Source organism: Nycticebus coucang, chromosome 24 (assembly GCF_027406575.1).
Source record: "Nycticebus coucang isolate mNycCou1 chromosome 24, mNycCou1.pri, whole genome shotgun sequence".
In the NCBI taxonomy this organism is placed as follows: domain Eukaryota; kingdom Metazoa; phylum Chordata; class Mammalia; order Primates; family Lorisidae; genus Nycticebus; species Nycticebus coucang.
The window spans coordinates 1,892,808-2,432,764 of NC_069803.1; the positions used below are offsets into that span (position 1 = coordinate 1,892,808).

Consider the following 539,957-nt stretch of genomic DNA (forward strand, 5'->3'; position numbering starts at 1 on the left):
AAAAGATTCCCTATTTAACAAATGGTGCTGGGTGAACTGGTTGGCAACCTGTAGAAGACTGAAACTGGACAAACACCTTTTACCATTAACTAAGATAGACTCTCACTGGATCAAAGATTTAAACTTAAGACATGAAACCATAAAACAACTAGAGGAAAGAGCAGGGAAAACCCTTGAAGAAATCGGTCTGGGTGAGTATTTTATGAGGAGGACCCCCCCGGGTAATTGAAGCAGCTTCAAAAATTCACTATTGGGACTTGATCAAACTAAAAAGCTTCTGCACAGCCAAGAACACAGTAAGTAAAGCAACCAAACAGCCCTCAGAATGGGAGAAGATATTTGCAGGTTATGTCTCCGACAAAGGTTTAATAACCAGAATCCACAGAGAACTCAAACATATTAGCAAGAATAGAACAAGGGATCCCATCACAGACTGAGCAAGGGATTTAAAGAGAAACTTCTCTGAAGAAGACAGGCGCATGGGCTTCAGACATATGAAAAAATGCTCATCATCTGTAATCATCAGAGAAATGCAAATCAAATCTACATTGAGATACCATCTAACTCCAGTGAAACTAGCCTATATCACAAAATCCCAAGACCAGAGATGTTGGCATGGATATGGAGAAAAGGGAACACTTTTGCACTGCTGGTGGGAATGCAAATTAATACATTCCTTTTGGAAAGAGATATGGAGAACACTTAGAGATCTAAAAATAGATTTGCCATTCAATCCTATAATCCCTCTACTGGGCATATACCCAGATTACCAAAAATCACATCATAACAAAGATATTTGTACCAGAATGTTTCTTGCAGCCCAATTCATAATTGCTAAGTCATGGAAGAAGCCCAAGTGCCCGTTGATCCACGAATGGATTAATAAATTGTGGTATATGTACACCATGGAATATTTTGCAGCCTTAAAGAAAGATGGAGACTTTACCTCTTTCATGTTTACATGGATGGAGCTGGAACATATTCTTCTTGTAAAGGATCTCAAGAATGGACGAAAAAGTACCCAATGTACTCAGCCCTACTATGAAACTAATTTAGGGTTTTCACATGAAAGCTATAACCCAGGTACAACCTAAGAATAGGGGGAAGGGGGAAAGGGAGGGGAGGGAGAGGGGAATTTTGTAGAGGGAAGGGGATTGGTGGTATTACACCAGTGGTGCATCTTATAAGGGTATATCTGAAACTTGGTAAACAGTTTGTGAAGCTAGTGAATGATGCCCCATGATTATATCAATGTACACAGCTATGATTTAATAAAAAATAAATGAATAAATAAACAGATCACTCTCTCAGAGACCTCTGGGATAATTCAAATAAAACCAATACTCATCTTATAGGGATCCCCCAAAACGACAAAGTGGCTTAACAAGGCACAGAGTATTTTCTCCATGAGATTATGAAGGAAAACTTCTCAGACTTGCCAAGAGATTCTGAAATTCAGATAGCAGACAGTTTCATAACTCTGTCACGACTCAACCCAAATAAGACATCACTCAGACACATCATAATCAATTTCACTAAGTTAATATGAAGGAGAAAATTCTGACAGCAGCCAGACGAAAGAAAACCATCACCTACAAGGCCAAGAATATTAGAATAACTGGAAATCTCTTTGCTGAAATGTTTCAAACTAGAAAAGGATGGTCATTGACTTTTAACCTGCTAGAACAAAATAACTTTCAAGCCAGGATCCTGTACCGAGCTAAACTGAGTTTTATTTATGATGGAGAAATTAAATACTTCAATGACATTCGCATGTTGAAGAAATTTGTCATAACTAAACCAGCTCTCCAGGATATTCTCAGACCTATCCTCCATAGAGACCAGCATAATCCTCCACCACAAAAGTAAACCCACCCAGAAAATTTTGATCAAATTCCAACTTCCACAGTCACAAAAGGATTAAAAATGTCCACTGAACTCTCAAAAGGCTTATCAATATTCTCAGTTAATGGGCACAGGTTGGCTGACTGGATACAAAAACTCAATCCAGATATCTGCTGCATACAAGAATTGCGGCTTAGATTAATAGACAAATATAGACTCAAGGTGAAGGGATGGTCATCTATACTCCAGTCAAATGGAAAGCAGAAAAAAGCAGGCATTGCAATCCTATTTGCAGATGCAATAGGCTTTAAACCAACCAAAATAAGGAAGAATAAGGATGGACACTTCATGTTTGTTAAAGTTAATACTCAATATGTTGAGATTTCAATTATTAATATTTATGCATCCAACCAGAATGCACCTCAATTTATAAGAGAAACTTTAAAGGAGGTGAGCAACTTCATTTCCTCCAGTTCCATAGTAGTTGAAGATTTTAACACCCCTTTAGCAGTGCTGGATAGATCCTTGCAAAAGAAGCTAAGCAAATAAATTTTAGACTTAAACTTAACCACTCAACATCTGGACTTAACAGACATCTACAGAACATTTCATCCCAACAAAACTGAATACACATTCTTCTCATCAGCCCACAAAACATACTCCAAAATTGACCACATCCTAGGCCACAAATCTAACCTTAGCAAATTTTTAAAAAATAGAAATTATTCCTTGCATCTTCTCAGACCATCATGAAATAAAAGTTGAACTCAATAACAGGAACCTGCATACCCATACAAAAACATGGAAGCTAAACAACCTTATGCTGAAGGATAGATGGGTTACAGACGAGATTAAGAAGGAAATCACCAAATTTTTGGAACAAAACAACAATCAAGACACGAATTACCAGAACCTCTGGGATACTACAAAGGCAGTCCTAAGAGGGAAATTTGTAGCACTGCAAACCTTCCTGAAGAAAACGGAAAGAGAGGAAGTTAATAACTTAATGAGACATATCAAGCAACTTGAGAAGGAAGAACACTCCAACCCCAAACCCAGCAGAAGAACAGAAATAACCAAAATCAGAGAAGAATTAAATGAAATTGAAAACAAAAGAATTATACAACAGATCGATGAATCCAAAAGTTGTTTTTTTGAAAAGATCAATAAAATAGATAAGCCTTTTGCCAACCTAACCAGGAAAAAAAGAGTGAAATCTCTAATTTCATCAATCAGAAATGGTAACAATGAAATTACAGACCCCTCAGAAATTAAAAAAATTCTTAACAAATACTACAAAAAACTATACTCTCAGAAATATGAAAATCTGAAAGAAATCAACCAATACCTGGAAGTACACCACCTACCAAGACTTAGCCAGAATGAAGTGGAAATGCTGAACAGGTCTATATCAAGTTCTGAAATAGAATCAACTATACAAAATTTCCCTAAAAAGAAAAGCCCAGGACAAGATGGCTTTTATGTCAGAATTCTACAAAACCTTTACAAAAGAACTAGTACCTACATTACTAAACCTCTTCCAAGACATACAAAAAGAAGGAATGTACCCAACACATTCTACGAAGCAAACATTACCTTGATTCCCAAACCAGGGAAAGACCCAACAAGAAAAGAAAATTATAGACCAATATCACTGATGAATATTTGCTAAAATACTCAGTAAGCTCCTAACAAACAGAATCAAACAACACATCAAAAAAATTATACACCACGACCAAGTGGGATTTATCCCAGGGTCTAAAGGCTGGTTAAATATACATAAATCTATAAATGTAATTCAACACATAAACAAAATAAAAAATAAGGACCATGTGATTCTTTCAATTGATGCAGAAAAAGCTTTTGATAATATCCAGCATCCCTTCATGATCAGAACACTTAAGAAAATTGGTATAGAAGGCACATTTTTTAAACTGATAGAGGCCATCTACAGCAAACCCACAGCCAATATCGTAGTGAATGGAGTTAAATTGAAATCATTTCCACTTAGATCAGGAACCAGGCAAGGCTGCCCATTCTCTCCATTGCTCTTTAAAATTGTAATGGAAGTTTTAGCCATTGCAATTAGGGAAGAAAAGGCGATCAAGGGTATCCACATAGGGTCAGAAGAGATCAAACTTTCGCTCTTCACAGATGATATGATTGTATATCTGGAAAACACTAGGGACTCTACTACAAAACTCTTAGAACTGATCAAGGAATACAGCAGCGTCTCAGGTTACAAAATCAACATTCATAAATCGGTAGACTTTATATATGCCAACAATAGTCAAGTTGAAAAAACAGTTAAGGACTCTATCCCATTCACAGTATTGCCAAAGAAGATGAAATACTTGGGAATTTATCTAACAAAGGATGTGAAAGATCTCTATAAAGAGAACTATGAAACTGTAAGAAAAGAGATAGATAAAAATATTAACAAATGGAAAAACATACCATGCTCATGGCTGGAAAGAATCAACATTGTTAAAATGTCCATACTACCCAAAGCAATATATAATTTCAATGCAATCCCTATTAAAGCTCCACTGTCATACTTTAAAGATCTTGAAAAAACAATACTTCGTTTTATATGGAATCAGAAAAAACCTCCAATAGCCAAGACATTACTCAGAAATAAAAACAAAGCAGGAGGAATTATGTTACCAGACCTCAGACTATACTACAAATCGATAGTGATCACAACAGCATGGTATTGGCACAAAAACAGAGAAGTAGATGTCTGGAACAGAATAGAGAACCAAGAGATGAATCCAGCTACTGACCATTATTTAATCTTTGACAAGCCAATTAAAAAAATTCAGTGGGGAAAATATTCCCTATTTAACAAATGGTGCTGGGTGAAATGGCTGGAAACCTGTTGAAGACTGAAACTGGACCCACACCTTTCACCATTAACTAAGATAGACTCTCACTGGCTCAAAGATTTAAACTTAAGACATGAAACTAGAGGAGAGTGCAGGGAAAACCCTTGAAGAAATCGGTCTGGGCAAGTATTTTATGACGAGGACTCCCAGGGCAATTGAAGCAGCTTCAAAAGTACGCTATTGGGATTTGATCAAACTAAAAAGCTTGTGCTCAGCCAAGAACACAGTAAGTAAAGCAACCAAACAGCCCTCAGAATGGGAGAAGATATTTGCAGGTTATGTCTCCGACAAAGGTTTAATAACCAGAATCCACAGAGAACTCAAATGCATTAGCAAGAATAGAACAAGGGATCCCATCGCAGGCTGGGCAAGGCATTTGAAGAGAAACTTCTCTGAAGAAGACAGGTGTGCGGACTTCAGACATATGAAAAAATGCTCATCATCTTTAATCATCAGAGAAATGCAAATCAAAACTACTTTGAGATACCATCTAACTCCAGTGAAACTAGCCTATATCACAAAATTCCAAGACCAGAGATGTTGGCGCAGATGTGGAGAAAAGGGAACACTTTTGCACTGCTGGTGGGAATGCAAATTAATACATTCCTTTTGGAAAGAGATATGGAGAACACTTAGATATCTAAAAATAGATCTCCCATTCAATCCTATAATCCCTCTACTAGGCATATACCCAGATTACCAAAAATCACATCATAACAAAGATATTTGTACCAGAATGTTTCTTGCAGCCCAATTCATAATTGCTAAGTCATGGAAGAAGCCCAAGTGCCCATCGATCCACGAATGGATTAATAAATTGTGGTATATGTACACCATGGAATATTATGCAGCCTTAAAGAAAGATGGAGACTTTACCTCTTTCATGTTTACATGGATGGAGTTGGAACATATTCTTCTTAGTAAAGTATCTCAAGAATGGAAGAAAAAGTACCCAATGTACTCAGCCCTACTATGAAACTAATTTAGGGTTTTCACATGAAAGCTATAACCCAGATACAACCTAAGAATAGGGAGAAAGGGGAAAGGGAGGAGAGGGAAGTGGAGGTGGGTAGAGGGAAGGGGATTGGTGGGATTACACCAACGATGCATCTTACAAGGGTATATGTGAAACTTGGTAAACGGTCTCTGATGCTAGTGAATGATTCCCCATGAATATATCAATGTACACAGCTATGATTTATTAAAAAAGAAAGAAAACCCCAGGGACTCAACTTCAAAATTCTCAGAAGTGATCCAGGAATAGAGCAGCATCTCAGGATACAAAATCAATACTTAAAAACCAGTAGCTTTTATATATGCCAACAATTATCAAGCTGAAAAGCTAGTCATGGACTCTATTCCCTTTACAGTAGTGGCAAAGAAGATGAAATATCTAGGAATTTAGCTAACAAATAATGTGAAAAAACTCTATGAAGAGAATTATGAAATGCTGAGAAAAGAAATAGCTGAAGATATTAACAAATGGAAAAACATATTATGTTCATGACTGGGAAGGAACAACATTGTTAAAATGTCCATATTACCCAAAACAATTAACAGATTTAATGCAATTCCTCATAAATAACCATTATCATACTTTAAAGAGCTTGAAAAAATCGTACTTTGGTTTATATGGAATCAAAAAAAAACCTCGAATAGCCAATACATTACTCAGAAAGAAAAACAAATAAGAAGGTATCACATTACCACACTACAGGCTATACTATAAATCTATAGTGATCAAAACAACATGTTACTGGCACAAAAATAGAGTAGATGTATGGAACAAAGTAGAGAACCAAGAGATGAACCCAGACACTTATTATCATTTGATCTTTGATAAGCCCATCAAAAACATGGGTGGGTAAACTGGCTGCAGTGCATAAATATTCCCTTCTCTCCATGTCCATGCCAACATGTGTAGTTCTGGGATTTTGTGATGGGGGTTACTCTTACTGGAGTTAGATTATATCTCAAAGAGGTTTTGATTTGCATTTTTCTGGTGATTAAAGATGATGAGCATTTTTTTCATGTGTTTTTAGGCCATGTGCCTGTCTTCTTCTAAAAAGGTTCTGTTCCAAGTATCTTGCCCACATAGAAATTGGGGTTTTTGTTCTTATTAATTAGTTTGAGTTCTCTGTGGATTATTGTTAACAGACCTTTTTTGGAAGCATGACCTGTAAAAACACTCTCCTATTCTGAAGGCTGTTTGCTTTATTCACTGTGCTCTTGGATATACAGAAGCTTTTTAGTTTGAGCAGATCCCAGTAATATAATTTTGGTGTTGCTTCAATTACCAGAGGGCTCCTCATAAAACATTCTCTCAGACCAATTTTTTCAAGCATTTTCCCTGCACTCTCTTCTGGTGTTTGTATAGTTTCATGTCTTAAGTGTAAATCTTTTATCCAGTGAGAATCAATTTTTGTTAATGGTGAGAGATGGGGGTCCAGTTTCATTCTTCTACAGATTGCCAGCCAGTTTACCCAGCATCATTTGTTAAATAGGTAATCTTTCCCACAATGAATGTTTTTGATAGGCTTATCAAAATCAAATGATGATAAGTGAGTGTCTAGGTTCATCTCTTGGTTCTCTATTCTGTTCCATACATCTACCTCTCTATTTTTGTGCCAGTAACATGTTGTTTTGATCACTATAGATTTACAGTATAGCCTGATGTGTGGTAATGTGATACCTTCTAATTTGTTTTTATTTCTGAGTAATATATTAGCTATTTGAGTTTTTTTCTGATTCCATATAAAAGGGAGTACTATTATTTATTCCAGATCATAAGTATGACAGTGATGCTAATATGTATTGCATTAAATTTGTTTGTTTGTTTGTTTGTTGGGAATAGAGGATTTATTAACAATGTTTCACAGGTAGAGGATGGTGGATTGTTTTTCTTTCTTTTTTTTTATTAAATCATAACTGTATACATTGATATGATCATGGGGCATCATACACTCACTTCATAAACCATTTGACACATTTTTATCACAGTGGTTAACATAGCCTTTCTGGCGTTATCTCAGTTACTGTGCCAAAACATTTACATTCTACATTTACCAAGTTTCGCAAATACCCCTGTAAGATGCACCACAGGTGTGATCCCACCGATCCCCCTCCCTCTACCCACCCACCCCCTTTCCCACTTCCCCCTATTGTTAAGTTGTAGCTGGGTTATAGCTTTCATGTGAGAGTCCCAAATTAGTTTCATAGTAGGGCTGTGTACATTGGGTACTTTTTCTTCCATTCTTGGGATACTTTACTTGCAGAGAAAAGGGAACACTATGCGGAGAAAAGGGAACACTATGCGGAGAAAAGGGAACACTTCTGCACTGCTGGTGGGAATGCAAATTAATACATTCCTTTTGGAAAGATATATGGAGAACACTCAGAGATCTAAAAATAGATCTACCATTCAATCCTGTAATTCCTCTGCTGGGCATATACCCAGAAGACCAAAAATCACAACATAACAAAGATATTTGTACCAGAATTTTTATTGCAGCCCAATTCATAATAGCTAAGTCATGGAAAAAGCCCATGTGCCCATCGATCCACGAATGGATTAATAAATTGTGGTATATGTATACCATGGAATACTATGCAGCCTTAAAGAAAGATGGAGACTTTACCTCTTTCATGTTTACATGGATGGAGGTGGATTGTTTTTCTCCAGTGATTCTGTGGCTCTCAAGAGTGGAACTCACAGAGGTTGCTCTAACACTTTACTTCACTTTTCTTCTGTGGGAAGATTCAGATCAGTTGCCAGTCAGTGTCCACAGCTTTATAATCAGTGAGTCTGTATACATATCCTGAACAATAAAGTTCTAGGCCATTTGTAGAGACTTCAAATAAATATCTGGAACATAAGGGCATCTACAGCTGCCCTTCCATGGTCATAGCCCTGCCAATAGCATAGTGCGGAAACAGCTGGTAAAACATTCCTGCACGATAGTTTAAGACAATGCCTTCTACATTGTGGTGGTTCCTAATCCCTGAAAATAAAAACTCTGTTCAAAGAAGGGATAATCTTTTATTTGGCCGTCGATATTTCTTTCCCTGTGACAAACCAGTGATAAGATGAATTTTATGAGGTAAGTGATAGGACAATTTCTACCATTCATGTGAGAATCTTCACATAATTGTGGCTCAAACAATGGTGTGCTGAGGCCTGGAATATATTGGTCTGTGAGAGCTATATGGTATCATTTCACATATTTTATGAGCTGGTTGCTAATCATAGCTGTCACAAAAGATTAACATGTAAATGTATAAATAAATTATGTTACAAATAATAATACTCAAATATTCATCCCTAATTAACATTTTACTAACTTTTGCTATTATTGTTAGAACTCTTTTTTATTAAATCGCAATGGTAGTCATTAAAGCATTTATGGGGTACAATGTTCTGATTTTATATACATTGTGGAATTCTTATACAAAACTGGTTAACAGCGTTCACCTCACTTATTTAATCATTGTATTAAGACGTTTATATGCTGCACTTAATAGATTTGACATATACCCTTGTAATATGCACCACAGCTGTGATCCCACCGTTTACCTTCCCTCCCCCTCCTTTTTGCGCCTTCATCCTGAGCTATAGTTGGGTTTTTTCTTTCATATGAAAGTGTGGGTGATTATAAACTGGTTTCATAACAGTACTGAGTACATTGGATACATTTTCTTCCATTCTTGAGATACTTTACTAAGAAGAATATGTTCCAACTCCATCCATGTAAACATAAAAGAGGTAAAGTATCCAGCTTTTAATGGTTGCATAGTAGTCCATGGTATACATATACCACAATTTACTAATCTATTTGTGAGTTGATGGGCACTTGGGCTGCTTCCATGACTTGGCAATTATGAATTGGGCTGCAATAAATATTCTGGTGCAAATATCTTTGTTGTAAAGGGATTTTTGGTCTTCTGGATATATATCTAGTAGAGGAATTTCAGGATCGAACAGCTGGTCTACTTTTAGTTCCCTAAGTGTTCTCCAAAATTCTTTCCAAAAGGAACACATTAGCTTGGATTCCCACCAGCATTACAGAAATGTTTCCTCCTCTCTACATCTGCACCAACATGTATACTTATGGGATTTTGTGATGCAAGCTAATCTTACTGAAGTTAGATGATATCTAAAAGTGATTTTGATTTACATTTCTCTGAAGTTAAAGATGATGAGCATTTTTTCCTGTGTTTGTAGGCAATACATCTGTCTTCTTCAGAGAAGCTTCTGTTCAAGTCTCTTGCCCACATTGAAATGGGATCACTTTTTCTTTTCTTTTTTTTTTTTCTTTTTTGTGGTTTTTGGCCAGGGCTAGGTTTGAACCCACCACCTCTGGCATATGGGACCGGCGCCCTACTCCTTGAGCCACAGGCGCCACCCTACACTTTTTCTTTTCTTATTAATAAGTTTGAGTCCTCTGCGGATTCTGGTTATCAAACCTTTGTCAGAAGCATAACCTGCAAATATCTTCTCCCATACTGAGGGCTGTGTGCTTGCTTTACTTACACTTCCATTGGTTGTGCAGAAGTTTTTAGTTTTACCAGATCCCAGTAATGTATTTTTGGTGTTGCATCAATTGCCTGAGGGGTCCTCCTCATAAAGTATTCTCCCAGGCCAATTTCTTCAAGTGTTTTCCCTGCACTCTCTCTAAGAATCTTTATAGTTTCATGTCTTAAGTTTAAATCTTTTATACAGTGAGATTCAATTTTTGTTAATGGTGAAAAGTGTGGGTCCAGTTTCAGTATTCTACAAGTCACCAGCCAGAGCATCATTTGTTAAATATGGAATCTTTCCCCCAGTGAATGTTTTTGATAGACTTATCAAAGATCAAATGAAGTGAACTGTCTAGGTTCATCTCTTGGTTCTGTATTCTGTTCAATATATCTACCTCTCTAGTTTTGTGCCAGAACCATGCTGTTTTTATCATTATAGATTTATAGTATACTTTGAAGTATAGTAGCGTGATTCCTCCTCATTTGTTTTTTAGTTCTGAGTAATGTATTGGCTATTCGAGGTTTTCTCTGGTTCCATATAAAATGAAGTACTATTCTTTCCAGATCTTAAAAGTATGGCAGTGGTGATTTAATATGAATGGCCTTAATCTTGCTTTGGGAAGTATGGACATTTTAAAAATGTTGATTCTTCCCAGCCATGAGCATGGTATGTTTTTCCATTTGTTAACATCTTCAGCTATTTTTTCTCAAAGTTTCATAGTTCTCTTTATAGAGATATTTTACATCTTTTCTTAGGTAAATTCCCTAATATTTCATCTTTTTTGGCACTACTGTAAAAAGAATAGAGTCCTTAAATGTTTCTTCAGCTTGACTGTTGTTGGAATATTTAATAGCTATAGATTTGTATTGATTTTGTGTCCTGAGATCCTGCTGTATTTCTTGATCACTTCTAAAAGTTTTGTAGTTGTGTCCCTGGGGCGTTTGAGGTATAAATCACATCATTTGTGAAGAGTTAAAGTTTGATCTTCTCTGATCGTATTTGGATACCCTTGATCACCTTCTTTTGCCTGATTGCGATGGCTAAGACTTCCATTACAATGTTAAATACCAAAGGAGACAATGGGCATTCTTACCTGGTTCCTAATCTGAGTGAAAATGTTTTCAAATTTACTCCATTCAACATGATATCGGTGGTGGGTTTGCTGTAGATGGCCTCTATCAGTTAAAAAAATGTCTCTTCGGAGAAGCGGGGGGGAGGGGCAAGATGGCTGACTGGAAACAGCTTCAAAAGAGGCTCCTATCCAAAGGAAAGGTAACATTCAGAAACAGCCCAATTAAGCTGAAGACTGGGAGTGCAGCTGAGAGAGAGAAATAACTACAGGTCACCTCTGCTGAGACAAGCTGCAAGTCCAAGAAACCAACCTTCAGGTACAAAATTCATCTGAAAGGAAAAGTGTCTGTCCCTTCCCCAAAAAAGCTGTGATTTCTCTGTTTTTCTGTCTCCTTTCTTTTTTATCTTCGTTTGCTCCTGTGGTTTTCTACAGACAAGTGGTGAACTGTGGACCTCTAGTCTCACCCTATGGGTGAGTGCTGTGGGAAGTGGGGACTATTTCCTCAGAGGGACCCTGCTGTGACTCTGAGCACTCTCTTGCTAGGCAGAAAAATTGAACTAAAGTCTTCCCTGCCATTCTGAACACCCAATAGACCCTTCCCCCCTTATCTGATGAACAGAAGCCTAATCCCTGTTGAGATTGAGGGAGGAGATCCTTGACCCGTGCCCCCCTTCCTTATCTGGCAGACCAAATACCCCACCCGGCAAGAGAGCTCAGGGGCCACACCAAGCCTCCCACCACCCCCGCCAGGGACTTTGCCAGCAACCATGTGGCCCCACCAGGCCTCCACATGCCACCCTGGCCAGGGACTCTGCCAGTGACCATGTGGCCTCATGCCCATCAGGCCTCCACATGCCTACCCCAGCCAGAGACTCTGCCGACAACCACATGGCCAAGCACCGCATGCCAGGCACAGCCAAGGACTCTGCCGGCCTCATGCTCTGCACCTACAGGGCCTCCCTTCCCCCCCTCCAGGGACTCCAAAGGCAACTGCATGGCCCCACGCTCTGCCCTTGCTGGGCCTCTGCACACCCACCCAAGCCAGGGACTCCACTAACTGCATGGCATTGTGCCCTGTACCCACCGGGCCTCCACCCACCCTAGCCAGGAGCTCTGGGAGCCTCACAACCCGTGTCCAACCTACCGCACCCTCCCTGACTCTGCACCAGCCTGCCTGTCTGGCCAGAGACTCTGGAAGCTGTAATACCCATGCCCTCCCTCCAGAGCCCTCCCTGCCTCTATGCCGGAGCCCTCCTCCTGGCCAGAGACTGCTGGAGCCCTGTGCTCTCTGTGCCAAAGTCACCAGGCAGCAGGTATTACCAGAACCGTGTGCACCATCCCATACCCTTTTGCTGGATCCAGGTGTGCCACACCCCGGAGCTGCTCCCACAGCCAGAACATCATGGCTGGGGCAGTCCCAGAGGAGCTACATAGGGTCATGCCCTACAAAGATCCAGCAACAATAGAGTGATCTCGCTGGGGTCTAAGCATGGAGAGACACCTCTTCAACTCTGAGAATGGCCAGAGGCAATGGTATAAAACAATAATGCGGTGGAATCAACGGAAAAACTCTGGTAATATGAATAATCAGAGTAGATCAACTCCCCCAAGGAACAACAAAGCAGACAGCGCACAAGGTCCCATGCATAAACAAGTGGCTGAGATGTCAGAAATTGAATTCAGAATCTGGATAGCAAATAAGATCGAATTAGAATTTCAAACAGCAATCCAAAAGATATCTCAAGAATTTAACGAATTCAAAGACAAAATGATCAAAGATTTTGACACATTGAGACAAGAAGTTACAGCCCTCAAAGATCTGACAAATAGAGTAGAATCCCTCAGTAACAGAATAAAGCAAGCAGAAGAAAGGATTTCTGACATTGAAGACAAAGATTTTGAACTCTCCCACACTTTCAAAGAGGAAAGGAAATGGAGGGCAAAAATTGATCACTCTCTCAGAGAGCTCTGGGATAATTAAAAAAAACTAATATTTGCCTTATAGGGATCCCCGAAAGTGACAAAGTGGCTTCACAAGACACAGAGTCTCTTCTTCACGAGATGATGAAAGAGAACTTTTCAGAAATGCCAAGAGATTCTGAAATTCAGATAGCAAATAGTTTCAGAACTCCAGCATGACTCAACATGCATAAGATATCCCCCAGACACATCATAATCAATTTTACAAAAGTTAATATGAAGGAGAAAATTCTGAGCAGCCAGATGTAAGAAAATGATAACCTAAAAGAGGAAGAATATTAGAATAACTGCAGATAACTCTGCTGAAACCTTTCAAGCGAGAAGAGGATGGTCATAGACTTTAAATCTCCTAAAACAAAATAACTTTCAACCCAGGATCCTATACCAAGCTAAACTGAGTTTCATTTATGATAGAGAAATTAAATAGTTTAATGACATTTACATGTTGAAGAAATTTGCCATAACTAAACCAGCTCTCCAGGATATTCTCACACCTATCCTCGATAATGACAACTGTAATCCTTCACAACAAAAGTAAACTCACCCTAAAACTTTTGATCAAATTCCAACTTCCACACTCAAAAAAGGATTAAAAATGTCCACTGGACTTTCGAAAGGCTTATCAATATTCTCAATTAACGTGAATGGTTTAAATTGTCCTCTAAAGAGGCATGGATTGGCTAACTGGATACAAAAATTCAGACCAGGGCGGCGCCTGTGGCTCAGTGAGCAGGGCGCCAGCCCCATATACCGAGGGTGGCGGGTTCAAACCCGGCCCCGGCCAAACTGCAACAAAAAAATAGCCGGGCGTTGTGGCGGGTGCCTGTAGTCCCAGCTACTCGGGAGGCTGAGGCAGGAGAATTGCCTAAGCCAGGAGTTGGAGGTTGCTGTGAGCTGTGTGACACCACGGCACTCTACGGAGGGCGATAAAGTGAAACTCTGTCTCTATAAAAAAATATATATATATATTCAGACCAGATATCTGCTGAATACAAAAATCTCATCTTACTTTAAAAGATAAATATAGACTCAAAAGTGAAGGGATGGTCATCTATATTCAAGGCAAATGGAAATCAGAAATCATCAGGTGTTGCAATCCTATTCGCACATACAATAGGCTCTAACCCAACCAGAATAAGGAAGGATAAGGATTGGACACTTCGTATTTGTTAAAGGTAATACTCAATATGATGAGATTTCAAGTATTAATATTTATGCACCCAACCACAATGCACCTCAATTTATAAGAGAAACTCTAACAGACATGAGCAACTTAATCAAGGACTTAATCAAGTCCTCCAGGTCCACAGTAGTCAGAGATTTTAACATACCTTTAGCATTGTTGGATCCATCATCCAAGAAGAAGCTAAGAAAAGAAATTTCAGATTTAAACTTAACCATTCAACATCTGGATTTAACAGACATCTACAGAACATTTCATCCCAACAAAACTGAATACACATACTTCTCATCAGCCCACGGAACATACTCCAAAATCGATCACATCCTAGGTCACAGGTCTAACCTCATCAAATTAAAAAAAATAGAAATAATTCCTTGCATCTTCTCAGACCATCATGGAATAAAACTTGACCTCAATAACAACAGGAACCTGCATACCCATACAAAAACATGGAAGCTAAACAATCTTATGCTGAAGGATAGATGGGTCATAGACAAGATTAAGAAGGAAATCACCACATTTTTGGAACAAAACAACAATCAAGACATGAATTACCAGATACTGCAAAGGCAGTCCTAAGAGGGAAATTTATAACACTGCAAGCCTTCCTCAAGAAAATGGAAAGAGAGGAAGTCAATAACTTAATGGAACATCTCAAGCAACTGGAGAAAGAAGAACACTTCAACCTCAAAAGCAGCAGAAGGAAAGAAAAAAAACAAAATCAGAGCAGAATTAAATGAAATTGAAAACAATAGAACTATACAACAAATCAATAAATCCAAAAACTGGTTTTTTGAAAAGATCAATAAAATAAATAAACTTTTGGCCAACCAAACCAGGAAAAAAAGAGTAAAATCTCTAATTTCATCAATCAGAAATGGTAATGATGAAATAACAACAGACCCCTCAGAAATTCAAAAAATCCTTAATGAATACTACAAGGAACTCTACTCTCACAAATACGAAAATCTGAAAGAAATCGACCAATACCTGGAAGCACACCACCCACCAAGACTTAGCCAGAACAAAGTGGAAATATTGAACAGACCTATATCAAGTTCTGAAATAGCATCAACTATACAAAATCTCCCTAAAAAGAAAAGCCCAGGACCAGATGGCTTTACGTCAGAATTCTACCAAACATTTAAAAAAGAACCAGTACCTATACTACTAAACCTCTTCCAAAATATAGAAAAAGAAGGAATATTACGCAGCACATTCTATGAAGCAAACATCACCTTGATCCCAAAACAGGGAAAGACCCAACGAGAAAAGAAAATTATAGACCAATATCACTAATGAATATTGATGCTAATATACTCAATAAGATCTTAACAAACAGAATCCAACAACACATCAAAAAAATTATACACCATGACCAAGGCGGATTTATCCCAGGGTCTCAAGGCTGGTTCAATATACGTAAATCTATAAATGTAATTCAACACATAAACAAACTTAAAAATAAAGACCATATGATACTTTCAATTGATGCAGAAAAAGCTTCTGATAATATCCAGCATCCCTTCATGATCAGAGCACTTAAGAAAATTGGTACAGAAGGGACATTTCTTAAACTAATAGAGGCCATCTACAGCAAACCCATAGCCAATATCGTATTCAATGGAGTTAAATTGAAATCATTTCCATTTAGATCAGGAACCAGGCAAGGTTGCCCATTGTCTCCATTGCTCTTTAACATTGTAATGGAAGTTTTAGCCATTGCAATTAAGGAAGAAAAGGTGATCCACATAGGGTCAGTAGAGATCAAACTTTCACTCTTCGCAGATTATATGATCGTATATCTGGAAAACACTAGGGATTCTACTACAAAACTTTTAGAAGTGATCAAGGAATATAGCAATGTCTCAGGCTACAAAATCAACACCCATAAATCTGTAGCCTTTATATATACCAACAATAACCAAGCCTAACAAACAGTCAAGGACTCTATTCCTTTCACAGTAGTGCCAAAGAAGATGAAATATTTGGGAGTATACCTAACAAAGGACGTGAAAGATCTCTACAAAGAGAACTATGAAACTCTAAGAAAAGAAATAGCTGAAGATGTTAACAGATGGAAAAACATACCATGCTCATGGCTGGGAAGAATCAACATTGTTAAAATGTCCATACTGCCCAAAGCAATATATAACTTTAATGCAATTCCTATTAAAGCTCCATTGTCATACTTTAAAGATCTTGAAAAAACAATACTTCATTTTATATAGAAGCAGAAAAAACCTCGAATAGCCAAAACATTACTGAGCAATAAAAACAAAGCAGGAGGAATCACGCTACCAGACCTGAGACTGTACTATAAATACATAGTGATCAAAACAGCATGGTAATGGCACAAAAGCGGAGAAGTAGATGTCTGGAACAGAATAGAGAACCAAGAGATGGATCCAGCTACTTACCGTTATTGATCTTTGACAATGCAATTAAAAACATTCAGTGGGGGAAAGATTCCCTATTTAACAAATGGTGCTGGGTGAACTGGCTGGCAACCTGTAGAAGATTGAAACTGGACCCACACCTTTCACCATTAACTAAGATAGACTCTCCCTGGATAAAAGATTTAAACTTAAGACATGAAACTATAAAAATACTTGAAGAAAGTGCAGGGAAAACTCTTGAAGGAATCGGCCTGGGTAAATATTTTATGAGGAGGACTCCCCAGGCAATTGAAGCAGTATCAAAAATACACTACTGGGACCTGATCAAACTAAAAAGCTTCTGCACAGCCAAGAACAAAGTACATAAAGCAAGCAGACAGCCCTCAGAATGGGAGAAAATATTTGCAGGTTATACCTCCGATAAAGGTCTAATAACCAGAATCCACAGAGAACTCAAACGTATTAACAAGAAAAGAGCACATGACCCCATCTCAGGGTGGGCAAGGGACTTGAAGAGAAACTTCTCTAAAGAAGACCAATGCAAGATCTACAAACACATGAAAAAAAGCTCATCATCCTTAATCATCAGAGAAATGCAAATCAAAACTACTCTGAGATATCACCTAACCCCTGTAAGAGTAGCCCACATAACAAAATCCCAAAACCAGAAGTGTTGGCGTGGATGTGGAGGAAAGGGCACACTTCTACACTGCTGGTGGGAATGCCCACTAATATGTTCCTTCTGGAAGGATGTTTGGAGAATACTTAGAGATCTAAAAATCGACCTGCCATTCGATCCTATAATTCCTTTACTAGGTTTATACCCAGAAGACCAAAAGTCACAATATAACAAAGACATCTGTACTAGAATGTTTATTGCAACCCAATTCATAATCGCTAAGTCATGGAAGAAGCCCAAGTGCCCATCAACCCACGAATGGACTAGCAGCAAATTGTGGTACATGTATACCATGGAATATTATGCAGCCTTAAAGAAAGATGGAGACTTTACCTCTTTCATGTTTACATGGATGGAGCTGGAATATATTCTTCTTAGCAAAGTATCTCAGGAATGGAAGAAAAAGTATCCAATGTACTCAGCCCTACTATGAAGCTAAATTATAGCTTTCATATGAAGACTATAACCCAACTATAGCACAAGACTATGGGGAAAGGGCCAAGGAAGGGGAATGGAGGGGGGAGGTTTTTTTGGTTGAGGGAGGGGAATGGGTGGGGCCACATCTATGGTGCATCCTAGACTGGGTACAGGCTATTGTGCTAATGTACACAGCTATGATTTAACAATAAAAATAAATAAATAAAAATAAATAAATAACTCTATGTTATATAAATATTTCCAGATTATGGAAAGAAAGATAAAACCTTCCTATTACTTTTTCAAGGCCAAAAGAAGACTTATACCATAACCTGACAAAAATAACATGCATATACACAAAAAAAAAAACACGCAAAACACAGGCCAAAAAAAAATAACAACAGGAATCTGCATACTCATACAAAAACATAGAAGCTAAATAACATTATGCTGAAGGATAGATGGGTCATAGACAAGATTAAGAAGGAAATCACCACATTTTTGGAAGAAAACAACAATGAAGTCATGAATTATCAGAACTTCTGGGATACTGCAAAGGCATTCCTCACAGGGAAATTTATAGCACTGCAAGCCCTCCTCAAGAAAATGGAAAGAGAGGAAGTTAACAACTTAATGGGACATCTCAAGCAACTGGATTACATTACAACCCTAAACCCAGAAGAAAAGAAATAACCAAAATTAGAGCAGAATTAATGAAATTGAAAAGAAAAGAATTATACAACATATCAATAAATCTAAAACTTGGTTTTTTGAAAAGGTCAATAAAATAGATAAACCTTTGGCTAACTTAACCAGGAAAAAAAGAGTGAAATCTCTAATTTCATCACTCAGAAATGGTAAAGATGAAATAACAACAACCCCCTCAGAAATTCAATGAATCCTTAATGAATATTACAAGAAACTTTACTCTCAGAAATGTGAAAATCTGAAGGAAATTGACCAATACCTGGAAGCATGCCACCAACCAAGACTTAGCCAGAACGAAGTGGAAATTTTGAACAGGCCTGTATCAAGTTCTGAAATAGCATCAGCTATACAAAATCTCCCTAAAAAGAAAAGCACAGGACCACATGGCTTCACGTGAGAATTTTACCAAACATTTAATGAAGAACTAGAGCCTATATTACTAAACCTCTTCCAAAATATAAAAAAAGAAGGAATACTACCCAACACATTCTATGAAGCAAACATCACCTTGATCCCTAAACCAGGGAAACACCCAACAAGAAAAGAAAATGATAGACCAATATCACTAATGAATACTGATGCAAAAATATTCAATATGATCCTAACAAACAGAATCCAACAACACATCAAAAACATTATATACCATGACCAAGTGGCATTTATCCCAGGGTCTCAAGGCTGGTTCAATATATATAAATCTATAAATGTAATTCATCACATAAGCAAACTAAAAAATCAGGACGATATGATTCTCTCAATTGATGCAGAAAAAGCTTTTGGTAATATCCAGCATCCCTTCATGATCACAACACTTAAGAAAACTGGTATAGAAGGGATATTTCTTAAACTGATAGAGGCCATCTACAGCAAACTCACAGACAATATCATATTAAATGATAGTGGAGTTAAATTGAAATCATTCCCACTTAGATCAGGTATTAGTGTACTTCCCCCCCATAACGTTAATTGTCATTAATTGTCCTCATATCAAAATTGAGTACATAGGATTCATGCTTCTCCATTCTTGTGATGCTTTACTAAGAATAATGTCTTCCACTTCCATCCACGTTAAATACGAAGGATGTAAGGTCTCCATTTTTTTTAATGGCTGAATAGTATTCCATGGTATACATATACCACAGCTTGTTAATCCATTCCTGGGTTGGTGGGCGTTTAGGCTGTTTCCACATTTTGGCGATTGTAAATTGAGCTGCAATAAACAGTCTAGTACAAGTGTCCTTATGATAAAAGGATTTTTATTCCTTCTGGGTAGATGCCCACTAATGGGATTGCAGGATCAAATGGGAGGTCTAGCTTGAGTGCTTTGAGATTTCTCCATACTTCCTTCCAGAAAGGTTGTACTAGTTTGCAGTCCCACCAGCAGTGTCAAAGTGTTCCCTTCTCTCCACATCCACGCCAGCATCTGCAGTTTTGAGATTTTGTGATGTGGGCCATTCTCACTGGGGTTAGATGGTATCTCAGGGTGGTTTTGATTTGCATTTCTCTAATACATAGAGATGATGAACATTTTTTCATGTGTTTGTTAGCCATTCGTCTGTCGTCTTTAGAGAAAGTTCTATTCATGTCTCTTGCCCATTGATATATGGGATTGTTGGCTTTTTTCATGTGCATTAATTTGAGTTCTGTATAGATCGTAGTTATCAAGCTTTTGTCTGATTGAAAATATGCAAATATCCTTTGCCATTGTGTAGGTTGTCTCTTTGCTTTGGTTATTGTCTCCTTAGCTGTACAGAAGCTTTTCAGTTTAATGAAGTCCCATTTGTTTATTTTTGTTGTTGTTGCAATTGCCATGGCAGTCTTCTTCATGAAGTCTTTCCCCAGGCCAATATCTTCCAGTGTTTTTCCTATGCTTTCTTTGAGGATTTTTATTGTTTCATGCCTTAAATTTAAGTCTTTTATCCATCTTGAATCAATTTTTGTCAGTGGGGACAAGTGTGGGTTCAGTTTCAGTCTTTTACATGTAGACATCCAGTTCTCCCAACACCATTTATTGAATAGGGAGTCTTTCCCCCAAGGTATGTTCTTGTTTGGTTTATCGAAGATTAGGTGGTTGTAAGATGTTAGTTTCATTTCTTGGTTTTCAATTCAATTCCAAGTGTCTGTGTCTCTGTTTTTGTGCCAGTACCATGCTGTTTTGAGCACTATGGCTTTGTAGTACACACTAAAATCTGGTATGCTGATGCCCCCAGCTTTATTTTTATTACTAAGAAGTGCCTTAGATATATGGGGTTTTTTCCAGTTCCATACAAAACGCAGAATCATTTTTTCCAAATCTTGAAAGTACGATGTTGGTATTTTGATAGGAATGGCATTGAATAGGTAGATTACTTTGGGAAGTACAGATATTTTAACAATGTTGATTCTTCCAAGCCATGAGCATGGTATGTTCTTCCATTTGGTAATATCCTCTGCTATTTCCTTTCTGAGGATTTCATAGTTTTCTTTATGGAGGTCCTTCACCTCCTTCGTTAGGTGTTTTCCTAGGTATTTCATTTTCTTTCAGACTATATTGAAGGGAGTTGTGTCCTTAATTAGCTTCTCATCTTGACTGTTATTGGTGTACACAAAGGCTACTGACTTGTGGACATTGATTTTATATCCTGAAACATTACTGTATTTTTTGATGACTTCTAGGAGTCTTGTGGTTGAGTCTTTGGGGTTCTCTAAGTATAAGATCATGTCGTCAGCAAAGAGGGAGAGTTGGACCTCCTCTGCTCCCATCTGGATTCCCTTTATTTCCTTGTCTTGCCTAATTGTATTGGCTAGAACTTCCAGCACTATGTTGAATAGTAAAGGTGACAGAGGACAACCTTGTCTGGTTCCAGTTCTAAGAGGAAAAGCTTTCAGTTTTACTCCATTCAGTAAAATGTTGGCTGTGGGTTTGTCATAGATAGCTTCAATCAGTTTTAGAAATGTGCCACCTATGCCTATACTCTTCAGTGTTCTAATTAGAAAAGGATGCTGGATTTTATCAAATGCTTTTTCTGCATCTATTGAGAGGATCATGTGATCTTTATTTTTCCCTCTGTTAATATGGTGGATAACGTTTTTGGACTTCCGTATGTTAAACCAGTCTTGCATCCCTGGGATGAAGCCTACTTGATCATGATGAATGACTTTTTTGATGATAAGCTGTAATCTATTCGCTAGGATTTTGTTGAGAATTTTTCGTCTGTATTCATGAATGAGATGAATTGGTCTGAAATTCTCCTTTTTGTTTGGGTCTTTTCCCGGTTTTGGTATCAGGGTGATGTTTGCTTCATAGAATGTGTTGGGGAAGATTCCTTCTTCCTCAATATTTTGGAATAATTTCTGCAGTACAGGAATAAGCTCTTCCTTGAAGGTTTGATAGAATTCTGGAGTGAAGTCATCTGGACCAGGGCATTTTTTGGTTGGAAGATTTTTTATTGTTTCTTTGATCTCAGTGCTTGAAATTGGTCTGTTCAGGAGCTATATTTCTTCCTGGATGAGTCTAGCGAGAGGGTGTGATTGCAAACATTGATCCATTTCCTTCACATTGTCAAATTTCTGGGCATAGAGTTTCTGGTAGTATTCAGAGATGATCTCTTGTATCTCTGTGGGATCAGTTGTTATTTCCCCTTTATCATTTCTGATTGAGGTTACTAGAGATTTTACTTTTCTATTCCTTGTTAGTCTGGCCAATGGTTTATCTATTTTATTTTTTCAAAAAACCAACTCCTTGTTTCATTAATTTTCTGAATGATTCTTTTGTTTTCAATTTCATTGATCTCTGATTTGATTTTGGAGATTTCTTTTCTTCTACTGAGTTTAGGCTTAGATTGTTCTTCTTTTTCCAATTCCATAAGATCTCTTGTGAGATTGTTGATGCGCTCTCTTTCTGTTTTTCGAATGTAGGCATCTAAAGCGATGAATTTTCCTCTCAAAACTGCTTTTGCAGTATCCCACAGGTTTTGGTACCTTGTGTCTTCATTGTTGTTATGCTCAAGGAAGTTAATGATTTCCTGTATTTCTTCCTGCACTCATCTATTATTCAACAGAAGATTGTTTAATTTCCATGCCTTTGGGTGGGGTCGAGCATTTTTGTTAGAGTTGAGTTCCACCTTTAGTGCCTTATGGTCTGAGAAGATACAAGGTAAAATTTCAATTCTTTTGATTCTGTTGATATTTGTTTTGTGTCCCAGGATATGATCAATTTTGGAGAATGTTCCATGCGGTGATGAGAAGAATGTATATTCTTTATATTTGGGATGGAGTGTTCTATATGCGTCTATCAAGCACAGTTGTTCTAGGGTCTCATTTAAATCTCTTATATCTTTGTTTAATTTCTGTTTAGAGGATCTGTCCAGCTCTGTAAGAGGAGTGTTAAAGTTCCCTGTTATGATGGTATTATCAGATATCATAGTGCTCAGACTGAGTAAGGTCTGTTTCAAGAATCTGGGAGCATTTAAATTGAGTGCATAGATATTTAGAATTGAAATGTCTTCTTGTTGTATTTTTCCCTTGACCAATATAAAGTGACCATCTTTGTCTTTTTTGACATTAGTTGGTTAAATCCACATATATCTGAAAATAAGATTGCAACTCCTCTTTTCTTCTGAATGCCATTTGCCTGAAAAATTGTCTTCCAACCCTTGACTCGGAGCTTTAATTTGTCTTTTGAAGCCAGGTGTGTTTCTTGCAGACAGCAAATGGATGGCTTGTGGTTTCTAATCCAGTCAACCAATCTATGGCTCTTCAGTGGGGAATTCAAGCCATTAACATTTATTGAGATAATTGATAAGTGTGGTAGTATTCTATTCGTCTTATTTGGTGAGAGCCCATTGCTTAGTTTTATCTTTTGCATCAGTGTGGAGGTTAGGTTCCGTCCTTTAATTTCTGAGTTCTTCCTTTGGTGCTGATCCATTGTGGTGCTCAGTGTGCAGAACAGGTTGAAGTTTTTCCTGTAGAGCTGGTCTTGTTGTGGCGAATTTCCTCAATGTTTGTATATCCATAAATGATTTCATTTCTCCGTCAATTTTTAAGCTTAGCTTAGAAGGGTACAGAATTCTGGGCTGGAAATTGTTCTGTTTAAGCAGATTAAAGGTACATGACCATTGTCTTCTTGCTTGGAAAGTTTCATTAGAGAAGTCTGCGGTCACTCTGATGGATTTGCCCCTGTAGGTCAACTGGCGCTTACTCCTGGCAGCTTGCAGAATCTTTTCTTTTGTCTTGACTTTGGACAGGTTCATCACAATGTGTCTTGGAGAAGCTCGGTTAGAGTTGAGGCAACCTGGGGTCTGATAGCCCTCTGAAAGCAGTGTGTCAGAATCTTTGGTGATATTTGGGAAATTTTCTTTTATAATATTCTCTAGTATGGCTTCCATTCCTCTGGGGCATTCTTCTTCCCCTTCTGGAATTCCTATAACTCGTATGTTGGAACGCTTCATAAAGTCCCATAATTCTGACAGTGAACGTTCTGCTTTCTCTCTCTTCTTTTCTGCCTCTTTTACTATCTGAGTTATCTCAAGAACTTTGTCTTCTACCTCTGAAATTCTTTCTTCTGCATGGTCTAACCTGTTGCTGATACTTTCCATTGCATCTTTAAGCTCACTAATTGACTGTTTCAATTCCTTCAGCTCTGCTATATCCTTTTTATATTCTTCATATCGTTCATCTCTTATTTGATTCTGTTTTTGTATTTCCTTTTGGTTATTTTCCACTTTATTAGCAGTTTCCTTCATTGTTTCCATCATTTCTTTCATTGTTTTCAACATGTGTATTCTAAATTCCCCTTCTGTCATTCCTAACATTTCTTTATAGGTGGAATCATCTGCAGTAGCTACCTCATTGTCTCTTGGCGGGGTTGTTCTGGACTGGTTCTTCATGTTGCCTGGAGATTTCTGCTGATTCTTCCTCATGAGTGATTTCTTTTATCTGTTTCCTTGCCCTAATTTTCCTTTCACTTCCTCTTGCTCTTTAAGTTCTCGTGCCTGTGGACATTTCCCAGCTCCGGTGATGTCCTGGTGTCCTCCCGACAGACCTCCAGTACCTGTTAAAAAGAGACCTCAAATTAGAACCAATCCAGCTGTATGCTTTATAAGAACTAGACCATTGGGCGGCACCTGTGGCTCAAAGGAGTAGGGCACCAGCCCCATATGAGGAGGTGGTGGGTTCAAACCTGGCCCTGGCCAAAAACTGGGCGTTCCGCCTTCCCCTCGCGCAACAGCGGTCCAGGGGCCACGCGACTGTGATAACAGGAATCGGCCCTAATCCTTTTTTGCCTCTTCCCACCCAATTTGCCGTGCACTCATGCCCCTCCTCCAACCTCCAGAAAACTCACGTTATGGGTTTTTTTAATGTCTGGCTACTTTCAGGATTTTCTCCTTCATTTTAACTTTAGTAAAGTTAATTATGATATGCCTGGGGGATGTCTTATTTGGGTTGAGTCATGCTGCAGTTCTAAAACTATCTGCTATCTGGATTTCAGGATCTTTTGGCATGTCTTTCATCATCTCATGTAGAAGGGCCTCTGTGCCTTATGAAGCTACAGAATCACCTTCAGGAATCCCTATAAGGTGAAGATTGGTTTTCTTCGAGTTATCCCAGAGCTCTCTGAGAGAATGATCTGTTTTTGCTCTCCATTTCTCTTCCTCTTTGAACATTTGGTATCATTCAAAAGCTTTGTCTTCGATGTCAGAAATCTTTTCTTCTGCATGTTCCATTCTGTTATTGAGGGATTCTAATGTATTTCTCATATCATATAAGGCTGCAACTTCTTTTCTCAATGTTTCTAAATCTTTGGTGATTTTGTCTTTGAATTCATTGAATTCTTGAGACATCTTCTGAATTAATCCTACAATTTCTACCTCCATCTTTACTTCCATTCCATTGATCTTGTTTGCAATCCAATTTTTAAATTCGATTTCAGACATCTCAGCTATCTGTTTGTGAATGGGATCCTCTGGTTTGGCTGTTTTGTCATTCCTTGGGGGAGTTGAACTGTTCTGTTTTATCATGTTGCCAGAGTTTTTCCACTGATTCTGCCCCATTATTGTTTTTCATTGTTTAGCTAGATGAGCAGGTAAGTTGAAATTGGACTGGAAACTTCTACGGTTGTGGTTGACCAGCCCTTCACCTAGGAACTGGAACTGTGACTGCAGCTTTTCCTGTACAATTTTGCAAAAGACTGGTACAGTACTACAGTCTGTGACTCTAGAAGCTGCTTGTTGTAGTGGGGGTAAGTGGCTCTGTCTTGTATTTAGCTGATCTCTGTCCAATCCTAGTGAATCAGTAACTCTAGGTTGCAGTCTCAGCTTTGGTGAAATACAAGCAACTAGGACATCCATTCCCCATAGGTAATGTCTGGAAGAGGACAATCAAACCTTCCCACTACAGTAAAACCAGGGTCCCACTTTGGAGGGTCCTTAGGTAATTTGTCCAGTTCAAGAGTTCAAGACCAATTGTCCCAGACAGCCCCCACTCTCTAGCTGGAGAGTTCAAGAGGACTCCAGCAACTATATGTGAGGGGTCTATTGGCAGCTCAAGTGTGATGTGAGTGCCTCTGGTGTTCTGAGGGGTCAGAGAAGCCCATCCAGTATGAGGTTTAGAGCTAGGGGATTGATGCCTCTTACCCCACCTTGGTCGTCCTTCACCACCAGAGTGTGGTCACCCCAGTCTCTAGTATTCCCACCAGCAGTTTCTGTTAACCCAGTCTCTGTGGCCCTGTTCTGTTCAATAAGCAAATGTGCCAGGGCTAGGTGCCTGCCAGAGTGAAAGTGAGGTCATTGCCTCCTCCTCATGGTTACCACAGTCTACCACCATCCAGCAGGGGAAGCTGAGATCTGCCTGCCTCAGGTGCTCAATGGCAGTTAAAGAAAGTTCCACCTGAGCTCAGTCCAAACCTGAGGATATCCAGACAGTAAAATAATTTCTCCCTCAGCCACTGCACTTTTGTTGCCACTATTCTGCAGCTCTGGAATCCCTATAGGGTGAGTTCTGGTTCCCTCTAGCAGGCCACAGAGTTGGGGAGATGACTCTCCAGAGTTAGACCCCAGCAGGATCACTCTATTAATGCTGGAGTTGGGTGGGAGGTGCCTCCTCTTGGGTTCATGCACCTCAGCAGTTTCCGAGCCTCCACCCACAGTGCAGGAACCCAAGCCTCTGTTTACTGCTGAGATACTCTTTTTTTGGGCCAGGCCAGTCACCTTTCCCTCTATGTCTTTCTGTACAGTTACTGGATTCCCAGGTATGGCACAGCTGTACCACCACCATCTGTGCAATGCTCGATCCTAGCCAAGAAGTGCAGACATTCTGGATTCTGGAGGAGTTAGATTTCTAGACTGCCAGGCTGGGGGGGGGGTAGGGAGGTGGGTAGACTGAAGGATCAAGGTTGCAAGGAAAATATTTGTTCAAATTTCTGCCAGACAAGGGAATTCCTAGACTCACAGCAGGGGCTCACTTGAGGAGTTCCAACTCCCAGGAATTCCCTTCAGTGGGGTGAGGAATGAGAGCCTCAGTTTATCGCTCACCAGTAGAGATCACACAATAAGCAAGCAACTCTTTTAGGGGAGGGGACAGCCACACAACCTCTTTGGGATGAGATCTGTACCTGAAAATATTTTCTTTGGAGTCAAAGCTTGCCTCGGCAGGGCATACGAGCAACTATCCACCTCATCTCTTAGCTCAGCTCCCGTCCTTCAGCTTTGTTGGGTTCTTTCTGGCCATATCTCTCCCTCCAGACTGGAGCTTCTTTTGAGAGCTGGCTCCAATCAGCAGTCATCCCCTATTCCCCCTTGTTCTTGTTGAATGTGCAAATTGGAGTTAGGGAAAATAGCCAACCCAAGGATTTAGCAAAACACAAAACACATTGAGACCAAATGAGCAAATAAACAGATAAAAGGGCTACCAGACACACAAGCCCACAGATGCACGAACAATCAGAAACACATAGACATACAGACAAAAAAAAAACCAACTACAATAAAAATAATGATAATCATAAAATAATTGAAAAAAAGGAAAAACAAACAAACAAAAAACCTCTAAAAATCTGATGTAAGCACTCTCAGAAACCATAAGAAGGTAAGAAGAGGAAGAGAGAAGGAAAAAAAAGTGGTGTTCATAAAAAAGTTAAAAAAGAAGAAAGAAAAAAATTTAAATAGAAAAAAATTTAAAAAATTAACAATAGCTCCTCTAAGAAAAGGATGAGAAAAAAAAAAGAGAGCAAAAGGTACCAACCACAAAAATATTATTCTTGTATATATATAGAAATATACATCTATACATATCACATAGGGGTCAACTTTAGTAGGAATATATTTATAATGCAATATACTTTCTGGACACCAGGTGGCACTTTGAGTGGTTCCCAAGCTTATACCTGATTCACAGTTTACATTGTTACCATGGTAACCACCCTACCTGGCCAATCACTATTTTGGGAGTTTCTATAAAAGTTTATTTCCTAACTGTTGTCCAACCTCAGCTGTTCTGTTCCAGACAAAACTCCTATTTCACCTCCCAACTCGGTGCAGGAGTCCATGTTTCACAAATCTTTGCACTCTGCTCCCATGTTCTCCGGCAAACTGGCAACCGCAATCAGCTGTGGGGGAGGGGCTGGCTGCTGCTGGCTCCTGCCATTGTGGTGCCCAGAGAACTTTTCTTCAGTTTCTGTGGCTCAGAGTCTCACTTTTGAGTCCAGCCACCCACAAGTTCGCTGCATAGCCTGAACTGCCAGTCCACACCAATATTCCCCACCAGGAATGGTCCAGTCTATTTAATCACGCCTGTTATTCTGGGAGAAGGTGTCTGCCATTTTGGACAATTCAAAATGTCTGTTTCCCGGGAGGGATCCCTTCCCTTCAGTTTTCCATTGGGCTGCTTAGCCCCTTGTGACTCTGAGAGGCACCACTTTCTGGTCGCCAAACTCCACTTAGGAATAAATTTTCATCAATTGAGTTTCACCAGGAATTGCAAACTGCTGTCCTCCGTTAGGGAGGGGCCCGTTGCCAGCCAGCAGGGCCAGGCAGGGGAAATTTCTACAACAGAGTTTTTGGTTTTAAATTACACCTCATATACAGCAATCCGCCAATTTGCTGCACATATCCAGCTGTCTATCCACACCAATAATCCATATGGGGAAAAGATTCAGAGCCCCCTGCCTCTCACCTGTCCACCATCATCAACTCTCTGTATTCTGAGCTTGACCCACCCAAACAAGAGCTATCTAAATGGTGAGAGAAAGGACAATCCTGCATGGGAAGGTATGCATGCATAACCCCTGAAACAAAAACAGTCACCCTGAAAAGCCCAGGCTGGAACCATGAGGAAGATGAGGATGGCAAACATGGATTTACTAAACCTGCATGCAACTATCCAAGCTCAATGATCATGATGAGGAGAAGAAACATGGCCCACTGGACAAGCTGGTCCTGAGTAAGGGTGGGTAAGGAATTGATGCATGTCAGCACCAAGCAGTCAACCAAAAAATGGTGGCAGCAGTAGGGGAAAAGAACAGGAGAGGGAAGGGCTCAGGGAGTCAAGTGAGCATGGAGATGCCTAAGTTGGATGTTTTTAGTTAAGAACCTCAAAGTGGCAGAACCACAGCCCTAAGGGGTATATTTTGAGTAAAAAGAAAGGAAAGAGAAGAACAGACAGGGAGGCACATAAACTGGTCTTCACTCAGTTTATTGTTTCCTTCAACTGTACCATGGGAGGAAAAGTAGAATTTTCATTTCTCAATGACACCCTGGATAGTGTTCATTGCCTTCTGAAGGACGTACTAGTTACTGTGGAATAAGACAAAAGTACAGATTGTCAAGGTACTGATAGCAATTTATCTTCTATTGCAAAGCATACAAATAGTTGGGGTATTACCAAGTGAAAAGTTCATTAGCAGAAAAAAGAATTCTTAAAAAAATGCTTTCAAATGTTTTTAGGTTGCATGTAAAATTATTCAGCCATAAGTAACAAATTTACTTCATCATTCTCTGTGATTTCTGAAAAAACATAATATTTCATCAGAAGTACTTCCAAATGAGAAAATTTAACATTTATTCACATTTAATAAAATATTTATGAGTATTATGACTAATATTTCTATCTTATTTTTAGAAAATGAAATCCATGTTAATTTTACCTTTTTTTCATACCTTAGAGTGAATTGTTTTTGGATTTTAGGTTGTATATAGTCATTTGGGGGGGCTCTTAAAAACTCATAGCACTGAACCATTGTACCTACAGTGCCTCATGGATAAAATGGGCTGATTATGAATTTGTTTTATACACTAATTTACAGATCTTATATGTTAAGTGCAATTTCTTAATTCCATTCTCTCAATAAGAGTAAGTTCTTAAGAAACTTCAGAGAATATTAACTGAAGAGAAAAAAACAGACTAAGTAATTTAAACAAGGTTAATAAAATTGGAAATATATTCACTGGTGTAGTACTTTACCAATTCATGTACTCAATCAATTAAGTGTGCATTATTAATTTCATTTTAATTCCAAATCTATATTTATTTTAATACACACCTCCTAATGTACTTACCTATTGCTATGTGTTTGGGTGCTTTCCTGTGATTTGGATCTAAATATATAAGAAAATGACTCTTTTTAGGTTGATATTATACAATCCTTCAAAGTTAGATCATATTTATTTTTATAGCAATTTTTGCTTCTTTTCTTTCAAAGCTTTGCTTACGAAACAAGGAAATATTTGCCAAATGCATATTTTTATACTATGTACTAATTACTACAAAAATTCAAAATCAAAATTCTTGGGCCTCTTTTCCATTATTTATATCCACAGATTCCTTTTCCCACAACTAGAAGAATTGGAGAGAAAAGGATAAATTGAAGACAAATTAATCAAAATTAATTCACAGATAATATAGTATCTTTAGTAAGAATAGTGACAGAACTTGATGATAGCAGTGGCATAATTTTCCTCTGCCATTTTATTTTATCTTTTATTTATTTTTTTTTTTAAGACAGAGTCTCACTACATCACCTGGGTATAGTGATGTGACGTCACAGCTCACAGCAACCTCAAACTCTTGCACTCAAGTGATTCTCTTGCCTCAGCCTCCCAAGTAGCTGGGACTACAGGTGCCCACTACAATGCCTGGCTATTTTTGTTGTTGTTGTAGTTGTCATTCTTGTTTGACAGACTCAGGCTGGGTACCAACCCACCAGCTCCAGTGTATGTGGCTGACATCCTAGCCGCTGAGCTACAGGTGCTCAGCCAGCCTCTGCTATTTTATATCTTCAAACTTACAGTTGATTTTTCCTACTGCTCTGACCATGAAACATTCCTGGTTTATTTAACCTAGTTCTCTACTAACCTAATAAAGGGATTGTGTGTATAGACTTGTGAGTCTACTGATATATGCCCACAATATTTATAGCTTTAAGAAATATTCCTTTTGTGTTTACCCAAGGAGTTGGTTCTACCAATATCTTCCACTGGTTTTTCCACAGATAATAATAATAATATAAATTCAAAAAGAAAATAAATACAAGAAAATACAATAAGTGTTACAATAGTAAGGCACATCAAGTATGCCTGCTTAGGCTATTTAAGTGCAATAATAATCAAAGAAAGCTTTTGTGTGGTGTGCCAAACACAAGGCTAGATTGGAAGTTAACATTCCAATTATAATCTTCAAATGCTATATATATTATCCTGTGAATGATTCCCTTGTCTATCCCTCAATCTAGTTGAATGCTAAACCTAGAACAGGATATATATGTGAGTGGCATAGTCTTTGAGGAGAGACAATGTGAGGACACAATAGAAGTAGTTACAATATTAATTAGGGGTGCATATGTGAAGTTCAAGGGTAATCATTCATTCATTAAACAAGTATTTATTGAGCATTTATTCTGCAAGGTGCTAACTACAAATAGATGAGGAAACTAAATATGGATATTACCCTCAAGTGATTTCAGATTATAAAAGGGGGGGTAAAGCTTCTAGGTGAACAAAAGGTTGGGAGAATTTCAGTGTTTGAGCACTCTGTCACAACACATTGGCAATAGTGACAGAGTGGTGGAAATAAAGAAAATCAGCTTTTTTTCTCATACTTAGCTTCTAGAAAGTAACTAATGCCTCTAAAAGAGTGCTTGTGTTAGGAGACATGCATGAAAAACAGGGAAAATAAAGGATACAGAAATATTACAGCTTTCCTAGTGGATGGAGTGGCTTTATGGGGGAAGATAGAAACTATATAATATGATGTAGCCTAGAAACCTTAACTTGCAAGTATAAAGGATATTCTGGAACAGCAGTGAGTTGAATGTAACTAAAAGAGGTCACTTTAAGGAAAATTACTAGGCAATAAAAATAAATGAAAAATTTACAGGGATAAGGAAAGATGAAGTGAATATTTAATAATTTCAAAAGGATCACAAAGCTACAACTGTAAATCATGTGAAACCAAAACATTAAAAATAATTCAGAGAATGCTTGTTGTCACAATTGTGATATTGAGGGCCTATGAGAAATGTAGAAGTTTTGTGTGTTTATTATACTGCTTCTTAAATAAATCCTTCCTGAATATGAACTCATTTGTTCATATTGAGCTTATGGATATAAATGTAATCCAAAAACATAAGTAATACTTCTCTGTGCATCCCAGTATAAAGGATACAAAAAAAAAAATCAGCTCTCAGGTAGTTTCACAAACCAATTTATAAATACCTTGTTTCTTTTTAAATTTTTCTATTGTTTTCCCTCTGTATCATAAGAGTAGGCAATCAAAAGTTAGCCAACTGAAGAAAGATTAACTGAGTTAACTAACACTTGTTCCTAGAATAGAAAATATTAATAATTTGGTTTTGGTGCAGACTTTATCAACTGTGGATACTCAATTAAAATCTAAGTAAACAGCCATGAGTTATCAATTTTTTCATTCTTAATTTTCAACGTATTTGTGTATAGCTAATACTTCAAAAGTTGCTTACCTGCTGGTATTTACTTGGGTACTATATTCTGACTTGAATCTAAAAGAAATAAAAATGTCTTAAAGCTAATATTAAGAAACTCACCTACTTTGAGAAGAAAAGGCAGACAATTTTAAACCAAAACTAACTCTTTAAACAATTAGGGAATGCAAATAAATATCATTCTTGTTTACCGAAACACTAAGAGCAACATATAATACAAATTTTTTCTTTTTTTGAGTCAGAGTCTTACTTTTTTGCCCTCTGTAGATTGCCACATTGTCAAAGCTCACAGAAACCTCAAATTCTTGGGCTCAAGTGATTCTTCTGCTTCAGCCTCCCAAGTAGCCGAGACTACAGGCACCCACCACAATGCCCAGCTATTTTTAGAGACAAGGTCTCACTCTGGCTCACGCTGGTCTTGAACCTATGAGCTCAGGTAATCCACCCACCCTAGAGTTCTAGGATTATAGGCATGAGCCACTGTGCCCAGCCTATAGTACAAAATTTAAATTCTCTGATGGGGAAGAGAATCAAGATAGCAGAAGAGTATTCATTTTAAAGCACAAAATATAAATTTGACTTTTAATTTCTAAATCCGTTCTTCAGTTTCCAAGGTAGCTTTGTACTTATCGATAAGTAAATTACCACATTTTGGAAATTAAAGCTTGTCCTTTCTATTTCACATATGCAAAAATCTGAATAGCAGAAACATAACTGAGATTGACATCCAGAAAAGTCTTTTCTTTCTATCAGCAAAAGAAAATGTAAATTAAAAGCTTAGATGGAAAATAGGAGCTAAGGCTTAATTACCAATACCCTAAAAGATGTGGTTCTTCATAACCCTAACTTGGATGGAAGTGAGGGCATGGATCTCTATGTCCACATATGAAAGTAAGTCTCAATGAAAATCAAGCTGGGGAAAGCAGGAAAAGGGAATGAGTAAATTCATACCTATTGCATATAGTGCACAATATCTGGATCAAAGGCACACTTATAACTTTGACTCAATCTGCACAAAAACTAAGTATGTAAACAAAACATGTGTACCCCTAATACTGTGAAATAAAAATAAATGATTTTTAAATTCCATGCAATATAATAAAACTAGTTAAAATGCTAATCAAAAATGAATTAAGTGTATACAGAAGCCTAAAATGTAATAAAAATAAATAATTCCATGGAAATTTGTTTAAAAGCTATGATCGGTACTGTCTCAGATAGTGGATGGGAAGGACGTTCAGCTGAGCCTTCTGAAAGTAAAAGAGCAGAAGGCTGGATCAGTCCTGGTGTGGAATATTGACGTATAGTGGTGGTTCAGAATGTGCAGCTTGGAGGTGGATGGCTGGATATGGCTGGAGCTGCAGAGATTTGGGCAAGTTTCTGTGAGCCGCCCGGGCCACAGTGGCTGCAGAGGCGGGGAGGTCCCAGAAGAAACCTCTCACATTTTTCAGTTCTTGTGGGAAGCTAGCCGGTGCTGTCCCAAGCAGAATTTGGTAGCCAGATCAGAATGCTGGCTGGAATGACTCTACCACAGATTGGCAACTGCTGAAGCATCCACAGAGGGAAAGTTCTTGGCTTGGGGAAACCAGTGTGGGAAAGGACACCAATATCTTGCATAAGCATCTTGCAGGCTTTTACTGGGAGCCTGAGGGGAGCAGACCTTTACTCGTGTCAGGCTCAGAGAGTCGGAAAGATTGGAGAAGTGGGCACTCCTGAGCAGAATTTGGGAGCCAGTCTGGGATGCTGTCTGGAGCAGTCCTACTTTGGTTTGGTAGCAAGTGAAACATCCATACAAGGAAAGGTCCCAGTCAGGGAAATCCCATTGTGGTGAACAGCACTAGACTTTAGGCCCTCTTGCTGGGTCCTAAAGAGCAGTTATCTTAGTTCCACTTTCAGGGAGTGGAACTTCACTCGGCACTGTCCAGGCACCCCTGCTCTCCACAGAAATAGTTGTAGGGGTAATCTGTGAGACCTGTCTCTGAAGAATTGTTGAGAACTGTAGAATCCCAGATCTGTGGGGGCTAAGTGCTGAGGTGAACAGGCGCCACCAGGAACAAGTAGGCTGGCAAACTGCTGTAAGCCTGGGAACCAGAGAGAGGTTAACAGCTGTGTTATTTGTCCAAATTCACAGGGTCACCTGGTGTCCAGGAAGTATATTGCAGCATAAATATATTCCTACAAAACTCAAATCCCTACATCATATATATGTGTGTACATAATTTTTTTGCTTATTGTTGCTTATATTTTCTCTCTACTTTTTATTTTAGTTTATATTATTATTCTTTTTCTTTCTCTTCTTTTCTTCCTCAATTGGTTGTTGATATTGCTTACATCAGGCTATTTTAATTTTTTTTTTTTTTTTTTGTAGAGACAGAGTCTCACTTTATGGCCCCTGGTAGAGTGCCGTGGCATCACACAGCTCACAGCAACCTCCAGCTCCTGGGCTTAAGCGATTCTCTTGCCTCAGCCTCCTGAGTAGCTGGGACTACAGGTGCCCGCCACAGCACCCAGCTATTTTTTTGTTGCAGTTTGGCCGGGGCTGGGTTTGAACCTGCCACCCTCGGCATATGGGGCCGGCGCCCTACTCACTGAGCCACAGGCACCGCCCTATTTTAATTTTTTTTAATCTTGTTTCAATGTGCTTCGCTTTTTGCTAAGTTGGATCTTCTCCTATCTTCCACTTTTACATTCAACAAGAGCAAGGACTTTGTATTCTTTTTAAATTTTTTTTCCTTATTTTTTTGGTTGCAAAATTTTAGCTCAAATTATTCTCTCACCCTAGTACTCTCCTCTGCATTCTCTCAGTTGATACTCTTCTGTACATCTCATCTCTCCCACATAAAGCACTTCAGTATCAGCTAAGATATTCCTCAACCCTGTTTCTCTTTTTTTCTTTCTCTTTTTCTTGGTTTGTTGCCTTTCTCCTTTCTTTATCACTCTTCCCTCCGTCTCCTTAATTTGATACAATGGTGCATTTAATTTTACTGTATCTATTCATATATATTTTTTTTCTTTTTTTTTTTTCCACCCTTTCTTTGCTGAGGGCCAGTGTGACACAGTGGTGGTCTGGCAGGTAGACCACAGCAGTAGCCTGGCTCAGGGAAGTCAGGAGAACTTTCTACTGTTGGCCCCGGGAAGAAAGTAGTATTAAGATCATGCTGCAGAACTTTTTTTACTTTTTTTTTGTTTTCATTTTGTTTTTCCTTCCTTATTCAATTTTTCCTTGTTGGTTTTTGTGTTTGCTCTTTTTTTTTCTCTCTTCCTATATTTGGCACAAGAAGAGTCTGGCTGTGTACTAACAAGTAAGAACAACCTAATTTTGACTATCCCACCCAGCTCAGCTCCTCACAACCCTTGAGCTATAGGCATGGCGTGATCACCATGCTTAACAATAACATCTCTTCCATTGCTCTCATCCTCCCTTCTTGTCCTCCCTCTTGTCTGTTCTTCAATTTTCTTCTGTTAGTCCACTTCCCCTCCTTTGCCTTTCTTCATCTTCTTTTCCTTTCTTTTGCTCTTCTCCTACTCTTCCCCTCCCATTTTTCTATCTTCTTCTATTTCTCCTTTCCTCTTGCTTCTTTTTGCTTGCTGTAACCCTTCTCTGCTTTCTCACCCCATACCAAGAGGACTCTTTCTCACCTAAACTCTGAGACAAAGTAATTTGAAGAAAAAGAGGAAGTGAGAAGGGGAAAGGTGCAAAAAGGAAATGAACAAGAAGAAAGCACACATGAACAGGAACCAAAAGAAAAATACAGGCACCATGAATAACCAAATTAGAGAAAATTCTCCAAGGAACCACAAGGCAATTTTTAAAGAAGAATCCTCCAATAAAGAACCAATGGATTTGACAGAAAGGGAATTTAAAATATGGATAATTAAAACAATAAAGGGATTGGAAGAGAAAATGGAAAGACAGAACCAAAAGTCAGATGAGAGAGCTGTAGAATATAGAAAAAATATGGCTAAGATTAAAGAAATGAAGAAGACAATTGGGGAATGTAATGAAGTGTCAAAAATAGCAAAAATAGGTCATACCATGGAAAAGAAAGAACATTGGGGTTAAAGGATAAGTCTTTTAGTGAACACAGGTAGTAGCAGAGTAAGTAAGAAAAGAAGAATGAGAAAGCAGAGCAAGCACTTACAGAACTATGAGACACCATGAAGTGTTCAAAAGCACAGATAATAGGAATCCTTGATTGGAAAGAAGACTTCCACAAAGCTATGGAAGCCCTACTGGATACTATCATAAATGAAAACTTCACAAGTTTTACTAAAGATCCTGACACATATTAAGTTCTGAAATAGCATCAACTATACAAAATCTCCCGAAAAAGAAAAGCCCAGGACCAGATGGCTTCACGTCAGAATTCTACCAAATCTTTAAAGAGGAACGAGTACCTATATTACTCAACCTGTTCCAAAATTTAGAAAAACAAGGAAGACTACCCAACACGTTCTATGAAGCAAACATCACCCTGATCCCCAAAGTAGGAAAAGAGACAACAAGAAAATAAAATTATAGACCATATCACTAGTGAATATAGATGCAAAAAATATTCAACAAGATCCTAACAAAGAGAATCCAGCAACACATCAAACAAATTATACATCATGACCAAGTCGGTTTTACCCCAGGGTCTCAAGGCTGGTTCAATATACATAAATCTATAAAGATAATTCAGCACATAAATAAATTAAAAAACAAAGACCATATGATTCTTTCAATTGGTGCAGAGAAAGCTTTTGATAATATCCAGCATCACTTCATGATAAGAAAACTTAATAAAATTGGTACAGAAGGGAAATTTCTTAAACTGATAGAGGCCATCTACAGCAAACCCACAGCCAATATCGTATTGAATGGAGTTTGATTGAAATTATTTCCACTCAGAACAGGAACCAGGGAAGGGTGCCGATTGTCTCCACTGCTTTTTAACATTGTAGTGGAAGTTTTAGCCATCACAATTAAGGAAGAAAAGTCAATTAAGGATATCCATATAGGGTCAGAAGAGATCAAACTTTCACTATTCACAGATGATATGATTGTATACCTGGAAAACACCAGGGATTCTACTACAGAAATCTTAGAAATGATCAAGGAATACAGCAGCGTCTCAGGTTACAAAATCAATATCCATAAATCGGTAGCGGTTATATATACCAACAATAATCAAGCTGAAAAAACAATAAAGGACTCTATTCCATTCACAGTAGTGCCAAAGAAGATGAAATATTTGGGAGTTTATCTAACAAAGGATGTGAAACATCTTTATGAAGAGAACTATGAAACTCTAGGAAAAGAAATAACTGAAAATGTTAACAAATGGAAAAACATACCATGTTCATGGCTGGGAAGAATCAACATTGTTAAAATGTCCATACTACCCAAAGCAATATACAATTTTAGTGCAATCCCCATTAAAGCTCCCCTCTCATACTTTAAATATCCTGAAAAAAATAAAACTTCATTTTACGTGGAATCAGAAAAAACCTTGAACAGCCAAGACTCAGAAATAAAAACAAAGCAGGAGGAATCATGCTACCAGACCTCAGACTATCCTATAAATCGATAGTGATCAAAACACCATGGTACTGGCACAAAAACAGAGAGGTAGATGTATGGAACATAATAGAGAACCAAGAGATGAACCCAACTACTTACCATTATTTGATCTTTGACAAGCCAATTAAAAACATTCATGAGGAAAGATTCCCTATTCAACAAATGGTGTTGGGTGAACTGGCTGGCGACCTGTAGAAGACTGAAACTGGACTCACACCTTTCACTATTAACTATGATAGACTCTCACTGGATAAAAGATTTAAACTTAAGACATGAAACTATAAAAATACTAGAAGAAAGTTCAGGGAAAACTCTTGAAGAAATCGGTCTGGGCAAATATTTTATGAGGAGGATCCCCTGGGCAATTGAAGCAACTTCAAAAATATCTACTGGGACCTGATAAAACTAAAAAGCTTCTGCACAGCCAAGAACACAGTAAGTAAAGCAAGCAGACAGCCCTCAGAATGGGAAAAGATATTTGCAGGTTATGTCTCTGACAAAGGTTTAATAACTAGAATCCACAGAGAACTCAAATGTATTAGCAAGAAAAGAATAAGTGATCCCATCTCAGGCTGGGCAAGGGACTTGAAGAGAAACTTCTCTGAAGATGACAAGTGCACGGCCTACAGACATATGAAAAAATGCTCATCATCCTTAATCATCAGAGAAATGCAAATCAAAACGACTTTGAGATATCATCTAACTCCAGTAAGATTAGCCCATATCACAAAATCCCAAGACTTGCTAGATCTGTGTGCACCGTACTCCTGGAGCTTCTCTAACAGCTACAATTCCCTAGCTTTGGTAGTAGCAGAGGAACTGTGCAGGGTCACTTCCCACAAAGATCCAGCAACAATAGACTGATACTGCTAGAGGAGGCTAATCTTGGAGAGACACTTCTCCAACTCTGTATACTTCCAGAAGAAAAGAGAACTATCCCTATCCTAATAGGGATACCGGTGCTGCAGAGAAGCAGGGGCAAAGGCATGGTGGCTGAGGGAGCAAAGCATTTGCTGTACTGGTACCCCCGGGATTAGACTGAACCCATGTGGAACACTCACCAGGGGCTAATGAACACCTAAGGCACACAGGCCTCAGCCGCCCCAGCTGGCTGGTAGCAGAGGGCAGTGGCTGGGCCCAGGGGCATTGACATTTCTTTGACTCTGACAGGCACTAAGGCCCAGCACTTATGCTTATTGGAGGGACCATGACTGTAGCCCTGTGGGGTCAGAAGTGACTGGGCATGTAAAAAAAAGCAAAGTGGAGAAAGAGACTCAGCCCCTGGTTCAACTGTACTACTGCATGGGCATTTCTGACTCCATAGAGCACCGGAGCGAGCCAAATCTGAGCAGCCAGCAGACCTCTGACATCTAGCTGCTGGAGACCTTTCAAACTGTCCCACTTGAGAGTTCATACTGGGTCAATTGGTTCATAACCCATAACCTGGGACAATGACCCAAGGACTCTCTCAGGTGGTAACCTGATTGTGCAGTAACAGGAAGGATTGATTTTCCCCTTCCAATTCTTGTCCATGGGGGATGGGGTATCTTAATTGCTTGTATTTCTCCACAACAAAGACTTCACCAGAGTCACTGATCCACCAGGATAGGACAAAAACCAGATGAATACAAGACAGACCCACCTAACCCCACCATACCAAGCAAGTTTCCTCAGCCTCAGACTGTAATAATGTACAGGTCCTTCACAAAGCTAAAGGGGAAAAAGCTGCAGTCATCAGCCCCAGATCCTTAACAAAGGACTGGTTAACCCACAACTCCAGGAAACCCCAATTCAATTACCTGACCACCTAGCCTACAGTGAAAAACAATCATGAGGAGAAATCAGTGGGAAAACTCTGGCAACATGAATAATCGGAGTAGAGCAAATCCCCCAAGGAATGATAAAGCAGACACAAAACATGATCCCATTCATAAACAAATGGCTGAGATGTCAGAAATCATTCAGAGTTTGGGTAGCAAATTAGATCAACAGAATGGAGGAAATGATGGAATTAGAATTGAAGCAGAAATTCAAAAAAGTCTCAAGAATTCAACTAATTTAAAGACAAAATGACCAAAGATTCTGACACATTGAAGCAAGATTTTGCAGTCCTCAAAAATCTAAAAAAATACAGTAGAATCCCTCAGTAACAGAATGGAGTAGGCAGAAGAAAGGGTCTCTGACATTGAAGACAAGGCTTTTGAACACTCCCAAACACTCAAAGAGAAAAAAAAACTGGAGAACAAAAACGGATCATTCTCTCGAGAGCTCTGGAATAATTGAAAGAGATCTAATATTCACCTTATAGAAATACCTGAAAGCGATGAGGTTGCTGTGAAGAATACAGATGCCTTGCTTCATGAAATAATTAAAGAGAACTTTCCAGACATACCAAGATATTCTGAAATTCAGATACCAGACAGTTGTAGGACACAGGCACAACTCAACCCAAATAAAAATTCTCATAGACACATTATAATTAACTTCGCTAAAGTTAATATGAAGGAGAAAATTCTTCAAGCTATAAGATGTAAAAAAAACCATTACATACAAGTGGGAGAACATTAGAATGACTAGAGATCTCTCTGCTGAAACCTTTTGAGCCAGAAGAGGGTGGTCATCGACCTTTAATCTCCTTAAACAAAGTAACTTTCAACCCACAATCCTTTACCCAGCTAAACTGAGTTTCATCTATATTGGAGAAATTAAGTACTTCCTTGACATTCACACGTTGAAGAAATTTGCCATAACTAAACCAGTTCTTCAGGATATTCTCAGACCTATCCTCCATAATGAACAACACAATCCTCCACCACCAAAGTAACTCACTCAGAAATGTTTGATCAAATTCCAACTTCCATAGTGGCGAAAGAATTAAAAATGTCCACTGGACTTTCGAAAAATTCGACGCAAAACTCTATCTAGATTATCATTGCTCTCAATTAATGTGAATGGCTTAAATTGCCCTCTAAAGAGACACAGGTTGGCTGACTGGATACAAAACTCAGGAAAGACATCTGCTGCATTCAAGAATCTCACCACACCTCAAAAGATAAACATAGACTCAGGGTGAAGGGATGGTCACCTATAACACAGACAAATGGAAATCACAAAAAAAGCAATGTTGCAATTTTATTCACAGACACAATAGACTTTAAACCAATTAACATAAGAAAGGCTCATAATGATCACTTCTTATTTGTTAAGGGCAACACTCAATATGATGAGATTTCAATTATCAACATTTATCCACCCAACCAGAATGCACCTCAATTTATAAGAGAAACTCTAACTGACATGAGTAACGTGATTTCCCCCAGCACCCTAATTGTTGGAGACTTTAACACTTCCCTGGCAGTGTTGGATAGATCCTCAAAAAGGAAGCTAAGCAAAGAAATTTTAGAACTAAAATTAACCGTTCAGCATTTACATCTAATAGACATCTACAGAACATTTCATCCTAATAAAACTGAATACACATTCTTCTCATCAGCCCATGGATCATCCTCCAAAATTGATCACATCTTATGTCACAAGTCTAACCTCAGCAAATTTAAAAGAGTAGAAATCATTCCTTGTATTTTCTCGGACCATCCTGGAATAAAACTTGAACTCAGTAACAACAGAAATCTCCACATGCATACAAAAACATGGAAATTAAATAACCTCAGGCTGAACAATAGCTGGGTCATAGAGGAGATTAAGAATGAAATTACCAAATTCTTGGAACAAAACAATAATGAAGAAACCAACTTCTATGCCCTATATATATTTCTTCTTTACTAATCATACATAAACTATCTCCTATTAGAATCAGCTATTTTATCCTTTCTTTCCTCAGTAGTAGACTTCAAAAAAACATTTATTAAAGTAATAAAGCTCTAATTAATTAGAAACTAAATTACTATTTATTAGTAATCTGGCTTTCAGTGCATGGCTTTACCAACTCATGCTGTTAAAAAAATTGTAAATGAACTATGAATTATCAATTAATTTTCCACATACATTAGAAACATCTCTAATCCACTTACGTGCTGGCATATGTGTGAGTGCTGCCTCCGGATCTGGATCTAAAAAAAAATGAAAATAATATCCCAAGTAAGTACTAAAGAAGCTTGCCAATTACATAAATAAAAGTTAGACCATGTTATAAGAAGTATAATCTCTTTTATAAGACTAGTTACAAATAAATAAAATAATTTCCAAAAGTCATGGGACAGAGATACATTTATGGAACATTCTCATTTGCCTATATACCTCATCCACACAGAGTCCAATGTTGAAGAATAGGGAATATTTTCAAGCTCATTTTACAAGACCAGAATCACCTTGTTACCAAAGCTAGACAAGAACATTACAAGAAAAGAAAATTAAAGTTCAGTATCTATGATATACAAAAATGCAAAAATCCTCAAAAATGTACTCACAGACCAAATTCAGCAGAACCCTGAAAGGATTGTACATCATGATCAAGAAGGATTTATACCTAGAATGCAAAGATTGCTCAAAAATACACAAATTAATCAATTGATACACCACATTAACAAAATTAAGAACAAAAATCATATAATCATCTCAATAGGATACAAAAAGGCATTTGATAAAATTCAATATCCTTTCAGGATAAAAACTTGTGACAATTAGTCATAGAAAAAATGTACCTCACCATACCAAGCCTATAATATCACAAGCCCATAGCTACATCATACTTAACAGTGAAAAGTTAAAGGCTTTTTTCTGTAAGATCAGAAACAAAATAAAGAATAAATAAAAGTGGACGCTTATACTGTACACAAAAATAAAGTCAAGTAAAGATGTAAACATAAAACCTAAAATCAAAATCCTTGAAGAAAATATTTACAAAAATTTCTTTGATTTTGGTCTTAGCAATAATTTGTTTGGATATGACATCAAAGCATGGCAGCTAAAGCAAAAATAAACAAGTGAAACTATCAATAATCATCATGGAAATGCAAACAATAGAGCATAAGTTATCATCTGATGAGTTACCTTCTCACACCTGTTAGGGTGGCTATTGTCAAAGAGAGAAAGAGAAAGAATGAACTAACGTTGGCAAGAATGTAGAGGAAAAGGAACAGTTTGCATGTTGTTGGTGGGGGCTATAAATTGGTACAGATGCTAGGAAAAACAATATGGAGGTCCCCCAGTAAATTTAAAATAGAGTTATCTAGCAATGACATTTCTGGGTCTATATCCAAAAATACTGATATCAAAGCATAATGAGATACCTGCATTCTGATGTTTATTGAAGCATTTCACTATTCACAATAGCTAAGATATGGAAATAGCATGAATGCACATCAAAAGATTAATGGACACACACAATTTATTCCGTCTTAGAAAAGAAGGAAATCCTGCAAACTGTTATCACATTGATGAACCTAGAGGACATTATACTAAGTGAAATAAGCCAGACACAGAAAGACAAATATGCCATGATATTATTTAGACCAGCAATCTAAAAATCTCAAAACTCCAGAAACAAGAGAACACAAAAGTGGTTAGCATGGTTGGGTATGAGGGAAATTAAAAGATTTTCATCAAAAGGTATAAACATTTAGTTATAAAATGCATAAGTTTTGGAGATCTATATGTAACTTCGTTGACTATAGTTAATAATAATGTATTATATGCTTAATATTTGCTAAAGCAATAAATCTTAAATGTTCTCACCATATACACAAAAAAAGAGGCTACTCTGTGAAGTGATGGACATTAATTATCTTAACTGTGTAATCATGTCACAATGTACACATTAAATGTATATCTTAAATATAAACAGGTTTTACTTGTCAATCATACCTTAATAAAGTTAGGGGAGAAAGATAATTGAACCTAGAAAGAAAAAGTAGGTTTCTAAAAGGAATGGTGATAATTGTGGTGTTGGTAAACAAATCATGAGATAAAATTTTGTAATATTGTATGCATATACAAAGGAATGCATGTAAACATTAATAAATCTGAATCAGATTTCATTATATTTATTAATAATATTGCAAAAAAAAACAATACCTTGACTGTGAAAATTCGCTATGTTAATGTAATATGCTATAACCCAGAAAAGCTAGATAAAGGGTACAAGAGAACTCTGTGCACTTGTGCAATTTTCATCTTTCCTAAATTATTTCAGAACAAAAAGTTAACAAAAAAAGGAATAGTAAACAAGACTCTGGGAAAAATAATGGGAAATCCTAGTATTTGTTCACTAAATATAAAACTGATGATAATAAAGATAACATTGGCTCTTTGAGGGGGTACTGGAAAGCCAAATGCCGAATAGATTGAAGGAGGAAGGTTAGAGTTAGAGGGCTAAGATCCTTCTAGTATTTAGAGGAAGCCTACATGAAATGATTAGATATCATGTAACATTAACTATAATTACTTAAATTTAAAGAAAATCACTACAAAAATAACAGAATACAAAAATGTTCAAGTAGTTGAAGAAAAAGAATTAGGGAACAGTAAAATGTAATCAATAAAACATATTTTATAAGAAGAAAAAACATACCCCAAAAATCATGGTAAATAGGAAAAAATATAAGATGGCAAATTTCAGTCTAAATACAGAGGGTGCCAAAAAATGTACACACATTTTAAGAAAGCAAAAATCTGTATGAAAATTATAATACTCAAGTCACATTTGACTTCTGTAATTATAAAGATACAAGATGGAATACACAAGACAACAAACATTATCAGTATATATTACAATTTTAATGCAGTTTTTCCATTCTTAAAATATACATACATTTTGGACACCCTCTGTATGTTTTATAGCATATTAAACATATAAGCATAACACTCTCCACTACTGCATTCCATATAAAGGCTGTTTATAAGACATCAATGAAAATCAAAGACAAATTGAGAAAAAGGGAATGGAAAGGATATACCACGTGAATGTTGTTAAAGAGGAAATTGGTATAGCAATTTAAAAGTGAAAACTTATATATTTAAGATGCATTAGTAATTAAAAGAAAATACACCAACAAATACAACTAAAAAGAACATTATGTATTTAGTTACTGCCTCAAAATATATAAAGCAAAAACTTCAACAATCAGAGAAATAAATCTACAATGCAAATCTTTAGTTTGTCTCTCACAGAAAATAAATGATCATACAAACAAATGAAAGAGTTAAGTACAAAGATGATTGGAAACAACACAATTAAAACGTTTGTCCTAAAACCATTGGAGTATACATAGCAAGTGTACACTTTTACAAAAATTTATTTCTTTTCTGGTGCTAATATTTAATAGTGTAGGTCACACATACAAGCTTCTCACAATGAGCTAACAAAATCAGAAAATTATTTTTAAAACAATGAAAATAAATCATATAACTAGAAATGAAAGACCACAATATATTCATTATTTAAACAAGAAATCATACTGAAATTTTCTAACTTTTTGGGTGGAGGAGGACTTGCAATGATTTAATAATAATGTTAATAAAACTGGGATACAACAGTGTTACAGAAGAAGAAACAAATGATAGGACAAAGCAGTACAGCAGGAAAAAGGTGAGTCTATTTCTACTAAGAACTCAATCCATAAATGACTACTTTTTCCAAAAGCAATTTATTTTTCCCTTCTATCTCTCTAGCAGATGATTCTGATGTGATAAAATTTGTGGCATGTGGAGACAACATATTCAGCTTAGAAAGAAGAGTATGCAGCCATTATGCACTACTCAAATTAGAGAAGAGGTCTTTCTGGGTTCATAAGGACAGGAGGCTGCAAACATTTTGCAGAATATGTGAGAAAGAAGATCCCTAAAAGGTGAATACCCAAAGTCATCAGTTATGTAGTGACTGTGTTTTTAGTAGTAGTAGTAGTAGTAGTAGTAGTCCATTGAGGGTACAAAGAATTAGGTTACACTGATAGCATTTGTAGGGTAAAGCCCCTCTTATAATTGTGTCCTCCCAAGAGGTGTGCCACACATCATAACTCCCTCCTTCCCTCCCTTCCCCCTCTCCCCATAGCCTCATTCCTTGAATTTATTTCAGTTTCTCTCTTATTAGATCATCTGCTGCCTATATATTAGAATTGACTACATTAGATTCTTGCTTCTCCATTCTTGTGATACTTTCCAACAAGAATGGGTTCCAATTCTATCCAGGTTAATACAAAAGATGTAAAGTCCTCATCTTTTCTAATGGCTGAATAGAATTCCATGGTATACATATATCACAGCTTGTTAATCCATTCCTGGGTTGGTGGGCATTTATGCTGTTTCCACATCTTGGCGATTGTAAATTGAGCTGCAATAAATATTCTAGTGCAAATCTCCTTATGGATTTTTTTTCCTTCTGGGTAGATGCCCAGTAATGGGATCACAGGATGAAATGGGAGGTCTAGCTTGAGTTCTTTGAGGTTTCTCCATACTTCCTTCCAAAAAAGGTGTATTAGTTTGCAGTCCCACCAGCAGTATAAGTGTTCCCTTCTCTCCACATCCCACACCAACATCTGCAGCTTTGAGACTTTGTGACGGGGGATATTCTCACTGAGGTTAGGTGATATCTCAGGGTGGTTTTGATTTGCAATTCTCTGACAATTAGGAATGATGAGCATTTTGTCAAATGTTTGTTAGCCATTCATCTGTCTTTATCAGAGAAGGTTCGGTACATATCTCTTGCCCAGTGGTTGATGGGATTGTATACTCTTTTGTTGATTGAGTTCTCTGTAGATTCTGGTTATCAATATTTTGTCAGATTCATACACTGCAAATATCTTTTCCCATTCTGATGGTTGTCTTTTGATTTACTTGTTGTGTCCTTAACTGTGAAGATTTTCAGCTTAATTTGCTTTACTTGTTATGTCCTTAACTGTGAAGATTTTCAGCTTAATTAAGTCCCATTTGTTAATTTTTGTTGTCTTGTGATGGCTGCTGAAGTCTTTGTCATAAAATATTTCCCCAGTCCAACACCATTGACAGGTTCTCTCAGACTTTCTTCTGAGATTTTTATCATTTGTGTCTTAGATTTAACTCTTTTATCCATCTTGACTCAATTTTGGGAAGTGATGAAATGCATGGGTCCAATTTCTGCTTTTACATTTGGTTATCCAGTTCTCCCAGCACCATTTTTTGAAAACGGTTTGTTTTCCCCCTTGTATGCTTTTGTTTGGTTTATCAAAGATCAGATTGCAAATAGAGTCTAGTTTCATCTCTTAGTTTTCATTCTGTTCTACATGTCTCTATTTTTGTGCCAATAACATACTGTTTTGATTACTGTGGGCTTGTACTATAACCTGACATCTGGTTGGATGATGCCCCCAGCTTTGTTTTTATTACTAAAATTATCCGTGGTTATGCAGGGTGTTTCTGATTCCATACAAAATGAAGCACTATTTTTTCCAGTTCTTCAAAATATGCTGTTGGTATTTTAATGGGGATTGCATTGAATCTGTAGATTAATTTGGGTAGAAAAGACAGTTTGTTAATGTTGATCCATCTCAACCAAGAGCATGGTATGGTCTTCCATTTGTTAATACCTTCTGCTATTTCTTTTATTAGGGTTTTGCAATTTCCCTTGTAAAGATTTTTTCACCTCTTTTGTTAGTATACTTCTCTAAGTATTTCATTCAATTTCAAGCTACTGTAAAGGGAATTCCATCCTTGATTTGCTTCTCAACTTATCTGTTATTGAAATACACAAAGGCTACTGATTTGTGTGCATTGATTTTTATACTCTGAGACATTACTGTATTTTCTTATCACTTCCAAGAGTTTTGTGGTTGAGTCTCTTGGAATTTTATTTAAATTCCAACTCTATTTAAAAAATCAGAAAGTTGAGAAAAATGACACATGCAGTGAAGATTTTAACTTTTAAGTTATATGTTAGAATATAAGAAATATTGAAAATGAAGCATTAGAGTCAAAACAATTAAATTAAAACAAAAGAAAGGCAATAAAGTAGAAAAAAGATCAAAAGAATTCTTTTAAAAAACAAAGAAAAGACTTCTCAACAAACCAAAAATTATATTTTCCAAATAACTAATAGAATAGAAACTTCTGAGAAAACTTCTCATGAAATAAGAATTAAAAGGAAAAAGGATACACACTAGAATCCACATAGATATGTAAAATTGCACATAATACTGGTTTTCTACTGAGGAAATCAATCAGAAAGGAAGGGAAAGAAGGGGAATGGCAAAATCCACTGAAAGACTACAAGGAATACTATTTGGGTGATGGGCATACCTATAGCCAGGACTCAAGCATTACAAAACCAAACCATGTAACCTTAAACTTTTGTATTCTCTTACTATTTTTAAATTTAAAAAATACTAGATATGGTATGCAAAATTTGTAAAATTTTTATTGGATACACCAACTTTCAACATAGACATTCTTTGAAGGGAGGAATGGAGTGTCATGCTAGAAGGAACTGCTGCTGCAAATGCAATGGTTTCTTTCATAAAGCAAACAAGAAAACTATTAACACTGTTCACTTCCAGTTGTGGGCAAGAGGATGTTCATCACCTTGTTCTATTAGTTTCAGATTATTTTCTTTGAAAAAAAAAAAACTGTTGTAAGCTAAATTCTAAATTTGCCTTTTGAAAACTTTACCCAGAGAATATTTTTTAAATTGTTTCTAATATGAGGCATCAATGTGATTTCAAATACTTCATCTGTTGTAGGGCACAGAAATCTGCATTTTTAATAAATACTTCTAGTACTTCTTTTGTTGGTCACAAGGATCACCCTTTGGTAACCTCTAGTGTATTTGAAAGCAATAGATACCTATATTTGATTCCCTCTTCTCCCAATTAGCAGTAAAATGATTTTGAAAGATATTCAAACTATACTCTCAAATATTTGTATCCCAAAAATGGGATATTCACAGGCATCTCACAGAATTAAGTGGATGAAGTACTCACAATACCAGTAAAATGTAAAGTATTATTGCTTCTGCTGATATTGCCTTACATATGAGTAGCTTCAAATGGTATTATAGTGTACTTCAAAACACAGATTCAAATGGTAGGACTACATCTATGAAGCATATTGTAATGGTACAAGTCAAATCTATCAAGTATAGAACATAAATATCCTCGCACAATAGTTAAGTAAATGAGGTGAAAGCTATGTTAATTAGTTTGATGTAAGCATTCCAATTTGTATAAAAAATCAACACATTATACCCCAAAATCTATGTGTAGATGATTTAATAAAAGTAAAAAATACACAAATTCAATTTACTTGCTGCTTAAGGATTCCTCTTCCTTGGTGATCCACTTTTTCCAATGATTCCATGCCAAGGCTACCATGGTTGTTACAAGGAGAATAGGAAGAAAAATGTAGAAACCTAGGAGCCAGTTCTTTTTAGTGTTCCTAGAGGCCTTTTCATTGAATAAACCTAAAAATAATAACACACTTAAAAATCAAAAAATTAAACAGCGTACTTTTACTTTCAAGTTGCAATAAATTAATTAAAATTATCTTATTTTTTATTATTATTCAAATAACATGGAAAAATAATTATGAAATGATAATCCTTGGGAATATCTCTACAACTTTTCCTTTCAAATGCTTGGAAAGCAAGTTCTAGAAAGTTCAAAAGTAGTTTGTATTTTATAGCAAATACAGAAAAATCTCACCATAACACTATAAGTGGGGACAAAAAAGTTCAGTGCTATATAATATGAGATTGTGTAATTGCAAGGTTACTTAAATTGCATTGTTGTTATTTTATCAAAATATTTCACTGTATACGTATAAATTCTATTTTTCCTTAGTAGACTGATGGCTTTTGATATTAGGATTCCATGTTAATTATTCCAATACTGTTTAAAGCACACTGGTATAAAAAATCAAAAGACTTGATTCCTAATTCTAATTCCACCACTTGTTAGCACTGGGAATGTAGACAGAAATGTATACTTTAAACTCCATAAGGAAAACAACTTTTTTTGCTCACTGTTCATCCTAGTAACTAAACAAGCAACTAGCATATATTAAGAGTTCAATAAATATTCGCTAAGTCACTCAATGAATGAATGACAGAAACTAAAGTCATAGTTAACCAACAGAACATTGTGCCAGTATCCCTCTGTCATCACTTAATCATCAATTTATAGAGGATTTTCATTTAACCTCTTAACTCCTTCAGAGTAAAATATTGTCTTCTATTTCATTTCTTCTATACCAGAAACATAGCAACAGTACTAGACACAGAGTAAATCTTGTTTGTTTAGAGATGATATCTAAAAGAAAAAGTTAAAGATAGCATTAAAGATAATTTTTTTAATATTATGTTCCAACAATGACATTTTAATATTATAAAAGAGCATAAAATTAAGAAGTCATATTTTATTTTCATGTTTTGATTACTTTTCATTACAAATACAGTAGAACTTCCATAATTGACTACCTCCCCAAGTTAACCTAATTTTTATAGACAAGACATGCACAACATGTACGCAATAGAAGAATGACCTCTATATATTGACCGCCTCTGTTAGTTGCATGTTGACCATTTGGACTGTGACACTCAATACTAATTTACCTTCTATAACTTGAACAGTTGAGTCCACTCTACAATAAAGAGTAGAAATTATGGGCTTTGTCCTTTACTTGTATTATTTTTTTCTTTAGCTAATTCATTTTTCATGTTATTATTACCACGTATGGATTAGGCCTCACATCCTATCGTTTAGCATGTGTTACAGAAGATTTTTCTCAATGTGAAGGACTGGTCAGACTTGTAAGTACATCTTACAGGTACTGAAAATTTTTATAGTTAATCAAGACATGCTAACCCAAAGGAAAAACTCAAAGAGGTGACACTGAAGGAAAACATTAAGCTTCCACAATTTATATTTCCTGGAAAGCAACAGCCAAAGAAAGATGGCGAGACATTTTGATGTTAGCAAGACCACAGTTAGAAACATCAAAAGACATAAACATGAGTACTTGGAGAGATATGGTAGAAAAAACAAAAACCTATAATGGAAAAGGAGAAAAACTTCCCTCCATGAAGTCAATGAAGTCACATTAAGCTGGTTAACACCTGAATCTCCAGACTAATGATTGCTAAAAAGTTGCTAAAAAATTCACACAGGAACTTGGAGTGTCAAATATCCAAGCATCAAGTGATTGGTTCAAGAAATTAAAATTGTGACACAAAATCTCCCAGAAAGTCTTATGTGGGGAATCCAATGAAGTTCTAGTAAAAGTTGGGAAAGAGTTCACCAAAACGTTCCCAGATACTACCAGAGGCTTCAAAGGTGATGACATTTTTAGTGCTGAGGAGTGCTGCCTCTTTTTCAAGGTAATGCCTGACAGGAGCCTCAGCATGAAGGGTGAAAATGTAAAAGTGGACAATTTTCCAAAGGTTGTTTCACAATTCTTCTTTACCCTAGCTCAACCAGAGAAAAACTGAAGCAGTTGGCAATTAGCAAGTTGGCAAAACCATGTGGACTCAAGAACCCAAAGCCTGAAGACCTCCTGGTCTCTTGGAGATCTAACAAATGTGCATAGTTGAGTGCCCTATTTGAGAAGTGGGTAAGGGGGTATCAACTGACATATTCTACTGATAGTAGACAACTGTCCTGACCATCCACAAATGTCAGACATATGTGACACAAAAATTTCTGCTTATAAACATGATCTTAGAAATCCAACTCTTGAACAAGGAATCATCAAAACATTTCAAATGCACTATCAAGCCCAGCTTCTGCAGTAGATCATTACTAAAACATAAACTTGTGGTCCACTGGTGGGAGGCAACTTCATCCACTGCATCAGTTAACACTCTGGATGCTATCCTCTGGATTAGTTCTACTTGGAATAAAGTTCAATAAGAAATGAAACAGAATTGTTCTCAAGGAAGTTGTATTTGTCAAAATCCAAGAGCATGATATTTTGGACCCATCAGATAGTCTATCTTCCATGACAGAATTTGAAGTAGTAGATTTTAAAGGTTTTGCTGCATTGGATGGTGAGGTGGCAAACTGTAATGATCCTGATGTAGACACAATTTTCCAAGCAATAAGTGAATATTCACCAAAGTACAGACCAGGGTAAAAGTGCATGAAGCAACTGATGATCTGAACAAAGCAAGTGAGGATGACACAGAAGTTGCAGAGACTCCAACAGAAGAGGATATCAGCATCTGATAATGTACTTGACATCATTTGCTGTGGAAAAATCCCTGGGTATGCTGAATGGTTTAGCCAGTGTTGAGAGTGATTTCTCCATTTATATTTGTAATAAGAATAAGAAACTGACCAAAACTGACTGTTTTTTTATAAAAAATGATTAACCCATAAACAAACAGTAAATGAAGTGATTTTGTATGATACTGTATATATGATTTTACGGTTTTGATTATGATTATTTCATATGATATACTCTAATAAAAGTTGGACAACAAAGTAAAGCGCATGTATATATCAGTACAGTAGGCCTACTTCTTTATGTTGACTCTTTCCTATGTTGACCAGTTTGTTACAGTTCCATGGATAGTCAACATAAAGAGGTTCTACTGTATTAGTTTCTTTTTAAGTGGCAAAATCTAACATTTAGTGAAAATAAACAACTTGAGAATTTTATTGAATTGATTTCCAAAGAGACATCTAAAGAAGAAGGATGAATGGCTAACAAACAGATGAGAAAATGCTCAGCATCCCTAATTATTAGAGAAATGTAAATTAAAACCACCCTAAGATATCATCTAACCCCAGTGAGAGTGGCCCACATCACAGTCTCAAAAGTGCAGATGCTGCCATGGATGTGGAGAAAAGGAAACACTTTTACACTACTGGTGGGACTGCAAACTAGTACAGCAATTTTTGGAAGGAAGTATGGAGAATCCTCAAAGAACTCAAGTTTGACCTCCCATTTGATCCTGCAATCCCATTATGAGGCATACCCAGAAGAAAAAAAATCCTTTTACCACAGGGATACTTGCTCTAAACTGTTTATTGCAGCTCAATTTACAATCACCAAAATGTGAAAACAGCCTAAATGCCCACCAACCCAGGAATGGATTAACAAGCTGTGATATATGTATACCACGGAATACTATTCAGCCACTAAAAAGATGGAGACTTTACATCTTTTGTATTAACTGGATGGAAGTGGAACACATTATTCGTAGTAAAGCATCACAAGAATGGAGAAACAAGAATCCTATATACTCAATTCTGATATGAGGACAATTGCGGTCCTAGTACATGAAGGTGGGGTAAGGGATGGGGGGAGCCAAGAAAAGAAAGGAGGGTTCGGGTGGGGGTACAAGGGATGTGGTACACCTTTTGGGGCAGGACACAATTATAAGAGGGTCCTTATCTAACAAAAGCAATCAATGTAACCTGGTTCTGCATACCCTGTAGGAATTCCCAACATAAAAAAAAAAAAAAAAAAAAAAGACAGAGGCAGATACTTGCCTTCTTCCTCTGGAATCTTCCTAGAAGATTCTGCAGCTTCTTCTGCACAATGTGGAGGACTATAGCCTGTTTCACAATGGCATGCCCCATTGGAATTGCACACCTAGGATCATTTTTTAAAAATAAATGAGTATTTTAAATATCTTCTTATAGAAATGAGACCATGCTTTCTTTCTTAATCATATTCTAGGTGTAACTGTGTTTATTTAGAGAGGGAAGTCCACTTATAAAATGCTTGTTTTTTAGACTGAAATGTACCAAAATAATAGCAAAAAGGGAAAAGCGAAGCTCACAACATTTGCATGAAGAAAACTTAACATCTTCAAGTGTTTACCTACACTTTCAAAAACACATAGTTAACTTCTAATAAAAATGTGACCCTTCCATTGGTGTGCTGCAGCCAAGTAGTAACAGCTCCCAGAGCTAATTCTGTGCATCTATTTCCACCTCCACTTTCAGTGACTTCATGTTGGTGGTTTGAAGTATTTGCCCTACTACTGAGGATTTTATCCCCACCCCCAGGCTAGTTGCTGAACATTTTAACCTTAACAGTGCTCTTATGAAGGATGGGTTTCATTTGGTTTGTCTTTGTGAATGGAAAAACCAAACACTAAAATATTTCAAAGATGTTTGCTTGAGCCAATACGGGTGACCCTGACCTGGAAATCACACAAACCAAACGGCTTGAATAAGTGGTCCCAAGGCAGATAGATGGTAACTTTGTTTTATACATTTTTGGAAAACCAAAGTTACAGGCAAAGTCATAAATCAATAGCTGGAGGTTAAACATTGATTTGGCCTATAAAGGTGGGATATCTTAAAGTAGAAATTTATAGGACATGGGTAGATATGGAGATTCTTTAATTTTCAATTGGTTAAATGACTAAGGCTTTGTCTAAAAACTTGGAATTAGCAGAAAGGAATGTTAAGATGAGGAAATCTGGTAATCACCGTGTAAAAGTCACACTATGCCAAATGTCACATTATAGGAGCAATCCACAATAAATTTTACTAAATCCTATTCAGTAAAATTGATGGTCTGCAAACTTAACCCTTACCTTGCATGGTCTTAGGTCTTATTTATTATTTCGTGTCTTATTATTACAAATAGTCTGTTTTGTTGGTCAGTTTTGTCTAAACTGCAAACTGGAGGGATTACAATGAGGCATGTCTGTCTTGTCCTACCATGGCCAAGATCTCAGTTTTTAAGGTTTCTTGGGGCTCCCCTGGGATAAGAGGAGATCTGTTATAACATTTGTGGGGCTTAGAATTTTATTTTTATTACAATTTGACTTTTAAGCAAAAGGTTTTGTATTCCAAGGGCGCATTGGATACTTAGATGGCACAACATTAGGAAATGATGGTATGGTATTTTTTTGGTGTTAAAAGAATTATGTGAAATTATCTTTCAATAGTAAAAAAAAAATAAAGAATTCCTTAGACAAGTAAAAATTTAGAACATTTACCAACCAGTAGACCTGACTTTCAAAGAAATGTTAAAAGAAGACAATGTTTTTAGAGACAATGAAAATTATACAAGTTGGAAAATTATATTTATATGTATAAAGAAAATAAAGACTAAGAGAAAGAATTAAGTTAATCTAAAAACTGGGGTTTTATTCTTAATTGACCTAACATATAATAGTTTCTTCAGATGATGTCAGTATTGAATTTTATCAAACATTTCAGGAACAGAATATACCAATTTTCTACAATTTATTTCAGAACATAGAATAGAGGAATGTTTACTAACTCATTCTATTAATCCAAAATTACTCTAACATCAAAACCAGAGAAAGATAGAAGAAATGGACACTACAGACCATATCTCTCATGAACATAGATGGAAACCCCCTAAAAAATATTAGCAAATTCAAAAGCATGTAAAAGGAAGTATACATCACAAACAAGTGGCATTTATCTCAGGTATGCAGGATTGGTTCAACATTACATAAAATCAGTTGATATAATCAATCACACATCAACAGACATAAAAAGAAAAATCACATTTACCATATCAATAGATAAAGAAAGCATTCAACAAACATAATCCACCATGCTTCAAGTTTCTGGGTTGTTGTTTTTTTCTTTTTTCAGTATCATCAAACTAGAAAGAGAGGAAATTTTTTCAAGTAGGTAGGGAATAGCTAACAAAACGCATGGCTGATATCATACTTTATGAAATTATGGTGGAGGAAGCAAGATGGCTGACTTGGCTGACTAGAAGCAGCCTCTGACAGAAGCTCCTGTCCAGAGGGAAATATAACATCCAGAAACTACCTAATTAAGCTGAAGACTGGGAGCAAGCCAAGAGAGAAGTAAGATAACTGCAGGCCACCTCTGCTGAGGCAGGCTGCGACTCCAAGAAAGCAATCTTCAGGTACAAAACTCATCCAGTAGGGAAAGTGTCTGACCTCTCCCCCAAGAAAACTGTGTGTGTGTTTTCTTTTTCTTTGTTTTCTCTTTGTTTGCTCCTGTAGGTTTTCTACAGACAAGTATTGAACTGAGGACCTCTTGTTTCTCCCCATGGGTGAGAGCTATAGGAAGTGGGGACTACTTCCTCAAGTGGAACCCTGTGGTGACTCTGAACACTCTTTCAGGCAGAAAAATTGAACTAACATTTTCCCTGCCTTTCTGAACTTCCAGTCGACCCATCTCCCCTCACCTGATAAACCAGAACCCTAACCCCTACTGAGACTGAGGAAGGAGGCTCATGAGCAGTGTGTCTTCCCCCCTCCCCCAGTCTGCCGGACCAAGTGCTGCACCCCAAGCCCTGCCCCCAGCACCCTTCCTGCCTCCTAGCTGTGCCAGCCTGCCTCTGTGCCAGGTCCTGGACCAAGTAGTGAGCCATGGGCGAGTGGTGCTCTCCTTGCTGAAATCAACAGGCACCAGACACTGCCAGAGTCACGTGCATTGTCCCCTGCCCTGCTGCTGCATCTGTGTGCACCACACTCCTGGAGCTTCTCTAACAGCCAGAATTCCCTAGCTTTAGCATTGGCTGAGGAGCTGTGCAGGGTCACTTCCCACAAAGATCCAGCAACAATAGAGTGATCCTGCTGGATTCTAATATTGGAGAGGCACATCCCCAACTCTGCTCTGCCAGAGGAAACCAGAGCTCACTCAATATGGATATCGGTGCTGCAGAGTGTCAGGGGAAAGGCACGGTGGCGGAGAGAGAAAAGCATTTGCTGTACTGATAACCCCAGGATTAGACTGAGCCAAACTGGAACACTCACCAGTGGCTATTGAACACCTGAGGCAGGCAGGCCTCAGCTCCCCCAGCTGGCTGGTAGCAGAGGGCAGTGGCCGGGCCACAGGGGCATTGACCTTCCTTTGACTCTGACAGGCTCTAAGCCCTGGCACTTCTGCTTATTGGAGGGAAAAAGACTGCAGCCCTGTGGGGTCACCAGTGACTCGGCATGAAAAAGGAGCAAAGTGGAGAAAGAGACTCAGGCCCCTGGTCCAACTGTGCTACTGGGGCAGGCCTTTCTGACTCCATAGAGCACCAGAGCAAGCCAAATCTGAGCAGCCAGTAGAACTCTGCCATCTAGCTGCTGGAGACCTTTCCAAATCTCCCACTTCAGAGTTCTACTGACTGGGTCAATTGCTTCAGAACCCCTAACCTGGAACAATGACCCAAGGACCCTCTCAGGTGGCACACTGGTTGTATAGTAACAGGAAGGGTGGATTTTCCCCTCCCCGTTGCTGTCTCTGGGGGGTAAGTTATCTTAATTGCTTGTATTTCTCCACAACTAAGACTTCACCAGAGTCACTGATCCACCAGATCAGACAAGAACCAGATGAATACAAAACACAGCCACCTAACCCGACCATACCAAGCAGGTTTCCTCAGCCTCAGACTGTAATACTGTACAGGTCCTTTGCAAAGCTAAAGGGGAACAAGATGCAGTCATCAGCTTAACAAAGGGCTGGTTAACCACAACTCCAGGAAACCCCAATGCAATTTCACCTTACCTGACCACCTAGCCTACAGTGAAAAATAATCATGAGGTGGAATCAGTGGGAAAACTCTGGCAACATGAATAATCAGAGTAGATCAACTCTCCCAAGAAACAATAAAGCAGACACAACACAAGATCCCTTTTATAAACAAATGGCTGAGATGTCAGAAATCGAGTTCAGAGTTTGGAGAGCAAATAAGATCAACAGAATGGAGGAAATGATGGAATTAGAATTCAAAGCAGAAATTCAAAAGATGACTCAAGAATTCAACGAATTTAAACACAAAATGACCAAAGATTTTGATGCATTGAAGCAAGATTTTGCAGTCCTCAAATATCTAAAAAATATAGAAGAATCCCTCAGTAATAGAATGGAGCAGGCAGAAGAAAGGATCTCTGACATTGAAAACAAAGCTTTTAAATGATCCCAAATGCTCAAAGAGGGGAAAAAAGTGGAGAACAAAAACAGATCATTCTCTCAGAGAGCTCTGGGATAATTGAAAGAGATCTAATATTCACCTTATAGGAATACCTGAAAGTGATGAGGTTGCTGTGAAGGATATAGGTGCTTTGCTTCATGAAATTATTAAAGAGAACTTTCCAGACATACCAAGATATTCTGAAATTCAGATAGCAGACAGTTGTAGAACACCGGCACAACTCAACCCAAATAAAAATTCTCATAGACACATTATAATTAACTTCGCTAAAGTTAATATGAAGGAGAAAAGTCTTCAAGCTGTAAGATGTAAGAAAATCATTACATACAAGTGGAAGAACATTAGAATGACTAGAGATTTCTCTGCTGAAACCTTTCAAGCCAGAAGAGGGTGGTCATCGAACTTTAATCTCCTTAAACAAAGTAACTTTCAACCCAGGATCCTGTATCCAGCTAAACTGAGTTTCATCTATATTGGAGAAATTAAATACTTCATTGACATTCACATGTTGAAGAAATTTGCCATAACTAAACCAGTTCTTCAGGATATTCTCAGACCTATCCTCTATAATGAACAACACAATCTTCCACCACCAAAGTAACTCACTCAGAAATGTTTGATCAAATTCCAAATTGCAAGTGTTGCAATTTTATTCACACATACAATAGACTTTAAACCAATTAAAGTAAGAAAAGCTCATAAGGGTCACTTCTTATTTGTTAAGGGCAACGCTCAACATGATGAGATTTCAATTATCAACATTTATCCACCCAACCAGAATGCACCTCAATTTATAAGAGAAACTCTAACTGACATGAGCAACATGATTTCCCCCAGCACCGTAATTGTTGCAGACTTTAACACTCCTCTGGCAGTGTTGGATAGAGCCTCAAAAAAGAAGCTAAGCAAAGAAATTTTAGAACTAAACTTAACCATTCAGCATTTACATCTAATAGACATCTACAGAACATTTCATCCTATAAAACTGAATACACATTCTTCTCATCAGCTCATGGATTATCCTCCAAAATTGATCACATCTTAGGTCACAAGTCTAACCTTAGCAAATTTAAAAGAGTAGAAATCATTCCTTATATTTTCTCAGAGCATCCTGGAAGAAAACTTGAACTCAGTAACAACACGCATACAAAAACATGGAAACTAAATAACCTCATGCTGAACAATAGCTGAGTAGACGAGATTAAGAACAAAATTACCAAATTTTTGGAACAAAACAATAATGAAGAAACCAAATATCAGAACCTCTGGGAAACCTCAAAAGCAGTCCTAAGAAGAAAATTTATAGCGTTGCAAGCCTTCCTCAAGAGAATGGAAAGAGAGGAAGTCAATAACTTAATGGGATATCTCAAGCAACTTGAAAGGCAAGAACTTTCCAACCCTAAACCCAGTGGAAGAAAAGAAATGACTAAAATTAGAGCAGAACTAAATGAAATTGAAATCAAAAGAATCCTATAACAGATCAACCAATCAAAGAGTTGGTCTTTTGAAAAGATCAATAAAATAGGTAAACCTTTGGCTAACCGAACCAGAAGTAGCAGAGTAAAATCCCTAATTTCATCAATCAGAAATGATAAAGGCCAAATAACGACAGACTCCTCAGAAATTCAAAAAGTCCTTAATGAATACCACCTAAAACTCTACTCTCAGAAGTATGAAAATCTGAAGGAAATAGATCAATACTTGAAAACATGCCACCCTCGTAGACTTAGCCAGAAAAAGAAGTGGAAATGTTGAACAAGTCTATAACAAGCTCTGAAATAGTATCAACTATAAGAAATCCCCCAATAAAGAAAAGCCCGGGACCAGATGGCTTCACATCAGAATTCTACCAAACCTTTAAAGGGGAACTAGTACCTATATTACTTAATCTTTTCCAAAACATAGAAAAAGAAAAAATACTTCACAACACATTCTATGAAGTAAATATCACCCTGATACCCAAACCAGGAAAAGACCCAACAAGAAAAGAAAATTATACACCAATATCTCTAATGAATATTGATGCAAAAATATTCAATAAGATCCTAGCAAACAGAATCCAGCAACACACAAACAAATTATACACCACAACCAGGTGGGTTTCATCCCAGAGTCCCAAGGATGGTTCAATATATGTAAATCCATAAATATAATACATCACATAAACAAATTAAAAAACAAAGACCATATGATTCTCTCAATTGATGCAGAAAAAGCTTTTGACAATATCCAGCATCATGTCTTGATCAGAATGCTTAAGAAAATATGTATAGATGGAACATTTCTTAAACTGATAGAGGCCATCTACAGCAAACCCACAGCCAATATCATAGTGAATGGAGTAAAATCGAAATCATTTCCACTCAGATCAGGAACCAGGCAAGGATGCCCACTGTCTCCACTTCTTTTTAACATTGTAATGGAAGTCTTAGCCACTGCAATCAGGCAAAAGACAATTAAGGGGATCCAAATAGGACCAGAGGAGATCAAACTGTCACTCTTCACAGACGATATGATTATATATCTGGAAAATCCCAGGGAATCAACTACAAAACTCCTAGAAGTGATCAAGAAATATAGTAATGTCTCGGGATAGAAAATTAACACTCATAAATCTCTAGCCTTTATATACACTAACAATAGTCAAGGGGAAAAAGCAATCAAGGACTCTATTCCCTTTACAATAGTCCCAAAGAAGATGAACTGTCTGGGAGTGTATCTAATTAAGGATGTGAAAGATCTCTATAAAGAGAACTAAGAAACTCTAAGAAAAAAAATCACTGAAGATGTTGACAAATGGAAAAATATGCCATGCTCATGGCTGGGAAGAAAACCTAATCCCTATCAAAGCACCTCTGTCATATTTTAAAGACCTGGAAAAATTAGTTCTTCATTTTATATGGAATCAGAAAAAACCTCGAATAGCCAAGACATTACTCAGAAATAAAAACAAATTGGGAGGATTCATGCTTGCAGACTTTAGACAATACTATAAATCGATAGTGATGAAAACAGCATGGTACTGGCACAAAAACAAAGAGGTATATGTATGGAACAGAATTGAAGACCAAGAGGTGAACCCAGACACTTATCATCATTTGATTTTTGATAAGCCTGTTAAAGATATAAATTGAGGGAAAGATTCCTTATTCGATAAATGGTGCTTGACAAATTGGCTGGCAACATGTAGAAGATTGAAACTGGACCCACACCTTTCTCCTCTAACAAAAATTGACTCTTAACTGGTTAAAGGACTTAAACTTAAGGCATGAAATTATAAATATTCTTAGAGAGAGTGCAAGAGAAACTCTTGAAAAAATTGGCCCGGGACAATACTTCATGAAGAAGACACCCAGGCAATTGAAGCAACATCAAAAATACATTACTGGGATCTGATCAAATTAAAAAGCTTCTGCACTGCCAAGAACACACTAAGTAAACCAAATAGACCACCCTCAGAATGAGAGAGGACTTTTGCAAGTTATACTTCCAACAAAGGTCTAATAACTAGAATCCACAGAGAACTCAAACTTACTACTAAGCAAAAAACAAGTGATCCCATTTCATTGTGGGCAAGAGACATGAACAGAAGCTTCTCTGAAGAAGACAGGCACAAGGCCTACAGACACATGAAAAAATGCTCATCATCTTTAATCATCAGAGAAATGCAAACCAAAACTACTTTGAGATACCATTTAACTCCAGTAAGAGTAGCCTACATCACAAAATCCCAAAACAACAGATGTTGGCGTGGATGTGGAGAAAAGGGAACACTTCTGCACTGCTGATGGGACTGCAAGCTAGTATGTTCCTTTTGGAAGGAAGTTTGGAGGACACTCAGGGGTCTAAATATAGACTTGCCATTTGATCCTGCAATTCTTCTTCTAGGTGTATATCCAAAGGACCAACAATCATTTGGCAATAAAGATATTTGCACTAGATTGTTTATTGCAGCTCAATTAATAGTAGCCATGTCATGGAAGAAGCCCAAGTGCCCATCGACCCATGAATGGATTAATAAATTGTGGTATGTGTATACCATGGAAAACTATGCAGCAGTTTAAATAAAATGGAGACTTTACCTCTTTTATGTTTACATGGATGGAGCTGGAAGATATTCTTCTCAGTAAAGTATCTCAGGAATGGGGAAAAAAGTAACCAATGTACTCAGTACTACTGTGAAACCAATTTATAATAACTCACACTTGCATATGAAAAATAAGACACAAATTTAGCCTAGGATGAAGGATGGAAGGGGAGGGAGAGGGGAGGTGAAGAGGTGGGAGCAATAGTAGGGAATGGTAGAGGGACCACACCTATGGAGCACATTGCAAGTACAAGTTGGATGTATTATGTGTAAACACAAATGTCCTAATGCTATAATTGGGTAAATCAGGTGAAAGCTATGTTGATTAATATGATGTAAGCACTGCAATTTGTACAAGTAATCAACACATGGAATATGGCTTAAATGTATTTATGATCTATGTACAAAAGACTTAATAAAATAAATAAATAGAAATTAGATAATTTCCTACCAAAGTAAGAAACAAGACAAGGGCAGGTGTTCACTCAAACCACTTTTACCGGAAATTCTAGCTAATGCAATAAGATCAGAAAAGAAAATAAGTGCATGTATTTGGAAGAAAACAATTAAAACTGTCTTTATTTGCATATAGCATAATAATTTGTAGAAATTTCAAAAATGATTGAAGAAAAATGAAATGAACCCCGTAGAACTAACAAGTGATTAAAGCAAAATGTAAGGTCAATGTACAAAAACCCATAATTTTTCTCTTGGAACAGCAACAAATTAAATTTGAAATTAAAACATATTATTTTTATTAGCAGCACCCTAAAGTGAAATTCTTAGCTATAAATATAACAAAGTAAGCATAAAATATAGAAAATACTGAAGATGAACAGATGAGAGGTAACTTTAGCCAGAGGCCGCTGACCATCAGGAGAGATTCTGGAGAGATTTGGCCTCCGAAACTGAAGGAGGGGACTTGAGATAGGAAAGCAGATAGACATGTGCACATCATCTCAGCTTTGGCAACCTGCAACTCCAAGAAAGAGGATCCTAGTGAATAAATTCCAGGTACAAAGCCCAGTGCTATGAGGATGAGAGACCCCTCCAACAAGTGGGAGGATCGCTGCAGGCTCTCTGCGAGCAAGCAGGAGACAAAAGACCACTCATTTTACCCCACAGGTGAGAGCCGCAAAATACTGGGCATCCTCCCCCAGAGAGGTCCCACCTGGAAGCCTAGGGATCATCCTACCCAGCATAAAACTGAACAAATACTCTCCCCACAATACTGAACTTTCAGGACACCCTTTCACCTTTCCTGGAGGTCTGAAGATCTGCACCCTGCAGAGCTCAGAGTGTTTGGACATTCCCTAGGAGGCCTGGGCATTGTAAGGATAGATGTGCAGAAGCAGTGACTCGACTAGCAGCTGGACAGCATGAGAAGAGAGGGACTTTGGGAAAGAGAAACACACTATATTGCCTTGCCACTGATGGCATAGATCCCCTCCTCTGACTTTCAAGGGTAGAACCTCTGACTCCAGGTTAGGGCTGTTGCAGGCAGGTGAGTTGACCCCTGTTCAGACTTTCAGGGGTAGAATCAATGACAATCATTTGGGACTTTAACAGGCGGGGGCTGACCCCAAATCTGACTTCCAAGGGTGGAGCCACTGGCACCCAGATTGAAATTTCAAGGGCAGAGCCAGGGGTGCCTGGCTTGGTCTTTCAAGGGAGGTGCCACTGGTGCCCAGATTGGACTTCTAAGGCACAGCCTCTGGCGCCAGGTTTGGACTTTCAATAGCTGGGCAAGGTGTGGACTTTAAAGGGTAGAGCTGCAGACACAAGTTTGGACTTTCAAGGCTGGGTAAACTGATGACCTGTTTGGACTTATAAGGGTGAAGGTATTAATGCCTTTGACATGAGTGTGGCTAGTGATATTTCCTGAATTGGTGGTCCACCAGAGGGGACAAGACTCCATCCACCTGTGCATGCTGGTTGGAACTGTCTGTGGACTTCCACTATTGGCATATTGGAGACCCTTTTAGCTCCCCCTATTAGCAGTGATTGTACTGTCTGTGTCAATCTGTTTAGAACTCTAGATCTGGGCTGTCCACCGGGGTCCCTCCAAGGTTAAGTGCCAGTTGCTTTAAAGCTGGAAAGGACTGAATTTCCTTTACCAGCTGTTGCTGGTCAGGGGGCAGGACACGATAGATGCTTGTATCTCTCCCCAGTTTAAATTCCAGCCTAATACCTCTACTCCTTAAGATTGAGTAGAGGTGGCTGATTTCAGGTCAGAGTCATCTTGCACTTTCATACTAAGCAGGTCTTCAGAGTCTTAGGCTACATCTCTGTAAGGTGTAGCCTTTGTAAGGATGTAGGTGAAATCCCACAGTCGCAAGCCCCAGCTCATTGGTTTAGGGTAGATTAACTCTACCTCCTGGCACCCCCAGTCCAATCTTACCTTACCACTTTCAATAGCCAAACTGCAGAAAATACTCACAGGGTGGAACCAGATGAAGAATGCTGGCAAAATGAATAATCAGAGTAGATGAACTCCCCCAAGGAATGACAAAGGAGATAAAAATAGAAGATGCCATTCATATACAAATGACTGAAATGTCAGAAATAGAATTCAGAATATGGATGGTAAATAAGAACTATGAAATGGAAGACAAGTTAGAAAGTTGAATTCAAGAGTAGTTCAAAAGTTCTCTCAAGAAATCAATGAATTCAAAGACAAAAATCTCAAAGGATATGGACATAATGAGAAAGGAAATATCAGAGCTGAAGGAAATGAGAAAGTTATTTAAGGAGCTTAGTAATACAGTAGACTCCTTCAGTAACAGAATGGAATAGGCAAAAGAAAGAATCTCTGAAGTTGAAGACAAGTTTTTGAATGTTGCCAATCCCTTCAAAGAGGCAGAGAAGTAGAGAGCAAAAACTGACCATTCCCTGAGACAGTTGTGGGAAACTCCAAAAGAGCAAACATTTGTCTGATAGGAATTTCTGAACAAGAAAAGGATGGAATTCCTAAAGGCACAACTGTCCTATTCAAGATACACTGGAGAATTTCCAAAGCATGGCAAGAGATACAGAAATTCAGATAGTACATAGTTTCAGAACCACAGCAAGACTCAATTCAAATAAAGCATCTCCTAGACCAGGGGTCCTCAAACTTTTTAAACAGGGGACCAGTTCACTATCCTCAGACTGTTGGAGTGCCAGACTATAGTTTAAAAAAAAAAAAAAACTATGAAAAAATTTCTATACACACTGCACATATCCTTATTTTGAAGTAAAAAAAACAGAATGGGAACAAATACAATCATACCGCCTCATGTGGCCCAGTTTGGGCCATAGTTTGAGGAACCCTGTGACCTAGACACATTGTAATTAACTTTGCCAAAGTTAACATGAAGGAGAAAATTCTACAAGCAGCCAGACATAATAAAAGCATTTCCTACAAAGGGAAAGATATTAGAATGGCAGAAGATCTCTCAGCAGAAACCTTTCAAGCCAGAAGAGGATGTACATCAAACTTCAATCTCCTAAAACAAAACAATTTTCAGCCCAGGATTTTGTAGCCACCTAAACTGAGTTTCATTTGTGATGGAGAAATCAAATTCTTCACTGACATACACATGTTGAGGAAATTTGCCATAAGTAAACCAGGTCCCCATTATATTCTCAGAACCATTTTCTATAATGACCAGTACAATCGTCTACCACCAAAGTAAACTCACCCAGAAATTATTGAACAAAACCAAACTCCCACAATAGTGAAAGGATTAAAAATGTCCACTGGACCTTTGAAAAACATGACACCTAAAACATTACCAGGCCTATCAGCCCTCTCAATTAATGTGAATGCTTTAAATTGTCCTCTAAAGAGGCACAGGTTAGCTGACTTGATACATACACATAGATCATATATCTATTGCATACAAGAATCTCATCTTACCTTAAAGGATAAAAATACACTCAGGGTGAAGGAATAGTTATCCATAATACAGGCAAAAGAAAATCAGAGATTACAATTTTATTTGAAGATACAATTGGCTTTAAACCAACAAAGATAAGGATGGTCACTACTTATTTTTCAAGAGAAATGCCCAACATGAAGATATTTCAATGATTAATATTTATGCACCCTTATAAATAATGCTAAATAATATATACTACTTATGCATCCTTATTAGAGAATGTTTCCCAATTTATAAAGCAAACCCTAATGGATATGAACAACTCGATATCTTCTGCACTATAATAGTTGAAGATTTTAACACCCCTTTGACAGTTTTGGACAGATCCTCCAAAAAAAGTAAACAATGAAATATTAGACTTAAACCTGACCCTAGAACAAATGGATTTAAAGTACCGCTGCAGAACATTTCTTCCTAAAAAACTGAATATACATTCTTCTCTTCAGCCCACAGATCATCTTCCAAAATTGATCCTTTCTTAGGAAACAAGTCCAACTTTAGTAAATTTTATTTATTTATTTATTTGCAGTTTTTGACCAGGGCTGGGTTTGAACCCACCACCTCTGGCATATGGGGCTGGAGCCCCACTCTGTTGAGCAACAGATGCCGCCTGCTAACTTTAGTAAATTTTAAAGAATAATAATTATTCCTTGTATATTCTCAGACAACCATGGAATAAAAGTTGAACTCAACAGCAACAGGAATCTTCATACTCAAACAAAGTCATGGAAACTAAATAATCTTAGGCTAAATGATAGCAGATGAAAGAAGAGATTAAGAAGGAAAACACTGCTCTCTCTCCCCTCTCTCTCCTCTCTCTCTCTCTCAGTCTCCGTCTCTCCCCCCCTTCCTCTCTCTCTCTTTTCTCCCCTCCCTCTCTTTCTTTCCTCACTCCTCCTTGGTGTTGTCCTGCAACATCCCCCCTTCACCAATAAAGACCTTTCACACAAGCAAAAAAACAAACAAAAAAAATTGAAGGAAAACACCAAATTTTTTAATAAAATGATAATGAAGACATAAATTACCAAAACCTGTGGGATACTGAACAGGCAGTTGTAAGAGGGAAATTTATAGCATTGAAAGCCTTCATCAAGAAAACAGAAAGAGAGGAAGCCAACAACTTAATGGGTCATCTCAAGAAATGTGTCTATTCTTCCTGGAAAAGGAAGAACATTCCAATCCCAACCCCAGCAGAAAAAAAAGAAATAACCAAAATTAGGGCAGAATTCAATGAAATTGAAAACAACAAAACAATAAGTTGGTTTTTTGAAAAGATTAAAAAAATTTTAAACCTTTGGCCAACCTAACAATACACAAAAAAGTAAAATCTCTAATATAGACTATCAGAAATGATAAAGGAGAAATAAGAATAGACATCTCAAAAATTCAAAAAAAATCCTCAATGATTACTACAAAAAACTCTATTCTGAGCAATATGAAAATGTGAAGGAAATGGACCAATACCTGGAAGCATGCCACTTTCCTAGACTCAACCAGAAAGAATTCGAAATCTTGAATAGACCTATAAAAATCACTGAAATAGCTTCAACCATAGAATTCCCCCTCACAAAAGAAAAGTCTGGGACCATATGGCTTCACATCCAAATTCTATCAAACCTTTAAAGAGGAACTAGTACCTATATTATACAACCTTTTCCAAAGCATAGAAAAAGAAGGAATACTTCCCAGCACATTCTATGAAGTAAATGTCACCCTGTTCCCCAAAACAGGACAGGATCCAAAAAAGAAAGTAAATTATAAACCAATATCATTAATGAATATCAATGCAAAAATATTCAATAAGATCTTAGCAAACATAATTCAACAGCACATCTTTTCATGATCAGAACACTTAAGAAAATAGGAATAGATGGGACATTTCCCAAACTGAGAGAGGCCATCTACAGCAAACTCATGGCCAATATCATATTGAATGGAGTAAAATTGAAAACATTTCCACTCAGATCAGGACATAGGCAAGGATGCCCTCTGTCTCCACTGCCATTCAACATAGTACTTACTGGAAGTCGTAGACATCACAAACAGACAAGAGAAGGTGATAAAGCATATCCAAATAAGAGCAGATCAAACTCTCACTCTTTACAGAAGATATGATCCTATACCTGGAAAATCCCAGGGACTCAACTACAAAACTCTTAGAAGTGACCAATGAATACAGCAGTGTCTCAGCTACAAATCAGTAGCTTTTACATATGCCAACAATAGTCGAGCTGAAAAAATAGTCAAGGACTCTATTCTTTTCACAATACTGCCAAAGAGGATGACATATTTGGGAATTTGCCTAACAAAGAATGTGAAAGGTCTCTATGAAAACAATTATGAAAATCTGAGAAAAGAAATAGCTGAAGATGTTAACAAATGGAAAAACATACCATGATCATGGCTGGGAAGAATCAACATTGTAAAAGCATCCATACTACCTAAAGCAATATACAAATTTAATGCCATCTCTATTAAAGCACCACTGTCATATTTAAAGGTCTGGAAAAAACTGTGCTTCATTTCATATGGAATAAGAAGAAAAGCTGAATAGCCAAAACATTCCTCAGAAATAAAAACAAGTCAGGATGTATCACATTACCAGACATTAGGCTATACTATAAATCTATAGTGATCAAAACAGCATGGTACTGGCACAAAAATAGAAACATAGATTTATGGCAAAGAATAAAGAATTGAGAGATGAACCCAGCTACCTATCATCATTTGATCTTTGATAAGCCTATCAAAAACATACAGTGGGGAAAGATTCGCTATTTAACAAATGGTGCTGGGTGAATTGGCTTGCGACTTGTAGAAGACTGAAACTGGACCCCCGCCTTTCATCCTTATCAAAAATCAATTGTCACTGGATAAAAGATTTAAACTTAAGACATGAAACTATAAAACAGGTAGAGAATAGTGCAGGAAAAACACTTGAAGAAATCAGCATGGGAGAATATTTTATGAGAAGGACCCCCCCCCCAGAAAATGAAGCAACACCAAAAACACATTAGTGGGATCTGATCAAACTAAAAAGATTTTGTACAGCCAAGAGCACAGTAAATAAAGCAGACACACAACCTTCAGAATGGGAGATCTTGCAGGTTATGTTTCCAACAAAGGTCTGATACCTAGAATCCACAGAGAACTCAAACTAATTGATAAGAAAGGAACAAATATCCAGATTTCTATGTGGGCAAGAGACTTAAACTGAAACTTCTCTGAGGAAGACAGGTACATGTCCTAAAAACACATGAAAAAATGCTCATCATCCTTAATCTTCAGAGAAATGCAAATCAAAACCACTTTGAGATATCATCTAACTCCAGAAAGATTAGCCCACATAACAAAATCCCAAACTACAAATGTTGGCATGGATGCAGAGAGAATGGAATCCTTCTAAACTGATGGTGGGAAGGCATGCTAATACGACCTTTCTGGAAAAAAGTTTGGAGAATACTCAAAGAACTAAAAGTAGACCTACTGTTCTATCCTGCAATTCCTCTACAGATGATCAAAAATTATTTTACAATGAAGTCTTTTCCACCAGAATGTTTATTGCAGCCCAATGCATAATTGCCAAGACATGGAAACAGCCCAAGTGCCCATCAACCCATGAATGGATTAACAAATTGTGGTATATGTACACCATGGAATACTATGCAGCCATGAAAAATATGGTGACTTCACATCTTTTGTGTTTACCTCGATGGAGCTGGAACATATTCTTCTTAGCAAAGTACCTCAAGAAAGGGGGAGAAAGGATCCAGTGTACTCAGTACTACTCTGAAATCAATATATAAGCATCCAGACATTCATATGAGTGGTAAAACATAATGATAATCCACAAAGTAGAAGGGAATAGGAGAGGGGACAGGTGGTAGGAGGAAGAGTATTTGTTGGACCTCACCTAATATGCATGATGCAATGTTACACTTCAAAACTATTAAGAAAAGAATATAATTGTGATGGATGTGTTAATCAATTCAAGTATTTCACATTGTATCTCAAATCAATACCCAGAACCCCATAACTGCATCAATATGCACAGTTATGATTTAATAAAAACAAAAAAATAAAAATAATAGGAAAAACTACAAAACATTGATGAAAGAAATTTAAAAAATAACTAAATAAATGAAGAGATATTACATGATTGAATAAGAAGACTTTTGTCAAGATGTCAATTCTTCTTAACTTCTTTAGGACTTCAGGTGATAATTATGTGTCCATGTAGGTTTACTCATTGTAACAAATCCACCATTCTGATAAGGGATGGAGGAAGCTTAAATGCATATCAGTAACTGAAACAAGCTAATCTGAACAGGCTACATACTTTATGATACCTGTAACATGAAATTATAAAAATGGAAAAACCAGGGAGACAGTAAAAACATCAGCAGTTGGTAGAGGTAGAGAAATAGGAAGAAGAAATTGATGGATCACAGAGAATTTTTAGGGTAGTGAATGGTATTATTATGACAGATACATATCATTTTAATTAGTAAGTACCCACAGAATATGTAACACAAGAGCAAACCCTAAGGTAAACTATGAACATTAGCTGATAATGATGCATCTATGTGGGCCATCAATTATAACAAATGCACCAGTCTGGTGTGTAATGTTAATTGAGGAAGGTTCCTTTGTTGTGGGATTAGGAAGTATATGAAAAATCTTAAGGTTTCTGTGACCCTAAGGCTGATCTAAAAAATAAAGTCTCTTTTTTAAAGAAATAGAAAACAATAGTTTCCCATGACTTCACGTATTCACAGACACAGGAGTTGTGGCATAATTATCTTCTCTTTGTGAATGGGTTAAAGTACTTTTGGAAAATTTAACAGATTCAGAAAAGTATCTAACTATAAGAATGAATTTCTTTTAGAAATTTAATTCTACTCAAAGTGTTCTCTAAAACTAATTACAGCTTCTTAATTTAGCAACTTAATTAAGCTCTAAATTGAAAGTAGACACAACAGGGTCTGGCATATAGTAGAAACCCAATAATAGCTGACAAATTAATGAGTGATGCTAAAAAGTGTCCAATACAGAGATAATTCAGGGGAAGATGTGCTTCTTACTCCATGTCCTCGACATTTTCTTGCACAACTGGCTGCACCGTTCACATATGGTTGTTGATCAGTACATATACGTTGTCGTGTACAAACCTAAAGAAAAATACAAACAAAAATATTTCTAAATCAAAGCAGTCCAGCCATCATAACATTAAAATTAGTAATTGTATGACATAAAATCATAACCATTCAAGGCTTTAAATTTCCCTCCAACCACTTCTTTTGCTGCATTTCAAAAATTTGATGTTATATTTTCATCAATTTGTTAAAAATATTTTAAGATTTGTCTGAAATTTTTTTCCACGACTCACATTTTATTTAGAAATTTGTTATTTAATTTACAAGAATTTGGAAGTTTTCTAGACAAGCCTAAAGAAAACTATAAACTTTGGGTAATAAGGATGAAAGCTGATCAACTGTAACAAATGTAGTGTCGGTTTGGAATAGTTGGAGAGATTGCTTTGGGAGGAGGAGTAGGAGATGATGAGCATATGAGAAGTTTATATATTCTTCTGAGTTTTTCTGTGAATCTAAAACCACACTACAATATGAAGTTTAATTTTTAAATAATTTTTTTTAAAATAATTGGGGGCAGGAGGAGCCAACATGGCTGACTGGAGCCAGCTATCAACAAAAGCTCCCATCCAGAAGGAGAAGTAATGGCCAGAACCAACCTAATAAAGCTGAAGGTTGGGAGCTGAGCTGAGAGAGAAGAATGATAAGTTCACGTTATTCCTGCTGAGGCAAACTGGGACACCAAGGAAGCAAATTTCATCTACTCTAACCACACAGTGAAAAATAATCATGGGGTGGAATCAGCAGACAATCTCTGGCAACATGAATAATCAGAGTAGATCAACTACCCCAAGCAATGACAAAGGAGACACAACAGATCCCATTCATAAACAAATGGCTGAGATGTCAGAAATTGAATTCAGAATTTGTATGGCAAATAAGATTAATAGAACAGAAGTAAAGTTGGAATTAGAAATTCAAGAAGTAATTTAAAAGTTGTCTCAAGAATTAAACAAATTCAAACACAAAATCACCAAAGACTTTGACACATTGAGGCAAGAAATTGCAGCCCTCAAACATCTGTGAAATACAGTAGAATCCCTCAGTAACAGAATGGAGCAGGGAGAAGAAAGTATCTCTGACACTGAACACAAAAGTTTTTGAAGGTTCCCAAATGCTCAAATAGGCAGAGAAGTGGAAAGCAAAAATGGATCATTCCCTGAGAGAGTTGTGGGACCACTTCAAAAGAGCAAACATTCGTCTTATAGGAAATCCTGAAGAAGAGGATGTTCCTAAAGTCACAGAAGCTCTACTCCAAGATATAATGGAGGAAAATTTCCCAAGCTTGGCAAGAGATACTGAAAGTCAGATAGCAGACAGTTTCAGAACCCCAGCAAGACTCAATTCAAATAAAGCATCTCCTAGACACATTGTAAATAACTATGCCAAAGTCAACATGAAGGAGAAAATTCTGCAAGCAGCCTGACATAACAAAATCATAATCTACAAGTAGAAGAATATTAGAATGACTGAAGATTTCCCAGCTGAAACTTTTCAAGCCAGAATAGGAAGGTCATTGACCTTCAATATCCTAAAACAAAACAAATTTCAGCCCAGGATCCTGTATCCAGCTAAACTGAGTTTCATTTGTGATAGAAAAATGAAATACTTTAATAACATACACATGTTGGAGAGATTTGCCATAACTAAACCAGCTCTCCAGGATAGTCTCACACCAATTCTCCACAACAACCAGAACAATACCACCAAAGTAAACTCACTCAGAATTTTTCGATCAAAACCCAACTTCCACAGTGGTAAAGGGATTAAAAACATCCACTGGACTTTGGAAAAACTTGACATCTAAAACACGACCAGACTTATCAATACTCTCAATGAATGTGAATGGTTTAAATTGTCCTCGAAAGAGGCACAGGTCAGATGACTGGATACTTGAACTCAGACCATATATCTGCTGAGTACAAGAATCTCATCTTACCTTAAAAGATAAAAATTGACTCAGGGTGAAGGGATGGGCATGCATAATTCATGCAAACAGAAATCAGAAAAAAGCGGGGGGGGGCAGTTTTATTCACAGATACATAGGCTTTAAACCAACAAAGGTAAGGGAAGATAAGGATGACCACTTAATATTTGCCTAGGGAAATAGTCAACATGAAGAGATTTCAATTATTAACATTTATGTGCCCAACCACCAATTTATAAAGGAGACCCTGGCAGACATGAATAATTTGATATCTTCCAGCACTATAATAGTCACAGATTTCAACATGCCTTTGGCAGTGTTGGATAGATCCTCCAAGAATAAATTAAGCAAATAAATATTAGACTTAAACCTGACCCTATAACAAATGGACTTAACAGACATTTACAGAACATTTCATCTCAACAAAACTGAATACACATTCTTCTCATCAGCCCATGGAACATCCTCCAACATTGATCACATCTTAGGTTACAAGTGTAAAGTCAGCAAATTTAACTGAATAGAAATTATGACTTTTATTTTCTTGGACCATCACGGAACACAAGTTAACAACAACAAGAATCTTTATACACACACAAAGATGTGGAAACTAAATAATCTTATGCTGAATGATAGCTGGGTCATAGAGAAGATTAAGAAGAAAATTACCAAATTTTTTGAACAAAATGATAATGAAGCCACAAATTATCAGAATCTATGGGACAATGCAAAGGCAGTCCTATGAGGGAAATCTATAGCATTGCAAGCCTTCCTCAAGAGAATGGAAAGAGGGGTAATCAACAACTTAATGGGCCATCTCAAGCAACTGGAAAAGGAAGAACATTCCAACCCCAAAACCAGCAAAAGAAAAGAAATAACCAAAATTAGAGCGGAATTAAACGAAATTGAAAGCAACAGAATCAATAAGAAGATCAAAGAATCAAAAAGTTGGTTTTTGAAAAGATTAACAAAATTGATAAGCCTTTGGCTAACATAAACAGAAACAGAAAAATAAAATCCTTAATATCATCAATCAGAAATGGCAAAGCCAAATGACGACAGACACCTCAAAAATTCAAAAAGTCCTTAATTAATGCTATAGAAAACTCTATTCTCAGAAATATAAAAATCTTGGGTGGCGCCTGTGGCTCAAGGAGTAGGGCGCCGGTCCCATATGCCAGAGGTGGTGGGTTCAAACCTAGCCCCGGCCAAAAACCAAAAAAAAAAAAAAAAGAAATATAAAAATCTGAAGGAAATAGACCAATACCTGAAAGCACACCACCTTCCTAGACTCAGCCAGAAAAAAACTGGAAATGCTGAAGAGACCAATATCAAGTACTGAAATAGCATCAAATATATGAAATCTCCCAAAAAAGAAAATTTCTGGACCAGATGGCTTCACATCGTAATTCTACCAAACCTTTAAAGAGTACCTATATTACATAACCTTTTCCAAAACACTGAAAAAGAAGAACTATTTACCAACTCATTCTATGAAGCAAATATCACCCTGATCCCCAAAACAGGAAAAGACACAGCAAGGAAAGAAAACTATAGACTGATATCTTTAATGAATATAGATGGAAAAATATTCAATAAGATCCTAGCAAACAGAACACAGGAACACATCAAACAAATTATACACCATGACCAAGTTGGCTTTATCCCAAGGTCTTGAGGTTGGTTCAACATATATAAATCTATAAATATAATACATCACATAAACAAAATAAATAATAAAGACCATATGATTTTCTCAGTTGATGCAGAAAAAGCTTTTAATAATATCCAGCACACTTTCATTATCAGAACACTTTTTAAAATAGGGAGAGAAGGGACATTTCTTAAATGGATAGAGGCCATCTACAGCAAACCCACAGCCAATATCAGATTGAATGGAGTATAATTGAAAACATTTCTACTCAGATCAGGAACCAAGGAAGGGTGAACATTGGCTCCACTGCTATTTAACATTGTAATGGAAGCCTTAGCCATCACAATCAGGCAAGAGAAGGTGATCAAAGGTATCCAAATAAAGAGAACTATGAAACTCTGAGAAAAGAAATAACTGAAGATGTTAACAAATAGGAAAATAAACCATGCTCATGACTGGGAAGAATCAACATTGTAAAAATGCCTATACTACCCAAAGGAATATACAAATTTAATGCAATCCCTATTAAAATAATACTGTCATACTTTAAACATCTGGAAAAATAGTACTTCATTTTATATGGAACCAGAAAAAAAACCTTGAATAGCCAAGACATTACTCAGAAATAAAAGCAAATCAGGAGGAATCAAACTACCAGACTTTAGACTACACTATAAATCTACAGTGATTAAAAATAGCATGGCACTGGCACAAAAATAGAGAGGTAGATACATGGAACAGAACAGAGAACCAGGAGATGAACCCAGCCACTTTTCATCATTTGATCTTTGATAAGCCTATCAAAAACATTCATTGGGGGAAAGATTCCCTATTTAACAAATGGTGCTGGGTGAATAGGCTGGTGACTTGTATAAGATTGAAACTGGACCCACACTGTTCACCATTAACAAAAATTAACTCCCACTGGATAAAAGATTTAAACTTAAGACATGAAACTATAAAGATTCTTGGAGAGAGTGCAGGGGAAACACTGGAAGAAATTGGCCTGGGAGAATACTTTTATAAGGAGGACCTGCCAGGCAATTGAAGGAAAACCAAAAATACATTAGTGGGATCTTATCAAACTAAAAAGCTTCTGCACAGTAAGTAAAGCAAGCAGACAGCCCTCAGAATGGGAGAAGTTATTTTCACATTGTATTTCTGTATCTCAGGTTATAAAATCATGCTCATAAATCAGTATCCTTCTTAGATGTCAACAACAATAAATCTTAGAATCAAACCAAAGACACAATATCCTTCACAGTCACTTCAAAGAAAAAGTAAATACCTTGACATTTACCTAACACAGGATGTGAAAGATCTCTACAGAGAAAACTATAAAACCCTGAGAAAAGTAATAGCAGAAGAGGGCAGCACCTGTGGCTCAAAGGAATAAGGCACTGGCCCCATATGTTGTAGGTGGTGTGTTCAAACCCAGCCCCAGCCAAAAACTACAAAGAAAATAAATAAGTAATAGCAGAAGATGTTAATAAATGGAAGAATATACCATACTCATGGCTGGGAAAAATAAATATTGTTAAAATGTCCACACTATCCAAAGCAACTTACAGATTTAATGCAATCTCCATTAAAACAAGAATGTCCTATCGTGAAGAAATTTTTTTTTCCTGCTTCTAAATATGCCATTTTATTAACAGGTGTATTAATCACAGTGAAAATATGAACGTGCGTGGGAAAGAGAAGTGTACATACACATATAGTATTATGTGTTTTACATAAATACTCTCAACATGGACCCTTATTCTTTTTTTATTATTATTAAATCATAGCTGTGTACATTGATTGATATGATAATGGGGCATCATTCACTAGCTTCACAGACCATTTACCAAGTTTCACATATACCCTTGTAAGATGCATCACTGGTGTAATCCCACCAATCCCCTTCCCTCTACCAACCTCCCCCTCCCTGCCCTCCCTTTCCCCTTTCTCCCTATTCTTAGGTTTTATCTGGGTTATAGCTTTCATGTGAAAACCCTAAATTAGTTTCATAGTAGGGCTGAGTACATTGGGTACTTTTTCTTCCATTCTTGAGATACTTTACTAAGAAGAATATGTTCCACCTCCATCCATGTAAACATGAAAGAGGTAAAGTCTCCATCTTTCTTTAAGGCTGCATAATATTCCATGGTGTACATATACCACAATTTATTAATCCATTCATGGATCAATGGGCACTTGGGCTTCTTCCATGACTTAGCAATTATGAATTGGGCTGCAATAAACATTCTGATACAAATATCTTTGTTATGATGTGATTTTTGGTCTTCTGGGTATATGCCCAGTGAAGAAATTGTAAAAATAGGTCTTCATTTCATATGAAACAAACAAACAAAAAATCCAAATAGTTAATGCAATTCTGCAAAATAAAAACAAATTTGGAGGCATCACATTACCAGACTTCAGGTTATACTATTAGTCTTTAGTGATCAAATTGGCAGTTCCCTACAAAAGAATTATTTTTTCCAAATCTTGGAAGTGTGATGTTGGTATTTTAATGGGGATTGCATTGAATCTGCAGATTGCTTTGGGAAGTATAGACATCTTTATAAAAATATTGATTCTTCACAGCCATGAGCATGATATGTTCTTCCATTTGTTAATATCTTCTGCTATTTCTTTTCTTACAGTTTCATAATTTTCTTTGTAGAGGTCCTTTACCACTTTTGTTAGGTATATTCCTATGTATTTAATTTTCTTTGAAGCTACTTTGAAGGAAATTGTGTCCTTGATTTGCTTCTCAACTTGGGTGTTATTGGCAAATAGAAAAGCTACTGATTTGTGGACATTGATTTTTTTTTAATTTTATTTGTTTTTTATTGTTAGGGATTCATTGAGGGTACAAGATACCAGGTTACACTGATTGCATTTGTTAGGTAAAGTTGTGGACATTGATTTTCAACCCTGAGACATTACTGTATTTCCTTACTTTTCACTTCCAGGATTTTGTGGTTGACTTTCTGGGGTTTTCTATGTATAAGATCATATCATTAGCAGAGAGCAAGAGTTTCACCTCCTCTGCCCCCATTTGGATGCCCTTTAAATCCTTCTCTTGCCTGATTGCATTGGCTAGAACATCCATAATAGTAGCGATAGTGGACATCCTTGTCTGGTTCCAGTCCTAAATGGAAGTTTTCAGTTTTACTCCATTCAGTATGATGTTAGCTGTAGGTTTGTCATAGATGGCTTCAATGAGCTTAAGAAATGTGCCACCTATGCCTATTTCCTTAAGTGTTCTTTTTAGAAAAGGACACTAAATTTTTCCAAATGCCTTTTCTTCATCTATTGAGAGGATCATTTTGTTTTTGTTTCTAAGCTTATTAATCTTATCCTCCAAGCATGTAAGGTTACATAATAATGAAATGAATTAAAATTTGATTTTTCTTCTGAAAATTTGTATATTACCTTTATTTGACAGGATGGCCTGTCATCTGAATTTTGTAAAAAGGACATGAAGAAAAGCGATTCTGTTTCTTCTCTTGTGCAAGCCCAGAACTCCAAAGCACAGGGTTTACACATGCTTATCTGCATATCTTCACTGGCTGATTTGAATGAGAGTAATAAAAGCCCACACCCTCTTCAAAGTGTTTTCTTTATAATAAGTGCTTTGGACTAAAATCTGATATTTAAATGAAAATATTTATTGAAGCAGGGCAGCACCTGTGGCTCAAAGGAGTAGGGCACTGGCCCCATACACCACAGGCGGTGGGTTCAAACCCAGCCCTGACCAAAAACTGCAAAAAAAAAAAGAATAGAAAAGAAAGAAACAAAAAGAAAGTATTTATTGAAGCAATTAATAATACTATTTTTTTATAAAATGGAGTTTAATTTATTTACCCTTCCAAAATCACAATTGGTGCCAGGTAACATAACCATTGGATCATTTCCAGTTTTTCCAAAGTCTATAGTTATACATAAAACATCTCGTACAAAAGCATAAATCACATCACCATCTGGTTGTACGAAAGGAGTTCGATAAGGGTAGGTACATACCAATCTTCCACATAGAATATTCCTACAAACATAATAAAATGATATGATTATTATACGTTAGGCATATATTAGGAATGCTTTGTATTTGTTTTCTTTGATGAGAGAGAAGGAGACAAGAGAGACAGACAGACAGACAGAAAGTGAAAAAGAGGAAGGAAAGAATGAATGAATGAGCACGCAAAGGAACAAAGGAAGAAAAGAAAGAAGAATCTTCATTTTGTCATTTATAGCAATGTACCAAAGGAAAATGTAATGCTTTAACAGTAACATTTAAATCAAAAAGTATAAAAGTGTAAATACATTGATCCAAGCTAATCTTTCAATGGTACTAATGGTCTTTAATCACATTAATGATTACATATTAAAGTCAAATAATCAGTTCACTCCAAAATTTTCTATCCCCTAAAAAGAGGGAAAGATGAAAAAGTTGTGGTATTTTTGTTGATATTGTTTTTTAGAAAGCTAAAATCTATTTATTATTTTCCTCTATTTTTTATTGTTTTAAGTTCATTGAGGATACAAAGAATTAGATTACACTGTTTGCATTTGTTGGGTCCTGCCCCCAAGAGGTATGCCATATGTTATAACACCCCCATCTCTCTCTCTCTCCTCTCCTCTTCCTGCTATTTTGTTTCCCCATACCCTCTTGAATTCAATTTTTCTTTTTTATTTATTTATTTATTTATTAAATCATAGCTGTGTACATTAGTATGATCATGGGAAACCATACACTTGATTCATAGACCGTTTGACACATTTTCATCACACTAGTTAACATAGCTTTCGTGGCATTTTCTTAGTTATTTTGCTATGACCTTTACATTCCACATTTACTAGGATTCACATATACCCTTGTAAGATGCACCACAGGTGTAATCCCATTAATCCCCCTCCCTCCACCTACCTCCCCCCTCCTTCCCTTCCCTTTCCCCCTTCTCCCTATTCTTGGGTTGTAACTGGGTTATAGCTTTCATGTGAAGGTCCTACATTAGTTTCATAATAAGGGTGAGTACATTGGGTACTTTTTCTTCCATTCTTGAGACACTTTACTAAGAAGAATATGTTCCAGCTCCATCCATGTAAACATGAAAGAGGTAAAGTCTCCATCTTTCTTTAAGGCTGCATAATATTCCATGGTGTACATGTACCACAATTTCTTAATCCATTCGTGGATCGATGGGCACTTGGGCTTTTTCCATGACTTAGCAATTATGAATAGGGCAGCAATAAATATTCTGATACAAATATCTTTGTTATGATGTGATTTTGGTCTTCTGGGTATATGCCCAGTAGAGGGATTATAGGATTGAATGGCAGATCTATTTTTAGATCTCTAAGTGTTCTCCATATCTGTTTCCAAAAGGAATGTATTAGTTTGCATTCCCATCAGCAGTGCAAAAGTGTTCCCTTTTCTCCACATCCATGCCAACATCTCTGGTCTTGGGATTTTATGATGTAGGCTAGTCTCACTGGAGATAGATGATATCTCAAAGTAGTTTTGATTTGCATTTCTCTGATGATTAAAGATGATGAGAATTTTTTCATATGTCTGAAGGCCGTGCGCCTGTCTTCTTCAGAGAAGTTTCTCTTCAAGTCCCTTGCCCAGCCTGCGATGGGATCCCTTATTCTTTTCTTGCTAATGCGTTTGAGTTCTCTGTGGATTCTAGTTATTAAACCTTTGTCAGAGACATAACCTGCAAATATCTTTTCCCATTCTGAGGGCTGTTTGCTTGCTTTACTTACTGTGTTCTTGGCTGTGCAGAAGCTTTTTAGTTTGATCAAGTCCCAATAGTGTATTTTTGAAGCAGCTTCAATTGCCTGGGGGGTCCTTCTCATAAAAAACTCGCCCAATCCAATTTCTTCAAGGGTTTTCCCTGCACTCTGTTCTAGTATTTTTATAGTTTCATGTCTTAGTTTTAAATCCTTAATCCATTGAGAGTCTATCTTGGTTAATGGTGAGAGGTGTGGGTCCAGTTTCAGTCTTCTACAGTTTGCCAGCCAGTTCACCCAGCACCGTTTGTTAAATAGGGAATCTTTTCCCCATTGAATGTTTTTAATTGGCTTGTCAAAGATTAAATAATGGTAATTAGTTGGATTCATCTCTTGGTTCTCTATTCTGTTCCAGACATCCACTTCTCTGTTTTTGTGCCAGTACCATGCTGTTTTGATCACTATCGATTTGTAGGTATAGTCTGAGGTCTGGTAGCGTGATTCCTCCTGCTTTGTTTTCATTTTTGAGTAATGTCGTGGCTATTTGAGGTTTTTTCTGATTCCATATAAAACAAAGCATTGTTTTTTCAAGATCTTTAAAGTATGACAGTGGAGCTTTAATGGGGATTGCGTTGAAATTATATATTGCTTTGGGTAGTATGGACATTTTAACAGTGTTGATTCTTCCCAACCATGAGCATGGTATATTTTTCCATTTGTTAACATTCTCAGCTATCTCTTTTCTTAGAGTTTCATAGTTCTCTTTATATAGATCTTTCACATCCTTTGTTAGATAAACTCCCAAGGATTTCATCTTCTTTGGCACTACTGTGAATGGGATACAGTCCTTAATTGTTTTTTCGACTTGACTGTTGTTGGTATATATAAAGGCTACCGATTTATGAGTGTTGATTTTGTAACCTGAGACGCTGCTGTATTCCTTGATCAGTTCTAAGAGTTTTGTAGTAGAGTCCCTAGTGTTTTCCAGATATACAATCATGTCATCTGTGAAGAGCAAAAGTTTGATCTCTTCTGACCCTATGTGGATGCCCTTGATCACCTTTTCTTCCCTAATTGCGGTGGCTAAAACTTCCATACAATGTTAAAAAGTAATGGAGACAATGGGCAGCCTTGTCTGGTTCCTGATCTGAGTGGAAATGATTCCAATTTAACTCCATTCAATATGATATTAGCTGTGGGTTTGCTGTAGTTGGCCTCTATCAGTTTAAGAAATGTCCCTTGTATACCAATTTTCTTAAGTGTTCTGATCATGAAGGGATGTTGGATGTTGTCAAAAGCTTTTGCTGCATCGATTGAGAGAATCATATGGTCTTTGTTTTTTAATTTGTTTATGTGCTGAATTACATTTATATATTTAATTTTTCTCTTATGTGGGTATGTATTAGATCATTTACCAGCTTTGTATTAGAATTGAGTACATTGGATTCTTGCTTCTCCATTCCTAGTAAAGTATCACTTTACTAAATAATGTGTTCTGACTCTATCCATGTTAATACAAAAGATGTAAAGTTAACATCTTTCTAATGGCTGAATATGGATGAAAAAGTTGTAATCTCTACCCTGAGAAATCTTACAATCTCATATTCATTGCTATGGCTTATGATACAAATATGATTAAAATTTCATTAAAAATGATACAAGTAAAATAAACTCTCATAAAAAATTTAAGATGTAGACATATTCTTATTTAACAGTTAAGAAAGACTTCATAGAGAAGATGCCAACTGAGTCAAGGCTCAAAAATAGAAACCATTTAACAGAAAAAGTGGCATATTCCCAAACAAAAGCAACAGCATAATAAAATCAAGGAAGCATAAAACTATGCTTTCACAGCATGAAAACTGTATTTTTAGTCTATATATTTCTTGATTGTATGAGTATGTTTTGCTAACTGATATTTATCTCAGTGTTTGGCACATAATATGTTCCTAATAAATGTTGTTTTAAAATAAATTAATCAAAAACTATTTCTCAGATGTGGTAGAAATTGAACTATATTTCACAATCACTGAGTAGTCTTCATCTTGAAGAAACAGCAAAGTGGATGAATATACTATATTTATAAGGAGAAATGAACAGGTTTGTAGACAAATGGTGCAGTGGTTGTTATAAATTGGATTTAGAAACCTAATAATCCTTGATAACTAAATGTTTAAAAATAAGGTGAAATTTTATCCTGTATCCAAAGAAAGATGTCAGGGCTAGAAATTTTGATTTGAGATCAAAATCCCATCCAGATACATGTAATACTTTAAAGCACTAGAATGAATGACATATACTAAAGAGAGAGAAAAGTAAAATTAATATAGAAAAGTAAAAAAGTATAATTTAAATTTATATAGCATACCTCCATCCACAGAACATATATCTGTCCTCACCAGTAACACCACAGTTCCCAAACCTATCTGTTTGAGTTATTATTTCTTCATAGCAGGAAAACGGAGCACTCCTGGAAGCTGTCAAAGTTAAAAAAGTATTTAGATTAAAATATACATTGGGAGTAAGAAGAGGCAAGATGGCCAAATGAAGCCAGCTTTCACCAGAAGCTCCCATCCAGATGGAGAAATTATGGCCAGAAAATCCCAATGGAGCTGAAGATCAGGAGCTGAGCTGACAGAGATGATTGATGGGTTCACATCACCCCTGCTGAGGCAAGCTGGGACTCCAAGGAAGCAAATTTCAGGTACAAAACCCATCCCAAAGAGGATGAGAATCCTTCCCCTACCCCCCCTTGCTGTGTTATCTCCACAAGTGAGTAGTGAACAGAAGACCTCTTGTTACACTACATGGGAGAGAGCAGCTGAATGCCCAGAACCTTCACCAGAGAGATCCTGCTGCAAGCCCGGGCAGTCTTTTGCCCAGGATAAAAGTTGAACAACTGACTTCCTGAACTCCCCATCTACCCTTCCCACATCTCCTGGTGGTCTGGAGACTACCCCCTGCAGAATCCAGAGTGTCTGGCAGATTTTTGCTAGGGCGGGGAAGTTCATGGGTTACAGGAAAGCTGTGCTGTAAATATAACTCTAGTAGAAGCATTGACTCATGAGGGAAGAGAGACTTGCTCCTCCTGGAAAGTGCATAGCATGGCCCACTGGAAGTCGCCCGCTCCTCAGACCTGCACAGCGGCACCACCCACCGGAACCCACAAGCTCCTGCAAACCTCCTAGGGCAGTGGCAGTGCACTGCCCAAGGGCACCTGCCCACTTCTGCAAACCATAAACAGTGGCAGCACAACCCACCAGCACTGCCCGCTCCTGCAACCTATTCCACCCCAGCACCCCTGACCAACATCACCATCCCCAACAGTAGCAGTGCCACCCATGACTCTGGTGGCAGCTTCACAGACCCTCCTGCTGGGGCCAAATTTGGAAAAGACACCTCCCCAATTCTGTGTTCATATAGAGGGAGCCTGACCTCACCCCACAGTGGTTCCAGGGGTGGTATGGGGCCAAGGCAGAGGTGTGGTCTCTGAGGAAGAGAACCACACTCTGCAACAGTAATCCCTGGCTGGGTACAGACACAGGTGGAACACTCCCCAGTTTCCAATGAATACCAAAGGAAATTAGGCCTGAACTTCTCCTGCCTACAGGTCACATAGTGAGACAAGCAGGTTGTGGATGAATTGACTCCCCTTTGACTCAGGCGTAAATACCTGGTATACTTGAGTATTAGGGAGAGCTGGGCCATAGCCCTGTAGGGTTACCAGTGACTGGGTATGATGGAGGTGCAAGAGGGAGAAGGAGGCAACAGCCCCCCCAGACTAATTATTTTGCTGGGCGGGCCTTTCTGACTCCAGGAAGCACCAGAGGGAGTCAGACTTAAGCTACCAGTGGACCCTTGCTGTCCAGTTGCTGGAGACCTCTTGAACTCTCCCATTTAATCTGTGTTTGTGCTGACTGGGACAATTGGTTTGGAACTCTTTATCTGGGCCGATCACCCAGGGACCCTCCAAGGTTATACCCTAGTTATAGTGTTCTAGTGTTATAGTGAGAGGGTTTGATTCTCCTCTTCCAGTTGTTGCTTGTGAGGGGGGGGAATTCTTACTTGCTCGTATTCCTCCATAGCTGAGATTTCAACCCAAAGTCACTGATTCACTAGGATTGGACATAGTCTAGCTGAATAAAAGACAGACCCACCTAGCCCCATCATACCAAGTGGGCCTCCAGAGTCTCAGGCTGTGGTACTGAATGGAACCTTTGTAAAGGTGTAGGGGAAAGCCACAGTCACCAGTCCCAACACTCTGGGAATGGGCTGGTTAATTACAAATCCAGGAGCCCTCAATTCAATTCCAACTTACCAGCTTCTCTAGCCAATTAGTGAAAAATAACCATGGGGTGGAATCAGGAGAAAAACTCTGGAAACATGAATAATCAGTGTAGATCAACTCCCCCAAGGTATGATAAAGGAGACATAACAGCAGATCCCATTCATAAATAAGTGGCTGAGATGTCAGAAACCAAGTTCAGAACATAGATGGCAAAGAAAATTAATAGAATGGAAGTAAATTTGGAATTAGAAGTTCAAGGACTAATTTATAAGTTGTCCCCAAAATTCAATAAATTCAAAGACAAAATCTCCAATGATTTTGACAAACTGAGGCACGAATTTGCATTCCTCAAAGATCTGACAAATACAGAAGAATCCCTCAGTAATAGAATGGAGCAAGGAGAAGAAAGGATCTCTGACATTGAAGACAAAGCTTTTGAAGGCTCCAAAATGCTCAAAGAAAAAGAGAAGTGGAAAGCAAAAATGGATCATTCCCTGAGAGAGTTGTGGGACCACTCCAAAAGAACAAACATTCCTCTTATAGCAATTCCTGAAGTATAAGAGGAGCTTCCAAAATACACGGATGTCCTACACCAAAAGATAATTGAGGAAAAGTTCCCAAACCTGGCAAGAGATACTGAAATTCAGATAGTAGACAGTTTCAGAACCCCAGCATGACTCAATCCAAATAAAATATCTCCTAGACATATTGTCATTTACTTCACCAAAGTTAATATGAAGGAGAAAATCCTGCAAGCAGCCAGATGCAAGAAAACATAACCTACAAGGGGAAGAACATTAGGACTGCAGATCTCTCTGCTAAAACTTCTCAAGCCAGAAGAGGATCAACCTTCAATCTCCAAAAACAAAAAAACAACTTTTGGCGCAGGATTCTGTATCCAGCTAAACTGAGTTTCATTTATGATGGAGAAGTCAAATACTTTAATGGCATAAACTCATTGAAGAAATTTGCCATAACTAAATCAGCTCTTCAGGATATTCTCAGATCCATCCTCCATAATGACCAGAACAATGCTACCACCAAACTAAACTCTCTCAGAAATTTTTTATTCAAAACCCAAATTCCACAGTGGCAAAAGGATTAAAAACATCCACTTGTCTTTCGAAAAACTTGACACCCAAACTATGACCAGGCTTATCAATACTCTCAATGTGTGTACTTAAATTATCCCCTAAAGAGGCACAGGTTGGCTGACTGGATTCAAAAACTCAGGTCAGATATCTTCTGCATACAAGAATCTCATCTAACCTTAAAGGATAACTATAGATTCAGGGTGAAGGGATGAACATCTATAATCCAGGCAAATGGAAAACAGAAAAAAAGCAGGGGTTGCAATTTTATTTGCAGATACATTAGGCTTTAAGCCAACAAAAGCAAGGAAATACAAGAATGGTCACTTCATGTTTGTTAAGGGAAACACTGAACATGGAAAGATTTCAATTATTAACATTTATGCACCCAACCAGAATGTTCCTCAATTTATAAGGGAGAACCTAACAGACATGAACAATTTGATATCTTCCAGCACCATAAGAGTCAGAGATTTTCACACCTCTTTGGCAGTGTTGGATAAATCCTCCAATAAGAAACTAAATAAAGAAATTTTGCACTTAAACTTCACCATACAACAATTCAATTTAACAGACATCCACAGGACATTTCATCCCAACAAAACTGAATACACATTCTTCCCATCTGCCCCTTAAACATCCTCCAAAATTGATCAGATCTTAAGTCACAAGTCTAACCTCAGCAAATTTAAAAGAGTAGAAATTATTCCTTGTATTTTGTCAGATCATCATGGAATAAAAGTTGAGCTCACCAATAACAGGAATCTGCATATTCATGCAAAGACATGGAAAGTAAATAACTTTATGGTGAATGATAACTGGGTCTTAGATGAGATTAAGAAGGAAATTGCCAAATATTTGGAAAAAAACGATAATGAAGACACAAATTTTCAGAACCCAGAGAAAACTGCAAAGGTAGTTCTAAGAGGAAAATTTATAGCATTGCAAGCCTTCCTCAAGAAAATGCAAAGAGAGGAAGTCAACAACTTAATGGGACATCTAACGCAACTGGAAAAGTAAAAACATTCCAACCCCAAACCCAGCAGAAGAAAAGAAACAACCAAAATTAGAGCAATATTAAATGAAATCAAAAACAAAAGAATTATTCAAAAGATCAATGAATCAAAAAATGGGTTTTATGAAAAGTTTAACAAAATTGAAAAACTTTTGGCTAACCTAACCAGAAATAGAAAATTTAAATCCCTAATATCATCAGTCAGAAATGATAAAAGTGAAATAACAACAGACACCTCAGAAATTCAAAGAATCCTCAATGAATACTACAAAAAACTCTATTCTCAGAAATATGAAAATCTGGAGGAAATTGACAGATACTTAGAAGCACACCACCTTCCTAGACATAGCCAGAAAGAATTGGAAATGTTGAACAGACCTATATCAAGTACTGAAATAGAATCAACTATACAAAATCTCCCCAAAAGAAGTCCAGGACCAGAGGGCTTCACATCAGAATTCTATCAAACCTTTAGAGAAAATAACACCTATATCACGTAAGCTTTTCCAAAATATAGAAAAAGAAGGAATACTTCGCAACACATTCTATGAAGCAAGTATCACCCTGATCCCCAAACCAGGAAAAGACCCAATAAGGAACGAAAATTATAAACCAATACCTTTAATGAATATAGATGAAAAAATATTCAATAAGAACCTAGCAAACAGAATCCAGGAACACATCAAACAAATTATACACCATGACCGAGTTGGTTTTATCCCAGGGTCTCAAGTATGGTTCAATATATGTAAATATATAAATATAATACATCACATAAACAAAATAAAAAACAAACACCATATGTTTCTCTCAATTGACACACAAAAAAAGCTTTTGATATTCACCATCCTTTTATGATCAGAACACATAAGAAAATAGGCATCGAAGGACCAAAAATGTTGCATCTTTGGGCAATTCCTGTAGCTGAGCTGTGTCACACCCAGGGAAAATATAGCACATATGACTCATTGAGACACAAGCAGTGGTAGCAAATATTATGTCAAATATCCCCGAATTCTAGGTAATGAAGCATGGTGTGGGGCATCTTCTTGTGTTTGGAAAAGAAATGGAACGAGTTTAGAAAGCTTTGTTTTGCAACTTGAACACAAACTCAGCCACAGTAAAACAACCAAGCAAAACTCTTAGGCCTCTGTGACTATCATTTCCGGACCCACACTGCCCCAGAAGAGAACATATTGCCCTGAAGGAAGTGATGCAGTCCTGGCAGGATTTACCACCTGATAAATAAAGACCTCTTGGGTCTTGAATAAACATCAAAAACTGAGATTGGTCAGGCTTTAGGTATGATCTGGCACTGGAGGCCATGAGGGAGTGCTCAGATCTCACTTAATCCAACTCCAGTAGCCCAACACAGAAAGGCAAGGGAGAGAAAAACTTTGCCTGCTAAGCCGTGGAATTCTCCCATATCTTAACAAATTCCCCCAAGGTGGTTTCACCAGGAGTCTACAAAAGTCAGAGCATTATTGAGCATGGGAAACCCCCAGTGCTGATAGCTGCAGTGACCAAAGACTTAGATCACAACATTTGATTTATTCTAAATTTCTGAAAATCTTCATGAAAGATATATATAAACAAGCAAAGACTGCAAACACTAAAATAAATACCCAACTCTTCAATGCCCAGACATCAATGAATAGCCATAGCATCACGAACATTGAGGAAAAGGTGTCCTCATCAAACAAACTAAATAAAGTAACAGCAACCAATCCTGGAGTGATGAAGATATGAGACTTTTCAGACAAAGAATTCAAGATAGCTCTCCTGAAGAAGTTCAATAAACTTCAAGACAATAGAGATAAGGAATTCAGAAACCTACAAAAGAAATTTTAAAGAACCTTGAAACAATTTTTCGAACTCAAGCACAAATTCTGGAGCTAAAAAATGCAAGTGAAGTTCAAATGAAAAATGTATCAGCTTCTCTTAACAGAAGAATTGACCAAGTAGAAAAAAGGATTAGTGAACTTGAAGATAGCCTATTTGAAAACATACAGTCAGAAGATAAATTAAAAAAAAAAATGAATTTTAAGAGGTATACCTACAAAATCTAGAAAACAGTCTCAAAAAGGAAAATCTAAGTTATTTGCCTTGAAGAATAAGTAGAGATAGAAATTGGGGTAGAAAGTTTTATTCAAAGAAATAATAGAAAACTCTCAAAACCTAGGCAAAGATAGACAGGCAGTTCCTAAGCTACAAACATCTGACTTACATACAACTCATACTTACAAACAGAGGCTATTACATTAAGTCCCTGAATTAAAAATATCTGACTTACGTATCACTTGTACTTATGAATGGAGACTATAACAGGTAAATGCACCTGTTCCAACTTACACGCAAATTCAACTTGTAATATAAAATCTATCTCATTTGAAATCTAAGGACTACCTATAAATATTCAGGTGCAAGACAGTCATACAACACCAAGAAAATTTCACCCAAACAAGATTACCTCAGAGCATTTAATAATCAAGCTCCCACAGGTCATATATAAAGAAATAGCCCTCAATGAAGCAATAAAATAAAACATGTAAAGGAAGTCCAATACATCTAGCATAAGACATCTCAGTGAAACCCTTATATGCCAGGAGAGAGAGAGTGGCATGACATATTCAAAGGCTGAAGTAAAAAAAATAATTAACACTAGTGTATTATATCCTACAAAAATATCTTTCATAGAAAGAGAAGGAATAAAGACTTGCCCAGACAAACAAAAGATGAGAAAACTCATCAACAACAGACCTGTCCTATAAGAAATGCTAAAAAAAAATAAAAAGTTCCTTAATCTGAAAAAGTATTTTCATTAACAATAAGAAATCACTCAAAGTTACAACACACTGGTTATAGTAATTAAAGTGTATAAACCATTTATATATTGAGTAGGAAAACTAAAATACCTAGAAAGAATAACAAGAACTTTTTGAGAGAGAAATAGTATCAAAAAATATGAATGCCAAAAAGCTGAAATGCAGGAGAAATGGAGTTATAATGTAGAATTTCTATTACATTTCTCTTTGCTTCTTTGTAAGCAAAGCTGTCATATGCTTAAAATAATTGGTTGTATAGTGTTTTTTACAAGTCTCATGGTCACTTCAAATAGAAGAAAAGACAGATACACAAAAAATAAAAAAAACAATAAATTAAAACACAATATCTGAGAAAAATCACCTCCAACATAGGGAAAACATGAAGAAAAGATGAAAAATAGAGGACCACAAAACAATCAGAAAACAAATAGCATGGCAATAGCAAGTCTTACCTATCAATAACATAATGGGTTAAACTTTCTAAAGTTATAGAGTGCCTAAAAAGATAAAGGAACCAGATCCAACCATATGTTGTCTTCAAGAAACACACTTTACCTATAAAGACACAGAATGAAAGGTGTAGAAAAAGATATTCCCACAAATGGAAACCAAAAAAGAGGAGTACATATACTACTATGAGATGAAACCAATATCAAGAAAAAAACTGTAAAAAGCCATTATATAATGCTGAAGAGGTAAGTTAAGTAAGAGGATGTAAAAATTTTTTAACACATATGCACCTAACACTGGAGCACTGCCATACATAAATCAAATATTATCAGAGCTAAAGAACAACATAGAACCCAATATGATAATCATTGCAGACCTCAAATGCTCCACTTTCAGCACTGGACAAATCATCCAGACAGAAAACCAACAAAGAAACATTGTACTTAATCACCACTATGGACTAAATGAACCTAATAGATATTTACAGAATGGTTCATCCAACAGTTACAAAATACACATTCTTTCCTCAGCTTATGGATCATTCTCATGTATAAACCACATGTTAGGTCATAAAACAAGTCTGAAGAAACTCAAACATTTTGAAATCAAGCCAAGCATTTTCTCTGACAACAATGAAATACAGCAAGTCAATAACATAAAGGACATTGGAAAATATACAACCACATAGAAATTAAACAATGTGCTTCTGAATGATAGATGAGCAATGGGTCAATGAAGAAATTAAGCAGAAAATTTTAAAATATCTCAAAACAAATGAAAATGAAAACACAACTTATCAAAACCCATGGTATATATTAAAAGCAGTAGTGAGGAAAGTTCATAGCCATAAGTAGAAAAGCCTCAAATAAATAACCTAACAATGCATCTCAAAGAACTAAAAAAAAAAAAAAAAAATGTAAACCAAACACAAAGTAGAAGAAATTATAGAGATCAGAGCAGAAATAAATGAAATTGAAACCAAAAGAACCCACAAGATCAATGAAATAAAATGTTGATTTTTAAAAAGATAAACAAATTGATACATCTTTAGCTAGACTAAGAAAAAAAGAGTGGAGACACAAATTAATAAAATCAGAGATGAAAAAAGGAGACATTACAATTAACACTGTAAAAATCCAAAGGATCATTAGAGACTAGTATGAGCAAACATATGACAAAAAACTGAAAAACCTAGAAGAAATAGATAAATTAGTAGACACATATAACCTATCTAAAACAAACCAGGAACAATTCCAAAATCTAAGTAAAACAATAACAAGTAATGAGATAGAAGCAGTGATAAAAAGTCACTCACCAAAAATAAGTCCAGGACATGAAGCTTTACTGATAACGTCTACCAAGCATTCAAAGACGACTAATACCAATCCTACTTAAACTATTTCAAAAACTTAAGGAGGATGGAATATCTCCAATCTCATTCAACTAAGCCTATATCACTCTGATACCAAAATCACACACAGACATAACAAAAAAAGAAAATAACAGACCAATGTCTCTGATGAATACATTTGCAAAAAACCTCAACATAATACTAACAAAGCAAAGCCAACAGAACAACAAATAGATAATTCACCACAATTAAATGTGTTTCATTGCAGAGATACAAGGATGGTTTAACATACACAAGCCACTAAATATGATTTAGCATATAAACTATTCTAACAACCTAGTGGTGCTAGAGACCACTCTACTAAGTGAAGTTTTGCAATAATGGAAAAACAAACACCACATGTACTCATTATTAAATTGGAACTAATAAATCAATAGCAAAAAAAAAAAATAGCAGTCAAAATATGTCAGGCTAGACACAGCATAGTTGTGAACCCCAGAAAATTATGGAAAGGTACAAACTGCTACCTCCATTAGAACCACTAAACATAGAAATAGCAGCATAAGAGTGCAGATAGGCAATGTGCGACACTAAGAGCAGAGAGAATAAAAAGAAAGAGGAAACTCCTAGAGCAGACGATAGAGAGACATACTTAACCATACAGCCCAAGAGCATCTTACTTGCTCTACTGTTGCCAAGTGAGGTGAGTTTCTGTGTAACGAGGGCCCATCTGAAATATGTACAGAACTATTACTCTAGTCAGCAAGTATAGCTGGGAACAGAAAAAAGCTAAAGACATTCTGAACTTTTGGGTAAACAATGTCAGCAATGTCAGCTACCAACTACTTGGTAGGGAGGATCTGTACCAACTTGTGGCTTCCATACCTGGCACTGGAAACTAGGTTTTTCCCCCATACAGCATAAGGGGAGCTAAAAACAGGGACAGGACAGAGCACAGCAGGCTCTGAGCTGAAAGGCAGCAGGCTATGGCACCACTATAGGCAGCAGCTGCTAGGAATGTGGCAAGCTCTATGTCCTGGGTCTCTGAACAGACAAAAATGGCATTTAGTATCCCAAAACCTGATTAACATCCAGCAGAACAAGCTGCCTCATTGCTTCATGCAGTCTGGAAATGGGCATGGAGAGCTCTGTGTCCCTAGGGCCTCTAAAACTGACATCAGCCTTCTGTAATTGGCATCCAAGCAGTCCTAAAACCCACTGCATAGGCCAGCAGAAGAACAACATCCCGCCACTTCACTTCAGGAAGACTTAGGGAGGGATGTTGAGAGCTCTATGTACCCAGAGGCCTCTGAAACTGACATCGGCCTGCCAGATTTGGCACCCAATGATCCTAAAGCACACTGAACAGAACATCAAAACACCAAGCTGCTGAATTTCTTCATGGAGGTCCCAGAAGGTGCATGGAGAGCTCCAAATCCGCGGGGACCACAGAAACTATCAGCCTACTTCTTTAGTACCTAAGTCACCCTGAAATCCTATTGAGTGGTACAGCAGAACAGCAAGCTGCCACTTCAGGGCCTCTGAAAACAACATCAGCCTGCTGGATTTAGCAAGCAAGAAGCACTAATACCTGCTGAGTGGGCCAATGAAAGACAAGCTGCCACTTCATTTCAGCAGGTCCTGGAACAGGCTTGGAAAGTTCAGCCCCCGGGCCTTTAAAACTGATATCAAGCCAGCTGAATCTGGTAGCCACGCAGCCCTAAAACCTGCTGAGCTGCTGACAGAACACGGAGCTGCTACTTCAGTTTGTCAAGTCCTACAATAAGGGTAGATAGCTCTGCATCTTGGGAAATCCAAAGGCAACATCAGCTGACCTGACTGGGCTTCCAAGGGCCCTAGAGCAAAGTGAAACCACACTAAGGCCTATATATCACTTAGTATGGCACTTGTTTAGCCCAGACTCTACCTTCCAGACTCTAACTGCCTCCTGTGAGGTAGTTAACCTAGCCAAACCATGGTACCTCTCAACTACAATCCAGGGATGCCCTAAGCTTTAGTTTTGAGAAGAGAGAGAGAACAGGGAGAAATAAACAAAAGGACCTTGGCAACATGAAAAATCAGAGCAGACCAACTCCCCCAAGAAATTATAATGGAGCTACAACAGAAAATTCCATTTATAAGGAAACTGTTAAAATTAGGAAAATGGAAAATTAGAATATAGCTGGCAAATAAGATGAATGGATTGAAGATAAAGTGGAAAAACAGCAAAAACAGTTCAAAACTTGTCTTAAAAACGCAACAAAATTAAAGAACAAGTCACCAAAGATCTGGACATACTAGACAGTATAAAATGGAGCTCAGAGAACTGAAAGAGACATTCAGGGAGTTTCAAAACACAGCAAAAAGTTTCAGCATCAGTTTAAACCATGGAGGAAAAATAATTTGAGAACTCAGAGACGACATTCAAGCTAATTCGATCATTTAAAGATGCAAAAAAAGAAGAGAAAATCACAGAGCAATCACTTACAGAGATATAGGATTCCACAAAGCATACAAATATACAAACCACAGGTATCTCTGAAGGAAAAGAGTGTCACAAAAACAAAAGAAAGTGGGCTCCCACCTTCAATTTTTTCGAACAAAACAACTGTCATCCTAGATTATGTATCCTGAAAAACTATGTCTCATATTCAATAGGAAAATCAAATACTTTACTGACATTGAGATTTGCCACCACAAGACCAGCTCTGCAGGAAGTACTATAAACAGACCAATACAATGGACCACCAGCAAAATTAAGACACACAGAAACTAAAGGACAAAGCTTACCAACCATAATGGCCCAAGTAATAAAACACTCCACATAATAAAACTAATAGAACTCCACCCCACATATCAATTTTCTCAATAATTGGGAACAACTTGATTTCCACAATTAAAGGGCACAGAGAGAATGACTGCATTAAAAGAGTACAACCCAAGTATATGTCATCTTCAGGAAACACATCTAACTCCCAAATAAAAACTCAGGGTAAAGGTTTGGAGAACAATATTTTAAGAAAATGAAAACCAAAAGGAAGTATTAGTCACAATCCTTTCTGTAGATACAATAGACTTTAAAGCAACAAAAGTAAGGAAAAAACAAAGATGGGTACTATATAAAGGTCAAGGTACAATAGAAGAAGAAGACATTTCAACCTTAAATATTTATTCACCCAACATAAACATTCCCAGGTTTATAAAAACAAACCTGACTTGCTTCAAACAACACAATGGCCAACAACAGCATAATAGTAGACTGGACTTCAACACCAAACTGACATAACTAGACAGATCCTCCAAGTAGAAACTAAATAAAGACATGATGGACTTAAACATGACTATAGAACAAATAGGCTTAACAGTTATCTAAGGAATATTCTACCCTAAAACTACTTAATATAGATTCTCATTAGCTCATGGATCATTCTCTAAGATCAATCATATCCTAGGACACAAATCAAATCTCAACAAATTTTAAAAAAATGCAAATATACCCTGTATCTTTAGGGACCACAATGGAATAAAAGCAGAACTGAATGCCAACAGAAACACTCAAACACAAAGTCATGGAAACTAAACAACCTACTGAAGAAGGATAATGGGGTCAAAGAGGAGATAAAGAACAAAATCATTAGATTTCTTAAACAAAATGATAATAAAAGCAAAAACTATCAATATTTGTGGGATACTTCAAAAAGAATCTTGACTGGTAAATTTATCACACTAAATGTTCACATCCAGAAATAAACACACACACAAATCAACAATCTATTGAATCATCTCAGAGAACTGGAAAAGGAAGAGCAATCCAATCCCAAACCTAGCAGAAGAAAAGAAATAACCAATATCAGATCAGAACTAAATGAAATTATTTAGAAGATTAACAACACAAAAAGTTGGTTCTTAGAAAAGATAAATAAAATTGATACACCCTTGGACATATTAACTAGAAACAGAAAAATGGGATCCCTAATAAGCTCAGTCAGAAATGAAAAGGAGGAAATAACAACATATACCACTGAGATTAAAAATATATATCATCACTGGGCAGCACCTGTGACTCAAAGGAGTAGGGCGCTGGCCCCATATGTCAGAGGTGGCGGGGTCAAACCCAGCCCTGGCCAAAACTGAAAAAAAAAAAAAAAATCATCACTCAATGCTGATGATTTTGAAAATTAGAATTTTCAAATTCTATGCCAGAAATTTGAAAACATGGAGGAAATGGACAAACTGCTGGAATTAGACTACCTGCCTAGACACAATCAAAAAGAAATAGAACCCTTGAATGAAAGATATCAAGCACCTAAATCAAAACAACAATAAACAAAAAGGTTTTATTTTTTTTTTGTTTTTTGCTTTTTTGAGACAGAGTCTCACTTTGTCACCCTTGGTAGATGGCTGTGGTGTCACAGCTCACAGAAACCTCAAACTCTTGGTCTGAAATGATTCTCTTGCCTCAGCCTTCCAAGTAGCTGGGACTATAGGTGCCCATCACAATACCTAGCTATTTTTTGTTGCAGTTATTGTTGTTTAGCTGGCCCAGGAGGGGTTTTAACCCACCAGCCTCGGTGCATATGGCCAGCACCATAACCACTGTACTATGAGCACCAAGCCAAAAGAATGTTTCAACAGAAAAAAATTCCAAGCCAGATGATTTCACACCAAATTCTACCAATTGTTCCAAAAAGAACTTATACTGCATAAGATATTCTAAAGTATTTAGAAGGAAGGAATCCTCCCCAACTCCTTCTACAAAACAAATGTCACCCTGATACCAAAACCAGGAAAGGACACAACAAAAAAAGAAAACTTCAGATCTATATCATTAATGAATATTGATGCAAAATACTCAATCAAATATTAGCAAACAGAATTCAGCTACACATCAAAAAAATAGTTCATCATGACCTTTGGGTTTCATCCCACAGAAACAAGGCTGGTTCAACAAACAAAATCTATAAAATGTAATTCACCACATAAACAAAAAGTAAAAACAAAAATCATATGATAGTCTCAATAGATACAGAAAAAGCATTCAACAAAATTCAGCATCATTTTTTAAAAGAACACTTAAGAAAAAAGAAAATGGGCATTGGTGGGATATTCCTTAAAAATGAAAGAAGACATCTACAACAAAACTATGGCCAATATCACATTGAATGAAGAAAAACTGAAAGAATTCCCACTTGGAATTTAGACCTAGACAAAGATTACCACTACTGCCACTACTCTTAAAGATAGTGCTGAAAGTCCTAGCCATGCAATCAGATAAGAGGATTACAAAGGTATCCAGATGTGGATATGGGAGGTCAGCTCTTTGCTGATAATATGATCTTATACTTAAAACACCCCAAGGTCTCAACCACAAGACTCCTGGAAGTGATCCAGAAATATAGTAACATCTCAGGTTATAAAATCAATGTACACTAATCAATAGCCTTCATATACGCCAATAACAGTCAACCTGAAAAGCAAATCAAAAATATAATTGATGCTTCAGAGTAGCATCAATGAAAATGAAATACCTTGGAATATATTCAACAAAGGCTATTAAGGATATCTACAGAAAGAACTGAAAAACACTGGAAAAAGAAATAGCAGAGGGTGTATGTGAAACTTAGTAAATGTAGAACGTAAATGTCTTAACACAATAACTAATAAAATGCCAGGAAAGCTATGTTAACCAGTGTGATGAAATGTGTCACGGTCTATAAAACCAGTGTATGGTGCCCCATGATTGCATTAATGTACACAGCTATGATTTAATAAATAAAAAAAAAGAAATAGCAGAGGATGTTAACAGATAGAGGATCATGTTCATGGCTTAGAAGAATCAACATTGTTGAAATGTCTATACTGCCCAAAAAAATCTGCATATTTAATGCAATCCCCCATTAAAATACTAATATCCTACTATAAAGATAATGAAAAGGTAGTTCTACATTTCATATGGAACCAGAAAAAAACATGAATAGCCAATGAATTTTTATGAAATAAGAACAAACCTGGTAGTATCACATCACCAGACTTTAAGTGATACCACAAGTCTATAGTGATCAAAACAGCATGGTAATAGCATAAAAATAGAGACAGAAATCTATGGAACAGAGCATAGACTCTAAAGATAAAACTAGCCTTATATGGCCATCTGATCTTTGACAAAGAAAACAAAATCATATACTGGATAAAAGATTCCCTATTCAAAAAATGGTGATAGGAGAAAAACTAAAGCTAGATTAATACCTCTCACAACTTAAGAAAATTAATTCATGATGGATAAAATATTTAAATTTAAGATTTGAAACTATAAAACCCCAGAACAAAGTGTAGGAAAAATGCTTCATCTTATTGGCCTAGGAAAAGAATTCATGAAAAAAAAAAAAACCACTTGCAATGACAGCAACAACTAAAATAAATAAATGAGACCTATCAAGATGGAAAATGTCTGCACAGCTGAGGACATAATCAACAAAGCAAAGAGATATCCTTCAGAATGGGAGAAGATAATTGCATGCTACAAACCCAACAAAGGGATAATAAACAGAATCTATAAACAACTGAAGAAAATCAACAAGAAAAGACCAAACAATCCCATTAAAAACTGGGTAAGAGACATGCATAGAAATTTTTCTTCTGAGGACAGACAAATTTCTGACAAACACATGGAAAAATGATTATTGCCCCTAATCATCAGAGAAATCCAAATCAAAACCACTTTGAGATATCACCTAACCCCAGGGAAAATGGCACCCATCTCCGAAAAATAACATGGGTGTAAAGAAGGAAACACACATCCACTGTTGGTAAGACTACAGTGTAGTTCAGCCTTTATGGAAAGAAGAATGGCTAGTCCTCAAACAACTAAAACCAGAACTATCATTTGATCCTACAATCTAACCAAAAGAAACAAAGACATTTTACTATAAGGCCATATGCAGCCAAATATTTAGAGCAGCATAATACCCAATGAGTATATTGCATGGATAGATGGCACATTTACTGGGTGAAGGACAAAACTACAACACAAGATTTTAAACTTACAAAAACAATTTATATAACTTAATCATATGTATCCCCATATTAACCTGAGATTATTTTTAAAGTCAAAAAAAGAGAAAAGAAATCATAATTATACAAAAAAGAAAACAAACAAAAGGTACTCTTTGTCTCAATCTCCTGAACATTGAAAGATGATTTTTCTACCATCTTTATTTCCCTTGTCAACACCTGGTTCATGTATTCACCAAGGATGCAAAGGCACAAAATATTAACTAAAACCTATAATTGAAGACAAACCAAAATCTAAATTTTCCCCTTTAATTATCTGTACATAAATCAAAGAGGAGCTTAGAGAGTCAATTTTATAGTCTGCACAGCATGACCAAAGTCTAACTTAGGGGAGTGTCTTGTTGTCTGCAGTAAAAGTAGATTTATAACTACATTATAGAATTACTTCGGAAATTAAACATTCTAAGATGATGAAAAATTCTAAATATAAAAAAAGACTATACTGTCATCTCCATAGATGCTTAAAAAGCACTTTAGTGCTTAAAATCCAGCATTCATTCACGGTAAGAAAAAAAACTCGAAACATTTTGCAAAGAAAAAGCATAGTTCAAAATAATAAAAGTCATATAAGAAAATCCCACAGCCAACATAACAATGAATGGGGAAGAACTGAAAACATTATCCCTAAAAATTGGAGCAAGACAATGATTTCCAGTGTTACTGCTTCTATTCAACATAGTAATGGAAATACTAGCCAGAACAATCAGGCAAGAGAAAAACAAAATGTGTAAAAGGGGGTCAAAGTGTTGCTTTTGACTGATATTATACCTATAAACTCCTGGAATTAATAAGTAAATATATAAAAGACTCAGGTTATAAAATCAGTGTACACATTTCTGTATACCAATAATAAGTTGAAAGTCAAATCAGTGACTCAATACAATTCATACTTATTACAAAGAAAACAAAAATACTTAGGTATATATATAAATATATATAAAACCAAGGATGTGACAGGTCCCTACACAGAAAATTAAAAAACACTAATAAAAGAAATTGCAGTTGGGGCGAGGGGGCAAGATGGTCGACTGGAAGCAGCCTCCAACAGAAGCTCCTTGTCCAGAGGGAAGGATAATGTCCAGAAAGTACCCAATTAAGCTGAAGACTGGGAGCCAAGCCAAGAGAGAAGTGAGGTAACTGCAGAAAGCAACCCTCAGGTACAAAACCCATCCGAAAGGAAAAGCGTCCGACCCCTTGCCCACGAAAGCGGTATTTTGTTGTTGTTGTTGTTGTTGTTTTTGTTTTCTTTCTTTTTCTTTTCTCTCTTCATTTGCTCCTGTAGGTTTTCTACAGGACAGTAGTGAACTGAGGACCTCTTGTCTCACCCCACGGGTGAGAGCTATGGGAAGTGGAGAATACTTCCTCCAGATGGACCCTGTGGTGACTCTGAACACTCTCTTACCAGGCAGAAAAACTGAACTAACATTTTCCCTGCCATTCTGAACTTCCAGTCCACCCATCCCCCTCACCCTGCTGAGACTGAGGGTGGAGGCTCATGAGCAACACCCCCTACCTCAGTCTGCCTGAACAAGCACCCCACCCCCGCCCAGCCAGAGTCAGCTGGACCCCTGTGCCCCGTGTCCTGCTACCACGCCCTCCCTGTCTCCAAACCGCGCCACTTGTTCCAAACCCTGCATCAGCACCCTTCCTGCTTCCATGCTGCTTCCCCACCAGACCAGAGTCTGCTGGAGCCATGAGCCCCATGCCCTGCCCCCAGCGCCCTTCCCGCCTCTGCACCACGCCCTCCTGGCCAGAGACTGCTGGAGCCCCATGCTGTGCCTGGCCCCAGCCCAGCCAGAATCGCGAGCCAATAGCTGAGTGGTGCTCTCCTTGCTGAAGTCACCAGGTGCCAGACAATGCCACAGTCACGTACAGCGTCCCCCATCCTGCTGCTGGATCTGTGTGCACTTTGCTTCCAGAGTTGCTCTTACAGCCAGAATTCCCTGCCTTTGGCAGTGGCAGAGGAGCTGCACGGGGACACTTCCAACAATGATCCAGCAACAATAGAGTGATCCCGCCAGGGTCTAATCTTCGAGAGACACCTCCACAACTCTGTGCACTGCCAGAGGAAACCAGAACTCACTCTATAGGGATACCAGTGCTGCAGAGTGTCAGGGGCAAAGGCGCAGTGGCTGAGGGAGAAAAGCATTAGCTATCCTGGTACCCCCAGGATTAGACTGAGCCCAAGTGGAACATTTGCCAGGGGCTACTGAACATCCGAGGCAGGCAGGTCTCAGCTCCACCAGCTGGCTGGTAGCAGAGGGCAGTGGCTGGGCCATGGAGGCATTGACCTTACTTTGACTCTGACAGGCACTAAGCCCTGGCACTTCTGCTTATTGGAGGGAAAAAGACTGCAGCCCTGTGGGGTCACCAGTGACTCTGCATGAAAAATGAGCAAAGTGGAGAAAGAGACTCAGCCCCCTGGTCCAACTGTGCTACTGGGCGGGCCTTTCTGACTCCATAGAGCACCAGAGCGAGCCAAATCTGAGCATCCAGAAGACCTTTGCCATCTAGCTGCTAGAGACCTTTCCAACTCTTCCACTTGAGAGTTTGGACTGGGTCAATTGGTTCAGAACCCCTAACCTGGAACAATAACCCAAGGACCCTCTCGGGTGGTACCTTGGTTGTGTAGTAACAAGAAAGGTTGATTTTCCCCTTCCAGTTATTGTCCATGGGGGGTGAGGTGTCTTAATTGCTTGCATTTCTCCACAACTAAGACTTCACCAGAGTCACAGATCCACCAGGATCAGACAAGAACCAGTTGAATACAAGACAGAGCCACCTAACCCCACCACACCAAGAAGGTTTCCTCAGCCTCCGACTGCAATACTGTACAGGTCCTTTGCAAAGCTAAAGGGGGGAAATCTGCAGTCATCAGTCCCACATCCTTAAAAAAGGGCTGGTTAACCACAACTCCAGGAAACCCCAATCCAATTTCACCTTACCTGACCACCTAGCCAACAGTAAAAAACAATCATGAGGTGGAATTAGCAGAAAAACTCTGGCAACATGAATAATCAGAGTAGATCAACTCCCCCAAGAAAAGATAAAGCAGACACAGCACAAGATCCCATTCACAAACAAATGGCTGAGATGTCAGAAATCAAGTTGCTATCAAATCGGATAGCAAATAAGATCAACAGAATGGAGGAAATGATAGAATAAGAATTCAAAGCATAAATTCAAAAGATGTCTCAAGAATTCAATGAATTTAAACACAAAATGACCAAAGATTTGGACACACTGAAGCAAGAATTTGCAGCCCCCAAAGATCTAAAAAATACAGTAGAGGGAAGAGCTGAGCTGTGACCCATGATCAGCACCCTCCCACCAGGACTGGTGATCAGCACTCTCACACCTCCGGAAGAGCTGCGCTGGGACCCGCTATCGGCACGCTCCTGGACCTCTGGAAGAGTTGCACCAGACCCATGATCGGCACCCTCCCACCTCCGGCAGAGCTGTGCAGGGACTTGTGATCGGCACCCTCCTGGACTTCCAGAAGAGTTGCACCACCCGTGATCAACATCCTCCCAGACCCAGGTAAGAGCTGCGCTGGGACCCGGGATCAGCACCCTCCCAGACCTCCATAAGAGCTGCGCCCGCCTGGACCCTGGTAAGAGCTGCGCCAGGACCTGCTACCCCACTTACCAGGCCTCCCCACGCCCTGACCAGAAACTCAGGAGCCACGCAAACCCATGGTCCTCCCTCCATTACCCTCCCTGTCTCCACACTACACGCATCTGCCAGGGACTCTGGTAGCTGCGTGCCCTCCAGAGCTCTCCCTACCTCTGCGCAGAACCCTTCTCCTGGCCAGAGACTGCTGGAGCCTTGGGCCCTCTGTACCAAAGTCACTAAGCACCAGGCACTTCCAGAATTGTGTGCACCACTCCTCCCCTATTGCTGGATCAGGAGTGTCACACTCCAGAGCTGCTCCCACAACCAGAACTCCCTGGGCTGGGGCAGCCCCAGAAGAGCTACACAGGGTCACTCCCTACAAAGATCCAGCAACAAGAGAGTGATCCCCAGGGGTCTAATCCCAGACAGACACCACCCCAACTCTGAGGATGGCCAGAAGCAATGGTGAAAAACATAATGAGACAAAATCAAAGGAAAAACAATGGCAATATGAATAATCAGAGTAGATCAACTCCCCCAAGGAACAAAAGAATCCTACAACAGATCAATCAAACAGTTGGTTTTATGAAAAGGTCAATAAAATAGATAAAACTTTGGCTAACATAACCAGACGTAGAAGAGTAAAATCCCTAATTTCATCATTCAGAAATGATAAAAGCTAAATAACAACAGACTTCTCAGAAATTAAAAAAATCCTTAATGAATACTACATAAAACTCTACTCTCAGAAGTATGAAAATCTGAAGGAAATAGATTAATACTTGGAAACATGCTACTCTCCTAGACTTAGCCAGAAAGAAATGGAAATGTTGAACAAGCCTATAACAAGCTCTGAAATAGCATCAACTATAAGAAATCTCCCCAAAAAGAAAAGCCTGGGACCAAATGGCTTCACATCAGAATTCTACCTAACCTTTAAAGAGGAAATAATACCTATATTACTTAATCTTTTCCAAAACATAGAAAAAGAAGGAATACTTCTCAACACATTCTATGAAGCAAATATTACCCTGATACCTAAACCTGGAAAAGACCCATCAAGAAAAGAAAATTATAGACCAATATCTCTAATGAATTTTGATGCAAAAATATTCAATAAGATCCTAGCAAACAGAATCCAGCAACACAGCAAACAAATTATACACCATGACCATGTGGGTTTCATCACAGAGTCCCAAGGATGATTCAATATACATAAATTCATAAATATAATATATCACATAAACAAATTAAAAAACAAAGACCATATGATTCTCTCAATTGATGCAGAAAAAGCTTTTGACAATATCCAGCAGCCTTTCTTGATCAGAACGCTTAAGAATATAGGTATAGAAGGAACAATTTATTAAACTGATTGAGGCCATCTACAACAAACCCACCGCCAATATCATAGTGAATGGCGTAAAATTTCCACTCAGATCAGGAACCAGGCGAGGATACCCACTGTCTCCACTGCTTTTTAACATTGTAATGGAAGTCCTAGCCACCACAATCAGGCAAGAGAAGACAATCAAGGGGACTATACTATAAATTGATAGTGATCAAAACAGCATGGTACTGGCACAAAAATAGAGAGGTAGATGTATGGAACAGAATTGAAGACCAAGTGATGAACGCAGACACTTATCGTCATTTGATTTTTGATAAGCCTATTAAAAATGTAAATTGGGGGAATGATTCTTTATTCAATAAATGGTGCTGGATGAATTGGCTGGCAACTTGTAGAAGACTGAACCTGGATCCACACCTTTCTCCTCTAACAAAAATTGACTCTTACTGATTAAAGGACTTAAACTTAAGACAAGAAACATAAATATTCTTAGAGAGAGTGCAGAAGAATTGCTTGAAAAATTGCTGGGAGAATACTTCTTGAGGAAGACACCCGGGAAATTGAAGCAACATCAAAAATACATTACTGGGGTCTGATCAAATTAAAAAGCTTCTGCACTGCTAAGAACACACTAGTATATAGCTGGGCATTGTGGCGGGCGCCTGAAGTCCCAGCTACTCTGGAGGCTGAGGCAAGAGAATCACTTCAGCCCAGGAGTTGGAGGTTGCTGTGAACTGTGTGATGCCATGGCACTCTACTGAGGGTGATAAAAAGAGACTCTGTCTCTACAAAAATAAAAAATAAAAAAATAAAATAAAATAAAAAAGAACACACTAGCATATAGAAAGCCCTCATAATGGGAGAGGATTTTTGCGAGTTATACTTTTGACAAAGGTCTAATAACCAGAATCCACAGAGAACTCAAACTTATTACTAATCAAAAAACAAGTGATCCTATTTCAAGAGACATGAGCAGAAGCTTATCTGAAGAAGACAGGTGCATGGCCTACAGACACATGAAAAAATGTTCATCATCTTTAATCATCAGAGAAATGCCACATGAAAAAATGTTCATTGACAAGATGGCGGACTGAAGCCAGCTTTCAACAGAGGCTCCCGTCCAGAAGGAGAGTTAAGGGACAGGAATTTAGTAAGTATCCTGGTGGATTTGAGCCACACCAAGAGAGAAGGTTGAAGAACGCACATCAACACCCCTGAGGCAAGCTGTGATCACAAGGATGCAAACAAAAGCAAAATGTCTCACTTCTGGATATTCTGAAGCCACACTCCCTGTCTCCCTGGGCAACCAGAGGAGGCCACCAGTGAGCAAAGGATTTGCCTGACACTGCTCACTAACCCGGGAAGCTTCCAGGGCAGGGCTGACCCAGAGAGGTAATCGGACACAAACCTCCAGAAGCAAAGACGTTTGAACTCAGAACAGCCCATCTTCTGTAGGCGATTTTAGCAGAAACAGACACAGAACCCCACAAAGTTGTCTGTTCTGTTCTGTTCTGTTCTGTTAGCAACATCAATCAGCGACGGGGCTAAGCCTGAGTGAACACCTCTGTCCCACCACCTGAATCAAACACTCAAAGATGTCAGGCCCCATCTCCTCCTGCTAGATAGCGGCAGACTGCAGGGGCCTGGCAGACTTCCTTGCAATTCAGGCAGGTGCAAACCACTGAAGTATCTGTTCACTACAGGCAACTGGGTTAGCCATCTGCAGAGATACCAGTGGCTGGGTCTGATGGAGGGGCCAAGTGGGGAAGGAGACATCAACCTTCCCAGACTGATCGATTTGCTAGGTGGCTCCTCCTGACTCCACGCAGCACTGGAGTAAGCCATATCAGAGGAGTCACCAGACCCCTGTGATCCAGTTCCCAGAGACCTCTTGAACTCTCCCACCCGAGATAGGTGCCGATTGAGACAATTGATTTGGACCTTTTGAACTGAACTAATAGACTGAGGACTTTTCAGGCAGTGCCCTGGGTATGTGGTTATAGGAAGGTTTGATTTTCCTTTTCCTTTTCAAATAGGTGCCAGAGGTGGGTGGGCAGGGTGACTTAATTGCTGGTTTTTCCACACAGCTGAGACTTCAAGCCAGAGTGAATGTTACAATAGGATCGAACAGAAACCAACTGAAAACAAGACAGAACCACTTCGCCCCACCACACAAGACAGGGCCCCAGTTTCTCAGGCCACAACACTGTACGGGCCCTCGATAAAGCACCAGCAGAAAAATCAAAGGGAGTAAAATAACCATGGGGCGGAATCAGCGGAAAAACTCTGGTAACATGAATAACCAGAATAGATCAACCACCCCCCCAAGAAAAGATACGGCAGATGTGATTGAAGATCCCATTCATAAACAACTGGCTGAGATGTCAGAAATCGAATTCAGAATTTGGATTGCAGACAAGATTAATAAAATGGAATTAGGAATTCGAGGAGAAATTCAAAAGTTGTCTCAAGAATTTAACTAATTAAAAGACAAAACCAACAAAGACTTAGACACACTGAAACAAGAATTTACAGCCCTCAAAGATATGAAAAATACAGTAGAATCCCTCAGCAACAGAATGGAGCAAGGAGAAGAAAGGATTTCTGACATTGAAGATAAAGTCTTCAAACGCTCCCAATCTCTCAAAGAGGAAGAGAAATGGAGAGCAAAAATGGATCATTCACTCAGAGAAATCTGGGATAATTCGAAGAAAAGCAATATACGAATATGGGAATTTTGGAGAATGATGAAGCGGCCTGGAAGGGCACAGAGGCCCTTCTGCATGAAATTATGAAAGAAAAATTACCAGACATGCCTAGAGAATCTGAAATTCAGATAGCAGACACCTTCAGAACCCCAGCACAATTCAACCCCAATAAGTCATCCCCCAGGCATATCATAATTAGCTTCATTAAAGTTAATATGAAAGAGAAGATTCTCAAAGCAGCCCAGAGGAAAAAAACCATTACGTACAAAGGAAAGAATATTAGAATAACTGCAGATCTCTCTGCTGAAACTTTTCAAGCCAGAAGAGGGTGGTCATAGACTTTTAATCTCCTAAAGCAAAATAACTTTCAACCCAGGATCTTGTATCCAGCTAAACTGAGTTTCATTTATGATGGAGAAATTAAATACTTCAATGACATTCATATGTTGAAAACATTTGCCATAAGTAAACCAGCTCTTCAGGATATTCTCAGACCTATCCTCCACAAGGACCAACCCAATCCTATACCACAAAAGTAAACTCACTCAGAAACTTTGGATCAAACTCCAACTTCCACACTGGTGAAAGGATTAAAAAAGTCCACTGGACCTTTGAAAAACTCAATACCCAAAATTCCACCAGACTAATCAACACTCTCCATTAATGTGAATGGCTTCAACTGTCCTCTAAAGAGGCATAGGTTAGCTGACTGGATACAAAAACTCAAGCCAGAAATTTGTTGCATACAAGAGTCACATCTTAACTTAAAAGACAAATACAGACTCAGGGTGAAAGGATGGTCATCCATATTTCAGGCAAATGGTAATCAGAAAAAAGCAGGTGTTGGAATTTTATTTGCAGATACAGTAGGCTTTAAACCATCAAAAGTAAAGAAGGACAAGAATGGTCACTTCATATTTGTTAAGGGTAATACTCAATATGATGAGATCTCAATTATTAATATCTATGCACCCAACCAGAATGCACCTCAATTTATAAGAGAAACTCTAACAGACATGAGTAACTTGATTTCCTCCAGCTCCATAATTGTCACAGATTTCAACACTCCTTTGGCAGTTTTGGATCGATCCTCCAGCAAGAAGCTGAGCAAAGAAATCTTAGATTTAAACCTAACCATCCAATATTTAGATTTAGCAGACATCTACAGAACATTTCATCCCAACAAAACAGAATACACATACTTCTCATCAGCTCATGGAACTTACTACAAAATTAACCACATTTTAGGTCACAAGTCTAACCTCAGTAAATTTAAAGGAATAGAAATTATTCCTTGCATCTTCTCGGACCATCATGGAATAAAACTTGAATTGAGTAACAACAGGAATCTGCATACTCATACAAAAACATGGAAGTTAAATAACCTTATGCTGAATGATAGCTGGGTCAGAGATGAGATTAAGAAAGAAATCACCAATTTTTGGAACAAAATGACAATGACGACACAAACTATCAGAACCTCTCGGACACCGCAAAGGCAGTTCTAAGAGGGAAATTTATAGCACTGCAAGCCCTCCTCAAGAGAACAGAAAGAGAGGAAGTTAACAACTTAATGGGACATCTCAAGCAACTGGAAAAGGAAGAACATTCCAACCCCAAACCCAGTAGAAGAAAAGAAATAACCAAAATTAGAGCAGAATTAAATTAAATTGAAAACCAAAGAATTATACAACAGATCAATAAATCAAAAAGCTGGTTTTTTGAAAAGGTCAAGAAAATAGATAAACCTCTGGCCAACCTAATCAGAAAAAAAGAGTAAAATCTCTAATATCATCAATGAGAAACAGCAAAGACAAAATAACAACAGACTCATCAGAAATCAAAAAAATCCTTAATGAATATTACAAGAAACTTTATTCTCAGAAATATGAAAATATGAAGGAAATTGATCAATACTTGGAAGCACGCCACCTTCCAAAACCTAGCCAGAATCAAGTGGAAATGTTGAACAGACCCATATCAAGTTTAGAAATAGCATCAAATATACAAAACCTCCCTAAAAAAAAAAGCCCGGGACCAGATGGTTTCACGTCAGAATTCTACCAAACCTTTAAAGAGGAATTAGTACCTATATTACTCAACCTGTTCCAAAATATAGAAAAAGAAGGAAGACTACCCAACACGTTCTATGAAGCAAACATCACCCTGATCCCCAAACCAGGAAAAGACCCAACAAGAAAAGAAAATTATAGACCAATATCACTAATGAATATAGATGCAAAAATATTCAACAAGATCCTAACAAACAGAATCCAGCAACACCTCAAACAAATTATACATCATGACCAAGTTGGTTTTCTCCCAGGGTCTCAAGGCTGGTTCAATATACGTAAATCTATAAATGTAATTCAGCACATAAATAAATTAAAAAACAAAGACCATATGATTCTCTCAATTGATGCAGAAAAAGCTTTTGATAATATCCAGCATCCCTTCATGATCAGAACATTCAAGAAAATTGGTCTAGAAGGGACATTTCTTAAACTGATAGAGGCCATCTACAGCAAACCCACAGCCAATATCATATTGAATGGAGTTAAATTAGAATCGTTTCCACTCGGATCAGGCACCAGGCAAAGCTGCCCATTGTCTCCATTGCTTTTCAACATTGTAATGGAAGTTTTAGCCACCGCAATTAGGGAAGAAAAGGCGATCAAGGGTATCCATATAGGGTCAGAATAGATAAAACTTTCACTCCTCGCAGATGACATGATTGTGTATCTGGAAAACACTAGGGACTCCACTACAAAAATCCTAGAAGTGATCAAGGAATACAGCAGTGTCTCAGGTTACAAAATCAACATCCATAAATCGGTAGCCTTTATATACACCAACAACAGTCAAGTTGAAAAAGCACTTAAGGACTCTATCTGATTCACAGTAGTGCCAAAGAAGATGAAATATTTGGGAATTTACCTAACAAAAGATGTGGAAGATCTCTATAAAGAGAACTATGAAACTCTAAGAAAAGAAATAGCTGAAATGGTAACAAATGAAAAAACATACCATGCTCATGGCTGGGAAAAATCAACATTATTAAAATGTCCATACTACCCAAAGCAATACATAATTTAAACGCACTCCCTATTAAAGTTCTGCTGTCATACTTTAAAGATCTTGAAAAAACAATACATCGTTTTATTAGGAATCAGAAAAAATCTTGAATACCCAAGACATTACTCAGAAATAAAAACAAAACAGGAGGAATCACACTACAAGACCTCAGAATTTACTACAAATCGATAGTGATCAAAACAGCATGGTATTGGCACAAAAACAAAGAAGTAAATATCTGGAACAGAATAGAGAACCAAGAGATAAATTCAGCTACTTACCGCTATTTGATCTTTGACAAGCAAATCAAAAACATTCAGTGGGGAAAAGATTCCCTATTTAACAAGTGGTGCTGGGTGAACTGGCTGGCAACCTGCAGAAGACTGAAATTGGACCCACACCTTTCACCATTAACTAAGATAGACTCTCATTGGATTAAAGATTTAAACTTAAGACATGAAAGTATAAAAATACTAGAGGAGAATGCAGGGAAAACCCTTGAAGAAATCGGTCTGGGCGAGTATTTTATGAGGAGGACCCCCGGGCAATTGAAGCAGCTTCAAAAATACACTACTGGGACTTGATCAAACTAAAAAGCTTCTGCACAGCCAAGAACACAGTAAGTAAAGCAAGCAAACAGCCCTCAGAATGGGAGAAGATATTTGCAGGGTATATCTCTGACAAAGGTTTAATAACCAGAATCCACAGAGAACTCAAACGCATCAGCAAAGAAAAACAAGGGATCTCATCGCAGGCTGGGCAAGGGATTTGAAGAGAAACTTCTCTGAAGAAGACAGGCAAGTGGGCCTTCAGACATATAAAAAAATTCTCATCATCTTTAATAATCAGAGAAATGCAAATCAAAACTACTTTGAGATATTATCTAACTCCAGTGAGACTAGCCTATGTCACAAAATCTCAAGACCAGAGATGTTGGCGCAGATGCGGAGAAAAGGGAACACTTCTGCACTGATGGTGGGAATGCAAATTAATACATTCCTTTTGGAAAGATATATGGAGAACACTCAGAGATCTAAAAATAGATCTGCCATTCAATCCTGTAATTCCTCTGCTGGGCATATACCCAGAAGACCAAAAATCACAACATAACAAAGATATTTGTACCAGAATGTTTATTGCAGCCCAATTCATAATTGCTAAGTCATGGAAAAAGCCCAAGTGCCCATCGATCCACGAATGGATTAATAAATTGTGGTATATGTACACCATGGAATATTATACAGCCTTAAAGAAAGATGGAGACTTTACCTCTTTCATGTTTACATGGATGGAGCTGGAACATATTCTCCTTAGTAAAGTATCTCAAGAATGGAAGAGAAAGTACCCAATGTACTCAGCCCTACGATGAAACTAATTTGGGGCTCTCACATGAAAGCTATAACCCTGTTACAACCTAACAATAGGGGGAAATGGGAAAGGGAGGGCAGGGGTGGGTGTAGAGGGAGGGGGCTTGCTGGGATCATACCTGTGGTGCATCTTACAGGGGTATTTGCGAAACTTGGTAAATGTAGAGTGTAAATGTTTTGGCACAGTAACTGAGATAATGCCAGGAAGGCTATGTCAACCATTGTGATGAAAATGTGTCAAATGGTCTATAAAGCGAGTATATGATGCCCCATGATCATATCAATGTATACAGTTATGATTTAATAAAAAAATAAAAATAAATTATTGATAAAGTATGTAAGCATTTTACATTGTATATTGAAGCAGTACCCTGAACCCCATAAAATGCATCAATGTACAAATTTATGATTTAATAAAAAATAATTACAAAAAATTAGAATTTGCTAAAAGTTTCAGAAGGGAAAGTTTTATTAATACATTATTAAAGACTCAGGTTAAGAGTGAACAGAATCCAACGTATAAACTTATTTTTTAAGAGAATTCAATTTTATGAAACACTTAAGTTGATTGTCAATATAGCTCTTCAGAGGGTCAAAAATGGTTTAAATCCAATAGATGATAGTCATCAAAGTGAGAAAGTATGTATTGATATGCTGGGCTAATTCTGGGTATTCAGATTAGCTTCTTGATGAAAATGTAGTAGACTTATATTACTATGTATATATAAAACAATTGTACATTTTAAAAGTACAGTTTCTATTTCAGGACACATTCAACTTCTTTGTGTACACAGGAATTGTGTATGTACCAAAAATAAATCCAAGTACATTTCTTCTAAAAAAAAAAAAAAAAGAAAGAAAAAATGTTCATCATCTTTAATCATCAGAGAAATGCAAACCAAAAGTACTCTGAGATACCATCTAACTGCAGTATGAGTAGCCCACATCACAAAATCCCACAACAGATGTTGGTTTGGAGGTGGAGAAAAGCTAGTACGTTGGTGGGAATGCAAGCTACTACGTTCCTTTTGTTTTTTTTTGTTTTGTTTTGTTTTTTTTCATCCTTACAGTAACTTAATTTTTTTTTTTAATTTTTTTATTAAATCATACTACTACGTTCCTTTTGGAAGGAAGTTTGGGGAACACTCAGGGATTTAAATGTAGACCTGCCATTAGATCCTGCAATTCCTCTTCTAGGTGTATATCCAAAGGACCAAAAATCATTTGGCAATAAAGATATTTCCACCACATTATTCATTGAAACTCAATTCATAATTGCCAAGTCATGGAAGAAGCCCAAGAGCCCAGTGACCCATGAATGGATTAATAAATTGTGGTATATTTATACCATGGAATACTATGTAGCAGTAAACAAAATGGAGACTTTACCTCTTTTATGTTTACATGGATGGAGCTGGAAAATATTTTTCTTAGTAAAGTATCTCAGGAATGGGAAAGAAAGTATCCAATGTACTCAGTACTACTCTGAAACCAATTTATAATCACTCGCAATTGCGTATGAAAAATGAAACACAGAGGTGGAGCAAGATGGCAGCAGAATAACAGCTTCCTTGCATCTGGGCACCGTGAGTCTGGGGAGATAGGACTCCAGGCATCTCTGGCTGGTGGGATCTGCCTATCATCACCCCTGAGAGGATACAGGGAGTCAGCGAGAGACTTCTGGACCCCAAGAGGAGGACTAAAACAGTGGAAAACTGGCAAGTGGTCGCGTGTGTTCAATCCGTCTAAACCGGCCCGCAACTGTAAGTTCAGTAGCAGCGAGACTGCAAACCAGAAAGGCCTTACCTGTGAACTGTTTTAGTGTCTTTGGACTTGGCACTCAGCTGAACTGCCTTGGGGAGAGCCTGAGCGGGAGTGCGGAGAACTTTGGCCTTTGTCTAGGGCCCTAGTCTGAGCCGCTGAGCCAGACGGAGCTAATAGTGTTTGGCTCTGGGTCACAGGCAGACATTCTGAGCGATCTGCCCCAGCAAGCTCCGCCCTCAGGGTTGCAGAGCTGGAATTGGGTGGGAGCTGGTAACCCAGCAACCAAGTAGCCTAAGGGTGGGGTCTGATCCGCCTTGCAGCCCTAACCCTCGGGGGCAGAGGGAGACCAGTTTTGACACATAGGGTAAGTGGATAGCCACTTCAGCAGTGATTCCAGCGACAAGCACTTCCCTGAGAAAGCTTCTGCTCAGTAAGTGAACAAGTTCAAAGTGCCTTTTAAGTGGGCTGAAGAGAGATTTAGGGTGTCTACCTGCTGGGGTTTGAGAAACTAGCAGCCTCCAGTCGTGTCAGAACTGTGATTAACATCTCATACCCCAGAAGACCACGTGTTGCCCAGACAATATTCAATAACATATACATACTGCTTTGTTTTTGGTTGTGTGTTTTTTTGTTTTTTTTTTTTTCGTTTGGTTGGGTTTTTTTGTTTATTATGATGTTGTGGATTGTTGTTTTGTTTTTTAAGTTCAACCTTTTCCATACACATCTTTTTTCTTTCTCAATTTTTCTACTTTAATTATAATTTCCCATTGCTGCCTATTTCAATAATTAGAACTTCATTTTTGTTAGTGTTTCTACCGCTATTATTTGGTTTTTCCAGCCAATTTTATCCCGTAAAGTTTTCTGTTTGCTTGTTTTGGTTTGATTTATACCATTTTTGTCTTTCCTTTCTACTTGGTGGAGGTGGGGTAATGTGTCTGATCAGGTTAGCAAAGAGCTGCTGACCTCAAGGGAACCACTCAACTGGGCACCCCCAGAAGGTGGGGTTTTTTTTTAAGGTTGTATCAAAGTACACTACTGTATACCTATATTGCTCTGTCTCCCTCTTTCTGTGCCCGTCTTCTTTTTGTCAATATTCCTTTTACCCACCCCCTCTCCTTTCTCTATTTTTCTTTTTTTTTTTCATATCACTCGGTCCTCCTTTCTTTCATCCCTTTTCTGCTCTTCAACCTTCTCACCCTTCTGGTCCTGTAACCCTTAGTCCACAGGCACAAGAACTTAAAGAGCAAGAGGAAGTGAAAGGAAAATTAGGACAAGGAAACAGATAAAAGAAATCACCCATGAGGAATAATCAGCAGAAAACTCCAGGCAACATGAAGAACCAGTCCAGAACAACCCCGCCAAGGGACCATGAGGTAGCTACTGCAGAGGATCCACCTAAACAGAAATGTTAGGAATGACAGAAAGGGAATTTAGAATACTCATGTTGAAAACAATGAAAGAAATGATGGAAACAATGAAGGAAACTGCTAATAAAGTGGAAAATAACCAAAAGGAAATCCAAAAACAGAATCAAATAAGAGATGAACAATATGAAGAATATAAAAAGGATATAGCAGAGCTGAAGGAAATGAAACAGTCAATCAGGGAACTTAAAGATGCAATGGAAAGTATCAGTAACAGGTTAGACCATGCAGAAGAAAGAATTTCAGAGGTAGAAGACAAAGTTTTTGAGATAACTCAGATAGTAAAAGAGGCAGAAAAGAAGAGAGAGAAAGCAGAACGTTCACTGTCAGAATTATGGGACTTTATGAAGCGTTACAACATACGAGTTATAGGAATTCCAGAAGGGGAAGAAGAATGCCCCAGAGGAATGGAAGCCATACTAGAGAATATTATAAAAGAAAATTTCCCAAATATCACCAAAGATTCTGACACACTGCTTTCAGAGGGCTATCGATCCCCGGTTTGCCTCAACTCTAACCGAGCTTCTTCAAGACACATTGTGATGAACCTGTCCAAAGTCAAGACAAAAGACAAGTTTCTGCAAGCTGCCAGGAGTAAGCGCCAGTTGACCTACAGGGGCAAATCCATCAGATTGACTTCTCTAATGAAACTTTTCAAGCAAGAAGACAATGGTCATCTACCTTTAATCTACTAAAACAGAACAATTTCCAGCCCAGAATTCTGTAACCTGCTAAGCTAAGCTTCAAAATTGACAGAGAAATCAAATCATTTACGGATATACAAACATTGAGGAAATTCACCACAACAAGACCAGCTCTACAGGAAATACTTCAACCTGTTCTGCACACTGACCACCACAATGGATCAGCAGCAAAGTAAGGACTCAGAAATTAAAGGACAGAACCAAACCTCCACACTGATGCAAAAGATAAAACTAAGCAATTGACTCTCACCAAATAAGACGAATAGAATACTACCACACTTATCAATTATCTCAATAAATGTTAATGGCTTGAATTCCCCACTGCAGAGACATAGATTGGTTGACTGGATTAAAAAACACAAGCCATCCATTTGCTGTCTGCAAGAAACACACCTGGCTTCAAAAGACAAATTAAAGCTCCGAGTCAAGGGTTGGAAGACAATTTTTCAGGCAAATGGAATTCAGAAGAAAAGAGGAGTTGCAATCTTATTTTCTGATACATGTGCATTTAAACCAACTAAAGTAAAAAAAGACAAAGAAGGTCACTTTATATTGGTCAAGGGAAAAATACAAAAGAAGACATTTCAATTCTAAATATCTATGCACCCAATTTAAATGCTCCCAGATTCTTGAAACAGACCTTACTCAGTCTGAGCAATATGATATCTGATAATACCATAATAACAGGGGACCTTAACACTCCTCTTACAGAGCTGGACAGATCCTCTAAACAGAAATTAAAAAAGGATATAAGAGATTTAAATGAGACCCTAGAACAACTGTGCTTGATAGACGCATATAGAACACTCCATCCCAAAGATAAAGAATATACATTCTTCTCATCACCCCATGGAACATTCTCCAAAATGGATCATATCCTGGGACACAAAACAAATATCAACAGAATCAAAAGAATTGAAATTTTACCTTGTATCTTCTCAGACCATAAGGCACTAAAGGTGGAACTCAACTCTAACAAAAATGCTCAACCCCAACCAAAGGCATGGAAACTAAACAATCTTCTGTTGAATAACAGATGGGTGCAGGAAGAAATAAAACAGGAAATCATTAACTTCCTTGAGCATAACAACAATGAAGACACAAGCTACCAAAACCTGTGGGATACTGTAAAAGCAGTTTTGAGAGGAAAATTCATCGCTTTAGATGCCTACATTCGAAAAACAGAAAGAGAGCACATCAACAATCTCACAAGAGATCTTATGGAATTGGAAAAAGAAGAACAATCTAAGCCTAAACTCAGTAGAAGAAAAGAAATATCCAAAATCAAATCAGAGATCAATGAAATTGAAAACAAAAGGATCATTAAGAAAATTAATGAAACAAGGAGTTGGTTTTTTGAAAAAATAAATAAAATAGATAAACCATTGGCCAGACTAACGAGGAATAGAAAAGTAAAATCTCTAGTAACCTCAAGAGAAATGATAAAGGGAAAATAACAACTGATCCCACAGAGATACAAGAGATCATCTCTGAATACTACCAGAAACTCTATGCCCAGAAATTTGACAATGTGAAAGAAATGGATCAATATTTGGAATCACACCCTCTCCCTAGACTCAGCCAGGAAGAAATAGAGCTCCTGAACAGACCAATTTCAAGCACTGAGATGAAAGAAACAATAAAAAATCTTCCAACCAAAAAATGCCCTGGTCCAGATGGCTTCACTCCAGAATTCTATCAAACCTTCAAGGAAGAGCTTATTCCTGTATTGCAGAAATTATTCCAAAAAATCCAGGAAGAAGGAATCTTCCGCAACACATTCTATGAAGCAAACATCACCCTGATACCCAAACCAGGAAAAGACCAAAACAAAAAGGAGAATTTCAGACCAATCTCACTCATGAACATAGACGCAAAAATTCTCAACAAAATCCCAGCCAATACATTACAGCTTATCATCAAAAAAGTCATTCATCATGATCAAGTAGGCTTCATCCCAGGGATGCAAGGCTGGTTTAACATACGCAAGTCTATAAACGTTATCCACCATATTAACAGAGGCAAAAGTAAAGATCACATGATCCTCTCAATAGATGCAGAAAAACCATTTGATAAAATCCAGCATCCTTTTCTAACTAGAACACTGAAGAGTATAGGCATATGTGGCACATTTCTAAAACTGATTGAAGCTATCTATGACAAACCCACAGCCAATATTTTACTGAATGGAGTAAAACTGAAAGCTTTTCCTCTTAGAACTGGAACCAGACAAGGTTGTCCTCTGTCACCTTTACTATTCAACGTAGTGCTGGAAGTTCTAGCCAATACAATTAGGCAAGACAAGGAAATAAAGGGAATCCAGATGGGAGCAGAGGAGGTCAAACTCTCCCTCTTTGCTGATGACATGATCTTATACTTAGAGAACCCCAAAGACTCAACCACAAGACTCCTAGAAGTCATCAAAAAATACAGTAATGTTTCAGGATATAAAATCAATGTCCACAAGTCAGTAGCCTTTGTGTATACCAATAACAGTCAAGATGAGAAGCTAATTAAGGACACAACTCCCTTCACCATAGTCTCAAAAAAATGAAATACCTAGAAATATACCTAACAAAGGAGGTGAAGGACCTCTATAAAGAAAACTATGAAATCCTCAGAAAGGAAATAGCAGAGGATATTAACAAATGGAAGAACATACCATGCTCATGGATTGGAAGAATCAACATTGTTAAAATGTCTATACTTCCCAAAGCAATCTACCTATTCAATGCCATTCCTATCAAAATACCAACATCGTACTTTCAAGATTTAGAAAAAACGATTCTGCGTTTTGTACGGAACCGGAAAAAACCCCCTATAGCTAAGGCAGTTCTCTGTAACAAAAATAAAGCTGGGGGCATCAGTATACCAGATTTCAGTCTGTACTACAAAGCCATAGTGCTCAAGACAGCATGGTACTGGCACAAAAACAGAGACATAGACACTTGGAATCGAATTGAAAACCAAGAAATGAAACTAACACTTTACAACCACCTAATCTTTGATAAACCAAACAAGAACATACCTTGGGGAAAGACTCCCTATTCAATAAATGGTGTTGGGAGAACTGGATGTCTACATGTAAAAGACTGAAACTGGACCCACACCTTTCCCCACTCACAAAAATTGATTCAAGATGGATAAAGGACTTAAACTTAAGGCATGAAACAATAAAAATCCTCAAAGAAAGCATGGGAAAAACACTGGAAGATATTGGCCTGGGGAAAGACTTCATGAAGAAGACTGCCATGGCAATTGCAACAACAACAAAAATAAACAAATGGGACTTCATTAAACTGAAAAGCTTCTGCACAGCTAAGGAGACAATAACCAAAGCAAAGAGACAACCTACACAATGGCAAAGGATATTTGCATATTTTCAATCAGAAAAAAGCTTGATAACTAGGATCTATACAGAACTCAAATTAATCCACATGAAAAAAGCCAACAATCCCTTATGTCAATGGGCAAGAGACATGAATAGAACTTTCTCTAAAGACGACAGACGAATGGCTAACGAACACATGAAAAAATGTTCATCATCTCTATATATTAGAGAAATGCAAATCAAAACCACCCTGAGATATCATCTAACCCCAGTGAGAATGGCCCACATCACAAAATCTCAAAACTGCAGATGCTGGCGTGGATGTGGAGAGAAGGGAACACTTTTACACTGCTGGTGGGACTGCAAACTAGTACAATCTTTCTGGAAGCAAGTATGGAGAAACCTCAAAGCACTCAAGCTAGACCTCCCATGTGATCCTGCAATCCCATTACTGGGCATCTACCCAGAAGGAAAGAAATCCTTTTATCATAAAGACACTTGTACTAGACTGTTTATTGCAGCTCAATTTACAATCGCCAAAATGTGGAAACAGCCTAAATGCCCACCAACCCAGGAATGGATCAACAAGCTGTGGTATATGTATACCATGGAATACTATTCAGCCATTAAAAAAAATGGAGACTTTACATCCTTCGTATTAACCTGGATGGACATGGAAGACATTATTCTTAGTAAAGCATCACAAGAATGGAGAAGCATGAATCCTATGTAGTCAATTTTGATATGAGGACAATTAATAACAATTATGATTATGGGGGGGGAAACAGAAAGAGGGAAGGAGGGAGGTGGGTGGGGCCTTGGTGTGTGTCACACTTTATGGGGGCAAGACATGATTGCAAGAGGGACTTTACCTAACAATTGCAATCAGTGTAACCTGGCTTATTGTACCCTCAATTAATCCCCAACAATAAAAGAAAAAAAAAATGAAACACAACTTTAGCCTAGAATGAAGGATGGAAGGGGAGGGATTGGGGAGGGGAAGTGGTGGGAGGAATAGTAGGGGATAGTAGGGGGACCACACCTATGGAGCACATTGCAAGTACAAGTTGGATCTATCATGTGTAGAGCACAAATATCCTAATGTTATAATTGGGTAAATGAGGTGAAAGCTATATTGATTAGTATGATGTAAACACTCCAATTTGTACAAATAATCAACACACTGAAAATGGCATATTTCACACATCTAGAGAAAATAATTCTATGCTTTATTAGGAAACATAGAAAGCCTAAATAACCAAAGCAATCTTAAGCAAATAGAACAAATCTGGAGGCATCACCAAATGAGACTTCAAATTATATTGCAACACTGCAATAATCAACACAGTACAGTACTGGAATGAAATTAGAGACATGGATGGAATAGAATACAGAATCCAGGCTCGGTGCCTGTAGCTTAGCAGCTAAGGTGTCAGCCACATACACCAGGGCGGACAGGTTCAAACCCGGCCTGGGCCTGCTAAACAATGACAACAACAACAACAACAAAAAATAAAAGCCAGCATTGTGGCGGGTGCCTGTAGTCCTAGCTACTTGGGAAACTAAAGCAAGAGAATCACTTAAACCCAAGAGTTTGAGGTTGCTGTGAGCTGTGACACCACAGCACTCTACCAAGGGCAACATAGTGAGACTGTCTCTCAAAAAAATAAAAAATAAATAAATAAAATAATAGATAATCCAGAAATAAAGCCATATTGCTATGACCAACTGATTTTCAACAAAGCAGATAAAAACATACACTAGAGAAATGATGCCCTATTTCATATAACATGCTGGGAAAATAGGATACCCATATGCAGAATGAAAGAAGAGCTTCATCTCTTGCCCTATACAAAAATTATCTCAAGATGTATTCTAGATTGAAAACACAATAACTAAGAAAATGCCATGAAGGCTATATTAACCAGTTTGATGAAAGTATTTCAAATTGTATATAAAACCAGCACACTGTACCCCATGACTGCATGAATGTACACAGCTATGATTTAATTAAAAAAAAGAAATGTAAGATTTGAAACCATAAATATTATAGAATAAAATGTAGGAAAAGGTATTCTATTCATTGACCAAGGCAAAAAAATTATGGTGAAGACCTCAGAGGCAAATATGCTAAGAACAAAAATTAGTCAATGGAACTTAAATAAATTAATAAGTTTCTGCATAGCAAGTAAAATAATCACCTCAGTAAACAGAAAACCTGTAGAATGACTGGAAATATTCACAAACTATACATCCAACAAAGGTGTAATATCTGGAATCTACAAAAAATTCAAAGCAATCAATAAAACAACAAAAAGAATAACCCCATTCTTAGTAGTCAAAAGACATGAACAGAATATTTTTCAAAAGATAGAAAAATGGTCAATAAACATAAAAATGCTCAACATCACTAATAATCATGGACATAAAATATAAAATAACAAAGATACCACTGTACCTCTATCAGAATGGCTACTACTAAAAAATAAAAAAAAAATAGATATTGATGTAATGAAGTGAAAAAGGAATGCTTATACTATGTACAACTGGTGGAACTTAAACTCGTGCAACCTCTATGGAAAACACTATGGAAATTCCTCACAAAACTAAAAGTAGACTACCATTTAATCAAGCAATACCACTACTTGGTATCTATGCAAAGAAAAATAAACCATAATATCAAAAAGATACTTGCATTTATATGTATATCATAGCACAATTCACAAATGCAAAGGTATGGAATCAATCTAAGTTACTACGAATTAATGAATGGATTAAGAAATTGTGATATACTATGTACTGTGAAGTAGTATTCAACCATAAAAAGAGAGGAAATAATATCTTTCAATGCATCTTAGATGAAACTAGATAACATTATCCTAAATGAAGTATCTCAAGAATGGAAAAACACCACATGCTCTCACTATTAAGTGGAAAATAAATGGTGGGTATACATGATGATACAGTGTTGTCAAAGACATTGGAAACTAAGTGGAAAGGGTGAGAGGGAGTAAAGAATAAAAACTACCTAGTGGGTTAAATATACACTAGTCTATTATAGGCACACTAAATGCCCTGACTTCAACATTACATAATTCGGTCATGTAACAAAAATATTTGTATCCCCTTAGTGTTTTGAAGTAAAAAAAAAATACAATTTTTATTTGTCAATTATTCTTCAATAAAGTTTAAAAAATTAATATTGATATTAAACCAAAAAATAATATCTATAGAAAATATTGACCTTTGTCCTTATAATGTTAATTAAATACTGAGGGACAATTATTTAGATGTAACAAAAAGACATTACCTATTCCAAACATGGCCTGACAACGTGTATCAGGATCAGGACACTGTCCATCAAAACATATAAACCTATTATTTTGGCAACGATTTCCATTTTCTATAGTTACATCAGGAGGACATTGTGCTGTGCTTCCATTACAAATTTCAGGAATGTCACATTCAGGATGCTGGCTGGGCCTACACTGAAAACCTGCAGCTTGAATCTAAAAGAAATTAAAACAAAAAATTACATATAAGATTATATAGTTCATTAATATTTATTTCAAAATCATACTTTTGATCTATTTTTTTCATTAATGTTCATTAGTTCTTTTGTATACATTATTATGCAAATCATATTAAATTATAAATTGAATGTCTTCAGCTAAAATAAGAGATAAGATGTATGTATGAGGAAAAGTATATCAAAACCTCAGGGTGCTGAAAGCCAAGGATTTATTTGTATTTCAATCATAAGGGAAGAAAAAACTTTTAGCTTACAAAAATTATATTCTCTTGAGTAAAAATTGTAATTTATTCAATTCCAAAATAAAATATACTTATTCATAAATATATGTGTATGTACATATGTAGTTTGTAAGTGTGAAATATTTTTATATTCTATGACAAATATGAAACATAAATATCCACAGAGAGATCCAGATGTGTGATTAAAGGGTCTCTGGATAAAAAGGAATTCAGTTGTAATCTTTTTTGCTGAATTATTATGGTTAATTAATGCTTTTGTATATATAATTCTGAATATTTATATTTTAAAAATCTAAAATAGACATCTATGTCATATTTTTAATTGATAACCTAGAGCTGACACTAAAAAGTTTACAGAGGTGAACATGTACCTACATGATAAGATTCTAGGAAATAAAAATGTAAAACTATGTGAGCAGAGAACAGTTAACCATGAACTATACACTGTAGATAGTTCAACAGATGTATTCTCATATGATAAATTTGTTACAAATATATTGAAAGACCTAAAAAGAAAATAGAGAAGTAAATATATTTACCACATTAGTTAAAATTTAATCTTTCACTCAAACTAGTTTCTTTTTCAGAATGAGTCTGAGACTAAGCTAAAAGGCAGTGGCATCATCACAGCTCACTGCAACCTCAAACTCCTGGACTCAGGAGATTCACCTGTCCCAGCCTCCCAAGTAGCAGGTACTACAGGCATGCACCACCACCACACTCAGCTACTTTTTCAATTTTTTATAGAGATGAGGTCTTGCTATGTTGCTCAGACTGGTCTCAAACTCCGGGCCTCAAGCAGTCTTCCCACCTTTGCCTCCCAAAGTGTTAGGATAACAGCATGAGCCACTGGACCTGGTCTATTTTTTATTGCAACCATCTTTGAATAACTTCAGAGTTTAAATTTTGTGCTACATGCACCATTTGGAAAATATTACTTCCAGTGATTTTCATTCCTTAAATAATTATGGAAAACTGCAATATCTTTCAACTACAGACATATAAATACTTAACCAGAATAACATCTTTATTTATAATAATATAAATATTGGATATGATAAATGAATATTCCCTTTCAATGGAGATTTTCTGTATTGATGAATTCTGTAATAGCTCTCAATTAAGGCTTAAAATACAACAGCAAAAATTTAGTGAGAATATTGGCATTAGAAGGCAGCGCCAGTACCCATGAAAAGTTTAGAAAATCGGGAATTTCATTTTGAATTTATTACCTTTTAGTTTATCCGAAAACTGTTATATTTTGACTTACAACTATAGGCCTAAATGTCCTAAAGTACCCTGAATATGATTTGTTATATACTTGGAAGATGTTAATAAACTTAAATCTTACTTGACAGTCCCTGCAACACAATCCTGTATAACACTGTGCTCCATCTTTCAGCGTACAACTTTGAGGATCACAACAGGAAGCTGGCCCACATTCCTATGAATGATAAAATGGACAAGTAAAAATACATTCTTGAGGGGCTTAATTTTGAGATTTGGAAAAGAATATGAATGCTCTGACAATTATAGCTTTTAGAATCCCTTAATATTTAAAATACTAATGAATGTCTTTTACTTTAGGTCATAATAGTTTAGTTTTTCCAACTAAACAACATGGAAAACAGATCAGTTTATTTACTTTTTCCTGAAGTATTATAACAGGAAAAGCAGAATTATGATCCCATACAGGAGAGAAACAATTAGATGAGCCCTAAGTCTCCAGCTTTCTGCCTAGAGGTATGTTCTCAAACAGAGGATGATGGTCTCATTAAAAGACAAAAATGGCAGCTTGAAGTTATGGAATTAGTGGGGCAGATTACTGTTGACAGTGGGACAGTTAAGAGACAGTTATAGAGTTCTGCATAGCATTCATCTTGAGCCTTAGCTATATAGGCATTTAAAAAATGCCTCAAAAAATACTGGCAGGACACTGAAAGCCAAAAATCCCCAGGAGATACTAGGGTTCCAGTCAGCCACATAGAAAATCTTCATTGAACAGCCAGGATATTCAGTAGATACTCAGGAGGGTACTACTTGAATATAGGGTAACATGAACTCTAGAGTGAATGTTATTTTAAGCTATCCTTTAAAAGCTTAAAGATATGCTTCAAAAGGACCAAACTTATTAACAAGCAACTTAAAGGTAAATAATTTTCTTCCTTTTAAAAAGTCCCTTAAAATAACATTGACTGTTTAAGGAAAATATAATAATATATCATGGGATTAATCTATACATAAGAGGAAAATATATGATCACAATAATTTGGGGGGAAGGAAATGGAAGTATACTATTTTGTGCTTCATACTTCATAAGTGAAATTGTGTAGCATAGTATAATGATAGACTAAGTTAAAGATACATATATAAACCCTAGAGAAACAATTATAAAATAAAATAAATAGCTTATTAATAAGCTAAGCAAAGAGGTAAAATAGAATACCAAACTATACTAAGTCAAAAGCAGAAAGTGAGAGGAAAAAAACAGGTAGACAAACACACACAAAAAAAAGAATTAAAATGATAGATATGAAACTAAACATATTAATCGCTATATTAATGAAAATGTACTAAGAACATACGTTAAAAAGCAGAAGTTGGCTTGGTGCCCGTAGCACAGTGGTTACGGTGCCAGCCACATGCACCAAAGTTAGCTGGTTTGAACCCGGCCTGGGCCAGCTAACCAACAATGACAACTGCAACAAAAAATAGCTGGGCGCTATGGTGGGCACCTCTAGTCCCAGCTACTTGAGAGGGCCAGGCAAGAGAATTGCGTGAGCCCAAGAGTTTGAGGCTGCTGCGGGCTGAGACACCATGGCACTCTACGAGGGTGACATAGTAAAATTCTGTCTCAAAAAAAGAAAAGCAGATGTTATCAGTATGAATAAAAAAGCAGGGCCAAACTTTATGCTATCTATAAGAAATCTATATTAACCATAAAGACAGCCACAGGCTAAATACAAAAAAGATTTTAAAAATACAGCACACAAACACGAATCATAAAAAAAGCAGAAATAACCACATCAATGTCAGGCAGGGTAGAATTTGGGTGAATAATACGCTAGGTGAAAAATATTTCTCAATATATTTAAAAGCAGTAAGTCACAGAGAATGTTTTCTAAATACAGCAAAAGCAAATTAATATTAAAAAACAAAAATAGTTGATAAATACTTAAATATTCAGAAATTAATCCACATCTATAAATAGGCACCAAAGAAGAAATGAAAACAAAAGCAAATATCGTAAATTGAATGATAAACCAAAATGCAACAAAATGAGTGATGCAGCTAAAGCAATCATGATGATCACATTAATGTACACAGCTATGATTTAATAAAAAAATTAATTAATTAATTTAAAAAAGAAATTTATTGAGTACAAAACATATATTAGAAAAGGAAGGAAAAAAATCCATGACATAAGCCTATAGATTAAAAAGGTAGAAAGTTGAAAGAGAAAATGAATATCAGAAAATAAAATGTAAAATAAATAACAGAATATCAGTGACACCATGTAATGTCTCTTACAAAACTTAACTACATTAAGTTTAGGCTAGACTTAACAAGAGAAATACTGGGAATTAAAAGCACCAGTACCAAAACTGAAAGGGAAGAATCTCAACACGTCCTGCAGCAAATAAATAGAATATAAGGGAATATTTTAAAAATTATGTCTTCCAAAGAAGACATAAAATAGCTAATAGGTATTTTTAAAAAATCACCAACCATAAGAATAATGCAAATCAAAAGCACAACAGGATATCATCTCACACATGTTAAAATGGTTATTATCAAAAAGACAACAGAAAAGAAGTGCTGATTGGAAGGTAAATTAGTACAGCTGCTGTTTATGGGAATGTAGGTGAGTAGAGCTGCTATAGAAAATAGCATGGAAGTTCCTCAAAAATTAAAAACAGACCCCCCCATCTAATATAACATACATACCATGGGGTATGTATTTAAAGAAAATGACATCAGAATTATCTTCCATTGTGAGACATCTGATGACATCATATCAGAGACATCTGAATTCCCATGCTTATTACAGCACTATTCACAGCAGGCAAAATAGCTAAGTATTCATCAATGGATGAATGGATAAAGCAAATGTAGTATACATACACAGTGGAACACTATTCACCCACAAAAAAATAAAATCCTGTCATATGTGACAAAATGGAGAAACCTGGGGGACGTTATGTTAAGTGAAATAAGCCAAGCAAGTGCTCCATTATCTCACTCATATGTGAAACCTTAAAAAATTATTTCATGGATAGTATAATAATTGTTACCAGAGACTGAGGAAGGAAGAAGGGAAAAGGAGATGGGGAAAAGTTGGTCAATGGGTTAATAAGAGAAATAAGTTCTAGCCTTTTGTTGCACAATAACATGACTATGGTGGTTAAAGGTGTAATGTATACTTGAAAATAGCTAGAAGAGAGGATTATGACTTGATCATTACACAATGTATACATGTATCAAAATATTACCTTGTGCCTCATAAATATGTACAATTATTGTGTGTTAATCAAAAATACAACAAAATTTTACAAGAAAAAAAAAACAAAAAATAGAATTGCCATGTGATCCAGAAATCCCTCTTCTAGGTCTATATCAAAAGAAAATAAAATCAATATCCTAAAGAGATATTAGAATTCTTATAGTCATTGAAATCCCCCCTCCTTTATCTGTGGTTTCATTTTCCACAGCTTCATTACCTGCTGTCAACCAGTCTGAAAACATTAAATAGAAAATTCCAAAAATAAACAATTCATTCTTTTTAAATTGCCTTCCATTCTGAGTAGTGTGATGCAATCTTGCATCACCCTATTTTGTTGTCTCTGAGATGTGAGTCACTCCTTTGTCCAGTGTATTCATGATTTCATTGCTATACACCAATCAGTCACTTCATAGACATTGGGGTAACTATAAGATAAATAAATTAAGGGAAACCTAAATAAGTAGAGGCACTATGTGCGTGGATATGAAAACTCAATATTGATAAGAAAGCAGATGTTACCAAAATTGATATACTGACACAAGATTTCAATCAAAGTTCCTATATACTCTTTTTATAAAAATTCACACAGTTGGAGAAAATCATGATGGTGATCTAGTGGAAGCCCCTGTCCAGCCTCTCCCAACAAAAGTGGGAAGAAACACGTGCAAGCACCACAATTCGGTCTGCTCCACTCAGAGTGCACAGAGCAACTGCATGGGACAGCAGGAGCAGAGAGGAAAAGGAGAAAGGGAATTCAACAGGGAAAAATAAGGAAGGGGAGAAGGAGAGGCACAGAGACAGAGACTCCATGTGGAGATCATACTGGACACAAGTGAGGAGGGGAATGAGCAAAATTGGGACCTCTCACCACAACTATTGGGTGCACCCTGCCACTCTTCTCGGGGCGAGCACTGCAATAGGCTTGTCAAGGGTGGTCTGAGCTATGTCTTCTCCCAGCTAGAGTTAGAGATCTGTTGCCACATGGTTCCACCATAGAGCATGGGCAGATCAAAGCACTGAAATTAGTGAGGAGAGGGGCTCTCTGGGAGACCTTGCACCAGAGAAAAGGCAGCCTATCCTCTCACAGAATGGTAGAGGAAGGGCAGTGAGAATACAGTACCCCTTGCAATTGTTGTCACATGGGTCAGTCCAGTGGAGTGCAGTTTATAAGAGGCCCTAAAGCTCTCTGGTCTGGTCTGCTGTACTGCTGGGATAGGCCTCTGCTTTCCAGGCTTGGGAAGCCACAGCTGAACTGGTCCCTGACTTTTTAGAATGGTTCAGAGTGGCCCTCACACCCCCACAGAAATCTTTTGGGACTCCAGGTTCTATTCAGATCACTGAGCCTCAGTCCTCACTTTAGTGGAGACTCCAGGGTGCCTACCAGAACTGGAGTTCACTGGGCTGTCCCAGAACATCCAGCATCTCCTCTCAGGCATGCACCAACACCCCTTGGAACTTCAGTGCTGTCCCTAGACCAAGGCCTGCCTCAAAGACTTTTAGAGCAAACCAGAAAACTTTTAGAGCAAAAAGATAGCTGCTGTTATTTCTAATCCTAGAGTCCCACCAACTAATCTTTTTTCTCTTTTTTTCTTACTATTTCTTTTTCTTTTTTTTTTGTCATAATAAAATAGATTTATTTATTTTCTTTTTTGTGTGTGTGTGTGTGGTTTTCGGCCAGGGCTGGGCTTGAACCCGCCACCTCTGGCATATGGGACTGGCGCCCTACCCCTACTATTTCTTTTTCAAGGCAACAAAGTAGATTTAATAATTATGTCACTTTTAATTTTTTTCCCTATCTTTGAAGGTAACAAAGAAAATTTTAACAATTTGTCTTTTTTCCCTATCTTTTTCTTCTTACTTTTTTCCCAAGGCAACAAAGAGAACTTTAATAAATATGTTTTCTTCTTTCTTTCCTTTTCTATTCCTCTTCCAAGGAAAAAAAGAGGACTTCATAAAGGAGAGTCAAAGATGTTTTTGTCTTTTTTGTCTTCTTCTTTTTCTCTATTTAACCTTGGGATTGACTCAATGAAATAACATAGAGTTAAGGTAAGAAAAGGTAAAGAAGAGGAAAGGAAAGGGAAAAATATAAATAAAACAAACAGAAAGAAACTATATATGAGGAGGAACCAACCAAAAACTCTAGAAATATTAAAAACCAGAACATATCATCTCCCCCAAGGACTACAATGGAACTACTGCTGAAAATTATAACTATAAATAAATTGTTGACATTACAGGTAAGGATTTCAGAATGTGGATGGTAAGTAAGATGAATAGAATTGAAGAGAAAGTGGAAAACCAGCAAAAAGAAGTCCAAAAATTAGCTGAAGGAATCAATGAAATTAAACACAAAGTCACGAAAGATATATGACTAGAAAGAATATAACAGAGCTCAAAGAATTAAAAGAGGTATTTTGTGAGCTTCAGAACATAGCAGAGAGTTTCAGCAACATATTAAACTATGGCAAAGAATGTCAGAACTCATAGACAAGACTTACAAGCTAGTCTAATCATTTAAAGAGGCCGACATGAATAGAGAAAAATCAGAGAACTCTCTAGGAAAAATATGAGACTATGCAAAGTGTACAAATATACAAATCACAGTATCTCTGAAAGAAAAGAAGAGTGTCACAAAGCATGGAAACTCTATCTGCAGTTGTTGTAGTTAAAAATTTCCTAAGCATTGCCAGAAACCCAAACAGTTACTAGATGACTATCGAACTCCAGGATGACTCAATTCAAATAAAACATCTCCTAGATACATTGTAATTAGCCTGACCAAAGTCAAAACCAAAGAGAACATTCTACAAGTTCAAGCATCCTACCTATAAAAGTAAACCCATCAGGTCCATAACTGATTTCTCAATAGAAACTTTACATGGCAGAAGAGAATAGGCTCCTATCTTCAATCTTCTCAAACAGAATAAATGCTAGCAAAGGATTCTGTATCCTATAAAACGAAGGTTCATAGTCAATGGAGAAATAAAGTATTTTCCACACATGCAAATCTTAAGGAAATTCTTACTACTAGCTCTGCCCTGCAGGAAGTACCCAGACTTGTACAATACACAGACCAACACCATGGACTCCCAACATGGGAGTTTTTACTCCCTAGTAAAACTACCTAGTAACTTAAGGACAAACCCTTGCTACCACAGTGGCCCACATGATAAAACAATGAAACACAGTGGCTTACAATAGCATTATTAGAAATCCACCCTTCTTATCAATTCTCTCAATAAATGTGAAAGGCTAGACTTCCCACTGAAGAGAAATAGTCTTCCTGATTAGATAAAAAAAGAAAAAGAAAAATCAAGCCTATTATCTACTGTGTTTAGGAAATACAGCTAACAACCCAAAGAAAAATTAAGACTCAAGGAGAAGGGTTATAAAACTATTTAATTCTAATGGAAACCAAAATAAACAGGGAGTTGCAACATTTATAGTAGATGCCACACAGTTTGAAGCAACAAAACTAAAGAAAAAGATGGATATTTTATACTGATCAAGGGAACAACACAACAAGAAGACTTATAAATCCTAAATATTTATGCACCCAACTTAGGCACTTCCAGATTTATAAAGTAAATGTTACTTGATTTAAATAATATGATAAAGAAAAATACCTTAACAGTCAGGAACTTTAGCACCCCACTGACAAAACAAGATATTAAATGAATAAACACCTACAGAATATTTTACCCCAATACTACTAAATATACAGTGTCATCAACTCATGGATTGTTTTCCAAGATTAATCACATATTAGGTCACAAATGATCCTCAACAAATTTTTTAAAAATAGAAATTATACAATGTATCTATTTATGCAGAACATAAGAGAATAAAAACAGGAATCAATTCCAAAAGAAACACTCATTCCCTCACAAAGTCAATAAAATTACACAGCTTATTACTGAACAAAAGCAAGGTCAAGGCAGAGATAAAGAAGTAAATCATTACATTCCTTGAACAAAATGACAATGGGGCCACAAACTATCAAAATATGTGGTATACTACAAAGGCAGTACTAAGAGAGAAATTTGTCACATTAAATATCCACATCCAGAAATCGGACAAAGCACCAATCAACAATCTAATGAACCATCTCAAGGAAGTAGAAAGGGAAGACAAATCCAATCCCAAACCCAGGAGAAGAAATGAAATAACCAAAATTACAAAAGAACCATTCCAAAAATTAATGAAACAAAAAGTTGGTTCTTTGAAAAGATAAATAAAATTGATAAATCCTTGGCCAGATTAACCAGAAAGAAGATCTGGTTAATGAACCAAAAAGTAAGATCTCTAATAACCTCAATCAGAACTGAAAAATAGGAAATAACACATTCCACAGAAATATAATATCATTACAGAATGTTATAGAAATCTCTATGCCCCAAAATTTGAAAATGTGGAGGGAATTGACAAACTCCTGATATCACATTCCCTCCTTAGATTTAACCAGAAAGAAACAGGATTTTTGAACAGACCAATATCAAGCATCACAATTGAAATGACAATAAAAAAGCTTCCAACAAAAAAAGTCCTAGACCAGAGAGTTTCACATTAGAATTCTTCAAAGGAGCTTGTATCTACATAATACATTACAGAATCTATTCCAAATCATTGAGAAGAATAGAATCCTCCCCAACTCCTTCAACAAAGTAAATATCATCCTGACACCAAAACCAGGAAAGGATACACAAATAAAACACAGTAACAAAGTAAATATCATCCTGATACCAAAACCAGGAAAGGATACACAAATAAAACACATACCAATATCATTTATGAATATAGATGCAAAAATACTCAACAAAATCTCAGCAAACAGAATTTAGCTACTCAAAAAAATAATAATAATTCATCACAACCAGGTGGGCTTCCTCCCAGGAATGCAAGGATGGTTCACCATATACAAATCTATAAACATAATTCACCACATAAACAGAAGTAGAAGAAAAGACCATATGATCCTCTTAATAGATGCAGAAAAAGTATTTGACAAAATTCAGCGCTTTTTTTTTTTTTTTGTAGAGACAGAGTCTCACTTTACTGCCCTCAGTAGAGTGCCATGACGTCACAAGGCTCACAGCAACCTCCCAGCTTGTGGGCTTATGTGATTCTCTTGTCACAGCCTTCCAAGCAGCTGGGACTACAGGTGCCCACCACAACGCCCGGCTATTTTTTTTTTTTTGGTTGCAGTTTGGCCGTGGTTGGGTTTGAACCCGCTACCCTCGGTATATCAGGCCAGCGCCCTACTCACTGAGCCACAGGCGCCACCCAAAATTCAGCACCTTTTAATGAGAACACTTAAAACAAATGGCATAGATGAAACATTACTTAAAATGATAGAAGTCTTTTTACTACATACCTACAGCTAACATCTTATCTAAAGAAGTAAAATTGAAAAGATTCCTGCTTAGAATTGGAACCAGATAATGGTGGCCACGATGACCACTACTATTAAACATAGTGCTAGCCAACATAATCAGGCAAGAGAACGATGTCAGGGGTATCCAAATGGGCACAGATGAAGTAAAACTATTTTTTATAAAACCCCAAGGATTTAACCACAAGACTCCTGGAAGTAATCAAAAACTACAGCAATGTCTCCAGATATGAAATCAATATACACAAATCAGTAGCCTTAATATAAGACAACAGACAAACTATGAATCAAATCAAAGATATCATACCTGTCATAGTAGCATTAAAGAAAATTAAATACCTTGGAATATATTCAACAAAGGATGTGAAGGATCTCTATAGAGAGAACTGTGAAACACTGGAAAAAGAAGTAGCAGAGGTTGTGATGTTAACAAACAGAAGAACATACCACGTTCATGGTCTGGAAGAATAAACACTGTTAAAAAAGTATATACTACCCCATTAAAATACCAAGATCATACTTTGAAGATCTTTAAAAAAAAAACCTGAATGGCCAACAGAGTTCTACAAAATAAGAACAAATCTTGAGGCATCATTTTTTCAGACTTCAGATTATACTACAAGAGTCCATAGTGATCCAAACAGCATGGTATAGTATAAAAATAGACACGCTGATCTATGGAACAGAACAGAGAGTATAGAGATGAAACCAGCCTCATATTACCATCTGATATCTTTGACAATGGAAACAGAAACATACACTGGGGAAAAGAATCCCCATTCAGTAAATGGTGCTGGGAGAATTGGATAGCCACATGTAAAAACACTGAAATGAGATCTGCACCTCTCATCATTTGGAAAAATTAACTCATGATAGACACAACATCTAAACCTAAGACATGAAAACCTTAGAAGAAAGTGTAGAAAAATCCCTTAATCTTATTAGCCTAAGAAAAGAATTTCTAAAAAAAAAAAAAAGACCCAACTGGAAACTGCAACAACAACTAAAATAAACAAATGGAACCTCATCAAGAGAGAAAACTCCATTAAATTCAAGTCAGGAGGGAGGGAAGAAGTTGTTGGGTAAATTCCTACCCAATGGGTACATTGCATGGGTATATAGCACACTTCCCAGATGAAGCACACAACCACAACTCACACTTTAGCCTTACAAAATCAAATTATGTGACCTAATCATATTTACCCTCTTATTAACCTGAAAGTTAAAAAATTCACAATTATTCTCTAATTTATATTGAAATACAAATGTCCAAGAATAGTAAAACCATAAGGAAAACAGGGACAAAGTTGGATGACTAACACTTTCTGTTTTCAAGATAAATTATTAACATGCATTAAGATGGGGTGAAATTGACATAGTGAGACTTTGGCTCAAAAAAGATGGGGTGAAATTTACAGAAATATATAAATCAACAGAATAGAAAAGAGCCTGGAGATAAACACATATACATGTATATGGTAATTTATTTTTAATAAGGGTGATAAAGTAATATAATAATGAAAAGTCTGAAAATACTACTAGAAAAAATAGGATGTTGATATGAGGGTTAATAAAGCTCTATTCAAATCTATCACCAAACACAAAATAAAATCAAAACACGTCATACAATAGATGTAAAAATTTAAATTGCATAACTTATGATGAAAAACAGTAAAAATACAAACTTAGGTAAGAAAAAATTTCTTAGGACACAAAATATGGAACATGGGAGAGAAAAGATAAATTAAATTTAATTTTTAAAATCCAATTATTCAAGGATGTTAAGAAACTAAAATGGTATTATATAGATTGGAAGCAAATATTTGTGATTCACATGTTTCACAATGAACTGACATCCAGTCCAAAGACAAAACTTTTAAAAAGAATAAAAAGACAACAACCTGATTTTTAAAGCCGGCAAAAGATTTAAACAGATGATTAAAAAAATCTTCAGTTCTAATCATAGCAATTAGAAGTGAAGAACAAGTAAAGGGTATTGAATAAAATTTAGCATTCTTTCCTAATTTGAACACTAAAGAATATAGGCGTAGGTGGCACATTTCTTAAACTGATTGAAGCCATCTGTGACAAACCCACAGCTAATATTATACTGAATGGAGTAAAACTGAAAGCTTTTCCACTTAGAACTGGAACCAGACAAGGTCGTCCACTATTGCCACTACTATTAAACATAATGGTAGAAATTCTTCCCAACACAATCAGGCAAGACAAGGAAAAAAAGGGAATCCAAACGAGCTTGAAAATGTCAAATTTTTGCTCCTTGGCAATGGTATGATCTTATACTTAGAAAACCCCAAAGACTAAACCACAAAACTCCTGGAAGTTATCAAAAAATAAGAGGGCCTTGGGAAGCACCTGTGTCTCAAAGGAGTAGGGCACTGGCCCCATATACCAGAGGTGGCAGGTTCAAACTGAGCCTCAGCCAAAAACTACAAAATAAATAAAATAAAATAAGAGGGCCCTTATCTAACAAATGCAATCAATGTAACCTGGTTCTATGTACCCTCAATGAATCCCCAATAATAAAAAATATATATACTACTGTCTCAGGATATAAAATTAATGTCCACAAATCTGTAGTCTTTGTATATGCCAATAACAGCCAAGTTCAGAAGCTAATCAAGGACACAATTCCCTTCACAAAGATTCAAAGAAATTAAATACCTAACAGAGAAGTTGAAGGACCTCTATAAAGAAAATTATGAAACTCTAAGAAATGAAATAGCAGAAGAAAGATATTAATAAATGGAAGAACATACCATGCTCATGGCTGGGAAGCATAAACATTGTTAAAATGTCTATACTTCCCAAAGCAATCTACAGATTCAATGCATTCCCCATTAAAATATCAAGTCATTCTTTCAATATTTGAAAAAAAAAAACTCTTCATTTTGTATGAAACCATAAAGAAACTCGTATAGCCAAGGCAATTCTTAATAAAAAGCAAGCCATGGGGATCACTTTAACAAACTTTAGTCTATACTACAAGGCCACAGTGATCAAAGCAGCATGGCATTGGCACAAAAATGAAGACATAGACTTTTGGAACAGAATAGAAAACCATGAGATGAAACTAACATCTTACAGCCACCTGACCTCTGATAAATAAAACAAGAACATACAGTGAGGAAAAGAATTCCTATTCAAATGGTGCTAGGAGAACTAGATAACCACATGTAAAAGACTGAAATTGGAACCACATCTTTCACCATTCACAAAAAATTGATTCAAAATGGATAAATGATTTAAATATAAGGGATGAAACCATAAAAGTTCTTGAAGAAAGTGTGGGGAAAACACTTGAAGATATTGGCCTGGATAAAGACTTTATGAAGAATACTCCAGTGGAAATTTCTACAACAAAAATAAACAAATGGTACTTAATTACTGACAGTACTTAATGGTAATTACTGGTGATACTTAATTACAAATGGTACTTAATTAAGTACAGCTAAAGAGAAACAACCAAAGCAAATAGGTAACCTTCATAATGGGAAAAGATAATTGCATTATGAATAGGACAAGGTTAATAAATAGAATCTACAAAGAATTCAAATTAAGCAACAAAATAAGAGCCAACAGTCAAGCTTAAAAAACACTCATGTATTCTATTCCCTTTACAGGGGTGCCAAAGAAAGTGAAATATCTGGGAGTGTACCTAACAAAGGACATGAAAGATCTCTATAAAGAGAACTATGAAACTTTGAGAAAAGAAATATCTGAAGATGTCAACAAAAGGAAAAACATACCGTGCTCATGGCTGGGAAGAATCAACATTGTTAAAATGTCCATACTACCCAAAGCAATCTACAGATTTAATGCAATACCCATTAAAGCACCTCTGTCATACTTTAAAGATCTGGAAAAACTATCACTTCATTTTATATGGAATCAGAAAAAACATTGAATAGCCAAGACATTACGCAGAAATAAAAACAAATCAGGTAGAATAATGCTACCAGATTTTATTTTATTTTTTTTTTTATGGTTTGTGACTTTCTTTTTTTTTTTTCCTTTTTTTTTATTAAATCATAACTGTATACACTGACATGATCATGGGGCATCATACACTCGCTTCATAAACCATTTGACACATTTTTATCACAGTGATTAACATAGCCTTTCTGGCGTTATCTCAGTTATTGTGCCAAAACATTTACATTCTACATTTACCAAGTTTCGCAAATACCCCTGTAAGATGCACCACAGGTGTGATCCCACCGATCCCCCTCCCTCTACCCACCCCCCTCTTCCCACTTCCCCCTATTGTTAAGTTGTAGCTGGGTTATAGCTTTCATGTGAGAGTCCCAAATTTGTTTCATAGTAGGGCTGTGTACATTGGGTACTTTTTCTTCCATTCTTGGGATACTTTACTAAGAAGAATATGTTCCAGCTCCATCCATGTAAACATAAAAGAAGTAAAGTCTCCATCTTTCTTTAAGGCTGCATAGTATTCCATGGTATACATATACCACAATTTATTAATCCATTCGTGGATCGATGGGCACTTGGGCTTTTTCCATGACTTAGCTATTATGAATTGGGCTGCAATAAACATTCTGGTACAAATATCTTTGTTATGTTGTGATTTTTGGTCTTCTGGGTATATGCCCAGCAAAGGAATTACAGGATTGAATGGCAGATCTATTTTTAGATCTCTGAGTGTTCTCCATATATCTTTCCAAAAGGAATGTATTAATTTGCATTCCCACCAGCAGTGCAGAAGTGTTCCCTTTTCTCCGCATCCACGCCAACATCTCTGGTCTTGAGATTTTGTGATATAGGCTAGTCTCATTGGAGTTAGATGATATCTCAAAGTAGTTTTGATTTGCATTTCTCTGATGATTAAAGATGATGAGCATTTTTTCATATGTCTGAAGGCCGTGCGCCTGTCTTCTTCAGAGAATTTTCTCTTCAAATCCCTTGCCCAGCCTGCGATGGGATCCCTTGTTTTTTTCTTGCTGATGCGTTTGAGTTCTCTGTGGATTCTGGTTATTAAACCTTTGTCAGAGATATACCCTGCAAATATCTTCTCCCATTCTGAAGGCTGTGTGCTTGCTCTGCTTACTGTGTTCTTAGCTGTGCAGAAGCTTTTTAGTTTGATCAAGTCCCAGTAGTGTATTTTTGAAGCTGCTTCAATTGCCCGGGGGGTTCTCCTCATGAAAAACTCACCCAGACCAATATCTTCAAGGGTTTTCCCTGCATTCTCCTCTAGTATTTTTAAAGTTTCATGTTTTAAGTTTAAATCTTTAATACAATGAGAGTCTATCTTAGTTAATGGTGAAAGGTGTGGGTCCAATTTCAGTCTTCTGCAGGTTGCCAGCGAGTTCTCCCAGCACCATTTGTTAAATAGGGAATCTTTTCCCCACTGAATGTTTTTAATTGACTTGTCAAAAATCAAATAGCGGTAAGTAGCTGGATTCATCTCTTGGTTCTCTATTCTGTTCCAGATATCTACTTCTCTGTTTTTGTGCCAATACCATGCTGTTTTGATCACTATCGATTTGTAGTAAAGTCTGAGTAGTGTGATTCCTCCTGTTTTGTTTTTATTTCTGAGTAATGTCTTGGCTATTCGAGGTTTTTTCTGATTCCATATAAAGACCAAAAATCACAACATAACAAAGATATTTGTACCAGAATGTTTATTGCAGCCCAATTCGTAATAGCTAAGTCTTGGAAAAAGGCCAAGTGCCCATCAATCCACGAATGGATTAATAAATTGTGGTATATGTATACAATGGAATACTATGCAGCCTTAAAGAAAGATGGAGACTTTACCTCTTTCATGTTTACATGGATGGAGCTGGAACATATTCTTCTTAGTAAAGTATCCCAAGAATGGAAGAAAAAGTACCCAATGTACACAGCCCTACTATGAAACAAATTTGGGACTCTCACATGATAGCTATAACCCAGCTACAACTTAACAATAGGGGGAAGTGGGAAGGGGGGGTGGGTAGAGGGAGGGGGATCGGTGGGATCACACCTGTGGTGCATCTTACAGGGGTTTTTGCAAAACTTGGTAAATGTAGAATGTAAATGTTTTGGCACAGTAACTGAGATAACGCCAGAAAGGCTATGTTAACCACTGTGATAAAAATGTGTCAAATGGTTTATGAAGCGAGTGTATGATGCCCCATGATCATATCAATGTATACAGTTATGATTTAATAAAAAAAATAAATAAAATAAATAAAAAAAATTAAATAAAATAAAACAAAGTAATGTTTTTTCAAGATCTTTAAAATATGACACTGCAGGTTTAATAGGGAGTGTGTTTAAATTATATATTGCTTTGGGTAGTATGGACATTTTGATAATGTTGATTCTTCCCAGCCATGAGCATGGTATATTTTTCCATTTGTTAACATTTTCAGCTATTTCTTTTCTTAGAGTTTCATAGTTCTCTTTATAGAGATCTTTCACGTCTTTTGTTAGGTAAATTCCCAAATATTTCATCTTCTTTGGCACTACTGTGAATGGGATAGAGTCCTTAACTGCTTTCTCAATTTGACTGTTGTTGGTGTATATAAAGGATACCGATTTATGAGTGTTGATTTTGTAACCTGAGACGTTGCTGTATTTCTTGATCACTTCTAGGAGTTTTGTAGTAGAGTCCCTAGTGTTTTCCAGATACACAATCATATCATCTGCGAAGAGCGAGAGTTTGATTTCTTCTGACCCTATATGGATACCCTTGATTGCCTTTTCTTCCCTAATTGCGGTGGCTAAAACTTCCATTACAATGTTGAAAAGCAATGGAGACAATGGGCAGCCTTGTCTGGTTCCTGATCTGAGTGGAAATGATTCCAATTTAACTCCATTCAATATGATATTGGCTGTGGGTTTCCTGTAGATAGCCTCTATCAGTTTAAGAAAAGTCCCTTCTAGACCAATTTTCTTGAGTGTTCTGATCATGAAGGGATGCAGGATATTATCAAAAGCTTTTTCTGCATCAATTGAGAGAATCATATGGTCTTTGTTTTTTAATTTGTTTATGTGCTGAATTACCATTTATAGATTTACGTATATTGAACCAGCCTTGACACCCTGGGATAAAACCAACTTGGTCATGATGTATAATTTGTTTGATGTGTTGCTGAATTCTGTTTGTTAGGATCTTGTTGAATATTTTTGCATCTATATTCATTAGTGATATTGGTCTATAATTTTCTTTTCTTGTTGGGTCTTTTCCTGGTTTGGGGATCAGGGTGATATTTGCTTCATAGAACGTGTTGGGTAGTATTCCTTCTTTTTCTATATTTTGGAACAGGTTGAGTAATATAGGTACTAATTCCTCTTTAAAGGTTTGGTAGAATTCTGACGTGAAACCATCTGGTCCCGGGCTTTTCTTTTTAGGGAGGTTTTGTATAGTTGATGCTATTTCTGAAATTGATATGGGTCTGTTCAACATTTCCACTTGATTCTGGTTAAGTCTTGGAAGGTGGCGTGCTTCCAAGTATTGGTCTATTTCCTTCATATTTTCATATTTCTGAGAATAAAGTTTCTTGTAATATTCATTAAGGATTTTTTGGAATTCTGATGAGTCTGTGGTTATTTTGTCTTTGTTGTTTCTGATTGATGAGATTAGAGATTTTACTCTTTTTTTCCTGATTAGGTTGGCCAGAGGTTTATCTATTTTATTGACCTTTTCAAAAAACCAGCTTTTTGATTTATTGATCTGTTGTATTATTCTTTTGTTTTCAATTTCATTTAATTATGCTCTAATTTTGGTTATTTCTTTTCTTCTACTGGGTTTGGGGTTGGAATGTTCTTCCTTTTCCAGTTCCGTGAGATGTCCCATTAAGTTGTTAACTTCCTCTCTTTCCGTTCTCTTGAGGAAGGCTTGCAGTGCTATAAATTTCCCTCTTAGAACTGCCTTTGCGGTGTCCCAGAGGTTCTGATAGTTTGTGTCTTCATTGTCGTTTTGTTCCAAAAAATTGGTGATTTCTTTCTTAATCTCGTATCTGACCCAGCTATCATTCAGCATAAGGTTATTTAACTTCCATGTTTTTGTACGGGTATGCAGATTCCTGTTGTTACTCAATTCAAGTTTTATTCCATGATGGTCCGAGAAGATGCATGGAATAATTTCTATTCCTTTAAATTTACTGAGGTTAGACTTGTGACCTAAAATGTGGTCAACTTTGGAGTACGTTCCGTGGGCTGATGAGAAGTATGTGTATTCAGTTTTGTTGAGATGAAATGTTCTGTAGATGTCTGCTAAATCTAAATATTGGATGGTTAGGTTTAAATCTAAGATTTCTTTGCTCACCTTCTTTCTGGAGGATCGATTCAACACTGCCAAGGGAGTGTTGAAATTTCTGACGATTATGGAGCTGTAGGAAATCAAGTTACTCATGTCTGTTAGAGTTTCTCTTATAAATTGAGGTGCATTCTGGTTGGGTGCATAGATATTAATAATTGAGATCTCATCATATTGAGTATTACCCTTAACAAATATGAAGTGACCATTCTTGTCCTTCCTTACTTTTGATGGTTTAAAGCCTACTGTATCTGCAAATAAAATTGCAACACCTGCTTTTTTCTGATTACCATTTGCCTGAAATATGGATGACCATCCTTTCACCCTGAGTCTGTATTTGTCTTTTAAGTTGAGATGTGACTCTTGTATGCAACAAATATCTGGCTTGAGTTTTTGTATCCAGTCAGCTAACCTATGTCTCCTTAGAGGACAGTTTAAGCCATTCACATTGATGCAGAGTATTGATAAGTCTGGTGGAATTTTGGGTATCGAGTTTTTCTAAGGTCCAGTGGACATTTTTAATCCTTTCGCCAGTGTGGAAGTTGGAGTTTGATCCGAAGTTTCTGAGTGAGTTTACTCTTGTGGTATAGGATTGGGTTGGTCATTGTGGAGGATAGGTCTGAGAACATCCTGAAGAGCTGGTTGACTTATGGCAAATTTTTTCAACATATGAATGTCATTGAAGTATTTAATTTCTCCATCATAGATGAAACTCAGTTTAGCTGGATACAAGATCCTGGGTTGAAAGTTTTTTTGCTTTAGGAGATTAAAAGTTGATGACCAGTCTCTTCTGGCTTGAAAAGTTTCAGCAGAGAGATCTGCAGTTATTCTAATATCCTTACCTTTGTACGTTATAGTTTTCTTTTGCCGGGCTGCTTTGAGAATCTTCTCTTTCATGTTAACTTTAGTGAAGCTAATTATGATATGTCTGGGGGATGACTTATTGGGGTTGAATCGTGCTGGGGTTCTGAAGCTGTCTGCTATCTGAATTTCAGATTCTCTAGGCATATGTGGAAAATTTTCTTTCATAATTTCATGCAGAAGGGCCTCTGTGCCCTCGGAGGCGACTTCATCGTTCTCAGAAATTCCTATAATCCTTATGTTGCTTTTTTTCAAATTATCTGAGAGTTCTCTGAGTGAGTGATCCGTTTTTGCTCTCCATTTCTCTTCCTCTTTGAGAGATTGGGAGCGTTCGAAGACTTTATCTTCAATGTCAGAAATCCTTTCTTCTGCTTGCTCCATTCTGTTACTGAGGGATTTTACTGTATTTTTCATATCTTTGAGGGCTGTAAGTTCTTGCTTCAGTGTGTCTAAGTTTTTGGTGGTTTTGTCTTTAAATTCGTTAAATTCTTGAGACAATTTTTGAATTTCTCCTCAAATTCCTAATTCCATTTTATTAATCTTGTCTGCAATCCAAATTCTGAATTCGATTTCTGACATCTCAGCCAGTTGTTTATGAATGGGATCTTCAATCACATCTGCCGTATCTTTTCTTGGGGGCTTGATCTATTCTGGTTATTCATGTTACCAGAGTTTTTCCACTGATTCCACCCCATGGTTATTTTACTCCCTTTGGTTTTTCCCCTGGGGTTTTATTGAGGGCCTGTACAGTGTTGTGGCCTGAGAAACTGGGGCCCTGTGTGGTGTGGTGGAGCAAAGTGGTTCTATCTTGCTTTCAGCTGGTTTCTGTTCGATCCTATTGCAACTTCTACTCTGGCTTGAAGTCTCAGCTGTGTGCAAAAATCAGCAATTAAGTCATCCCGCCTGCCCACCTCTGGCCCCAGTTGGAAAAGGAGAATCAAAACCTCCTACAATCGCACACCCAGGGCACCGCCTGAAAAGTCCTCAGTCTATTAGCCCAGTTCAAAAGGTCCAAATCAGCTGTCTCAATCGGCACTTGTTTCGGGTGGGAGAGTTCAAGAGGTCTCTGGGAACTGGATCACAGGGGCCTGGTGACTCCTCTGACACAGTTCACCCCAGTGCAGTGTGGAGTCAGGAGGAGCCACCCAGCAAACAGAGCAGTCTAGGAAGGTTGACGTCTCCTTCCCCACTTTGCCCCTCCGTCAGACCCAGTCACTGGTATCCCTGCAGATGGCTAACCCAGTTGCCTGCAGTGAACAGACACTCCAGGGGTTTACACCTGCCTGAATCACAAGGAAGTCTGCCAGGCCCCCGCAGACTGCCGCTATCTAGCAGGAGGAGATGGGGTCTGACATCTTTGAGTGTTTGATGCAGGTGATGGGAAGGAGGTGTTCACTCAGGCTTAGCCCCATCCCTGATGGATGCTGGTAACAGAACAGAACAGAACAGAATAGAACAGACAACTTTGCGGGGTTCTGTCTCTGTTCCTGTCGAAATCGCCTACAGAAGACGGGCTGTTTTGAGTTCAAACGTCTTTGCTGCTGGAGGAGATTTGCGTTCGAACACCTCTCTGGGTCGGCCCCGCCCTGGAAGCTTCCCGGGTTTGTGAGCCGTGTCAGGAAATCCCCCGCTCACCGGTGGCCTCCTCTGGTTGCCCAGGGAGACAGGGGGTGTGGCCTCAGAATATCCAGAAGTGGGCGTTCTGCCGTTAAAGAAAAAATGGCTGTTGATCTACCTCCAGGGAACTGCTGCTCTGGTGTGGGCACTCAGGCGACCCTTTTCTTCTCTGTCCCACGCCCCAGAGTCAGCACTGAGCGGCTGCAGTTTGTGCTGGGTCCACACCCCTCAAGAGATCCCCCAAGAATCAGAACTCTTGGGGGATGGGCCCCCAGACCCCGATTGGGAGTGGGGGGTTGGAAGCTAGAGTTTCATTCAGTTTTACACAACACTACGGCCCGGGGAGGGCTCCTGCACTGCACCGCATGGAAGTGCCACCAAGGCTTGATTTCCCCTCAGCAGAGTGCCCTCTCTTCGCTCACGTGTCCCAGAGTCAGCGCTGACCTGGCGCAGCTCAGGCACTGTGCACTCCCCTTGAGAAATCACCCAAGGATGCGAACTCCTGGGGGATAGGCCCTCAGACCCCGAGTGAGAGTAGGGGCTCTCAGCTCTCAGCGGGAAGCTAGAGTCTTATTCAGTCTTGTGCCCCGTAATGTTGCCCGGTGAGGGTTGCTGTACTGCACCGCAGGGAAGTGCCACCAAGGCGTGACTCCCCTTCAGTCCGGTGCCCTCTCCTCACTCGCGCACCTCAGAGTCAATGCTGACCAGTCGCAACTCGGGGACTGTCCACTCCCCTTGAGAAATCACCCAAGGATCCGAACTCCTGGGGGATGGGCCCTCAGACCCCGAGTGAGAGTAGGGGCTCTCAGCTCTCAGCGGGGAAGCTAGAGTCTTATTCAGTCTTGTGCCCCGTAATGTTGCCCGGGGAGGGTTGCTGCACTGCACGGCAGGGAAGTGCCGCCGAGGCGTGACTCCCCCTCAGCCCGGTGCCCTCTCCTCACTCGCGCGCCTCAGAGTCAATGCTGACCAGTCGCAACTCGGGGACTGTCCACTCCCCTTGAGAAATCACCCAAGGATCAGAATTCCTGGGGGACAGGCCTCCAGACCTCAGTGGGCGGGAGGGGAGCGCCAGGGATTCAGGGTTGCCGGCAAAGGATTCCCAAAGTTTTATTCAGTTTTATGCCTGGCAGGAGAACACCACGGCACCCCAGTAGGGGAGGTAGGTCCAGTTTTTAGAAGGTCTCTCCCTGGAGTGTAGTGGGAGGGCCTTTAATTTCTGCCCGCTTGTTCAATTGTGGGGCTCTTGAGCCGGTCTCATGGGGGAGGGGGACTCCCGTCCGCTTGGTGGTGGATTTTGTACCTTTTGTTTGCATTCTTGTGATCACAGCTTGCCTCAGCGGTGTTGATGTGCATTCTTCAACCTTCTCTCTTGGTGAGGCTCAAGTCCACCAGGATACTTACTAAATTCCTGTCCCTTAACTCTCCTTCTGGACGGGAGCCTCTGTTGGAAGCTGGCTTCAGTCCGCCATCTTGTCTCCCTCCTCTCCAGATTTTAGATTATACTATAAATCTATAGTGATCAAAACAGCATGGTATTGGCACAAAAATAGAGAGGTAGATGTATGGAATAGAATTAAGAACCAAGAGATGAACCCAGGCACTTAACATCATTTGATCTTTGATAAGCCTATCAAAAACTTAAATTGGGGGAAAGACTCCCTATTTAACAAATGGTGCTGGGAGAATTGGCTGGCAATTTGTAGAAGACTGAAACTGGACTCACACCCTTTACCTCTAACAAAAATTGACTCTCACTGGATAAAAGACTTAAACCTAAGACATGAAACCATAAAGATTCTTGAAGAGCATGCAGGAAAAATACTTGAAGAAATTGGTCTTAGAGAAAACTTAATGAGGAAGACCTCCAGGGCAATTGACGCAAGACCAAAAGTACATTACAGGGATCTGATCAAACTAAAAAGCTTCTGCACTGCCAAGAACATAGTAAGTAAAGCAAGTAGACTGACCTCAGAATAGGAGAGGATATCTGCAGGTCACATTTCCGACAAAGGTTTGATAACCAGAATCCACAGAGAACTCAAACTTATTAATAAGAAAAAAACAAGTGATCCCATTTCACTATGGGCAAGAGACCAGAACAGAAGCTTCTCCAAAGACAGGCGCATGGTATATAGACACATGAAAAAATGCTCATCTTCTTTAATCATCAGAGAAATGCAAATCAAAACCAGTTTGTGATACCATCTGACTGCAGTAAGACTAGCCCACATAACAAAATCCCAAAACTACAGATGTTGGCGTGGATGTGGAGAAAAGGGAACATTTCTGCACTGCTGGTGGGAATACAAGATAATACATCCTCTTTGGAAAGAAGTTTGGAGAACACAGGGAACTAAAAGTAGACCTGCTGTTCGATCCTGCAATTCCTCTACTGGGTATATACCCAGATGACCAAAAATCATTTTACAACAAAGATATTTGCACCATAAAGTTTATTGCATCCCAATTGATAATTGCCAAGTTATGGAAGCAGCCCAAGTACCCAATGACCCATGAAAGGATTAATAAATTGTGGTACTCTATGCATCCATAAAAAAGATGGACACTTTACATCTTTTAGGTTTACCTGGATGGAGCTTGAACATATTCTTAATAAAGTATCTCAAGAATGGAAGAAAAATTATCAATGTACTCAATATTATTATGTACCCAATATGTAAAATCACCTACACTTTCAAATGAATGATAAAACACAACTATAGTCCAGGAAGAAGAGAGAGAAAGGAGATGAGGGGGCCAGAAGGAGGGTGGGTATTTGGTGGGACCTCACCTAATGTGCACAATGCAAGTGTACATGTCAAAACTATTAAGCGTGGTATATAAATGTCTTAACACAACAAAGAAGTGATGTGAGATTGTGTTAATCAATTTGATGCAAGCATTCCAAATTGTGTATAAAATCAGCATATTGTGCCCCATAAACGCATTAATGTACACAGTTATGATTGAATACAAAAGAAAGACAAATAAGGCAGAGCCTCCACCTTGACGGGCATACCAAAGGTTGTTAAACCACCATGTTCTTCTGAAAAATATATTTTGCACTTATGTCTAAATGTTTTTTTCCTTATAAAGTTATTCAAGTACAAAATAAAAGAATTATTAATAATTAATAATTATTAATATTAGTTATTAAAGGTTGTTAAGCCACCTAATTATTAAACGTTGGTAAGCCACAAGAACTTAATCTCATTTAAAATAGCTTCAGAAGAAAAAACTTGCAATAAACCTGTACGCAAACAAGGAGGTAAATACTCTCTACAAGAAAAAAAAACCTTGCAATAAACCTTGTACTTAAACAAGGAGGTTAATACTCTCTGCCAGGAACCATTACAAAACATTCATGAACACAGTCATTGATGACTGAAACAAATTAAAAAAAAAAATTCCATGCTGGGTGGCACCTGTGGCTCAAGGAGTAGGGTGCCCGCCCCATACACCAGGGATGGCAAGTTCAAGCCGGCCCCAGCCAAAACTGCAAAAAAATAAAAATAAAAATAAAATTCCATGGTCATGGATTGGAATAATTATTATTATTAAAATGTCTCTATTGCCCAAAGTTACTCTATGGATTCATTGCAATCTCTTTCCAATTACCATCTTTTTCTGAGTATTATTTTTAAAATCCTAAATTTCATATGTAATCATATAAGCACCTAAATAGCCAAAGCAATTTTAGGCAAAAATAACAAAACTGAAATCCATACATTTACATGACTTCCAATTATACTACAAGGCTATTGTACCCAAAATACGTCATATAAAATTAGACATATCAATGGAACAAAAAGAGAATCCCATAATGAAACTATATGCTTACATCCAACTGACCTGTATTAGTAAAAATACTACATGAAAGCCTAGGAGAAACTATTTTCGACATCAGCTCAGGCAAAGAATTTATATCTAAGACACTAAAAGAAAATATAATAAAAAATAGACAAATGTAGCTTAATTAAACTAAAAAGTTTTTACACAGCCAAAGAAATAAACATAGACTACAGAAAGGGATGAAATATTTACAAACCATATACTTAACAAAACTAGTATCTAGAAGGTACAAGAAACACAAGCACACATACACACCCAGGAAGAAAAACTCAAATGACCCATTATAAATTGGGCAAAAGACTTCAAAAAACATTTTTCAAAAGAAGAGATATAAATTACAAAAAAAAAAAAATGAGAAATATTCAACATCACTCATCATCAGGGAAATGAAAATTCAAAGTACAATGAGACACTGCCTTACCTTTTTCAGAATGTCCATTACAAAACAGCCAAAAAACAATAGAAGTTGGCATGGACGCAGTGAAAAGGGAACACTTACATGCTTTTGGTGGGAATGTAAATTAGCACAAACTATGAAAAATACTATGGAGATTCTTTCAAAAACTAGAAGCACAACTACTATTAGATCCACAATCACAACACTGGGTATGTAAAGGAAAGAAAGTCATGAAAAAGACACCTGCACTTTTATGTTTCCTGCAGCAATACTCACAATTACAAAGATATTACATCAATCTAAGTGACTATATATATATATAATATGTATATGTATGTATATATATATATAATATGTATATGTATGTATATATATAAATATATATATATAAAATATGCAGTAGAAGCTCTATAAATTGACCACTCAAGGGACTCTAACAAACTGGTCAAAACAGGCAGTGGTCAACATAAGGAACTGGCCTATTGTACTTGCACTTTACTTTCTTGTAGAGCTTTCATTAAAATATCAAGTGGAATCATACCTAATTGGCTTGGTGCCTGTAGCTCAACGGCTAGGACACCAGCCACATACACTGAGGCTGGCAGGTTCAAACCTGGCCCAGGTCCGCTAAACAACAATGACAACTACAACAAAAAAATAGCCGGGTGTTGTGGTGGGTGCCTGTAGTCCCAGCTACTCAGGATGCTGAGGCAGGAGAATCACTTAAGTGCAAGTGGTTTGAAGTTGCTGTAATCTGTGATGCCATAGCACTCTACTAAGGGTGACATATTGAGACTCTGTCCAAAAAAATATATATTATACAAAATTAATACATTTACTCCTTTCTCATAGTTTAATCATTCTTTCTGGAAAAAAAGTGTCAGTCATGATCTGTTTTTTATTCTTATTGCAAACGTGGATGGAGAAAGCACTGTCAGTGCTGGCTACACCATTTAGCATACCTGGACATTTTCCAAAGCAAATGATATCAACTGCATTATTAGATGCCTGACATCCTCTTTTTTGGAGTCTGCGATTTCAGTGTCATCCTCACTTGCTTCTTCCACTTCATCAGTACTTCATGCACTTTTACACTGGTCTGTACTTTGGTCAATCCTCACTTGGAAAATTGTTTCTGGGTCAGATTCATTACAGGTTGCCTCCTCATCATGCATTGAAACAAAACCTTCAAAATTTACTCCTTCAAATTCTACCACAGAAGATGATCTGATAGGGCCAAAACATTGTGCTCTGGGATAGTTGCAAATCTAATTTTCTTGAAACACTTCTGTATCATTTCTGGATGAACTTTATTCCAAGAAGAACTGATCTGGAGAACAGCATCCAGAGTTAACTGATGTTGTGGATGAAGCTGCCTCCACAGAAGGACCACAGGTTTGTGTTTTAGTAATGAGTCACTGCAGGATTGGGGCTCAGAAGTGCATTTCAAATGCTATGATGATGCCTTGGATATCTGAGGTCATGTTTCTAGGCAAAAATTTCAGTGTCATGTTTGCGAGATGATTCACTTGTGGGTGACCAGGAAGGTTAGCTACAGTCAGTAGAATAAAGCATTTCTTCATTTCTCATTCATACCTTACCCACTCCCCAAATAGGTCACTAATTATCCATGCACACTTGTTTTATCTCCAAATGATGAAGAGATCTTCAGGTTTCAACTTCTTGTATGCACGTGGCTTTGCTGATTTACCAATCACCAATTTAATCTCTACTGCATGAGATTAAATGAATAAACTACTGCAAAGCAGTGCAAAGCAGAACTGCAAAATGTTCTTTGGAAAGTTTTCTGCTCTTCTATTTTTCATGCTTCATGACAAGACTATTGTCAGAGATCCCCTTGAAAAAAAGGATCCACTCTTCAGCATTAAAAATGTCATCACCTTTGAAGTCTCTGGCAATGTCCAGGAATCTTTTGGAGGAACTCTTCCCCAACTTCTACTGGAACTTCATCAGATTCCCAAAACAAGATGTTTTGGGAGATCTTGTGTTGAAGTTTCTTGAGTCATCCACTTGATCCTTGGAAATCTGCCATCCCAAATTGCTGTGTGAATTTCATTAACTGACTTCATTTGTTTGGATCACCTTAATGTGGCTTCTTTGACTGCATCAAAAGTTTTCCTGTTTCTCTGCTGCTAGTTCTCTGTTTTCCTTGCCATACCTCTCTAAGTGTTCATGTTTACATTTTTGGATATTGCTAACACCAAAATATTCACTATCTTTGGCTGCTGCTTTCCAGAAATTGTAGAAGATCAATTTTTTCCTTCAATGTCAGCTCTTTGAGTTCTTTCCTTTCAGACATCATGTCTTCATTAATTATAAAATTCGTCAGTAATTGTTGACTGTACCTACAATTCAGACCATCCTTCATATTGAAAAAATCTTCCATAACACATGATACACAACAGAATGTTAGGCCCAATCTAACACATGATAATAATAAAACATGGAATGAAACTTATACTAAAGAAAAAATAATACAAATAAGGAGCAAGGCCCACAGCTTTTACCCCTTTGTTGTAGAGAAGACTCAATTGGTCAAGTTATAGATTATAAATTAATATTGAGTGTCACAGTCCAAGTCAGAGATATAATTTATAGAGGTGGTCACTCTTCCACTAAGTACATATGGTCCATGTCCAGTCTGCAATAATTAAGTTAACTTAAGGAGGTGGTCAACTATTGAGGTTCCATTATATGTGTACACATATGTATATATATTTATACACAATTACATCATGAAACACCACCCTGCCATTAGAATAAAAGGTAAAATAAAATATTTTGTAGCAACTTAGATGGAACTAGACCATTATCCTATATGAAATTTCTAAAAATTGAAAATAAATACTGCATGTACCCAAATTTAAGAGAGAGCTAAGCTATGAGTAGGCATGGCCATGTGGAACAGTATAATAAACACTGGAGACTCAGAAGGCAAGGGGGCAGTAAGGTAAGAGATGAAAATTTACCTATTGGATACAGTGTACACTATTTGGCTGATGAGAACATTAAAAGTCCATACTTCAACAGGGTCCAAGACGGCAGACTAGAGACATCTCCTTGTCATCTGGTAATGGTTAAAATTGGGACGGGAAGACTCCACCCACTCTTACTGGATTGTGTAACCCTATGGGAGGGCATAATGAGACAGCCAAGGAAAACCTTCACAGAAAGCAGGGGTCTGGATGTGTGTAGAAGCTAGCCTTTTAGCAAGGGGCTGGAGACAGAGAAGGCACATCCTTCTGGCTTTTGAACTTGGCAGCTTTCTAGAGCAGTATTGGAAACAATGGATTGAGTGAGCAAATCTCAATGGCTCTCAGAGGGCTGATTTAGACTCAGGGGCTGCTTGGCCACTAGCAACAAGGGCACCACCATTATAAGAGGGCCACTGGGGAGGAAGAACCCACAGGATCCCATAATGTGGTCATCTCCAATTCTGCCTGCTAGGCTTGGGCAGAAACCCATGGGGTAAGTTGGACAGATCCCACAACAACACGCAGACCCCTATTTGGCCAAAAGGAACTATTTAGAGTATCAAAGAATATCTCCTATAGAGTCTGGCATAAGCTTCAGGCTCCCAACCCTATGGGACTGAACACTGGCCAAACAACCACGTCCATATCAAAATCACATAAACCAGGAAAACAAGACCAGTCTCTACAGAAACTAGCTAGTAACTTCCTGCCCCCATAATATGCAGCAGAAATAGCATGCATGTTTCCATCTCCTAAACCAAACCCCATCTGATGTCCATGCAATACGTATTTATATATATATATTATATTATACATATATATTAATAATATACATATTATATATTTTCATATGTATATTACTTCTTTCTGTTTTTTTTTCTTTCTTTTTTTCTTTTCCTTTTTTTTGTAGTTTTTGGCCAAGGCTAGGTTTGAACCCACCAGCTCCGGCTTATGGGGCTGGCACTCTACTCCTTTCAACCACAGGTGTTGCCCATCTTCTTTCTTTCTTTTTTTTTTTAAGTCAAATGTACATACATCATGAATACATTTATGCCTATCCTTCATAATGACCAACCCAATCCTCTATCACAAAAGTAAACTCACTCAGAAAATTTTGATCAAACTCCAAATTCCACAGTGGTGAATTAAAAATGTCCACTGGAATTTTGAAAAACTGGATACCCAAAATTTTACCAGACTTATCAATATTCTCCATTAATGTGAATGGCTTAAACTGTCCTCTGAGGAGGCACAGGTTGGCTGACTGGATACAAAAACTCAGGCCAGATATTTGCTGCATACAAGAATCACACCTTACTTTGAAAGAAAATATAGACTCAGGGTGAAAGGATGGTCATCTATATTTCAGACAAATGGTAACCAGAAAAAAGCAGGTGTCGCAATTCTATTTGCAGATACAATAGGCTTTAAACCAACAAAAGTAAAGAAGAATAAGAATGGTCACTTCATATTTGTTAAGGGTACTACTCAATATGATGAGATTTCAATTATTAATATTTATGGCCAACCAGAATGCACCTCAATTTATAAGAGAAACTCTAACAGACATGAGCAACTTCCTCCAACTCCATAATAGTCAAAGATTTTGACATTCCTTTGGCAGTGTTGGATAGATGCTTCCATAAGAAGCTGAGCAAAGAAATTTTAGATTTAAACCTAACTATCCAACATTTGGATTTAGTAGACATCTACAGAACATTTCATCCCGACAAAGCTGAATACACATACTTCTCATCACCCCATGGAACACACTCCAAAATCAATCAAATCTTAGGTCACAAGTCTAACCTCAGTAAATTTAAAGGAATAGAAATTATTCCTTGCATCTTCTCAGACAACCATAGAATAAAAGTTGAACTCAGTAACAACAGGAATCTGCATACTCATATGAAAACACGGAAGTTAAATAACCTTAAGGTGAATGATAGCTGGGTAAGAGATGAGATTAGGAAGGAAATTGTCAAATTTTTGGAACAAAATAACAATGAATACACAAATTATCAGAACCTCTGGGATACCACAAAGGCAGTCCTATAAGGGAAATTTATAGCACTGCAAGCCTTCCTCAAGAGAATGGAAAGAGAGGAAGTAAACAACTTAATGGGACATCTCAAAGAACTGAAAAAGGAAGAACATTCCAACCCCATACCCAGTAGAAGAAAAGAAATAACCAAAATTACAGCAGAATTAAATGCTCTAATTAAATGGAATTGAAAACAAAAGAATTATACAACAGATCAACAAATCAAAAACTTGTTTTTTTTTTTTTTTTTTTTTTTTTTTTAATTTTTTTATTAAATCATAAGTGTATACAATGATATGATTATGGGGCATCATACACTCACTTCATAAACCATTTGACACATTTTTATCCCAGTGGTTAACATAGCCTTTCCGGCGTTATCTCAGTTACTGTGCCAAAACATTTATATTCTACATTTACCAAGTTTCGCAAATACCCCTGTAATACGCACCACAGGTGTGATCCCACCGATTCCCCTCCCTCTACCCACCCCCCCCTTTCCCACTTCCCCCTATTGTTAAGTTGTAGCTGGGTTATAGCTTTCATGTGAGAGTCCCAAATTAGTTTCATAGTAGGGCTGTGTACATTGGATATTTTTTCTTCCATTCTTGGGATACTTTACTAAGAAGAATATGTTCCAGCTCCATCCATGTAAACATGAAAGAGGTAAAGTCTCCATCTTTCTTTAAGGCTGCATAGTATTCCATGGTATACATATACCACAATTTATTAATCCATTCGTGGATCGATGGGCACTTCGGCTTTTTCCATGACTTAGCAATTATGAATTGGGCTGCAATAAACATTCTGGTACAAATATCTTTGTTATGTTGTGATTTTTGGTCTTCTGGGTATATGCCCAGCAGAGGAATTACAGGATTGAATGGCAGATCTATTTTTAGATCTCTGAGTGTTCTCCATATATCCCTCCAAAAGGAATGTATTAATTTGCATTCCCACCAGCAGTGCAGAAGTGTTCCCTTTTCTCCGCATCCACGCCAACATCTCTGGTCTTGAGATTTTGTGATATAGGCTAGTCTCATTGGAGTTAGATGATATCTCAAAGTAGTTTTGATTTGCATTTCTCTGATGATTAAAGATGATGAGCATTTTTTCATATGTCTGAAGGCCGTGCGCCTGTCTTCTTCAGAGAAGTTTCTCTTCAAATCCCTTGCCCAGCCTGCGATGGGATCCCTTGTTTTTTTCGTGCTGATGCGTTTGAGTTCTCTGTGGATTCTGGTTATTAAACCTTTGTCAGAGTTATACCCTGCAAATATCTTCTCCCATTCTGAGGGCTGTCTGCTTGCTCTGCTTACTGTGTTCTTAGCTGTGCAGAAGCTTTTTAGTTTGATCAAGTCCCAGTAGTGTATTTTTGAAGCTGCTTCAATTGCCCGGGGGGTTCTCCTCATGAAATACTCACCCAGACCAATTTCTTCAAGGGTTTTCCCTGCATTCTCCTCTAGTATTTTTATAGTTTCATGTCTTAAGTTTAAATCTTTAATCCAATGAGAGTCTATCTTAGTTAATGGTGAAAGGTGTGGGTCTAATTTCAGTCTTCTGCAGGTTGCCAGCCAGTTCACCCAGCACCATTTGTTAAATAGGGAATCTTTTCCCCACTGAATGTTTTTAATTGGCTTGTCAAAAATCAAATAGCGGTAAGTAGCTGGATTCATCTCTTGGTTCTCTATTCTATTCCAGATATCTACTTCTCTGTTTTTGTGCCAATACCATGCTGTTTTGATCACTATCGATTTGTAGTAAAGTCTGAGGTCTGGTAGTGTGATTCCTCCTGTTTTGTTTTTATTTCTGAGTAATGTCTTGGCTATTCGAGGTTTTTTCTGATTCCATATAAAACGAAGTAATGTTTTTTCAAGATCTTTAAAATATGACAGTGGAGCTTTAATAGGGAGTGCGTTGAAAGTATATATTGCTTTGGGTAGTATGGACATTTTGATAATGTTGATTCTTCCTAGCCATGAGCATGGTATGTTTTTCCATTTGTTAACATTTTCAGCTATTTCTTTTCTTAGAGTTTCATAGTTCTCTTTATAGAGATCTTTCACGTCTTTTGTTAGGTAAATTCCCAAATATTTCATCTTCTTTGGCACTACTGTGAATGGGATAGAGTCCTTAACTGCTTTTTCAATTTGACTGTTGTTGGTGTATATAAAGGCTACCGATTTATGAATGTTGATTTTGTAACCTGAGACGCTGCTGTATTCCTTGATCACTTCTAGGAGTTTTGTAGTAGAGTCCCTAGTGTTTTCCAGATACACAATCATATCATCTGCGAAGAGCGAGAGTTTGATCTCTTCTGACCCTATATGGATACCCTTGATCGCCTTTTCTTCCCTAATTGCGGTGGCTAAAACTTCCATTACAATGTTGAAAAGCAATGGAGACAATGGGCAGCCTTGTCTGGTTCCTGATCTGAGTGGAAATGATTCCAATTTAACTCCATTCAATATGATATTGGCTGTGGGTTTGCTGTAGATAGCCTCTATCAGTTTAAGAAAAGTCCCTTCTAGACCAATTTTCTTGAGTGTTCTGATCATGAAGGGATGCTGGATATTATCAAAAGCTTTTTCTGCATCAATTGAGAGAATCATATGGTCTTTGTTTTTTAATTTGTTTATGTGCTGAATTACATTTATAGATTTACGTATATTGAACCAGCCTTGAGACCCTGGGATAAAACCAACTTGGTCATGATGTATAATTTGTTTGATGTGTTGCTGGATTCTGTTTGTTAGGATCTTGTTGAATATTTTTGCATCTATATTCATTAGTGATATTGGTCTATAATTTTCTTTTCTTGTTGGGTCTTTTCCTGGTTTGGGGATCAGGGTGATATTTGCTTCATAGAACGTGTTGGGTAGTCTTCCTTCTTTTTCTACATTTTGGAACAGGTTGAGTAATATAGGTACTAATTCCTCTTTAAAGGTTTGGTAGAATTCTGACGTGAAACCATCTGGTCCCGGGCTTTTCTTTTTAGGGAGGTTTTGTATAGTTGATGCTATTTCTGAACTTGATATGGGTCTGTTCAACATTTCCACTTGATTCTGGTTAAGTCTTGGAAGGTGGCGTGCTTCCAAGTATCGGTCTATTTCCTTCAGATTTTCATATTTCTGAGAATAAAGTTTCTTGTAATATTCATTAAGGATTTTTTGGATTTCTGATGAGTCTGTGGTTATTTTGTCTTTGTTGTTTCTGATTGATGATATTAGAGATTTTACTCTTTTTTTCCTGATTAGGTTGGCCAGAGGTTTATCTATTTTATTGACCTTTTCAAAAAACCAGCTTTTTGATTTATTGATCTGTTGTATTATTCTTTTGTTTTCAATTTCATTTAATTCTGCTCTAATTTTGGTTATTTCTTTTCTTCTACTGGGTTTGGGGTTGGAATGTTCTTCCTTTTCCAGTTGCGTGAGATGTCCCATTAAGTTGTTAACTTCCTCTCTTTCCGTTGTCTTGAGGAAGGCTTGCAGTGCTATAAATTTCCCTCTTAGAACTGCCTTTGCGGTGTCCCAGAGGTTCTGATAGCTTGTGTCTTCATTGTCATTTTGTTCCAAAAAATTGGTGATTTCTTTCTTAATCTCATCTCTGACCCAGCTATCATTCAGCATAAGGTTATTTAACTTCCATGTTTTTGTATGGGTATGCAGATTCCTGTTGTTACTCAATTCAAGTTTTATTCCATGATGGTCCGAGAAGATGCACGGAATAATTTCTATTCCTTTAAATTTACTGAGGTTAGACTTGTGACCTAAAATGTGATCAATTTTGGAGTAAGTTCCGTGGGCTGATGAGAAGTATGTGTATTCAGTTTTGTTGGGATGAAATGTTCTGTAGATGTCTGCTAAATCTAAATATTGGATGGTTAGGTTTAAATCTAAGATTTCTTTGCTCAGCTTCTTTCTGGAGGATCGATCCAACACTGCCAAGGGAGTGTTGAAATCTCCAACGATTATGGAGCTGGAGGAAATCAAGTTACTCATGTCTGTTAGAGTTTCTCTTATAAATTGAGGTGCATTCTGGTTGGGTGCATAGATATTAATAATTGAGATCTCGTCATATTGAGTATTACCCTTAACAAATATGAAGTGACCATTCTTGTCCTTCCTTACTTTTGATGGTTTAAAGCCTACTGTATCTGCAAATAAAATTGCAACACCTGCTTTTTTCTGATTACCATTTGCCTGAAATATGGATGACCATCCTTTCACCCTGAGTCTGTATTTGTCTTTTAAGTTGAGATGTGACTCTTGTATGCAACAAATATCTGGCTTAAGTTTTTGTATCCAGTCAGCTAACCTATGCCTCTTTAGAGGACAGTTTAAGCCATTCACATTGATGGAGAGTAAGGATAAGTCTGGTGGAATTTTGGGTATCGAGTTTTTCAAAGGTCCAATGGACATTTTTAATCCTTTCGCCAGTGTGGAAGTTGGAGTTTGATCCGAAGTTTCTGAGTGAGTTTACTTTTGTGGTATAGGATTGGGTTGGTCATTGTGGAGGATAGGTCTGAGAACATCCTGAAGAGCTGGTTTACTTATGGCAAATTTTTTCAACATATGAATGTCATTGAAGTATTTAATTTCTCCATCATAGATGAAACTCAGTTTAGCTGGATACAAGATCCTGGGTTGAAAGTTTTTTTGCTTTAGGAGATTAAAAGTTGATGACCAGCCTCTTCTTGCTTGAAAAGTTTCAGCAGAGAGATCTGCAGTTATTCTAATATTCTTACCTTTGTACGTTATAGTTTTCTTTCGCCGGGCTGCTTTGAGAATCTTCTCTTTCATGTTAACTTTAGTGAAGCTAATTATGATATGTCTGGGAGATGGCTTTTTGGGGTTGAATCGTGCTGGGGTTCTGAAGCTGTCTGCTATCTGAATTTCAGATTCTCTAGGCATGTCTGGAAAATTTTCTTTCATAATTTCATGTAGAAGGGCCTCTGTGCCCTTGGCTGCCACGTCATCAGCCTCCGAAATTCCTATAACCCTTATGTTATGTTTTTTCGAATTATCTGAGAGCTCTCTGAGTGAGTGATCCGTTTTTGCTCTCCATTTCTCTTCCTCTTTGAGAGATTGGGAGCGTTCGAAGACTTTATCTTCAATGTCAGAAATCCTTTCTTCTGCTTGCTCCATTCTGTTACTGAGGGATTCTACTGTATTTTTCATATCTTTGAGGGCTGTAAGTTCTTGTTTCAGTGTGTCTAAGTCTTTGGTGGTTTTGTCTTTAAATTCGTTAAATTCTTGAGACAGTTTTTGAATTTCTCCACGAATTCCTAATTCCATTTTATTAATCTTGTCTGCAAACCAAATTCTGAATTCGACTTCTGACATCTCAGCCAGTTGTTTATGAATGGGATCTTCAATCACATCTGCCGTATCTTTTCTTGGGGGGGTTGATCTATTCTGGTTATTCATGTTACCAGAGTTTTTCCGCTGATTCCGCCCCATGGTTTACTCCCTTTGGTTTTTCCCCTGGGGTTTTATCGAGGGCCCGTACAGTGTTGTGGCCTGAGAAACTGGGGCCCTGTCTGGTGTGGTGGAGCAAAGTGGTTCTGTCTTGTTTTCAGCTGGTTTCTGTTCTATCCTATTGCAACTTCTACTCTGGCTTGAAGTCTCAGCTGTGTGGAAAAATCAGCAATTAAGTCACCCCGCCTGCCCACCTCTGGCCCCAGTTGGAAAAGGAGAATCAAACCTTCCTACAATCGCACACCCAGGGCACCACCTGAAAAGTCCTCAGTCTATTAGCCCAGTTCAAAAGGTCCGAATCAACTGTCTCAATCGGCACTTGTCTCAGGTGGAAGGGTTCAAGAGGTCTCTGGGAACTGGATCACAGGGGCCTGGTGACTCCTCTGAGACAGCTCACTCCAGTGCAGCGTGGAGTCAGGAGGAGCCACCCCGCAAACAGAGCAGTCTGGGAAGGTTAACGTCTCCTTCCCCACTTTGCCCCTCCGTCGGACCCAGTCACTGGTATCTCTGCAGATGGCTAACCCAGTTGCCTGCAGTGAACAGACACTCCAGGGGTTTGCACCTGCCTGAATCGTGAGGAAGTCTGCCAGGCCCCCGCAGACTGCCGCTATCTAGCAGGAGGAGATGGGGCCTGACATCTTTGAGTGTTTGATGCAGGTGATGGGAAGGAGGTGTTCACTCAGGCTTAGCCCCGTCCCTGATGGATGCTGCTAACAGAACAGAACAGAACAGACAACTTTGTGAGGTTCTGTCTCTGTTCCTGTCGTCGCCTACAGGAGACGGGCTGTTTTGAGTTCAAACGTCTTTGCTGCTGGAGAATTGCGTCTGAACACCTCTCTGGGTCGGCCCCGCCCTGGAGGCTTCTGGGTTTGTGAGTCGTGACACAGGTGGCCTCCTCTGGTTGCCCAGGGAGACAGGGGGTGTGGCCTCAGAATATCCAGAAGTGAGCGTTCTGCCGTTAAAGAAAAAACGGCTGTTGATCTACCTCCAGGGAACTGCTGCTCTGGTGTGGGCACTCAGGCGACCCTTTTCTCCTCTGTCCCGCGCCCCAGAGTCAGCACTGAGCGGCCGCAGTTTGTGCTGGGTCCACACCCCTTAAGAGATCCCCCAAGAATCAGAACTCTTGGGGGATGGGCGCCCAGACCCGGATTGGGAGTGGGGCGGGGGGACGCTAGAGTTTCATTCAGTTTCACGCAATACTACGGTCCGGGGAGGGCTCCTGCACTGCACCGCAGGGAAGTGCCGCCAAGGCTTGATTTCCCCTCAGCGGAGTGCCCTCTCCTCGCTCACGTATCCCAGAGTCAGCGCTGACCTGACGCAGCTCCGGCACTGTGCACTCCCCTCGAGAAATCACCCAAGGAGCCGAACTCCGGAGGGATAGGCCCTCAGACCCCGAGTGAGAGTAGGGGCTCTCAGCTCTCAGCGGGGAGGCCAGAGTCTTATTCAGTCTTGTGCCCGGGGAGGGCTCCTGCACTGCACTGCAGGGAAGTGCCGCCAAGGCTTGATTTCCCCTCAGCGGAGTGCCCTCTCCTCGCTCACGTATCCCAGAGTCAGCGCTGACCTGACGCAGCTCAGGCACTGTGCACTCCCCTCGAGAAATCACCCAAGGAGCCGAACTCCTGGGGGATAGGCCCTCAGACCCCGAGTGAGAGTAGGGGTTCTCAGCTCTCAGCGGGGAGGCCAGAGTCTGATTCAGTCTTGGGCCCCGTATGCCCGGGGAGGGTTGGTGCACTGCACCGCAGGAAAGTGCCGCGAGGCGTGACTCCCCCTCAGCCCGGTGCCCTCTCCTCACTCGGCGCGCCTCAGAGTCAATGCTGACCAGACGCAACTCGGGGACTGTCCACTCCCCTTGAGAAATCACCCAAGGATCCGAAGTCCTGGGGGACAGGCCTCCAGACCTCAGTGGGCGGGAGGGGAGCGCCGGGGATTCAGGGTTGCCGGCAAAGGATTCCCAAAGTTTTATTCAGCCCTATGTCCGGCAGGAGAACGCCACGGCACCCCAGTAGGGGAGGTAGGTCCAGTTTTTAGAAGGTCTCTCCCGTGGAGTGTAGTGGGAGGGGCTTTAATTTCTGCCCACTTGTTCAATTGTGGGGCTACAGAGCCGGTCTCATGGGGGAGGGGGACTCCCGTCCGCTTGGTGGTGGATTTTGTACCTTTTGTTTGCGTCCTTGTGATCACAACTTGCCTCAGCGGTGTTGATGTGCGTTCTTCAGCCTTCTCTCTTGGTGAGGCTCAAGTCCACCAGGATACTTACTAAATTCCTGTCCCTTAACTCTCCTTCTGGACGGGAGCCTTTGTTGAAAGCTGGCTTCAGTCCGCCATCTTGTCTCTCACCTTGTTTTTTTTTTTTTAAAGGTCAATAAAATAGATAAGCATTTGGCTAACCTAACCAGGAAAAAAAGAGTAAAATCTCTAATTTCATAAATCAGAAATGACAAAGATGAAATAACAACAGATTCCCAAGAAATTCAAAAAATCCTTTATGAATATTACAAGAAACTTTATTCTAAGAAATGTGAAAATCTGAAAAAAATTTATCAATACTTGGAAGCACGTCACCTTCCAAGACTTAGCCAGAATAAAGTGGCTAAGGCCTCTTGAACAGTCCAATATTAAGTTCTGAAATAGCATCAACCATACAAAATCTCCCTAAAAAGAAAAGCCCAGGACCAGATGGCTTCACATCAGAATTCTACCAAGCCTTTAAAGAGGATCTAGTACCTATTTTACTCAACCTGTTCCAAAATATAGAAAAAGAAGGAAGACTACCCAACACGTTCTATGAAGCAAACATCACCCTAATCCCCAAACCAGGAAAAGACCCAACAAGAAAAGAAAATTATGGACCAATATCCCTAATGAACCTAGATGCAAAAATATTCAACAAGATCCTAACAAACAGAATCCAACAACACATCAAACAAATTATACATCATGACCAAGTCAGTTTTATCGCAGGGTCTCAAGGCTGGTTCAACATACGTAAATCTATAAATATAATTCAGCACATAAACAAGTTAAAAAACAATGACCATGTGATTCTCTCAATTAATGCAGAAAAAGCTTTTAATAATATCCAGCATCCCTTCATGATCAGAACACTTAAGAAAATTGGTTTAGAAGGGACATTTCTTAAACTGATTAGAGGCCATCTACAGAAAACCCACAGCCAATATCATATTGAATGTAATTAAATTGAAATCATTTCCACTCAGATCAGGAACCAGACAAGGCTGCCCATTGTCTCCACTGCTCTTTAACATTGCAATGGAAGTTTTAGCCATCTCAATTAGGGAAGAAAAGGCGATGAAGGGTATCCATATAGAGTCAGAAGAGATCAAACTTTCACTCTTCACAGATGATATGACTGTATATCTGGAAAACACCAGGGATTCTACTACAAAACTCTTAGAAGTGATCGAGGAATACAGCAGCGTCTCAGGTTACAAAATCAAAATTCATACATTTGCAGCCTTATATATACCAACAGTGGTCAAGCTGAATAAACAGCTAAGGACTCTATTCCATTCACAGTAGTGCCAAAGAAGATGAAATATTTGGGAGTTTATCTAACAAAGGATGTGAAAGATCTCTATAAAGAGAACTATGAAACTCTAAGACAAGAAATAGCTGAAAATGTTAACAAATGGAAAAACATACCATGCTCATGGCGGGGAAGAATCAACATTGTTAAAATGTCCATATTACCCAGAGCAATACACAATTTTAAAGCAATCCCTATTAAAGCTCCACTGTCATACTTTAAAGATCTTGAAAAAGTAATACTTCATTATATATGGAATCAGAAAAAAAATTCAATAGCCGAGACATTACTCAGATATAAAATCAAAGCAGGAGGAATCATGCTACTGGACCTCACACTATACTATAAATCGATAATGATCAAAACAACATGGTCTGGCCCAAAAACAGAGAGGTAGATGTATGGAACAGAATAGAGAACCAAGAGATAAATCCAGCTACTTACGGTTATTTGATCTTTGACAAGCCAATTAAAAACATTCAGTGGGGGAAAGATTCCCTATTTAACAAACAGTGCTGGGTGAACTGGCTGGCAACCTGTAGAAGACTGAAACTGGACTCACACCTTTCACCAATAACTAAGATAGACTCTCACTGGATTAAAGATTTAAACTTAAGACATGAAACTATAAAAATACTAGAAGAGAGTGCAGGGAAAACTCTTGAAGAAATTGATCTGGGCAAGTATTTTATGAGGAGGACCCCCCCGGGCAATTGAAGCAGCTTCAAAAACACACTACTGGGACCTGATCAAACTAAAAACTTCTGCACAGGCAACAACACAGTAAGTAAAACAAGCAGACAGCCCTCAGAATGGGAGAAGATATTTGCAGGTTATGTCTCCAACAAAGGTTTAATAACCATAATCCACGGAGAACTCAAACCTATCAGCAAGAAAAGAACAAGTGATCACATTGCAGGCTGGGCAAGGGATTTGAAGAGAAAATTCTCTGAAGAACACAGGCTCATGGCCTACAGACATATGAAAAAAATGCTCAGCAGCCTTAATCATCAGAGAAATGCAAATCAAAACTACTTTGAGATACCATCTAACTCCCGTGAGACTAACCTATATCACAAAATCCCAAGACCAGAGATTTTGGTGTGGATATGGAGAAAGGGGAACACTTCTACATTGCTGGTGGGAATGCAAATTAATACATTCCTTTTGGAAAGATGTTTGGAGAACACTTAGAGATCTAAAAATAGATCTGCCATTCAATCCTATATTTCCTCTACTAGGTATATACCCAGAAGACCAAAAATCACATTATAACAAAGATACTGTACCAGAATGTTTATTGCAGCCCAATTCATAATTGGTAAGTCATGGAAAAAGCCCAAGTGCTCATCGATCCACGAATGGATTAATAAATTGTGCTATATGTACACCATGGAATATTATACAGCCTTAAAGAAAGTTGGATACTTTACCTCTTTCATATTGACATGGATGGAGCTGGACCATATTCTTCTTAGTAAAATATCTCAAGAATGGAAGAAAAAGTATCCAATGTACTCAGCCCTACTATGAAAGTAATTTATGGCTTTCATATGAAAGCTGTAACTCAGTTATAATCTAAGAATATGGGGAAGAGGAGGGGAGAGAGGGTGGAGGATGGGCAGAGGGCGAGTGATTGGTGGGATTACACCTGTGGTGCATCTTACAAGGGTACATGTGAAACTTATTAAATGTAGAATATAAATGTCTTTACACAATAACTAAGAAAATGCCAGGAAAGCTATGTTAATCAGTGTGATGAAAATGTGTCAAACGGTCTATAAATCCAGTGTAAGGTGCCCCATGATCACATTAATGTACATAGTTATGATTTAATAATAAAAAATATATAATAAAATAAATAAAAAATAAAAATGAACCCAAGATCAGTAGAAGAAATAAATATCTAAGCAGAAATAAACAAAAACAAGACTAAAAAATAATAAAATGATCAAAGAAATAAAAGCATGTTTTTTTAAAATATAGATAAAATCAACAAAAGTTTAGTTAGACTAAGAAAAATAAGGGAAAACCTAAATAAATAAATCAAAAACAAAAAGACCTCACAACAGATATTATAGAAATACAAAGGATCATTAGACACTACTATGAACACCTAAAAATCCAATATATTTGAAAACCTGGAGGAAATAGATAAATCATATAAACATATCTTTTACGATTGAACCAAAGGAAACAGAAAACCTGAACTTACCAATAGCAAGTAAATAGGTTGAACTAGTAATAAAATGACTTCTAGCAAAGAAAAGGCTAAGACAAGATAATTTACCACTTAATTAGATAAAACTTTTAAGGAAGAATTTATATTAGTTCTTATCAAACTATTGCAAAATAAATGGAGTGCTTCCTATGTAATTTTTTGAGGCCAGCATAACCGTGTTACTAATGAAGGCAAGTCACAACAACAAAACAAAAGAGAATGGCACAGGCCAGCATCTCTGATGCACATGGATGCAAAAATATTCAATAAAGCCTTACAAAACCAAATTTATCAACACACAAAAAAAGATGATATGACATGATCAGTATTTGTACCAGGAATGCAAAAATAGTTCAATATACTCAAATCAATAAATGCCACATATTGCATCAACAAAATGAGAAACAAAAACCATATGATCATCTCAATAAATGCAGGAAAAGGTTTGATAAACTTCAACATCCCTTTATTATAAAAAGTGTTAATTTAATAGGTATAGAAGAAAAGTACTTCAAAATAATGAAGGTCATATGACAAATGCAGAGTTTACATATTCATGAATGGGGAAGGTTGAAAACTTATCCTCTAAGAACTGAAGCAAGACCAGAATTCCCACTCTGACTACACTTACTCAACACAGTACCAGAAGTCCTAGCCAGAGCAGTTAGTCAAGAGAAAGAAATAGGAGCATCCAAACTGGAAAGGATGAAGCCAAATTATCTCTGTATGCAAATAATATGATCTTATAGAGAAAAATCCAAAGATCCTACCAAAAACACTCATAAAACTGGAAAACTAGTTCAAGAAAGTTTTTTTTTATTAAATCACAGCTGTGTACATTATAATATACTTATATCAGTAGCTTTTGTATACATGAATAACAAGCTGAAAAAGAAACCAAAAAGGACATCCTAATTATAGTTAGCTACAAAATTAAAAAAAAAAAAACCTATGAATAAATTTTACCAAGGCGGTGAAAGAGCTCTACAAGAAAAACTTTAAAATACTAATGAAAGAAATTGAAGAGCATGTAAACAAATGGAAAGACGTCTTATATTAATAGAGTGGAAGAATTAATAAGGTTAAAATGGCAAAATTACCCCACATATTCTACAGAGTCAATGCAATCTTTATCAAAATACCAAAATAAATCTTAAAACTTGTATGGAACTACAAAAGATCCTATATAGCCAAAGCAATCCTGATCAAAAAGAATCAACTACAGGTATAAAAATATGAGCCCTCAAAATATTCTTCAAAGTCATAGTAACCAAAACAGCATGGTATTTGCATAAAACCAGATACATACATGACTGAAACAAAATAGAGAACCTAGAAATTAATGCACATATCTTCAGCCAACTGATACTTCACAAAGATGCCAGGAACATTCATTGTGGGAAAGGACAGTCTCTCAGAAAATAGTCCTGGGAAAACTGAATGTTCGTATGCTGCAGCAGTTCATATACAGTCTCCACCTTCACCACATACACAAATCAACTCAAAATAGATCTAAGAATTGAAATGATAAAACTACTAGAAGAAAAAATAAGGAAAACCCTTTAGAACATGGGTCTGGGGGAAAATGTTATGAATAAGACTTCAAAAGCACAGGTAACAAAAACATAAGCAATTGGGATTGTATCAAACTACAAAGCTTCTGCACAGCAAAGGAAACAATCAACAAAGTGAAAAGACAACATGAAGAATGGGAGATAATATTTTCAGACTACTCATCCAGAACTTATATGGAACTGAAACATCTCAACAGCAAAAAAGCAATCTAATTTAAAAATGGGAAATTAGTCTAAACAGATATTTCTCAAAAGAAGACACATAAATGGCCGACTATATGAAAAAATTCTCAAAAACACTAATCATCAAGGAAATGCAAATTAAAACCACAATGAGCTATCGTATCACCCCAGTTAGGATAGCTATTGTCAAAAAGAAAAAAAAAAATGCTGACATGGATGTGGAGAAAATGAAACCCTTATAAACTACTGGTGAGAATGTAAACTAGGACAGTCCCTGTGGAGAATAATATGGAAGTTCCTCGCAAAACTATAAATAGAACTACCATATGACCCCAAAATCCCCCTACTGGGCATTTATCCAAAGAGAAGGAAATCATTACATCACAGTAACATGGATGGACCTGGAGGACATTATGTTAAGTAAGATAAACCAGAGAGACAAAGTTAAGAAGCATATATATGTTCTCCCCTATATAGAGAAGATTTTAAAAAGTTAAAAAGTAGAAGAGAGACTGTTAGAGGATGGAAAGAGTAGGAGGAGGGAAAATCAGGAGAAATTTGTTAAATGATACATAATTACAGTTCTACAGGAGGAAGAAGTACTAGTGTTTATACCGTTGTGGGATAACACCAGATAATAAAAACGTATTTTACATTTTCAAATACCTAGGAGGAGGATATCTAATGTTCCCAATACAAAGAAATGATAATGTTTCAGATGATAGATATGCCTATTATCCTGATATGATCACCATACATTACAGGTATAGAAACATCATGTATTCCATGAATACATAAAAGTATGATTTGACTCTCCTTCTGGACGGGAGCCTTTGTGATAAAAATGTGTCAAATGGTTTATGAAGTGAGTGTATGATGCCCCATAATCATATCATTGTATACAGTTATGATTTAATAAAAAAATTAAAAAAAAAAGTATGATTTGACAACCAAAAAAATTAAAAAATTAAATATTTTTATAAAAGAATAATAGGAAAAGACAGGAAAGCAGACCATTGATTTTTGAGTTCATTTTCTTTTTGTGGAATAAAAATAACATTTTGCATGCTGTGGGCACCTTAACTAGAAAACTGGTAATAATTAACCTAAAAATTATAAATGATAATGCATAAATGTAAAAGCAGTAGTTTGTAGTGATCTCTAGTGCTTTGGTTTCAAAAATATATCACTGTTCCAAACAAGAAAAACACACATTTGAATAAACAAATAACAAAGAGCAACCAAATTCTTATCAGCTGTCATTTTTGATAACTTTATTTTTTTATTAAGTCATATACACTTAGATCATGAATACATTTATGTATATGTGGGGTACAATGTGTTGATTTTTTTATACAATCCAAGGTAGTTAAATCAAACCAATCAACATAGCTTTCACTTCACTTACTTGATTATTGTGTTAAGACATTTATATTCTACACTTGACAGATTTGACTTGTACCTTATGCCATATGGTCCCACCTTTTACCCTCCCTCTAGCAAACCTCTCCCCTCCCTTCCCACTCCATTTTTGATAACTTTAAACCATAATCCTTTAAAAGAAAAACTTAAAATGTGCATTGATATGTAATAGCCAAAGGTATTACATTATAGATATGAATGTATATATACTATTAAATTTGGACAAAAATTGGATGTACAGTGTGTATAGAAATGGACAACAAAGACTCAAAAGGGTAGAGAAGTGGGATGGGTAGAGAATGAGAAGTTACTAATGGGTAAAATGCACATTACTTTGGATAACAGATACACATAAAGCCCTGACTTCGCACTATACAATATATCCATTTAAACAAATAACACTTGTACCTCTTAAATTTATAACACCACTACCAACAAAATTAAATAAATAAAAGGCATTCAGATTGGAAAAGAAAAATAAAAACAGATGTGAACAAAAAAAAATTTTGATGGTTATATGGCTCACATTAACTCCTCCCTAACATGGAAGGGACACTCATTATGTGTTTCGAGAACTTTTGCTAATGGGTCATTTTTGCAATCTTCCCAGGGACAAGTCCAAAAATATAAAGTAGTAAAATAAGTGAAAGAATAATGGAGAAAGGTAGGAATAAAAATACTTAATCTTGGCATCCTTTGTGTTCTCCTTCAACCAACAAATTATAGAGATGTGACTTTAAATTCTCCCTTCCTCAAACTGCTTGGGTTGGAGAGAAGAACTAATAAATAAACCCTGGTATATTCACATGATAGAAAATCATAACAGCAATTTAAATGACTGTCATATATGAGGGAATATTAAATAATATTTTTAAAATATGCTGAGTGAATAAGGCAAGTTGTTCGTATGAGAGAAATTAAAGTTTTAAACATGCAAAGCAATACTCTGTAATATTTATGGACACACACACACCTTTATAGCAAAAGCATTGGAATCTGGGGTTATGATCAGCTGATGGAGTTTTTGACTGGACAAAGGACATAGCTTCTCTGAGTAACTTAGTTCACAGGGAAGAACTTGTCGAGTTGGCGCCTGTAACTCAACTAGGGCGCCAGCCACATACACTGGACCTGGCAGGTTCAAATCCAGCCCAGGCCTGCCAAACAACAATAACAACTAAAACCAAAAAAAAATAGCCGGGCATTGTGGTGGGCACCTGTAGTCTCAGCTATGTGGGAGGCTGAAACAAGAGAATCGCTTAAGCCCAAGAGTTTGAGGTTGCTGTGAGTTATGATGCCATGGCACTCTACCCAGGGTGACAGCTTGAGACTCTATCTCAAAGAAAAAAAAAGAAAGAAAGAAAGAAAGAAAGAAAAAAATATCTTGTCTATTAGTTTGGAATTGTGTTCTTCATAAAGACTGAGGCAAGCAAGTGCCGTGAAATAACATCTTAGTGTCTTGGTTTGTGGTAATTTTTTATATTCTGAGAATAAAACTTCATATGAAAGTTTTTTTAAAGAATGAAAATGAACTCAAGATAGTGTTCATATCCAATGAATAACATATGTGCAGGAAGAAGAAATTTAGATCAAGGAGGAATATATACCAAATTTCAAATGCATTCATTTTAATCATTTAAAATGTGCGTGTGAGCGCGTATAAAGCTAAAATGGCAATGCTTTTTTTATTGTTGGGGATTCACTGAGGGTACACAAAGCCTAGGTTACATTGATTGCATAAGGATTCCCTTATAATCATGCCCGCCCCCTCAAAGGTGTACCACACCCCGTGTTCCCCCATCTCCTCTCTTCTTCCCTTTCTCTGCTCTCCCCATCCTCCACCCCAATCATGTACTAGGACATTAATTGTCCTCATATCAGAATTGAGTACATGTGATGCCTGCTTGTCCATTCTTATGATGCTTTACTAAGAATAATGTGTTCTGATTATGCCATAAATACAGTAATGTACACAGTTGTGATCTAATAAAAAATAATGTGTTCCACATCCATCCAGGTTAATACAAAAGACAAAAGCTCTCCATCTTTTTAGTGGCTGAATAGTATGCCACTTTGCAACAACAGACTTTATAATCAATAAAAAAAGGAAATTATGTCATTTGCAACACCATGAATGAACCCAGATGAAATTAGGCCAAGTGAAATATGCCATGCACAGAAAGACAAATGCAGAATGACCTCAATGATACTTAGGATCTAAAAATGTTAAATTTATAGAAGTGCAAAATGGAATGGTGGTTACCAGTGTCTGGGAGAGGAAGATAGATGGGGAAGGGTGGGTGTTGATTAAAAAGTACCAACTTCCAGGTAGACAGAAGAATAAGCTTTTGTGATCTGTTGCACAGACTGGTGACTGTAATAAAAAATAACTAATCATGTATTTCAAAGTTAGGGAAGAGTAATAAAGAGAAGTTGTGGATTGATGCCCGTAGCACACTGGTTATGGCATTGGCATATACACTGAGGCTGGTGGGTTCTAACCCAGCCAGAGCCAGCTAAACAACGACAACTGCAAAAAAAAAAAAAAAAAAAGCTGGGCATTGGGGTGGGCGCCTGTAGTCCCAGATACTTGGGAGGCTGAGGCAAGAGAATTGCTTAAACCCAAGAGTTTGAGGTTGCTGTGAGCTGTGACACCACAGCACTCTACCAAGGGTGACAAAGTGAGACTCTGTACAAAAATACAGTTAGAAGGGTACAAAAATACAGTTAGAAGGAATAAGTTCTAATTTTCAATAGTGAATGAGCGAAATAATTGATTGTGTATCTTTATCTTTAAATAACTAGAACTATTGTAATATTCCCAACGCAAAGTGTTTGAGATTATGGATATCTCAATTATCTTAATTTGATCAATATAAAATACACACAGGTATTAAAAATAACATGTACCCTCCAAAATATGCACAACTGTTATAATCAATTTTTTAAATGCTTTAAAAGTAGATTTTAAATGTTTTTACCACAAAAAAAGTATGTGAAGTGATGGATTTTTCAGTTAGCTTGATTTAATAATTCCAGGATATAAACATACTATTGAAACCTTTCACTGTATCCCATAAATATATAAAATTGTTATTTTTCTTTCTTTTTTTTTTTTTTGTAGAGACAGAGTCTCACTGTACCGCCCTCGGGTAGAGTGCCGTGGCGTCACACAGCTCACAGCAACCTCTAACTCTTGGGCTTACGCGATTCTCTTGCCTCAGCCTCTTGAGCAGCTGGGACTACAGGCGCCTGCCACAATGCCCGGCTATTTTTCTGTTGCAGTTTGGCAGGGGCTGGGTCCGAACCCGCCACCCTTGGCATATGGGGCCGGCGCCCTATTCACTGAGCCACAGGTGCCACCAAAATTGTTATTTTTCAATTAAAAATTAAACTTTACAAATGGCCAGTGAAAACATGCTCAACATCATTACATTTATTAAGGAAATGCATATTAAAATCACTATAAAACCATTAAAACAACTAAAAGTGATGAGCATATTTTTCATGTGTTTTTTGGCCATACATCTATATTCTTAAGAGAAGGTTCTGTTCGTGTTTCTTGCCCACTAACAGATGGAATTGTTTGTGCTTTTCTTGCTGATTTGTTTGAGTTCTCTGCAGATTCATGTTGTCAGCTGTTAGTCAGGAGGTTGCCTGTTTGCTGTCATTGTTGTGCCTTTAGCTCTGCAGAAGCTTTTTAACTTAATCATGTCCCATGTTTGTTCAATTGCCAATGGGGTCTTCTTCATGAAATCTTTTCCCAGTCCAACAGCATCAAGATATTTTCCCACAATTTCTTCTAGAGCAGTATTTTTCACCTTGTTTACCTCACAGCACACTGAACCTATAGTTAAACATATGTGGCGCACTTAAATTATGTTCATAAAAAAAAAAAGTTTAAAAAAAGAGAATATACTTACAATGTTTCAATTTCTTTTTTTTAGTTTTTTAAGTCTTTTGTACATAGATCATAAATACATTTATGTCATATTCAATGTGTTGATTATTTGCACAAATTGGAGTGCTTACATCATACTAATCAACACAGCTTTCACTGCATTTATCCAATTATAGCATTAGAAAATTTGTGTTCTACACATGATAGATCCAACTTGTACTTGCAATGTGCTCCATAGGTGTGATACCACTACTATCACCTACTATCCCTCCCATCTCATCCCCTCCCTTGCTCCTCCCCTTCCCTCCTTCATCCTAGACTAAAGTTGTGTTTCATTTTTCATGTGCAAGTGTGAGTGATTATAAATTGATTTCACAGTAGTACTAGCTTCCATAGTGGCAAAAGGATTAAAAATGTCCACTGGACTTTCAAAAAATTTGAAACTCAAAACACTATGTGGCTTATCATTATTCTCAATTAATATGAATGGCTTAAATTGCCCTCTAAAGAGACACAGATTGGCTGATTGGATACAAAAACTCAGGAGAGACATCTGCTGCATTCAAGAATCTCACCTTACCTTAAAAGATAAACATAGACTCAGGGTGAAGGGATGGTTATCTATAATTCAGGCAAATGGAAATCACAAAAAAGCAGGTGTTGCAATTTTATTCACAGATACAATAGGCTTTAAACCAATTAAAGTAAGAAAAGATAATGATGGTCACTTCTTATTTGTTAAGGGCAACACTCAACATGATGAGATTTCAATTATCAACATTTATGCACCCAACCAGAATGCACCTCAATTTATAAGAGAAACTCTAACTAATATGAACAACTTGATTTCCCCCAGCACCATAATTTTTGGGGACTTTAACACTCCTCTGGCAATGTTGGATAGATCCTCAAAAAAGAAGCTAAGCAAAGAAATTTTAGAACTAAACTTAACCATTCAGCATTTACATCTAATAGACATCTACAGAACATTTCATCCTAATAAAACTGAATACACATTCTTCTCATCAGCCCATGGATCATCCTCCAAAATTGATCACATCTTAGGTCACAAGTCTAACCTCAGCAAATTTAAAAGAATAGAAATCATTCCTTATATTTTCTCGGACCATCATGGAATAAAACTTGAACTCAGTAACAACAAGAATCTCCACACGCATACAAAAACACGGAAACTAAACAACCTCATGCTGAACAATAGCAGGGTCATAGATGAGATTAAGAAGGTAATTACCAAATTTTTGGAACAAAACAATAATAAAGATACGAAGTATCAGAACCTCTTGGATACCACAAGGGCAGTACTAAGAGGAAAATTTATAGTGTTGCAAGCCTTCCTCAAGAGAATGGAAAGAGAGGAAGTCAATAAATTAATAGGATATCTCAAGCAACTGGAAAGGGAAGAACTTTCCAACCCTAAACCCAGCATAAGAAAACAAATAACTAAAATTAGAGCAGAACTAAATGAAATTGAAAACAAAAGAATCATACAACAGATCAACCAATCAAAGAGTTGGATTTTTGAAAAGGTCAATAAAATAGATAAACCTTCGGCTAACCTAACCAGAAGTAGAAGAGTAAAATCCCTAATTTCATCAATCAGAAATGACGAAGGCCAAATAACAACAGACTCCTCAGAAATTCAAAAAAATCTTTAATGAATATTACATAAAACTCTGCTCTCAGAAGTATGAAAATCTGAAGGAAATAGATCAGTACTTGAAATCATGCCACCCTCCTAGACTTAGCCAGAAAGAAGTTGAATTTCGTTAGAAAAAATTTAATTAATGATCTTCAAAAGTTTTCACAGTACACTCAATATCCTCTCACGGCACACCAGCATGCCACAGCACACCAGTTCTAGAGGTTTTATCACTCTGTATCTTAAATTTAAATCTTTTATCCAGTCTGCATCAATTTCTATAAGTGATAAGAGGTGCAGGTCCATTTTCGGTCTTCTGCATGTGGCTTATCAGTTCTCCAAGCACAATTTATTAAATAGTGGTTCTTTTCCCCAGTATTCCATAGATCTATGTCTCTATTTTTGTGCCCGTGGCATGCTGTTTTGATCACTGTTGACTTGTAGTATAATCTGAACTCCGGTAACGTGATGCCTCCAGAATTGTTCTTATTTCTTAGAACTCTATTGGCTATTCAAGGCCTTTTCTGGTTCCATATGAAATGAAGTACTACTTTTTTTAAATTCTTCAAAGTATGATGTTGGTACTTTGATGTGCATTGCACTACATCTGTAGATTGAGTGGTATGAACATTTTACAATGTTAATTATTTCTAGCCATGAGCATGGATTGTTCTTCCATTTGTTAACACCTTGTGCTCTTTCTCAAGGTTTCATAGTTTTCTCCGTAGAGGTCTTTCACATCCTTTATTAGATATATTCCAAGGTATTTTATTTTCTTTGAAGCTCCTTTGAAGGGTATTGTTACTTTGATTTGATTTTCAGCTTGACTGTTAGAGGTGTATATTGAAGGCTACTGATTTGTGGGCATGGATTTTGTAACCCAAAATGTTACTGTATTCTTGATGACTTCCAGGAACCTTATGGCTGAGTCTCTAGGGTTCTCTAACATAAAATCATATCTTCAGCAAAGAGCAAGAGATTGACTTCCTCTGTCCCTGTTTGAATACCCTTGACATCCTTCTTTTGCCTAATTGTACTGGCTAGAACTTCCAGCACTATGTTGAATAGCAGAGGCCATAATGGACATCTTTGTCTGGTTCTACTTCTAAGTGAAAATGGTTTCAGTTTACACAATTCAATATGATATTGGCTGTGGGTTTGCTGTAGATGGGTTCTTTTCTTAAATTTGTTCATTGTAGATAGCCTATCTTTTTAAATTTTCTTATTAGAAAAGGATGCTAAAGTTTGTCAAATGCTTTTTCTGCATTAATCAAGAGGATCATATGGTCCTTGTTTTTGGTTCTATTTATATGGTGAATTACATTTATGTATATAGGTATGTTAAACCACCGTTGAATCCCTGGTACAAAACACACGTGATGGTAATGTATAATTGTTTTAATGTGTAGCTGTATTCTGTTTGCTAGGATTTTATTGAATTTCTTTTCATCAATATTCATCAATGACATGGTCTATAGTTTTCTTTTTTATTGGATGCTTTCTTTGTGTATCAAGGTGACTTTCCTTTGTAGAAGTAATTGTTGAGGGTTCCTTCCTTCTCTACATTTTAGAATAGGTTCTGAAGGATAAAGTACAAGTTGTTCTTTGAAGGTTTCATAGAGTTCTGTGGTAAAACTGCCCAGTACAGGACTTTTCTTTTGGAAGCTTTTTTATTGTTGCAATTTCACTGTTTAATGTTGGTCTATTTAAGAGTTCCAATTCTTTCTGGTTGAGTTAAGGAGGGATATGATTCCAGGTACGTCCAATTCCTCCACGTTTTCAAATTTCTGAGCATAGTTTTTGTAGTAAACAGAGATGATCTTTTGTATCTTTTTTCTTTTTTTTATTAAATCATAACTGTATACATTGATATGATAATGGGGCATCATACACTTGCTTCATAGACCATTTGACACATTTTCATCACAATGGTTAACATAGCCTTCCTGGCATTATCTCAGTTACTGTGCCAAAACATTTACATTCTACATTTACCAAGTTTCGCAAATACCCCTGTAAGATGCACCACAGGTATGATCCCACGAACCCTCTCCCTCTACTCACCATCCCCCTCCCACCCCTCCCTTTCCCACTTCCCCCTATTGTTAGGTTGTAACTGGGTTATAGCTTTCATGTGAGAGCCCCAAATTAGTTTCATAGTAGAGCTGAGTACATTGGGTACTTTCTCTTCCATTCTTGAGATATTTTACTAAGAACAATATGTTCCAGCTCCATCCATGTAAACATGAAAGAGGTAAAGTCTCCATCTTTCTTTAAGGATGTATAATATTCCATGGTGTACATATACCACAATTTACTAATCCATTCGTGGCTCGATGGGCAATTGGGCTTTTTCCATGACTTAGCAATTATGAATTGGGCTGCAATAAATATTCTCGTACAAATATCTTTGTTATGTTGTGATTTTTGATCTTCTGGGTATATGCCCAGCAGAGGAATTACAGGATTGAATGGCAATCTATTTTTAGATCTCTGAGTGTTCTCCATATATCTTTCCAAAAGGAATGTATTAATTTGCATTCCCACCAGCAGTGCAGAAGTGTTCCCTTTTCTCCACATCCACGCCAACATCTCTGGTCTTCAGATTTTGTGATATACGCTAGTCTCACTGGAGTTAGATGATATCTCAAATTAGTTTTGATTTGCATTTCTCTGATGATTAAAGATGATGAACATTTTATCATATGTCTAAAGGCCAAGAGCCTGTCTTCTTCAGAGAAGTTTCTCTTCAAATCCCTTGCCAAGTCTGCGATGGGATCCCTTGTTTTTTTCTTGCTGATGCGTTTGAGTTCTCTGTGGATTCTGGTTATTAAACCTTTGTCAGAGATATACCCTGCAAATGTCTTCTCCCATTCTGAGGGCTGTTTGCTTACTTTACTTACTGTGTTCTTGGCTGTGCAGAAGCTTTTTAGTTTGATCAAGTCCCAGTAGTGTATTTTTGAAGCTGCTTCTATTGCCCGGGGGGTCCTCCTCATAAAATACTCGCCCAGACCAATTTCTTCAAGGGTTTTCCCTGCACTCTCCTCTAGTATTTTTATACTTTCATGTCTTAAGTTTAAATCTTTAATCCAATGAGAGTCTATCTTAGTTAATGGTGAAAGGTGTGGGTCCAATTTCAGTCTTCTGCAGGTTGCTAGCCAGTTCACCCAGCACCATTTGTTAAATAGGGAATCTTATCCCCACTGAATGTTTTTAATTGGCTTGTCAAAGATCAAATAGTGGTAAGTAGCTGGATTCATCTCTTGTTACTCTATTCAGTTCCAGATATCTACTTCTCTGTTTTTGTGCCAATACCATGCTGTTTTGATCACTATCGATTTGTAGTAAAGTCTGAGGTCTGGTAGTGTGATTCCTCCTGTTTTGTTTTTATTTCTGAGTAATGTCTTGGCTATTCGAGGTTTTTTCTGATTCCACATAAAACGAAGTATTGTTTTTTCAAGATCTTTAAAGTATGACAGTGGAGCTTTAATAGGGAGTGCGTTGAAATTATATATTGCTTTGCATACTATGGACATTTTAATAATGATTCTTCCCAGCCATGAGCATGCTATGTTTTCCCATTTGTTACCATTTTCAGCTATTTCTTTTCTTAGAGTATCATAGTTCTCTTTATAGAGATCTTTCACATCTTTTGTTAGGTAAATTCCCAAATATTTCATCTTCTTTGGCACTACTGTGAATGGGATAGAGTCCTTAACTGCCTTTTCAACTTGACTGTTGTTGGTGTATATAAAGGCTACCAATTTATGGATGTTGATTTTGTAACCTGAGACACTGCTGTATTCCTTGATCACTTCTAGGAGTTTTGTAGTAGAGTCCCTAGTGTTTTCCAGATACACAATCATATCATCTGCGAAGAACGAAAGTTTGATCTTTTCTGACCCTATATAGATATCCTTGATCGACTTTTCTTCCCTAATTGTGGTGGCTAAAACTTCCATTACAATGTTGAAAAGCAATGGAGACAATGGGCAGCCTTGTCTGGCTCCTGATCTGAGTGGAAATGATTCCAATTTAACTCCATTCAATATGACATTGGCTGTGGGTTTGCTATAGATAGCCTCTATCAGTTTAAGAAAAGTCCCTTCTAGACCAATTTTCTTGAGTGTTCTGATGATGAAGGGATGCTGGATATTATCAACAGATTTTTCTGCATCGATTGAGAGAATCATAAGGTCTTTGTTTTTTAATTTGTTTATGTGCTGAATTACATTTATAGATTTACGTATATTGAACCAGCCTTGAGACCCTGAAATAAAACCAACTTGGTTGTGATGTATAAATTGTTTGATGTGTTGCTGGATTCTGTTTCTTAGGATCTTGTTGAATATTTTTGCATCTATATTCATTAGTGATATTGGTCTATAATTTTCTTTTCTTGTTGGGTCTTTTCCTGGTTTGGGGATCAGGGTGATGTTTGCTTCATAGAACATGTTGGGTAGTCTTCATTCTTTTTCTACCTTTTGGAACAGGTTGAGTAATATAGGTACTCATTCCTCTTTAAAGGTTTGGTAGAATTCTGACGTGAAACCATCTGGTCCCGGGCTTTTTTTTTTTTACGGAGGTTTTGTATAGTTGATGCTATTTCCAATCTTGATATGGGGCTGTTCAACATTTCCACTTGATTCTGGCTAAGTCTTGGAAGGTGGCCTGCTTCCAAGTATCAGTCAATTTCCTTCAGATTTTCACATTTCTGAGAATAAAGTTTCTTGTGATATTCATTAAGGATTTTTTGGATTTCTGACAAGTCTGTTGTTATTTCATCTTTGTTGTTTCTGATTGATGATAATAGAGATTTTACTCTTTTTTTCTGATTAGGTTAGCCAGAGGTTTATCTATTTTATTGACCTTTTCAAAAAACCAGCTTTTTGATTTATTGATCTGTTGCATTATTCTTTTGTTTTCAATTTCATTTAATTCTGCTCTAATTTTGGTTATTTCTTTTCTTCTACTGGGTTTGGGGTTGGAATATTCTTCCTTTTCCAGTTGCTTGAGATGTCTCATTAAGTTGTTACCTTTCTCTCTTTCCGTTTTCTTGAGGAAGGCTTGCAGTGCTATAAATTTCCCTCTTAGAACTGCCTTTGTGGTGTCACAGAGATTTTGATAGTTTGTCTTCATTGTCGTTTTGTTCCAAAAAATTGGCAATTTCTTTCTTAATCTCATCTCTGACCCAGCTATCATTCAGGATAAGGTTATTTAACTTTCATGTTTTTGTATAAGTATGCAGATTCCTGTTGTTACTCAATTCAAGTTTTATTCCATGATGGTCTGAGAAGATGCAAGGAATAATTTCTATTCCTTTAAATTTACTGAGGTTAGACTTGTGACCTAAAATGTGGTCAACTTTGAAGTAAGTTCCGTGGGCTGATGAGAAGTATGTGTATTCAGTTTTGTTGAGATGAAATGTTCTGTAGATGTCTGCTAAATCTAAATATTAGATGGTTAGGTTTAAATCTAAGATTTCTTTGCTCAGCTTCTTGCTGGAGGATCGATCCAACACTGCCAAAGGAGTGTTGAAATCTCCCATGATTATGGAGCTGGAGGAAATCAAGTTACTCATGTCTGTTAGAGTTTCTCTTATAAATTGAGGTACATTCTGGTTGGGTGCATAGATATTAATAATTGAGATGTCATCATGTTGAGTATCACTCTTAATAAATATGAAGTGACCATTCTTGTCCTTCCTTACTTTTGATGGTTTAAAGCCTACTGTATCTGCAAATAAAATTGCAACACCTGCTTTTTTCTGATTACCATTTCCCTGAAATATGGATGACCATCCTTTCACCCTGAGTCTGTATTTGTCTTTTAAGTTGTGACTCTGTATGCAATAAATATCTTGAGTTTTTGTATCCAGTCAGCTAACCTATGCCTCTTTAGAGGACAGTTGAAGCCATTCACATTAATGGAGAGTATTGATTAGTCTGGTGGAATTTCGAGTATCAAGTTTTTCAAAGGTCCAGTGGACATTTTTAATCCTTTCACCAGTGTGGAAGTTGGAGTTTGATCCGAAGTTTCTGAGTGAGTTTAATTTTGTGGTATAGGATTGGGTTGGTCCTTGTGGAGGATAGGTCTGAGAATATCCTGAAGAGCTGGTTTACTTATGGCAAATTTTTCAACATATGAATGTCATTGAAGTATTTAATTTCTCCATCATAAATGAAACTCAGTTTAGCTGGACACAAGATCCTGGGTTGAAAGTTATATTGCTTTAGGAGATTAAAAGTGAATGACCACCCTCTTCTGGCTTGAAAAGTTTCAGCAGAGAGATCTGCAGTTATTCTAATATTCTTTCCTTTGTATGTAATGGTTTTCTTTTGCCGGGCTGCCCTGAAAATCTTCTCTTTCTTATTAACTTTAATGAAGCTAATTATGATATGTCTGGGGGATGACTTATTGGGGTTGAATCGTGCTGGGGTTCTGAAGCTGTCTGCTATCTGAATTTCAGATTCTCTAGCCATGTCTGGAAAATTTTCTTTCATAATTTCATGCAGAAGGGCCTCTGTGCCCATCAAGGCCACTTCATCATTCTCAGAAATCCCAATTATTCACATATTGCTTTTCTTCGAATTATCCCAGAGTTCTCTGAGTGAATGATCCGTTTTTGCTCTCCATTTCTCTTCCTCTTTGAGAGATTGGGAGCTTTCTAAGACTTTGTCTTCAGTGTCAGAAATCCTATCTTCTCCTTGCTCCATTCTGTTGCTGAGGGTTTCTATTGTATTTCTCATATCTTTGAGGGCTGTAAATTCTTGCTTCAGTATGTCTAAGTCTTTGGTGGTTTTGTCTTTAAATTCATTAAATTCTTGAATCAACTTTTGAATTTCTAATTCAATTTTATTAATCTTGTCTGCAATCCAAATTCTGAATTCGATTTCTGACATATCAGCCAGTTGTTTATGAATGGGATCTTCAATTACATCTTCTGTATATTTTCTTGGGGCGGTTCATCTATTCTGGTTATTCATGTTAGCAGAGTTTTTCCGCTGATTCCGCCCCATGGTTATTTTACTCCCTTTGATTTTTCCCCTGGTGCTTAATCGAGGCCCGGACAGTGTTGTGGCCTGAGAAACTGGGGCCCTGTCTTGTGTGGTGGGGTGAAGTGGTCCTGTCTTGTTTTCAGTTGGTCTCTGTTTGATCCTATTGTAACATTCACTCTGGCTTGAAGTCTCAGCTGTGTGGAAAAACCAGCAATTAGGAGTGCGTGGAGCAAGATGGCAGCCGAGTAACAGCTTCTTTGCATCTGGACACCATGAGTCTGCAGAGATAGGACTCCAGGCATCTCTGGCTGTTGGGATCTGCCTACCATCACCCCTGCGAGGACACAGTGAGTCAGCAAGAGACTTCTGGACCCCAAGAGGAGGACGAAAACAGTGGAAAACTGGCAAGTGGTCGCGTGTGTTCAATCCGTCTTAACCCGCCCTCAACTGTAAGATCAGTAGCAGTGAGACTGCAAACCAGAAAGGCCTTACCTGTGAACTGTTTTGGTGTCTTTGGGCTTGGCACTCAGTTGAACTGCCTTGGGGAGAGCCTGAGCGGCAGTGTGGAGAACTTTGGCCGTGGTAAAGGGCCCCAGTATGAGCCTCTGAGCCAGACGGAGCTAATAGTGTTTGGCTGTGTGTCACAGGGAGCCATTGTGAGCGATATCCCCCGGCAAGCTCTGCCCTCAGGGTCGCAGAGCTAGAATCGGGAGGGAGATGGTAAAACAGCGACCGAGTAGCCTAAAGATGGGTCTGAGACGCCTTGCAGCCCTAACCATAAGGGGCAGAGTGAGACCGGTTTTGGCACACTGGGTAAGTGGACAGACACTTAAGCAGTGATTCCAGCAACAAGCACTTTCCTGTAAAAACTTCTGCTCAGCAAGTGAACAAGTTCAAAGTGCTTTTTAAATGGGATGAAGAGAGATTTAGGGTGTCTACCTGCTGGGGTTTGAAAACTGTATCAGAACTGTGATTAACATCTCATACCCCAGAAGATCACGTGTTGCCTAGACAATATTCAATAACATATACATACTGCTTTGTTTTTGGTTGTTTTTTGTTTGTTTGTTTTGTTTATTTTGATGTTGTTGATGTTGTTTATTTTTTACGTTCAACCTTTTCTATACAGATCCTTTTTCTTTTTCAATTTTTCTACTTTAATTATAATTTCCCATTGCTGCCTTTTTCAAAAATTAGAACTTCATTTTTGCTAGTGTTTCTACCGCTATTATTTGATTTTCCACCCAATTTTATCTCATAAAGTTTTCTGTTTGCTTGTTTTGCTTTGATTTATAGCATTTTTGTCTTTCCTTTCTACTTGGTGGAGGTGGGGTACTGTGTCTGATCAGGTTAGCAAAGAGCTGTTGACTTCAAGGGAACCACGCAACTGGGCACATCCAGAAGTTGGGGTTTTTTAAAGGTTGTGTCAAAGTACCTTACTGTACACATATATTGCTCTGTCTCCCTCTTTCTGTGCCTCTCTTCTTTTTGTCAATATTCCTTTTACCGACCCGCTCTCCTTTCTCTATTTTTCTTTGTTTTTCTTATCACTTGGTCCTCCTTCCTTTCATCCCTTTTTTGCTCTTCAACCTCCCCGCCCTTCTGGTCCTGTAACCTTTAGTCCACAGGCACGAGAACTTCAAGAGCAAGAGGAAGTGAAAGGAAAATTAGGGCAAGGAAACAGATAAAAGAAATCACTCATGAGGAAGAATCAGCAGAAAACTCCAGGCAACATGAAGAACCAGTCCAGAACAACCCCACCAACGGACCATGAGCTAGCTACTACAGATGACTCCACCTATAAAGAAATGTTAGGAATGACAGAAAGGGAATTTAGAATACACATGTTGAAAACAATGAAAGAAATGATGGAAACAATGAAGGAAACTGCTAATAAAGTGGAAAATAACCAAAAGGAAATCCAAAACCAGAATCAAATAAGAGATGAACAATATGAAGAATATAAAAAGGATATAGCAGAGCTGAAGGAAATGAAACAGTCAATTAGGGAACTTAAAGATGCAATGGAAAGTATCAGCAACAGGTTTGACCATGCAGAAGAAAGAATTTCAGAGGTAGAAGACAAAGTTCTTGAGATAACTCAGATAGTAAAAGAGGCAGAAAAGAAGAGAGAGAAAGCAGAACGTTCACTGTCAGAATTATGGGACTTTATGAAGTGTTCCAACATACGAGTTATAGGAATCCCAGAAGGGGAAGAAGACTGACCCAGAGGAATGGAAGCCATACTAGAGAATACAATAAAAGAAAATTTCCCAAATATCACCAAAGATTCTGACACACTGCTTTCAGAGGGATATCGGACCCCAGGTTGCCTCAACTCTAACCGAGCTTCTCCAAGACACATTGTGATGAACCTGTCCAAAGTCAAGACAAAAGAAGAGATTCTGCAAGCTGCCAGGAGTAAGCACCAGTTGACCTACAGGGACAAATCCATCAGATTGACCGCAGACTTCTCTAATGAAACTTTCCAAGCAAGAACACAATGGTCATCTAACTTTAATCTACTTAAACAGAACAATTTCCAGCCCAGAATTCTGTACCCTGCTAAGTTAAGCTTCAAAATTGACAGAGAAATCAAATCATTTACGGATACACAAACATTGAGGAAATTCACCACAACAAGACCAGCTCTACAGGAAATACTTCAACCTGTTCTACACACTGACCACCACAATGGATCAGCACAAAAGGAAGAACTCAGAAATTAAAGGACAGAACCTAACCTTCACACTGATACAAAAGATAAAACTAAGCAACGGACTCTCACCAAATAAGATGAATAGAATAGTACCACACTTATCAATTATCTCAATAAATGTTAATGGCTTGAATTCCCCACTGAAGACTGGATTAAAAAACACCAGCCATCCATTTGCTGTCTGCAAGAAACACACCTGGCTTCAAAAGACAAATTAAAGCTCTGAGTCAAGGGTTGGAAGACAATTTTTCAGGCAAATGGAATTCAGAAGAAAAGAGGAGTTGCAATCTTATTTTCAGATACATGTGGATTTAAAGCAACTAAAGTCAAAAAAGACAAAGATGGTTACTTCATATTTGTCGAGGGAAAAATACAACAAGAAGACATTTCAATTCTAAATATTTATGCACCCAATTTAAATGCTCCCAGATTCTTGAAACAGACCTTACTCAGTCTGAGCAATATGATATCTGATAATATCATAATAACAGGAGACCTTAACACTCCTCTTACAGACCTGGACAGATCCTCTAAACAGAAACTAAACAAAGATATAAGAAATTTAAATGAGACCCTAGAACAACTGTGCTTGACAGATGCATATAGAACACACCATCCCAAAGATAAAGAATATACATTCTTCTCATCACCCCATGGAACATTCTCCAAAATTGATCATATCCTGGGACACAAAACAAATATCAACAGAATCAAAAGAATTGAAATTTTACCTTGTATCTTCTCAGACCATAAGGCACTAAAGGTGAAACTCAACTCTAACAAAAATGCTCGACCCCTCACAAAGGCATGGAAATTAAACAATCTTCTGTTGAATAACATATGGGTGCAGGAAGAAATAAAACAGGAAATCATTAACTTCTTAGAGCATAACCACAATGAAGACACAAGCTACCAAAACCTGTGGGATACAGCAAAAGCAGTTTTGAGAGGAAAATTCATCGCTTTAGATGCCTATATTCGTAAAACAAAAAGAGAGCGTATCGACAGTCTCACAAGAGATCTTATGGAATTGGAAAAAGAAGAACAATCTAAGACTAAACCCAGTAGAAGAAAAGAAATATCCAAAATCAAATCAGAGATCAATGAAACTGAAAACAAAAGAATCATTCAGAAAATTAATGAAACAAGGAGTTGGTTTTTTGAAAAAATAAATAAAATAGATAAACCATTGGCCAGACTAACGAGAACTAGAAAAGTAAAATCTCTAGTAACCTCAATCAGAAATGATAAAGGGGAAATAACAACTGATCCCACAGAGATACAAGAGATCATCTCTGAATACTACCAGAAACTCTATGCCCAGAAATTTGACAATGTGAAGGAAATGGATTAATATTTGGAATCACACCCTCTCCCTAGACTTAGCCAGGAAGAAATAGAGATCCTGAACAGACCAATTTTAAGCACTGAGATCAAAGAAACAATAAAAAATCTTCCAACCAAGAAATGCCCTGGTCCAGATGGCTTCACAGCAGAATTCTATCAAACCTTCAAGGAGGAGCTAATTCCTGCACTGCAGAAATTATTCCAAAAATTTGAGGAAGAAGGAATTTTCCCCAACACATTCTACAAAGCAAACATCAACCTGATACCAAAACCAGGAAAGACCCAAACAAAAAGCAGAATTTCAGAACAATCTCACTCATGAATATAGATGCAAAAATTCTTAACAAAATCCTAGCCAATAGATTACAGCTTATCATCAAAAAAGTCATTCATCATGATCAAGTAGGCTTCATCCCAGGGATGCAAGGCTGGTTTAACATACGCAAGTCCATAAACGTTATCCACCATATTAACAGAGGCAAAAATAAAGATCACATGATCCTCTCAATAGATGCAGAAAAAGCATTTGATAAAATCCAGCATCCTTTTCTAATTAGAACACTGAAGAGTATAGGCATAGGTAGCAGATTCCTAAAACTGATTGAAGCTATCTATGACAAACCCACAGCCAATATTTTACTGAATGAAGTAAAACTGAAAGCTTTTCCTCTTAGAACTGGAACCAGACAAGGTTGTCCTCTGTCACCTTTACTATTCAACGTAGTGCTGGAAGTTCTAGCCAATACAATTAGGCAAGACAAGGAAATAAAGGGAATCCAGATGGGAGCAGAGGAGGTCAAACTCTCCCTCTTTGCTGACGACATGATCTTATACTTAGAGAACCCCAAAGACTCAACCACAAGACTCCTAGAAGTCATCAAAAAATACAGTAATGTTTCAGAATGTAAAATCAATGTCCACAAGTCAGTAGCCTTTGTGTACACCAATAACAGTCAAGATGAGAAGCTAATTAAGGACACAACTCCCTTCACCATAGTTTCAAAGAAAATGAAATACCTAGGAATATACCTAACGAAGGAGGTGAAGGACCTCTATAAAGAAAACTACTAAATCCTCAGAAAGGAAATAGCAGAGGATATTAACAAATGGAAGAACATACCATGCTCATGGATGGGAAGAATCAACATTGTTAAAATGTCTATACTTCCCAAAGCATTCTACCTATTCAATGCCATTACTATCAAAATACCAACATCGTACTTTTAAGATTTAGAAAAAATGATTCTGCATTTTGTATGGAACCGGAAAAAAACCAGTATAGCTAACGCACTTCTTAGTAACAAAAATAAAGCTGGGGGCATCAGCATACCAGATTTTAGTCTGTACTACAAAGCCATAGTGCTCAAGACAGCATGGTACTGGCACAAAACAGAGACATAGACACTTGGAATCAAATTGAAAACCAAGAAATGAAACTAACATCTTATAACCACCTAATCTTCGATAAACCAAACAAAAACATACCTTGGAGGAAAGACTCCCTATTCAAAAAATGGTGTTGGGAGAACTGGATGTGTACATGTAAAAGACTGAAACTGGACCCACACCTTTCCCCACTCACAAAAATTGATTCAAGATGGATAAAAGACTTAAATTTAAGGCATGAAAACAATAAAAATCCTCAAAGAAAGCATAGTGAAAACACTGGAATATATTGGCCTGGGTAAAGACTTCATGAAGAAGACTGCCATGGCAATTGCAACAACAACAAAAATAAACAAATGGGACTTCATTAAACTGAAAAGCTTCTGTACAGCTAAGGAGACAATAACCAAAGCAAAGAGACAACCTACACAATGGGAAAGGATATTTGCATATTTTCAATCAGACAAAAGCTTGATAACTAGGATCTATAGAAAACTGAAATTAATCCACATGAAAAAAGCCAACAATCCCATATATCAATGGGCAAGAGACATGAATAGAACTTTCTCTTAAGACGACAGACGAATGGCTAAGAAACACATGAAAAAATGTTCATCATCTCTATATATTAGAGAAATGCAAATCAAAACAACCCTGAGATATCATCTAACCCCAGTGAGAATGGCCCACATCACAAAATCTCAAAACTGCAGATGCTGGCGTGGATGTGGAGAGAAGGGAACACTTTTACACTGCTGGTGGGACTGCAAACTAGTACAACCTTTCTGGAAGGAAGTATGGAGAAACCTCAAAGCACTCAAGCTAGACCTCCCATTTGATCCTGCAATCCTATTACTGGGCATCTACCCAGAAGGAAAAAAATCCTTTTATCATAAGGACACTTGTACTAGACTGTTTATTGCAGCTCAATTTACAATCGCCAAAATGTGGAAACAGCCTAAATGCCCACCAACCCAGGAATGGATTAACAAGCTGTGGTATATGTATACCATGGAATACTATTCAGCTATTAAAAAAAATGGAGACTTTACATCCTTCGTATTAACCTGGATGGAAGTGGAAGACATTATTCTTAGTAAAGCATCACAAGAATGGAGAAGCATGAATCCTATGTACTCAATTTTGATATGAGGACAATTAATGACAATTAAGGTTATGGGGGTGTGAAGCAGAAAGATGGACGGAGGGAGGGGGTAGGGCCTTGGTGTGTGTCACACTTTATGGGGGCAAGACATGATTGCAAGAGGGACTTTACCTGACAATTGCAATCAGTGTAACCTGGCTTACTTTGCCCTCAATGAATCCCCAGCAATAAAAAAAAGAAAAAAGAAAAACCAGCAATTAAGTCACCCCGCCCGCCCACCTCTGGCACCAATTTGAAAAGGAAAAGGAAAATCAAACCTTCCTACAACCACATACCCAGGGCACCGCCTGAAAAGTCCTCAGTCTATTAGTTCAGTTCAAAAGGTCCAAATCGATTGTCTCAATTGGCACCTGTCTCAGGTGGGAGAGTTCAAGAGGTCTCTGGGAACTGGATCACAGGAGTCTGGTGACTCCTCTGATGTGGCTTACTCCAGTTCTGCATGGAGTCAGGAGGAGCCACCTAGCAAATAGATCCATCTGGGAAGGTTGATCTCTCCTTCCCCAATTTGCCCCTCCGTTGGACCCAGTCACTGGTATCTCTGCAGATGGCTAACCCATTTGCCTGTAGTGAAAAGATACTCCAGGGGTTTGCACCTGCCTGAATTGCAAGGAAGTCTGCCAGGCCCCTGCAGTCTGCCGCTATCTAGCAGGAGGAGATGGGGCCTGACATCTTTGAGTGCTTGATGCAGGTGGTGGGCGGGAGGTGTTCACTCAGGCTTAGCCCCGTCCCTGATTGATGTTGCTAACAGAACAGAACAGAACAGAACAGACAACTTTGCGGGGTTCTGTCTCTGTTTCTGCTAAAATCGCCTACAGAAGATGGGCTGTTCTGAGTTCAAACGTCTTTGCTGCTGGAGGTTTACCGATTACCTCTCTGAGTCAGCCCTGCCCTGGAAGCTTCCCGGGTTAGTGAGCAGTGTCAGGCAAATCCTTTGCTCACTGGTGGCCTCCTCTGGTTGCCCAGGGAGACAGGGGGTGTGGCTTCAGAATATTCAGAAGTGAGCCATTTTGCTGTTAAAGAAATAACGGCTGTTGATTTGCCTCCAGGAACTGCCGCTCTGGTGTGGGCACCCAGCCAACCCTTTTCTCCTCTGTCTCGCTCCCCAGGGTCAGCACTGAGCAGCCGCAGTTTATGCTCTGTCCACACCCCTTGCGAGATCTCCCAAGAATCCGGACTCCTGGGGGGCAGGCCCCCAGACCCTCGAGTGAGAGTGGTGGGAAGCTAGAGTTTCATTCAGTTTTATGCCTGGCCGAATTGTTGCCCAGGGAGGGTTGCTGCTCCACACCACAGGAAGTGCCACCAAGGCATGACTCCCCCTCAGCTGAGTGCCCTCTCCTCACTCACGTGTCTCAGAGTCAGCGCTGACCAGTCATGGCTCGGGCACTGTGCACTCCCCTCGAGAAATCACCCAAGGATCCAAACTCCTGGGGACAGGCCCCAGACCCCAAGTGAGAGTTGGGAGTAGTGCTGAGAGCTCAGCAGGGAAGCTAGAGTTTCATTCAGTTTTATGCCTGGCCGAATTGATGCACGGGGAGGGCTGCTGCACCGCACCGCAGGGAAGTGCCACTGAGGCGTGACTCCCCCTTATCCAGGTGCCCTCTCCTCACTCGCGTGCCTCAGAGTCATCACTGACCAGTTGCAGCTCGGGGACTGTCCACTCCCCTTGAGAAATCACCCAAGAATCCGAACTCCTGGGGGACAGGCCTCCAGACCTCAGTGAGTGGGAGGGGAGTGTTGGAGGTTCAAGGTTGCCGGCAAAGGATTTTTAAAGTTTTATACAGTTTTATGCCTGGCAAGAGAACGCCATGGCACCCTAGTAGGGGAAGTAGGTCCAGTTTTTAGAAGGTCTCTCCCGTGGAGTGTAGTGGGAGGGTCTTTAATTTCTGCCCGTTTGTTTAATTGTGGGGCTCTTGAGCCGGTCTCATGGGGGAGGGGGACTCCCGTCTGCTTGGTGGTGGATTTTGTACCTTTTGTTTGCGTCCTTGTGATCACAGCTTGCCTCAGCGGTGTTGATGTGCATTCTTCAACCTTCTCTCTTGGTGTGGCTCTAATCCATCAGGATGCTTACTAAATTCCTGTCCCTTAACTCTCCTTCTGGACGGGAGCCTCTGTGGAAAGCTGGCTTCAGTCCGCCATCTTGTCTCTCCCCGATCTTTTTATCTGTAGGGCATCTGCTGTTATTTCTTTTTTTCATTTCTGATTGAGGTTATTAGAGGTCTTACTTTTTCTATTTCTAGTTAATCTGGCCAAGTGTTTATTGATTTTATTAATCTTTTTGAAGAACCAACTTTTTTTCTGCTGATCTTCTGCTGGTTCTTATGTTCTCAATTTCATTTAATTCTGTTCCAATATTGGTTACTTCTTTTCTTCTACTAGGTTTGGGATTGAAGTGCTCTTCCTTTTCCACTTACTTAAAATGTTTCATGAGGTTGTTGATTTGTGCTTTCTCTGGTTTTTTTGACATAAGAGTTTAATGGGATAAATTTGTCTCTTAGGAATGCCTTTGCAGTATCCCACAGGTTTTGATAAGTTGTGACCTCATTGTCATTTTGCTCAAGAAATATATATTTCCTTTTTTATCTCCTGCTTGACCCAGCTGTCATTTAGCATAAGGTTGTTTAGTTTCCATGAATTTATGTGGAGATGAAGATTTTATTTGGATTTCTACTTTATTCCATGATGATCTGAAAAAATATAAGGTATAATTTCTATTCTTGTAAATTTGAATTATGCCCTAAGAATGGTCTATTTTGGAGAATGAGCCACAGGCCGACAAGAAGAACATATACTCAATTTTATTGGAGGTGGCAGATGTTCCATATATGTCTGTTAAACCCATTTGTTCTAAGGTCATGCTTAAGTCCGTTGCTTCTTCATTTCGTTCCTGTTTGGAGGATCTGTCCAGTTCCGTCACAGGGGTGTTTAAGTCTCCACTTACTATGGTGTTGCAGGATATTATATTGTTCAAGTCAGTTAGCATTCATTTTATATATCTGAAAGAATTTCAGCTGTATTAATATTTAAGATTGAAATGTCTTCTTCTTGTATTGTTCCCTTGACCAACATATAGTGTACACCATTATTTTTCTTTACTTTTGTAAGTTTGACTCCCAAGGAATCTGCAAATAAAATGGTGATTCCTGCTTTTTTGTGATTTACATTTACCTAAAATATGGCTTTCCAACCCTTCACCCTGAGTCTTATTTTGTTCTTGGATGTTAGATGTTCTTGGATGTTTCCTGAAGACAGAATATACTTTACTTGTGTCTTTTTATTCAGTCAGACATCTTGTGCCTTTAGAGTGAGGAATTGAAGACATTCACATTTATTGAGAGAATCGATAAGTGTAACAAAGTCCTGTCCATCTTATTTTCTGGAGGTCCGTTGCTTAGATTTATCCCTTGTGAATTATGGAAATTACGCTTTTTTCTTTAGTTTCTGGTATCTTTTCTGTGCTGCTTGTCCACTGTGATGGTCAGGGTATAGAACAGGTCTTAGTATTTCCTGCAGAGCTGGTCTTGTTGTGGCAAATTTCCTCAATGTTTGCATGTCAGTAAAAAATTTAATTTCTTTGTCAAATATGAAACTTAGTTTAGCAAGGTACAAAATCTCAAGCTGCAAGTTATTTTATTTAAGAATGTTAAAGACAGACGACCACTCTCTTCTGACTTGAAAAGTTTTAGCTGAAAAGTCCACTATCATCCTGACATTTTTCCCCTTGTGGGTAAGAAGTTGCTTATGCTTAGCTGCTTATACAAGTTTCTCTTTCATTTTGACCCTGGCCAAGTTAATTACAATGTGTATAGGAGATGCTTTGTTTATATGGAGTTGTCCTGCTGCTCTGCAACTAACTAGTATCTGAATTTCTGGTTCTCTCACAATACTTGGGAAATTCTCCACCATGATATCTTGAAGTAGAGCTTCCATGTTTTTAGGACTCATTTCATTTCTCCTTCAGAGATCCCTATGATTTATATGTTTGTGCAATTTATGTAGTCCCATATCTCCTTAAGAGATTGCTCTGTTTTTGTGATCTTCTTTTCTGCCTCTTTGAATGACTGGGTTAGTTCAAAAGTCTTATCTTCTTAGCTCCAATTTCTGAGATTCTTGCTTCTCCATGTTCTTCTCTGTCGCTGAGATGCTCTTCTGTGTAAAATCTCCTTGAGTGCCTTTTTCCGTTTCTCAATTTTACCATATCTTTTCTAATTATGTCCAGATTCTTGGTAATTTTGTCTTTCATTTCATTGATTTTTTGAGACAGTTTTGGACTTCATTTTGGATTTCTTTTTCCATCTTCTCTTGAATTCCATTCATCTTATTTGCCATCCATATTTTGAATTCTATTTCTGTCATTTCAACAGTTTCTCTATGGATGGCATTTTCAGCTGTATCTCCCTTGTAATCTCTTGGGGGAGTTGATCTGTTCTGATTTTTTATGTTAACAGCATTCTTTCCATGGTTCCTTTCCAAATATACATTCAGTTTATTTAAATATTTAGTATACTTTTTCACCTGGAATGTTAGGTTGTCCCTAAAGTGTTATTGAGAGATATTCTATTTGGGATCCATTTGACAGTTCCTAAGGGGCATTTTTGGCCTGGAGCTCACCAAGTGCAGCACCTATATGCTGGCAATAAGGACATTCAGCTAGCTCTGGGAAATTCTGGACATTGAGTCAGGTAGGCTGATGACAGCACCAGCTGCCCTAAAGTACAGATCTCTTCACTCCTCTTTTAGGAATTTCCAGTTCCAAGCAGTAGCTTCTTGTTCCTCTAGCTGTTCAGCAGGTATTAGGGCCATTTGGATGCCTCTTATGGGACCAACTGGATGTCTAATCTCAGTGGCTGATGTCAAATTCAGAGGCCCCCGATGTAGTGCTCCTGCCCCACCCTTCCAAGACCTGCTAGAACAAAGAAGCTTCTTGTTACATGGATATCCTCTTCATCAGGGATTTGGAGCTGCTTGAATACTAAAACAGGCTGGCTAATACTTGTTTCAAAGGCCCTGAGTCATGGAGTTCACCAGGCTCCTTCTAGGGACTATCCAAGTGATGAGGCAGCTTATTATGCTGATCCACTTAGCTTGATTTTAAAACTGTTTGGAAACTAAAACTCATGGTCTCAAATCAGATCCAGAGTCCTCACAATAGGGAGCTCACCAGTCCCCTTCACCAGTGACTATTTAAAATAGATGCTGCTTATACCTGTGGCTTTTCCTGCATATAGCCAAAGCTCCCTTCAGAGCTGCACCTTGTGATGGTCCCTATGGCCTTGTTTACTCTAAGCTGGATGGGGTGGGTCTCCAGGGCAGAACCTTTAGGTGACACCCCTAGCTGGGGGTGGTTCATGGATGAACTGTTCCAGCCAAAGTGTGAGCCCCAACAGCAACAGATTCAAATAAAGCCATGGCTTTCAACAAAGTGTCAGCCCCACCTGCAACAGATTCAAGCCAGAACTTCTGCCAAAGAGTCAGTTCTGCCCACAACAGACTGAAAAAGCTACAACATTCACCTAAGAATCATCCCTGCCTGGTAGGCTATGGAATTGAAAAGCTTGTAGTTTGGGGAACGGAATCTGCTCTGCAGATTGCCTTATGCTTCCCAGGATTTCTCAGAGCATGGTTACCCAAGGCTAGGTCACCCTCCCTCCAAGCCAGTAGGAGTAGAGCGGGACAGAGCCTCCTGGAAGAGGCTGCAGGGCTTAGATGCCAGACCAAGTTACACCACAGGTTGAGAAAAGATCCCCCCTAGCAGGAGGCAGACCCAGCCTAGATACTACCTTACCAATGTTAGTGTAGTTGAGACAGTTTCCTCTTGTGATGGGGGCTGATCACTACCAATTCAGTGTGCCACACAGTGCAAAGGCCCCTCTTAGTTCTCATCAGATGTGAGCAGACAGGTCCTGTCTCCCTTCCTTGTGGCCAGCTGGCTGTGAACCCCCCATTCCCCCCAGTTTCCAGTGATAGAGTAAGTGGCCTCTGTAACCCTTATTTCCATGGTAGCCATGGGGGCTGGGTCCATGGGGGTAGGATCTAAAGCTCCTTTGCTTCTCTAATGTCTGCAGGTGGGGCAGCCTTCCAGGCTGTCTGAGCCAGGCTAGTGTTTTCTACTCATCCATGCAGAGAGAAGCAGGTCTCAGCAGGGGGCAATCTGTCCAACAACCAAAGAAAAAGATAGGGCGGGCTGTGGCCACAAAGCAACTGGAGCCAAAATTGCTCATTATTCTGTCAGGCAGCAGGAGGACCCAGATGAGGATATGCCTAAATGTAGGAAAGCTGTCTTTGGTACTTCCTGGCTGGTCAGAGATCCTGTGGTTCAATACTCTCAGGGGAAACACAAGGTGTTCACCCCTTACCTTTCTATTCAGCTCTGGTCTCCTCCAAGACTGCTATGCTCTATAACTGTTCTCTGCTCTCTCTTCCTCTTTCTCATCTTCATCCTCACACCTTGTCTCAGTGGGGTTGCTGAATGCCTTAATTGTTTCTCCCTGTGATATACTCCCCAATATCAACTACTCCAAGTTCACTTTGGTCCAAGTTTCCTCCTTCTGTTCAGGATCTTCTGATGAAATCTGCCTATGGTCAGCCATCTTGCCCTCATTTCTCCTCTCTTTTATGATTTAAAAGACACTGGGATTTTGTTCATGTCTTACTGCGCTTCAGGAATGGAAGAGAAATACAAAAAAAGTACAGCTAAAAAAGCTACTTTGTTCCGAGGAAGCTGGAACCAGAAAGGGGCTGGACTGCACACATGGAAAAGCCATTTCTATCTATCTTGTAATCAAGAAAATGTATGAAATCAGCAGTATTGCTACAAATATTAAATTATATAGAAGCTTTATACCCTGAGCCTTATGAATTCATTATATTTTCAGGGCTTCCCTATCAAATGAATTATGAAAATCACCTAGGGTAGACTTCAGTATCAACACAGATTCTCTCACCATACAACTGATCATTGTCAATCAATATCCTAAAGCAGTGGTATCCAACCTTTTTGGCACTAAAAACCAGTTTCATGGCAGACAATGTATTCATGGACCAGTGAGAGGGTTGGGGATAGTGGTTTGGGGATGATTCATGCATATTACTTTTATTGTGTACCTTATTTATATTATTATTACATTATAACATATAATTAAATACAACTCACCATAATGCAGAATCACTGGAAGTCCTGAGCTTGTTTTCCTGCAACTAGCAGTTCACATCCTATATTTGCAGCTACTCCCCAATGCTAGCATCACCACCTCAGATCCACCTTAGATCATCAGGCAGTAGATTCTCAGAAGGAGAGAAATTTAGATCTCTTGCCTGCACAGTTTATGGGAGAGTTCATGTTCCTGTAAGAATATAATGCTGTCCCTGAACTGAAAGAGGGCAGATATAAAGCAGAAGCAGAAACTCTAGAAATGGAGGGTGGCTGTAAATACAGACAAATATTTGCTTGTTAACCTTACTAATTTGGGGACCACAACTATAAAGGACATGTGATTGGTTGCTAACACACTAATCTTCAATAAGACAATTATAAAGATCCAAAAGTTATGCAGAGATTTAGAAAGAACTTATATATTTAGTCCAGAACTCAAAACCTTATTCTGGGCTTCTCTTTATTTCCCACCATCAATAATTATTTTATAGTACATTCTAAAAATGTTCAAAACTCTCCCAATCATAAAACCTAGACAACATTTTCTAATATGTATTTCAACTTGATTTTACCTACTCTCAATATTCTGCATAGTACTCATACATATATGAAATATGTAACATTTATGAAAAAGATGAAGATAAACTAACAAATTTATCAATTTCCTGGTTATCACTTACTTCTGGAGTTCCACAATCACAGCCTTCATTTCCCTCTACTATACGATTGCCACAGACAGCTCCGCCACCAGCCTGCAGTTGTGGCTTATTCTGAAGACATCTGGCACCCACATTCGAAACAAAATGTTTAAAATCATTCAAACTGCAAGTGCTGAAAGTCTTCATGCCACTGGATTGCCTAAAGATGAATTCACAAAATATCATTGGCAGTGTACCTCTGCACATACAATTCTATACCATATAAATTAATTTCAAAATGTTAAGTTTATTATTTTTTGAGACAGAGTCTCACTCCATTGCCCAGGCCGGAATGTGCAGGGTGTGATCATAACTCTCTATAGCCACCAACTCCTGGCCTCAGCAATCCTCCTACCTCAGCCTCTCAAGTAGCAGGCATTATAGGCATGTGCCAGGATGACTGCTAATTTTAATTTTTTTTAATATTTTGTAGAGACAGCACCTCTCTATGTTGACCAGGATGGTCTAGAACTCCAAGCCTCAAGCAATCCTCCTATCCTGGCCTTTCAAACTGCTAGGAATATAAGCATAAACCATAGCACTCAGCCCCAAAATGTTGCATTTAAGAGGCAATAATAAATGTTTTTAATACATGCTTAGAGGTCAAAATCACTATGGAGGACATCATGTGACTTTGTTCACTGGAATACATGTCGTTATGAAAACAAAATTAAGTGCCCCCTCAAAAAAAACCATAAAACCAATTTAAGAATAGGCAAAGTCCTGGTAGCCCACCTCTCCCAAGCCATCAGGTGAGAGGAAAGGTGGTCTGGACCTTCCCCGTGTGTGGATTATTGGTGTGGACGGACAGCTTGAGACACTCAGCGAACTGGCGGATTGCTATATATGAGGGGTAATTTAAAATCACAGACTCTGTTGTAGAGATTCTTCCCTGCTTGGCTGTGCTAACCAGCAGGCCCCTCCCTTACGGAGGACAGCAGCTTGCAAATGCTGACAAAACCCAATTGACGAATATTTATTCCTGAACTGAGGGAGGCATCCGAAAGGAGAGCCACTCAAAACTACAGGGAGCTGGGCAACCTGTTGGACAATTGAAGGGAAGGGATCCCACCCAGGACACAGACATTTTGAACTACCCAAAATGGCAGCCCCTTCCCCCAGACCAGGAGCCAGAGCATTCCTGGGGGAGAATGTTGGAGGGGGTTGGCGGGTCAGGCTGCATGGCGAACAGGCAGGTCCCGATCCAAAAGGGAAATTCTGAACCATAAAACTCAGAATAAGGTCCCAGAGCACTCCAACCATGGGAACCAGCTACAGCTGCTTCAGCTGTGGACCCGCCAGCAACCTAGGATCCCAGCAGCACCCTCCCCCACAGCTGAATGCAGTTGCCAGTTTGCAGGAGAACCTGGGAGCAGAGTGGAAAGATTTAAGAAGCGTGGACTCCTGCACTGAGTGGGAAGGTCAGTCGCGAGTGCTGTCTGGAGTAGAACAGCCGAGGTTACAAAATACTTAGGTGACAAACTTTTACAGAAACTCCAAAATGGCAATCAGGCCATGGAAGGCAGTTACCATGGTAACAGTATAAACTGTGAATCAGGTATGAGCCTGGGAACCACTCACAGCGCCAGCCGGTGTCCAGAAAGTATATTGCACTATGAATATATTCCTATGAAAGTTGATCCTTACATCATACACATAGATGTATATGTGTATATTTCTACATACAAGAATAATATTTTTGTAGTTGGTGCCTTTTTTTCTTTTTTTTTTGTTTTGTTCTGTTTTTTCCTCACCATTTTCTTGGAGGAACTTTTATTAATTTTTTATTATTACTTTTTATATAGATAAATTTTTTATTTTCATTTTTTCTAATTTTAATTTCTCCTTTCTTCTCTTTTAACTTTTCTACGAACACCACATTTTTCTGTTTTTTTTTTATTTTTATCAACTATTTTACGATTATCACTATTTTTATTGCAGTTGTATTTATGTTGCTGTTGTCGTGGGTGTTGTAAGCATGTCTACATGTCTCCGTCTGTTTCTGTATCCATGGGTTCGTGTGTCTGGTAGCCTTTGTATCTCTCTATTTGCTCATTTGCTCTCAATGAGTTCAGTGGTACAACCTGCAACTCTGAGCTCCCAGCACTTCTCTGCACTCTCACTCTGAGGTCTGCAGGCCTACCATCCAGGAGTCCAGATTCTTGGTTGATTTCTTGAGAGGTACAGACAGGACCTGAACTGCAGCTAGACAGTGCTGATTCTGCAGCACAGGAGTGAGGAGACGATGGTCAGCTAAGAGGGAATTATGCCAGAGTGGCAGTGCCCCAGGTGTAGAGCAGCAGCCATCGTTAGCAATAACAAGGCCCACCCCCAGATATCCAGTAGCTACTCCTCCAGTCTCCCTGGGCAACCAGATGAGGCTGAGCATCTTCTCAGACGGCAGCTATCACGGAACAGACCTGGGTCTGAAACACAGGCTCCATGAGTAAAGGGTTTGCCTGAGGTGGTACTGGCCTGGGTAGAACGTGGCGACTAGAAAATGCACCTGCAGAGCTGGGAAACTCCCAGGGTGGGCCTGATTCAGAGGACCACTTTACTGAGCCTAAGACACACGCGGCTCTCAGGGGATCATCAGCCAATAGACAAAGGAGGCCAAGAGGCTACACCTGACAACTAATCGTGCTACAAATACAAACCTGGAGGAGTAAAGACAGGGCCTGAGGCACAGGTTCTGGGAACTCAAATCAGCCTCTCCTCTGCAGAGAAATTTAGCAGGGTCAGAAACAAACTCCCACAGAGTTGTTCCATTCAGCCAGTAACATAAACTAAGGGTGGGGCTGGAACTGAGTGAACACCCCCAGCATCCATCAAGTGCACGAGGTTCACAGGCCTCATACCCCCTGCTGGATAGAGGCAGAAAGCAGTGGCCTGGATGAGCAGATACAGACTTCCCTGTGATTTAGGCAGGTGCAAACCTCTGGAGTATCTGCTCACTGCAGACAAATGACTGGGTCACAGCCCTGTGGGGCTAGCAGCAACTGGGTGTGACTGAGCTGCAAGGTGGGGAAGGAGGCATCAACCTTCCTAGACTGATCTATTTGCTGGGTGGCTCCTCCTGACTCGACGCAGCACTGGAGCAAGCCATATTAGAGTAGTCACCAGACCACTGTGATCCACTTCCCAGAGACCTCTTAAACTCTCCCACCTGAGACAGGTGCTGACTGAAACAATTGATTTAGACCTTTTGAATTGAGCTATTAGCCTGAGTATATTCAGGTAGTGCCCTGGTTGTGTGGTTGTAGGAAGATTTGATTTTCCTTTTCCAATTGTTGCCCAGTGGGCAGGGTGACTTAATTGCTGGTATTTCGCCACAGCTGAGACCTCAACCCAGAGTAACTGTTTCAGTAGGGTTGAAAAGAAACAAGCTGAGAACAGGACCGAACCACATAGCCCCACCACACCAAACAGGTCCCCAGTTTCTCAGGCCATAGCACTGTACAGGTCCTCGACAAACCTCCAGGGGAAAAATCAAAGAGAGTAAAATAATAATGGGGCAGAATCAGTGAAAAAACCCTGATAACATGAATAACCAGATTAGATCAAACCCCACCCCCAAAGGAAAGATATGGCAAATGTAATTGAAAATCCCATTCACAAACAAATGGCTGAGATGCCAGAAACCGAATTCAGAATTTGGATGGCAAACAAGATTAACAAAACGGAATTAGGAATTCGAGGTGAAATTCAGAAGTTGTCTCAAGAATTTAACGAATTTAAAGACAAAACCACCAAGGACTTAGACACACTGACACAAGAATTTGCAGCCCTCAAAGATCTGAAAAATACAGTAGAATCCCTCAGTAACAGAGTGGAGCAAGCAGAAGAAAAGATCTCTGACATTGAAGACAAAGCATTTGAATGCTTCCAAACTCTCAAACAGGAAGAGAAATGGAGAGCAAAAATGTATCATTCTCTCAGAGAGCTCTGGGATAATGCGAAGAAGGTTAATATCCAAATAATTGGAATTCCTGAAAATGATGAGTTTGCCTCACTGGGCACAGAGGCCCTTCTGCATGAAATTATGAAAGAGAATTTTAGATACATGCCTAGAGACTCTGAAATTCAGATAGCAGACAGCTTCAGACCCCAGCATGACTCAACTCCAATAAGACATCCCCCAGGCATATCATAATTAACTTCACTAAAATTAATATGAAGGAAAAGATTCTCAAAGCTGCCACGTGAAAGAAAGCCATTACCTACAAAGGGAAGAATATTAGAATGACTGCAGATCTCTCTGCTGAAAATTTTCAAGCCAGAAGAGGGTGGTCATCAACTTTTAATCTCCAAAAACAAAATAATTTTCAACCCAGGATCTTGTATCCAGCTAAACTGAGTTTCATTTATGATGGAGAAATTAAATACTTTAATGAAACTCATATGTTGAAGAACTTTGCCACAACTAAACCACCTCTTCAGGATATTTTCAGACCTATCCTCCATAACGACCAACCCAATCCTATACCACAAAAGTAAACTCACTAAGAAACTTTGGATCAAACTCCAACTTCCACACTGGAAAAAGGATTAAACATGTCCACTGGACTTTTGAAAAACTCGACACCCAAATTTTCACCAGACTTATCAACATTCTCCATTAATGTGAAGGCTTAAACTGTCCTCTAAAGAGGCATAGGTTAGCTGACTGGATACAAAAACTCAGGCAAGATATTTGCTGCATACAAGAGTCACATCTTAACTTAAAAGACAAATACAGACTCAGGGTGAAAGGATGGTCATCCATATTTCAGGCAAATAGTAATCAGAAAAAAGCAGGTGTCATAATTTCATTTGCAGATACAATAGGCTTTAAACCAACAAAAGGAAGAAAGGACAAGAATCATCACTTCATAATTGTTAAAGGTAATACTAAATATGATGAGATTTCAATTATTAACATCTATAGACCCAACCAGAATACACCTCAATTTATAAGAGAAACTCTAACTGATATGAACAACTTTATTTCCTCCAGCTCCATAATAGTCGGAGATTTCACACTCCTTTGGCAGTGTAGGATCGACCCTACAAGAAGCTGAGCAAAGAAATTTTAGATTTAAACCTAACCATTTGTATCTAGCAGACATCTACAGAAAATTTCATCCGAACAAAACTGAATACACATACTTTTCATCAGACCACGGAATTTACTCCAAAATTGATCACATCATAAGACACAAGTCTAACCTCAGTATATTTAAAAGAATAGAAATTATTCCTTGCATCTTCTTGGACCAGCATGGAATAAAACTTGAGCTGCGTAACAACAGGAATCTGCATACACATACCAAAAAATGGAAGTTAAATAACATTATGCTGAATGATAGTTGGGTCAGAGATGAGATTAAGAAAGAAATTGCCAATTTTTTGGAACACAACAACAATGAAGACACAAACTATCAAAACCTCTGGGACAGTGCAAAGGCAGTTCTAAGAGGGAAATTTATAGAACTGCAAGCCTTCCTCAAGAGAACGGAAAGAGAGGAAGTTAACAACTTACTGGAACATCTCAAGCAACAGGAAAAGGAAGAACATTCCAACCCAAAACCCTGTAGAAGAGAAGAAATAACCAAAATTAGAGCAGAATTAAATGAAATTGAAAACAAAAGAATAATACAACAGATCAATAAATCAAAAAGCTGGTTTTTTGAAAAGGTCAATAAAATAGATAAACTTTTGGCCAATCTATTCAGGAAAAACAGAGTAAACTTTCTAATCTCGTCAATCAGAAACAACAAAGACGAAATAACAACGGACTCCTCGGAAATAAAAAAAAATCCTTAATGAATATTACAAGAAACTTTATTCTCAGAAATATGAAAATCTGAAGGAAATTGACCAATGCTTGGAAGCTTGTCACCTTCCAAGACTTAGCCAGAATCAAGTGGAAATGTTGAACAGGCACATATCCAGTTCGAAAATAGTATCAACCAAACAAAACCTCCCTAAAAAGAAAATCCTGGGACCAGATGGTTTCACATCAGAATTCTACCAAACCTTTAAAGAGGAATTAGTACCTATATTACTCAATCTGTTCCAAAAGGTAGAAAAAGAAGGAAGACTACCCAACACGTTCTATGAAGCAAACATCACCCTGATCCCCAAACCAGGAAAAGACCTAACAAGAAAAGAAAATTATAGACCAATATCACTAATGAATATAGATGCAAAAATATTCAACAAGATCCTAACAAACAGAATCGAGCAACACATCAAACAAAGTATACATCATCACCAAGTCGGTTTTATCCCAGGGTCTCAAGGCTGGTTCAATATACATACATCTATAAATGTAATTCAGGACATAAACAAATTAAAAAACAAAGACCATATGATTCTTTCAAATGATGCAGATAAAGCTTTTGATAATATAACAGCATATGTTCATGATCAGAACACTTAAGAAAATTGGTACAGAAGGGACAATTCTTAAACCGACACAGGCCATCATTTCCTCTTAGATCAGGAACCAGACAAGGCTGCCCATTCTCTCCATTGCTTTTTAACATTGTAATGGAAGTTTTAGCCACCACAATTAGGGAAGAAAAGGTGATTAAGAGTATCCATATAGGGTCAGAAGAGATCAAACTTTCGCTCTTCGCAGATGATATAATTGTATATCTGGAAAACACTAGGGACTCTACTACAAAACTCTTAGAAGTGATCAAGGAATACAGCAGCATCTCAGGTTAAAAAATCAACATTCATAAATCGGTAGCCTTTATATACACCAACAATAGTCAAGTTGAAAAAACAGTTAAGGACTCTATCCCATTTACAGTAGTGCCAAAGAAGATGAAATATTTGGGAATTTATCTAACCAAGGACATGAAAGATCTCTATAAAGAGAACTATGAAACTCTAAGAAAAAAATAGCTGAAAATGTTAACAAATGGAAAAACATAGCATGCTCATGGCTGGGAAGAATCAACGTTGTTAAAATGTCCATACTACTCAAAGCAATATATAATTTCAACACAATCCCTATTAAAGCTCCACTGTCATATTTAAAAGATTTGTAAAAACAATACTTCGTTTTATATGGAATCAGAGAAAACCTCGAATAGCCAAGACAATACAAAGAAATAAAAACAAAGCAGGAGGAATCACGCTGCCAGACCTCAGACTATACAACAAATCAATAGTGATCAAAACAGCATGGTATTGGCACAAAAACAGAAAAGTAGATGTCTGGAACAGACTAGAGAACAAAGAGATGAATCCAGCTACTTACTGTTATTTAATCTTCGACAAGCCAATTAAAAACATTCAGTGGGGAAAAGATTCCCTATTTAACAAATGGTGCTGGGTGAACTGGCTGGCAACCTGTAAAAGCTGAAACTAGACCCACACCTTTCACCATTAACTAAGATAGTCTCTCACTGGATCAAAGATTTAAACTTAAGACATGAACTATAAAAATACTAGAGGAGAGTGCTGGGAAAACCCTTGAAGAAATCAGTCTGGGTGAGTATTTTATGAGGAGGACCCCCAGGGCAATTGAAGCAGCTTCAAAAATATACTACTGGGACTTGATCAAACTAAAAAAGGTTATGTCTCTGACAAAGGTTTAATAACCAGAATCCACAGAGAACTCATTAGCAAGAAAAGAACAAGGGATCCCATCGCAGGCTGGGCAAGGGACTTGAAGAGAAACTTCTCTGAAGAAGACAGGCACATGGCCTTCAGACATATGAAAAAATGCTCATCATCTTTAATCATCAGAGAAATGCAAATCAAAACTACTTTGAGATATCATCTAACTCCAGTGAAACTAGCCTACATCACAAAATCCCAAGACCAGAGATGTTGGTGTGGATGTGGAGAAAAGGGAACACTTTTGCACTGCTGGTGGGAATGCAAATTAATACATTCCTTTTGGAAAGAGATATGGAGAACACTTAGAGATCTAAAAATAGATCTGCCATTCAATCCTATATTCCCTCTATTGGGCATATACCCAGAAGACCAAAAATCACATCATAACAAAGATATTTGTATCAGAATGTTTATTGCAGCCCTATTCTTAATTGCTAAGTCATGGAAAAAGCCCAAGTGCCCATCGAGCCACCAATGGATTAATAAATTGTGGTAGTTGTACACCATGGAATATTATGCAGTCTTAAAAAAAGATGGAGACTACCTCTTTCATGTTTACATGGATGGAGCTGGAACATATTCTTCTTAGTAAAGTGTCTCAAGAATGGAAGAAAAAGTACCCAATGTACTCACCCTTATTATGAAACTAATGTAGGACCTTCACATGAAAGCTATAACCCAGTTACAACCGAAGAATAAGGAGAAGGGGGAAAGGGAGGGGAGGGAGGGGGAGGTTGGTGGAGGGAGGGGGATTAATGGGATTACACCTGTGGTGCATCTTAGAAGGGTATATGTGAATCCTAGTAAATGTGGAATGTAAAGGTCTCAGCAAAATAACCAAGAGAATAATATGAAGGCTATGTTAACCAGTGTGATGAAAATGTGTCAAACAGTCTATGAACCAAGTGTATTGTGCCCTATGATCATACTAATGTACACAGCTATGATTTAATAAATAAATAAATAAATAAATAAGTAAAATAAAAACAGCAAACATAAAAAAAAGGTGGGGGGGAGGCTAGATGGCCAACTGGAGCCAGCTTTCCACAGAGCCTCCCGTCCAGAAGGAGAATTGAAGGACAGATGTTTCGCAAGTAAGCCGATGGTTTGGAGCCGAGCCAAGAAAGAAGGTTGAAGAATACATATCAACCCTGCTGAGGTGCACTTCAACCCCAAGGAAATAAACAATAGGTAAAAAATCCATTGCCACGCAGATGGGATTCCCCTCCTACAAGAGAATGACTCGCAGGATACTCTATACAAACAAGCGAGCAGAGTTAAGATCCCCTTCTATTTTATCCCACAGGAGAGACCCTCTAAAAATCGGAACTTCTTCTCTACAGAGGACTTACCAATGTGCCATGGCACTCTCCCACCAGGCATAAAACTGTATAAAACTGTATATATTCTCTCCCTGCAATTCTGAACTCCCAGCACTCTCCCCCCACTCTCACCCCAAGGTCTGGAAGCTTGTCCCCCATGGAGTCCAGATTCTTGGGCATTTTCTCAAGAGGTATGGACAGGGTGTTGGCAGTTGCTGGTCCGTGCTGATCCTGTGCCATGTTAGTAAGGAGAAGATGGTCAACTGAGAAGGAACCATACAGAAGAAGGAGAGATGGTGCCCCCGAGGCACAGAGCAGCAGTGGCTGGAAGAATAGGGCTCACACCTGATGGAAACACAGGCAGTACCTACCTAGGCCAGGTTGAGGACTAGAGTACACTCAGGCAGACACAGCATACTCCCAGGGCAGGGCTGAACCAGAAGGACTGCTTTAATGAGCCCAAGATGCATCCAGCCCTCAGGGGATCATAGTTGAGACAAAGGCAGGCAGGAAGAGGCAGAAACCGAGGGCTGAGCATGAGCTCTAGCTGCGCCCACCACAACACAGACTGCAGCCAAGGCAGATACTCCAGCTCCACGCAGCAGCACAGACAGGGGCTGAGTTGCAGTTTCTGTGAACTCAAACAGTGTCTGATCCGCAGGGGAATATAGCCAGAACAGAAAAAATCCTGCAAAGTTGTTCTGTTCTGTCACCAACATCAATCAGGGGCAGAGCTGGAACTGAGTGAAACCCCCCCCCCATCTCCATTAAGCAAGCAAGGTTGTCAGGCCTCAGCTCCCCCTTGCCAGATAGTGGCAGAGATCTGTGGCCTGGTAAAACTTTTCACACATGCCAAGAGATTCTGAAATTCAGAGAGCAGACAGTTTCAGAACCCCAGCATGACTCAAGCTGAATAAGACTTCCCCTAGGCACATTATAATTAACTTCACCAAAATTAAAATGAAGGAGAATCCATATAGAAGCACCCATATAGAAGAAAACCACAAGGGTAAGAATATTAGATTGACTGCAGATCTCTCTGCTGAAAACTTTCAAGCTTGAAGAGGATGGTCATCTACTTTTAATCTCCTAAAACAAAATGACTTTCAACCCAGGATCCTGTATCCAGTGAAACTCAGTTTCATCTATGATGGAGAAATTAAATACTTTAATGACATTCACATGTCGAAGAAATTTGCCATAACTAAACCAGGTCTCTTGGATATTCTTAGACCTATCCTACATAATGACCCGTGCAATCCTCCACCACAAAAGTAAACTTACTCAGAAACTTTTGATCAAATTCCAACTTTCACAGTGGTGAAATGATTAAAAATGTCCACTGAAACTTTGAAAAACTCGATACCCAAAATACTACCAGGCTTATCAATATTTACAATTAATATAAATTGCTTAAATGGCCCTCTAAAGATGCAGAGGTTAGCTAACTGGATACAAAAACTCGGGCCAGATATCTGTTCCATACAAGAATCTCATCTCACCTTAAAAAATAAATATAGTCTTAGGGTGAAGGGATGGTCATCTATAACTCAGGCAAATGGAAATCAGAAAAAGGAGGTTGCAATTTTATTGGCAGATGCAATAGGCTTTATACCAACAAAAGTAAAGAAGGATAAGGTAGGACACTTCATATTTGTTAAGGGTTAACACACAACATGATGAGATTTCAATTATTAACATTTATGCACCCAACCAGAATTCACCTCTATTTATAAGAGAGACTCTAAAAGACATGAGCAACTTGATTTCCTCCAGCAACATGATAGTCAAAGATGTTAACACTCCTTTGGCAGTGTTGGATAGATCCTCCAAAAAGAAGGTAAGCAAAGACATTTTAGACTTAAACTTAACCATTGAACAATTGGATTTTATAGACATCTACAGAACAATTCATCCTAACAAAACTGAATACAAATTCTCCTCGTGAGCCCATGGAATATACTCCAAAATTGATCACATCTTACATCACAAGTCTAACCTCAGCAAATTTAAAAGAATAGAAATACTTCCTTGCATCTTCTCAGATCATCATGGGACAAAAGTTGAACTCAATAACAACAAGAATCTTCATAATCATAGAAAAACATGAAAACCAAATAACCTTATGCTGAAGAATAGCTGGGCCATAGACAAGATTAGGAAGGAATTAACCAAAGTTATCCAGAAGACCAAAAATCACATCATAACAAAGATATTTGTACCAGAAAGTTTATTGCAGCCCAAGTCATCATCGCTAAGTCATCAAAAAAGCCCAAGTGCCCATCGACCCATGAATGGATTAATAAATTGTGGTATATGTACACCATGGAATATTATGCAGCCTTAAAGAAAGATGGAGACTTTACTTCTTTCATGTTTACATGGATGGAGAAGGAACATATTCTTCTTAGTAAAGTATCTCAAGAATGGAAGAAAAAGTATCCAATGTACTCATCCCTACTATGAAACTCATTTATGGCTTTCATATGAAAGCTATAACCTAAGAATATGAGGAAGGGGGAGAAGGAGGGTAGGGAGGGGTGATGATGGGCGGAGGGAGAGTGATTGGTGGGATTACACCTATGCATCTTACAAGGGTACATGTGAAACTCAGTAAATGTATAATATAAATATCTTAACACAATAACTAAGAAAATACCAAGAAGGCTATGTTAACCAGTGTGATGAAAATATGTCAAATCGTCTATAAAACCAGTGTATGGTGCCCCATGATTGTATTAATGTACACAGCTATGATTTAATAATAAAATAAAAATAAATAAATGAAATTATAATCTAAAAAAAAAAGAAAAATTCTGCAGTTTGGTCTTGCCAATACTATTTTCCTAGGGCCAGAATTAGAAATATCTTTTAGCCCCTGTGAGCCAGAACACTGCTGTAGCCTACCTGCCAGACCATAGATGTGTCTTGCCAGCTCTCAGCAAAATAAAAAATAAAGAAAGAAAAAATAAATAATAAGAATATAAGAATGAATAAAGGAAATTAAAAATACCATTGTATCTAATAGAGGAGAGAGAAGGAAGTGGATTGTAAAGAAAGAAAGGAGAGAGGCGGAGCAAGATGGCAGCTAAGTAGCAGCTTCCTTGCATCTGGGCAAAGTGAGTCTGGGGAGATAGGACTCCAGGCATCTCTGGATGGTGGTATCTGCCTATCATCACCCCTGTGAGGATACAGGGAGTCAGCGAGAGACTTCTGAACCCCAAGAGGAGGACTAAAACAGTGGATTAACGGCAAGTATCACGTGTGTTCAATCTGTCTAAACCCGCCCGCAATTGTAGTTCAGTAACAGCGAGACTGCAAACCAGAAAGGCCTTACCTGTGAACTGTTTTGGTGTCTTTGGACTTGGCACTCAGTTGAACTGCCTTGGGGAGACCCTGCACGGGAATGCAAAGAACTTTGGCCATTGTCCACGGCCCCAGTCTGAGCCGCTGAGCCAGACGGAGCTAATAGTGTTTGGCTCTGGGTCACAGGCAGCCATTGTGAGTGATCTGCCCCGGCACGCTTCGCCCTCAGGGTCGCAGAGCTAGAATCGGGTGGGAGATGGTAACCCAGCGACCAAGTAGCCTAAAGATGGGTCTGAGCCACCTTGCAGCCCTAACCCTCAGGGGCAGAGTGAGACCGGTTTTGGCACCCTGGGAAAGTGGATAGCCACTTCAGCAGTGATTCCAGTGACAAACACTATCCTGGGAAAGCTTCTGCTCAGCAAGCTTACAAGTTCAAAGTGCCTTTTAAGTGGGCTGAAGAGAGATTTAGGGTGTCTACCTGCTGGGGTTTGAGAAATCAGCAGCCTCCAGTCGTATCAGAACTGTGATTAATATCTCATACACCAGAAGACCACATGTTGCCCAGACAATATTAAATAACATATACATACTGCTTTGTTTTTGGTTGTCTTTTTCTTTTTTTTTTTTTTTTTGGTTTGGTTTTTTTTTGTTTATTTTGATGTTCTTGATGTTGTTTTGTTTTTAAATTACAACCTTTTCCATTCAGATCCTTTTTCTTTCTCAATTTTTCTAGTTTAATTATAATATCCCATTGCTGCCTTTTTCAAAAATTAGAACTTCATTTTTGCTAGTGTTTCTACCGCTACTATTTGGTTTTTCACCCAATTTTATCTCGTAAAGTTTTCTGTTTGCTTGTTTTGGTTTGATTTATAGCATTTTTGTCTTTCCTCTCTACTTCATGGAGGTGGGGTAGTGTGTCTGATCAGGTTAGCAAAGAGCTGCTGACCTCAAGGGAACCACCCAATTGGGCACCCCAGAAGGTGGGGTTTATTTAAGGTTGGGTCAAAGTACCCTACTGTACACCTATATTGCTCTGTCTCCCTCTTTCTGTGCCTCTCTTCTTTTTGTCAATATTCCTTTTAGCCACCCCCTCTCCTTTCTCTATTTTTTTTTTCTTATCACTCGGTCCTCCTTTCTTTCATCCCTTTTTTGCTCTTCAAACTTCTCACCCTTGTGGTCCTGTAACCTTTAGTCCACAGGCACGAGAACTTCAAGAGCAAGAGGAAGTGAAAGGAAAATTAGGGCAAGGAAACATATAAAAGAAATCACTCATGAGGAAGAATCAGCAGAAAACTCCAGGCAACATGAAGAACCAGGCCAGAAAAACCACACCAGGGGACAATGAGCTAGCTACTGCAGATGACTCCACCTATAAAGAAATGTTAGGAATGCCAGAAAGGGAATTTAGAATACACATGTTGAAAACAATGAAAGAAATGATGGAAACAATGAAGGAAACTGCTAATAAAGTGTAAAATAATCAAAAGGAAATCCAAAAACAAAATCAAATAAGAGATGCATGATATGAAGAATATAAAAAGGATACAGCAGAGCTGAAGGAACTGAAACAGTCAATTAGGGAACTTAAAGATGCAATGGAAAGTATCAGCAACAGGTTAGGCCATGCAGAAGAAAGAATTTCAGAGGTAGAAGACAAAGTTCTTGAGATAACTCAGATAGTAAAAGAGGCAGAAAAGGAGAGAAAGCAGAACGCTCACTGTCGGACTTATGAGACTTTATGAAGCATTCCAACATATGAGTTATAGGAATCCGAGAAGGGGAAGAAGAATGCTCCAGAGGAATGGAAGCCATACTAGACAATGTTAAAAAAGAAAATTTCCCAAATATCACCAAAGATTCTGACACACTGCTTTCAGAGGGATATTGGACCCCAGGTCGCCTCAACTCTAACCGAGCTTCTCCAAGACACATTGTGATGAACCTGTCCAAAGTCAAGACAAAACAAGAGATTCTGCAAGCCGCCAGGAGTAAGCGCCAGTTCACCTACAGGGGCAAGTCCATCAGAGTGACCGCAGACTTCTCTAATGAAACTTTCCAAGCAAGAACACCATGGTCATCTACCTTTAATCTACTTAAACAGAACAATTTCCAGCCCAGAATTCTGTACCCTTCTAAGCTAAGCTTAAAAATTGACGGAGAAATTAAACCATTTACAGGTATACAAACACTGAGGAAATTTGCCAAAAGACCAGCTATACAGGAAATACTTCAACCTGTTCTGCACAATGACTACCAAAATGGATCAGCAAAAAAGGAAGAACTCAGAAATTAAAGGACAGAACCTAACCTCCATACTGATGCAAAAATAAAACTAAGAAATGGACTCTCACAAAATAAGATGAATAGAATACTACCACACTTATCAATTATCTCAATAAATGTTAATGGCTTGAATTCCCCACTGAAGAGACATAGATTGGCTGACTGGATTAAAAAACACAAGCCATCCATTTGCTGTCTGCAAGAAACACACCTGGCTTCAAAAGACAAATTAAAGCTCCAAGTCAAGGGTTGGAAGACAATTTTTCAGGCAAATGGAATTCAGAAGAAAAGAGGAGTTGCAATCTTATTTTCTGATACATGTGGATTTAAAGCAATTAAAGTCAAAAAAGACAAAGATGGTCACTTTATATTGGTCAAGGGAAAAATACAACAAGAAGAAATTTCAATTCTAAATATTTATGCACCCAATTCAAATGCTTCCAGATTCTTGAAACAGACCTTACTCTGTCTGAGCAATATGATATCTGATAATACCATAATAAGAGGGGACTTTAACACTCCTCTTACAGAGCTGGACAGATCCTGTAAACAGAAATTAAACAAAGATATAAGAGATTTAAATGAGACCCTAGAACAACTGTGCTTGATAGACGCACATAGAACACTCCACCCCAAAGATAAAGAATATACATTCACTCATCACCCCATGGAACATTCTCCAAAATTGATCATATCCTGGGACACAAAACAAATATCAACAGAATCAAAAGAATTGAAATTTTACCTTGTATCTTCTCAGACCATAAGGCACTAAAGGTGGAACTCAACTCTAACAAAAACGCTCGACCCCACCAAAAGGCATGGAAAGTAAACAATCTTCTGTTGAATAAAAGATGGGTGCAGGAAGAAATAAAACAGGAAATCATTAACTTCCTTGAGCATAACAACAATGAAGACACAAGCTACCAAAACCTGTGGGATACTGCAAAAGCAGAGTTCAGAGGAAAATTCATCGTTTTAGATGCCTACATTCATAAAACAGAAAGAGAGCGCATCAACAATCTCACAAGCAACCTTATGTAATTGGAACAAGAAGAACAATCTAAGCCTCAACTCAGTAGAAGAAAAGAAATATCCAAAATCAAATCAGAGATCAATGAAATTGAAAACAAAAGAATCATTCAGAAAAATAATGAACCAAGGAGTTGGTTTTTTGAAAATGTAAACAAAATAGATAAAACATTGACCAGACTAACGAGGAATAGAAAAGTAAAATCTCTAGTAACCTCAATCAGAAATGATAAAGGGGAAATAACAACTGATCCCACAGAGATACAGGAGATCATCTTTGAATACCACCAGATACTCTATGCCCAGAAATTTGACAATGTGAAGGAAATGGATCAATATTTGGAATCACACCCTCTCCCTACACTTAGCCAGGAAGAAATAGAGATCCTGAACAGACTAATTTCAAGCACTGAGATCAAAGAAACAATAAAAAAGCTTCCAACCAAAAAATGCCCTGGTCCAGATGGCTTCACTCCAGAATTCTATCAAACCTTCAAGGAAGAGCTTATTCCTATACTGAAGAAGTTATTCCAAAAAATTGAGGAAGAAGGAATCTTCCCCAACACATTCTATGATTCAAACATCACCCTGATACAAAAACCAGGAAAAGACCCAAACAAAAAGGAGAATTTCAGAACAATCTCACTCATGAATATAGATGCAAAAATTCTCAACAAAATCCTAGCCAATAGATTACAGCTTATCATCAAAAAAGTCATTCATCATGATCAAGTAGGCTTCATCCCAGGGATGCAAGGCTGGTTCAACATACGTAAGTCCCTAAACGTTATCCACCATATTAACAGAGGCAAAAATAAAGATCACATGATCCTCTCAATAGATGCAGAAAAAACATTTGATAAAATCCAGCATCCTTTTCTAATTAGAACACTGAAGAGTATAGGCATAGGTGGCACATTCCTAAATCTGATTGAAGCTATCTATGATAAACCCACAGCCAATATTTTACTGAATGGAGTAAAACTGAAAGCTTTTCCTCTTAGAACTGGAACCAGACAAGGTTGTCCTCTGTCACCTTTACTATTCAACGTAGTGCTGGAAGTTCTAGCCAATACAATTAGGCAAGACAAGGAAATAAAGGGAATACAAATGGGAGAGAGGAGGTCAAACTCTCCCTCTTTGCTGACGACATGATCTTATACTTAGAGAACACCAAAGACTCAACCACAAGACTCCCAGAAGTCATCAAAAAATACAGTAATGTTTCAGGATATAAAATCAATGTCCACAAGCAGTAGCCTTTGTATACACCATTAACAGTCAAGATGAGAAGCTAATTAAGGACAAAACTCCCTTCACCATAGTTTCAAAGAAAATGAAATACCTAGGAATATACCTAATGAAGGAGGTGAAGGACCTCTATAAAGAAAACTATGAAATCTTCAGAAAGGAAATAGCACAGGATATTAACAAATGGAAGAACATACCATGCTCATGGACGGGAAGAATCAACATTGTTAAAATGTCTATACTTCCCAAAGCAATCTACCTATTCAATGCCATTCCTATCAAAATACCAACATCATATTTTCAAGATTTGGAAAAAATGATTCTGTGTTTTGTGTGGAACCGGAAAAAATCCTGTATAGCTAAGGCAGTTCTTAGTAATAAAATAAAGCTGGGGGCATCAGCATACCAGATTTTAGTCTGTACTACAAAACCATAGTGGTCTAGACAGCATGGTACTGGCACAAAAACAGAGACATAGAAACTTGTAATCGAATTGAAATCCAAGAAATGAAACTAACATCTTACAACCACATAATCTTTGATAAACCAAACAAGAACATACCTTGGGGGAAAGACTCCCTATTCAATAAATGGTGTTGGGAGAACTGGAACTTTCCCCACTCACAAAAATTGATTCAAGATGGATAGAGGACTTAAATTTAAGGCATGAAACAATAAAAATCCTCAAAGAAAGCATAGTGAAAACACTGGAAGATATTGGCCTGGGGAAAGACTTCATGAAGAAGACTGCCATGGCAATTGCAACAACAACAAAAATAAACAAATGGGACTTCATTAAACTGAAAAGCTTCTGTACAGCTAAGGACACAATAACCAAAGCAAAGAGACAGCCTACACAATGGGAAAGGATATTTGCATGTTTTCAATCAGACAAAAGCTTGATAATTAGGATCTATAGAGAACTCAAATTAATCCACATGAAAAAAGCCAACAATCCCATATATCAATGGGCAAGAGACATGAATAGAACTTTCTCTAAAGATGACAGACGAATGGCTAACAAACATGAAAAAATGTTCATCATCTCTATATATTAGAGAAATGCAAATCAAAACAACCCTGAGATATCATCTAACCCCAGAGAGAATGGCCCACATCACAAAATCTCAAAACTGCAGATGCTGGCGTGGATGTGGAGAGAAGGGAACACTTTTACACTGCTGGTGGGACTGCAAACTAGTACAACCTTTCTGGAAGGAAGTATGGAGAAACCTCAAAGCACTCAAGCTAGACCTCCCATTTGATCCTGCAATCTCATTACTGGGCATCTACCCAGAAGAAAAAAAATCCTTTTATCATAAGGACACTTGTACTAGACTGTTTATTGCAGCTCAATTTACAATCGCCAAAACATGGAAACAGCCTAAATGCCCACCAACCCAGAAATGGATTAACAAGCTCTGGTATATGTATACCATGGGATACTATTCAGCCATTAAAAAAAATGGAGACTTCACATCCTTCGTATTAACCTGGATGGAAGTGGAAGACATTAATCTTAGTAAAGCATGGCAAGAATGGAAAAGCATGAAACCTATGTACTCAATTTTGATATGAGGACAATTAATGACAATTAAGGTTATGATGGGGGAAGCAGAAAGAGGGATGGAGGGATGGGGGTGGGGCCTTGGTGTGTGTCACACTTTATGGGGGCAAGACATGTTTGCAAGAGGGACTTTACCTAACAATTGCAATCAGTGTAACCTGGCTTATTGTGCCCTCAATGAATCCCCGACAATAAGAAAAAAAAAAGAATGAAAGGAGAAAGACAAGAAGAGGGGAGGGGTATCTTAAGTGTTGCACAGGTGATTAATGTGGGAGTGATGACAAAGGTAGAAGAGTCTCTGTCCAAAGAGAGAATGTACAGGAGTGTTATAAGGAGAGAGAATAAATGAGTCTAAAATACTGTAAACAAAAAGTATAGGAGCACTTGCTTTTGATGAAAGTAAAAATAGAAGTTAAGATGGGAGGGCATTATGGGGGATCCAACATAATGTGCATAATGCAATAATACATTTCTAAACTACTAGGAATAGAGTATGAATGTTTTTACCACAACAAATAAGCAAGGAGACGGTTATGCTAATCAGTTAGATGTAAGCATTCCACATTGTATATCAAATCAGTACATTTTACTCCACAAATGCATTAATGTACACAGTTATGATTTAACAAAGAATTTTTCTTAAAGAGAAAAGAACCAACCATACAAATAAGTAAGAAATGAAACACATCAATACAAAATAACCAAAAGCGCTAATAACCAAAAATAAGTAACCTCAGAAACAAATAAATGAAGGAACAAAAAAGGAAAAGAAAAAAGAAATTACTAACAACAAAGAAAAAGAAAAAATAATAATAATAAACCTAGTTATATATATCTATATACATATAAGCACTTTTTTTATTATTTTTATTTTTTTTATATATATATGGTGATAGGGTCCAACTTTAGTAGGAATACATTTGTGTTGCAATATATTGTCAGGACATCAGGTGGCTCTGTAGTTTTAGGGGACAGACCACATAGCTGATAACCTCACTGTAGATACCAGGCATAGACCTGACCCCCAACTTAATGTCTATGGTGATCACCTGATTATTTCCTCAGCATTCAGGTTCCACCAATAATAGCTGATCCCTTGCTGCCAGGACCTTCCCAGAATCGCCATCTCTACCACTGCCAAAACTATGGCATATCCGCTCCAAACAGCTCTCAACTCTGGCTGCTACATACTGTTTGGGAGTTCCCCAGTTCTAGGCAAACTACTCGATGCTCTTCTCCCGAAAACAGAAAACTACAACAAGGCTTCCTCATCATCTGGACCTTTGTGGCTCCCGTGGTGACTCTCTGTGGCACCTGCCACCCATGGCTCCTGCCAGCAGCTCAGGCAACACTTGGTTAGTTTGTTGTACCCCTGTCCTGTCACTCGGTTCACACACAGTAACAAGCACCCCCCTGCCTCACAGCATACCCTGAGCCACGGCTCCAGGTAAAATTTTCTCACCAAATGCAGCCTGAATTTCTACCATTTTTCAAGATTTAACTCTTAAAGTGAGTCTTAGAGCGAGTACCTGAGTGGCGACTGGGAATCAATAACTTATTATATTTTAATATATTTCATTACTTGCATAATCAAACAACTTCATGACATAGGTATAATGATCATCATTTTTCTAATAGAAAACTGAGGCTTAGAAACAAACATTGACAAATAGGCGAAACATTCCAAGGCCCCTGACCCCCTCAATGTATTCCATACCTCAAAATGGTCTCCCATATTTTCTGACCAAACTTTCACACTTTCAAACTTTTTGTTAGACTTTATTAAATTTGTCTTACCAAGAAACTTAGAGAAAACAACACCAATAAAATAATTCAGTTTATTAGGGTAAATCATAACTATATTCTCCTTTCAAATATTTTTGCCTTTTCGTAAAAGGAACCAATGAGTTACATGAGCAAACCAGAACCATGAGTTTTCCCTAAGTTCCTACATTTATAGCTCTTGCCATTTTCTGTGCCTCCTTCCTCTTTCCATTTCAGAACTCATTTATGTATGAAGACTTTCCTGAAATTGAGACTATAATACATGAGATGCAAAGGAGAAGGTAAAGCAGGATCACAGAATAGAATACTCCAGTGATCATCCCCTTGCAAGGACATCAAATTGAACAATACCCATGAAAAGAAGCATTCCCAACACCTAAAGAAACCAAGTAAGAGATCACAGTAACTGTTTTTAGCATAAAACAGATAAAGATGCATTGAAGTGGGTAGGAAGAACAACCTCACATTGCCTACACTCTCCCTTTAGCAATCCTATGAAGTGCAAATTATAGCATCTGTTGTCTTAAGGGAGGGAGAAGGGAGTGTGCTGGGAACTGTCTGGGAACCCACCACCAGCCCCTCCCCATCACAGTAAAACACAGCACCAGAGAGAACTCCATAGCCTCTGACTCCAGGACAGTGCCCATGGAGACCCACCTTAGACCAGAAAGGAATCTACCACCTCGATACCTAGAACCAAGTCCTAGCCACCTTCACCACTGGCTGATGAAAGTAGTGCCAGGCCATGCATAAGTATCAGTGGCATTCAGACAATAGTATCTACAAACACTGGGGGATCCAAGTTCTGGGCTGGACTGGGAGGCTGTGTGGTTTTCAGGTGTGAACACGTTGGGTGCCAGGTGCGGTGGTCCTGGGAATGCATGTGTTGCCTCTTCTACAACTCCAGACAATGCAGCATGGAGAGAGAAGTTCTGAAAAGTTCACTGAAGAAGGATGTTGACAAACAAGGCCACACTGTGAAGACTAGAATCAATACATAATTCTTCAATGCCCAGACATCTATGTGCATCCATAAGTATTAAGAACATTCAGAAAAATACAACCTCACCAAGTGGAATAAATAAGGCACAAGTGGCCAAACCTGGAGTAGAAGAGATGGAGATGAATAAACTCTCACACAGATAATTCAAAGTACCTGGTTTGAAAGCACAAATAACAAAGAGAGTCAAATAATAATAATTAAAAAAAAAAACCAGAAATCCTGGTTCTGAAAAATATGATAGATAAATTGAAAAATGTATGTGTATTTGTGGGGTCTGAAATGGAAAAACATACAATGCTTGTGGCTAGGAAGACTCAACATTGTTAAAATGTCCATATTACCCAAAGCAATTTACAAATTTAATGCAATCCCTATCAAAGTACCACTGTCATACTTTAAAGATCTGAAAAAAATAGTACTTCGTTTTTTATGGAGCCAGAAAAAAACCTCAAATAACCAAGACATTACTCAGAAATAAAAACAAATCAGGAGGAATCATGCTACCAGACTTCAAACTATACTATAAATCTATAGTGATCAAAACAGCATGGTACTGGCACAAAAATACAGAGGTAGATGTATGGAACCACGAGATGAACCCAGACACTTATCATCATTTGATCTTTCATAAGCCTATCAAAAATATAATTTGCAGGAAAGATTCCATATTTAACAAATGGTGCTGGGAGAATTGGCTGGTGAATTATAGAAGACTGAAACCAGAATCCACAGAGAACTCAAACTTATTAATAAGAAAAGAACAAGTAATCCTATTTCATTGTGGGCAAGGGACATGAACAAAAGCTACTCTGAAGATGACAGGTGCATGGCCTACAGACACATGAAAAAATGCTCATCATCTTGAATCATCAGAGAAATGCAAATCAAAACCACTTTGAGATATCATCTAACTCCCATAAGAGTGGCCCACATAGCAAAATCCCAAAACTATAGATGTTGGCATGGATGTGGAGAAAAGGGAACACTTCTGCACTGCTGGTGCGAATGCAAGCTAATATGACCCTTTTGGAAAGAAGTATGGACAATACTCAGGGATCTAAACGTATACCTGCCATTTGATCCTGCAATTCGTGTACTAGGTGTATATCCAAAAGACCAAAAGCCACTTTATAACAAAGATATTTGCACCAGATTGTTCATTGCATCTCAATTCATAATAGCCAAGTCATGGAAGAAGCCCAAGGGCTCATTGACCCTTGAATGGATTAATAAATTGTGGTATATGTATACCATAGAATATTATGCAGCCTTAAAAAAAGATGGAGACTTTACCTCTTTCATGTTTACATGGATGGAGCTGGAACATATCCTACTTAGTAAAGTATCTAAAGAATGGAAGAAAAAATATCCAATGCACTCAATTACTATTATGAAACCAATATACAATCACTCACAGTTTTATATGAAGAATATATCACAACTATGGCCCAAGATGAAGGAGGGAGGAGGAGGGATGTGAGGGGAGGGGGGAGGTCAGATCAAGGGAGGGTGAATGGTGGGATCACACCTGTGGTGCATAATGCAAGGGTAAATGTCGGATCTATTAGTATAGAGTATAAATGTCTTAACACAATAATTAAGTAAACAAGATGAGGTATATATTAACCAGTGTGATGTAAGCATTCCTAATTCTATATGAAATCAGCACATTGTATCCCATAAATGCATTAATGATTAATGTATACATGATCTATGTGTTTATGATTTAATTAAAAAATAAAAAATGAGAGAAAAAAATGAAAAGCACAAATGATCAAACAGAAGAAAGAACTGCTATGCTCAAACACTGCATATTTGAAAATAAAATTTAAAAAGAGAAAAGAATATAAAGGAACAAGGAACACCCATAAAATCTATGAGAAAGCACCAAAAAAAAAAAAAAAAGTAAGAGTTGTTAGATGAAACAATAAAAATCCTAGAAGAAAGTGTGGGAAAAATTATTGATGATGTTAGACTTGGGGAAGATTTTTGTGACAAAATCAGTGGCAATTGCAAAAACAACAACAAAAATAAACAAATGGGACTTTAAGCTGAAAAGCTCCTGCACAGGTAAGTTACAACAACTAAAGCAAATAGACAATCTTCACAATGGGAAAAGTTATTTGGAGGGGGAGACAAGATGGCGGACTGAAGCCAGCTTTAAACAAAGGCTCCCGTCCAGAAGGAGAGTTAAGGGACAGGAATTTAGTAAGTATCCTGGTGGACTTGAGCCTCACCAAGAGAGAAGGCTGAAGAACGCACATCAACACCGCTGAGGCAAGTTGTGATCACAAGGACGCAAACAAAAGGTACAAAATCCACCATCAAGCGGACGGGAGTCCCCCTCCCCCATGGGACCGGTTCTAGAGCCCCATAATTGAACAAGCGGGCAGAAATTAAAGGCCCTCCCACTACACTCCACGGGAGAGACCTTCTAAAAACTGGACCTACCTCCCCTACTGGGGTGCCGTGGCGTTCTCCTACCGGACATAGGGCTGAATAAAACTTTGGGAATCCTTTGCCGGCAACCCTGAATCCCCGGCGCTCCCCTCCTGCCCACTGAGGTCTGGAGGCCTGTTTCCCAGGACTTCGGATCCTTGGGTGATTTCTCAAGGGGAGTGGACAGTCCCCGAGTTGCGACTGGTCAGCATTGACTCTGAGGCGCGCCGAGTGAGGAGAGGGCACCGGGCTGAGGGGGAGTCACGCCTCGCGGCACTTCCCTGCGGTGCAGTGCAGCCACCCTCCCCAGGCATACGGGGCCCAAGACTGAATCAGACTCTGGCCTCCCCGCTGAGAGCTGAGAACCCCTACTCTCACTCGGGGTCTGAGGGCCTATCCCCCAGGAGTTCGGCTCCTTGGGTGATTTCTCGAGGGGAGTGCACAGTGCCTGAGCTGCGTCAGGTCAGTGCTGACTCTGGGACACGTGAGCGAGGAGAGGGCACTCTGCTGAGGGGAAATCAAGCCTTGGCGGCACTTCCCTGCCATGCAGTGCAGGAGCCCTCCCCGGACCGTAGTATTGCGTGAAACTGAATGAAACTCTAGCTTCCCCCCGCCCCACTCCCAATCGGGGTCTGGGGGCCCATCCCCCAAGAGTTCTGATTCTTGGGGGATCTCTTAAGGTGTGTGGACCCAGCACAAACTGCGGCCGCTCAGTGCTGACTCTGGGGCGCGGGACAGAGGAGAAAAGGGTCGCCTGAGTGCCCACACCAGAGCAGCAGTTCCCTGGAGGTAGATCAACAGCCGTTTTTTCTTTAACGGCAGAACGCTCACTTCTGGATATTCTGAGGCCACACCCCCTGTCTCCCTGGGCAACCAGAGGAGGCCACCGGTGACACGGCTCACAAACCCGGAAGCCTCCAGGGCGAGGCCGACCCAGAGAGGTGTTCAGACGCAATTCTCCAGCAGCAAAGACGTTTGAACTCAAAACAGCCCGTATCCTGTAGGCGACGACAAGAACAGAGACAGAACCTCACAAAGTTGTCTGTTCTGTTCTGTTCTGTTAGCAGCATGCATCAGGGACGGGGCTAAGCCAGAGTGAACACCTCCTTCCCATCACCTGCATCAAACACTCAAAGATGTCAGGCCCCATCTCCTCCTGCTAGATAGCGGCAGTCTGCGGGGGCCTGGCAGACTTCCTTGCGATTCAGGCAGGTGCAAACCCCTGGAGTGTCTGTTCACTGCAGGCAACTGGGTTAGCCATCTGCAGAGATACCAGTGACTGGGTCCGATGGAGGGGCAAAGTGGGGAAGGAGACGTCAACCTTCCCAGACTGCTCTGTTTGCTGGGTGGCTCCTCCTGACTCCACGCTGCACTGGGGTGAGCCGTGTCAGAGGAGTCACCAGGCCCCTGTGATCCAGTTCCCAGAGACCTCTTGAACCCTTCCACCCGAGACAAGTACCGATTGAGACAGTTGATTCGGACCTTTTGAACTGGGCTAATAGACTGAGGACTCTTCAGGCGGTGCCCTGGGTGTGCGATTGTAGGAAGGTTTGATTCTCCTTTTCCAACTGGGGCCAGAGGTGGGCAGGTGGGGTGACTTAATTGCTGATTTTTCCACACAGCTGAGACTTCAAGCCAGAGTAGAAGTTGCAATAGGATTGAACAGAAACCAGCTGAAAACAAGACAGAACCACTTTGCTCCACCACACCAGACAGGGCCCCAGTTTCTCAGGCCACAACACTGTACGGGCCCTCGATAAAACCCCAGGGGAAAAACCAAAGGGAGTAAACCATGGGGCGGAATCAGCGGAAAAACTCTGGTAACATGAATAACCAGAATAGATCAACCCCCCCAAGAAAAGATACGGCAGATGTGATTGAAGATCCCATTCATAAACAACTGGCTGAGATGTCAGAAGTCGAATTCAGAATTTGGTTTGCAGACAAGATTAATAAAATGGAATTAGGAATTCGAGGAGAAATTCAAAAATTGTCTCAAGAATTTAACGAATTTAAAGACAAAACCACAAAAGACTTAGACACACTGAAACAAGAACTTACAGCCCTCAAAGATATGAAAAATACAGTAGAATCCCTCAGTAACAGAATGGAGCAAGCAGAAGAAAGGATTTCTGACATTGAAGATAAAGTCTTCGAACGCTCCCAATCTCTCAAAGAGGAAGAGAAATGGAGAGCAAAAACGGATCACTCACTCAGAGACCTCTCAGATATATCGAAAAAAAAACAACATAAGGGTTATAGGAATTTCGGAGACTGATGAAGTGGCTGCCAAGGACACAGAGGCCCTTCTACATGAAATTATGAAAGAAAATTTTCCAGACATGCCTAGAGAATCTGAAATTCAGATAGCAGACAGCTTCAGAACCCCAGCACGATTCAACCCCAATAAGCCATCTCCCAGACATATCATAATTAGCTTCACTAAAGTTAACATGAAAGAGAAGATTCTCAAAGCAGCCCGGCAAAAGAAAACTATAACGTACAAAGGTAAGAATATTAGAATAACTGCAGATCTCTCTGCTGAAACTTTTCAAGCAAGAAGAGGCTGGTCATCAACTTTTAATCTCCTAAAGCAAAAAAACTTTCAACCCAGGATCTTGTATCCAGCTAAACTGAGTTTCATCTATGATGGAGAAATTAAATACTTCAATGACATTCATATGTTGAAAAAATTTGCCATAAGTAAACGAGCTCTTCAGGATGTTCTCAGACCTATCCTCCACAATGACCAACCCAATCCTATACCACAAAAGTAAACTCACTCAGAATCTTCGGATCAAACTCCAACTTCCACACTGGCGAAAGGATTAAAAATGTCCACTGGACCTTTGAAAAACTCGATACCCAAAATTCCACCAGACTTATCAATACTCTCCATCAATGTGAATGGCTTAAACTGTCCTCTAAAGAGGCATAGGTTAGCTGACTGGATACAAAAACTCAAGCCAGATATTTGTTGCATACAAGAGTCACATCTCAAATTAAAAGACAAATACAGACTCAGGGTGAAAGGATGGTCATCCATATTTCAGGCAAATGGTAATCAGAAAAAAGCAGGTGTTGCAATTTTATTTGCAGATACAGTAGGCTTTAAACCATCAAAAGTAAGGAAGGACAAGAATGGTCACTTCATATTTGTTAAGGGTAATACTCAATATGACGAGATCTCAATTATTAATATCTATGCACCCAACCAGAATGCACCTCAATTTATAAGAGAAACTCTAACAGACATGAGTAACTTGATTTCCTCCAGCTCCATAATCGTTGGAGATTTCAACACTCCCTTGGCAGTGTTGGATCGATCCTCCAGCAAGAAGCTGAGCAAAGAAACCTTAGATTTAAACCTAACCATCCAATATTTAGATTTAGCAGACATCTACAGAACATTTCATCCCAACAAAACTGAATACACATTCTTCTCATCAGCCCACGGAACTTACTCCAAAATTCATCACATTTTAGGTCACAAGTCTAACCTCAGTAAATTTAAAGGAATAGAAATTATTCCATGCATCTTCTTGGACCATCATGGAATAAAACTTGAATTGAGTAACAACAGGAATCTGCATACCCATACAAAAACATGGAAGTTAAATAACCTTATGCTGACTGATAGCTGGGTCAGAGATGAGATTAAGAAAGAAATCACCAATTTTTTGGAACAAAATGACAATGAAGACACAAACTATCAGAACCTCTGGGACACTGCAAAGGCAGTCCTAAGAGGGAAATATTTAGCACTGCAAGCCTTCCTCAAGAGAACGGAAAGAGAGGAAGTTAACAACTTAATGGGACATCTCACGCAACTGGAAAAGGAAGAACATTCCAACCCCAAACCCAGTAGAAGAAAAGAAATAACCAAAATTAGAGCAGAATTAAATGAAATTGAAAACAAAAGAATAATACAACAGATCAATAAATCAAAAAGCTGGTTTTTTGAAAAGGTCAATAAAATAGATAAACCTCTGGCCAACCTAATCAGGAAAAAAAGAGTAAAATCTCTAATATCATCAATCAGAAACAACAAAGATGAAATAACCACAGACTCATCAGAAATCCAAAAAATCCTTAATGAATATTACAAGAAACTTTATTCTCAGAAATATGAAAATCTGAAGGAAATAGACCAATACTTGGAAGCACGCCACCTTCCAAGACTTAACCAGAATCAAGTGGAAATGTTGAACAGACCCATATCAAGTTCAGAAATAGCATCAACTATACAAAACCTCCCTAAAACGAAAAGCCCGGGACCAGATGGTTTCACGTCAGAATTCTACCAAACCTTTAAAGAGAAATTAGTACCTATATTACTCAACCTGTTCCAAAATGTAGAAAAAGAAGGAAGACTACCCAACACGTTCTATGAAGCAAACATCACCCTGATCCCCAAACCAGGAAAAGACCCAACAAGAAAAGAAAATTATAGACCAATATCACTAATGAATATAGATGCAAAAATATTCAACAAGATCCTAACAAACAGAATCCAACAACACATCAAACAAATTATACATCATGACCAAGTTGGTTTTATCCCAGGGTCTCAAGGCTGGTTCAATATACGTAAATCTATAAATGTAATTCAGCACATAAACAAATTAAAAAACAAAGACCATATGATTCTCTCAATTGATGCAGAAAAAGCTTTTGATAATATCCAGCATCCCTTCATGATCAGAACACTCAAGAAAATTGGTCTAGAAGGGACTTTTCTTAAACTGATAGAGGCTATCTACAGCAAACCCACAGCCAATATCATATTGAATGGAGTTAAATTGGAATCATTTCCACTCAGATCAGGAACCAGACAAGGCTGCCCATTGTCTCCATTGCTTTTCAACATTGTAATGGAAGTTTTAGCCACCGCAATTAGGGAAGAAAAGGCGATCAAGGGTATCCATATAGGGTCAGAAGAGATCAAACTCTCGCTCTTCGCAGATGATATGATTGTGTATCTGGAAAACACTAGGGACTCTACTACAAAACTCCTAGAAGTGATCAAGGAATACAGCAGCGTCTCAGGTTACAAAATCAACATTCATAAATCGGTGGCCTTTATATACACCAACAACAGTCAAATTGAAAAAGCAGTTAAGGACTCTATCCCATTCACAGTAGTGCCAAAGAAGATGAAATATTTGGGAATTTACCTAACAAAAGACGTGAAAGATCTCTATAAAGAGAACTATGAAACTCTAAGAAAAGAAATAGCTGAAAATGTTAACAAATGGAAAAACATACCATGCTCATGGCTAGGAAGAATCAACATTATCAAAATGTCCATACTACCCAAAGCAATATATAATTTCAACGCACTCCCTATTAAAGCTCCACTGTCATATTTTAAAGATCTTGAAAAAACATTACTTCGTTTTATATGGAATCAGAAAAAACCTCGAATAGCCAAGACATTACTCAGAAAAAAAAACAAAACAGGAGGAATCACACTACCAGACCTCAGACTTTACTACAAATCGATAGTGATCAAAACAGCATGGTATTGGCACAAAAACAGAGAATTAGATATCTGGAACAGAATAGAGAACCAAGAGATGAGTCCAGCTACTTACCGCTATTTGATTTTTGACAAGCCAATTAAAAACATTCAGTGGGGAAAAGATTCCCTATTTAACAAATGGTGCTGGGTGAACTGGCTGGCAACCTGCAGAAGACTGAAATTGGACCCACACCTTTCACCATTAACTAAGATGGACTCTCATTGGATTAAAGATTTAAACTTAAGACATGAAACTATAAAAATACTAGAAGAGAATGCAGGGAAAACCCTTGAAGAAATTGGTCTGGGTGAGTATTTCAAGAGGAGAACCCCCCGGGCAATTGAAGCAGCTTCAAAAATACACTACTGGGACTTGATCAAACTAAAAAGCTTCTGCACAGCTAAGAACACAGTAAGCAGAGCAAGCAGACAGCCCTCAGAATGGGAGAAGATATTTGCAGGGTATATCTCTGACAAAGGTTTAATCACCAGAATCCACAGAGAACTCAAACGCATCAGCAAGAAAAAAACAAGGGATCCCATCGCAGGCTGGGCAAGGGATTTGAAGAGAAACTTCTCTGAAGAAGACAGGCGCACGGCCTTCAGACATATGAAAAAATGCTCATCATCTTTAATCATCAGAGAAATGCAAATCAAAACTACTTTGAGATATCATCTAACTCCAATGAGACTAGCCTATATCACAAAATCTCAAGACCAGAGATGCTGGCGTGGATGCGGAGAAAAGGGAACACTTCTGCACTGCTGGTGGGAATGCAAATTAATACATTCCTTTTGGAAAGATATATGGAGAACACTCAGAGATCTAAAAATAGATCTGCCATTCAATCCTGTAATTCCTCTGCTGGGCATATACCCAGAAGACCAAAAATCACAACATAACAAAGATATTTGTACCAGAATGTTTATTGCAGCCCAATTCATAATAGCTAAGTCATGGAAAAAGCCCAAGTGTCCATCGATCCACGAATGGATTAATAAATTGTGGTATATGTATACCATGGAATACTATGCAGCCTTAAAGAAAGATGGAGACTTTACCTCTTTCATGTTTACATGGATGGAGCTGGAACATATTCTTCTTAGTAAAGTATCCCAAGAATGGAAGAAGAAATACCCAATGTACACAGCCCTACTATGAAACTAATTTGGGACTCTCACATGAAAGCTATAACCCAGCTACAACTGAACAATAGGGGGAAGTGGGAAAGGGGGGGTGGGTAGAGGGAGGGGGATCGGTGGGATCACACCTGTGGTGCATATTATAGGGGTATTTGCGAAACTTGGTAAATGTAGAATGTAAATGTTTTGGCACAGTAACTGAGATAACGCCGGAAAGGCTATGTTAACCACTGTGATAAAAATGTGTCAAATGGTTTATGAAGTGAGTGTATGATGCCCCATAATCATATCATTGTATACAGTTATGATTTAATAAAAAAATTAAAAAAAAAAAAAGTTATTTGCATGTCATGTATATGACAAAGGGTTGATAATAGAATTCAAATTAATCAACAAAAAAGAGCAAACCATTCCATTTATCACTGGGCAACAGACATGAATGGAACTAACTCTGAGGAAGACAGATGAATAGCTAACAAACATAATAAAAAATGCTCATTATTGGGCAGCGCCTGTGGCTCAAAGGGGTAGGGCGCCGGTCCCATATGCCAGAGGTGGTGGGTTCAAACCCAGCCCTGGCCAAAAAAAAAAAAAAAATGCTCATTATCCTTAATCATCAGAGAAATGCAAATAAAAACCACCCTGAGATATCATCTAACCCCAGTGGGATTAGCCTACTTCACAAAGTCCTAAAGCTGCAGATACTGGCTTGGATCTGGAGAAGAGGAACACTTTTACATTGTTGGTGGCACTGCAAACTAGTACAGCCTCTTTGAAATGAAGTATGGAAAATTCTCAAAGAATTCAAAATAGACCTCCAATTTGATCCCATAATCCCATTACTAGGCATTTAACCAGAGGGAAAAATCATTTTATCATAAAGACATTTCTGAATTCTGGGAAGATGGCCAACTGGTAGCAACCCTTGACAGAGGCTCTTGAGCAGAGGAAGAAAAACTAAATGGAATCAGACTCCATGATGCCAAAGATGGGGAGCTGAGCCAAGAAAGAAGTTCGGCAAGCTGTAACTCCAAGGAAGAGCATTCAAGGAAACAAATTAAGGTACAAAGCCTAGTGACTAGAGGACGGGAGACACCTCCCCCAAGCAAGAGGCCTGCCTCAGGCTATCTGCGAACGACCAGGGAACAAAAGACCTCTCATTTTACCTCACTGGAAAGAGCTGATAAACTCCAGGTCTCTTTCTCCAGGGAGGTCCCACTTATGAACCTAGACACACCCCATCAGGCATAAAATTGTACAGATATTTTCCCCCACAAGTCCAAACTCCCAGTCCAACCTTTCCCCCCTTGCATGGCAGTCTAAAGTTCTGCCCCATGTACAGCATAGAGTGTTTGGTCTTGTCCTGAGAGATCTGGGCACAGTGTAGACCACCAACCATCAGGACAGAATCTGTGACTAACCGGGAAGAAAGAGGGTGTAGGAAGAAAGGGACACTCAGCAGGAAGAGGAGCAGTCCCCTGGTTATGACTATGCCCAGCCAGTGGTGGTGTTGACACTCGGTTTGGGCTGTGTCTGGTGGGACAGGGTGCAGAACCCCCAGCTCTGACTGCACCCACAGTAGGAGCGTGGTTGCCATGTGTAGACTGAGTTTGACAGACAGGGCTGGTCCCCAGCCCCTGCTGGGCCTGCAAGCAGAGGCTTGATAGGCGTGGACTGCAACCTGAGAGCAAGGGCATGGTCCCCTGATTCCAACAGAACCCTCAAGCAGTGGCTTACTGGGTGTGAACAAGATCTGAGGGCTAGGGTGTGGTCCACTGCCTCCAGCAGGGCTGGTGAGCAGAGGCTTACCAGGTGAGGACTGAGACCTGCAGGTGGAGTGTGGAGCCCTGACTCTAAGAGAGCCTGTGAACAGAGGCTTGCCAGGCAGTGGACTGAGACTGGCAGGCAGGGGTGTGGTCCCCTGACTCCAACTGGTCTGGTAAGCAATGGCTAGATGTATGTGGACTGAGACTGAAGGGTGGGGCCCGGTGCCCTGACTCCAACAGAGCCTTGAACAGAGGTTTGCCTGGCAGTGTACTGAGACTGGCAGGTGGGGGCATGGTCCCCTGAAAACCAACTAGTCTGGCAAGCAGAGGCTAGGTGTGTGTGGACTGAGACCGGTGGGTGGGGGCATTGCCGCTGGCCCCAGCTGAGCCTGTGAGCAGAGAAGCAGACAATAGAGTGGACTGAGTCTGGTGAGTGGGAGTGTGGATCCCTGTCTCCAATTGTGCTGTTGGAGAACCTTGAATCCCTCTCTCGGGCAGGTTTGCACTGCCTGAGACAATTTGGTTGGAAACTGTGTCTGGGGCTGTACACTCAGGGACATTCTGAGGTTGACCTTTGAAGTTCTGTAGCGGAAAAGAACTGAAGGGTGGGGCTGGGTGCCACAACTGTTTGTATCTCTTCACAGTCGAGATTTAAATCTAATACTGTGGTCTCTTAGGATAAGGTAGAGGTTGACTGATATCAAAACAGAGCTATCTTATAATGAAAAAAAAAGAGCTGTCTTGTACTATCTCACCAAGTAGGTCCTCAGAGTCTCTGGCCAAAACTCTGAAAGGGGCCTTTGTAAGGTTGTAGGAGATAAGCCACAATTACAAGGCCTAGAGCTTTGGTAAGGGGCTATATCTACAACAAGGGAACCCCAATTCAATCTCACCCTACCAGTTCTAATAACCAAATGGTGGAAAATAAACATGATGCAGACCCAACAGAAGAACTCTGGCAATATGAATAACCAGAATAGATCACCACCCCACCACAAGAAATGACAAAGGATATACAACTGAAGATGCCATGCATAGACAAATGGCAGCAATGTAAGAAATTGAATTCAGAATATGGACTGCAAATAAGATAAATAGAATGGAAGAAAAGACAGAAATTGAATTCCATGGGATAAAACTGACTTGGTCATGATGCATAATTTGTTTGATGTGTTGCTGGATTCTGTTTGTTAGGATCTTGTTGAATATTTTTGCATCTATATTCATTAGTGATATTGGTCTATAATTTGCTTTTCTTGTTGGGTCTTTTCCTGGTTTGGGGAAAGAGAGGGGAGGGAGGGGGGAGATGTGTGGAGGGAGGGTGATTGGAGGGATTACACCTGCAGTGCATCTTACAAGGGTATATGTGAAACTTAGTAAATGTAGAATGTAAATGTCTTAACACAATAACTAAGAAAATACTAGAAAGGCTATGTTAACCAGTGTGATGAAAATGTGTCAAACGGTCTATAAAACCAGTGTATGGTGCCCCATGATTGCATTAATGTACACAGCTATGATCTAACAAACAAAAAAAAAGAAATTGAATTCCAAAGAGTAGTTCTAAAGTTGTCTCAAGAAATTAATGAATTCAAAGCCCAAGTCACCAAAGATATGGACATAAAGAGAAAAGAGATAGCAGAGCTCGAGGAAATGAAAAAGTTAGTTAAGGAGCTCTAAAATACAGTAGAATCCGTCAGTAATAGAGTTGACCAGGCAGAAGAAAGAACCTCTGAAACTGAAGACAAAGCTTTTAAACGTTCCCAAACAAAATGGAGGCAAAAACTGATCATTCCCGGAAAGAGTTGTGGAATCACTCCAAAAGATTAAACATTCGTCTTTAGGAATTCCCAAAGGAGAAGAGAATGATCCTACTCCAAGAGATTTTAGAGGAGAATTTCTCAAGCATTACAAGAGATACAGAACGTCAGATAGCAGACAGTTTCAGAACCCCAGCAAGATTCAATCCAAATAAAGCATTTCCTAGACACAAGTCTAACCTCAGTAAATTTAAAGGAATAGAAATTATTCCATGCATCTTCTCGGACCACCATGGAATAAAACTTCAGCTGAGTAACAACAGGAATCTGCATACTCATACAAAAACATGGAAGTTAAATAATCTTATGCTGAATGATAGCTGGGTCAGAGATGAGATTAAGAAAGATATCGCCAATTTTTTGGAACAAAACAACAATGAAGACATGAACTATCAGAACCTCTGGGACACCGCAAAGGCAGTTCTAAGAGGGAAATTTATAGCATTGCAAGCTTTCCTCAAGAGAACGGAAAGAGAGGAAGTTAACAACTTAATAGGACATCTCAAGCAACTGGAAAATGAAGAATATTCCAACCCCAAACACAGTAGAAGAAAAGAAATAACCAAAATTAGAGCAGAATTAAATGAAATTGAAAACAAAAGAATAATACAACAGATCACTAAATCAAAAAGCTGGTTTTTCAAAAAGGTCAATAAAATAGATAAACCTTTGGCCAAACTAATCAGGAAAAAAAGGGTAAAATCTCTAATCTCATCAATCTGAAACAACAAAGACGAAATAAAAACAGACTCCTCAGAAATCCAAAAAATCCTTAATGAATATTACAAGAAAATTTATTCGCACAAATATGAAAATCTGAAGGAAATTGACTGATACTTGGAAGCGCATCACCTTCCCAGGCTTAGCCAGAATCAAGTGGAAATATTGAACAGGCCCATATCAGGTTCGGAAATAGCATCAAACATACAAAACCTCCCTAAAAAGAAAAGCCCAGGACCAGATGGTTTCACATCTGAATTCTACCAAACCTTCAAAGAGGAATTAGTACCTATATTACTTAACCTGTTCTAAAAGGTAGAAAAAGATGGAAGACTACCCAACACGTTCTATGAAGCAAACATTACCCTGATCCCCAAACCAGGGAAAGACTCAACAAGAAAAGAAAATTATAGACCGATATCACTAATGAATATAGATGCAAAAATATTCAACAAGATCCTAACAAACAGAATCCAGCAACACATCGAACAAATTATACATCATGACCAAGTCGGTTTTATCCCAGGATCTCAAGGCTGGTTCAATATACGTAAATCTATAAATGTAATCCAGCACATAAACAAATTAAAAAACAAAGACCATATGATTCTCTCAATCGATGCAGAAAAAGCTTTTGATAATATCCAGCATCCCTTCATGATCAGAACACTTAAGAAAATCGGTATAGAAAGTACATTTCTTAAACTGATAGAGACCATCTACAGCAAACCCACAGTCAATATCATATTGAATAGAGTAAATTGGAATCATTTCCACTCAGATCAGGAACCAGACAAGGCTGCCCATAGTCTCCATTGCTTTTTAACATTTTAATGGAAGTTTTAGCCACTGCAATTAGGGAAGAAAAGGCGATCAAGGGTATCCATATAGGGTCAGAAGAGATCAAACTTTCACTCTTCGCGCATGATATGATAGTATATCTGGAAAACACTAGGGACTCTACTACAAAACTCTTAGAAGTGATCAAGGAATACAGCAGCGTCTCAGGTTACAAAATCAACATTCATAAATCGGTAGCCTTTATATATACCAACAACAGTCAAGTTGAAAAAACAGTTAAGAACTCTATCCCATTCACAGTAGTGCCAAAGAAGATGAAATATTTGGGAATTTATCTAACAAAGGATGTGAAAGATCTCTATAAAGAGAACTATGAAACTCTAAGAAAAGAAATAGCTGAAAATATTAACAAATGGAAAAACATACCATGCTCATGCCTGGGAAGAATCAACATAGTTAAAATGTCTATACTACCCAAAGCAATATATAATTTCAATGCAATCCCTATTAAAGCTCCACTGTCATACTTTAAGGATCTGGAAAAAACAATACTTCATTTTATATGGAATCAGAAAAAACCTTGAATAGCCAAGACATTACTCAGAAATAAAAACAAAGGAGGAGGAATCACGCTACCAGACCTCACACTATACTACAAATCAATAGTGATCAAAACAGCATGGTATTGGCACAAAAACAGAGAGGTATATGTCTGGAATAGAATAGAGAATCAAGAGATGAATCCAGCTACTTACCATTATTTAATCTTTGACAAGCCAATTAAAAACATTCAGTGGGGAAAATATTCCCTATTTAACAAATGGTGCTGGGTGAACTGGCTATCAACCTGTAAAAGACTAAAAGTGGACCCACACCTTTCACCATTAACTAAGATAGACTCTCACTGGATTAAAGATTTAAACTTAAGACATGAAACTATAAAAATACTAGAGGAGAGTGCAGGGAAAACCCTTGAATAAATCGGGATGGGTGAGTATTTTATGAGGAGGACCCCCCAGGCAATTGAAGCAGCTTCAAAAATACACTACTAGGACTTGATCAAACTAAAAAGCTTCTGCACAGCCAAGAACACAGTAAGTAAAGCAACCAAACAGCCCTCAGAATGGGAGAAGATATTTGCAGGTTATGTCTCTGACAAAGGTTTAATAACTAGAATCCACAGAGAACTCAAACGCATCAGCAAGAAAAAAACAAGGGATCCCATCGCAGGCTGGGCAAGGGACTTGAAGAGAAACTTCTCTGAAGAAGACAGGCACATGGCCTTCAGACATATGAAAAAATGCTCATCATCTTTAATCATCAGAGAAATGCAAATCAAAACTACTTTGAGATACCATCTAACTCCAGTGAGACTAGCCTATATCACAAAATCCCAAGACCAGAGATGTTGGCACAGATGTGGAGAAAAAGGAACACTTCTGCACTGCTGGTGGGAATGCAAATTAATACATTCCTTTCGGAAAAAGATATGGAGAACACTTAGAGATCTAAAAATAGATCTGCCATTCAATCCTGTAATCCCTCTACTGGGCATATACCCAGAAGACCAAAAATCACGTCATAACAAAGATATTTGTACCAGAATGTTTATTGCAGCCCAATTCATAATTGCTAAGTCATGGAAGAAGCCCAAGTGCCCATCGATCCATGAATGGATTAATAAATTGTGGTATATGTACACTATGGAATATTATGCAGCCCTAAAGAAAGATGGAGACTTTACCTCTTTCATGTTTACATGGATGGAGCTGGAACATATTCTTCTTAGTAAAGTATCTCAAGAATGGAAGAGAAAGTACCCAATGTACTCAGCCCTACTATGAGACTAATTTAGGGTTTTCACATGAAAGCTATAACCCAGTTACAACCTAAGGATAGGGGGAAGGGGGAAAGGGCGGGGAGGGAGGGGGAAGTTGGGTACAGGGAAGGGGATTGGTGGGATTACACCAGCGGTGCATCTTACAAGGGTATATGTGAAACTTGGTAAACGGTCTTTGAAGCTAGTGAATGATGCCCCATGATCATATCAATGTACACAGCTATGATTTAATACAAAAAAAAAAGATAAAAAATAAATAAATAAATAAATAAAAAGAATCTCACCTTACCTTAAAGGGTAAAAATAGACTCAGGTTAAAGGGATGGACATGTATACTACAGGCAAATGGAAACAGAAAAAAAGCAGGGGTTGCAATTTTAGTAGCAGATACAATTGGCTTTAAGTCAACAAAGATAAAGAAATATAAGGAAGGTCACTACATATTTGTCAAGGGAAACACCCAACTTGAAGAGATTTCTAAAATGAACATTTATGGACCCTAACAGAATGCTTACTCCATTCATAAAGCAGACCCAAATTAATATGAACAACTTCATATCTTCCTGCACTATAATAGTTGGAGATTGTAACACCCTTTGACTGTTTTGGATAGATCCTCCAAGAAGAAACTAAACAAAGAAATATTAGACTTAAACCTAACCCTAGAACAAATGGACTCTACAGACTTCTACACAACATTTCACCCTAATAAAACTGAATATACATTCTTCTCATCAGCCCATGGGTCATCCTCCAAAATAGACCATATCCTAAGACACAAGTCTAACCTCAGAAAATTTAAAAGTATAAAAGTTATTCCTTTATCTTCTTGGACCACCATAGAATAAAAGTTGAACTCAATAGCAATGGGAATCTTCATACTCAAACAAAGTCATGGAAGCTAAATAATCTTAGGCTGAATGATAGCTCAAAGATGATATTAAGAAGGAAATCACCAAAATTTGGAACAAAATTATAATGAAGACACAAATTATCAAAAAATGTGGGATACTGTAAAGGCAGTCCTAACAGGGAAGTTTATAGCATTTGAAGTCTTCATCAAGAAAACAGAAAGTGAGGAAGCCAACAACTTAATGTATCATCTCAAGCAACTGGAAAAGGAAGAACGTTCCAAACACAAACCCAGCAGAAGAAAATATAACCAAAATAAGGGCAGAATTAAATGAAATTTAAAACAAAAGAATCATTGAGAAGATCAATGAAAAAAAAAAGTTGGTTTTTTGAAAAGATAAACAAAATTGATAAACCTATGGCCAACCTAACCAGAAATAAAAAAGTAAAATCTGTAACATTATCTATCAGAAATGATAAAGGGGAAATAACAACAGACAATTCAGAAATTTAAAAAAACCTCAATGATTACTACAAAAATTTCTATTCCCAGAAATATGAAAATCTAAAGAAAATGAACCAATACCTGTAAGCTTGCCACCTTCATAGACTCAACCAGAAAGAATTAGAAATAGTGAATAGACCTATATCAATGATTGAAATAGCATCAACAATACTAAATCCCCCTAAAAAGAAAAGTCCAGCACCAGATGGCTTCACATCTGAATTCTATCAAACCATTCAAGAGGAACCAGTACCTATATTATACAACCTTTTCCAAAGCATAGAAAAAGAAGAAATAGTACCCAACACATTCTATGAAGCAAATATCACCCTGATACCCAAACCAGGAAAGGATCCAACAAAGAAAATTATAGACCAATATCATTAATGAATATTGATGACGCAAAAATATTCAATAAGATCTTAGCAAACAGAATTCAACAACACATGAAAAAAATTATACACCATGATCAAGTTGGTTTTATTCCAGGATTACAGGGTTGGGTTAACATACACAAATCTATAAATATAATACATCACATCAATAAAATAAAAAAAAGAACATACGATTCTTTCAATTGATGCAGAAAAAGCCTTTGATAATATCCAGCATCCTTTCATGATCAGAATTCTTAAAAAAATAAGCATAGAAGGGACATTTCTTAAACTGATAGAGGCCATCTACAACAAACCCACAGCCAATATCATATTGAATGGTGTAAAATTGAAAACATTTCCACTCAGATCAGGAATGAGGCAAGGATGCCCACTGTCTCCACTGCTATTCAACATGGTAATGGAAGTCTTAGCCATTGCAATCAGGCAAAAGAAGGCAATCAAGGGTATCCAAATAGAGTCAGAGGATATCAAACCCTCATTCTTCGCTGATGATATGATCCTATACCTGGAAAATTCCAGGGACTCAACTTCAAAACTCTTAGAAGTGATCAAGAAATACAGCAGCGGCTCAGGATATAAAATCAATACTTACAAGTTAGTAGCTTTTATATACACCAAAAAAACTCAAGCTGAAAAACAATGAAGGACTCTATTCCTTTTACAATAGTGTCAAAGAAGATGAAATATCTGAGAATTTACCAAACCAAGGACATGAAAGATCTCTATAAAAAGAACTATGAAACTCTGAGAAAAGAAGTAGCTGAAGATGTTAACAAATGGAAAAACATACAATGCTCATGGCTGGGAAGAATCAACATTGTTAAAATGTCCATACTACACAAAGCAATCTACAGATTAAATGCAATCCCTATTAAAGCACCATTGTCATACTTTAAAGAACTTGAAAAAAATCGCACTTAGTTTTATATGGAATCAGAAAAAATGTTGAACAGCCAAGACATTACTAAGAAATAAAAACAAATCAGGAGGCATCGCATTACCAGCTTCAGGCTATAGTATAAATCTACAGTGATTAAAACAGTATGGTACTGGCATAAAAACAGAGAGGTAGATTTATGTAACAGAATAGAGAACGAAGAGATGAACCCAGCTACTTATCGTCATTTGATCTTTGACAAGCCTATCAAAAATAGTCAGTAGGGGAAAGATTCCCTATTTAACAAATGGTGCTGGGTGAACTGGCTGGCAACCTGTAGAAGACTGAAACTGGACCCACACCTTTCACCATTAACCAAGATAGACTCTTACTGGATTAAAGATTTAATCTTAAGACATGAAACTATAAAAATACTAGAGGAGAGTGCAGGGAAAACCCTTGAAGAAATCGGTCTGGGCAAGTATTTTATAATGAGGACCCGGGCAATTGAAGCAGCTTCAAAAATACACTACTGGGACTTGATCAAACTAAAAAGCTTCTGCACAGCCAAGAACATAGTCAGTAAAGCAACCAAACAGCCCTCAGAATGGGAGAAGATATTTGCAGGTTATGTCTCCGACAAAGGTTTAATAACCAAAATCCACAGAGAACTCCAACGCATTAGCAAGAATAGAACAAGGGATCCCATTGCAGGCTGGGCAAGGGATTTGAAGAGAAACTTCTCTGAAGAAGATAGGTGCATGGCCTTCAGACATATGAAAAATGCTCATCATCTTTAATCATCAGAGAAATGCAAATCAAAACTACTTTGAGATACCATCTAACTCCAGTGAGACTAGCCTATATCACAATATCCCAAGACCAGAGATGTTGGCACAGATGTGGAGAAAAGGGAACACTTCTGCACTGCTGGTGGGAATGCAAATTAATACATTCCTTTTGGAAAGAGATATGGAGAACACTTAGAGATCTAAAAATAGATCTGCCATTCAATCCTGTAATCCCTCTACTGGGCATATACCCAGAAGACCAAAAATCACATCATAACAAAGACATGTGTACCAGAACGTTTATTGCATCCCAATTCATAATTTCTAAGTCATGGAAGAAGCCCAAGTGCCCATCGATCCACGAATGGATTAGTAAATTGTGGTATATGTACACCATGGAATATTATGCAGCCTTAAAGAAAGATGGAGACTTTACCTCTTTCATGTTTACATGGATGGAGCTGGAACATATTCTTCTTAGCAAAGTATCTCAAAAATGGAAGAAAAAGTACCCAATGTACTCAGCCCTACTATGAAACTAATTTAAGGTTTTCACATGAAAGCTATAACCTAATTACAACTTAAGAATAGGGGGAAGAGGGAAAGGGAGGGGAGGGAGGGGGGAGGTCGGTAGAGGGAAGTGGATTGGTGGGATTACACCAGCGGTGCATCTTACAAGGGTATATGTGAAACTTGGTAAACGGTCTGTGAAGCTAGTGAATGATGCCCCATTATCATATCAATGTACACAGCTATGATTTAATAAAAATAATAAATAAAATAAAATAAATAAATAAATAAATAACTATAGTCCAGAAAGTAGAAGGAAAGAGGAGAGAGCGAGAACAGGAGGGGGAATATGGGAGGAGGGAGGATGTTAGGGGGGACCTCACCTAATGTACATGATGCCAGTGGTACATTTCAAAACTATTAAGAAATGAGTATAATTGTGATGGGTGTGTTACTTAGTTTTAATGTAAACATTTCACATTGTATATTGAAGCAGTACCCCGAACCCTATAAATGCATCAATGTACAAAGTTATGATTTAATAAAAAATAATTTTAAAAAAAGACATTTGCTCTACAATGTTTACCGCAGTTCAATTTACAACCTCCAAAAAGTGGAAACAACCTAAATGCACAGCAACCCAGGAATGGATTAACCAACTGTGATATATGTATACTGTGGAATACTATTCAGCCATTAAAAAAGATGGGGAGTTTACATCTTTTGTATTAACCAGGACGAAGTTGAAGCACATTCTACTTAGTAAAGAATCACAAAAATGGAAAAGCAAATATCCAACATACTTAATATGAAGCCAGTAGACTATCTAATACATGTCCACACAAGAGAAAAACTCAATTCAATTCAAGTTGTGGGGGAGGAGGAGTAGCGATAGGCGGGGGTATAAGGGAGGAGGGAGGGGGATTTGTGTTCTCCCACTTAATGGGCACAACGCAAGGGTACATAGGACACCTCTTTGGTGTGTGATACAACTACAAGGAGGACACTACCTAACAATTGCAAACATTGTAACCTAGTTGTTTATACCCTCACATTAACCTGAAATAAAAGAGTTGTTAGCCTGCAAAAGGACTACAAGAAAAGAAAGTGGTAGGCATTTTTTTTTTTTTAAGTAATTACAAAATACTTTCTAAACCGAAAAATCCAGTACAGGCTCAGTGCCTGTAGCTTAGTGGCTAGGGCGCCAGCCACATACACCAGAGCTGGCAGGTTTGAACCCAGCCCAGGCCTGCCAAACAACAATGACAACCACGACCAAAAAAAAAAGCCAGGCATTGTGGCAGGTGCCTATAGTCCCAGCTACTTGGGAGGCTGAGGCAAGAGAATCACTCGAGCCCAAGAGTTTGAAGTTGCTGTGAGCTGTGACGCCAAGCTGTGACGCCATGGCACTCTACTGAGGGTGACATAGTAAGACTCTGTCTCAAAAAAATAAAAATAAAAGAATAAAAATCCTGGTACAAGATCACCAACAGATTTAACCTAAATAAGACTACCCCAAGGAATATAATTAAACCTTAAAAGTCAAGGAGAGAGAGGATCATAAAAGCAACAAGAGAAAAGAAGAAAACAGCATAGGAAGGACCTCTGATATATCTAGCAGCAGACTTCTCAAAACTATTAAGAATACAACTACAACACTTATTAGCAATAGACAATATAAAAAATATAGAGAAATCAAAAGTCAAAATAGGGGAAATAAAGTGTAGATATTTTTAGGTTTTTTTTTTCATTCTTTTCTTTATGATCAAAAAACAGCTATAGTCAAAAAGACAAACAATAATAAATTGTTATTTGGTGAAAGTCAAAATCTTAAGCATTTTGGTAGGAATGTAAATTATGCAACCATTACAGAAAACTCTGTGAATGTTCCCCCAACAAACTAAAAATAGAGCTACCAGCAATACAGATTCAGCAATCTACTACTAGATATAATAACCAAAGGAAATGAAATCAGAATACTGAAGAGACATCTGCACCCCCATGTTCACTGCAGCAGTATTCAAAATATCCAATATATGGAATCAAACTATATGTCCACCTAGACATGAATGGATAAAGAAAATGTGATATATATGTGAAAAGCTATGAAAATTTAGAGACAGACTATGTTATGGTCCATTATTTCATTTTTAAGAAACATAGTCAATAATGTCTTTTCTGATTCAAGTTTCAGCTTGCCTGACTTACCTGTGTTGCTGGGAGGGCTTCATTTATTCAATTTTTGTGTATCTCAAAACTTTCATAATGGCCCACATATCACATGCACATGGAGTAAAAGAATTAACATTGGTATAATGGCCATACTTCCTGAAGCAATCTATATATTCATTGCAATCCTTATCAAAATATTAAATAACAGTAATATTCTTCACATAAATAGAAAAAGCAATCATAAAATTTGTAGGGAACCCCAAAAGACCCAGAATAGCCAAACCAATACTGACCAAAAAGAACATAACTACAGGTATGACAATACCATACTTCAAAATACACTACAAACTGTAGCAACAAAAATCAGAATGGTATTGATATAAAAACATACACAGATCAATGGAACAGAATAGAAAACCCAGAAATTAATTCATCTATTTACAGCCAAATGATTTTCTTCAAAGGTACCAAGAACATATATTGGTCATGGAAATAACTGAATATCCATATGCATAAGAATGAAACTGGACCCTTATGTCTCACTATACATAAAAATCAACTCAAAATCAATGAAGAACTACCCAAGGCCCAAAACTGTAAAATGACCAGGAGAAAACTGAGGGGAACAGCAGGAGAATCAGGAGATGGGTCCCTAAGAAGAAGACAAGGTTTTATTAGGAAAAGAGAAAAAGAGTAGAGTGGAGTCTGACCAGAAATCAGCTCAGCTATTACATAGTTTCAAGAAGCTTTTATTATCCCTATGGAGTAGGGATGAATGTGGGAGGGGGCCTCGAGAGGGACTCATCTTCTGTAGAGGGCCTGATTTTAACTAAAGGCAAATAGTAACTCCCTTGATTGGTTGCCAGCCAACAACTGACAACTGTTCTGTTGTTCCCCAGAAACACTGGCCTTGAAGCATGGGGGTGCGGTGTTTGCTGGATCATACAGTTTTGTTTCTGGCTTGCTTTCTCTCACCAGCTGTTTTCCAAACTACCCTTATTCTTGTCATAGTTGTAAGGATTTCTTTCCCATAAAATCATGGGGGAAATATTTCAGGACATTGTGCCAGGCAAAGACTTTATGGGTACAACTTGGAAAGCACATACAACAAAAACAAAAATAGACAAGTGGAACTATATTAAACTAAAAGTCTGCCTCTGCACAGGAAAGGAAACAGTCAACAGACTGCAAAAACAACCTTCAGGATATGAATAGACATTTCTCAAGAGAAAACATACAAATGGCCAAAAGAAGGCCAGGTGTAGCAGCTCACGCCTGTAATCCTAGTACTCTGGAAGGCTGAGGAGAGTGGATTGCTTGAGTTTCATCAAACTGAAACTTCATCATTTGCAGTTTGAGACTAGCCTGAGCAAAAGCAAGACCCTGTCCCTACTAAAAATAGAAAAACTGAAGCAAGAAGATCAGTTAATTCCAAAAAATTTGGAGGTGACTGTAAGCTATGATGCCATGGCACTCTACCCAGGGCAACAGCTTGAGACTCTGTCTCAAAAAAAAGGCAGGGGTGGGGGGGAGAAAAGAAAAGAAAGAAAAAGAAAACAAGAAAAATAGCCAAAAGGTGTACAAAAAAAATGCTCAAAATGCTCCACATCACTAATCATCAGAAAAATTCTAATCAGAAACATAATGAGATATCATCTCACCCCAGTTAGAATAGCTATCATCAAAAAGAAAAAAATACCAGTGATGATATGAAAAAAAATGGAACTCCTGCACACTATTAGTGGCAATGTAAATTAGTACAGCTATTATGAAAACTAGCATGGGAGTTTCTCAAAAAATTAAAAGTACTACTACTATATAATCCAGCAATCCCATTATGGGGTATTTATTCAAAACAAAGGAAACCAGTATGTCAAAAAGATAACTTCACCCCCATGTTTATTGCAGCACTTTTCAAAATAGGTGAGATATGGAATTCACCTAAATGTCCATCAATGGAAGAACAGATAGAAAGAATATGGTATATATCACTATGAAATACTATTCGGCCATAAAAAGAACGAAACTTCATCATTTGCAGCAACATGTATGCAACTGGACATTATTATTTTAAGTAAAATAAGCCAGGCAAGTACATATTGCATGTTCTTACTCAAAGGTGGGAGTTTAAAAAGTTGATGTCATAGAGAATAGAACGATGGTTTCCAGAGGCTAGGAACAGTGGGGAGAGGGATAAAGAGAGGTTGATTAATAAGTGTTACACAGAAAAAATAAGCTCTAGTTTTCAAAGGAAAAGTAGGGTTACTATAGCTAACTATAATTTACTGTATATTTCAAACTAGCTAGAATAGAAGATCTGAAATGTATCCAACACAAAGAAATGATAAATGTTTGAAGTAATGGATATATTCTAAATATACAGATTGGATCATTACACATTACAGGCATGTATCAAAGTATTACCACATACCTAATGTACAATCATTAGGTATGCATAAAATTTTTTCAACAATATATAGAGTATAAATATAGAGAGTATTACCCAAAAAGTGATATATTAGAAGGAGCACTGAAGTATAAGAATGAAGTTTGTACAAATACATATTAGAGTTCTCTTGCAACTTAGTTTAATCTAATGCCAATGTATTAATTGTCTTCTATGTGAGTAAATTACAAAGCTTCAAAATTAGATAAACCTGTTGCCTGATAGTAACCCCATGACTTATAACAAAGTGATTAGATTTTCTAAGTCTCAGTTTTCTTGTCTACATGATGGTAATAATATCTACCTACCCCATGGTGTTGTTCTGAGGATTAAATATTATTAAACAAGTGAAGTACCTAATTTGATTCTATGGCTTATAATAGGTGCCCAATAAAGAAATCATTGGTTGTAGTACTGCTATCTACTGAATTTGGCCACTAATTCACTACTTATCCAATGTAGAGTCACTAAGGCAGTGTATACTCCAGGGACTTCTTCATAAATACATTAAATGGAAAAATGTTATTTACCTTATTTCCATGCCTTCTTTGAGAAATAACATGAAAATATGTGAGATGCACTATGGAAATATAAAAGAGTTATACATATGTGGTATTGTTATATTTTGGAAAAATTAAGGTAACATGCTACACGTGTCACAAGAGATTTTTAAGAAATTAGAGATTTAAAATAATTTTAAACTTCTTTCTTTTTAGACAGAGTCTCAAGCTGTCACCCTGGGAGTAGAGTGCCATGGCATCATAGCTCACAGCAACCTCCGACTCCTGGGCCTAAGTGATTCTCTTTCCTCAGCCTCCCAAGTACCTAGGACTACATATGCTTGCCACAATACCTGGCTATATATATATATTTTTTGCTGGGGGTGGGGGTAGTTGTCATTGTTGTTTGGTGGGCCCGGGCTGGATTCAAACCCACCAGCTCTGGTGTATGTGGCTGGAGCCCTAGCTGCTTGAGCTACAGGCACCGAGCCCATTTTAAAATTTTTATAAAGTACCACATGACTCTAAAGGTTTATTAACACAGATTAAAAACCCAACTCTGTCAAAAACTAGCTATCAGACTATGGGTAATTAAACTTTCTATAATTCAGTTTCTCATCTATAAGAATGGAAATGATAGGATGATAGGACCTGCCCCACAGAGATGTTGTGAGAATCAAGTGAGTTAATAAACATAAATTACTTGGAAGGTCTATAGCACATAGTTGTACAATGTAATATTTGTTAATCTCATCATTAATACTAGGCTTTGAGTAACCTATACAAAACATCTTGTAAAAGCATACTTGAAAATAGTTGACCACATGACAATAATCCAAAAATAGTTATTCTCATATGGCTGTAATATACATAAATACTCCATTTATCTATTTATATGGATATATATGGCCATTATAAATCTATATATGATATAATTGCATACATCGATATGTGGGTATACATAGAATTACTTTTAGAACTAATATAATTTGTTCTAATATAATATAATTTGTAATACAATTATATATACTCAACAATGCTTGACTTATACAATTACAAGAGGCACCCAGCATGACTTATATTCATCTTATTTTATATCTTAAAATTATATACATTTTTGGTCACCTTCTTTATATATATTTGAGTATCAACTATTTTTAAAACATTAGCCCTTAGGAGGTACTTATAAATAACCATAAAAATAATGTTTTCAAAAAGTAATAGCATTAATTTTTGAAATTCTCACTTTTATTTTTTTTTTTCATTGTTGGGGATTAATTGAGGGTACAATAAGCCAGGTTACACTGATTGCAATTGTTAGGTAAAGTCCCTCTTGCAATCATGTCTTGACCCCATGTGTGACACACACCAAGGCCCCGCCCACCTCCCTCCTTCCCACTTTCTGCTTCACCCCCATAACCATAATTGTCATTAATTGTCCTCATATCAAAATTGAGTACATAGGATTCATGCTTTTCCATTCTTGTGATGCTTTACTAAGAATAATGTCTTCCACGTCCATCCAGGTTAATACGAAGGATGTAAAGTCGCCATTTTTTTTAATGGCTGAATAGTATTCCATGGTATACATATACCACAGCTTGTTAATCCATTCCTGGGTTGGTGGGCATTTAGGCTGTTTCCACATTTTGGCGATTGTAAATTGAGCTGCAATAAACAGTCTAGTACAAGTGTCCTTATGATAAAAGGATTTCTTTCCTTCTGGGTAGATGCCCAGTAATGGGATTGCAGGATCAAATGGGAGGTCTAGCTTGAGTGCTTTGAGGTTTCTCCATACTTCCTTCCAGAAAGGTTGTACTAGTTTGCAGTCCCACCAGCAGTGTAAAAGTGTTCCCTTCTCTCCACATCCAAGCCAGCATCTGCAGTTTTGAGATTTTGTGATGTGGGCCATTCTCACTGGGGTTAGATGATATCTCAGGGTTGTTTTGATTTGCATTTCTCTAATATATAGAGATGATGAACATTTTTTCATGTGTTTCTTAGCCATTCGTCTGTCATCTTAAGAGAAAGTTCTATTCATGTCTCTTGCCCATTGATGTATGGGATTGTTGGCTTTTTTCATGTGGATTAATTTGAGTTCTATATAGATCCTAGTTATCAAGCTTTTGTCTGATTGAAAATATGCAAATATCCTTTCCCATTATGTAGGTTGTCCCTTTGCTTTGGTTGTTGTCTCCTTAGCTGTACAGAAGCTTTTCAGTTTAATGAAGTCCCATTTGTTTATTTTTGTTGTTGTTGCAATTGCCATGGCAGTCTTCTTCATGAAGTCTTTCCCCAGGCCAATATCTTCCAGTGTTTTTCCTATGCTTTCTTTGAGGATTTTTATTCTTTCATGCCTTAAATTTCAGTCCTTTATTCATCTTGAATCAATTTTTGTGAGTGGGGAAAGGTGTGAGTCCAGTTTCAGTCTTTTACATGTAGACATCCAGTTCTCCCAACACCATTTATTGAATAGGGAGTCTTTCCCCCAAGGTATGTTCTTGTTTCGTTTATCGAAGATTAGGCAGTTGTAACATGTTAGTTTCATTTCTTGGTTTTCAATTCGATTCCAAGTGTCTATGTCTCTGTTTTTGTGCCAGTACCATGCTGTCCAGACCACTATGGCTTTGTAGTACAGACTAAAATCTGGTATGCTGATGCCCCCAGCTTTACTTTTGTTACCGAGAACTGCCTTAGCTATACGGGGTTTTTTCCGGGTCCATACAAAACGCAGAATCATTTTTTCCAAATCTTGAAAGTACGATGTTGGTATTTTGATAGGAATGGCATTTAATAGGTAGATTGCTTTGGGAAGTATAGACATTTTAACAATGTAGATTCTTCCCATCCATGACCATGGTATGTTCTTCCATTTGTTAATATCCTCTGCTATTTCCTTTCTGAGGATTTCATAGTTTTCTTTATAGAGGTCCTTCACCTCCTTTGTTAGGTATATTCCTAAGTATTTCATTTTCTTTGAGACTATGGTGAAGGGACTTTTGTCCTTAATTAGCTTCTCATCTTGACTGTTATTGGTGTACACAAAGGCTACTGATTTGTGGACGTTGATTTTATATCCTGAGACATTACCATATTTTTTGATGACTTCTAGGAGTCTTGTGGTTGAGTCTTTGGGGTTATCTAAGTATAAGATCATGTCGTCAGCAAAGAGGGAGAGTTTGACCTCCTCTGCTCCCATCTGGATTCCCTTTATTTCCTTGTCTTGCCTAATTGTATTGGCTAGAACTTCCAGCACTGTGTTGAATAGTAAAGGTGACAGAGGACAACCTTGTCTGGTTCCAGTTCTAAGAGGAAAAGCTTTCAGTTTTACTCCATTCAGTAAAATATTGGCTGTGGGTTTGTCATAGATAGCTTCAATCAGTTTTAGAAATGTGCCACCTATGCCTATACTCTTCAGTGTTCTAATTAGAAAAGGATGCTGGATTTTATCAAATGCTTTTTCTGAATCCGTTGAGAGGATCATGTGATCTTTATTTTTGCCTCTGTTAATATGGTGGATAACGTTTATGGACTTGCGTATGTTAAACCAGCCTTGCATCCATGGGATGAAGCCTACTTGATCATGATGAATGACTTTTTTGATGATAAGCTGTAATCTATTCGCTAGGATTTTGTTGAGAATTTTTGCATCTATATTCATGACTGAGATTGTTCTGAAATTCTCCTTTTTGCTTGGGTCTTTTCCTGGTTTTGGTATCAGGGTGATGTTTGCTTCATAGAATGTGTTGCGGAAGATTCCTTCTTCCTCAATTTTTTGGAATAATTTCTGCAATACAGGAATAAGCTCTTCCTTGAAAGTTTGACAGAATTCTGGAGTGAAGCCATCTGGACCAGGGCATTTTTTGGTTGGAAGATTTTTATTGTTTCTTTGATCTCAGTGCTTGAAATTGGTCTGTTCAGGAGCTCTATTTCTTCCTGGCTGAGTCTAGGGAGAGGGTGTGATTCCAAATATTGATCCATTTCTTTCACATTGTCAAATTTCTGGGCATAGAGTTTCTGGTAGTATTCAGAGATGATCTCTTGTATCTCTGTGGGATCAGTTGTTATTTTCCCTTTATCATTTCTCTTGAGGTTACTAGAGATTTTACTTTTCTATTCCTCGTTAGTCTGGCCAATGGTTTATCTATTTTATTTATTTTTTCAAAAAACCAACTCCTTGTTTCATTAATTTTCTTAATGATCCTTTTGTTTTCAATTTCATTGATCTCTGATTTGATTTTGGATATTTCTTTTCTTCTACTGAGTTTAGGCTTAGATTGTTCTTCTTTTTCCAATTCCATAAGATCTCTTGTGACATTGTTGATGTGCTCTCTTTCTGTTTTTCGAATGTAGGCATCTAAAGCGATGAATTTCCCTCTCAAAACTGCTTTTGCAGTATCCCACAGGTTTTGGTAGCTTGTGTCTTCATTGTTGTTATGCTCAAGGAAGTTAATGATTTCCTGTTTTATTTCTTCCTTCACCCATCTGTTATTCAACAGAAGATTGTTTAATTCCATGCCTTTGGGTGGAGTCGAGCATTTTTGTTAGACTTGAGTTTCACCTTTAGTGCCTTATGGTCTGAGAAGATACAAGGTAAAATTTCAATTCTTTTGATTCTGTTGATATTTGTTTTGTGTCCCAGGACATGATCAATTTTGGAGAATGTTCCATGGGGTGATGAGAAGAATGTATATTCTTTAACTTTGGGATGGAATGTTCTATATGCGTCTATCAAGCACAGTTCTTCTAGGGTCTCATTTAAATCTCTTATATCCTTGTTAAATTTCTGTTTAGAGGCTCTGTCCAGCTCTGTAAGAGGAGTGTTGAGGTCCCCTGTTATTGTGGTATTATCAGATATCATATTGCTCAGACTGAGTAAGATTTGTTTCAAGAATCTGGGAGCATTTAAATTGGGTGCATAAATATTTAGAATTGAAATGTCTTCTTGTTGTATTTTTCCCTTGACCAATATAAAGTGACCATCTTTGTCTTTTTTGACTTTAGTTGCTTTAAATCCACATGTATCAGAAAATAAGATTGCAACTCCTCTTTTCTTCTGAATTCATTTGCCTGAAAAATTGTCTTCCAACCCTTGACTCGGAGCTTTAATTTGTCTTTTGAAGCCAGGTGTATTTCTTGCAGACAGCACATGGATGGCTTGTGTTTTTTAATCCAGTCAACCAATCTATTTCTCTTCAATGGGGAATTCAAGCCATTAACATTTATTGAGATAATTGATAAGTGTGGTAGTATTGTATTCGTCTTATTTGGTGAGAGTCAATTGCTTAGTTTTATCTTTTGCATGAGTGTGGAGGTAAGGTACTGTCCTTTCATTTCTGAGTTCTTACTTTGCTGCTGATCCATTGTGGTGGTCAGTGTGCAGAACAGGTTGAAGTATTTCCTGTAGAGTTGGTCTTGTTGTGGCGAATTTTCTCAATGTTTGTATATCCATAAATGATTTGATTTCTCCATCAATTTTTAAGCTTAGCTTAGTGGGGTACAGAATTCTGGGCTGGAAATTGTTCTGTTTAAGTAGATTACAGGTAGATGACCATTGTCTTCTTGCTTGGAAAGTTTCATTAGAGAAGTCTGCGATCACTCTGATGGATTTGCCCCTGTAGGTCAACTGGCGCTTACTCCTGGCAGCTTGCAGAATCTCTTCTTTTGTCTTGACTTTGGACAGGTTCATCACAATGTGTCTTGGAGAAGCTCGGTTAGAGTTGAGGCGACCTGGGGTCCAATATCCCTCTGAAAGCAGTGTGTCAAAAACTTTGGTGGTATTTGGGAAATTTTCTTTTATAATATTCTCTGGTATGGCTTCCATTCCTCTGGGACATTCTTCTTCCCCTTCTGGAATTCCTGTAACTCGTATGTTGGAACGCTTCATAAAGTCCCATAATTCTGACAGTGAACGTTCTGCTTTCTCTCTCTTCTTTTCTGCCTCTTTTACTATCTGAGTTATCTCAAAAACTTTGTCTTCTACCTCTGAAATTCTTCCTTCTGCATGGTCTAACCTGTTGCTGATACTTTCCATTGCATCTTTAAGTTCCCTAATTGACTGTTTCAGTTCCTTCACTTCTGCTATATCCTTTATATATTCTTCATATCGTTAATCTCTTATTTGATTCTGTTTTTGAATTTCCTTTTGGTTATTTTCCACTTTATTAGCAGTTTCCTTCATTTTTTCCATCATTTCACACATTGTTTTCAAAATGTTTATTCTAAATTCCCTTTCTGTCATTCCAAACATTTCCTTATAGATGGAATCCTCTGCAGTAGCTACCTCCTGGTCCCTTGGCGGGGTTGTTCTGGACTGGTTCTTCATGTTGCCTGGAGTTCTCTGCTGATTCTTCCTCATGAGTGATTTCTTTTATCTGTTTCCTTGCCCTAATTTTCCTTTCACTTCCTCTTGCTCTTTAAGTTCTCGTGCCTGTGGACTAAGGGTTACAGGACCAGAAGGGTGAGGAGGTTGAAGACCAAAAAAGGGATGAAAGAAAGGAGGACCAAGTGATAAGGAAAAAAAAGAAAAATAGAGAAAGGAGAGGGGGTGGGTAAAAGGAATATTGACAAAAAGAAGAGAGGCATAGAAAGAGGGAGACAGAGCAATATAGGTGTACAGTAGGGTACTTTGATACAACCTTAAAAAAAAAACCACCTTCTGGGGGTGCCCAGTTGGGCGGTTCCCATGAGGTCAGCAGTTCTTTGCTAACCTGATCAGACACGGTACCCCACCTCCACTAAGTAGAGAGGAAAAACAAAAATGCTATAAATCAAACCAAAACAAGCAAACAGAAAACTTTACGGGATAAAATTGGGTGGAAAACCACATATAGCAGTAGAAACACTAACAAAAATGAAGTTCTAATTATTGAAATAGGCAGCAATGGGAAATTATAATTAAACTAGAAAAATTGAGAAAGAAAAAGGATCTGTATTGAAAAAGTTGAACTTAAAAAACAAAACATCGGAGGGAGACAAGATGGCAGACTGAAGCCAGCTTTCAACAGAGGCTCCCATCCAGAAGGAGAGTTAAGGGACAGGAATTTAGTAAGTATCCTGGTGGACTTGAGCCTCACCAAGAGAGAAGGTTGAAGAACGCACATCAACACCGCTGAGGCAAGTTGTGATCACAAGGACGCAAACAAAAGGTACAAAATCCACCACCAAGCGGACGGGAGTCCCCCTCCCCCATGAGACCGGCTCAAGAGCCCCACAATTAAACAAGCGGGCAGAAATTAAAGGCCCTCCCACTACACTCCACGGGAGAGACCTTCTAAAAACTGGACCTACCTCCCCTACTGGGGTGTCGTGGCGTTCTCCTGCCAGGCATAAAACTGAATAAAACTTTGGGAATCCTTCGGTGGCGTCACCAAGAGAGAATCCCTCCCGGCTCTCCCCTCCCTCCCACTGTGGTCTGGAGGCCTATCCCCCAGGAGTTCGGATCCTTGGGTGATTTCTCAAGGGGAGTGGACAGTCCCCGAGTTGCGACTGGTCAGCATTGACTCTGAGGCGCGCCGAGTGAGGAGAGGGCACCGGGCTGAGGGGGAGTCACGCCTCGCGGCACTTCCCTGTGGTGCAGTGCAACAACCCTCCCCGGGCAACATTAGGGGCACAAGACTGAATAAGACTCTAGCTTCCCCGCTGAGAGCTGAGAGCCCCTACTCTCACTCGGGGTCTGAGGGCCTATCCCCCCGGAGTTCGGATCCTTGGGTGATTTCTCAAGGGGAGTGCACAGTGCCTGAGCTGCATCAGGTCAGCGCTGACTCTGGGACACGTGAGCGAGGAGAGGGCACTCTGCTGAGGGGAAATCAAGCCTTGGTGGCACTTCCCTGCGGTGCAGTGCAGGAGCCCTCCCCGGGCCGTAGTGTTGCGTAAAACTGAATGAAACTCTAGCTTCCCCCCCCACTCCCAATTGGGGTCTGGGGGCCCATCCCCCAAGAGTTCTGATTCTTGGGGGATCTCTTGAGGGGTGTGGACCCAGCACAAACTCCAGCCACTTAGTGCTGACACTGCGGCGCGGGACAGAGGAGAAAAGGGTTGCCTGAGTGCCCACATCAGAGCAGCAGTTCCCTGGAGGTAGATCAACAGCCATTTTTTCTTTAACGGCAGAACGCTCACTTCTGGATATTCTGAGGCCACACCCCCTGTCTCCCTGGGCAACCAGAGGAGGCCACCGGTGAGCGGGGGATTTCCTGACATGGCTCAAAAACCCGGGAAACTTCCAGGGTGGGGCTGACCCAGAGAGGTGTTCGAACGCAAATCTCCAGCAGCAAAGACGTTTGAACTCAAAACAGCCCGTCTTCTGTAGGCGATTTCGACAGGAACAGAGACAGAACCCCGCAAAGTTGTCTGTTCTGTTCTGTTCTGTTAGCAGCATCCATCAGGGACGGGGCTAAGCCTGAGTGAACACCTCCTTCCCATCACCTGCATCAAACACTCAAAGATGTCAGGCCCCATCTCCTCCTGCTAGATAGCGGCAGTCTGCGGGGGCCTGGCAGACTTCCTTGCGATTCAGGCAGGTGCAAAGCCCTGGAGTGTCTGTTCACTGCAGGCAACTGGGTTAGCCATCTGCAGAGATACCAGTGACTGGGTCTGATGGAGGGGCAAAGTGGGGAAGGAGACGTCAACCTTCCTAGACTGCTCTGTTTGCTGGGTGGCTCCTCCTGACTTCACGCTGCACTGGGGTGAGCCGTGTCAGAGGAGTCACCAGGCCCCTGTGATCCAGTTCCCAGAGACCTCTTGAACTCTCCCACCCGAGACAAGTACCGATTGAGACAGTTGATTCGGACCTTTTGAACTGGGCTAATAGACTGAGGACTTTTGAGGCGGTGCCCTGGGTGTGCGATTGTAGGAAGGTTTGATTCTCCTTTTCCAACTGGGGCCAGAGGTGGGCAGGCGGGGTGACTTAATTGCTGATTTTTCCACACAGCTGAGACTTCAAGCCAGAGTAGAAGTTGCAATACGATCGAACAGAAACCAGCTGAAAACAAGACAGAACCACTTTGCTCCACCACACCAGACAGGGCCCCAGTTTCTAAGGCCACAACACTGTGCGGGCCCTCGATAAAACCCCGGGGAAAAACCAAAGAAAGTAAAATAACCATGGGGCGGAATCAGCAGAAAAACTCTGGTAACATGAATAACCAGAATAGATCAACCCCCCCAAGAAAAGATACAGCAGATATGATTGAAGATCCCATTCATAAACAACTGGCTGAGATGTCAGAAATCGAACTCAGAATTTGGATTGCAGACAAGATTAATAAAATGGAATTAGGAATTCGAGGAGAAATTCAAAAACTGTCTCAAGAATTTAACGAATTTAAAGACAAAACCACCAAAAACTTAGACACACTGAAGAAAGAACTTACAGCCCTCAAAGATATGAAAAATACAGTAGAATCCCTCAGTAACAGAATGGAGCAAGCAGAAGACAGGATTTCTGACATTGAAGATAAAGTCTTCGAACGCTCCCAATCTCTCAAAGAGTAAGAGAGATGGAGAGCAAAAACGGATCACTCACTCAGAGAACTCTCAGATAATTCGAAAAAAAGGAACACAAGAATTATAGGAATTTCTGAGAACGATGAAGTGGGGCACAGAGGGCACAGAGGCCCTTCTGCATGAAATTATGAAAGAAAATTTTCCAGACATGCCTAGAGAATCTGAAATTCAGATAGCAGACAGCTTCAGAACCCCAGCACGATTCAACCCCAATAAGTCATCCCCCAGACATATCACAATTAGCTTCACTAAAGTTAACATGAAAGAGAACATTCTCAAAGCAGCCCGGCGAAAGAAAACTATAACGTACAAAGGTAAGAATATTAGAATAACTGCAGATCTCTCTGCTAAAACTTTTCAAGCAAGAAGAGGCTGGTCATCAACTTTTAATCTCCTAAAGCAAAAAAACTTTCAACCCAGGATCTTGTATCCAGCTAAACTGAGTTTCATCTATGATGGAGAAATTAAATACTTCAATGACATTCATATGTTGAAAAAATTTGCCATAATTAAACCAACTCTTCAGGATGTTCTCAGACCTATCCTCCACAATGACCAACCCAATCCTATACCACAAAAGTAAACTCACTCAGAAACTTCGGATCAAACTCCAACTTCCACACTGGCGAAAGGATTAAAAATGTCAACTGGACCTTTGAAAAACTCGATACCCAAAATTCCACCAGACTTTTCAATACTCTCCATCAATGTGAATGGCTTAAACTGTCCTCTAAAGAGGCATAGGTTAGCTGACTGGATACAAAAACTCAAGCCAGATATTTGTTGCATACAAGAGTCACATCTCAACTTAAAAGACAAATACAGACTCAGGGTGAAAGGATGGTCATCCATATTTCAGGCAAATGATAATCAGAAAAAAGCAGGTGTTGCAATTTTATTTGCAGATACAGTAGGCTTTAAACCATCAAAAGTAAGGAAGGACAAGAATGGTCACTTCATATTTGTTAAGGGTAATACTCAATATGATGAGATCTCAATTATTAATATCTATGCACCCAACCAGAATGCACCTCAATTTATAAGAGAAACTCTAACAGACATGAGTAACTTGACTTCCTCTAGCTCCATAATCATTGGAGATTTCAATACTCCCTTGGCAGTGTGGATCGATCCTCCAGAAAGAAGCTGAGCAAAGAAATCTTAGATTTAAACCTAACCATCCAATATTTAGATTTAGCAGACATCTACAGAACATTTCATCCCAACAAAAATGAATACACATACTTCTCATCAGCCCATGGAACTTACTCCAAAATTGACCACATTTTAGGTCACAAGTCTAACCTCAGTAAATTTAAAGGAATAGAAATTATTCCATGCATCTTCTCGGACCATCATGGAATAAAACTTGAATTGAGTAACAACAGGAATCTGCATACCCATACAAAAACATGGAAGTTAAATAACTTTATGCTGAATGATAGCTGGGTCAGAGATGAGATTAAGAAAGAAATCGCCAATTTTTTGGAACAAAACAACAATGAAGACACAAACTATCAGAACCTCTGGGACACCGCAAAGGCAGTTCTAAGAGGGAAATTTATAGCACTGCAAACCTTCCTCAAGAGAACGGAAAGAGAGGAAGTTAACACCTTAATGGGACATCTCATGCAACTGGAAAAGGAAGAACATTCCAACCCCAAGCCCAGTAGAAGAAAAGAAATAACCAAAATTAGAGCAGAATTAAATGAAATTGAAAACAAAAGAATAATACAACAGATCAATAAATCAAAAAGCTGGTTTTTTGAAAAGGTCAAGAAAATAGATAAACCTCTGGCCAACCTAATCAGGAAAAAAAGAGTAAAGTCTATAATATCATCAATCAGAAACAACAAAGACGAAATAACCACAGACTCATCAGAAATCAAAAAAATCCTTAATGAATATTACAAGAAACTTTATTCTCAGAAATATGAAAATCTGAAGGAAATAGACTGATACTTGGAAGCATGCCACCTTCCAAGACTTAACCAGAATCAAGTGGAAATATTGAACAGACCCATATGAAGTTCAGAAATAGAATCAACTATACAAAACCTCCCTAAAAAGAAAAGCCCGGGACCAGATGGTTTCACGTCAGAATTCTACCAAACCTTTAAAGAGGAATTAGTACTTATATTACTCAACCTGTTCCAAAATGTAGAAAAAGAAGGAAGACTACCCAACACGTTCTATGAAGCAAACATCACCCTGATCCCCAAACCAGGAAAAGACCCAACAAGAAAAGAAAATTATAGACCAATATCACTAATGAATATAGATGCAAAAATATTCAACAAGATCCTAAAAAACAGAATCCAGCAACACATCAAACAAATTATACATCATGACCAAGTTGGTTTTATCCCAGTGTGTTAAGGCTGGTTCAATATACGTAAATCTATAAATGTAATTCAGCACATAAACAAATTAAAAAACAAAGACCATATGATTCTCTCAATTGATGCAGAAAAAGCTTTTGATAATATCCAGCATCCCTTCATGATCAGAACACTCAAGAAAATTGGTCTAGAAGGGACTTTTCTTACACTGATAGAGGCTATCTACAGCAAACCCACAGCCAATATCATATTGAATGGAGTTAAATTGGAATCATTTCCACTCAGATCAGGAACCAGACAAGGCTGCCCATTGTCTCCATTGCTTTTCAACATTGTAATGGAAGTTTTAGCCACCGCAATTAGGGAAGAAAAGGCAATCAAGGGTATCCATATAGGGTCAGAAGAGATCAAACTCTCGCTCTTTGCAGATGATATGATTGTGTATCTGGAAAACACTAGGGACTCTACTACAAAACTCCTAGAAGTGATCAAGGAATACAGCAGCGTCTCAGGTTACAAAATCAACATTCATAAATCGGTAGCCTTTATATACACCAACAACAGTCAAATTGAAAAAGCAGTTAAGGACTCTATCCCATTCACAGTAGTGCCAAAGAAGATGAAATATTTGGGAATTTACCTAACAAAAGACGTGAAAGATCTCTATAAAGAGAACTATGAAACTCTAAGAAAAGAAATAGCTGAAAATTTTAACAAATAGAAAAACATACCATGCTCATGGCTGGGAAGAATCAACATTATCAAAATGTCCATACTACCCAAAGCAATATATAATTTCAACGCACTCCCTATTAAAGCTCCACTGTCATATTTTAAAGATCTTGAAAAAACATTACTTCGTTTTATATGGAATCAGAAAAAACCTCGAATAGCCAAGACATTACTCAGAAATAAAAACAAAACAGGAGGAATCACACTACCAGACCTCAGACTTTACTACAAATCGATAGTGATCAAAACAGCATGGTACTGGCACAAAAACAGAGAAGTAGATATCTGGAACAGAATAGAGAACCAAGAGATGAATCCAGCTACTTACCGCTATTTGATTTTTGTCAAGCCAATTAAAAACATTCAGTGGGGAAAAGATTCCCTATTTAACAAATGGTGCTGGGTGAACTGGCTGGCAACCTGAAGAAGACTGAAATTGGACCCACACCTTTCACCATTAACTAAGATAGACTCTCATTGGATTAAAGATTTAAACTTAAGACATTAAACTATAAAAATACTAGAGGAGAATGCAGGTAAAACCCTTGAAGAAATTGGTCTGGGTGAGTATTTCATGAGGAGAACCCCCTGGGCAATTGAAGCAGCTTCGTAAATACACTACTGGGACTTGATCAAACTAAAAAGCTTCTGCACAGCTAAGAACACAGTAAGCAGAGCAAGCACACAGCCCTCAGAATGGGAGAAGATATTTGCAGGGTATATCTCTGACAAAGGTTTAATAACCAGAATCCACAGAGAACTCAAACGCATCAGCAAGAAAAAAACAAGGGATCCCATCGCAGGCTGGGCAAGGGATTTGAAGAGAAACTTCTCTGAAGAAGACAGGCGCACGGCCTTCAGACATATGAAAAAATGCTCATCATCTTTAATCATCAGAGAAATGCAAATCAAAACTACTTTGAGATATCATCTAACTCCAATGAGACTAGCCTATATCACAAAATCTCAAGACCAGAGATGTTGGCGTGGATGCGGAGAAAAGGGAACACTTCTGCACTGCTGGTGGGAATGCAAATTAATACATTCCTTTTGGAAAGATATATGGAGAACACTCAGAGATCTAAAAATAGATCTGACATTCAATCCTGTAATTCCTCTGCTGGGCATATACCCAGAAGACCAAAAATCACAACATAACAAAGATATTTGTACCAGAATGTTTATTGCAGCCCAATTCATAATAGCTAAGTCATGGAAAAAGCCCAAGTGCCCATCGATCCATGAATGGATTAATAAATTGTGGTATATGTATACCATGGAATACTATGTAGCCTTAAATAAAGATGGAGACTTTACCAAGAATGGAAGAAAAAGTACCCAATGTACACAACCCTACTATGAAACTAATTTAGGACTCTCACATGAAAGCTATAACCCAGCTACAACTTAACAATAGGGGGAAGTGGGAAAAGGGGGGGTGGATAGAGGGAGGGGGATCGGTGGGATCACACCTGTGGTGCATATTACAGGGGTATTTGCGAAACTTGGTAAATGTAGAATGTAAATGTTTTGGCACAGTAACTGAGATAACGCCGGAAAGGCTATGTTAACCACTGTGATAAAAATGTGTCAAATGGTTTATGAAGCGAGTGTATGATGCCCCATGATCATATCAATGTATACAGTTATGATTTAATAAAAAAATTAATAAAATAAAAATAAAAATAAAAGCAAAATGATGTATAGGTTTGTCTTATCTTTGGTAATATTTTTATTAATATAAAGATAAGCTCTTAGAATATATCTAATAGCCTTTTTTTGAGTACTGAATGGTTGGCAAGAGTCTTGAAAATTTCAGCTGTAGAAGAAAAGAAATTCTGCTTAAGGGATGTAGAGATTATATATCCAAAGGTCACAATATAAAAACTGTATTTGAAAAAAAGCAGTTAACTTATTTGTGTCCTTTCTGTCAAAAGCTTAACTTAATAATATTTTCCCTGGTTTAACATGAATGGGAAAAATGATAAGAGGGTATTTTCTTTTAGTATGTGTGTATATATATACAATGTGTGCCACCCCACACACAGAGTGTATGTGTGTGTGTGTGTATTCAACATACATAACTCCCACTTCCAACCACTTCTTAGGAAGGCAATTAAGCCTCATTCTAGAGCCAATTTGAGAAGAAAATAAATCTTTCCCTTGCTAACAGTATATGAGATTTCATTACATGTCTAGAATATCAATTCCGTGTTTGTGCTGAAAACACTTATGCCATAATCTCTGAAAGAGCGCAGGTATAAAAAGGAGATAGGCATTTCTTTCGGTCATCTCTTCTCATCATACTTGTGTGGGCTGAGGGAACCTAGTGAGACAACTTCACTACAAAAAATAGAAAAATTAGCTGGGTGACATGGTGGGGGCCTGTAATCACAGCTACTCGGGAGGCTGAGGCAAGAGGATCACTCGAACCCAGGAGTGTGAGGTTGCTGTGAGCTAGGCTGACACCATAGTACTCTAACCTGGGCAACAGAGTGAGACCTGGTCTCAAAATATATAAATAAAAAATTTAAAAAATAAATATTTGATATGAGCATTCCAAATTGTATGTAAAATCAGCACATTGCACCCCATAAATGCATTAATGTATACATGATCTATGTGTTTATGATTTGATAAAAAAGTAAAATAAATAAACACTTTTGTGTAAAGTGTTAAAAAAAAAACAACATCAACAACATCAAAATAAACAAACAAACAAAAAAACAACCAACCCCCCCCAGAAAAAACACAACCAAAAAGAAAGCAGTATGTATATGTTATTGAATATTGTCTGGGCAACACGTGGTCTTCTGGGGTATGAGATGTTAATCACATTCTGATATGACTGGAGGCTGCTAGTTTCTCAAACTCCAGCAGGTAGACACTCTAAATCTCTCTTTAGCCCACTTAAAAGGCACTTTGAACTTGTTCACTTGCTGAGCAGAAGTTTTCCCAGGGAAGTGCTTGTCGCTGGAATCATTGCTGAAGTGGCTATCCATTTACCCTGTGTGCCAAAACTGGTCTCCCTCTGCCCCCGAGGGTTAGGGCTGTAAGGCGGCTCAGACCCGGCCCTTAGGCTACTTGGTCGCTGGGTTACCAGCTCCCACCCAATTCTAGCTCTGCAACCCTGAGGGCGGAGCTTGCCAGGGCAGATCGCTCACAATGGCTGCCTGTGACCCAGAGCCAAACACTATTAGCTCCGTCTGGCTCAGCGGCTCAGACTAGGGCCCTAGACAAAGGCCAAAGTTCTCCGCACTCCCGCTCAGGCTCTCCCCAAGGCAGTTCAGCTGAGTGCCAAGTCCAAAGACACCAAAACAGTTCACAGGTAAGGCCTTTCTGGTTTGCAGTCTCGCTGCTACTGAACTTACAGTTGTGGGCAGGTTTAGACAGATTGAACACACGTGACCACTTGCCATTAATCCACTGTTTTAGTCCTCCTCTTGGGGTCCAGAAGTCTCTTGCTGACTCCCTGTATCCTCTCAGGGGTGATGATAGGCAGATCCCACCAGCCAGAGATGTCTGGAGTCCTATTTCCCCAGACTCACGGTGCCCAGATGCAAGGAAGCTGTTACTCGGCTGCCATCTTCCCAAATCCGAAATTCTCGCTTTTAATTAACTTTTGATTGTTTTTCAGTAATTAATAGGTTATGCCTATCATAGTCTACTTTTAAAAAGAGTAAAACTATAAAACACTTATCACACTTGCTATAGCTCTTGTCTGATATACTATTTTGGGAACATTGGTAAATTTACAGATAATTATAGCTAATCCATAACATACGTAAAGAATTTTACAGTTTAGAAAACATTTCTCCTTTTATTTTCTTATTTTATTCTTATGTAATTCTGGGAAATAAGAAAACGGGCATAATTATTCCCATTTAAAGATGAGAAAACTAAATCTAAACAATTCAAGTAATTCCTACAGTCACACAAATTTTATGTATGTATTTAATATTGGACCAACTAGGACTTCTTATTCTTTGGGGTAGCTTTTTCACAATATAAACTATGCTTAAAACAAAATCAAAAATTTTGTCTACAACAAAGGCCACTTACTATGGTCTGCTGACCTATTTTTAAAGATCCTTACAAAATGCATTCATCAAATAAACATCCTAAGGAAAATTCTTTTGATAGTGTATATTATAAAATCCGATGTATATTGGGTTTATCTTTGACTATCTTTAATGATAACTTTCCTCCATATTATTCTTACATTTCAAGATACATTTATCTTTCGTAGTGAACTTAGTCCCCTTATACCTACTTTGTGCTATAAATAAATACTGAAATGTTTACCTTCAAATGTTTAAAACAAAATAAACATAACCAATAAATAAGTTTGTTTTAAAAACTTACATAGCATCTGGATTCATTACACAGATGGTTTCTGCACATTGACATTCTTTTGGGTCATCATATGATATTCCAAAACTACGTGCCAGCATCTGGGTCACAATAATTGAAAATGCCTCCAGAGTAATCTCCTTGGAATACTACAATAACAACAAAGAAAAGTCTGAGTAAAAAAAAAAAAAATTCATTTAAGGGTGGTAAAAAATATTTTTCTAATTATTAATATTTTTATTATTTTATCAAAGTTTAGAAATGAGAAGTATAGTTCTTGAAGAAGTGAGAAGCTGAACCTCTTCTTATTACATTTTACTGAAATAACAAGCATACTGAGTCTATGCCAACCTTTGCCATAATTTAACAATTTAATACCTAACAATTCTTAGGTAGCTACCATAATTATATAAAGAGCTGTTTTGAGGAAGAAAATTTACATTAGATTTTTAACTATATGGGCCCTAATCTTCAATTCACCCAATTTCTTACAACAGCTTGATATTCATTTCAAATAGTTCATATGACCTCCTACCAGCTCATGAAGTGGCTATATAACCAAATAACCTAATTTAAGTTGTGCTATCTGCTGCCTGCTGGGACCCTCATTGATGTAATGACTGGTATCAAAAGAAACCACAGAAAACAGATGCTCTATAACATTCCTGTATTAGGCTACTCCTGTATTTACTAAGTACACAGATAATTCCTTTGCCACAGAGAAATGAATACTGGCAATTAATGATATGCAATGACATCATGATTTCTCAAAGGTGGCATAAAATAAGGTGCAGGAAGAGGCCAAATATTCTGGAATATCAAGACATATAATTGCTACGGTGACAATACAAGTAATAAAGATTTTGATGTTGAGAGGAGGAGGTAAGATGTTCAACCAGAACCAGCTTTCAATAGAAACTCCCATGGAGAGGTAGAGACAAAGGTCAGAATGAACCCAACAAAGCTGAGGGTCAAAAGCTGAGCTGAGAGAGAAAATTGATGAGTGCACATCATCCCTGCTGAGGCAAGCTGCAACTCCAAGTTTTGTACCTCCAAACTTCAGGTATTAACCCATCCCAAAGAGGACAAGAGTCCATCCCCTTCCTCAAGAGAGTGGATTGCTGTGTGCTTTCTACAGGCGAGCAGTGAACAGAAGACCTCGTGTTTTACCAGACAGGAGAGAACCACTGAACAACAAAACTCCTTTTTCAGAGAGAACCTGCTGTGAGCCTGGGAATTCTCTTGCCCAGCATAAAAGTTGAACAAATAGTTTCCCAGCCATTCTAAATTCCCAATCTACCCTTCCCCCTATCCTGGTAGTCTGGAGGCCTACCCCCTGCAGAGCCTGGAGTGTCTGGTGGTTCCTTGCGATGACTGGGCATTGCATTGGCCACAGTGCATCTGAACTGAAACTGTGACTCAAGTGGAAGTGGGGAGACATGGGGGTAGGGAGAATGGCCCTGTGCAATGAAAGTGCATGGCAGTGGCAGGGCAACAGAGGTAGCAGCAAGGGTGGCTGGCCTACAGCAGTGGAGATGCAGTGGCAGCAGTGGTGTACTACTGCTAGGGTCAAATTTTGGAGAGACATCTTTCAAATTCTGTGGTCTGCTGGAAGGAGCCAGACCTCACCCCACAGTGGGGCAGGGGGCGGGGGTACCAGAGGAGGAGTGCTGCTGGGCAGAGGTGCTGAGTGTGTGGGAGAGAAAAACAGGCTGCAACAGTAACCACCATGTCTGGACAGACTCAGGTGGAACATTCCCCCATTTCCATTGAGCACCAAAGGGAGCTGAATGTGAGATCCTCCAGCCTGCTGGTGGCAGAGTGGGGTGGCCTAGCCAAGGACACACTGACTTCAATTAGACTCTGGTAGGCACATATCCCTAGCACAATTGCTCATTGGAGGGAACTGGGCTACAACCCCACAGGATTACCAGTGGCAGGGCAAGGCTGTGGAGTAAGGAGGACAAAGAGGCACCAACCCCCTTGGACTAATTCTTTTCCTGGGCAGGCCTTCCTGACTCCATTGAGCACTGGAGAGAGCCAAACTTGAGCTGCCAGTGGAACCCTGCTCTATGATTGCTGAAGTCCTTTTGAACTCTCCCAATTGGCAGCGATTGTGCTGCCTGGGACAATTGGTTTGGAACTCTTGACCTCGCCAACCCACCCGGGGCCCCTCCAAGGTTGACCCCTGATTGTGTGGTAGTGGGAGGGGCTGGGTCTCCTCTTCCAATTATCACTGGTGGGGATAGGGGTGTCTTAGATGGTTGTATCTCTCCCAAGCTGAGATTTCAGCCCAAATGCACTGACTCACTAGGATTGGATACAGGCTGGCTGAATACAAGACAGAGCCATGTAGCCCTATCACTCCAATCAGGTCCATAGAGTCTCTGGATGTAGGACTGAAAGGGACCTTTGTAAAACAGGAGGGGAAAAGCCACAGTCACCAGTCCCAGGTAATTGGTAAAGGGCTGGTTAACTACAACTCCTGGAGCCCTCAATACCATTTCACCATACCACATTCACTAGCCAAACTCTGAAAAATAATCATTGAGCAGAGCCAATGAAAAAACTCTGGCAACATAAATAATCAGAGTAGATCAATTCTCCAAAGGAATGATAAAGGAAATACATCAGAAGATGCCATTCATAAACAAATGGCTGAAATGTCAGAAATAGAATTCAGAATATGGATAACTAATAAAATTAATAGAATGCAGGAAAAGACGGGAACTGAAATCCAAAGAGTTATGGAAAAGTTGTCTCAAAAAATCAATGAATTCCAAGACAAAATCTCCAAGGATATTGACCACAATGAGAAAAGAGATAGCAGAACTCAAGGAAATGAAAAAGTTATTTCAGGAGCTCTGAAATACAGTAGAATCCTTGAGTAATAGAGTGGAGCACAAAGAAGAAAGGATCTCTGAAATCAAACACAAAGGTTTTGAACGTTCTCAAACTCTCAAAGAGGCAGAGAGAAGGAGAGCAAAAACTGACCATTCCCTGAGAGAGTTGTGGGACCACTACAAAAGATTAAACATTCTTCTTATAAAAATTCCTGAAGGAGAAGAGGATGGTCCTAAAGGTACAGGTGCTCTACTCCAAGATGTTATGGAGGAGAATTTCCCAAGCATGAAAAGAGATACAGAAATTCAGATAGTAGGCAGGTTCTGAAAACCAATAAAACTCAATCCAAATAAAGCACCTCCTAGGCACATTGTGCTTGACTTTGCCAAAGTTAATATAAAGAAGAAAATTCTGCAAGCAGTCAGGTGTACGAAAAGCATTACCTACAAAGGGAGAAATATTAGAATGACTATAGATGTCCCAGCAGAAACCTTTCAAGCTACAAGAGCATGGTCATAGACCTTCAATCTCCTAAAACAAAACAACTTTCTCCCCCATCCTGTATTCAGCTAAACTGAGTTTCATCTGTGATGGAGAAATGAAATACTTTACTGACATACACATGGTGAATAAATTTGCTATAAGTAAAACAGTTCTCCAAGATATTCTCAGACCCATCCTCCACAATGACCAGCACAATGGTCAACACCAAAGTAAACTAACCCAGAAAGTTTGGAACAAAACTTAACTTCCACAATAGTGAAATGAACACTTTATGGGGGCAAGACATGATTGCAAGAGGGACTTTACCTAACAATTGCAATCAGTGTAACCTGGCTTATTGTACCCTCAATGAATCCCCAACAATAAAAATATATATATATATATATATATATCCACTAGGCATTTGAAAACATGAAATCCAAACACCACCATGCTTATCAATTCATTAAATTAATGTGAATGGCTAAAATTGTCCTCTAAAGAGGCACAGGTTAGCTGACAGGATACAAAAACTCAGGCAAGATATCTGTTGAATACAAGAGTTGCATCTTACCTTAAAGCAGTTGTTCTCAACCTTCCTAATGCCATAACCCTTAAATACAGTTAAGGTGTATTTACAGTTAAGGTGACCCACACACACGAGAAGCAGTGTCTCAGTTCCTAAGACCATCAGAAATATGTGTTTTCCAATTGTCTTAGGCAGCCCCTGTGAAAGGGGAAAGGTTGTTTGACCCATAAAGGAATCACAACCTACAGGTTGAGAACCACTGCCTTAAAGGATAAAAAAAGACTCAGGATGAAGGGATGGTCATCTATAATACAGACAAACAGAAATCAAAAAGAAAGCAGGGGTGGAAATTTTTTTTCCAGATGCAATTGGTTTTAAACAAACAAAGATAATGAAAGATAAGGATGGACACTACATATTTGTCAAGGGAAACACTCAACATGAAAAGATTTTAATAATTAATACTTACGCACCCTACCAGAATGCTCCTCAATTTATAAAGCAAACCCTAACAGATATGAACAATTTGATATTTTCCTGCACTATACTAGTTGGAGATTTTTACACCTCTTTGGCAGTTTTTGGATAGAACATCCAAGAAGAAACTAAACAAAGAAATAATAGATTTAAAATCACCTCTAGAACAAATGGACTTAACAGATACCTACATAACATTTCATCCTAATAAAACTGAATACACATTCTTCTCATCAGTCCATGGATCATCCTCCAAAATTGATCACATCTTAGGTCATAAGTCTAACCTCAGCAAATTCAAAAGAATAGAAATTATTCCTTGTATTTTCTCAGATCATCACGGAATAAAAGTTTTACTCAATAGCAACAGGAATCATACTCAAACAAATTCATGGAAACTAAATAACCTTATGCTGGGTCAAAGATGAAATTAAGAAGGAAATTAACAAATTTATGAAACAAAATGATAAGATGCAAAATACCAAAATCTGTGGGATACTGCACAGGTAGTCCTGAGAGGGAAATTTTCCAAGTTGAGTTTATCCCAGGGTTATAAGGTTGATTCAACATACGTAAATCTATAAATATAATACATCACATAAACAAAATAAAAAACAAAGACCATATGATTCTCTCATACACTGACATACAAAAGCTTTGATGCAAAAGCTTTTGATAATATCCAGCACCCTTTCATGATCACAACTCTTAAGAAAATAGGCTTAGAATGGTCACCTTTTAAACTGATAGAGGCTACCTACAGCAAACCCACACAGAATATCATCTTGAATGGAGTGATGTGGAAATCATTCCACTCATATCCAGAACTAGACAAGGATGCCCTTTGTCTCCACTGCTATTCAAAATAGTAAGGGAAGTCTGAGCCATCACAATCAGGCAAGAGAAGGCAATCAAGGGTATCCAGTTAGAGGAGATAAAACTCTCACTCTTCACACATGCTCTGACCTTACCCTTGGCAAACCCCAGGGGCTCAACCACAAAACTCTTAGAAGTGATCAAGGAATACAGCAGCATCTCAGAATACAAAATCAATACTTACAAATCAGAAGTTTTTATATATACCACCAATAGTCAAGCTAAAAATACAGTCAAGGACTCTATTCCTTTTATAGTAGTGCCACATTAGATGAAATACCTGGGAATTTATCTAACAATGGATGTGAAAGATGTCACAAAACTCTGAGAAAAGAAATAGCTGAAGATGTTAACAAATGGAAAAAATATATCATGAGTGTGGCTGGGAAGAATCAACATTGTTAAAATGTCCACACTATCCAAAGCAATATACAAATTTAATGCAAGTGCTATTAAAGCAACATTGTCATACTTTAAAGATCTGGAAAAAATAGTATTTCATTTTATATGGAATTATAGAAAACCTTGAATAGCCAAGACATTACTCAGGAAAAAAAAAAAAACAGGAGGAATCTTGCTACCATACTTCAGGCTATACTATAAACGTAAGTGATCAAAAACAGCAAGGTACCAGCACAAAAATAGAGAGGTAGACATAAGGATCAGAATAGATAACCAAGAGATGAACCCAAACACTTATGACCATTTGATCTTTAATAAAAGCACTATTTGGAGGAAAGATTCCCTATTTAACAAATGGTGCTGGGGACCTGGCTGGTGACCTGTAGAAGACTGAAACTGGACCCTCACCTTTCACCACTAAAAAAATTTATTCTCACTGGATAAAATATTTAAACTTAAGACACTAAACTATAAAAATACTAGGAGAGAGTGCTGGAAAAATGCTTGAAGAAATTGGCCTTGGAGAATATTTTATAAGGAGGACCCACCCCCCCACACACTGACTATGAAGCAACACCAAAAATATATTACTGGGATCTGATGAAACTAAAAACCTTCTGCACAGTAAGTAAAGCAAGAAGACAGCCCTCAGAATGGGAGAAGATATTTGAAGTTTATGTTTCTGACAAAGGTTTGATAACCAGAATCCACAAAGAACTCAAAGTAATAAATTAGAAAAGAACAATTAATCCCATTTCATTGTGGGTAAGAGACTTGAACAGAAGCTTCTCTGAAGAAGACAAGTGCATGGCCTACACACACATGAAAAAATGCTCATCATCTTTAATCGTCAGACAAATGCAAATCAAAACCACTTTGAGATATCATCTAACTCCAGCAAGAATAGCCCACATCACAAAATCCCAAAAATACAGATGTTGGTGTGGATGCAGAGAGAATGGAACATGTCTACACTGCTGGTGGGAATGCAAGCTAGTACAGTGTTTTTGGAAAGAATTTTGGAGAATACTCAAGGAATTAAAAGTAGACCTACTCTTCAATCCTGCAATTCCTCTACTAGGTATATACCCAGATGATCAAAAACCATTTTACAACAAAGATATTTGCATCAGAATGCTTATTGCAGCTCAATTCATAATTGCCAAGACATGGAAATAGCCCAAGTGCCCATCAACTCATGAATGGATTAAGAAATTGTGGTATAAAACAAATCAGGAGGAGCCAATCCTGATTGGCTACTCCTACAACAAATGTCTAGTTGTAGAAGTAATGATGCATATCATCATTTAACTTGTTTGCCTGATGCAAAAAAACAAAAGATGGAGAATGTTATGAATGTCTTAACATAATAATTAAGAAAGTGTGATGAAAGCTACATTAACCAGTTTGATATAAGTATTTCAAATTGTATATAAAAACAGCACATTGTACCCCATAAATTCATTAATGTACATAGCTATGATTTAATTTTAAAAAGATGTAGAATGACTATAAATTATTGCAAACTCAATTCAGTAGTGATGGCAATCACATTGGTGATTCACTTACCACTATGTAAAGATAAAAGGTAAATCACCACGGCCTTTTGCAACTGATGTGTAGCAAATGGCCTAGAAATTCCCTTTTTTATACATAAGCAGCAAAAACAATCCAAAAAAAAAATCAAAGACCAGTTTTCCTTCAACAAGAGATTAATGATAGGAGATGAGTGTATCATTGCTATATCTTGCCTCATGACTATGTCAACTGTCCTCTTCTGTTCTCTGTGATAATATAGACCAGCGAGACCATTATTGGCTATACAGCCCATAAAATATTATACCAACTCCATTATCTTGGCCACAGTGTGCTTATTAGACTTAGTGTAGTCTACTTGTAGTCTACTGGCAAGTATCACAAACGTTTTAGTAAAATAAGTATATGCTAGAGAGTAGAAGATAAATTCTCCATCACTTCAGTAGGTTACCATAGTGGCTAAGTTCCTGGGGATACAGCAGTCTGAGACATATTGGGGTATCCCCTCTAAAATCAGACAAGTTTACGTACTTTACTAAGCCCACTACAAAAAAGAGGACCTATGTTTGATGGCCATACTTAGACAGTATTGGCAACATATGCCACATTTGGACCTACCCCTCTGCATCATTTACCAGATATTGCATAAGCAGCTCCTGGATCGATACTTGTCCCAGTGAAGATTGAAAGCCTGACAATAAGAAACAAAGTAGCCTTGACTTAAATGTCTTGTCATAAAGTAGATATTATTTCATCCACAAACTATAAAGTGGAATGCTCACAGTAACACTAAATAGAGCAGTTCTAGAAAGAAAAAGCAAACTGCACAAGCAAGTTTCTCTCACTCCCATGGAAATCAATGTGTTCCTTTTGCTGCCTCTCCCACAACTCAATTGTTTCTTTGTGACACTCATCAGACACTCGTTGTTAAAAGAGGAGGAAAAAGCGTGGACTTGGTCTTTGATTGGATTGGCAAGACTTAATAGCAGTAGCCAGAAAAGTGGGTATTATAGCCTTATTGAAAATGCCAACGGGGCATAAGTCCAGGCAGCACCTCTGGTTGTTCACTTTGCTAAAAGAGATGGCCTGAGGTACAGATTCACAGGAAGTTGGTAATGGGAGGGTTGGTTGGCTGGTCAGAAATCTGGACCAGCCAGATTTGTTGGTTACAAGAAAGACTAAGGAAAAGATGCATGTATAAACCTCTCTGAATAAATAGACTGAAAATATTCATATCCTGTCCTACAATATCCACTGTAGAGTCTCAAAAATCAGGTAGGCAAAATCCACTCAAGTCAATGTTAGTCACATTCATTTTTCCTGAACACCTCAGTGCTTACTCAAAACACCAATGAATTAAAGTGTCCTTAATTTTTTTTTTTTTTTGCAGTTTTGTTTTTTGTTTTTTTTTGGTTTTTTTTTTTTTTTGGCCAGGGATGGGTTTGAACCCACCACCTCTGGTATATGGTGCCCTACTCCTTTGAGCCACAGGCGCCACACCAAAGTGTCTTTAATTTTTTAAAGTGGCTGCAGAGGGAAGTTTTACATGAGCTCATAATCTCTTCTTACTGAAACTGACCTGGCTTTCGGCACACCCTGCCAAATGTGAGCACCCACCACAGTATACCTGGAAGATGTGAGGACAGTTCATCACCTCTTGAATAAATAAGTGGTCCACTGCAGTTAAACTATGGGTTATTTTCTTTGCCCATCTGCAGTGTTTCTACTAGCACCACAATTATGTGCTTACAGATGGCTTCTACACCACCACTCTATCACTTCTGACCAGAGTCCCCTCTTGTGGCACAGCATTTATGAAAATTTGTTCATTACTACAGGATTCACTTATTGCATGTCAAGAAGCAGTTAGCTTAATAGAATGGTGTTATGACTGGTTTTAAGATTAATGATATCATTTAATCATTTAATGATATCATTAATGATTTTAAAAATACCCTAAAGCTGTAGCCTAAACTTGATGCCATTTCCCCAAAAGCCATTAGGCATGAGTCTGAGATTAGAATGGGGTGATGATGGAAATGACTCCTCTCGCTATCAAATAAAATAACCTAATGAATGAGTTTTTATTTTCTGTTTGGGGGGACCCTAAGTACAGTGCATTTGGATACTAGTATCTGTGGGAAGAATGCTTTTGCCAGAGAATATAATCATGGTCCCATTAAATTGGAATCGTCCCATTGTAAGTTCTTTATGACACTGACAGACAGGCAGACAAAGGGTCACTGTACAAGTAGATAAAAGTTTCAAATATTTTTAAAGTCTTTACAAAAAGAAGATATATATCTATCAAACCGTTAATAGTGGTTATCTCCACCTAGGTGGAAAGATGCTAGATTATATGAATTTTCTTAAATGTTGCTAAAGGTACTTAACAAATTTGACATGATTAACACAAACTACTTTAATATTTTTAAAAATACTTAAACTTTTTTTTTAGTTAATAGGATGAGGCCAAGCACAGTTGCTAACACCTATAAACCTAGCACTCTGGAAGGCCAAGGCTGGTGGATCACTTGAGCCAGGAGTTTGAAACCAGCCTGAGTAAAAGAGAGACCCTATCTCTACTAAAAATAGAAAAATCAGCCAGGTGTTGTGTAGGTGCCTGTAGTACCAGCTACTTGGGGAGCTAGGCAGGAGTATCACTTGAGCCTAAGAGTTTGAGGTTGCTGTGAGTTATGCTGATGCCACAGCACTCTAGCTTACACAACAGAGTGAAACTGTGTCTTAAAAAAAAAATTAGTAGGATGAAAAAATATCTCAAAGAGCTACATTGCCTTTCAAAGATGAATTTAATGTTACCAATGATTTTCATATATATAAAACACATTCATAAATAATACAAGTAGTTAAAATACACATAAAATTTTCTTTTAAATACTGTCAGAAATTTTAAACACTTTAAATGATTTCAATTACAGTTTTTATTTGTCTTGTTTTGGAAGCTATTTTATCCATAAACATATTTCCTCAACTTTGTTTATAAGCATATGACCTTTGGGGGCATAAATATTCATTACAAATGATGCACTATTCTATATATCAAAACAATGCCTATGTATTATGAAAATTTTATTCACCATTTCACTCCCAAACATAGTGAATTGTAACAAGACACTTTTTCTACAAACCATTCTTCCTTCTCTGTACCTCAAAACTAATAGTAATGGAAAACAAAGGTCATTTCTAAGTGTAAAAATAAATGTAAGCAATAAAATGCATATGTACAAATGGGATGTTTTTAAATATGTAAATTTTTTCAAAAAAAAAAGATTAAATAATTACATACCAATGCAATTCCTGCAGAATAATGGGCAACACACATTTTCCCAGGAAATGTTGCTCCTGCATAACTTGGATAATCCCTATAACTAAATAAATAAGTATAAATTTATAATCAATTTTAATGAATAACTTACATGTGAGCATTTCTGCTAATAATATAAGTCTCTATCTCACAAAACCCTAGTTGAAGCAAATTGAGGTATAATCTTTCCATGTGTCCTTAATTGTTTCAAATTTGGAAGATAATTTCACTAATATTAAGTGTTAGTTTTAATTGGTTAATTACTTTTTATTTCTGAAACATATCCAATGCATCCACATTTTGACTCCTTTATTTAAGGTTACCAAAGGCTTTCATCCAACATTTGATCAAAAACAATTTGTTGAATTATAGTGACAAATATTTTTAATGTTAAAGATTAAAATTTATCACTCCCATCTAGAAAAGTTCAGCAGTTTATCATAAGAATAACTATCACATATTACAGGGGTATTTGCGAAACTTGGTAAATGTAGAATATAAATGTTTTGGCACAGTAACTGAGACAACGCCGGAAAGGCTATGTTAACCACTGGGATAAAAATGTGTCAAATGGTTTATGAAGTGAGTGTATGATGCCCCATAATCATATCATTGTATACACTTATGATTTAATAAAAAAATTAAAAAAAAAAAAAAAAAAAAAAAAGAATAACTATCACTTCACAAACATTACTTCAGCTTTAAGTAATGGCCCATATAAATTCATATAATAATAGCACTATTCTCAGTGCTATTAATCCACTTAATTCTCAAAAAAAAAAAAAACAGTGAAGCAGATATTATTAAAATTTTTATTCCCATTAAAAAAAATGAAAGGGGAGGGGGCAAGATGGCCGACTGGAAGCAGCCTCCAACAGAAGCTCCTGTCCAGAAGGAAGGATAACATCCAGAAAGTACCCAATTAAGATGAAGATTGGGAGCTGAGCTGAGAGGGAAGTGTAGTAACTGCAAGTCACCTCTGCTGAGGCAAGCTGCAACTCCAAGACAGCAAACTTCAGGTACAAAATTCATCCCAAAGGAAAAGTGTCTGTCCCCTGCCCCAAGAAAGCTGTGTTTGGGTTTTTTGTTTGTTTGTTTGTTTTTTCCTTTTTCTTTTTGTTTGCTCCTATAGGTTTTCTACAGGCCAGTGGTGAACTGAGGACCTCTTGTCTCACCCCACGGGTGAGAGCTGTAGGAAGTGGGGACTACTTCCCCAGAGGGACCGGTTGTGACTCTAAACACTCTCTTACCAGGCAGAAAAATTGAACTACCTTTTTCCCTGCCATTCTGAACTTTCAGTCCACCCTTCCCCCCTCACCTGATAAACCAGAAGCCTAACCCCTGCAGAGACTGTGGGAGGAGGCTCATGAGCAGCGCCTCCCCCACCCAGTCTGCTGGACCAAGCACCCCACCCCCCCCAAGCCAGAGTCTGCTAGAGCCGCAGGACCTGCACCCTGCCCCAGGCTCCTCCCTTCCTCCCTGCCACACCCCCACCCAGCCAGAGACTGCTAGAGCCACACCTACCATGCCTTGCCCCCAACACCCTCCCCGCCTCTGCACTGAGCCCTCATGGCCAGAGACTGCTAGAGCCACATGTCCCATGCCCTGACCCCAGCACCCTCCCTGCCGCTGTGCCACTTGGGGCCAGAGACTGCTAGAGCAGAGTGTCCTATGCCCTGCACCTGACAACCTCCCTGCCTCCGTGCCAGCCTGCCCTGCCAGAGACTGCTACAGAGTCCTGTGCCCCGCACCCACCCTGCCTCCATGCCACGCCCCTGCCCAGCCAGAATCATGAGCCAAGTGCTCTCCTTGCCGAAGCCACCTGGTGCAGATACTGCCAGAATTGTGTGCAGTGTCCCCAACCCTGCTGCTGGATCCGTGTGCCCCATGCTCTCAGAGCTGCTCCTCCAGCCAGAACTCCCTGGCTTTGGCAGTGGCAGGGGAGCTGCGCAGGGTCACTTAGCAAAGATCCAGCAACAATACAGTGATCCCGCCAGGGTCTAATTTTGGAAAGACACCTCCCGAACTCTGAGGACTGCCAGAGGAAACCAGAACACATCTATAGGGATACCAGTGCTGCAGAGTGGCAGGGGAAAGGGGCACTAGCTGAGGAAGAAAAGCATTTCCTGACTTGGTACCCTCAGGATTAGGCTGAGTCCAAGTGGAACACTCACCAGTGGCTATTGAGCACTGGAGGCAGGCAGGCCTCAGCTCCCCCAGCCGGCTGGTAGCAGAGGGCAGTGGCCAGGCCACGGAGGCATTGACCTTCCTTTGACTCTGACAGACACCATGCCCTGGCATATCTGCTTATTGGAGGGAGCAGGACCACAGCCCTGTGGGGTCACCAGTGACTAGGCATGAAAAAAGAGCAAAGTGGAGAAAGAGATTCAGCCCCCTTTCCAACTCTGCTACCGGGCAGGCCTCTCTGACTCCATAGAGCACCAGAGCGAATAAAATCTGAGCAGCCAATAGACCTTTGCCATCTAGTTGCTGGAGACCTTTCAAACTCTCCCACTTGAGAGTTCATAATGATGGAGTCAATTGGTTCGGAACCCCTAACCTGGGCCAATCACCCAAAGACCCTCTTAGGTGGTACCCTGGTTGTGTAGTAACAAGAAGTGTTGATTTTCCTCTTCCATTTCCTGTCCATGGTGGGGGGGTTGTCTTAGTTGCTTGCATTTCTCCACAGCTAAGACTTCGCCAGAGTCACTGATCCACCAGGATAGGACAAGAACCAGATGAATACAAGACAGAGCCACCTAACCCCACCACACCAAGAAGGTTTCCTCAGCCTCAGACTGTAATACTGTACGGATCCTTTGCAAAGCTAAAGGGAAAAAAGATGCAGTCATCAGTCCCAGATCCCTAACAAAGGGCTGGTTAACCACAACTCCAGAAACTCCCAGTCCAATTTCACCTTACCTGACACCTAGCCAACAGTGAAAAATAATCATGAGGTGGAATCAGCGGAAAAACTCTGGCAACATGAATAATCAGAGTAGATCAACACCCTCAAGAAAAGATAAAGCAGACACAGCACAAGATCTCATTCATAAACAAATGGCTAAGATGTCAGAAATCAAGTTCAGAATTTGGATAGCAAATAAGATCAACAGAATGGAGGAAAAGATGGAATTGGAATTCAAAGCAGTACTTCAAAGGATGTCTCAAGAATTCAATAAATTCAAAGAAAAAATGAGCAAAGATTTTGACACATTGAAACAAGAATTTGCAGGCCTCAAATATCTGAAAAATACAAGAATTTGTATTAGAATCCCTCCATAACAGAATGGAGCAGGCAGAAGAAAGGAACTCTGAAATTGAAGACAAAGCTATTGAACGCTCCCAAATGCTCAAAGAGGAAAAAAAGTGAAGAGGAAAAACAGATAATTCTCTCAAAGAGCTCTTGGATAATTTGAAGAGATCTAATATTCACCTTATAGGAATACCTGAAGGTGATGAGGTTGCTGCAAAAGATACAGATGCTTTACTTCATGAAATAATCAAAGAGAATTTTCCAGACATAAGAGATTCTGAAATTCAGATAGAAGAAAGTTTCAGAACACTGTCATGACTCAACCCAAATAAAAATTCTCATAGACACATTATAATTAACTTCACCAAATTTAATATGAAAGAGAAGATTCTGTAAGCTGTAAGACACAAGAAAACCATAACCTGCAAGGGGAAGAACCCTAAACGACTGCAGATATCTCTGCTGAAAACTTTCAAGCCAGAAGAAGGTGGTCATCAACCCTCCATCTCCTTAAACAAAATAACTTTCAACCCAGGATCCTTTATCCAGCTAAACTGAGTTTCATCTATAATGGAGAAATTAAACACTTTAATGACATTCACATGTTGAAGAAATTTGCCATAACTAAACCAGCTCTCCAGGATATTCTCAGACCCATCCTCCACCACCAAAGTAAACTCACCCAGAAACTTTTGATCAAATTCCAACTTCTACAGTGGCAAAAGGATTAAAAATGTTCACTGGAGTTTGGAAAAACTCCATACCAAAAACTCTATCTGCCTTATCATTACTCCCAATTAATGTGAATGGCTTAAATTGCCCTCTAAAGAGATACAGGTTGGCTGACTGGATACAAAAACTCAGGCCAGACATCTTTTGCATTCAAGAATCTCACCTTACCTTAAAAGATAAACATAGACTTAGGGTGAAGGGACGGTCATCTATAATTCAGGCAAATGAAAATCACAAAAAGCAAGTGTTGAAATTTTATTCACAGATACAATGGGCTTTAAACCAATTAAAATAAGGAAAGATAATGACGTCACTTCTTACTTGTTAAAGGCAACACTCAACATGATGAGATATTCATTATCGACATTTATGCACTCAACCAGAATGTGCATCAATTTATAAGAAAAACTCTGACATGAGCAACTTGATTTTTCCCAGCACCATAATAGTCAAGAGACTTTAACACTCCTTTGGCAGTGTTGGATAGATCCTCCAATATGAAGCTAAGCAAAAACATTTTAGAAATAAACTTAACCATTCAACATTTGCATCTAACAGACATCTACAGAACATTTCATCCTAACAAAACTGAATAAACATTCTTCTCATCAGCCCATGGATCATCCTCCAAAATTGATTACATCTTAGGACACAAGTCTAACCTCAGAAAATTTTTAAAAATAGAAATAATTCCTTGTATTTCTTGGACCATCATGCAATAAAAGTTGGACTCAGTAACAGCAGGAATCTGCACACGCATATAAAAACATGAAACCGAATAACCTCATGCTGAATGATAGCTGGGTCACAGACAAGATTAAGAAGGAACTTACCAAATTTTTGGAACAAAACAATAATGAAGAAATGAACTATCAGAACCTCTGGGATACCACAAAGGCAGTCTTAAGAGGAAAATTTACAGCGTTGCAAGCCTTCCTCAAGAGAATGGAAAGAGAGGAAGTCAATAACTAAATGGGACATCTCAAGCAACGGAAAAAGGAAGAACTTTCCAACCCTAAACCCAACAGAAAAAAACAAATAACTAAAATTAGAGCAGAACTAAATGAAATTGAAAACAAATGAATCATACAACAGATCAACCAAAGAGTTGGTTTTTTAAAAAGGTCAATAAAATAGATAAACCTTTGGCTAACCTAACCAGAAATAGAAGAGTAAAATCCCTAATTTCATCCATCAGAAATGATTAAGGCCAAATAGCAACAGACTCCTCAGAAATTCAAAGAATCCTTAATGAATGCTACGTAAAACTCTACTTTCAGAAGTATGAAAATCTGTTGGAAATACATCAATAATTGGAAACATGCCACCCTCCTAGACTTACCCAGAAAGATGTAGAAATGTTGAACAAGCCTATAACAAGTTCTGAAATAGCATCAGCTATAAGAAATCTCCCCAAAAACAAAAGCTCAGGACCAGATGGCTTCACATCAGAATTCTACCAAACTTTTAAAGAGGAATTAGTACCTATGTTACTTAATATTTTCCAAAACATAGAAAAAGAAGGAACACTTTCCAACACATTCTATGAAGCAAATATCACCCTGATACCCAAACCAGGTAAAAGACCCAACAAGAAAAGAAAATCATAGACCAATATCGCTAATGAATATTGATGCAAAGATATTTCAATAAGATCTTAGCAAACAGAATCCAACAACACATCAAACAAATAATACATCATGACCAGGTGGGTTTCATTCCAGGGTCCAAGGATGGTTCAATATACATAATTCCATAAATATAAAATATCACATAAACAAATTAAAAAACAAACACCAAATAATTCTCTCAATTGGTGCAGAAAAAGCTTTTGACAATATCCAGCATCCTTTCTTGGTCAGAACGCTTAAGAAAATAGGTATAGAAGAAGCATTTCTTAAACTGATAGAGGCCATCTACAGCAAACCACAGCCAATATCGTATTGAATGGAGTAAAATTAAAATCATTTCCACTCAGATCAGGAACGAGGCCAAGGATGCCCACTGTCTCCAGTGCTTTTTAACATTGTAATGGAAGTCTTAGCCACCACAATCAGGCAAGAGAAGGCAATCAAGGGGATCCAACTAGGACCAAAGGAGATCAAACTGTCACTCTTTGCAGACAATATGATTATATATCTGGAAAACCCCAGGGAATCAACTACAAAACTCCCAGAAGTGATCAAAAAATATAGTAATGTCTCAGGATACAAAATTAACACTCATAAATCTGTAGCCTTTATATATACTACCAATAGTCAAGGGGAAAAAACAGTCAAAGACTCTGTTCCCCTTACAATAGTGCCAAAGAAGATGAAATATTTGCAAGTCTATCTAACTAAGGACGTGAAAGATTTCTATAAAGAGAACTATGAAACTCTGAGAAAAGAAATAGCTGAAGATGTTAACAAATGGAAAAATATACCATGCTCATGGCTCAGAAGAATCAACATTGTTACAATGTCCATACTACCTAAAGCAATTTACAAATTAAATGCGATCCCTATTAAAGCACCTTTGTCATACTTTAAAGACCTGGAAAAATTAGTACTTCATTTATACAGAAACATAAAAAACCTCAATTAGCCAAGACATTACTCAGAAATGAAAACAAATCAGGAGGAATCACACTTCTAGACTTCAGACTATACTATAAATCTATAGTGATAAAAACAGCATGGTACTGGCACAAAAATAGAGGTAGATTTATGGAACAGAATTGAAGACCAAGAGGTGAACCCAGACACTTACCATCATTTGATCTTTGATAAGCCTATTAAAAATATAAATTGGGGGAAATATTCCCTATTCAATAAATGGTGCTGGGTGAATTGGCTGGCGACCTGTAGAAGACTGAAACTGAACACACATCTTGCTCCTCTAACAAAAATCGACTCTCACTGGTTAAAGGACTTAAACTTAAGACATGAAACTATAAATATTCTTAGAGTGAGTGTAGGGCAAACAGTTGAAAAAAATGGCCTGGGAGAATACTTTATGAGGAGGACACCCCAGGCAATTGAAGCAACATCAAAAATACATTAATGGGATCTGATTAAATTAAAAAGCTTCTGCACCACCAAGAACACACTAAGTAAAGCAAATAGACAGCCCTCAGAATGGGAGAGGATTTTTGCAAGTTATATTTCCAACAAAGGTCTAATAACCAGAATCCACAGAGAATCAAACTTATTACTAAGAAAAAAACAAGTGATCACATTTCATTGTGGGCAAGAGACATGAACAGAAGCTTCTCTGAAGAAGACAGGCACATGGTCTACAGACACATGAAAAAATGCTCATCATCTTTAATCATAAGAAAAATGCAAACCAAAACTACTTTGAAATACCATCTAATTCCACTAAGAGTAGTCCACATCACAAAATCCCAAAACTACAGATGTTTGTGTGGATGTGGAGAAAAGGGAACATGTCCACAATGCTGGTGGGAACACAAACTAGTACATTCCTTTTGGAAGGAAGTTTGGAGAACACTCAGGGATCTAAACATAGACCTGCTGTTTGATCTGCAATTCCTCTTCTAGGTGTATATCCAAAGGACCAAAAATCATTTGGCAATAAAGATATTTGCACGAGATTGTTCTCTGCAGCTCAATTCATCATTGCCATGTCATGGAGGAAGCCCAAGTGCCCATCGACACATGAATGTATTAATAAATTGTGGTATATGTATACCATGGAATACTATGCAGCATTAAAAAATGGAGACTTTCCCTCTTTTATGTTTACATGGATGGAGCTGGAAAATATTTTTCTTAGTAACGTATCTCAGGAATGGGAAAAAATACCTTCTGTACTCAGTACTACTGTGAAACCAATTTATAATCACTCACACTTGCATATGAAAAATGAAACACAACTTTAGCCTAGGTTGAAGGAGGGAAGGGGAGGAAGAGGGCAGGGGAGGGGCGTGGATTGATAGAGGGAGGGTTGATAGAGGGGGTAGTAGGGGGACCAAACCTATGGAGCACATTGCAAGTACAAGTTGGATCTATCAGATGTAAAACACAAATGTCTTATTTCTGTAATTGGGTAAATGAGGTGAAAGCTATGTTGATTAGGATGTAAGCACTCCAATTTGTACAAATAATCAACACATTGAATCTGAATCCCATAATGGCATAAATGTATTTATGATCTATGTACAAATGACTTAATAAAAAAAAACTTAAAAGATGAAAAGTAAAATAATTTTCTCAAGGTAGCATGATTAATAACTGCTATTGAAGGATTTCAACTTAGGCATTCTCCACTAAGGAGAAAGGGGACAAGATGAAGGATTAGAAGCAGCTCTCACACACACTCTCTGTTAGGATATGGAGAACTGCAAGTAGATGCTCTCCTACAGATTGAACTCTCTTACAAATAACACTGTAGATAATCAGAGAACTGATGGGAGAAACTCAAAGTAAGAAAGACCGGGACAGGGAGCACCACTCACTAAGACTAGAAGGTACCTCGGGGAGACACCTGCATGTGGGAAAGAGATAAAGGAGAGAGCCCAAGGGTCCCACACTACCCACATTAACACTCTCACTCCAGCTGTGGGAGGTCCTCCTGCCACCACTACAGGCCTCTGTGGTGTTTGGGGAACTGTTTAGAGACTATATAGTAAAGTTACCTTGGACAGCAAGCTCAACAGGGACCTGCTGGTCTTAGTTCCCAATTTACTGTAGCTGATGCCACCCTGTGTTCTCATGTCTGAAGCTCCTGGTCTACACAGGGATTATCTTTGCCGTAGCTCCCCCACTTTGGCTCTTACCAACCTGAACAAGGAGCAGAGAGAACAAATGCACTTTCACACCTATTACTGGGTGCTAGATGCCATCCCCAACAGAGAACTTGAGTAGAGCTCAAGGGGTCCCATGGTAGCAGACTCTATGGAATCTGTATAAAGAGAGGGCCCCAGACATCAGTGGCCAAACCCTCATGGCCCTGTATCACAACCAGTGCAAGCAAGCCCCTGAGCCCTGCTGTATCAAGGTCCATGCCTCCACAGTTCTGCACACCAAACAAAGGAACAAGTCCCTAACCCTGCACACATGTGAAGCTCCACACTTCCATGAACCTGAACTCTGAATGTGAGGCCATGATGCCTAGCCTGGTGCACCAATGGGTGGACCACACCCCTGAAGTCTCGCACACCCTGCAGAGAGTCACATATCTGCATACCCACACATAGTGAAGTGGGTCATTCCCCTTGGTTTCATGTGCTATCCAGCCAGCAGGCCACATGCCTGCAGGCCACACCCCTGCAGCCCTGAGCACCAAGCAGCATAACAAGTACCCTGAGCTTGTGCACTGGCTAATGGATCATGTGCACTGGCTAATGGACCATGCCCCCACAGCACTGTGCTATGCAATGCTTGCAGTGTGCATCTCCACCACAGACCCTTTAACACAAGATGCTCACCACTGTTTATCACTAGTATACCTTGACATAGATGAAGCAAACATCTAGCCCTGATGCCTGTGCCCATCACATAAATAGCCTAACCAAACAGCCAATTTCACCACCATGGGGAGATTCGGGAAGAGCAATCTACTGCAGTCATCATCTCAGTGGAGGGGAACTCACCCATTACCCTGTCTAAGCTTCCAACACCAGCCTAGGAGCCAATGCACCAACCAAAACGAATATCCTTCAGCATCTGCTCAGGTTGTAACAATCACAGGGGATTGCGACAACAAGAAGAACATCTGTGTGACAGGCTTTCAGTGACCAATACCTCTCCCACTAGGTAAATAATCATGAATAAGACAAAAAAGCATTCTTAAGGACCTCTCTTCCTTCATACAAAGTAGGCAACTTCCGGCAAAGGAGAACAGTTCCACTGCAAACCTATCAAACCTGAAAGAAGAGGTTTTGAATGAGAATAAACAAGTAAAAAATGTCTGATAATATGGGGGGGAGAGCTAATTCAACACTCCCAAAGGATCAAAATAAATCCACAGCCATAAATCCCTACAAAAAGTAAAGTGATAAAATGTCAGAAATAAAATTCAGTGGTGGGGAGTGTAGCCAAGATGGCCAACAGGAGTCAGCTTTCCACAGAGGCTCCCTTCCAGAAGGAGAGTTAAAGGACACAAGTTTAGCAAGTAAGCTGATGGTTTGGAGCTAAGTCAAGGGAGAAGGTTGAAGAACACACATCAACCCTGTTGAGGCGAGCTGCGACCCCAAGGAAACAAACAAAGGTACAAAATCCATCGCCAAGGGAGTCCCCTCCCCCATGAGAAGCGGAGCCAAGAGAGAAGATTGAAGAATGCACATCACCCTGCTGAGGTGAGCTGCAATCCCAACGATACAAACAATAGGTATAAAATCCATTGCCAAACAGAAGGGAGTCCCCTCCGGCAAAGGAACTCCTTGCAGTATACTTTCTATAAACAAGTGAGCAGACTTCAAGCATCTTCCCCTCTTATCCCATGGGAGAGGCCCTCTAAACCTGGACCTCCTTCCCCTACTAGGGTACCATGGCACTCTTCTGCCAGGCATAAAACTATATAAAAATGTATATATTCTCCACCTGCAATTCTGAACTCACAGCACTCCCCTCCACTCTCACCCCAAGGTCTGGAAGCCTGTCCCCCATGGAGTCCAGATTCTTAGACATTTTCTCAAGAGGTGTGGACAGAGCATGGACTGTTGCAGGTCTGTGTCAAATGTCTAGTTGTAGAAGTAATAAAGAGAGAGCCCCAGACATCAGTGGCCAAACCCTATATGTGTGTATACATAGAATTCCTTTTAGAATTCCAAGAAAAACTCCTTGGTATCATGGGAAATCAGACATCAAGATACATGTACAAGATGTGTCTTCAAACACCAGGAAGATCTAGCAAACGAGCTATCTCCAAGACACACAGTCATAGACTTGGCCAAAGTCACAATGAAGGAGAAAACTCTACAGGTAGCAGGATGAAAGCAACAACTAACATACAAAGACAAAACCATCAGGCTAATTGAAGAAATCTTGCAGAGACCTTATAAGCCAGAAGGGATTAAGGAGCCATCTTACATCTTCTTAAACAGAACAACTATCAGCCATAAATCTTGTATCCTACAAAAGAAAATTTCATAAATGATATATAAATACTTTTCCAGACAAGAAAATGCTAAGGGGATTTGTCACTACTAGTCCTGCCCAACATGAAATACTCAGAACTGCATAGATCGGCACAATAGATACTCAGCAGTGTAAAAGAAAAAAAAGGGAAATAAAAAGTATAATCTAAACTTTATGATCTGAAAAATATAACAGCTATTACTGCATTTTTAGGATATAACTCGTTTGATTATGGGAGTTATCAATTTATGAGCTGTTTACTTTGGTTTGCTAGTGTTTTGTTGAAGATTTTGGGGATGGGGAGGTGCTAAGATGGCCAACTGGAGCCAGCTTTCAACAGAGGCTCCCATCCAAAAGGAGAGGTAAAGGGTAGAATGTTCTCAAGAAAGCTGAAGGTGGGCAGCGCCTGTGGCTCAATCGGTAAGGCACTGGCCCCATATACCGAGGGTGGCGGGTTCTAAACCCGGCCCTGGCTGAACTGCAACCAAAAAATAGCTGGGCATTGTGGCGGGCGCCTGTAGTCCCAGCTACTCGGGAGGCTGAGGCAAGAGAATCGCTTAAGCCCAAGTGTTTGTGGTTGCTGTGAGCTGTGATGCCACAGCACTTTACCAAGGTCCATAAAGTGAGACTCTGTCTCTACAAAAAAAAAAAAAAAAGAAAGCTGAAGGTCAGAAGCTGAGCTAATTAAACAGATTGAAGAGTGCACATCACCCCTGCTGAGGCAAGCTGCAACTCCAAGGAAGCAAACTACAGGTACAAACCTATTGCCAAGAGGATGAGAGACCCCCTCCCCAGAGAGAGTTGCTTGCTGTGTGCTCTCTACAAGCTATCAGTGTTCAGAAGACTGACAATTTAACCCCACAGGAGAGAGCTACTAAATACCAGGACACCTTCTCCAGAGCGGTCCTACCCGTGAGCCCAGGCATTCTCTTGCCTGGCATAAAACTGAACAAATATTTTACCCACAATTCCGAACTCTCAGTCCACTCCTTCTCTTGCCTGGCATAAAACAGAACAAATATTTTACCCACAATTCTGAACTCTCAGTCCACCCCCTTCCCCTTCTCCTGGTGGTCTGAAAGCCTGTTCCCTTCATAGCCCAGAGTATCTGGCAACTCCTTGAGAGGGGTGGGCATGGTGGGCTGCTGCATGACTGTGCTGAAAACAGTGATTTGAGTGGTAGTTGGCAAAAGCAGACAGAGGGAGTTAAGCAGAGAGGGAGTAGCATGACCCACAACAGCACATTGTGGCCATGGTGGCAGGACTTACTCCCCAGGTTAGATTTCGAAAAACACTTCCCGTTTCCCTTGACCAGTGCAAGGAGCCAGACCTCAACCTTGAGGTTGCTGGTAATGGCACAAATGGGACAGAGGCACAGACTCTGTGAGAGAGAAATAAGCACTGTAGGGGTACCTACCCACTGGCAGTGGTGATCACACCCCAGGATGACAGTGGTGCACTGGAGGGAACCAAGATCAGCTCCACAAGGTTGCCCTGGAGGCTAAGAGTGGCATGGGAGGAGGCACTGACTCCCCTTTGACTCTGGCAGGTACATATCCCTGGCGCCTTTGCTCACTGAAAGGAACCGAGCCTCAGCCCTGCGAGGTTACCAATGGTGGGGCAAGGCTGCCGCATAAAGCAGAAAAGGAGGTGACAATCCGCCTTGACTGATTCTTTGGCTGGGTGGGCCTTCATGAACCCATTGAGCACCAGAGGGAGCCAAACTTCAGCCTCTTGGGTTTCCGGAAGGGAGCAGCCTGTGGATCCCTACCATCAAGTTGCTGGACACTGTTTGACTCTTTCAGTTGAGCAGTGATTGTGCTGCCTGAGATAATTGGTTTGGAACTCTTGATCTGGGCTATCTACCCAGGGACCCTCCAAGGTTGAGCCATGTTTGTGCTCAAGTGGAAGGGACTGATTCTCCTCCTGCAATTGTCGCTGCAGTGGGGCAGGGTGTATCAATTGCTTGTATCTCCTCCCAGATGAGATTTCCTAATTCCCCAACTCAGTAGGACTGGATAGAGCTGGCTAAATATAAAACAGAACCAGCTAGCTGTATCATACCAATCAGGTCCTCAGAGTCTCTGGCTGTAGATCTGAAAGGGACCTTTGTAAATCTGTAGGGGGAAAGCCACAATCACTAGTCCCAGCTCTTTGGTAAAGGGCTGGTTAACTAATTTTAGGAGACTGAAGGTCCATGAATGTCAAGGTCCTGCCCCAGGTCTGTTAAGACCTGTGGAACTAGTGTGACTGAGTTAAGAAATATTTCAGTTGTTTTTTTTTTTTAAAGATCAATAAAATTGATAAAACTTTGGCTAACCTAACCAAAAACAGAAAAGTAAAATCTCCAATATGGACAATCAGAAACAATAAAGGAGAAGTAACAACGCACACCAAAAAATCCTCAATAATTACTACAAAACTGGAAGAAATTGGCCAATACCTGGAAGCACACCACCTTCCTAGACTCAGCCAGAAACAATTAGAAATTCTTAATAGACTATATCAAGTACTGAAATAGCATCAACTATACCAAATCTACCAAAAAAGAAAAGTCTGGGCCCTGATGGCTAGGCCAACAAACCTTTAAATAAGAACTAGTACCTATTTTACATAACATTTCCAAAACATAGAAAAAGAAAGAATTCTCCCCCAACACATTCTATGAAGCAAGTATCACACCTAGATCCCCAAACCTGGAAAAGACCTAACAAAAAAATAAAACTACAGACCAATATAATTAATGAATATTGATGCAAAAATATAAATAAGATCCTAGCAAACAGAATTCAAAAACACATCAAAAAATTATACACCATGATCAAGTTGGTTATATTCCAGGTTATAAGGGTGGTTCAACATATGTAAGTCTATAAATATAATACATCACATAAATAAAATAAAAAACAAAGACGATATGATTCTCTCAATTGATGCAGAAAAAACTTTTGACAATATCCAGAACCCTTTCATAATCAAACACTTTAGAAAATAGGCTTAGAATGGTCACTTTTTTTATTTTTTTTTTAGAGACAGAGTCTCATTTTATCGCCCTTGGTAGAGTGCTGTGGCATCACACAGCTCACAGCAACGTCCAACTCCTACACTTAGGCGATTCTTTTGCCTCAGCCTCCCGAGTAGTGGGGACTACTGTCACCTGCCACAACGCCCGGCTATTTTTTTGTTGCAGGTTAGCCGGGGCCGGTTTTGAACCCGCCACCCTTGGTATATGGGGCCGGGGTGCTACCCGCTGAGCCACAGGCGCCACCCAGAATGGTCACTTCTTAAATAGAGGCCATTTACAGCAAACACACAGCCAATGTCATACTGAATGGAGTAAAATTCAAAACATTTCTCAGATCTGGAACCAAGCAAAGATGCCAATTTTCTCCATTGCTATTCAACATAGTAACAAAAGTCTTAGCCATTGCAAAAAGGCAAGTGAAGGCAATCAAGGGTATCCAAATGGAGTCAGAGGAGATCAAACTCTCACTCTTTGCAGATGATCTGATCCTGTTCCTGGAAAACCCCAGGGACTCAACTACAAAACTCTTAGAAGCAATCAAGGAATAAAGCAGTATCTCAGGATACAAAATCAATACTTACAAATCAGTAGATTTTATATATGCCAACCACAGTCAAACTAAAAATATAGTACTGCCAAAGAAGATGAAATACTTGGGAATTTATCTGACAAAGGATGTGAAAGATCTCTATAAAGACAGTTATAAAACTCTGAGAAAAGAAATAGCTAAAAATGTTAACAAATGAAAAATATACCATGCTCATGGCTGGGAAGAATCAACATTGTTAAATGCCCATACTACCCAAAGAAATTTACAGATTTAATCCAATCCCTATGAAAGCACCATTGCCATACTTTAAAGAGCATGAAAAAATAGTGCTTCGATTTATATGGAATCAGAAAAAGACCTTGAATAGCCAAGACATTACTCAGAAATAAAAACAAATCAGGAGGTATCACATTACCAGACTTCAGGCTATGCTATAAACCTATAATGATCAAAACAGCGTGGTACTGGCACAAAAATAGAGGAGTAGATATATGAAACAGAATAGAGAACCAAGACATGAACACAGCCACATATCATCATTTGATCTTTGATAAGCCGATCAAAAACAGTCACTGGAGGAAAGACTCCCTATTTAACACATGGTGCTGGGTGAACTGGCTGGTGACCTGTAGAAGACTGAAACTGGACCCCTACCTTTCACCATTAAGAAAAATTGATTCTCTGGATTAAACTTCAGACATAAAACTATAAAGATACTTAGAAGAGAGTGCATGGAAAATGCTTGAAGAAATCAGCCTGGGAGAATATTTTTTGAGGAGAATTCCCAGGAAATTGAAGCAACACCAAAAATACATTACTGGAATCTGATCAAACTAAAAAATTTCTGCACAGCCAAATAGACAATCTTCAGAATGGGAGAAGATTTTTAGCAGATTATGCTTCCAGCAACAATCTGATAACTAGAATCTACAGAGAACTCAAACTAATTAATTAGAAAAGAACAAACAACCCTATTTCTTTGTGGGCAAGAGACTTGAACAAAAACTTCTGAGAAGACAGGCACATGGCTTATAAACACATGAAAAAATGATCATCATCTTTAATCGTTAGAGAAATGCAAATCAAAACCACTTTGAGATTATCATCTAACTCCAGTAAGATTAGCCCACATAACAAAAATCCCAAAACTACACGTTGCCATGGATGTGGAGAGAAGGGAACACATCTGCACTGCTGGTGGAAATGCAAGGAGTTTGGAGAATACTCAAGGAACTTAAGGACCTACAGTTTGATCCTGCAATTCCTCTACTAGGTATACGTCCAGATTACCAAAAATCATTATACAACAAAGATATTTGCACCAAAATGTTTATTGCTGCCCAATTCATAATTTCCAAGTCCTGGAAGCAGCCCAAGCACCCACTGAACCATGAATAAATTAAAAAATTGTAGTATATGTATACCATGGAATACCATGCAGCCATAAAAAAGATGGAGACCGCACATCCTTTATGTTTATCTGAATGGAGCTGGAACATATTCTTAGTAATGTATCTCAAGAATGGTGGGGGGAGTATCCAACATACTCAGTACTACTATGAAATCAAAATATAATCACCTACGCATTAATACAAATGGTAAGATATAACTACAGTTCAGAAAAAAGAGAGTGGGGGTAGAGACAGGGGAGGGGTAAGGCCAGGAGGAGGGAGGGTATTCGGTGGGACCTCATCTAATGTGCATGATTCAATGGTACATTTCAAAACTTTTAAGAATAGAGTATTAATGTCTTACCACAACAATTAAGTAACAAGGAGATGGTTATGTTAATCAGTTTGATGTAAGCATTCCACATTTTATAACAAATCAGCACATTGTACCTCATAAATGCATTAATGTACACAGCTATCATTTAATAAAGGAAAAAATAAGAAAATATTTTTGTATCTATGTTCATAAGGGCTGTATGTCTGTAGTTTTCCTTTTGTTGTTGTTGTTGTTGTTGTTTGTTGTTTGGTGTGATATATCTATCCTGGCTTTAGTATCTGGGTGATACTGGCTTCATGGAATAAGTTAGGCAGTATTCCCTCCTTTTCAATGTTATGGAATAGTTTCTGTAGGATAGGTTCCAGTTCTCTTTCTAGATCTGGTAAAATTCAACTATAAATCACTTTGTCCCAAAGTTTGTTTTTTTATTACTTCTTCAGTCTCTCTGGTTATTACTGATTTGTTCAAGATTTTATTTCTTTCAGAGTTTTGAGAGGTTGTGTGTTTTCAGAAATTTGTTCATTTCCTCTAGATTTTCTAGCTTGTTTGTGTAGAAGTTTCTGTAGTATTTACGGATGATATTTTATATTTCTGCAGTGCCAATTATCCTTTTTCATTTCTGATTTGGACTTTACTCCTTTCTCTTCTATTTCTGGTTAATCTGCCTGGTCTTCTATTGATTCTGTTTCTCTTTTTAAAGACTCAACTTTTCATTTCATTGATCCTTTATATAGTACTTTTGATTTCCATTTCATTTAGTTATGATCTGAGTTTTGTTATTTCTTCTGCAGACTTTGAGTTTGGTTTATTATTCTTTTCTAGTGTCTTGAGATGTGACATTAGGTTGCTAACTTATAAACTTTTGGTCTCTTTATGTATGCATTTAAGGCTGTGAATTTTTCCTTTGGATTGTTTTCACTATACCCCCATCCATTTTAACAGCTTATGTCCTTTTTCACATTGTATTTGAAGAATCTTTTAATTTTCATCTCAACTTCATCATTAACCCAAAGTCATTCAGTCAGTCATTAATTAAAGACAAGGTTTTTGAGATAACCCAGGCATTTAAAGATGAGGAAAAGACAGTAAATAACTGAACAAAATGTCAGAGAAATGACTTTGATTAATTTACATGACTTTATGTAGATTTGAGGACTTGACTTATAATTAATTTCTAGTTTTATTCCAGATGTGATTTCAAATTTTGTGAATTTTCTGAGACATGTTTTGTGGCCTAAGATATGATCAATCTTGAGGAATGTCCCATGTGCTGGTGAAAAGAATGTATATTCAGTAGGTTTGGGTTATAATTTTCTATACATATCTGTTAGGTCTATTTTTTCTAGAGTCTAGTGTTTATTGATTTTCTTTCCAGCTCTGTCACTAGGGTGCTGAGGTCTCTAGTAATTATAATCCTACTATTTGTCTTTTTCCTTAGATAGAAGTACTTTGCTTTTTGGATCTGGGAGATTTTGTGTTAGATGCATGTGTATTTAGGATTGTTGTGTCTTGTTGAATTATTCCCTTTACCATTACTTTATGACCATATTTGTGCTTCTTTACTAATGTTGATTTAAAGTCTGCTTTATCTGACATGAGAATGGTTATACCTACTTTCTTTTGGTTTCTGTTTGCATGGAATATTTTTCTCCATCTCTTCAATTTGAATCTGTATGAATGCTTATGGTTTAGATTTATTTCTTGGAGAGAGCAGATATAAAATTTGTGTTTCTGTCTGTTCAGGCAGTCTATGTGTTTCGAGTGGTGCATTCAGATTGTTTATGGTAAGTGTAAATATTTACAATGTGAGATATTGTTCTGTTCTTCATTTTGAGTGGCATCTTGTTGCTTTGCTTTCCTCTTGTGGTACAGTTCTATAAGACCTGTGAGCATTACCTCTTGAGTGGGATACTCAAAGACGTAAAGTCCCCATCTTTTATGGCTGCATAGTATTCCATGGTATACATATACCATTCTATGAATGGATTAACATTTCATTCGATGAGCACTTGGACTGTTTCCATGTCTTGGCAATTATGAATTGGGCTGCAGTAAACATTCTGGTGCAAATATCTTTGTTGTAAAATGATTTTGATCATCTAGGTATATACCTAGTAGAGGAATTGCAGGATTGAATGGTAGGTCTACTTTTAGTTCCTTGAGTATTCTCCAAACTTTTTTCCAAAAAGGCAGTATTAGTTTGCATTCCCTCTAGCAGTGCAGAAGTGTACCCTTCTCTCCACATCCATGCCAACATCTGCAGGTTAGGTATTTTGTGAAGTGGGCTGTTCTTACTGGAGTTAGATGATGTCTCAAAGAGGTTTTGATTTGCATTTCTCTGATTATTAAAGGTGGTAACCATTTTTTCATATGTTTGCAGGCCATGCACCTGTCTTCTTCTGAGAAGCTTTGTTCAACTCTCTTGCCCACAAGAAAAATGGGTTATTTGTTCTTTGCTTATTGATTACTTTGAGTTCTCTGTAGATTCTAGTTATCAGATGTTTGCCAGAAACATAACCTGCAAATATCTTCTCCCATTCTGGGGGTTGTTTATTTGCTTTACTTACTGTGCTCTTGGCTGTGTAGAAGCTTTTTTGTTTTATCTGGTCCCATAATATATTTTTGGTGTTGCTTCAATTGTCAGGGGGGGTTATCTCAATAAAATATTTTCCCAGTTGGCTTGGCACCTATGGCTCAAGCAGCGAAGGTGAAATACTCAAGAAACTAAAAGTAGACCTACCACTTGATCCTGCAATTCCTCTACTAGGTATATATCCAGATTATCAAAAACCATTTTACAACAAAGATATTTGCACCAGAATGTTTACTACAGCCCAATTCATAATTGCCAAGTGATGGAAGCAGTACCCACTGACCCATGAATGGATTAACAAATTGTAGTATATGTACATCATGGGAACTATGCAATCATAAAATAAAGGTGGAGACTTCACATCTTTTATGTTTACCTGGATGGAGCTAAAACATATTCTTCTTACTAACATATCTCCAGAAAGGAAGAAAAGTTTCCAATGTACTCAATACTATTATGAAACCAGTATCTAATCACCTACACATTCATAAGAACGATAAAACACAACTATAGTCTAGAAAGAAGGAGGGAAGAAGAGGAAGAGAGGAGGTGAGGGGGGGAGGTTGGGAGGATGGGACCTCCTCTAATGTGCACAAGGCAATGGTACATTTCAAAACTATTAAGAGTAGAGTATAAATGTCTTACCACAACAAATAAGTGATGTGAAGGTTATGCTAAACCAGTTTGATGTAAGCATTCCACATCATATATTAAATCAGCACATTGTACCGCATAAATGCATTGATGTACACAGTTACTATTTAATAAAGAAAAAAAAGCACAGTTGATCACTGGTTATAGGAAGAAACAGCCTGTTCAATTTCAAAAACCCACAAGTATTTTAGAATACACAAAGTTTATGGGAAGACTGAACAGAGCTAATCAGTACTGTGGATATTACAGATGTACCAGATCTCCTACAAATGTTGGGGAAAAATATTCTTCTGGCTGATATAAGTTGCAGCTGTGAACAGCCATATCCTTTACTCACCAGATAAGGAGAGTGAAGAAAAAGTACAGACACACCTGTCTTACAGGATAAATCTTATCACTCAGCTTGTGAGCAATGTAAGGAACAGACATTCAAGAAGGAGGGGAAGACCATCATCTTCTGAAACTGAGGCAATTCTAAATGGAAAGATGCATTTAATAACAAAAAATTTTTTAAAAATCAACAAAGGACTGCATGGTTTACAGCAAAAGAAATGAAAAAGGTGGAAGGACAGAACCATTTCCTACTGTGAGACATGCAAGAGGATGCCTGGACTTCATCCTGGAGATTGCTTCAAGAAGTATCACACCCAAAAAAATTACAAATAAAAATAAACAAAAACATTTTAATTGTTTATGTAAACCCAAATAGAGAATAAAATCATTAGATGAGCTCATATGTATCTTTTTCTCTTAAAACTGTAGAATAGTTACAAGTAATCCATTAACATCTTTTCCACCCAAAATAAATAAGAGCTGGAGAGTATGCAGGTGGAAGAAAAATTGTATTGAAAAGGGTTAAATTAGAAAGCTTCTGACTAATAAAGAAAATAATCAACAAAGTAAATATACAACCTGCAGAAGAAGACAGGCAAATGATCAACATAGAAAATAATGTTCAACATCACTAATCATCAGGGAAATACAAATTAAGATTACAGTGAGATATCGCATTACCCCATCAGAATGGCTGTTCATCAAAAGTCAGAAAACAATAGATGCTGGTGTGGATGCAGAGAGAAAGAAATGCTAATACACTACTGGCAGGACTGCAAATAAGTACAACTTCTCGCAGCACAATTCACAATTGCAAAGATGTGATATCAACTAAGTGCTCAACAATTCATGACTAGACTAACAACATGTATATACAGATACTCTGGAGTACTACTCCTGCCATAAAAAGCAATGAAATAATATCATTTGCCACAACTTGGATAGAACTGGAAACCATTCTCCTAAGTGAAGTATCTTAACAGCATTATGTTCTCACTAATAGTGGGAGTTACACAGTGGGTACACATGGGCACAAAGTAATATAAAGGACACAAGAAACCAAGAAAGGAAGATAACGGTAGAGGGGTTGTAGAATAAAATCTTTCACGGGGTACAAAGAACACTATTCTGGTGGTGGGTACACCAAAATCCCTGACTTACACATTACAGAAGATATCCATGTACAAAAATATTTGTACGCTCTTCATTACTATTTTGAAATAACAACAAACACTAAGTTATACATTATCTGAACATATACTACCGTATTTAGAGATGCCCCCACAAAAACAAATAAACCAGGATGTGTATAAAGTTTGGTACTCAATTCTCAATTTGAAATGCCCCTCTGTCTCATTTGCATTTCATTTCTTGATTTTTTTCCTTTTATTAAGTCATATGCACATAGATCATGAATACATTTATGCATTTGTGGGGTACAATGTGTTGATTTTTTTATACAATTTGAAATGGTTATATCAAACTAATTAATACAGATTTCACCTCATTTACTTAATTATTGTATTAAGGGAGGGTAAATGGTGGTACCACACCTATGGAGCATATTGTAAAGGTATAAGTCAAATCTACCAAGTTACATTCCATTTCACAGTGGCACTGTGTTCCCACTGCTACAGTTATTGTGTCTCTCTGATACTGATTATACTGAACCCCTCCAGCACCTGTTTCCTAGTATTTCCTCCTAATACTGAATTTTGACTTTATTTATTCAAATTTTTAAAGACACAATCTCACTCTGTCTCCAGGCAAAGTGCAGTGGTGTGACCACAGATCACTGCATCCTTTAACTCCTGAGTAATACTCTTGCCTCAGCATTCCCAGTAGAACTATGAATGGGAAGCACTACATCCAATTAATGTTTTATTTTTTCTTGTAGAGTCAGAGGGCTCACTATATTACACAGGCTGGTCTGAAACTCCTTGCTTCAAATGTTCTTCCTACCTAAGCCTCCCAAAGAGCTGGGATTACAAGCTTGAGACACCTCACATGGCCTATAATGTCATTATGCTGTGCATGACTGTGTAACATGCCAAACTGAGGTTTATTTTAGGAATCCAAGTGAAGGGGTTTTGGCAGGAGGAATGAAGAGGCTTGACACAGCATCTGTACCAAGGAATGGAGGAACTCAGGGAGGACAAATCCTCCTGAGCAAACCTTGGGTCCATGTTTACTAACATAAAGCAAGGAAAAGTAGTTAAATATTATTATCAAACAGCAGCACTAAAAAGGGGGAACATGGAAAGTATCAGACGAAATGTCTCCAACTTGTTTTTGCAAAATTGCAGACTGCTGCCTCCAGAGTCAAGAGAACTTTGAAATCTAGAGAATCTTTATCATAAACATTAGGCCTAGTATTGCCACACCTCACATGTACATTCTCTCTTGGAGGCCAGTTTTCTGACCTATTGCACATAGGCAAATCACATGCCATTCTCGTGATCCTTTGGGTCTCTCAAGCAGAAAGCAAGTCTTATGCTAAAGATCAGGGCGCAATTTTCCCTACATGAAAGTATGTGTCACATTTGGGAAATAGATTAATATAATTGTTTGGATTAAGGGAACTAAATACAACACTTATGATCATTTAAATAAAAGCTGAAAGGCTATTTCTCAAACAGCATCATCACGTATAAATATTGCCAATTTATAAATATTGCCTTATAATATTACATAATATTGCAATATTATACACAAAGACATGAGTACACAGACACAAACACATTTTATCAAAAAAAAAAATCACATTCCAAAGTAAAAAAGAATGTCCTATGTACCACCACTATGTAACCTTGTGTTAAGGGTATTAGCCAAAGCAGTTGGAATATGGAAAGAAATAAAAAAATAAACTTAAGGAAAAGAGGTAAAACCATCTATACATGCAGTTGATACAATCATGTCCATAAAAAAGCCAATGTAACCGACATAAGAACTATTTAAAAAACAATAATGGCATTCAATAAAGCAGTAGGATATAAAATCAATATATAAAATTAAGTAATTTTATACATAAAGACAACATTTGCCTAGTAGACAAAAGTACCATTTATAATAGAAAAAAAATACCTAGGAGGGTTACCAATAAATGTATAAAATCTATATGAGAGAAACCAAACTCTGAAAGAAACAAAAAATGGAAAGATAATACATCTAATATTGAAAGACTCATGAGTTCTCCATAAATTAATTTCAAAATTTAATTTAATTTTGAAAAACAATCTTTTTAGGAGTTTGGTAATTCCAAAATTACTGAGGAAAATAAATTTAAAACATCCTCTATAAACATGAAGTGAAAAGCCCTTTCTAAGTAACGCTCAAAATCGAGAAACAATGAAATCAAAACCAGAGAAATTCTGCTTTATAAAAATAAAAATATTTTGTATGGCAACTGAAAAAAAAATTCAGCAAGCAAAGTCAGAAGACAAACAGCCAGTACTGGAAAAATAGCAATTTTTCAAATTGCTCTTGAAAAAAAATTAAAAATTATGTCAATTTATTTGTCTTATGAAAAAGAAATGGAAATTAAAACTATATTCATATACCATTTCTCATATATCACATAAATTTTTAAAAGATTTAGCTCTACACTTTGCTGCCAAGGCTACAAAGAAATAGACCTCTCATGCATTATTGATGAATATGCAGAGTGCTAAACCAGAGCTGAAATGTTACGTTATGTCAAAATTTCAGTTACACTATCTAAAATCTCACTTCTTATTACTCTGTAAATTCAAAGAAGTAAGATAATATAAGTTTGTTGAATGTATTAACATCTTATGGTCTGAAAAATGTGGGGTTTTATTTGGTACATTTAAATAAAATGTTTCTAACTAGAAGAAAAAAATAAAAAATAAAATAAAATCTCACTTCTGGGAATTTACTGTCCAGACAAACATATACATGTAAAAAATGACATACATATGAATTTATTTCACTACAGGATCATTTTTTATATTTCAAAATACAAAGGGGACAGAGAACTCAATCAACAACAACAAAAAAAGAACTAACAATCCCATCTGTCATTGGGCAAAACACATGAACAGAACCTTCTCTAAGGAAGACAGACGAATGACTAACAAACATATAATAAAAATGCTTATTGCCCCTAATCAACAGAGAAATGCAAATCAAAACCACTCTGAGATATCACCTAACCCCAATAAGATCAGCCCACATCACAAAGTCCCAAAGCTGTAGACACTAGTGCAGATGTGGAGAGATGGGAACACTCTTACACTGTTGGTGGGACTGAAAACTAATGCAGCCTCTTTGAAGAACTCAAATTAGATCTCCCATTTGACCTCACAGTCCACTATTAGATCTCCCATTTGACCCCACAATCCACTATTAGATCTCTCATTTGACCCCACATTTGCACTAGATTGTTTATCACAGCTTAATTTACAATCGCCAAGACGTGGAAACAACCCAAATGCCCATCAACTCAGGAATGATTAACAATTGAGGCATATGAAGGAGGGAGCAAGATGGCAGCTAACAGCTTCTTTGCAACTGGGTGCAGCGAGATTGGGGAAAGAAGACTCCAGGCATCTCTGGCTTGCGGGCTCTACCCAGAAACATCCCATGGGAACACAGGGAGACAGCAAGAGACTTCTGGACCCCAGGAGGAGGACAAAAGCAGGGGAGAACTGGCAAGTGGTTGTGGGCTGTTTTATTTTTCTGACTTGGGCACTTGGTTGAACTACCGTGGGAGAACTTGGGTAAGAGTGCAGATGACTTTGAACCTTGTCTAGGGCACCAGACTGAGCCACTGAGCCAGAATGGAGCTAATATTGTTCAGTCGTGGGCTGCGTGCAGCCACTGTGGGAGAACTGCCCCTGCAGGCTCTGCCCTCAGGGTCTCTGCCATCAGGCTGGGAAACCTTGGGCGAGTAATCTAGTGACTAAGCAGTGCCAAAAGCCAGGCCTGAGATGCTGGGGAAGAGCAGAGATTTCAGCGTTTGGCAGTAGTGGGGCTACCTTGCAGCCTCAGCCCTCAGGGGCATGAATGCAACCAGTTTGGGCATACTGGATAAGCAGGCAGCCACTTCAGGAGAGATTCCAGTGACAATTGGGATCTCTTTCTGCTTAGCCAAGGTTACTGGTTTAAAGTATTTTGTAAGCTGGCTGAGGAGAGATTTAAGCTCTCAACCCTGCAGGGTTTGAGAAATCAGAAGAGGACTCCAGTCACCATCTCATACAGCTCTATCAGCATTGTGATTAATATCTTATGCCCCAGGCTTGGTGCCTGTAGCTCAGTGGCTAGGGGGTCCAGCCACATACACCAGAGCAGGTAGGTTCAAACCCAACCCAGGCATACCAAACAACCATGATAACTAGAACAAAGAAAAAAGCCAGGTGCTGTGGCTGGTGTCTGTGGTCCCAGGGCACATAGGGAGCTGAGGCAGGAGAATCAATTAGGCCCAAAGAGTTTGAGATTGCTGTGAGCTACAATACCATAGCACTCTACCAAGGGCAACATTGTGAGATATTGTCTCAAAACAAACAAACAAAAAAAAACTCATACCCCAGAAGATCACCTGTTGCCCAGACAATATTCAGCAAGATATATGTACTGCTTTGGTTTGGTTTTGGGTTTTTTTGTTTTTGTTTTTGTTTTCCAACATTTTCCCTCTAGATTTTTCTTTTTCTTTAATTTTTTTCTTTTAGTTTTTCAGTTTTCTGGTTTAATATAATTTTCCATTGTTGCCTTCTTTAATATTGAGAACTTCAATTTTGCTAGTGTTGCTGCCCCTATTGCTTGGTTTATTTCCCCCCAATTTTATCCCATAAGGTTTTCTGTTTGTTTGTTTTATACTAGTTTTGTTTTCCCTCTCTATTTGATGGAGGTGGGGTACTGTGTCTTAATAGGCTGCCAAAGAGCTGCTGACATAAAGGGAAACACCCAACCCAGCACCCCGAAAGGTTGGGAGTTTCTAAGGTAGGGTCAAAGTACCCTACTGTACACCTTTATTACTCATGTCTCCTTGTTTCTGTGCCTCTCTTCTTTCTGTCAATATTCCCTTTTACTCACCCCCTCTCCTTTCTCTATTTTCTTTTTTTTTTTTTAATATTTTTTTCCCTTCTTGCTCTTCAATCTTCTCATGCTTCTGGTCCTGCATGAAAAGGACTCATCAAAACCTTAGGCCAGAGGCATGGTAGAGCAAGAGGAAGTGAAAGGAAAATTAGGGCAAGGAAACAGATAAAAGAAAACACTCATGAGGAAGAATCAGCAGAACAATCCTGGCAACATGAAAAACCAGTCCAAAGCAAACAGATGAAAGAAAACACTCATGAGGAAGAATCAGCAGAACAATCCTGGCAACATGAAAAACCAGTCCAAAGCAACCCCTGAAAGGGTCCATGAGGTAGCTACTGCAGAGGATTCAACCTATAAAGAAACGTTAGAGTTGACAGAAGGGTAATTTAAAATACAGATGATGAAAACAATGAAGGAAATTGCTGAGAAAGTGAAAAATAACCAAAGGAAATATAAAAACAGGATCAAATTAGATATGAATGATATGAAGAATATAGAAAGGATATAGCAGAGCTGAATGAATTGAAGCAGTCGACTAGGGAACTTTAAGATGCAATAGAAAGTATCAACAAATGATTTAATAAAAAAATTAAAAAAAAAAAATAAAGTACTTATCTGATTCTAAAAAAAAAAAAAAAAAAAGAAAGTATCAACAAAAGATTACACCATGCAGAAGAAAGAGGTAAAGGACAAAGCACTTCAGATAACTCAAATAGCTAAAGAGGCAGAAAAAAAGAGAAAGCAGAATGCTCACTGACAGAACTATGGGACTTTATGAAGTGTTCAAACATACGAGTTATAGGTATCCCAGAAGGGGAAGAAGAATGCCCCTGAGGAATGGAAGCCATACTAGAGAATATTATAAATGAAAATTTCCCAAATGTCACCAAAGATTCTGACACATTCCTTTCAGAGGGATATTGGACCCCAAGTAGTCTCACCTCTAATAAAGCTTCCCCAAGACACATTGTGATGAATCTGTCCAAAGTCAAGACAAAAGAAAAAATTTTAAAAGCTGCCAGGAGTAAGTGCCAATTGACCTACAGGGGCAAATCCATCAAGGTGGCTGCAGACTTCTCTAATGAAACTTTTCAAGCCAGATGACAATCGTCATCTTTCTTTGATATACTTAAACAAAACAATCTCCAGCCCAGAATTCTATATCCTACTAAACTAAGTTTTAAAATGGACAGAGAAATCAAATCTTTTACCAATATACAAACACTGAGGAAGTTTGCCACAACAAGACCAGCTCTACGGGAAATACTTCCACCTGTTCTATACACTGACCATCACAATGGACCACCACCAATGGAAGCACTCAGAAATTAAAGGACAGAACTTAGCTTATACAATGATGCAAAAGACAAAACTAAGCAATGGACTTACAAAATAAGGTGAACAGAACATGACCACACTTATCAACTATCTTAGATTGGCTGATTGGATTAAAAAAACACAAGCCATCCATTTGCTGTCCACAGGAAACACATCTAGCCTCAAAAAACAAATTAAAACTCTGAGTCAAGGTCTGGAAGACAATTTTTCAGGCAAACAGAATCCAGAAGAAAAGACGGGTTGCCTAATGCTGAAGAATAGCTGGGTCATAGATGAGATTAAGAAGGAAATTGCCAAATTTTAGGAACAAAATGACAATGAAGACATGAATTATCAGAACCTCTGAGATACCTCAAAGGCAGTCCAAGAGGGAAATTTATAGCACTGCAAGCCTTCTTCAAGAGAACGAAAAGACAGGAAGTTAACAACTTAATGGGACATCTCCAGCAATTAGAAAAGGAAGAACATTCCAATCCCAAACCCAGCAGAAGAAAAGAACTAACTAAAATTAGAGCAGAATTAAATGAAATTGAAAACAAAAGGATTATACAACAGCTCAATAAATCAAAAAGTTGGTTTTTTGAAAAAGTCAATAAAATAGATAAACCTTTGACTAACCTAATCAGGGAAAAAAGATTAAAATCTCTAATTTCATCAATCAGAAAGGGTAAAGACGAAATAACAATAGACTCCTCAGAAATTAAAAAATCCTTAATGAATATTACGAGAAACTTTATTCTCAGAAATATGAAAATATCAAGGAAATTGACCAATACTTGGAAGCACACCACCTTCCAAGACTTAGCCAGAATAAAGTGGAAATGTTGAACAGGCCTGAAGTTCAAGTTCTGAAATAGTATCAACTATACAAAATCTCACTAAAAAGAAAAGCCCAGGACCAGATGGCTTCACATCAGAATTCTACCAAACCTTTAAAGAGGAAATAGTACCTATATTACTCAACCTTTTTCAAAACATAAAAAAAGGAATACTTCCCAACACATTCTATTAAGAAAACATCACCTTGATCCTCAAAACAGAAAAAGTCCCAACAAGAAAAGAAAATTATAGACCAATATCACTATAATGAATACTGATGCAAAAATATTCAACAAGATCCTAGCAACAGAATCCAACAACACATCAAAAAAATTATACACCATGACCAAGTGGGATTTATCCCAGGGTCTCAAAGCTGGTTCAATATACATAAATCTATAAATTCAGCACATAAACAAATTAAAAACCAAAGACTGTATGGTTGTCTCCATTGATGCAGAAAAAGCTTTCGATAATATCCAACAACCTTTCATGATCAGAACATTTAAGAAAATAGGTATAGAAGGAACATTTCTTAAACTGATAGAGGCCATCTACCTGAAAACCCACAGCCAATATTATATGAACGGAGTTAAATTGAAATCATGTCCACTCAGATCAAGAACCAGGCAAGGTTGCCCATTGTCTCCACTGCTTTTTAACATTGTGATGGAAGTCTTAGCCATCAAAATTAGGGAAGAAGTAAAGTCTCCATCTTTCTTTAAGCCTGCATAATATTCCCTGGTGTACATAAACCACAATTTATTAATCCATTCATGGATCGATGGGCACTTGGGCTTTTTCCATGCCTTAGCAATTATGAATTGGGCTGCAATAAACATTCTGATACAAATATCTTTGTTATAATGTGATTTTTGGTCTTCTGGGTATATACCTAGTAGAGGAATTATAGGATTGAATGGCAGATCTATTTTTAGATTTCTAAGTGTTCTCCATACGTCTTTCCAAAAAGAATGTATTAATTTGCATTCCCACCAGCAGTGTAGAAGTGTTCCCTTTTCTCCACATCCACGTCAACATCTCTGGTCTTGGGATTTTGTGATTTGGGCTAATCTTACTGTAGTTAGATGGAATCTCAAGGTAGTTTTGATTTGCATTTCTCTGATGATTAAAGATGATGAGCATTTTTTCACATGTCTGTAGGTCGCGCATCTGTCTTCTTCAGAGAAGTTTCTCTTCAAGTTCCTTGCCCAGCCTGCGATGAGATCACTTTACCTCTTTCATGTTTACATGGATGGAGCTGGAACATATTCTTAGTAAAGTATCTCAAGAATGGAAGAAAAAGTATGCAATGTACTCAGCCCTACTGTGAAACTAATTTATGGCTTTCATATGAAAGCTATAACCCAGTTATAACCTAAGAATATGAGGTGGGGGAGAGGGAGGGGAGGGAGGGTGATTGGTGGGATTACACCTGTGGTGCATCTTACAGGGGTACATGTGAAACTTAGTAAATGTAGAATATAAATGTCTTAACGCAATAAGTAAGAAAATACCAGGAAGGCTATGTTAACCAGTGTGATGAAAATGTGTCAAACTGTTTATAAAACCAGTATATGGTGCCCCATGATTTCATTAATGTACACAGCTATGATTTAATAATAAAAAAAAAATTAGGGAAGAAAAGGCGATCAAGAGAATCCACATAGGGTCAGAAGAGATCAAACTTTCGCTCTTCGCAAATGATATGATTGTATACCATGAAAACACCAGAGATTCTACTAAAATACTCTTAGAAGTAATCAAGGAATACAGCAGCGTCTCAGGTTACAAAATCAACACTCAAAAATCTGTAGCCTTTATATATACCAACATTAGTCATGCTGAAAAAACAGTCAAGGACTCCATTCCATTCACAGTAGTGCCAAAGAAGATGAAACATTTGGGAGTTTACCTAACAAAGGATGTGAAAGATCTCTATAAAGAGAACTATGAAACTCTAAGAAAAAAAATAGCTAAAGATGTTAACAAATGGAAAAACATACCATGCTCATGGCTGGGAAGAATCAATATTGTTAAAATGTCCATACTACCCAAAGCTATCTACAGATTAAATGTAATCCCTATTAAAGGTCCACTGTCATATTTTAAAGATCTCAAAAAAATACTTCGTTTCATACGGAATCACAAAAAACCTCAAATAGCCAAGACATTACTCAAAAATAAAAACAAAGCAGGAGGAATCACACTACCATACCTCAGACTATACTATAAATCAATAGTGATTAAAACAGCATGGTACTGGCACAAAAACAGAGAGGTAGATGTATGGAACAGAATAGAGAACAAAGAGATGAATCCAGCCACTTACCGTCATTTGATCTTTGACAAGCCAATCAAAAACATTCGATGGGGAAAAGATTCCCTACTTAACAAACAGTGCTGGGTGAACTGGCTGGTGACCTGTAGAAGACTGAAACTGGACCCACACCTTTCACCATTAACTAAGACAGACTCTCACTGGATAAAAGATTTAAACTTAAGACATGAAACTATAAAAATACTTGAAGAAAGTGCAGGGAAAACTCTTGAAGGAATCAGCCTGGGTGAATATTTTATGAGGAGGACCCCCCAGTCAATTGAAGCAACACCAAAAATACACTACTGGGACCTGATCAAACTAAAAAGCTTCTGCACAGCTAAGAACAAAGTACATAAAGCAAGCAGACAGCCCTCAGAATAGGAGAAGATATTTGCAGGTTATGTCTACGACAAAGGTTTAATAACCAGAATCCACAGAGAACTCAAATGTATTAGCAAGAAAAGAACAAGTGATCCCATCTCAGGGTGGGCAAGGGATTTGAAGACACACTTCTCTGAAGAAGACAGGTGCACAGCCTACAGACCTAAAGACCTAGGAAAAAATGCTCATCATCCTAATCACCAGAGAAATTCAAATCAAAACTACTTTAAGATATCATCTAACTCCAGTAAGATTAGCCCACATCACAAAATCACAAAACTAGACATGTTGGCATGGATGTGGATAAAAGGGAACATTCCTACACTGCTGGTGGGAATGCAAACTAATCCAAACTAATCTTTTGGAAAGATGTTTGGAGATCTCTTTGGAGAAAGATGTTTGGAGAACTCTTAGGGGTCTAAAAAGCCCAAGTGCCCACTGACCCACTTAGACCCACTTAGGGGTCTAAAAAGCCCAAGTGCCCACTGACCCACGAATGGATTAATAAATTGTAGTATATGTACATCATGGAATATTATGCAGCCTTAAAGAAAAATGGAGACTTTACCTCTTTCATATTTACATGGATAGAGCTGGAACATATTCAGCAAAGTATCTCAAGAATGGAAGAAGAAGTATCCAACATACTCAGCCCTACTATGAAACCCTCATATGAAAGTTATAACCGAATTATAGCCCAGGAATATGGGGAAAGGGGAGGGGGGAGGATGGGTGGAGGAAGGGTGATTGGTGGGACTATACCTACAGTGCATCTTACAAGGGTACATGTGAAATTTACTAAATGTAGACTACAAATGTCTTAACACATTAACTAAGAAAATGCTGTGAAGGCTATGTTAACCTGTTTCATTAAAGTATTTCAAATTGTTATAAAACCAGCACATTGTAACCCATGATTGCATTAATGTACACACCTATGATTTAATTTCGAAAAAAAAAAAAGAAAAGAATATACATTTTTCTCATCACTCCACGGAACATTCTCCAAATTTAATCATATCCTAGGACACAAAACAAACCTCAACAGAATCAAAAGAAATTAAAGTTTACCTTGTATCTTCTCAGACCACAAGGTACTAAAGGAGGAATTCAACTCCAACAAAAATGTTCAACCCCACACAAAGGCATGGAAATTAAACAACCTTCTGTTGAATGACAGGTAGGTGCAGGAAGAAATAAAAGAAGAAATCATTAACTTCCTTGAGCATAACAAAAATGAAGACACAAACTACTAAAACCCGTGGGATACTGCAAAAGCAGTTTTGAGAGGAAAATGTATCACTTTAGATGCCTGCTTTCGAAAAACAGAAAGAGCACATCAACAAACTTACAAGCCATCTTATGGTATAGGAAAAAGAAGAACGACCTAAGCCTAAACTCAGCAGAAGAAAAGAAATATCCAAAATTAAATCAGAGATCAATGAAATTGAAAACAAAAGAATCATTCAGAAAATTAATAAAACAAGGAGTTGGTTTTTTGAAAAAAATAAATAAAATAGATAAACCTTTGGCCAGACTAACTAGAAATACAAAAGTAAAATCTCTAGTAAGCTCAATCAGAAATGATAAAGGGGAAATAACAACTGATGCCACAGAGATACAGGAGATCATCTCTGAATAATACCACAAACTCTATGACCAGAGATTGAACAATGTGAAGGAAATGGATCAATCTTTGGAATCACACCTTCTCCCTAGACTTAGCCAGGAAGAACTAGAGCTCCTGAACAGACCAATTTCAAGCACTGAGATGAAAGAAACAACAAAAAATCTTCCAACAAAAAAATGCCCTGGTCTGGATGGCTTCATGCCAGAATTCTATCAAACCTTCAAGGAAGAGTTTATTCCTATACTACAGAAATTATTCCAAAATATTGAGGAGGAAGGAATCTTCCCCAACACATTCTTTGATGCAAACATCACCCAGATATAAAAAACAGGAAAAGACCATTGAGCTATGTAAGCATTTTTGTTTATTTAAAATAAAATATATTTGTATTATTTGTCATTCATATTATCCATCCATACCACATTATCTTCTGTATCAGGTAGTCCAATAGAAATATACCTGTTTTGTTCTATTAAAAAAAAAAAAAAAAAAACAGGAAAAGACTCAACTAAAAAGGAGAATTTCAGATCGATTTCACTAATGAGTACAGATGCAAAAATTCTCAACAAAATCCTAGCCAATAGATTACAGTTTACCATTTAAAAACTCATACATCATGATCAAGTAGGTTTCATCCGAGGGATACCAGGCTGGTTTAAAACACACAAGTCCATAGACGTTATCAACCATATTAACAGAAGCAAAAACAAAGACCATATGATCTTCTCAGATGCAGGAAAAGCATTCAATAAAATCCAGCATCCTTATCTAATGAGAACACTGAAGAATAGAGGTATATGGGGCACACTTCTTAAACTGCTCGAAGCTATCTATCACAAACCCACAGCTAATATTTTACTGAATGGAGTAAAACTGAAAGCTTTTCCTCTTAGAACTGGAACCCGACAAGGTTGTCCTCTGTCACCATTACTATTCAACATAGAGCTGGAAGTTCTAGCCAATACAATTAGACAAGACAAGGAAATAAAGGGAATTCAAATGGGAGCAGAGGAGGTCAAACTCTCCCTCTTTGCGGACAACATGATCTTATACTTAGAAAAGCCCAAAGACTCAACCACAAGACTCCTGGAAGTCATCAAAAAATACAGTAATGTCTCAGGATATAAAATCAATGTCCACAGGTCAGTTGCCTTTGTATACGCCAATAAAAGTCAAGATGAGAGGCTAACTAAAGACACAACTCCCTTCCCCATAGGTTCAAAGACAAAGAAATACCTAGGAATATACCTAACAAAGGAGGTGAAGGACCTCTATAAAGAAAATTATGAAATCCTAAGAAAGGAAATATTAGAGGATATTAACAAATGGAAGAACATACCATGCTCATTGCTGGGAAGAATCAACATTGTTAAAATGTCTATACTTCCTTGGCCCTTTCCCCATAGTCTTGTGCTATATTTGGGTTATAGCCTTCATGTGAAAGCTATAATTTAGCTTCATAGTAGAGCTGAGTATATTGGATACTTTTTCTTCCATTCCTGAGATACTCTGCTAAGAAGAATATGTTCCAGCTCCATCCATGTAAACATGAAAGAGGTAAAGTCTCCATCTTTCTTCAAGGCTGCATAATATTCCATGGTATACAGGGGGAGGGGGAGGGTATAGTGGTGGGAGGGTAATGGATGGGGCCACACCTACGGTGCATCTTAGAATGGGTACAGGCAAAACTTACTAAATGCAGAATACAAATGCCTACATACAGTTACCAAGAAAATGCCATGAAGGTTATGTTGAATAGTTTGATGAGAATATTTCAGATTGTATATGAAACCAGCACATTGTACCCCTTGATTGCACTAATGTACACAGCTATCATTTAACAATAAAAATAAATAAATAAAAATAAAATGTCTATACTTCCCAAAGCAATCTACCTATTCAATGCCATCCTCATTAAGATACCAACATAGTACTTTCAAGATTTGGGAAAAATGATTCCGTGTTTTATGTGGAACCAGAAAAAAATCCATATAGCTAAGGTAGTTCTTGGCAATAAAAATAAAGCTTGGGGGCATCACCATACCAGATTTTAGGCTGTACTACAAAGCCATAGTGGTCAAGACAGCATGGTACTGGCACAAAAATAGAGACATAGACATTTGAAATCAAATAGAAAACCAGGAAACAAAACTAACATCTTACAACCACCTAATCTTCAATAAACCAAACAAGAACATACTTTAGGCGTAAGACTCCCTATTCAATAAATAGTGCTGGGAGAACTGGATATCCATGTGTAAAAAACTGAAACTGAACCCACACCTTTCTCCACTTACAAAAATTGATTCCAGATGGATAATGGACTTAAATTTAAGGCATGAAGCAATAAAAATCCTCAAAGAAAGCATAGGAAAAGCAGTGGAAGATATTGGCCTGGGGAAAGACTTCATGAAGAAGACAGCTGTGGCAATTGCAACAACAACAAAAATAAACAAACGGGATTTAATTAAACTGAAAAGCTTCTATACAGCTAAGGAGATAACAACCAAAGCAAAGAGACAACCTACACAATGGGAAAGGATATTTGCATATTTTCAATCAGACAAAAGCTTGATAACTAGGATCTATAGATAACTCAAATTAATCCACATGAAAAAAGCCAACAATCCGATATATCAATGGACAAGAAACATGAATAGAACCTTCTCCAAAGAAGACAGACGAATGGCTAACAAACATTATGAAAAAATGCTCATCATCCCTAATTATTAAAGAAATGCAAATCAAAACCACACTGAGATACGATCTAACCCCAGGGAGAATGGCCCACATCACAAAATCTCAAAACCGCAGATGCTGGCGTGGATGTGGAGAGAAGGGAACACTTTTACACTACTGGTGGGACTGCAAACTAATAAAACCTTTTTGGAAGGAAGTATGGAGAACCCTCAAAAAACTCAAGCTAGACCTTCCATTTGATCCTGCAATCCCATTACTGGGCATCTACCTGGAAGGAGAAAAAAAAAAAACACTTTTTTCATAAGGACACTTGCACTAGACTGTTTATTGTAGCTCAATTTACAATCGCCAAAATGTGGAAACAGCCTAAATGCCCACCAACCCAGAAATGGATTAATAAGCTGTGGTATATGTACACCATGGAATACTATTCAGCCATTTAAAAAATACATCCTTTGTATTAACCTGGATGGAAGTGGAACACATTATTCTTAGTAAAGCATCACAAGAATGGAGAAGCATGAATCTTATGTACTCAATTTTGATATGAGGACAATTAATGACAATTAAGGACACGGGGGGGAAGGGGAGAGCAGAGAGAGAAAGAAAGAGGAAGGTGTGGGGAAAGAAGAGCAGAGAGAGGGAAGAAGGGAGGGGATGGGGTCTTGGTGTGTGCCACACTTTTTGGTGCAAGACGTGATTGTAAGAGGGACTTTACTTAACAAATGCAATCTGTGTAACCTGGTTTCTTGTACCCTCAATGAATCCCCAACAATAAATAAATAAAAGACTGAAACTGGACCCACACCTTTCTCCACTCACAAAAATTTATTCAAGATGGATAAAAGACCTAAATTTAAGGCATGAAACAATAAAAATCCTCAAAGAAAATATAGGAAAAACACTTGAAGATAACGGCCTGGAGAAAGACTTTATGAAGAAGGTTTCCATGGCAATTGCAACAACAACAAAAATAAACAAATGAGACTTAATTAAACTGAAAAGCTTCTGTACAACAGAAGGAGACAACAACCAAAGCTTCTGTACAACAGCTAAGGAGACAACAACCAAAGCAAATAGATAGCTTTCAAAATAGGAAAAGATATTTGCATATTATCAATCAGACAAAAGCTTGATAAGTAGGATCTACAGGGAACTCAAATTAATCCACATGAAAAAAAGCCAACAATCCCATATATCAATGGGCAAGAGAGATGAATAGAACCTTCTCTAAAGATGACAGATGAATATCATCTCTGGAGTAATGGCTAAAAAACATTATGAAAAAAATGCTCAGTGTCACTAATTATTAGAGAAATGCAAATCAAAACCACCCTGAGACATCATCTAACTCCAGTGAGAATGGCCCACATCACAAAATCTCAAAATGGCAGATACTGGCATGGATATGGAGAGAAGGATTAGTTTACACTGCTGGTGCTGCAAACTAATACAACCTTTTTGGAAGGCAATATGGTGAACCCTGAAAGAACTCAAACCAGACCTCCCATTTGATCCCTGCAATCTCATTACCAGAAATCTACCCAGAAAATCCTTTTACTATAAGGACACTTGCACTAGACTGTTTGTCTCAGCTCAATTTACAATTGCCAAAATGTGGAAACAGCCTAAATGCCCACCAACCCAGGAATGGATTAATAAGCTGTGGTATATGTATACCATGGAATACTATTCAGCCACTAAAAAAAGATGGAGACTTTACATCTTTTGTATTAACCTGGATGGAAGTGGAACACAGTCTTCTTAGTAAAGCATCACAAGAATGGAGAAGCAAGAATCATATGTACTCAATTCTGATATGAGGACAATTAATGATCTACTACTCAGGGGGAAGAGGAGAGCAGAGAGAGGGAAGGAGGGAGGGAGGTGGAGGAAGGGGAGATAATAGAGAGAGAAGGAGGGAGGGGGTAGATGTGTGACACACCTTTTAAGGGCAGGACACAATTATAAGAGGGACTTTACCTAACAAATGCAATCAGTGTAACCTGGTTCATTGTGCCCTCAATGAATCCAAAACAATTAAAAAAATTATATAAAATTCTGTGCTGAAATTATTTTGTTAAAGGACACTGAAGGTGGATGACCATGTAAGTGTGCTGTCATCATAATGGTTCTTTCCCTGTAGGTCAGTTGGTGCTTACTCCTAGCTCCTCGCAGTATTTTCTCCTTCATCTTGACTTTGGACAGATTCAAGACACTCAAAAGCTTTATAGTAAACACTTCTGTTTTCCTCAGAATCCAACCATGTCTCAATTTTTCATAGTAGATAGCTAGATACTTTCCAGACAACCCTTGTATAAGAATTCAAATAAAAACAATACTATTTACAAAAAAAAGATATAAAATAAGTATCAAATATTTGCTGCATATGAGGGACTAATTTTTAAGATACACAGACTGAAAGAGAAAGGATGGAAAAATATATTCCACATAAACAGATACCAAGAGAAAGAGTAGTAATAGTCATATATCAGACAAAATACACGTTAAGTCAAAACCTATAAAAAGAGATAAAGAGGAACATTACATAATGATAAAGGTGTCAATTCATCTACAGGATAACAAAACAGCCAATACATATGAACCCAATATTGGAGCGTATGTATATACACACACATATATATGTGTATGTATGCAAATATTAAACTATTTGAAGAGAGAAACAGAGTGCCAGACATTAATACTAGGGGATGTCAGAGGCGGAGCAAGATGGCAGCCGAGTAACAGCTTCCTTGCATCTGGGCAACGTGAGTCTGGGGATATAGGACTCCAGGCATCTCTGGCTGCTGGGATATGCCTATCATCACCCCTGAGAGGATACAGGGAGTCAGCGAGAGACTTCTGGACCCCAAGAGGAGGACTAAAACAGTGGAAAAATGGCAAGTGGTCGCATGTGTTCAATTCATCTAAACCCGCCCGCAACTTCCACAGGCACGAGAACTTAAAGAGGAAGAGGAAGTGAAAGGAAAATTAGGGCAAGGAAACAGATAAAAGAAATCACCCATGAGGAAGAATCAGCAGAAAACTCCAGGCAACATGAAGAACCAGTCCAGAACAACCCCGCCAAGGGACCATGAGGTAGCTACTGCAGAGGATTCTACCTATACAGAAATGTTAGGAATGACAGAAAGGGAATTTAGAATACACATGTTGAAAACAATGAAAGAAATGATGGAAACAATGAAGGAAACTGCTAATAAAGTGGAAAATAACCAAAAGAAAATCCAAAAACAGAATCAAATAAGAGATGAAATATATGAAGAATATAAAAAGGATATAGCAGAGCTGAAGGAAATAAAACAGTCAATCAGGGAACTTAAAGATGCAATGGAAAGTATCAGCAACAGGTTAGACCATGCAGAAGAAAGAATTTCAGAGGTAGAAGACAAAGGTTTTGAGATAACTCAGATAGTAAAAGAGGCAGAAAAGAAGAGAGAGAAAGCAGAACGTTCCGTGCCAGAATTATGGGACTTTATGAAGCGTTCCAACATACAAGTTATAGGAATTCCAGAAGGGGAAGAAGAATGCCCCAAAGGAATGGAAGCCATACTAGAGAATATTATAAAAGAAAATTTCCCAAATATCACTAAACATTCTGACACACTGCTTTCAGAGGGCTATAGGACCCCAGGTCGCCTCAACTCTAACCGAGCTTCTCCAAGACACATTATGATAAACCTGTCCAAAGTCAAGACAAAAGAAAAGATTCTGCAAGCTGACAGGAGTAAGCGCCAGTTGACCTACAGGGGCAAATCCATCAGAGTTACCGCAGACTTCTCTAATGAAACTTTCCAAGCAAGAAGACAATGGTCATCTACCTTTAGTCTACTTAAAAAGAACAATTTCCAGCCCAGAATTCTATACCCTGCTAAGCTAAGCTTCAAAATTGATGGAGAAATCAAATCATTTACAGATATACAAACATTAAGGAAATTCGCCACAACAAGACCAGCTCTACAGGAAATACTTCAACCTGTTCTGCACACTGACCACCACAATGGATCAGTAGCAAAGTAAGAACTCAGAAATTAAAGGACAGAACCAAACCTCCACACTGATACAAAAGATAAAACTAAGCAATGGACTCTCACAAAATAAGTCGAATACAATATTACCACACTTATCAATTATCTCAATAAATTTTAATGGCTTGAATTCCCCACTGAAGAGACATAGATTGGTTGACTGGATTAAAAAACACAAGCCATCCATTTGCTGTCTGCAAGAAACACACCTGGCTTCAAAAGACAAATTAAAGCTCCGAGTCAAGGGTTGGAAGACAATTTTTCAGGCAAATGGAATTCAGAAGAAAAGAGGAGCTATTTTCAGATACATGTGGATTTAAAGCAACTAAAGTCAAAAAAGACAAAATTGGTCACTTTATATTGGTCAAGGGAAAAATACAACAAGAAGACATTTCAATTCTAAATATTTATGCACCGAATTTAAATGCTCCCAGATTCTTGAAACAGACCTTACTCAGTCTGAGCAATATGATATCTGATAATACCATAATAACAGGGGACCTTAACAATCCTCTTACAAAGCTGGATAGATCCTCTAAACAGAAATTAAACGAGGATATAAGAGATTTAAATGAGACCCTACAACAACTGTGCTTGATAGACGCATATACAACACTCCATCCCAAAGATAAAGAATACACATTCTTCCCATTACCCCATGGAACATTCTCCAACATTGATCATATCCTGGGACACAAAACAAATATCAACAGAATCAAAAGAATTGAAATTTTACCTTGTATCTTCTCAGACCATAAGGCACTAAAGGTGGAACTCAACTCTAACAAAAATGCTCAACCCCACCCAAAGGCATGGAAACTAAACAAACTTCTCTTGAATAACAGATGGGTGAAGGAAGAAATAAAACAGGAAATCAGTAACTTGCTTGAGCATAACAACAATGAAGACACAAGCTACCAAAACCTGTGGGATACTGCAAAAGCAGTTTTGACAGGAAAATTCATCACTTTAGATGCCTACATTTGAAAAACAGAAAGAGAGCACATCAACAATCTCACAAGAGATCTTATGGAATTGGAAAAAGAAGAACAATCTAAGCCTAAACTCAGTAGAAGAAAAGAAATATCCAAAATCAAATCAGAGATCAATGAAATTGAAAACAAAAGAATCATTCAGAAAATTAACGAAACAAGGAGTTGGTTTTTTGAAAAAATTAATAAAATAGATAAACCATTGGCCAGACTAACGAGGAATAGAAAAGTAAAATCTCTAGTAACCTCAACCAGAAATGATAAAGGGGAAATAACAACTGATCCCACAGAGATACAAGAGATCATCTCTGAATACTACCAGAAACTCTATGCCCAGAAATTTGACAATGTGAAAGAAATGGATCAATATTTGGAATCACACCCTCTCCCTAGACTCAGCCAGGAAGAAATAGAGCTCCTGAACAGACCAATTTCAAGCACTGAGATCAAAGAAACAATAAAAAAGCTTCCAACCAAAAAATGCCCTGGTCCAGATGGCTTCACTCCAGAATTCTATCAAACCTTCAAGGAAGAGCTTATTCCTGTACTGCAGAAATTATTCCAAAAAACTGAGGAAGAAGGAATCTTCCCCAACACATTCTATGAAGCAAACATCACCCTGATACCAAAACCAGGAAAAGACCCAAACAAAAAGGAGAATTTCAGACCAATCTCACTCATGAACATAGACGCAAAAATTCTCAACAAAATCCTAGCCAATAGATTACAGCTTATCATTAAAAAGTCATTCATCATAATCAAGAAGGCTTCATCCCAGGGATGCAAGGCTGGTTTAACATACGCAAGTCCATAAACGTTATCTACCATATTAACAGAGGCAAAAATAAAGATCACATGATCCTCTCAATAGATGCAGAAAAAGCATTTGATAAAATCCAGCATCCTTTTCTAATTAGAACACTGAAGACTATAGGCATAGGTGGCACATTTCTAAAACTGATTGAAGCTATCTATGACAAACCCACAGCCAATATTTTACTGAATGGAGTAAAACTGAAAGCTTTTCCTCTTAGGACTGGAACCAGACAAGGTTGTCCTCTGTCACCTTTACTATTCAACGTAGTGCTGGAAGTTCTAGCCAATACAATTAGGCAAGACAAGGAAATAAAGGGAATCCAAATGGGAGCAGAGGAGGTCAAATTCTCCCTCTTTGCTGATGGCATGATCTTATACTTAGAGAACCCCAAAGACTCAACCACAAGACTCCAAGAAGTCATCAAAAAATACAGTAATGTTTCAGGATATAAAATCAATGTCTACAAGTCAGTAGCCTTTGTGTACACCAATAACAGTCAAGATGAGAAGCTAATTAAGGACACAACTCCCTTCACCATAGTTTCAAAGAAAATGAAATACCTAGGAATATACCTAATGAAGAGGTGAAGGACCTCTATAAAGAAAGCTATTAAATCTTCAGAAAGGAAATAGCAGAGGATATTAACAAATGGAAGAACATACCATGCTCATGGATGGGAAGCATCAACATTGTTAAAATGCCTATACTTCCCAAAGCAATCTACCTATTCAATGCCATTCCTATCAAAATACCAACATCGTACTTTCAAGATTTGGAAAAAATGATTCTGCGTTTTGTATGGAACCGGAAAAAACCCCGTATAGCTAAGGCAGTTCTCTGTAACAAAAATAAAGCTGGGGGCATCAGCATACCAGATTTTAGTCTGTACTACAAAGCCATAGTGCTCAAGACAGCATGGTACTGGCACAAAACAGAGACATAGACACTTGGAATCGAATTGAAAACCAAGAAATGAAACTAACATTTTACAGCCGCCTAATCTTTGATAAGCCAAACAAGAACATACCTTGGGGGAAAGACTCCCTATTCAATAAATGGTGTTGGGAGAACTGGATGTCTACATGTAAAAGACTGAAACTGGACCCACACCTTTCCCCACTCACAAAAATTGATTCAAGATGGATAAAGGACTTAAACTTAAGGCATGAAACAATAAAAATCCTCCAAGAAAGCAGAGGAAAAACACTGGAAGATATTGGCCTGGGGAAAGACTTCATGAAGAAGACTGCCATGGCAATTGCAACAACAACAAAAATAAACAAATGGGACTTCATTAAACTGAAAAGCTTCTGTACAGCTAAGGAGACAATAACCAAAGCAAAGAGACAACCTACACAATGGCAAAGGATATTTGCATATTTTCAATCAGACAAAAGCTTGATAACTACGATCTATACAGAACTCAAATTAATCCACATGAAAAAAGCCAACAATCCCTTATATCAATGGGCAAGAGACATGAATAGAACTTTCTCTAAAGACGACAGACAAATGGCTAACAAACACATGAAAAAATGTTCATCATCTCTATATATTAGAGAAATGCAAAGCAAAACAATCCTGAGATATCATCTAACCCCAGTGAGAATGGCCCACATCACAAAATCTCAAAACTGCAGATGCTGGTGTGGATGTGGAGAGAAGGGAACACTTTTACACTGCTGGTGGGACTGCAAACTAGTACAACCTTTCTGGAAGGAAGTATGGAGAAACCTCAAAGCACTCAAGCTAGACCTCCCATTTGATCCTGCAATCCCATTACTGGGCATCTACCCAGAAGGAAAGAAATCCTTTTATCATAAGGGCACTTGTACTAGACTATTTATTGCAGCTCAATTTACAATCGCCAAAATGTGGAAACAGCCTAAATGCCCACCAACCCAGGAATGGATTAACAAGCTGTGGTATATGTATACCATGGAATACTATTCAGCCATTAAAAAAAATGGAGACTTTACATCCTTTGTATTAACCTGGATGGATGTGGAAGACATTATTCTTAGTAAAGCATCACAAGAATGGAGAAGCATGAATCCTATGTACTCAATTTTGATATGAGGATAATTAATGACAATTATGGTTTTGGGGGGGAAACGGAAAGAGGGAAGGAGGGAGGTGGGTGGGGCCTCGGTGTGTGTCACACTTTATGCGGGCAAGACATGATTGCAAGAGGGACTTTACCTAACAATTGCAATCAGTGTAACCTGGCTTATTGTACCCTCAATGAATCCCCAACAATAAAAAAAAAAAAAATAGTAGGGGATGTCAATACACCACTGTTAGTATTGTACAGATCAGCTTGACAAAAAATTAATAAGGAAACATTGGACAAGAACAATACTTTTGACCAGGCATGGTGGCTCATACCTGTAATCCTAACATTCTGGGAAGCCAAGGCAGGTGGGCAGCTGGAGCTCAGGAGTTTGAGCCCAGTCTTAGCAAGAGTAAAACTCTCTCTCTCTACTAAAAATAGAATATTTATCTGGGCATTGTGGTGGATACCTGTAGTTCTAGCTACTCAAGAGGCTGAGCAAGAGCATTCCTTCAGCCTCAAATTTTGAGGTTGCTGTGAGCTAAGATGATGCACAGCATTCTAGCCTAGAGCCACAAAGTGAGACTCTGTCTCAAAAGTAAATAAATAAAAATTAAAAAATAAAAGCAAAACCTTTTTTTTAAAATCATAGCTGTGTACATTAATGCGATCATGGGGCACCAAAAAGCAAAACTTTTGACCAAATGAACCTAATAGACATATATAGAATATTCCATCCAACAACAGAATACTCATTCTTCTTAAGCGTACACACATCCTCCAGGATAGACCATGTTAGGCCACAGGACAATTTTAAACAATTTAACAAGACTGAAACCACATCAAGTATTTTTTTCTAACTACAATGGTATGAAACTGTAAATCAAAACCAAGAGTAATTATAGAAAAATTACAAATACATAAAAATTAAGCTACATGCTCCTTAACAACAAATTAGTCAATGAAGAAATTACAACTAAAATTAAAAACATCTTAAGATTAGAAAAATTGTAAACATGACATACCAAGATTTATGGCATAAAGCAAAATAAATTCTAAGAAGAAAGTTTATAGTCATAAATTCCTACATCTAAAAAGAAGAAAGATGGAAGGACCAAGAGGAACAGCTTCCCACAATCTGCCAATGAAGTAACTCCTGGAAGAAAGGAAGATGGCTGACTAGAGGCAGTTTTCAACAGGCTCCTGTCCAGACAGAGAGATAATGGACAGAATGGACTCAGTGAAGCTAAAGGTGGGGAGCTGAACTAAGAAAGAAGATAGATGTGTGCACAGCTTCTCTGCAGAGGGAAGGTGCAACTCCAAGAAAACAAATTCAAGGTACAAACCCCATGCAGAGAGGACGAGAGACCCCTTCCCCAAGAGAGAGACTCCTTGTGTGTTTCCTGCAAGTGAGCAGGAATCAAAAGACCTCTTATTTTATCCCATGGGAGAGTGCCACTAAACACTGGGCTTCCTTTTCCAGGGAGGTCCCACTCATGAGCCTAGGCACCATCCTGCCTGGCATAAAATTGAACAAATATTTTCCAAGCAATTCTGAACTCCCAGTCCACCTTCCCCCCTTGCCTGGCAGACTGTAGGCCTGGCCCCTGCAAAGCCCAGAATGTATGGCAATTCTGTGAGAGACCTGGGTATTGTGTGGACTGCTGGACAGCAGCACAGAAACAGTGACTCGAGTGAAAGTTGGGGGCATGGGGAGAGAGACTCAGGAGAGAAAGATGTGCTGCAGAGGTGTTCACACCCCAAGTCAGACACTGGGGTGCAATCCCCTGAGCCCATTGCCCATCAGAGGGAACTGGGCTTCAGCACCTCTGAGTTGCCTGTGGCAGTATGCAGCAGGGGTGAGACACTGACAGCATGGGAGAAAGAAATGAGCCACAAGGGTGTGTGGTGGCAGATGGAGGTGCTGATACCTCTGGTCTGAATCTGGAGGTGCACTTCCCTGATCCCATTGCCTACTGGAGGGAACCAGGCTTCCGTCCCTTGAGATTGCCAGGAGCAGTGTGCAGCGGGGGAGGTGATGCTGACTCCCCTCTGACTCTGGTGGGTGTACCCCTCTGACTTGTTCCTCACTGGAGAGAAGCAGGCTCCAGCCCAGTGGGGTTCTGACAGTGGTGCGTGGTGGGGGGTGGAGGTGCTGATGCCTCTGGACAGACTGACAGGGTGCAACTTCCTGAATCCATTGCTCACCAAAGGGAACCAGACTCCTGCCCCTCAGGTTTTTGGGACAGAACTGCCTGTGAATACCTACTATCAGGTCACTGGAGACCCTTTGAACTCTCCCTGTTGAGTAGTGATTGTATTGCCCATGTTGATCAGTCTAGAACTCTTGACCTGGGCTGCCTACCTGGGAACCCTCCAAGGTTAAGCGGTGCTCATTTTGTAGTGGGAGGGAATGATTCTCCTCCTCCAGCTGTTGCTGGTGGGGAGCAGGACATTGCAGTTGCCTGTATCTTTCCCCAGCTGAGATTACAGCCTAATACCACAACTCATTAGGATTAGATAGAGGCTGCCCAACTACAAGACACAGCCAGCTAGCACTATCACACCAAGCAGGTCCTCAGAGTCTCTGCCTACAGCTCTGAAAAGGACCTTTGTGAAGCTGTAGGAGAAAAGTCACAATCACCAGTCCCAGTTCCCTGTTGAAAGGCTGGTTTAACTCCACTCCCTGGGGCCCTCAATCCAATATCACCCTACCAGTTTTACCAGCCAAACTATAGAAAATAATCATGGGGCAAAACCAGCGGACTAACTCTGGCAACATGAGATACAGGATTCCCCCACTCATTACTGGACCGTGTCCCCATTCTCTAGGCCCAGGTGAGCTGAGAAATCAGAACCCCATTTCCAGGCACCTACAGGCTGCCTTTTCCAGGCCGCACCCTCTGGGCTCTAACAAGATCAGCAGAACAAAGCAGCCTGAGATGTTTTTGGGGTGTTTCCACCTCGAGTAGGGAACACACCCTAATCCCTTCACCGAGACAAAAACAACAAAGACCTATTAACCTTGCTCCAGGGGAAAGACTGCATTCAACTTTGAAAGGATGTTTTTCCACCTATCAAATCCTAGCTAAAATGTAATTATCCAGAAAATGTATACCCCTAGATAAAAAACCTGAAAGGAACTTCCGACTTGGGTCTTCTCCTTTGCCAGAAGCTCTGGTGCTTTTTACTCCTGTATTCCTTTCTGTCTAATAAAATCCTATCTTACCACTGATCTGTGATGCATGGGTTCATTCTTTTAATCACCAAGACCAAGAACCTACTGAAAGAAATTCCAGTAACACATGAATAACCAGAGTAGATGAACTCCCCCAAAGAATGACAAAGGAGATACAACAGAAGATGCCATTCATAAAGAAATGGCTGAAATGTCAGAAATTGAATTCAGAAAATATGGATGGCAAATAAATAAATAGAATGGAGAAAAACCTGGAAATTGAAATCCACAGAATTGTTCAAAAGTTAACATCTCAAGAATGGAAGAAAAAAAATCCAGTGTACTCAGTACTACTATGAAACTAATATATAATCACCCACACTTTCATATGAATGATAAGACTCAACTATAGCCCATAATGAAGGACAGAAGAGGAGGAGGAGGCTGGAGGGAGGGAGGGTTATCGGCAGGACCTCTGTATTGTGGGGTACATGTCATATTGAATGGAGTAATATTGAAATCATTTCCACTCAAATCTAGAACTATACAAGGATGCCCAGTGTTTCACTGCTATTCAACATACTAATGGAAGTCTTAGCCATTGAAATCAAGCAAAAGATGTCAATCAAAAGTATTCAAATAGGAACAGAGGAGGTCAAACTCTCACTCTTCATGGATGACATGATTTTATACCTGGAATACTACAGGGACTCAACTATAAAGCTCGTAGAAGCAGCATGTCAGGACACAAAATCAATACTAACAAATCAGTAGCTTTTATATATACTAAAAATAGTCAAACTGAAAACATAGTCAAGGACTCTATCCCTTTTACAGTAGTGCCAAAGAAGATGTGTAGTAACTGACCCAGCAAGAAGACCCCTAAAGGCCCCTAACTGTTTCAGCCTGAGTCCCCGCATGTTTCAAACCCCGCCTTGGGTTTATTCCTCAAACAGGTTTCAGAATAGAACAAGGAAGTTCCCTGAGTTCCCAAGAACTCCTAGCAACAGGTAATAATAATAAAACTTACCCCAAACCCCTAGCAATGACTGAACGATGGTGGAAAAATTACCTACGTGAATTTCCCAAGGTACTACATCCCCAAAGTTGTCCCCATGCCAACTCCCCATGCCAACCACCACATAGTACACCATGCAGTCGCCACAATATAGCCCCCTGACTCCCCACCCCAGCTAACTGCCACATTCTGCTTTGTTTCTGCTTGCTTGAGGGCAATAAAAAGGTTGCAATAAAAGGCAACCTGCTTTTCTCTTCAGGGCCATTTGCCTTTGGGCAGCGACCCACCTGCGCAGGTGTAATAAATCACCATCTGATTTATACCTGAAGTGGGGTCCCAGTCTTTCAGGTGGCAAATAATTACAACAGATGAAATACTTGGGAATTTATCTAACAAAGTGAAAAGTCTCTATGAAGAGAACTATGAAATCCTGAGAAAAGAAATAGCTGAAGACGTTAACAAATGAAAAAAACATACCATGCTCATGGATGGGAAGAATCAACATTGTTTTTTGTTTGTTTGTTTTTGCTTTTGCTTTTGTTTTTGTTTTGAGACAGAGTCTCACTTGGTCACCCATGGTAGAGTGCCATGGTGTCACAGCTCACAGCAACCACAAACACTTGGGCTTAAGCGATTCTCTTGCCTCAGCCTCCCAAGTAGCTGGGACTACAGGTGCCCACCACAATGCCCGGCTATTTTTTTATTGTAGTTGTCATTGATTGGCAGGCCCAGGCTGGGTTCAAACCCACCAGCACTGGTGTATGTGGTTGGTGCTCTAGCCACTGAACTACAGGTGCTGAGCCAGAATCAACATTGTTAAAACATCCATAATACCCAAAGCAATCTACAGATTTAATGCAATCCCTATAGAAGGACCAATGTTATACTTTAAAGAACTTGAAAAAAATAATACTTCATTTTATATGGAATCAGAAAAAACTTCAAAGAGCCAATACATTACTTAGAAACCACAAACAAATCAAGCGGTGCATGTGGCTCAGTGAGTAGGGGCACTGGCCCCATATACTGAGGGTGGCAGGTTCAAACCTAGCCCTGGCCAAAACTGCAACAAAAAAAAATAGCCTCCAAGCTACTTAAGAGACTAAGGCAAGAGAATTGCCTAAGCTCAAGAGCTGGAGGTTCCTGTGAGCTGTGACACCATGGCACTCTACTGAGGGTGACAAAGTGAGACTCTGTCTCTAAAAAAAAAATAAAAAAAAGAAAGAAAGAAAAAGAAATACAAAAAAATCAGGAGGTATCACATGCCTAGATTTCATGTAAATCTACACTGATAAAAAACAGCATGGTACTTAGATGTATGGAACAGAATAGAGAACTGAGAGATGAACCCAGCCACATATTGTTATTTGATCTTTGATAAGCCCAACAAAAACATACATTGGGGAAAATGTTCCCTATTTAACAAATGCTGCTGGGAAACTGGACCCTCACCTTTCACCACTAACAAAAATTAATTCTCACTGGATAAAAGATTTAAATTTAAGACATGAAACTACAAAAATACTAGAAGAGAGTACAGGGAAAAATGCTTGAAGATATTGGCCTGGGAAAATATTTTATGAGGAGGACCCCTTGCAATTGAAGCAACCCCAAAAATATATCACTTGGATCTAATCAAGCTAAAAAGCTTCTGCACAGCCAAAAGCACTCTAAGTAAAGCAAACAGAAAGCCTTGTCTGACAACTACAATCCACATAGAGCTCAAACTAATCGATAAGAAATGAATAAACAACCCTATTTTTTGTGGGAAAGAGACTTGAATGGAAACTTCTCAGAAGAAGACAGGCACATGGCCTACAATAACATGAAAAAATGCTCACCATCTTTAATCATCAGAGACATGCAAATCAAAACCCCTTTGAGATATCACCTAACTCTAGTAAGATTAGTACATATCACAGAATCCCAAAACTGCGGATGTTGACGTGGATGTGGTGAGAAAGGAACACTTCTACACTGCTAGTACAACTTCAAACTAATACAGCTTTTTTGGAAAGAAGTATGGTGAATTCTCAAGGATCAAAAAGTAGTCCTACAATTTGATCCCTCAATATCATTACTAGATATATCTACCCAGATGAACAAAAATCATTTTACAACAAAGACATTTGCACTAGAATATTTACTACAGCCAAATTCCTAATTGCCAAGACATGGAAGCAGCCCAAGTGCCTATCAACACATGAATGAATAAACAAATTGTGGTATATATGTACCATGGAATGCAGCTATAAAAGAGAGGAAGACTTTACATCTTTTATGTTTACCTGGATGGAGCTGGAACATATTCTTCTTATTAAAGTATCTCAAGAATGTAAAAAAAAAAAAGTATCCAATGTACCCAATATTATTATGAAGCCAACATATAAACACACATTCATACAAATGTAAAATACAAAACTAGTCCAGAAAAAGGGAGGGAAGAGGAGAGAGAAGGGAGGGGAAGGAGGAGAAAAATGGAGGGAGGGCATTTGGTGGAACCTTACCTAATGTACACAATGCAAGGGTACATTTCAAAATAACTACGAGTATATTATAAATATCTTAACACAAAAATAAGTGAGATGATGGTCACATTAATTAGTTTGATATAAGCATTACAAATTGTATATCAAATCATCACATTGTACCTCTTTTTTTTTTAATTTTTTTATTAAATCATAACTGTATACAATGATATGATTATGGGGCATTATACACTCACTTCATAAACCATTTGACACATTTTTATCACAGTGGTTAACATAGCCTTTCCGGCGTGATCTCAGTTACTGTGACAAAACATTTACATTCTACATTTACCAAGTTTCGCAAATACCCCTGTAATATGCACCACAGGTGTGATCCCACCGATTCCCCGCCCTCTACCCACCCACCCCCTTTCCCACTTCCCCCTATTGTTAAGTTGTAGCTGGGTTATAGCTTTCATGTGAGAGCCCCAAATTAGTTTCATACTAGGGCTGTGTACATTGGGTATTTTTTCTTCCATTCTTGGGATACTTTACTAAGAAGAATATGTTCCAGCTCCATCCATGTAAACATGAAAGAGGTAAAGTCTCCATCTTTCTTTAAGGCTGCATAGTATTCCATGGTATACATATACCACAATTTATTAATCCATTCGTGGATCGATGGGCACTTGGGCTTTTTCCATGACTTAGCTATTATGAATTGGGCTGCAATAAACATTCTGGTACAAATATCTTTGTTATGTTGTGATTTTTGGTCTTCTGGGTATATGCCCAGCAGAGGAATTACAGGATTGAATGGCAGATCTATTTTTAGATCTCTGAGTGTTCTCCATATATCTTTCCAAAAGGAATGTATTAATTTGCATTCCCACCAGCAGTGCAGAAGTGTTCCCTTTTCTCCGCATCCACGCCAACATCTCTGGTCTTGAGATTTTGTGATATAGGCTAGTCTCATTGGAGTTAGATGATATCTCAAAGTAGTTTTGATTTGCATTTCTCTGATGATTAAAGATGATGAGCATTTTTTCATATGTCTGAAGGCCATGCGCCTGTCTTCTTCAGAGAAGTTTCTCTTCAAATCCCTTGCCCAGCCTGCGATGGGATCCCTTGTTTTTTTCTTGCTGATGCGTTTGAGTTCTCTGTGGATTCTGGTGATTAAACCTTTGTCAGAGATATACCCTGCAAATATCTTCTCCCATTCTGAGGGCTGTCTGCTTGCTCTGCTTACTGTGTTCTTAGCTGTGCAGAAGCTTTTTAGTTTGATCAAGTCCCAGTAGTGTATTTTTGAAGCTGCTTCAATTGCCCGGGGGGTTCTCCTCATGAAATACTCACCCAGACCAATTTCTTCAAGGGTTTTCCCTGCATTCTCCTCTAGTATTTTTATAGTTTCATGTCTTAAGTTTAAATCTTTAATCCAATGAGAGTCTACCTTAGTTAATGGTGAAAGGTGTGGGTCCAATTTCAGTCTTCTGCAGGTTGCCAGCCAGTTCACCCAGCACCATTTGTTAAATAGGGAATCTTTTCCCCACTGAATGTTTTTAATTGGCTTGTCAAAAATCAAATAGCGGTAAGTAGCTGGATTCATCTCTTGGTTCTCTATTCTATTCCAGATATCTACTTCTCTGTTTTTGTGCCAATACCATGCTGTTTTGATCACTATCGATTTGTAGTAAAGTCTGAGGTCTGGTAGTGTGATTCCTCCTGTTTTGTTTTTATTTCTGAGTAATGTCTTGGCTATTCGAGGTTTTTTCTGATTCCATATAAAACGAAGTAATGCTTTTTCAAGATCTTTAAAATATGACAGTGGAGCTTTAATAGGGAGTGCGTTGAAATTATATATTGCTTTGGGTAGTATGGACATTTTGATAATGTTCATTCTTCCTAGCCATGAGCATGGTATGTTTTTCCATTTGTTAACATTTTCAGCTATTTCTTTTCTTAGAGTTTCATAGTTCTCTTTATAGAGATCTTTCACGTCTTTTGTTAGGTAAATTCCCAAATATTTCATCTTCTTTGGCACTACTGTGAATGGGATAGAGTCCTTAACTGTTTTTTCAATTTGACTGTTGTTGGTGTATATAAAGGCTACCGATTTATGAATGTTGATTTTGTAACCTGAGACGCTGCTGTATTACTTGATCACTTCTAGGACTTTTGTAGTAGAGTCCCTAGTGTTTTCCAGATACACAATCATATCATCTGCGAAGAGCGAGAGTTTGATCTCTTCTGACCCTATATGGATACCCTTGATCGCCTTTTCTTCCCTAATTGCGGTGGCTAAAACTTCCATTACAATGTTGAAAAGCAATGGAGACAATGGGCAGCCTTGTCTGGTTCTTGATCTGAGTGGAAATGATTCCAATTTAACTCCATTCAATATGATATTGGCTGTGGGTTTGCTGTAGATAGCCTATATCAGTTTAAGAAAAGTCCCTTCTAGACCAATTTTCTTGAGTGTTCTGATCATGAAGGGATGCTGGATATTATCAAAAGCTTTTTCTGCATCAATTGAGAGAATCATATGGTCTTTGTTTTTTAATTTGTTTATGTGCTGAATTACATTTATAGATTTACGTATATTGAACCAGCCTTGAGACCCTGGGATAAAACCAACTTGGTCATGATGTATAATTTGTTTGATGTGTTGCTGGATTCTGTTTGTTAGGATCTTGTTGAATATTTTTGCATCTATATTCATTAGTGATATTGGTCTATAATTTTCTTTTCTTGTTGGGTCTTTTCCTGGTTTGGGGATCAGGGTGATATTTGCTTCATAGAACGTGTTGGGTAGTCTTCCTTCTTTTTCTACATTTTGGAACAGGTTGAGTAATATAGGTACTAATTCCTCTTTAAAGGTTTGGTAGAATTCTGACGTGAAACCATCTGGTCCCGGGCTTTTCTTTTTAGGGAGGTTTTGTATAGTTGATGCTATTTCTGAACTTGATATGGGTCTGTTCAACATTTCCACTTGATTCTGGTTAAGTCTTGGAAGGTGGCGTGCTTCCAAGTATCGGTCTATTTCCTTCAGATTTTCATATTTCTGAGAATAAAGTTTCTTGTAATATTCATTAAGGATTTTTTGGATTTCTGATGAGTCTGTGGTTATTTCGTCTTTGTTGTTTCTGATTGATGATATTAGAGATTTTACTCTTTTTTTCCTGATTAGGTTGGCCAGAGGTTTATCTATTTTATTGACCTTTTCAAAAAACCAGCTTTTTGATTTATTGATCTGTTGTATTATTCTTTTGTTTTCAATTTCATTTAATTCTGCTCTAATTTTGGTTATTTCTTTTCTTCTACTGAGTTTGGGGTTGGAATGTTCTTCCTTTTCCAGTTGTGTGAGATGTCCCATTAAGTTGTTAACTTCCTCTCTTTCCGTTCTCTTGAGGAAGGCTTGCAGTGCTATAAATTTCCCTCTTAGAACTGCCTTTGCAGTGTCCCAGAGGTTCTGATAGTTTGTGTCTTCATTGTCATTTTGTTCCAAAAAATTGGTGATTTCTTTCTTAATCTCATCTCTCACCCAGCTATCATTCAGCATAAGGTTATTTAACTTCCATGTTTTTGTATGGGTATGCAGATTCCTGTTGTTACTCAATTCAAGTTTTATTCCATGATGGTCCGAGAAGATGCATGGAATAATTTCTATTCCTTTAAATTTACTGAGGTTAGACTTGTGACCTAAAATGTGATCAATTTTGGAGTAAGTTCCGTGGGCTGATGAGAAGTATGTGTATTCAGTTTTGTTGGGATGAAATGTTCTGTAGATGTCTGCTAAATCTAAATATTGGATGGTTAGGTTTAAATCTAAGATTTCTTTGCTCAGCTTCTTTCTGGAGGATCGATCCAACACTGCCAAGGGAGTGTTGAAATCTCCAACGATTATGGAGCTGGAGGAAATCAAGTTACTCATGTCTGTTAGAGTTTCTCTTATAAATTGAGGTGCATTCTGGTTGGGTGCATAGATATTAATAATTGAGATCACGTCATATTTAGTATTACCCTTAACAAATATGAAGTGACCATTCTTGTCCTTCCTTACTTTTGATGGTTTAAAGCCTACTGTATCTGCAAATAAAATTGCAACACCTGCTTTTTTCTGACTACAATTTGCCTGAAATATGGATGACCATCCTTTCACCCTGAGTCTGTATTTGTCTTTTAAGTTGAGATGCGACTCTTGTATGCAACAAATATCTGGCTTAAGTTTTTGTATCCAGTCAGCTAACCTATGCCTCTTTAGAGGACAGTTTAAGCCATTCACATTGATGGAGAGTATTGATAAGTCTGGTGGAATTTTGGGTATCGAGTTTTTCAAAGGTCCAGTGGACATTTAATCCTTTCGCCAGTGTGGAAGTTGGAGTTTGATCCGAAGTTTCTGAGTGAGTTTACTTTTGTGGTATAGGATTGGGTTGGTCATTGTGGAGGATAGGTCTGAGAACATCCTGAAGAGCTGGTTTACTTATGGCAAATTTTTTCAACATATGAATGTCATTGAAGTATTTAATTTCTCCATCATAGATGAAACTCAGTTTAGCTGGATACAAGATCCTGGGTTGAAAGTTTTTTTGCTTTAGGAGATTAAAAGTTGATGACCAGCCTCTTCTTGCTTGAAAAGTTTCAGCAGAGAGATCTGCAGTTATTCTAATATTCTTACCTTTGTACGTTATAGTTTTCTTTCACCGGGCTGCTTTGAGAATCTTCTCTTTCATGTTAACTTTAGTGAAGCTAATTATGATATGTCTGGGAGATGGCTTATTGGGGTTGAATCGTGCTGGGGTTCTGGAGCTGTCTGCTATCTGAATTTCAGATTCTCTAGGCATGTTTGGAAAATTTTCTTTCATAATTTCATGTAGAAGGGCCTCTGTGCCCTTGGCTGCCACTTCATCAGTCTCCGAAATTCCTATAACCCTTATGTTATTTTTTTTCGAATTATCTGAGAGCTCTCTGAGTGAGTGATCCGTTTTTGCTCTCCATTTCTCTTCCTCTTTGAGAGATTGGGAGCGTTCGAAGACTTTATCTTCAATGTCAGAAATCCTTTCTTCTGCTTGCTCCATTCTGTTACTGAGGGATTCTACTGTATTTTTCATATCTTTGAGGGCTGTAAGTTCTTGTTTCAGTGTGTCTAAGTCTTTGGTGGTTTTGTCTTTAAATTCGTTAAATTCTTGAGACAGTTTTTGAATTTCTCCTCGAATTCCTAATTCCATTTTATTAATCTTGTCTGCAATCCAAATTCTGAATTCGACTTCTGACATCTCAGCCAGTTGTTTATGAATGGGATCTTCAATCACATCTGCCGTATCTTTTCTTGGGGGGGTTGATCTATTCTGGTTATTCATGTTACCAGAGTTTTTCCGCTGATTCCGCCCCATGGTTTACTCCCTTTGGTTTTTCCCCTGGGGTTTTATCGAGGGCCCGTACAGTGTTGTGGCCTGAGAAACTGGGGCCCTGTCTGGTGTGGTGGAGCAAAGTGGTTCTGTCTTGTTTTCAGCTGGTTTCTGTTCGATCCTATTGCAACTTCTACTCTGGCTTGAAGTCTCAGCTGTGTGGAAAAATCAGCAATTAAGTCACCCCACCTGCCCACCTCTGGCCCCAGTTGGAAAAGGAGAATCAAACCTTCCTACAATTGCACACCCAGGGCACCACCTGAAAAGTCCTCAGTCTATTAGCCCAGTTCAAAAGGTCCGAATCAACTGTCTCAATCGGCACTTGTCTCAGGTGGAAGGGTTCAAGAGGTCTCTGGGAACTGGATCACAGGGGCCTGGTGACTCCTCTGACACAGCTCACCCCAGTGCAGCGTGGAGTCAGGAGGAGCCACCCAGCAAACAGAGCAGTCTAGGAAGGTTGACGTCTCCTTCCCCACTTTGCCCCTCCGTCGGACCCAGTCACTGGTATCTCTGCAGATGGCTAACCCAGTTGCCTGCAGTGAACAGACACTCCAGGGGTTTGCACCTGCCTGAATCGCAAGGAAGTCTGCCAGGCCCCCGCAGACTGCCACTATCTAGCAGGAGGAGATGTTGCCTGACATCCTTGAGTGTTTGATGCAGGTGATGGGAAGGAGGTGTTCACTCAGGCTTAGCCCCGTCCCTGATGGATGCTGCTAACAGAACAGAACAGAACAGACAACTTTGTGAGGTTCTGTCTCTGTTCCTGTCGTCGCCTACAGGAGACGGGCTGTTTTGAGTTCAAACGTCTTTGCTGCTGGAGAATTGCGTCTGAACACCTCTCTGGGTCGGCCCCGCCCTGGAGGCTTCCGGGTTTGTGAGCCATGTCACCGGTGGCCTCCTCTGGTTGCCCAGGGAGACAGGGGGTGTGGCCTCAGAATATCCAGAAGTGAGCGTTCTGCCGTTAAAGAAAAAACGGCTGTTGATCTACCTCCAGGGAACTGCTGCTCTGGTGTGGGCACTCAGGCGACCCTTTTCTCCTCTGTCCCGCGCCCCAGAGTCAGCACTGAGTGGCCGCAGTTTGTGCTGGGTCCACACCCCTTAAGAGATCCCCCAAGAATCAGAACTCTTGGGGGATGGGCCCCCAGACCCCGATTGGGAGTGGGGCGGGGGGAAGCTAGAGTTTCATTCAGTTTCACGCAATACTACGGTCCGGGGAGGGCTCCTGCACTGCACCGCAGGGAAGTGCCGCCAAGGCTTGATTTCCCCTCAGCAGAGTGCCCTGTCCTCGTTCACGTGTCCCAGAGTCAGCCCTGACCTGACGCAGCTCAGGCACTGTGCACTCCCCTCGAGAAATCACCCAAGGAGCCGAACTCCTGGGGGATAGGCCCTCAGACCCCGAGTGAGAGTAGGGGTTCTCAGCTCTCAGCGGGGAGGCCAGAGTCTGATTCAGTCTTGGGCCCCCTATGCCCAGGGAGGGTTGGTGCACTGCACTGCAGGGAAGTGCCGCGAGGCGTGACTCCCCCTCAGCCCGGTGCCCTCTCCTCACTTGCACGCCTCAGAGTCAATGCTGACCAGTCGCAACTCGGGGACTGTCCACTCCCCTTGAGAAATCACCCAAGGATCCGAAGTTCTGGGGGACAGGCCTCCAGACCTCAGTGGGCGGGAGGGGAGCGCCGGGGATTCAGGGTTGCCGGCAAAGGATTCCCAAAGTTTTATTCAGCCCTATGTCCGGCAGGAGAACGCCACAGCACCCCAGTAGGGGAGGTAGGTCCAGTTTTTAGAAGGTCTCTCCCGTGGAGTGTAGTGGGAGGGCCTTTAATTTCTGCCCGCTTGTTCAATTGTGGGGCTCTAGAGCCGGTCTCATGGGGGAGGGGGACTCCCGTCCCTTGGTGGTGGATTTTGTACCTTTTGTTTGCGTCCTTGCGATCACAACTTGCCTCAGCGGTGTTGATGTGTGTTCTTCAGCCTTCTCTCTTGGTGAGGCTCAAGTCCGCCAGGATACTTACTAAATTCCTGTCCCTTAATTCTCCTTCTGGACGGGAACCTTTGTTGAAAGCTGGCTTCTGTCCGCCATCTTGTCTCCCCTCCAGTCACATTGTACCTCTTAATGTATACAGCTATGACTTAATAAAAGTTAAGTTTAAAAAAAAGAAACAAACCCATGTTCCTTCAAAAAAAGAAAAATCAAAAGGAGTGAGGAGATTGAACCAGTAATTAAGGCTCCCGTCAATGTCCGGGAACTGATGGCTTCACTGATGAACTCTACCAAACATTTAATGAACCAGTACCAATTTTCTACAGACTTTACAAAAAAAAAGAAAAGAATATTTTCAAAATCTTTTTATAGGACTGGTATTACCCTGATACCAAAGCCAGACAAGGCTATCACAAGAAAACTATAGGCCAATATCCAAAACTAGCATAAATTTAAAAGTCCTCAAAAAAAGAAAAAATACTAGCAAACCATATAAACAACACATTAAAAGGATCATTCAACATAATCAAATGAGATTTATGTTTGGGAAGCGAAGATATCTCAACATTCACAAATCAATAGATGTGATTACACATAAACAGAATCAATGACAAAAATTGTATAATCATCTCTTTAGATGGCAGAAACAGCATTTGACAAAATTCAACATCTTTTCATGATTAAAAAACTCAAGAAATTAGGTATGAGGGTAATTTACCTGAACACAATAAAGGTCATAAATAATAAGCCCAACTGTAACATTACATTCAATGTTGTAAAACTGGCACCCCTTCTTCTAAGTTCCTGAACAAGACAAGGATGTGCACTCTCACAAACTCTATTCTAAACGGTGTTGAAAGTCCATGCCAGAGCAGCAAGGCAAAAGAAAGAAATAAATGGCATCTAACTATGAGATAAGAGAAACGGTCATTGTTTGCTAATGATATCATCTTCTCAAAATAATAGAAATTCCTAAATAATCCATCAAAAAGCTCATAGAACAGATAAACTGAATTCATTATGTTGTAGAGTATAAAATCAACATGCAAAAATCACTAGCATTTCTCTACACTAACGATGAACTGTCCAAAAAAGAAATCAAGAGAATAATCCTATTTGTAATAGCCAGGAAAAAAATAGAATATTTAGAAATAACTTTAACCAAGGAGGTGAAAGACATGTACACCAAAAACTAAAACATTACTGGAAGAAATTGAAGAAAACATGAATAAATGGAAAGATATTCTATATTCAATGGACCAAAAGAATTAATATTATTAAAATATCTATATTACCCAAACCCATCTACAGATTCAATGTGATCCCTGTCAAATTCCCAATGTCAGTTTTATAAACAAAGAAAAAAGAAACCCAAAATTCACAAGGAACCACAAACAAATTCCAAATAGTCAAGGCAATCATGAGCAAAAATGAACAAAGCTGGAGGAAATCACACTTGATTTCAAACTATATGACAAAGTGACAAACAATTAAAACAGCATAGTATTGGCCAAAAAAAAATAGATACAACATTTTGATGAATGGTACAGAATAAAGATTTCAGAAATAAATTCACGCATCTATAATCTATGGTCAATTGATTTTCAACAAATGTGCTAAGAATATACTATGGGAAAGGACAGTCTCTTCAATAAATGGTGTTAGAAAAACTACATATTCATATGGAAATGTCACAATTGGACATTTGTCTCACACCATATCTAAAACACAAATCAAAATGTGTTAAAGACTTTAAAAAGAAATCTGAAACTATAAAACAACTATTAAGAAATACTATGCAGCCTTAAAAAAGATGGAGACTTTACCTCTTTTATGTTTACATGGATGGAGCTGGAACATATTCTTCTTAGTAGAGTATCTCAAGAATGGAAGAAAAAGTATTCAATGTACTCAGTACTTTTATGAAACCAATTTATATTTGCTCACACTTTCTTATGAAAGATAGAACGCAACTATTGCCCAGGATGAAGGAGAGAAATGGTGGGGGAAGGGAAGGGAAAGGGGAGGTTTGATAGAGGGAGGGTAAACGATGGGACCACACCTATGGAGCATATTGCAAGGGTACAAGTCATATCTATCAAGTATAGGACATAAATGTATTAACACAATAATCAAGAAAATGAGGTGAAAGCTATATTAATTAGTTTTATGTAAGCACTCCAAATTGTATAAAAATCAACACATTGTACCCCATAAATGCATAAACGTATTCATGATCTATGTATATATGTCTTAATAAAAGGGAAAAAACTACTATTAAAACACACAGAGGAAAAACTACACAACACTGGTCTGGACAATGTTTTTAAATTTGACTTCAAAATAGTAACCAACAAAAACAAAAATAGACAAATCGGATTAAACAAAAATTTAAAACTTTTGCACAATAAAGTAATTAACAGAATGAATGGACAATCTATTGGCTGGAAGAATAAATTTCTTTTTCTTTTTTTTTTTTTTTGTAGAGACAGTCTCACTTTATGGCCCTCGGTAGAGTGCTGTGGCCTCACACCGCTCACAGCAACCTCCAACTCCTGGGCTTAAGCGATTCTCTTGCCTCAGCCTCCAGAGTAGCTGGGACTACAGGCGCCCGCCACAACGCCCGGCTATTTTTTGGTTGCAGTTTGGCCGGGGCCGGGTTTGAACCCGCCACCCTCGGTATATGGGGCCAGCGCCTTACCGACTGAGCCACAGGCGCCACCTGGAAGAATAAAATTTGCAAGCCATAGATCTGATATGGGATTCATATTCAAAATTTATAAAGAACTCGAACAACTCTATAGAAACAAAACAAATAATCTGATTAAGAAATGAGCAAAAAACCAGGAGCAGTGGCTCATGCCTATAATCCAAGCACTCTGGGGGGCTAAGGCAGGAGGACTGCTTAAGCTCAGGAGTTTGAGACCAACCCAAGCAAGAGTGAGACCCCATTTCTACCAAATGGAAAAAGTAGTTGAGCTTGATGGTGCACACCTTTAGTCCCAGCTATTCAGGAGAATGAGGAAGGATAATTGCTTGAGGCCTGGAGTTTCAGGTTGCAGTCAACTATGATGATGCCACTGCACTGAGCCCAGATGACAGAACAAGACTGTGGCTCAAGAAAAAGAAAAAGGAAAGAAAAAGAAGTAAGCAAAATAACTGAATAGACGTTTGTCAAAAGAAGACATACGAATGGCTGATACATGAAAAAAAAATCCTCAGCATCACTAATCACTAGGAGGTACAAATTAAAATCACAATGAGATCTCACCTCACCCCTGTCAGAATACCTATTATAATAAAGATGAAGATAACAAGTATTGGAGAAGCCGTGAAGATAAGGGAACCCTGTACACTGTTGGTCAAAGTGCAAATCACTACAAACATAAATAAAAACTGTACAGAAGCACCTCAAAGAACTAAAAGAAGAACTATCATGTTCTCAACAATGCCATTTCTGAATTTTCACCTAAAAGATTTGAAATTAATATGTCAGAGAGATGTCTGCATGCCCATATTCATTGCAGCCCTATTCATAACAAAGATGTTTTAGCTCATTCGATTTTAAAAATGTGGTTTTTATACACAATAGGGAACTATTTAGCCTTTAAAAAGGAAGAAATTTTGTCATCTCTGACAGCATAGATAGAACTGAAGAACATCATGCTAAGTGAAATAACTCAAAACAGAAAGATAAATACCCACATGTTCTCACTTATACATGAAATCTAAAACAATTAAGCTCATAGAAGCAGAAATTAGGACAGTGGCTAGGAGGGAGGGGTGTGGCAGAAATAGAAAAAAGATAATTAATGGTTACAAAGTCTCATTTACATAGGATGAATAAGTTTGTTTTTTTGTTTTTTTTGGGGGGGGGGTTTGCAGTTTTTGTCCAGGGATGGGTTTGAACCCACCACCTCCAGTATATGGGGCCAGTGCCCTACTCCTTTGAGCCACCAGTGCCGCCCTAAGTTTGATTTTTTTGAGATCTTTTGCAGAGCATAGGTGAATATAGCTAATAATATAGTTAACAATATAATTATAATAATTGCATAATATCATTTCAACATCACTAAGTGTAAATCTCAAATCTTCCCATCCCAATGTCAAATATTCAAGGTGATAGGTAGGTCAATTGTCTTTAAACTATCATACTTTAATGTGTAATTTTTTAGTTATGAAAAAGAAGGGCAACTAAAGGGAGGGGAGAGAAAGTATATGGAAACTCTCCAATTGTTTTATCTGTAAAACTGAAACAGCCATAAAAAATTAAGTCAATTAACTTGGAAAATGAATTTAATACTTATAAAAATAAATTGCATTTTTATATATCTTCAAAATATGGGAATAATGTGGAAAAAACATTACTTACATAAGCAAAAAAATCAGAGACTAAAAATAAGTACCAAAATTATCTGTAAGACCTCTGTAGAAAACTGTAAAGATTTTATGAAAGTTTTTTTTTTCTGTTTTACTGTTTTAATAGTCTGGCTGTTACCTATTTGACACTTTATTTCCTAATGTTTTTTTTTTTTTTATTAAATCATAGCTGTGTACATTAGTATGATCATGGGGCACCATACACTTGGTTCATAGACCATTTGACACATTTTCATCACACTAGAAAGATTTAAAAAATGAAAAGATAATTTATTATCAGTGAAACCATAAGCACTGATCAATATGCTTAACATTACAAATACACATTGACGGGGATGATGGGAAGATGGCGGACTGAAGCCAGCTTTCCACAGAGGCTCCCGTCCTGAAGGAGAGTTAGGGAATGAAAATTTTAGCAAGTAACCTGATGGATTCCAGCAACACCAAGCGAGAAAGTTGAAGAACGCACATCAACCCCGCTGAGGAGAGCTGCGAGCACAAGGAAGCAAACAAAAGGTACAAAACCCATCACCAAGCGGACGGGAGTTCCCCCTCCCCCACCTGATCGGCTTAAGGGCCCCATAAACAAAAGGGCAGAAATCAAAGGCCATCCCACTACACTTCACGGGAGAGACCTACTACAAACTGGACCTACCTCCCTTACTAGGATGCCTAGGCGTTATCCTGCCAGGCATAAAACTGTATAAATCTGTAAATATCCTTTGCCGGCAACTCTGAGCACCCAGCACTTCCCTCCACTCTCTCTGAGGTCTGAAAGCCTGTCCTCCAGGAGTTTGGATTCTTGGGTGACTCCTAAAGGGGAGAGGACAGTCCCTGAGCTGCGGCTGGTCAGCGCTGATTCTGGGGCACAGGAGAGAGGTCAAGACAGTCAGCGGAGGGAGACCCTCACCAGGGTGGCGCTTCCCCTAGGCGAGGTGCAGCAGCCCTCCTTGGGCAACAATACAACCAGGCATATAGCTGAGTTGAACTTGCTACCAGCTCCTCTGAGTGCCTGGCGCTCACCCCGCCCTCACTCTGTGGTCCTGAGACCTGAATACCTGCCCTGTGGCTGGGCAGGGAACTGGGGATAGCCGAGTCTGTTCGCTGCCCAGCGGTTCTGGGCTCCAGCCGCTCCCTCCCACCCTGCCCCCACTCTGAAGCCTGAAGGCTTGAGCTGCGGCGGTATAACCAGGCGAGAGACTGGAAGAGGCTGAATTTGCTAGCTGTGGACTGGGCTCTGGCTCCGGGCTCCCGGTGCTCACCCCGCCCTTGCTCTGTGGTCCGGAGACCTGAATGCCTGCGCAGTTCTGAGCTCCAGCCGCTCCCTCCACCCCGCCCCCACTCTGAAGCCTGAAGGCTTGAGCTGCAGCACTACAACCGGGCGAGAGACCGGGAGAAACTGAATCTGCTCGCTGTCAACTGGGCTCCCTACAGCTCAGAGACCCTGCTGGCTCTGAGCTCCAGGCGCTCCCCCGCCCTCCCTCTGTGGTCTGGAGACCTGAACGCCTGCCGAGTGGCTGGGCAGGGAACTGGGGGTAGCCGAGTCTGTTCGCTGCCCAGTGGTTCTGGGCTCCAGCCGCTCCCTCCACTCCGCCCCCACTCTGATGTCTGAAGGCTTGAGCTGCGGCGGTACAACCCGGCAAGAGTCTGGGAGGAACTAAATTTGCTCGCTGCCAACTGGGCTCCCTGCGGCTCGGAGCCCCTGCTGGGTTCCTGGAGCTCTCCCCACCCTCGCTCTGTGCTCTGGAGACCTGAGTGTCTGCCGTGTGGCCAGGCAGGGAACTGGGTGGAGCTGAGTCTGTTCACTGCTTGGCAGTCCTGGGCTCCAGCCGCTCCCCCAGTCCCCCCTCACTCTGAAGCCTGGAGGCTTGGGCTGTGGCAGTGCAGTGGAGCCAAAGATTGGGAGAAAACGAGTGAGCTTGCTGCCAGTGGCTCTGAGTTCCCAGCACCCCACCCCACCCACACTCTGGGATCTGGAGACCTGTCCCCCCGGGAGTCCAGATTCTTGAGGGATTTGTCGGGGTGTGGACAGTCCCCGAACTGTGTCAGTCCTGACTCTGGGACACAGGCGTGAGGCTGGGGGAGACCCACATCAGAGCGGCAGTTCCCTGAGGCGGGTGACCATACCCCTGCCTCCCTGGGCAACCAGAGGAGGCCACCCCTGAGTATAGTATTTGCCTGAGGTGACTCACAGACCCCGGAAACATCCAGGGTATGTCCGACTCAGAGAACTGAGACTTCAACCCAGAGTAAGTGCTTCACTGAGGTAAAACAGAAGCCAGCGGACAAGAAGTCAAAACCACTCAGCCCCACCACATCAGACAGGGCCCCAGTCTCTCAGGCTAGACCACTGAACGGGCCCTCAACAAAACCCTAGGGGAAAAATCAAAGGGATTAAACAACCATGGGACGGAATCAGGGGAAAAACTGTGGTAACACGAATAACCAGAATAGATCAACCCCCCCAAGAAAAGAAATGGCGGATGTAATTGAAGATCACATTCATAAACAACTGGCAGACATGTCAGAAATCAAATTCAGAATTTGGATTGCATACAAGATCGATAAAATGGAATTAGGAATCCGAGGAGAAATTCAAAAGTTGTCTCAAGAATTTAACGAATATAAAGACAAAACCACCAAAGACTTAGACACACTGAAACAAGAATTTGCAGCCCTCAAACATATGAAAAATACAGTAGAATCCCTCAGTAACAGAATGGACCAAGCAGAAGAAAGGATTTCTGACATCGAAGATAAAGCCTTCGAACGCTCCCAAACTCTCAAAGAGGAAGAGAAATGGAGAGCAAAAACGGATCTTTCTCTTAGAGAGCTCTGGGATAATTTGAAGAAGGCAAACATACGAATAATAGGAGTTCCGGAAAACAATGAAGTGGCATCAAGGGGCACAGAGGCCCTTCTGCATGAAATTATGAAAGAGAATTTTCCAGACATGCCTAGAGATTCTGAAATTCAGATAGCAGACAGTTTCAGAACTCCAGCACGATTCAACCCCAATAAGTCATCCCCCAGACATATCATAATTAGCTTCACTAAAGTCAACATGAAGGAGAAAATTCTCAAGGTTATCAGGCAAAAGAAAGCCATTACCTACAAAGGTAAGAACATTAGAATGACTGAAGATCTCTCTGCTGAAACTTTTCAAGCCAGAAGAGGGTGGTCATCGACTTTTAATCTCCTAAAGCAAAATAACTTTCAACCCCGGATCTTGTACCCATAGATAAACTGAGTTTCATCTATGATGGAGAAATTAAATACTTTAATGACATTCATATGTTGAAGAAATTTGCCACAACCAAACCAGCTCTTCAGGATATTCTCAGACCTATCCTCTGTAACGACCAACCCAATCCTCTACTACAAACGTAAACTCACTCAGAAACTCCTGATCAAACTCCAACTTCTACAATGGCAAAAAGATTAAATTCATCGACCGGACTTTTGAAAAACTCGATACCCAAAATTTCACCAAATTTATCCATAATCTCCATTAATGTGAATGGCTTAAACTGTCCTCTAAAGAGACATAGGTTAGCTGACTGGATAAAAAAACTGAGACCAGATATCTGTTGCTTACAAGAGTCACATCTTAACTTAAAAGACAAATACAGATTCAGGGTCAAAGGATGGTCATCCATATTTCAGGCAAATGGTAACCAGAAAAAAGCAGGTGTTGCAATATTATTTGCAGGCTCAATAGGCTTTAAACCAACAAAAATAAGCAAGGACAAGAATGGTCACTTCATATTTGTTAAGGGTAATACTCAATATGATGAGATTTCAATTATTAATATCTATGCACCCAATCAGAATGCACCTCAATTCATAAGAGAAACTCTAACAGACATGAGCAACATGATTTCTTCCAACGCCATAATAGTCAGAGATTTTAACACTCTTTTGGCAGTGAGGGATCGATCCTCCAACAAAAAGCTGAGTAAAGAAATTTTAGATTTAAATCTAACCATCTAGCATTTGGATCTAGCAGACATCTACAGAACATTTCACCCTAACAAAACTGAATACACATACTTCTCATCAGCCCACGGACCTTACTCCAAAATCGATCACATCTTAGGTCACAAATCTAACCTCAGTAAATTTAAAGGAATAGAAGTTATTCCATGCATCTTCTCGGACCATCATGGAATAAAACATGAGCTGAGTAACAACAGGAATCTACATACTCATACAAAAACATGGAAGTTAAATAACCTCATGCTGAATGATAGCTGGGTCAGAGATGAGATCAAGAAGGAAATTGCCAAATTTTTGGAACTAAACGACAATGAAGACACGAACTATCAGAACCTCTGGGACACCGCAAACGCAGTTCTAAGAGGGAAATTTATAGCGCTGCAAGCCTTCCTCAGGAGAACGGAAAGAGAGGAAGTTAGCAACTTAATGGGACATCTCAAGCATCTGGAAAAGGAAGAACGCTCCAACCCCAAACCCAGTAGAAGAAAAGAAATAACCAAAATCAGAGCAGAACTAAATGAAATTGACAACAAAAGAACAATACAACAGATCAATAAATCAAAAAGCTGGTTTTTTGAAAAGGTCAACAAAATAGATAAACCATTGAAAAAACTAATCAGGAAAAAAAGAGTAAAATCTCTAATCTCATCAATCAGAAATGACAAAAACAAAATAACAACAGACTCCTCAGAAATCCAAAAAATCCTTAATGAATATTACAAGAAACTTTACTCTCAGAAATATGAAAACCTGAAGGAAATGGACAGATACTTGGAAGCTCGTCACCTTCCAAGACTTAACCAGAATCAAGTGGAAATGTTGAACAGGACCATTTCAAGTTCGTAAATAACATCAACCATACAAAACCTCCCCAAAAAGAAAAGCCCGGGACCAGATGGTTTCACATCAGAATTCTAACAAACCTTAAAAGAGGATGCAATGCCTATATTACTCAAACTCTTCCAAAATGTAGAAAAAGAAGGAAGACTCCCCAACACGTTCTATGAAGCAAACATCACCCTGATCCCCCAACCAGGAAAAGACCCAACAAAAAAAGAAAATTATAGACCAATATCTATAATGGATATAGACATAAAAATATTCAACAAGATCCTAACAAACAGAATCCAGCAACATATCAAACAAATCATACATCATGATCAAGTTGGCTTTATCCCAGAGTCTCAAGGCTGGTTCAATATACGTAAATCTATAAATGTAATTCAGCACATAAACAAATTGAAAAACAAAGACCATATGATCCTCTCAATTGATGCAGAAAAAGCTTTTGATAACATCCAACATCCCTTCATGATCAGAACACTTAAGAAAATTGGCATAGAAGGGACATTTTTTAAACTGATAGAGGCCATATACAGCAAACCAACAGCCAATATCATATTGAATGGAGTTAAATTGGAATCATTTCCACTTAGATCTGGAACCAGACAAGGCTGCCCATTGTCTAAATTGCTCTTTAACATTGCAATGGAAGTTTTAGCCACCGCAATTAGGGAAGAAAAGGGGATCAAGGGCACCCACATAGGGTCAGAAGAGATCAAACTTTCGGTCTTCGCAGATGATATGATTGTATATCTGGAAAATACTAGGGACTCTACTACAAAACTCTTAGAAGTGATCAAGGAATACAGCAACATCTCAGGTTACAAAATCAACATTCATAAATCAGTAGCCTTTATACATACCAACAATAGTCAAGTTGAAAAAACAATTAAAGACTCTATCCCATTCACAGTAATGCCAAAGAAGATGAAATATTTGGGAGTTTATCTAACAAAGGATGTGAAAGATCTATATAAAGAGAACTATGAAACTCTAAGAAAAGAGAGCTGAGAATTTTAATAAATGGAAAAACATACCATGCTCATGGCTGGGAAGAATCAACATTGTTAAAATGTCCATACTACTCAAAGCAATATATAACTTCAATGCAATCCCTATTAAAGTTCCACTGTTATACTTTAAATATCTTAAAAAAACAATACTTCGTTTTATATGGAATCAGAAAAAACCTCGAATAGCCAAGACATTACTCAAAAATAAAAACAAAGCAGGAGGAATTACGCTACCAGACCTCAGACTATACTACAAATTGATAGTGATCAAAACAGCATGGTATTGGCACAAAAACAGAGAAATAGACGTCTGGAACAGAATAGAGAACCAAGAGATGAACCCAGCTACTTACCGTTATTTAATCTTTGACAAGCCAATTAAAAACATCCAGTGGAGAAAAGATTCCCTATTTAACAAATGGTGCTGGGTGAATTGGCTGGCAACCTGTAGAAGACTGAAACTGGATCCACACCTTTCACCACTAACCAAGATAGACTCTTACTGGATTAAAGACCTAAACTTAAGACATGAAACTATAAAAATACTAGAAGAGAGTGCAGAAAAACCCTTGAAGAAATTGGGTTGGGTGATTTTTTTATGAGAAGGACCCCCCGGGCGATTGAAGCAGCTTCAAAAATACACTTTTGGGACTTGATCAAACTAAAAAGTTTCTGCACGGCCAAGAACACAGTAAGTAAAGCAAGCAAACAGCCATCAGAATGGGAGAAGATATTTGCTGGTTATGTATCTGACAAAGGTTTAATAACCAGAATCCACAGAGAAGTCAAACGCATTAGCAAGAAAAGAACAAGGGATACCATCACAGGCTGGGCAAGAGAATTGAAAAGAAACTTCTCCGAAGAAGACAGGCGAGCGGCCTTCAGACATATGAAAAAATGCTCATCATCTTTAATCATCAGAGAAATGCAAATCAAAACTACTTTGACATATCATCTAACTCCAGTGAGACTAGCCTGTATCACAAAATCTCAAGACCAGAGATGTTGGCGTGGATGTGGAGAAAAGGGAACACTTTTGCACTGCTGGTGGGAATGCAAACTAATACATTCCTTTTGGAAAGAGATATGGAGAACACTTAGAGATCTAAAAATAGATCTCCCATTCAATCCTGTAATTCCTCTGCTTGGCATATACCCAGAAGACCAAAAACCACACCATAACAAAGAAATTTGTACCAGAATCTTTATTGCAGCCCTATTCATAATTGCTAAGTCATGGAAGAAACCCAAGTGCCCAACGATCCACGAATGGATTAACAAATTGTGGTATATGTACACCATGGAATACTATGCAGCCTTGAAGAAAGATGGAGACCTCACCTCCTTCATGTTTACATGGATGGAGCTGGAACATATTCTTCTCAGTAAAGTGTCTCAAGAATGGAAGAAAAAATATCCAATGTATTCACCCCTACTATGAAACTAACTTAGGACCTTCACATGAAGCTATAACCAAGTTTCAACCTAAGAACAGGGGGAACGGGGAGAGCTCGGGGAGGGAGGGGGGACGTGGGTAGAAGGAGGGGGATTGAAAGGATCACACATGTGGTGCATCTTACAAGGGTACATGTGAGCCTTGGAAAATGTGGAATGTAAATGTCTTGACAAAGTAACTAGGATAGTGCCAGGAGGGCTATGTCAACTAATGAGTTGAAAATGTGTCAAATATTCTATCAAACAAGTGTATAGTGCCCCATGATCATATTGATGTACACAGCTATGATTTACTAAAAAAAAAAACAAATACACATTGACTGAAAGATTCAACATTGTAAATATGTCAGTTCTTCCCAAATTGATTTACAAGGTTATTGTAACCTCTATGAAAAAGTCCAACAAGTTGTTTATGGGACTTGACAAATGTGTAACAAAAGTGCGAGGTGGCAAAACTGGCTGTCCATATGGCAGAAAATAAAACCATACCTCTCTTTTACACTATATAAATTAGTAGATGTACTGAAGATTTAATTATAAAAAGTAATGATATTAATCCTAAAAAATATATATAGCAGACTAAAACCTAGGGCTATGGGAGAACTTCTTCGCAATATAGGCACCCAAAATTTAAAAAAAAAAATGATAAACAATTGTAAAAGTTTTTATAATCTGTTTTCTCTTCACAGCGTATAAATCTTTCACCTTTTAATTATAAAAGTTTTCATGTAGCAAAGGAAAAAAGCTTATAGAAAAATTATAGATGTGTAATAAGTATTTGTCATGCATATAAACAAAAGGTAACAGACAAAATCATAAAAAAAACCTTACAATTTACAAGGAAAAAAATAAAAAATAAACATTACAAGCAAATATTGAAATGACATGAAAAATCAGTCACAGAAGGACAGATCCAAATGATCAAGAAGCACAGGAGAAGACACTCAAATCCACAAGACATCAGAATAAAAATATACACATATGTCAGTGACATTATTCATATCCATCAGTCTGGCAAAAATAAAAAGAATAATCACATTTATTGCCAGAAGAAATATGAGGGAAAGATTAATCTCATATATACAAAAGGAAATTTTAAAATACCAACTTTAAAATATAGATTTATTGAAGAATATTTGCTGGTTATTCTTAATAACTTTACTATGAATAATATTCTAAATATATAGCTATAATTTATCATTAGAAACTAACATTTTTAAATAATTTAAAAAATTAATTAGGATAAAATATTAGTTACCAACTTTACCAAGACTTTGATCAAAATTTATAATAAAAATTAAAAAACCTCACAAGATAAATCCATCTATTTATATAGTGGTTAAGAGAATTGACTCTAGAGTTGAGTACTGAGATGGTTTACACTCTTAAAACTCTCAAACTCTTCATTTTTGAAAGGTTGATAAGCACAGAAATAAATATTGATAAGTCTTTTTTATTGCCTGACAATCAGAGAGTAAGATCTAAACAAAGCACATAAGAATAATTAACATATGGAAGCACATAAGAATAATTAACATATGGATAGTCAGAAATGAATAACAGTTCCCTAAATTAAGCTGCATTATTATCACAGATCTTTGATTTCTTTCTAGAAATACTGAAACATTATTCTTACATAAATAAATATGCAATGTCATGAGGCCTTAGGGTGAGATAAGACTGCTTCCATTCTAAAAATCTATGCAATAACTCATCTGCCTCACCAGCTGTAGAAATCTTATTTTTTTCTGACCATAATTCCAATGATGACAGCACAACAGTAACTTTAAATTGAGTGAACATCTAAAAACAGAAGAGATAAATACATGCAAAATTAATCGTTATGTTATTTTACAATAACCTAGAAATTAATTCATTTTCACATTTCATGCTCAGTTTGTATGAATAACTTAATTATCCAGAAACACCACATCAAGTTAGTGCAAATTATAATTTCAAAATAATTTCTTATATGATAATAAAAATACTTACTGAATTTACAAGGCCCAAAATTTCAATGACTTTATTTGCTACGATCATGCTATCAGAGCCCCAGTAATCATACTGAAAAACAGAATTAATTTATATTTAAATACAACTTGTTATGCAATATTTTTAAGATTTACTGTCCATATACTGTCAGAGTTTTGAGACTCTGACAATATATCAAATATATATCAATATATCAAATAAAATAATAATGAATATATTGATTCTTCCTACATTGCTAACAGCAATGTAAAAGGGCACAGCAACTCTGGAAAACAGTTTGGTAACTTCTTTCAAAACAAAGAATGGACTTACCATATAGCCCAGCAATTTCACTCATAGACATTTATCTCAAACAAATAAAAACTGATTCTCACACAAAAATCTACCCATTAATATCCTTTACAGCTTTATTCCTAATGGCCAAAAACTAGAAACTCAATAATTAAATGATTAAACAAACTATAGTACATTCATACTATGTGCTACTACTCTGCAATAAAAAGGAACTGACGAGGGTGGAGACAAGATGGCAGACTGAAGCCAGCTTTCCATAGAGGCTACCATCCTGAAGGAGAGTTAAGGGACGAAAATTTGGCAAGTAACCTGATGGATTCGAGCAGCACCAAGCGAGAAAGTTGAAGAACACACATCGACCCCACTGAGGAGAGCTGTGACCACAAGGACACAAACGAAAGGTACAAAACCCATCACCAAGCGGACGGGAGTCCCCCCCCCCATCTGATCAGCTTAAGAGCCCCACAAACAAATGGGCAGAAATCAAAGGACCTCCCACTACACTTCACGGGAGAGACCTACTAAAATCCGGACCTACCTCCCTTACGAGGGTGCCTAGGCATTCTCCGGCCAGGCATAAAACTGTATAAAACTGTAAATATCCTTTGCCAGCAACTCTGAGCTCCCAGCACTTCCCTCCACTCTCTCTGAGGTCTGAAAGCCTGTCCCCCAGGAGTTCGGATTCTTGGGTGACTTCTGGAGGGGAGAGGACAGTCCCCGAGCTGCAGCTGGTCAGCGCTGATTCTGGGGCACGGGAGAGAGGTGAGGACAGTCAGTGGAGGGTGACCCTCACCAGGGCGGTGCTTCCCTGAGGTGTGGTGCAGCAGCCCTCCTTGGGCAACAATACAACCAGGCATAAAACTGAGTGGAACTGTGTGACCTCGCTACCAGCGGCTCTGGGCTCCCTGCAGCTCTGGGCTCCCGGCCCTCCCCCTGCCCTCGCTCTGTGGTCTGGAGACCTGAGAGCCTGCCATGTGGCCGGGCAAGGAACTGGGTGGAACTGAGTGTGTTTGCTGCCAGCAGCTCTGGGCTCCCACCGCTCCCCCCACCCCGCGGCCCTCACTCTGAAGCCTGAAGGCTTGAGCAATGGCAGTGCGGCAAGAAACTGGGAGGAGCTGAGTGTGCTTGCTGCCGGTGGCTCTGGGCTCCCTGCAGCTCTGGGCTCCCGGCGGCTATGAGCTCCCGGTGACACTGGACTCCTGGCCGCTCTGGGCTCCCGGCACTCCCCCCACCCTCACTCTGTGAACTGGAGACCTGCGATCCTGCCGTGTGGCCAGGCAAGGAACTAAGTGTAACTGAGTCTGTTCACTGCCGTCAGCCCTGGGCTCCCAACGCTCCCCCCACCCCGCCCTCACTCTGAAACCTGGAGGCTTGGGCTGCGGTGGTGTGGCTGAACTAAAGATTGGGAGGAACTGAGTGTGCTCACTGCCGGCAGCTCTGGGCTCCCGGTGCCCCACCGCACCCTCACTTTGGGATCTGGAGGCCTGTCCCCCGGGAGTCCAAATTCTTGGGGATTTGTCGGGGTGTGGACAGTGCCTGAACTGCAGCTGGTCGGTCCTGACTCTGGGAGGCAGGAGTGAGGCTGGAGGATACCCACATCAGAGCGGCAGTTCCCTGAGGTGGCTGAAGCCACACCTCTTGCCTCCCTGGGCAACAAACCTGAGTATAGGATTTGCCTGAGGTGAATCACAGACCCAGAAACTTCCAGGGCAGGGCTGACCCAGAGAACTGAGACTTCAACCCAGAGCAAGTGCTTCACTGGGGTCAAACAGAAGCCAGCAGAAAATAAGTCAGAACCACTTAGCCCCAGCACACAAGACAGGGGCCCAGTCTCTCATGCCACAACACTGAACAGGACCTCAACACAACCCCAGGAGAAAAATCAAAGGGAGTAAAACAACCATGGGACGGAATCAGGGGAAAAACTCTGGTAACATGAATAACCAGAATAGATCAAACCCCCCACCCCAAGGAAAGATATGGCAGATTTAATAGAAAATCCCATTCATAAACAACAGGCAGACATGTCAGAAATCGAATTCAGAATTTGGATTGCAGACAACATTGATAAAATGGAATTAGGAATCCGAGGAGAAATTCAAAAGTTGTCTCAAGAATTCAACGAATTTAAAGAAAAACCACCAAACACTTAGACACACTGAAACAAGAATTTGCAGCCCTCAAACATATGAAAAATACAATAGAATCCCTCAGCAACAGAATGGACCAAGCAGAAGAAAGGATTTCTGACATTGAAAATAAAGCCTTTGAACACTCCCAAACTCTCAAAGAGGAAGAGAAATGGAGAGCAAAAACAGATCATTCTCTTAGAGAGCTCTGGGATAATTTGAAGAAGGCAAATATACGAATAATAGGAGTTCCAGAAAATGATGAAGTGGCATCAATTGGCACAGAGACCCTTCTGCATGAACTTATGAAAGAGAATTTTCCAGACATGCCTAGAGATTCTGAAATTCAGATAGCAGACAGTTTCAGAACTCCAGCATGATTCAACCCCAATAAGTCCTCCCCCAGACATATCACAATTAGCTTCACTAAAGTCAACATGAAGGAGAAAATTCTCAAGGTTATCAGGCGAAAAAAAGCCATTACCTACAAAGGTAAGAACATTAGAATGACTGAAGATCTCTCTGCTGAAACTTTTCAAGCCAGAAGAGGGTGATCATCGACTTTTAATCTCCTAAAGCAAAATAACTTTCAACCCCGGAACTTGTACCCAGCTAACTGAGTTTCACCTATGATGGAGAAATTAAATACTTTAACGACATTCATTATCTTGAAGAAATTTGCCACAACCAAACCAGCTCTTCAGGATATTCTCAGACCTATCCTCTATAATGACCAACCCAATCCTCTACTACAAATGTAAACTCATTCAGAAACTTCTGATAAAACTCCAACTTCTACAATGGTGAAAGGATTAAAAATGTCCACTAGACTTTTGAAAAACTTGATACCCAAAATTTCACCAAACTTATCAATAGTCTCCATTAATGTGAATGGCTTAAACTGTCCTCTAAAGAGACATACGTTAGCTGACTGGATACAAAAACTCAGGCCAGATATCTGTTGCTTATAAGAGTCACATCTTAACTTAAAAGACAAATACAGACTCACGGTGAAAGGATGGTCATCCATATTTCAGGCAAATGGTAACCAGAAAAAAGCAGGTGTTGCAATTTTATCTGCAGACATAATAAGCTTTAAACCAACAAAAGTAAGGAAGGACAAAAATGGTCACTTCATATTTGTTAAGGATAATACTCAATATGATGAGACTTCAATTATTAATATCTATGCACCCAACCAGAATGCACCTCAATTTATAAGAGAAACTCTAACAGACATGAGCAACTTGATTTCCCCCAGCTCCATAATAGTCCGAGATTTTAACACTCCTTTGGCAGTGAGGGATCAATCCTCCAACAAAGGGCTGAGTAAAGAAATTTTAACTTTAAATCTAACCATCCAGCATTTAGATTTAGCAGACATCTACAGAATACTTCATCCTAACAAAACTGAATACACATATTTCTCATCAGTCCATGGAACTTCCTCCAAAATTCATCACATCTTAGGTCACAAGTCTAACCTCAGTAAATTTAAAGGAATAGAAGTTATTCCATGCATCTTCTCAGACCACCATGGAATAAAACTTGAACTGAGTAACAACAGGAACCTGCATACTCATACAAAAATATGGAAGTTAAATAACCTCATGCTGAATGATAGCTGGGTCAGAGATGAGATCAAGAAGGAAATTGCAAAATTTTTGGAACAAAACGAAAATGAAGACACGAACTATCAGAACGTCTGGGACACTGCAAAGGCAGTTCTAAGAGGGAGATTTATAGCACTGCAAGCCTTCCTCAGGAGAACGGAAAGAGAGGAAGTTAGCAACTTAATGGGACATCTCAAGCAACTGGAAAAGGAAGAACACTCCAACCCCAACCCAGTAGAACAAAAGAAATAACCAAAATCAGAGCAGAACTAAATGAAATTGAAAACAAAAGAATAATACAACAGATCAACAAATCACAAAGCTGCTTTTTTTTAAAGGTCAACAAAATAGATAAACTGTTGGCCAACCTAATGAGGAAAAAAAGAGTAAAATCTCTAATCTCATCAATCAGAAATGACAAAGATGAAATAACAAAAGACTCCTCAGAAATCAAAAAAATCCTTAATGAATATTACAAGAAACTTTACTCTCAGAAATATGAAAATCTGAAGGAAATAAACTGATACTTGGAAGCTCGTCACCTTCCAAGACTTAGCCAGAATCAAGTGGAAATGTTGAACAGGCCCATATCAAGTTCGGAAATAACATCAACCATACAAAACCTCCCCCAAAAGAAAAGTCCCAGAGCAGATGGTTTCACATCAGAATTCTACAAAACCTTCAAGAGAAATTACTACCTATACTACTCAACCTGTTCCAAAAGGTAGAAAAAGAAGGAAGACTACCCAACACATTCTATGAAGCAAACATCACCCTCATCCCCAAAGCAGGAAAAAACCCAACAAGAAAAGAAAATTATAGACCAATACCACTAATGTATATAGACACAAAAATATTCAACAAGATCCTAACAAACACAATCCAGCAACACATCAAACAAATTATACATCACGATCAACTGGGCTTTATCCCAGGGTCTCAAGGCTGGTTCAATATAAGTAAATCTATAAATGTTAAGTCAGCACATAAACAAATTAAAAAACAAAGACCATATGATTCTCTCAATCAATGCAGAAAAAGCTTGATAACATCCAACATCCCTTCATGACCAGAACACTTATGAAAATTGGTATAGAAGGGTCATTTCTTAAACTAATAGAGGCCATCTACAGCAAAGCCACAGCCAATATCATAATGAACGGAGTTAAACTGGAATAATTTCCACTTAGATCAGGAACCAGACAAGACTGCCCATTGTCTCCATTGCTCTTTAACATTGTAATGGAAGTTTTAGCCACTGCAATTAGGGAAGAAAAGGCGATCAAGGGTATCCACATAGGGTCAGAAGAGATCAAACTTTCACTCTCCGCAGAAGATATGATTGTGTATCTGGAAAACACTAGGGACTCTACTACAAAACTCTTAGAAGAGATCAAGGAACACAGCAACATCTCAGGTTACAAAATCAACATTCATAAATCGGTAGCCTTTATATATACTAATAATAGTCAAGCTGAATAAACAATTAAGGACTCTATCCCATTCACAGTAATGCCAAAGAAGATGAAATATTTGGGAGTTTATCTAACAAAGGACGTGAAAGATCTATATAAACAGAACTATGAAACTTTAAGAAAAGAGATAGCTGAGAATGTTAATAAATGGAAAAACATACCAAGCTCATGGCTGGGAAGAATCAACATTGTTAAAATGGCCATACTACCCAAAGCAATATATAACTTCAACGCAATCCCTATTAAATTTCCACTGTCATACTTTAAAGATCTTGCAAAAAAAATACTTCGTTTTATATGGAATCAGAAAAATCCTCGAAGAGCCAAGACATTACTCAAAAATAAAAACAAAGCAGGAGGAATTATGCTACCAGACCTCAGACTATACTACAAATCAATAGTGATCAAAACAGCATGGTACTGGCACAAAAACAGAGAAGTAGATGTCCGGAACAGAATAGAGAAACAAGAGATAAATCCAGCTACTTACCATTATTTAATATTTGACAAGCCAATTAAAAACATTCAGTGGGGAAAAGATTCCCTATTTAACAAATGGTGCTGGGTGAACTGGCTGGCAACCTGTAGAAGACTGAAACTGGACCCACACCTTTCACAATTAACCAAGATAGACTCTCACTGCATTAAAGATTTAAACTTAAGACATGAAATGATAAAAATACTAGAAGAGAGTGCAGGGAAAACCCTTGAAGACATTGGGTTGGGTGAGTTTTTTATGAGGAGGACCCCCTGGGCAACTGAAGCAGCTTCAAAAATACACTATTGGGACTTGATCAAACTAAAAAGCTTCTGCACAGCCAAGAACACAGTAAGCGAAGCAAGCAAACAGCCCACAGAATGGGAGAAGATATTTGCAGGTTATGTCTCTGACAAAGGTTTAATAACCAGAATCCACAGAGAACTCAAACTCATTAGCAAGAATAGAACAAGGGATACCATCGCAGGCTGGGCAAGAGACTTGAAAAGAAACTTCTCTGGACTCTGACGGAAGGCGGAGCATGATGGCGGACAGGACGGACGTGTAGCCCACCTCTCCCAAGCCATCAGGTGAGAGGAAAGGTGGTCTGGACCTTCCCTCTGTGTGGATTATTGGAGTGGACAGACAGCTAGAGACACCCAGGGAACTGGCGGTTTGCTATATATGAGGCGTAATTTAAAATCACAGACTCTGTTGTAGAGATTCTTCCCTGCTCAGCCATGCCGGCCAGCAGGCCCCTCCCCTACGGAGGTCAGCAGCTTGTAAATGCTGACAAAATCCAATTGACAAATAATTAATCCTGAACTGAGGGAGGCTTCCGAAAGGAGAGCCACTCAAAACCACGGGGATCTGGGCAAACTGTTGGACAATTGAAGGGAAGGGATCCTGCCCGGAAAACAGACATTTTGAACTACCCAAAAGGGTGGGCACCTTTCCCCCAGGCATTGGAGGGGGCTGGCAGTTCAGGCTGTGTGGCGAACTGGCGAGCGCCCATCCAAAAGGAAAACTCTGATCCATAAAACTCAGAATAAGTCCCCCGAGTGCTCCAACCACGGGAACCGGCTTGAAGCCTAGGACCCGGCTTTGGCTTCCGGAGCCGCGAAGCTACTGAAGCCGCGGACGGGCTTTGGCTGCTGAAACTGCGGGAACCAGCTACAGGAGATAGAGCCGGTAGCCCACCAACGACCGCGCTAACTCATCACTGCTCCCCTTATGGCCGATTGCAGTCGCCAGTTTGCAGGGGAACCTGGGAACAGAGTGGAGGGACTTAGGAAGTGTGGACACCTGCACTGAGTGGGAAAGTCGGTCGCAAGTGCTGTCTGGAAAAGAACAGCTGAGGTTGCACAATTCTTAGGCGACAATCTTTTACAGAAACTCCAAAATGGCGATTGTCCATGGAAGGTGGTTACCATGATAACGGTATAAACTTTAAATCAGGTATAAGTCTCGGAACCACTCACAGCACCACCTGGTGTCCAGAAAGTATATCGCAGTATGAATATATTCCTATGAAAGTTGATCCCTACAGCAGACATATAGATATTTATGGTATATATCTACACACAAGAATATTTTTGTAGTTGGTGCCTTTTTTTTTTTGTTTTGTTTTGTTTTTTGGTTTTCGTGGGGGTTTTTTGTTTTATTTTGTTTTTGTCTGTTTTTTCCACACCTTTTTCTTAGAGGAGATTTCAATAATGTTTTTATTCTTACTTTTTATATAGATATGTCTTTTATTTCTATGTCTTCTAATTTCAATTTCTTCTTTCTTCTCATTTAACATTCCTTCTAACACCACTTTTTTTCTCTTTTTTTCCTTTCTTTCAATTATTTTACAATTATCACTATTTTTATTGCAGTTGTTCTTATATTACTGTTGTCGTGGCTGTTGTCTGTATGTCTATATGTCTCTGTCTGTCTCTGTATCTATGGGCTCATGTACCTGGTAACCTTTGTATCTGTTTATTTGTTCATTTTGTCTCAATGAGCCTGGTGTTACGACCTGCAACTCTGAGCTCCTAACACTCCCCTCCACTCTCACTCTGTCATCTGGAGACCTGCCCCCGCAAGAGTCCAGATTCTTGGGTGAACTCTCAAGAGGTGTAGGCAGGACCTGGAGTGCAGCTGGCCAGTGCTGACTCTGTAGAAAAGGAGCGAGAAGACGATGGTCGGCTGAGAGGGAATTACACTGGAGTGGTGGTGCCCCGAGGTGCAGAGCAACAGCCATCTTCAGCAATAACAAGGCCCACCCCCAGATATCCCATAGCCTCTCCTCCTGTCTTCCTGGGCAACCAGATGAGTCCGAGCATCTTCTCAGATGGCAACCACCATGGAACAGAACTGGGACTGAAACACAGGCACCATGAGTAAAGGGTTTTCCTGAGATGGTACCGACCTGGGTGGAACACAGGGACTAGAAAACACACTCGCAGAGCCGGGAAATTCCCAGGGTGGGGCTGATCCAGAGCACTGCTCTACTGAGCCTAAAACGACACACCTGGCCCTTAGGGGATCTCCAGCCTATAGACAAAGGAGGCCAAGAGGCTACAGCCAACAACTGATTGTGCTGCGAATACAAACCCGCAGGACTAAAGACAGGGCCTGAGGCACAGGTTCTGGGAACTCAAATCAGCCTCTCCTCTGCAGAGGAATCTGGAAAGGTCAGAAACAAACTCCCACAGGGTTGTTCCGTTCACCCAGTGACATAAACTAAGGGTGGGGCTGGAACTGAGTAAACACCTCCAGCCTCCATCAAGTGCCCGAGGTTGACAGGCCACACCACCACCTGCTGGATAAAGACAGAGAATAGCAGCCTAGTCGAGCAGACACAGACTACCCTGTGACTTAGGCAGGGGCAAACCCCTGGAGTATCTGCTTACTGCAGACAACTGACTGGGTCACAGCCCTGTGGGGCTAGCAGCAACTGGGTGTGACAGAGCTGCAAGGTGGGGAAGGAGGCATCAATCTTCCAAAACTGATCCATTCACTGGTGGCTCTTCCTCACTCCATCCAGCACTGGAGAAAGCCATTTTAGAGCAGTCACCAGACCCCTGTAATCTAGTTCCCAGGGACCTCTTGAACTCTCCCACCCGAGGCAGCTGCTGACTGAGACAATTGACTTGGACCTTTTGAACTGAGTCACTCACCTGGGGACTATCCAGGTGGTGCCCTGGGTGTGTGGTTGTAGGAAGGTTTGATTTTCCTTTTCCATTTGTTGCCTGTGGTGGGTGGGGTGACTTGATTGCTGGTATTTCTCCACAGCTGAGACTTCAACCCAGAGTAACTGTTTCACTAGGGTCACATAGAAACCAGCTGAAAACAAGACAGAACCGCTTAGCCCCTCTCCACCAAACAGGGCCCCAGTTTCTCAGGCCACAGCACTGTATGGGTCCTTGACAAAATACTAGAGGAAAATCAAAGGCAGTAAAACAATCATGGGGCGGAATCAGCAAAAAACTCTGGTAACATGAATAACCAGAATAGATCAACCCCCCCCTCCCCAAGGAAAGATACGGCAGAAGTAATGGAAGATCCCACTCATAAACAAGTGGCTGAGATGTCAGAAATAGAATTCATAATTTGGATGGCAAACAAGATTAACAAAATGGAATTAGGAATTCGTGGAGAAATTCAAAAGCTGTCTCAAGAACTTAATGAATTTAAAGACAAAACCACCAAAGACTTAGACACACTGAAACAAGAATTTGCAGCCCTCAAAGATATGAAAAATACAGTAGAATCCCTTAGCAACAGAATGGAATAAGCAGAAGAAAGGATCTCTGACATTGAAGATAAACCCTTTGAATGCTCCCGAACTCTCAAAGAGGAAGAGAAATGGAGAGCAAAAATGGATCACTCACTCAGAGAGCTCTGGGATACCTCGAAGAAGGCAAATATCCGTCTCATAGGAATTCCTGAAACAGATGAAGTGGCCTCACTGGGCGCAGAGGCCCTTCTGCATGAAATTATGAAAGAAAATTTTCCAGACATGCCTAGAGACCTGAAATTCAGACAGCGGATAGCTTCAGAACCCCAGCACGACTCAACCCCAATAACACAGCCCCCAGGCATATCATAATTAACTTCACTAAAGTTAATATGAAGGAGAAAATTCTCAAAGCGGCCAGGCAAAAGAAATCTATTACCTTCAAAGGGAAGAACATTAGAATGACTGCAGATCTCTCTGCTGAAACTTTTCAAGCCAGGAAAGGGTGGTCATCAATGTTTAATCTCCTCAAGAAAAATAACTTTCAACCCCGGATCTTGTACCCAGCTAAACTGAGTTTCATTTATGACGGAGAAATTAAATACTTTAATGGCATACATATGCTAAAAAATTTGCCATAACCAAACCAGCTCTTCAGGATATTCTCAGACCTATCCTCCATAATAACCAACCCAATCCTCTACTACAAAAGTAAACTCACTCAGAAACTTCTGATCAAACTCCAACTTCCACAAGGGCAAAAGGATTAAAAATGCACACTGGACTTTCGAAAAACTCAATACCCCAAATTTCACCAAACTTATCAATACTCTCCATTAATGTGAATGGCTTAACCTGCCCTCTAAAGAGACATAGGTTAGCTGACTGGATACAAAAACTCAGGCCAGACACTTGTTGCATACAAGAGTCACATCATTTTTTTTTTTTTATTCTGCACAAGCATGGGCTACAATTTGATTTATTATTTTTTTTTTTTTGAAGAGTCACATCTTAACTTAAAAGACAAGTACAGACTCAGTGTGAAAGGATGGTCATCCATATTTCAGGCAAATGGTAACCATAAAAAAGCAGGAGTTGCAATTTTATTTGCGGATACAATAGGCTTTAAACTAACAAAAGTAAGGAAGGACAAGAATGGTCACTTCATATTTGTTAAGGGTAAGACTCAATATGATGAGATTTCAATTATTAATATCTATGCACCCAACCAGAATGCACCTCAATTTATAAGAGAAACTCTAACAGACATGAGCAACTTGATTTCCTCCAACTCTATAATAGTTGGAGATTTTAACACTCCTTTGGCAGTGATGGATCAATCCTCCAACAAAAAGCTGAGTAAAGAAATTCTAGATTTAAATCTAACCATCCAGCATTTAGATTTAGCAGACATCTACAGAACATTTCATCCCAACAAAACTGAATACACATACTTCTCATCAGCCCATGGAACTTACTGCGGAATCGATCACATCTTAGGTCACAAGTCTAACCTCAGTAAATTTAAAGGAATAGAAATTATTCCATGCATCTTCTCGGACCATCATGGAATAAAATTTGACATGAGTAACAACAGGAATCTGCATACACATACAAAAACATGGAAGTTAAATAACCTTATGCTGAATGATAGCTGGTCAGAGATGAGATCAAGAAGGAAATTGCCAAGTTTCTGGAACAAAACGACAAGGAAGACATGAACTATCAGAACCTCTGGGACGCCGCAAAGGCAGTTCTAAGAGGGAAATTTATAGCACTGCAAGCCTTCCTCAGGAAAATGGAAAGAGAGGAAGTAAGCAACTTAATGGGACATGTCAAGAGACTGGAAATGGAAGAACACTCCAACCCCAAATCCAATACAAGAAAAGAAATCACCAAAATCAGAGCAGAACTAAATGAAATTGAAAACAAAAGAATAATACAACAGATCAATAAATCAAAAGGCTGGTTTTTTGAAAAGGTCAACAAAATAGATAAACTTTTGGCCAACCTAATCTTGAAAAAAAGAGGAAAATCTCTAATCTCATCAATCAGAAATAACAAAGACAAAATAACAACAGACTCCTCAGAAATCAAAAAAATCCTTAAGGAATATTACAAGAAACTTTACTCTCAGAAATACGATAATCTAAAGGAAATTGACCATTACTTGGAAGCACATCACCTTCCAAGACTTAACCAAAATCAAGTGGAAATGTTGAACAGGCCCATATCAAGTTCAGAAATAACATCAACCATACAAAATCTACCCATGAAGAAAACCCCGGGAGCAGATGGTTTTATATCAGAATTCTACCAAACCTTTAAAGAGGAATTAGTACCTATATTACTCAACCTGTTCCAAAAGGTAGAAAAAGAAGGAAGACGACTCAACACATTCTATGAAGCAAACATCACCCTGATCCCCAAAACAGGAAAAGACCCAACAAGAACAGAAAATTATAGACCACTATCACTAATGAATATAGATGCAAAAATATTCAACAAGATTCTAACAAACAGAATCCAGCAACATATCAAACAAATCATACATCAAGACCAAGTTGGTTTTATCCCAGGATCTCAAGGCTGGTTCCATATATGTAAATCTATAAATTTAATTCAGCACATAAACAAATTGAAAAACAAAGACCATATGATTCTCTCAACCGATGCAAAAAAAGCTTTTGATAACATCCAACATCCATTCATGATCAGAACACTTAAGAAAATTGGTATAGAAGGGACATTTCTTAAACTGATAGAGACCATCTACAGCAAACCCACAGCCAATATCATATTGAATGTAGTTAAATTGGAATCATCTCCACTCAGATCAGGAACCAGACAAGACTGCCCATTGTCTCCATTGCTCTTTAACATTGTAATGGAAGTTTGAGCCACTGCAATTAGGGAAGAAAAGGCAATCAAGGGTATCCACATAGGGTCAGAAGAGATCAAACTTTCGCTCTTCGCAGATGATATGATTGTATATCTGGAAAATACTAGGGACTCTACTACAAAACTCTTAGAAGTGATCAAGGAATACAGCAGTGTCTCAGGTTACAAAATCAACATTCATAAATTGGTAGCCTTTATATATACCAACAATAGTCAAGGTGAAAAAACAATTAAGGACTCTATCCCATTCACAGTAGTGCCAAGGAAGATGAAATACTTGGGAGTTTGTCTAATAAAGGACGTGAAAGATCTATATAAAGAGAACTATGAAACTCTAAGAAAGGAGACAGCTGAGAATGTTAACAAATGGAAAAATATACCATGCTCATGGTTGGGAAGAATCAACATTGTTAAAATGTCCATACTACCCAAAGCAATATATAATTTCAATGCAATCCCCATTAAAACTCCACTGTCATACTTTAAAGATCTTGAAAAAACAATACTTTGTTTTATATGGAATCAGAAAAAACCTCAAATAGCCATGACATTACTCAAAAATAAAAACAAAGCAAGAGGAATCATGCTACCAGACCTCAGACTATACTACAAATCAATAGTGATCAAAACAGCATGGTACGGGCACAAAAACAGAGAAGTAGATGTCTGGAACAGAATAGAGGAACAAGAGATGAATCCAGCTAATTACCATTATTTAATCTTTGACAAGCCAATTAAAAACTTTCAGTGGGGAAAGATTCCCTATTTCACAAATGGTGCTGGGTGAACTGGCTGGCCACCTGTAAAAGACTGAACCTGGACCCACACCTCTCACCATTAACCAAGAGAGACTCTCACTGGATTAAAGATTTAAACCTAAGACATGAAACTATAAAAATACCAGAAGAGAGTGTAGGGAAAACCCTTGAAGAAATTGGGTTGGGTGAGTCTTTTATGAGAAGGACCCCCTGGGCAATTGAAGCTGCTTCAAAAATACACTATTGGGACTTGATCAAACTAAAAAGCTTCTGCACAGCCAAGAACACAGTAAGTAAAGCAAGCAGACAGCCCTCAGAATGGGAGAAGATATTTGCAGTTTATGTCCCCGACAAAGGTTTAATAACCACAATCCACAGAGAACTCAAACGCATTAGCAAGAAAAGAACAAGGGATCCCATCGCAGGCTGGGCAAGGGACTTGAAGAGAAACTTCTCTGAAGAAGACAGGCACACGGCCTTCAGACATATGAAAAAATGCTCATCATCTTTAATCATCAGAGAAATGCAAATCAAAACTACTTTGAGATATCATCTAACTCCAGTGAGACTAGCCTATATCACAAAATCCCAAGACCAGAGATGTTGGCGTGGATGTGGAGAAAAGGGAACACTTTTGCACTGCTGATGGGAATGCAAATTAATACATTCCTTTTGGAAAGAGATATGGAGAACACTTAGAGATCTAAAAATAGATCTGCCATTCAATCCTGTAATCCCTCTACTGGGCATATACCCAGAAGACCAAAAATCACACCATGACAAAGATATTTGTACCAGAATGTTTATTGCAGCCCAATTCATAATTGCTAAGTCATGGAAAAAGCCCAAGTGCCCATCGATCCTCGAATGGATTAATAAATTGTGGTATATGTACACCATGGAATATTATGCGGCCTTAAAGAAAGATGGAAGCTTTACCTCTTTCATGTTTACATGGATGGAGCTGGAACATATTCTTCTTAGTAAAGTGTCTCAAGAATGGAAGAAAAAGTGCCCAATGTACTCACCCTTATTATGAAACTAATGTAGGACCTTCACATGAAAGCTATAACCCAGTTACAACCTAAGAATAGGGAGAAGGGGGAAAGGGAGGGGAGGGAGGGGGGATGTAGGTGGAGGGAGGGGGGATGTAGGTGGAGGGAGGGGGATTAATGGCATTACACCTGCGATGCATCTTACAAGGGTATATGTGAAATCTAGTAAATGTGGAATGCAAAGGTCTTGGCAAAATAACTAGGAAAATGCTATGAAGGCTATGTTGACTAGTGTGATGAAAATGTGTCAAACGATCTATGAACCAAGTGTATGGTGCCCCATGATCATATTAATGTACACAGCTATGATTTAATAAAAAAATAAATAAATAAAATAACTCTGACATAAAAAAAAGAAACTTCTCTGAAGAAGACAGGGAAGCAGCCTTCACACATATAAAAAATGCTCATCATCTTTAATCATCAGAGAAATGCAAATCAAAACTACTTTGAGATATCATCTAACTCAGTGAGACTAGCCTATATCACAAAATCTCAAGACCAGAGATGTTGGCATGGATGTGGAGAAAAGGGAACACTTTTGCACTGCTGGTGGGAATGCAAATTAATACATTCCTTTTGGAAAGAGATGTGGAGAACACTTAGAGATCTAAAAATAAATCTGCCATTCAATCCTGTAATCCCTCTTCTGGGCATATACCCAGAAGACCAAAAATCACATTATAACAAAGATATTTGTACCAGAATGTTTATTGCAGCCCTATTCATAATTGCTAAGTCATGGAAAAATCCCAAGTGCCCATCGATCCACGAAGGGATTAATAAATTGTGGTATATGTACAACATGGAATACTATGCAGCCTTGAAGAAAGATGGAGACTTTACCTCTTTCATGTTTACATGGATGGAGCTGGAACATATTCTTCTCAGTAAAGTGTCTCGAGAATGGAAGAGAAAGTACCCAATGTACTCACCCCTACTATGAAACTAATTTAAGAACTTCACATGAAAGCTACAGTTACAACCTAAAAATAGGGGGAAGAGGGAAAGGGTAGGGAGGGAGGGGGGATGTGGGTAGAGGGACAGGGATTGAAGGGATCACACCTGTGGTGCATCTTACAAGGGTATATATGAGGCTTGGTAAATGTGGAATGTAAATGTCTTAGCAAAGTAACTAAGAAAATGCCAGGACGGCTATGTCAACTAATGTGATGAAAATGTGTCAAATGGTCTATGAACCAAGTGTATGGTGCCCCATGATCATATTGATGTACACAGCTATGATTTAATAAAAAAAAAAAGGAACTGACTGCTGATATGTGAATAGCTTTGCTAAACCTCAAGAAAATTATGCTGAGTGTGAAACAACAACCTTAAACAAATACATACTGAATGATAACATTTTTTTTTTTTTGCAGTTTTTGGCTGGGGCTGGATTTGAACCCACCACCTCCGACATATGGGGCCAGCACCCTACTCCTTTGAGCCACAGGTGCCTCCCTGAATGATAACTTCAAGCAATACATGTGAAATCATAAAGAAGGAGACCAGCTTAGTATTTGCTAAGGGTTAAAAAGAGGGCCATGGGTGTGGCTCTAAAGGGTAGCATAAGACTGTGGTCTCCGTCCCCAGGCCACAGAAAGTAGAATGCCTAATGACATGAGAGAGAGAGTTGAGGCAGTGATGCTAACACTGGGACTGTCTAGTTGCAGGAAAACAAGGTCAAGGCTCCCAGTGATTCTGCATTATGGCAAGAAGTATAATTATTGCATTATATATTACAATGTAATAATAACAGATATAAAGTACACAATAAATGTAATGTGTTTGCCTCATCCCAAAACCATCTACTAAATAATCGTCTTCCATTAAACCAGTCCCTGGTGCCAAAAAGCAGTTCCAGGGGGCTGCTGGTATAACTGTGTCTTGTGATGACAGTACAGCTGAGGGTCTTAATTGTGGTGGTGGTTACACAAAGCCACTTATATGTTACTATTGCACATAAACTATAGCGAGTTTCTCTCTCTGTATGTGTATATATACATGTACATTATATATAGTTTTATATATATACTATATATATAGTTTTGACATTGTTGCAATCCAGAGTTTATTCAAATTTCAACAAATATATGCTTATTAGTAATACATATTAACAACACACACTAATAGTACACATACAATCATTTGTGTGTGTGTGTGTGTGTTTAGATTCAAGTAATAGTAGCATATAAGTGGCTTTGTGTAACCACCGCCACAATTAAGACACTCAGCAGTACTGTTACCACAAGATACAGTTATACCAGCAGTCCCAACATTTTTGGCACCAGGGACTGGTTTCATGGAAGACAATATATGTATATATATATATATATATACAGACAGAGAGAGAAAGAAACTCACTATGGTGTGTATATATCTCTCCTTTAACTCTGTACATTAATGAGGCTAATCTTTTAGTTTCCTGAAGGGAACCTTTCTCTCATCCTTATGCTCTTGCAAAAGAAGATTTTACACAAGATTTTCCTGGGCTCCACCCTCCACCCAGTTTTCATTTCTTATATTCATCATGTGACTTACTATATTAGTCATGTCTTCTTATTTTCTGTATTTCTGAAGCTTTAGCACCTTGAGGCCTTGCTGACGCTGGAAAACCCAACCCTCTCAGAACCAGCCAATTCCTAGAGATAGTAAGTGACTTACCTTGGATTGTTCCTTTCACATACAAGCTAATCAATCCAGAGCCCACGTTACACACTCGCATACTCAAGAGTCACTACTCCCTTCCCCTAATCACCCCAGGGCCAGGTATCAAGCAACTAGGGACAGTCCCTTCCCACAGGGCCCACTGAAATTAATCAAATTAGCAATCCTAACACTACTTACCTGCCTTATCAGTTACTTCTCATTGGAACCACATTGGAACCACAATAGCAACACTTGACCATAGGTCACCTTGAGTCCTCTACCTCCTGGCTGGCTTTGGTGTTCCCCTTGTGGTCTATGCATGATATGGAATGCTCCCTGCATTTTTCATATGCTCCCTGCATTATGTGGAGTGTTCCATACCATTGGAAACTGCAAGTAACACTCTGTCTTTTCTTTTCTTTTTTTCACTCAGTGTTTTATCTTTTTTAATTAAATCATAGCTGTGTACATTAATGCATTTATGGGGCACAAGGTGCTGATTTTATATACAATTTTAATGTAAGTATTTCAACACTCTATCTTTTCAATAACAATCATCTTCTGATCTGTTGGCACCAACATATCTGAATAATAATAAAACCTACATTTTAAAACATCTGCTTGCACTCTCTTAATTGTATACCAAGTTACAGTTGAATGTTTCCATGTCAGTCTCCATTATTAAACTATTTTTATAGTACCATATGCTTTCTCAATCATAGTACTAAATTCACTAGGCAACAGTTGTGGATATAATTTATAAAACTAGTAAATAAAAGATCAGTGTTACTTTTATTCATATGCACAACATATAGTAACACAGATTCTACAGCTGGTTTAATGTAGGCTTTATTAAAGAATATATAAATGCATATAAGAACATATAGAAGAAATGTTTAATCAACATCACACGGCTTGCAAACCTGGCAATTTGGACAAGATGTTCTTAAAACAACTCTCAAGGTTGATAACATAATTTAAAACAAAAGGATTTTCTTAAAATCCCATCAACTCTGGCTTCCTGAAAAACTCAACCTTAAGAATTGGCAATGAATACTACTCATATTCTCTGTACAGTTCCATGAGTGTGACAAATAAATGCTATCATCAGAATAAAACCAGGAAAATACATTTTTATCCCTATTTTCTGAAGTATTTCAAATATTAGAGGAAATAAAGCCAAAAGTGGTTATTACCCCAAGGTTCCGAAGTTCAAAACCCCTCAAATTGTTTATGAGAATTAAAGACCTAGAGGTGTCTTTTATATCAGGAAAAAAATGGACTGAAACAGGTGCATCATCCAAATTGCTTTAAAAAGCTTCACACAATTATGTAGTTCTGTGTAGTTATACTACTATCACTTTTGCCCCAATAAAAATTTTATAAGGTAAAACATTCCTAAGGCTACCTATTGCTCTTCAAGACTTCCTAAAATAGGAACTTCTTTTTGGCCAAAATCACAAAACTGATATAATTTTGACTATTTAGTTTTTCAATTTGCACATTTTTCCACTATTAACTCTATGACATACATCTAAGTAAGAAGACTAGAATCTTTTAGTTGTTTCTACCTAGGCATCATCATACATTTTCAGTAATAAAGAGTTATAAAAAAAAAAAAAGGAAAACACATACCAAAGCATTGTCCACCACAATATGCATTTCTAGATAAAGAGGAAATAAATCTGGAACATCTGATTCCAACTAGAAAAACAGAAATAACAGCATATAAACACTAAATTTTTTTTATAATTCATTATGAACTCTTTACTTTCACCACAATACTTGGATATTCTAAGGTATTTGCTTTTTTATTTTTTCATGTTATAAACTATTATTATTTTTTTGTATTTTTTTTAATTTTTATTTTTTTATTATTTTTTTAATTAAATCATAGCTGTGTACATTGATATATTCATGGGGCATCATTCACTAGCTTCACAAATTGGTTGTTATCAATGGAAAGTACTTTGAGTTTTATGGCATTGGATATAAGTAATACAAACACTAGTTATAAAGTTACAACATATTACAGTCTGTGAACTAAACAAAACACCTAGCACTTCTAACCACCTATTTCATTTGAATATCAGAAATAAACTTTTGCTTTGTAAGTTATACAGTTGTTAAGAATTTTAAGAATGGTTACATTTTTTTCACTCCTTTCTGTATCCATGTTCTTTGCAACATGACTTTGCAGTGCCTCCTATCATAAAATGAGATTATTTTCTCTCTCTTTCTCAATCTAGGGTGGGCCTTGTAATTGCAGTAAGCCAATAAACGCAATGGAAGTGCTATTGTGCCAATCCTAAGTCTAAGTCACCTTTTATACTGCTCTCCTACTCTTGGAACCCTCGCATATATCTGGCCAGTTGGCCAGATTGTAAAAAACAGGTGGCTTCAAAATTTAAAAAAATAAAATAAAAGATAAAAATTTTTTAAATGAATTAAGTTTCTTAAAAAAAATCAGGTGGACTATTCACCCTATTGCCCCAGAAAAAATAAAACAGAACAAGACAAACCTTAAAGAAAAAAGAATTTCTTTAAGAGGGGAAAGTAGTGCTTGACCTTACCCACCTACCATTCCATTTCCCTCCATCTAGCTCAGCAGCATCCATGAGGATGGTAGCCCATATTCTGGATGTGGCTTGCAGGTACTAGAGGAAGAGATACCACTTGTTCTCAAAGAATTATGGTTGTACCTAATGAATGCACATATTATAACCTAGTTGTTTGTACTCTCACATTAACATGAAATTTAAAAAAAGAATATGGTTATGTGTTTTGAGATGTCCAGTGTCTCCCCCAAAATTTGCTCAAGGTCTCTCCTTTGTTTCTACTACCTCGAAACATTTGCAGGGTTGGAGTAGACTCCAAGATGCTGTTTATGAAAAGTATTTAAAGGCAAATACACTTCCTGCAGCCACCTATAGCGAGGGAACAAGTAGCAGGCATGCTGAAAAGTCCAGGAAGAAAGAGGCTAGGGAAGGACATGGGAGAGAAAATAAAGGCTTTGAAAATCTCTGGCATATTCTGGGAAATCTAGAAGGCAACTTATATGCCCAGGGTAAGCACATGTTCAGAAAATATTTGATAAGACATGAAGTTTTCTCCTCTGGCTAACCTTAAGGCATATGGAAATGGGAGTAAAAGCCAAGGCAGAGTTGTAAACGTCTGGAATAAGAGTTGCAGGAGTGCCCAAATACAGTCAATCTGTGAAAACTAAACAGGGGGCTTGGGGGTTGTTTGTTTTTGGTGGGGGGCACCAGTCATTTAAAAAAAAAATTCAGAGAAGGTTGAAGAACTCACATCAACCCCGCTGAGGCGAGCTGCAACCATAAGGACACAAACAAAAGGTACAAAATCCATCACCAAGCGGATGGGAGTCCCCTCCCCCATGAGAACGGCTCAGAGTGCCCCACAAACAATTGGGCAGAGTTCAAAGTTCCTCCCACTACACTCCATGGGAGAGATGCTCTAAAAACTGGACCTACCTGCCCTACTAGGGTGCCATGGCGTTCTCCTGCCAGGCATAAAACTGTGTAGAACTGTGTATGTTCTCTGCCTAAAATTCTGAGCTCCCAGCACTCCCCTCCACTCTCACTCTGGGGTCTGGAGGCCTGTCCCCCAGGAGTTTGGATTCTTGGGTGATATCTTGAGGGGTGTGGACAGTGCCTGGACTGCAGCTGGTTGGCACTGAATCTGGGGCACAGGAGCGAGGAGACGATGGTTGGCTGAGAGGGAACCACACCTGAGTGGCAGCTCCCTGAGGCACAGTGTGGCAGCCATCTTTTGGCGACAATACGGCCAGGCATAGAACTGTGTAAAACCATATGTGTTCTTTGCCTGAGACCCTGAGCTCCTGGTGCTCCCCTCCACTCTCACTCTGAGGACTGGAGGCCTGTCCCCAGGAATCCAGACTCTTGGGTGATTTCTCGGAGGGTGTGGACAGTGCCTGGGCTGCAGCCCATAAGTGCTGGCTCTGGGGTGCAGGAGGGAGGAGACGACAGTTGGCTGAGAGGAAACCGCACCTGAGCAACGGTTCCCTGAGGCACAGTGCGGCAGCCGTCCTTTGGCGACAATACGGCCAGGCATAAAACTGTAAAACTGTATGTGTTATCTACCTGCGACCCTGAGCTCCCAGTGCTCCCCTCCACTCTCACTCTGGGATCTGGAGGCCTGTCCCCCAGGAGTCCAGACTCTCGGGCGATTGATCAAGGAGTGTGGACAGTGCCTGAGCTGCAGCCAATCGGTGCAGACTCTGGGGTGCAGGAGCGAAGAGAGGACTATTGGCTGAGAGAGAACCACACCAGAGCGGCTCCCTGAGGCATAAAACAGCAGCCCTCTTTTAGCAGTAATACAGCTCACTCCCAGGTTTTCTGAAGCCACACACCCTGTCGCCCTGGGCAACCAGAGGCCGTGAATAAAGGATTTGCCTGAGGCAGCATCGCCTTGCAAACCGGGGAAACTCCCAGGGCAGGGCTGACCCAGAGGTCCACTTTACTGAGCCTAAGACACACCTGGCCCTCAGGGAATCATCAGCCTATAGTCAAAGGAAGGCAGCAGGACAGAACTGACAGCTAACTGAATACAAACCTGAAGAAGCAAAGACAAGCTAATTTGGCAATCAAATCAGCTTCTTTTCTACAGGGGAACAGCAAAGTTGTTCTGTTCTGTTCTGTCAGTAGCATTAATCAGAGGCGGGACAAGACCTGAGTGAACACCCCCCCAACCTTCATCAAGTGCCCGAGGCTGTCAAGCCTCACCTCCTCCTGCTAGAGAGAGGCAGAGCACAGCGGCCTGACAGACTTCCTTGTGATTCAGGCAGGTGCAAACTTCTGGAGTATCAGTTCACTACAGGCATCAGGGTCAGCCAACTGCAGGCCTATCAGTAACTGGGTGTGACAGTGGTGCATGGTGGGGAAGGAGGCAGCAACCTTCCCAGACTGATCTATTGGCTGGGTGGCTCCTCCTGACTTCACGCAGCACTGGAGCAAGCCATACCAGAGTAGTCACCAGACCCCTGTGATCCAGTTCCCAGAGACCTCTTAAACTCTCTCGCCCGAGACAGGTGCAGACTGAGACAATTGATTTGGACCTTTTGAACTGAACCAATTGCCTGAGGACAAATCAGGTGGTGCCCTGGGTGAGTGGTTGTAGGAAGGTTTGATTTTCCTTTTTCAATTGTTGCCTGTGGTGGGCAAGGTGACTTAATTGCTGATATTTCTCCACAGCTGAGACTTCAATCCAGGTTATCTGTTTCACTAGGGTCGAACAGAAACCAGCTGAAAACAAGACAGAACCACTTACCCACACCACACCAGACAGGGCCCCAGTTTCTCAGGCCACAACACTATACGGGCCCTCAACAAAGCCCCAGAGGAAAAATCAAAGGGAGTAAAACAACCATGGGGCAAAATCAGCGGAAAAACTCTGGTAACATGAATAACCAGAATAGATCAACCCCACCCCCACCCCCAAGGAAAGATATGGCAGATGTAATTGAAGATCCCATTCACAAACAACTCGCTGAGATATCAGAAATCGAATTCAGAATTTGGATTGCAAACAAGATTAATGAAGTGGAGGAAAATTTGGAATTAAAACTTCAAGCAGCAATTGAAAAGTCGAAATTAGGAACTCGAGGAGAAATTCAAAAGTTGTCTCAAGAATTCAACGAATTTAAAGACAAAACCACCACACTTAGACACACTGAAGCAAGAATTTGCAGCCCTCAAAGATATGAAAAATACAGTAGAATCCCTCAGTAACACAGTGGAGCAAGCAGAAGAAAGGATCTCTGACATTGAAGACAAAGCTTCTGAACGCTCTCCAACTCTCAAAGAGGAAGAGAAATGGAGAACAAAAATGAATCATTCTCTCAGAGAGCTCTGGGATAATTCAAATAAGGCTAATATCTGACTCATTAGAGTCCCTGAAACTATTGAAGTTGCTTTGTTAGGCACAGAGGCCCTTCTCCATGAAATTATGACAGATAATTTTCCAGACATGCCTAGAGATTCTGAAATTCAGATAGCAGACAGTTTCAGAACCCCAGCACAACTCAATCCCAATAAGACATCCCCCAGGCACATCATAATCAACTTCACTAAAGTTGATATGAAGGAAAAAATTCTTAAAGCAGCCAGACGAAAGAAAGACATTACCTACAAAGGGAAGAATATTAGAATGACTGCAGATCTCTCTGCTGAAAATTTTCAAGCCAGAAGAGGGTGGTCATTGACTTTTAATCTCCTAAAACAAAATAACTTTCAACCCCAGATCCTGTATCCAGCTAAACTGAGTTTCATTTATGATGGAGAAATTAAATATTTTAATGACATTCATATGTTGAAGAAATTTGCCATAACCAAACCAGCTCTTCAGAACATTCTCAGACCTATCCTCCATAATGACCAACCCAATCCTCCACCACAAAAGTAAACTCACTCAGAAACTTCGGATCAAACTCCAACTTCCACACTGGCGAAACAATTAAAAATGTCCACCGGACTTTTGAAAAACTTGACACCCAAAATTTCACCAGACTTATCAATATTCTCCATTAATGTGAACGGACAACTACAGAACATTTCATCCCAACAAAACTGAATACACATACTTCTCATCAGCCCACAAAACATACTCCAAAATTGACCACATCTTAGGTCACAAGTTTAACCTCAGCAAATTTAAAGGAATACAAATGATTCCTTTCATCTTTTTGGACCACCATGGAATAAAAGTTGAGCTCAGTAACAACAGGAATCTGCAAACTCATACAAAAATATGGAAGTTAAATAACCTTATGCTGAATGATAGCTGGGTCAGAGATGAGATCAAGAGGAAATTGCCAAATTTCTGGAACAAAATGACAATGAAGACACGAATTATCAGAACCTCTGGGATAATGTAAAGGCAGTCCTAAGAGGGAAATTTATAGGACTGAATGCCTTCCTCAAGAGAACAAAAAGAGAGGAAGTTAACAACTTAATGGGACATCTCAAAAACGGAAAAGGAAGAACGTTCCAACCCCAAACCAAGTAGAAGAAAATAAATAACCAAAATTAGAGCAGAATTAAATGAAATTGAAACAAAAGAATAATACAACAGATCGATAAATCAAAAAGTTGTTTTTTTGAAAAGATCAATAAAATAGATAAACCTTTGGCCAACCTAATCAGGAGAAAAATAGTAAAATCTCTAATCTCGTCAATCAGAAATGACAAAGACGAAATAACAACAGACTCCTCAGAAATTCAAAAAATTCTCAATGAATACTACAAGAAACTTTATTCTCAGAAATATGAAAATCTGAAGGAAATTGACCAATACTTGGAAGCACGTCACCTTCCAAGACTTAGCCAGAATCAAGTGGAAATGTTGAACAGGCCCATATCAAGTTCGGAAATAGCATCAACCATACAAAACCTCCCTAAAAAGAAAAGCCCGGGACCAGATGGTTTTACATTAGAATTCTACCAAACCTTTAAAGAGGAATTAGTACCTATCTTACTCAACTTGTTCCAAAAGGTAGAAAAAGAAAGAAGACTACCCAACATGTTCTATGAAGCAAACATCACCCTAATACCCAAACCAGGAAAATACTCAACAAGAAAAGAAAATTATAGACCAATATCACTAATGAATATAGATGCAAAAATATTCAACAAGATCCTAACAAACCAAATACAGCAACGCATGAAACAAATTATACATCATGACCAAGTCGGTTTTACACCAGAATCTCAAGGCTGCTTCAACATCCATAAATCTATAAGTATAATTCAGCACATAAACAAATCAAAAAACAAAGACCACATGATCTCTCAATCAATGCAGAAAAAGCTTTTGATAATATCCAGCATCCCTTCATGATCAGAACACTTAAGAAAATAGGTATAGAAAGGACATTTCTCAAACTAATAGAGGCCATCTACAGCAAACCCACAGCCAATATCATATTGAATGGAGTTAAATGGAAATCATTTCTACTCAGATCAGGAACCAGACAAGGCTGCCCATTGTCTCCATTGCTCTTTAACATTGTAATGGAAGTTTTAGCCACCGCAATTAGGGAAAGAAAGGCAATCAAGGGTATCCATATAGGGTCAGAAGAAATCAAACTTTCGCTCTTCTCAGATGATATGATTGTATATCTGAAAAACACTAGAGATTCTACTACAAAACTTTTAGAAGTGATCAAGGAATACAGCAGCATAACAGGTTACAAAATCAACATTCATAAATCAGTAGCCTTTATATATACTAACAATAGTCAAGTTGAAAAAACAGTTAAGGACTCTATTCCATTCACAGTAGTGCCAAAGTAGATGAAATATTTGGGAGTTTATCTAACAAAAGACGTGAAAATTTTCTATAAAGAGAACTATGAAACTCTAAGAAAAGAAATAGCTGAAAATGTTAATAAATGGAAAAACATACCATGCTCGTGGCTGGGAAGAATCAACATTGTTAAAATGTCCATATTACCTAAAGCAATATATAATTTTAACGCAATCCCTATTAAAACTCCACTGTTGTACTTTAAAGAGCTTGAAAAAACAATACTTCGTTTTATATGGAATCAGAAAAAACCTCGAATACCCAAGACATTACTCAGAAATAGAAATAAAGCCAGAAGAATCATGTTACTGGATCTCAGACTATAATACAAATCGATAGTGATCAAAACAGCATGGTACTGGTACAAAAACAGAGAAGTAGATGTCTGGAACAGAATACGAACCAAGAGATGAATACAGCTACTTACTGTTATTTAATCTTTGACAAGCCAATTAAAAACATTCAGTGGGGAAAAGAGTCCCTATTTAACAAATGGTGCTGGGTGAACTGGCTGGCAACCTGTAGAAGCCTGAAACTGGACCCACACTTTTCACCATTAACTAAGATAGACTCTCACTGGATTAAAGATTTAAACTTAAGGCATGAAACTATAAAAATACTAGAAGAGAAACCCCTTGAAGAAATTGGTCTGGGCAAGTATTTTATGAGGAGGACCCCCCGGGCAATTGAAGTAGCTTCAAAAATACACTATTGGGACCTGATCAAATTAAAAAGCTTCTGCACAGCCAAGAACACAGTAAGTAAAGCAAGCAGACAGCCCTCAATAAGGGAGAAGACATTTGCAGGTTATGTATCCGACAAAGGTTTAATAACCAGAATCCACAGAGAACTCAAAAGTATAAGCAAAAAAAGAACAAGGAGCCCAACGCAGGTTGGGGAAGGGATTTGAGGAGAAACTTCTCTGAAGAAGACAGGCGCACAGCCTACAGACATATGAAAAAATGCTCATCATCTTTAATCATCAGATAAATGCAAATCAAAACTACTTTGAGATATCATCTAACTCCAGTAAGATTAGCCTATATCACAAAATCCCAAGACCACAGATGTTGGTGTGGATGTGGAGAAAAGGGAATACTCCTACACTGCTGGTGGGAATGCAAATTAATACATTCCTTTTGGAAAGATGTATGGAGAACACTTAGAGCTCTAAAAATAGATCTGCCATTCAATCCTATAATTCCTCTACTAGGCATATACCCAGAAGACCAAAAATCACACCATAACAAAGATACTTGTACCAAAATGTTTATTGCAGCCCTATTCATAATTGCTAAATCATGGAAAAAATCCAAGTGCCCATTGATCCATGAATGGATTAATAAATTGTGGTATATGTACACCATGGAATATTATGCAGCCTTAAAGAAAGATGGAGACTTTACCTCTTTCATGTTTACGTGGATAGAGCTGGAACATATTCTTCTTAGTAAAGTATCTCAAGAATGGAAGAAAAAGTATCCAATGTACTCAGCCCTACTATGAAACTAATTTATGGCTTTCACATGAAAGCTATAACCCAGTTACAACCTAAGAATAGGGGGAAGGGGGAAAGGGATGGGAGGGAGTGGGGAGAGAGGTGGAGGGTGGGGGTTGGTGGGATTACACCTGCAGTGCATCTTACAAGGGTATATGTGAATATGTGAAACTTAATAAATGTGGAATGTAAATGTCTTAGCACAGTAACTAAGAAAATGCCAGGAAGTCTATGTTAACCAGAGTGATGAAAATGTGCCAAATAGTCTATGAAACTAGTATATGGTGCCCCATAATCGCATTAATGTACACAGCTATGATTTAATAATAAAAAAAAAAATTTGGCCAGGGTGGTGCCTGTGACTCAAAGGAGTAGGGCGCCAGCCCCCTATTCAGGAGGTGGCGTGTTCAAACCCAGCCCCGGCCAAAAACTGCAAAAAAAAAAAATCTCTTCAAAATCACTAGGTGACAACTTAAATAGGAATATTTTTAACAAAACATTACTTTAGGAAAGTCAGCAAATAAACAACCACGACCCACAACAAGCAGCAAAAAACAAACCCTCCTGGGAAGCAAGGGAAAATCTGATTTCTAGCATCATCGCTTCAAAATACTCAAACTGTTCAGTCTTCAACAACAACAAAAAAAGTATAAGACATAAAAAGAAACAACAAAGTGGGCAGTACCTATGGCTCAGTGAGTGGGGCGCTGTCCCCATATACCGAGGGTGGCAGGTTCAAACCCAGCCCCAGCCAAACTGCAACAAAAAAATAGCCGGGCATGTGGCAGGTGCCTGTAGTCCCAGCTACATGGGAGCCTGAGGCAAAAGAATCACCTAAGCCCAAGAGCTGGAGGTTGCTGTGAGCTGTGATGCCATAGCACTCTACCGAGGGCAACAAAGTGAGACTCTGTCTCTAAAAAAGAAAAAAAAGAAAGAAAGAAACAACAAATTATGACCCATTCTCACACAAAAAAGAAATTGAAAGTGCCCCCAAGGAACCCCAGACTTTCGACTTACTGGAAAAAACTATTAATTAACTGTTTTAAGTGTACTCAAAGAGTAAGGAAAACCATGGACAAAGAACTAAAGGAAACCAGAAGAATGATGCCACAACAAATGGAGAATATCAATAAAAATATAGGAGGCTACAAAAGGAAACTCTGAACCTGAAAAGTACAAATCCAAATAAAAATTCTCCAAAGGGATTAAATGACAGATTTTAGCAGAGTCGACAAACTTCACAACAAATCAATCAATATCATTCACCATGAGGAGCACAATTTTAAAAAAGAATAAAGAAAAACAAACAGTTCTGTGAAACACCATTAAGCATAAGAATTTATGCATAATGGGAATCACCAAATAATGAGAAAAAGAAAAAGGCAGAAAAACAATCTGAACCCACAATGGGCAAAAACTTCTCAAATTTGATGAAAGACATGAGTTTACATATCCAAGAAGATCAATGAACTCCAATTAGAATAGACTCAAAGGAATCCACACAAACACACATTATAATTAAACTGTCAAAAAGCCAATGATAAAAAGAGAACCATAAAAACAGCAAGAGAGAGTAGCTAATCACAAACAGGGGATCCTCAGTAATATACTAATGTCTAATTTCTTATTAGAAATCATGGAGGCCAGAGACAATGAATGAAATTTAGTGCTGAAAGAAAAAAATCAACCAGGAATTCTATGTCTGACAAAAATATCCTTTAAAAATGAAGGAAAAATGAAGACATTTCCAGATAAACAAAAATTGAGGAGCTGATTGGTAGAAATCTACCTGTTAGAGGCTGATCTATGTACCACAAAAATTTATATATTTAAATCCTAGCCCCAAGTACTTCAGAATGGCATTATATTTGGAGATAGGACATTTTAAAAGGTAAATAGGTCTTTGGAATAGGCCCTGATAAAATGTAACTGGCATCTGTATAAGAAAATAAAATTAGAACACAATCACACACAGAAGAGCATGTGAAGCCACAGGGAAAAGATGTTTATCTAATAAGACCCCAAAAAAAGGGCCTCACATTTCTAGCCTCCTGTGAAAAATTAAATGTTTATTTTTTACTCCAGTCAGTCCTGGTACTACATTCTGGCAGCCCTATGAAACCAATACACTGCCCTACAAGAAATTCTACAGGCAGTCTTTCAGTCCAAAATGAAAGCACAATAGTAACCCCAAGCAATAAAAGAAATGAAGAACACTGTGAAGGTAAATACAGATACCAATATTATTACATTTTTTGGTTTGCAATGCCTCTCTTTTTCCCAAATTATTTAAAATAAACTGCATAAAATAATTATAAATCTATGTTAATGGGAATACAATGCATAAAGATATGATTTGTGATTAAAGAAGCAGAGTTTTTATATTCTATAAAAGGTTAATTGGTGTTAAACTAGGATTGTTTTACGTTATACGTGTGAAATGATAATATCAAGGGTAACCACTAAGAAAATAACTAAAATATATATATATATATAAATAAATGAGAAGAGAATAAAAACGATATACTACAAAAAAAAATATTCCTCATAATAATGTATTACTCATTCTTTCCCTTTTTTAACCAGTATCTTCAGAAGTTTTCCATTTTATTGGACATTTCCAAGCTCATATGCTTTTTCTTATATTGATTGGTTTTGGCTATTACCTTTTTTAATTCTATCCTTCCTTTCTTTCTTTCTATTTTCCTTTTCCATTCTACCTTCTGAGGTAGATGCTTTGCTTTTTTTATTTCTAATTTTTCTTTTCTAATATGTACATTTAGATCCATAAATGTCTCTATCATTTAGTTAAAACTATTTTCAGGCCAGACGCAGTGGCTCATACCTGTAATCCTACCATTTTGGGAGGCCAAGGCATGAGGATTCCTTGAGTTCAGCTGTTAAGAGAACAGCCAGAGCAAGAGCAAAACTCCCTATCTACTAAAAATTAAAAAATGAGCTGGGCATGGTGGCGTGTGCCTGTAGTCCAAGCTACTCAAGGGGCTGAGTCAAGAGAATCACTTAAGCCAAAGAGTTTGAGGTTGAGGTAAGCTAAGACACCATGGCACTCTACCCAGCATGACCAAGTGAGACTCCATCTCAAAAAAAAAAAAAAAAAAAAAAAAAAAAAAAGCTATTTTCAAATTTCTAGTATGATTGCTTCCATGAGTCATGGGTTATTCAGAAGTATCATTGTGAGTCTAATTTCCAAATATACAAACACTTGAATTTGTTTGTTATTTTTTTTATCATTGATTCATAATGTAATTGTATTGGAGTCACAAATAAAAGTCTCATTTCAATCTCTGGACACTTTTCTGAGACTATCTTTATAACTAAGTTTATGTTTTATTTTTATAAATCCTCCATGTGCAGTTAAAATACTGGAGAATATTGCTTAAGATGTAGAAAATCTGGAAAGAGTGCATGCCTAGATTAACAACAAGAAAAAGCCAACTAATCTACAAAATCATAACTTTTCTTTTCTTTTTTTTTTTTCTTGAGACAGTCTTACTTTGTCACCTTTGATAGAGTGCTATGGCATCATAGCTCACAGCAATATCAAACTCTTGGGCTCATGCAATCCCTCAGCCTCCCAAGTATCTGGGACTACAGGCACTTGCCACAATGCCCAGCTATTTTTTAGAGATGGGATCTCACACTTCCTCAGGCTGGTCTTGAACCTTGAGCAATCCACCCTCTTCGGCCTCCCAGAGTGCTGGGATAACAGCCATGAACCCTCACGCTGGCCTCATAACTTTTCTTGAACCTATCTGATACTAGAAGTCAAGATCAATGAACAAGCTCAAAACTAAATAAGTAAAAATGCCTCAATTAGGGTAGGAATCAAGATAGGAAACTAGAAGTTTTTACCAGAGGCTCTTATTCAGAGGGAGAGATATCAGGCAGAAGTGGACTCAGAGAAGCTGCAAGTGAGGAGTTAAGCATAGAGAGAAGAAAGTGAGGTGCACATCATTCAAGCTGAGTCAAGTGGCAAGAAGAAAAACACCAAAGATCAGGTAAGGAGCACAGTGCCAAGAGGACAGGAGACCCCTGCCCTAAATGGAAGTTTGGTAGTGGGCTTTCCTGGGAGCAGGGAACAAAAGTATTCTCACCTTACTTCACAGGAGAGAGCCAGTAAGTCCCAGTCCTCCTTCACCAGTGAGGTCCGACTGCTGAGCCTAGGCCCCATCCTTCCTGGCACAAAAATGACTAAATATTTTCCTGCAATCCTGTGCACACAGCTCACCCTCCCCTCCCATCCTAGTTGCCTGAAGGACTACCCTCTGCAGAGGCCAGAGTGTTTGGTCAGTTCTCTGAGAGGCCTGGGCATTCTGTAGGTGGTCAAACTACAGTGTGAAAACAGTGCCACTGTCCTAACTTCAGTGATTAGAGGAGCAAACTTTCCTATTTTTCTTTCCCACTAGAAAACACCCTTCTCTAGCTCCTCAGGAATTCTCAGGCAGATCTACCCACAGATTTCTGTTTTCAGCCTGCCAGGCCAACCACTAAGTTCAAATAGATGAGTGGCCCCCAGTGCCTGAGTGACTTTGACTGGAGATCTGGGCCAGTGCTGTCACTGATTCTTGTCCCCATGGACCTGCTGTCTGGGGATGCCAATTCATGACTTTTCTGCCTTTGTTAGAGCAGTGGTGGCATTGCAACAGTAAGGGGAAGATTCAGCAGGTCTATCTGCAGATTACCCTCCTCCAGCTATCCCTGGTGGGGGCAAGGCTTAAGGTGTCTGTATCTTTTCCCAGCAGAGATTCCAGCATAATACTGAAACTACTTAGGATTGAATAGAGAGCAGGCTGACATCAAGACAAAGCCAGCCTGCACTATCACACCAAGCAGGCCCTCAGAATCCCTGGCTATAACCCTGAAAGGGACCTCTGTGAGGCTGCAAGGGGGTCAGCCTTTGATTTATGAGGATAAATCAAAACCACAAAGCTCCAGCTTAGTGGTTAGCTCAAGTTCCTGGAGCCTTCCAAGCCAGTGTTACCCAGACAGATTTAATTACCAAATAGGTTAGTACAGTGCTTCAAAAGGGTCCCCTATTAGATTATCTCTCAACAAATACCCAGGGACAACCTATCAATTCCACTAAAAAAGTATAATTAACATATTTTTAAAAAGGAAGAAGCTGAAAATACTCACAGGGAAGAATCAGCAAAAGAACTCAGAAATCATGAAAAATCAGAGCAGATCAACTCCCCCAGGGATTTCAAAGGAGATGCAATAGAAAATACCATCCACAGAGAAATTGATGAATGTCAGAAATACAATTCAGAATATGGATGGCAAATAAGGTGAGTACAATGGAAGAAAAAATAGAATTGGAAACCAAAAAATATAACAGTACCTGTGGCTCAGTGGGTAGGGTGCCAGCCCCATATACCAAGAATGGTGGGTTCAAACCCAGCCCCAGCCAAACTGCAACCAAAAAATAGCTGGGCATTGTGGTGGGCGCCTGTGGTCCCAGCTACTCAGGAGGCTTGAGGCAAAAGAATTGCCTAAGTCCAGGAGTTGGAGGTTGCTGTGAGCAGTGTGACACCACCGCACTCTACTGAAGGTGATAAAGTGAGACTCTGTCTCTACAAAAGAAGAAGAAATAAGAAAGAAAGGAAGAAGAAGAAGACCAAAAAATAGTTCAGAAGTTGTCCCAAGAAATTAATGAATTCAAAGACAAAGTCATCAAGGATATGGACATGATCAGAAAAGAGATAGCAGAGCTTAAGGAAGTGAAAAAGGCATTCAAGGAGCTTCAAAACTCAGTAGAGACCCTCAGAAATATAGTCAAACAGGGAGAAGAAAGAATCTCAGAAAATGAAGATAAGACTTTTGAACTATCCCAAGCATTCGAAGAAACAGAAAAATGGAGAACAATAACAGAATACTCCCTGAGAACGTTATGGGATAATTCCAAAAATTAAAACATCTGAATAAAAGGGAATCCTGAAGGAGAAGATTGTCCCAAATGCACAAAATCTCTACTCCAAGACCTTGTGGTGGAGAACTTCCCAAGTATTACAAGAGACACAGAAATTCAGATAGTAGACAGTTCAGAACCCCAGCATGAGCCCAGAAATCCAAACAAACCATCTGCTAGACACATTATAATTAATTTTGCCAATGTAAATATGAAGGAGAAAATCCTGAAAGCAACCAGGCATAAGAAAAGTATTACTTACAATGGTAAAAATATCAAGATGACTGCAGATCTTTCAGCTGAAACTTTTCAAGCCAGAAGACAATGGTCATCAAGATTCAATCTTCTTAAAAGAATTTTCAGCCCAGGATCCTATATCCTGCTAAATTGAGTTTCATTTATGATATCGAAATCAAATACTTTACTGATATCCACATGTTGAGAAAATCTGCTATGACTAGACCAGTTCTACAGGAAGTATTCAGACCCATTCTTCATAATGGCCAGCATGATAGTCCACCACTAAACTCACCCAAAAATTAAAGTACAAAGCATAGCTTCCACAATGGTGAAAAAGATAAAAATAAGCTCTAGACCTCTGAAAAACAAGATGACTAAATCCGCACCATACCTATCAATTGTCTTAATGTGAATGGCTTGAATTCTCCTCTAAAGAGGCACAGGCTGGCTGACTGTATACAAAAACTCAAGCCAGATGTCTGTTACCTCCAAAAAACTGTCCTTCCCTCTAGGGATAAAACAAGATTCAGGGTGAAGGGATGGGCAACAGTAATCCAGGCAAATGGAAAGCAAAATAAAACCTGGGGTTGCAATATTACTTACAGATACAATAGGATTTAAACCAATAAAAATAAGGAAAGACAAGGATGGACATTACATACTTGTCAAAGGAAGCACACAACATGAAGAGATTTCAATAATTAACATTTATACACCCTACCTAAATGTTCTCCATTTATAAAACAAACCCTAACTGATATAAACGATATAATATTTTCTTGCACTATAATAGTTGGAGATTTTAACACTCCACTAGCAGACTGGACAGATCCTCCAAGCAGGGCATTTTGATGTTGGGAGGTTTTTTATTGTCTCTTTGATCTCATTACTTGAAAATTAGTCTGTTCAGAAGATCAATTTCTTCTTGATTAATACTAGGGAGAGGGTGTGATTCCACAAATTGATCCACTTCCTCTACATTGTCAAATTTCTAGGCATAGAGTTTCTCATAGTATTCAGAAATAATCTCTTGTATCTCTGTGGCATGTGTTGTTATTTTCCCTTTATCATTCCCTATTGAGGTTACTAGTGCTTTTCTGTGTCCACTTAATCTGGCCAAAGGTTTATCTATTTTATTTATTTTTCAAAAAACCAACTTTTTGTTTTGTTAATTCTCAGAATGATTTTTTTTTGTTTTCAATTTCATTAATCTCTGATTTAATTTTGTCTATTTCCTTTCTTCTGCTGTGTTTAGGGTTTGATTGATCTTTTTCCAATTCCCTCAGATGGTTTGTGAGTATGCTGATGCACTCACTTATTATTTTTTGAAGGTAGGCATCTAGCACAATGAATTTTCCTCTCAGGATTGCTTGTGGTGTATCCCCTTGGTAACTTGTATTTTCATTGTTGTTATGTTTGAGGAAATTAAAAAATTACTCTTTTATCTCTTCCTTAACCCAACTATCATTCAGCAAAATGTTGTTTAGTTTCTAAGACTTTGTGCAGGGATGACTTATTGTTAGAGTTGAGCTGCACCATTATAGCCTGTGGTCTGAGACGAGACATAGTATAATTCCTATTCCTTTAATTTTGCTGAGGTTTGATTTGTAACCTAGGATATGATCTATTTTGGAGTACGTGCCATGAACTGATGAGAAAAAAATATTCTTTTGCTTTGGGATGGTGTGTTCTGTATATGTCTATTACTCACATTTGTTCTAGGGTCACGTTTAAGTCCTTTGTATCCTTGTTTAGTTTCTGTTTAGTGGATCTGTCCAGTTGTGTCAGAGGGCTGTTGAAGTCTCCGACTATCAAGGCATTATAGAATATCATATTGCTCAGACCCCTCAAGGTCTGTTTCATAAATCTGGGAGCATTTAAATTAGGTGCATATATGTTTAAAATTGAGATGTCTTCTTGTTGTATTGTTCCTTTCACTGGTACAAAGTGTCCATCTTTTTCTTTCTTAGCTGAAGTTGCTTTGAATCCACTTGTATCTGAGAATACGATTACAATCCCTCCTTTCTTCTGATTTCCATTTGCTTGATACACTGTTTTCCATCCCTTCACCCTGAGTCTTGATTTGTCTTTCAGGGCAAGGTTTGTCTGCTGCAGACAGCATGTAGATGGCTTGTGTTTTTTTAACCAATCATCCAGCCTGTGTCTCTTCAGTGGAGAGTTCAATCCATTGACATTTATTGAAAGTATGGATAAGTGTGGTAGAATTCTATTCATCTTATTATGAGAAAGTTTGTTTTGTGATTTTATCCTTTGTGCCATTGTGAAAGTTAAGCTCTGGCCTTTGCTTCTAGGTGTTGACTTTGGTGGTGGTATATTGTGGTGTTCAGATGAGAATGGGTCTAAGTATCACTCAGTCAATGTTCAGTTGAGAATCAGTCTAAGTATTTCCTGTAGAGCTGGTCTTGTTATGATGAATTTCCTCAGTGCTTGTATATCAGCAAAAGATTTTATTTCTCCATCAATTTTGAAGTGACATTTATCAGGATACGGATTCTGAGATGAAAATTATTTTGTTTAAGGATATTGAAGGTAGATGACCATACTCTTCTGGCTCGGAATGTTTTGGTTGAAATGTCTGCTGTCATCCTAATGGCTCTGCCTTTGTAGGTTAATTGGTGCTTATCCTAGCTGCTTGTAGAATTTTCTCCATCTTGACTTTGGACAGGTTCATTACAATGTGCCTTGGATAGGTTCTGTTCGAGTTGAGATGACCCAGGGCTTGACATCCATCTGAAAGAGTGTGTTAGGATCCTTAGTAAAACATGAGAAGTTTTAACTTATGATAGTTTCCAGTAGGGCTTCCATACCTTTAGGACAATCTTCTTCCCCTTCAGGGAATCCTATTATCCATATGTTTGAAGGTTTCATCATGTCTTGTATTCTGTAAGTGCCTGATTTGCTTCCTTTTTGTTCTTTTCTGACTTTGAAACTGTCTGTGTTAACTAAAATACTTTATCCTCTAACTTTGATGTTCTTTCTTCTCCGTGATCTAATCTATTTCTGATACTACAACTTCTTTAAATTCTGATTGTCTCCTTCATTTCTCTAAGCTCATCCATATCTTTTCTATATTCTACATATCACTCATCTGACTTTTGATTCTGTCTTTCCATTTTCTCATCCAATCCCTTTATTGTCTTAATCTACCATATTTTAAATTCCCTTTCTGTCAAATCCATTACTTCTTTATAGAAGAAGTCTTCTGTTAAAATTGTCTCATAGTTCCTTAGAGGAGTTGCTCTATTTTGGTTCTTCATGGTGCCTGAATTATTCTTTTGGTACTTCTTCATGTGTGCTTTCTTTTTACTCACTTCTTTGTGGACCTTTTTCCTTATCACTTCCTCCTTTGCTTCAAGTTACCTTGTCTCAGAGTTTAGGTGATGAAGACACCTCTTGGTATGGGGTCAGAAGGCAGAGAAGGGTTGAAGGAAGCAAGGAGAAGTAAGAGGAAAGAAAAAAATGGAGGAAACAAGGAAAGAGTAAGGGAAAATAAAAAGAAATAAAAAGGATGAAAGAAAAGAAAAAGGGGGAAAGGGAGAATGACAGAAGAAAATTGAAGAATAGGAGAGAAGGAGGACAAGAAGGAAAGATAAGAGTGATAGGAGAAATGTTATTGTTCAGCCCAGTGCTAAGGCCACGTCTACAGCTCAAGGGTTTTGAGGATGTGAGATGGGTGGGTTCCTCTAACTCAGGCTCTCCTTAAAAGCCTGAACACACTAAGACTCTTATTCTGCCAAAATTAGAAAGAACAGAAAAAGAGCAAACACAGGAAAGAAGAAGGGAAACGAGTGGAGATAGAGAAGAAAAACAACAAAAAAGAAAAATATAAAAGTTCAGCTGCATGGCCTTCCTAATACTTTCTACCCAGGGCCAGTACAGAGTTTTCCTAGCCTAGTTGAGCCATGATTACTGCTGCAGTCTGCCTGCCAGACCACAACTGCGTCCCACTGCCCTAGGCAAAGAAAGGGTGAAGTAAAATGAAGACAGAAACAAAAAATAAAATAAAAATAAATAAAGGGGTGAAAAAAGCAAGAAATATTTAAACAAAAGAATATACAAAGGAAATTAAAAATACCATTGAATCAAATAAAGGAGAGGGAGAGAAAAGGAATAAAAAAAGAGAGGAGAAAGACAACAGTCCAGGAAGAAAGAAAAAAAGTGGGGGAGGGATATCTTAGCTGATGCAGAAGCCCATTATGTGGGAAAGATTAGAAGAGTAGAAGAGTTTCTATTATCTGAGAAAATGAGGAGGAGTGAAGTAAGGAGAGAGAATAAATCAAGCTAAAGTTCTGCAACCAAAAAACAGATAGAAAAAAATACAGGGGCCCTTGCTCTTATTGAATTTAAAAATGGAAGTTAGGGAAACAGCCAACTAGACAACTTAGCAAAAAACAAAACACAATGAAACAAGATTTAAAAAGCAAAAAGAAAGAAAAGTAAAAGCTCAAATAGCCTGATGTAAGCAATCTTGGTACCCAAAAGAGTAAGGAAAGAAGAGAGAGAGAAAAAAAATTAATGATGACTCCTACAGGAAAGAAAAACAAGAAAAGGAAAAAAGCAACAACAACAGCAAAATTATTTTTATATGTATATATAAGAACATACACATAATGACGTAGGGATCTGGCTTTTGTAGGAATATATTTATGTTGCAATACACTTTATGGACAACAGGTGGCATCGTGAATTTGGGGGATGAACAATGCCGCTGTTAGCCTCTCTCTGGTTCCCAGTCTTATCCCTGTTTCCCAGCTAAATTGTTCTTGGTGATCACCCGTTTACCCACTTGGGACCCAGTTCCTGCCGATCTGTAATTCCACAGTTTTCAAAAAAATCTTCAGAAGCAGGTCTCACAGATTCCCCCTATAATAGTTCCCATAGAGTGCAAGAGATCATGGGCTTGTCCTGAGTGTAGGACAGCTTCCTGCATGCAGAACTCAGACCACTGCATCTTAGGCCCGCAGCAAGAGGCCTGCCAACCCAACAATCTGGAGAATTTCATGACAATGGCGGCCTCCTGTCCAGAACTTTCCCCATATGGATGTCTCACCCACTGCCAAACTGCAGCAGGTGGCTCCAGACAGTATCTCACTCTGGCCACCAAATTCCACTGGGGAGTGCATTTCACCAATCTTTCCTCTCAATGCCTACCTTTCCCCAAAAACCGAAAATTGCAATAAGCTTCTTCTGGGACCTCCATAGGGGGGGCTTGGCTGCTGTCACCACCACTGCCACTGCTGCTGTGGCCAGGGAAGGCTCACAAAAACTTGCCTGGCAGTCTCCAAAGCTCCCGTTTACACTCTAAAGTCCAGTAATCCGCCACCTCACTACAAACCCAAACTACCACTCCACACCAATATTCCAATCTGGGTATGATCTAGCCCATTTGCTCTCACCTATTGTTCCAGGAGAGCTCAGCTAAACATCTTTCCCATCCACTGGGGGGGGCATCATGCTCTGCCCCATCTCAGATCAAGTAGGTTTTATCCCAGAGACACAAAGTTGGTTCAACATATGTAAATCCATAAATATAATTCACCACTTAAATAAAATCAAAAACAAAGACCATATGATTCTCTCAACTGATGCAGAAAAGGCTTTTAATAACATCCAGCATCTTTTCATGATACAAACACCAAAGAACTCTTTTTTACCAAGGACCTGCCAAAATGGGCCACATTCACACCATAACCATGAAGAAGGTGGCCCAGATCATCATCAAGAAGTACTACATGCATCTGGACAAACACTTGCACATGAACAAGCACATGTGCAAGGAGATCAACATCATTCCCAGGAAGAGCTCCACCGAAAGATATCAGGTTATGTGAAACACCTGATGAAACAGATCCAGAGGGGCTATGTGAGAGGCATCTCCATCAAGCTGCAGGAGGAGGAGAGAGATAGGAGAGATAAATATGTCCCTGAGGTCTCAGCCCTGGATCAGATCACTGATGTATATCCATACAATAAGGAAATGCTGAAGCTTTTGGACTTTGGTAGTCCATCCAACATCCAGGTCTCTCAGCCTACAGCTGGGATGAATTGCAAAACACCACATGGAACTGTTTGAATCTCTCTGCTGTGCTGTAATATTTTAATAAACCTGGAACAACAACAACAACAATTACTCGAGAAAATAGGCTTAGGTGGGATATTCCTTAAATTGATAGAGGCCATCTACAGCAAACCCACAGTCAATATTATATTGAATGCAGTAAAACTGTAAGTATTTCCACTCAGATTTGTTAACTAGACAAGGATGCCCACTGCTATTCAACTTCGTGCTAGAAGTCTTACAAGAGAAGGAGATTAGGGTATTCAAATGTAGACAGAGGAGGCCAAACTCTTGCACTTTGTAGGTGACATGATCTTATAACTGGAAAACCCCAGGGAGTCAACTCCAAAGCTCTTAAACATGATCAAGGAATATAGCAGTGTCTTGGGATATAAAATTAGTACCCAGAAACCAGTTGCCTTAGTATATGCCAATAATATTCAAGCTGAGAACAAAATCAAAGACTCTATTCATTTTGCAATAGTGCCAAAAAAGAGGAGATACCTGGTAATTTATCTTACAAAGGACATGAAAGATCTTTATAAAGAGAACTATGAAACCCTGAGAAAATAAATAGCTTAAGAGGGTAACAAATGGAAAAACATACCATGCTCATGGTTGCGTAGAATCAACATTGTTAAAATGTCCATACTACCCCAAAACAATCTATAAATTTAATGCAATCCTCATCAAAGCACCAATGTCATACTTTAAAGAACTTGAAAAAATAGTGCTTTGGTTCATATAAAATCATAAAAAAACCAAATAGCAAATACAATTCTTAGAAATAAAAACAAATCTGAAGGCATCGCGTTGCCAGATTTCAGATTATGCTACAAGTCTGCAGTGATTAAAACAGCATAGTACTGGCACAAAAATAGAGATGTAGATCTATGGAATAGAATAGAGAATCTAGAGATGAACCCAGCCACACATAGTCATTGTTACGTTTAACTTTGATAAGCCTAACAAAATCAAGCACTGGCAAAAAGAATCCTTATAATGCTGGGAGAACTGGTTAGCCACATGTAGAAGACTGAAATTGGACCCACACCTCTCACCATTGACAAAAATTGATTCTCGCTGGATAAAATATTTAAATTTAAGACATGAAACAATAAAAATTCTAGAAGAGAGTGTGGGGGAAATTCTTGAAGTGGCCTGGGAAAAAACTTTATGATAAAGTCGCTCCTGGCAATTGCTGGAAAAATTAAATAACTGGGATTAATCAAGCACCAAAATTAAATAACTGGGATTTGATCAAGCTAAGTAGCTTTTGCAGTTAAGGGTACCACAAACAAAACAAACAGACAGCCTTCTGAATGAGAGAAGATTTTTAGATGTTATGAATTTGACAAAGGTCTGGCAACTAGAATCTACAGAGAACTCAAATTGGACAATAAGAAAAGAACAAACAACTCTTCTATAAGTGGGCAAGAGACTTGAAAAGAAACTTCTTCAAATATGACAGATGAACGGCAGCAAACACACAGAAAAATGCTCATCATCTTTAATCATCAGAGAAATGCAAATCAAAACCACTCTGAGATATTACCTAACTCCAGTAATATTAGCCCACATCACAAAATCCTAAAACTGCAGATGCTGGCATGGATGTGGAAAGAATAGAACACTTCTACACTGCTGGTGGGATTGCAAACTAATACAACTTTTATGGAAAGAAGTATGGAGAATCCACAAAGAACTAAAAGTTGATATTCCATTCGATCCTGTAATCCTATTACTAGGTATCTATCAAGAAAAACAAAAATCATTTCACCAGAAAGACATTCATGCAAGAATGTTTGTAAAAAGATGGAGACTTTACATATTTTATGTTCACCTGGATGGAGTTGAAATACATTCTTCTCAGTAAAGCATCACAAGAATGGAAAAATAAATATCCAATGTACTCCATACTAATATGAAACTAATATATAAACAGTTACATACTCATATGAACAATAAAACACAAATGTAGTTTAGTATGGAGTGGAGGAGGAGGGAAAGGTGTGAGGGGGAGGGTGAAGACAATTGGCAGAAGGAAGGGGGCATTTGGCAGGATCTCACATAATGGGAATGTATATATCATGCCCCCTGGGTGAAGGGTTCATTTACAACTGAAACTTTACCTGGGAAAGTGAAAGCAATATAACCTAATTTACATTTGTAATTTGTACCCTCATATCAATTTGAAATAAAAATAAATAAAAAAAAAAATTTTTTTAAATGCTTCTTGTGCCTGTAATCCTAGCACTCTGGAAGGCCAAGGTGAGTGGATTGCTTGAGCTCACAAGCTTGAGACCAGCCTGAGCAAACGCAAGACCCATCTCTACTAAAAATAGAAATACTGAGGCAAAAAGATCACTTGAGCCCAAGAGTTGGAGGTTGCTGTGAGCTATGATGCCAGGGCATTCTACCCAGGGCAACAACTTGAGACTCTCTCTTAAAAAAAAAAAAAAAGCCTCCATAGAAACATGGCATACAACCTCTTACTCACCTTGTACAAAACATAGGAGATCATGTAATCAGACAATATATCAGTTAAAACTTTTAACAAATTGATAAAACCCAAGTATAGAGGGGGAGAGGCCAGATGGCCAACTGAAGCCAACTTTCAGCAGAGACTCCCATCCAAAGGGAGAAATAATGGCCAGAACAAACCCAATAAAGCTGAAGATCAGGAGTTGATCTGACATAGAGGATTGATAGGTTCACATAACCCCTGCTGAGGCAAGCTGGGACTCCAAGGAAACAAATTTCAGGTACAAAACCCATATCAAAGAGGATGGGAATCCTTCCCCTCCCCCACCTCAGGAGAGTGGCTTGAGGCAAGTAGTGAACAGAGGACCTTTTGTTTCACCAAAGGGGAGACAGCAACTGAGAGCGGGACTCCCTTCACAGAGAGAAACCACTGCAAGCCCAGGCAGTCCCTTGCCTGGGACAAAAGTTGAACTAATAATTCTCCCTACCTTCCTGAACTCCCAATCCACCCTTCCCCCATCTCCTTGTGGTCTGGAGGACAACCCCCTGCAGAATCTAGAGAGTCTGGCAGATTTTTGCTAGGGTGGGTCATCTCGTGGGCTGTGGGACAGTTGTGCTGAAACTAGAACTTTAATAGAGGCAGGAATTCACAAGAGGAGAGAGACTTGCCCCATGTTGGAAAAAGCATAGTGTGGGATGCATGCCACCGACAACTGGGGACCACTGTGGCACCCACCAGCACCCCACCTGCTTCTGCTACCTGTAGGGAACTACATTCCAGCTCCCCAACCCCTCGACCAGGTCCTGCAACCTGTGCAGTGGGTGGCACACAGCCTGCAGCTCCACCCTTCGGTTTCCCATCCATCTCCTGCAACCCGTGGTCAGCAGCCAGTAGCTCTGCCCTCTGGCTCCCCACCCAGCTCCTGCTATCCTCAGCTGGAGGTTGGTGGCTCTGCCTTCCAGCTCCTCCCCCAGTGATCACCAGAGGGAATCAGGCCTGAACTCCTCCTGCCTGCGGGTCACATAGTGAGATGACCCAGTGGGGAGGCATTGTCTCCTCTTTGACTTAGGTGCAAATACCTGGTGTACTTAAGTATTAGAGAGAGCTGGGATGCAGCCCTGCAGGGTAAACAGTGACTGGGGATGACGGTGATTCAAAGTGGAAAAAGAGGCACCAGCCGCCCTGGAATAATTATTTTACTGGGCTGGCCTGACTCCACAGACCCCTGGAGCAAGTCACACTAGAGTTTCCAGTGGAGCCCTGCTGTCCAGTTGCTGGAGACCTTTTGAATTCTCCTACTAGATCTGTGTGTGTGCTGATCAGGACAACAGGTTTGGAACTTTTGATTTGGGCCGATCACCCAGGGACTCCCCAAGGTTATACCCTGGTTTTGTTATAGAGGGAGGGTCTGATTCTCCTCTCCCAGTTATTGCCAGTGGGTGTCAGGGTGTCTTAATTGCTTATATTCCTCCACAGCTGAGAGTTCAACCCAAAGTCACTAATCCACTAGGATTGGGCAGAGTCCAGCTAAATATAAAACAGATCCACCTAGCCACATCATACCATGTGGGTCCCCAGAGTCTCAGGCTGTAGTACTGAATGGGACCCTTATAAAGCCTTAGGGGGAAAGCCATAGTCACTAGTTCCAGCATGCTAGTAAAGGGCTGGTTAATTAATTACATTTCCAGGAGCCCTCAACTTAATTCCACCTTACCAGCCTCACCAAACAAAAGGTGAAAAATAATCACGGGGCAGAAGCAGCAGAAAAACTCGGGCAACATAAATAACCAGGGTATATCAAGTCCCCCAAGGTACACCAAAGGAGATGAAACAGAAGATTTCATTCATAAACAAATGGCTCAGATGTCAGAAATTGAGTTGAAAATTTGGGTAGCAAATGAGATTAACAGGATTGAAGTAAAATTGGAAGTAGAAGTTCAAGGAGTAATCCAAAAGTTGTCTCAAGAATTCAATGAATTCAAAGATAAAATCACCAAAGATTTTTGACAAATTGAAGCAAAAATTTGCATCTCTCAAAGACTTGAAAAATATAGTAGAAGCCCTCATACTAGGAAAGAACAGGCAGAAGAAGACATTGAAGACAAAGCTTTTGAACACTCCCAAACACTCAGATGAAGAGAAATGGAAAGCAAAGATGAATCATTCCCTGAGAAAGTTGTGGGAACACTCCAAAAAAGCAAACATTAACCTTATTGGAATTCCTGAAGGTGATGAGAATGATCTGGAAGACACAGATTTTCTACTCCAAGAGATTTTAGAGGAAAACTTTCCAAACATAGCAAGAGATACTGAAATTCAGATAGCAGACAGTTTCAGAACACCAGCACAACTCGATCCAAATAAAGCATCCCCTAGACACATCGTAATTAACTTTGCCAAAGTTAATATGAAAGAAAATTCTGCAAGCAGGCAGATGTAAGAAAATCATAACCTACAATGGAAAGAATATTAGAATGACTGCAGATCTTTCTGCTGAAACTTTTCAAGCCAGAAGAGATGGTCATCAATCTTCAATCTCCTAAAAAAAGAAAAAAAAAAAACTTTCCGCCCAGGATCCTGTATGCAGCTAAACGGAGTTTCACTTATGATGGAGAAGTCAAATACTTTAAAGACATTCACACATGGAAGAAATTTGTCACAACTAAACCAGCTCTTCACGATATTCTGAGACCCATCCTCCATAATGACCACCTCAATGCTCTACCACCAAAGTAGATTCACTCAGAAATTATTGATCAAAACTCAACTTCCATAGTGGTGAAAGGATTAAAATTGTCCACTAGTCTTTCAAAAAACTTGTCACCCAAAATACCACCAGGCTTATGAATACTCTCAATTAACATGAATGGCTTAAATTGTCTGCTAAAGAGGCACAGGTTGGCTGCCTGGGTACAAAAACTCAGGCCAGATATCTGCTGCATACAAGAATCTCACCTTATCTTAAAGGATAAATATAGACTCAGGGTAAAGGGATGGACATCTATAATCCAGACAAATGGAAAACAGAAAAAATCAGGGGATACAATTTTATTTGAAGATACATTAGGCTTTAAACCAACAAAAGTAAGAAAAGACAAGGATGGTCACTACATAGTTGATAAAGGAAACAATCAACATAATGAGATATCAATTATTAACATTTATGCGCCCAACCAAAATTCTCCTCAATTCATAAGAAGACCCTAACAGACATGAACAATTTGATAAATTCTAGCACCCTAATAGTTGGAGATTTTAACACCCCTTTGGCAGCACTGAAAAGATCCTACAAGAAGAAACTGAGCAAAGAAATTTGGGACTTAAACTTTACCATACAGTAATTGAATTTAATAGACATCTACAGAACATTACATCCTAACAAAATTAAATACACATTCTTCTCATCAGCCCATGGAACATCCTCCAAAATTGATTACATCTTAGGTCATAATGCTAACCTCAACGAATTTAGAAACAGAAATTATTCCTTGTATTTTCTCAGATCATTACAGAATAAAAGTTGAACTCGCCAATAACATGAATCTGCATACTCATACAAAGACATGGAAACTATATAACCTTATGCTTAAAGATAGCTAGGTCAAAGATGAGATTAAGAAGAAAATTACTGGCTCAGTGCCTGTGGCTCAAGCAACTAATGGACCATCCACATAGACCTGAGATGGCAGGTTCGAATCCAACCCCACCAAACAATGATGGCTGCAACCCCAAAACAGCCAGGCATTGCGGCAGGTGCCTGTAGTCCCAGGTACTTGGGAGGCAGAGGCAGGAGAATCACTTGATCCCAGGAGTTGGAGTAGCTGTGATGCCACAGCACTCTACCCAGGGTGACAGCTTGAGGATCTATCTCAAAATAAAAAAAAAAAGAAGGAAATTACCAAGTTTTTGTAAAAGAATGATAATGAAGACACAAATTATCAGAACCTCTGTGATACTACAAAGGCAGTCCTAAGAGGGAAATTTATAGCATTGCAAGTCTTAAGAGAATGGAAGGGAAGAAGTCAACGACTTAATGGGACATCTTAAGCAACTGTAAAAGGAAGAACACTCCAACCCTAAACCCAGCAGAAGAGAGGGAGAGCAAGATGGAGGCCAAGTAACAGCTTCTTTGCATCTGGGCACAGTGAGTCTGGGGAGATAAGACTCCAGGCATCTCTGGCTGGTGGGATCTGCCTATAATCATCCCTTTGAGGATAAATCTCTCTCAGCGAGAGATTTCTGGACCCCAAGAGGAGGACAAAAACAGTGGAAAACTGTCAAGTAATCGCGTGTGTTTGATCGGTCTAATCCCGCCGACAGCTTGAAGTGCAGTAGCAGCGAGACTGCAAACCGAAAAAGCCTTACCTGTGAACTGTTTTGGTGTTTTTGGACTTGGCACTCAGTTGAACTGCCTTGGGGAGAGCTTGAGCAGGAGTATGGAGAACTTTGGGCATTGTCTGGGACCCCAGACTGAGCCGCTGAGCCAGACGAACAGAGCTAATAGTGTTTGGCTGTGGGCCACAGGGAGCTATTGGGAGAGAACTGCCCGAACAAGGTCCGCCCTAGGGGTTGCAGAGCAAGGATTGAGTGGTACCTTGTAACCTAGTGACTGAGCAGCCTACAGGTGGGGTCTGAGCCACCTTACAGCCCTAACCCTCAGGGGCAGAGTGAGACCAATTTGGGCACACTGGGTAAGTGGATAGCCAGTTCACCAGTGATTTCAGCAACAAGCAGTTTCCTGGGAAAGCTTCTGTTAGCAAGTTTAGAAGCTTAAAGTGCCTTTTAAGAGGGCTGAAGAGAGACTTAGGGTGTCTACCCTGTAGGGTTTGAGAAATCAGCGGAGGCTTCCAGTTGTATCAGCATTATAATTAACATCTCATACCCCAGAAGACCGCCTGCTGCCCAGACAATATTCAACAAGTATATATACTGCTTTGTTTTCGGTTGTTTTTTCTTTGTTTGTTTTGTTTTGTTTGTTTTTTGGTTATTTTGATGTTGTTGTCATTGTTTTGTTTTTTAATTTCAACCTTTTCCGTACAGATTTTTTCTTTTCTTTCACCTGTTTTCTAGTATAAATACAATTTCCCATTGCTGCCTTTTTCAATAACTAGAACTTCATTTTTGCTAGTGTTTCTACCCCTATTATTTGGTTTTTCAACCAATTTTATACCATAAACTTTTCTGTTTGCTTGTTTTAGTTTGATTTATAGCATTTTTGTCTTTCCTCTCAACTTGGTGCAGGTGGGGTACTGTGTCTGATCAGGTTAGCAAAGAGTTGCTGCCCTCAAGGGAACCACCCAACCAGGCACCCCCAGAAGTTGAGGGGTTTTTTGTTTGTTTGTTTGTTTGCAGAGACAGAGTCTCACTGTACCACCCTCGGGTAGAGTGCTGTGGCATCACATGGCTCACAGCAACCTCTAAATCTTGGGCTTATGCAATTCTCTTGCCTCAGCCTCCCAAGCAGCTGGGACTACAGGAACCTGCCACAATGCCCGGCTATTTATTTTGTTGTTGCAGTTTGGCCAGGGCAGGGTTTGAACCCGCCACCCGTGGCATATGGGGCCGGCACCCTACTCACTGAGCCACAGGTGCCGCCCGAGGTTGAGGTTTTTTAAGGTTGTATCAAAGTACCCCAATATACACCTATATTGCTCTGTCTCTCTCTTTCTGTGCCTCTCTTCCTTTTGTCAATATTCCTTTTACCCACCCCCTCTCCTTTCTCTATTTTCTTTTCATTCTTTCCTTCTTTCTCTCATCCCTCTTGCTTTTCAACCTTTTCAAACTTCTGGTCCTATACCAAAAGGACTCATTGAAACCTTAGTCCACAGGCATGGGAACTTAAAGAGCAAGAGGAAGTGAAAGGAAAATTAGGGCAAGGAAACAGATAAAAGAAATCACTCATGAGGAAGAATCAGCAGAAAACTCCAGGCAACATGAAGAACCAGTCCAGAGCAACCCCTCCAAGGGACCATGAGGTAGCTACTGCAGAGGATTCCACCTATAAAGAAATGTTAGGACTGACAGAAAGGGAATTTAGAATACACATGATGAAAACAATGAAGGAAATGATAGAAACAATGAAGTAAACTGCTCATAAACTGGAAAATAATCTAAATAAAATCCAAAAACAGAATCAAATAAGAGATGAACGATATGAAGAGTATAGAAAGGATATAGTGGAGCTGAAGGAACTGAAGCAGTCAATTAGGGAACTTAAAGATGCAATGGAAAGTATCAGCAACAGGTTAGACCATGCAGAAGAAAGAATTTCAGAGGTAGAAGACAAAGTTCTTGAGATAACTCAGATAGTAAAAGAGGCAGAAAAGAAGAGAGAGAAAGCAGAACATTCACTGTCAGAATTATGGGACCTTATGAATCATTCCAACATATGAGTTATAGGAATCCAAGAAGGAGAAGAAGAATGTCCCAGAGGAATGGAAGCCATACTAGAGAATGTTATAAAAGAAAATTTCCCAAATATCACCAAAGATTCTGACACTCTGCTTTCAGAGGGATATCGGACCCCAGTTTGCCTCAACTCTAGCCGAGCTGCTCCAAGACACATTGTGATGAACCTGTCCAAAGTCAAGACAAAAGAAAAGACTCTGCAAGCTCCCAGAAGTAAGCACCAGTTGACCTACAGGGGCAAATCCATCAGAGTGACTGCAGACTTCTCTAATGAAACTTTCCAGGCAAGAACACAATGGTCATCTACCTTTAATCTACTTAAACAGAACAATTTCCAGCCCAGAACTTTGTACCCTGCTAAGTTAAGCTTAAAAATTGACGGAGAAATCAAATCATTTATAGATATACAAACATTGAGGAAATTCACCACAACAAGATCAGCTCTACAGGAAATACTTCAACCTGTTCTACACCCTGACCATCACAATGGATCAGCAGCAGAGCCCCTCCCTCCACCCCGCCCTCATTCTGAAGCCTGAAGGTTTGTGCTGTGACAGTACAACCAGGCGAGAGACTGGGAGGAACTGAATCTGCTTGCTGTCGACCGGGCTCCAAACGGCTCGGAGCTCCTGCTGGCTCTGGGCTCCAGGCACTCCCCTGCCCTCACTTGTGCTCTGGAGACCTGAGTGCCTGCAGGGAACTGGGGGGAGCCGAGTCTGTTCGCTGCCCGGCAGTACTGGGCTCCAGCCACTCCCCCCACCCTGCCCCCACTCTGAAGCCTGAAGGCTTGAGCTGCAGCAGTACAACCGGGCGAGAGACTGGGAGGAACTGAATTTGGTCACTGTTGACCGGGCTCCCTGCACCTCGGAGCCCCTGCTGGCTCTGAGCTCCCGGCACTCACCCCCGCCCTTCCTCTGTGGTCTGGAGACCTGAGCACATGCCATGTGGCTGGGCAAGGAACTGGGTGGAGCTGAGTCTGTTCGCTGCCCAGCAGTTCTGGGCTCCAGCCGCTCCCCCCAACCCACCCTCACTCTGAAGCCTGGAGGCTTGGGCTACAGTGGTGTGGTGGAGCCAAAGATTGGGAGGAATTGAGTGAGCTTGCTGCTGGCACCTCTGAGCTCCCAGCGCCCCACCCCACCCTCACTCTGGGATCTGGAGGCCTGTCCTCCGGGAGTCCAGATTCTTGAGGGATTTGTCGGGGTGTGGACAGTGCACGAACTGCGGCTGGTCGGTCCTGACGCTGGGACACAGGAGTGAGGCTGGGGGAGACCCACATCAGAGCGGCAGTTCCCTGAGGCAGCTGAAGCCATACCCTCTGCCTCCTCTGGTTGCCCAGGGAGGATTTGCATGAGGTGACTCAAAGACCCCGGAAACATCCAGGGTAGGCCCAACTCAGAGAACTGAGACTTCAACCAACAGTAAGTGCTTCACTGGGGTCGAACAGAAGCCAGCTGACAATAAGTCAGAACCACTCAGCCACACCACACCAGATAGGGCCCCAGTCTCTCAGGCTACAACACTGAATGGGCCCTCAACAAAACCCTAGGAGAAAAATCAAAGGGAGTAAAACAACCATGGGGCGGAATCAGCAGAAAAATCTCAGCTAACATGAATAACCAGATAATCAACCCCCCAAGGAAAGAAATGGCGGATGTAATTGAAGATCCCATTCATAAACAACTGGCAGACATGTCAGAAATCGAATTCAGAATTTAGATTGCAGACAAGATTGATAAAATGGAATTAGGAATCCGAGGAGAAATTCAAAAGTTGTCTCAAGAATTTAACAAATTTAAAGACAAAACCACCAAAGACTTAGACACACTGAAGCAAGAATTTTCAGCCCTTAAAGATATGAAAAATACAGTAGAATCCCTCAGCAACAGAATGGACCAGCAGAAGAAAGGATTTCTAACATCGAACATAAAGACTTCGAATGCTCCCAAACTCTCAGAGGAAGAGAAATGGAGAGCAAAAACAGATCATTCTCTTATAGAGCTCTGGGATAATTTGAAGAAGGCAAATACACAAATAATAGGAGTTCCGGAAAACGATGAAGTGGCATCGAGGGGCACAGAGGCCCTTCTGCATGAAATTATGAAAGAGAATTTTCCAGACATGCCTAGAGATTCTGAAATTCAGATAGCAGACAGTTTCAGAACTCCAGCACGATTCAACCCCAATAAGTCATCCCCCAGACATATCATAATTAGCGTCACTAAAGTCAACATGAAGGAGAAAATTCTCAAGGTTATCAGACGAAAGAAAGCCATTACCTACAAAGGTAAGAACATTAGAATGACTGAAGATCTCTCTGCTGAAACTTTTCAAGCCAGAAGAGGGTGGTCATCGACTTTTAATCTCCTAAAGCAAAATAACTTTCAACCCCGCATATTGTACCCAGCTAAACTGAGTTTCATCTATGATGGAGAAATTAAATACTTTAACAACATTCATATGTTGAAGAAATTTGCCACAACCAAACCAGCTCTTCAGTATATTCTCAGACCTATCCTCCATAATGACCAACCGAATTGTCTACTACAAATGTAAACTCAATCAGAAACTCCTGATCAAACTCCAACTTCTACAATGGCGAAAAGATTAAAATTGTCCAATGAACTTTTGAAAAACTCGATACCCAAAATTTCACCAAACTTATCGATCATCTCCACTAATGTGAATGGCTTAAACTGTCCTCTAAAGAGACATAGGTTAGCTGACTGGATACAAACACTCAGAACAGATATCTGTTGCTTAAAAGAGTCACATCTTAACTTAAAAGACAAATACAGACTCAGGGTGAAAGGATGGTCATCCATACTTCAGGCAAATGGTAACCAGAAAAAAGCAGGTGTTGCAATTTTATTTGCAGACAGAATACGCTTTAAACCAACAAAAGTAAGGAAGAACAAGAATAGTCACATCATATTTGCTCAGGGTAATAAAATGATGAGATTTCAATTATTAATATCTATGCACCCAATCAGAATGCACTTCTATTCATAAGAAAAACTCTAACATACATGAGCAACTTGATTTCCTCGAGGTCCACAACAGTCGGAGATTTTAACAGTCCTTTGGCAGGGAGGGATCGATCCTCCAACAAAAAGCTGAGTAAAGAAATTTTAGATTTCAATCTAACCATCCACCATTAAGATCTAGCAGACATCTACAGAACATTTCATCCTAACAAAACTGAATACACATACTTATCATCAGCCCACGGAACTTACTCCAAAATCAATCACATCTTAGGTCACAAATCTAACCTCAGTAAATTTAAAGGAATAGAAGTTATTCCATGCATCTTCTCAGACCATCATGGAATAAAACTTGAGCTGAGTAACAACAGGAATCTACATTCTCATACAAAAACATGGAAGTTAAATAACCTCATGCTGAATGATAGCTGGGTCAGAGATGAGATCAAGAAGGAAATTGCAAAATTTTTGGAACAAAACGACAATGAAGACACGAACTATCAGAACCTCTGGGACACTGCAAAGGCAGTTCTAAGAGGGAAATTTATAGCGCTGCAACCCTTCCACAGGAGAACGAAAAGAGAGGAAGTTAGCAACCTAATGGGACATCTCAAGCAACTGGAAAAGGAAGAACACTCCAACCCCAAACCCAGTAGAAGAAAAGAAATAACCAAAATCAGAGCAGAACTAAATGAAATTGAAAACAAAAGAATAATACAACAGATCAATAAATCAAAAAGCTGGTTTTTTGAAAAGGTCAACAAAATAGATAACCATTGGCCAACCTAATCAGGAAAAAAGAGTAAAATCTCTAATCTCACCAATCAGAAATGACAAAGACAAAATAACAACAGACTACTCAGAAATCAAAAAAATCCTTAATGAATATTACAAGAAACGTTACTCTCAGAAATATGAAAATCTGAAGGAAATGGACCAATACTTGGAAGCTCATCACCTTCCAAGACTTAACCAGAATCAAGTGGAAATGTTGAACAGGCCCATTTCAAGTTTGGAAATAACATCAACCATACAAAACCTCCCCAAAAAGAAAAGTCCGGGACCAGCTGGTTTCACATCAGAATTCTACCAAACCTTTAAAGAGGAATTAGTACCGATATTATTCAAACTGTTCCAAAATGCAGAAAAATAAGGAAAACTCCCCAACACGTTCTATGAAGCAAACATCACCCTGATTCCCAAACTAGGAAAAGACCCAAGAAGAAAAGAAAATCAGAGACCAATATCATTAATGAATATAGACACAAAAATATTCAACAAGATCCTAAAAAATAGAATCCAGCAACATATCAAACAAATCATACATCATGATCAAGTTGGCTTTATCCCAGGGTCTCAAGGATGGTTCAATATACGGAAATCTATAAATGTAATTCAGCACATAAATAAAGTAAAAAACAAAGATCATATGATTCTCTTAATCGATGCAGAAAAAGGTTTTGATAACATGCAACATCCCTTCATGATCAGAACACTTAAGAAAATTGGTATAGAAGGGACATTTTTTAAACTGATAGAGACCATCTACAGCAAACTGACAGCCAATATCATATTGAACAGAGTTAAATTGGAATCATTTCTACTTAGATCAGGAACCAGACAAGGCTGCCCATTGTCTCCATTGCTTTATAACATTGTAATGGAAGTTTTAGCCACCGCAATTAGGGAAGAAAAGGTGATCAAGGGCATCCACAAAGGGTCAGAAGAGATCAAACTTTTGCTCTTCGCAGATGATATGATTGTATATCTGGAAAACACTAGGGTTCTACTACAAAAGTCTTAGAAGTGATCAAGTAATACAGCAACGTCTCAGGTTACAAAATCAACATTCATAAATGGGTAGCCTTTATATATACCAACAATAGTCAAGCTGAATAAACAATTAAGGACTCTATCCCATTCACAGTAATGCCAAAGAAGATGAAATATTTGGGAGTTTATCTAACAAAGGATGTGAAACATCTATATAAAAAGAACTATGAAACCCTAAGAAAAGAGACAGCCGAGAATGTTAATAAATGGAAAAACATATCATGCTCATGGCTGGGAAGAATCAACATTGTTAAAATGTCCATACTACTCAAAGCAATATGTAACTTCAATGCAATCCCTATTAAAGTTCCACTGTCATACTTTAAAGATCTTGAAAAAACAATATTTCGTTTTATATGAAATCAGAAAAAAAACCTCGAATAGCCAAGACATTACTCAAAAATTAAAAATAAGCAGGAGGAATTATACTACCGAACTCAGACTATACTACAAATTGACAGTGATCAAAACAGCATGGCATTGGCACAAAAACAGAGAAGTAGATGTCTGGAACAGAATAGAGAACCAAGACATGAACCCAGCTACTTACCGTTATTTAATCTTTGACAAGCCAATTAAAAACATCCAGTGGGGAAAAGATTCCCTACTTAACAAATGGTGCTGGGTGAACTGGCTGGCAACCTGTAGAAGACTGAACCTGGATCCACACCTTTCACCACTAACCAAGATAGACTCTTACTGGATTAAAGACCTAAACTTAAGACATGAAACTATAAAAATACTAGAAGAGAGTGCAGAAAAACCCTTGAAGAAATTGGGTTGGGTGAGTTTTATATGAGAAGGACCCCCAGGCGATTGAAGCAGCTTCAAAAATACACTTTTAGGACTTGATCAAACTAAAAAGTTTCTGCACAGCCAAGAACACAGTAAGTAAAGCAAGCAAACAGCCCACAGAATGGGAAAAGATATTTGCTGGTTATGTCTCTGACAAAGGTTAATAACCAGAATCCACAGAGAACTCAAACGCATTAGCAAGAAATGAACAACGGATACCATCACAGGCTGGGCAAGAGACTTGAAAAGAAACTTCTCAGAAGAAGACAGGTGCGCAGCCTTCAGACATATGAAAAAATGCTCATCATTTTAATCATCAGAGAAATGCAAATCAAAACTACTTTGACATATCATCTAACTCCAGTGAGACTAGCCTATATCACAAAATCTCAAGACCAGAGATGTTGGCGCGGATGTGGAGAAAAGGGGACACTTTTGCACTGCTGGTGGGAACGCAAATTAATACATTCCCTTTGGAAAGTTATAGGGAGAACACTTAGAGATCTAAAAATAGATCTGCCATTCAATTCTGTAATTCCTCTGCTGGGCATATACCCAGAAGAACAAAAACCACATCATAACAAAGATATTTGTACCAGAATGTTTATTGCAACCCTATTCATAATTGCTAAGTCATGGAAAAAACCCGAGTGCCCATCGATCCACAAATGGATTAACGAATTGTGGTATATGTACACCATGGAATACTATGCAGCCTTGAAGAAAGATGGAGACTTTACCTCTTTCATGTTTACATGGATGTAGCCGGAACATATTCTTCTCAGTAAAGTATCTCCAGAATGGAAGAAAAAATATCCAATGTATTCACCCCTACTATGAAACTAACTTAGGACCTTCACATGAAAGCTATAACCAAGTTACAACCGAAGAACAGGGGGAATGGGGAAAGCATGGGGAGGGAGGGGGAAGGTGGATAGAGGGAGGGGGATTGAAAGGATCACACCTGTGGTGCATCTTACAAGGCTACATGTGAGCCTTGGCAAATGTGGAATGTAAATGTCTTGGCAAAGTAACTAAGAAAATGCCAGGAGGGCTACTTCAACTAATGAGATGAAAATGTGCCAAATATTCTATGAACCAAGTGTATGGTGCCCCATGATCATATTGATGTACACAGCTATGATTTCATAAAAAATAAAAGAAAATAAAAAAACAATGGATCAACAGCAAAGTAAAAACTCAGAAATTAAAGGACAGAACCTAACCTCCACACTGATACAAAAGATAAAACTAAGCAATGGACTCTCACAAAATAAGATGAAAAGAACACTACCACACATATCAATTATCTAAATAAATGTTAATGGCTTGAATTCCCCACTGAAGAGACATAGATTGGCTGACTGGATTAAAAAACACAAGCCATCCATTTGCTGTCTGCAAGAAACACACCTGGCTTCAAAAGACAAATTAAAGCTCCGAGTCAAGGGTTGGAAGACAATTTTTCAGGCAAATGGCATTCAGAAGAAAAGAGGAGTTGCAATCTTATTTTCAGATACATGTGGATTTAAAGCAACTAAAGTCAAAACAGAAAAAGATGGTCACTTTATATTGGTCAAGGGAAAAATACAACAAGAAGACATTTCAATTCTAAATATTTATGCACCCAATTTAAATGTTCCCAGATTCTTGAAACAGACCTTACTCAGTCTGAGCAATATGATATCTGATAATACCATAATAACAGGGGACTTATACACTCCTCTTACAGAGCTGGACAGATCCTCTAAACAGAAATTAAACAAGGATATAAGAGATTTAAATGAGACCCTAGAACAACTGTGCTTGATAGACACATATAGAACACTCCATCCGAAAGATAAACAATACACATTCTTCTCATCACCCCATGGAACATTCTCCAAAATTGATCATATCCTGGGACACAAAACGAATATCAACAGAATCAAAAGAATTGAAATTTTACCTTGTATCTTCTCAGACCATAAGGCACTAATGGTGGAACTCAACTCTAACAAAAACGTTAGACCCCATACAAAAACATGGAAATTAAACAATCTTCTGTTGAATAACAGATGGGTGAAGGAAGAAATAAAACAGGAAATTATTAACTTCCTTGAGAATTACAACAAGGAAGACAAAAACAACAAGCTATAAAACCTATAGGATACTGCAAAAACAGTTTTGAGAGGAAAATGTATCACTTTAGATGCCTACATTCGAAAAACAGAAAGAGAGTGCATCAACAAACTCACAAGCCATCTTATGTAGTTGGAAAAAGAAGAACAATGTAAGCCTAATGTCAGTAGAAGAAAAGAAATCTCCAAACTCAAATCAGAGATCAATGAAATTGAAAACAAAAGAATCATTCAGAAAATTAATGAAACGAGGAGTTAGTTTTTTGAAAAAATTAATAAAATAGATAAACCATTCGCCAGACTAACGAGAAATAGAAAAGTAAAATCTCTACTAACCTCAATCAGAAATGATAAAGGGGAAATAACAAGTGATCCCAAGAGATACAAATAACAAGAGATACAAGAGATCATCTCTAAATACTACCAGAAACTCTATGCCCAGAAATTTGACAATGTGAATGAAATGGATCAATATTTGGAATCGCACCCCCTCCCTAGACTTCGCCAGGAAGAAATAGAGCTCCTAAACAGACCAATTTCAAGCACTGAGATGAAAGAAACAATAAAAAAGGTTCCAACCAAAAAATGCCCTGGTTGAGATGGCTTCACACCAGAATTATATAAAACCTTCAAGGAAGAGGTTATTCCTGTACTGCAGAAATTATTCCAAAAAATCGAGGAAGAAGGACTCTTCCCCAACACATTCTATGAAGCAAACATCACCCTGATACCAAAACCAGGAAAAGACCCAAGGAAAAAGGAGAATTTCAGACCAATCTCACTCATGAACATAGACGCAAAAATTCTCAGCAAAATCCTAGCCAATAGATTACAGCTTATCATCAAAAAAGTCATTCATCATGATCAAGTAGGCTTCATCCCAGGGATGCAAGGCTGGTTTAACATATGCAAGTCTATAAACGTTATCCACCATATTAACAGAGGCAAAAATAAAGATCACATGATCCTCTCAATAGATGCAGAAAAAGCATTTAATAAAATCCAGCATCCTTTTCTAATTAGAACACTGAAGAGTATAGGCATAGGTGGCACATTTCTAAAACTGATTGAAGCTATCTATAACAAACCCACAGCCAATATTTTACTGAATTGAGTAAAACTGAAAGCTTTTCCTCTTAGAACTGGAACCAGACAAGGTTGTCCTCTGTCACCTTTACTATCAACATAGTGCTAAAAGTTCTAGCCAATACAATTAGGCAAGACACGGAAATAAAGGGAATCCAAATGGAAGCAGACCTCCCTCTTTGCTGATGACATAATCTTATACTTAGAGAATCCCAAAGACTCAACCACATGACTCCTAGAAGTCATCAAAAAATACAGTAATGTTTCAGGATATAAAATCAATGTCCACAAGTCAGTATCCTTTGTATACGCCAATAACAGTGAAGATGAGAAGCTAATTAAGGACACAACTCCCTTCACCATAGTTTCAAAGAAAATAAAATACCTAGGAATATACCTAACGAAAGAGGTGAAGGACCTCTATAAAATCCTCAGAAATTATGAAATCCTCAGAAAGGAAATAGCAGACGGTTTTAACAAATGGAACAACACACCATGCTCATGGATGGGCAGAATCAACATTGTTAAAATGTCTATACTTCCCAAAGCAATCTACCTATTCAATGACATTCCTATTAAAATACCAACATTGTAGTTTCAAGATTTGGAAAAAATGATTCTACGTTTTGTATGGAACCAAAAAAAAACCCGTATAGCTAAGGCAGTTCTTAGTAATAAAAATAAAGCTGGAGGCATCAGCAGACCAGATTTTCGTCTGTACTACATAGCCATAGTGATCAAGACAGCATGGTACTGGCACAAAAATAGAGAAATAGACACTTGGAATTGAATAGAAAATCAAGAAATGAAACTAACATCTTACAACCACCTAACCTTCAATAAACCAAACAAGATCATACCTTGGGGGAAAGACTCCCTATTCAATAAATAGTGTTGGGAGAACTGGATATCCACATGTAAAAGACTGAAACTGGACCCACACCTTTCCCCACTCACAAAAATTGATTCAACATGGATAAAGGACTTAAATTTAAGGCATGAAACAAGAAAAATCCTCAAAGAAAGCGTAGGAAAAACACCAGAAGATATTGGCCTGGGGAAAGACTTCGTGAAGAAGACTGCCATGGCAATTGCAACAACAACAAAAATAAACAAATGGGACTTCATTAAACAGAAAAGCTTCTGTACAGCCAAGGAGACAACAACCAAAGCAAAGAGAAAACCTACGCAATGGGAAAGGATATTTGCAGATTTTCAATCAGACAAAAGCTTGATAACTAGGATCTATAGAGAATTCAATTTAATCCACATGGAAAAAGCCAACAATCCCATATATCAATGGGCAAGAGACATGAATAGAACCTTCTTTAAAGATGACAGACGAATGGCTAACAAACATATGAAAAAATGTTCATCATCCCTATATATTGGAGAAATGCAGATCAAAAACACCCTGAGATACCATCTAACCCCAGCGAGAATGGCCCACATCACAAAATCTCAAAACTGCAGATGCTGGCGTGGATGTGGAGAGAAGGGAACACTTTTACACTGCTCGTGGGACTGCAAACTAGTGCAACCTTTCTGGAAGGAAGTATGGAGAAACCTCAAAGCACTCAAGCTAGACCTCCCATTTGATCCTGCAATCCCATTACTGGGCATCTACCCAGAAGGAAAGAAATCCTTTTATCATAAGGACACTCGTACTAGACTGTTTATTGCAGCTCAATTTACAATCGCCAAAATGTGGAAACAGAGTAAATGCCCACCAATCCAGGAATGGATTAATAAGCTGTGGTATATGTGTACCATGGAATAATATTCAGCCATTAAAAACAATGGAGACTTTACATCCTTCGTATTAACCTGGATGGACGTGGAATATATTATTCTTAGTAAAGCATCACAAGAATGGAGAAGCATGAATCCTATGTACTCAATTTTGATATGAGGATAATTAATGACAATTATGGTTATGGTGGGGAAACAGAAAGAGGGAAGATGGGAGGTGGGTGGGGCCTTGGTGTGTGCCACACCTTCTGGGGGCAAGACACGATTGCAAGAGGGACTTTACCTAACAAATGCAATCAGTGTAACCTGGCTTATTGTACCCTCAATGAATCCCCAACAATAAAAAAAAAAAGAGAGAAAAGAAAAAAAACAGCAGAAGAAAATAAATAACCAAAATTACAGCTAAACTAAATGAATTTGAAAACAAAATAATGGTTCAAAAGATCAATGAATCAGAAAGTGGGCTTTTTCAAAAGTTTAACGAAATTGATAAACCCTTGGCCAGCCTAACCTGAAATAGAAAATTAAAATCCCTAATTTCATCCAGCAGAAATGACAAAGGTGAAATAACAACAGACACCTCAGAAATTTTAAAAGTTCTTAATGAATACTACAAAAACTCTATCCTCAGAAATACAAAAATCAGAAAGAAATTGACGAATACTTGGAAGCACGCTACCTTCCTAGACTTACCCAGAAAGAATTAAAAATGTTGAACAGACCTATGTCAAGTACTAAAACAGCATCAACTACACAAAAGATCCCCAAAACGAAGAATCTGGGACCAGACGGCTTCACATCAGAATTCTACAAAACTGTTAAAGAGGAACTAGTACCTATATTACATAACTTTTTCCAAAGCATAGAAAAAGAAGGAATACTTCCCAACACATTCTATGAAGCAAATATCACCCAGATCCCCAAACCAGGAAAGGACCCAACAAAAAAAGAAAATTATAAACCAGTATCTTTAATGAATATAGATGCAAAAATATTCAATAAGATCCTAGCAAACAGGATGGGAGGGGCAAGATGGACGACTAAGCAAGCCTCTGACAGAAGCTCCCGTCCAGAGGGAAGGATAATGTCCAGAAAGTACTCAATTAAGCTCAAGACTGAGAGCCAAGCCAAGAGAGAAGAGTGATAACTGCAGGTCACCTCTGCTGAGACAAGCTGCACCTCCAAGAAAGCAAACTTCAGGTACAAAATTCATCCCAAAGGAAAAGTGTCCATTCCCTCCCCCCAAGAAAGTTGTGTTGTTTTTGTTTTTTCGTTTTTCTCTTTGTTTGCTCATGTAGGTTTTCTACGGCAAGCGGTGAACTGAGGACCTCTTGTCTCACCCCATGGATAAGAGCTGTAGGAAGCAGGGTCTACATCCCCAGAGGGACCCTGTTGTGACCCTGAGCACTCTCTTGCCAGGCAAAAAAATTAAACTAACGTTTTCCCTGCCATTCTGAAATTCCAGTCCACCCATCACCTCTTGCCTGATAAACCAGAAGCTTACCCCTGGCAGAGACTGTGGGAGGAGGCTCATGAGCAGCGCCCTCCCACTCTGCTGGACCAAGCACCCCACCCCCACCCCAGCCAGTCAAAGCCTTGCCTCCCTCCCTGGTAGAGCCGTGCATCCTGTGCCTTGCCCAGCCAGAGTTGTGAGCACAGTGCTCTCTTTGCCAGAGTCACCAGACACCAGGCACTCACAGAACCATGTGTAGTGTCCTGCACCCTGCTGCTGGATCCATATGCCCCTCGCTCATGGAGCTACTCCTACAGCCAGAACCACCCCCACCCCACCTGGTCAAAGCCTCGCCTCCTTCCCTGCTAAAGCCGTGCATCTCGTGCCTCGCCCAGCAGTCGTGGCTGTGGCAGTCGCCTGGGAGCTGTGCAAGGTCACTTCTCACAAAGATCTAGCAAAATAGAGTGATCCCGCCAAGGTCTAATCTTGGAGAGACACCTCCCCAACTCTGAGGACTGCCAGAGGAAACTAGAACTCACTCTATAGGGATACCGTTGCTGCAGAGCAGCTGGGGCAAAAGCATGGTGGCTGAGGGACAAAAGCATTTGCTGAGTGTTCAAGTGGAACACTCGCCAGTGGCTACTGAGTACCCATGGCAGGCCTCAGCTCCCCAAGCCGGCTGGTGTCAGAAGATAATGGCCACGCCATGGGGGCATTGACTCTTCCTTTGACTCTGACAGGCACAAAGCATGACCACATCTGCTTATTGGAGGGAGCAGGACCTCAGCCCTGTGGGACCATCAGGGACTGTGCATGGAAGAGGAACAAAGTAGAGAAAGAGACACAGCCCCCTAGTCCAACTCTGCTACTGGGCAGGCCTTTCTGACACCAAAGAGCATAAGAGCGAGCCAAATTTGAGCAGTCAGTAGACCTCTCCCACTTAAGAGTTCATACTGTCTAGGTCAATAGGTTTGGAACTACTAACCTGGGCCAATCACCCAAGGACCCTCTTGGGTGGTACCCTGGTTGTGTGGTAATGGGAAGGGTTGATTTTCCTCTTCCAGCTGTTGTCCAAGGCAGGTGGGGTGTCTTAGTTGCTTGTATTTCTCCACAGCTAAGACTTCACCAGAGTCCCTAATCCACTAGGATCAGACAAGAACCAGCTGAATACAAGACAGAGCCACCTAACTCCACCACACCAAGCAGGTTTCTCAGCCTCAGACTGCAACACTGTTCAGGTCCTTTGCAAAGCTAAAGAGGGAAAAGCTGCAGTCATCAGTCCCAGATCCTCAACAAAGGGCTGGTTAACCACAACTCTAGGAACTCCCAATCCAATTTCATCTTACCTGCCCATTTAGCCAACAGTGAAAAACAATCATGAGGCAGAACCAGCAGAAAAACTCTGGCAACATGAATAATCAGAGTATATCAACTCCCCCAAGGAAAAGATAAGGCAGACACAGCACAAGATCTTATTCATAAACAAATGGCTGAGATGTCAGAAACCAAGTTCAGAATTTGGATAGCAAATAAGATCAACAGAATGGAGGTAATGATGGAATTAGAATTTGAAGGAGTAATTCAAAAGATGTCTCAAGAACTCAACAAATTCAAAGAAAAAAATCACCAAATATTTTGACACATTGAGGCAAGAACTTGCAGCCCTCAAAGATCTCAGAAATACCATAGAATCCCTCAGTAACAGAATGGAGCAGGCAGAAGAAAGGATCTCTGACATTGAATACAAAGCTTTTGAATGCTTCCAAATGCTCAAAAAGGAAATAAAGCAGAGAACAAAAAAGGATCATTCTTTCAGAGAGCTTTGGGACAATTTGAAGAGATCTAATACTCGCCTTACAGGAATACCTGAAGGTGATGAGGTTGCTGTGAAGGATACAGATGCTTTACTTCATGAAATAATCAAAGAGAATTTTCCAGACATGCCAAAAGATTCTGAAATTCAGATAGCAGACAGTTTCAGAACACTAGCATGACTCAACCCAAATAAAAATTCTCATAGACACATTATAATTAGCTTTACCAAAGTTAATATGAAGTAAAAAATTCTGCAAGCTGCAAGACATAAGAAAACAAACCTACAAGGAGAAGAACATTAGAATGACTGCAGATTATCTCTCCTGAAACCTTTCAAGCTAGAAGACGGTGGTCATCTACCTCTAATTGTAAACAAAATAACTTTCAACCCAGGATCCTGTTACCAGCTAACCTGAGTTTCATCTATGATGGAGCAATTAAATACTTTAATGACATTCACATGTTGAAGAAATTTGCCGTAACTAAGGCAGCTCTCCAGGATGTTCTCAGACCTATCCTCCATAATGAACAGCACAATCCTCCACCATCAAAGTAAAATCACTCAGAAACTTTTGATCAAATTCCAACTTCCATAGTGATGAAAGAATTAAAAGTGGCTCAAAGGAGTAGGACGCAAGCCCAATATGCCAGAGGTAGAGGGTTCAACCCCAGCCCCAGCCAAAAACTGCAAAAAAAAAAAAAAAAAAAGTCCAATGGACTTTTGAAAAACTCAATACCCAAAATTCTACCAGGCTTATCAATGTTATCAATTAATATGAATGGCTTAAATTGTCTTCTAAAGAGGCACAGGTTGGCTGACTGGATACAAAAACTCGAGCCAGATATCTGCTGCATACAAGAATCACATCTTACCATAAAATATAAATACAGACTCAAGGTGAAGGGATGGTCATCTATATTCCAGGCAAATGGAAAGCAGAATAAAGCAGGTGTTGCAATCCTATTTGAACATACAATAGGCTTTAAACCAACCAAATAAGGAAGGATAAGGATGGACACTTCATATTTGTTAAAGGTAATACTCAATATAATGAGATTTCAATATTAATATTTATGCACTAAACAGAATGAGCCTCAATTCATAAGAGAACCTCTAACAGACATGAGAAACTTTATTTTCTCCACTTCCATAGTAGTCAGAGATTTTAACACCCCTTTGTAGTGTTGGATTGATCCTCCAAAAAGAAGCTAAGGAAAGAAATTTTAGATTTAAACTTAACCATTCAACATCTGGATTTAATAGACATCTATAGAACATTTCATCCCAACAAAATTGAATACACATTCTTCTCATCACACCATAAAACATACTCCAAAATCAATCACATCCTAGGTCACTAGTCTAATCTCAGCAAATTTTAAAAAATAGAAATTATTCCTTGCATCTTCTCAGACCATGATGGAATAAAAGTTGAACTCAATAACAACAGGAATCTGGGAGGCGGAGCAAGATGGCGGCCGTGTAACAGCTTCCTTGCATCTGGGCACCGTGAGTCTGGGGAGATAGGACTCCAGGCATCTCTGGCTGCTGGGATATGCCTATCATCACCCTTGTGAGGACACAGTGAGTCAGCGAGAGACTTCTGGACCCCAAGAGGAGGACTAAAACAATGGAAAAATGGCAAGTGGTCGCATGTGTTCAATACGTATAAACCCGCCCGCAACTTCCACAGGCACGAGAACTTAAAGAGCAAGAGGAGGTGAAAGGAAAATTAGGGCAAGGAAACAGATAAAAGAAATCACCCATGAGGAAGAATCAGCAGAAAACTCCAGGCAACATGAAGAACCAGTCCAGAACAACCCCGCCAAGGGACCATGAGGTAGCTACTGCAGAGGATTCTACCTATACAGAAATGTTAGGAATGACAGAAAGGGAATTTAGAATACACATGTTGAAAACAATGAAAGAAATGATGGAAACAATGAAGGAAACTGCTAATAAAGTGGAAAATAACCAAAAGGAAATCCAAAAACAGAATCAAATAAGAGATGAACGATATGAAGAATATAAAAAGGATATAGCAGAGCTGAAGGAACTGAAACAGTCAATCAGGGAACTTAAAGATGCAATGGAAAGTATCAGCAACAGGTTAGACCATGCAGAAGAAAGAATTTCAGAGGTAGAAGACAAAGTTCTTGAGATAACTCAGATAGCAAAAGAGGCAGAAAAGAAGAGAGAGAAAGCAGAACGTTCACTGTCAGAATTAGGGGACTTTATGAAGCATTTCAACATACGAGTTATAGGAATTCCAGAAGGGGAAGAAGAATGCCCCAGAGGAATGGAAGCCATACTAGAGAATATTATAAAAGAAAATTTCCCAAATATCACCAAAGCTTCTGACACACCGCCTTCAAAGGGATATCGGACCCCAGGTCGCCTCAACTCTAACTGAGCTTCTCCAAGCTCATGATGAACCTGTCCAAAGTCAAGACAAAAGACAAGATTCTGCAAGCTGCCAAGAGTAAGCGCCAGTTGACCTACAGGGGCAAATCCATCAGAGTGACCGCAGACTTGTCTAATGAAACTTTCCAAGCAAGAAGACAATGGTCATCTACCTAATCTACTTAAACAGAACAATTTCCAGCCCAGAATTCTGTACCCTGCTAAGGGGTGGGGCCTTGATGTGTATCACATGTTATGGGGGCAAGACATGATTGCAAGAGGGACTTTATGTAACAATTGCAATCAGAGTAACCTGGCTTATTGTAACCTCAATGAATCCGCAACAATAAAATAAAATAAAACCAACAGGAATCTGCATACTCATACAAAAACATGGAAGCTAAATAACCTTCTGCTGAAGGATAGATGGGTCATAGGCAAGATTAAGAAGGAAATTACCAAATTTTCAGAGCAAAATGACAATGAAGGCACGAATTATCAGAACCTCTGGGATACTACAAAGGCAGTTCTAAGAGGGAATTTATAGCACTGCAAGCCTTCCCAAGGGAACAAAAAGAGAGCAAGTTAATAACTTAATGGGACATCTCAAGCAACTGGAAAAGGAAGAACAGTCCAACCCCAAACCCAGCAGAAGAAAAGAAATAACCAAAATTAGAGCTGAATTAAATGAAATTAAAAACAAAAGAATTATACAGCAGATCAATAAATCAAAAAGTTGGTATTTTGAAAAGGTAAATAAAATAGATAAACCTTTGGCTAACCTAACCAGGAAAAAAAGAGTACAATCTCTAATTTCATCAATCTGAAATGACAAAGATGAAATAAAAACAGACCCCTCAGAAATTCAAAAAATTCTTAACAAATATTACAAGAAATTTTACTCTCAAAAATATGAAAATCTGAAGGAAATTGACCAATACTTGGAAACATGGCACCTACCAAGACTTAGCCAGAACGAACTGGAAATGATAAACAGGCCTGTATCAAGTTCTGAAATACTATCAATTATACAAAATCTCCCTAAAAAGAAAAGCCCAGGACCAGATGGCTTCACATCATAATTCTACAAAACCATTAAAGAAGAACTAGGGCCTATATTACTAAACCTGTTCCAATATATAGAAAAAGAAGGAATATTACCCAACACATTCCATGAAGCAAACATCACCTTGATCCCTAAACCACGGAATTACCCAACAAGAAAAGAAAATTATAGATCAGTATCACTAATGAATATTGATGCAAAAATATTCAATAAGATCCTAACAAACAGAACCCAAGAACACATAAAAAAATTATACACCATGACCAAGTGGGATTTATCCCAGGGTCTCAAGGCTGGTTCAACATACGTAGATCTATAAATGTAATTCAGCACATAAACTAAAAAATAAAGACCATATGATTCTCTCGATTGATGCAGAAAAAGCTTTTGATAATATCCAGCATCCCTTCATGATCAGAACACTTAAGAAAATTGGTATAGAAGGGACATTTCTTCTAAATTTTTATTTTTTGTGTGGTTTTTGGCTGAGGCTGGGTTTGAACCCACCACCTCCAGCATATGGGACTGATGCCCTATCCCCTTGAGCCACAGGCGCTGCACGAAGGGACATTTCTTAAACTAATAGAGGCCATCTACAGCAAACCCACAACCAATATCATACTGAATGATGAATTGAAATCATTTTCACTTAAATCAGGAACCAAAGTTGCCCATTGTCACTATTGCTCTTTAACATTGTAATGGAAGTTTTAGCCATTGCAATTAGGGAAGAAAAGACAATCAAGGGTATCCACATAGGGTCAAAAGAGATCAAACATTCACTCTTTGAGATGATATGATTGTATATATGGAAAACACCAGGGATTCTACTACAAAACTTTTAGAAATGATCAAGGAATACAGCAATGCCTCAGGCTACAAAATCAACACCCATAAATCTGTAGCCTTTATATATACAAACAATAGCCAAGATGAAAAAACAACCAAGGACTATATTCCTTTCACAATAGTGCCAAAGAAGATGAAATATTTGAAAGTTTACCTAACAAAGAATGTGAAAGATCTCTATAAAAAGAACTACGAAACTCTGAGAAAAGAAATAGCTTAATATGTTAACAAATGGAAAAACATATCATGCTCATGGCTGGGAAGAATCAACATTGTTAAAATGTCCATACTACCCAAAGCAATATATAATTATAATGCAATTCCTATTAAAGCTCCATTGTCATATTTTAAAGATCTCTAAAAAATAATAGTTTTGTATGGAATCAGAAAAAATCTCAAACAGCCAAGACATTACTAAGAAATAAAAACAAAGCAGGAGGAATCATGCTACCAGATCACAGACTGTACTATAAATCAATAGTGATCAAAACAGCATAGTACTGGCACAAAAACAGAGAGGTAGAAGTCTGGTCCAGAATAGAGAACCAAGAGATGAATCCAGCTACTGACCGTTATTTGATCTTTCAGAAGCCAATTAAAAATATTCAGTGGGGAAAAGATTCCCTATTTACAAATGGTGCTCAGTGAACTGGCTAGTGACCTGTAGAAGACTGAAACTCAACCCAAACCTTTCACCATTAACTAAGATAGACTCTCACTGGATAAAAGATTTAAACTTAAGACATGAAACTATAAAAATACTAGAATAAACTACAGGGAAAACTCTTGAAGGAATCAGCCTGGGTGAATATTTTATGAGGAAGACTCCCCAGGCAATTAAAGCAGTATCAAAAATACACTACCGGGACCTAACCAAACTAAAAAACTTCTGCACAGCCAAGAACATAAGAAGTATAGCAGGCAGACAGCCCTCAAAATGGGAGAAAATATTTGCAGGCTATACCTCTGACAAAGGTTTAATAACCAGAATCCTCAGAGAATTCAAACGTATTAGCAAGAAAAGAACAAGTGATCCCATCTCAGGGTGGGCAAAGGACTTGAAGAGAAACTTCTCTAAAGAAGACAGGCGCATGGCCTTCAACACATGAAGAAATGCTCATCATCATTAATCATCAGAGAAATGCAATCAAAACCACTTTGAGATATCACCTAACTCCAGTAAGATTAGCCCACATAACAAAATCCCAAAATCAGAGATGTTGGCGTGGATGTGGTGGGAATGCACACTAATATGTTCCTTTTGGAAGGATGTTTGGAGAATACTCAGAGATCTAAAAATAGACCTGCCATTCGATCCTATAATTCCATTACTAGGTATATACCCAGGAGAACAAAAATCACAATATAACAAGGACATCTGTACCAGAATGTGTATTGCAGCCCAATTCATAATTGCTAAGTTATGGAAGAAGCCCAAGTGCCCATCGACCCACGAATGAACTAGCAAATTGTGGTACATGCATACCATGGAATATTATGCAGCCTTAAAGAAAGATGGAGACTTTACCTCTTTCATGTTTACACGGATGGAGCTGGAACATATTCTTCTTAGCAAAGTATCTCAAGAATGGAAGAAAAAGTATCCAATGTACTCAGCCCTACTATGAAGCTAATTTATAGCTTTAATACGAAGGCTATAACCCAAATGTAGCACAAGAATATGGGGAAAGGGCCAAGGAAGGGGATGGGATTGGGGGGTTGGGGTGGAGGGAGGGTAATTGGTGGGGCCACACCTACTGTGCACCTTGGAATGGATACAGGCAAAACTTACTAAATGCAGAATACAAATGTCTTCAGACAGTAACTAAGAAAATGCCATGAAGGCTAGGTCAAACAGTTTGATGAGAATATTTCAGATTGTATATGAAACCGGCACACTGTACACCTTGACTGCACTAATATCCATAGCTATGATTTAATTATTAAAAAAAAAGTGGAAATGTTGAACAAGCCTGTAACAAGTTCTGAATTAGCATCAACTATAAGAAATCTCCACAAAAGAAAAGCCTAAGACCAGATGGCTTCACATCAGAATTCTCCCAAACCTTTAAAGAAGAACTAGTACCTATATTACTTAACCTTTTCCAAAACATGGAAAAAGAAGGAATACTTCCCAACACATTCTATGAAGCAAATATCACTCTGATACCCAAACTAGAAAAAGACCCAACAAGAAAAAAAAAATTATAGACCAATATCTCTAATGAATATTGATGCCAAAATATTCGATAAGATCCTAGCAAACGAAATCCAACAACACATCAAACAAATTATACATCACAAGCAGGTGGATTTCATCCCAGGGTCCCAAGGATGGTTCAATATACATTACTGGGGGGAGGTGCCTGTGGCTCAAAGGTGTAGGGCGCCGGCCCCAAATGCTGGAGGTGGTGGGTTCGAACCCAGCCCTGGCCAAAGACTGCAAAATATATATGTATGTATGTATGTATATATATATACACACATTACTGGGGTCTGATCAAATTGAAAAGCTTCTGCACTGCCAAGAACACACTAAGTAAACCAAATAGACAGCCCTCAGAATGGGAGAGGATTTTTGCAAGTTATATTTCCAACAAAGGTCTAATAACCAGAATCCACAGAGAACTCAAACTTATTACTAAGAAAAAAACAAGTGATCCCATTTCATTGTGGGCAAGAGACATGCACAGAAGTTTCTCTGAAGAAGACAGGTGCATGGTCTACAAACACATGAAAAAATGCTCATCATCCTTAATCATCAGAAAAATGCAAACCAAAACCACTCTGAGATACCATCTAACTCCAGTAAGAGTAGCCTACATCACGAAATCCCAAAATAACAGATGTTGGCGTGGATGTGGAGAAAAGGGAACACTTCTGCACTGTTGGTGGGAATGCAAGCCAGTATGTTCCTTTTGGAAGGAAGTTTGGAGAACACTCAGGGATCTAAATGTAGACCTGCCCTTTGATCCTGCAATTCCTCTTCTAGGTGCATATCCAAAGGATCAAAAATCATTTGGCTATAAAGGTATTTGGACCAGATTGTTCATTGCAGCTCAATTCATAATTGCCAAGACATGGAAGAAGTCCAAGTGCCCATCGACCCATGAATGGATTAATAAATTGTGGTATATGTATACCAGGGAATATTATGCAGCATTAAAAAAGATGGAGACTTTACTTATTTTATGTTTACATGGATGGAGCTGGAAAACATTCTTCTTAGTGAAGTATCTCAGGAATGGAAAAATACATATCCAATGTATTCTGTACTACTGTGAAACCAATTTATAATCACTTACACTTGCATATGAAAAATGAAACACAACTATAGTCTAGGATGAAGGAGGACAGGTCAAAAGAGGGAGGATTAGTAGGGGGACCACACCTAGGGAGCATATTGCAAGTACAAATTGGATCTATCAGGTGTAGAACACAAATGCCTTAACGCTGTAATTGGGTAAATGAAGTGAAGGCTATGCTGATTAGGAGGATGTAAGCACTCCAATTTGTACATATAATCAACACATTGAATCCCATAATGCCATAAATGTATTCATGATCTACATACAAATGACTTAATAAAGAAAAAAAAAAGATCCTAGCAAACAGAGTCCAGCATCACATCAATAAATTATACACCATGACCAAGTGGGTTTTCTCCCAGGGACTCAAGGATGATTTGATATACATAAATCTATAAATATAATTCAGCACATAAACAAATTAAAAAACAAAAACCATATGATTCTCACAATTGATGCAGAAAAAGCTTTTGACAATATCCATCATCCTTTTATGATCAGAACACTTATGAAAATAGGTATAGAAGGGACATTTCTTAATGATAGAGGCCATCTACAGCAAACCCACTGCCAATATCATATTAAATGGAGTTAAATTGAAATCATTTCCACTCAGATCAGGAACCAGGCAAGGTTGCCCATTATCTCCCGTGCTTTTTTAACATTGTAATCAAAGTCTTAGCCATCACAATCAGGCAAGAGAGCACAAACAAAGGCATCCAAATAGGAATAGAGGAGATCAAACTTTCAGTCCTTACAGATTATATGTAGGTATATCTCAAACACCCCAGGGATTCAACTACAGAACTTTTAGAAGTGATCAAGGAATACAGCAGCGTCTCAGTTACAAAATCAACACTCAAATCTGTAGCCTTTTTATATACCAACAATAATCATGCTGAAAAAAAACAGTCAAGGACTCTATTCCTTTTACTGGAGTGCCAAAGAAGATGAAATATTTGGGAGTTTACCTAACAAACAATGTCAAAGACCTTTATAAGGAGCACTATGAAACTCTGAGAAAAGAAATACCTGAAGGAAATACCAAATTGAAAAACATACCATGATCATGGCTGAGAAGAATAAACATTGTTAAAATGTCCATACTACCCAAAGCAATATACAATTTTAATGCAATCCCTATTAAAGCTCCACTGTCATACTTTAAAGACCTCAAAAAAAAATACCTTGTTTTATATGAAATCAGAAAAAAAATTCGATTAGCCAAGACATTACTCAGAAATAAAATCAAATCACGAGGAATCACTCCACCAGACCTCAGACTACACTATAAATCAATAGTGATCAAAACAGCATGGTACTGGCACAAAAACGGAGAAGTAGATGTATGGAACCGAACAGAGAACCAAGAGGTGAATCCAGCTACTTACTGTCATTTGAGCTTTGATAAGCCAATTAAAAACATTCAGTAGGGAAAAGATTCCCTATTTATCAAAAGGTGTGGATCCGAGCAAGATGGTGGCCAACTAACAGCTTCCTTGCCACTGGGCACGGTGAGTCTAGCGAGACAAGACTCTAGGCATCTCTGGCTGGTGGGATCTGCCCATAAACATCCTTTTGCAGACACAGGGAATCAGCAAGAGACTTCTGGACCCCCAGAGGAAGACAAAAGCAGTGGAAAACTGGCAAGTGGTTGCATGTGTTCATTCCATCTAATACCGCCGGCAGCTGGAAGTACAGTAGCAGTGAGACTGCAAACTGGACAGGCCTTACCTGTGAGCTGTTTTGGTGTTTTGGGACTTGGTACTCAGTTGGACCGCCTTGGGAGATATTGGGCAGGAGTGCGGAGAACTTTGGGCATTGTCTAGGGCCCCAGAATGAGCTGCTGAGCCAGACAAAGCTAATAGTGTTCGGTGGTGGGCCACGTGGAGCTGTTGTGAGAGAACTTCCCTGGCAAGCTCTGCCGTCAGGGTCACAGAGCAAGGCGGGAGCTAGTAATCTAGTGACTGGGCACCCTAAAGGCAGGGACTGAGCCACCTTACAGCCTTAGCCCTCAGGGGCAGAGTGAGACCAGTTTTGGCACACTGGGTAAGTAGATAGCCAAGTCAGCAGTGATCCCAGTAACAAGCACTTTCCTGGGAAGGCTTCTGCTTAGCCAAGTTTAGAAGTTTAAAGTGCCTTTAAAGAGATTTAGGCTCTCCACCCTGAGGGACTTGAGAAATCAGCAGAGGCCTCCAGTCGTATCAGCATTGTGATTAACATCTCATACCACAGATCACCTGTTGCCCAGCAATATTCAGCAAGATATATATACTGCTTTGTTTTTGTTTTGTTTTGTTTTGTTTTGTTTTGTTTTGTTTTGTTTTGTTGATGGTTGACCTCTGGAAAGCACACAGATCTGTATGTTTTTCCTCTGTTTATAAATCTTTATCTTTTTTTTTTTTTTTTTTATTGTTGGGGATTCATTGAGGGTACAATAAGCCAGTTACACTGATTGCAATTGTTAGGTAAAGTCCCTCTTGCAATCATGTCTTGCCCCCATAAAGTGTGACACACACTAAGGCCCCACCCTCCTCCCTCCATCCCTCTTTCTCCTTCCCCCCCCATAACCTTAATTGTCATTAATTGTCCTCATATCAAGATTGAGTACATAGGATTCATGCTTCTCCATTTTTGTGATGCTTTACTAAGAATAATGTCTTCCACGTCCATCCAGGTTAATACGAAAGATGTAAAGTCTCCATTTTTTTTAATGGCTGAATAGTATTCCATGGTATACATATACCACAGCTTGTTAATCCATTCCTGGGTTGGTGGGCATTTAGGCTGTTTCCACATTTTGGCAACGGTAAATTGAGCTGCAATAAACAGTCTAGTACAAGTGTCCTTATGATAAAAGGATTTTTTTCCTTCTGGGTAGATGCCCAGTAATGGGATTGCAGGATCAAATGGGAGGTCTAGCTTGAGTGCTTTGAGGTTTCTCCATACTTCCTTCCAGAAAGGTTGTACTAGTTTGCAGTCCCACCAGCAGTGTAAAAGTGTTCCCTTCTCTCCACATCCACACCAGCATCTGCAGTTTTGAGATTTTGTGATGTGGGCCATTCTCACTGGGGTTAGATGATATCTCAGGGTTGTTTTGATTTGCATTTCTCTAATATATAGAGATGATGAACATTTTTTCATATGTTTGTTAGCCATTCGTCTGTCGTCTTTAGAGAAAGTTCTATTCATGTCTCTTGCCCATTGATATAAGGGATTGTTGGCTTTTTTCATGTGAATTAATTTGAGTTCTCTATAGATCCTGGTTATCAAGCTATTCTCTGACTGAAAATATGCAAATATCCTTTCCCATTGTGTAGGTTGTCTCTTTGCTTTGGTTATTGTGTCCTTAGCTGTACAGAAGCTTTTCAGTTTAATGAAGTCCCATTTGTTTATTTTTGTTGTTGTTGCAATTGCCATGGCAGTCTTCTTCATGAAGTCTTCCCCCAGGCCAATATCTTCCAGTGTTTTTCCTATGCTTTCTTGGAGGATTTTTATTGTTTCATGCCTTAAGTTTAAGTCCTTTATCCATCTTGAATCAATTTTTGTGAGTGGGGAAAGGTGTGGGTCCAGTTTCAGTCTTTTACATGTAGACATCCAGTTCTCCCAACACCATTGATTGAATAGGGAGTCTTTCCCCCAAGGTAAGTTCTTGTTTGGTTTATCAAAGACTAGGTGGTTGTAAGATGTTAGTTTCATTTCTTGGTGTTCAATTCGATTCCAAGTGTCTATGTCTCTGTTTTTGTGCCAGTACCATGCTGTCTTGACCACTATGGCTTTGTAGTACAGACTAAAATCTGGTATGATGATGCCCCCTGCTTTATTTTTGTTACAGAGAACTGCCTTAGCTATACGGGGTTTTTTCCGGTTCCATACAAAACGCAGAATCATTTTTTCCAAATCTTGAAAGTACGATGTAGGTACTTTGATAGGAATGGCATTGAATAGGTAGATTGCTTTGGGAAGTATAGACATTTTAACAATGTTAATTCTTCCCATCCATGAGCATGGTATGTTCTTCCATTTGTTAATATCCTGTGCTATTTCCTTTCTGAGGATTTCATAGTTTTCTTTATAGAGGTCCTTCACCTCCTTCGTTAGGTATATTCCTAGGTATTTCATTTTCTTTGAAACTATGGTGAAGGGAGTTCTGTCCTTAATTAGCTTCTCATCTTGACTGTTATTAGTGTATACAAAGGCTACTGACTTGTGGACATTGATTTTATATCCTGAAACATTACTGTATTTTTTGATGACTTCTAGGAGTCTTGTGGTTGAGTCTCTGGGGTTCTCTAAGTATAAGATCATGTCATCAGCAAAGAGGGAGAGTTTGACCTCCTCTGCTCCCATTTGGATTCCCTTGATTTCCTTGTCTTGCCTAATTGTATTGGCTAGAACTTCCAGCACTATGTTGAATAGTAAAGGTGACAGAGGACAACCTTGTCTGGTTCCAGTTCTAAGAGGAAAAGCTTTCAGTTTTACTCCATTCAGTAAAATATTGGCTGTGGGTTTGTCATAGATAGCTTCAATCAGTTTTAGAAATGTGCCACCTATGCCTATACTCTTCAGTGTTCTAATTAGAAAAGGATGCTGGATTTTATCAAATGCTTTTTCTGCATCTATTGAGAGGAACATATGATTTTTATTTTTGCCTCTGTTAATATGGTGGATAACGTTTATGGACTTGCGTATGTTAAACCAGCTTTGCATCCCTGGGATGAAGCCTACTTGATCATGATGAATGACTTTTTTGATGATAAGCTGTAATCTATTCGCTAGGATTTTGTTGAGAATTTTTGCATCTATATTCATGAGTGAGATTGGTCTGAAATTCTCCTTTTTGCTTGGGTCTTTTCCTGGTTTTGGTATCAGGGTGATGTTTGCTTCATAGAATGTGTTGGGGAAGATTCCTTCTTCCTCAATTTTTTGGAATAATTTCTGCAGTACAGGAATAAGCTCTTCCTTGAAGGTTTGATAGAATTCTGGAGTGAAGCCATCTGGACCAGGGCATTTTTTGGTTGGAAGCTTTTTTATTGTTTCTTTAATCTCAGTGCTTGAAATTGGTCTGTTCAGGAGGTCTATTTCTTCCTGGCTAAGTCTAGGGAGAGGGTGTGATTCCAAATATTGATCCATTTCCTTCACATTGTCAAATTTCTGGGCATAGAGTTTCTGGTAGTATTCAGAGATGATCTTTGTATCTCTGTAGGATCAGTTGTTATTTCCCGTTTATCATTTCTGATTGAGGTTATTAGAGATTTTACTTTTCTATTTCTAGTTACTCTGGCCAATGGTTTATCTATTTTATTTCTTTTTTCAAAAAACCAACTCCTTGTTTCATTAATTTTCTGAATGATTCTTTTGTTTTCAATTTCATTAATCTCTGATTTGATTTTGGATATTTCTTTTCTTCTACTGAGTTTAGGCTTAGATTGTTCTTATTTTTCCAATTCCATAAGATCACTTGTGAGATTGTTGATGTGCTCTCTTTCTGTTTTTCAAATGTAGGCATCTAAAGCGATGAATTTTCCTGTCAAAACTGCTTTTGCAGTATCCCACAGGTTTTGGTAGCTTGTGTCTTCATTGTTGTTATGCTCAAGGAAGTTAATGATTTCCTGTTTTATTTCTTCCTTCACCCATCTGTTAGTCAACAGAAGATTGTTTAATTTCCATGCCTTTGGGTGGGGTTGAGCATTTTTGTTAGAGTTGAGTTCCACCTTTAGTGCCTTATGGTCTGAAAAGATACAAGGTAAAATTTCAATTCTTTTGATTCTGTTGATATTTGTTTTGTGTCCCAGGATATGATCAATTTTGGAGAATGTTCCATGGGGTGATGAGAAGAATGTATATTCTTTATCTTTGGGGTGGAGTGTTCTATATACGTCTATCAAGCATAATTGTTCTAGGGTCTCATTTAAATCTCTTACATCTTTGTTTAATTTCTGTTTAGAGGTTCTGTCCAGCTCTGTAAGAGGTGTGTTAAAGTCCCCTGTTATGATGGTATTATCAGATATCATATTGCTCAGACTGAGTAAGGTCTGCTTCAAGAATCTGGGAGCATTTAAATTGGGTGCATAGATATTTAGAATTGAAATGTCTTCTTGTTGTAGTTTTCCCTTGACCAATATAAAGTGACCATCTTTGTCTTTTTTGACATTAGTTGCTTTAAATCCACATGTATCTGAAAATAAGATTGCAACTCCTCTTTTCTTCTGAATTCCATTTGCCTGAAAAATTGTCTTCCAACCCTTGACTCGGAGTTTTAATTTGTCTTTTGAAGCCAGGTGTGTTTCTTGCAGACAGCAAATGGATGGCTTGTGTTTTTTAATCCAGTCAGCCAATCTATGTCTCTTCAGTGGGGAATTCAAGCCATTAACATTTATTGAGATAATTGATAAGTGTGGTACTATTCTATTCGTCTTATTTGGTGAGAGTCCATTGCTTAGTTCTATCTTTTGCATCAGTGTGGAGGTTAGGTTCTGTCCTTTGATTTCTGAGTTCTTACTTTGCTGCTGATCCATTGTGGTGGTCAGTGTGCAGAACAGGTTGAAGTATTTCCTGTAGAGCTGGTCTTGTTGTGGCAAATTTCCTCAATGTTTGTATATCCGTAAATGATTTGATTTCTCCGTCAATTTTGAAGCTTAGCTTAGCAGGGTACAGAATTCTGGGCTGAAAATTGTTCTGTTTAAGTAGATTAAAGGTAGATGACCATTGTCTTCTTGCTTGGAAAGTTTCATTAGAGAAGTCTGCGGTAACTCTGATGGATTTGCCCCTGTAGGTCAACTGGCGCTTACTCCTGGCAGCTTGCAGAATCTTTTCTTTTGTCTTGACTTTGGACAGGTTCATCACAATGTGTCTTGGAGAAGCTCGGTTAGAGTTGAGGCAACCTGGGGTCCGATATCCCTCTGAAAGCAGTGTGTCAGAATCTTTGGTGATGTTTGGGAAATTTTCTTTTATAATATTCTCTAGTATGTCTTCCATTCCTCTGGGGCATTCTTCTCCCCGTTCTGGAATTCCTATAACTCGTATGTTGGAACGCTTCATAAAGTCCCATAATTCTGACAGTGAACGTTCTGCTTTCTCTCTCTTCTTTTCTGCCTCTTTTACTGTCTGAGTTATCTCAAGAACTTTGTCTTCTACCTCTGAAATTCTTCTGCATGGTCTAACCTGTTGCTGATACTTTCCATTGCATCCTTAAGTTCCCTAATTGACTGTTTCAGTTCCTTCAGGTCTGCTATATCCTTTTTATATTCTTCATATCGTTCATCTCTTATTTGATTCTGTTTTTGGATTTCCTTTTGGTTATTTTCCACTTTATTAGCAATTTCCTTCATTGTTTCCATCATTTCTTTCATTGTTTTCAACATGTGTATTCTAAATTCCCTTTCTGTCATTCCTAATATTTCTATACTGGTGGAATCATCTGCAGTAGCTACCTCATGGTCCCTTGGTGGGGTTGTTCTAGACTGGTTCTTCATGTTGCCTGGAGTTGTCTGCTGATTCTTCCTCATGAGTGATTTCTTTTATCTGTTTCCTTGCCCTAATTTTCCTTTCACTTCCTCTTGCTCTTTAAGTTCTTGTGCCTGTGGACTAAGGGTTACAGGACCAGAAGGGTGAGAAGGTTGAAGAGCAAAAAAAAGGGGATGAAAGAAAGGAGGACTGAGTGATAAGAAAAAAAGAAAGATTTCTATCTTCTTTTTTAGAGGGGGTGGGTATAAGGAATATTGACAAAAAGAAGAGAGGCACAGAAAGAGGGAGACAGGGCAATATAGGTGTACAGTAGGGTACTTTGACACAACCTTTAAAAACCCCACCTTCTGGGGGTGCCCAGTTGCGTGGTTCCCGTGAGGTCAGCAGCTCTTTGCTAACCTGGTCAGACACAGTACCCCACCTCCACCAAGTAGAGAGGAAAGACAAAAATGCTATAAATCAAACCAAAACAAGCAAACAGAAAACTTTACAGGGATAAAATTGGGTGAAAAACCAAATTATATCGGTAGAAACACTAGCAAAAATGAAGTTGAAGTTGTTAAAAAAGGCAGCAATGGGAAATTATAATTAAACTAGGAAAATTGAGAAAGAAAAAGGGATCTGTGTGGAAAAGATTGAAATTAAAAAAACAAAAGAACATCAGCAACGTCAAAATAAACAAACAAAAAAAACAACCAAACAAAAAAAAAAAAAGAAAAAATACACAACCAAAAACAAAGCAGTTTGTATATGTTATTGAATATTGTCTGGGCAACACGTGGTCTTCTGGGGTATGAGATGTTAGTCACAGTTCTGATACGACTGGAGGCTGCTGATTTCTCAAACCCCAGCAGGTAGACACCCTAAATCTCTCTTCAGCCTACTTAAAAGGCACTTTGAACTTGTAAACTTGCTGAGCAGAAGCTTTCCCAACTTTCTCGCTGGAATCGCTGCTGAAGTGGCTATCCACTTACCCAGTGTGCCAAAACTGGTCTCACTCTGCCCCTGAGGGTTAGGGCTGCAAGGCGGCTCAGACCCCACCCTTAGGCTACTTGGTTGCTGGGTTACCAGCTCCCACCCGTTTCTAGCTCTGCGACCCTGAGGGCGGAGCTTGCCGGGGCAGATCACTGACAATGGATCCGTGTGACCCACCGCCAAACACTATTAGCTCTGTCTGGCTCAGCGGCTCAGACTGGGGCCCTAGACAACGGCCAAAGTTCTCCGCACTCCCGCTCAGGCCTTCTCCAAGGCAGTTCAACTCAGTGCCAAGTCCAAGGACATCAAAACAGTTCACAGGTAAGGCCTTTCTGGTTTGCAGTCTCGCTGCTACTGAACTTACAGTTGTGGGCGGGTTTAGACGGATTGAACACACGTGACCACTTGCCAGTTTTCCACGGTTTTAGTCCTCCTCTTGGGGTCCAGAAGTCTCTCGCTGACTCCCTGTATCCTCATAGGAGTGATGATAGGCAGTTCCCACCAGCCAGAGATGCCTGGAGTCCTATCTCCCCAGACTCACGGTGCCCAGATGCAAGGAAGCTGTTACTCGGCTGCCATCTTGCTGCTCTTCTCTTGTTTTGTTTTTTAAGATATATATACTGCTTTGTTTTTTGTTTGTTGTTGTTGTTATTGTTTTGTTGTTAATTTCAACCTTTTCCGTATAAATATTTCTTTTCTTTTTTTCTTTCTTTTCTTTCTCCATTTTTCTAGTTTAAATATGATTTCCCATTGTTGCCTTTTTCAATAATTAGAAATTCATTTTTGCTACTGTTGCTACTCCTATTATTTGGTTTTTCCCCCAATTTTATCCCATAAAGTTTTCTGTTTGCTTGTTTTAGTTTGATTTACAGCATTTTTATCTTTCCTCTCTACTTGGTGGAGGTGGGATACTATGTCCAAACAGACTGGCAAAGAGCTGCTGACCCCAAGGGAACCACCAACCCAGCACCCCCAGAGGTCGGGGTTTTCTTAAGGTTGGGTCAAAGTACCCTACTGTACAACTATATTGCTAAATATAATCAATCTAAACCCAGTAGAAGAAAAGCAATATCCAAAATTAAATCAGAGATCAATGAAATTGAAAACAAAAGAATCATTCGGAAAATTAATAAAACAAGGAGTTGGTTTTTTGAAAAAATAAATGAAATAGATAAACCTTTGGCCAGACTAACTAGAAATGCAAAAGTAAAATCTCTAGTAAGCTCAATCAGAAATGATAAAGGGGAAATAACAATTGATGCCACAGAGATACAAAAGATCATATCTGAATACTACCAGAAACTCTATACTCATAAATGTGACAATGTGAAGGAAATGGATTGATCTTTGAAATCATGCCCTCTCCCTAGACTTAGTGAGGAAGAAATAGAGCTCCTGAACAGACCAATTTCAAGCACTGAGATTAAAGAAACAATAAAAAATCTCCCAAGAAAAAAATGCCCTGGTCCAGATGGCTTCACACCAGAATTCTATCAAACCTTCAAGAAGAGCTTATTCCCATGCTGCAGGAATTATTCCAAAAATTGAGGAGGAAGGAATCTTTCCCAACACGTTGTACAAAGCAAACATTACCCTGATACCAAAACCGGGAAAAGTCCCAACTAAAAAGGAGAATTTCAGACCAATTTCACTAATGAATATAGATACAAATATTCTCAACAAAATCCTAGCCAATAGATTACAGATTATCATCAAAAACTCAAGCTAGACCTCCCATTTGATCCTGCAATCCCATTACTGGGCATCTACCCAGAAGGGGAAAAAAAAAACCTTTTATCATAAGGACACTTGCACTAGACTGTTTAATTGCACCTCAATTAACAATCACAAAAATGTGGAAACAGCCTAAATGCCCACAAATCCAGGAATGGATTAACAAGCTGTGTTATATGTACACCATAGAATACTATTCAGCCATTAAAAAAATGGAGACTTTACATCCTTTGTATTAACCTGGATGGAAGTGGAAGACATTATTCTTAGTAAAGCATCAAAAGAATGGAGAAGCATGAATCCTATGTACTCAATTTTGATATGAGGACAATTAATGACAATTAAGGTCACGGTGGGGTGGGGGAAGGGGAGAGCAGAGAGGTAAAGAAGGAGGGAGGGGTGGAGAAAGGAACAGCAGAGAGAGGGAAGGAGGGAGGGGAGTGGGGTGTTGGTGTGTGCCACACCTTTGGGGGGCAAGACACGATTGCAAGAGGGACTTTGCCCACCAAATGCAATCAGTATAACCTGGTTTATATACCCTCAATGAATCCCCAACAATAAAAAGAAAAAAAGAAAACAATGGTGCTGGGTGAACTGGCTGGCGACTTGTAGAAGACTGAAACTGGACACACATCTTTCACCATTAACAAAGATAGACTCTCACTAGATAAAAGATTTAAACTTAAGACATGAAACTATAAAAATACTAGATGAAAGTGCAGGGAAAACACCTGAAGAAATTGGCCTGGGAGAATATTTTATGAGGAGGACCCCCCAGGCAATTGAAGCAACACCAAAAATACATTACTGGGATCTGATCAAACTAAAAAGCTTTTGCACAGCCAAGAGCACAGTACATAAAGCAAACAGACAAACTTCAGAATCAAAGAAGATTTTTACAGGTTATGCTTCCAACAAAGGTCTGATAACTAGACTCTACAGAGAACTCAAACTAATCAATAAGAAAAGAACAAATAACCACATTTCTATATGGGCAAGAGACTTGAATAGAAGCTTCTCTGATGAAGACAGGAGCATGGCCTACAAACACATGAAAAAAAATGGTCATCATCCTTAATCATCAGAGAAATGCACATCAAAACTACTTTGAGATATCATCTAACTCAGTAAGATTAGCCCACATCACAAAATCCCAAAACTACAGATGTTGGTGTGGATGAGGAGAGAAGGGAATGCTTCTGCACTGCTGGTGGGAATGCAAGCTAATACAACCTTTTTGGAAAGAAGTTTGGAGAACACTCAAGGAACTAAAAGTAGACCTACCATTCAATCCTGCAATTCCTCTACTGGGTATATAACCAGATGATCAAAAATTATTTTACAACAAAGACATTTGCACCAGAATATTTATTGCAGCCAAATTCATAATAGCCAAGACATGAAAACAGCCCAAGTGCCCATCAACCCATGAATGGATTAACAAATTGTGGTGTATGTATACCATGGAATACTATGCAGCCTTAAAAAAAGGAGACTTCACATCTTTTATGTTTACCTGGATGTTAGCTGAAACATATTCTTCTTACTAAAGTATACAAGGAAAAAAGTATCCAATGTTCTCAATGCTACTATGAAATCAATATATAACCACCTACACACTCATACGAATGGCAAAACATAACTATAGTCCAGAAAGAAAAGATGAAGATATTCATGAGGAAAAAAATATTTGCTATAGCTATACAATAGGCTAATAAATTCATTTTAAAGATAAATAGAATCAATACCTGCTTTAAAAGTAGTAATAAAATATATGCAACTCACTTTTTCACTTATAAAAATGTTATAGTCCATTGGGTATTTTTCTATGCTTCTGTTATCATTAAAAATTGAAAATTCATTGTTTCCCTTCCCTAATTTATAAAGAAGATGCTGAAATTCAACTGCAGATTCCAGAGGCTCAATTCCATAAGAAACATTTTCAAATTGCAGTATTCCTCTGTAAAATTAAAAATAAAAATTTACATGCTTTTAATCAAATCTGTATTATTTAACTCTCACAAAATTCAAAAGAAAAAATAACAAGATACAAGACATTTGAGTCCAGTATTTCAACCTAAACTCTGTCTTGGAGATGATTCTGAAGAGAAAAGATTTCCGTAATCCACAAAACCAAATTTCCATTTCATTTCATTTATATAGTTACAAATGCAGCAGGAATTACCTTATCAATTCTAGATATACAAGCATACGCTATTATAGTGATCATGTAATTCTACTGTTTTCCAAGTCAATGACTCAACTATCTTAAACATAGTACCTCCAACTCTTATAGTCAAACATGTTCAATTGTCATTTCAATGGTTAAGAAAAAATAAGAGAACAAAGAGGCCAGAAAATCTAAACCTTTGAGGGAATCAGAAACATCTGTATCAGTGGAGAAAGTGAGGAAAAATAAAAGAATCCTCCAATCCTCCTCTAGCTCCACATGTAACATAAACAGAACAAAGTCACAGCAGCGAAATATCATAACTATGGTGGTCTATAATCAATAATAGAAAATAAATAACCTTAGTCCAGAACATGTGCTAAGTGTTACAACAGAATTTGGATATCCTTCAATATTTCCTTGATAGTGGCAATGAGTCTAGGAAAGAAAAAAAGTAAACTGGTTACTTAGGATCTTATAAAACATTCTAGTGATTTCCTACTTCTCTACTTGATAGAAACCTTCTGAATATCTTTCGCAGGCTACATGGTCTATATCAGTATAAGTGTCGTTCAGAAAAGCCTCCTCCCCATATTTGCCACTTTCACTATATTAACTACCCTTTTTAGATTATGATTTGGGATTACTATTTTATATACTGCATCCAAAGAATTACTTCATGTTCTAGATTCAATTTTTTTCAATATATAAATTTAGGTCATCAATTAAAAGACAAAAATTATACATCTGGATTTCTTCAAAAATCTAATATGCTACTAAAAAGAGACACATACAACTATAAGGACAATGAAGTTGAAGGTCTAGATGCAAACACAAAGAGAATGATTCTGAAGCTTTTGATATAGAAAATATGGACTTTATGGCAAGAAGTATTACTATAAATACAGAGGGTCGTTTCATAATGATAACACTTTTTCAATTCACCAGGAAGATACAAATATTCCACACTGGAATTCATTTAATAACACAGCTTCAAAATATATAAAGTCAAAATTTTAAAAATAATAAAAATAGAGTGTCTTGGAAAGATGGCCAAACAGAGGTAGCTTTCATTGGAGGTCTTGTCCAGAAGGAGGAAAATTAGACTGAAGCAAACTCCTAGTAGTTGAAATAGAGGGATAGATCACAAGAAGAAATCAAGGTGCTCAGCAAACCCACTGAGACAAATGTGCAGACAAAGACAAGAAAGAGAAAGTAAAAGAACAGAGGACAGTTACAGAAAGAATCGACTGGAGGGGCCCAGAGCATAATAAAATGACAAGGGGGACCCACTCCCCCACCCAGAGGGCTCTCCGAAAACAGCAAAACACAAGATTATCACCCCACAGGAGAGGATCACAAAGGACAAAAAGTCCCAGCTTTCCTTCACCTTGAAATATCCTCCTCTTGGTCCCCATCCTGCCTTGCATAATAGCAATTTTGGCTCTAGCCCATCCCCCCCTCATTCTGTGGTTGCCCTACAGACTATCCATCCCTTCAGAGGCCTGCTTCCCATTATGGTGAGTCAGAGTGCTAGACCAACCCAGAGAGCCTGGAGGACTTGCTACCCCAACCCCAGGCACCAGAAAGAAGAAAGAGGTTTAAACCCTACCCAGCCCCCATAGCTACCCAGGAAGTAAGGGTTACAGAGATCACATGCTCTGCCACTAGCAACCAGTGGGATCCTTCGCAGGCCACAGGAGGGAAAAAAGACAGGCCCTAGATGTGTCTGGCAGGAACTCTGAGGGACCTCTGCATTGTGTAGCCTTGTGACCTGAGTGCAACACCTCCGTGGCCCAGCCAGTGCAAAAGGAAATGGTGGCTTAACAACACTAACTTTGGAAACGTAGGCTGTCTCCTGCGTCTCCCTCCTACTACAGGGAAACTTTCCTTGCCCTTTGGGATTTGTGCCCAGCAGGCCCCCTCCTGGAGGTTCAGGACCCAATCCCCCTCCTGCCAACTTGGAGAGGGATAGGTATAGCCTTGGGCGACCCTGCTCTGAGAAATTCTCCAGAATCAGACAGCAAGCTGCAGAACCCCCTCTCCAAAGCGGAGCCAACAGCTAAGGCATTTCAAATTCGTTATAGCCCAGACTTGGGGGAAAATCATTTTCATTTGTTTGTCCACTGGGCTAGAACTATGACTGGAACAGTTAGCAAAACATAGATTCCCCCTCTTTCTCCCACAACTCTAGGTGAAAGCCAAGTGTTCCAAATGTCTTATGGATGAGACTTTAGTGAAAACCATAGCTCTTTTAATTTATTTCAGGGAGGGGCTGGCACTTGGGCTGGAACAGTTAGGCCCACTATCCTGGAGCTGTTTGCACTCCAGGAGTGTCACCTAGAGGTCCTGCCCCCAGCCCACCCACTCCACCCAACCTGTTTATGGCACAGGCGGACCTCACTGACCCTCACACAGTACAGTCCCATAGGGGAGCTTTGGGAGGCTATGTGTGGGAAGGGCCACAGGTGAAAGAGAGGGGCAGGTTTCATAGCCTAAGGTCTCTCAGTATGATTTAAGACCACCAGTTTTACTTTTCAAACAGGTTTCCCTAGGTTCTGCCTAAGAGACACCAAGATTTATCTCCCAACAACAACACAGGGATGACCTAACATTCCAGCTTAGAAAGTATAATAAATATACAAATAAACTGAAAATACACATGAGGAGGAATCAGCAGAAGAACCCTGGAAACATGAAAAATCACAGTAGATCAACTCTTCCCAAGACTACAGCTAAAAATACCATCCATAGAGAAATTGTTGAAATGACAGAAATACAATTCAGAATATGAATGACAAATTAGAAGAATGAAATTGAGGGGACAATGGTAAAAGACATCCAAGAGGAAGGCCAAAAACTGGCTCAAGAAATCAGTGAAATTAAAGACAAAGTCACCAAGGATATAGAATAATTAGGAAGGATATAGCAGACCTTAAAGAATTAAAAGAGGCATTCAGGAGATTCAAAACACAGTAGAGAATCTCAGCAATAGAATGGAACATGCAGAGAAGAGAACCTCCAAGACCTTAAACGGTTCTCAACCTGTGGGTCACAACTCCTTTGGGGGTCAAATGACCCTTTTCCCTTTCGCAGGGGTCACCTAAGACCATCAGAAAATACATATTTCCGATGGTCTTAGAAACCAAGACACCACTCCTCATGTCTGGGGGTCACCACAATATGAGGAACTGTATTAAAGGGTCATGGCACTAGGAAAGTTGAGAACCACTGCAGGGAATCTTTCCATTTGATCCTGTAATCCTTTTACTAGGTATCTACCTAGAGGAAAAGAAGTCACTTTACCATAAGGACATTTGCATTAGAATGTTTACCGCACCTCAGTTCACAATCTCCAAGACATGGAATCAACCCAAGTGCCCATCAGCTCATGAATAGATTAATAAAGTGTGGCATATGTATACCATGGAATACTATTCAGCCATTAAAAATATGGAGACTTTACATCTTTTATATTAACCTGGATGGAGTTGAAGAATATTCTTCTTAGTAAAGTATCACAAGAATGGAAAAGCAAGTATGCAATGTACTCAATACTAATATGAAACCAATACAAAACAACTACACTCCTACACAAGAGAAAAACACAATTAAATTCAAGTGGAGAGAAGGGGAGAAAGAGGGAGTGAGATTAGTAAACTCTCACCTAAGGGACACAATGTCAAGGTATATGGCACACCCCCTGGGTGAGGGCTCAACTACAACTTGAACTTTATCGAACAAGCACAAACAATGTAACCTAATAATTTGTTCCCTTATATTAATCTGAAATTAAAAAATACTAAAAATAGAACAATATATAATTGTTAGAAAAGGATTTTTAAACTTCATTTCTCTCAGTAACTGATAAAAATCAAGTGTTCAAAATCTACAGAAGGTTTAAACAACATAGTAAATTACCTAGTTAGTACATGTAGAACACTATACTTAAAATCTTTAGAATACACTTTCTAAAGATACATGGAATATTTACAGAAATGAAACCGTATTCTGGGCCATAATGTAGGACTCAACAAATTTCAAAGGACTGAACCTGCAGAGTTTAGCCTCCAACCACAGTACAATCAAACCAGAGATACAGAGAGTAGCAAACATCTCAAAAACAAAGATTATATAATGTCCAAGATTCGATACTGTCATAAATTTTGATATAAATGTATTATTTCATATTAATGGACTGCTTTATGGTGGAACTAACAGAAGGAAGAGAGAGCAATAAAGGGCTACTTTCATGGTCCCATCCAATTTAAAGCAAACAACATGGTGTCAAATTTAGTATTTCAACAAATTTTGAGTGCTAAGTACTTTTCTAGGAACTGATGTCATGTCAGTGAATAAAAATAGAACAAAATATCTCAGGCAGATTATACTTCACTAGAGAGACAGTAAATAAAGTAGATAAAAGATAGGGTACATCATATACTGATAACTACCATGGGAGTATTAGAGTAAGAAGGAAATTTAAAATAGGGATTAGCCAAGGTCTAATAGAGTGATTTTGAATAAAGACCTGAAGAAAATGAGGAAAAAATACACATGGGTCTCTTGGGAAAGAGTAAATATTTGGATCCCAGGAAATAGAAAGTACAAAGATTTGGAAGGAGAACATAGCTAGTATGATTGAAGAACAGCAAGGAGACCAGTGTGGCTGGAACAAAATGAGTGAGGTAGAGAATAACAGGAGAAAGTCAGAGATGTAAAAGGGATCCAGAGTGTGAGAAGCCTGGAAGAAAGCACTCATATTAGTATTGAGTACACTGTATTCTTGCTTTTCCATTCTTGTGATACTTTACTAAGACATCTTCCACTTTCTGGGTGATGCAAGGCCATTCCATGGAGTGGCCTGACTAGAGAACTGATGTGATCCAATTAGGTTTTAATTGGATCCCACTTATTTTCATGTTGAGAACTGACTGAGAGGATGGACAAGGTATGGAAGCAGGGAGATTACTCAGGAAGCTATGGCAATAATCCAAAGCAGATAGAGTGTTTACTTGGAAATGGGCAGTATCAGTGGACGAAGACAAAGTTAGAGTCAGAGTCAGAGTCTGAGTCAGAGTCAGAGTTAGAGAAGGTGGATTCTGGATACAGAGTTTGAAAGGCAGGGTCAATAGGATTTATTGATGGATGGGATGGGGGAAGCAAAGAAAAGAAAAATATTTTTGATGTGTAATTTGTGTCCAAAAACATTGGTAGCTACTTTTCTTAATTTATGTTCATTCATTCAATAAAATATCAATAAATAACTAAATAGTGCCTATGTTATAGGCAGTGTCAAAAATTCTGGGTTGATCTAATTTGTCTTTAGTTTGCCAAGACTTCAGGCAAACCTAATCATTAATTAACAAATATCCCCTGTGAATCTTGGGGGCCTTTTATATTTAAAAAGCATCTATTTAATGTAAAACATGTTTTTAAAAAATCTACAAAATCTAGAACTTAAATCTTACCTGAATATTTGAAGAATGAGAATTCAGAGATCCTTGCTTATACAAATAAACCATAAAATTAGCTGCCACAAAATATCTGAATATAAAAGAGGAAATTTTTTTAATTATTCTTTTTGAAACATATAAAGCAACAGTAAGTAAATTTACACCCTTAGCCAAAATATGATCTATCCTATGTTTTGTAAATAAACTTTTACTAGAGCACACCCACATTCACTCACATATTATCATGGCTGTTTTCATACTACAAGAGCAGAGAGATTGAGTGTTTTTGACAAAAACTATATGGCATTCAAAGCCTAAAATATTTACTATCTGGACCTTTAAGTAATAAGTTTATCAACCTCTGACATAAAAGTAGTATTTTCTTTCAACATATACAGTATTTAATTTTTACACAAACCAATACACGTTTACTCAAAATAGTTTTCTTGGGTTGGCGCCTGTAGCACAGTGGTTACGCCAGCCACATACACCGAAGGTAGCAGGTTCGAAACCAGCCTGGGCCTACTAAACAACAATGATGCCTGTAGTCCCAGCTACTCGGGAGGCTGAGGCAAGAAAATCACTTAAGCCCAAGAGTTTGAGGTTGCTGTGAGCTGTGGCACCACAGCACTCTACCAAGGGTGACATAGTGAGATTCTGTCTCAAAAAAAAAAAAAAAAAATAGTTTTCCTAACTTAGTGGGCTTGTTTAAAGAAAGTAAGAGAAGGTCACTGTGTTTAAATTTTATATAACTGGAATTGTATAATATGTACTACACTGAATTTGCCTTATTTCAGTCAATATTATGTTATGTAATTCATCCATTTTTGTAAAACAATGCTTCTTTATTCATTATTGCATGTTTTTATGAACTGCATGTCTGTGCCCCCTAAATTTGTAAGTTGAAACTTTAAATGCCCATGTGATAGTATTAGGAGATGGATTCTAGGTGAAGTCACAAGGGTGTATCAATCCATGACTGAATTCTTGTTTTGTATAAAGAGAAAAAGATGCTTCCGCTTCCTCCCTCTATCAAGTAAGCATACAGCAAGACTTCTGGTCTCAAGAACTATGCAAAATTAATTTCTGTGTTTCAATACCCAGTCTCAGGTAGGTTGTTATGTTATCCTAAGCTGAGTAAAAAACATTTTGAAAATATGTATTGAAATTTCAAAACGTAATTAAGATTTCCTCTCAACTTTGTGTTTTTTTCTTTGATATGTCTTTTGATCAAATGTAAGTTTTAATTTAATTATAAGTAAATTTATTATTATTCCTTAAAAAAAAGAAAAAGAAAGAAAGTAAGAGAAGGGACTGAAGAAGGGAGCAAAATATTTTAAAATTTTAAAGACATAAAGTAGATATAGGATCATGAGACTTTTCCTTCATTCTAAGTTCTCCTACTAAGTACACATGCATGTATTACATACATATATATAATGAGGTGGAAAATTATTGTGGAAAAGTCATATTTACCTGAGCATATGTACTGGAACTTCAAATCTGAATTCAACCCTGTACTTATTGTGTTATTCTAGTTATGCTTCCTCACTTCTTGTTCACTCTTCAATCCAATGTAACTTAACCATGCAGACTCACTTCTGTTGGAAGCCTCCTCTAACACTAAACAACACTGATCTCACAAAGATTACTAATTACCTCCTAGCTGATAAATCCAAAAGGCAGTTTGAAGCCAAACAAAATTACTCTGAAGAACTTTATACTTTTGACCACATTTCCTGTCTTTAAAACATTTGTTCTTCAGTGTAAATGATACCACTACCTCTGATTTCCTTCTACTTTTATCAAGTCTTTATTTGGATCCTTCCTTCATGCCCTAATGTTTCCATGGCAGTGAACCCTAAGGTTGTTTTTCCTTCTCATTTTTATTTTTCTTTTTTTAATCATACTTTTATTTTTTTCTCTTAACAATTTTTTATTAAATCATAACTGTGTACATTAATGCATTTCTTGTTCATTTCTGTAGCTTCATTCACTACCTGAGATGGCCTAAATTACTATAGCTTTGTACTATATTTTGAAGTCAGGCAGTGTGATGCCTCCAGCATTGTTATCTTTTGGTCAAGATTACTTTGACTATTCATAGTCTTTGATAGTTCCATAGGAAATTTAGGACTTTTTTTCTATTTCTGTGAAATATGTCACTAGAATTTTAACAGGGATTGTATCAAATCTATAGATTACTTTAGACAGTATGTGTATTTTAACTATATTAATTTTTCCAATCCATAAACATGAAATATCTTTCCATTTACTTGTGTCTTCATCAATTCCTTTCATTAATGTTCTATAGCTTTTAGAATACACTTCTTACCCCTTCTTGGTTAAATTTATTCTTAAGTATTTTAATTTTCATAGCTATTATAAATGGATTGTTTTCTTTATTTCTTTTTGGGATAGTTTGTTATTAATGTATAGAAATGTTACTGATTTGTGTATGTTGATTTTATATCCTACAACTTTACTGAATTTGTGTATTGGTGGAGTTTGGGGGGTTTCAATATATTTGATATATGTGTGTAAATATATATGTACATATAAATATAATCATCTCATCTGCAAAGAGGAACAATTTAACATTTTCCTTTCCAATTAAGATGACTTTTATTTCTTTTTCTTGCCTAAATGCTCTAGCTAGGACTTCCAATACTATGTTGAACAGAAGTGGGCATTTTTGTCTTATTCCCATAAAAGATGAAAAGCTTTCAACTTTTCCTCATTGAATATATTACCTGTGGCTCTGTCATATACAGCCTTTATTGTGTTAATGGACATTCCTTCTTCACTTAATTTGTTGTTTTTCTTTTATAATAAAAGAATGTTTAAACCTGTAATTCTCTCCTGTGCTCTACACTAATTTAACTGCATACTAGACATTTAACCTGAGGTGTCCCACAAGAATGTCATATCCAGCTTCTTCAACAATTAACCCATATTTCCCTTGACTCAGGTATGTTCTTCTCCCTCTACCCTACCAAATCCCTGACACTACTATGTTCAGTCTGCTATTAAATCTTTTTTTTCCTGCCACTTCAGCATTTCTCAAAAACAAACAAACAAGCATATATCTACACATAGTTCTGCTTCTCTTATTTCTTATACAAGCTATTTTCGATAACTTCCTAATGGTCATTAGGCTGCTGTATTAATCATGCAGCTAATTTCCCCCAAACAATATACATATGCGCTATCCGTCTCCCAAGTTCCAGTCCCTAAATTTTTTAACAGTGTTTATAGTCCTAATATGTAAGATATTCAAATGCAATGAGAGGTCTCTCACTTTCCCTCTTACACTCTTCAAGAGGACTGCATCGCTGCACTGTATGCCTCGGATTTCAAAGCCTCTAAAAGTGGGTCACTGTTATGTGTTAAAAAGAAGAATGGTTTGCATTTTCCTTCAGAAAGTCTGTATCAGGTCGTAAATATTTGTGAGCAAGTTGTACAAACCCATTCAAGAATGGCAATTTTCGAACGAGTTCCTAGGCAGAGGGAACTGTATCTTCAACAGAAAATACTATGTGAGCTTTCTGGGAGTATTTTTGTAGATTTAGATGAGCATCTCTTTGATGGAGAAGTGTGTGCCATCAATCACTTTGTCAAGTTGCTAAAAGATATAATAAAATGTTTCTTAAAAAAAAAAAAGTTCTTTGGGTCATTATACACCATTATTCTTATTATCTTCTGTATAAAAAAGTCAACAATTTCTTTGGGAAAATTCTTTAGTATCTTACATGTTGAGTTATTTCATCATTTTTTCTCACTTTGAAAAACCATCAGAAAAAAATACTATTTTTTCTTTAAAATCTTACTTTTTTCTTTTTAAAAAAATATTCATCAAGCCTCTTCTTTCTTTTTTCTCTGCAATGTGTTTTTGAAAAGTTATTTACACTTACTACCTCTATTTTCTCATAATCCACTTCCTCCTCAATATCATCTAGTCTAGTTCTATTCCCAAGATTTAACTGAATCTGTACTCTTGAATGTCATAAATTATTTCTTCCAAGACAGCCTTTCTCACCTGGGTTTCCATCAGAGAATTAAATCCTACAGAAAATGATTCCAATTATTTTCCTCATTCTCTAAGAATGGCACATAGCTAACACTATTTTCCATGAACTACTCACCAACTCTCCAACAGTGTAAAATCTAATTCTGTTTTAATCCTTTTTCCCATATCTCTCATGGTAGTCCCACCACTCTGATGTGATACCGTGCCTTGAATGTCTAGGTCATGATGGTCCTGTCAGCAACTATGTTGTATTATCACATAGACCAGTCTTCAGAAGATGAGTCCAAATTTTTTCTGTCCTAAGTCCCATTTGCAAAAGACTACTTGAGACATTAGAACCAAAAGTTTAATTAAAGTCACAGGAGAGCATCTGTTCACATAACAAAACTAAAAACTTAAGTAACAACTTCATTTATTTTTTCAAATACCATTTTCTATTATAAGCAAACAGCTTCATAGAAATCTAAAAATGAAAAATTACCTTTGCTTAAGGTGCACAATATATGATTTTTCTTCTATTGGAATAATATAGGATATCTGTTCCTAGAAAATCCAGAATAATGTAAAGACAAGCTTAATATAAGATACTAAATAGCAATTTATCACAATTTCTCCAAACAATGCTTAAAACATCTTTATCTAAATATTACATGTGATTTAACAGACGAATGGTTAATAAGCATATGAAAAAATGCTCATGGTTCCTAATTATCAGAGAAATGCAAATCAAAACCACCCTGAGATATCACCTAACCCCAGTGCAAACGGCCTCACATGCCAAAGACTCAAAGCTGCAGATATTGATTTGGATGTGGAGAGAAGGGAACCCTTTTACACTGCTGGTGGGCTGGCTAACTAATACAACCCTTTTATTTTATTTTATTTTATTTTATTTTTTTACATATACATGTGTTTATTAAGTTTCCATCTTTTGCCTTCACAAAATTAAAGAGGCTTAAAATTTAACAACAGTAACAATATTTAATATAAGGACTAGAAACAAAAAACTCGTAAAGAATGAACAAACATAAATACATTCAGAAAAGAAATCAGAGGATTGCTGCATTGAAATATTAAGCAATAGACCAGAGATGTTGGCAAGGTTGTGGAGAAAAGGGAACACTTCTACACTGCTGGTGGGAATGCAAACTAATACTTTCCTTTTGGAAAGATTTTTGGAGAATACTTAGAGATCTAAAAATAGACCTGCCATTCAATCCTATCATTCCTCTACTAGATATATACCCAGAGCCCAAAAATCACATTATAACAAAGATATTTGTACCAGAATGTTTATTGCAGCCCAATTCATAATTGCTAAGTCATGGAAGAAGCCCAAATGCCCATCGATCCACGAATGGATTAATAAATCATGGTATATGTACACCATGGAATATTATGCAGCCTTAAAGAAAGATGGAGATTTCACCTCTTTTGTGTTTATATGGATGGAGCTGGAACATCCATTACTTCTTCTTAGTAAAGTATCCCAAGAATGGAAGAAAAGTATCCAATGTACTCAGCTCTACTATGAAACTAATTTATAGCTTTAATATGAAATCTATAATCCAATTATAACCTAAGAATATGGGGAAAGGGCAAAGGGAGGGAAGAGGAGGGAGAAGGATGGGCGGAGGGAGGGTAATTGGTGGGACCACACCTATGGTGCATCTTACAAGGGTACATGTGAAACTTACTAAATGTAGAATATAAATGTCTTAACACAATAACTAAGAAGATGCCAGGAAGGCTATGTTAACCAGTGTGATGAAAATATGGCAAATGGTATATAAAAACAGTGTATAGTGCCCCATGATTACATTAATGTGCACAGCTATGATTTAATGATAAATAAATTTTTAGAAAAAGAAATATTAAGCAATAATAATAATAATGCAAAGAAAGCAACATTCACATTGTCAAATAAGAGTATGTCTATTATAGAATGCTTTGACTCTGAGATTCAGTATGGAGTCATCAGTTAACTTATTATTATTATTTTATTTTAAGTCTCAAAAAATAGACAACTAATATTTATAAATAAAAGTAAAAGATAATTTTTAAAAAATGATCATGCCAAAAGAAAAGAAAATAGTGACTAATTCTCACATAAGTTGGATTTAATTTTGACCAAAGTACATTACTTAAACATTAATTTTTCATTCAATTTGTTAATATGTTGTTTGGAATATTGCATCCTCATTTATAAGTGAAATATATTTGTAATTTCCCCTTTATAATGATATATTCTCTCCAATTTTAATATCAGGTGTACCCAAATCAAGTAGAATGATTTTGAGGTATTCCTTCTTTTTCTATTATCTATGAGATTTGGCAATACAACCCTTTTAGAAGGAAGTATATGGAGAACCCTCAAAGAACTCAAACTAGACCTCCCATTTGATCCCTGTAATCCCATTACTGGGCATCTACCCAGAAGAAAAAAACCATTTTATCATAAGGACATTTGCACTAGACTGTTTACTGCAGCTCAATTTATAATCACCAAATTGTGGAAACAACCTAAATGCCAAACAATCCAAGAATGGATTAACACCACCAAAAAGGATGGTAACTATACATCTTTTGTATTAATTTGGAGAAGTTGAAATACATTCTTCTTAGTAAAGCATCACAAGAATAGAGAAGCAGGGTGGTGCCTTTGACTCAGTGAGTAGGGCACAGGCCCCATATACCAAGGGTGGCAGGTTCAAACCTGGCCCTGGCCAAACTCCAACAAAAAAATGGCCAGGCGTTGTGGTGGCCATCTGTAGTCCCAGCTACTTGAGAGGTTGAGACAAAAGAATTGCCTAAACCCAAGAGCTGGAGGTTGCTGTGAGCTGTGACACTACAGCACTCTATCAAGGTTGACAAAATTAGGCAGTCTCTAAAAAGAATAATAATAATAATAATTGGGCAGCACCTGTGGCTCAGTGAGTGGGGCGCCAGCCCCATATACTGAGGGTGGCAGGTTCAAACCTGGCCCCAGCCAAACTGCAACAAAATATAGCTGAGTGTTGTGGCAGGCACCTGTAGTCCCAGCTACTAAGGAGCCTGAGGCAAGAGAATTGCCTAAGCCCAGGATTTGGAAGTTGCTGTGAGCTGTATGATGCCACGGCACTCTACTGAGGGTGATAAAAAAAAAAAAAAAGAATGGAGAAGCAAGAATCCAATGTACTCAATTCTGATATGAGGACAATTGATGCTAGTACATGGTGGGGAAGGGAGAATGGGGGAGGAGAGAGTAGGAGAAGGGGGTTGTGGGGCCACGGTGTGTGACACTCTTCTTGGGGGTGGGACACTATTAATAGAGGGACTTCCCCAGCAAACACAAGCAGTGTAACCTGGCTCATTGTATGCTCAATGATTCCCCCAAAATAAAAAAAAGCAAAACAAATTAACATTTATTGACTTTATAATCCATTTTACCATTTCCACAAAAATAAACCAAATATGAGGAATTACATAGGATTAGAAATCCACATGTAACTAAATTATGAAAATATAGGCCATGTGTTATGCTGTAATGCATATTTAGCTGGCATCACTGGGAGAATACAGTATTCTACATCAGTGACGCTTACACTATTAAGTACAAAAATTATTTAATCATTTCCAGAAAAATCCTCCAACGATGTATTGCCTGTTCCCTATATCCTTAAAAAGATCATTGAACAAAATTTGACATCAAAGACATTGTCTTTGATTTGATATCCCTACTAATTTCCAGTTAGAAACATGGATGGCAAAAAGTTGGAAAATGTGTAGGTCAGTGAATCTGAGTGATGAGATTTTATCCAGCAAAAGGAAGCATGTGAAAAGCAAATGTTAGAACATTGCTGGAAAGAAAAATTAGCTAAAACATATAAAAATGAAAAGAACATAAATATCAGAGCAGGAAAATATAACATTCCAGGATCTCTGAAAATAATATGCAGCTAGAATACTATACATGAGGCAAGTTATTATCAAGACAAAAATGAAATCAGTAGAAGAGTAATCATAGAGATTTAGTGATAAATCAAGTTAATATAATTACCCACAAAATAACATAATGAGAAGAGTACATCATTTCTAAAGTAATTTTCCCTAAAAATCACTAATCATGAGAAAATATCAGACCAACCTGAATAGAGGGGTTTAATACAATGTACCTAATGGAACTCTTCAAAACTGTCAAGGCCATGAAAAACAAGGAAAAAATGAGGAACAGAGCAAAGGACACTGGGAAGACACTCAATATAGTTTCCAGGAACAAAAAATGGACATCAGAGGAAAAAATGGTGAAATCCAAATACAGTAGTTGGAAACTCTCTGTAATATCTTTGTAATTTTTCTGTAAATATAAAAATATTCCACTATTCAGCCACTAAAAAAGATGGAGACTACATCTTTTGTATTAACCTGGATGGATGTGGAACACATTATTCTTAGTAAAGCATCACAAGAATGGAGAAACAAGAATCCTATGTACTCAATTCTGATATGAGGACAATTAAGGTCCTAGTACACAGTGGAGCTTAGGGTATGGGAAGAACTAAGAAAGAAAAGGAGGGAGGGGGTGGGGGAACAAGGGGTGTGGTACACCTTTTGGGGGTGGGACACAATTACAAGAGGGTTCTTATCTAACAAAAGCAATCAGAGTAACCTGGTTCTCTGTACCCTCAACGAATCCCCAACAATAAAAAAAAAATTCCAAAATGTTTTAAGTTTATTTTCAAAAAAAAATAAAAACCAAAAATACATTGAGGAAAGAAGCAAAACAAACATATGTCAGATACAAGGCAGAAATACCAAAGAAAAGATCAGGGCAGTATCCTATCTTTAAAATTTCGCATTGGTGAGAAAACAGTTCCTTAGTGAGGCTGATCTGAAAGTGATAACTGAACACAGAGGCTGAAACATCTTATTTGTTTTTGAAAGTAAACTTGATATATGAGTAGTTATGCTTAGTAGTTCTTGGAGGAATATTTTGTTTACTCAAAGCAAAACCCTAATAATTATTAAGATATTAGCATATAAAATAATAATTCCTTTAATTATGCTTTTACTATGGGAGTTATCATGAAATGCCTTTCATTTCCAGGTTATATTGAGAAATTGGGGTAGATCTTTAAATAGTGTAGTTGATATTTTTTTTTTTTTTTTTTTTTTAGAGACAGAGTCTCACTTTATCACCCACGGTAGAGTGCCATGGCACCACAGCTCACAGCAACCTCCAACTCCTGGGCTTAGGCAATACTCTTGCCTCAGTCTCTTGAGTAGGTGGGACTACAGGTGCTCACCACAACACCTGGCTATTTTTTTGTTGCTGTTTGGCCAGGGCCAGGTTCAAGCCTACCACCCTCAGTATATGGGGCCGGTGCCCCACCCACTGAGCCACAGGCACCACCCAATAGTGTAGCTGATTAATGGTCTTGAACAATTATCATAAATTTGTGTTTTACACAAATGATCTAATTTTGACGATTAATAAGTTCCATTCCTGAGACATTTAATGATCTAATTTTGATCATTAATAAATTCCATCCCTGAGACATCATCAGGATGGCAAAGCAGAGGCACCTCCTCTACAAAGAAATGCCAAAACAAAGAACAGATAGCCACATATCAAGTAGACCATCTAAGAGAGAAAACTGGAATTCAGCAGGGAAATTACAGAGAATCGAAGGTCTGAAAGCAGGGTGGAGTAAAGAAATACTCACCCTAACTGGATTGACTCAGAGCCAGAAGGAACTTCCTATTACAGGGTAAAGGTAAGCAAGAAATCCTGAATAGTCCACATTCTGACCAGAGATGCCTGCAATACTAGCCACAAGAAAGCCCCTCAGGACTCATAGAGCCTCATATAAGGAGCTGCTAGGACCCCACACAACTTAATTGTTCCAGAGAGTTCCAGAATTCACACTGGGTCCACCTTCTACCATTACCCAGGGAGAGGAAGCATGATAGCCTCTTGAGAGCCCAGCCTCCACAGATAGTACCCTGCCCTGGGGCCCAACAGCCCTTGTATCTCCTCATCCCTAAAGTACACTTGACATCCCCCATGTCCATCCAGAGGGCTACAGCGGCATTGCAATATCAGCTGGAACAGGTGGTGTGCTTGAGTTTCCAGCAGCTAGCCTATGCAATGTCCTACATCCTGGGGAACAGGCAGTGCAGCACAGTAATAAGGCTGCTGCTAGGACATGCTCCCCATGGCCTGAGAGCTGACTCCTTGGGGCAGCTGCCATTGACAGAAACCCCATGCTACCCCAGCAGTATGGCCACCACATGCCAGTACATGCCTTCAATAGGCCTGCTTGGGGGCAAAAGGTAAGCAAAACCTGCTCAACACCAACAGCACCTACATGTAACATAGGAGGACTGACATTGGCTCATCCTACCCAGCACTACCACAGGTACCCATGTTTGTCTCCTGGGGGCCCAGATAACAGCCCACCCAGCCTGCAACCACCACCCACTCATATGTGCCAACCCAGCCCAAATGCCACAACCACTAGTGTTCACATGCACCCCCAGGGGCCTAAGGGATGACCCACAACAGCTACAGCCACTGCTGATGTCATGTGCACAGCCCTGGGGCCTGAGGACACATCCGCCCAGCCTACCACTGCCATCATTATGAACTGGCCCACCTGGTATCTCCATCCCCAGTAAAGCCTCCAATAAAGACTAATCCACTAGGGAACTTCCAGACACCACTGATATTGATTACAGCTGAAGAAATCATATAGATACTACACTACTACATCCACACAGAATCAAAGCCAAAGCACCCTATGAACTAATAACAGAGATACATATATAGGAAAAAGTCTTTCCTATGAAAGCCAATCCATAAAGTTAGAAGAAGCAACTGTTACACCAGATGCATAGATATCAATGTAAGGACATAAGAAACAGGCAAAAAAAAAAAAAAAAAAAATGACAATGCCAAAGGAACACAATAATTCACCAGTAACATATTTCAAATAAAAGAAAATATATAAAAAGCCTGAAAAAGAATTCAAAACAATCATGTTAAAGAAACTCCAGGAGATACAAAAGAACACAGATAAACAATACAAAGAAATCAGGAAAATTATTTATAATTTGAACAAGAAATTAAACAAAGAAATCGATATCATTTTTAAAAAAACAGAAATCTTGGAACTGAATAATTCAAATAAGTTAAATAAAAAATACAATCAAGAGCTTTACCAATAGACTAGATCAAGCAGAAGAAATCATCACTGAACTTGAAGACAGGTCTTTTGAAACATACAAACAAACAGAAAGAATTTTTTAAGAAGTGCAGAAAGCCTACATGATACCACATATGTTGGACAGTATAAAGCCAACTAATATTCAAATTAGTAGGAGGATTTGAGGAGAAGAAATGGGCAAAGGCTGAAAACCTCCCAAGTCATGCAAAAGATCCAGACATCTTGAAACAGGAAACTAAAATCCCCCAATAAATTCAATCCAAAAAGGTCTTCTCTGAGACACATTATAGTAAAACTGTCAAAAGTCAAAGACAAAAAGAGAACTCTAAAAAGAGCAAGAGAAAAGAATCTAATCACCCTTAAGGGAATACCCATCAGAGTACCAGTGAATTTCTCAGCAGAAACCTTATAAGCCATGAGAGAATGGAATGATATATTCAAAGGGCTGCAAGAAAAACAACTCTGAGCCAGGAATACTATAGCCAACAAAGATATCCTTCAAAAATGGAGGCAAGCAAAACCTGAGGGAATTCAACACCCCAACAATGGCCCTACAAGAAATCTTTAAGAGAGTCCTACATCTACACCATAAAGAAAACACACAAAAGTATAAAACTCACTAGTAGAAGAGATACACAAATGAGAAAAGAAAGAAGTCAAATGATACCACTACAGAAAAAGACCAAATCACAGTGATAAATAAGAGGGGCCAAAAAACAAACAAAAAAAGAATATATAAACAGCCAGAAAATAATTAACAAATGGCAAGAATAAATTCTCATGTATCAATAATAACCCTAAATGTAAATGGATCAAATTACCCATTTAAAAAATATAGACTGGCTGCTTGATTTTTTAAAAATTACCCAACTTGGATGGCACCTGTGGCTCTGTGAGTAGGGCGCCAGCCCCATATACCAAGGGTGGTGGGTTAGAACCTGGCCCTGACCAAACTGCAACAAAAAATAGCCAGGCGTTGTGGTGGACGTCTGTAGTCCCAGCTACTCAGGAGACTGAGGCAAGAGAATTGCCTAAGCCCAGGAGTTGGAGGTTGCTGTGAGCTGTGATGCCACAGCACTCTACCAAGGGTGACAAAGTAAGACTCTATCTCTAAAAAAATAAAATAAAATAAAATAATAAAAATAAAAATTACCCAACTATATGCAGCCTACAGGAAATTCACTTCACCACAAATATAGAGTGAAAGGGATGGAAACAGATATTACACAGAAACAGAAACCAAAATTAAGGAGGAGAAGCCATATTTATATCAAATAAAACAGGCATTAAGGCAAAAATAGACAAATAAAAATAATAAAGTCATGGGCGGTGCCTGTGTCTCAGTGGGTAAGGCGCTGGCCCCCTATAGTGGGTGGGTGGTAGGTTTGAAACTGGCCCCAGCCAGCTAAAACAGCAGTGGCAACTGCAACAAAAATAGCCAGGTGTTGTGGCGTGTGCCTGTAGTCCCAGCTACTCGGGAGGCTGAGGCAAGAGAATCACTTAAGCCCAAGAGTTGGAGTTTCCTGTGAGCTATGACACCATGGCACTCTAATGAGGGCAACAGATGGAGACTCTGTCTCAAAAATTTAAAAAAATAGTCATTATATAATGATATATACTGTTAAAATGATCATTTCAACGAGAGGATATCAGGATTGTAAATATGTATAAACCCAACACTGACACTCAGCTAAATAAAGTAAATATTATTAGCACTAAAGAGCAAGATGGACTCCAATACAATAATACTGGGGGCTTCAAGACCCCACTGTCAGTGTTGAACAGATAATTCAGAAAATCAACAAAAGAAATGTTGAATTTAAACTGTACTTTAGACCAAATGGACCTTACAGACATTTGCAGAACATTTCATAAAACTACTGTAGAATACACATTCTTCTTATCAGCACACAGAACATTCTCTAGAATATACCATATACTAGATCACAAAACAAATTATATCACTACAGAAAAAGACCATGTCATAGTAATAAACTATAAAATAACAAAAAAATTAAAAATTAAAATATCAAGTGTCTTCACAGACCACAACAAAATAAAACTACAAATCTGGAAACTGTACATATATATGGAATTTAAACAACATGGTCTCAAGTGTTCACTAGATCAAGGAAGAAACTAAGAAAAAATAAAAAACTTCCTTGAAACAAATGAAAATAGAAACACAACATAACAAAACCTATGCGATAAAGCAAAACAAGAGCTAAAAGTGAACTTGTAGCAATCAACACCTGTATGAAAAAAGTAGAAAGATTTCAGATATTGTATGTTTAGTTAGGTTTTTACCTACTTCTCCCCATCCCCATGCTTAATTTTCATTGAGTTTACTTCCCTCTGTGCACATATGTGCTCATCAGTTACTTTCTATTTAATAGTGAGTACCTGTGTTATTTTTCCATTCTTTAGATACTTCACTTAAGATAATGATCTCCAGCTCTATCCAAATTGTTGCAAAAGGCATTAATTCATCAATAAACTCTATTTGGGTGATTGGTAGGTACATTTATAGCCATGGCTCAAGCATTAAAAATGCTATCCATATAACCAAAAACAATTGTACCCCCTTAATATTTTGAAATTAAAGGAAATAAATACATACACAGAATAATATTTTTTAAAAAAAGAAAGGAAAGAAAACACAAAGGGTTATGAGGTTCATATTAACCTAGTGCGAGAATGTATATCAGTTTCTCAGGGGGAAAAAATTTTTTTTCTGGCCCTATGAGGCATGGGGAATATGCCATCAAAGCTTTTGTATAGAAGAACAAATGATGAACAATATCCTACATCCTACTTTATTTTTTTTTCTTTTTCTTTTCTTTTTTCTTTTTATTAAATCATAGCTGTGTACATTAGTATAATCATGGGGCACCATACACTTGGTTCATAGACTGTTTGACACATTTTCATCACACTAGTTAACATAGCCTTCCTGGCATTTTTTTAGTTATTTTGCTAAGACTTTTACATTCCACATTTACTAAGATTCACATATACCCTTGTAAGATGCACCGCAGGTGTAATCCCATTAATCCACCTCCCTCCACCTACCTCCCCTCTCCCTCCCCTCCCTTTCCCTCTTCTCCCTATTCTTAGGTTGTAACTGGGTTATAGCTTTCATGTGAAGGTCCTACATTAGTTTCATAATAAGGGTGAGTACATTGGGTACTTTTTCTTCCATTCTTGAGACACTTTAATAAGAAGAATATGTTCCAGCTCCATCCATGTAAACATGAAAGAGGTAAAGTCTCCATCTTTCTTTAAGGCTGCATAATATTCCATGGTGTACATATACCACAATTTATTAATCCATTCGTGGATCGATGGGCACTTGGGCTTTTTCCATGACTTAGCAATTATGAATAGGGCTGCAATAAATATCCTGATACAAATATCTTTGTTATGATGTGATTTTTTGGTCTTCTGGGTATATGCCCAATAGAGGAATTACAGGATTGAATGGCAGATCTATTTTTAGATCTCTAAGCATTCTCCATATCTCTTTCCAAACAGAATGTATTAATTTGCATTCCCACCAGCAGTGCAAAAGTGCTCCCTTTTCTCCACATCCACACCATCTATGGTCTTGAGATTTTGTGATATAGGCTAGTCTCACTGGAGTTAGATGATATCTCAAAGTAGTTTTGATTTGCATTTCTCTGATGATTAAATATGATGAGCATTTTTTCATATGTCTGAAGGCCGTGTGCCTGTCTTCTTCAGAGAAGTTTCTCTTCAAATCCCTTGCCCAGCCTGCAATGGGATCCCTTGTTCTTTTCTTGCTAATGTATTTGAGTTCTCTGTAGATTCTGGTTATTAAATCTTTGTCAGAGACATAATCTGCAAATGTCTTTTCCCATTCTGAGGGTTGTTTGCTTGCTTTACTTACAGTGTCCTTGGCTGTGCAGCAGCTTTTTGGTTTGATCAAGTCCCAATAGTGTATTTGAAGCAGCTTCAATTGCCCAGGGGGTCCTTCTCATAAAAAACTCGCCCAACCCAATTTCTTCAAGGGTTTTCCCTGCACTCTCTTCTAGTATTTTTATAGTTTCATGTCTTAGGTTTAAATCTTTTTTGAGAGTCTATCTTGGTTAATGGTGAGAGGTGTGGGTCCAGTTTCAGTCTTCTACAGGTCGCCAGCCAGTTCACCCAGCGCCATTTGTTAAATAGGGAATCTTTTCCCCATTGAATGTTTTTAATTGGCTTGTCAAAGATTAAATAATGGTAATTAGCTGGATTCATCTCTTGGTTCTCTATTCTGTTCCAGACATCTACTTCTCTGTTTTTGTGCCAGTACCATGCTGTTTTGATCACTATCGATTTGTAGTACAGTCTGAGGTCTGGTAGCGTGATTCCTCCTGCTTTGAATTTATTTTTGAGTAATGTCTTGGCTATTCGAGGTTTTCTCTGATTCCATATAAAACGAAGTATTGTTTTTTCAAGATCTTTAAAGTATGACAATGGAGCTTTAATGGGGATTGCGTTGAAATTATATATTGCTTTGGGTAGTATGGACCCATGATTCTTTGGGACCCATGATTCTTACCAACCATGAGCATGGTATATTTTTCCATTTGTTAACATTCTCAGCTATCTCTTTTCTTAGAGTTTCATAGTTCTCTTTATAGAGATCTTTCACATCCTTTGTTAGATAAACTCCCAAATATTACATCTTCTTTGGCACTACTGTGAATGGGATAGAGTCCTTAATTGTTTTTTCAACTTGACTATGGTTGGTATATATAAAGGCTACCAATTTATGAATGTTGATTTTGGAACCTGAGACACTGCTGTATTCCTTGATCACTTCTAAGAGTTTTGTAGTAGAGTCCCTACTGTTTTCCAGATATACAATCATATCATTTGTGAAGAGCGAAAGTTAGATCTCTTCTGACCCTACGTGGATACCCTTGATCGCCTTTTCTTCCCTAATTTCGGTGGCTAAAACTTCCATTACAATGTTAAAAAGCAATGGAGACAATGGGCAGCCTTGTCTGGTTCCTGATCTGAGTAGAAATGATTCCAATTTAACTCCATTCAATATCTACATCCTACTTTATAGATATTCAAAAACTATTCCACATATTGGTTCTGGGTAAATGCTGAGAGAACAGTATTTAGAGAGAATAGCATTTAAACACAGGTCCACAAATAAACTTCCTAGAGAAAAAAAAAAAAAAAAAAAAACAGAAGGACTTCACATAAATAACCTAAAAATGCACCTCAAGGAACTAGAAAGGCAAGAACCAACCAAACCCAAAATTAGTAGAAGTAAAGAAATAATAAAGATCAGAGAAGAACTGTGAAATAGAGACTAAAAAGAAATCTAAGAATCAATGAAACAAAAAGTTGGTTTTATTGAAAAGTAAAAATGTAATAAACCAATTGTTTGAATAACCAAGAGAAAACATCCAAATCAGAAATAAAAAAGAGACATTACAATTAATACCAAAGAAATAAAAAGTATCATTAGAAACTGCTTTGGGTAGTATGGACCCATGATTGGGTCATAAACAGCTATACACTAATAAATTGGAAAACCTGGAGGAAATAGAGAAATTCCTAACACACATAGTTTCTCAAGCTTGAACTAGGAAGAAATAGAAAACCTTAATAGATCAATAACAAGTAATGAAATTGAAACAGTATTAAAAACTCTAGCACTTTATTCCAGTCAAAAGTTTGGCTGAATTCCACCAAACTTTTAAAGAAAAACTAACACCAATTCTTCTCAAACTATAACAAAACTTAAAGAGGGGGGAACTCTTTCTAACTCATTCTGCAAGGCCAGAATTATTCTGATAATAAAATTAGACAAGGATGCAACAAAAAAGAAAACAACAGGCCAATATTCCTAATAAAACTGGATGCAAAGATCCTCCAGAAAATCTGGCAAACTGAATCTCGAAGCACATCAAAAGAGAATGTACCATGATCAAGTGAAATATATCCCAGGGATGTAAGGATAGTTCTATGTATGCAAGTCAGTAATTGTGATGCAGCACAGCAACATAATGAAAGACAAAAGCAATTTGATTATCTCTATAAGTACAGAAAAAATTCAACAGCAAAACAAATCAGGACCAGAAAAAAAATACCATATGTTCTCACTCAAACGTGAGAATTAAAATAACTTCACCTATGGAAGAAGAGAGCAGGTGTGAGTATTGGAGACTGGGAATGTGGAGGGAGAGAAGAATGGGAAGAGGTTGGTTAACGGAAACCAATCATAGCTATATAAAAGAAGTAAATTCTGGTGTCCTACATCACTGTAGTGTGAATATGGCTAACAGTAAATTGTGGTTTATTTTCAAAAAGCTAGAACAGAGATTTTTCATGTTCACAATGCAAAGAAATGATAAATGTTTGAGGTAATGGGTGTGCTAATTACCTTAATTTGTTGATTATACATTATATATGTGTGTGTATTGAAATATCACTCTGCATCCCATAATCATGTACAATTATTACATGCCAACTAAAAATAAAAGAGGAAAAAAAAGAAATTCCATCCTTCCTTGGACTTCACCCAAATGAAGTCCAAGCCAACTAAAAATAAAAGAGGAAAAAAAAAAAAAAGAAATTCCTTCCTTCCTTGGACTACACCCAAATGAAGTCCAAATAAATCAAATTTCTCAAATCAATCTACGAAATGTTATTTGCAAAGTGTCAGAATAACTTCAACAGACTGTAAAAACACTCATCCTGGTCACCTACTCATATATTTCCAAAATCCCTCACCTTCTCAAAATATATTTCAGCCAAGGCCCTGCAACCTTTAAGAATTTGAAAAATTGAAAGTTATGGTCATGTTGGGCATCACAATGACATAAAACTTCTAGGCAATAGTGCTCTTATTTCAAGATGATTTTATTTTCCTGACTGCTTCTTTGTATTAATAAATCTCAAAGAAATGACTCAAAAGTAAAAAAAAAAAAAAAAAAAAAAAAAAAGAATTTGAAGAATTGAATGTGAGAGCAAGATGGCGGCCATGTAACAGCTTCCCTGCAATAGGGCACGGTGAGTCTGGGGAGATAAGACTCCAGGCATCTCTGGCTGCTGGTATCTGCCATAATCATCCCTTTGAGGATACAGGGAGTCAGTGAGAGACTTCTGGACCCCAAGAGGAGGACAAAAACAGTGGAAAACTGGCAAATGGTCACAAGTGTTGGATCGGACTAATCCTGCCAGCAGCTGTAAGTACAGCAGCAGCGAGACTGCAACCAGAAAGGCCTTACCTGTGAACTGTTTTGGTGTTTTTGGACTTGGCACTCAGTTGAACTGCCTTGGGGAGAGCTTGAAAGGAGTGTGGAGAACTTTGGGCATTGTCTAGGGTCCCAGACTGAGCTGCTGAGCTGGATGGAGCTAATAGTGTTTGGCTGTGGGCCACAGGGAGCCATTGTGAGAGAACTGCCCCAGCAAGCTCTGCCCTCAGGGTTGCAGAGCAAGGATCTTGTGGGAGCTTGTAACCTAGTGACTGAGCAGCCTAAAGGCGGGTACTGAGCCGCCTTACAGGCTTAACCCTCAGGGGCAAAGTGAGACCAGTTTTGGCACACTGGGAAAGTGGATAGCCACTTCAGCAGTGATCCCAGTGACAAGCACTTTCCTGGGAAAGCTTCTGCTTAGCCAAGTTTAGAAGTTTAAAGTGCCTTTTAAGAGGGCTGAAGAGAGATTTAGGGTGCCACCCTGTGGGGTTTGAGAAATCAGTAAGGGCCCCCAGTCATATCAGCATTGTGATTAATATCTCCTACCTCAGAAACCACCTGTTGCCCAGACAATATTCAACCAATATCGGTTGGTTTTGTTGTTGTTGTTGTTGTTGTTGATTTGTTTGTTCTTTATTTTGTTGTCGTTTTGTTTTCTTTTTTAATTTCAACCTTTTCCGTACACATTTTTTCTTTTCTTTTTTATTCTTTCTTTTCTTTCTCCATTTTTCTAGTTAAAATACAATTTCCCATTGTTACCTTTTTGAATAATTACAACTTCATTTTTGCTAGTGTTTCTACCCCAATTATTTGGTTTTTCACCCAATTTTATCCCATTGACTTTTCTGTTTGCTTGTTTTGGTTTGATTTATACCATTTTTGTCTTTCCTCTCTACTTGGTATAGGTGGGGTGCTCTGTCCAATCAGGTTAGCAAAGAGCTGCTGACCTCAAGGGAACCAACCAAACAGCACACCCAGAGGTTGGGGTTTTTTTAAGGTTGTGTCAAAGTACCCTACTGTACACCTATATTGCTCTGTCCCCCTCATTCTATGTTTCTCTTCCTTTTGTAAATATTCCATTTAAACAACCCCCTCTCCTTTCTCTATTTTCGTTCTTTCTTTCTTTTCCTGTCTTTTATCCTTTCTTGCTATTCAACATTCTCATCCTTCTGCTCCTGTACCAAAAGGACTCATCAAAACCTTAGTCCACAGACATATGAACTTAAAGAGCAAGAGAAAGTGAAAGTAAAATTAGGGCAAGGAAACAGATAAAAGAAATCACTCATGAAGAAGAATAAGCAGAAAACTCCAGGCAACATGAAGAACCACTCCAGAGCAACCCCTGCAAGGGACCTTGACGTAGCTACTGCAGAGGATTCTACTAACAAAGAACTGTTAAAAATGACAGAAAGGGAATTTAGAATACACATGATGAAAACAATGAAGGAAATGATGGAAACAATGAAGGAAACTGCTAATAAAGTGGAAAATAACCAAAAGGAAATCCAAAAACAGAATCAATTAAGAGATGAGCGATATGAAGAATATAGAAAGGATATAGCAGAGCTGAAGGAACTGAAGCATTCAATTAGGGAAATAAAAGATGCAATGGAAAGTATCAGCAACAGGTTAGACCATGCAGAAGAAAGAATTTTGGAGGTAGAGGACAAAGTTCTTGAGATAACTCAGATAGTTAAAGAGGCAGAAAAGAAGAGAGAGAAAGCAGAACGTTTTCTGACAGAATTATGGGACTTTATGAAATATTCCAACATACGAGTTAAGGAACCCCAGAAAGAGAAGAAGAATGCCCAGGAGGAATGTAAGCCATACTAGTGAATATTACAAATGAAAATTTCCAAATTATCACCAAAAATTCTGACACACGGCTTACAGAGAGATATCACGACCCAGGTCGCAGCAACTCTAACTGAGGTTCTCCAAGACACATTGTGATGAACCTGTCCAAAGTCAAGACAAAAGAAAAGATTCTGCAAGTTGCCAGGAATAAGAGCCAGTTGACCTACACGGGCAAATCCATCAGAGTGATTGCAGACTTCTCAAATGAAACTTTCCAAGCAAGAAGACAATGGTCATCTACCTTTAATCTACTTCAACAGAACAATTTCCAGCCCAGTATTCTATACCCTGCTAAGCTAACTTTTAAAATTGACAGAGAAATCAAATTATTTACAGATACATCAACACTCAGGAAAATCGCCACAAAAAGACCAGCTCTACAGGAAATACTTCAACCTGTTCTACACACTGCCCATCACAATGAATCAGCAGCAAAGTAAGAACTCAGAAATTAAAGGACAGAATCTAACCTCCACGCTGACTAAAACGATAAAACTAAGCAATGTACTCTCACAAAAATAAGATGAATGAAATACTATCACATTTATCAATTATCTCAATAAATGTTAATGGCTTGAATTCCCCACTGAAGAGACATAGATTGGCTGACTGGATTAAAAAACACAAGCCATCCATTTGCTGTCCGCAAGAAACACACCTAGCTTCAAAAGACAAATTAAAACTCTGAGTCAAGGGTTGGAAGACAATTTTTCAAGCAAATGGAATTCAGAAGAAAAGAGGAATTGCAAACTTATTTTCAGATACATGTGGATTTAAAGCAACTAAAGTCAAAAAAGACAAAGATGGTCACTTTATATTGGTCAAGAAAAAAATACAACAAGAAGACATTTCAATTCTAAATAGTTAAGCACTCAATTTAAATGCTCCCAGATTCATGAAACAGACCTTACTCAGTCTGAGCAATATGATATCTGATAATACCATAATAATAAGGGACTTTAACACTCCTCTTATAGAGTTGGACAGATTCTCTAAATTTCTTTAAACAGAAATTAAACAAAGATATAGAGATTTAAATGAGACCCCAGAACAACTGTGTTTGATAGATGCATATAGAACACTCCATCCCAAAGATAAAGAATATACATTCTTCTCATCACCTTATGGAACATTCTCCAAAATTGATCATATCCTGGGACACAAAAAAAATATCAACACAATCAAAAGAATTGAAATTTTACCTTGTATCTTCTCAGACCATAAGGCACTAAAGGTGGAACTCAAATCTAGCAAAAACGTTCCACCCCACACAAAGGCATGGAAATTAAACAACCTTCTGTTGAATAACAGATGGGTGAAGGAAGAAATAAAACAGGAAATCATTAACTTCCTTGAGCATAACAACAATGATGACACAAGCCACAAAAACCTGTGGGATATTGCAAAAGCAGTTTTGAGAAGAAAATGTATCACTTTAGATGCCTATATTCGAAAAACTGAAAGAGAACACATCAACAAACTTACAAGCCATCTTATGGAATTAGAAAAAGAAGAACAATCTAAGCCTAAACCCAGTAGAAGAAAAGAAATATCCAAAATTAAAGCAGAGATCAATTAAATCGAAAACAAAAGAATCGTTCAGAAAATTAATGAAATGGGGAGTTGGTTTTTTGAAAAAAATAAACAAAATAGATAAACCACTGGCCAGACTAATGAGAAATAGAAAAGTAAAATCTCTAGTAACCTCAACCAGAAATGATAAAGGGGAAATAACAACTGATCCCACAGAGAGACAAGAGATCATCTATGAATACTACCAGAAACTCTATGCCCAGAAACTTGACAATGTGAAGGAAATAGATCAATATTTGGAATCACACCCTCTCCCTAGACTTAGCCAGGAAGAAATAGAGCTCCTGAACAGACCAATTTCAAGCACCGAGATCAAAGAAACAATAAAAAGGCTTCCAACCAAAAAATGCCCTGGTCCAGAAGGCTTCACACCAGAATTCTATCAAACCTTCAAGGAAGAGCTTATTCCTATACTGCAGAAATTATTCCAAAAATTTAAGGAGGAAGGAATCTTTCCCAACACGTTCTATGACGCAAACATCACCCTGATACCAAAACCAGGAAAAGACCCAACCAAAGAGGAGAATTTCAGACAAATGTCACTCATGAATATAGATGCAAAAAGTCTCAACAAAATCCTAGCCAATAGATTACAGTTTATCATCAAAAAAGTCATACATCATGATCAAGTAGGTTTCATCCCAGCCACGGAAGGCTGCTTAAACATATGTAAATCCATAAACGTTATCCACCATACTAACAGAGGCAAAAATAAAGATCATATGATCCTCTCAGTAGATGCAGAAAAAGCATTTGATAAAATCCAGCATCCTTTTCTAATTAGAACACTGAAGAGTATAGGCATAGGTGGCACATTTCTAAAACTGATTGAAGCTATCTATGACAAACCCACAGCCAATATTTTACTGAATGGAGTAAAACTGAAAGCTTTTCCTCTTAGAACTGGAACCACAAAAGGTTGTCCTCTGTCACCTTTACTATTCAACATTGTGCTGGAAGTTCTAGCCAATACAATTAGGCAAGACAAGGAAATAAAGGGAATCCAAATGGGAGCAGAGGAGGTCAAACTCCCCCTCGTTGCTGACGGCATGATCTTATACTTAGAGAAGCCCAAAGACTCAACCACAAGACTCCTAGAAGTCATCAAAAAATACAGTAACGTTTCAGGATATAAAATCAATGTCCACAAGTCAGTAGCCTTTGTATAGGCCAATAACAGTCAAGATGAGAACATATTTAAGGACACAACTCCCTTCACCATAGTTTCAAAGAAAATGAAATACATAGGAATATACCTAACGAAGGAAGTGAAGGACCTCTATAAAGAAAATTATAAAATCCTCCAAAAGTAAAGAGTAGAGGATATTAACAAATGGAAGAACATACAATGCTCATGGATTGGAAGAATCAACATTGTTAAAATGTCTATACTTCCCAAAGCAATCTACCTATTCCATGCCATCACTATTAAAATACCAACATCGTACTTTCAAGATTTGGAAAAAATGATTCTGAGTTTTGTATGGAACCAGAAAAAAACCCCGTATAGCTAAGGCAGTTCTTAGTAATAAAAATAAAGCAGGGGGCATCAGTATACCAGATCTTAGGCTGTACTACAAAGACATAGTGGTCAACGCAGCATGGTACTGGCACAAAAATACATAGACACTTGGAATCAAATAGAAAACCAGGAAATGAAACCAACATCTTACAACCACCTAAACTTCGATAAACCAAATAAGAACATACCTTGGGGGAAAGAATCCCTATTCAATAAATGGTGTTGGGAGAACTGGATATCCACATGTAAAAGACTGAAATTGGACCCACACCTTTCTTTACTCACAAAAATTTATTAAAGATGGATAAAGAACTTAAATTTAAGGCATGAGACAATAAAAATCCTCAAAGAAAGCATAGGAAAAACACCGGAAGATATTGGCCTGGGGAAAGACTTCATGTAGAAGACTGCCATGGCAATTGCAACAACATCAAAAATAAACAAATGGGACTTCATTAAACTGAAAAGCTTCTGTACAGCTAAGGAGACAACAATCAAAGCAAATAAGACAACCTGCACAATGAGAAAGGATATTAGCATATTTGAATCAGACAAAAGCTTGATAACTAGGATCTATAGAGAACTCAAATTAATCCACATGAAAAAAGCCAACAATCCCATATATCAATGAGCAAGAGACCTGAATAGTACCTTCTTTAAGGAAGACAGATGAATGTCTTACAAAATTATTTAAAAAATGCTCATCATCCCTATCAGAGAAATGCAAATCAAAACCACCCTGAGGAAGTAGAAGGACACCATGGCAGACTGAAGCCAGGTTTCCACAGAGGCTCCTGTCCAGAAGGAGAGTTAAGGGACAGGAATTTAGTAAGTATCCTGGTGGATTTGAGCCGTACCAAGAGAAAAGGTTGAAGAACGCACATTAACCCTGCTGAGGCAAGCTGTGATCACAAGGATGCAAACAAAAGCAAAACGGCTCACTTCTGGATATTCTGAAGCCACACACCCTGTCTCCCTGGGCATTCAGAGGAGGCCACCAGTGAGCAAAGGATTTGCCTGACACTGCTCACAAACCCGGGAAGCTTCCAGGGCAGGGCCAACTCAGAGAGGTAATCGGACACAAACCTCCAGCAGCAAAGACGTTTGAACTCAAAACAGCCCGTCTTCTGTAGGCGATTTTAGCAGAAACAGAGACAGAACCCTGCAAAGTTGTCTGTTCTGTTCTGTTCTGTTATCAACATCAATCAGGGACGGGGCTAAGACTGAGTGAACACCTCCCTCCCACCACCTGCATCAAGCACTCATAGATGTCAGGCCCCATCTCCTCCTGCCAGATAGCGGCAGACTGCAGGGGCCTGGCAGACTTCCTTGCAATTCAGACAGGTGCAAACCCCTGGAGTATCTGTTCACCACAGGCAACTGGGTTAGCCATCTGCAGAGATACCAGTGACTGGGTCCGATGGAGGGGCAAAGTGGGGAAGGAGACATCAACCTTCCCAGACTGATCGATTTGCTAGGTGGCTCCTCCGACTCCACGCAGCACTGGAGTAAGCCATATCAGAGCAGTCACCAGACCCCTATGATCCACTTCTCAGAGACCTCTTGAACTCTCCCACCCGAGACAGGTGCCGATTGAGACAATTGATTTGGACCTTTTGAACTAAATTAATCGACTAAGGACTTTTCAGACGGTGCCCTGGGTATGCGGTTGTAGGAAGGTTTGATTTTCCTTTTCCTTTTCAAATTGGTGCCAGAGGTGGGATGGCGAGGTGACTTAATTGCTGGTTTTTCCACACAGCTGAGACTTCAAGCCAGAGTAAATGTTACAGTAGGATCGTACAGAAACCAGCTGAAAACAAGACAGAACCACTTCGCCCCACCACACAAGACAGGGCCCCAGTTTCTCAGGCCACAACACTGTACAGGCCCTTGATAAAGCCCCAGGGGGAAAATCAAAGGGAGTAAAATAACCATGGGGCGGAATCAGCGGAAAAACTCTGGTAACAAGAATAACCAGAATAGATCAACCCCCCCAGGGAAAGATACGGCAGATATCATTGAAGATCCCATTCATAAACAACTGGCTGAGATGTCAGAAATCGAATTCAGAATTTGGATTGCAGACAAGATTACTAAAATGGAATTAGGAATTCGAGGAGAAATTCAAAAGTTGTCTCAAAAATTTAACGAATTTAAAGACAAAACCACGAAAGACTTAGACACACTGAAGCAAGAATTTACAGCCCTCAAAGATATGAAAAATACAGTAGAATCCCTCAGCAACAGAAGGAGCAAGCAGAAGAAAGGATTTCTGACATTGAAGACAAAGTCTTCGAATGCTCCCAATCTCTCAAAGAGGAAGAGAAATGGAGAGCAAAAACGGAACATTCATTCAGAGAACTCTGGGATAATTCGAAGAAAATCAATATACGAATAATTGGGATTTCTGAGAATGATGAAGTGGCCTTGATGGGCACAGAGGCCCTTCTGCATGAAATTATGAAAGAATATTTTCCAGACATGCCTAGAGAATCTGAAATTCAGACAGCAGACAGCTTCAGAACCCCAGCACGATTCAACCCCAATAACTCATCCCCTAGGCATATCATAATTAGCTTCACTAAAGTTAATATGAAAGAGAAGATTCTCAAAGCAGTCTGGCAAAAGAAAACCATTACGTACAAAGGAAAGAATATTAGAATAATTGCAGATCTCGCTAGTGAAATTTTTCAAGCCAGAAGAGGGTGGTCATCGACTTTTAATCTCCTAAAGCAAAATAACTTTCAACCCAGGATCTTGTATCTAGCTAAACTGAGTTTCATTTATGATGGAGAAATTAAATACTTTAATGATATTCATATGCTAAAGAAATTTGACATAACCAAACCAGCTCTTCAGGATATTCTCAGACCTATCCTCCATAATAACCAATCCAATCCTCTACTACAAAATTAAACTCACTGAAAAACTTCTGATCAAACTCCAATTTCCACAATGGCAAAAGGATTAAAAATGCCCACTGGACTTTCGAAAAACTCAATACCCAAAATTTCACCAAACTTATCAATACTCTCCATTAATGTAAATGGCTTAAACTGCCCTCTAAAGACACATAGGTTAGCTGACTGGATACAAAAACTCAGGCCAGACATTTGTTGCATACAAGAGTCACATCTTAACTTAAAAGACAAATACAGACTCAGGGTGAAAGGATGGTCATCCGTATTTCAGGCAAATGGTAATCAGAAAAAAGCAGGTGTTGCAATTTTATTTGCAGATACAGTAGGCTTTAAACCATCAAAAGTAAGGAAGGACAAGAATGGTCACTTATATTTATAAAGGGTAATACTCAATATGATGAGATCTCAATTATTATTATCTATGCACCCAACCAGAATGCACCTCAATTTATAAGAGAAACTCTAACAGACATGAGTAACTTGATTTCCCCCAGCTCCATAATCGTCGGAGACTTCAACACTCCCTTGGCAGTGTTGGATCGATCCTCCAGCAAGAAGCTGAGCAAAGAAATCTTAGATGTAAACCTAACCATCCAATATTTAGATTTAGCAGACATCTACAGAACATTTCATCCCAACAAAACTGAATACACATACTTCTCATCAGCCCACAGAACTTACTCCAAAATTGACCACATTTTAGGTCACAAGTCTAACCTCAGTAAATTTAAAGGAATAGAAACTATTCCCTGCATCTTCTCGGACCATCATGGAATAAAACTTGAATTGAGTAACAACAGGAATCTGCATTCTCATACAAAAACACTGAAGTTAAATAACCTTATGCTGAATGATAGCTGGGTCAGAGATGAGATTAAGAAAGAAATCGCCAATTTTTTGGAACAAAACAACAATGAAGACACAAACCATCAGAACCTCTGGGACACCGCAAAGGCAGTTCTAAGAGGGAAATTTATAGCACTGCAAGCCTTCCTCAAGAGAACGGAAAGAGAGGAAGTTAACAACTTAATGGGACACCTCTGGCAACTGGAAAAGGAGGAACATTCCAACCCTAAACAGAGGAGAAGGAAAGAAATAACCAAAATTAGAGCAGAATTAAATGAAATTGAAAACAAAGAATAATACAACAGATCAATAAATCAAAAAGCTGGTTTTTGGAAAAGGTCAATAAAATAGATAAACCTCTGGCGAACCTAATCAGAAAAAAAAAAAGAGTAAAATCTCTAATATCATCAATCAGAAACAACAAAGATGAAATAGCAACAGACTCGTCAGAAATCAAAAAAATCCTTAATGAATATTACAAGAAACTTTATTCTCAGAAATATGAAAATCTGAAGGAAATTGACCGATACTTGGAAGCACACCACCTTCCAAGACTTAGCCAGAATAAAGTGGAAATGTTGAACAGACCCATATCAAGTTCAGAAATAGCATCAACTATACAAAACCTCCCTAAAAAGAAAAGCCCGGGATCAGATGGTTTCACGTCAGAATTCTACCAAACCATTAAAGAGGAATTAGTACCTATATTACTCAACCTGTTCCAAAAGGTAGAAGAAGAAGGAAGACTACCCAACACGTTCTATGAAGCAAACATCACCCTGATCCCCAAACCAGGAAAAGACCCAACAAGAAAAGAAAATTATAGACCAATACCACTAATGAATATTGATGGTAAAATACTCAGTAAGATCCTAACAAAGAGAATCCAACAACACATCAAAGAAATTATACATCATGACCAAGTTAGTTTTATCCCAGGGTCTCAAGGCTAGTTCAATATACGTAAATCTATAAATGTAATTCAACACATAAATTAAAAAACAAAGACCTTATGATTCTCTCAATCGATGCAGAAAAAGCTTTTGATAATATCCAGCATCCCTTCATGATCAGAACACTCAAGAAAATTGGTTTAGAAGGGACTTTTCTTAAACTGATAGAGGCCATCTACAGCAAACCCATGGCCAATATCATATTGAATGGAGTTAAATTGGAATCATTTCCACTCAGATCAGGAACCAGACAAGGCTGCCCATTGTCTCCATTGCTTTTCAACATTGTAATGGAAGTTTTAGCCACCGCAATTAGGGAAGAAAAGGCGATCAAGGGTATCCATATAGGGTCAGAAGAGAACAAACTTTCGCTCTTCACAGATAATATGATTGTGTATCTGGAAAACACTAGGGACTCTACTACAAAACTCCTAGAAGTGATCAAGGAATACAGCAGCATCTCAGGTTACAAAATCAACATGCATAAATCGGTAGCGTTTATATACACCAACAACAGTCAAGTTGAAAAAGCACTTAAGGACTCTATCCCATTCACAGTAGTGCCAAAGAAGATGAAATATTTGGGAATTTACCTAACAAAAGACATGAAAGATCTCTATAAAGAGAACTATGAAACTCTAAGAAAAGAAATAGCTGAAAATGTTAACAAATGGAAAAATATACCATGCTCATGGCTGGGAAGAATCAACATTATTAAAATGTCCATACTACCCAAAGCAATATATAATTTCAACGCACTCCCTATTAAAGCTCCACTGTCATATTTTAAAGATCTTGAAAAAACAATACTTCATTTTATATGGAATCAGAAAAAAACCTCGAATAGCCAAGACATTACTCAGAAATAAAAACAAAATAGGAGGAATCACACTACCAGACCTCAGACTTTACTACAAATCGATAGTGATCAAAACATAATGGTATTGGCACAAAAACAGAGAAGTAGATATCTGAAACAGAATAGAGAAACAAGAGATGAACACAGCTACTTACCGTTATTTGATCTTTGACAAGCCAATTAAAAACATTCAGTGGGGAAAAGATTCCCTATTTAACAAATGGTGCTGGGTGAACTGCCTGGCAAATTGCAGAAGACTGAAATTGGACCCACACCTTTCACCATTAACTAAGATAGACTCTCATTGGATTAAAGATTTAAACGTAAGACATGAAACTATAAAAATACTAGAGGAGAGTGCAGGGAAAACCCTTGAAGAAATTGGTCCGGGCGAGTATTTTATGAGGAGGACCCCCCGGGCAATTGAAGCAGCTTCAAAAATACACTACTGGGACTTGATCAAACTAAAAAGCTTCTGCACAGCCAAGAACACAGTAAGTAAAGCAAGCAAACAGCCCTCAGAATGGGAGAAGATATTAGCAGGGTATATCTCTGACAAAGGTTTAATAACCAGAATCCACAGAGAACTCAAACGCATCAGCAAGAAAAAAAGAAGGGATCCTATTGCAGGCTGGGCAAGGGATTTGAAGAGAAACTTCTCTGAAGAAGACAGGCGCACGGCCTTCAGACATATGAAAAAATGCTCATCATATTTAATCATCAGAGAAATGCAAATCAAAACTACTTTGAGATATCATCTAACTCCAGTGAGACTAGCCTATATCACAAAATCTGAAGACCAGAGATGTTGGCATGGATGTGGAGAAAAGGGAACACTTCTGTACTGCTGGTGGGAATGCAAATTAATACATTCCTTTTGAAAAGAGATATGGAGAACACTTAGAGATCTAAAAATAGATCTGCCATTCAATCCTGTAATTCCTCTGCTGGGCATATACACAGAAGACCAAAAATCACAACATAACAAAGATATTTGTACCAGAATGTTTATTGCAGCCCAATTCGTAATTGCTAAGTCATGGAAAAAGCCCAAGTACCCATCGATCCATGAAGGGTTTAAGAAATTGTGGTATATGTATACCATGGAATATTATGCAGCCTTAAAGAAAGATGGAGACTTTACCTCTTTCATGTTTACATGGGTGGAGCTGGAACATATTCTTCTTAGTAAAGTATCTCAAGAATGGAAGAAAAAGTACCCAATGTACACAGCCCTACTATGAAACTAATTTGGGGGTCTCACATGAAAGCTATAACCCAGTTACAACCTAACAATAGGGGGACGTGGGAAAAGGAGGGGATGGAAAGGGGTGGTGGGTAGAGGGAGGAGGATTGGTGGAATCATACCTGCGGTGCATCTTACAGGGGTATTTGCGAAACTTGGTAAATGTAGAATGTAAATGTTTTGGCACAGTAACTGAGATAATGCCAGGAAGGCTATGATAACCATTGTGATGAAAATTTGTCAAATGGTCTATGAAGCGAGTGTATGATGCCCCAAGATTATATCAATGTATACAGTTATGATTTAGTAAAAAATAAAAATAAAAAAACCACCCTGAGATACCATCTAACCCCTGCGAGAATGGCACACATCACAAAATCTCAAAACTACAGATGCTGGTGTGGATGTGGAGAGAAGGGAACACTTTTACACTGCTGATGGTACTGCAAACTAATACAACCTTTTAGGAAGGAAGTACGCAGAACCATAAAAGAACTCCGGCTAGACCTCCCATTTGATCCTGCAATCCCATTACTGGACATCTACCCAGAAGGAAAAAAAATCCTTTTATCATAAGGACACTTGCACTAGACTGTTTATTGTAGCTCAATTTATAATCACCAAAATGTGGAAACAGCCTAAATGCCCACCAACCCAGGAATGGATTAACAAGCTGTGGTAAATGTACACCATGGAATACTATTCAGCCATTAAAACAAAGGGAGACTTTACATCCTTTGTATTAACCTGGATGGAAGTGGAACACATTATTCTTAGTAAAGCATCACAAGAATGGAGAAGCATGAATCCTATGTACTCAATTTTGATATTGAGGACAATTATTGACAATTAAGGACATGGTGGGGTGGGGGCAGGGGAGAGCAGAGAGAGAAAGAAGGAGGGAGGGGTGGGGAAAGGAGGAACAGAGAGAGGGAAGGAGGGAGGGGGTGGGGCCTTGGTGTGTGTGTGGTGGTGCCACACCTTTTGGGGGCAAGACACAATTGTAAGAGGGACTTTACCTAACAAATGCAATCAGTGTAACCTGGTTTCTTGTACCCTCAATGAATCCCCAACAATAAAAAAAAAAAAGAATGAATTTGTAGTCAGTTGTACAGTGAATTCATAAACTCAAAAGTAAAGTAATAAACAATTCAAGTTTAAAACTGATGTTTTGGTGAGCACAGTGGCTCACACCTGTAATCCTAGCACTCTGGGAGGCCAAGGCAGGTGAATTACTTGAGCTCAGGAGTTGGACACCAGCTGATCAAGAATGAGACCCCATTTCTACTAAAAAAGAAACAGCTGGGCATTGTGGTGGGCACGTGTAGTCCCAGTTACTTGGGAAACTCAGGCAAAAGGATCACCTGAGTCCAGGAGTTTGAGGTTACTGTGATCTATGACTCATGGCAGTCTACCCAGGGTAACAGAGTGAGAATCTTTCTCAAAAAAAAATTGATGTTTTGATTAGATATTTTACCAAAAAAAGTGAACAAATGGATAATAGGCTCATGTAAAATGTTCAACATTACCATTCATTAGAAAAATGCAAATTAAAGCAAGAATGACATACCACTACACCCTCACCATGATAGCTTTAATCTGAAAGACAGACAACATCAAATGTTCACAAGTATGTGGAAACATTGGAACACTCATGTATTGCTGACATGACATGTAAATTACTGTAGTCACTATGCAAAACAATACGGCAGTTTCTAAAAAATGTTAAGCTTATCACATGACCCAGCAATTTCACTCCTAAGACTCTATCCATGAAAAAGGAAAATATATACCCACATATAAATGTTCAAAAAATAATGTTCATAATATCCAATATCTGAAAATAATCCAAATGTCCATGAGGTGCTGATAGATAAACAAATATACTATATCCACTTTTATTAACAAATAAAAATCCATGATCTGATAAATGCCTAAATATGGATAAACCTAAGTGAAAGAAGCCTGATGAAAAGGTCTACATATTTTGTTTCCATGCATATGAAATGTAAAAAAATAGGCAAATTTACAGAGAGAGATAAAACAGATCAGTGGTTTGCAAAGTCTGAGGATGAACTGAAAATGGCATAAGGGAACATTTAGGGGGACAGAGTATATTACAACTTGACTGTGGTACTGTTTATAAAACTCTATTTATGTACTACTATAAAAATCATCAAGTTAAACCTTAATGGGTGAATTCTGTGCAAAGTATACATAATAAAACTGTTAAAAATAAAGTGTTATCTAAAGATTGCCACTTCTAAGCTGGGCTGGCTGACTTAATTAAAATTATTTTTCTTTCTCTTATTATATCCAAATACACTTAGCATAAAGTTCAGCACAGGGCAAGTGCCCTCCAAATATTGCTAAACAAATAATTTTTAAAAAGTATTTCTGTTTTTAATAAAATAAAAGAATAAGAAGTTTCTTCTTGCCTGAGAACTAGTAGGTGCAGGAATAGAGATTGAGAAAGGACGATTTAGTGAAAAGAAATTTTCTTAAATATTTTAAAGAAAATTATTCTCTTCAAAAAAAAAAAGAAAATTATCCTCTTCATGTTGATCTAGATATTGCTTAAACAAGACATTTAACTCTAGTACATTACTTTCTATAACTGAAATTTTAAAAGTAATTCACCATGAGAAATGTTAAAACAGAATATTTTTGCTTAAAACCACTAACACTTTAAATTCCCTACTCGTAGAAATATTAGGTACTTTTATTGACACTAAAATGGAGTTGACAGATTTCATAGCTTATAATAAAAATAAAAAATTTTGTATAAACATTTAGATTATGAAAAAATGTGTCTTACATTGTCTTTTTCTGAACTGTCATTGGTGTCTCTTCGGATTTTCTCTGGAACCATGATTTGCAGAAATGAATTATGAGAACCTGAAAAAAGTTTTAAAAATTTAATAACCCTGAACGAAAACATCTAGCCAGTTCCTCTGTTTCAACCGTAAGCCTGGATCTGGGAGTGATGGGACAAAAAGCCGCACACTCTCCTGTATCCCCTAGCCTCAGCGCCTAGCAGGGAACCAACAGGGAATGAACCAGACAGAAAAGTGTTTTGCACAGTCGCAGCCCAGGCACCACCAGGCATCGCAAAGAAAGACACAAAAGAAACCACCGATTCTGAAAGTCTTGTGAGAGGACGTGGTAAGAAATGAGGTTAGAGGAGGAGCAAGATGGCAGCCGAGTAACAGCTTCCTTGCATCTGGGCACCGTGAGTCTGGGGAGATAGGACTCCAGGCATCTCTGGCTGGTGGGATCTACCTATCATCACCCCTGAGAGGATACAGGGAGTCAGCGAGAGACTTCTGGACCCCAAAAGGAGGACTAAAACAGTGGAAAACCAGCAAGTGGTCGCGTGTGTTCAATCCGTCTAAACCCGCCCGCAACTGTAAGTTCAGTAGCAGCGAGACTGCAAACCAGAAAGGCCTTACCTGTGATCTGTTTTGGTGTCTTTGGACTTGGCACTCAGTTGAACTGCCTTGGGGAGAGCCTGAGCGGGAGTGCGGAGAACTTTGGCCTTTGTCTAGGGCCCCAGTCTGAGCCGCTGAGCCAGACGGAGCTAATAGTGTTTGGCTCTGGGTCACAGGCAGCCATTGTGACCGATCTGCCCCGCCAAGCTCCACCCTCAGGGTCGCAGAGCTGGAATTGGGTGGGAGCTGGTAACCCAGTGACAAAGTAGCCTAAGGGTGGGGTCTGAGCCCCCTTGCAACCCTAACCTTCGGGGGCAGAGGGAGACCAGTTTTGGCACACAGGGTAAGTGGATAGCCACTTCAGCAGTGAGTCCAGCGACAAGCACTTCCCTGGGAAAACTTCTGCTCAGCAAGTGAACAAGCACAAAGTGCCTTTTAAGTGGGCTGAAGAGAGATTTAGGGTGTCTGCCTGCTTGGGTTTGAGGAACTAGCAGCCTCCAATCGTATCAGAACTGTGATTAACATCTCATACCCCAGAAGACCACGTGTTGCCCAGACAATATTCAATAACATATACATACTGCTTTGTTTTTGCTTGTGTTTTTTTTCTTTTTCTTTTTTTTTTTTTTTGGTTTGGTTGTGTTTTTCGTTTATTTTGATGTTGTTGATTGTTGCTGTGTTTTTTTAAGTTCAACCTTTTCCATACAGATCCTTTTTCTTTCTCAATTTTTTTAGTTTAATTATAATTTCCCATTGCTGCCTATTTCAATAATTAGAACTTCATTTTTGTTAGTGTTTCTAACGCTATTATTTGGTTTTTCCAGCCAATTTTATCCTGTAAAGTTTTCTGTTTGCTTCTTTTGGTTTGATTTATAGCCTTTTTGTCTTTCCTTTCTACTTGGTGGATGTGGGGTACTGTGTCTGATCAGGTTAGAAAAGAGCTGCTGACCTCAAGGGAACCACCCAACTGGGCACCCCCACAAGGTGTTTTTTTTTTTTAAGGTTGTATCAAAGTACACTACTGTACACCTATATAGCTATGTCTCCCTCTTTCTGTGCCTCTCTCCTATTTGTCAATATTCCTTTTACCCACCCCCTCTCCTTTCTCTATTTTTCTTTTTTTTTTTTTTATCATTCGGTGCTCCTTTCTTTCATCCATTTCTTGCTCTTCAAACTTCTCACACTTCTGGTCCTGTAACCCCTAGTCCACAGGCACGAGAACTTAAAGAGCAAGAGGAAGTGAAAGGAAAATTAGGGCAAGGAAACAGATAAAAGAAATCACTCATGAGGAAGAATCACCAGAAAACTCCAGGCAATATGAAGAACCAGTCCAGAACAACCCCGCCAAGGGACCATGAGCTAGCTACTGCAGAGGATTCTACCTATACAGAAATGTTAGGAATGACAGAAAGGGAATTTAGAATACACATGTTGAAAACAATGAAAGAAATGATGGAAACAATGAAGGAAACTGCTAATAAAGTGGAAAATAAGCAAAAGGAAATTCAAAACCAGAATCAAATAAGAGATGAACGATATGAAGAATATAAAAAGGATATAGCAGAGCTGAAGGAAATGAAACAGTCAATCAGGGGACTTAAAGATGCAATGGAAAGTATCAGCAACAGGTTAGACCATGCAGAAGAAAGAATTTCAGAGGTAGAAGACAAAGATTTTGAGATAACTCAGATAGTAAAAGAGGCAGAAAAGAAGAGAGAGAAAGCAGAACATTCACTGTCAGAATTATGGGACTTTATGAAGCGTTCCAACATACGAGTTATAGGAATTCCAGAAGGGGAAGAAGAATGCCCCAGAGGAATGGAAGCCATACTAGAGAATATTATAAAAGAAAATTTCCCAAATATCACCGAAGATTCTGACACACTGCTTTCAGAGGGCTATCGGACCCCAGGTCGCCTCAACTCTAACCGAGCTTCTCCAAGACACATTGTGATGAACCTGTCCAAAGTCAAGACAAAAGAAAAGATTCTGAAAGCTGACAGGAGTAAGCACCAGTTGACCTACAGGGGCAAATCCATCAGATTGACAGCAGACTTCTCTAATGAAACTTTCCAAGCAAGAAGACAATGGTCATCTACCTTTACTCTACTTAAACAGAACAATTTCCAGCCCAGAATTCTGTACCCTGCTAAGCTAAGCTTCAAAATTGACGGAGAAATCAAATCATTTACGGATATACAAACATTGAGGAAATTTGCCACAACAAGACCAGCTCTACAGGAAATACTTCAACCTGTTCTGCACACTGACCACCACAATGGATCAGCACCAAAGGAAGATCTCAGAAATTAAAGACAGAACCTAACCTCCACACTGATGCAAAAGATAAAACTAAGCAATTGACTCTCACCAAATAAGACGAATAGAATACTACTACACTTATCAATTATCTCAATAAATGTTAATGGCTTGAATTCCCCACTGAAGAGACATAGATTGGTTGACTGGATTAAAAAACACAAGCCATCCATTTGCTGTCTGCAAGAAACACACCTGGCTTCAAAAGACAAATTAAAGCTCCGAGTCAAGGGTTGGAAGACAATTTTTCAGGCAAATGGAATTCAGAAGAAAAGAGGAGTTGCAATCTTATTTTCAGATACATGTGCATTTAAAGCAACTAAAGTCAAAAAAGACAAAGATGGTCACTTTATATTGGTCAAACGAAAAATACAACACGAAGACATTTCAATTCTAAATATCTATGCACCCAATTTAAAGGGTCCCAGATTCTTGAAAAAGACCTTACTCAGTCTGAGCAGTATGATATCTGATAATACCATAATAACAGGGGACTTTAACACTCCTCTTACAGAGCTGGACAGATCCTCTAAACAGAAATTAAACAAGGATATAAGAGATTTAAATGAGACCCTAGAACAACTGTGCTTGATAGACGCATATAGAATACTCCAAACCAAAGATAAAGAATATACATTCTTCTCATCACCCCATGGAACATTCTCCAAAATTGATCATATCCTGGGACACAAAACAAATATCAACAGAATCAAAAGAATTGAAATTTTACCTTGTATCTTCTCAGACCATAAGGCACTAAAGGTGGAACTCAACTCTAACAAAAATGCTCGACCCCACCCAAAGGCATGGAAACTAAACAATCTTCTGTTGAATAACAGATGGGTGCAGGAAGAAATAAAACAGGAAATCATTAACTTCCTTGAGCATAACAACAATGAAGACACAAACTACAAAAACCTGTGGGATACTGAAAAGCAGTTTTGAGAGGAAAATTCATCGCTTTAGATGCCTATATTCGAAAAACAGAAAGAGAGCACATCAACAATCTCACAAGAGATCTTATGGAATTGGAAAAAGAAGAACAATCTAAGCCTAAACTCAGTAGAAGAAAAGAAATATCCAAAATCAAATCAGAGATCAATGAAATTGAAAACAAAAGAATCATTCAGAAAATTAATGAAACAAGGAGTTGGTTTTTTCAAAAAAGAAATAAAATAGATAAACCATTGGCCAGACTAATGAGGAATAATAGAAAAGTAAAATCTCTAGTAACCTCAATCAGAAATGATAAAGGGGAAATAACAACTGATCCCACAGAGATACAAGAGATCATCTCTGAATACTACCAGAAACTCTATGCCCAGAAATTTGACAATGTGAAAGAAATGGATCAATATTTGGAATCACACCCTCTCCCTAGACTCAGCCAGGAGGAAATAGAGCTACTGAACAGACCAATTTCAAGCACTGAGATCAAAGAAACAATAAAAAATCTTCCAACCAAAAATGCCCTGGTCCAGATGGTTTCACTCCAGAATTCTATCAAACCTTCAAGGAAGAGCTTATTCCTGTACTGCAGAAATTATTCCAAAGAATTGAGGAAGAAGGAATCTTCCCCAACACATTCTATGAAGCAAACCAAAACCAGGAAAAGACCCAAAGAAAAAGGAGAATTTCAGACCAATCTCACTCATGAACATAGACGCAAAAATTCTCAGCAAAATCGTACCCAATAGTTTACAGCTTATCATCAAAAAAGTCATTCATCATGACCAAGTACGCTTCATCCCAGGGATGCAAGGCTGGTTTAACATACGCAAGTCTATAAACGTTATCCACCATATTAACAGAGGCAAAAATAAAGATCACATGATCCTCCCAATAGATGCAGAAAAAGCATTTGATAAAATCCAGCATCCTTTTCTAATTAGAACACTGAAGAGTATAGGCATAGGTGGCACATTTCTAAAACTGATTGAAGCTATCTATAACAAACTCACAGCCAATATTTTACTGAATGGAGTAAAACTGAAAGCTTTTCCTCTTAGAACTGGAACCAGACAAGGTTATCCTCTGTCACCTTTACTATTCAACGTAGTGCTGGAAGTTCTAGCCAATACAATTAGGCAAGACAAGGAAATAAAGGGAATCCAAATGGGAGAAGAGGAGGTCAAACTCTCCCTCTTTGCTGACGACATGATCTTATACTTAATTTTTTTTTTTTTGAAGAGACAGAGTCTCACTTTATGGCCCTCGGTAGAGTGCCGTGGCCTCACACAGCTCACAGCAACCTCCAACTCCTGGGCTTAAGCGATTCTCTTGCCTCAGCCTCCCGAGTAGCTGGGACTACAGGCGCCCGCCACAACACCCGGCTATTTTTTGGTTGCAGTTTGGCCGGGGCCGGGTTTGAACCCGCCACCCTCGGTATATGGGCCCGGCGTCTTACCGACTGAGCCACAGGCACCGCCCATGATCTTATACTTAGAGAACCCTTAAGACTCAACCACTAGACTCCTAGAAGTCATCAAAAAATACAGTAATGTTTCAGGATATAAAATCAATGTCCACAAGTCAGTAGCCTTTGTGTACACCAATAACAGTCAAGATGAGAAGCTAATTAAGGACACAACTCCCTTCACCAGAGTCTCAAAGAAAATGAAATACCTAGGAATATACCTAACGAAGGAGGTGAAGGACCTCTATAAAGAAAACTATGAAATCCTCAGAAAGGAAATAGCAGAGGATATTAACAAATGGAAGAACATACCATGCTCATGGATGGGAGGAATCAACATTGTTAAAATGTCTATACTTCCCAAAGCAATCTACCTATTCAATGCCATTCCTATCAAAATACCAACATCGTACTTTCAAGATTTGGAAAAAATGATTCTGCATTTTGTATGGAACCGGAAAAAACCTCGTATAGCTAAGGCAGTTCTCTGTAACAAAAATAAAGCTGGGGGAATCAGCATACCAGATTTTAGTCTGTACTACAAAGCCATAGTGCTCAAGACAGCATGGTACTGGCACAAAAACAGAGACATAGACACTTGGAATCGAATTGAAAACCAAGAAATGAAACTAACATTTTACAACCGCCTAATCTTTGATAAACCAAACAAGAACATACCTTGGGGGAAAGACTCCCTATTCAATAAATGGTGTTGGGAGAACTGGATGTCTACATGTAAAAGACTGAAACTGGACCCACACCTTTCCCCACTCACAAAAATTGATTCAAGATGGATAAAGGACTTAAATTTAAGGCATGAAACAATAAAAATCCTCAAAGAAAGCATAGGAAAAACACTGGAAGATATTGGCCTGGGGGAAGACTTCATGAAGAAGACTGCCATGGCAATTGCAACAACAACAAAAATAAACAAATGGGACTTCATTAAACTGAAAAGCTTCTGTACAGCTAAGGACACAATAACCAAAGCAAAGAGACAACCTACACAATGGGAAAGGATATTTGCATATTTTCAATCAGACAACAGCTTGATAACCAGGATCTATAGAGAACTCAAATTAATCCACATGAAAAAAGCCAACAATCCCTTATATCAATGGGCAAGAGACATGAATAGAACTTTCTCTAAAGACCACAGACAAATGGCTAACAAACACATGAAAAAATGTTCATCATCTCTATATATTAGAGAAATGCAAATCAAAACAACCCTGAGATATCATCTAACCCCAGTGAGAATGGCCCACATCACAAAATCTCAAAACTGCAGATGCTGGCGTGGATGTGGAGAGAAGGGAACACTTTTACACTGCTGGTGGGACTGCAAACTAGTACAACCTTTCTGGAAGGAAGTATGGAGAAACCTCAAAGCACTCAACCTAGACCTCCCATTCGATCCTGCAATCCCATTACTGGGCATCTACCCAGAAGGAAAAAAATCCTTTTATCATAAGGACACTTGTACTAGACTGTTTATTGCAGCTCAATTTACCGTTGCCAAAATGTGGAAACAGCCTAAATGCCCACCAACCCAGGAATGGATTAACAAGCTGTGGTATATGTATACCCTGGAATACTATTCAGCCATTAAAAAAAATGGAGACTTTACATCCTTCATATTAACCTGGATGGAAGTGGAAGACATTATTCTTAGTAAAGCATCACAAAAATGGAGAAGCATGAATCCTATGTACTCAATCTTGATATGAGGACAATTAATGACAATTAAGGTTGGGGGGGGAAGAAGAAAGAGGGATGGAGGGAGGAGGGTGGGGCCTTAGTGTGTGTCACACTTTATGGGGGCAAGACATGATTGCAAGAGGGACTTTACCTAACAATTGCAATCAGTGTAACTGGCTTATTGTACCCTCAATGAATCCCCAACAATAAAAAAAAAAAAAAAAAGAAACATACAAATCCTCCAAGAAAGCATAGGAAAAACACTGGAAGATATTGGCCTGGGGAAAGTCTTCATGAAGAAGACTGCCATGGCAATTGCAACAACAACAATAATAAACAAATGGGACTTCATTAAACTGAAAAGCTTCTGTACAGCTAAGGAGACAATAACCAAAGCAAAGAGACAACCTACACAATGGGAAAGGATATTTGCATATTTTCAATCAGACAAAAGCTTGATAACTAGGATCTATAGAGAACTCAAATTAATCCATATGAAAAAAGCCAACAATCCCTTATATCAATGGGCAAGAGACATGAATAGAGCTTTCTCTAAAGACGACAGACGAATGGCTAACAAACACATGAAAAAATGTTCATCATCTCTATATATTAGAGAAATGCAAATCAAAACAACCCTGAGATATCATCTAACCCCAGTGAGAATGCCCACATCACAAAATCTCAAAACTGCAGATGCTGGTGTGGATGTGGAGAGAAGGGAACACTTTTACACTGCTGGTGGGACTGCAAACTAGTACAACCTTTCTGGAAGGAAGTATGGAGAAACCTCAAAGCACTCAAGCTAGACCTCCCATTTGATCCTGCAATCCCATTACTGGGCATCTACCCAGAAGGAAAAAAATCCTTTTATCATAAGGACACTTGTACTAGACTGTTTATTGCAGCTCAATTTACAATCGCCAAAATGTGGAAACAGCCTAAATGCCCACCAACCCAGGAATGGATTAACAAGCTGTGGTATATGTATACCATGGGATACTATTCAGCCATTAAAAAAAATGGAGACTTTACATCCTTCGTATTAACCTGGATGGACATGGAAGACATTATTCTTAGTAAAGCATCACAAGAATGGAGAAGCATGAATCCTATGTACTCAATTTTGATATGAGGACAATTAATGACAATTATGGTTATGGGGGGGAAACAGAAAGAGGGAAGGAGTGAGGTGGGTGGGGCCTTGGTGTGTGTCACACTTTATGGGGGCAAGACATGATTGCAAGAGGGACTTTACCTAACAATTGCAATCAGTGTAACCTGGCTTATTGTACCCTCAATGAATCCCCAACAATAAAAAAAAAAATAAATTTAATAACCCTATCTTAAATTTGTTCATAATGAACTGAACAGATAATTTACTTACGCAAGTGTGGGTGACTGAACACTACATGTTATAAAAATCTTGAAAACAGGGTGATTTTAATCTGGATTTCTCTCATAATTAAGGATGATGAGCATTTTTTCATATGATTGCTGGCCATTTGTCTGTCATCTTTGGAGAAGATTCTATTCATCTCTCTTCCCCATTAATGTATGGAGTTGTTGGTTTTTTTCTTGTGAATTAATTGAAGTTCTGTATAGATCCTGGTTATTAAGTGTTTGTCTGATTCAAAATATGCAAATATCCTTTCTCATTGGGTAGGTTAAAACCACCCTGAAATATCACCTAACTCCAGCAAGAATGGCCTATATCACAAAATCTCAAAACTGCAGATGCTGGCATGGTTGTGGTGAGAAAGGAACACTTTTACCCTGCTGGTGGGACTGCAAACTAATACAACCTTTTTGGAAGGAAGTATGGAGAAACCTCAAAGAACTCAACCTAGACCTCCCATTTGATCCTGCAATCCCATTACTGGGGCATATATCCAGAAGGAAAAAAAAAAACAAAACCTTTTATTATAAAGATACCTGTACTAGGCTGTTTATCACAGCCCAGTTTACAATTGCTAAAATGTGGAAACAACCTAAATGTCCTTCAACTCAGGAATGGATTGGCAAGCTGTGGTATATGTATACCATGGAATATTATTCAACTATTTTAAAAAATGGAGATTTTACAGCATTTGTACTAACCTGGAAGGAGTGGAACATATTATTCTTAGTAAAGCATCACAGGAGTGGAGAAGTATGAATCCTATGTACTCAGTTTTGATTTGAAGACAATGAATGACTGGGTGGGGCATGGAGAAAGGGGAAAGCAGACAGAGAAGGAGGGAAGGGCTGAGGGAAAGGAAAAGAAGGAAAAAAAGAACACAAAAAAAAGAAAATAGTGACTAATCTTCACATAAATGGGTTTTAATTTTGACCAAAGTACATTACTTAAACACTAATTTTTAACTCAACATGTTAATATGTTGTTTAGGATATTGTATCCCCATTTTGTGTGTGTGTGTGTGTGTGTATCCTCATTTATAAGTGACATATGTTTGTAATTTCTCCTTTATAATAATATATTTTCTCCAACTTTATTATCAGGGGTACCCAGATCAAGTAGAATGAATTTGATGTATTTCTTCTTTTTCTATTGTCTTCAAGACTTAGCATGGGCGGCACCTGTGGCTCAAGGAGTAGGGCGCCAGTCCCATATGCCGGAGGTGGTGGGTTCAAACCTAGCCCCAGCCAAAAACCAAAGAAAAAAAAAATAGATTTAGCATGATCTGTTTTTTTTTTTAATTATCTTTTACTTTTATTTATAAATATTGGTTGTCTATTTTTTTTTTTTTGGCCGGGGCTGGGTTTGAACCCACCACCTCCAGCATATGGGGCTGGTGCCCTACCCCATTGAGCCAAAGGCACTGCCTGGTTGTCTATTTTTTGATATTGATACTTTAAGAAAAATAAGAATTAACTGATGACTCCTTACTGAATCTCAAAGTCAAAGCATTCTATAATAGACATACTCTTATTTGACAATGTGAATGTTACTTTCTTGGCGTTATTATTATTATTGCTTAATATTTAGATGTAGCAATTGTCTGATTCCTTTTCTGAATGAATTTATGTTCGTTCATCCTTGAAAACACTTAATTTGAAAAACAGACAAGATGAGGCTAAGGCAAGAGAATAGCTTAGGCCCAGGAGTTGGAGGTCGCTGTGAGCTGTGTGAGGCCATGGCACTCTACCAAGGGCCATACAGTGAGACTCTGTCTCTACATAAAAAAAAAACAAAACAGACAAGATAGTTATGAAAGACCAAAAGGTGAGGGAGGAAGAGGTATTCAACTTACACAAAATGCGCTGTTCCTAAAGAAAAACAGATAATAAACACCAAAAATATCCTTCAAGAAAACTTTAGTGGGGCGGTGCCTGTGGCTCAAGGAGTAGGGTACTGGCCCCATATACTGGAGGTGGTGGGTTCAAACCCAGCCACGGCCAAAAAAAGAAAGAAAGAAAACTTTGCTGAAGTTTAGATTTAAAGCATTTGCTAGTACACTGTATTTCAGGAATAACTTATAATAATTATTAAAACTGAGACATAGTCTACCTAAGTTATAGAAATTCTAAGACAAAAATTCCTATAGGAATGTGAAATAAAAACAACCATGGGAAAGGGACAGTGGGGAGGGGGGAGAACATGGTAGGTATAATGGGGAAAAAGCAGGCTATTTTGAAAATTTTTATAATGGTTTCAATGTTAAAAGACTAAAGAACAATGTCTAAAAAAAATCTTTAAGGAAAGAAAGTGAGGACCCTATAAATTTATACCCAGCAAAAGTGTCATTCATTCTAATAAGGATGTAAAAGGTAGATATCAACATCTATTGTAGACAATGGTCAAAAACTATAACTTAAATCTGAAAAAAAGCAGAAGCAGAATCACCATTGCATGGTATAAAGGTACAGAAAAATTAAGATTAAAAGGAACCATAATCCTTTAATGACAGCTAACATAATCATTAATGGAGAAAAGCTGAAAGCCTTTCCAATAAGAACTAGAACAAGACAAGAAAGCCCATTTTTACCACTCCTATTCAACATAGTACTGGAAGTCCTAGCCAAAGCAATCAGGCAAGAGAAAGAAAGAAAAGAGATCTAAATTTAAAAAGAAGAATTCAATGTTATTGCTGATGACCTAATTTTATGCTTAGAAAAGCTGAAAAACTGCTCCACAGAACTGTAAGAGCTGATAAGCAAATTGAGTAAAGTTGCAGGATATAAAATCAACATAAAAAAATCAGTATTGTGGTGGGCGCCTGTGGTCCCAGCTGCTCAGGGGGGTGAGGCAGGAAGATTGCTTAAGCACAGAATGTGAGACTACTGTGAGCTAGGCTGACACTATAGCACTGTAGCCTGGAAAAACAAAATAAGATGCTTCATATAAAAAAATATATACGTATCAGGGAGGATGGAGCAAGATGGTGGACTAGAGATAGTGTCTTTGCAGCTGTGGATGGTGGTATTGGAGAGAAAAGACTCCAGGCATCTCTGACTTGTACAGAAACATCCTTTCTGTACAGCTACAGGCACAGCAAGTAAAGCAAAAAGACAACCATCAGAATGGGAAAAGATATTTGCAGGGTATTAATCTTAACAAAGGGTTGATGACTAGACTCTACAGAGAACTCAAATTAATCAACAGAAAAAGCAAACAATCCCACCTACCATTGGGCAAGAGATAGGAGCAGAACCTTCTCTGATAAAGACAAATGAATGGGGCGGACAGGATGGACGTGTAGCCCACCTCTCCCAAGCCATCAGGTGAGAGGAAGGGCGGTCTGGACCTTGCCTGTGTGTGGATTATTGGAGTGGACAGACAGCTGGAGACGCCCAGCAAACTGGCAGATTGCTATATATGAGGGGTAATTTAAAACCACAGACTCTGTTGTAGAGATTCTTCCCCGCTCGGCTGTGCCAGCCAGCAGGCCCCTCCCCTACGGAGGTCAGCAGCTTGTAAATGCTGACAAAACCCAATTGAAATAATTATTCCTGAACTGAGGGAGGTATCCGAAAGGAGAGCCACTCAAAACCATGGGGAGCTGGGCAAACTGTTGGACAATTGAAGGGAAATAGACATTTTGAACTACCCAAAAGGGCAGGCACCTTTCCCCCAGGTGTTTGAGGGGGCTGGTGGTTCAGGCTGTGTGGCGAACTGGCGGGTGCCGATCCAAAAGGGAAACTCTGAACCATAAAACTCAGAATAAGTCCCCAGAACGCTGTCCTGAAGACGTGGACCCGGCTTTAGCTACTAAAGCTGCAAGTGAACTTGGCTTCAGCCCCGGGAGCCAGCTACAGCAGATAAAACCGCAAACCCACCAATGACACACAAACTCAGCACCACTCCCCCTACAGCCGACTGCGGTCACCAGTTTGCAGGAGAACCTGGGAACAGAGTGGAAAGACTTAAGAAGCGTGGACACCTGCACTGAGTGGGAAGGTCGGTCACAAGTGCTGTCTGGAAAAGAACAGCCGAGGTGACACAATTCTTAGGCGACAAACTTTTACAGAAATTCCAAAATGGCGATTGGCCATGGAAGGTGGTTACCATGGTAACAGTATAAACTGTAAATCAGGTATAAGCCTCGGAACCACTCACAGCGCCACCTGGTGTCCAGAAAGTATATTGCAATATGAATATATTCCTACGAAAGTTGATCCCTATAACAGACATATAGATATATATAGGTATATTTCTACACGCAAAATATTTTTGTAGTTGGTGCCTTTTTTTTCTTTTGTTTTGGTTTTTTTTTTTTGGTGTTCGTGGTTTTTTTGTTTTGTTTTTGTCTGTTTTTTCCTCACCATTTTCTTAGAGCAGATTTCAATAATTTTTTATTACTTTTTATATAGATATATTTTTTATTTGTCTTCTACTTTTAATTTCTTCTTTCTTCTCATTTAACATTCCTACTAACACCACTTTTTTCTCCCTTTTTTCCTTTCTTTCAATTATTTTACAAATATCACTATTTTTATGGCAGTTGTTCTTATATTGCTGTTGTCGTGGCTGTTAACTGTATGTCTATGTGTTTCTGTCTGTCTCTGTATCTATGAGCTCATGTGCCTGGTAACCTTTGCATCTGTTTATTTGTTCATTTTGTCTCAATGAGCTTGGTGTTACGACCTGCAACTCTGAACTCCTAGCACTCCCCTCCACTCTCACTCCGTGATCTGGAGACCTGCCCCCCCAGGAGTCCAGATTCTTGGGTGAACTCTCGAGAGTTGTAGACAGGACCTGGACTGCAGCTGGCCAGTGCTGACTCTGTAGCAAAGGAGCGAGAAGACGAAGGTCGGCTAAGAGGGAATTACACTGGAGCAGTGGTGCCCCGAGGTGCAGAGCAACAGCTGTCTTCAGCAATAACAAGGCCCACCCCCACATATCCCATAGCCTCTCCTCCTGTCTTCCTGGGCAAACAGATAAGGCTGAGCATCTTCTCAGATGGCAACCACCATGGAACAGACCTGGGACTGAAACACAGGCACCGTGAGTAAAGGGTTTGGCTCAGGCGGCACTGACCTGGATGGAACACAGGGACTAGAAAACACCCGCAGAGCCAGGAAACTCCCAGGGTGCGGTTGATCCAGAGAACTGCTTTACTGAGCCTAAGATGCACCTGGCCCTCACGGGATCACCAGCCTATAGACAAAGGAGGCCAAGAGGCTGCACCCGACAACTGATCATGCTGCGAACAAACCCACAGGACTAAAGACAGTGCCTGAGGTACAGGTTCTTGGAACTCAAATCAGCCTCTCCTCTGCAGAGGAATCTAGCAGTTTCAGAAACAAACTCCCACAGGGTTGTTCCGTTCATCCAGTAACATAAACTAAGGGTGGGGTTGGAACTGAGTGAGCACCTCCAGCCTCCATCAAGTCCCCGAGGTTGACAGGCCACACCACCACCTGCTGGATAAAGACAGAAAGTAGCAGCCTAGATGAGCAGACACAGACTACCCTGTGACTTAGGCAGGTGCAAACCCCTGGAGTATCTGCTTACTGCAGACAACTGACTGGGTCACAGCCCTATGGGGCTACCAGTGACTGGGTGTGACAGAGCTGCAAGGTGGGGAAGGAGGCATCAATCTTCCCAGACTGATCTATTTACTGGGTGGCTCTTCCTGACTCCACACAGCACTGGAGCAAGCCATATTAGAACAATCACCAGGCCCCTGTGATCCAGTTCCCAGGGGCCTCTTGAACTCTCCCACCCGAGGTAGCTGCTGACTGAGACAATTGATATGGACCTTTTGAACTAAGCCACTCATCTGGGGACTATTCAGGTGGTGCCCTGGGTGTGTAGTTGTAGGAAGGTTTGATTTTCCTTTTCCATTTGTTGCCTGTGGCGGTGGGGTGACTTAATTGCTGGTATTTCTCCACAACTGAGACTTCAACCCAGAGTAACTTTTTCACTAGGGTCAAATAGAAACGAGCTGAAAACCAGACAGAACCACTTAGCCCCTCTACACCAAACAGGGCCCCAGAATAGATCAACCCCCCCAGGGAAAGATATGGCAGATGTAATTGAAGATCCCATTCACAAACAACTGGCTGAGATGTCAGAAATCGAATTCAGAATTTGGATGGCAAACAAGATTAACAAAATGGAACTAGGAATTCATGGAGAAATTCAAAACCTGTCTCAAGAATTTAACGAATTTAAAGACAAAACCACCAAAGACTTGGACACACTGAAGCAAGAATTTGCAGCCCTCAAAGATATGAAAAATACAGTAGAATCCCTTAGCAACAGAATGGACCAAGCAGAAGAAAGGATCTCCGACATTGAAGAAAAAACCTTTGAACGCCCCAAACTCTCAAAGAGGAAGAGAAAAGGAGAGCAAAAATGGATCACTCTCTCAGAGAGCTCTGGGATAACTCGAAGAAGGGAAATATCTGACCCATAGGAATTCCTAAAACAGATGAAGTGGCCTCACTGGGCACACAGGCCCTTCTGCATAAAATTATGAAAGAGAATTTTCCAGACATGCCTAAAGAACCTGAAATTCAGATAGCAGATAGCTTCAGAACCCCAGCACGACTCAAACCCAATAAGACATTCCCCAGGCATATCATAATTAACTTAACTAAAGTTAATATGAAGGAGAAAATTCTCAAAGTGGCCAGGCGAAAGAGAACTATTACCTTCAAAGGGAAGAACATTAGAATGACTGCAGATCTCTCTGCTGAAACTTTTCAAGCCAGAAGAGGGTGGTCATCAACATTTAATCTCCTCAAGCAAAATAACTTTCAACCCCGGATTTTGTATCTAGCTAAACTGAGTTTCATTTACGATGGAGAAATTAAGTACTTTAATGACATTCATATGCTAAAGAAATTTGCCATAACCAAACCAGCTCTTCAGGATATTCTCAGACCTATCCTCCATGATAACCAACCCAATCTTCTACTACAAAAGTAAACTCACTCAGAACTTCTGATCAAACTCCAACTTCCACAATGGCAAAAGGATTAAAAATGCCCACTGGACTTTCAAAAAACTCAATACCCCAAATTTCACCAAACTTATCAATACTCTCCATTAATGTAAATGGCTTAAACTGCCCTCTAAAGAGACATAGGTTAGCTGACTGGATACAAAAACTCAGGGCAGACATTTGTTGCATACAAGAGTCACATCTTAACTTAAAAGAAAAATACAGACGCAGGGTGAAAGGATGCTCATCCTTATTTCAGGCAAATGGTAACCAGAAAAAAGCAGGTGTTGCAATTTTATTTGCAGATATAATAGGCTTTAAACCAACAAAAATAAGGAAGGACAAAAATGGTCACTTCATATTTGTTAAGGGTAAGACTCAATATGATGAGATTTCAATTATTAATATCTATGCACCCAACCAGAATGCACCTCAACTTATAAGAGAAACTCTAACAGACATCAGCAACTTGATTTCTTCCAACTCCATAATAGTCGGAGATTTTAACACTCCTTTGGCAGTGATGGATCAATCCTCCAACAAAAGGCTGAGTAAAGAAATTCTGGATTTAAATCTAACCATCCACCATTTAGATTTAGCAGACATCTACAGAACAATTCATCCCAACAAAATTGAATACACATACTTCTCATTAGCCCACGGAACTTACTCCAGAATCGATCACATCTTAGGTCACAAGTCTAATCTCAGTAAATTTAAAGGAATAGAAATTATTGAATGCATCTTCTCAGACCATCATGGAATAAAACTTGAGATGAGTAACAACAGGAATCTGCATACGCATACAAAAACATGGAAGTTAAATAACCTTACGCTGAATGATAGCTGGGTCAGAGATGAGATCAAGAAGGAAATTGCCAAATTTGGGGGACAAAACAACAATGAAGACACGAACTATCAGAACCTCTGGGACACCACAAAGGCAGTTCTAAGAGGGAAATTTATAGCACTGCAAGCCTTCCTCAGGAGAACAGAAAGAGAGGAAGTAAGCAACTTAATGGGACATCTCAAGAGACTTGAAATGGAAGAATACTCCAACCACAAATCCAGTAGAAGAAAAGAAATAACCAAAATCAGAGCAGAACTAAATGAAATTGAAAACAAAAGAATAATACAACAGATCAATAAATCAAAAAGCTGGTTTTTTGAAAAGGTCAACAAAATAGATAAACCTTTGGCCAACCCAATCAGGACAAAAAGAGTAAAATCTCTAATCTCATCAATCAGAAATAACAAAGACGAAATAACAGACCCCTCAGAAATCCAGAAAATCCTTAATGAATATTACAAGAAACTTTACTCTCAGAAATATGAAAATCTGAAGGAAATTGACTGTTACATGGAAGCACGTCACCTTCCAAGACTTAACCAAAATCAAACAGAAATGTTGAACAGGCCCATATCAAGTTCGGAAATAACATCAAACATACAAAATCTCTCCAAAAAGAAAAGCCCGGGATCAGATGGTTTTACGTCAGAATTCTACCAAACCTTTAAAGAGGAATTAGTACCTATATTACTCAACCTGTTCCAAAAAGTAGAAAAAGAAGGAAGACTACCCAACACGTTCTATGAAGCAAACATCATCCTGATCCCCAAACCAGGAAAAGACCCAACAAGAAAAGAAAATTATAGACCAATATCACTAATGAATATAGATGCAAAAATATTCAACAAGATTCTAACAAACAGAACCCAGCAACATATCAAACAAATCATACATCAGGACCAAGTCAGTTTTATCCCAGGGTCTCATGGCTGGTTCAAAATACGTAAATCTATAAATGTAATTCAGCACATAAACAAATCAAAAAAGAAAGACCATATGATTCTCTCAATCAATGCAGAAAAAGCTTTTGATAACATTCAACATCCCTTCATGATCAGAACACTTAAGAAAATTGGTATAGAAGGAACATTTCTTAAACTGATAGAGGCCATCTACAGCAAACCCACAGCCAATATCATATTCAGTTGAGTTAAATTGGAATCATTTCCACTCAGATCTGGAACCAGACAAGGCTGCCCATTGTCTCCATTGCTTTTTAACATTGTAATGGAAGTTTTAGCCACCGCAATTAGGGAAGAAAAGGTGATCAAGGGTATCCATATAGGGTCAGAAGAGATCAAACTTTCGCTCTTCGCAGAAGATATGATTGTATATCTGGAAAACACTAGGGACTCTACTACAAAACTCTTAGAAGTTATCAAGGAATACAGCAGCATCTCAGGTTCCAAAATCAACATTCATAAATCGGTAGCCTTTATATATACCAACAATAGTCAAGTTGAAAAAACAATTAAGGACTCTATCACATTCACAGTACTGCCAAAGAAGATGAAATACTTGGAGTTTATCTAACAAAGGATGTGAAAGATCTATATAAAGAGAACTATGAAACTCTAAGAAAAGAGCTGAGAATGTTAACAAATGGAAAAATATACCATGCTCATGGTTGGGAAGAATCAACATTGTTAAAATGTCCATACTACCCAAAGCAATATATAATTTCAATGCAATCCCTATTAAAGCTCCACTGTCATACTTTAAAGATCTTGAAAAAATAATACTTCGTTTTATATGGAATCAGAGAAAACCTCGAATAGCCAAGACATTACTCAAAAATAACAAAGCAGGAGGAATCACGCTACCAGACCTCACACTATACTACAAATCGATAGTGATCAAAACAGCATGGTACTGGCACAAAAACACAGAAGTAGATGTCTAGAACAGAATAGAGAACCAAGAGATGAATCCAGCTAATTACCGTTATTTAATCTTTGACAAGCCAATTAAAAACATTCAATGGGGAAAAGATTCCCTATTTAACAAATGGCGCTGTGTGAACTGGCTGGCGACCTGTAGAAGACTGAAACTGGACCCACACCTCTCACCATTAACCAAGATAGACTCTCAAAAAAGATTTAAACCTAAGACATGAAACTATAAAAATACTAGAAGAGAGTGCAGGGAAAACCCTTGAAGAAATTGGGTTGGGCGAGTTTTTTATGAGAAGGACCCCCTGGGCAATTGAAGCTGCTTCATAAATACACTATTGGGAGTTGATCAAACTAAAAAGCTGCTGCACAGCCAAGAACACCGTAAGTAAAGCAAGCAAACAGCCCTCAGAATGGGAGAAGATATTTGCAGGTTATGTCTCCGACAAAGGTTTAATAACCAGAATCCACAGAGAACTCAAACGCATTAGCAAGAAAAAAACAAGGGATCCCATTGCAGGCTGGGCAAGGGACTTGAAGAGAAACTTCTCTGAAGAAGACAGGCGCACAGCCTTCAGACATATGAAAAAATGCTCATCATCTTTAATCATCAGAGAAATGCAAATCAAAACTTCTTTGAGATATCATCTAACTCCAGTGAGACTAGCCTACATCACAAAATCCCAAGACCAGAGATGTTGGCACGGATGTGGAGAAAAGGGAGCACTTTTGCACTGCTGGTGGGAATGCAAATTAATAAATTCCTTTTGGAAAGAGATATGGAGAACACTTAGAGATCTAAAAATAGATCTGCCATTCAATCCTGTAATCCCTCTACTGGGCATATATGTAGAAGATCAAAAATCACATCATAAAAAAGATATTCGTATCAGAATATTTATTGCAACCCTATTCATAATTGCTAAGTCATGGAAAAAGCCCAAGTGCCCATCGATCCACGAAGGGATTAAGAAATTGTGGTATATGTACACCATGGAATATTATGCAGCCTTAAAGAAAGATGGAGACTTTACCTCTTTCATGTTTACATGGATGGAGCTGGAACATATTCTTCTTAGTAAAGTGTCTGAAGAATGGAAGAAAAAATACCCAATGTACTCATCCTTATTATGAAACTAATGTAGGACCTTCACATGAAAGCTATAACCCAGTTACAACCTAAGAATAGGGAGAAGGGGGAAGGGGGGGAGGTAGGTGGAGGGAGGGGGATTAATGGGATTACACCTGCGGTGCATCTTACAAGGGTATATGTGAATCTTAGTAAATGTGGAATGTAAAGATCTTAGCAAAATAACTAAGAAAATGCCACAAAAGCTATGTTAACTAGTGTGATGAAAATGTGTCAAACGGTCTATGAACCAAGTGTACGGTGCCCCATGATCATACTAATGTACACAGCTATGATTTAATTAAAAAATAATAATAATAAAAGTAACTAAAAAATAATAATAATAAAAGACAGATGAATGGCTAACAAACATATGAAAAAATGCTTATTGTCCCTGATCATTAGAGAAATGCAAATCAAAACTATCCTGAGATATCACCTAACCTCAGTGAGAATAGCCCATATCACAAAGTCTCAAAGCTGCAGATGCTGGCATGGATGTGGAGAGAAGGGAACACTTTTACCCTGCTGGTGGGACTACAAACTAATAAAACCTTTTCGGAAGGAAGTAGGGAGAATCCTCAAAGAACTCAAATTAGACATCCCATTTGATCCTGCAATCTCATTACTAGGCATCTACCCACAAGAAAAAAAAAATGTTTTATTATAAGGGCTCTTGCAGTAAACTGTTTACCACACCTCACTTCACAATTGCCAAAACAGGGAAACAACCTAAATGCCCAAGCTATGGTATATGTACACCATGGAATACTAATAATCCATTAAAAAAGATGGAGATGTTACATCTTTTGTATTAACCTGGATGGAGGTGGAACACATTCTTCTTAGTAAAGCATCACAAAGAATGGAGAAGCAAGAATCCAATGTACTCATTTCTAATGTGAAGGCAGTAGATGATCTAATACAAGATGGAGGGTAGGGGAAGAAGGGAGCAGGTAGAGGGGAGGAGGGAAGGGGATAGGGGTTATGGTGTCTGGCATAATTCTTAGAGGTGGGACACAATTATAAGATGTACTTTACCTAATAAATGCAATTCAGTTTAACCTAATTCTTTGTACCTCCAATGAATCCCAAACAATAAAAAAGGACAAAATAGTAATGTTTCTATTCAAAAATAATGAAATAGCTGAAAAACAAATGAAGAAGGTGAGGAAAGGGGAAAGATGGCTGACTAGAGGCAGCTTTCACCAGAAGCTCCCATCCAGAAGGAAAAAAACCAAACCGAAGTGAAAGTTGGAACTGGGGGTGGGAGGTGAACACAAGGCAAGAAATGAAGGTGCTCAACATCCCCATTGAGACAAACTGCAATGAGAAAGACAAGGAAGAAGGAAGAGAAAAGAGGACAGGTACAGAGTCTAGTTAGACTGAAGGAGCCCAGTCCGACACAGAAGGGTAACGGGGATCCCCCACCTCAGGAGGCTTTCCATGAGCAAGGAATACAGAATCTCTCCTCCTACAAAAGAGACCCACAAAGTCCCTGTTTCCTGCCCCTAGCAATTTCCACCTCTGGTCCCCATCCTGCCTGGTAGAAAAGTGAACAAATTATGTTTCCATGCCTTGTTCCCACAGCCTATGCACTCCCCCACTTTGGTTGGCTGACAGGCTGTCCCCGGCAGAGGTCTGCTTCCTAGCCCCTGGACAAGGCAGAGTGCTAGTCCAGCCCAGACAGCCTAGAGCAGGCGTCCTCAAACTGCGGCCCGCAGGCCACATGAAGTGGTGTGAATTGTATTTGTTTCCATTTTGTTTTTTACTTCAAAATAAGACATGTGCAGTGTGCAGAGGAATTTGTTCATAGTATTTTTTTTTAAACTATAGTCCGGCCCTCCAACGGTCTGAGGGACAGTGAATTGGCCCCCTGTTTAAAAAGTTTGAGGATGCCTGGCCTAGAGGAGTGATTTTCAACTGGGGTGTTGTGGCACACTGGTGTGCTGTGAGAGGATCTAAGGTGTGCCTTGAAAATTATTAATGATCATTAACTAAATTATTTTTGAAAGAAGTTAAAAACACAGTAAGTCCATTCCTTGTTTTACTCTTTTTTTTTTCTTTTTTGATCAACACAATTTAAGTGTGGCACAGAAGTTTATATGTTCAGATGCACCATAAGATTTAAAAAAGGGTTGAGAAACGATAACCTAGAGGGTCTTCCCTAATCCCAGGCACCAGAAGAAGGCTCCCAACCACTGTAGGAAGGGTTGCAGAGGCCACTTGGTCACACCCTAACCAGCCAGATCTTTAACTGGCCATGGAAGGAAAAGGAGACAGGCCCTGCCCCTACATGTCTGGCAGGATCTCCAAGGGATCTCAGCATTGTGTGGTCTGGTGAATTGAGTGGCCTCACTCTCACTGTGAGAGGAAATTGTGGCTGAGTTTCACTGACCCTGGTGAATCAAGGACCCTCCTGGGTCTCTTTTGTGCTAGGGGGAACCTTTTCCCTGCCTTCTAGAGTGGCCCTGCCCAGTATCTGTGCCTGACAGGCTGCTCCTAGCAGTTCACCCCCAATTTCCCTCCTGCCTGGAGAAAGACAGGCCTAGCCTCAGGTGACTTTGCCCTGGGGCAGTCCAGGAAGTGGACACTAGGCCATGGAACCCCTCCACCAGCAGTGGGTGAGGGCCACAATGCATCCAGGATGTGGCCAGGACTCTGGGGTTTTGTGAATATGTGGGAATGATGTATGCACTGTGGAGTTTCAGAATATCACAGAGTTTCAGAACACCAGCTCAACTCAATTCAAACTTAACTTGGCCAAAGTCAAAATGAAAGAAAAAAATTCTGTAAGGAGTCAGGCATAAGCACCTACTCACCTACAAGAGAAAAAATATCAGGGTGACAGTGAACTTTTCAGCTCAAACTTGTCAAGCCACAAGAGGGTGGTCATCTATCTTTAACCTTCTTGAACAAAAAAATTTTCAGCCCAGAATTATGTATCCTGCTAAAATAAGTTTCATATTAGACAGAGAAATCTTTACCTGACATGAAAACACTGAAAAAATTTGCCACAACAAGACCAACTCTGCAGGAAGTACTCAGACACGTTCTTCATACCAGTACAATGAACTCGTCTTTGAATTCACTAATTTCTTGAGACAACTTTAGAACTATTCTTTGGATTTCAATTTCTAACTTTCCTTCCAATCAATTAATCTTATTTTTTAATTTTTTTTTCTTTTTTTTGCAGTTTTTGGCTGGGGCTGGGTTTGAACCCACCACCTCCAGCATATGGGGCCGGCGTCCTACTCCTTTGAGCCACAGGCGCCGCCAGCTCAATTAATCTTATTTGCCATCCATAGTCTGAATTCTATTTCTGACACTTCAGCCATTTGTCTATGCATGGCCATCTTCAGTTGTACCTCCTTTGTCATTCCTTGGGGGAGGGCGATTATCTACTCTGGTTATTCACATTGCCAGAGTTCTTCCATTGGTTCCATCCCATGTTTATTTTCCACCACTTGGTTATTAAAACTGGTAGAGTGAGATTGAATTGGAGGTCCCAGGTAGGAGAGTTAATCAGCCCCTTACTGGAGCATTAGACTTTGTAATTGTGGCTTATCCCCTATAACCTTACTAAGACCCCTTTTAGAGTTTTGACAGGAGACTCTGGGGACCTTCTTGGTGTGATAGTATCAGCTGGCTCTGTTTTGAAATTAGCCAACCTCTACTGTATCCTAACAAGTCATGGTATTAGTTTTAAGTCTCAGCTGGGGAGAGATACCAACAGCTGTGGTGCCTCGCCCCCACCATTCAGTTATTATCTGCTACAGAACTTTGAAGGTCATCTTCAGAGTGTCCCCGGGTGGACAGACCCAGACACAAGTTCCAATCAAATTGTCTCAGGCAATACAAACCCTGCTCAACAGAGAGGGATCCAAGGGTCTCCAACTGAGGGTAGAAATCCATTGTTCTGTCCCTCAACCCTAAGGGTTTGGCACCCAGTCCCCTCCAGTGAGCTGCCAATTGCTTGTCAAAGTCCCAAGTGAGCATCTCCCAGGCATAGTCAAAGTCAGGAGTCTGTAACCCCACCCACTGGATTCAGTCCACCCTGGTGTCTGCATCTCTGCTTGAAGGCTAAGTTGGAGGCAGGGATCCTCACCCCCACTCTGTCCACATCTGGTGCACCTCTGCTCCCCAGCTCAGTTGAAGGTGGGGATCCTCCCCCTGCCTGCTGGACTTAGTCCACACCAGGTGACCATGCCCCTGATTGTGGGCACCATCAGAGCTGGAGGTTCTGCACTACATCCCGCCAGATACAGCCTGAATGAGGGCTGGGGGAGTCAACTCCACCACTGGCTGGGCAAAGTCATAACCAGGGGACTGCTCCTCATCACACCACATGACCCTTTCTTCCTGTACCTTCTTTCTTCCCCATGAGTCACAGATTCCCTACTAATGTTCAGCAGTCCACAATATGCCCAGAACTCTCAGGAAAAGACCAAACACTCTGGGCTCTGCAGGGGGCAGAACTTCAGACCACCATGCAATGGGGGAAGGGTGGACTGGGAGTTCAGAATTGTGAGGCATATATTTGTTCAATTTTATGCTGTGTGGGGTGGTATCTAGGTTCACAAGTGGGACCTCCCTAGAAAAGGAAACCCGGTGTTTAGCAGCTCTCTCCAGTGAAGTAAAATGAGGTCTTCTGTCTCCTGCTCCCATGCAGAGAGCCCGTGGCAAGCCTCCCACTTAGAGGAGGGATCTCCCTTCTTCTAGGTGATAGGCTTTGTACCTGTAACTTGTTTTCTTAAATGCTCTTCTTTGGAGTCACAGCTTGCTGAACTGTCTTGGCTCAGGTCTCCACCTTTGGTTTCATAGAGTCCTATTCTGACCAGTTTTGTCCCTCTTGTCAGGAGCCTCTGTCAAGAGTTGCTACTAGTTGGCCATTTTCCCCCATCCCCATATGAAACATTTCTTAACTGACAAAGTCCATCTACAACAAACCCACAGCCAAAATCTTAGTGAATGGAGTAAAACTGAAAGGATTTCCACTTAGAACTGTAACCAGACAAGGATGTCCACTATCATTACTGCTATACAACATAGTGCTGGAAGTTCTAACCAATGTAATTAGGCAAGAGAAGGAGATAGGGGGTATTCAAATAGGGACAGAGGAGGTCAAACTCTCACTGTTTGCTGATGAGATGATCTTATACTTAGAAAATGAGAGACACTCAACCACTTCCATGAGGCTCCCAGAAGTCATCAAGAATTGCAGTAATGTCTCAGGATACAAAACCAATGTCCACAAATCAGTAGTCTTCATATACAACAATAACAGTCAAGCTGAGAATCAAACAAAGGACACAATACCCTTCACAGTAGCTTCAAAGAAAATGAAATGCCAAGGAGGTGAAGGCTATGTTAACCAGCTTGAGGTAAGCATTCCAAATTGTATATAAAATCAGCACATTGTACCCCATAAATGCAGTAATATACACAGTTATGATCTAATAAAATTTTTTTAAATGCCTGGGAATATACCTAACAAAAGATGAGAAGGATATCAACAGAGAGAACTATGAAACGTCAAGAAAGGAAATAGCAGAAGATGTTAACAAATGGAAAAACCAGGTTCACAGCTGGGAAGAATCAACATTGTTAAATGTCCAGACTACCCAAAGCAATCTACATATTCAATGCAATCCCCATCAAAGGATCAATATCATACTTCAAAGAACTTGAAAAAATAGTACTTTGTTTCGTACAGAACCAGAAAATAGCCCCGAACAGCCAATGCAATTTTAAGAAATAAAAACAAGAGGGGGGGGAGACAAGATGGCGGACTGAAGCCAGCTTTCAACAAAGGCTCCCGTCCAGAAGGAGAGTTAAGGGACAGGAATTTAGTAAGTATCCTGGTGGACTTGAGCCTCACCAAGAGAGAAGGCTGAAGAACGCACATCAACACCGCTGAGGCAAGCTGTGATCACAAGGACGCAAACAAAAGGTACAAAATCCACCACCAAGCGGACGGGAGTCCCTCTCCCCCATGAGACCGGCTCAAGAGCCCCAAAATTGAACAAGCGGGCAGAAATTAAAGGCCCTCCCACTACACTCCACGGGAGAGACCTTCTAAAAACTGGACCTACCTCCCCTACTGGGGTGCCGTGGCGTTCTCCTGCCGGACATAGGGCTGAATAAAACTTTGGGAATCCTTTGCCGGCAACCCTGAACCCCCGGCGCTCCCCTCCCACCCACTGAGGTCTGGAGGCCTGTCCCCTAGGACTTCGGATCCTTGGGTGATTTCTCAAGGGGAGTGGACAGTCCCCGAGTTGCGACTGGTCAGCATTGACTCTGAGGCGCGCGAGTGAGGAGAGGGCAACGGGCTGAGGGGGAGTCACGCCTCGGCACTTCCCTGCGGTGCAGTGCACCAACCCTCCCCGGGCACAAGACTGAATCAGACTCTAGCCTCCCCGCTGAGAGCTGAGAGCCCCTACTCTCACTCGGGGTCTGAGGGACTATACCCCAGGAGTTCGAATCCTTGGGTGATTTCTCAAGGGGAGTGGACAGTCCCCGAGTTGCAACTGGTCAGCATTGACTCTGAGGCGCGCGAGTGAGGAGAGGGCAACGGGCTGAGGGGGAGTCACGCCTCGCGGCACTTCCCTGCGGTGCAGTGCACCAACCCTCCCCGGGCACAAGACTGAATCAGACTCTAGCCTCCCCGCTGAGAGCTGAGAACCCCTACTCTCACTCGGGGTCTGAGGGCCTGTCCCCCAGGAGTTCGGCTCCTTGGGTGATTTCTCCAGGGGAGAGCACAGTGCCTGAGCTGCGTCAGGTCAGCGCTGACTCTGGGATACGTGAGCGAGGAGAGGGCACTCTGCTGAGGGGAAATCAAGCCTTGGCGGCACTTCCCTGCGGTGCAGTGCAGGAGCCCTCCCCGGACCGTAGTATTGCGTAAAACTGAATGAAACTCTAGCTTCCCCCCGCCCCACTCCCAATCGGGGTCTGGGGGCCCATCCCCCAAGAGTTCTGATTCTTGGGGGATCTCTTAAGTGGTGTGAACCCAGCACAAACTGCGGCCGCTCAGTGCTGACTCTGGGGCGCGGGACAGAGGAGAAAAGGGTCGCCTGAGTGCCCACACCAGAGCAGCAGTTCCCTGGAGGTAGATCAACAGCCGTTTTTTCTTTAACGGCAGAACGCTCACTTCTGGATATTTTGAGGCCACACCCCCTGTCTCCCTGGGCAACCAGAGGAGGCCACCGGGTGACGCGGCTCACAAACCCGGGAAGCTTCCAGGGCGGGGCCGACCCAGAGAGGTGTTCAGACGCAATTCTCCAGCAGCAAAGACGTTTGAACTCAAAACAGCCCGTCTTCTGTAGGCGACGACAGGAACAGAGACAGAACCTCACAGAGTTGTCTGTTCTGTTCTGTTCTGTTAGCAGCATCCATCAGGGACGGGGCTAAGCCTGAGTGAACACCTCCTTCCCATCACCTGCATCAAACACTCAAAGATGTCAGGCCTCATCTCCTCCTGCTAGATAGCGGCAGTCTGCGGGGGCCTGGCAGACTTCCTTGCGATTCAGGCAGGTGCAAACCCCTGGAGTGTCTGTTCACTGCAGGCAACTGGGTTAGCCATTTGCAGAGATACCAGTGACTGGGTCCGACGGAGGGGCAAAGTGGGGAAGGAGACGTCAACCTTCCTAGACTGCTCTGCTTGCTGGGTGGCTCCTCCTGACTCCACGCTGCACTGGGGTGAACTGTGTCAGAGGAGTAACCAGGCCCCTGTGATCCAGTTCCCAGAGACCTCTTGAACCCTTCCACCCGAGACAAGTGCCGATTGAGACAGTTGATTCGGACCTTTTGAACTGGGCTAATAGACTGAGGACTCTTCAGGCGGTGCCCTGGGTGTGCGATTGTAGGAAGGTTTGATTCTCCTTTTCCAACTGGGGCCAGAGGTGGGCAGGCGGGGTGACTTAATTGCTGATTTTTCCACACAGCTGAGACTTCAAGCCAGAGTAGAAGTTGCAATAGGATCAAACAGAAACCAGCTGAAAACAAGACAGAACCACTTTGCTCCACCACACCAGACAGGGCCCCAGTTTCTCAGGCCACAACACTGTACGGGCCCTCGATAAAACCCCAGGGGAAAAACCAAAGGGAGTAAACCATGGGGCGGAATCAGCGGAAAAACTCTGGTAACATGAATAACCAGAATACATCAACCCCCCCAAGAAAAGATATGGCAGATGTGATTGAAGATCCCATTCATAAACAACTGGCTGAGATGTCAGAAGTCGAATTCAGAATTTGGTTTGCAGACAAGATCAATAAAATGGAATTAGGAATTCGAGGAGAAATTCAAAAATTGTCTCAAGAATTTAACGAATTTAAAGACAAAACCACCAAAGACTTAGACATACTGAAACAAGAACTTACAGCCCTCAAAGATATGAAAAATACAGTAGAATCCCTCAGTAACAGAATGGAGCAAGCAGAAGAAAGGATTTCTGACATTGAAGATAAAGTCTTCGAACGCTCCCAATCTCTCAAAGAGGAAGAGAAATGGAGAGCAAAAACGGATCACTCACTCAGAGAACTCTCAGATAATTCGAAAAAAAACAATGTAAGGGTTATAGGAATTCCGGAGAACGATGAAGTGGCTGCCAAGGGCACAGAGGCCCTTCTACATGAAATTATGAAAGAAAATTTTCCAGACATGCCCAGAGAATCTGAAATTCAGATAGCAGACAGCTTCAGAACCCCAGCACGATTCAACCCCAATAAGCCATCTCCCAGACATATCATAATTAGCTTCACTAAAGTTAACATGAAAGAGAAGATTCTCAAAGCAACCCGGCGAAAGAAAACTATAACGTACAAAGGTAAGAATATTAGAATAACTGCAGATCTCTCTGCTGAAACTTTTCAAGCAAGAAGAGGCTGGTCATCAACTTTTAATCTCCTAAAGCAAAAAAACTTTCAACCCAGGATCTTGTATCCAGCTAAATTGAGTTTCATCTATGATGGAGAAATTAAATACTTCAATGACATTCATATGTTGAAAAAATTTGCCATAAGTAAACCAGCTCTTCAGGATGTTCTCAGACCTATCCTCCACAATGACCAACCCAATCCTATACCACAAAAGTAAAATCACCCAGAAACTTCGGATCAAACTCCAACTTCCACACTGGCGAAAGGATTAAAAATGTCCACTGGACCTTTGAAAAACTCAACACCCAAAATTCCACCAGACTTATCAATACTCTCCATCAATGTGAATGGCTTAAACTGTCCTCTAAAGAGGCATAGGTTAGCTGACTGGATACAAAAACTCAAGCCACATATTTGTTGCATACAAGAGTCACATCTCAACTTAAAAGACAAATACAGACTCAGGGTGAAAGGATGGTAATCCATATTTCAGGCAAATGGTAATAAGAAAAAAGCAGGTGTTGCAATTTTATTTGCAGATACAGTAGGCTTTAAACCATCAAAAGTAAGGAAGGACAAGAATGGTCACTTCATATTTGTTAAGGGTAATACTCAATATGACGAGATCTCAATTATTAATATCTATGCACCCAACCAGAATGCACCTCAATTTATAAGAGAAACTCTAACAGACATGAGTAACTTGATTTCCTCCAGCTCCATAATCGTTGGAGATTTCAACACTCCCTTGGCAGTGTTGGATCGATCCTCCAGAAAGAAGCTGAGCAAAGAAATCTTAGATTTAAACCTAACCATCCAATATTTAGATTTAGCAGACATCTACAGAACATTTCATCCCAACAAAACTGAATACACATACTTCTCATCAGCCCACGGAACTTACTCCAAAATTGATCACATTTTAGGTCACAAGTCTAACCTCAGTAAATTTAAAGGAATAGAAATTATTCCATGCATCTTCTCAGACCATCATGGAATAAAACTTGAATTGAGTAACAACAGGAATCTGCATACCCATACAAAAACATGGAAGTTAAATAACCTTATGCTGAATGATAGCTGGGTCAGAGATGAGATTAAGAAAGAAATCACCAATTTTTTGGAACAAAATGACAATGAAGACACAAACTATCAGAACCTATGGGACACTGCAAAGGCAGTTCTAAGAGGGAAATTTATAGCACTGCAAGCCTTCCTCAAGAGAACGGAAAGAGAGGAAGTTAACAACTTAATGGGACATCTCACGCAACTGGAAAAGGAAGAACATTCCAACCCCAAACCCAGTAGAAGAATAGAAATAACCAAAATTAGAGCAGAATTAAATGAAATTGAAAACAAAAGAATAATACAACAGATCAATAAATCAAAAAGCTGGTTTTTTGAAAAGGTCAATAAAATAGATAAACCTCTGGCCAACCTAATCAGGAAAAAAAGAGTAAAATCTCTAATATCATCAATCAGAAACAACAAAGACGAAATAACCACAGACTCATCAGAAATCCAAAAAATCCTTAATGAATATTACAAGAAATTTTATTCTCAGAAATATGAAAATCTGAAGGAAATAGACCGATACTTGGAAGCACGCCACCTTCCAAGACTTAACCAGAATCAAGTGGAAATGTTGAACAGACCCATATCAAGTTCAGAAATAGCATCAACTATACAAAACCTCCCTAAAAAGAAAAGCCCGGGACCAGATGGTTTCACGTCAGAATTCTACCAAACCTTTAAAGAGGAATTAGTACCTATATTACTCAACCTGTTCCAAAATGTAGAAAAAGAAGGAAGACTACCCAACACGTTCTATGAAGCAAACATCACCCTGATCCCCAAACCAGGAAAAGACCCAACAAGAAAAGAAAATTATAGACCAATATCACTAATGAATATAGATGCAAAAATATTCAACAAGATCCTAACAAACAGAATCCAGCAACACATCAAACAAATTATACATCATGACCAAGTTGGTTTTATCCCAGGGTCTCAAGGCTGGTTCAATATACGTAAATCTATAAATGTAATTCAGCACATAAACAAATTAAAAAACAAAGACCATATGATTCTCTCAATTGATGCAGAAAAAGCTTTTGATAATATCCAGCATCCCTTCATGATCAGAACACTCAAGAAAATTGGTCTAGAAGGGACTTTTCTTAAACTGATAGAGGCTATCTACAGCAAACCCACAGCCAATATCATATTGAATGGAGTTAAATTGGAATCATTTCCACTCAGATCAGGAACCAGACAAGGCTGCCCATTGTCTCCATTGCTTTTCAACATTGTAATGGAAGTTTTAGCCACCGCAATTAGGGAAGAAAAGGCGATCAAGGGTATCCATATAGGGTCAGAAGAGATCAAACTCTCGCTCTTCGCAGATGATATGATTGTGTATCTGGAAAACACTAGGGACTCTACTACAAAACTCCTAGAAGTGATCAAGGAATACAGCAGCGTCTCAGGTTACAAAATCAACATTCATAAATCGGTAGCCTTTATATACACCAACAACAGTCAAATTGAAAAAGCAGTTAAGGACTCTATCCCATTCACAGTAGCGCCAAAGAAGATGAAATATTTGGGAATTTACCTAAGAAAAGACGTGAAAGATCTCTATAAAGAAAACTATGAAACTCTAAGAAAAGAAATAGCTGAAAATGTTAACAAATGGAAAAACATACCATGCTCATGGCTAGGAAGAATCAACATTATCAAAATGTCCATACTACCCAAAGCAATATATAATTTCAACGCACTCCCTATTAAAGCTCCACTGTCATATTTTAAAGATCTTCAAAAAACATTACTTCGTTTTATATGGAATCAGAAAAAACCTCGAATAGCCAAGACATTACTCAGAAATAAAAACAAAACAGGAGGAATCACACTACCAGACCTCAGACTTTACTACAAATCGATAGTGATCAAAACAGCATGGTATTGGCACAAAAACAGAGAAGTAGATATCTGGAACAGAATAGAGAACTAAGAGATGAATCCAGCTACTTACCGCTATTTGATTTTTGACAAGCCAATTAAAAACATTCAGTGGGGAAAAGATTCCCTATTTAACAAATGGTGCTGGGTGAACTGGCTGGCAACCTGCAGAAGACTGAAATTGGACCCACACCTTTCACCATTAACGAAGATAGACTCTCATTGGATTAAAGATTTAAACTTAAGACATGAAACTATAAAAATACTAGAGGAGAATGCAGGGAAAACCCTTGAAGAAATTGGTCTGGGTGAGTATTTCATGAGGAGAACCCCCCGGGCAATTGAAGCAGCTTCAAAAATACACTACTGGGACTTGATCAAACTAAAAAGCTTCTGCACAGCTAAGAACACAGTAAGCAGAGCAAGCAGACAGCCCTCAGAATGGGAGAAGATATTTGCAGGGTATATCTCTGACAAAGGTTTAATAACCAGAATCCACAGAGAACTCAAACGCATCAGCAAGAAAAAAACAAGGGATCCCATCGCAGGCTGGGCAAGGGATTTGAAGAGAAACTTCTCTGAAGAAGACAGGCGCACGGCCTTCAGACATATGAAAAAATGCTCATCATCTTTAATCATCAGAGAAATGCAAATCAAAACTACTTTGAGATATCATCTAACTCCAATGAGACTAGCCTATATCACAAAATCTCAAGACCAGAAATGTTGGCGTGGATGCGGAGAAAAGGGAACACTTCTGCACTGCTGGTGGGAATGCAAATTAATTCATTCCTTTTGGAAAGATATATGGAGAACACTCAGAGATCTAAAAATAGATCTGCCATTCAATCCTGTAATTCCTCTGCTGGGCATATACCCAGAAGACCAAAAATCACAACATAACAAAGATATTTGTACCAGAATGTTTATTGCAGCCCAATTCATAATAGCTAAGTCATGGAAAAAGCCCAAGTGCCCATCGATCCACGAATGGATTAATAAATTGTGGTATATGTACACCATGGAATATTATGCAGCCTTAAAGAAAGATGGAGACTTTACCTCTTTCACGTTTACATGGATGGAGCTGGAACATATTCTTCTTAGTAAAGTATCCCAAGAATGGAAGAAAAAATACCCAATGTACACAGCCCTACTATGAAACTAATTTGGGACTCTCACATGAAAGCTATAACCCAGCTACAACTTAACAATAGGGAGAAGTGGGAAAGGGGGGGGTGGGTAGAGGGAGGGGAATCGGTGGGATCACACCTGTGGTGCATATTACAGGGGTATTTGCGAAACTTGGTAAATGTAGAATGTAAATGTTTTGGCACAGTAACTGAGATAACGCCGGAAAGGCTATGTTAACCACTGTGATAAAAATGTGTCAAATGGTTTATGAAGTGAGTGTATGATGCCCCATAATCATATCATTGTATACAGTTATGATTTAATAAAAAAATAAAAATAAAATAAAATAAAAAAAAGAAATAAAAACAAATCTGGAGGCGTCATATTACCAGACTTCAGGTTATAATACAGGTCTACAGTGATTAAGACAGCATGGTACAGCACAAAAACAGAAATATACATCTATAAAACAGAGAAATTGGATATGAACCCAGGCACATATTGCCATTTGATCTTTGATACCAAACAAAAGCATACACTGGGGGAAAGGATCCCTATTTAACAAATGATGCTGGGGGAACTAGTTAGTCACATGTAGAAGACTGAAGCTGCATACCCACACCTCTCACCACTTACAAAAATTGACTCTCACTGGATAAAAGATTTAAATTTAAGACACTAAATGATAAAAATGTAAAAGAAAATGTGGGAAAAACTCTTGACAGCATTAAAAAACCTAGGAAAAGATTTTATGAAGACCCCCTTGACAATTGCAGCAATATCAGAAGTAAATAAATGGGACATGATAAAGTCAAAAAGCTTCAGTTCAGCTAAGGACACAACAACTAAAGCAAACAGACAACCTTCATAATGGGTGAAGATACGTGCATGCTACAAATCTGAAGGTCTGATAACTAGAATCTACCCAGAACTCAAACTAATCAACAGGAAAAACAAAAACTATCTAATTTATAAGTGGGCAAAAGATGAACAGAAACTTCTCTGAATGGCTATCAAACATATGAAAAAATCCTCATCACCCCTATTCATTAGAGAAATGGAAATCAAAACCACTCTGAAAAAAATCACTTAACCCCAGTAAGAACAACCCACATCACAAAATCCCAAAGCTGCAGATGCTTATGCAGATGTGGAGAGAAGGAAACACTGTTGGTGGGATTGCAAACTAACACAACTTCTATGAAAAGAAATATGGAGAATCCTCCAAGAGTTAAAAAGTAGATTGTCTATTTGATCCCACAATCCCATTACTAGGTATCTACCCAAAAGAAAAATAATCATTTTATCATAAGGACATTTGCACTAGAATGTTTATTACAGATCGATTCACAATTGCTAAGACATGGAATCAACCTAAGTCCCCATCAACTCATGAGTGAATTAATAAACTGTGGTGTGTGTGTATATATATATATATATATACACATATACATACATACATACATACATATATATGTACGTATAATAGTATCCATTATACTATGGATACTATTCAGCCATTAAAAAAGATGGAGACTGTACATCTTTGGTATTAACCTGGATGAAGTTGACATGTTCTTCTTAGTAAAGTATCACAAGAACTGAAAAGCAAGTATCCAATGTACTTAACACTAATATGAAATCAATAAACAACTACACACCCACACAAAGAAAAAAATGATTATATCCAAATGGGTGTAAGGGGAAAAAGGAAAGGGGAAAGGGAAGGAGTGTGGGGAATTGGTAAGCTCTCACCTAATGTGCACAGTGTAATGATATACAGCACACACCCCCGGGTGAAGGACTCAACTACAACTACAACTTGAATTTTACCTTAGAAATTCAAACAATGTAACCTAATCATTTATACCTTCATATTAATCTGAAATTTAAAAAAAAAAAGAAATTAAGGCAATCCTATTTATAATAGCTACCAAAAAATGAAAATACCTAGCAATAAATTTAAACATGGAAGTAAAAGATCTCTTTAAGGAAAACTAAAATATGCTAATGAAAGAAATTAAAGAAGACATTAAAAAGGGGAAAGACAGGGCAGCGCCTGTGGCTCAGTTGGTAAGGCGCTGGCCCCATATACTGAGGGTGGCGGGTTCAAACCCAGCCCCGGCTTAACTGCAACCAAAAAATAGCCAGGCGTTGTGGCGGGCACCTGTAGTCCCAGCTACTCGGGAGGCTGAGGCAAGAGAATCGCTGAAGCCCAGGAGTTGGAGGTTGCTGTGAGCTGTGTGATGCCACGGCACTCTATCAAGGGCTATAAAGTGAGACTCTGTCTCTATAAAAAAAAAAAGGGGGGAAAGACATCCTATGCTTGTGGGTTGGAAGAATTAACATTGTATACAGATTCAATGCAATCTCTTTCAAAATATCAATGTTTTAGACATGAGGAGTTTATGACAAAATTTTAAAAATTTAAATAAATGTTAAAAAAAAACCAAAGCCTTTCGGCCAGAGATGCCATCTTCCAGTAATTCACCAAAATGACAAACACAAAGGGAAAGAGGAGAGGCACCCGATACACGTTCTCTAGGCCTTTTAGAAAACGTGGAGTTGTTCCTTTGGCCACATATACACGCATCTACAAGAAAGGTGATATTGTAGACATCAAGGGAATGGGTACTGTTCAAAAAGGCATGCCACACAAATGTTACCATGGCAAAACTGGAAGAGTCTACAATGTTGCCCAGCATGCTGTTGGCATTGTTGTAAACAAACAAGTTAAGGGCAAAATCCTTGCGAAGAGGATTAATGCTCATATTGAGCATATTAAGCACTCTAAGAGTTGAGATAGCTTCCTGAAACATGTGAAGCAAAATGATCAGAAAAAGAAGGAAGCCAAAGAGAAAGGTACCTGGGTTCAACAGAAGTGCCGGCCTGCGCCACCCAGAGAAGCCCACTTTGTGAGAACTAACGGAAAGGAGCCTGAGACCCTGGAACCCATTCCCTATGAATTCATGGCATAATAAGCATATAACATAGCACACAGGAGTACCAGTGGACTCCTGTGCACTCCTTGTTTTTAGGTGCAAGAACCTATTTATTCCCCCATGAGCTCATGGCATAATAGGTGTACAGCATAGCACATAGGATAACCAATAGACCCCATGTAACAGTGATACAAGGTTCTGGAACCTATTTCCCATGAATTCAAAAGTCAATCAACACTTTGTCACATTCAATGGCAAGGTGCCTCCCTGAGCTACTGGAACCTCTTCCCCTATGAATTCATGGCATGGTAGATACAAATAATAGCGTAAAAATGTTTCTTGTTCATTCGCTACAAGTGTGATTTTTTTTCCCAAAGAAGTACATACTCTTCTCATCAGCCCATGGATCATCTTCCAAAATTGATCATATCTTAGGACACAAGTCTAACCTCAGAAAATTTAAAAGAATAGAAACTATGCATTGCATCTTCTCAGACCATCATGGAATAAAAGCAAACTCAACAACAACAGGAATCTTCATACTCAAAAAAAAAAACTCATGAAAACTAAATAACCTCATGCTGAATGACAGCTGGGTCATAGATGAGATTAAGAAGGAAATCACCAAATTTTTGGAACAAAATAACAAGACACAAATTGTTAAAACCTGTGGGACATTGCAAAGGCATTCCTAAGAGGGAAATTTGTAGCAGTGCAAGCCTTCCTCAAGAGAACAGAAAGAGAAGAGGTCAACAAGTACATGGGTCATCTCAAGCAACTGGAAAAGGAAGAATATTCCAAACACAAACCCAGCAGAAGAAAAGATATAACCAAAATTAGAGCAGAATTAAATGAAATTGAAAACAAAAGAATCATACAGAAGATCAATGAAACAAAAAGTTGGTGTTTTGAAAAGATTAATAAAACTGATAAACCTTTGGCTAGCCTCACCAAAAACAGAAAAGTAAAATCTCTAATACTGTCAATCAGAAATGATAAAGGAGAAATAACAACAGATACCACAGAAATTCAAAAAAATCCTCAATGATTACTACAAAAAACTCTATTCTCAGAAATATGAAAATCTAAAGGAAATGGACCAATACCTGTAAGCACACCACCTTCCTAGATTCATCCAGAAAGAATTAGAAATCTTGTATAAACCTATATCAAGTACTGAAATAGCATCAACTACATGAAATCTCCCAAAAAAGAAAAGGCCAGAACCAGATAGCTTCATTTCAGAATTCTATGAAATCTTCAAAGAGGAACTAGTATGTATATTACATAACCTTTCCAAAAAAAATAGAAAAGGAAAGAATCCTGCCCAACACATTCTATGAAGCAAATATCACCTTGATCCCTAAACCAGGAAAGGGTCCAACAAAGAAAGAAAACAATAAAACAATATTACTAATGAATATCGAAGCAGAAGTATTCAATAAGACCCTATCAAATATAATTCAACACATGAAAAAAATTATACACAATAATCAACTTGGTTTCATCCCAGGGTTACAAGGTTGGTTCAACATATGTAAATCTACAAATATATCACACAAATAAAATTTTAAAAAAGACCATATGATTCTCTCAATCAATGTAAAAAGATCAGAACACTTAAGAAAATAGGCATAGATGGGCCATTTCTTAAACTGACAGAGGCCATCTACAGCAAACCCACAGCCAATGTCATATTGAATGGAGTAAAATTGAAAACATTTCCACTCAGATCAGCAACTAGGCAAGGATGCCCATTGTTGCCACTGATATTCAACATAGTAATGACAATCTTAGCCATCACAATCAGGCAAGAGAAGGCAATGAAGGATATCCAAATGGGGTCAGAGAAGATCAAACTCTCACTCTTAGCAATGACATGAAATTATGCCTTGAAAACCCCAGGGACTCAATTACAAAACTCTTAGAAGTGATCAAGGAATATAGAAGCAAATGTTTTGGCACAGTAACTGAGATAACACCAGAAAGGCTATGTTAACCATTGTGATAAAAATGTGTCAAATGGTCTATGAAGCGAGTGTATGATGCCCCATGATCATATCAATGTATACAGTTATGATTTAATAAAAAAAATCAATACTTACAAGTCAGTAGCTTTTATATATACCAACAATAGTCAAGCTGAAAAACAATCAAGGACTCTATTCCATTCACAGTAGTGCCAAAGTAGATGGTGTATCTGGGAATTTGCCTAACAAAGGACGCTAAAGATCTCTATAATGAGAATTATGAAACTCTGAAGAAAGAAATAGATGAAGATGTTAACAAATGGAAAAACTCATGGCTCATGAGGGGCCAGTCCAGGGAAAGGAGCAAGTAGAGTGAAGAAAACGAACAGTCCAGTCCAGTGAGTCTGGGAATGGGGCACCAGAGGCATTGTGGAGGTAGGGATGGGAGTTGCAGGGAAGGTGAGTGGGAGCTACCCAAATGTGGCTGGGTGGACAGGGAGGAGCCCCTGGTGCCATCTGGGAAGGGGAAAGTGAACCAAGTCATGAAGTGGCCTCAGGAAGGGCTGTGAGCACATCTTGCTTTTCAGCAGCATGGAGGTGGCAGGGGGGTGAGCAGAGCAGGAAGTCCTGCCTCAATCCCCTATTTGCCCTGTGGTGCTGCTACCAGGGCTTTTGGGTGGGTGTCATTGTTCAGCTCCTCCTAGCCCATCCCTGCAGCCTCAGGCCTCTCCCCCTGTCCTGCTAGATGCACAGGCTGATTGGGGATGAGTGAGGAACAATGGGAGGACAAAAGGAGGCACAGGTATATGATTAAGGGAGGAGCAGATGAGGAGGAACCAGCAAAAGAGACAGTGGTCAGAGGACTAGGAGAGAAACAGTGAGTGGCAGTGTGGTGGCAAAAAGCAAGGAGAGTTGGCAGGAGAGTCCAATGCCAGAGAGGCCAAGGGTGTGGGTGGATAGAAATAAACAATTAGCTAGAAAAGGAACACTACAGGAAGGGTGCATGCCAGTCTGTTCTATCTTGGGGCTTGGGACACAGAAAAATGCTCATGGCTGGGAAGAATCAACATTGTTAAAATGTCCAAACTACCCAAAGCAATCTACAGATATATGCAATCCCTATCAAAGCATCAATGTCATACTTTAAAGATCTGGGAAAAAATAGTACTTCATTTTATATAGAATCAGAAGAAACCTTGAATAGCCAATACATTTCTTAGAAATAAAAATGAATCAGGAGGTATCACATTACCAAACTTCAGACTATACTGTAAATCTACAGTGATGAAAACAGCATGGTACTGGCACAAAAATAGAGAGGTAGATATATGGAACAGAATAGAAAATCAAGAGATGAAACCAGCCACTTGTCATCATTTGATCTTTGATAAGCCTATCAAAAGCACACACTGGGGGAAAGATTCCCTATTCAACAAATGGTGCTGGGAGAACTGGCTAGTGAACTGTAGAAGACTGAAACTGGACCCTCACATTTCACCATTAACAAAAATTGATTCTCACTGAATAAAAGATTTAAACTTAAGACATGAAACTACAAAAATACTAGATGAGAGTGCAGGGAAAACACTTGAAGAAATTGGTCTGGGAAAATATTTTACGAGGAGGACCCCCTTGGCAATTGAAGCAACACCAAAATATATTACTGAGACCTGATCAAGCTAAAAAGCTTCTGCACAGCCAAGAGCAGTGTAAGTAAAGCAAACAGACAACCTTCAGAAAGAGAGAAGATTTTTTCTGGTTATGTTTCTGACAAAGGTCTGATAACTAGAATCCACAGAGAACTCAAACTAATCAATAAGAAAAGAACAAATAACACCATTTCCTTGTGGGAAAGAGACTTGAACAGAAACTTCTCTGAAGATGACAGGTGAATGACCAACAATCACATGAAAAAATGCTCATCATCTATAATCATCAGGGAAATGCAAATCAAAACCACTTTGAGATATCACCTGACTCCTGTAAGATTAGCCCACACCACAAAATCCCAAACCGTACATGTTGGCATGGATGTGGAAAGAAGGGAACACTTCTACACTGCTGTGGGACTGCAAGCTAATCTGGCCTTTTAAAAAAGAAGTTTGGAAAATACTCAAGGAACTAAAAGTAGACCTGCCATTCAATCCTGCAATTCCTCTACTAGGTATATACCCAGATGATCAAAAATCATTTTACAACAAAGACATTTGCACCAGAATGTTTACTGCAGCCCAATTCATAATTTTGAAGGTTGGAAGTGGCCCAAATCCCATTAACCCATGAATGGATTAATAAATTGCTGTATATGTGCACCAAGGAATACTATATAGCCATAAAAAAGATGGAGACTTCACATCTTTTATTTTTACCTGGATGAAGCTGGAACATATTATTCTTAGTAAAGTATCTCAAGAATGGAAAAAAAGTATCAAATGTACTCAATACTACTATGAAATCAATATATAATCACCTACACATTCATAGGAATATTGGGAGAACTCACCTAATGTGCATAACGCAATGGTACAAATAGTTTCAAAACTATTAAGAGAAGAGCATAATTGATTAGCCACAACAAATAAGTAAGCAAGGTGATGGCTGTGTTGATCAGTTCAACATAAGCATTAAACATTATATGTCAAATCAGTACACTGTACTCCATAAATGCATCACTGTACACAGTTATGATTTAATAAGGAAAAGTTTAAATAAATAAATAAAACATTATTTTCAGTAAAGTATCTCAAGAATGGGGGGGAAGTATCCAGTGTACTCAATACTATTATGAAACCAATATATCATCACCTACACATTCATACGAATGACAAAATACAACTATAGTCCAGAAAGAAGGAGGGGAGAAGAGTAAGAAGGGAGAGTAGCAGGGTGGAAGGAGGGAGGGTATTTGGTGGGACCTCACCTATTGTGCACAATGCAATGGTACATTTCAAAACTATTAAAAGTATAGTATAAATGTCCTACTACAATAAATAAGTGAGATGATGGCTATTTTAATAAGTTTGATTGAAGCATTCCACATTGTATATCAAATCAGCACACTGTTCCCCATAATTAAACAGTTATGATTTATTAAAAAAAATTTTAATAAATAAATAGGGGGAACCCATAGCTCAGTGGTTAGGGCACCAGCCACATGCTCCCAGGACTGGTGGATTTGAACCCAGCCCCGGCCTGTTAAACAAAAAGAAAAAGAAAATAGCCAGGAGTTGTGCCAGGTACCTGTAGTCCCAGCTACTAGGAGGCTGAGACAAGAGAATCACATGAGCTCAAGAGTTTGAGGTTGCTGTGAGCTATGACACCACAGCACTCTACCAAGGGTGACAAAGTAAGGCTCTATGTCAATAAAAAATAAATAAATATGGCTCAGCACCTGTGGCTCAAGGGACTAAGGCGCCAGCCATATATACCTGAGCTGGTGGTTTGAATCCGGCGTGGGCCTGTCAAACAATATGATGGCTGCAACCAAAAAATAGCCAGGTGTTGTGGCAGGTGCCTGTAGTCCCAGCTACTTGGGAGGCAGAGGCAGGAGAATCGCTTGAGCCCAGGAGTTGGAGGTTGCTCTGAGCTGTGATGTCACACTACCCAGGGTGACAGCTTGAGCCTCAATGAACTAGGTACTTGAATGGACCTTTCTCCAAAGGCTGAGTTGGGCTGGTGTTCCTGCCACATGCCACCCCCACATGGCAGCACAGAGAAAAACAGGTCTTGGTGTTATAGGAAGGCGAGGCCTAGTACAGAGAAACAACACCCAAAACCATGCTTAAAAGAGGAAGGGCTTTATTCCAGCCAGGGGAGTGACAGCACAAAGGAGTTCAAAATGGCTGTGCTCCCAAAGAAAAAAACTTTTTAAAGGGGCAACTTCAGCAAGTTCAGTTGCCTGTTTGTAAACAGACACTGGAAGGAGACTCAGAGAGCAGGGGAGGAGGAAGAAGAGCAATGCCAGTCTGTGAAACCCAGACAGTCCCTATGAGCAGACTTTCCAATTTGTGAGGCTATCTCAGCTCCTTCCCAGTGGCTTTCCTCAGTTGCCTGTGAGCCAACCTTTGATTCCTACCTGCTAGAGCAGATCTTTAGATACAAAAGTTCCCAAACTGTGGTGCCACCGCTAGCAAGCTCAGCAAGTTCAGGCACCAATCAGACACTGGAAAGAGACTAGACAGGCAAGAGATGAATGAAAAGAGTGAAACTCACTCCCAACAACCAGTCTGTGAAACCCTGATAGCCCCTTCCCCTAGAGCCAGACTTTCTAGTTTGGTGAGGCTGTTTCAGCCCTTTCCCAGGAGCATTTGGCTTTCCCCAGTGAGCTGAGTCAGCTAAGTCAGTTCTACAGACTAACTCTGCAAACAGAAAAAGCAGGTTTATCCAACTTGGCCTCATTCCTTCACCCACCTCTGGTGTGATGGTGAACTAGGAATCCCTTGGGAGCTCCAGGGCCCTCCCACTACCTGGGGCATTCTCTTGAGGGGCTAGAATGTTTCTCCTGAAGGCCTAAAGCTAGTCATAGCCTGAAACAATACTACAGATAGCTTTTTCCTTCAAGAACCAAGTACTGACAGAGTGATTAACATGTATAGCCTATTACAGCATCTACTGACTCAGTCAAACAGAGCACAGCTGATTCTTACTCACAAGCACCACATAGTATTTCAGAGATTAAGCTGGGAGTACGAATCTTGTAGGAGGGGAAGACAGCAGAAGAGAAGCAGCCCCTGGGCATGACACTTTTAAAGAGATGAGTAAGAGATGCAGACAGCTTGAACAGTGAGAAAATATCCTCTACCACTACAGACCTTTGGGCTGATTAGGAAGCTGCTTGGAGTCTGAAGAGACATTGCACTGGAAGAGCACAGCAGGTATTTGGTGGTTACCAATCCTGGGTTTGTGCAGCTAATGTCATCCTAAACACATAAGCATGGTTGGTTCCCAATCCTTCAGGGACTCAGCCTTCCAGCAGTAGCCTTCACATCACCCACACCAGGCTGGGAAGGGAGCAGACAGAACAGACACTTCCATGTGCCATGCCCTATGACTGGGACAGAGCAGCCTTCTCCCACTGCGTGGGTTCTAAGAGAGGAGGAGGCTCCCCCAGTACTACCTGGGAAGCCTTGGGCAACTGACTCACTGGAACCCACATAGGAAGGGACAACCTCAGCCAACCAGCAGCCCCACCCTACTACCATGGTCCCTGGGAAGCTGGCACAAACCTCTGTGTGACTAGGCTTTAGCTGTCTCCACACTGGCAGAACAGCCCACCATCTGTGCAACTCTGTCCCTATAATCCAAAGATCCAGCTCTGAGGCCCTCCCTGCATGTAAGCCTGAGGTTCTACCCTTGAATCTATAAGGCAAATCCCCCACCAGGCCTGCAACACCAACCCTGAGATTCCAGATTTCTGCCTGGGCCCAAGATGACACCCCTGAGTCTCCAGCACTGCTGGAGGCAGAGAAGAGAATAAAAAAGGCTGAATACTCACGAACAGAGATATGGGATTATGTCACGTGTATTAACATATGAATTACAGCTATCCCTAGGGAGAAGAAAGAAGCTAAAAGTATGGAGTCTATTTGAAGAATTAGGAAAAACTTCCCTGGCATTGTCAGAAATTCAGACATCCAGATACAAGCTGGCCATCACACACTGTCATAGCTAATAGGACATCTCCAAGACACGTAGCAATCAATCTGGCCAAAGTCAAAATGAAAAGAAATAATAATACTTCTGCAAGCAGCAAGATAAAAGCAACAACTAACCTACAATGGAAAACTCATAAGGCTAACTGCAGACTTCTCAGCCCCGACCTTACAAACCAGAAGAGATTAGGACCCCATTGTCAACCTTCTTAAACAAAACAACTGCCAGCAGAGAATACTGTATCCTATAAAACTAAACTACATTCCACAATTGATGGAAAAATTAAGTAAATATCAGAAAAGCTACCACTGAGAAATTTGCCATAACCAGATCTGCCCTGCAGGAAATACTCAGAATGGCATTATACAAGAATCAGCACAATAGATACCAACCAATGTAAAATCACACAAAAAGACCCTCAAAATTCACAGCTCCTATATGTGACACAATAGTAGCACAAGAGGACAAACAAAACAATAAACTGTTACCTAACATAATGATCAAATCGGCATCCCACTTATCAATTTTATCACTCAGTGTTAACTGTCTATTCAAAACCGCAGGCTGGCTGAATGGATGAAAAAAAACAGAACCCAAGTATCTTCTCTCTGTAGGGAACACCCTGAACTATAAGGACATACATGGACTTAACACGAAAGGATGAAAAAAAAAATCCATGCAAATAGAAACCAACAGTGAGCAAGTGTAGCCTTTCTTACAGAAGATAAAATTAACTTTAAATCAACAAAGGTGATGATGGCGGACAGGACGGACGTGTAGCCCACCTCTCCCAAGCCACCAGGTGAGAGGAAAGGCAGTCTGGACCTTCCCTGTGTGTGGATTATTGGAGTGGACAGACAGCTGGAGACACCCAGGGAAGTGGCGGATTGCTATATATGAGGGGTAATTTAAAATCACAGACTCTGTTGTAGAGATTCTTCCTGGCTTGGCCGTGCCGGCCAGCAGGCCCCTCCCCTACGGAGGTCAGCAGCTTGTAAATGCTGACAAAACCCAATTGACAAATAATTATTCCTGAACTGAGGGAGGCATCCGAAAGGAGAGCCACTCAAAACCACAGGGACCTGGGCAAACTGTTGGGAAGGGATCCTGCCCGGGAAACAGACATTTTGAACTACCCAAAAGGGCGGGCACCTTTCCCCCAGGCGTTGGAGGGGGCTGGTGGTTTAGGCTGAGGGGCGAACTGGCGGGCGCCAATCCAAAAGAGAAACTCTGAACCATAAAACCCAGAATAAGTCCCCCAAACACTCCAACCCCAGGAACCGCTTGAAGCCACGGACCTGGCTTTGGCTGCTAAAGCCGGGAAGCTACTGAAGCCACGGACCCGACTTTAGCTGCTGAGTCAGTGAACTTGGCTTCAGCCCCAGGAGCCAGCTACAAGAGATAAAACCGCAAGCCCGCCAACGACCGCGCGAACTCAGCACCACTCCCCCTACAGCCCATTGCAGTAGCCAGTTTGCAGGAGAACCTGGGAACAGAGTGGAAAGACTTAAGAAGCGTGGACACCTGCACTGAGTGGGAAGGTCGGTCACAAGTGCTGTCTGGAAAAGAACAGCCGAGGTGACACAATTCTTAGGCGACAAACTTTTGCAGAAATTCCAAAATGGTGATAGGCCATGGAAGGTGGTTACCATGGTAACAGTATAAACTGTAAATCAGGTATAAGCCTCAGAACCACTCACAGCGCCACCTGGTGTCCAGAAATTATATTGCAGTATGAATATATTCCTACGAAAGTTGATCCCTAGAGCACACATATAGATAAACATAGGTATATTTCTACACGCACGAATATTTTTGTAGTTGGTGGCTTTTTTATTTTTTGGTTTTCGTGGTTTTTTTGTTTGTTTGTTCTGTTTTTGTCTGTTTTTTCCTCACAATTTTATTAGAAGAGATTTTGATAATTTTTTATTATTACTTTTTATATAAATATATTTTTATTTCTATGTCTTCTAATTTTAATTTCTTCTCATTTAACATTTCTAATAACACCACTTTTTCTCTCTATTTTTTTCCTTTCTTTCAATTATTTTACGATTATCACTATTTTTATTGCAGTTGTTCTTATACTGCTGTTGTCGTGGCTGTTACCTGTATGTCTATGTGTTTCCGTCCGTCTCTGTATCTATGGACCCATGTGCCTGGTAACCTTTGTATCTGTTTATTTGTTCATTTGGTCCCAATGAGCTTGGTGTTACAACCTGTAACTCTGAGCTACTAATACTCCCCTCCACTCTTACTCTGTGATCTGGAGACCTGCCCCACCAGAAGTCGAGATTATTGGGTGAACTATCGAGAGGTACAGATAGGACCTGGACTGCAGTTGGCCAGTGCTGACTCTGTACAAAAGGAGCGAGAAGACAATGGTCGGCTAAGAGGGAATTACAGTGGAACGGTGGTGACCCGAGGTGCAGAGCAACAGCCGTCTTCAGCAATAACAAGGTCCACCCCCAGATATCCCATAGCCTCTCCTTCTATCTTCCTGGGCAACAAGATGAGGCCAAGCATCTTCTCAGATGGCAACCATCATGGAACAGATCTGGGACTGAAACACAGGCCCCGTGAGTAAAGGGTTTTCCAGAGGCAGTACTGACCTGGGTGGAAAATGGGAACTAGAAAACACAGCCGCAGAGCCGGGAAACTCCCAAGGTGGGGCTGATCCAGAGGACCGCTTCACTGAGCTAAAGAAGCACCTGGCCCTCAGGGGATCACCAGCCTAAAGACAAAGGAGGCCAATAGGCTGCACCCGACAACTGCTCGTGCTGCGAATACAAACCCAAAGGACTAAAGACAAGGCCTTAGGCACAGGTTCTTGGAACTCAAATCAGCCTCTCCTCTGCAGAGAAATCTAGCAGGGTCAGAAATAAACTCCAACAGGGTTGTTCCGTTCACCCAGTACCATAAACTAAGGGTGGGGCTGGAAATGAGTGAACACCTCCAGCCTCCATCAAGTGCCTGAGGTTGACAGGCCACACCACCACCCGCTGAAAAACGAAAGAGAGTAGCAGCCTAGTTGAGCAGACACAGACTACCCTGTGACTTAGGCAGGTGCAAAGCCCTGGAGTATCTGCTTACTGCAGACAACTGACTGGGTCACAGCCCTGTGGGGCAGCGACGGGGTGTGACAGAGCTGCAAGGTCGGGAAGGAGGCATCAATCTTCCCAGACTGATCTATTTACTGGGTGGCTCTTCCTGACTCCACGCAGCACTGGAGCAAGCCATATTAGAGCAGTCACCAGACCCCTGTGATCCAGTTCCCAGGGACCTTTTGAACTCTCCCACCCGAGGTAGCTGCTGACTGAGACAATTGATATGGACCTTTTGAACTGAGTCATACACCCAGGGACTATCCAGGTGGTGCCCTGGTGTGTGGTTGTAGGAAGGTTTGATTTTCCTTTTCCATTTGTTGCCTGTGGTGGGTGGGGTGACTTAATTGCTGGTATTTCTCCACAGCTGAGACCTCAAACCAGAGTAACTGTTTCACTAGGGTCAAAGAGAAACCAGCTGAAAACAAGACAGAACCACTTAGCCCATCTCCACCAAACAGGGCCCCAGTTTCTCAGGCCACAGCACTGAATGGGTCCTCGACAAAACACTAGGGGAGAAATCAAAGGGAGTAAAACAATCATGGGGCGGAATCAGCAGAAAAACTCTGGTAACATGAATAACCAGAATAGATCAACTCCCCCAAGGAAACATATGGCAGATGTAATTGAAGATCCCATTCACAAACAACTGGCTGAGATGTCATAAATCGAATTCAGAATTTGGATGGCAAACAAGATTAACAAAATGGAACTAGGAATTCATGGAGAAATTCAAAACCTGTCTCAAGAATTTAATGAATTTAAAGACAAAACCACCAAAGACTTAGACATACTGAAGCAAGAATTTGCAGCCCTCGAAGATCTGAAAAATATAGTAGAATCCCTTAGCAACAGAACGGACCAACCAGAACAAAGGATCTCTGACATTGAAGATGAAGCCTTTGAACGCTCCCAAACTCTCAAAGAGGAAGAGAAAAGGAGAGCAAAAATGGATCACTCTCTCAGAGAGCTCTGGGATAACTCGAAGAAGGCAAATATCCGACCCATAGGAATTCCTGAAACAGATGAAGTGCCCTCACTGGTGCAGAGGCCATTCTGCATGAAATTATGAAAGAGAATTTTCCAGACACGCCAAGAGAACCTGAAATTCAGATAGCAGATAGCTTCAGAACCCCAGCACGACTCAACACCAATAAGACAGCCCCCAGGCATAACATAATTAACTTCACTAAAGTTAATATGAAGGAGAAAATTCTCAAAGCGGCCAGGCGAAAGAGAAATATTACCTTCAAAGGGAAGAACACTAGAATGACTGCAGATCACTCTGCTGAAACTACTCAAGCCAGAAGAGGGTGGAATCAAAATTTGATCTCCTAAAGCAAAATAACTTTAAACCCCGGATCTTCTACACAGTTAAACTGAGTTTCATTTATAATGGAGAAATTAAATACTTTAATGACATTCATATGCTAAACAAATTTGCCATAACCAAACCAGCTCTTCAGGATATTCACAGACCTATCCTCCATAATAACCAACCCAATCCTCTACTACAAAAGTAAACTCACTCAGAAACTTCGGATCAAACTCCAACTTCCACAATGGCAAAAGGACTAAAAATGCCCACTGGACTTTCGAAAAACTCAATACCCCAAATTTCACCAACCTTATCAATACTCTCCATTAATGTGAATGGCTTAAACTGCCCTCTAAAGAGACATAGGTTAGCTGACTGGATACAAAAACTCAGGCCAGACATTTGTTGCATACAAGAGTCACATCTTAACTTAAAAGGCAAATACAGACTCAGATTGAAAGGATGGTCATCCATATTTCAGGCAAATGGTAACCAGAAAAAAGCAGGAGTTGCAATTTTATTTGCAGATACAATAGGCTTTAAACCAACAAAAGTAAGGGAGGACAAGAATGGTCACATCATATTTGTTAAGGGTAATACTCAATATGTTGAGTTTTCAATTATTAACATCTATGCACCCAACCAGAATGATCCTCAATTTATAAGAGAAACTCTAACAGACATGAGCAACTTGATTTCCTCCAACTCTATAATAGTTGGAGATTTTAACACTCCTTTGGCAGTGATGGATCGATCCTCCAATGAAAACCTGAGTAAATTAATTCTAGATTTAAATCTAACCATTCAGCATTTAGATTTAGCAGACATCTACAGAACATTTCATCCCAACAAAACTGAATACACATACTTCTCATCAGCCCATGGAACTTACTCCGGAATCGATCACATCTTAGGTCACAAGACTAACCTCAGTAAATTTAAAGGAATAGAAATTATTACATGCATCTTCTCTGACCCTCATGGAATAAAACTTGAGATGAGTAACAACAGGAATCTGCATACACATACAAAACCATGGAAGTTAAATAACCTTATGCTGAATGACAGCTGGGTCAGAGATGAGATCAAGAAGGAAATTGCCAAATGTCTGGAACAAAACGACAATGAAGACACAAACTATCAGAACCTCTGGGACACCGCAAAGGCAGTTCTAAGAGGGAAATTTATAGCACTGCAAGCCTTCCTCAGGAGAACAGAAAGAGAGGAAGTAAGCAACTTAATGGGACTTCTCAAGAGACTGGAAATGGAAGAACACTCCAACCCCAAATCCAGTAGAAGAAAAGAAATAACCAAAATCAGAGCAGAACTAAATGAAATTGAAAACAAAAGAATAATACAACAGATCAATAATCAAAAAGCTGGTTTTTTGAAAAGGTCAACAAAATAGATAAACCTTTGGCCAACCTAATCAGGAAAAAAAGAGTAAAATCTCTAATCTCATCAATCAAAAATAACAAAGGCGAAATAACAACAGACTCCTCAGAAGTCCAAAAAATCCTTAATGAATATTACAAGAAACTTTACTCTCAGAAATATGAAAATCTGAAGGAAATTGACCTTTACTTGGAAGCACGTCACCTTCCAAGACTTAATCAAAATCAAGTGGAAATGTTGAACAGGCCCATATCAAGTTCGGAAAGATCATCAACCATACAAAATCTCCCCAAAAAGAAAAGCCCGGGACCAGATGGTTTTACGTCAGAATTCTACCAAACCTTTAAAGAGGAATTAGTACCTATACTACTCAACCTGTTCCATAAGGTAGAAAAAGAAGGAAGACTACCCAACACGTTCTATGAAGCAAGCATCACCCTGATCCCCAAACCAGGAAAAGACCCAACAAGAAAAGAAAATTATAGACCAATATCACTAATGAATATACATGCAAAAATATTCAACAAGATCCTAACAAACAGAATCCAGCAACATATCAAACAAATCATACATCATGACCAAGTCGGTTTTATCCCAGGGTCTCAAGGCTGGTTCAATATACGTAAACTATAAATGTAATTCAGCACATAAACAAATTAAAAAACAAAGACCATATGATTCTCTCAATTGATGCAGAAAAAGCTTTTGATAACATCCAACATCCGTTCATAATCAGAACACTTAAGAAAATTGGTATACAAGGGACATTTCTTAAACTGCTAAAGGCTATCTACAGCAAACCCACAGCCAATATCATATTCAATGGAGTTAAATTGGAATCATTTCTACTCAGATCAGGAACCAGACAAGGCTGCCCATTGCCTCCATTGCTCTTTAACTTTGTACTGGAAGTTTTAGCCACCGCAATTAGGGAAGAAAAGGCAATCAAGGGTATCCACATAGGTCAGAAGAGATCAAACTTTCGCTCTTCGCAAATAATATGATTGTATATCTTAAAAACACTAGGGACTCTACTACAAAACTCTTAGAAGTTATCAAGGAACACAGCAGTGTCTCCCGTTACAAAATCAACATTCATAAATCGGTAGCCTTTATATATACCAACAATAGTCAAGTTGAAAAAACAATTAAGGACTCTATCCCATTCACAGTACTGCCAAAGAAGATGAAATACTTGGGAGTTTATCTAACAAAGGAAGTGAAAGATCTATATAAAGAGAACTATGAAACTGTAAGAAAAGAGATAGCTGAGAATGTTAACAAATGGAAAAATATACCATGCTCATGGTTGGGAGAATCAACATTGTTAAAATATCCATATTACCCAAAGCAATATATAATTTCAATGCAATCCGCATTAAAGCTCCACTGTCATACTTTACTTTTTATTGTTTATTTATTTATTTATTTATTTATTTATTTTTATTTTTTTTTGTTGTTGTTGTTGGGGATTCATTGAGGGTACAATAAGCCAGTTACACTGATTGCAATTGTCAGGTAAAGTCCCTCTTGCAATCATGTCTTGCCCCCATAAAGTGTGACACACACTAAGGCCCCACCCCCCTCCCTCCATCCCTATTTATTTATTTTTATTAAATCATAGCTGTGTACATTAGTATAATCATGGGGCACCATACACTTGGTTCATAGATCATTTGACACATTTTCATCACACTAGTTACATAGCTTTTGTAGCATTTTCTTAGTTATTTTGCTAAGACCTTTACATTCCACATTTACTGGGATTCACATATACCCCTGTAAGATGCACTGCAGGTGTAATCCCATTAATCCACCTCCCCTCCACCTACCTCCACCCTCCCTCCCATCCCTTTCCCCCTTCTCCCTATTCTTAGGATGTAACTGGGTTATAGCTTTCATGTGAAGGTCCTACATTAGTTTCATAATAAGGGTGAGTACATCGGGTACTTTTTCTTCCATTCTTGAGACACTTTACTAAGAAGAATACGTTCCAGCTCCATCCATGTAAACATAAAAGAGGTAAAGTCTCCATCTTTCTTTAAGGCTGTATAATATTCCATGGTGTACATACACCACAATTTCTTAATCCCTTCGTGGATCGATGGGCACTTGGGCCTTTGCTATGACTTAGCAATTATGAATAGGGCTGCAATAAAGATTCTGATACAAATACCTTTGTTATGGTGTGATTATTGGTCTTCTTGGTATATGCCCAGTAGAGGGATTACAGGATTGAATGGCAGATCTATTTTTAAATCTCTAAGTGTTCTCCATATCTCTTTCCAAAGGGAATGTATTAATTAGCATTCCCACCAGAAGTGCAAAAGTGTTCCCTTTTGTCAACATCCACGGCAATATCTCTGGTCTTGGGATTTTGTAATATAGGCTAGTTTTACTGGAGTTAGATGATATCTCAAAGTAGTTTTGATTTGCATTTCTCTGATGATTAAAGATGATGAGCATTTTTTCATATGTCTGAAGGCCGCGCGCCTGTCTTTTTCAGAGAAGTTTCTCTTCAAGTCCCTTGCCCAGCCTGCGATGGGATCCCTTGTTCTTTTCTTCCTAATGCGTTTGAGTTCTCTGTGGATTGTGGTTATTAAACCTTTGTCGGAGACATAACCTGCAAATATCTTCTCCCATTTCAAGGGCTGTTTGCTTGCTTTACTTACTGTGTTCTTGCTGTGCAGAAGCTTTTTAGTTTGATCAAGTCCCAATAGTGTATTTTTGAAGCAGCTTTAACAGCCCGGGGGGGTCCTTCTCATAAAAAACTGGCCCAACCCAATTGCTTAAAGGGTTTTCCCTGCACACTCTTCTAGTATTTTTATAGTTTCATGTCTTAGGTTTAAATCTTTAATCCAGTGAGTGTCTATCTTGGTTAATGGTGAAAGGTGTGGGTCCAGTTTCAGTTTTCTACAGGTTGCCAGCCAGTTCACCCAGCACCATTTGTTAAATAGGGAATCTTTTCCCCACTGAATGTTTTTAATTGGCTTGTCAAAGATTAAATAACGGTAATTAGCTGGATTCATCTCTTGGTTCTCTATTCTGTCCCAGACATCTACTTCTCTATTTTTGTGCCAGTACCATGCTGTTTTGATCACTATCGATTTGTAGTATAGTGTGAGGTCTGGTAGCGTGATTCCTCCTGCTTTGTTTTTATTTTTGAGTAGTGTCTTGGCTATTCGAGGTTTTTTCTGATTCCATATAAAATGAAGTATTATTTTTTCAAGATCTTTAAAGTATGACAGTGGAGCTTTTTGGGGATTGCGTTGAAATTGTATATAGCTTTGGGTAATATGGACATTTTAACAATGTTGATCCTTCCCAGCCATGAGCATGGTATATTTTTCCATTTGTTAACATTCTCAGCTATCTATTTTCTTAGAGTTTCATAGTTCTCATTATAGAGATCTTTCACATCCTTTGTTAGATAAACTCCCAAATATTTCATCTTCTTTGGCACTACTGTGAATGGGATAGAGTCCTTAACTGTTTTTTCAACTTGACGATTTTTGGTATATATAAAGGTTACCGATTTATGAATGTTGATTTTGTAACCTGAGATGCTGCTGTATTCCTTAATCACTTCTAAGAGTTTAGTAGTAGAGTCCCTAGTATTTTCCAGATATACAATCATATCATCTGCGAAGAGCGAAAGTTTGATCTCTTCTGACCCTATGTGGATACCCTTGATCGCCGTTTCTTCCCTAATTGTGGTGGCAAAAACTTCCATTACAATATTAAAGAGCAATGGAGACAATGAGCAGCCTTGTCTGGTTACAGATCTAAGTGGAAATGATTCCAATTTAACTTCATTCAATATGATATTGGCTGTGAGTTTGCTATAGATGGTCTCTATCAGTTTAAGAAATGTCCCTTCTATACCAATTTTCTTAAGTTATCTGATCACGAAGGGAAGTTGGATGTTATCAAAAGCTTTTTCTGCATCGATTGAGAGAATCACATGGTCTTTGTTTTTTAATTTGTTTATGTGCTGAAGTACATTTATAGATTTACGTATATTGAACCAGCCTTGAGACCCTGGGATAAAACCGACTTGGTCATGATGTATGATTTGTTTGATATGTTGCTGGATTCTGTTTGTTAGGATCTTGTTGAATATTTTTGCATGTATATTCATTAGTGATATTGGTCTATAATTTTCTTTTCTTGTTGGGTCTTTTCCTGGTTTGGGGATCAGGGTGATGCTTGCTTCATAGAACGTGTTGGGTAGTCTTCCTTCTTTTTCTACCTTATGGAACAGGTTGAGTAGTATAGGTACTAATTCCTCTTTAAAGGTTTGGTAGAATTCTGACGTAAAACCATCTGGTCCCGGGCTTTTCTTTTTGGGGAGATTTTGTATGGTTGATGATCTTTCCGAACTTGATATGGGCCTGTTCAACATTTCCACTTGATTTTGATTAAGTCTTGGAAGGTGACGTGCTTCCAAGTAAAGGTCAATTTCCTTCAGATTTTCGTATTTCTGAGAGTAAAGTTTCTTGTAATATTCATTAAGGATTTTTTGGATTTCTGAGGATTCTGTTCCTATTTCGTCTTTGTTATTTTTGATTGATGAGATTAGAGATTTTACTCTTTTTTTCCTGATTAGGTTGGCCAAAGGTTTATCTATTTTGTTGACCTTTTCAAAAAACCAGCTTTTTGATTTATTGATCTGTTGTATTATTCTTTTGTTTTCAATTTCACTTAGTTCTGCTCTGATTTTGGTTATTTCTTTTCTTCTACTGGATTTGGGGTTGGAGTGTTCTTCCATTTCCAGTCTCTTGAGAAGTCCCATTAAGTTGCTTACTTCCTCTCTTTCTGTTCTCCTGAGGAAGGCTTGCAGTGCTATAAATTTCCCTCTTAGAACTGCCTTTGCGGTGTCCCAGAGGTTCTGATAGTTTGTGTCTTCATTATCATTTTGTTCCAGAAATCTGGCAATTTCCTTCTTGATCTCATCTCTGACCAGCTATCATTCAGCATAAGGTTATTTAACTTCCATGTTTTTGTATGCGTATGCAGATTCCTGTTGTTACTCATCTCAAGTTTTATTCCATGAGGGTCAGAGAAGATGCATGGAATAATTTCTATTCCTTTAAATTTACTGAGGTTAGTCTTGTGACCTAAGATGTGATCGATTCTGGAGTAAGTTCCATGGGCTGATGAGAAGTATGTGTATTCAGTTTTGTTGGGATGAAATGTTCTGTAGATGTCTGCTAAATCTAAATGGTGGATGGTTAGATTTAAATCCAGATATTTACTTAGGTTTTCGTTGCAGGATCGATCCATCACTGCCAAACGAGTGTTAAAATCTCCAACTATTATAGAGTTGGAGGAAATCAAGTTGCTCATGTCTGTTAGAGTTTCTCTTATAAATTGAGGTGCATTGTGGTTCCGTCCATAGATATTAATAATTGAAATCTCATCATATTGAGTCTTGCCTTTAACAAATATGAAGTGACTGTTTTTGTCCTTCCTTACTTTTGTTGTTTTAAAGCCTATTGTATCCGCAAAAAAAATTGCAACTCCTGCTTTTATCTGGTTACCATTTGCCTGAAATATGGATGACCATCCTTTCACCCTGAGTCTGTATTTGTCTTTTAAGTTAAGATGTGACTCTTGTATGCAACAAATGTCTGGCCTGAGTTTTTGTATCCAGTCAGCTAACCTATGTCTCTTTAGAGGGCAGTTTAAGCCATTCACATTAATGGAGAGTATTGATAAGGTTGGTGAAATTTGGGGTATTGAGTTTTTCGAAAGTCCAGTGGGCATTTTTAGTCCTTCTGCCATTGTGGAAGTTGGCGTTTGATCCAAAGTTTCTGAGTGACTTTACCTTTGTAGTAGAGGATTGGGTTGGTTATTATGGAGGATAGGTCTGAGAATATCCTGAAGAGCTGGTTTGGTTATGGCAAATTTCTTTAGCATATATATGTCATTAAAGTATTTAATTTCTCCATCGTAAATGAAACTCAGTTTAGCTGGGTACAAGATCCGGGGTTGAAAGTTATTTTGCTTGAGATTAAACATTGATGACCACCCTCTTCTAGCTTGAAAAGTTTCAGTAGAGAGATCTGCAGTCATTCTAATGTTCTTCCCTTTGTAGGTAATTGATTTCTTTCACCTGGCCGCTTTGAGAATTTTCTCCTTCATATTAACTTTAGTGAAGTTAATTATGATATGCCTGGGGGATGTCTTATTGGGTTTGAGTCGTGCTGGGGTTCTGAAGCTATCTGCTATCTGAATTTCAGGTTCTCTAGGCATGTCTGGAAAATTCTCTTTCATAATTTCATGCAGAAGGGCCTCTGCGCCAGTGAGGCCACTTCATCTCTTTCAGGAATTCCTACGAGTCGTATATTTGCCTTCTTTGAGTTATCGCATAGCTCTCTGAGTGATCCATTTTTGCTCTCCATTTCTCTTCCTCTTTGAGAGTTTGGGCACGTTCAAAGGCTTTATCTTCAATGTTGGAGATCCTTTCTTCTGCTTGGTCCATTCTGTTGCTAAGGGATTCTACTGTATTTTTCATATCTTTGAGGGCTGCAAATTCTTGTTTCAGTGTGTCTAAGTCTCTGGTGGTTTTGTCTTTAAGTTCATTAAATTCTTGAGACAGCTTTTGAATTTCTCCTTGGATTCCTAATTCCATTTTGTTAATCTTGTTTGCCATCCAAATTCTGAATTCAATTTCTGACATCTTAGCCAGTTGTTTGTGAATGGGATCTTCAATTACATCTGCCGTATCTTTCCTTAGGGGAGTTGATTTATTCTGGTTATTCATGTTACCAGAGTTTTTCTGCTGATTCCGCCCCATAATTGTTTTACTCCCTTTGATTTTCCTCTGGTGTTTTGTCGAGGACCCGCACAGTGCTGTGGCCTGAGAAACTGATGCCCTGTTTGCTGTAGAGGGGCTACGTGGTTTTGACTTCTTTTCAGCTGGTTTCTATGTGACCCTAGTGAAACAGTTACTCTGGGTTGAAGTCTCAGCTGTGGAGAAATACCAGCAATTAAGTCACCCCACCCACCACAGGCAACAAATGGAAAAGGAAAATCAAACCTTCCTACAACCACACACCAGGGCACCATCTGGATAGTCCCCAGGTGAGTGACTCAGTTCAAAAGGTCCAAGTCAATTGTCTCAGTCAGCAGCTGACTCGGGTGGGAGAGTTCAAGAGGTCCCTGGGAACTGGATCACAGGGGTCTGGTGACTGCTCTAAAATGGCTTGCTCCAGTGCTGCATGGAGTCATGAAGAGCCATCAGTAAATACATCAGTCTGGGAAGATTGATGCCTCCTTCCCAACCTTGCAGCTCTGTCACACCCAGTTGCTGATAGCCCCACAGGCCTGTGACCCAGTCAGTTGTCTGCAGTAAGCAGATACTCCAGGGGTTTGCACCTGCCTAAGTCACAGGGTAGTCTGTGTCTGCTCAAGTAGGCCGCTATTCTCTGTCTTTATCCAGCAGGGGGTGGTGTGGCCTGTCAAGCTCGGGCACTTGATAGAGGCTGGTGGTGATCACTCAGTTGCAGCCCCACCCTTAGTTTATGTTACTGAGTGAAGGGAACAACCCTGTGGGAGTTTGTTTCCGACCTTGCCAGATTCCTCTGCAGAGGAGAGGCTGACTTGAGTTCCCAGAACCTGTGCCTCAGGCCCTGTCTTTAGTTCTGCGGGTTTGTATTCGCAGCACGATCAGTTGTTGGCTGTAGCCTCTTGGCCTCCTTTGTCTATAGGCTGTTGATCCCCTGAGGGCCAGGTGCATCTTAGGCTCAGTAGAGCTGTTCTCTGGATCAGCCCCACCCTAGGAGTTTCCTGGCTCTGCGGGTATGTTTTCTAGTCCCTGTGTTCCACCCAGGTCGGTACCATCTCAGGAAAACCCTTTACTCACAGGGCCTGTGTTTCAGTCCCAGGTCTGTTCCATGGTGGTTGCCATCTGAGAAGATGCTTGCCCTCATCTGGTTGCCCAGGAAGACAGGAGGAGAGGCTATGGGATATCTCGGGGTGGGTCTTGTTATTGCTGAAGGCGGCTGTTGCTCTGCACCTCGGATCACCACCGCTCCAGTGTAATTCCCTTTCAGCTGACCGTCGTCTTTTCGCTCCTTTGCTACAGAGTCAGCACTGGCCAGCTGCAGTCTAGGTCCGGTCTACACCTCTTGAGAGTTTGCCGAAGAGTCTGGACTCCTGAGGGGGCAGGTCTCCAGATCACAGAGTGAGAGTGGAGGGGAGTGTTAGGGGCTCAGGGTTGCAGGTCGTAACACCAAGCTCCTTGAGACCAAATGAACAAATAAACAGATACAAAGGTTACCAGGCACATGGGCCCATAGATACAGAGACAGACGGAAACACATAAACATACAGGTAACAGCCACGACAACAGCAATTTAAGAACAACTGCAATAAAAAGTGATAATTATAAAATAATTGAAAGAAAGGAAAAAAAGAGAGACAAAAGTGGTGTTAGAAGGAATGTTAAATGAGAAGAAGAAATTAAATTTAGAAGACAGAAATAAAAAATATATCTATATAAAAAGTAATAATAAAAAATTATTGAAATCTCCTCTAAGAAAATGGTGAGGAAAAATCAGACAAAAACAAAATGACGACAACAAAAAAAACCCACGAAAACCAAAAACAAAACAAAACAAATAAAAAGGCATCAACTATAAAAATATTCTTCTGCATAGAAATATACCTATAAATATCTATATGTCTGCTGTAGGAATCAACTTTCATAGGAATATATTCATACTGCAATATACTTTCTGGACACCAGGTGGCGCTGCGAGTGGTTATGAGACTTATACCCGCTTTACAGTTTATACCGTTACCATGGTAACCACCTTCCATGGCTGATCGCCATTTTGGAGTTTATGTAAAAGTTTGTCTCCTAAGAATTGTGTAATCTCTGCTGTTCTTTTCCAGACAGCACTTGTGACTGACCTTCCCACTCAGTGCAGGTGTCCACGCTTCCCAAGTCCCTCTACTCTGTTCCCAGGTTCCCTCGCAAACTGGCGACTGCAATCGGCCATAATGGGAGTGGTGTTGAGTTCACGCGGTCATTCGCGGGCTCGCAGCTCTATCTCCTGTAGCTGGTTCCCAGGGCTTCAGCAGCCAAAGCCTGTACGCGGCTTCAGTAGCTTCGAGGCTGGAGAAGCCAAAGCCGGGTTCTAGGGTTCAGGCTGGTTCCCATGGTTGAGCACTTGGGGGATTTATTCTGAGTTTTATGGTTCAGAGTTTTGGATGGGTGCCCGCCAGTTCGCCGCGCAGCCTGAACCGCCAGTTCCCTCCAACACCTGGGGGAAAGGTGCCCGCCCTTTTCGGTAGTTCAAAATGTCTGTTTCCCGGGCAGGATCCCTTCTCTTCAATTGTCCAACAGTTTGCCCAGCTCCCTGTGGCTTTGAGTGGCTCTCCTTTCGGATGCCTCCCTCAGTTCAGGATTAATTATTTGTCAATTGGATTTTGTCAGCATTTACAAGCTCCTGACCTCCGTAGGGGAAGGGCCTGCTGGTGGCACTGCCGAGCAGGGAAGAATCTCTACAACAGAGTCTGTGATTTTAAATTACCCCTCATATATAGCAAACCGCCAGCTCGCTGGGTGTCTCCAGCTGTCAGTCCACTCCAATAATCCACACAGAGGGAAGGTCCAGACCGCCTTTCCTGTCACCTGATGGCTTGGGAGAGGTGGGCTACACGTCTGTCCTGTCCGCCATCATGCTCCGCCTCCTGTCATACTTTAAAGATCTTGAAAACACAATACTTCATTTTATATGGAATCAGAAAAAAACTCGAATAGCCAAGACATTATTCAAAAATAAAAACAAAGCAGGAGGAATCATGCTACCAGACCTCAGACTATACTACAAATTGATAGTGATCAAAACAGCATGGTACTGGCACAAAAACAGAGAAGTAGACGTCTGGAACAGAATAGAGAACCAAGAGATGAATCCAGCTAATTACCGTTATTTAATCTTTGACAAGCCAATTAAAAACATTCAATGGGGGAAAGATTCCCTATTTAACAAATGGTGCTGGGTGAACTGGCTGACAACCTGTAGAAGATTGAAACTGCACCCACACCTCTCACCATTAACCAAGATAGACTCTCACTGGATTAAAGATTTAAACCTAAGACATGAAACTATAAAAATACTAAGAGAGTGCAGGGAAAACCCTTGAAGAAATTGGGTTGGGCGAGTTTTTCATTAGAAGGACCACCCGGGCAATTGAAGCTGCTTCAAAAATACACTATAGGGACTTGATCAAACTAAAAAGCTTCTGCACAGCCAAGAGCACTGTAAGTTGTTTGTAAAGCAAGCAAACAACCCTCAGAATGGGAAAAGATATTTGCAGGTTATGTCTCTGACAAAGGTTTAATAACCAGAATCCACAGAGAACTCAAACGCATTAGCAAGAAAAGAACAAGGGATCCCATTGCAGGCTGGGCAAAGGACTTGAAGAGAAACTTCTCTGAGGAAGACAGGCACACGGCCTTCAGACATATGAAAAAATGCTCATCATCTTTAATCATCAGAGAAATGCAAATCAAAACTACTTTGAGACATCATCTCACTCCAGTGAGACTAGCCTACATCACAAAATCCCAAGACCAGAGATGTTGGCGTGGATGTTGAGAAAAGGGAATACTTTTGCACTTCTAGTGGGAATGCAAATTAATACACTCCTTTTGGAAAGAGATATGGAGAACAGTTAGAGATCTAAAAATAGATCTGCCATTCAATCCTGTAATCCCTCTACTGGGCATATACCCAGAAGACCAAAAATCACACCATAGCAAAGATATTTGTATCAGGATACTTATTGCAGCCCTATTCATAATTGCTAAGTCATGGAAAAAGCCCAAGTGCCCATCGATCCACGAAGGGATTAAGAAATTGTGGTATATGTACACCATGGAATATTATGCAGCCTTAAAGAAAGATGGAGACTTTATCTCTTTCATGTTTACATGGATGGAGCTGGAACATATTCTTCTAAGTGTCTCAAGAATGGAAGAAAAAGTACCCAATATACTCACCCTTATGAAACTAATGTAGGACCTTCACATGAAAGCTATAACCCAGTTACAACCTAAGAATAGAGAGAAGGGGGAAAGGGAGGGGAGGGAGGGGGAAGGTAGGTGGAGGGAGAGGGATTAATGGGATTACACCTGCAGTGCATCTTACAAGGAATATGTGAATCCTAGTAAAAGTGGAATGTAAAGGTCTTAGCAAAATAACTAAGAAAATGCCACGAATGCTATGTTAACTAGTGTGATGAAAATGTGCCAAATGGTCTATGAACCAAGTGTATGGTGCCCCATGATCATACTAATGTACACAGCTATGATTTGATAAAAAAAATAAATAAATAATAAAAAAAGAATAAAAATAATAATAAATCACAAAGGTAAAGAAAGACAAAGTTGATCATTATATTATAATGGTAAAGAAAGCAATTCAAGAAGAAAACATAAAAATCCTAAATGTGTATGTGCATACCACAGAAGCTCTTAGACACTTAAAGCAAATTTTACTAAGGCTAAGAAAAGAAAAAATTAGCACCATTATAATTCTGGGGACCTCAACATCCGACTTTCAAATCATCAAAGCAGAAAATAAACTATGGACTGAAACCAGACTTTCTAAATCAAATGAACCTAACAGACATTTAAAGAACATTTTAACCAAAAACTACTGAATTTACACATTTTTATCAGCAGTATATGGAACATGCTCCAAAACAAATCTTTTCTTAGGCCACAAAACAGGCCTTAACAAATACAAAAATATCAAAATCATACCATGTATCTTCTCAGATCACAGCAGAAAAAACTAGCAATCAATTACAAGAGAAACACTAAAACCTACACAAAAATCATGGAAATTAAACAACCTACTACTGAACAATTATTAAGTCAAGAATTAAATTAAGGTGGAAATCAAAAGATTCTTTGAACTGAATGACAAAGAAGAGACAAGCTATCAAAATCTATAGCACCCAACAAAAATATTCCTGCAGGGAAAATACATAATGCCAACACCAAAAACACAGAAAGCTCACAAATTAATAACCTAATGCCACATCTCAAGGAACTAGAAAAGGAAGAGCAAACAAAACTCAAAGCCTCTAGAAAAAAACAAATAAAAAAGGTCAGAGCAAAACCAAATGAAATGGGAAAAAAATTCAAAAATAATCAATTTATTAATACATTCGTGGGTCAATGGGCACTTGGGCTTCTTCCATGATTTAGCAATTATGAATTGGGCTACAATAAACATTCTGGTACAAATATATTTGTTATAGTGTGATTTTTGGTCTTCTGGATATATACCTAGTAGAGGAATATAACCCAATTATAGCCTAAGAATATGGGGAAAGGAGAAAGGGAGGAGAGGGGAGGGGGAGGATGGATGGAGGGAGGGCAATTGGTGGGACCACAGTTACAGTGCATCTTACAAGGGTACATGTGAAACTTACTAAATGTAGAATATAAATGTCTTAACACAATAACTAAGAAAATGCCACGAAGGCTATGTTAACCAGTTTGATGAAAATATGTCAAATTGTATCTAAAACCAGCGCATGGTACCCCCATGATTGCATTAATGTACACAGCTATGATTTAATAAAAAAAAATAATCAATTTTTAAAATGTTGATTATTTGAAAAGATAAACAAAATTGACAAACTATTGCTAGATTCATCATAATAGAGAAGACCCAAATAAGCTCAATCAGAAAGGAAAAGGGAGATATTACAACTGATAGAAGAGAAATTCAAAGCATCATCTAGGAATACCAGCACATGAAAATCTCTGCACATAAACCAGAAAAATGTAGAGGAAATGGATAAATTCTTGGCAACACACAACCTCCCAAGACTGAATCAGAAAGAAAAAGAAATCCTGAAAAGACCAGTAAGAAGTAGTGATATTGAAGCAGTAATTAAATGTTTTATAACAACAACAAAAAATAGGGCAGATGGAATTGCAGCCAAATTCTACCAGATCTGTAGAAAGAGCTCATACCTATACTGCAGAAATTATTCATTAACATTGAAAAGGAAGGAATCCTCCCAACTCATTCTATGAAGACAACATCACCTGATACCAAAAGCCAGGTAAGGACACAACCACAAAAGGAACTGCAGACCAATATCCCCTATGAGTATAGATGCAAAAGCCATGAATAAAATACTACTAAACCAATTTCAACAGTACATCAAAAAAAAAAAAAAAACAATCCACAAGGAATTAGTGGGCTTCATCCCAGGGATACTCATACAAGTGTGGTTGAACATACAAAAATCAATAAATGTATATGATTACCACATACACAGAAGTAAAAACAAAAACATATGATCATCTCAATAGATGCAGAAAGGCATCAAAATCCAGAATTCTTTCATGATAAAAACCCTCGACAAACTAGGCACAGAAAGAAAATATCTCAAAATTGCAAAAGCTACATATAACAAACCCACAGCCAACATCATACTGAATGGAGAAAAGTTAAAAAACATTTCTCCTAAGAACTGGAAGAAAACAAGGGTGCTCACAGTCACCACTTCTAGTCAACATATTGCTAGAAGTTCTGGCCAGAGCAATCAGGCAAAGAGAAAGAAATAAAGGGTATCTAAATCAGGAAAGAAGAGGGCAAACTATAACTTTTTGCTAATGATAAAATCTTTCATCTACAAAACCCCCAAAACTCCACCAAGAGACTCCTGGAAAAAAAAAAAAAAAGAGAGAGACTCCTGGAATTGATAAATAAATTCAACAAAGTCTCAGGTTACCAAATCAATGTACACAAATAAGTAACATGTCTATATACCAATAACAGTCAACCAGGGAGTGAAATCACAATAGCTATCAAGAAAACAAAAATATCTAGGAATATACTTAACCAAGGATTTGAAAGATCTGTACAAGAAGAACTATTGAAACACTGAAGAAAGAAATCTCTGACACAAACAAGTGGAAAACCACATCATGCTCACAGATTGGTAGAATCAACAGTGCTAACATATCTATACTACTCAACGTCATTTGCAGATTCAATGCAATCCCAATCAAAATACCAATGTTATACTTCAAAGATCTAGAATAAATAATTTTATCCTTCATTTTAGAACCAGAAAAGAGCCTGAATAGCCAAAACAATCTTTTTTTTTTTTTTTTTTGAGGCAGAGTCTCACTTTGTCACCCCCAGTAGAGTGCCATGCATCACAGCTCACAGCAAGCTCAGACTCCTGGGCTCAAGCAATTCTCTTGCCTCAGCCTACCAAGTAGCTGGAATTATAGGCGCCTGCCACAACACCCAGCTATTTTCAGAGGAGGGTTCTCACTCTAGTTCATGTTGGTCTCAAACCTTTGAGCTCAGGTGATCCATCACCATGGCCTCCCAGAGTGCTGGGATTACAGGCATGAGACACCACACCCAGCCCAGCCAAAACAATCTTAAGCATAAAGAACAAATCTGAAGGCATCACATTACCACACTACAAACTATATTACAAGGTTATCATAACCAAATCAGCCTGGTACTGTTATAAAATAGAGACCAATGGAACAGAGGAGACAACCCAGATATAAAACCATTTACCTATAGCCAACTGATCTTTTACAAAGCAGAAAACAATATACACTGTAGAAAAGAAGCCCTATTCAATAAATGGTGCTGGGAAAATTGGATAGCCACATGCAGAAAAATGCGATCAGACCACTATCTCTCACCACTCACTAAAAGTAATTCAAAATGGTTACAAGACTTAAACATAAAGCATGAAACCATAAGAATTCTAGAAGAAATTGTAAGAAAAACTCTTCTGGATATCAGCCTATGCAAAGAATATATGACTAAGACTTCAATGGCAATTACAGCAACAATAAAAATAAATAAATTAGAAAGCTTCTGCACAGCTAATTAAATGATCAAAGGAGCAAATAGACAACTTACAGAACGGGAGAAAACATTCACAAACGATACATAAAAGTCTAATAACTAGAATCTACAAAGAATTCAAACAAATCATCAAGATAAAAGCAAACCACCACATTCAAAAGTGGGCAAAAAAACATGAACAGAATTTTTCCAAAAGAAAATAGACAAAGAGCCAATGAACACATGAAAAAAATGTTCGACATTATTAATAACCAGGGAAAATGCATATTAAAACCACAATGAGATAACTAACACCCTACCTCTGTTAAAATGGCTTTTATTTAAAAGTCCAAATACACTAAATGCTGGAGTAGATAGAGAAAGGAATTCTTACACAGTGTGGGTGGGACTTAGTATAATCTCTATAGAAAGCAGCATGAAGGGCAGCACCTGTGGCTCAGTGGGTAGGATGCCGGACCCATTTACTGAGGGTGGTGGGTTCCCTGCGTCAGCCAAACTGCATCCTGGTATTGTGTTCAATGCCTGTAATCCCAACTACTCAGGAGGCTGAGGCATGAAAATTGCCTAAGCCCAGGAGTTGGAGGTTGCTGTGAGCTGTGTGACGCCATGGCACTCTACTGAGAGCGATAAAGTGAGACTCTGTCTCTACAAAAAAAAAAAAAAAAAGAACAAAAAGAATGAAAGCAGCATGAAGACTTCTCAAAAAAACTAAAAGTAGACATATCATTCAATCCAGCAATTCCCACTACTGGGTTACCTACCCAAAGGAAAAGAACTCATTTTATCAAAATGACACCTGCACTTGAATGTTTACAGCAGTACAATTCACAATTGCAAACATGTGTAATCAACCGCACTGCCTATCAACTCATGAGTGAATTAATAACGTCATACATGTATGCCATAGAGTACTGCTCAGCCATAAAAAAGGATTAATTAATGTCTTTTGGAGCAACTTGGATGGAACTGGAGACTATTATCAAGATGAAGCATCTCAAGAATGAAAAAAACAACACATCAAACAAATTATATATCACAACCAGGTTAGTTTCATCCCGGGGTCCCAAGGATGGTCCAATATACGTAAATCCATAAATATAATACATCACATAAACAAATTAAAAAACAAAGACCATATAATTCTCTCAATTGATGCAGAAAAAGCTTTTGACAATATCCAGCATCCTTTCTTGATCAGAACGCTTAAGAAAATAGGTATAGCAGGAACATTTCTTAAACTGATAGAAGCCATCTACAGCCATCCCATAGCCAATATTGTATCGAATGGAGTAAAATTAAAATCATTTCCACTCAGATCAGGAACCAGGCAAGGATGCCCACTGTCTCCAATGCTTTTTAACATTGTAACGGAAGTCTTAGCCACCGCAATCAGGCAAGAGAAGGCAATCAAGGGGATCCAAATAGGACCAGAGATCAAACAGTCACTTTTTGCAGACGATATGATTATCTGGAAAACCACAGGGAATCAACTACAAAACTCCCAGAAGTGATCAAGGAATATGGCAACATCTCAGGATACAAAATTAACACTCACAAATCTGTAGCCTTTATATATAGCAACAATAGTCAAGGGGAAAAAATAATCAAAGACTCTATTCCCTTTACAATACGGCCAAAGAAGATGAAATATCTGGGAGTGTATCTAACTAAGGACGTGAAAGATCACTATAAAAAGAACTATACAACTCTGAGAAAAGATAGCTGAAGATGTTAACAAATGGAAAAATATACCATGCTCGTAGCTGATAAGAATCAACATTGTTAAAGTGTCTATACTACCTAAAGCAATATACAGATTTAATGCAATACCTATTAAAGCACCTCTGTCATACTTTAAAGACATGGAAAAATTAGTACTTCATTTTATATGGAAACAGAATAAACCTCAAATAGCCAACACATTACTCAGAAATAAAAACAAATCAGGAGGAATCAGGCTTCCAGACTTTAGACTATACTATAAATCTATAGTGATCAAAACAGCATGGTACTGGCACAAAAATACAGAGGTAAATGTATGGAACAGAATTGAAGACCAAGAGGTGAAACCAGACACTTATCGTCATTTGATCTGTGATAAGCCTATCAAAAATATACATTGGGGGAAAGATTCCCTATTCAACAAATGGTACTGGGTGAACTGGCTGGCAAACTGTAAAAGATTGAAACTGGACCCACAACTTTTTCCTCTAACAAAAATTGACCCTCACTGGTTAAAGGACTTAAACTTAAGACATGAAAATATAAAAATTATTAGAGTGCAGGGGAAACGCTTGAAAAAATTGGCCTCGGGGACCATGAGTCTGGGGATATAGGACTCCAGGCATCTCTGGCTGGTGGGATTTGCCTACCATCACCCCTGAAAGGATACAGGGAGTCAGCGAGAGACTTCTGGACCCCAAGAGGAGGACTAAAACAGTGGAAAACCGACCAGTGATCGCGTGTGTTCAATCCGTCTAAACCCGCCTGCAACTTCCACAGGCACGAGAATTTAAAGAGCAAGAGGAAGTGAAAGGAAAATTAGGGCAAGGAAACAGATAAAAGAAATCACCCATGAGGAAGAATCAGCAGAAAACTCCAGGCAACATGAAGAACCAGTCCAGAACAACCCCACCAAGGGACCATGAGCTAGCTACTGCAGAGGATTCCACCTATACAGAAATGTTAGGAATGACAGAAAGGAAATTTAGAATACACATGTTGAAAACAATGAAAGAAATGATGGAAACAATGAAGGAAACTGCTAATAAAGTGGAAAATAATCAAAAGGAAATCCAAAAACAGAATCAAATAAGAGATGAACGATATGAAGAATATAAAAAGGATATAGCAGAGCTGAAGGAAATGAAACAGTCAATTAGGGAACTTAAAGATGCAATGGAAAGTATCAGCAACAGGTTAGACCATGCAGAAGAAAGAATTTCAGAGGTAGAAGACAAAGTTCTTGAGATAACTCAGATAGTAAAAGAGGCAGAAAAGAAGAGAGAGAAAGCAGAACGTTCACTGTCAGAATTATGGGACTTTATGAAGTGTTCCAACATACGAATTATAGGAATTCCAGAAGGGGAAGAAGAATGCCCCAGAGGAATGGAAGCCATACTAGAGAATATTAAAAAAGAAAATTTCCCAAATATCACCAAAGATTCTGACACACTGCTTTCAGAGGGCTATCGGACCCCAGGTCGCCTCAACTCTAACCGAGCTTCTCCAAGACACATTGTGATGAACCTGTCCAAAGTCAAGACAAAAGAAAAGATTCTGCAAGCTGCCAGGAGTAAGCGCCAGTTGACCTAGGGGCAAATCCATCAGGGTGACCGCAGACTTCTCTAATGAAACTTTCCAAGCAAGAAGACAATGGTTATCTACCTTTAATCTACTTAAACAGAACAATTTCCAGCCCAGAATTCTGTACCCTGCTAAGCTAAGCTTCAAAATTGATGGAGAAATCAAATAACTTACGGATATACAAACATTGAGGAAATTCGCCACAACAAGACCAGCTCTACAGGAAATACTTCAACCTGTTCTGCACACTGACCACCACAATGGATCAGCAGCAAAGTAAGAACTCAGAAATTATAGGACAGAACCAAACCTCCACACTGATGCAAAAGATAAAACTAAGCAATGGACTCTCACAAAATAAGACGAATAGAATACTACCACACTTATCAATTATCTCAATAAATGTTAATGGCTTGAATTCCCCACTGAAGAGACATAGATTGGTTGACTGGATTAAAAAACACAAGCCATCCATTTGCTGTCTACAAGAAACACACCTGGCTTCAAAAGACAAATTAAAGCTCCGAGTCAAGGGTTGGAAGACAATTTTTCAGGCAAATGGAATTCAGAAGAAAAGAGGAGTTGCAATCTTATTTTCAGATACATGTGGATTTAAAGCAACTAAAGTCAAAAAAGACAAAGATGGTCACTTTATATTGGTCAAGGGAAAAATACAAGAAGAAGACATTTCAATTCTAAATATCTATGCACCCAATTTAAATGGTCCCAGATTCTTGAAGCAGACCTTACTCAGTCTGAGCAATATGATATCTGATAATACCATAATAACAGGGGAACTTAACACTCCTCTTACAGAGATGGACAGATCCTCTAAACAGAAATTAAACAAGGATATAAGAGACTTAAATGAGACCCTAGAACAACTGTGCTTCATAGACGCATATAGAACACTCCATCCCAAAGATAAAGAATATACATTCTTCTCATCACCGCATGGAACATTCCCCAAAATTGATCATATCCTGGGACACAAAACAAATATCAACAGAATCAAAAGAATTGAAATTTTACCTTGTATCTTCTCAGACCATAAGGCACTAAAGGTGGAACTCAACTCTAACAAAAATGCTCGACCACACCCAAAGGCATGGAAACTAAACAATCTTCTGTTGAGTAAAAGATGGGTGCAGGAAGAAATAAAACAGGAAATCATTAACTTCCTTGAGCATAACAACAATGAAGACACAAGCTACCAAAACCTGTGGGATACTGCAAAAGCAGTTTTGAGAGGAAAATTCATTGCTTTAGATGCCTACATTTGAAAAACAGAAAGAGAGCACATCAACAATCTCATAAGAGATCTTATGGAATTGGAAAAAGAAGAACAATCTAAGCCTAAACTCAGTAGAAGAAAAGAAATATCCAAAATCAAATCAGAGATCAATGAAATTGAAAACAAAAGAATCATTCAGAAAATTAATGAAACAAGGAGTTGGTTTTTTGAAAAAAGAAATAAAATAGATAAACCATTGGCCAGACTAACGAGGAATAGAAAAGTAAAATCTCTAGTAACCTCAATCAGAAATGATAAAGGGGAAATAACAACTGATCCCACAGAGACACAAGAGATCATCTCTGAATACTACCAGAAACTCTATGCCCAGAAATTTGACAATGTGAAAGAAATGGATCAATATTTGGAATCACACCCTCTCCCTAGACTCAGCCAGGAAGTAATAGAGCTCCTGAACAGACCAATTTCAAGCACTGAGATCAAAGAAACAATAAAAAAGCTTCTAACCAAAAAATGCCCTGGTCCAGATGGCTTCACTCCAGAATTCTATCAAACCTTCAAGGAAGAGATTATTCCTGTACTGCAGAAATTATTCCAAAAAACTGAGGAAGAAGGAATCTTCCCCAACACATTCTATGAAGCAAACATCACCCTGATACCAAAACCAGGAAAAGACCCAAACAAAAAGGAGAATTTCAGACCAATCTCACTCATGAACATAGACACAAAAATTCTCAACAAAATCCTAGCGAATAGATTACAGCTTATCATCAAAAAAGTCATTCATCATGATCAAGTAGGCTTCATCCCAGGGATGCAAGGCTGGTTTAACATACGCAAGTCTATAAACGTTATCCACCATATTAACAGAGGCAAAAATAAAGATCACATGATCCTCTCAATAGATGCAGAAAAACCATTTGATAAAATCCAGCATCCTTTTCTAATTAGAACACTGAAGAGTATAGGCATAGGTGGCACATTTCTAAAACTGATTGAAGCTATCTATGACAAACCCACAGCCAATATTTTACTGCATGGAGTAAAACTGAAAGCTTTTCCTCTTAGAACTGGAACCAGACAAGGTTGTCCTCTGTCACCTTTACTATTCAACGTAGTACTGGAAGTTCTAGCCAATACAATTAGGCAAGACAAGGAAATAAAGGGAATCCAAATGGGAGCAGAGGAGGTCAAACTCTCCCTCTTTGCTGACCACATGATCTTATACTTAGAGAACCCCAAAGACTCAACCACAAGACTCCTAGAAGTCATCAAAAAATACAGTAATGTTTCAGGATATAAAATCAATGTCCACAAGTCAGTAGCCTTTGTGTACACCAATAACAGTCAAGATGAGAAGCTAATTAAGGACACAACTCCCTTCACCATAGTCTCAAAGAAAATGAAATACCTAGGAATATACCTAACGAAGGAGGTGAAGGACCTCTATAAAGAAAACTATGAACTCCTCAGAAAGGAAATAGCAGAGGATATTAACAAATGGAAGAACATACCATGCTCATGGATGGGAAGAATCAACATTGTTAAAATGTCTATACTTCCCAAAGCAATCTACCTATTCAATGCCATTCCTATCAAAATACCAACATCGTACTTTCAAGATTTGGAAAAAATGATTCTGCGTTTTGTATGGAACCGGAAAAAACCCCGTATAGCTAAGGCAGTTCTCTGTAATAAAAATAAAGCTGGGGGCATCAGCATACCAGATTTTAGTCTGTACTACAAAGCCAAAGTACTCAAGACAGCATGGTACTGGCACAAAAACAGAGACATAGACACTTGGAATCGAATTGAAAACCAAGAAATGAAACTAACATTCCCCCCAAGAACATACCTTGGGGGAAAGACTCCCTATTCAATAAATGGTGTTGGGAGAACTGGATGTCTACATGTAAAAGACTGAAACTGGACCCACACCTTTCCCCACTCACAAAAATTGATTCAACATGGATAAAGGACTTAAATTTAAGGCATGAAACAATAAAAATCCTCCAAGAAAGCATAGGAAAAACACTGGAAGATATTGGGCTGGGGAAAGACTTCATGAAGAAGACTGCCATGGCAATTGCAACAACAATAATAAACAAATGGGACTTCATTAAACTGAAAAGCTTCTGTACAGCTAAGGACACAATAACCAAAGCAAAGAGACAACCTACACAATGGGAAAGGATATTTGCATATTTTCAATCAGACAAAAGCTTGATAACTAGGATCTATAGAGAACTCAAATTAATCCACATGAAAAAAGCCAACAATCCCTTATATCAATGGGCAAGAGACATGAATAGAACTTTCTCTAAAGATGACAGACGAATGGCTAACAAACACATGAAAAAATGTTCATCATCTCTATATATTAGAGAAATGCAAATCAAAACAACCCTGAGATATCATCTAACCCCAGTGAGAATGGCCCACATCACAAAATCTCAAAACTGCAGATGCTGGTGTGGATGTGGAGAGAAGGGAACACTTTTACACTGCTGGTGGGACTGCAAACTAGTACAGCCTTTCTGGAAGGAAGTATGGAGAAACCTCAAAGCACTCAAGCTAGACCTCCCATTTGATCCTGCAATCCCATTACTGGGCATCTACCCAGAAGGAAAAAAATCCTTTTATCATAAGGACACTTGTACTAGACTGTTTATTGCAGCTCAATTTACAATCACCAAAATGTGGAAACAGCCTAAATGCCCACCAACCCAGGAATGGATTAACAAGCTGTGGTATATGTATACCATGGAATACTATTCAGCCATTAAAAAAATGGAGACTTTACATCCTTCGTATTAACCTGGATGGACGTGGAAGACATTATTCTTAGTAAAGCATCACAAGAATGGAGAAGCATGAATCCTATGTACTCAATTTTGATATGAGGACAATTAATGACAATTATGGTTATGGGGGGGGAACAGAAAGAGGGAAGGAGGGAGGTGGGCGGGGCCTTGGTGTGTGTCACACTTTATGGGGGCAAGACATGATTGCAAGAGGGACTTTACCTAACAATTGCAATCAGTGTAACCTGGCTTATTGTACCCTCAATGAATCCCCAACAATAAAAAAAAAAAAAAAGAAAAAGAAAATTGTCCTGGGAGAATACTTTATGAGGAGGACACCATGGACAATTGAAGCAACATCAAAAATACACTACTGGGGGGGCGGTGCCTGTGGTTCAAAGGGGTAGGGCACAGGCCCCATATGCCGGAGGTGGTGGACTCAAACCCAGCCCTGGCCAAAGACTGCAAAAAACATATATATATATACACACATACACACACACACACACACACACATTACTGGGGTCTGATCAAATTAAAAAGCTTCTGCACTGCCAAGAACACACTAAGTAAATCAAATAGCGCTCAGAATGGGAGAGGATTTTTGCAAGTTATATTTCCAACAAAGGTCTAATAACCAGAATCCACACAGAACTCAAACTTATTACTAAGAAAAAAACAAGTGATCCCATTTCATTGTGGGCAAGAGACATGCACAGAAGTTTCTCTGATTGAGTTGAAAACAACAATGCCGTGGGTATAATACAGCACATCCGGACTTTATAAAAGCATTTGATATAGTGTCTCATGAAATTTACTTGAAAAAATTAATTCATGTTTTATTGTCACCCACTCACAAACTTAGGAAAATTACCATCAATTTGGTTCTTAGTGGCAGCCAGTGTGGATACTACTTTGAATGAAAGTCACTATTGTATAGTACTAAATCCCACAAAATGTGTATTTTTACATTATAATACAACTATGCTGAATGAACACTTTTTTAAAGACCATTGTAATTCTCAAAAGTGGAGAAATATGTGTAGATAAATGCATACGAAACATGATAAGCTTACCTGTTTTATAAAGATGTACTTTGTAATATCAAATAATTGTAAATAGAGAACCCTAACCATCTTTTAACATGTTTGGCTATATAGGATTTTTAATTATTGCTATTAGACTATATTATAAACTATTTCTCTGGTTCATGGAATAAAACGTAGTTGAAATGGTTAAAAAAAAAGAAGATTCTCTGTCTACAGACACATGAAAAAATGTTCATCATCCTTAATCATCAGAGAAATGCAAACCAAAACCACTCTGAGATACCATCTAACTCCAGTAAGAGTAGCCCACATCACAAAATCCCAAAACAACAGATGTTGGCGTGGATGTGGAGAAAAGGGAACACTTATGCACTGCAAGCTAGTATGTTCCTTTTGGAAGGAAGTTTGGAGAATACTCAGGGATCTAAATGTAGACCTGCCATTTGATCCTGCAATTCCTCTTCTAGATGTATATCCAAAGGACCAAAAATCATTTGGCAATAAAGATATTTGGACCAGACTGTTCAATGCAGCTCAATTCATAATTGCCAAGTCATGGAAGAAGCCCAAGTGCACATCAACCCATGAATGATTAATAAATTGTGGTATATGTATACCATGGAATACTATGCAGCATTAAAAAAGTGGAGACTTTACCTCTTCTATGTTTATATGGATGGAGCTGGAAAATACTCTTCTTAGTAAAGTATCTCCGGAATGGAAAAAAAATATCCAATGTACTCAGTACTACTGTGAAACCAATTTATAATCACTCACACTTGCATATGAAAAATGAAACACAACTATAGCCTAGGATGTAGGAGGGAAGGGAGGGAGAGGAAAAGGGAGGTGGATGGGTTGATAGAGGGAAGGTTAGTAGGGGGACCACACCTATGGAGCATATTGCAAGTACAAGTTGGATCTATCAGGTGTAGAACACAAATGTCTTAACACTGTAATTGGGTAAATGAGGTAAAGGCTATGTTGATTAGTAGGATGTAAGCACTCCAATTTGTACGAATAATCAACATCTGGAGATAGATTGCACAACAATGTGAATGTGATTAACACTTCTGAACTGTACACTTAAAAATGGTTAAGATACCGCTAGGTCACAGGATTACTATACAAAAGTCAGATACTTTCAAATATAGCAGCAAAAAGTAAAACTCAAAATTAAAAATATATTACTGTCCAATTAGCAACAAAAAGTGAAGTATTTAGGTATAAGTCTAACCAAAAAACCATGAAATCATTAAGAGAGCAAGATGGCGGCTGAATAACAGCTCCCTTACATCTGGGCACCGTGAGTCCGGGGAGATAGGACTCCAGGCATCTCTGGCTGGTGGGATCTGCCTATCATCACCCCTGTAAGGATACAGAGAGTCAGCAACAGACTTCTGGACACCAAGAGGAAGACTAAAACAGTGGAAAACCGGCAAGTGGTCGCGTGTGTTCAATGGGTCTAAACCTGCCCACAACTGTAAGTTCAGTAGCAGCAAGACTGCAAACCGTAAAGGCCTTACCTGTGAACTGTTTTGGTGTCTTTGGACTTGGCACTCAGTTGAACTGCCTTGGGGAGATCCTGAGCGGGAATGCGGAGAACTTTGGCCATTGTCTAGGGCCCCAGTCTGAGCCGCTGAGCCAGACGGAGCTAATAGTGTTTGGCTGTGGGCCACAGGGAGCCATTATGAGCGATCTGCCCCGGCAAGCTCCGCCCTCAGGGTTGCAGAGCTAGAATTGGGTGGGAGCTGGTAACCCAGCGACCGAGTAGCCTAAGGGTGGGGTCTGAGCCCCCTTGCAGCCCTAACCCTCAGGGGCAGAGTGAGACCGGTTTTGGCACAGTGGGTAAGTGGATAGCCACTTCAGCAGTGATTCCAGCAACAAGCACTTTCCTGGGAAAGCTTCTGCTCAGCAAGTTTACAAGTTCAAAGTGCCTTTTAAGTGGGCTGAAGAGAGATTTAGGGTGTCTACCTGCTGGGGTTTGAGAAATCAGCAACCTCCAGTCGTATCAGAACTGTGATTAACATCTCATACCCCAGAAGACCACATGTTGCCCAGACAATATTCAACAACATATACATACTACTTTGTTTTTGGTTGTGTTTTGTTTTGTTTTGGTTTAGTTGTTTATTTGTCTATTTTGATGTTGTTGATGTTGTTTTGTATTTTAATTTCAACCTTTTCCATACAGACCTTTTTTCTTTCTCAATTTCTCTAGTTTAATTATAATTTCCCATTGCTGCCTTTCTTAATAACTAGAACTTCAGTTTTGCTAGTGTTTCTACCACTATTATTTGGTTTTTCACCCAATATTATCCCGTAAAGTTTCCTGTTTGCTTGTTTTGGTTTGATTTATAGCATTTTTGTCTTTCCTCTCTACTTGGTGGAGGTGGGGTACTATGTATGATCAGGTTAGCAAAGAGCTGCTGACCTCAAGGGAACCACCCAACTGGGCACCCCCAGAAGGTGGCTGTTTTTTTAAAGTTGTGTCAAAGTACCCTACTGTACACCTATATTGCTCTGTCTCCCTCTTTCTGTGCCTCTCTTCTTTTTGTCAATATTCCTTTTACCCACCCCCTCTCCTTTCTCTATTTTTTTCTCTTTTCACTCGGTCCTCCTTTCTTTCATCCCTTTCTTGCTCTTCAACCTTCTCACCCTTCTGGTCCTGTACCAAAAGGACTCATCTAACCCTTAGTCCACAGGCACGAGAACTTAAAGAGCAAGAGGAAGTGAAAGGAAAATTAGAGCAAGGAAACAGATAAAAGAAATCACTCATGAGGAAGAATCAGCAGAAAACTCCAGGTAATATGAAGAACCAGTCCAGAACAACCCCGCCAAGGGACCATGAGGTAGCTACTGCAGAGGATTCCACCTATAAAGAAATGTTAGGAATGACAGAAAGGGAATTTAGAATACACATGATGAAAACAATGAAAGAAATGATAGAAACAATGAAGGAAACTGCTAATAAAGTGGAAAATAACCAAAAGGAAATCCAAAAACAGAATCAAATAAGAGATGAACGATATGAAGAATATAAAAAGGATACAGCAGAGCTGAAGGAACTGAAACAGTCAATCAGGGAACTTAAAGATGCAATGGAAAGTATCAGCAACAGGTTAGACCATGCAGAAGAAAGAATTTCAGAGGTAGAAGACAAAGTTCTTGAGATAACTCTGATAGTAAAAGAGGCAGAAAAGAAGAGAGAGGAAGCAGAACGTTCACTGTCAGAATTATGGGACTTTATGAAGCGTTCCAACATACGAGTTATAGGAATCCCAGAAGGGGAAGAAGAATGCCCCAGAGGAATGGAAGCCATACTAGAGAATATTATAAAAGAAAATTTCCCAAATATCACCAAAGATTCTGACACACTGCTTTCAGAGGGATATCGGACCCCAGGTTGCCTCAACTCTAACCGAGCTTCTCCAAAAAACCATGAAATCTATATGAAGAAAACAACAAAACTCTGATGAAATATACCAAAAAAAGAACTGAATGAAGAGATATTCCATGCTTATGGATAGAAAAGGTCAATATTGTCAAGATGTCAGTTCTTCCAAGCTTTATCTACAGATTCAATAAAATCTCACATTTCTAGCAAGCTATTTTGTGGTTATGGACAGATTCTACAGTTTACTCGAAAAACTAAAATGTCCCGAATAGTCAACAGTATATTGAAGGAGAAGAACAAACTTGGAGAACTCACACTATCTTACTTCAAGGGTTACTATAAACCTACAGGAGTAAAGACAGTGTGGTGCTGGTGAAAGAAGAGAAAAATAGATTAATGGACAGTAAACAGCCCAGAATGAAACCTACATAAACACAGTCAACAGATCTTTGAGAAAGGAGCGAAGACAATACAATGGAGCAAAAGTACTTCAACAAATGGTGGTAAAACAACCAAAGATGCACATTCATTAAAAAAAGAATCCAGACACACACTTTACACCCTGCACAAAAATTAACTGCAAATGGATCACAGACCCAAATGTAAGACAAAAGAACTGTAAATAACACCTAAAAGCTGACATAGGAGAAAACCTAGATAACGTTAGGTATGGCAATGACTTATTAGATAGACCAAAGGTGCAATTCATGAAAGAATTGATCAGCTAGACTTTAGTAAAATTAAAAATTCCTGCTCTACGAAAAACAATGTCAAAAGAAGAAACTTGGAGAAAATATTTGAAAAAGGCACATCAGATACAGGACTGTTGTCCAAAACACAGGAAAACGCTTAAGAGTCAACAATAGTGAACAAATCAATTTTGAAATGGACAAAAGACTTGAACAGAGATCACACCAAAGAAGATATACAGAGGGCAAGTAAGCATAGGAAAAGATGTTCAACGTAGTATGTTAGTAGGCAATTGCAAATTAAAACAAGATAACATTACACACCTACTATAATGGTGAAAATCCAAACCACTGACACAACAAATGCCAGTGAGAAGGTGAAACAACAGAGACTCTTACTCAATGCTGGGGGAAATGCACAAGGTATGACCAGTTTTTAAAACAGTTTGGAGTTTCTCATAAAAGCAAACAAAATCTTTACCGTATTATTTAGCAATGACACTCGTTGGTATTTACACAGGAATTGAAAACTTTTGTCAACACTAAAACCTGCACATGGATGTTGATAGCAGCTTTACTCACGATTGCAAAACTTAGTCATGACCAAGATGTTCTTCAGTAGGTAAACAGATAAATTGTGGTACATTTAGACTTTGTAATATTGTTCAGCAGTAAAGATAAACCAGCTATCAAGCCATGAAAGACATAAAGGACCCTTAAGTACATATTACTAAATGAAAGAAACCTATCTAATCACATGACAGAACCACATGACATTTTGGAACAGGCAAAATTTGAAAACAGTAAAAAGATTAGCAGTTGCCAGGGATTAGTGAAGAAAAGTGGGGTGAACAGACAGAGCTCAGAGGATTTTTAGGCCAAGGAAACTGTTCTGTATAATACAATGGTGGATATATGCATCTGACATTTGTTAAAACCATACAGAACATACAACACCAAGAATAAACCCTAATGTAAACTATGGATGCTGAGTGATGATGTGCCAGTATTGGCTGATCAATTCTAATAATGATACAATCTTGGTGTTAGATGTTGATAGCAGAGGAGGGGGTGCATCTGTGGGGACAGATTATATGAAAATTCTTTATTTTCAGCTCAATTTTGCTGTAACCCTAAAACTACTCCAAAAAACAAAGTTTATTAAGTTAAAAAAGTGGGCAATTGGTCAATTTTATATGTGTATTTTTCCATAATTTAAAAGTAAATATTATTATTACCCATTAAAAAATACATGGATAAAATATCAAAGTTCAAAATAGACCAATGGATTTTAATATGATGAAAAGTTCATCATTTGGTACCAATGTTATTTAAAAAATTATTTTTACAAATAAAATAAAGTCAATTAATATGTTTCAGACTCTACATTACAACTAACCTTTAGTGTCAAGTTTTGGTGTAGTATCCACCCTCAATTATCTAAAAAGAGCACTCCTTCCTTTTTCAATTATATAGGCTGGATTTTCTTTATATACTTGAAACATACAGCAACAGAATGAACAAGCAGACCTGAGAAGCTATCTGTCTCTTATGAAAGCATATGTTAGATTTACAAAAATGTTAAACAATGCCACTTTTTTTTTGGGAAAAGAGTTATTTTTATTTATTTATAATTTCCTTTTTTATTTCAGAAAGTTAGGGGGTACCCATCTTGTTAACATACTTTGTTTTCATACAGATTGAGTCAAAGTTATTTTAATTTTTTAAATGTTACTTATGTTAACATGCAACAGGTCTATTACTGTTTTGTTTTGTTTTTCTACAGTTTTGGCCAGGGCTGGGTTTGAACCCGCCACCTCCAGTATATGGGGCCGGCGCCCTACTCTTGAGCCACAGGAGTGGCTCTGTTGTTTCACATTCTCACTGGCATTATTTTTTAATAACATTGGTATCGAATAACCGCCCTATTACTGTTATTTCTAAATTCATACACATCCTTAAATTTTTGTATTTATATCTAACGTGATAACCACTCACAGACATAAATGCACATAAACAAAAGCTATTTGAGAATCTCGTGAATCGTTAATGTGTAAAAATTTGACGACCACCGTGAATGCATCCCTTCAAAAGGTATACGTTGAATCCCTAACCCTCACTCAATGTGACAGTATTTGTGACCGCCTTTGGGAGGTAATCAGGGTTACATGAGGTCTTAGGGTGGAGTCCTCATGTTGGGATTGATGTCCCTATAAGGAAAGACTGCAGAAAATTCGCTCTTGCTCCCTCTCCTTGCACACACACGGGAGGTTCTATGTGTCCATGTGGAGAGGCAGAAGTTCATAAACCAGGAAAGCCCTCAGCATAATCCGACCATGACAACACCCTCATCTCCACCTTCCCACCTCCACACTGAAAGAATAAATTTCTGTTTTTTAAGCCATACAGTCGATATTTTGTTATTGCAACGGGAGCTGACTAATATAGTATGTAATAGCAAAAAAAAAAAAAAGAAAGAAAGAAAGAAAAGAAAAGTCTGGAAGCAATTCCAAAGTTCACTAATAAAAGAATTACTAAATAAACTATGGTTACCGCCAAACAATGGAACACTATAGAGATGGAAGAAAAAGACACTCCATGTACTGAGTCAGGAAGATTCAGAATAGTGTGTAAAAAGGGAAAGAAAATAGGAACATAAGGAAGTATTCTACCTGCGTGTAAACTTCCCCTATCGTATTTTAAATGTTTGAGAACTTTTTCTATCGTCCTTCCTTTCCTGCCACAAAGTGTGTTTTTTGGTATTTGGTATTTTAAGGCAAATTATTATTGCATGGAGGGTAAGTTATGTTGGAACAAATAAGAGCTGAGGAAAGTCGGGTTTTTTGAGTTTTACTAAAGTTCAAGAAGTTTCTGGGGTGTTTTTGAGGGCAGGAAATTTTGATAGTTTTGTGAGGTATGACAGACCTACAAGAAAGCTGCCCAAAATTATTCAGTGGAGTTAAGAGGCTTGTCCTTGAGCTTATTAAAATTATATTCCCCTCTTTCGAGGCATTTCTCTATCCCGAACAGCTCCCAAACACCCTGGAAAGCTCCTGTTTCCAGGATTAAAGGGCAAAAGGGACCAAGGCAAGCAGGGGCCCAGGCTTTTGATTGAGTTGGCCCACAGTGTCACCAACGCGGAACACGCTGGAAATTAGAAAAACCTTCTTCCGCCGGAAAGTGAGTGACAGGGCCTGGGGTGTCTTACCCAGGCGCGCCGCTAGCACCCCGCAGAGCCCGGCCAGCAGCGTCGTTAGGCAGAACATGGTGCCACTTCTCGGCTCCGAGCGACGACTGAACGGTTGGCTGTCGGGTGGTGGAGAGGATCGGACGCGCAGTCGCTGAGCTCGGGCTTCTCCGGCGTGGAGCTCGGGAGTGGGGGTGGGATGTGGTGGGGGTGGGGAGGAGGGGGGGGAGGGGTGAGGAGGGAGAAGGGATGGGAGGTGGGGGAGGAGGGGGGTGATTTGCAGCGCGCACCCCAAGGCTGCAAACTCCCAACCCCTTACCTAGCGGCCTGCTGCCCATGGGCCATCCATAGCTGCCCAGTACCTCTGTCCTGGTCGGTGTCCTTACAAACTTTAACACACTTCCATGTGTTCTTCTGTATCGGACGTTTCCCAGGTGCTTTTGAAAGTGAATTTGTGGTACTTTCTGAATTAAAAACCACACATACACAAATATACATATATATTCATGTTTACTAAAGACGTTTCAGTAATTTAAAGAAGAAAAAAGTGAACTGGCCAGAAGTGTAAAAAAGATTCCAAGACAGGAAAGAGGGAGTCAATTTTCATATTTTTGGAGAGGGCCTGCCACAATCGTTTTCCGCCCACACTGCCCAATGGACTTGTCTTTTTCCTCCCGTCTGGTTGTGGGATAAAACTCCTATGATGTCATTCTCATTTTCAGAAACTTCTCAGTGTAATGAATATTTGTTCATTCATGTAGTGAAAGACATAAAAATTCCTGCCCACAATTATAGTAGCGATGGTTCAGTAAAACATTCTAGCCAATGCCCCAGCACAGTATTTAAATATTTCTGAATTCCAACCCCAGCTTGACACCTATTTTCTCCTATCCCCAATGCTTTGGCAGCTCTGACTCTGGTCTGTCCCAAACATTCTGTCTTATTCCTTTGGACTGCAAGGCTTCGTCCCTCCTAGCCTCAACCTCAGTCTTCACCTATGCATTATCTTTTAATGCTTTTCAAATCTCCCATACTAAATTTAATAGATAGGCAGACACACAAACTAAAAAGGCCATGTGGGAACACAGAAAAGTTCACTTGGGGAATCTACACATTTAAAGTGGTAGCTGACATGTGATTTTATGGATGCATGCAATTTCAAGAGAGCAGTTTAAACCCAAAAATGATTAGTATGAGCAACAATAACAACAACAAAACAGATCTAGCTTGTTATCTCAGTGGGAACAGCCAATGTTAGGCTAACACTGCTTCTAGGCAGCAATTAAGCAAAGCTGGTTTTAACTTGACTAATAGAAATTGGAGCAATTATAGTAAATGCTTGGACTTGTCAATCAATATTCTGTATTAATTTCTAGTTCTTATGTTTGTTCTTTCTCTCTATCAAACTTCCCTGTTTATATCTTTAATAAAGAAGCTTTCATATTTTTCTTGTGTGAATAGTTCTCTCCACAACAGATAAGGTACTCTAAAGGACAGGAAACATATCCCATTCAGAACTTATGTATCACAGTACCTAATACACTACCTGCAAAATAGTGGAGTTTCCATAAACATTTATGAAATTTTTAAAAAATATGATTTGTGCTTAGAAAACCAGCATTGTGCTTAACTCTATAGAGACCCAACTTGATACAGGGAAATGCAGTGACCTGCACAAAGTCAGTTTGAGGACATACAGGTCTAACAATTAAGTTTGTCAACTCGCCACCATGTACCTATACTGGCAGCAATGAACAAACAACTGGATAAGGTTTTATAACCTTAGTATATCAGCATCTCACAGCTGTGTTCATGTCCATGCAGAAGAGTGCCTTGCTAAGTAGCATTCATTATCATTGTGTGTTTCTGCGTGCTGTCCTAAGAATAAGGTGGCTTGAATTAGAGCAACAAACAAACATTAGTAAACTTCTTGTTAAACTTGGCAAGAATGGAAGTGAAATCAGGGCAAGTTAGTCCAAGTTTTAGGGATAATGCCATAAAGAAAAAAATGGCAGTGTACAAATGGATGTAAATGTTTTTATAAGGGAAGAGAAAGCATCACTGATGAGGAGAGTTCAAGGCCAACAGTAACCAGCAGAATTGACAATAACATTGCAAAAATGTGTCGAATCCTATTTCAAAAACATTATCTGACTGTAAAAAGCATTGTAGACCAAGTACATGTTGATAGAGAAATAGGTAAATCTTAACCAAAAACTCCTGGCCAGTAACTCATGGCCTTTGCATCACAACAATGCACCAGCTCACAAGGCATTTTCTGGCGTTTTTAGCAAGTAAACAAATAACTATATTGGAATACTCTGCCTACTCACTTGATCTGTCCCCAATGACATTTTTCTTTACCCAAAGATATAGGAAATACTGGAAGACATTTTGATAACATTGAGGACACCAAAGGGAATACGACGACAGCTTTGATGGCCATTCCAGGAAAAAAGTTCCAAAATTGCCTTGAAGGGTAAACTAGGTGCTGGCATTGGTAAATTCCTTCCCAAGGGAAGTACTTCAAAGGGGACTGCAATGATATTCAGCAATGAGGTATGTAGCATGTTTTCTAGGATGAGTTCATGAACATAATTGTCACACCTCATATAGTTGAACAGTGGAATCAAACATACATGTAATTTATCCCTGATTACTATTCCTTTACCAGATAGGAAGGAAATACTTCAATATATATTTTCAAGATTTT

The 539,957-nt window shown here is 38.7% G+C and overlaps 1 protein-coding gene across 1 annotated transcript; it reads right to left on the minus strand.

The window, feature by feature from the left end:
• Positions 1-49,407: 49,407 nt before the first annotated feature.
• On the minus strand, positions 49,408-429,631 carry ADAM32 (ADAM metallopeptidase domain 32). The gene is made up of 17 exons (XM_053578831.1): positions 429,599-429,631; positions 429,430-429,491; positions 424,934-425,009; positions 419,824-419,900; positions 419,078-419,252; positions 356,302-356,370; positions 337,591-337,662; positions 337,235-337,401; positions 266,729-266,810; positions 256,287-256,423; positions 193,053-193,230; positions 123,027-123,119; positions 121,212-121,410; positions 82,840-82,948; positions 78,606-78,783; positions 53,602-53,704; positions 49,408-49,568 (listed from the first exon to the last, which is right to left on the minus strand). The coding sequence occupies exons 1-17, from the start codon at positions 429,629-429,631 to the stop codon at positions 49,408-49,410; spliced, it is 1,971 nt and encodes a 656-aa protein (XP_053434806.1).
• Positions 429,632-539,957: the final 110,326 nt, after the last annotated feature.

Bases quoted from the DNA above. Each gene is read 5' to 3' on its own strand.
- ADAM32 (XM_053578831.1), bottom strand. From the start codon at position 429,631: ATGCTTATTAACCATTCGTCTGTTAAATCACAT. The intron at 425,010-429,429 runs GTAATTTTTCAT...TTTTATATTCAG, and splicing joins ATTGTGCACCTTAAGCAAAG to ATATTTTGTGGCAGCTAATT. The intron at 356,371-419,077 runs GTGAGTTGCATA...CTGTTTTTCTAG, and splicing joins ACATTTTTATAAGTGAAAAA to TTGGAATCAGATGTTCCAGA.